The following is a 576,716-nucleotide window of genomic DNA, read 5'->3' as shown; positions in this document are numbered from 1 at the left end:
GGGTGAGATGTATAAATTAAATAGCAGGGGGGACAGAGAGGAGCCCTGGGGAACGCCGCATGTCACTCTACGAGGAGGGGCAGCAAAGTCGGCCAGATGGACAGCCTGCTCCCTGTCCGTTAGGAAGGACCGGAGCCAGGCGTGAGCCGTGCCCCCAATGCCCGCCGCCTCGACACGGGTCAGCAGGATGTCATGGTCCACCGTGTCGAACGCGACGGACAGATCTAAGAGGACCAGGGCCTGGGGGAGGCAGATGTCAATGCCCTCCCTCAGTTTGTCCATCACCGAAACTACCACCTTCTCGGTTGAGTGCAGCGGGCGAAAACCTGCCTGACAAGAGGAGAGGCGGCCAGTGGACTCCACAAAGGAGCTCAGGGTCGCGGTAACATGGGCCTCTGAGACCTTTGCCAAGTAAGGGAGAAGGGAAATGGGACGATAGTTAGCGGGCAGAGAAGGATCGGCGCCTGCCTTTTTCAGAATTGGAATGATAACAGCTGATTTATGGGCGTTTGGGACAGTGCCAGTTGTAAGGGAGTGGTTAATTAATGTAAGTGGAGGGGAATAACAGCTGGAGAAGATCTCTTTCAGGGCAAAAGCCGGGCCGATGTCCTGGGGTGAGCCCGATTTTACCCGGGCCAGTAAGGGGAGAAGGGTTTCACGTGTCAAAAGGGGAAGCTGAGTGAGGAGTAGAGCAGCGGGAGGCGGGGGAGCAGTGGACGGTGCCGGGAGTGAGGGAGGGATGTTGGCTTTAATGAGAGCTACCTTCTCGATAAAGAAGGAGTTGAGGGAATTGCAGAGTGATTGAGACGGGGGAATTTTAGGAATCACCCTGTCGGAGGCAGCGAGCTCGTGTACCGTGGCGAAAATTTCCTTAGATTGATTTTCCGCTGCCAGAATTCTGCCAGAAAAGTACTCAGTTTTAGCTTTTAGTATGTCCCTTTTATAATCATTGAGTACCAGGCAGTACTTTGCTCTAAGAAGGGGGCAGTAGGTACGTCGCCAAGCTCGTTCTGCTCTGCGCGCCGCCAACTTCTTGTCCCTGAGGAGGGGAGTGAACCACCTGTTGGCCGCGTGAGCGCGTTTAATGGCCACTCTCTTAAGGGGAACAAGGCTGTTACATGTCTTTAACAGCCAGTTGTTGATGGCTGTGAGCTGAGTGGGGAGAGATAGATCATTAAGCTCAGGGCTGGATGCCGCAAGGGAGGAGCAGACATCAGGAAAATCAGCCTTGTCCCACTTTCTGACCCAGATGTTTTTGGGCAAAGGAGGTTTAGGCGGCTGTCCGAGGTTTAATGCAAAGGAGATAAGGGAGTGGTCTGACCAGGGGCAGGGCGAGATGATATGAGAGTTGGTGGGGATATTGAGGGTCCATATTTGGTCAAGCTGATGACCTTGGATGTGGGTTGGTGTGGCGAGCTGGGGGAGGAAGTTAAGACTAACAAGCAGGGCTGTAAACTCCTTAGATCTGGCGTCCTCCGCCGGGTCATTAGGCCAATAGTTTAGATCTCCAAGAACCAGGACCGCTGAATTGTTCACTGCTAAAGTGGGCAACAGGTCCTCAATGGAAGTGAGAAATTGGGGAGTGGACTGAGGGGGACGATAGATGAGCACACAGGTCAGGGGAACCCCAAATGAGGTGGAACGGACTACTAGACAGTCTACAGCGGGGATAGGGGAGGAAGGTAGTGTCTGGAAGTGAAAATCAGTGCGGGTTATCAGGGCGACACCTCCTCCTGTCTTTCCCCCAGAGCGATCCATTCTAATGGCCGAGTAGGACGGGGGCAGCATGGCTAGAAGGCTCGGGAGGGAATCATCCCTGAACCAGGTTTCCGTGAGAAACAGTAGGTCGGGATGACGAGAGTCGAGCAGGTGGAATAGCTCAAGCTGGTGCCCGACCGCAGACCTGGTGTTGAGAAGGATCGCGGTGGTGGTATGCTGGGGGCTACCTGGGGTGCACGGAGGGGTGTCATCGAGAGTGGGTGCCTGATGAGCAAGGGGTAGTGGAGCAAGAGAACGCTGGTGTATTAACAGGTCAGGACGTGGATATGCAGAAGGAGAGCTGCATAGCCCAAGAGAGGCGATGCGCTCTAGCACTAAAGAGGATGGAGGACACAAGTGCCAGAGGGAGAGCAAGGCCGCCGGGGGGTAACTGATGAGTGGTGGAGCAAAGTGGCGGGCCCCTAGCCCCGGCCAGCCGCGGACGGGCGCAGACGGGCTTAACTCAGGCGCAACTCCGGCGCGCCTTCGTCGCGCCCGCTGCGCTCGTCCGCTGCGCTGACACATACTGCCCGTATAAGTAGGGAGTAGCGTGGGGGGAGTGGCTACCAGGTCAACTCGGCTTTCAACCCAAGCCAAGATGGCGCCCGCGATCGAGGGAACCCCTCGCCCAGCCCACAGCAAGCTCCAGAGCCCCTGAAAATGTAAGTACGGGTTAGATACAACCTGTTAACTTTGAGCACAGGGGTTAGATGTATAAAATACAAGTTACAATAAAAAAACAATGCAGCAACTCGAATCAGTAGCGCATGAAGTTAAAAGCGGAAACTGTGTCCACAGCTCCTCGGCAGTGCCAGGTAAGACCCACTGCCACTGGGTCAGTTGCTATCACCTTGCCGGGGGCCGGGACTTCAGCTAAGTAGGGAGCAGCGTGGGGGGAGTGGCTACCAGGTCAACTCGGCTTTCAACCCAAGCCAAGATGGCGCCCGCGATCGAGGGAACCCCTCGCCCAGCCCACAGCAAGCTCCAGAGCCCCTGAAAATGTAAGTACGGGTTAGATACAACCTGTTAACTTTGGACCCTGGACTTGGAAGGCGAGGACAGCAGAGTCAAGGATAGCTTGAAGGAGAAAACACCTGATGCCCTGCAAAAATAGACTAGGGACCAGAGTAACCAAAACCAAAAGTTACAACACAGCACAAAGGCACAGTGAAAAGAAGCAAAGCGTCAGAGCTGCCAAATATATTTGCACAGAAAGGCAGACGAGAGCGCCATAATGCCCTGTGTGGGCATTGTTTTCCCTAGTTTACCATTTCATAGTGCCCTAAGGAAGTATAGGAATGTATGACGTTACAACGCATACATTTACAATGCATGCCTTTACAACAGTTTTTACATCGCAACATCCTTTACAACGCATCATTTTACATTGCATGCAATTACAACGTATTTTTTAAACTACACTTACAACGCATTTCATTACATCGCATTATACCATTACGATGCATACTATTACATTGCATTTAAGGTAAGTGTTGGATAGTGTAGGGGTAAAAGGAAAATGCTACTTACCAGTATGCATCTGTTCTTGGCATGTAGAGCTGTAGATCACATACTTTTGCATAGATCGCCATCTGGTGTTGGGCTCGGATGTTTGCACTTTGTTATTGTAGAAGTATTTATAGTCACAAGTTAGGTGACTCCTCCTCTGGTTAGCAGTGAGCATGGACATCGACTTCACCCTTAGATGGTTTTGCCATGGAGGGTGATGATGGAGTTAGTTAGAAAAATAGGAAGATATCCATGTGTAATGTATCTCAGTAAGATAGTGCTGCAACACATATAGGTGTCCGGGGAAGCGGGTGGGCGTATGCAGATCTACAGCTCTACATGCCAAGAACAGATGCATACTTTAAGTAGCAGTTTCCGTTCGAGGCTTTTGAGCTGTAGATCGCATACTTTTGCATAGACTGTACAGCAGTTCCCCTGTTAGCGGTGGCTACCTGTATGCATTGCAGTAGTTTGAAAAAGTCTTTTTAGTACAGCCTGGCCCACACTCACTTGTTGCTTTGCATGCACATCTACACAGTAGTGTTTAGTGAAAGTGTGCGGTGTAGACCATGTTGCAGCTTTGCAAATGTCATCAATGGGAATATTTCAAAGATGTTGTGTGTTCCACCATTGCAGTAAGCAATATGTGCGGCTGTCTACCAACACCAAATCTGTAAGTTGACCCTGAGCTTGCTTCAACTGTTGTGCTAGGCACTCTTGTAATGGGCGCTTCTGGAGTCTTGCGTAAGGAACAATTAAGATGCAGTTCGCACTATTGCCCTGGCGGCTTCAACCACCATTGAATTCCCTTCACCCTGAACGCCAACATGCTAATAACTCAGTGTATGAATTACATGAGCCAGAGGCAGGCCTTTTTTCAACTTTTCCACTTGTTGCCAAACCATTTTGTGCTTGATTGCACAACCCTTTGAATCTTAAAACCGATTTTGGCCCCAATAGTGAAGGTATTCATTGTACGACTGGACACAGTAAAATGAATCACTTGTGGGACACCCCCGCGCCGCACGGCCACCAGCTGCTGCGTGTGCCCCATTGCCTTGCCTAACTGCCTCGCCGCCGGCCTCGCTGCCGTCTTGGTTTCTCCCCATTTGTTTTCTCCATTTGTTTTTCCCTCCATTTGTGCTTGTTTTACTGTAATTATTGTGCCGTGTTAACGCTTTTCTGCCTGTTTTCTCCGTTTGTTTTGCCCTCCATTTGTGCTTGTTCTATTGTAATTATTGTGCCGTGTTAACAGTTTCCTTCCTGTTTGCCCGCCTACCTCGCCGCCCTCCGCTCTCCCTCCCCGCTTCCCGCCACCGCCATTTACCCCGCCCCTTTTCTCTTCTATACCCTCCCCGCTCCCGCCTCCCAGCTGCTCCGCCCACCCGCGCACTTGGCCTTATATGGCGACCGTGCGAGGCAGGTGAGTGTGACCCACTTGTGGGACACCCCCACGCCGCACGGCCACCAGCTGCTGCGTGTGCCCCATTGCCTTGCCTAACTGCCTCGCCGCCGGCCTCGCTGCCGTCTTGGTTTCTCCCCATTTGTTTTCTCCATTTGTTTTTCCCTCCATTTGTGCTTGTTTTACTGTAATTATTGTGCCGTGTTAACGCTTTTCTGCCTGTTTTCTCTGTTTGTTTTGCCCTCCATTTGTGCTTGTTCTATTGTAATTATTGTGCCGTGTTAACAGTTTCCTTCCTGTTTGCCCGCCTACCTCGCCGCCCTCCGCTCTCCCTCCCCGCTTCCCGCCACCGCCATTTACCCCGCCCCTTTTCTCTTCTGTACCCTCCCCGCTCCCGCCTCCCAGCTGCTCCGCCCACCCGCGCACTTCGCCTTATATGGCGACCGTGCGAACGCGCAGCGGCCACGCGCAGCGGGCGCGCCGATTGTGCGCCGAAGGCGCGCCAAAGGTAAGCCCGTCTGCGCCCGTCCGCGACCGTATCGCGACCAGCGCCAGGACCCCTGGCCCACGAAGACCCCGACCGACCCGCCTGACGTACTCCGCCGCCACCCTCATCGCACTCAACACCGGCCAACTCCCAGGATGCCACCAAGCCACACCACGACGCACCCACGGACCCTTCAGCTGCCACGCCTGCAAGTTCACCTGCATCCGGACCTGCCTCGCACCAGCACCCGCCAAGTCGAACACCAGCAGCACCCACCTCAAGTGCATCCTGCTCAACACCCGCTCCGTCCACAGACACGCCATCGAACTCTGGAACCTCCTAGACGCCACAGCCCCATACGTTGCCTTCCTCACAGAGACCTGGATGAACGCCTCTTCAGCTCCCGACATCGCCATCGCTATCCCAGAGGGCTACAAGATCGTCCGGAGGGACCGCACCGCCAACCAGATGGGAGGAGGCATCGCCATCATCCACAGGAACACCATCCGTCTCACGACCAGCACCGACAACACCCTGACCACCGCTGAACACCTGCATTTCCAGATCCACACCGACCCGAACACCACCCTCAGAGGCACCCTGATCTACCGACCTCCGGGACCACGCACCCAATTCAGCGAGGACATCGCCGACTTCGTCAGCCCGCATGCCCTCCCCTCCGCTGACTACATCCTCCTGGGGGACCTCAACTTCCACCTGGAGAACAACAACGACCGCAACACCAGCACCCTGCTAGACAACCTCGCCAATCTTGGACTCAAGCAGCTGGTGTCCACCCCCACCCACCTCCCCGGACACACACTCGACGCAGTCTTCTCTTCCTGCACAGACATCGACTTCAGCCACGCCACAGAGCTTCAATGGACGGACCACAGCTGCGTCCACTTCACCTTCAAGAGAACGACGACCCACCACCACCAGCAACAGGCCGCCCGCAGAAGCTGGAACAAGATCACAGCAGACCAGCTCGCCACCTCCCTGAGCCAGCACCCTCCTGCCAGCTCAGCAAACCCCAGCCAGGCCGCCGACAACCTCACGAAGTGGATCAGCATCTGCGCGGACGAACTCGCCCCGCTGAGGACCCCGCCCAGCAGACCCGGCCGCAAGAAAGCCCCGTGGTTCACCGACGAACTCAAGAGCTCCAAGAAGAACTGCCGAGCCCTCGAGAAAGTCTGGAGAAGGGAACCTACACCGGACAACAGGACTACCTTCAAGCTGGCCACCCGGAAGCACCACCAGCTGATCCGCGCCGCCAAGAAAACTGCATTCAAGGACCGGCTAGACAACAACGCACACAACTGCAAGGAACTCTTCAACATCGTGAAAGAGCTATCCAACCCCAGCGCAGGAAACAACGACATCACCCCATCGCAAGACCTCTGCAACTCCCTCGCTTCATACTTCCACAAGAAGATCGCGGACATACACAACAGCTTCAACAACCAACCAACGCACACCAAGACCGAACAACCACCCCCCACCACCACCCTCCACGCCTGGACCCCGATCAGCACCGAAGACACCATCCGCACGATGAACTCCATCCACTCCGGATCACCGACCGACCCCTGCCCTCACCACGTCTTCAACAAGGCCGACGCTGTCATCGCACCCCACCTGCGAGACATCATCAACACATCCTTCGACACCGCCACCTTCCCTGAGAGCTGGAAGCACGCCGAACTCAGCGCTCTACTCAAGAAACCCACAGCGGACCCTACCGAACTCAAGAATTACCACCCCATCTCGCTCCTCCCGTTTCCAGCCAAAGTCATCGAGAAGACCGTCAACAAGCAGATGGCCGCCTTCCTCGAGATGAATGGATCCCTCGACCCCTCACAGTCCGGCTTACGAGCCAATCACAGCACCGAGACCGCCCTCATCGCCGCCACCGATGACATCCGAGCCCTGATGGACAACGGAGAAACAGCGGCCCTCATCCTCCTAGACCTCTCCGCGGCATTCGACACTGTCTGCCACCGCACCCTAGTACAGCGCCTCAGCAACGTCGGAATCCTGGACAAGGCACTGGAATGGATCATCTCCTTCCTCGACGGAAGAACACAGAGAGTCCGCCTACCACCGTACAAGTCAGAGGCCACCGAAGTCATCTGCGGCGTCCCTCAAGGATCCTCACTGAGCCCCACCCTCTTCAACGTCTACATGAGCCCCCTCGCGGCCATCGCACGCCAACACAACCTCAACATAATCTCCTATGCCGACGACACCCAGCTGATCCTCTCCCTGACCAACGACCCCGCCGCCGCCAGAGCTAACCTGCACGAAGGGATGAAAGAGGTAGCCGAGTGGATGACGACCAGCCGCCTGAAACTGAACTCGGACAAGACGGAGGTCCTCATCCTGGGCTCTTCACCCTCCGCCTGGGACGACTCCTGGTGGCCTCCCGCCCTGGGCACCGCACCCAAACCGACAGACCATGCACGCAACCTGGGCTTCATCATGGACTCCTCCCTCTCCAGGACCAGGCAAGTCAACAACGTCTCCTCGGCGTGCTTCAACATCCTACGCATGCTACGGAAGATCTTCTGGTGGATCCCCACCGAGACCAGGAAGACCGTCACCCAGGCCCTCGTCACTAGCCGACTGGACTACGGCAACGCCCTCTACGCCGGTACCACCGCCAAGCTCCAGAAGAGACTCCAGCAGATCCAGAACGCCTCAGCCAGACTCATCCTCGACATCCCACGAACCAGCCACATCTCCGGACATCTGAGAGACCTTCACTGGCTCCCCGTCAACAAAAGAATCACCTTCCGCCTCCTCACCCACGCACACAAAGCCCTACACGACCAAGGCCCGAGCTACCTCAACAGCCGAATCAACTTCTACGCTCCCAAACGCCACCTCCGATCAGCCAACCACGCCCTCGCCGCCGTCCCCCGCATTCGAAGAGCGACTACAGGAGGAAAGTCCTTCTCCTACCTGGCCGCCAAGACCTGGAACTCCCTCCCGACCGACCTGCGCCTGACCCAAGACCACCTCTACTTCAGGAAGAAGCTGAAGACCTGGCTGTTCGAGCAGTAGCGGCACCCCCCCACCCCCAGCGCCTTGAGACCCTACGGGTATGTAGTGCGCTCTATAAATGTCATTGATTGATTGATTGAAACTATAAGTGTGGGGAATTCGCAATCCGTAGTTTGCAGTGCCAGTATCTGGGCTTTTAATTCTGCCAGCTATACTGGGCTGTCCCCTAGGGATGTGTGTATGTGTTATTCCAGGAAGAAACTTTCCATCTTGAATGTGTCCTTTTATAATTGTGAATGCCGCGGAATAATGCTGTTTTGATCCAACAGCATGTTGAGCACATCCAACGGTATAAATGATACATTTATATCGATCTAGAAGCATTATTTAAATCAGCAGAGGTTATTCCTTTTCCTGCTGCAGGAATGCTTGTGTTTGTAATGCAGCGTCAAATCTGTAATCTACATCCGTTGCAGTGAGAAAGTTAGCCCACTGAATTCATCTTGAATGTAGAGCCTTAGCATTCAGAATGCTCACGTAAGTAACTGCCTCAGGGGGGGTACTGGGGTGATAACAATTATGTGTTTTCCCTGAGCCCGAACTCTCACTCTCGCATTACAGTAGTCTGTACAGCTCAGTGTTTGTGTATAGATGTGAATTGTATGCTATAGGTACCGTATCACCTTTATTGAAAGTGATATAGGTATACCCGGTAGGTCTAACAACTACACGGATCACCAGTGTAGTTGTATTGACACATGTGGAAATGTCTGGAAACAAGCTTATGAGCTTGTACGGATCGTAAAATATCAGTATGTTCCTGTGTCCAGTGTTGCACTGAAAAGTCGGGTCTAATTAAGTCGTAGAATGGTTTTTCCCTTTCTTTGGAATCCAAAATGTAAGTTCTGCCAACATTTAAAAATCCTAAAACGGATTATAGTCTCTTCAGACTTGTTGGAGGTTAGAGCATTGAACATTTTTCAAAGAAATGTGTTGCCAGGCTTTTGCCTTCACTTTATAACTTGTATCCTAAAAACAAAACCCAGAGGTGGGCTATTTTAGATTTTTTTTTATTTAATTTGTAACCCAGGAAAGCAAACTCCACTATTAAGTTGTTGACTCTAACCAAATGTTACATTAATTCATCCTCCGTCAGATAAATAGCATCTACATAGGATCCCTACTCCTCACCAATACTTTGAAGCTACTCTGTTACTGTAGCTGAAAACAGCACAGGGCTATTCCTATACCTTTGTGGTAAATGTCAAAATTGACTCTGAGACCCTAAAGCTGAAAATGCAGTCAAATATCTACTATCAAGGGCTACATTTTGGCAGAAACAAACATTTGAGATGTCTAGTGTTGTTTAGTATTTTTCCGCACAATCTTATTCATCAGTGTGGCACTGTGTGCATTTAACAAAGGATTATTCATAGAAGAGGTGCAAGTCTCTATTACACCCTGCTACTCAAGTTGATTTAAGATTTCTCTGACTTGTTTCTTTGCTTCATGTTTGATTGGGTACTGCCTCTGCAGTTGAGGGATAGTTTTAAATGGGATCTCGTGATGAGGAGACTCATCATCCCACCCAACATGATCTCGCTATAGAGCAGGCGCTAAAGCTAATGCCCACTCCTGCAAGTATACATTTTTAACTGTTTCTACTATGAGGTTGGAGAAAGCAGGTAAAATGACTTCTTCCGCCATTGGGCAACTTTTTAAGAAGTCAGGTGGCTAAACGTTTTCAGCCAAAAGAACGTAGTAACCATGTGTCAGATCCTCCCAAAAGAGACCCTTCACTTCTCTTTGTATGTCCCCGTCTATCTGAAGCGTTATTCCATGAAAATGATGTGGGACACTCACTCTCTTATCAGGTGTTTCCACCGTGATATATTCACTTAGCGCTACTACTTCCAGAAACTCTACATATTCTAGGGAGCTATTGTGAATTCTGCTGTGCTGTCCAGCATCGTCACTGCCCATTCCCTGTTCAGATGGGAAAGGAAACAAGGGAACTCTACTCACTTGGAGCCTGGGTGTAATTTATTAAAGGAAACAATGGCTCCTGTGGATAGATAAGAACTTATTGTAATATATATCTTGCACAATGGCAATGTGGGTGATTTAGGAGAGATGTCAATCAAGGAGGCTGCGCATACACAGTGAGAGTTCACAAAATTTATATAAATATGTATCAACAATTTATACAGATTATCAGCAATATTATGTACAAACATATAATCACAAAAGTGATAGCGTGTCCCAAGTGAATAATACCAAAAAGAACCTAAACTACAAATGTGTGACATAATATTGTATAGAAAACAAGGTTTCAAGTTTGCATTCAATTTGTAAGAGATGACCAAGTATTGTATAGGCAATTGAAAATACAACAGTGGAAAAGTGTAAGCAACTGCTGTACACGGACTGTCTCTTTTTTCAATGTCGACGACGTTTCGACCTGAATAGGATATCAGGGCTCTTCAGGACTTGTCAATGAGGGGCACCTTTCAAGGGCTTGTTCTACTTATGGAGTGAACAAGGGTGGCAGGGTGAGGTGATGGTGAAACTAAAAACTTACAGGGACCCCTAGTAAGGGTGAAGTAAGCAGGCAAGCGAGGGTTGAATGTCGGTCCTTAGATCCGTGTTGTAAACAGTGTGGAGGTGTAGGAGGAGAGGCAGCGGGACAGGATACACACGAGGGCGCTCCTGGTATGGGAATGGTTGATGATATCGAAAACGGAGTTCTATTCAGTCAGATACGAAGCTCAGATGGTGCTGGTGCTCAGTTATGGCACGGAGATCGCGGTCGGTCCCAGCGGTGTGTCCTCTCCTCTCTGTGCGATGACCACAGAGAGGAGAATTCTTCCCATTATGGCACTCAGCGTTTGAGGGCTGATACCCGTAGTATTTAATTGAGGTTGTGCAGCCTGAGAAGCCCTCACAGGTTGAACTAAAAGTGTTCGCATTATGTATTGTGTAAGATTTCTGTAAATTGTCACTAAATCTTCATATGGTGTGCACATTTCTGCTGCTTCTAACTTGTGAATGTCTGTGAAGGGTGTATATGAAGCTAAGACCGGCCAAGTCACTCCTTCACCGAGTGGACTGAGTCTCCCATTTTCTACGGTTTGGGGGAGGGAGCCTTTAAACCAATTTATGTGCTCTTGGTAAGTTAAAAGGACTTCTATGTCCACGTATGGAATGTATTCATCTGGTATCTCATCTTCACTTCACTGTGAAACAAGTGTTTGAGTGCGTCTGCAGCTGGGAATCTGACCCAAGAATAGAATACCTCAGTCCTAAATGCTATGTGTGCCTCGACCACGAAGGTAACATCTACACCCATTGCCGGGAGGCTATGTTGTAATAATTTCACAGCAACTGCCTGTCTGCAATTTTCTGAAATATTTAGAGTAACTACTTGTACTTCAACACCGTCTCCATGTTCGGTCATTGTAAAAAGAAAAATATATTTTTTATGAAAATAAAATTCTTGAGATTTGGTTTGTACAGTATGGGAATATTCTTTAATCCTTCAAGCATGATAAAACCTACAGCTAATACATAGGACGTACCTACTCGGCCGAGGCATAGTCCCTTTTCCCACTACGGACGTCTCCGCTTTAATGTGATTAGGGGTCTACTCAGATTCAACCATTAAATAAGTGCCTAACTAACGTTGGCGAAGCCATGTCGTGTAGTTTAAACTAATCCGTAGGATCTGCACATTGTTTGTATACTCACAAAAGTCTTACAGCGCCGGGACACTCCTCGGAGTAGCCGTGCGCTATAGAAGCACCCCCTTAACATTAACATTAACATTTGGACAACATAAACTAAGAGATTGGTGCCTAGACTCATTCTGGACACCCCCATGGGATATGTTGGCCTACAGACTGTTATGTTTCGTATAGGTACCTTGATATAGGTCCAGGTACCATCATGGAAACAAGCCTTTTAAGGAGTGAATACCTTTTATGGACTGAACCTTTTACCTAGTTCTAGGCCTGGGGCAGAAGGAGGGGTTTTCCCTGAACAATAGTGTTCTGTGACCTTATCTTTATGCAGTATGAATTAATATTCATAAAGCTACTTGGAAACCAGGCTGGGGCAACACAACATTCCTCCCCATATCTACGTACACAGTTCATTCCATACGTCATCCTCGCATCCAACAATGGCTAATACAAGCAATAAGGGGCAAAGAAGCCTTAGCTACATTTAGAATAAATATAGCTCCTCTTGCTAATATTAGGCAGAGGGAACCGAGACTTCCAGGCCGACACACTGACCAGAGACACTGAGGCTCCTGCATGCAGACGCTCCAGATGACGGTGGTCTAAATATCCCTTGCAGGGTGTCCAACTCAAGACCAGAAAGGGCTCCTACATTTCTCACTGCAGTTAATGGGGTTCGACTGAATCCTAGAGGGATTCTTGGCTCTAGACACCTACTCACATGCTAGGTACACTTAGGTACATTTAGATAGGCATCGTAGGATTACGCGCACTTTTATCATGCATTTTATATCCATGTATTTATTCATGCTTATTGCAAAATGGTAGAACTGTACTGTCCATTCATATTCATTGCACTGCTAAGAATATATCTCTGCTACTGTCTAATGATTGTTACAGCTGATATATTTTTACACGAGAAGAACTGTGCAAAAATAAATCTTATTTTAAGACACCCAACTGTTTCTTCTGTGTACCTCTCTGACACATAATCAGTAAGCTCAAGTGACCGAGCGAAAAGTACTATATTGTTTCCACAAATCTGAGGGATCAGGGTTGTCATGATCTAAGGTTACCGGAAACTATTCTCTTCCCGCCGAGAGGAGATTCTAGTGGCACTGTGAGCTAGATATTTGCAAACAGGCTAATATTCTCTGTGAGGGTGCTCAGAATCAGTCTGCCACCAAACCCACAGTTTATGTTACCCAAACGTGCAGGTCCTGCATCGGTACCATAGGAACTACACGACAAGACAAGCAAGCTCACAGTGCCAGTGTAGGTCCACCTAACCTACCAGGGAGCGAACAGTTTCTGGCAACCACTGAACATGACAACCCTGAACACTAGGGGATCGCGGAAACAGTACAGAACCTTTTACTCAGTCACTCGTGCTTAATTGTTCCCAGAAATATACAGCGAATACACAGTCACAGGCGAGCCAGTGTCTCTGGCCTTTTGCAGTCACTCCACTGGCTGCCTATCCGGAAGCGGATAGTGTTTAAGGCCTTGACCTTGGCTCACAAGGCTCTGTATGCCTCGGGAGCAAAATATCTCCAAAGGAGGCTTGCTTTTTACCATCCGGCCCGATCTCTGAGATCTGAATCATTGTTCCTTGCTGTGGTTCCTCGAGTAAAAAAGGCCCGCATTGGAGGCCGCTCTTTCAGGTTGCGAGCACCGCAGCTTTGGAATTCTCTGCCCTTGGCATTACGCAGTACATCTAATTTACTGACTTTTAGGAAAGGCCTCAAAACATGGCTCTTTGCCCGTTAGTGTGCTCTTTTTCTACTGCTGGATCTGTTTTTATTCTTAATGCTTTGTTTTTTGTTCACTGTGTTGTGTTTGTCTATTTCTGGTTGCCAATAAAAGCGCCGGGACACTCTATCGGAGTAGCCGTACACTACAGAAGACCAAATTAACATAACATAACATAACATAACATAACATAACATAACATAACAGTGAGACGTTTTCAATATATTTATTGAACCAACATTATTCTTGTATAAAACACGTGTGCTGCAACGATTAGGAAACAAAAGCAAGTAAAGGAGATCACAAGCACCAAAAGCAGGAACAGTAGATATATTTCTACCAGGGTGCTGAAGCAATGCATATAAGCAGGCATTTATGCAACTTTGTAATCTAACGTACTCCTATGAAGTGGACCCTACTCTATGTGTACCTAGAGTGTATGTAGGTGTAGAGCCAAGAACCCCCTTAGGGACAATCCAACCCCATTACCTGATGGGAGAGTGTGAAGGACCCGTCTTGGACTTGAGTTGGACACCCCTCACGGAATGTCAGACTGGTGCATGGTGATATCTCAGCATGCACGGGCCTTCGGCGTCAGCAGAAGTGTCTCCTCTACCATTCTATCGGGATGCCTATTATTTATAATAAAAAGCAGCCTTCGCCACGTGCGTGCTAGATTGTGATGTAGATAGCACTGTTGCCATGGATGAAAATATGACGACTTTTGTACCTAGTGCGTAAAGAGGCCTAGTACACGATGTTTAAGGCATCGTGATAATGTTGTGCAAAGCTTGATGTGTAAACAAAGTAGTTTCAGAGAAACGAATACAACATTGTTGTGCATGAAAAATGTGTGCGAAAGTTTACTGCTGAAATGTTATTTTCTAGGACAATGTAAGGAATAAGCTGCCTCGCTACATGGACCTAACTTGAGAATATAACACAGCGGTGAAGACTTCAGCAGCAATCAACAGCCCAGCAGGGCTGCAAATCCGAATAGCACAGTCAGTGGCGTATCTGGGAGCAGGGCCCCGGGTAGCACTCTTTTTGGGGCAGCAGAGGTGAGCAAGTCCTGTCTGTCGAACACCAGCCCCAGAGAACAAGATGTCCATTAGCCGTCACCACCCGTTCTTACCTCTAGCGGGCGGCGAACTTAGGTGTGCCGCAGGTGGTAGTAGGTCTAGCTACACCACTGAGCACAGCAGACTCCAGCAGCACTGCAGAATCTAGCAGTTTTGCAAACCCCAGCAGACATATAGACATTAGCAGTGCTACAGGATCCAGCAGTGCTGCTAAACCCACTATCGCTGCAGACATCAGAGGTGCTACAGACTCCAGCATCAATTCAGGTCCCAGCATCAGTGCAGTCCCCAGCAGTGCTACAGACCCTATCATCAGTGCAGGCTGCAGCAGTGCTGCCAATCCCAGCCGCAAGTGCAGACCCCAGCAGTGCATGGACTGCAGCATATCCCAGAAGTTCCACAGACCCCAGCAGTGGTACAGATCACAGCAGGTTGCAGACCCCAGCAGCAGGACTGATTGTCCGTTCTCTCCCGAAGAATGTTCTACTGTGCTCTATTGCAAAATCAAGGAAAATAACAGAAAAGGAAAAAAGAGTCCACCTGACTAACAGCAGAGAGCCTCTGGCATGCAGCACTTTATAATATAAGAATGATATCAAGACACAGAGAGACTTTTAGATGCAGCTCACTGCAAATATTCCGAAACATTAGGAAATGAAAGAGAATAAAGAAGCAGGAGATCAAAAGGAAGAGCAGCCTTTAGTTACCTGCAAATCTGCGGGCCCATCTCCACTCTACAAAAAAATACAGGTAGGTGTAAACACAAACAGAAAATACACACATTTAGATCAACAATCAAGGTTTACAATTAAAAAGGTATACTGTACGCGCAGATGTTACGAAATTTAATTCACTGAAAAAGGCAATTACCCCAAACCCATACTTCAACCCCAACTCTAACTGCTCATTATCCCTTATACAAATCCTAACCCTAATCAATCCATAACATACCCTGACTCTGTTCCTATCCCTCACCCTACACCCATTCTTTCCCACCACTCTAACCTCATCTCATATAATAACCATCAACTTAAGCCAATCATTTACCCACCCATAACCCAAGTCCTTAACCCTAACCGCTACTCTTACCTAACCGTTACCTTACCAACTGCTGACCTAGCCCTTAACCGTATCCACAATACATTGAAAAATCACTGCTATTTCATTTTTAGGCCTAGCTTACTAATCAGCGCAAACTATTTGGTTGCAAAAATATATTGTGATCTTATCAAGAACATAAAAGGGCATTGGTTGCCTTTATTGTCATTCATTTCTTTGCTTCTTATTCAATCGCTTTCCTTGTACCAGCTTGTCCATTTTATGTATGTCCCTCCTCTGGAGCTTAGCCTCTTTAAAATCTCTCTGATTAGCAGACTTCTCTCCTGCCACTGCTCACTTTTAGGGATATTGTTTTTACTTGTTATTAAGTACTTCATGTGTGTGCATGTGTTTTTCAGCTCTTTTCTTCACTCCCCATATGTTCTGGCAAATGCCCTCATGAGCTTCATGTTTGTCGTGTACTTCTCCTTTACCCCCTCTGCGCTCTGTAATCTTTTCGACTTTGTGTGCTCATATATTCATGGAGATGTGCTTTTCTATGTAGGCAGGTCTACGATAGATCACTGAATGGGTAGGAGGCTGCGATGTGAGTAGCTCACAAAGCACATCCAGTGTGAAATGCTTTTTGTCATAACTACATTTGCATGTGAACAAGTTCTCCTACTTTCAGCTTACTCCCCCCTTCCCGTGGACTTCAAGCCGCTCATTCCCTCCTGCCTGACTCGTTTTTTGCTTACTTCTTCTTGCAGCCCCTGCAACCTCTCACATTCCCATCCATCACTCCAGGTCCACTCTGACAATTTAACCTTACTGATTTTCTATTGACCCTGTAGAGCATCGCCAAACTGTATTTGTGAGAAGTTGGACTGGTATATGCTGTCCACTAATTAAAGTGGGCTAGTCCAAACAACCCTTATGGTGATTAGGTTAAAGATAACCTTTATAGAAAGCTATCCTAGTGGAAGCTATGGAGAGCAGCCGTCAGGCTAAGTCTTGAAGGAATGTTAAGCAGCTGATTTTACCAGAATTCAACCTTATAGTATTGGTTAAATGAAAGGGAAACCACACAGTAGTTATACAAATATGTATTTATTATATATAACAGTCTTTAGTATCCTCTACACGAGGATGGAACACAAATCAAATAATACAGCTGCAGTGAATCAATCGTAAGTAGCACAATACAGTGGGCTCCAGGGGGGGACCAAACCATATACTAATTAAGTGGTATAAGAACCACGACTGGAGACTAGACCTAGTGTAGAAGTTGCAGAATTGCTGGGACCGCAAGGAACCACCCAAGGTGAGTAGATAGGGACCCCACAGAGGACGGGTGCAGTGTGGGAAAACGACCGCGAGCTACATATAATTCAATGGGGAAGTCGATTTTGGAAAATTAGAGTTTACGGACCCTTCCCAGTAGATTACAAGGTCATCACTTGGAACTTAAGAGGTTGGAGAGCCAACCCACCCATGGATACCTTAGTACCAGACTTACGTATCGCAGAGGAGCCGGGTGCATAGGCCCGAAGTGGCGTCTGAAACCCTTGTCGTTCTCAATGGGCGCTGACAAAGAAATGCTGCTGCTGGAAGGATGAAAAGTGTCCGGTGGAATCCAAAGGTGGAATCTAGGTGAGAATAACCTGAAAGCAGAGGGGAAAGTGTCTGAGTCACTTTGGAGTGACCAGGGGCTTGGTAGACAAATGCCCACCGATGTCGGGCGCCTCAGATGTGTTGGCGGTGGTCTTGACTCTTCAGTTGCCCGGACCTCGAGATGTCTTGGACGACCAGGAACCGGATTCGAGCTGTCTCATGAAGGATGTAGAGTGCTGAGGGGTCCTCTGTGACAACTTCAGCGAAACAGTACCGGACACCACCCTCCCGCCCGCCGCCGCGATAAGCCTACCATCATGTCCTGGGATCCTGCTGCCATCGAACTTGTCACCGCGACCATGAAGAAAACACACTCAAGAGCACCAACATGCACATTTTCAACAGGGCTGCCGCCACCATCGCACCCGAACTAGGACGTACCATCAACGCCTCCCTCAGAGGCAGCATTTGCCCAGACGACTGGAAACGGGGGGGGTGAAACCCCTCTTCAAGAAACCAACAGTCGACCCTACGGACCTGAAAAACTACCGGCCCATCTCTCTCCTCCCCTTTGCGGCCAAAGTCATGGAGAGACTCGTAAAAGCCTAGCTGACTGCCTTCATTGAAGAGAACTCCATCCTAAACACCTCCCAGTCTGGATTCTTCAACAACCACAGAACCGAGACTGCCCTCCACGCCGCCACTGACGACATCCGCATTTTACTAGACCAGGTACACACGGCAGCCCTCATGCTTCTAGACCTCTCCGCAGCCTTGGACACCATTTCACATTGCATGCTCGCTGCCAGACTTCAGGACGCTGGGGTATAAGGAGCCGCCCTCGACTGGATCCCATCCTTCCTCTCCGGCAGAACCCAGAGGATTCAACTCCCTCCCTTCCTCTCCGAACCCACGGAAATCAACTGCGGAGAACTCCAGGTATCTTCTTTTAGCCCCACACTCTTCAACATCTACATGCCCCCCCTCGCCGCCATCGTCAGACAGCATGGGCTCAGTATTGTATCCTACGCCGACGACACCCAGCTCATCCTCTCACTCGTGAAGAATCCCGAAGACACCAGACTCTGCTTCCAGGAAGGAATGAAAAACGTGGCAGCCTGGATGAAAGACAGCTACTTGAAGCTCAACTCAGAGAAGACCGAGATCCTCATCCTCAGACCCTGCACCTCCGCCTGGTCCACCAATCCATACAGACCACGCACGGAACCTCAGCATCACCCTTGACTCCTCCCTCTCCATGAACCCCCAGATTAACGCTGTCACCTCAACTAGTTTCAACTGCCTTCGCATCCTCTGTAAGACCTTTAAATGGACCCCCCCACCCGAGTGCAGAAGGACCGTCACCCACGCCCTTATAACCAGCAGACTGTACTACGGCAACACCCTCTACGCCAGAATCAACATAACCCTCCTACACAATCTCCAAACCATCCAGAACGCCGTAGCCAGACTCATCCTCGGGACACCGCGGCACGAACATATGCCCCAACACCTACGAGGCCTCCACTGGCTTCCAGTCGAGAAGAGGGTCACCTTCAAACTCCTCACCTACGCCTACAAATCCCTCAACAACATCGGACCCAAATACCTCAATGAGAGAGTATCCTTCCACGTACGCAAGAGGAACCTCCGCTCTGCCGACCTCGCCCTGGCAGAGCCCCCCGCATCCACAGACACAGAACCGGGGGAGAGCTTTCTCCTACATCGCAGCCAGGACCTGGAACAAGCTTCCTGTGAACATCAGACACTCCCCGACCCTGCACACGTTCAGGAAGGACCTCAAGACCTGGCTCATCGACTGCCCCAGAGCCGCTACCCCCTCACCAGCGCTTTGAGTCCATCACGGGTGAGTAGTGAGCGATATAACCCCCTAATTGATTGATTGATTGATTGAGGGGTCGGTGTCCGGCAGGAGCACCAACAAGCCTTGGCAGCGGCAACCAATGAAGAAAGTGAGGATCGGTGTTGGTTCGGTCCAGCAAGGATCAGGATGCTCACCACAGCAAGGGGAGTCAAGGCAGGCCTTGAGCAACCAGGGGAGCCCAAGAAAAGCAAAGCTGACCCTCAAGTGGACCCACAGGCCAGAGGCACAAGAATCGCGAGGGAACCTAAGGTGGTTTCTCAGGAGAGCAGCTAGCAGGGCACAGAGTGCGAGGATGCCGGAGTCCTTCTCAGGAAAGGTGCACTGGGGTCAGGGCTACAGATAGCCCAATGCACAGAATTGTTACACACAATCAGGCTGTGCTGCTGCAAATATACACGGTGCACAGAGGTACAGGTATACTAGCCTTAAACTTGGTGAGAGGGTAGATCGACCTCGGAGACCTTCAGGCAACCACCTCCGGTGCTGCTGGGATCGTCGGAGTACGTAGGAGCACGGAATAAGCTGACCAGTCAAATGCTTTGAGGTTCCTCCTCATTCCAAGGGAGATGCTTTGGATGCATTGAGTGTCCACAGGGTCCTGCACGGAGCCTGTATGGCTCTCGGACACTGGAGCAGCTTCAGACGGCCAGGGAGACGAAGTCGAGCCCAGGGGAGGTTCAGCGAGGTCCAGCGGTGTCCAGACGTAGTCCAAGCATAGTGGATTCTTCTTTTAGAATCTTGTCCACGTGAAATCTAATGTCCTGTAGCCAGGTATCCTATTTCATACCCACGGGTGAGGGTTGGACAGATTTAAGGGACACTCCTATGGGAGAGTCAGGACAGAGGGAAGGCTACTCCCATGTCCTTTGTCCATTTTCGCACCAGAGCAAATGCAAATGGCCCCCAGGACTGGTTTTGAACTGGACTATGCACAAGGACAACAAATGTGGCCTACATGCAGACTTTCTGGCATTGAGGCAGTGCACCCTCCCAGCCCCAATACACTAAATCCTGTCTAGGAGGTGGTAACATCTCCCTGTGACAGGATGCCTATTGTGCTGCCTTCCCCTGTTCGAGCTTGGCTCAGCAACAGAAGGACAGACTCGCGTCTGTGGCTGGCAGTATCCTTTTTGTGCTGTAAGGCTCGAGATAGTTGGTACCGGTAGACTTAGGTACCCCCAGAACCTCGGTTCTGAGGGGAGGAATCATACCTCAGACACCAGTTGCTGGTGTGGAGGTATGATTCCAAGGTGTTTGACACCAAACACGACATACTTCGTTGCAGTCGTTTTCGAGATAGTATTTACCGCGAGTTATAATGCACCTCTACCTATATGTCTGGTAGTATCACACACAGCCCGGGAGAATGGTCTCCGAAGACTGCAGAGGGGCCTTGCTCATGCAGGAGCACCCTCTCACGTAAAACCCATCACTCTGCCTTCAGGATTGATCAGGCCTGCTATAGGGGTGACTTATAAGGTTTTAAGTGTAGTGATATATATAGATATAGTGAACCTATATCTAAAGTAAGTGGTGCAAGCACCAGCTTACACAGGCTGCAGTAGCAGACCTGAGGTTCCATTTTGCTTGGCCTCTTATGGGTGGCATAATACAGGTTTCAGCCCATGGGCGGCCTCTGGGGTATCTATGCCCTTGGTATCTGGTGTACCATATACTTGGGACTTATGAGGGTACCGCAGTATCCAATCTGGAGATCTATCTAGTACATGTATTGCAATTTAAGGGAGAAAGCAGATAGGCTGGGGTCCTGAATAGCAGGCTCCCAGCAAGACTAGTGAAAACAGTGGGTGCAAAAAGCAAAAAGTGAGGTGAGGGTAACCATAAGAAGCAGATCCTACTTTCCTACAGTATTGACAAAGCCATTTGGAACCAAAAGTGAGATCTACTATCTTTGACAATGCTTGTTGTATTATTAGTATGCAAACAGTTTTAATTATATAAACACATTTGTTTCATTTTTTTAAATTAAAATTCAAACATTTATTTGAATACATTATTGGTATGTTACATTTATGGCAGAACCTCTTCTTGCCATGACTTTTCACAATTTCTCTGCAAATCAGGTACTGTATAGAATAGCATTCGAACGAGCTCCCAAAATGTGTCTGGAAGATGGAGCAAGCACATCCCTTCCCTTCAAGATACAGACCTCCCTGCCCTGCATCATTCTCCACTCAGTCCAAGCAAACTTTCAAAAGGTTGCTAGAATTTAGTGCAAGAGCTGAGGAAACAGACTCTACAGGCCAAATAACCTCCCACTGAATAATGTCTATGCCCCAAGTCTTAAGATCGGCAGAGCAAATAAAAGTTCTTACTTTAATTCCCTCTGCTCACCCTGCCACACATGTGGTTTCCTTCTGCCATGTTCGAAATGTGTATCCTAACAAACAAATCAGGAGAAGAGACGTACATCTATGATGTTAGTCTTTGGAAAAATTGTCTCTTATACAACGTATGGTCAACGTAGCCTAACTGCCACATCTAGGGCACCAATTACTTTTGTTGGACATGGCCCTCTCCTCAGGATCACCCCCAAATATTTTGCCTTCATCCCTACTGTTTTCTCAATTAGTGTTTTTGCCATTAAGACTTTACCACTGCTAACCATGGCTAAAGTGCTTGTGTTCTCTTCCTAAAACATGGTAAAATTGGATTACATTGGATCGGCACACTTAATTTACTCATATGTCCCTAGTATATGGTACTACAGGTACCCAAACCATGTAAATTAAATGCTACTAGTTGCCCTGCAGCACACAATATACCACCCACTAACGTAGTCTTGGCCTGCCACTGGAGCCTGTAGTGCAGTTTTAAACCTGGCAAAATAAACCTCACGCCAGGCTAAACTTCTTTTTTGTTGCATTTAATAGTTGCTAAATTTTGATTGAGAGCAGGTAGAAATATCATGTTTGGACTCAAATGAATTGTAATGTAAAATCCTCTTTATGGGGAAGGTGGATTTTAGATTACAATTTTGAAAATGGCACTTTTAGAATATTGGCCTTTTCCTGCTCAAACGTTTCTGATGCCTTCTAGGAGTTTCCAGCTGTCTGGGCCTGTTATTTGGTTTCCTCATTAAGAAGGTGTATTGTGCCCAGGCATTGAAAAGGGGACTATGTGTTGGCAGGACAGGCCGTCTAGCCAGACTAGTTGGGGGCGGTACCGTTCCCTGCGCCTGCAACTTGAAGCCTGTCTTGTTCCCCAGAGGACTGCCCTGCTGCTTGAGGCTTACCTTTGTTCCCTAGTAAACTGTCCTTCTGCTTGAGGCCTGCCCTGCTCTCTTAAAAGGAACACTGGACCTGCTCCCTTCATCGTCACCTACATAAGTGACTCAATGGGTCAGTTGGCTGACCTCCTGAGCTACAGAGACGCAAAAAGCTTCAGAGGCCTCCCTGCAACTGCTCTGTTGGAACTGGACCTGCCTAAGGCCAGCTAGCCTGTGCTAGAGTAAGTCTCTGGTCACCAAGAGGGGCCTCCACGGGTCCTAGACACTGGCATCATTTGCACTACTCTACAAGAAAAGGAGAAATTCTGAAGTTCTGGACTCTTCGCGCTGACAAGATACCTTTTTCAGAGGGACTAAACTGGTCCCTGAATCCTGTACGTGCTCCATCTCCATCGTGATTGCCCTAAACTTGTGGCTTCCCCCTGTCTAGCACTACCAGAAGACTGCGACTGGTGCTTTGTACTTTTAGTTGCTACCGTACCTAAATCCTTGAAATTGCTTGTCTCTGATGCTACCAATTGGATTTTTGACATTTTGGTCTCATTTGATCTATTAAAACGTACTCTATATTTCTAAATTGGTTTGGGATTTTTCTTGTGTTGTCTTTTCACTTGATTACGGTTTGTGTGCTGCATAAATACTTAACACATGCCTCTAAGTTAAGTCGGACTGCTTTTGGGCCAAGCTACTAGAAGTACTATGCACGTGTTTATTTAGTGACTTCTGTGATTTATTCTGACAAGGATTGTTGTTGTTGCCCGAGTAGGGTTATCGCCCCCTCAACCAATAACCCAATTTCTTAGAACTTTTAAAATCAGTTTTTACCCTGAGAAGTAAATGCAACTATGTGCTAATTCTTATATTGTGAGGTTTATATAATGCTATGACTTACTTTTCAGATACTGTACAGCTGACACTGTGCAACGGAGCCTGAAGTCCAGTATGAAGGGTGGATCCCATGTCTGATGTTCTTGGATTAGAACCCTTGGTCTATGATGTGTTCAGTTAGAAAACAAGTCTGCATAGTTCTGCCTTCCAGAGTTTCCTCAATTGTAAATGACTGGGTTCAAATCTCAAGAATGGGGAGGTTCTACAATCTGAAGCCTTGTGCGCCATGTTTCATCTCTTGCTGATTGTTGACGGATAAAGTGGGCTGATGATGAGTGGGAGCTTCTGGCTGGGGGTGAGCATGTGGCCAATTTCTGTTGGTATTCTGGACCTCCGCATGAGCACACCTTAAGGATGGTGCCTCATTGCAAAAGTCGTAACCTTGCTGCTTAGCTCAAGAGTACTCAAAAGTGTCCACTATAGAGACAGAAAAACAGACAAGAGCTAAATTATTTATTTATGTTGTTCTCAGAGAGGAGGCATATTCCTTAGGTATTGTTAAGTACATAAACTCTGAAGTAAAGAAAAATGGATTTCCCAAGTGGAGTCCCAGGATGGCAGGAGTAGCCACACAGTGCCTTTGCCCACCACACCACTGTGTGCAGTGAAACGTTATTTCATTATCTGTCTGGTCTGGTCTGGATGGTATTTAACAATTTACTCCAATGTCAAGAGATTCCAGGCAGACCAGATACTGTCAAACCTCCACTAGCACAATCCACCACCACCACTTAACGTAATGTCATGAAGCCATATATGGGACATAAACATGTAGAGGAAGATTATTACTATTTCTTCAAATGGTCACTTCTAACTGTACCCACTCTAGGCATGGCTGAAGAGAGAAAACAGGAAGGCGAACCAACCAACCCTCAGTACTGGCAGATAAGAAGTAGTTCCAGATAGACACCAGTAGACATACAATAGATTGGTAGAAACCCAAACAGCAGTAGCAACAAACAAGGCTGAAACTTAACCTGAGTGGCACATCCCAAAACAAACAGTTGATGTTAGAAAATGAATCAAAAGTTAGCCAAACAAAAGGAAAGCATAATGATCCATGCCTCAAACCTTCTGAATCTAAATGAGGAAATGGCAAAGTAAGTCATCAAAACACAATACCACCTACAGGTACAGTTTAACACTAGGAGGGTGCCTTGTCACGCTAACTGATGACTGCAGCCATTAGTAACACAAGAATGGTTCAACTATCCTAGGACAAAAGGAAAAAGAAGCATCAGCCAAACAAATGTCCAAACATAAAGTATGACTATAGATAAGAAAGCAAGGGTCACAAAAGGAAACCTGTGCATCCACCATGAAAACTATGCAAGGAGAAATACCCTCATCCTTCCAGCAGAGGCTGAAGGTTCAAGTTGGATAACATATTGGCAGAGCTTGTAAAACCATCACAAACCAACAACTAGTAGCAGAACCAAAACAACCACTCCCTACAAGTGCACCCAAAAGTTGGGATTTAGTGGCCTGCATGAACCCTTAATAAAAGACAGACCATAGTCAAAACAACTGCACACCTCACTTAACCAGTCACCCATCACCACCTCATCAGGACCACCAAAAGAGCCTTGTTCAAAGATTGCCTCGACAACAACTCCCACAACAACAAAGAGCTCTTCAACATCGTGAAAGAACTCTCCAATCCTAACTCTGGCACCAACGTCATCCCGCCATCACAAGCCCTGTGAGACACCCTCGCCGCCTTCTTCCACCGCAAGATCACTCACATCCACAACAGCTTTAACCCCCGGTTGAACCCTACGGACCCTGCCACGACGAATACCCCAAACCCCACCAACCACGACCCCCTGACCACATGGACCAACGTGTGCAACAAAGACATAATCAAGACCATGAGCACCATCCACTCAGGCTCCCCGTCTGATCCTCTTCCCCACCACATCGTCAACAAAGCCGACAGACTCATCGCACCCCACCTGCGGAACATCATCAACCTCTCCTTCAAAACCTCTACCTTCCCTGAAAGCTGGAAACACGCCGAGATCAACGCCCTACTAAAGAAACCCAAGGCAGACCCAAGTGACCTGAAGAACTTCCGGCCCATCTCCCTGCTTCCGTTCCCAGCGAAAGTCATCGAAAAGATCGTCAACACCCAGCTCACCCGCTACCTGTAAGACAACAGCATCCTGGACAACTCCCAGTCAGGTTTCCACAACCACCACACCACCGAGACCGCCCTCATCGCCGCCACAGACAACATCAGACTCCTACTCGACAACGGCCAGGCAGCAGCCCTCATCCTCCTGGACCTCTCCGCCGCCTTCGATACCGTTTGCCAACACACACTACCCACACGCCTCTACGACGCAGGGATCCAAGACAAGGCCCTGGATTGGACCACCTCCTTCGTCTCCGACAGAACCCAGAGAGTCCGCCTCCCCCCATTCCAATACGGAACCACCAAAACCATCTGCGGCGTCCCGCAGGGATCCTCCCTCAGTCCGACACTGTTCAACGTCTACATGACTCCCCTCGCTCGCATCGCCAGACTACATGACCTCAACATAATCTCCTACGCCGACGACACCCAGCTGATCCTCTCCCTCACCAAGGACCCCCTCACTGCCAAATCCAACCTGCACCAGGGTATGAAGGACGTCGCCGACTGGATGGAGACAAGCCTGCTCAAGCTGAACACGGACAACACAGAGATCCTTATCCTTGGGCCTAACCCCTCAGCGTGGGATGATTCCTGGTGACCATCTTCACAGGGATCCTAACAAAGTCAGTACTTAGACATGTAATAAACACAACGCCCATGCACACTCAGAAAATAACATGAATAGAGTAATCTTGGTAGACAGTGTTTGTAGAGACAAAAGCTGGTAAACAACACAAGTAAATGGTATGTAACACATAGGATCCAGCAAACAAAAAAGAAACGTGGTAATCTGATTCAATTATTAAGAAGCACGGCGTGTATATTGTCCGTGACTTCTGTGATTCTGTAGGTTAAAGCGAATGATAGGACGGGTCCGTCCTAGAGGGAATCTTGCTGTGCGCCGGATAAGCCCACAAGGTTGTGGTTGTGCTTCTTAATAATTGAATCCGATTACCACGTTTCTTTTTTGTCCTTTTGGAGGACTCGAGTTATATACCTACTCGATTTCCGCTTGAGAGTCTCCACACACAGACGTTACGTCCGTTTCTACTGGTCCTGGGCCCTGTCGGGTCGGAAGTATCACTGATAGAGCGACCTCTCAATTTGTACCTGTTTCGGTACAGCCCTGAAGAGTCCTAGGCAGAATGGTATGTAACACATAGGATCCAGCAAACAAAAAAGAAACGTGGTAATCTGATTCAATTATTAAGAAGCACGGCGTGTATATTGTCCGTGACTTCTGTGATTCTGTAGGTTAAAGCGAATGATAGGACGGGTCCGTCCTAGAGGGAATCTTGCTGTGCGCCGGATAAGCCCACAAGGTTGTGGTTGTGCTTCTTAATAATTGAATCCGATTACCACGTTTCTTTTTTGTCCTTTTGGAGGACTCGAGTTATATACCTACTCGATTTCGGCTTGCGAGTCTCCACACACAGACGTTACGTCCGTTTCTACTGGTCCTGGGCCCTGTCGGGTCGGAAGTATCACTGATAGAGCGACCTCTCAATTTGTACCTGTTTCGGTACAGCCCTGAAGAGTCCTAGGCAGACTGTGCCATACACGATGAAACACGGGCTGGTCTTTCCAAATCAGAACAATAAAAGACACAACACCAATGCTGGATCCTACGTGTTACATACCATTTACTTGTGTTGTTTACCAGCTTTTGTCTCTACAAACACTGTCTACCAAGATTACTCTATTCATGTTATTTTCTGAGTGTGCATGGGCATTGTGTTTGTTACATTTCTAAGTACTGACTTTGTTAGTACTTTTTTGGGGGGTTATAGGGCTTTTCCCCTCGCCCTTCCTGCACCTCGCCACAATAGACACCTTTTACGTTGATTACTAGCGTTACTTTTAAGCTGTGCACCACCTCCTAAAAACCCTCGCTCTGTTTCACTGGGATCCCCCCCCGGCACCAACCAACCACATACGCAACCTAGGAGTCATCTTCTCTAACCTCAGTATGACCAACCAAGTCAACCCAGTCTCCTCCTCCTGCTTCCACACCCTCCGTATGCTCCGCAAGATCTACAGATGGATCCCGGTGGACACACAAAAAAACGTCACCCACGCCCTCGTCAGCAGCCGACTCGACTACGGAAACGCCCTCTACCCCGGAGCCCCGTCCAAACTCATCAACAGACTCCAAAGAATCCAGAACGCCTCCGCACGCCTGATCCTAGACGTCCCACGCCTGGACCACATCACCCCGCACCTGAGAGACCTGCCCTGGCTCCCCGTTGACAAAAGAATCACATTCAAACTCATGATCCATGCACACAAAGCACTCCACAAGACCGGCCCATCTCAACAACAGACTCTCCTTCTACGCACCCAACAGGAATCTCCGCTCAGCCGACCTGTCCCTGGCCGCCGTCCCGCGCATCCACAGAACCACTTTCGGGGGCAGATCCTTCTCCCACCGTGCCGCCAGGACCTGGAACGCCCTCCCTCTCCACCTACGACAGACCGCAGACCTCCCGGCCTTCAGAAGACTGCTCAAGACCTGGCTCTTCGACCACTAGCTGCTGCTCCACCCCCCTGCCCCCCAGCGCCTTGAAACGCTTGCGGGTAAGTAGTGCGCTTTACAAATTCCATGATTGATTGATGATTGATTGAACTACAGAAAACATTAGATACCAGGCGTAACAGAACCTTCTGGTAAGAGAACAACCTTAAAAATAGCCAAGCCAAGCATGATCGACCTATTGCAGGAACTCCTATCTGAAGTAGTAAATGTCTCCAAAGAAAGTGAAGAACAAGGTCACTGAGCACAGTGTTGTGAACACCAGAAAGAATGTTCTTCATCCCCATGCCACACACGAGTGCTGATGCAAGGGGGCCAGAGAAAATTAATGCTTGCAGAAGAGACTCTGAAGCCATTTCAGACATCCCCCTCCTCCCCCCAACATATGAAACTCCTCATCTGCACTAGGGGATATATGACAACAGAAGTACATCTCTTATACGACCTAGGCCTAGCTTTAAACAACCTGGGGCATGTCTATCATCCATGACCTGAGCATAGGAACAGTCAGTGATATAGACCAGCAAGGAATATGCCCATGTCTATCCCCCTGCAGTACATGCTCAACTACTGCACTGAACAGCTGGGAGCCTTTGAAGGGTACATTCAGTAAACTAGCCCTCACAGCAACAATGGCATCAAACCTAGTACAGTGGTGAAGAGATACAGAGCAGCCCATGGGACTGGGCAAAGAGTCTGCATGACAATGCCAGATCTACGGAGTTGTTTGGCAGCTCAAAAACCATCATGAATCACTTTTGCAAAGTCACAGCTCTCATAATCAGGAAGAATCAAGTCCATAATTTGTGCCAGATCAGCGTAGGAGTAGCAGAGAAAGCAAGCATACAGCCTTACAAGAATGGAGGCCATCCCTTATGACAAGAAAAGTTTAATCCCCAAAATATCAAGCAACGTCTGGGAGATATCCAACACAGTGGTGAATAAAAAAGAATAAGCGGTGGCAATTGTTGCCAAAGAAGATGTTGGACCTAAGGTCACAGAGAAGCATGGTCATTAGGAGCCAGGTGATGACAGCATGCAACTTGACCACTGACCGCCTTGACGGGAACTGCTCTATTCCACACAAACTGCATAGATTTAATTGGATCCTCATTGAAATGCAGCAAAAGCTCTGGTTCAGAAGTACCAGACTTGAGAATCTAGAAATTAACTTTAAACTCCCTCAAGGGTTTTGAAAAATGCAAAACCTCCTTAGCTTTACACATCATCAAATTTTTTTTAACGTATTTTAAGGGTATAATCTGGGACCCATTCAAAATCAAAAGAAGTCTCAAGCCCAATGTCCTGACAGTATTTAGGCATGAAAGAAACCACCTTAAGACGATAGGAAAAAGGAGGTGCAGAACAGTCCCTACCTCCTCACACAGTTTCCCCGAAGCCATAATGGAGGAAGCAGAGGTCCTAGAAGAGTGAGTCCAGCACTAGGGACCTTGGTGTTGAGAAGGAAAAGCACCTTAAGACAGATCACGAGGTGCAGCCCAAAAACTTTGGTCAAACTTGAATGCGTCCGGCAGTACTAGGCACGGCACATGATCAGGGTCAGGCACATTTGGCAGGCTGCTGCCTAACAAGACAGGAGGCAAGCGCAAAGGCGATGGCGAAGTCAGGGTCATCCTGAACAAACGGTCTGTCCTATTCAAGTTCAAGTTCAAAATTTGCATAGCGCACTACTCACCCAGAGGGTCTTAAGGCACTTGTGGGAGGGGGGGTACTTTACTTATCGAATATCCAAGTTTTAAGTTGCTTTCTGAAGGAGAGGTGGTTCTGTGTAAGGCGGAGGTGGGTGGGGAGAGAATTCCAGGTGTTGGCCGCTAAGTAGGAGAAGGATCTTCCCCCCATGATGGATCTATGGATGCGCGGAATTGCGGCGAGGGCTTTATTGGACGATCGTAGTTGGCGGTGGGGGTTTAAAAAGACAGGCGCGTGTTGAGGCATTCGGGTCCTAGCTCGTAGAGGGCTTTGTGTGCGTGGGTGAGGAGTCGGAACGTTATCCTCTTGTTGACGGGGAGCCATTGGAGGTCTTTCAGGTGACCGGAAATGTGAGCTTGGCGGGGGATGTCTAGTATGAGTCTGGCTGAGGCGTTTTGGATGCGTTGGAGTTTTTTCTGTAGTTTGGCTGTGGTTCCGGCGTAAAGGGTGTTTCCATAATCCAGTCGGTTTGTGACCAGTGCGTGGGTGACCGTTTTTCTTGTTTCGGTGGGGATCCAACTGAATATTTTTTTGAGCATGCGTAGGATGTTGAAGCATGATGATGAGACGGTGTTGACTTGTCTGGTCATCGAGAGGGAGGAGTCCAGGATGAAGCCCAGGTTACGTGCGTGGTCCGTTGGTATGGGTTGAGAAAGATGCCCCTCTTAATATGTTTGGCATGAAGGGGCCAACAGAGTGTGACCATAACAAGGATTCACCACTGCCTTAGGTACTGTACTAAGACCGGCATCTGGACTGTTTCGCCTCAAACTCACACAGGGTGACGATGGTAGGATGAAGACAATCCTGACGAGTGATTTTGGGCAACCAGAAGCCAATCTTCAAACTAGACAGCACATTAGATTCATTCTGAAAGGAAAAGGAACTGATATCACAGTGCCAGAGTCACCATGAGAGGCTCCATGATGTCACATCCGGGAGGTGCCAGAGCTGACTTGGAGCCATGCAACCAGTTGTTAAACAGCAAAGCTACTGCAAACTTTTCAAATTTCGGTTGGCACCTGGGGTAGTTCATAAGGGAGGAATATGCAGGTAGAAGTATCAATTAGAGCTGTGCATGTCAATCGCAATTGGTGTTTTACAAAAAATGGATATATCATTTACCTCAGACAGGCTTGCCATATGAAGCAGCATGGGCATGCCGGAAGATGGTCCCTGGCAGTCTGGCATACGGAGCATCTTACTGTAAGCAACATCTGGGCATACTTGAGCAGTACTGTGTGCCAGCTGAACGTCACATACCACAATTTATTTTGATGATGTTAAATTTTGTGGTAAATACATTTTAACAGGTTATAAACTAGCAGAGGAACAAAGATGTCCACTAGTATTTATGATGGCTTATATATGGAGCTAGAAGATTGTCACTGTAATACCATCATTACTATTAACACTACTACTACTACTCATAATAATAGCAATACTAAACAAACATTGGCAATGCCAATAGGTCTGGCTTTAAAGGAATGCTGTAAGATAATGTGATGCATTACAAGTAGATAGCATGAGAATGGATCTTTATTTGTGTTGGAGCAATTGTAGAATGATTGTGGTGACGATTAAAATGTCAAGTGACAGATGCACTGTCAAGCTAGACCTAAAAACCTGGGTTAATCACTGCCCCCTCGCCCCCCATCAGAGCTGCTGCCAAAGAAAAACACAATAGATTATCTAGTTATCTAATATACCTTTAATAGCATTACAATGGCGTGTGCGTGCCCTTGAAAGTTCAAGCTCAGGGAGCTGGCTAAATAAACAAAGTGATCAGAGCTATTTGGAAGGCAAGTATTTTCTTTGCGGAAACATACAACATCTGCCCAACCAACACATGTACTCTTGACTCCCAACATGTGATTCACTGATAAATGTCTAGCGACAGCTTCATAGTCAAGCCAGACCATAAAAAGTGTGCATTATTTTTATTATTTTAGCTATTGCTCATCACCATTATCAATATTAGGCGGAGAGTACAAGGAATTGGTGAGAGTGGTTTAACTACATTTTGAGGCAAACATCTAATATTGTTACCACAGTACTGATCTTAAGGTACTCATGGGGAGGTCTTCAGTTTCATTAAATGAGTGAAGAGTGGCAGTAAACCCCTTTGTTGCTCTGCCTTTAAAGGTGGCAATGATTCAGAGGAAGAAACAGAGGCAATGTCTAGTGTTTACGAAAGTTAAAACTAAGATAATTTGACTCCGACTGATCACAGGCTTCAACTGTGCAAATTTCAAAGGCATCCACCACAACAGCAAGAGAGTCTGAGAAGACTATTCTTTGTCCCACCTTCACCTTGAGACTATTTCATTCACCAGTGCTTAATGAATCATCGTCTTAGTAGTCTGCAAGAGGACTATGTACAGTCTGAACAACCATTAGTGTTTTCTTCCACTTATTTTTTGAACTTATGTCTCATGATGGAATTGCGAGAAAAGAAAATCGAGATGAGGCTTGTGTGACAGCTGGAAGCCAAGAAAGGGTTTTGTTTTTAGTTCTTCCTAAATCATCATTGGTAGGTAAAGGCCAGCATGTTCCTCTGCTTGTGCAAGCAGAGCAAATGCATGCCATGAATTGGAGCGATGACTTAAGTAAAACAAGGATTGGCATAGCCAATAGGTCTGGTCAGTTGGGACCGTATACGTTTTTACCCATGCAGCTGATGTTGTTGCACCAAGGATATTGTGCTGGATAACTAAACACTTCTAAGGTCCCAAAGGCGAGACCTATTGGCTATGCCAATGCTTGTAGTCTTATTTAATTCCATTATAAAACAGGACTACAAGTCCCAGGTTTCAAAGGGGAAACACAGGACTGGACTACAACAACACACATGGACCTGGGAAACTTGGCAGCTATAAAATTCGCTAAAAAAACGTTGACAAAGTCAAAAGTTCTTGCTCAGGTGAGACCTAATTTCGTTTAGGGTCTCATTGCCTGTGCCTTCTTTGTTGGTGAGCTCTATCAATCGAGTCGTTCTGTTCTCGCAGGGTGGTGCAAAATTGCAGTCATAGTTCAACATTTGCGAAATCTCGTGGGTTTTGGGTTTGATCAACCTAAAATGAAACGCTTATAATTATACCTCGCTGGCAAATATTAATATTATTTAAATCGAAATAACTTCTATAGAGCTCAGGACGAAAGAGTACAATGTTAATTTCAATTCCTCCTGCAGCATTTACAAATGTGGATGAAAACTGTGTCCTAAACCCCAAAAGAGTTTGAAACCAACCGAGGGTGAAAAGCTGTGCTACCATACACTGACCTATATAAAGATTTCCCAAGCGAATAAAACACTGTATCCAGTGAGTAACTCGGCATTAGACGTTTTAACAAAAAAAACAATACAACGGATTCTCATAAAATTCGTATTCCGCAAATCCCATTTCTTCTTCAGTGTCACTCACGCCTTAGTCGTGCAGCCGTAGAACCGTTCACACATTCATAAACAGTCTTGTGCACGCCTCTTTTTTCACCCTTCACAAGTGATGACGTGGATGGATGCTTAGGTTAGTGCAAGTGAGAGTTCCTTATCTTTTTAGAGTTTGTGGAGTAACCATTGTCATCATATTAGTCTGCTTTTCATTAATTAAAATGGCATGCCCCGCAAGTGGAAACAAACGTGGCCGCGTCACTCAGTATTCAGAGCAAATGTCCGACTAAGCATTCTTTCAGTCCTTACTAGAGTCCAACGGTGAAACACCATTCATTACCTGAGCAGAGAAAAATGTGCATGAGAACCGTGTTTGCCGTGACTGTGCGCACAGAAGCGGCCCTTTCTGTCACCAGGCCCCTTCACTGCGAGGCGCAAAATTAAACTCTTGGGTCACTGTTTTACCTACAGTAGTTTCTTTAAAACAAGCGCATGTGAAAAAATAAGAGGGTGCATCAGCACTATATAAACATCAAACTCCAGTGCACAGACGCTACATTTAATTACAGCCATGTCCTGCAAACAGGGGGACATGCTGATTAAAGCCACATGGCCCCTGCGCGCTGCTGCTGGCTCCCGAGAGCAAAACGCTCTGGGAGTGAGCATTTCCATAAAAGCGGAGACATCCACATGCCTTTGGCCAATTGCCTGCTAAAGCCAGACACAAAGGCCAATGGCGTGTGAGCACCACATGCATAAGCGTCTCAATAAGCTGAAGTGATTCCAAGAGGTCAATTTCCTATGCACCGCATGCACGCTGCCATAGGCTCGACCTAATCATCAGTAGGCCTTCTCACCAGCTTCCTGCTGCCGTGGAGGTCTCCTGTCACGGCCGCCTGGTCGGCTGGTGACACTCCCTGTCCATCTCGCTCTGCTGCTGCAAGGTAGCTGCATTAGCCCGTTTTGCATTGCCTGAAATAACATTTATGGCAGTATTCGCACCGTCTCTTGTGTAATAATTAGCTTGTTTTTCCTGGGTAACCCATTTACTTTTATGTCAAATTAAGGCCTTGCCACCCTTTGATGCTTACTCTGCAAATCCTGCCTCCTGCCACTCAGAGCACTTCCCCTCCCCAGGACCTACTTAATGGAGGTCACATTGCAGCCAAGCTGCTGGCGTGCCAAAGTCAAGCACATCTGTGCCTGGACAACGCCCAGCACCAGGAACCCTGACCCTTCCGCGATCCATCGCTACACTTCCACCGAGGTCCCTGCCCTAGCGCCCCAGAAGCCATAACAACAAGTGCTGCAACTCCTCTCCATTATCCACAGAAGGACCTTGCACCTGCCACAGCTTGCCCTGCATCACAGAAACCCTCCCCACTCACACCCAGCTGACCTCCGACCACCAGAACAGCTTCAGTGCATGCTGCTCAATGCCCGATCCCTCTGCAAAAGCGTCACAGATTTCTGAGGCACCACCTTCACACCGGACCTGATATTCATCACCGAGACCTGGCTCAACCCTGACATTGCAACAATGCCCCATTGCTACAAGATGATAGACAAAGACCACACCAACAAGCATGGAGACGGCATCACCATCATTCACAAGAATACCTTCCAATGCACCACCAACGAAGACGACACCACAACTATCAAGGAACACCTCAACTTTCAAATCCGAACTGACGCAAAGAAAACCCGCGCCTACAGACCCCCTGCTCCCCACCCTGCCTTTTGAAAAGCCATCTCAGAATTACTCTCCCCCTAGCAATCAACTCCAAGCACTACATCTTCCTCTGTGACATCAACTTCCACCTCGATGACCTAATCAACAGCAACTCCACCAACTTTCTCTAAAGCATGAGCAGCCTCAGGCAGCTGGTCACCAGTCCCACACACAGCGTGGGACACGCACTGGACCCCATCTTCAAAGCCAGCGATATAATCAAGTTTGGTCATGTCATCAAACTAACCTGGACTGACCACAGCATCGTCCACTTCACTGTCGCAGGCTCAGTGGAACCCACCACCAAGCCCCCCAGCTTCTCGCAGTGCAAATTGACCAAACTCACTGAGATCCAATGGCTACTAGCCGGCGATTACACGCTTTAAGTTGCAGCACATTGCCCAGAAGGCAGGTAAACGTGTTACAAAGTACAGGCTCCCCAACCATAGCCGTTAATGCTTCAGTTACTTTCCCCTAAAACTCCATTACCCTGCCACAGCTCCAAGCCAAATGCTGAAAATCAGCGGCCTCTGCCCCGCATAGTCTACAGTTATCAGAATCTCGAAGCCCATACTTAAAAAGTTGTGCTGGCGTATAATATACTTGACGGACATATTTATAGTAAGTCAGGCGCAAATTCCCATTAGCACTAAATTGACCCGTCAATTTACAACAAGCGCCTCATTCATCCTCTGTCAGCTCCTGCGGCAGGATAGCATTTCATTTTTCCGGGGGACCCACACTCTCTTCCACTTCATCCGCTTGCGATGCATTATATAAACGGGTGATCATTTTTGCCCTATTTTGCGCAACATAAATATGTTGTAGTGCCGTAAGAGTAGGGGGTTCGGCAGGATAGCCAGGATATAAGGCTTTAATTGCAGCCCTCAATCTACTGTATATAAAGGTAGCCATAACCGTGCCTCCCCCGTCTCCCAGAAAGGCCTGCAGTCCAATAAACTCCCCACCTGAAAAAATATCCCCCATAGTGCACATTTCCACAGACTGCAAGATTTTCAACGCTCCTGTCTCACACGTCACTGAAATCTGTCCATGATGAAGCAGCGGCATGGCCGGCGCATACAGAGGCAACCTCCCAGCCCGTCTCCCAAGTCCCCTCCACGCATGTCGCGTGCAGTGTATTGTATCTATCTCATCTTTCTCAAAAACCGTTGCATCATTTACCACCATAGCTTTCAATGGCACCGAATGCCTCGCCCCGCCTATACCGCTACGTGCAGCGTGAAGGGTGGAGCATTCTGTCAATATGATGCATAGTGTGCTTGCGCGCACAGATAAAATAACTTCATATCTGGCACACGGAACCCACCCTTTTCATATGGCAGTGTCAGAACCTCCCACCTAACACGCGGCTTTTTTCCTCCCCATACCAATGTGATTAAAATCCCACGCAGAACATTAAAAAAAAACTGTCTGTAGATGACGGGTATGTTGACAAATAAATACAGAAATTTCGGGAGGACCACCATTTTAATCAACGCTACTCTGTTCGCAAATGTCAATGGGAGTTGTATCCACCTAGCAACCCTGTCTTCAAGTTTCATTATAGCAGTCCCATAATTTTCGCGCACAACAGTCTGCGGATCCTTGTTGACCCAGATACCTAGGTATTTGACAGGCTCATCACTCCATATCACAGGATACACCAGCTGCACTCTTTTCGTACATTCCGTTAAAGCAAAAACCACTGACTTGTCCTAATTTATTCCCAACCCCGTGTACCATTCAAATCTGATATACTCACGTATCAGTTGCTCTAAATGCACCTCAGGCTCACGGACATAGAGGACCATATCATCAGCATACATTGACACCGCCAATGGCCTTTGCTGAAACCGTAGCGCCGCCTGTGCATGCCGCTGCCGTAGGATACAGGCCAGAGGCTCCAACACAAGGGCAAAAAGGAGCGGCGATAGGGGACATCCCTGCCTAGTTTTGCGGCCTATCGTGAATGCATCGGAAGTTCTACCATTGACTCGAACACGAGCCACCGGTGCCGTGTACAATAATCTAATCCAATTTGTAAATATAAAGGGTACCCCCATCCCATGTAGCACTGCTAGCATGTACCGCCAAGATATGGAGTTGAACGCTTTTGAGGCGTTCAGCAGGACTGCCGCTGCAGGGAGCTCAGGCTTCAAAAGGTGCATTACTGCAAATAGCGTTCGTAAGTTGTGCGCATTGGAGCAGGTCGGGACAAAACCCGATTGGTCTGGTTAGACAATCACAGGCAGTAACAATTGCAATCTAGTGGCAAGCACCTTAGCGAGAATTTTAACATCTGTATTCATCAACGACAATGGCCGATATGAGTCGCACCTATCAGGGTCCTTCCCCGGTTTAGGAAGTCTCACAATCAACGCTTCACGGAGCATGGCCGGTAGCCTCTGCTGGTCATACGCTTCCTCAAACATAGCCTGAAGATGAGGTGCCAGAAGATCCAGATATTCTTTATAAAACTCTGCAGGGAGTCCGTCTGTGCCTGGTGCTTTGCCATTAGGCAATGCATTGACAGCATCGCGTATCTCATCCAACGTCAACTGATGCATTAAAAATTCCTTCTGCCCTTTGGCCAACCACACCAAGGCTATGTCATCCAGATATTCTGCTATTTCTGACTCCTCAGTAGTTTGCCTGCACCTATACATACCCTCATAGTACTTAACAAAAGAGGCTAGAATGCCCTCACTATCACAATGCCTGACCCCATCCACACAAATGGAGTCCACTGTAGTGTTTTTCACCCAGCGTTCAGTTATCTTTGCCTGGTCACCCTCCCTCCCCATAATATCTAGCCGACCATTTCCGTGTCACGTGTTTCGCCTCCATGTCCGCTAACTCATTAAACTCAGTGACCTTTGATCTGATGCATCCCAATCATGCCAAGGAACCCCAATACCAAAAAGTACAAAAACAAAGCCCCCCCCCTCCCCACCCATCGCGAGAAGCTAACCCTCTCACTGCCTACCCTCATATAAAAAAAGAACACTTGGGTTATTCCCTGCCGGGGGACACCAGCCGCCCACAGACCCCATGGTGGTACCTAGGGGAGTCGGGGCAAGCCAACATTCCCTCCCCATCATATCCCACGGTCATCATACCAGCAATAATAACCTGGACATTGTCAGAATCTAACACACAGTCGAGCACATATAAGCCGCCCTCCACAAATAAACAGCAGAATGTAGTTCTCAATGGCCCTTCCCCTGAATGATAAAAGCAGAGAGATGTGGATATGTTGTAATATAAAACAGTGCAAAAACGCAGAGCTAAACATCTCACTTCCCCCCCACCATATCCAATGCAAAGCTGAGCCCCTTGCTTGTATATATAACAGTACAACCAACAACCCCATGAGGTGGAGAACAACAGCCAAACTGTAGAGATACAAGTCCATCCCAAAATGTCCAGTGGCCTTCACCCCCCTTCACTCATATATCCTTACTGACTCTATTTCAGTTCACATGCCATAGCATGACCATTGTCCCATCACTGAATCATATAACCTGTGAAAGAAGATCACATGAATGATAATAAACAAACGTGCAATGTTCCACACCTGCATTGTGCAGGAGCATCATACAACCTGGACGAGTCCGCTGATCCTCATTGTCCGCATCATCACCAGCGTGCCGGGCTACAGCTCGCTTTTCCAACTGCTTGATGTACTGCATAGTGTCTTTTGGAGTCAGGCAGATCCAAGGCTTGTTCCCATGCATTATCTTAAGCTGAGCAGGATATAACGTGGCATACTGTATTTCCATATCTTGTAACTTCTTCTTGATTTGTTGAAATTCTCGCCGGGCCTGCTGTACCGCTACTGTAAAGTTGGGAAACCATGCCACTTCCAGACCCTGATAACTAGTGGTGCCCAGTTCCCTGGCACGCCGAACAGCCACATCCCTGCCGCGATAATTTAAAAGTCTCGCAATAATCGGACGCGGTAGAGCCCTAGGCACCGGACGCGGTGCAAGCGATCGATGCGCCCTGTCGACCACCAGAACATTAGAGAAATGCTTAGCCCCCAGCATAGTCTTCAGCATGTCCTCCACATAGAGCTCCAGCTTGCCCGTATTGGTGGATTCAGGCACCCCGTGATGCGCAAGTTGTTTTGGCGCGATCTCGCCTCTAAATCCTCGTTCTTGGCCCTTATGACCTCCAGGATCTTGTCCATCTCAGAGCAGGACTTCATGACACGGTCCGCCCTGTCCTCAGCCGTGGAAATACGCTTTTCTGTCTCAGTCAGGCGGACCCCGTGTTTGTCTAACTTAGCGGACATGGTGTCCATACGCAAGTTTAAATTATCTATCTTTTCCTCTATAGTTTGAAGACTCTGTTGCATTGACAGCAGTACCTTTTCCAGCTTGGAGCTATTTCCAGACTTCATATCCGTCTCCGTGTCGGAAGTCGTCTGTTTTTGTGTTTTTTTCAAACGCTTAGATTCAAAGGAGAGCGTAGATTGCAGGTGCTTGTCCGTTTTCCCCATTTTGTCACCAGAACAGTCAATCCGCAGGTCGTGGACTACACCCACCTATCAATCCGCAGGTGTGGGCAGGGTCGCCACACTCCGACTGGGCCGCACGCCCCCAAGGCTAACTGCAGACGATGCAGGCAAACCCACTCTACCAGGCAGTCCATAACTCCAGTTGCGGAGATTATATCAAATACAGTCCCACTTAAGTTCTTTTGCAATGCCTGTGGTGTAACACTCCCCAGGTTCACACTTGAAGTACACTGAACACCAACAAGGCCCAGGTGCAGAGGGAGAGTGAGCAGATCACCCCGCAGCGCCTTAGGTGTGCAGTTGATGAGCCCCCCCCCCCGCCAGCCGCATCTTCCAGCAGCAAAGTTGCTTCCCAAGCAAGCCAATCACAGCGTTAGTAGGTCCTGCAAGCCACCACAGCGGCGTCCAGATGAGAATCTGAAGACACAACACCAGCCCCACAATCCTTCCAACTCAGCAGATGCCGCCAGTAGCAGTAGCGTGGGGAGATTATTCCCAGTCACAGCAGGGGCGTGTTTCCAGTAATAAGATCCCCAGGGCGAATATATCACAATGGCCCCCGAGTTCACAAGTGCCGCCACGCAAACTGTGCTCCGAATGTCGAACCTCTCAATAGTTGTCAAGCCGCCAAGCCGAGCGCTTACCGCATGTAGCACCGCCTCCAGGGTCCACCGTGTCAGCAGGATGGCCGGCCGCTCCTCCGTATCAGGGTTCGCCCCAGTGGTAACAAGGCCGCACCGCCACTGTGCACCGGGCCTCTGCACAGCCCCCCGCCGACCTGAACAAGCCGCCCCACCTGCAGCCGCTCTCTTCCGGGCAGCGCCGCCTCCCACAGGCGCGATCGCAGCTGGTCCTTTGATTGCACTCTGGCACCGCGGCTCGCTGCTTCAACAGCAGGGTCGCATCACAACAGGCCAGCCGAAGTCAGCGCGCTTTTCTCGCTGGCAGTCCACAGGGCTCTCACCTCCCAACGGCAGCTACGTGCAGTGTTGGAGCAGCGGCACCCGCTCTCCACTGTCTCCCACGGGCTTCCCTCTGCAATTCAGGCTCTGTCTTTCTCGATTCACCTCAGTGTCCGCCACAGCCCACAGATGCCGCCATTTTACACGCTGACCCTCAGAGGCTGCAGATCGGCTTTCTGCAGGGGCTGCAGCTTCATAAGTCGCCTCATCCGACACAGCAAGCAACTTAGATTCAGATACGCTAACTCTCCACCGTAGATGACCAGAGGAGGTAAAGGATAATGCACGGATGATAGCCCCGACCAGCAGAGCTGCACTAATGTGCGGCCATCTTGCTTCGGGCTCACTAGCGCCCCCCAAGAAAGAACATAATTAGGATGCTCTCTGTACAGTCCCCACCACGAGTAACGCTACTGCAAGAGGGACACAGCGGCCGAAACACCAGCATGTGCTGAGGCCAAGCCCTCATGCACTGCTATGAACAAAGGAAGTTTCCGTCCTTTTTGGGAATCAGCCGATCCCCAACGAACGGTATTGTTGCAAAGGGAACTTGTTCTGGAGGCATACGACAAGAATATTTAGACAGGAAACTGCCATCCCATCTTTAGTAGCAGCTATTGTGTACACTGCCAGACTCGGGGTCTTTTTCACGCAGGGACACTCTGTGGAGTAACCGCGTGCTTTATACGTAGCTAGTTACATTACATCACATTCCATAATGCCTCAAGAAGTTCATTATCAATTTTGCACATGGACCTTGTAACTGCTGCTACTGAGCAAGTAGCTACTGCAGATTTGGCTGCTTCATCAGCCAAACAAATTGCTAACAGCATGTGCCCCCACATGCTGATGGCCATGAGTAGGAATAACACGTGTGAGCGGCAAGCTTTCTTTAAGGGCTGCTACTCGAATCCAAAGCGTATAATGCTTAATTGCGCTACCTTTTGAATCTCGATATTCGCTTTGAGACCAAAAGAAAAAAATGTATAATAGGATTGTACACAATAGAAAGAGTCAAATAAAACTAGAGTAGGAACCATAGGATCAGCAAATTCAAGTGCTAAAACTAATGCCTGTAACTCAGCCAACTGTGCTGTACAGCTCGCCAGAGACTGTGTGTGAACCTAGGACGACCGGAATTCACTGTCAACCATAGCACCTGCCACAATGGCACATGCGGCCGAGTAGGCATGCTTAGAACCGACAGCCGGTTGCGTCAAACCATCTGTGTAGATTATACACTTATATTGTTCAAGTGGAAGAAGAAACTGCGATGCAGGATTAACTTGTTCATACTGTAAAAATTCCTGCGTCTGCAAAGAAGGGTCAAAGATTAAGGTGACATCAGAGGATGTCAAAGAACTTTCCCACTGAATCCAACGTGGGTGTATAGCTTTAGAATTCGGTATACTCGCTTTGGTTACCGCCTCCATTGCTGGAATCGGTGATACCATCAGAATGCGTTTGCCCTGTGCTGGAGAGCATTCCTTCAGGATCTCCATCTGCACAGCCGTAAGAATTTTCTCAATGGGTGCAAACCGCAATTCAGCAGATGTGTACAAATGCGATTTGCACGCGTTGGGCACAGTGTCCCTCTCAGGTAAGTGAAACCCAGTGTTCCAGGCACAATAAGTATAACCAAGTTAGTTGTGTTTTTGCGAGTTAACAGAAAGTTGGTCGCTAGCAGATCAGACTACAACGACCGAAAATTTGATGTATGTTCTGGAAGCTAGCTGTAGACAAATAAGTGGGTTGTATCAAGGCATAAACCGGCTTGATACGTTGAGCATAATCAGGAATGTATGTTCTTCTAAAATTAAAAAAACTCAACAAAGATTGTAATTTATTCAGAGTCGAAGGAGGTTGCAATTGTGCACATTTCTCCAGAAAGTGGGGGGACAACCCCCTACCTTCATTATTGAAATCATAACCCAAAAAGAGAACAGCCAAAAAGCTGATGTGTGACTTTGTAAAATTAAATTTGTAACCTATGTCATAAAATTACACAATAATGCAATCAACATGCACCAGATGCGGAATTAATTCATCATCCATCAAATAAATGTCATCGATGTATGAGAAAGCATCAGGATGAATGCCGTGCAAAAGACACATAACAGGCGAGGCGAACGCACCAGGGCTATTCTTATAGCCCATTGGCAACCTTGTGAATTTTTTCTGATTGCCAAAGGCGGTGAATGCGGTCCAACTTTGGCTCTCTGGAGCCAAATTGGGACTGTAAAAACCATTAGAAATATTCAAAGTAGTTTTTACTTTTTACGGACTACATTGTTTATCAACACAGAGCTGTGAGTGTTTTGTGCTGCAAATATACAAACTCGACTGTTCAAATTTCTGTAATCCAAAACTATCGGATATGAACCATCTGGGTTCGATATCGAAAATAGAGGATTATTCATTGACAATACACACTGTTCAATTACACCTTGATATTTCAACTGCGTTAAAGTATCACTAACGGCGGCTTTCGCCTCACATTTGATTGGGTATTGAGCCTGTGGCATGGACTGCAACGGAATTTCATGAGCAGGTGAAAATGTATTCCAGCCTGGCAGATGGCTGGCTCAAGGGCCAAAGCCCATTCCTCCGTATAAGCATGTTTAGTCTCTTCCGGGATGTAACTCGAAAAACTTTGTAGTTTAACATCCTCCCCTCTCTAAGAAGCCAAAACAAACGGAGGAGGCCAGTCCTCCTTTGCCAACAAAATGTCATAAGAGGAGGTGAGGTTAACCCAAAAGATACCCTTAATTTTACGTTCTATATCCCCTTCAATTTGTAGGAATCTTTCATAAAGTCTATCAAGGGGTGCAACTCTTGTGTCAGCTATCACCACTATAATAAATGTGCTAGCTGCTTTCACCTCCAGACAAGAACGCAGTGCCTCCCGCACTATGGTAACTTCTGCCATGCTGTCGTGGAGTGTCACAGCCCATCTTCAAACCAGGTGACGGGTTCCCACAGACTTAGGCATATTTTGCTGTTACAGCTGCAACATTTTTTGTTCTGAAATTGGCCATGATATTGTGGTTGTACCTCCGATTTGGCTTTTACTTCAAACTGGCGTGGCTGATCACGTTGCTGTTGCATGGTTTCACTGGGTATTCTATCCTGACGTTCCCCTCCAACGAACTTTTGATCCGACGATTCCTGCAAGGAACGAGGAGAACGGGAGTCAGGAACTTGAAACCTTTCAGGAGACTTAATTTTTGATTGATCATGTAAATCATATGTAGGTTCAGAAGTCAGAGGTGTCGGTGAACCAGCACGCGACCCCTGCTTCGGCTACTATTGTTGTTTATTTTTGTTCCAATTCTTTTTAGGAATGAATGGGCACCCCTTCTTCTCAGGGGGAGCTTTAGTTTGTGTTTGCGGTTTCGTCAAAGGTCAGACCCCCAAATTATTACGTCCCAATGACTTATAGACTTTAGCTATAATCTTTGACAACTCACTCTGTTAATCTACACCCGCCACTAATTCAAGGCGGTTACTTATTTGTAAACTCTCAGCGTCTCCCTAAACATTAGCAAGAATCGGGTCAGAGACGATAAGGAAAACCCGATCAATCTCATCCCCATCTCTAGGGCTACCTCAGCCTTGTGCTCATTCTGTACCTTCCTAATAACGAATGGCAGGACTGCCATAGAGGGTGTGCCAAGGCAAAGGGAATACAACGCCGCAAACATTGTACCCCAAGTGGTGCAATCCGCGACACTGGGAACTAGACCTTTCAGCAAACTCATTGCTGGGATCCTGTGTTTTTCAATAGGGTAAGTATTTGAAAAAACAGCTTCAAGTTGCTCAAATTTCTCAGCCACCCAAAACAGCAAGTCGTCCCTACTCTGAGGATGTTTGCCCATCACTGAATTAATCATGAGGGGACCAAGCAGCCAGGTGCCGGTTGCTGTTGAGGGGTTCCAGCCGGGGCCACTTGGACAGTGCGTGACACATATTGTATCACTCTCCGATGTATATGAGTTACTGAAGTATATGATTCACGTAGCTCTGCATGTGTAACACCACGAAAATTTGGGTGTGGTGTAAATCCTGCCAAAATGGGTCATGTGGCTCCGTCGACCGATAAGGGACCTAAACGGACCGATGTAGCAGGGTGAGGTAGGGCACCATTAAACCAGATGGTGTGCTGCCAAGCCAACAACGGAACTTTAATGGACCAATATGGTTGATATTCACGGGGAGTCTGGGCGTGAGTATATACAATAAAGAAACCATCATTTCCATCAATCGCAGGAAACGTCACCCAAGAATAAAAAACTTTGAAACGATACACTGTGTTTACTTCACAACAAAGATTATGGAAGCGCCTGCACACGGGAATCCATTTTGATGCAAGTGAGAAGTTAGAGCAGCACGATTGTGATCTGCAACTGCTAGAGTCATTATTCAAATAGTAAAGGAGAAATGGGAGCGCAATATCTGGAATATGCAAAAGAATAACAAAAACCTTTTAAAATTCAAGCTTGAAAAACCTATAATCTCAAATACAGGAGGTTATCCTAACGCACACAGGACGTTTCCGGTAACCGGCGAAAAGGTATCGTGGCAAGCACAAGAGCTACTCAGATGCTCTTACAGATAAGTACCAGATCAAACGTTGGTGGCGCCATGTTGCAGGGATGCTGCACATCCGCAGAACTATGCACAAGATTATAGGATCTTGATGCATAGAGGCTGTGGCCTTCCTACCACCTTAGTACCCACAAGCCCCGGACTGATTAGCTAAAGTGTCTCACTCGCTCTCTTACACACAACAGGAGTAACAAATGATTGGACACCCCAGAACACAACACTCCCTGATCTCTCAGGAATCGTGGAAACAAGATTCACCTTTTCGCTCACTTACTCATCCACAATAAGATCAAAACAGAAACACAAAGATAGTTTAAAATATTTATTGTAACTAACGTGCTCTTAAATGCAGTATATGTACCACAACAAGCATAAATATAATGCAAGTGTTCACAGCGGGCCTGTCAGGAAAACGACTGGTAGGAATAGTGGTGGAGGGCCATCAAATGAGAGAAGTGTGGCTCACTGGTTAGAGGAGGCAGACCTGGAAGCAGAGGTCAGCCCGGGACCAGGGTTCAATTCCCGGCTCGGCGGGGTCTTGAGTCCTAAAATGTCCATGGACTTGACAATTCTCGCTCCGGTGCCTACTCAATTCACGGGTTCACACTCTGCGACTCTGGGCAATAGCTTGCTTAATATCCACAATGGCCCCTCGCGGCGGGATGCCTGGCTTTCACCTTGCGGATACCCTGCCGGGGTATCTCACAGGGGAATACCAGGACGGGTTCCCTAAGCAAGCGCCTTGATGCCTTCGGGTGATACGTGCACTATATAAATCGCAATACGCAATACAAATAGGACACCGTTCGGTCTGACCAAAGGTATGCCTCCAGGAAACTAGGGGCCTGATTTATATCTTGGCGGAATGGATACTCCGTTGCATATCCATACCACCAAGACGGTGGTCCACCCACACGATTTAAATGTGGGTGGACCTGTGTTTTATTCACGGCGAAGACTACTCCGTCTCCACTGCGATTAAACCCTTCCGACAGAGTAAGGGCGTCAGAGGTTGACATCTAATTCCACTCACCTAATTTAGAAGTGGGGAATTAAAGGACATTTTTAACTGCTCGTCACTGCCAGGAAAACCCTGGTTGTATGGGCCAGTGAAAACTTAAAAATGCTCCCCTCGCCATAGTAGAGGACTCCCATGGCGAGGGGAGCACTGTCTTTTTATATTTGATAAAGAAGATACCACTTCTTTTTAAAAATAAAAAATAAAACCGTTTGCTGCAGCGCTCAGTCATGCTTGAAAGATCCGTGTCTCAAACTGAGAAAATCATTTAAAAAACCGCTGTGACAGCGATTTCTGGCAATGCTGTAGGAAAAGCCATTGGGGGTCATTTAATAATTTAAATGGCGGAGGTGCAGTCAAGGCGACCGATTTATTACTCCATCGCCATGCCAACCAAACCTCTATCTGACAAATTATAAATTGCCTCCTGGGTCTCTCTAAATGAGGTGGGAACCAGCGGAAAGGCGGTTGGGACATCAGCCAATTTTCAGCATATGGCTCATGCATGCCCTCCTCTACATAAGTCCATAAAAAAATTTGATAGATCCAGTGCAATGCTATTTATGAAAATTGATGTCATATCTCACTTTTCTAGGCTGAATTATGCAGCTGTTGTATGACTAACATTAACTTTGATTATGGATTCAGGTTGACTAAATAGGTTTGGAGTAAGATGCAGAGGGAATAGTCAGTCACTGAGCTTTCCGTGTTTAACATGTCACCAATCAAATGACAAGTCTACTCAGACTCTTTTACTTATGGTGTTTGTTGGATTTGTCCCTTTTTGCAGGGTCACCCTCAAACCTTTTGTCTTTACCATCCACTCTTTGTTGGCCTTAGGACGCTGTGCATGTTAGCACTGGTTAGCATTGGTAAAGTGCTTATGTGCTCTTCCTAAAACATGGTAGAACTGGTTTATACCCAATTGGCACATTTAATTTACTTGTAAATCCCTAGTAAAGTGGCACTACCTATGCCCAGGGCCTGTAAATTAAATGCTACTAGTGAGCCTGCAGCACAGATTGTGCCACCACCCACTTAGGTAGCCCTTTAAACCCATCTCACGTCTGCCATTGCAGCCTGTGTGTGCATTTTTAAACTGCTATTTCGATCTGACAAAATAAAAGTGTCCCCCAGACACAAACCTTTCTATTTCATACATATACGTCACCCCTAGGGTAGGCCCTCGACAGCCAAGATAGCAGGGTGCAGTGTATTTAAAAAGTTGGACATGTAGTTTTAAGTTTTACATGTCCTTGTACTGAAACTCTTAAATTCGTTTTTCGCTACAGCAAGGCCTTCCTCTCCCATAGGAAAATATTGTTGTCTCCTTATCACATTTATTAAGCTGTAATTTCCAAAGGTGGTAACCAGTTCATGGTTGGTATCTTTGGAATTGTAATGAAAAATCCTCTCTCAAGGTGAAGTCAGATTTTTGTAAAAATTTTTGGAAGACCTTTATTTATAGCAGATTGTACACAAAGCCCAACAAAACGCCCGGAGGCTCACAAATACAGTACATAGCAATATGGCAGTGCACAAAGGATTAATTACAGAGGTACTGAGGTCTAATTTCAAATTATAATTCGTAAGGATAAACGGTGTCAGGATGTCTTAGGTCAGCACGTTGGTTCCGGCGTTTAAGGATCAGGAGAGACAAGTACACAATTCACCAATATTACCAGAACCACGACTATCCCCATTGAGGAAATACTTCTAAGTAGTCAATAGTACACACCGTTCAGTCTACAATAAACGGGAAGTCGATTTACTCTAAAGCCCAGAAGAAAAAGGAAAAAAGAATAGAAGGCCCATAGAACAAAAAGGAAAAAAAAACAAAAGCCCCCTCCCACCCCCCACCCTGCACCCCTGCAGCTGGCTACGGCCTACCCCCCCCTAGCAGTGTGCCTGTCGCCCCATAAAAGGAGTCCCGAAATGCAGAAAGTAAGAAAAAGGTCCTAATCTATAACTACAATGAAAGTAGTGGGAAACGGGGAGGAGCCCACCACCAGTCCCCCGGCATCACCCTCCCGTGGCTCAGACATTATCACAAGGTGTAAAGTCCGGTGACAAGAGACATTACTAGCAAACAATTTACAAAGCACAAAATCGGTATATCGCGTACTCAGAGAAATCAGCCCGCCGCACATCTATCTCGGTCAGCAACGAAGATACCGCCAGTCTGTGGTAAAAGGCGTTCATCCCTGTCCCGTTTTAACTTTCCCGCCACTGCTTACCAAAGTGACCCAGGAGAGCGTGAACAACAGTCTAACAGTGTCAATGCGATCCAACCACTCAATCAGATCAGTTACCCGTGGATCCAGTGATCCCAGGCTGGGCCAAAAGTACACCATCCACAGAATATAGAGCGGGGACGAGCCAGTGAGGAAAGTCTCAGTGTCTAACCACTTCTGGAGCAGCCCCCGGATAACGGGGAGCATGGCTTGGGGAGAAAACTCCCGTCGCGATTTCAATCCGAGGTTTTCACTTCGTCCCGGGCAAACATCATCTACAGCGAGATTCGTCTTGGGGCTTAGAGTCTCGAAGCCGTCACTGTCGCATAGGGCAGCCATCTTGTCGCAGACGGACGTGGAGCGAAGAATGTCGCTATGGATCTGCGAGTCAGCCATTTTCGAGTGTCCCAGTGCACAGACAATAGCATCCACCCTGCTGGCCAGGGTCCGAACAGAGTGCACCATATCGTGTCGTAGGGAGACAACAGCCGCCAGGAGATCGCCATAACCCCGGTCACTTTCACTCTCCCCTCCAGTGTCCCCCTGCTCCACACGTCCGCGACTACATTGTAGCCCAGACTCCCCAAGGCTGCGCTCCATTGTGCCCTCTGTGATCATTGGTAGGGATACTCCGAGTCGGGCCAGGCTGTGCACAGTGGGGCATCAGATGTCTGTAGGTTGAAGGAGCGGCAGGCAGAACCGATGCATTGCCATAAGCATTGTCCCGTAAAGAAGCCGCCCCGATCGATATTTTGGAGGCGGAAAATTCAGGAACCTCCCGCCGACAGCGGGACAATGCGTGAACAGTTTCTTGGCAGCCAAAAGTTAGGGCTCCTGCAGGCGTGCGATTCCCCAGTCAATTCACCAGGTACGCTTGGTTCCGTACCTGCAGTCCAGCAAGGCACACGCCTCAAAATTCGTCCGTGTCTCGGTAGAAGTGATCCGACCGGCTCCCCACAGTCGCTGATGCCCGGTGTTGTTCGCTTGGTGACCGGCCTCGACATCCACTCGATGTACCGGTCTCAGGGCTGCTGCGGGCCGCAAACTGCAGTCGGACGTTTCACTCGCTTGCGAGGAAGCGCAAGCCTCAGGATTTCACCGTGGGCCGTCGGAACACATCAGCTTCCCCGATGTGTCGCCTTGGTGCAGGATCACCGGCAGGATAATAGCAAAGGAGGAGATGGTCCTCGGAGCCGAGGGACTAGGCGTCCGTCCCGGGCGCCATCTTGGCTCCTGGTGAAGTCAGATTTTAAATTACCATTTGGGAAATGCCACTTTTAGAAAGTTGGCATTTTTCTGCCTTTAGCCATTTAGTGCCTGTAGCGTGTTTCTGTGTCACATGACTGGGTGAAGCTGGCAGTTGGGCTCTGTGTACCTACAGGACAGCCGTACACAATAGAGAGCTAAAGAGTGCACGGATGAGCTATCACTGGCAGGATGGGAGGGGGTAACTGGGCACAGCCCTACTTACATTTGACAAAGCTTGCTGCCACAGGAGCCAGGACAGGGAGGCCATGATGACTGTGAACTTCAAAGGGAAACGTCTAGAAGCTTTGCCCACTTCAAAGTCAGAATATTGGATCTCGGAAACCAACTCTTCAGTGCACTTCTGCACCTGTGGATACTCTGCCAGGAATAAGAACTGCTCTGCTGTGGCACATATCTGCCATTCTGCTTGACTGCAGTCCTGCTACTTTGGTGGGCTGACCTGATGCCCTCTTGCATAAGTGAGAAGGACTGGACCAGCATTTGATGAACTCAGGACCCCTAAGTGACTCTAAGGGCTAGTTGGCTGGCCTGAAAATAGCCTCAGGAACAGAAGGCTCCAACAACCTTGAATCCACCACCTGAACTCTGCCATCTGTGAGTCCTACCATGCCCAAAGGTTCCACCTCAGTACTGGGCCCTTGGAAGTGGGCCCGAAGGTGCTCTGCCAGCCCATCTGTAGAACCAGCAGAACCAACTCATCTCCTCTGCTCCGCAACCCTAAGTAGAACCTAAGCATTGCCTCTGCTGCGAGGGTTGTCCCAATGCAAGGAGACCACATTGACCTCGCAGCCACATCGGAACCGCTGATGTGCAAAGCTTCACTGACGCAGACCCTTGCATTGCAAATCTCTCACTGACAGCAGCCTCAAAGACGATGCAGGTTCTCGTATCGCAGCTTCGAGGGTCTTCAGAACCGAAGCATCACCTCGACTGCTCAACTCATCCTCAATGCCAGACTTCGCATCACAAGCCCTTGTCAACAGGATTCTTGACGACTATGCAGGAACTCTCATCCCCACTTCGCAGCACTTTGGAAACAACACATCATCTCAGCTGCACTACACATCTCTGGCGCAAGACATTGAAATGCTCCGGAACCCAGATTTAAGATGCCCCTGTTCAGTGGGCACAACTAGGTTCCTGTAGCTGACCCACACTCCATCACGGCTGGCCTCAACTTTTGACCTTGTCCAGGTCTGGAGCGACCAGATATCCACAGTTGCAGCAAACTGCTTTTTGGCACTGGTTTCACTGAAATCCTAAAACTTGCACATCTCCAATTCTACTGATTTTTGTTGTTTTGGTCTTGTTTTATTTATTATTTTGTTTTCTAAACATGTATGGGATCTTTTTGTGGTGTCTTTTCACTGTGTCATGGTTTGAGGTGTTGCATAAATTCCATACATATTGCCTCTGAGTTAAGCCTGAATGCTCCGTGCCAAGCTACCCGGAGGCGAGCACAGGTTAATTTAGGGTTTGCTTGTTACTTCACCCCGACAAGGATTGTGGTTCCTTCATGAGTAGGGTTCACTCCCCTTAACCAGTAACCCAGTTTCTTACAGTGCTATATTGATAAGTTAGAGAACTTACAAGTTGCAAGACTGTGATACAAAGAGGACTTTGATTAATGGTTAATTCTATCATCGACTTTGATCCAGTGAAACTCTTTTATAACTGGGGATTTGAGCATCTTAGAAACAACACTCATACATACAAAAATGTAAACTGAATACTTTTCTGGTCTGATCAATATAGGATTATATAGTTTACTGGACTACAAGTGTAGTTTCTCACCCAATGATTGGATTATCTTTATTGGCAGGTCCACTTCCTCCTTCTCGTCTGTCTTCTCTTCTTTCCCTTCAAAGATATCATACGCCATATGCTGTGCCTTCATATTTTCATACCTAGAAAAGTGATAAGAGGGGATGCTATCAAATTTTCTTTTACTCAGAAGGTAAAGGTAGTTGTGGAGTCCTAGACTTTATCACATAAATGAGAGGAAGTAAAATACTGGTGCTGGGAACATCCACTCTGAAAGCAATGAGGAATGGAATACCAAGGTACAAATAAAATATTAAGTCTACATACTGAGATACCTGATGAATAAGAGACTTCCCAAGGTAAAGGATAAGAACAAAACTGCTATTATGAGATAAAGACTATAAGACCTCTGAGTGTAAAGGATCAGACAAGGAGAGCACCTATATTTAGGATAATAAACAGAGGAATTTCCAAAAGCAAGTGTTTGACTGCAAATCTATACAATCAAATAAAGGATATGCACCTCAACAATAAGAATGGGAGAAAGAACATATACATTGTGGAACATCAAACTCTAAATACAAGTTTACAACTCAAAATACATGAATGGTTTAAATAGTGGTCGGGTACTAAGGAGCAATATTGAGAACAGTCTGCAGACAATGCACTCAGACCTGGGAAAGATATTTCAGAGAATTAATGTAGGATGAGTATGCGGTGAGGGCTGCAATTGGATGTGGAATCGAAAATGGAAGCAGTTGAAATAACCCACAACAGCAAGGAAGAGGTACTTCAACAGATAGAGGTTAAGCTTGAGCTGGCACTGATGACTGCTGAGAAACTGGTGAACCGCACAAAAAAGGAAAACCTACAAGTGCAATGGGTGGGCCAATGCCGATTGCAACATGACCAAAGGCCAAGGGATATAGTTGTGAAGTTCCATTATTTACAGTGAAAGAAGAGGTCTTCTTGGATTCTAAGAAAAGAAATTGCAGTCCAGTGGAGTCATGTCTGATTTTTCAAGATATGTATCAGGTCGCATTGTAGAAGCACAGAGATCTTTGCCCCGTCACTGATAAATTGAAAAAAGACAACATCAGGTAGAGATGGACATATCAATTTGTTTTGGCTTTTGAATTCAATTGCAAAGTGCTGCAGGTTTCGGAGAGGACAGAAGCGGCAAACATCTTGGGGTTGAAAATGGAAGTGAGTGAAGATGCCCCCTCAAAATCAGTGCAGACTATCAGTGCTTGGGAAAAGCGAAAAGGAGTCAAGCGGATATCGCTTGCTGAAGCCACAGAGTGGAAAAGATCATGGTGAGAAGAAACAGAAGAAAAACAGTTAGGAGTTTGGTGAAACTTGTTGAGGATGATGAGGCACAATGAACAGAGGGTAACAGGTTCGGAGAGGGAAATTTAAGACTGATATATATTACCAGAGTGTAGAAGATCTAGGTACTGCTGCTCAACCAAGGGAAGGTATCTGACAACAAAGAAATGACCAAATAGGTGGGCAAGGGGGGAAGACAATGGGAGACATTTGGAGATTACACGGAGATTTAGATAAAAGCAGATTTAGCTAAATTAAATGACATAAAAGAGAGCAACAGGAGTTGAGGTGTGAAGGGGGGGGGCTGAGGGGTGGTTGCGAGTCACCCCAGGAATCAACATCAGGACCTGAGGCTTGATACACCCCTTGCTATACTAAAAGGAGGTAAGGATACGTGCAAAAGAGACAAAGAGAAATACTGTGACTCAATTGTCATAGTAAAGATAAGTTAAGAGGAGACACAGTTAGGGGCACAAACAATACTAGTGAGGGTAGTATCGCTTAATGTCAATGACCTAGTGAAAAGAACAGTATGGTTTGGAATTATGTATAAAAGTCCCTCAGCTAGACATTAGATATCGAAACACACTTAAGGAAAAAAAGGATCAACACGGGATAAAACACAGCACACACCATAATACAAACTATTCTGGAGTGAGGTCCCTACACAATAGTGTAAGCTATATTCACAGAACAAGACATCCAAATCATATAAGAAGATGGACAAAGAGGGCAAACACTTAATCCTAAGGAGTACGATATATGGCAGGACCCATACAGTTGCTACAATTCACACTTAACTTGATGCAGGACATATTTTCGAGAGAATTTCTAGACATAACCAAATTTGCAGGAGACAACACTACTGTAGCTGGGGATTTGTATGATGTCTGGGACCCCCAGAGGGCCAGCTGCATGTGAGTGCGGTCTCTAAAACATGTAAAAGGGAGCTAGGGGAACTATGGATGAGGGTAATTTGGATTAAATGTGGATGAAGAGGACTATACATAGTACTCGCATGCGCACCACACATTTGTACTCTGATTAAGTACTAATTATCCCCGGTAACCACCGCGGCTGATATGGGGATGATATCAGTTTCAGATCATGCTCCTAATTCACATAGGTATACATGTGGACATACAAATCAAATACAAGAGATCCACTTTTTAAGGCACGACTGGGGCAACAGGAGGAAGGATGAATGGGACTCGTTAAAAGCTGTTATATAGCATAAATGCACTGCCTTTTCATCTCATCTACGAAAACCTCACACTAAAAGCCCAAAAACTGGGGAAAGAACAGCAGGGGGCAGAAACTCAATATAGGGCACACCCTTCAATACATTTATGCCAGAAAGCTTTGGAATTTATAGGTCAATTAAGGGTTGAGTACACTAAGAAGGAGGAACCCATTCTTCTGCAGATTAAACAAGAAGCCTATGTCACAAGGGTTAAAACAGAGATTTCAAAGGCAAAAAGGGAGGAATTATATTAGAGAAATTACAGAGGCGGCAAAGTTGCCAGTTCTGAATAATAAATTAAAAAACTGAAAGAATTCCTTATATTCTACCCCTCCTTAAACACCCATTTGCTCTAGAATGTGAGCAATGCTGTCATAGACAATAAGATAGAGAAAAAGCTCGAGCCAATGACCTTTAGTTTGGGGAACTGCTTACTTGAAAGGATAATTTTTTATTTAGGCTTAAATACTGTAGTGGAAGCACTTTTTATTAAATTGAATACGAACTGTCATGCAAAATTGTAGTGGTGATTTTAAATGAGCAATTTAAAACATTTGGAATTTAAATGAAATTTTAATTACAAAGTAGTGATTTTGGGAAGTAATCTTGACCTGCCTCTATTTTGGTTTAAACCGCTTGACAGCGGTTCAAACCAAAATAGAGTCATCAAAGTGAGCGATCTACATGTTTTTGCAGGATTAATGAAGGAGGGCTACAAAAACGGAATGGTGCCACGACCGTGCAGGTAACAATAAAATAGAGACAAAGCTCAAGCCAGTGAACTTTTGCTTGAGGAACTGCTAACTTAAAAAGAGACTTCACTGATTTTAGCTACCAATGAATTAAGGATGCAAGTTGACAGTGGTTGGTACTAATCCTGCTTGCATGTCTGAGAGGCACACCGCTTAAATGGATTGAATCCTATCTCTCAGGAAGACTGTAAGCAATAACTCTTTCCATATTCATATCTGAATACAAAGAAATCGAACATGGGATGCCCCAAGGCTCTGTCCGGAGCCCGATTTTGTTCAATGTGTATCTAAGACCACTGTTAACCATAATTAAATCTTTTGGGATATTGTTTGTAAATTATGCAGACGATACACAATTAATAATATTGATAGAGCGGGAATTCGATAAAAGAAAAAGAACACCACTTGTATTGAGTACTTCTGTAATACGTACTAATTTTAAGTAGAAAATAGAATTAAAATGCAGCTACACACCACACATGGGGAATTTGCTTAACGATATGCATGGATTAATCCTCACAATGCGTAAATAATCAAGTCTGTAATAATATTGCATGTATATGTAGTAAAAAGGCATGGCATGTGTTGCCTTTTCATAATTATTAATGCCGCTTTTTGTTTATGCTATGCTAAAATAACTGTTAACCTGGACTAGAGTTAAGGTGGGTGGTTAACAGTGAAGATTTCAGTGCCACATTATTAATAAATGTGTGCTTTCTATTCTTTTAGTAAATGGACGAGTCTCCATTTTGAGTTGTTAGCCAAACTGTTATGGGTGAAACTTGCAGCGCGCATGAACCACGTGACTGTGTGGCTGAATAAGCTGAAAGAGCATGACCCCGTGAAGGACCCGTTGAAGGACATGACGCTTAACGTGCAGCCAACTCCAGTGAACTCCTTGTGAAAATCCACAGTAGATGAATGTATTAAAATGTGTCCTTAGGTCGATACCTTCACCTCATGAGAGAATAGGGATGTATACTGAATATGTGGGAACGAAAAGTCTGACAATGGGGTCAGTCAAAGAATTATGACTTAATGATAGGGTGATCATCCTGTGGTAAATATTTGATTTACCGTCCTAATTTCTATGCAGGTAAGTACTTAAACAAAAATAACTCAATCGGAAAGAAAGACGCAGAGTCCGTGGTGTTAGAGTTCTTAGGGGTTTTATTCCTTAAAAAGGAATGGTTCTGGTACCGGATATCGGGTTCCTGACACCACTGGGGTGCAGGAAGGGATAGAGCATACTTTATTGACAAGACATAACTTTTATACTTAAACCATATAATGAATACCAATACAGTAGGCGTAACAGCTGAGAGAAACAAGATAAAAACACACACGTGTTAGCAATACGTAATCAAAAGGCGTGAACTAGGCGTGAACATAGAGGTGTGTGCAAGAAACGTCACATGTAAGTGTCACAAGTAGGTGGGTACATAGCAGAACTTTGCAATGTCAACAGAAATCTGAGGTCTGGATGCGCGCGCAGCTGCATGACGTGTGATTGACGTGAAGCTGGAGGGTGCAGGGGACTTGACATTTACACTAGCGGAAAGAGACAGAAGTCTGGCATGTCAGATCAACTCGTACCTATATCATATCTAATATCTGATGTTTGGGAACCATATTATCTAGAGGGAAAGGTCTCTTGGGCAGAGGCTATTCTATACTGACTGTGAGTGCGTGTATAAGCGTCTACGAGTCTGCATGAGATGCGAGGGGGCATGGGCCTACCATGGTAACAGAAGCTATGAATTACTTGCACGGAGACAGTGAGGCCGGGCCCTTTGCTCTGCAGCTGGAAGGATGTTTACTTGAACTAGTAGGCAGGAATGTATGTTTGAGGAGCGGAGCAGATAATTCGAAGGTTGAATACAGTCTTGGCAGGCAGCAGGCTGAGCTAAGCGCCGTTAGCCGCGCAGGGAGTAAGGCAGAGGTCACGGGTACAGAGGCAGCCCAGGCTGAGGCGTTCAGAGTCAGAAGGCAGGAAAAGGCTCGATGGCAGAATTCAGAGGCCTACTTCGCCAGAGCTGAAAAACGTGTAAAGTACACCACAAAAAGACGTTGGCATGGCATACTTAGGAACGGAATATTCAACCCGTTCAGGGTGGATCTGAAAGAGGACATGTTAACGTTGGACGCAAATGTATTTGCGTCTTCATAGCTGGCACAGGAGGGACGTTACATGCACTTTAAGCTTGTACATGGAGACGGTGGGGTACACGTTAGGGAACATTTCTTGACCATAAAATTTATATTTCCTCATTCCCTCCTTGTTCCCTACGGACCCTTCATGATATATCGATCCTCATGAATCGATCAGTCTGTTCTTGTAACATCATTTGCTCTTCTTTCTTCTTTTCGCGTTTTGAGTGAAAACTGGAATGTGGAATACAAGATGTGGCGCACAGACCACAAATCGCTGGCCCACACTGTAGGCAGAGGCAGCAACTGAATACTATGAGAAGGGCAATGCCTAGGAAGGATAGGATCTTCCATCCCCAAGCGGTCAACGTTGTCCAGAACCAACCGGACCAAGTCCAGGTGCCTGGATTCTGATGTATCAAACTTGCAATTTTATGAAGACGTGTAATAGCTTTATATACCGTTGGCGCGTTTTCTGGAATGAAAACACAGCAACTTGACCCGATGACCTTACAAGCTCCGCCCCTATCTGCTAGGATGACGTCAATAACAAGACGATTTTGGAGAACAACAACCCGCATGGCAGATTGCTCCTCTGTTAAGTTGCCTAGAGCGGAGGTAGTTTCATTCACTACTGCTTCGAGTGTTCTAGTTAATCTTCGTATCAGTTTACTATTAAAGACAGTACCTAAGTAGGGGAAAAAACCTTTATTGAAGTCTGTGTATTGCTCCCATGCTGTTTCAGTATAGTCGACAATCGGGAGATCTCTTCGGAGTCTATTCTTTACTAGATTTGTATTTCTGTGATAATCAGGAGGGGCTAGAAAAACAGGTGGCAGAAGGAATGCAATGTAACAGGTACCATCCCAATCTGGAGGTAAGCGTATGTATGCGGTATGGCCACAAACAAAGTAGGATTGACGAGTAGCTCTAAAGGACGACTTGCCTTGATCACTGAATTCGACCACAGTAGTACATTTACTATGACCTAAGTGTACTGAACCCTTCTTTCTGACACATAAGTCACCTGTGACTGGTAATACTGACATGGCAGGGAGAACTGGTGCAGCTTCAGATTCGACAGTAAGAATCATAAGGTTAATTGTATAATTACCTAATCCATATACTTCATTTTCTAGATCAGTTCCTATCCTAGTGGGAAGTCCCTTCTTGTCAGGATAACAGGCGTTAAGCAGAACTAAGTTCAGGTTTCCCCAAACCCAATTTCCTTCGAAAACAGCAATATCTGGATCTAAGGAATTAATTATTCTAAACCATGCTCCACATGAGCCATTGTGTGTGAACGGGTACGGAAAGAGGGGCAGAACTCCCTTGTATTTCTGATAGGGAGGGAGTCGGCCACATATCCAACAGTTTGTAGCATTATTAGTCTGATGGGAGTGATGTAACATACTAATGAATGTGTTGTTGCGCAGCGCAAGTCTGTAAGATAATTCATGAGGGGGTAATTCGCTAAAAGAATGTTCAGCAGTGACATTGTAAGCAGATTGTTCACGCTTGAAGATAGGGTAATATATAGGCAGCAATATACTGGTAACAATAATCAAAAGACTTAGAAAAAACATAACCAATAATGTCACTATACAGTGACTACGGAGTGATTTACAATATGCATGTTTCTTGAATTTTCTCTCTCTCTCTCTATCTCGGTCTAGGGGATACATGTCAGAAACTATTTAACCGATTCACCTAGGGGAGGACTTAAACAATTAAACTGTCTGACTTGCTAGACCGTAGTTTCTTTTTATACTCCTCTTGGGGAGTTTTCTCTCTCTTGGGAACTTTAAAGTCACTAGTATCGAGGCAGTCCTTTGAGGGGGTGGACGAGTCAGTCTCTGGCAACAGTTCATTACATTTTTTAATATGACTCGTGTGGATCCACCCCTTTCGGCCCTCCACTTTAATTGCCGTCCTCGTGGTCAGAAGGACGATCTTCGGCTCCTTCCAGCGGGGCTCCAGCGGGCTTTTTCTGTCGAAGTTGCGAATCAACACAGTGTCACCGGGACGGACGTCGTGTGGCTTTACATCAGTGTTGTCGGGAAAGGCTGCGGCAACCTGTGAACGACATGATTGGAGTGCAGACATCAAGGAGGCAAGGTAATCTGTCAGCATATTACAATCAACATCGGTTATTTTCTTAGGCATGGGCGTCCCCCACATATTTGGTGGTCAGCCAAAGACCACCTCATACGGGGATAGTCCTGATCTCGAATGGGGGACCATTCTCATATAGAACAGTGCAACTGGCAGGGCGACTATCCAGTCGACTCCTTTCTCTTTACATATTTTGGCAAGGCGTGTTTTCAGTGTCTGGTTATGTCTCTCTACAAGGCCAGCTGCCTCGGGATGTCGGACACAATGGAATTTCCACTGATATCCTAGCAGAAGGGAAACCTGTTTCATGAGCTCGGATGAGAATGGCTGTCCGTTATCTGAGTACACGATACGAGGCAAGCCGTACCGTGGGAAGAATTCTCGAACCAGCTGCCTGGCAGTGGTCGGGGCAGTGTAATCTGGGACTGGATATGCTTCGGTCCAACGGGAAAGTGCACAAACAACTACGAGGACATACTTGAATCCTCGACAACGGTCCATCTGGATATAATCCATCTGGAGGACTTCAAAAGGGTGATCGGGAGGATGAAATCCACCTTGCTCTACAGGGACGCTTTTACCTGGATTGAACTGACAACAGATCATGCAAGTACGCACTTTCTGTTTTGCTGCTGCTCGTAAATGTTTGTTGTACCAGAGATTCTGTAAACTGTCTAACATAGCTTTTTCTCCTAGGTGTGCTGGACTATGTGCTGTATTTATTATGACTTGAACCATAGAGTCGGGGAGAAACCATGTAGATTTTCCCTTCGTCATCCATCCTTGATCTGTCTGGATCCCTCCTAGTTCAGTCCATTTCTTGATTTCATCTGGAGTCGCATGTGTCTGAATATCGATTACATCTAGTGTGGGATCCCTAACTGTCATACAATGTGTCGGCACTATTGTCTTTGTCACATCAGTTGTCTGGGTGTGAGTCAATGCTGTATGTTTTGCTGTTTGGTCTGCCAGGTCGTTACCCTGGGAAATGGAATCTGTAACTTTAGTATGTGCTTTACACTTCATGATGGATATGCCTGAAGGCAGATGTATTGCTTCTAATAGTGCTTGAATGAGGGGACCGTGTTGGATCTTGGCACCGTGAGAGGTCAGGAAACCTCTTTCTTGCCATAACACTCCGAAGTCGTGTACGACTCCGAAAGCATAACGTGAATCTGTGTATATGTTAACATTTCTGTTTTTGGCTAGTATACAGGCTCGGGTCAGAGCGATGAGCTCTGCTGCTTGAGCGGACAGTGTATCAATACGATATGTTTCTTTAACTTCAGTTTCAGTGGTCACTGCATACGCGGCCACTAATTCTCCTGTGTTTGTTCTCATACATGAACCATCCACGTAAAGTGTCAGGTCTGGATTTGTCAGAGGAACATCTGTTAAGTCTCGTCGGGGCTTTGTTACTGCATTAATGATCTCTATACAATCATGCGGGGCTGAATCTGTCATAATCGAAGGTAACAATGTTGCAGGATTCAGAATGTTACAGCGTCTGATTTCTATGTGTGGCTGGAATAGCGTCAATTCATAACCTGTCAGTCGTGCTATAGTCAAGTGTTGAGTCTGGGTTCGGTTTAGAAGAACCTCTACAGAATGTGGAACTTGTACTGTTAATGGATGCCCTAAGACAATTGAGTCGCTCTGTCTGATTGCTAGGGCTGTCGCTGCGACTGACTTTAAGCACGCAGGGAGTGCCTGGGCTACTGAATCCAATGTACTTGAAAAATAAGCACAAGGCTTATGTGAACCTGCTTGATCTTGAGTGAGGACAGACAACGCTGTACCATCACGTTCTGTAACAAAAAGTGTAAAAGGTTTGCTGTAACATGGTGTCGCTAAAACTGGTGCTTGACATAAAGCTTTCTTTAATTCCTCAAAGGCCTGTGTATGTTCCTGAGTCCAAGGAAGGGCAGTCGAAGTCGCTGCCTCCTGTGTTGTCAACTGAATGAGTGGTTTAGCTAGAAATGCATATTGAGGAATCCATTGTCTGCAGTACGAGGTGAGGCCTATAAAGGCTCGCACTTCCTTTTGTGTCTGGGGTTGTGGCATATTTACAATTAACTGGATGCGGTCAGGAGTGAGCTGTCTCCCCACTTTGGACAGCAAGTGACCCAAGTACACAACTTGCTGAACACAGAATTGTAGCTTCGAAGGAGACACCTTGTGTCCCTTGTCGGCCAGAAAATGTAAGACTGTCAGTGATGCTTGTTCACATTCGGGTTCACTTCGTGCGGTGATCAGCAGATCATCGACGTATTGTAGTAAGGCGGTATTAACTGGCATTTGGATACAATCACGTTGTCTTTTCAGTGCTTGGCTATAGATGCTGGGGCTTTCTGTGAATCCTTGAGGTGCGCGTGAAAATTTGAAACTTTGTCCATTTAAACTGAATCCGAAGAGGTATTGGCTCTCTGGATCAATGGGCACACTGAAGAAGGCGTTCTTGAGGTCAATTACAGTAAAGAACGTTGCTTCTGAATCAATAGCAGTCAATAGGGATGAGATGTCGGGAACCACAGGGTACTGTGGAACAATGCATTTATTCAATTCTCGTAAATCAATCACCAGCCGATATACTGGCGGTGCATTGGGATCAGTACGTTTAAGAATCGGAATGATAGGGGAATTACAGATATTGGAGTCGGTTTCTACGACCACTCCCATGGCAATGAGCTCTTCAATGATTTCCAGTAAAGCCACTACAGCATCGGGTGGTAACTTGTATTGTCTGATTCGCGGTAAAACAACTCCTGGTTTGAGTGTAACACGGTATGGTGTGATGTGCATGCAACCTACATCAGTTGGGCCTTGTGCCCACAGGTGTTTCGGTACATTTTTCAATCTGACATCAAACTCTCGTAATACATAGTGACCCTTAAAGTCACGCAGGAAAAGTCTAACTCCTTCCGGAGAACAACATATCACAGCTCCTAGAGCCTTCAATGTTTTGATACCTAACAGGTTTTCTGGACATGATTTCGTGAGTAACAAGTCTGTAACACGTGATAATGGACCCACAGCCAGGGGGACTGGTTTCGATACCTCATTTACAATAGGCTGTCCTGAAAAACCAAGGGAAACATTCTGTGAGCCTGAGAGGGGTGCCCCTGGGACTTCATTATGGCTGATTGTTGTGCGGCTTGCCCCTGTGTCAATTAAAAACTTTCTGTCTTTTCCCAATACTTGACTGTGTACATAAGGACCCTCTTGATCTACAGGAATCTCAATAAGAGGCAAGCCAACCTCCCTCTCTAGGCTGTTTCATGTGTATCGCTGATAATCGGGATAATCAGATTGGGCATACTGGTTCATCTGTCGTGAAACTTGCTGTGTCGCGGCAATGGGCTGTGGCTGTGGCTGTGATGCAGCGGTGGTCTGTGCTGTATGTGGTGAAGCATGCATAGGTTGTGAATTCTGCGAAGTCTGTTGCTGAGCCTGATCTTGTCTAGGCGGATGCGGTCTTTCTTTAGTTTTACCTGTTGCTATATTGTGTTTCAGGACTGGACATTCATGTACGTAGTGACCTGGCTGCTTGCAATAATTGCATGTCCCTTTAACGGGAGCTGCTGCATTACCTGTCTGGGTCGTACCCTTTCTCTGGCCATCGGCTGGAACCGACTGGGCCACTAACATTTTCATTTTTGTGTCTTTCATACGTCTCTGTTCGTGATCCTGTTCTTCTCTAATTCTGTTCTGGTGGTATTGTAACATTTGTAACATCTGGGATGGCGTATTTGCTTGCCATGTACTTTCAACTTTATATACACGGTTCTTAACTGATGTCAGGGAATTCTCGACTAACTTTGTTACAAAAAGATGCGGATACGACTCGCTACCTGGTTTTAGGCCACTATTAATAATGAAACATTTCTCGAATCTTGAATAGAAGTCACTGGTATCTTCATTGTGTTTCTGTTTACAGGCTGAGATTGCGTCCCAGTCTTCCTTTTTAGTTGTCAATAATCTTGGCAAGACCTGTACTATTAAACCTGGTAATGCTTTAGCTTTGTCCCCAAGGCCTAGCCCTGGGGTACGACCTTTTTCCTCGTCTTCTATTTCAGTCCATATAATCTTTTTATCTCCCACCTCCCATTCTTTTTCCTTGAGTTTCTCGTAGATGCCGGTGGGCAGCAGTACCTTTAACAATTTCATAATGTCTGTATACGTGTAATCTCCCATGAGTAACATTGTTGCATCCTTGCTTTTCCACTGCTTGTTGATCTGTTCTGCCCTACCCCAGTGTGCTGGAACCTGGAATGTATGATGCGTGCCTGCATCTTACATCCTTGGTTCCAGATTCTTTCCCAACTGTATTATCTCCCTGTACCTCTTACTTATTGGATGTGCTGTGCTTCCCTTCATCATATCTTAAATAAAATACTATTTTTGTAAAAGAAGCTTCCTACTTTTTTTACACTGGCGACGTGGGACCCTCATCTTCTTTCTGCCACATCTCTCCGAAGCACAGGAGCAGAAATCAGAAGAATCCGCATTATCAGCCTCAAAAGTCCTTCTGGAGTGAAACGGAGTACTTTCTTTTTACTTTCCTCCAAGTCCGGTGAAAATACGCTAAGTATTCAGCGTTTTAACTGTTTTTATGCTTTTCTTCGTTTTTCCTTCGTGGAAACAGCAGCTGTTTACGTCAAACAGATACCGAGGCTTTAACCAATCAGCGTCTTTCAACGTTTCTTGCTCCTCATTGGCTGCTGCGAACCAACCTCTGTGACTCTTCACGCGTCATCGCGTATGACTGCGCAGTGAATCCTAAGCCTTTGCGCTTCACGCAACGTTGCTATAGCAACCTAATCACCGAGTGAGTGCCACACGAAGGATCATTTCCTTTTCACCGGGCAAGCGCATTTCCATACTTCGCGCTAACTAAAAGGACAAAGGTACTGTTTTACACGCTTTCCCTCAGTGCGTGTATTATTTTCTTTTCTTCATTTATTATTTTGCGCATATTCTTTATTTTGTAGCGCTATTTCAGTGACTTGTTCATGGCTCCAGAATGCTCATATATAACATTTTAACTGTTTTTGTGGAGTTGCCTATGGAAAGCTTCGGTACTAGTTCATTTTTCCTTCATTAGACTGCCATCTGCTGGATATTTTTGGCATTTTTTTTGTTTAGTGACATTCTTAACAGTCATTTTGACATTTATTTTTATCCTACTGCCAACATGCAATTTGATCCACCATCAAAATTTTTACAGTCTAAGGGTGATCCACCCATTCCATGGACAAGATAGAAAGAGGAGTTTTTCACATACCTCAAGGCCATGGATGGAGAACGTATGTCTGCGGAGAGGAAGAAGAACATATTTCTACACTGTCTAGGCTCAGAAGGGCAATTAGTTTTTAGAACTTTACCACCTGTAAGATCTGGAGGTGACAGTAGTGTATATGATGAAGCTGTTGCTAGAATTGAAGGGAGGTTCAAACCTGTTACTAGTGTCGCTCTTAATAGGTTTAAATTTTATACAAGAGTTCAGGATGAAAATGAGTGCTTTGATGATTTCCTTACAGCTTTACGTGCATTGTCGTTACATTGTAATTTTGGTCTTATGACGGATGAAATGATCAGGGATCAGATCATTGTGCATGTAAAAAGTAAGAAGGTTCAAGAGCAGTTGTGGATTTTAGGTGATCCCAGTTTGGAAATAGCGATCAGTACTGCTAAAGCTCTTGAACAGTCCGATAAATGGATAAAAACATTAGATAAAGCGTCTACTGCTTCCTCCTCCTCAACTAGTTCCACTTCTTCTAGCGAAGTTAGTGTTGTAAAACCCCAAGAACAAAGAAATGTTGTATCTTCCAACAGGAGTGATGGAAAAGCTAAACAATTCTATTGTTTTAGATGTGGAAACCCTGATCACATTGCTTCCTTTCCTCAATGTCCAGCTATCTCTAGGCAATGTAATAAGTGTGGACGCTCTGGTCATTTTTCTAATATGTGCAAAACTTCCACGAGGTCCTTTCAGGACACTAGAAGACCTTTTATCCCTTCTTCTAAACGCTCTTCTGGTAAAATATCATATGTCAATGATGATGCATGCAATGATCCAGATATTAAGGAATCTGGTATTGTAATTACTATACAGGAGTCATTTGATTTGTCTCTGGCTGATACCCTTTCCTCTCCTAAAAGTCCTGTTACCATTTTAGGCAAAGTGCTAGAGCTTATGGTAGACTCCTGTTCTCCTTGGACTATAATCACGCATGACTATTGTATTAAGTCCTTTGGTGATTTAATTGATATTAATTCCTTATCTAAACCTGACATACGTGGCTATAACTTTGATGGCTCCAAGATCAATATTATTGGCTTTAAGGAAGTTGTGCTTACTATCAAAAATAATTCTGCAAATGTGAAACTTTACATTGCATGGAAGGGTGTGAATGTCTTGGGGTGGAGGGACCAAGCGAGACTTGGTGTTTCTTTAAATCCTAGACTTAAAGATCCTGTCTTAGTTTTAGCTATATCCGACGGAGATTCCACTGAATCATCTGAGTTCACTGAGATTTCTCGTGCTTTTCCTAAAGTGTTTTCTGACAAATTAGGCAAATTGAATGGGTTTAGTCATAAGATTAAAGTTAAACCTAACTCTGTTCCTGTTAAACAGAAGTTAAGGGGAGTGCCTATTAGTATTAGGGACGAACTCAGGGATATGCTTGACACCATGGTGAAAGATGGTATAATTGAGGAAGTGGAATCGTCCGAATGGGTTTCCCCCATTGTTTTAGCCATTAAACCCGATAAAAGTATTAGGCTATGCATTGATTTAAGGGCACTTAACAAGAGTTTAGTCACTGACTGTCATCCACTCCCTAATATTAACGAAATGCTTTGCATGTTGGATGGGGCTAGTGTGTTTTCTACATTAGACCTGAGATCTGCGTATCACCAGATCGAACTCACTGAAGACTCCAAACAATTTACTGCTTTCATTACCCCTCATGGGTTATTTCAGTTTAAGAGAATGCCATTTGGTCTAGCTTCGGCTGCTTCAGTGTTTCAGAGAGCCATGTACCATATTTTCAAAGACCTGTCATTCGTCAAATGTTTCCAGGACGATATTCTGGTTTTTTCAAAAAACAATAGTGAACATCATACTCACCTTAAAGATGTCTGTTCTAAGTTAGAGCATTTTGGCTTGACCATTAAAGCCAGCAAATGTAAATTTTTCTGTAAATCAGTAGAATATTTGGGACACACTCTCTCTGGAGATGGAGTGGTACCAAAGAAGAACCTTGTTGACGCAATTATGAATGCACCGGCCCCTGATAGTAAAGAGAAGTTACTCTCTTTTGCGGGGTTGTGCGAATATTATAGTAAATTCATTCAAAATTTTGCCAACAAGATGGAACCTTTAAGGGAGCTGACTAGAAGCTCAGCCAAATTTGTCTGGTCTGACAGGCAAGACATTGCTTTCAAGCAAATTAAGAGTGAGATTGTTAATGCCCCCACTCTCAAATCTTTCTGTATAAGTAAGAAATGTGTCATTACTGTTGATGCCAGTTTGTATGGCATTGGTGCCGTGTTGAGTCAAACTGCTGGTAAGGATGAGTGGTGCGTAGCCTTCGCTTCCAGAACTTTATCTCCCACTGAAAGGAGATACTCTGTTATTGAAAAGGAGCTACTTGCATGCATTTGGGCTGTAGAACACTTCAGAAACTATGTCTGGGGGAACAGGTTTGTTTTGAGAACGGACCACAAACCATTGGTAGGTATCCTCTCCCCTGGTGGTGGTTGGAATTCGACTGCCAGGATTGCTCGCTTGTCCTCACGCCTCCAGGAATATGATTTTGAAATCATGTATGTTCCTGGAAAAAGTAACGTAACCGCAGATTTTTTATCCAGACTACCGTGTAGTGTTGATAAGGTTTCCACCATTGACCAGGATGTTGATGTTATTGCTTCCATTGAGGATTGTATTTCGAGTGAGTTTTTGACATTGTCTGAGGAGGAGTGGTTTAGTGAAATGGCAAAGGATTCCATTTGTCAACAAATTTTTGGTTTTGTGAAGGATGGTTGGCCTAATAATAGATCCATTCCTTCTGAATTAGCTTCCTTTTCCCAAGTTTCTTCAGAGATTGAAGAATTTGGGGGGTTTCTGTTTAAGTCTGGCAAATTAATTCCCCCTGCTTCTTTACAAGAGAAGATTTTGTTGTTAGCTCACCAAGGCCACATTGGCATGTCGTCCATGAAGCGCCTGGTTAGGGAAAACTTTTGGTGGCCTGGCATTGACAAAATGATTGATAGGATGGTAAGGGAATGTCCTCTGTGCATTACCAGTGACAAAATGCTCCATTTGTCTTCTGCCCCCCTCAAACCCGTGGCTTGGCCCAAATTTCCATGGCAAAAAGTGGCTTTTGACATCTCAGGCCCTTTTAAACAGTTACCTTCTAATACCCGTTTTGCACTTGTGTTGGTTGATTACCACTCTAAATGGCCTGAAGTTAAGTTTGTAAATAGTATTTCCTCTCAGGTCATTTTGCTTTTCTTAAAAGAGATCTTTGCCAGAGAAGGCTTTCCAGAAACCTTTGTCACAGATAACGGTACACAGCTTGTTTCCTCCGAAGTTAAACAGTTCCTTGACTGCTGTGGTATTAAACATCATACTGTGTCTTTGTACGAGCCGAGAGAAAATGGTCTGGTGGAACGTTTTAATCGTGTCCTCAAAGATTGTATCTCTGGGATTGGGTCTTCCAATGATTCCTGGTTGGAGATGGTCAGGAAAAGACTTTGGGTCTACCGTATCACGCCTCATTCGGTTACAGGTGTGAGCCCTTTCAAACTCCTGAAGGGTAGAGAACCTTCTTCTGCCATTTGCCCCTGGTGGGTTAAAAAACTTAATAGGAATGATTCTAAAGTTGATGTCGAAAGTGTTGCCAAGCGTGTTGAAGACAAACAGCAGAGTATGAAACTTGCTTATGATTCCAGAATGAATGTTAAGCTTCACGATTTTGTTGTGGGTGAGTGGGTGAGGATAAAGAAACCTGGATTCTTAATTAAAGGTTTCTCCAAATTTTTTCCTCCTATTAAGGTGGTCAAGGTGTTTAAAAACTGTGTTGCCACACAAGATGGGAGGGTTTGGAATGTTCGTAGGGTTGCTAGATGCCCTGCTACTTCTGATTCTTTTCCATCACCATCACCATCACCATCACGTGCTCAGACCAACACGTCTTCTCCTGCACTTGTCAATGCTCCTCCTCATGTGCAAGTTAATGTACCTCCTCTGACTCCTGTTCTTAAAGATTTGTCTGTTGCTTCTAGGGTTAAATCTGATGTTAGACCCAAGATAACTCCCAGTAGGTATCTGTGTTGATCTTTTTCTTTTATTGGGGTAAGATGTGTTGCATCCTTGCTTTTCCACTGCTTGTTGATCTGTTCTGCCCTACCCCAGTGTGCTGGAACCTGGAATGTATGATGCGTGCCTGCATCTTACATCCTTGGTTCCAGATTCTTTCCCAACTGTATTATCTCCCTGTACCTCTTACTTATTGGATGTGCTGTGCTTCCCTTCATCATATCTTAAATAAAATACTATTTTTGTAAAAGAAGCTTCCTACTTTTTTTACAAACATGTCTTTAAGTTCTCGGTGAAAACCTGCAGGGTCTTTATCATGACAGGGTACTAGTTTCTTCATTTCTAACAATTCTAACTTTGTTAAAGGTGTGTACACAAACACACGTTCCAAGGTGTTATTAGTACCCATAACTGGGTGTACTTCTCGTAAGGGATTCTGCCTGTCAAAATGCTCAAAGTGACACATTTTTCTTTCTGGTGGCTGGGCTGAAACATATTGTGGGCCTAAGAAAGCGTTATATTTACGTCGTTGTTCTAGAATTATTTGAATTAATCTGGTACTTAGGCCTCTCCATCTATTCATAAGTAGTGCTTCTAATGTATCCGGTAAGGGACCTGGATCAGAATGTTGTTGTCTGTATAACGTGATGAGATGCTGAATCATGTATATACCAGCTAATTTCTGCTCGTCTGGGGAAAGGTTCAGAAATGTCTGTGCTACTGTATCATCATTGTATGTGTTAGAATTGTCAGCCCATAGCACTGCTGACCGGGCTAGTTCTTGTTCATCCATAGAATTGAGTACATGGTACCCCATTTGTTCTTGAAGCATTTTATCGGTAACTTGAAACAGATGTTCAGGAGAACTTGGTTTTGATATGCCAGAGAGAAAAACTCTCTTGCTTTCCGGACGAATGCCTTTCCTAAGGTAATTTCCCTTACCTACATACGCTATCATTTCTTTAGTCGTTTCTGGTTCTTCAGGTTCGTCCTCCTAGGAGGAGTTGTCATTTTCTTTTTCTTGTTCTTTTCTGTGTATTTCTATTACTTCCTTTCTGATTTTCTTGTACATGCTTGATATACAATTCAGTTTATCATGCTTTCCGTCGGCTATATTTTGACCCCACTTGTTTAGTGCTTCCATTTCTTCCTGGTCTACCCCAGGCCTGTCTCGGTCTCTTATTAAGCAATTTATGAAAAAACGTAATACATATGCTTGAGTGTCAACTTTCTGGTGTGCCAGAGCCTCCTTAATACTTTCGGGATTTTCCCCAGTCTGGACAAAATGATATATTCTATCTAGATGATCAGCCATCCCTGGGAATAACACTAGGTAATCTGTAGCTTGTCGCAAGCGTAGTGATGCTATCAACATTCTATCGTCTTTACCGGGTACTGGATCGTATCTGCAAATTGGAAGGGGTTCTTTGAGTATGTCGAGACGGGGTGATTGGGGTGTATGTTGCTTCAGCAGGTCCCTAAGGTTGAATCGGTGTGTTGCTGGCGGGGTCTGGAGACCTCCTGTCGCACCTCCTGAGGCAGAGGCTTGAGCATTATTTCTCTGTGGAGTCTGTATGTGTACCTGAACTTGTCTCTTACTGGGATCAGGCGCAGTCGGATTCGGTATATTAATCTTAGGTGCGGGAAGTGGTGGAGGTGGAGGAACAAGTGGAGCAGGCTGTCGATCGGGGGAACCTTGTTGCGGCAATGGCGGAATATGGTCTTGAGGCGGGTTGCCACCTCCGTCACCGTCAGTGGGCGGGACGCGGGCACGTGGATTGGTGTAAGCGGGTGCTACATCGTCTAGATAGGAAGCAAGGAATATATCTTTGGTGGTCCTGTGATTTACTTTAGTCGGAACCAATGGTGGCGGTAGATCTTTCGGTATTTCTGAAGTGGCTTCAGGCAAACCCTCGGCCACTAAGTACATACCATTTACAAGATTGTTTCGCATGCGGTCTACTTGTTCTGCTTTTACTCGGATCCCTTCATTAACTAATTCGTTTTCTCTGACTCTATCCGACTCTTCTCTATGTCTGTCTTCTCTACGGAGTGCTCTTTCGGCACGTTTGTGTGATTCCTTACGCCAAAATTCTATGGCGTCTTTCTGAGATTGTCTGGCTTTCTTTTTCCATAGCGCTTCTTCTACCTTCACGATGCACTCGGCATCCCATGTTCCTGTAACGGGCCATCTGTGTCTCTCGTCTAGGTGCTTAGTATAATCGGCCCATAAATCTAGATACAATATGGCATCTAAGCCATGCTTATGGTACATAAAATTTCCAGGAGTGTCCCTAGGGGGGATAGGAATTTCTTCCTCTAGCATCCCTTTCCTAGTTCCTATCTGTCTTAGTTTATTGAAGAACGGCATCTTGTTGCTTAGTACTGGATACTCGATACTTGTTACTTACTCTGAACACAGCTAGTTACACAAAAACACAGTAATGTACATCAAACAGTCACTCATACCACGACATTAATCACATGAAAAACATTTTGAACATATAGGACTACCTTGATACTAGATGTACTGCTAAACAGCACAGATACACTGTTGGGAACAGTGCAAGAACTTGAATGCTCGATATACTGCTAAACAGTACAGATACACTGTTTAAAACAGTGCTGACCGCGTGTGTGTACCCAAACCCGTCTTTACCGGATACATAATAATGCACCCGTCTAGATACGTCCCAGCAATGGTACTCACCGGGAAGCACGGAAACAGAAGGCCTCGGAAAACTCGACTGGACTGGACCGGACTGGACTCGACTCGACTCGACTCGACACGTGGATACTTCGGAAACTGGTGGGCCTCTTGACACCTCGGACCTTGCTTCTTTCGGCTAGGCTCTGGTCGGGATCCTCCGCACTCCTCACCGCCTCGTCTGGGTGCTGATCGCAGTCTCCGTCACCTCCGTGGGCCAGAGGGAGATACAGGAAATCCTGCGGTTACGCGTAATTGTCCGTCTTGACTTATGGCAGGGGGCAAAGGTTGCAACGCACCAACCGGCGCGTAAGGTGGGGGAGGGGTCCCTATTCGGGCGCCAAAATAATGTGGTAAATATTTGATTTACCGTCCTAATTTCTATGCAGGTAAGTACTTAAACAAAAATAACTCAATCGGAAAGAAAGACGCAGAGTCCGTGGTGTTAGAGTTCTTAGGGGTTTTATTCCTTAAAAAGGAATGGTTCTGGTACCGGATATCGGGTTCCTGACACCACTGGGGTGCAGGAAGGGATAGAGCATACTTTATTGACAAGACATAACTTTTATACTTAAACCATATAATGAATACCAATACAGTAGGCGTAACAGCTGAGAGAAACAAGATAAAAACACACACGTGTTAGCAATACGTAATCAAAAGGCGTGAACTAGGCGTGAACATAGAGGTGTGTGCAAGAAACGTCACATGTAAGTGTCACAAGTAGCTGGGTACATAGCAGAACTTTGCAATGTCAACAGAAATCTGAGGTCTGGATGCGCGCGCAGCTGCATGACGTGTGATTGACGTGAAGCTGGAGGGTGCAGGGGACTTGACATTTACACTAGCGGAAAGAGACAGAAGTCTGGCATGTCAGATCAACTCGTACCTATATCATATCTAATATCTGATGTTTGGGAACCATATTATCTAGAGGGAAAGGTCTCTTGGGCAGAGGCTATTCTATACTGACTGTGAGTGCGTGTATAAGCGTCTACGAGTCTGCATGAGATGCGAGGGGGCATGGGCCTACCATGGTAACAGAAGCTATGAATTACTTGCACGGAGACAGTGAGGCCGGGCCCTTTGCTCTGCAGCTGGAAGGATGTTTACTTGAACTAGTAGGCAGGAATGTATGTTTGAGGAGCGGAGCAGATAATTCGAAGGTTGAATACAGTCTTGGCAGGCAGCAGGCTGAGCTAAGCGCTGTTAGCCGCGCAGGGAGTAAGGCAGAGGTCACGGGTACAGAGGCAGCCCAGGCTGAGGCGTTCAGAGTCAGAAGGCAGGAAAAGGCTCGATGGCAGAATTCAGAGGCCTACTTCGCCAGAGCTGAAAAACGTGTAAAGTACACCACAAAAAGACGTTGGCATGGCATACTTAGGAACGGAATATTCAACCCGTTCAGGGTGGATCTGAAAGAGGACATGTTAACGTTGGACGCAAATGTATTTGCGTCTTCATAGCTGGCACAGGAGGGAAGTTACATGCACTTTAAGCTTGTACATGGAGACGGTGGGGTACACGTTAGGGAACATTTCTTGACCATAAAATTTATATTTCCTCATTCCGCCTCGCTTTTTGGCCAATCCTGTAGCTTGAAAGGGTGATTTTAGCAACTTTAGTGGGATGGAATCTGTATGGTAGGGTATAAAGAATAGGTGATTTAGGGGGCGGGGTTAGAAGCGCGGGTGGCAGATGCGGCTGCAGCATTAGGCGCGAGGAGAGAAAGGGTGCGATGCTGATTGTCGGGTTGCAGAGAGGCCTAGCTTTTCCAGTCCTATCCTTATCCTGATCTTAGAGTCTTTGATCCCTGACTCTTTGTCTGGGGGTCCCCTGCTGCTACCTAGACCTGGGTGGTGGTTTTCCTCGCTCTTAGTCTTTGGGCTGGTATTTTCAATATTTCGTAGTTATAATCCATGTTTTTTTGTCTCTTTATCTATCTTTCCCAAATCGAGATTTCATTATGCTCGTCTGATGTCTCCTCATCTATCCCCTCATGCAACTTATGTTATCTTGAGATTGATTATTTGTTAACGGTTTAGAGTGTATTTTCTCTCATGAGGTAATTTTAAAGACTAGTTTTGAGTTAGATAAATTTAACAAATTGCAAACAATGTCTTTGATTATTTGTATCCGTTTATTATTTGAGTAACTGTTGCCTTCAATTTTTCAAATAATTGAAATTTGAACAAGAAGGTTTATTGTGTAGAATATGAACAGTCCAAAATTTCAACTATTGAATATGAAGTGGTAAGAAATTTGTGACCTTGACAACAGCGCCACGGGGACTAGGGTGTATGTGTATGGGCCAAAGTAAATGAAATAATGGAGTGTTCTTCCCTGTCCAAATTATTGGGTCCATGCTGGATCACTTTCTTGGTAGCAGGTTTAATTATTTATTAATTAGGTAATGGTTATTGAATATTCACTATATGTATTAACGTAAAGAGTTAGTGTTTTCGTTTATATGTTGTCCAGAAGTACAGGTACAAGAGGTGCTTGAGGAATCCCGGGAAGGAATTGGAAGAGTGTGATAAAGAAATCACACTGAAAAAAATACTTTGTCTGTTGTGATAATACTGAAAAGCTAGGTAGGGCTGTCGTTATTATGTTTCGGGAAATTTCTATGTGAAAGATGAAAGTTTGTAATATTGAAGGGTTACCGTTTTTGAAACTTTGGCAAGGCAAGCCGGGAACAGTAACAGCAGAATCCTCTTTGTACGTCAAAAGTCCCTCTTGTGATACCTCCGTGCGATCTTGAGAGGAGTAGATAGGTTATTCCGGAGCTTGACAAAGAAGTAAGATAACGCTGGTCGTTATTATTGCATGCAGTGTAAGAAAATTTCTTTGAAAAGTAAAGATTATCTCTTTATTTAGTGGAATAGAAGAAGTATCATTGTCATTTTATGTTGTTGCTAACAGAAATTACTGATAAAGAAAATTTTAGAAAAATATTGCTGTGAACCTTTGTAAAGGGAGGGTCAGTAGCAGGAGTGATACCGACGTCATGAGGTGCCGCCCTGGTATTGGAGAAAGCAGCGGGTGTGTATCAGATTGTAAAGGGAGGGTCAGTAGCAGGAGTAACACTGACTTTACAAAGCGCTGCGCTGGCATTTGTCAGACAGCGGGGGAGTGGAGTGTTGATTGGGCGATTAGTGTGAGACGCGCTGACTTTGGATGAGACTGGAAATACTTAGTTTATTGAGATTGGTTAGTTGGTTTGAGACGCGCTGGGATAGGATAAAAGTTGAAGACTGGGAAAATGAAAATACGGACAGGATTTGGTATTTTGATTTAGTAATAAGTCACTAATAGAATAGTCTGAAGATGGGTTTGTGGCAGAAACTAAAGAATCTTTTTAATAAGGACAGGCTGATTGTGACAAGGGAGGGAATTCCTATTCCGCCCCTGAAAACGCCCGCATCTTATATGATGATGAAGCGATGATATCATGCGTGTGTATGGTTAGAAAACTGGATGAAATATAAAAAGGATGATGGAGCGTTAGCCTTTCCTGAGTTTGGTACGTTTAACATAAGGATCCTACAAAATTTGAGAGACAAAATGAATCCCTTGGAGCCAAATCCTAGACGCATACAGTATGAAGGATTGGAAGAGTGGGAAGCAGAAGCATTTGAGAGAGAGAGAGAAGGATAGAGGAGGTAGAAGGAATAAGAGATTTTTCACAGGTTACCCACTGAGAGGAGAGAGGCTCAGATGGAGAAAAGCTGCAGTTATCGCAGGTTTATACCCAGTCCTGACAGTAGAGAGTCAAATAGGAGTTAAATGTAAGGAAAAACAGTAAAATCTAGAGGCGTCTAGAGAAGGTTTAGATGAAAGCGATGATGAGTTATTAGAAGACTGATGATAAAAAGACCTCCTTATGAAGAAAGTTCAGGGGGCTGCCTCAAAGTGCTCCGCAAACAGTAAATGTAACCCCATTAACTCCGCAAGTCACTGATTTAGCTAAACAAATAAGAGAGAATTAAGTTAGTCTGTTAAATAAGGCTGGAATAGAACAAGTACTGAAATTAAATCAATTACATTTTAATACAGAAGCCCTGACAGTACCCATGACTATTGGTCCTGGGATCCCACTAACTGGGGAGAACTGAAGGGAGGGAGTGGCTAGCCAGCCATCATGGCGGATGCGAGTCCCTAACTCTCGGACTGAAATCCCCCTTGAATCCAGCAAATTTATCCTGAAAGTGAGCCATCCACATTGGAAACAAGTGAGACCAGACAGCTAAGGAATCGCTAAAATCAAAGAGCCCCGAACCGTGCCGCTTCGCCCCCCGGGACTGTGGCTGCTGCGGTGAGGAAAGCTGGGGCCTACAAGCTGTGAGGCCGCGCACGGGCAATCAACGGCGGGAGCAACAGCACAAACAAGATGGCGCTTTGCAGCGCCACATGTGGGAACTGACCACCAGACCCCTGGCGAGTTGGACCCCTGACGTGGTCTTGCTGCTGTGGAACGTGGGTGACCGGTGTGCAGCAAACCGGGTCCCTGCGATGTGAGCCTGGGCCGCTGCGGAGACACTGAGTAGACTGGCGGTCGTGCGGCCGGAAATGGTGCCGCCCTGCCCCCGACCCCCACGCACCGTGGCATGCCCAACCTTGACGCCCCGATGACTAAACACACCAGAAATGGCATGAGCTAACATAATTACATGGAACATATGCGGCATGCACACACCCACGCAGCGCTACTCCATATTCGCTTACCTCCAAAGACACTCGGTTGGAAATGCCCTATTGCAGGAAACACACATGACACAGCCGGAACTGGACAGATTGCGCAGGCGCTGGAGGGGACAGATATATGGCACAGTATACTCAGCACATGCGAGGGGCCCACTAATCTGGGTGAGAGCGGGCATCCCGTTTGTCTGTGCAGGTGCAGTGATAGATCCCGAAGGCAGATATTGCTGGGCTCAATATATGCCCCGAATGTAGACTAGCTTTCGTTGCTAACACAGTTGTCATCAATACTGACCCCTTACGCTGGGCTCCCCTGGTTATTGGGTGGGGATTTTACCTCAGTGCTCGATGTACACATAAACAGGTCCTTTCCCCCTCTCTGGAAGACGCCAGCTGTGTCAAATGCGCAGGCGTTTACGGACTGGCTCTCACACTGGGCATTGCTAGATATGTGGCGTGTCCTTCACCCTAATGAACGCATTTATTCCTACTACTCTGCCTTACATGACCTACATGTATGCCTGGATAGGGTGGTGGGCTCCCAATCCCACTAGTTGAGAAATGAAGGGACAGCAAGTAATGCACTGGTGGAATGGGACGCCCACAATATAGCGGTTATAGGTCATTGCCTAGGGGCCACATGGAAAATACGTAAACAGCTAGCATTATCGCTCACTCTCCTAGAATCCCAGTTACTCCAATATGAACGTGAGGGAGAGGGCGGAGGCAGACATTCGGTCCACCTGCAAAGCCTTCGGGCACAACATGCGGAACTCATGGAGCGATTGCGTTGCCACAACTACATGGCTCACACAGCTCGCACACATGCCACAGCGGACAGGGCGGGACACCTGCTTGCCTGGCTGTTGAAGCAAGAGAGTAATCAGACCCCAATCGGAGTCATACACCGGAGGGGACCCTGGTGTATACACTGCGTGAGATCCACATGGTGATGAGAGATCATTACACACAACTATACCAATCCAGGGGATGCTGCTCAGGTCCTGATCTGGAGAGATTTTTAGAACCTGTCCAGCTGCCCACAGCCTCAGAAACACACCAGGAGGCACTTAATAGTCCCCTCACCTTAGAGGAACTTGGGGAGGCGACTGGGTCCATAGCATCTAGGAAAACGGCGGCCGGACGGCCTAACCGCCGAATATTACAAGGCCTACCGGGAGATTTTGGTGCAACGTCTACACACCCTTTACACCACAGCTCTGGAGGAAGGCACACTGCCCCCATCAATGTGTGAGGCCTACCTGGTGTCCTTGCTCAAACCAGACAGGGACCCCTCAACCCTGGGATCTTATAGACTCCTGGCGCTACTAAACGCGGATTACAAGATATTCGCTAAAGTGCTAGCGGAGCGATTGGCGCTGGTGGTCACCGAATTGGTTCACGGCGAACAAAATGTATTTGTGCCCAAGCGTAGCACATCACTGAACCAGCAAAGGTTTTTCAGGGTGGCTTCGGACGGTGTGCGGACATGGCCCAGAGCGGGATGCCTTGTATTAGACCTGGAGAAGGCCTTTGATTTCTTAGAATGGAGTTATCTAGCGGCAGTGCTGTCATGATATGAGCTGGGCCTGGGATTTCTTCAGAAGCTTGACCTATTATACAAAAATCCCACAGTTCGGGTATGGTTGGAGCCATACATTTCTGACGCCATACCAATACGCAGAGGTACCAGGCTGGGATGCCCGCTGTTACCCCTCCTGTTCGCGTTGGCGATTGAGCCCCTTGCGACGGCATTGTAAGCAACGCTGGGAGATGAATACCCCTGGGGCGTCCTAGCAACACTCGTTTTGGGTGGAAAACGCCGTTACCTGTGCATTGCTGGCCTTAGGATCCCTCTGGTGCCCTTGGTGTTTCCCCCCCGCCGCCGCAGAACTACAGGCTTGCGGGCGCCGTGGGGTGGGGAAACTACATCCCCCAGAGTCCTCTGCTGTGATTCCCGCACCCGGAGGCGCTAGAAAAAGGAGGACAGCCCCGGTGGAGTGGGCGTCCTAGCAACACTCGTTTTGGGTGGAAAACGCCGTTACCTGTGCATTGCTGGCCTTAGGATCCCTCTGGTGCCCTTGGTGTTTCCCCCCCGCCACTGCAGAACTACAGGTTTGCGGCTGCCGTGGGGTGGGGGAACTACATCCCCCAGAGTCCTCTGCTGTGATTCCCGCGCCCGGAGGCGCTAGAAAAAGGAGGACAGCCCCCGCGTCGCGGGCTAAGCCCGGGCAAAGGGCGGGCCGTCTGTGGCCGTCAGGGGCTGTAGGAGGCTGGGCTGGGCCTGCCCTCTTACATCACGGCCAGGACCTTATCCTGACTTTCTGACTTTGTCACAGTAAGCTGTTCCCTGTCTGACCCCATTTACCGTTATTGTCATATGTCTATCACAGTTCCGGGACTTATTATTTAGTAGACCATTTTGATCAATTTTTAAATTGTTATCGATCTTAGGTTTCAGTATGTCTACGTGTACACCAAATGCCCTACCCTCTACTGTAGAGGTTTCAATACTAGGACCCTAGATAAATATTTTGCCAGGGCCACTCGAGAAATAGATAGAGATATCGCACTGGCTGAGAGACGTGCTGAGCGTCGGTTTTCCATCGAACTTCTCAAACACAAGTCCTTATCCCTGGCCCAGAAGGACGTAGTCACTGCACAACAAAATAACAACACGTTAGTAAACGTAGACTCAGAGCTATTTAGCACTGAAAGTATCCCCTTAATTTTTCAAGATAGATCTCCAACACTACCTATCACTGAGACAACCAACGATACTAATACCAATGAGCCACCTCCTGTATCTAACTCCCTAATAGAGTTAAATTCCCCAATAGACTTAGACGTAGCTTCACAGTCAAATTTAAATGCCTCACTTTCTTTATCTAACTCTCTAGTAGAGTTGGAAGTAGCTTCGGAGACCCACTCTCCAATAGCAGTTAGTGTACCAAAAGAAAAGACACAAACCAAAAGGCATCAGGGAGCTCAACGATCACCACCAAAGAAAGAAGGAAGAAGGGAGGGGACAGAAAGGGGGGTAAATGCTCAAAAATACCCTCATCACCAGCGGATTTAACGAAAAGGGTAAAAAAGGATTTAGCGAAGTATGCCCCAACAGGGTTTACAGCAACGAAAAGTTTGCTCCCAGAAGGCTTGTCCCTAAAAGGGATAATGGAGGCTATGGAAGGCCTAAAATCCCTTTTGTTACCGCTTATAGAGAGAGTCAAAAGGCTGGGTGATCAATTGAATTGTATACTGGCAGCTTCCACTCCCCACAAAGTCCCAAAACAAACTAAACCTCAGGTAAATGGCCCATTAATTAAACATCCATCACAGAGAACAAACAGGCCCCAAGTGGACTACCCCATACCTAAACCAGTGACTCCCCAGACCATTCCTCCCAGACCGGTGGCGCCTCAAGATCTACTTAGAGAGAAAGCTAAATTAGGTCCCTCAAAACTCCCTACTAATAAAAGTTTAGCTTCAACCAAGCCATCCACAAAGTATACAGCAAAACCCAGCAGCAGGAATGACGTAGATTTACCTCCAGAAGCATCTAACTACGTCATTATTCTGACTGGAGTTCCAGTTGTGGCAGAAGGAACCACAGAAACCGACACTAGTCTTAAAAACAAAGTCATTTTTTGGCTACGTAATAACAGACCTCTCCCACCACACTTAAATGGAGATATAATATCTGTTAGACGATGTAACTGGGTGGGTTTTCGACCAAAAGATATCGAGGGGGACGTTGTGATAGTTAACTTTAGGGACCATAGAGTTATAACGTACATTAGTGATTGGTTTCCAGGGAGAGGTGACGGTAGTGTCTCATCCCGTAACCTGAGCTATTTTTATCCTGAAGCTCTGATGACGCCTCTCAAGTATCCATCAACCCTGAGTCGTTACAATCCCCCGCAAATTCCCTATCGTAACTCTCATTCCACAGTATTAAGAAATCGAACAAACAGTTTCCCCCCCTTTTTCCCACCCCAACGTCCCAATAGGTTCTTCCTTCCTTCTGGTAACAGATATTACCCCATAAACCCAAAAGGGCATTGGAATATCCCATTATATAATCCATTTGATCCCCTCTCTGGTTTAGATGAAAATGAATGACTCACTTTATCTGATTTCCAATTAGGATGTACTCATGAGTGTTCGAGCAAATGTAAAACACCTAATGAACCTACTATTTTTACTCCTACTCCCACCAGTAGGTCATTTGAGCCCCTGCAAGTAACATCGGGGAATTACTCCCTATAACAATCAGATTTGAATGCGAGCTTAGGGGTCGGCCCTGAGCTTTTGAATTCTACCAAAATGGGTAATACTGTGTTAAATTCATCTCACTATCACGTGAAAAATGATTGCTCCGCAGGGTGTAACTTATCATACAACAGTTCTGCTAGCTCGATTACAATTGGTGAGCTTATCCCTGGAAAATCTCCTACCCCGTTTCCTCAGCAAATAGAAACTAATTTAGTGGGGGATGTTGGGAACAATGATACTGTCTTATCTCCCAAACCATGTTCTACTACTTATGGTAAAAAAGGGGGTTGTTTCCATGCATCCTACACACATTCCTGTTTCTTCCCCCAACTTAGTTCTTAACTGGAACGTGGCAGGCCTTGTAATTAAAACTGGCTTCCAACCATGGTTGGAACTAGTGAATAGTTACACCATCCTATGCTTCCAGGAAACATGGGCATTAAATCCCGTCCACCTTCTTGGGTTTCAGACCTTCCATTCACCAGCTCTAGCAAGTAATCAGGGAAGAAACAGGGGCGGTTTATGTGTTTATGTTAGTATCTCTAGTGGACTTACAGTGTTGAAACACATTCCTACTGAATTTCATCAGGTTGTCGTGTTTGGATGGGGTAACTCACTTAATCTGATCTTAATACATTTCTATAATAATGTGGCCTCAGAAAATTTGTCACGAATTATAAATGAATTGAGTCACACAATTGTCACTCTAAAAGAATCTGAAGGCGGGGAGTGCGTCCTCGCTTGGCTGGGTGATTTCAATTGCAATATTTGCCAGTATGGCCCGAAGGGAATCTGTGGCCTTGGGTCTCCTTTGGATGATGCTCCGAATCATTTTACCCACTCCAAAACAGGGGACATCTTAAACAATTTTATCTTTTATTTTAACTTGTCTTATATGAACGACTTATGCTCACCTTCCATACCTTTTCAGCCAGCGTTTCATGGAAGAGGTTCTAATACTGTGATAGATTTCACGCTTTTTTCCAAAACACACGCTCATTTACTCTCATCATGGAAAATGTTAGATGATATTTATGGCGATCACTATGCTATAGCATTTACTATTAATAAGTCCTCACATAAGCAGGCATCTAGGGATAATTCTACTATCTATCAACAAACTATTTCCGTCGGGCGTACCAATGGTTACACCCTTAAATGGGATAAGGTTGATCCCGCGGGGCTCCTTGATAAATTATTCATTGCAAGAAAGGAAGAGATTGACATTTGTGTATCTCCATCACAACACCCTTTAAAAATGTTGGATTCTTTCTCAAAGATACAAGAGGAGTTAAAACACCTACTCTCCCGCCAGTTCAGGGCAGGACCTTATAAACCCAAAGGGTGGTTTGATAAGAACTGTACATTTGCACTAAAATCCGTAAAAAAGGCCTTACATGCCACGCCTAGATCCCCATGCGAGATCCGCCAGGCCAGACACCAGTATCGCTCTGCAATTAAGACTAGGGAGAAAACCCTGAAACATGAGGCTTGGCAAGCTTTAATATCTTCCTCTGAAAACAGGGATCCAACTGCCTTCTGGAAGGCTGTAAATGCCCCCTTTCTTCGGAACAAAAATCCTGAGATGATAGATCTAGCAATAAATGGGGATACCTGGGTGGCCCACTTTCAAAATCTGTACGGTAACTCATTCCCCACTCATTTACCTCTCCCGGCTTCTATCTCATCTGCGATAATACTAGATCCTGCCTGGGAATCCTCCCGTTGGATATTGTTTTTACTTGCGAGGAGGTCACTCTGGCCATAAGAGAGAGCCCCTCAGCCAAGGCACCGGGCCCGGATACGATACCAATCGATGTTTTTAAAGCTGAAATCGATCTCTGGGCCCCTTTATTAACCATTGTGATGAACTGTGCTAACACCTATGGACTTATTGCAACGTGGTCAGAAGCGATAGTTGTTCCTATATTTAAAAAAGGGGACAGGCATGATCCATCTTGCTATCGTCCAATTTCTCTCCTTGACGCCTTAATGAAGGTAGCTGGCCGTATCATCTTAAAGCGTATGCAACAATGGACTGAGGATGCCAACATTCTATTGATTTTTCAGTATGGCTTTCGCCCTGGCATGGGAATGGTTGAGCAGAGTCTAAATTTATATTTTTTAATTTCTAAGTATACTGAAGCCAAGAAAGGGAACCTTTTTATTACTTTTATTGATTTGAGTTCAGCCTTCGATCGTGTTGACCACAATCAGCTATGGTCCACACTTGAGGACCTGGGTCTGGACCCTTCAATCCTTAATTTCATCAAGGAATTATACAGGGATGCTGGGGCAAGGGTGCGCTTTGGACAACGAGGGGAGTGCTCGTCAAGATTTTCCATCAAGAGGGGGGTGAGACAAGGGTGCATCTTAGCGCCCTTACTCTTCTCCCTCTATATTAACACTATTGGCGACCACCTTAAGAGTTTTCAAAATGACTACCCCTCAGCCCAGGGCCATCCCGTCCCCATCCTTCTGTATGCCGACGATGCTGCCATTATGTCCCAAACCAGGCTGGGCCTACAAAGGGCTGTCTCAAAGTTCACACTTTTTATGAAGGAAAAGGGACTTAAGGTTAATATATCAAAAACCTTTTCCATGTGTTGTCGACAAGGAACAAAGAAAACACTTTGCCCCATTTTCATTGAGGGTAAAAAGATAGAGACTACAGATCAATTTCCCTATCTTGGGATTTCTTTTTACAGGAAGTGTTCTTGGCACACAGCAATTAAAGCCAGAAAATTAGCGTTTTCTAGGGCGATCGGAGCTTTGCAGAATTCTGCAGTTAAAATTGGGGGTAGACAGGTTAAGGAGTTGATTGTAATATACAAGGCTAAAAGTGTATCTACCGCCACCTATGGTTCTGGTATTTTGGGGATTGATACTTCAATCTCAATTCAACAATCCGAAAACTGCTTTCTCAGATACCTCCTGGGGGTTCCTAAATCTACAGCCAGTTATTTTGTACACATAGAATTGGGTCTCCCCTATATCTCCGATATAATAATGACTGAGCCCATTTTGTTATGGCATAAGCTGTGGCTAACCCCAGAGACAGTCTTTAATCGCAACATAATATCTGATTGCCTACACCTTGATGGTGTAAAGCAAATTAAATGGCTGCCTTACGTGGAAAAAATGTTGACCGATATTGGCCACCCTGAGTTTTTTAAGAACCCATCCAGTATGGAAATAATGCTGAGGAAAGCGCTACGTAAATTGGTTATGGACCACCTAGCAAACAAAAGATGGTCCACGGAAAAACTTAAGAAATCTGTGTTAGCTTACCAACAAATTACAACGGAACAAGGCCTGCAACTGTACCTTGCAAGTGACATTAATTGCTGCACTAGAATGCTTCTTGCAAAGTTTAGATTGGGATCTTTTTATCGTTTAATTACTTTCCCAACCTGTGATGACTGGTCGAGAGAAATGCTGCCATGCCCCTGTGATGATCTCGCCCCCCAATCTAATTTGCACTGTATTTTATTTTGTAAATTTTATCAGGTTCCAAGAAAGATCCTACTTAAACCAATTCTTAAGGAGTGGGGCCTCCGGTCTTGTAGAAATGCTTTCCTTAAGACTACAACGGCTGGAAAATATGGAAGTGGTCCACACCCTAGCTACATTTTTGAAACTTTTGGTAAAGTTTAGGAACTCAATGTTATATAGTAAATGTACTTATGTATTTTAAAAACTTTTTAATTGCATAATATTTTAAAAACTGCCTCACTCTTAACTTTGGATTTTATAAAAATGCACTTGTCACTTTCTGATAATACCCCTGTTGTTCTTAAAATGTTTGATGCTCCCAAAAAGGCACCTTGTGACTTATATCTGTTTTTAACAATGTATGCTTTTTTAACAATGTATGCTTTTATGATATTACTGTGTATATCGAAATAAAGCTTTTTGAATTGTAATTTGAATTTGAATACGAATTTGAATACCCCTGGGTGATGCAGTGCACCAGGTGTCGTTGTATGCAGACATACTTCTGGTCTACGTGAGAGACATAGAAAATATACCAGTCCAGCTGACACACACACACTGCGTGACTTCGCTGCCATCTCGGGACTCAGAGTAACGCTACCAGGTCCTGTATTTATGCATTCGGGGAGGGAAGCCAAGACCCGGGTTTGTACTCAACATGTTACAAGGGTGCAATGGAGGGAAGACACCTTCCGATACCTGGGAATCCAGATATACCATCAACCGACAGACCTATTTGACGGCAACCTGGGAAAGGCCTTAACAGCCATAAAGTCACAGGTACACTTTTGGAACATGCTCAAGCTAACGGTCACTGGCAGGGTAGCACTATCCAAGATGGTGATCCTTCCCCATCTCCTGTATTACTTTGCTAATCTACCTATATATGTTCTGGCGTCCTTCTTTGCTACACTCACTAAACTAAACTACTCAGGGACTTCCTTTGGGGGAACGCTCGACACAGGATGGCACTAACAAAGTTGTACCAGCCTACCGACCAGGGGGGTCTTGCTGCGCCTTGTTTTGAACACTACTATTTAGCTGGCTTGCAGATAGGGGTCGTGAAGACACTGCAACCACACTAACTCCTCGCTCTCTGGAGCAAAAAAACAATCTCTTTCATCCGGCCATCAAGGTCGCAACGCCGGCACCACTCCTCCTGGTGGTGGCGTACAAATGCTACCACTGTAGTCTTTATCTCACCAGAGGGCTAGTCCCCTATGCACCGGCCATACCATTGGAGAGTTCCCCTAGTGGGCCCGGGATACTCTCATCTCTTGCACTCACGGAATGGTGTGAAGCCGACATACACACCCTGGGAGATCTGTATCAGGATGGCACACTTATACCATATGAATCCTGGTTGAGGAAGTGGGACTGCTACTGGGGCAATTCCTGAGGCATCGCTCGCTGGTTGCGACACTAACAGCTAGATGGAGGGGGACACGACCACGGAGCCAAGCCAACACCTCACTATACAGTACCTCCACGTTATGGGTCGTGGCAGACACTTGGTTTGCTGGTTCGCAGCGTCACTCCGAACACATGCAGCGATAAGTCTGGATCCACTCCGGCGTAAATGGGAAGCAGATCTAGGGCGACAGCTGGAGGACATGGAATGGGAAAAGATAATAAAGAGCCCAATACGTATACCCAGAAACATGAGGTTCAGACAAATACAACTGTTCATAGTCCACAGAGCATATCTTACACCCAAGACGATCAATAGGTACTTCCACCGCATGGATGCAGTATGTCCTCGTTGTGCCCAACCAGGGGCTTGACTGATACACATGCTGTGGAGCGGTCACAGACTACATACATATTGGTGCGCAATCAGTGGGTTATTACACGCATGCACATGCCGCGACATGCCCTTTGAATGGCCTGTTTACTTATTACACCATTTCTGTAGAACCCCGGCCACAAAAGTCACATCTCGGTTCCTTGACTTGGGATTGGTGGTCGCCAAGCGGCTTCTAACTAAGCGGTGGAAGGCACAGGATCCGCCACATATACAAGCATGGAGGTACTCGCTTTTAGCATGGGCCAAAGCAGAGGGAATCGCAATCCTGCATGAAGAAACCTTGGGGCTGCGGAAGGAGCCCATAGCGGCCCAGTGGGAGGGACTGCTCGGGCCTTACAGCAAATGGAGGAGGACAGCCCTGAGAGACAGCCCGAGAGGGAGGGATGTGAGCCTCCAGTGAGTGACGGGTACCCCGCCAGTAGACAACCGTAATATCATGTGCACACACACATATACTACTTGACATCTAGTGTGGACATAGCCGCAGCCAATGAGTGGGGACAACTGTCAAGCTGATGCCACAAAGTGGGACAATGAGGGTGAGGGGGGGGGATCGTGAGGGATAATCACGCAAACATCAGTCAATGCTGCTGTTATTGGTTTTGGTTTTGTTTGTTCTTGCCTAGAACGTCTGTTCAATTGCCCACGCTGAATGGTCTGAAAGGACTCTGTACAAAGTAAAAATGGAACCATGCAATAATCGTATTGTTACCTTTACCCTTGGTGAAATGGCTTGATTGTTGGGGTTAAACTCATTCCTGAACCAACTATGTCATCAGTATGCATGTTATGTTTAATATCCACTCAACAGGAATGTCTCTCTAATATTGGTAGATGATTCAATGTATAGATGGCTCTCCACACTGTAAGTTGCCTTGCATGGAGATATAAAATCAAAGTCAATAAAAACAGATTTAAACAAAAAATTGGGGAGAACTGAAATTTACATAAAATACCTACCTTAGCAGTCCCAAGAAGTAGTGTTAGGAGTAACATAGTGAATAATGATAGCTAAAGTTGACAAACTAATATTTTGTTGGATCTACCTGTCGGAGATCTAATGACTGAAATCCCAAGGAGAAGTACTCAATTAGAACTGAGGAAATTAGGTCAAATATTAACTCCAATAGCTGGAAGTTCGACGGGTCCCTCCCGAGAAGAGCTCAGCAATTGGGTAAAGGAGTTAACTAAAACTGATGTACAGCCTAAATGTGTGAATGTGAGACAGTTAAAAGTAAATTTGGAAGAAATGATTATTGGAACAATAAGTCCAATTAGATTGGGGACTTATAATGATGAAGAGTTGTTGTTTTTGTGCAATAGTATTATTTAGAGAGCAAAGAACCTCCATGAGAAACTGTCAGAAGTGGCGAGTGAATTTCCTGTCGAGATTGAAAAATCAAAAGTGTTACAGAAAACGTACCGCATAGCTTTTGCTGACAAAGATTTAGAGAGTATAAATATATCAGGGAGGAGACAGCAGATAAAAGAATTTATGAATACCTTGAAGAAATGAGGAACAATAGAAAAATGGAGAAGTAAATGCGTGAAAAAAAAGGAAGACACTAGTGGAAAGGGAACATCCATGTTTCCACTAAGAGAAACTGAACAGGCAGCAAGAGTTTGTCCCTTGAGAGAAGTTCCAGGTGGAAGATACGTCCCTGTACCTTGGATTAGACAAGATATATTGTCATTTACCAATGATTTTCCCAGATTACGAGAGAAACAGGTTGAGTGGTATAAGCAAGTGGACAGATTTGTGAAGGTTATTATGAGAGGCTGTTACAGGTGTTTAAACAGTATAGTGGGTTTGAGAATACTGGAGATAAGGATAGGGGACATTTTGTCTACAGATTTGTAAATGTATTAAGACCTGAAATCGTTGCCATGATACAACAGCATATGCTGAAAAGCAAATTCATCAACAAGATTCTAAGATATGCCAAATATTGCAGCAACGACATTGAATCTTGTCTTAAAAAGTTAAAGGAGAAAACGATGTGGGCAAGTGAAATTGGGAGAACAACAACAAGAAACTAATAATGTTACACAAAATCAGGGTCAGGATGGACAGGCAAACAGTGACATTCGTGGGAAGTTTAAAATGAGTAAGGAAGAGGCTAAGAAGAAATATCCTTGTCATGCTTGCAGGAAGTTGGGACACTGGAAGAACGAGTGTAGATCTGTACAAAAGGGTAATGCAGTAAATCAAAATTTGAATCCACAGGTGCAGAATGATGTGACTAGGGAGCAGCAGGAATAGGTAGTTACACCCCAGTTACAGGTGCCACAACCGCCTATACCTCCCAATGTGAATACTCACATGCAGATGTACAGTGCAAGTTCAGGATTTCAAGGAGAAGTGCAGTTTAGTAGGAATCCATTAGTTACACAGAATCTGGGGCCAGATGTAGGTAGCCTAATACCGGTCGGTAACGGCCGAAAATCGGTAATTTCGGCCGTTACCGACCGGTATTTGCACATTGAGATGTAGGTCGGCCAAAATATACAGAATCGGTAAAAATTATGATTCGGTAGATTACCGGCTCAGAAAAATTACCGAACCGGTAAAATTACCGATTCGGAAATTTTACCGAATCGGAAAATATACCGAGTCGGTAAATGTTCCAAATCGGTAAAATTTCCTATTCGGAAACTATAACGAGTCGGTAAATGTACCGAATCGGTAAAATTACTGAATCGGAAATTAAGAAATGGAAAAAACAACACCATCGAGATATAGGTCACCCATAAATTACCGAATTTACTGAAAATTCGGTAGTTAGGAATCGGTATTTAACATGGATTGAAAGCAGGTGGTAACCAGGTGCAGCCTATAAAAAAGGGCCCCAAAATGCAACACTGGAACCACAATGGCGGCTTTCTATGTCATAGCAAGATGTCTACGGCTACAGGCAGCAGGTGAGAGGGAATGGAGAAGGGAGGAGCAGGTGTACAGGCAGAGGATACCACTCTTCCAATTGACAGAGCCAGAGATACTGCAAAGATACAGACTGCACCCTCAGACCATCAGGGAACTGCACCCACTCCTGGACCACCCAAAACCAAGGGCCCACGCCATTCCACCCCATGTTCAGGTGCTCTGTAGCATACACCTGCTTGCATCTGGGAGCTACCAGAGTGTTGTTGCTGCGGTAGGTGGGGTGTCCCAGAGCTGCTGTCACGTTTTTTCCGAAAGTTCCTGGATGCCATGATGCAAAGAATGGAGCATTACATCCACTTCCCAGACACTGATGCGGACTTGCTCAGGACCAAGACTGACTTTTACCTCATGGCAAATTTCCCACACGTGATTGGCTGCATTGATGGGACCCACATACCCATTTGCCCCCCAGCTGCCACTGAACACATATACAGGAACAGGAAGTCATCACACACAATTAATGTACAAGCAATCTGTGATGCCAAGTACATTATCAGAGATATAGTGGCCAGGTACCCAAGAAGCACCCACGACTCCTAATTATTCCAAAACAGTGGGATCTATACCTGCCTGACAGCGGGTGAATTCGGGGAAGGATACCTGCTAGGTAAATTACTGGGTGACACTCCCTTGATAGATGATGCAGACGTATGTCAATGTGTGCCTGTGAATAATGTATTTTTTTCTTTCACATTAGGGGATAGTGCATATGCCCTCCGTTCCTTCGTCCTGACACCCTACCTCAACCCCACAACCCCCAGCCAGAGACGATACAATGTGGCACATGATTCCACCCGGAACATCGTGGAGCGCACCTTTGGGCTCCTGAAGAGCCGGCTCCGCTGCCTCCACAAAAGTGGGGGGGCACGGCAGTACTCACCAGTAACATGCTGTAAGAGCATTGCAACCTGTGCAATGTTGCACAACCTCGCAACTAAGAAGGGCACAGAGGTGGAAGTGGAGGACTATGAAGACCATGGCGATGAGCAGGCACTAGTCACAAAACAATGTACAAAGTTCCCCAGGTGGGGTGGAGGAAAGCCAGAGTATGTCAAGTGGAGCGTGAAAAGAGAGGGAGAGAAAAGCCAAAGAAGGGGAATACCCTTGTTGGAACTAAAACCCTCACACACCTAGCAAGCTAGATGTCATGCTTCATCATATGGGTTCTGCTCCTCGTCAGACTGGGGCTGCAATGTCTGACGGGCACCCGTAAAGGGGCTCTTTATCGGAGATCTTTTGTTCCAGCCATATGGTGCATGCGGGTGTGCGGGAAGGAAAAGGGTGTAGTCGTGAGAAAAGTGGTGAAAATTAAAAAAGGTGGGTCAGTCCACAATGAAATTTATTAGCGTGGCTGGCACCCTTGGTTAAAATGGTGGGAGGGGAGATCTATGCTTCGGGTAGTATTAAGCAATATACCTACAAACCCCTGATCAGGTCAACATGTTTCTTGCCCGGATGGCAATTCGTCAGGACCTTAGTGAGACGTACTACACAGTGAAAAATTGGGTGTTCATACAACCTTATGCCTTGAGGTCGTACAAAGTCACACTTACAACAAGGAAACCCTACCTTCTAAGGAACCAGGGTGCATATTTATATCAAAAAACAATGGTTCCAGTGGAACAGATGAGAGTATACATAATAAATACTGAACAATGTCAAATAATAATGTGAAGGTTACTTAGGATGTAAGAAGGAGAAACAAACTCATGACACCTAATGGATTACCATCAGTTGTTATTTTTGCAAAAAATACACAATAAAATACACTGTAATATACATGTCACAATGTGAAAATTTTAGAAAAAAAGGAAGGGGATGGAAAAGAGGGGTCCCAAGTGTAAAGTGTGAACCAAAGGAGTGGTTGAAGCACATAGAGAGGACAACGAGTGACAATATGTGCACGGTTTCAACAGGGGTATATTTACAAGGAATTGGGAAAATGACCAAATACACAATATTCAATAATTTAAACAATGACTATTGAATTCATAGACATTGACTGAGAGGTTCATTCCCAAAGGGCGTCGACGGCGTTTCGACCCTTTACAGGATAGAGGGTCTCATCAGGACAGGGACAGTGTGGGACATCTTTAATGAAATAATCACGGGCTTGTGGTGAAAAGGTGCCAACCATGCGTGAAGGGAAAAATAAATGTACTTACAGTGAACCCTGCTGGGTACACTGTAAATAGTTGGATAGAGCACAATAGAGTTAATCTTGTATGAAGCCAACACGCAATGCGTCCCTTTTTGAATCGTAATACTCAAGTGCTGCAATGAGCACGAGTCCGGTGCTGACCAGGATACCTGTTAACCACCGCAATTCCGTTGCCGTCCGAATGAATTCGGTCAGCAGCCCTCCGTTGAAGCCCCGCCCCCACGCGGACTCGGCGAGACAGGAGCTACTTATACTCCACATGGGGAGTCAGTGATGACAGTCGCCTAATCGAGGCGGCCATCTTGGGGGTGGAAAGTCAGAAGATTCACAACACAGGGGTGAATATGGATGTGGTGCCAGCTGGGTAAGAATTAATGTGACCGTGCCGACCATGGTACTGAGTCATTAAGGCCACATGTGTCAAGTTGGAGGCGATGTACCCATCTCTGTTTGATTCTGAACAATGCCCGCTGTGAGATGAGAGGATGGGACTCTAAGACTAACCAGCGTATGTTGTCTGCCTGATGGCCCTGCTGAGTGTAATGTTCATACAGCCTGGTATGTGTCTTGAGACACCTGATGTTACTTTTGTGCTCCATGATGCGTAGTTTCACTTGTCTCATGATCATCCCAAGATAGTGTTTGTTACAGGGGCAAGTAATGAGATATATGCACCTGGTACTGTTGCAATTGGTATGTTTGCGTAACTGCCATTTGAAAGTCTCTGTGAGCATAATCTCCTTGATAGGTCGAGTCTGGGGACAAACAGCGCAGCCCCCGCAAGAGAAGTGCCCTGTCACTGGAGGGAGGCCCCACAAAGTACTTTGACTGTTGGCATTTTGTTTCTCTGGCCGTGTGTGAATAAGGGAATCCTTAAGGTTGGCCGTTCGTTTGAACTCAAACCGAGGTGGTGGGATATTCAGACCACTAGAGTTTATGATGTGCCAGTGTTTGTTTATGGTTTTCTTGATATAGCCAGAGTTTTTCGTGAAGCAGGTGACACAAGTGATCAAATCATCGGACTCTTTGGGATTAGTCTCCAGTAGTGCCTCCCTGGGGTTGTTAAGAGCTCGTTTGCGAGAATTGTATACAAGATGAGCCGGGTAACCTCTATCCTGTAGTTTATATTTTAGGATATTTGCTTCATGGTTGAAATCAGTTCTCTCTGTGCAATTTCTGCGTACCCGGAGGAACTGTCCGAATGGCAGGTTGTCCCTCAGGGCTCTCGGATGGTGGCTCTCATAGAGAAGAAGACTGTTCCTATCGGTACTTTTACGGTAGTGAGTGGTCTTCAACCCGTCCGGGTTGAGACTGATACTTAGGTCAAGGAAGGGGATGGTGGAAACTGATATGGTGCCCGTGAACTTAAGGAAGGGATTCTGCAGGTTGATCCAAGTGCAGAAGGACTCACAAGTAGTGCGGTCTCCTCTCCATAGTACGAGAATATCGTCTATGTACCTTCGCCACAAAGTCAGGTTGTCTCTGAAGGGGTTATTAGGGGAGCTGATTACATTCCCTTCGAAGGTAGACATGTAGATACAGGCTAAGCTGGGAGCAAACGTGGAACCCATCGAAGTGCCTCTGACTTGGTGGTAAAGCTGGGTACCGTACTGAAAGAAGTTTTCGGTTAAGGCTATAGTTGCGCATGCCAGTATGAAAGAAATAGGTGTGGGTGAGCACCATTCTTCCTGCAGTAGAGTAGTCTTGACAGCTTCCAGAGTAGCTTGTTGGGGGATGTTGGTGTACAGTGCTTCGACGTCTAATGTGAGAAGGAGATCAACACCCTCCCTCCCCTCGATGTTGTCTATTAGATGGAGCACATCCCTGGTATCTTGGAGAAAAGAAGGTATCTTCCTCACCACCGGTTGTAAAAAGGATTCACAGAATTTTGACAGTGGCTCAAGTAGAGAGCCAATCCCTGAGACAATTGGCCTTCCAGGGACTGGACTTTGCCCTTTATGGATCTTTGGAAGGGTGTAGAAATAGGGAATCACCAGATCGGTGGTTATCAAGAAATCTGCTTCATTTTTGGTGATCCATCCGTTAGTTTCACCTTCCATGATAAGGCTAGTGATGGATGTGACAAGCCTTTTGGTGGGATCTGTGTTAAGAGGTCTGTAGTGGGTGGTGTTCGCCAGCTGGCGTTTGCATTCTGTGTCGTAATCACTACTGTTTTGAATCACAGTGGCCCCACCCTTGTCAGCCTGTTTGATGATGATGGAAGTGTTGTTAGATAGATCCTGAATCGCTTGTCTTTCAGCTTTGCTCAAATTGTTGAAGTTGTTGGTGACAGGTATGGTTTCGAGACCTTTGAGGACAGCCTTTTCAAAGGCTAGGACCTCAGGGGGGACCATGTTGCCAGTGGGAGTGAAAGTGGATGGTTTGCGTAGACCTGTATCAGTACTTTCAACGGTGGGTTTGTCGTGAAAGAATGCTCGTAAGCGTATCTTCCTGAATAGTTGTTTCAATTCACACATCTCCGTGAAGCTGTCGGGGATTGGTGTTGGTACAAATCCTAAGCCCTTCTCCAGGACCTTGGTTTCGATTGGGGTGAGTGACCTTTCGGGAAGATTAACGATCAGACTCTCCTTCCCCTGGTCGCGCTCCTCGTCTCCATTGAGGGGGTTGTGGTTTGCTGGTCTTGCCACAGCACACCTTTCTGCGCTCCTCTTTTGTTGCGCCCTCTTCCTCTGCCCCAACCTCTGTATAAAAAAGGAGGGTTCATGGGATAAAATTGCGGTGGGGCCTGTGGGTAGAAGGGGTATTGCCATGGTGGCAACATCTGTGGTCCATTGTTGTAGCCCTGATTCCAATTACCCCGTCGTTGATTACGATTGTTCTTGGTGGGGAAACTCCCACTCAAGTCACTACTAGAAGAGCCCCTGCGACTCCCGGTATCTGAGTTCTCATCAGAAGAGTAGGTAGATCTTTTGTTGGAATATCCGTCTTTAAGGTACGGATAAACCTTTTCTTTATCGAATCTATCCACCTCTTTTTGAAGTTTGGTCATTTTTTGCTTGAGCAGGAACTCTTGACCGTCCGCAATTTCTTGATTTATCTCCGCTAGTTTAGTTGTAAAGGGGGTTTTGGTGAGAGTCCCCCTGATAGCTACCTCCATAGCTGTAATTTTAACCAGTAAGGCATCTGCTAGTCTCTTGGCTGTTTTAACTATTAGGAAGCGGAGGTCCTTAGTACATTTCCATGAAACATGGCACCAATCTACTTTAAATTGCCCATCCTCTAGGAAGAGTCTGGGCATGATGTTGACTATGAGTCCCTGTGGAGCGATGTTTGCTCTCAAGTATTCGGTCATCATGGACCCGTGGACGGTAATCCTGAGCCATTCTTTTTTCAAGGCGGTTAGGTTTGCCCAATCGTCATTGTTAGTTGTGCTCGAGGCGGAAGCTCCACCCGACCCAAAGAGTGGGGGAGCCAGTCTCAGGGCCTCAGCGATAGCGTCTTCATCAAAGCTCAAACCCGGAACGTCCTCCATGGTTGGTAGGAACGATCGGGAAAGTTGTATGAGCTATAGATGTGGAAAAGGTGGGGGGTCCACCGATGCTCGGTAGTAGCACCAGGGGATCCGATGGTCCTAACAGTAATGGATATACTGTAGGTAGCCTAGAGAGGGTTCCACGGGAAGGATCCCGCGCAAAGTATTATGACAACAGAAGGAACCGTAAAAGGACAATTTTTAACGGGGTCCAGTGTACGTGTCCGAGAGTCACAAAACAATGTACAAAGTTCCCCAGGTGGGGTGGAGGAAAGCCAGAGTATGTCAAGTGGAGCATGAAAAGAGAGGGAGAGAAAAGCCAAAGAAGGTGAATACCCTTGTTGGAACTAAAACCCTCACACAATTAGCAAGCTGGATGTCATGCTTCATCATATGGGTTCTGCTCCTCGTCAGACTGGCGCTGCAATGTCTGACAGGCACCCGTAAAGGGGCTCTTTATCGGAGATCTTTTGTTCCAGCCATATGGTGTATGCGGGTGTGCGGGAAGGAAAAGGGTGTAGTCGTGAAAAAAGTGGTGAAAATTAAAAAAGGTGGGTCAGTTCACAATGAAATTTAATAGCGTGGCTGGCGCCCTTGGTTAAAATGGTGGGAGGGGAGATATATGCTTCGGGTAGTGTTAGACCTGTCAGCCCTAGGGTGGTCTTTCCCTGTGATTTTTTGCCCTTGCCTCATTTTTCCCACCTACTTTTTGTTGGCTTTAGGACTCTGGGCACCCTCCCATTGCTAATCAATGCCAGGGTGCAGGTGCTCTCTTCCCCCAACATGGCTGCCACTGACCCCTGCTACTGCAGCGTGGTCTGTATAGGCGCACTCTAGTAGCCAGGAGTTGGCTGGAACCCTTAAACAATGTTGCCATACCAGCCTGCCAGCCTGCCCATAGCTAGAATGAGGGAAGCTCCTGGAACCTTCCAGAATAGGGGAGGCACCAACTGCCACTGCCAACTGCCAACTGACACTATATAAGGAAAGGGAGGGAAACTTTCTAGTCAGTTGGGGCATCACTGACCTGGGGAACCCACGCAGGAGTTTTAGGCGGGAGGGCCTAGTGAGGAATCTATGCTACTGGGAGTGACAGGATTTAGGTGCTGCCTCTTAAGCTGGGTGAGGTGTCCTAAGCTATCTGATCTGGCCCAGTGGTAGGGAACCCCCAGGGTCCATCTGCAGTGACTGAGGAAAAACTCATCAAGCCTTCAACTCAGAACCCCCCCCTCTCAGCAACTTCAAGTAACCAGCAACTAAGGGCGCAGAACCATCCAAGCGCCAAGAAGTCTACTTTCCTGTGACCAGAGATCGCTGGGGGATCGACCAGGTACTGGACTTGTGCGGCCCTGCGCAACCCCTGCCTGCATTGGGGTCTAACCGCCCCACCTGTCTCCCCCCTAACTGACTCTCTGCCCTCCATTCCCCCCTGCATTGCTCGCTGTCTCACTTGAAAAGCGCTATAAATGGTCCCCTCCTCAAGCGCTATGGCCAGAGACTGCCTGTTCATCGGAAACTATTGAAATGGCCTTCCTTGCCCTGCCGCGCCTAGCGCTGTGAAGCATCTCCCAAGCGCTGTACCTTGCGCTCCTCTGAGGCGCCTGAGGGAATCCTGTGATGAGCGCGGCATTGGCGCCGCCCCTTCGATGCCCGGGGCGCTTCCGGCCGCCAGCGCTCCTGCCTGCCCTTGCGCCGGGTCTCCCGGCCCCAGCGGAGCCCACTCCGTCACTTGCTTCCCCCCCCCGGCGGCCCCAGTGTGCCAGGAGAGGGCCGCCGCATCGTGTGGACCGGCCGCATAGGCCTGAAGGCAAGCTGTTCCATCTCACGTGACGGGGAGCGCGACCGCGTCACCGGCCACGCTCCCGCCAGAGCCGCGCAGCTATTGGAGGCTGCAAACGAGCCCCTCATCAGCGCCGGCACCCGGAGAAGAGCTGGATTCGCCGCGGAGGGGTGGTGGAGAAGCCCCGGTGCCCCCTCCACTCTGCCCCGCATTGTGTCACCTTGCCCCGGGCCGGTGCTGTGCGACAGTCCCTGCACTGCGCCGGGCAGCGTGCGAGCCCGGTTGGAAGAAAGCTCCTCCCTCCACCTCAAGCCACCGCAAGGGCCCCGTAGGGCCGAAGAAGTGAGGTAACCCCCTGGGGAGGAGGGCGATAGGCCGGGAGAGGCCCGAGGTCGCCCCTCCCCCGGGGTTAACTGAGACTGGGCCCTGTTGGCCCCTTCTAATGTGCCTTAAGAGTTTGGAGGTTGGAGGATTAAACACTGTCCTTAGTGCACCATATTTACAAGCCTGAAATGTTCATAATGCACCATATTTACAAGCCTGAAATGTTCATAGTGCACCATATTTACAAGCCTGAAATGTTCATAGTGCACCATATTTACAAGCCTGAAATGTTCATAGTGCACCATATTTACACGCCTGAAATGAGAGGGAGCTTCACTTCACTGTACTGAATTTTCTTGCAGAGGTGGGCTTCCATAGTATTCTGATGATCTGATCTAGGTCGCAAGCCGACCGGTATTCACAAGAAGAAAGGCTTGTCACAAATGACTAAAGGTTGTATTCTTTGGAGTTCCTTGTTAGACTGATAAGTACTTGCCGATATGTTTTATTACCTTTAAGGAAAAACGTCCATGAGAGGTTTGATGTGTTACTTAAACGCATTACTATAGTTGCTTCTTGTAGGATCCTCCAGGTTAATACAAATACCCCTTTGCCTGTCAGAAAGTCTGATGCGACAGGTGGGGTTAGTTAGTGTTTCACTGCTAGATGAGCGGGTTATTGTTTTAATGAAATGTTCACCCATTCCTAGGAAATGCAACCTGAACGTGATTCATGAAATGTCTTAATGAAATGCTTACCTGAAATGCCAATGAATTAATAATGCATCGCTCTATTTGAAAGCCTATATAAAAGATCTTGATTTTTCAAATACAACTACTGGTGTGGTCTCCATTATTGCACCACTGTGTGTTTCATTGGATGAGTGTGTTAGGTAGCTGCTTTACACGCAAGCCCTTGGCTGCCATCCTGCTCGAGCCATGCTACCCCCTTGAGAGCTGGTGCCCCCAGTTCTTACAGGTAGTATTAAGCAATATACCTACAACCCCCTGATCAGGTCAACATGTTTCTTGCCCGGATGGCATTTCGTCAGGACCTTAGTGAGACGTACTACACAGTGAAAAATTGGGTGTTCATACAACCTTATGCCTTGAGGTCGTACAAAGGCAGGCAAAGAAGTCCTGCTGAGTTCGGGTGACCTAAAGGAAGTACATAACAAAAAGAATTGTGGTGGTTCTGTTTATTTTATGTTGCAAGGTCACACAAACAAAACACTCAAAGACATACTCGTGGGTGAAAAGGAACAGTGACTGCTAAGATAATGGCAGGTGCCTTCTCAAAAGAGAAAACAGTGGTTTACCATGCAAGGTTTAAAATAGTTAAAAAGACGCTAAACAAGAGACACGTGAGGGGAATCACATAATAGCCGATCTTACCCTAAGGGAGATCCTAAGGTGCCCTGCAGTCTGCTCCAGTGGGACCTGCACGTAAAGGTCAGGAACCTGGGAGAAGAGGGAGAGTGCGTCGGTGTAGAGCAATGGATAATGCTCAACAGTATTATAGTGGTAGCCCGTCGTGGGTCAAGACTCACAGAGTGGAAATTGCCGACGGGGTGAGATTAAATCAGAAAGACCATTTGTGCGCCAATGTAGCCACAAGGAAACAAGTGAACCTGAGGCAGTACGTAGGCCTAGTTGAGGAGCAAACACCGGATCGGCACAGGCTGTCCCCGCGCACCCAAGCGGGGATCGCTGGGGAGCAGGTACCAGCCATGGCCAAAACTGCGTCCAGGGCACAACAGAAGCACACGTAAGAAAGGCGCCAACAGAGGCAGCACTCGTGTCCAAAGGACGGCGTCGAGCAACTGGAAGTGTGGGATCACCCCCTGTCCCATCGGCAAGACTGCACCCGGCATGTACTGAAGCCGGCTGGGTTCACGAGGCGGGAGAACGTTATAGGAAATCAAAGCAAACTTACCCGGATAGCGTGCGGTCAGCGCCGCTAACACCTACCCCCACCATCTGGTCAGGACAGAGCAGCTGGTAACGAAACCAACGTCCATGTGGAGTATAAGTAGCTCCTGTCTCGCCGAGTCCGCGTGGGGGCGGGGCTTCAACGGAGGGCTGCGCATGCGTCAGAGTAGAAGGCTTCAGAACACTACAACGACGCCGTCAGTGATGACAGTCGCCTAATCGAGGTGGCCATTTTGGGGGTGGAAAGTCAGAAGATTCACAACACAGGGGTGAATATGGATGTGGTGCCAGCTGGGTAAGAATTAATGTGACAGTGTTGACCATGGTACTGAGTCATTAAGGCCACATGTGTCAAGTTGGAGGCGATGTACCCATCTCTGTTCGATTCTGAACAATGCCCGCTGTGAGATGAGAGGATGGGACTCTAAGACTAACCAGCGTATGCTGTCTGCCTGATGGCCCTGCTGAGTGTAATGTTCATACAGCCTGGTATGTGTCTTGAGACACCTGATGTTACTTTTGTGCTCCATGATGCGTAGTTTCACTTGTCTCATGGTCATCCCAAGACAGTGTTTGTTACAGGGGCAAGTAATGAGATATATGCACCTGGTACTGTTGCAATTGGTATGTTTGCGTAACTGCCATTTGAAAGTCTCAGTGAGCATAATCTCCTTGATAGGTCGAGTCTGGGGACAAACAGCGCAGCCCCCGCAAGGGAAGTGCCCTGTCACTGGAGGGAGGCCCAACAAAGTACTTTGACTGTTGGCATTTTGTTTCTTTGGCCGTGTGTGAATAAGGGAATCCTTAAGGTTGGCCGTTCATTTGAACGCAAACCGAGGTGGTGGGATATTCAGACCACTAAAGTTTATGATGTGCCAGTGTTTGTTTATGGTTTTCTTGATATAGCCAGAGTTTTTCATGAAGCAGGTGACACAAGTGATCAAATCATCAGACTCTTTGGGATTAGTCTCCAGTAGTGCCTCCCTGGGGTTGTTAAGAGCTCGTTTGCGAGAATTGCATACAAGACGAGCCGGGTAACCTCTATCCTGTAGTTTATGTTGTAGGATATTTGCTTCATGGTTGAAATCAGTACTCTCTGTGCAATTTCTGCGTACCCGGAGGAACTGTCCGAATGGCAGGTTGTCCCTCAGGGCTCTCGGATGGTGGCTCTCATAGAGGAGAAGACTGTTCCTATCGGTACTTTTACGGTAGAGAGTGGTCTTCAACCCGTCCGGGTTGAGACTGATACTTAGGTCAAGGAAGGGGATGGTGGAATCTGATATGGTGCCCATGAACTTAAGGAAGGGATTCTGCAGGTTGATCCATGTGCAGAAGGACTCACAGGTAGTGCGGTCTCCTCTCCATAGTACGAGAATATCGTCTATGTACCTTCGCCACAAAGTCAGGTTGTCTCTGAAGGGGTTATTAGGGGAGCTGATTACATTCTCTTCGAAGGTAGACATGTAGATACAGGCTAAGCTGGGAGCAAACGTGGAACCCATCGAAGTGCCTCTGACTCTGAGCAGGCACTACCAGCAGCCAACACAGTAGGAGTACCAACACCCACAGACGGAAGACAGAGACGGGCAGAGATCACACACAACTACTTTTGAGTAAGTATAGAGACAAAGCACGTGTTGTACTGCAATGCACGTAGTTTATTTGGCACTACGTTTTAATGTCAGAAGACACAATTGTAACATACTAGTGTGCCTAGCACTACTGGACGGGGGTTACCTCACGCTCACATGTCCAACTGAATTTGGCAGACTCACTGCTTGCGCCCATGAACAGCACCGCGTGATGCATGAGGTTGGCTTAGTTCCAAGTCTGCTGTGCCAGCGCCGGCACTCTGGCGTCTTCTGCTCCTCCGTATTTCAGGGACAGGGGTGCTGCTCCTGCTACTAGTGGTATCTGTGTCCCCTACATCTTCTGCTCCTGTGGTGGCGGACTGGTTTGTCAGCAGCACTTCCATTGCTGTAGTGACTCTCCCCATCCCCCTCGTGAGATCAATACAGCAGTGCACCAGCCCCTCCTGCATCGCAACTGAACGGCGACACAGCAGTGAAGTTGTAGTTGCAAGACAGTGCATGCCCCTTGTTTGCTGTTGCATGCGATGGCTCTCCCTGCGCCTTTGTGCACGGTCCTCATGTAGTTCCTCACAGAGTGACATCACACACTGTGACATGTCCCTGTCGGCCATGTCCGTCATGCTGTCTGCCATTGATGTAATTCCCTTGTTCATGTTATTAAAATTTGTGTTCAAATGGCGCATTTGTCTGTGCACTGCACTAATAGCTTTTGCCTGCAGGCACTGCACCTTGACCATTGTGGTCTCAAGGCCACGGAAGACACCCTCATCACGGCCACTCACGCTTGCCTCCCGGACCCTACGACGTCTTGTTCCTCCGGATCGGCTAACAGGAGTGGATGTAAGGCCTGGTGCATTTCCTGCTATTGACTCCTCACACTCCCTTTCCTCATCGGAGGATGTTTGTAGGATCCTTAGCGGGGGAACGTCATGCCTCCTGGGCCTGCAGATGTCTGACAACTCTGTGTCTGCTGGTGTGTCAAGTTGTTGTGACTCATGTTGTGGTGAGTCAAGGAGCACAGGAGATGCTTCAAGTTGCATGGTGTCTGCCTCTGGTGTGGCAGCTGCTTGTGTGCAGGGTGCTGTAGGTGTTGCAGTGCTGGGCCCTGCGTCCCTGCCTTCATGCTCACTCCTATCCCTTTGGGGATGTGTCTTCTCCTTCTCCTGCATTGACTTGCGTGATGTCTCTCCTGTGGACAGATATGGACAGTGTCTTAGTGGTGCTTTCACCGTGTAATTCACTAATAAATCACATTATAATATCACTATTTCCTGCTCCTCCCATGTCTCTGATTGTATTGTGTGGCATGCCTGACATTATTTCATGTTGACAGCTCTGATGGGTATTCTTATGACTACCACTCCCATAATGCATTGCAGGTGAATACTGAAGTCTGTACTGGATTTCCTCAAAACATAGCCACATTGGGGGAGGGACACAGGCAGGGGGTGAGGGATGATGGACATGTCCCTTACCTTTCTTAGATGCAGCTCGGGCTGAGCTGTCTGCAACACCAATCCCCACAACGCACTCTGGCTCCAGTGTGGACTCCACAAGCTCTTCCAGGTCCGTGAGAGCAGGTGCCCTGTTCTTCCCTCCACCTGTAGCATTGGCCTCCTTACTTCTTGCAGCCAATTTCTTCTTGGTTATGATCCTTAGATCATACCATCTCTTCTTGAGATCGTCCACTTCCCTGGTTGTCACTCCTATTGTGTTTAATTTGGTCTGGATCCCCAGCCAGGTGTTCCTCTTGACAGCCTCTGGTACCTGCAGGGACTGCTTTCCAAAGATTTTTGGGTAGTGCTTGACAACCTCCTCCACCAGCACCTGAAGTTCACCAGTGCTGAACTTCATCTTCCTCTTCCTCTCTGCACCTTCCCTCTGAGAGTCTTGGGGATCCATTTGTTTGTCCTGAAGAGCTCAGCTTCACAACAGCCTGTCTCTGTGTAACTGCTCTCCAGTGTGATCAGGTACTCTGCACCTGCATGGGTGTGGCCACTTCCTGGTTGTGGGGTGGGGTGAATGCACAGGATTGGTGGATTGCTCTGTTGGTTGGCTGAGGGGCGGGGTGGAGGCACGTGATTGGTTGATACTTCAACTGCCTGATATTTTGTATTCCCGACTCCGTATTTACCGATTCGGAAAATACCGAATCGGTAAATACCGAATCAGTAAATTCAATTCATTCCTATGGGCATCCGGGCCCATAGGATTGCATGTGAATTTCCGATTCGGTATTTGCCGTATCGGCAAATACCGATTTGCCGATACGGTGTTGATTGCAAAACCCCTGCAGAAGTTGACACAAAAGAATGTGAAAGATCCAATTGCATTGGATGAAGAGAGTATGGAGTCTTTCAATTGATTGCGAAACAGTCTTTGTTAAGCGCCTGCTTTGGGAATGCCAGATTATTCTAAAGAGTTTGCATTGTACTGTTGTGAAAGAGAAGGATGTGCGCTTGCGGTCCAAACTCAGAAATATGGAATGGCAAGACCTCCAGTAGCTTTCTTTCCCCCTACTTTGGACTTTGTGGCTGACGCATTACCGGGTTGTTTAAAAGCAGTAGCAGCCACTTGTGTGAGCTTGGAACAGAGTGAATCAATTGTGATGGGTTACCCAGTGAAGGTCTATGTGCTTCACCCTGTTGAGATACTTCTAACTGGTACTCGGACTCAACATATGACAAAAAGTCTGCTGACTAAATACGAGAGAGTGATCCTAGGAGCTGAAAATGTGACAGTGGTAAGATGCACTACTGTGAACCCTGCCACATTATTACTAAATTGAAGATGGGAAGAGGTGAGAGAAGAGGCAGAACATGATTGTTTGTAATTGAAGGAGCTTTGTAGTAAGCCCCGTTCAGACATTGCCAATGAACCATTGGAAGAATCTGATTATGAATTGTTTGTAAATGGATGATCATGTATGAGGAATGCAAAGGGTGAATTGAGTGCTGGTTATACTGTTTGTACCTTGACTGGAGCCGTGGAAGCCTCATGTCTATAAGGCATACATTTTTGCCCAAGTTGCAGAGCTGGTCCCTCTCACCAGAGCTTGTAAATTGGCAAAAAGTCTAAAAGTAACGACAGTCAGTACGGCTTTGGAGTTGTACACAACTTTGGTCAGTTATGGATGCAAAGAGGATTTATGACCTCCTCCGGCTCACCAATTTGGAATGGGAAAACTGTACAGGAATTATTGTAAGCTTTGCAGTTGACAAAAAAAATTGCAGTTGTAAAATGTGGTGCACATCAGTCTGGATATGATAATGTAACTAGGGGTAACAGATGTACAAGTTACTTACCTTCGGTAATTATATATCTGTAAGAAACAGTAGTTAGTATTAGATTCCTTACCTTAGAATATCCCCAGGCGTCAGACTGGATCCGGAAACTTTTGCGTAGCAGTACCCTTGCGCGTCGGAAGGCGTCATCTGCGGCTTCGCGTCCGTCGTCGTTGGCGCCGGGATGAAGTTGCCGGAGTACTTAGAGGCAGCCCTCGTGCGCTGACGTCAGTTCTTATACACAGCTTTTCCGCGCCAGAAACGCAGAGCCATGATACAAACCAACACTGGTGCCATGAAACTAGGGCCCTGGAAAGGGGATGACCTTAACCCTAGATATTGGTTCACAGAACGGGGAGGATGGGTGGGGCGGTAAGGAATCTAATACTAACTACTGTTTCTAACAGGTATATTGTTACCGAAGGTAAGTAACTTGTGTATCTGAAAGAAACAGGTTAGTATTAGATTCCTTACCTTAGAATATCCCCAGACGTCAGACTGGATCCGGAAACTTTTGCATAGCAGTACCCTTGCGCGCCGGAAGGCGTCGTCTGCGGCTCCGCGTCCGTCGTCGTTGGTGCAGGGATGAAGTCGCCGGAGTACTTAGACGCAGCCCTCGCTCACTGACGTCAGTTCTTATACACAGCTTTTCCATGCCCGAAACGCAGAGCCATGATAAAAATCAACACTGGTGCCATGAAACTAGGGCCCTGAAAGTGGATGACCTTAACCCTAGATATCGGTTCACAGAACGGGGAGGATGGGTGGGGCGGTAAGGAATCTAATACTAACTACTGTTTCTTACATATATATTGTTACCGAAGGTAAGTAACTTGTGCATCTAAAAGAAACAGGTTAGTATTAGATTCCTTACCTTAGAATAGATACCCCAGCAATACCAACCCCGGTGGTGAGTCTGCGAACCAATAATCACACCAGAAAATCCTGGAGGACAGACCGGCCAAAGAAGCCATCCCTCCGGACTTGGCTGTCCACGCAGTAGTGTCTTGCGAACATGTGCAGCAAGGCCCACGTACCTGCCTGACAGATGTCCTGCAAGGGGACTCCCCGGCCCAGGGCAGTAGAAGCCGCCATGGCCGGAGTGGAATGGGCCCTCAGCCCAACAGGAGGCTCCTACTAAGCCAAAGAGTAGCATGCCTTGATGCACAACACGACCCACCGAGAGATGGTCCGTTTGCGCACCGCCCATCCCTTCTTAGCGCCCACGTACCCAACAAAGAGTTGGTCATCCACCCGGAACTGGCGTGTGCGATCCAGATAGTATGAGAGCGCACGTTTTGGGTCCAGACGGTGGAGCCGCTCTTCCTCTTTAGAGGGATGCGGAGGCAGAAAGAATGTGGGCAAGGTGATGGACTGCCCGATGTGGAAGGCTGTGACTACCTTGGGCAGGAAAGAGGGTCTTGTCCACAACACAACTTTGTCCGGATGGACAGAAAGGAAGGGAGGTTTAGAGGAAAGAGCCTCGAGCTCACTCACTCTCCTGGCAGAGGTGATAGCAACTAGGAAAGCAGTCTTGAGCGTAAGAAGACGGAGAGGACAATTATGGAGCGCCCCAAAAGGTGCGCACATCAGGTAAGTTAGAACCAGGTTCAAGTCCCACTGGGGCATCACGAAAGGAACAGGGGGGAACATATGAGTGATGCCCTTCAAGAACCTATTTACAATCGGGGACTTGAACAAAGAAGGCTGATCAGGTAGCCTTAAGAAGGCGGAAAGGGCAGAAAGGTAGCCCTTGATAGTGCCCAGAGCAGAGCCCTGCTGGGCAAGAGAAAGAAGGAAGAGGAGAACCTCGGAAAGAGGGACAGAGAGTGGATCCACAGCCTTTGCTGTGCACCATGCTACAAATCTGTTTCACCTGCAGGCGTATACCGACTTTGTTTAGGGACGCCTGGCTGCCAGAATCACATTACAAACTTCAGGAGGCAAGTCAAATGGCCTCAACTGCCGCCGCTCAATCTCCAAGCATGGAGGTGGAGACTGGACAGGTTCGGGTGGAGGACCGACACCTGCTGCTGCGACAGAAGGTCCTCCTGAAGAGGCAGACGAATCGGAGGATCGACAGACATGCTGAGTAGCTTGGTATACCAGTATGTTCTTGCCCAGTCCAGAGCCACAAGGATAACTTGGGCCCGGGTACCAGAAAGTAGTGGGAGTAACAACCACACCCTACTTCTGTCCCAGGAACGCGCTTGATGGCCCCCTTGGCCAAGAGGGCCGTTACTTCCTCTTTTAGAAGTTTTAAGTGATCCCCCGACATGCGGTGGTACTGCGGTGGCATGGCTGGAGGGGTTGCCTCGAAGGGGAGGGAGTAGCCCCTTCGGACGATTTGCAGCACCCTCCTGTCCGATGTGACAGTGCGCCAGTGGAGGTGGTGATGGAGAAACCCTGCCCCCCACTGGCATCACATGGGCCTGAAAGCACGGACTAGGAGGGTTTTGAGGCGGATGCTGCAGGGGCAGGTGTGGACTGGCCTCGCCGTTGTCCCTGACCGACACCACAGCGGTTTCCACGTCCGCCACCACGCTGGATGGTAGTCTGCGGCCTGTGGCTGGCCGGACGTGTGGGGGCGCCCCTTCCTTGGCCACGAAAGGAGAGAAAGGCAGCCGTTTGCTGGCGCGGGCCGAGAGGCCCAAGGACTTGGCCCTAGCCCTGGAGTCCTTAAAGCGCTCAAGCGCATGGCCTGCCTTGTCGCCAAAGAGGCGACGGCCATCAAACGGCATGTCCATAAGTGTATTTTGGACATCAGCCGAAAAGTTGGCGGACCTCAACCAGGCGTGGTGACGAATCGCCACCGTCGTTGCCATCGCTCTGCCCAGTGAGTCCGTGGTATCCAACCCACACCGGATGGAATACCGTGCCGCATCTCGACCCTCCGGAAGGGCTTGGGCGAGTTTAGTCCGGACCCCCTCCGGACATTGTGGCAGCACGTCCGCGACCGTGTCCCACAGAGAGTGGGTGTAACGGCCCAAGAGGCACGCGGTGTTGACTGACCGCAACCCCAAACTCAGGGAGGAGAATACCTTCTTTCCGTATTGCTCATACCTCTTGGATTCCCAATCGGGGGAGCCATCGGGAATGCGGTCTGGGAGTTAGAGGCCTGGATGACCAGGCTCTCGGGGGTGGGGTAGGGTGGGTGGACAGGAAGCAAGGGTCACCTGGAGCCGGGCAGTGGCGCGTGGCCACGTTCCTATCTACAGGCGGACCCGTAGCGGGCTTGGACCAAGTGCCCAGAAGAACGTCTGACAAGGCCTCATTAAATGGCAGCAGAGGCTCAGTCGAGCTTGCCTACAGTTTAAGGACCTCAGTGAGGAGGTTAGTCCTCACGGCCGCGACAGGGAGCTCAAGGCCCAAGGCATTGGCAGCCCGCGTCAGCACCACGCTATAGGCAGCTCCCTCCTCTGTAGCCACGGTAGGAGGGGAGACAAAACCAGTGTCGGGCCAAGTGTCCAGAACACTGGCATCCCCTAGCTCACCTGTCCAGTCCTAAGAAGACTGGCACTCACGTGCCAGAGGGTCCTCGGACCCCTCCCAATCCTCCTCGCCACCCATCTCTTGATACTCATGTGGAGAAGTGTGGCTCAATGGTTAGAGCAGCTGACCCTGATGCAGAGGTCTAGCCCGGGACCAGGGTTCAATTCCCCGCCTCGGCAGGTCTTAGGCTTAAAAATTCCACGGACCTGATCATTCTCGCCTCTGTGCCTATTCTAATCATAGAGTCCCACTCTGCAACTCTGAGCAATAGCTTGCTTAATCTCCACAACGGCCCCCACAACGCTAAGGATGCCTGGCCTTCACCCTGGGGGTGCCCAGGAGTGGACGCCTCACAGGCAAAGCCAGGACGGGTTCCAGAGCGGTATTCGTACAAGCGCCTTGAGACCCTTGCGGGTGAGTAGTGCGCTATACAAGTATCAATTTACATACTCAGGGTCAAAGGATGGGGCCGAATCATAGAAATAGAAATCTCCAAGCGGCGTCGGATACGAATTGAGGGTAGGACCAGGGACGACGTCATCCTGTGACGGTGCCGGAGGCGACACCCTTGGGGACGGCGCCGGCGAGGTCGTGAGGTCGACCGGCGACGACCCGGATCCGGAGCCGGATCCGGCGGGGCCCTGCGGCGTCGGGACCGAAGTCGCCGACGGCGCCGGGGCTGAAGCACCCAGCCCGCGTGGGGACCCAGTCATGGCCGCTTGGCCCGAAGGCGCCGCGGAACCCGACGGAGGAGTGAGTGACCTCATGGCCGTGAGGAACATCTCGATCTCCTCCGGCGTCACGCTCTGTCCAGGGCCCGGCGGGTATGGAGCAGGCCCCGACGCCTGCGGCGCCGACGGAGCTGCGGGGGCGTTGTCGCCCGAACCCCCGGCCGCGTCGTGCGAGCGTCGGGGGAGTCGGAAGAGCGATGACGCCTCTTAGACTTCTTGTGCCTCTTACCTGAGGAATTCGAGCCCGAAGACTGGTGACGACTCCCGGAGCTATGATGACTCCGACCCCGCAACCGGTCCCTCAACCTCCTCGCGGACCGGGACCTCGAGCTGCGCTGGGCCGACTGCCAGAGCTCGAGTCGCTTGCGGGACCAATCCCGTCTAGCTTTGGACGTCAGGGCCCGGCAGTCGGAGCAGGACTTGTCGTCGTGGTCGGGGCCCAGACAGTGAAGGCACCGGCGATGGGGGTCGGTAACCGACATCAGTCGGTTGCAGTCAACGCAGGTTTTGAACCCGGGCATTCCTACCAGCACCGTCGGAGTCGAGAGACTTTGAAAAATTATCAAAAAGGATAAAAAAAGTTAGTCCAAAATTGACTAAGGGTACCACTTTTTCCGAATCTGCGCTTGCTGGCGCGGAAAAAAGAAGAACTGACGTCAGCGCTCGAGGGCGGCGTCTAAATACTCCGGCGACGTCATCCCGGTGCCAACGACGCCGGACGCGGAGCTGCAGACGACGTCTACCCATGCGCAAGGGTACTGCTATGCAAAAGTTTCCGGATCCAGTCTGACGCCTGGGGATATTCTAAGGTAAGGAATCTAGGGCCAGATGTAGGAGCCCTAATACCGGTCGGTAACGGCCGAATTTGGCCGTTACCGACCGGTATTAGGGTTTTCAGATGTAGGGGGCCTATATTTTACTGATTCTGTAAATTTACCGAATCGGTAAATTTACAGAATCGGTAAAATACCGAATCGGTATATTTACCGATTCGGTAAATCCACATGTAGGTGGCACTCCTAAGAGTGCCACAGGCCCTTAAGAATCGGTATTTTACCACCCACTCCTATTGGGTGGTAAAATACCGAATTCAGGTGTGCATGTACATATGTGCATGCACTTCTGTGCAATGTGACACACAGACATGCCCTTAGGGCATGTCTATGTGCCACATGGCACACAAGTTCGGAATTGGGGTGCTAGAGGGTGTCAAAGTGACACCCCCTGCACCCTTGCAGGATTCGGTATTTACCGATTCGGTAAATACCGAATCGGTATTGCCCATCGATTCCTATGGGCTTCAAGGCCCATAGGAATCAATGGGCAATACCGATTCGGTATTTACCGAATCTGTAAATACCGAATCCTACCGATTCGGTAATTCTTAAATTCGAATTACCTACATCTCCCCCCTTCCTATTTACCGACTCTTACTTACCTGTTTCTTTCAGATACGCAGATCATTTGGCACATTACTGTACTCAAAATACCCTGGCATTAAATAGATCAATTGAAAGAGGAAATACTGAATGCCACCTTATGTACACCACCACATTTTAGACTTGGGACGAGGTGAGACAAATGCAGGAAGAAGTTAGTGACAAAGAGAAGGATGAATGGAAGAGAGCAGGTTGCAGGAAAAATGATGAAGAAATCTGGGTATATTATGACGAAAGACCAGTATTGCCAGATTTATTGCTTTCTCATATGGCCCGGATGTACCATGGACATGCGCACATTGGGCGAGATGCCATGGTAAGAATGTTCAAGCGGTCCTGGTACAATCCCAAGTTTAGACAGAGCGCTCAAAGTCTGTGCCAAAGGTGTGTTATCTGTCAGAAAGAAAATCCAGGAAGGCAGACAGTTGTAAGTTAGGGTGTGATTGGGAGAACAGGAGGACCTTTCACCCGACTACAAATCGATTTTCTTGAACTGCCACCATGTAATGGACTAAAGTATGTCTTGGTCATAATTTGAAAATTGAACTGAAATTGCATTGTGCCTACAGATCAGAGGCATCTGGTATTGTGGAACAAATTAATGGCACAATAAAGTCCAGATTAGGGAAGGTGTGTGCATCCACAACACTAAAATGGCCTGATGCTTTGCCCCTAGTATTGATGAGTCTCAAAAGTGTACCTGACATAAAGACGGGATTAAGACCCCAAAAGGTGCTGATGGGAAGAGCAATGAGACAAGCATACATACCTGCAAATAAATTGATTAACCCATCTGATGAGGTTGTGCTGGACTATTGGAGTGGATAGGCTGACCTGGTACGTTCTGTGTCTCGCCAGGTTGGAGGAGATGCCACACCGACTCAGCGGGATCAAGCACACGACCTGAATCCTGGAGAGTGGGTCCTAGTGAAGAAGCATGTGAGGAAGATGTGTCTAGAACCCCGTTGGAGAGGCCCTTACCAGATCATATTGGTGACGACCACAGCAGTGAAGTGTTTTAGTTTGCCAAATTGGATCCATGCAAGCCATACCCGTCTAGTCCCAAGTCCTTTCGAAAGACCTGAAGAGCAGCAACTGAGAAACGGAAATCTACAACCAGTAGCTGAAGTGTGTGAAGCTGAAGAGTCTGGAGTGACAGATTTTGATGAATATTTTGATAATGAATAGCCAGGCAAAAGTCGAGTAGAATGGGCACCTGATACTGGGACAGAAAAGACTGCTGTTGATTCAGAAGAAAGTGAAGCTGCTATGGAACCAGGAGAAGGTGAAACAGCTGTTGAGACAGAAGAAGAAACAGCTGAGGTTCCAAAGACCATCCCAGAAGAGAAATTAGCTCTCAAAAGAATTAGAAGAAGGAGAAATAGCAGTAAGACAGAACCAAGCACTAAACCTACATAGACTGAAAACCAAGAAAGCCAAGAAAATTAGATAGAAATAAGACAAAATAAGAGAAATGGTGAACAGAACACAGACAGCAATAAGATAGTGCAGGCAAAGAGACTTATAAAGGGAGATTGTTGACCAAGTGGGGCAAGAAGATTAAAATACAGAATAGTAAGAAGAAGATTAAGAAGAAGACCAGAACGAAGCAACAAAATTTCAAGTCAGGCAGAACAGGCAGATTTAGTGGAAAACAAAAGAAGAAGATCAAAAAGAACAAGAATTCCCTGTAGGAAGTACAAAGCCCCTGAATGGACCTACGTGATCCTCGAAGAATTTGAAAGTTTAGGTCTAAGTGAGGAACACAAGAGTAGTGATACTGAAAAGGAAGATGAGAATAAATTAAGTCCACTTTAGTAAGACCTGTTACAAATTGAGGTGGAGGAAATGTTGTCAGGTCAAGTCATCTGTGGACTCACAAATAGCCAAGGAAGGTGAAGACAAACGTCATCAGGTGTATGATTACTCCGATAGATAGATAGATAGATAGATAGATAGATAGATAGATAGATAGATAGATAGATAGATAGATAGATAGATAGATAGATAGATAGATAGAGAGATAGAGAGATAGATATAAAAGTTTTATTGGATTTCTCTTGGGCCCTAACACAGAATATTTTATAGAGAGATAGATATAAAAGTTTTATTGGATTTCTCTTAGGCCTTAACACAGAATATTTTTTAGAAAGTTTCCAATTTTTATAGAATACTAAAATGGCAGGAAGAAAAGTGACTGGTCAACCAAAATCTAAACTAAAATGTAGATGTATTACATTTTGATTATGTAATGTCTTTCTACTAACATCCTTGTGGATCTTACTAATTGTTGTCATACCAATTTTAATGTGAATAACAATGGAAATAACACTAATGAGGTCTCTAATGAAAGATGTTTCCAAACAGATAACGAAAACTAATGAAAAGCAATCAGATAGAAGTATTTTCCATCATAATTAATCAACTAATAACTTTTCTTTGAATGTGTTTACTAAACTGTTGTATGAGTATATTTAAACCATGAATGTGAGCGATTGGTATGTTTGCATGAAATTACCATCATCGGTCTCTGAGGGTATAACCTACCATCATCTGTCTTTAACATATGCTGTTTCATGTAGTGTACTTCGTAGTCTATTTTACATGAAAGGTAAGTTGGAGTATCAATATACAGATGTAGACTTAGTATTTTCTAAAGTCCCAATTATACGAGAACTGAACAAAGTAGAAAGTGGGAAACATGCACGTTATATATGGGTGAATTTTTCTATATTACCAAGCCATTAGTATGCGTACAATAATATTTTAACTATGCTGCAATGTATCTGGACTGGTCACAGAAAGGAAAGTTATGTTTGTTGAGAGCAAAGACTAACTATAACAATTATTTTAGTGAATGTGAGCATACTTTCAAAATTCTTGGAGATTGTGGATTAAAGGGTAGAACTGACCTGTTTTTCCTGGGACATATTATGTGTGTGGAAGGAAAGCCTATTACAGGTTACCTGCTCGCTGGTATGGGAGTTGTTACTTTAGGATTGTTTTTTTTCAAAGGTCTATCATATAGACCAAAGAGATCATAGTGTCAATGAAATAAAGCAAGGATTATCACGTAAAAGGAGAGCAGGTTTTTCTGAAATAATAGGTGACTTATTTTCTGCACTAATACCCTCATTTGGTATAGTCCTAAATTCACATAAAATTCGAAAACTTTCTACAGTAGTTGATCGGTTATCAACAGATTCTTCTGGTGGATTTTTAATGATTGATACCGAAATGGTGACAGTAAGATCAATGGTTTTACAAAATAGACTTGCCCTTGACATTATTTTGGCAAAGGAGGGTGGAGTCTGTAGAACGTTTAAAATACAAAACTGTTGTACCTATATCCCTGATGAAAGTAAAGAGATAGAAGGATATATTAGGAACATAACTAAGTTGCATAAAGATGTAACCCAACCAGAGGTTGACGGTGTTTGGGAGAAAGTTAGTAAGAGTATTACAGCTGTGAGAAACTGGTTTTCAATGTTTTGGAAAAGTCTTTTCTGAAAGATAGTAATGCCAGAACTTTCAATAGCAGTAATAGTTTTAATAATAATGATAGCGTATAAATGTTGTAAGAGCATAAAAGGAAGAAAAATGTTATCAAATTAAAAAGAATAAAAAGAAAGAAAGAAAAAGAGTTGAAATAGAACTAAAAGAGATAAATGAAGAGTATTATGATATAATGAAAAGACTAAATGAGAGTGCCATGAAAGAAGAGAAAGATACTAAACTCTAGATAAAATGAAAGGTGGCACTCTGTATGGGGAGTATTTATGATGGCTTCAAAAGCCATCAGATGGGGGAATTGATGGAGCGAGGATTAAAAAAAAAGAAAGAAACCCACTTGTATCGAGTAATCGAGTACCCATGAAATACGTACTAATTTTAAGTAGAAATTAGAATTAACATGCAGCTACACACCACACATGGGGAATTTGCTTAGCAATAGGCATGGAATTAATCCTAACAATACGTAAATAACTAAGTCTGTAATAGTACTGTGTGTAGAACGTGTTATGAATGTATTGCATGGTATATTGCATGTATATGTATTAAAAAGACATGACATGTGTTGCTTTGTCATAATTATTAATGCCGCTTTTTGTTTATGCTATGCTAGGATAACTGTTAACCTGGACTAGAGTTAAGGTGGGTGGTTAACAGTGAAGATTTCATTGCTATATTATTATAAATGTTTGCTTTCTGTTCTTTTAGTAAATGGACGAGTCTCCATTTTGGGTTAAGTTAGCCGAACTGTGATGGGTGAAACTTGAAGCGCGCATCAACCACGTGACTGTGTGGCTGAAAACGCTGAACAAGCTGAAAGAGCATGACACGGTGAAGGACATGACGCTTGACGAGCAGCCAACTCCAGTAAACTCCGTGTGAAAATTCACAAAATGATGAATGTATTAAAATTTGTCCTTAAGTCAATACTTTCACCTGGAATAGGGATGTATACTGGATATGTAGGAAACGGCAAAGTCTGACAATGGGGTCAGTCAAAGAAGTATGACTTAATGATAGGGTGATCATCCGCCTCAGTTTTTGACCAATTCTGTAGCTAGAAAGGTTTTTTTAGCAACTTTAGTGGGATGGAATCTGTATGGTAAGGGTATAAAGAATAGGTGATTCTTCCTCCAGTCCAATGGTACATCTATGGACTTTTCAGGAGCCCCCAGCTATGCGAATATCTTCATGATGAAGTTCGAACAGGAATTCATCCTGAATCAACCCCATTGGACCTCTGATCTCATTGTCTTCAAACGATACATTGACGACATACTTATCATTTAGCAAGGCTCATGCAACGATTTGCATAATAACATTCTACAACTAGGTATGATCAATCCACGCATTCAATTTACTCATCAAATTGAAACACTACAGATTCTGTTTTTGGATGTTTTGATCACTATTCTCTAATGGCAAAATAATGACTTCCATTTTTACCAAGGGTACTGACCGCAATAATGCTTTAGCGTACAACAGCTTTCACCTCTGGTCACTAAAGCGCCACCTGCCATATTCGCAGTTTCTGCGAATTAAGCGCATTAACTCAGATGAAACCACTGGCATGCAAACAATAGAGGTTTGTAAAGACAAATACAGACAAAGAGGATACCCAGACACAGTTCTGGAGCAGGCAGCCTCTAGGGTAGCAGCCCTGAGGTGAGAAGATCTTTTACAGAAAAGTAACAAACCTTCAACTACACCTAGAGGAGTGTTTGTATCAACACTCTCAACACAGTCCAAAAGAGTGAAATCCATAATATTGAAGAGATGGTCACTACTTCAGTCAGAACCTGATTTTAAAGGGATGTTTACAGCACCCCCTTTGTTTGCTTACAAGAGATCGAAAAATCTCAAATAAATTCTGAACAAAAATCCCACTGTAATAACAACAACACACAAAGGATTTCTTAAATGCTTAAACTGCTCGAATTGCAACAATGCCATCACAGGCAAAGTTTTACATCACCCCAGATCAGGGAAGCCTATACTTTTGAAGTATAATGCAACCTGTAACAGCAACCACGTAATTTACTATATAAAATGTCCTTGTGACCTATATTACATAGGTAAAACTTGGCGTGCCATACGAACACGCATAACTGAGCACAAGAGCCGAATAAGAACCAATAACAGCAGTTACCCAATAGCACAACACTGGAATAATTGTAAACACAATATAACACAGTTACGATTCAGTGTTCTTGAGCTGTTGGAACCCAGCCAAGAGCGCGACAATGCCAAGTTGTTATCACAACGTGACACACACTGGATTTGGCATATGCAAACCTTAACCCCAACTGGGCTCAATGATAAATTTGAGCTAGCTTGTTTCTTGTGAACCTGTAAATGCTCCATATATTTTCTCCTCATGTGCATATACATTAAACTAATATGCCTTCAGTAACATGATGCTTATATGTTTACCACTGGAATAATTGTCATGTATATGTTCACATTGTGATTTTATATCGCTGTTCCTTTTCTACACTTTTGATCTTGTTATGACTCACGACTGTAAATATTTACATTATCATTGCATCAATATATATGGACCCAAACCTGCAGTGTCATTACAATTGTTGGAATATGTTTGTTTCATCAGCCCACCTTGGTGAATCACCTCGTTACCTCTTTTTCGTAATTTCTCATCTTTCTGCACACCAGTTCGTACTAGTTTAAGATGGCCGCCACGTAGCGCCTTTTAAGTCCCTTTTCTATCACTATGTCCACATTCACTACTAACAAGACACGCCAAACTCTCAGAACTGTCATTCATATCAGCAGGACCGTATCGGTTGCCGCACCAACAAAAGGCTGTAGCTGGTGAGTGCCGTGATACTCATTTTCGCTCTACGTGTGACATAAATAACTGAAGGGCCGTCGTACTAATGGTAGCATTTCTCACTATAGGGGTCGCGGTAACAAGCCTCTCGCTCCCGCGGTTCCCGTTTTTGCTCTAATTGGGTAAGTTCCCGTACCGAGCATATTTTGCACCTTTGGTTTAACATCTAAGTACCGCGTATTGAACCCACGTTTCTCATAATTCTAACAGAGCCACTGACATACAGTACCTGATTGAATATAATCGGCCAAGATATCCGTCCGGTATCTCCCAAAAGAGAGATCACTCGGTAAGCACAGCTTTCGTTTTTTTCAATGTTCTGATCTTCTTTTCTTTTCATTCCACTTCACATCTTTGGTGAACATTTCAGTGTAGGCACCTTTAGGCTCCACCCGTTCATTTTCAAAAACACCACGTTGCTTGGTAATTGGGCATCTTTACTTTTCATTTAGGTCATGAACATTGTGCTTGTTTATTTTCCCTGACCGTGATATTATGAACCTGTAGCGTTACGCTGCTCCCTCTTTTAAATAATCCTATCTAAATCCGTTTTGTAAATTCCCCTGATGAAGGGCGCACTGGAAGCCCGAAATGCATTGGGATATGTAGATGTGAAAAATCAATGCCATACGCTTTGGATTTTGTGAAAACTCAACAATCTCCATGAACAAGAAATAAATATGAATTCAAGAATACATTGTAGAGATTCACATTATTATGTTATTTGTTTCAAGATATAATGTTCAGTTTGTAAATGTTTCTAATAACATGTGATATTAAGCCGTAGCTTTGCTAACATTTGACAGATCATATTTTGAATACACTCAACGAGTGAAGAGGCTGTGCACGGTTTCTTCCTGGATTTTAATCCAGGATTGTTTTACTTTTGTCTTTATCTATCCCCTCATGCAACTTATTTTATCTTGAGATTGATAATTTGTTGACGGTTTAGAGCGTATTTTCTCACATACGGTAATTTTAAAGACTAATGCATTTTGAGTTAGATAAATTTAACAAATTGTAAACAATGAGTCTGTGTTTATTTTTGTCTGTTTATTATTTGAGTAACAGTTGCTTTCAATTTTTCAACTAATTGGCCCATCGACCAAGAAGATGGAAATTTGAACGAGAAGGTTTATTGTGTAGAATATGAACTGTCCAAAATTTCAACTATTGAATATGAAGTGGTAAGACATTTGTAAACTTGACACCAGCGCCACAGGGACTTTGGTGTATGTGCATGGACCAAAGTAAATGAAATATTTGAGTGTTCGTCCCTGGCCAAATTATTGGGCCCACGCTGGATCAATATCATTGGACAAATCAGACCCAAACCAACCAAACAATCTACACTCCTGTTTGAAAGAGATGGACCAGTGACTGGATGATAACATGTTAAAATTCAACGGAGATAAAACAGAATTTCTGGGTTGCTCCCCAGTGAAACTACAACATCAACTCCCAGCAAAATGTTGGCCATGGCCGACAAATTAGGATCTGAACATAGCACATTCAGTATGAATTTTGGTAGTCAAAAATTGTCCCCTTGCTCCCCTAGCTTTATATGGTGATTCAGGTGTTGGTTGCCAAGCTTGCACTAAACAAAGGAAGACAGAACTCTGCAACTGAGACACTGCAGAAACTTCACTGGTTGCCAGTAAAAGAAAGGTGCATTTTTAAGGCTTTATGCATACTGCATAGGGCAGTAAATTGCACGGGACCCAAAGCTCTACAGCAGAAAGTTGAACTCTATAGGCCTGCACAAACCTTAAGTTCATCCCATGCTGGTCAAGCATCTTTTCCTTCTTTTAAAAAAACACTACTTGGAGGCAGAACCTTCTAGGTCAAAGGTGCTCAACTATGGAATGACCTCCCACTCTTCCTAAGACCCAACAGTGACCTGTTCAGTTTTAGGAATAATATAAAATCATTGGGCCAGATGTACGAACATGACAATTTGCTACTCGCAAATTGCCCTCGATTGCGAGTCGCAATTTGCAAGTTCCAAATTGCCATGTACAACAGTGTCTGAGACACTGTTTGCGATTCCCAATGGGGTCGCAAATTGGGAGCTTCATCAATATTCATGAAGCACTCGCAATTTGCGACCTCATTGGGAATGACTGGCCCTCCCAGGGATGGTGGCCTGCTAGGCTCAGCAGACCTCCATGTCTGGGACTGCTTTTAAATAAAGCAGTTTTTTTTAATGCAGCCCTCTTTTCTAAAAGGAAAACTGGATGCATTTAAAAAAAATAATGAAACGTTTTCATTTAATTGGGGGGACCACTGCCTGCCCCTAAAAAATATTGTCCCCTGCATTTGCAAAGGGGAAGGCGTCACCTGGGGTCCAATTTGCGAGTGCATTACAGCCCTCTTGAAGAGGGCGCTAAATTGTGAGTGTTTTGCGACCGTAATTGTGGTTGCAAATCATTCCTACCTAGGGTATAGACTCTCGCTATTAGGAAGGGATGCCCTTGGCACGCCCCTTCCTAATAGTGACTCGCAATTCCTATGTAGAGAATCGCAAAAAAATTGTGACTCGCTAAATAGGAATTATACATGGGCAAACCAGTTTGCGCATGAAATTTAGGGTCGTACATCTGGCTCTTTCCCTGGAAATAGAGGGTTATATTAGAGTGACACAGTGCTAAATTTTAATAGTACCAGTGCCAAGATGCCCGCTGGGTGATAGTTGCGCTCAACAAATGATTAATAATTAGAGAAGCTGTTTGCCCTGAATTATAGGATATCAAGAGGAAAAGCTGGGGGCCTCAATTGTGGATGATGACGCAAGATGGGTAATAAATGTGTTGAAGAATAATATTGTCAGAGGACAGGATGAATTTGGGGTTCCTTTCTATAAAATATATGCTAATAGACTACTCCCCAGACTTGCTGCTCTGTTTAGCAGCCGTGCAGGAAAGGCGATAGCCCCTTTAATGGAGAGGGTAACAAATAAGGTCTTGCATAAGCCGTGCAGTGATTAAAAAAAAAACTATGCTCCTCTTAGGATTATTGCTCGCCTTAATATAGATGCTAAGCTGTATACAAAGGCACTGGCAATGATGTTGGAGTAAACCCTCAATAAATTGATACACCTCGATCAAAGCAGATTTTTGGATGGGAGACATACTCACAACAGCATATGTAGGATTGTCCATCTGGGCAAAAAAAAACAAGAAGAAAGTGCTGGCAATACTACTTGCCTTGGAAGTGGAAAACGTCTTTAACCGTGTGGACTGGACCTTTCTGCAAGGAGTGATGTTTTGGATGGTCCTTGGATCTAACTATTTAAAGATGGTGGCAAAAACTACAAACAACCCTTAGTGTGGTCTGTCACACCCTATATATTTGTGGAGTGTTTCCTCAGGGCTACCCCCTGTCTCCATTACTCTGCACAATGAACTAAGACAAGACATTTGCTCGTTATAGAAGGGTTCACATTTGGAAAACATAACATTAGTATTATGGTATATGCGGACTATATTTTTCTTACTCTGGTCTCCTCAGAGAAATCCTTACCAGTGGTCATAGCAAACAATGAAACAGTACAAGGATAGAAGATAGACCCGGAGAAGTCAGGACTATTAAATTTGCCCCTGGGGTATGAAACAACACATAACTTAAAAAGACAATTCTGAGTAAATGGGCAGAACGGCAAATTAAATATTTAGTTGTCGTAATTACCCCACTATGACACCTATTAAAAACTAACTACCTACATCTGTCTACTTCAATTAAGCAGAACATGACTAGGTGGGCACAACTATATATTTCTGGCTGGCACAAATAGATGTCATAAAAATAAATTTTCTGCTGAGATTCCTATACCTTTTGGAGGCTTTGCCCATCCCAGTCGAAGGTGTGTTCCTAGAACAAATATAGAAACAACTTACAATGTTCATATGGAACAAAACCAGGGCTAGGATTCTTACCATATTATTGCAACATGCCAGGCCCAAAAGAGGTATGACACATACTCACACATGTACTATAAGGCCACAAAAATGCAAGCGTTAACAGAATGGTTGAAGGGGGGGAATCAGACAGACTTTGGGTACACTTAGATCATGCTGGTAGGCAGCTGGCTGTGGAAATCACATAGACCACCTAAGGTATTCTTAAATACTCCAGTGGCCACAACACTGAACGTATGGTATTAGGGGGCAACACATAAGGGGCTGGCAACATTCCCCTCTCTCTCATAAGTTTAACCTTTTTTTAAATATCTGTGATAAAACAAGTACCTCTTATGGAAAAAGATTTAGAAAAACGATGCTGTTAGCACCTAGTTTGAAGATGGTGATCTATCAAAAAACTCACCCAAAAGACACAAACACACAAGTAAGACTGTAGTGTGAAATAAGTATTTGTAATGGTTCCTCGATTTTTTGTATCTTGTGAGCTATTAATGGAAAATAAACATACCTTCTCAGTGTGCTCTTCACATCCTGGGGAGAGAAGCACAAGCAGATCAACATAGAACTAGCGGAGTTTATGTTCACAACAAAATGTATATTTTAAAAACACCACTCACAAGTTTACACATATAAAACAAATAGATTCACTAATGCACATTTTTATCATCAAACTTCATAGGTAAAGCGCTAGGCACAGATTTTCTTGATTAAAATATGAATGTGTTCAATGTAATAAGAGTCTAGAACCAAACCAACGTACACTAACAAAATCGATAGTCTTTGTTCAAATTAGGATTTGTTCTGAAAAGGAAATCATTGTATAGAAGTGGAATATCTTCTGCATGTTGTGAAATGGGCTACTCCCCAGGGCCCTAGGACTCAGTATGGAGCTGGGCACCTCTTTTCTGGGCTCTGGAGCAGTAGCTCACCTCCTCGCTGATATAGGTTAGGGTCCCATGAGGGAAAATACATTCATAGTGGGAGCAGTAGGGTATACAAATGTTTACATTAGCCATTATGAAACACAGGTCTGTTGTGGTACTCTTAATGTATATAAACCAATGTCACTTCTGTAATCTGGGTCAAAGAACACAAGGCCAGGCCACAAAACAGACAACAAATTTAAATGTAATATAGCAATAAGATTCTCAGGAATAAGACTAATAGTTTGGCATTCTTAAACACAGACATCTGGTAGGGGAAGAACACAATGTCTGGGAGGAGGGAATCTTGTGTTTGTATCACAGATCCTGGCCTCTTGAAAAAAAAAAATACATCTTCAGTTAATGTAGTAAATATGTCCACATGCACTGGCTTGAATGAATGAACTCCTTTACTTGTGAATCTGTGCCAGGAAAGGGTTCAATATTAAGGCCACTGGACACAAGCGGCCAGACAGTATTGACTGCCTACTCTCTCTGTTCTAGGTGTCTGGCTGTTCTCTGTAATATTCAAGCTATACATGCTTGTCCCACACCCCCTCTGCATGAAGTATGCACCAACAAAAACTGCTGCTTGTTTGTGCCCTTCGGTCTGATAGATGTTGATGTTGAAGGCCTCATAGCTCTCAGTCACCACTGAGCCGGACTCACAAGAGTTGCATTAGGTGGTCCTCAGCTCAAGGACATAGAAATGTATTCTTGTCTTTCTTCTTTCTTGCATGGCTCTGTGTGGGCCAACCTCTTTTGAATCAGGCACTCTCAATCCTGGGAGTACCTCGGCCCACCTTAGAAGGACCTGTTTTTGCCAGAAGTGATGCACCTGGAATCCTAGAATTCATAGAGTCACTCGGTCAGGCTAAAGCTGCCTATAGATGCTTATCCAATCACATTCCATGGTTAATACACTTGGAGTGCATTATATCTGTTTTTTTCATTTTTTGAAATTACAGTTTCATAAAGTCTCAATTATTATTTTCTGTGAAAAAATAAACATCGCCCCTGTATTAAACTACACACTTGGCGACCTTCTAACCTCAGGGGTTACAGCTAAATGTCAAATCATCATGACAAAATCCATGTTAAAGGTTGCATGTATAGGATCGAGAAGTCCAAACAAACATCTGACCACAAGGTAAATTAATCTAATTCCTGGAAGTCGCTGATAAGACCACCCTTGGATCTGTGAAGGGCTAGAGGAATCTTTGTACCAAAAACCTGACAAGATCCATGTTCAAACTTTGAACCCTGGAACTCTGTAATCAGTGATTGCTTCGCTAATCAATAAACATTTTTTTTGGTATTTGTTTTCCGGTTGGAATAGCCTAAAAATCACGGACTCCTTGCAGTAGTTTTCAACTAAGTTCTCAATGCTTTGGGGCATTGTATCAATCACTGCAGTTGCTGCTTTTGGTGCTCTCTGTCTCAGGCTGATGCCCTGGGGAAGTAACGTTCCAAAGTAAAATCCGGCTTTTCGTAGGAAAGTACCACTGCAAGTACAAGGCTCACACTCTATCCTCAAGATCTCCGAATAGCTCATAGAGGCCACATCACCAAGTGTCACCACTAATAGTTTTGTAGATCCCTTAAATCAGGGGTTCTTAATCTGTGGTCCTTGGACCATGGGAGTCCACAATGCATCTTCAGGGGGTCCATGGCTGTTAAAAAAAAATAATAATAGTGGCAGAATTATAAGCTATACATACTCTGCAAAGGTGAAGGAGATTGATATTGTAGGCTAAAAATTAAGCTTGTATCCTTTTACTGATTTGTGGGAGCCAATCAAGTAACGCAAAACAGAATCTAGAATGAACAATTGATTTTAAGCAACAATTGCGTTCTGACAAAAGGAGAGCAAGCATTCGGAGCAAACACGGTTAAGCGATATTCTACAGCTTATCATATAAATTCATCTTTTAAAAATAAAAGTACATTCTGAAACGCTTCAAACTTCTCATAAAACTAACATTTTGACTTTTGAATGATTCTTTGTCAAATAAATACATTATTTTGTAATTAGTTAGATGTATACTTGTTCCTGTATTTTGTGCATTGTTTTGGAGGTTCAATCCGTAGAAATATCTTATCGAGGGATCTCCAACTTCCAGTAGCGATTGTGTGGAGGTCCACAAAAGTTGAAAGGTTATGAACCAGTTCACTAGGTGATAGTGCAAGCTACGGATGATCAAAGCTTAAGATCCAAATAACGCAGAGACCAACTTCCAATTCAGCCAAGTCGGATCATTGACACTTACAAAAGCATTTTCCCATTGCCGCGCTGGAAGAGTGAAGTTTGGCCCTCAAGAGATTGAACCTATGCTGGGGTAGAACGCCCCATTCCAAGCAACAAGAGACAAATGGAATTTTGCCACCTGAGTTTATTGCTGGTTACTTGAAAGGGGCTCAGTGTCTCCCCATTCGTCCCGAGCCCGTTGGCACACGTCCATCATTGGATGTCAGTGGATCTCATTCAGGCATGGGTTAGGAATTTAAAAGGAAGATGGTACATCTTAAACCAGCCAAGCTAGAAGCTGGGTATCAGCCTTGTCTTAAAAAAGGGTCTCATATAGACATCAAGCATCCACTAACCCTACATTTGTGAGATGAAACATCCCCTAACTCTACATTTGTGAGATGAAACATCCCCTAACTCTACATTTGTGAGATTAAACATCCACAAACCCTACCTACATTTGTGAGATCAAACAGATAGAACCCTACATTTGTGAGATCAAACATTATCTAACTCTACATTTGTGGGATCAAACATCCACTAACCCTACATTTATAAGCTCACTCTATGTTTGCAAGGCACATCAAATTCGTGAATTTCCAAACCTGCAATCGTTGCTAGGCTGTACTGACTTTATTGGAGCAATACCAATGATAAAGATTTGTTAAAAATATTGTGAAAAGAAAAAGAGAGCCTGGGAATGGAACACAGTAATACTGAACTTAAGCAACCTGGTAAAGATGATACAATATTTCTCACTGATATGTCCACCGACACTTGGCAGAGACAGACAGGGTAGGCAGTGCTGCCTAGCTTAGCTTCTCTTCAGACCATGTGAAGAAGTGTAGTGGCCAAAATGGCACTGGAGGCAGGTGGTCTGCTTGAGTGTACTGCATTTTTTTCATTGGCCATGTAACTCCACATCCTACCACTGTTGTTTTCCCTGTCTTTGTGATCAGGCTGTTAAGTGGCCTTCTCCACTAGCTGCACTGATCTTTTCATGCTCGACTTGTGAAGGTTTAATACACCAAACCGTCAACTGGTACACGCATTGTGAAGCAGAAAGGCTGGTGGTAGGGCACAGAGAGTTGAAATGACTTGGAGAGAGGCTTCATGGAGTCTCTGGTCGCAACACATGAAACACACAAACACAGTCAAGGAAACTACATGTCAATGTCACATGAAGCTACAGGGCTCTCACGTGATATGCAAGCAGTGGCAGACATTTTGAAGGCACAAAGTAAATGTTCCTCCTGGTCCAGAGGGTCCTTGATAGATACTCCAGATGCAAAGTTGCTGCAGCGTGTTATTAACAATGGAAGTCTATGAAAGACTTAGAGAAACCATTTATCTTTAAACTCATACTTTCTAACACTATTTCGGAAGTCATCCTTTAAGGATTATGAACTCACATATTGTGCATCTTTCGAGATAGGGAGCAAAAAGGATTCTCAGCTCTTCACAGTCTTTTGAAGCTCCTTTGGTATTAAGTTACAGATAAAGGGTGAAAAAGTGAATGTTTGTTGTCAGGATAACTTGATAATACTAATGTACATTTATTATGCTGCAATGTATGAGCCTGCTAAGAATGCATCATAAATTACAGAGCATGTTCACATAACACAGATCATAGCTGTCTGCAGTGAAATGCAGTTTCCTTAACCCTTAGAGAGTTGGAGATACAACAGAATGTTTAACTGAACACCTTGTACTATTTCAGAAATCAGTTGCTGAGCATTCTCTATAAAATCCCTGAAGCTGTACCATTCACCTTTTTCTGGCTATACTTTTAACCAACACATTACTTTGTGCATAGTTAGAAGTGCGGTCAGAGAGGTTTAGAAGAATTTATCATTCTCAATGGATCAAATTTATACGGTTGATACTTTCTGACACTGATGACTGTTTGGTGATCTTTTTGTTCTCTAGATTTTGTTGGGATCTGGTCCTTTAGAATTGGGAACTCTGGTGCAAGAACGTTCCCTGTGTGGAACAAGGAGTGTGGAGTGTTCTGGCATCGGCAGCTGCTGTCGGGGAGTTTCTGTGGCTGGAGCTAATAAAGTATCCTCCAACCAACTACCAGTGTGGAGACTTACTTCATTTCACTGGCGACGATGATTCCAGTTTCCAGTTCACCCCATCGATGGATTTAGGTATGACGAACTGCTCCGCTTTCTGATCACTAGTTTTGCTTCGTGTGCCTGCGCTGACTTCTACGGTTCCTGCAAGTCCATTACTCGTGGTTGTGGCGGACTCCGACCCTTGCTGATGCCTGTGTGTTGGCGTGTTCTTCATTTTGAGGTATTTTTCGGCTATTTTGCTGTTCGGCGCGCGATTGAGCTCACTCTCGCATCGTCACGCCTACGCATTGCCTTACTCTTCTTTGTGACGCGCACGCAACGTACAGAAGTTGCGTGCGGCCATTTTGTTCACCGTCTCCACGGCAACCTCGCTGACACGCACAGCCTTTCATCAGTTGTGCTCAGCTATGAATGCGCTTCATGTTGTATGCGCCCAGCTGTGAATGTGCTTTGTGTTACTCAATAAGTCTCAGTTTCACTGTTTTCACCGCTGATGCACACAGTTTCCACTTTCGTGTTCTGCAGTGCCAGTTGCAGTAGTTCACTTTTGGCACCTCCTCCCTTTCTGCAATCTGCTGGCACACTTCCTGTTAAGTGGGATGACTGGAAAGATACTTTTGCGGCGTATCTTGAGGCAATTGACGGAGAGACTTTTACTTCTAAGAAAAAGAAGGCTTTATTAATTTATAACCTTAGTGCTGAAGGCAGAAGTGTTTTAAAAACTCTACCCATGGAAACTGTGAGCACCTTAGTGAGTGGTGGAGATAATTGTGACTCCTGGTTGGTGGATGATTATGCTACGGTCATCAAAACTTTAGACAAACGTTTTAGTCCCAAAAGGAACGTTGTTCTTGAACGTCACAAATTTCTCCAGCGTGCTCAAACTCCTGGCGAATCGATTGATGATTTTGTAGCTGCGCTCAGGATTCTTGCTGTCAATTGTAATTATAGAGAGTTCAGGGATGAAATCATTCGGGATCAGTTAATTGAAAAGACCTCCAACAAGAAAATCCAAGAGTAATTACTATCTTCTGATGATCCCGATTTAGAAACTGCTCTCACTCTTGCTAGATCCATTGAAAATTCTCAGTTTTGTGTGAAAGAGATGAGCAATCTTACCTCTTCTACTGAAGTCAAGCTATTGAAATCCACTTCCAAACCTACTAACTAAGACGCCTTCTGTTAATGTTGAGAAGTCTTTTCTTTCTGGTGTTCCACGTTCCTCCTTTGTGACTTCTAGCAAAACCAAGACTGAACAAAAGGATGTAATGTGTTTCCGTTGTGGTAGTACTACTCATCTTGGCAATGCTAAATTTTGTTATGCTTTAAATCAGACTTGTTACAATTGTGGAAAGAAGGGCCACTACTCTAGGATGTGCAAAGTCGCTTCCACCAAGAGTAACCAGGATCAAACTGTGAAAACCATCACTGATGACTCTGACGAAGAGAACTATGAATTACTTATGCTGTCCTCCTCTGCATCTCACGGGGATGGTGTGGTGGAGTTATCTGCCTTAGGTGGTGTTCACCAAAGGAAATCTCCTTCTTGCCATATCTCTGTGAATGATACCTTTCTAAGTTCTTAAGCTGATTCTGGTTCTCCTTTTACTTTGGTTAATGCAGTGGATTGTGACAAAATAGGAAATGTGCAACTGGGCAATCTAGTATTAACATTTTTGCTTATGGTGGGAAAAGGGTTGAGGTTTTGGGAAAATGTGTTGCTAATCGCAGATTTCATTCTGATCTTGCCACTGGTACTGTATTCATGGTCAAAGATGGAGCTAATCTTTTAGGTTGGGATGAGCAAGGTGCCCGGAACATTGTGCTGGATCCTAATCATCCTGACATGGTAATTTCCCGTAGCGAGTTTTATAAATCTGTTCCCGGGTTAATCTTCTGCTCATGTGGTGACCCAATTGTTTGGTGTCAAGTGGGAACATATGTTTCCTGAAGTTTTTGATGGTAAGTTAGGGAAACTCAAAGGTTTCCAACACCAGATTATTCTCAAGGATGTTGCTAAGGCTGTTGCACACAAAGTTCGCAAGGTGGCTTTGAGTCTTCGTCCTGAACTTAAAAAAGAATTGGAACGTTTATGTACGGCTGGAGTTATTGAACCCATTGAGGGTTCTGAATGGCTCGCACCAATTGTTTTGGCACGCAAATCAGATAATTGTCTTAGGATGTGTGTTGATTTGAGAGACCTAAACGCTAACATCTGGGTCGATCGTCAACCTCTTCCTAATCATTAACAAATTGTTGACCACTCCAGGCAATGCTAAATTTTTTACTTCCCTAGACATTTCTTCTGCATACCATCAGATTGAACTTAGTAAAGAGTCTAGACACTGGACTTCTTTCGTAACCCCGAAGGTGCTTACCGTTACATCCGGATGCCCTTCGGCCTTGCCTCAGCTTCGGCTGTTTTTCAAAGGTTAATGAAAAACTTGTTCAAGGATATTCCTGGAGTTGTTTTCTTACAGGATGATATCCTTATTCATGGGAAGAATGAACTTGAACATGATGAGAGTCAAACATGTTTTAAGTATCATTAAAGCAAGCGGGTTAACGTTGAGGGCTGATAAATGTACGTTTTTACAAGATGGGGTTGATTACTTGGGCCACCACATTTCTCACAATGGTATCGAGCCTAAATTTAAGATTATGGATGCTATCCAGAATGCACCCACGCACACGAACAGGGACCAGCTTCGTTCATATTTGGGACTGGTAGAATATTATGCTAAATTTGTCAGTAATTTTTCCACCAAGACTGCTTCCATGCGCAATTTTCTTAAAAAGAATGTCAAATTTGTATGGGATGAGGATTGTCAAAATAACTTTGTATCAATTAAGAATGAGATTGTACAAGCTGGTCCGCTTAAACTGTTCAATATCAATGACTTATGCATTATTTCAACTGATGCTAGCAATGTTGGTCTAGGTGCTGTTCTTCTTCAAAAGAGAAGTGATGGTCGAGAGGAAACAATTGCCTTCCAAACTTAATAAGGAGTGGATGTGTAGAAGAATGGTCGTACTGGTAAATTGTCTGGTGTGACTGATGTCAGTGCTGCTGTACAGTCAAAGTATGATACTAGGCCTGCTGCACGTCATTCCTTGGATGTTAAGGTGGGTGATTGGGTGAGATTAAAAAAACGGGTTTTCTCCGTAAAGGTGAATCTCGATTTTCGTCTCCTAAAAGGGTGTCTGTGGTAAAGGTTCGGGTGGTGGTGTTGATGGATGGAAGGGTGTGGAATAAATCTTTCATTTCCATTGTTCCTAAACCTATGGTTGATGAAGTCAACAGAAGACTTGGCACGCGTTCTCCTGCTGTTGGTGTGTCCTCTGATGTTCATGGGAGGGATGGTGTTGTTCATTCAGATCATGTTCCTCCTAGGAGAGTGTCTTCCAGGACGAAATGTTTACCTGTCATGTTTCATGATTATGATATGCAGTAGTTTGTGGGGTAATGATGTTTCTTTGCTTCTTCCCGTTTTTTTTTATTGTATCCTTGTTTCTTTTTTTTCATCTTTCTATTCCTTCCTTTTTTGTTTCTTTTATTTTCTCTTCTCTCCCTTTTTTCTTTGTTTCATGAAGAAGGGGAGGTGTGTTGGGATCTGGTCCTTTAGAATTGGGAACTCTGGTGCAAGAACGTTCCCTGTGTGAAACAAGGAGTGTGGAGTGTTCTGGCATCGGCAGTTGCTGCCGGGGAGTTTCTGTGGCTGGAGCTAATAAAGTATCCTCCAACTAACTACCAGTGTGGAGACTTACTTCATTTCAGATTTATAAACTTGTCTTACCTTCAGTAACTCCACCTCTTGCTGTTGACACTTTGATTCGATCTCTGTGATCAGACTCTTGAGGACAGATTGCTGTTCTTCCAATTTTGTCACTTTCTCTTTGATGCTCTGCAGACTCTTCTTCTCTTCCACCTCCAGGCTGCTGAGGTGACGAGATTTTTCCTTCTCCAAAAACTCCTGGATCTTCTCAAACTCATTTATGATTTGCTCTCTTTTGCTCTTGAACTTGGCCTACAACATAAAAATAAATCACTTAATACATATTTCTGAGGCGGTAGAAATGTGAATAACTTTATCAATTGGCTCTAGGGCTGCCCCATTATGATGCAGGTTTTCTTATCATTCACCAAGTAACTGAGTGCCATCATATCTGACATACCAGAGAAAGCGGCATCCACTAGAAGAGCAGATGACAGGAGAGGTAGCTCTTCCCCACGTATGGACATTTCTGTTTCTATTATTTGATCCCTGGGTGGAAGAGTGGAGGTGTTTGGTTGTCTAGGAAAATAATGGAATGACTGTACTGCAAGCTGTGATAGAAATATTTACTGGAAAATCGTAATTGTGTCACAGCACAGGTACTGGTGATGGAAGATACACTCAGCTTTAAAGGTAAGTCTCTTCTCCACAAGAAGACAGTGTGGAGAAAGGTGCGCTAGATGTAATTCATGGATGCATTTTTGGGTCGGAAAATTGCAATGGGAGAGAAAGAGGAGCTCACCATCAATGAGATGCGTTTTGGAAGCACAGAAGAGAACATTTTTAGAGCCTGCATTTAGAAAAGGAAATGTCTTGGTCAACAGAAATGCCATGATTTGGAGGTGAACGAGAGTTGGGGATTGGTCAGGAGACAACAACATGGCCAACGAAAGTCTGGCGAAACCTTTGCTATCACAAAATGCCTTCGTGTTTTATGTTAAAGACAAGACAGTACTGGTTCAACTAGCAAGAGTATCATTATTAGTACAGGAAGGAGTCATGTTACAGTGAAGCACATTTAGGGTATCATCAGCATAAATGAAGTACATGTTCCTTACTCTTCCCACGGCTTTACAATACATGCTTGAAAGATAAAAAACTCAGTTGCTTCAATCTGTTTCCAAAAAAACTCACAACTGTAAGTATGCGCAGGAACAGCCAATCAATTGGCACTAACCCACGCCTGGAAAAACATCACTGGTATCACACTACAGAAAAAGTTTCGAATCACATGGGCTACAATATGAAGGCCCTACATTTCCATATAAATGAAAATGTGAGATCATAAACAAAATTGATATATATATATATATATATATATATATATATATATATATATACACACATACATGTATAGATGTGCATGCATACATATAACTTAACTGTGAGGAGCTTTGTTTACTCTTGTTCTTGTTGAGTAACAACCCAGGGAGTGCCTTGCCTACTCATACCCTCTACACTTCACTGCTGCATTCCAACTTCACCAGAGGTCACAAAGGGTTTGTTGCATTTTATCAATCAATCAGTATTTTATATACCACTGCAAATCACCTGGTATGGTATCCAGGCACTTGTGGGTCAATCGAACAGCCATGTCTTGAGGGCTGTTTGGAATTCAAGAAGTAAAGTGATGGGCCGGGTGTGCATGGTGAGGCTGTTCCAGGTCTTTGCTGCAATGTTGGAGAAGGAGCATCCTCCACTTCTGCTTCGGTGGCTGCGAGGCGTGTGGGTGAGTGATAGGGAAGTGGAGCATAATCTTCTTGATGGCCGGTGGAAGTTGAGGTTGAGGTTTATGAAGGTTTATGTAGACGGGTCCTTGGTTGTGTAGAGCTTTGTGTGCGTGGGTCAGCAGCTTGAATTCGCATATCCTTCAATACTGGGACCCAGTGTAGTTGCTGGAGGTGAGGTGTGATGTGGGTTTGTCGGGGGAACTACTTCTTGCCACAGTCCTGTTTTTGCACAGCTGGAAAATAAAGTCTGCAATCATACAAAGGTATGACTGTCTAGCTTTCACAAAGCCAGGATTCGCTACAACATGTCTGGGACAGCTGAAATCTTCCACTACTCATGCTCATGATCGTGAGACATGAAAGTACTTTGAGCTGGCCGAATATAATGAGGAAAAGCCTAAATCGATCAACCATAACATTTGCCCTAATAACAAGACATGCAAGATTATCTAAACAGTATGAAAGCAGCAGCATTCATTTGGAAGTCTTGCCAAGCTCTGTGCTTCAGCAAACATTTCAAGAAAAACATTGAGATCAGATTGTGCGTGGACTACACCACTCTGACAACAGAATGAGATCAGACAGTTCTTAAGACCAATGCCATTGATAACCTAGCAGGAACCTGCTGGTTTTATTTGTTGGACCCAAGGAGCAGATACCCCTTTAGAAATGGGAATCAGGGTACAAGATTCAGCTAGCAAGTTCAGATACACAGTGTATCAGACCCACAGACTATGTTTTAAAAACTGATGGAGAAGACAAAGGATGACATAAACCTACAGAAGTATGTATGTGCCTTGAAAAAACACAAGCAATGGTGAAGGCCCTCAGAAATCATTCCCGGTGGAACACTCTGGGCCTGATTACAATTTTGGCAGATTGGATACTCTATCACAAATGTGATGTAATAGGGCTGATGGGATATCAATCATGTTTGTGATGGAGTAATCCTATCCGCCAAGTTCATAATCAGGCTGTCTGAAGGGATTAGATCTTTCTATAATTAAACAATACCATTTCAATCTGAAAAGCTTTACAAATCAATTATAATTATAGAGAGATCAACAAGAGAGGACTAGTTGATACCTGCAGTGGGCAAAAACACTCTGTTAGACTAGCATCTTTGGTGCAGTTTTCCCTGACTTTTTTACTTGTGACCTCCTGTTTTGCTGGCTTTAGGATTCTGACCACTTTATCACTCTACCTTGCTTATGTGCATGTGCTCTGTACTATAAACATGGTAACATTGGCTTATCCACAATTGGCATTTTTAATTTACTTATAAGTCTCTGGTAAAGTGTACTACATGTGCCCAGGACCTGTACATTAAATGCTACTAGAGGGCCTGCACCACTGATTGTGCCACCCACTTCAGTAGCCCTCATTTGTACTTTTTAATCTATGTTTTACAAAAAGTATTGGCAAAGCGAACACTTAGCATTGCCGACAGATATAGCTATGTGTAACCAGGTGCTAAACAAACATCTGCAAAGCCAATGCATCTCGCCTTCACAATTCAAATGCTAATTTGATCTACAGATATATAGCCAAGGCCTATCACTAAAATGTATATTGTGCCATAGAAAATATTATATCACAGATGGGGGGGGCGCTAGAGGGCGCGCTTGCGGAATGGCGGCCTAGCACTGCAGCTCCCGCTCCTTGGTCACTAATCCTGCATTGATCCTGCGCCACGGGGTGCCGTGTTGCCACCAAAAGACCGGATCCTGCATCTAGAGACTGATCCCCACACTCGTACAAAGTTTGAGGCGGCTGTGATCCTCAGGGCCGGAGATACGGGCTCTTGAAATCTACCCGACGCCAGCCCTGGAGCTAACTGAGGAGGGCGCCCGGCCGCTGCAGCTACGCGACCCCGGGGCTTGCCACGAGGTGCCCAGGCCGCACTGCGGCCTTGCCTGCTTTGCCTGCTTTACCTCTCCGGACCGGAGTGCGGAGGAGGCGGGAAGGGTGAGCGGGCACGGCGGCCCAGCGTTAGTTCACCACCCGGGCGAAGCCTTGCCGGTGCAGAGTGAGAGCTGCTCCTGCCGGGACATCTGCTGCCGTGCCTGTTCCTAGTGGCGCCGCGGGCCCGGACCTGCGCGGCACTGCCCGCCGGCTTCATCGTCCGGGAGACGGAGCGACCACATCTTGGCGGGCTCCCCTTGTCGCTTCCCGCACTACCTGCCTGCACGGCGCTACGAGGCTTTCAAGCGCTGGAGGCGCCGAAAGGCTACAACCGGGATACCGGACTGCCATACATCAAAAATACTACCCGGTGAGTCGCATCGCGCCTGGTGGTGTCTGGTGGGGCGCGCTCCCCTGGATCTGGCCCTGCGGCGCAACGGGGGGCCCGGTGCCTCGAAGTTCCCGCTGCTTGACAGGTGCCTGAGACCACTGCTGGAGGCCGAGGACAAGGCAGGCAGCTGCTGCCTCTGTACATTCATTGGACACATGGCGCTGCTGGTGGCACATGCTGCGTGACACTACAGAGCTTCGAACCTGTGGTCCTCCTGGCGTGCAGCTGGCTGTTTATCGCCCACTTGGCTCTTTCTACCTTCCCTATCCTAGCTGGACCCTCGCCTACCTCGAGGCACCGCCATGGGGCGACCTGACACTCGCCAGCCAAAACTGAGCTTCGATAACTCCCGCAAGGGCAATACATCGACGCAGACGCGCCCGGGGCCCAGTGAGTCGCCCCCGCAGCCTGCCCCACCTGTTGCCCCTGCTGCGGACATTACCAACCTGCTACAGGAAATGCGGCAAGGATTTGCTACCGTGGTGGAGAAGGTGGATGGCGTCACGGCCCGACTGGATGCCTTGGTCCACAAAGTGGACCGCCATGAGGAACGCCTCACGACTGCGGAACAAAGAATTTCCGACAACACTGACGCCGCCGCGTCCCACACGACTCAGTTGGCACGAATGGATAACCTCCTCCGCATAATTGCGGCAAAGAACGAGGACTTGGAAGCACGAAGCCGCCGGAACAACATTCGCATTACTAACTTGCCGGAATCCACTGCCACAGGCAGAATGGAGCTCTATGTGGAGAAATTGCTTAAGGGCTCAATCGGGGAGGAAGCTTTCTCATCCCAGTTCATAGTGGAGAGGGCCCATCGTTCGCTGGCACCTATGCCCCAACCTGGCCTACCACCGAGGCCCATAATTGCTCGACTACTGAATTATCGAGATCGCGACACGGCCCTCCGAGCAGCCCGGACACAAAGATCGCTGAGGTTTGAAGGCATCACATTTTCCATCTACCCTGACTTCACACCGATGGTTCAGGATGAACGGCGCAAATTCCTTCCAGTGAAGAAGAAACTACGGGAGGCCCAAATAGACTATGCACTCTTATACCCGGCGAAGCTGAGAATTACTCATCAGGGCAAGCAACGCTTCTTCACCAACCCGCAGAAGGCCGAGGATTACCTTAAATCGATCCGGAGAGCACGCAGAGATGACCAGGCACCTGAGGACGAACTAGAGAATGATGAACTACCTCCAGAACGCCAAGGAGACTAATGGCCTTCATGAACTTTGATCTATGATAACATTGTACCTATCTGCTGGTTGGCGCTGAAACACCATTTGGGCGATGGAGAGGTACACGAGTGAGGACATTTACTGGACATCGCACCCCAGTGGTAACGTATACCAAGGACCGCTCTCTCGGCCCTAGCCTCCACCGAGGGCGGTACAGATTGGAGCTATGGGCCGGATAGTGGCAGCGCGCACCTTCAGATGTTCCCCTATCGGGTATTCCCCATTGACTTATTGCTTGTTTGGCTGATTGCCACCCAGGAGTTGGGGGGGAGGGGAGTGAGGGGGGGTTGTTTTTGGGGATCCTATGGCTGCTGGCATGATTGGGATGCTGGGGTGGGTGGGGGGGGATTGGACTTCGTAAGGTTACCATTACTTGAACTGTGCATATATATACTGGCTTGGTGTTGGACTTGGCCCTCCGGGCGCAGGTGTGGCTTCATGGTTTGGCCTAATTGGGCCCCTTCTTCTTTACTGTCACTATTCCCATGGCTGCTGTAAACTCGACTGCGCGATTGACATGTCTTTCTTGGAATGTTCGGGGGTTGAACGATGCTCGGAAATGCAGGAATGTTATTGCCTATTTAAATAGACATCATATACAGGTAGCTATGCTGCAAGAGACACACATGCCCATACGCAAGAGTACCCCGTTTGGACTGAAATGGGCAGGGGCCCGCGCATTCTCTTCCTATTCGTCCTATGCAAGAGGTGTGGCAATACTTGTGGCCCGTGGCGTGCCTTTCCACCACATTGGGGAGGAGGCGGACAGGGAGGGGAGGTATGTTTTGCTATGGGGGAGGGTGGGACATGACATCTATTTATTTGTCTCAATGTATGCACCGAATGTAGACTCACCTGCCTTTTTTTCTACACTGTGGGGTAGAATTGTCTCGATTGGGGCACGACATGTCATCTGGGGTGGAGATTTTAATCTAGCGCTGTCGCCCTCCCTGGATAGGGCAGATGGGGTTAGCTCCTACAAGCCCCGAGCTAGGGAGGATTTGGAGGGGGTGGTAGAGGAGGGTGGGCTGTTTGATGCCTGGCGACAGCTACATCCCCACGGACGGGAGGGCACACACTTTACATCTCACACCGGGACTTGGGCACGCTTGGATTACTTTTTGGTAACCCGGAGCATCACTAAGGAACTGTTAGGAGTCGACCATTTGCCCAGAACCTACTCAGATCATAGCCCTGTTAGACTGCAGTTCCGGACTCCTGGGTGGGACAATCCAAGGCCGCAGTGGAGGCTAAGCCCAGATACACTTCTTGATGAGCTTTTCCGTACAGAGCTAGTCGAGGAGATTAGGGATTTCTTCCCTAGGAACAAGGGCTCAGTGGAATCAGTGGAACACATATGGGAGGCTTTCAAGGTCACCGTAAGGGGTTTCTGCATATCTAAAAGCCATGGGGTTCTGCGGGATATTCTACGTACCATCACCACATTAGAGGGAGAACTGCGAGCACTAGAGCTTCAAATGGCGACAGGGGACGATCCACACCTACAGATAGCCTTTAGGGACACACTATCCAAGTTTGAGGAGGAGGCTGCTAGGGAGGCGAAATACCGGGGCAAACATTGGGTGGCCCGGAAGTACTGTGAAGGGGATAGGCCTGGTAAAGTACTAGCCTCACTCACGCGCCCACCGCGAGCACACAACATCATATTGGAGCTCGCTGATGAAACTGGCACTGTCACTAGAGAATCGGATGAGATACTTGCTGCATTCACGACGCACTATTCAACGCTATACACTTCCAAGGCGGAGGCGGATGCTCCATACGCTGACTATATGAACGACGTGGCGCTATGCTGGCTCAGCGATGGCGATAGAGAGTTCCTAGCGGCACCTTTCGAGCTCGAGGAGGTGCGCGAAGCCATTATGTCCCTCCAAAACGGGAAGGCCCCGGGACTCGATGGCATCCCAGCCGAATTCTACAAAGCTTATATTGATATTATGGCACCCGTGCTGAGCGAAGTCTTCACCGAATCGTTAGCTGATGGGGTGTTGCCCCGCTCTATGCGCGAGGTGGTTATCACCTCTCTCCTGAAGCCTGGTAAGGACCCCGCCTCTTGTGACTCTTACCGTCCACTCTCCCTTCTAAACTGTGATGTGAAGATCCTCGCCAAAGTTCTCGCCACGAGACTCTCCCTGCTCATGACTAGAATTGTCCTGCCCGACCAATCTGGCTTCGTGGCGGGTAGATCCACTTCCCATAATCTCCGCACCCTTTTCTCCCTGCTTCGTTCGGTCCATCCTGATATGCCAGTGGCGGCTGTTTTCTTAGATGCTACCAAAGCATTCGACTCTGTCGAATGGCCCTACCTCTTCTCGGTCCTGGCCCGCATGGGTTTCCCTAAACTGTTCTTGGCCTGGGTGCGCCTCCTCTACACAGACCCCACGGCGAGGGTGCTGATCAATGGGAAGTTGTCGTCGCCTATCAGCCTCACGAGAGGTACCCGCCAGGGATGCCCGCTCTCGCCCCTATTATTTGCTATTGCGGTCGAACCACTGGCATGCCGCATGCGCCAATTGCACCGAGAGGGAGCGATACAATGCTTGCAGCGGCAAATCGATGTGTCCCTCTATGCGGATGACATCACACTATATGTCAAGTTCCCGGATATGCATCTTAACCCCCTGCTTCGTGAGTTCGTCCTTTTCGGAGGTCTGTCAGGTGTTCACATCAACTGGGCAAAATGACAATTTTTTCCCCTAACGGATGCGGTCCGTGACTTCCCACTGGATTACCCGTTAGTGTGGTGCCGAGATGATCTTCGCTACTTGGGGATCCGTGTGGCACGAGATAAAGGTGAGACACTCCGCTCCAACTATGGAGTAGCCATAACCAAATTGACTGCCTCCGTCGACAGGTGGATCACGTTGCCACTCTCCATGGCTGGCAGGGCCTCCCTCATAAAAATGGTTATATTGCCCCGTTTCCTGTATTTCTTCCTCAATATCCCCTACTATCCTGGCGCTTTTTTCTTCAAGACACTCCGTGCTGAACTGCGCAGACTTTTTTGGGGTGGCAAATCTCCCCGACTACAATGGTCCACATTGATCCTTCCCTATGACCAGGGCGGTTTCGACATCCCCGATTTTGAAGCATACTACCTGTGCGCACAAGCGCATTTTGCCTACCACTGGATGGCTCCTACCCCCTTCATGCCGCACATAGCAGTGGAAGACTGGATAGCACACCCAATTCCATTGCACGGCCTGATACACTGTCCCGAGACTTCCATCTCTACATCCAACACCTCGGTGTCATGCACGCTAGATGCGTGGCGGCGCATCGCTCGGCGGCTGCTCTGCACGCTGCCCTACTCCCCTAAACTACCTCTTGCCTATCACCCAAAGCTTGCCTTGTTATCGGAACTGGGGTTCCGGCAGCTCTGTGATAAACTTCATGTCACCTGCTGGGGAGATTTGTTTCACAACGGACTTTTCAAATCGGCGGATCTTTTCTTCAAAATGCAGGCACACACGCCCCTTGAACTTTTTTACTATATTCGTCTACGAGCTGGGATGCGGGACATCCTTCCCGATTACCCTGCTGAACCTGCGACCCTGCCACCGCTGCATCACCTTTTGGAGTCACAAGATGGGGCCCATTTGGTCTCTGGGCTCTACCGCCAATATCGCGGAGCTGCTCCTTTGCCAGTCTCAGCCGCCCGATTGCGCTGGTCAGCGGAACTTGATACTGAGGTCTCAGACGACCAATGGAAGTACTGCTGTACATTGACCTCCCGCATTTCTGCCAGCTGCAGGTTGAAGATTATACACTATAAATACCTGCAGAGGGTTTACTAGACACCGGTCCGGAAATATAAATTCGGACTGGCCAATAGCGACCGCTGTGAACGATGTCGAGCTGAGCATGCTGACTTTCTCCACTTGGCATGGTCCTGCCCCCAGATTGCTGATTACTGGCGACAGGTCATTGAGGCTGTTGCACAGATGGTGGATGAGGAGATTCCTGAGGACCCTCTGGTAGCCATCCTTGGGTATACAAAGCACTTATCTAAGGGATGCAGAAAATTCGCCGACATAGCATTCCTCCTGGCCAAGCGACGTGTCGCTTGCCGTTGGAGCAGAGGCAGAGCGCCCAAGTTCAAAGATTGGCTAACTGATCTAACATATTGCCAGGATCAACATACCACTTTTTCTGAATTATTGCCTCTCACGAGTAGACCTAGGGACATTTGGGACCCACTGGTACACTAACTGCTTAAACGCTCAGACGATGATGCGCGATCGGACGATGAGCCCACCATTCCTCAATCACAATAATACTTTCCACTACATTCTGACACTTGGCTGTGTAGGCCGCGTGCGGATTTCCTCCACTTAAAGATCCTCTGTGCCCCTGCTGTCTCCTCGTAAGGCATGCGGCCCCAGTCTCCATGGTGCTACCCCCACGCCCCTTCTTATGCCCACATTCCCTCCCAACTATGTAGACGAGGGCCCCCCTTCCCCCCCCCCACACCCCCCTCCGGGAAACATTTTCCTGCATGTCCCCCCTGGATTTGCGCTATCACCCCCACGAACTGCCGCTCATCTAGAAAGTTGGGCCTGGGACATTCATCACCCCACACAAAGGCACCTGGCAGAGCCGCCGCAATACACCACCACCGTACATTAATGTCGCACAGTAATGCACCACCGCCTTAAAGTAACCTTTATTGGGATGTTTGTTTTTTCTATTTCTTTTCTCTCTCTTGGATCTTGTTTCTCCAAGTTAAAAAAAAAAGAAAAAAAGAGTGGGGATCTCCCCTCACTCACAAAAAACCTGTTCGACTGTGGCACATCCTTCCTTGACCTGCCCCACCGGACAATGCTGAGACGCTATTTATTGCTGTAATGCGCCGCCGGGCCCCCGGGATGCCGGCTACAAGGCTGTGTAAAGTTACTTCTCTATTTGCTGCCGGCCTCCGGGTTGTGGGCACCTCAGGCTGTGTATCCTACTGTGCTTGTATCAATAAAGCAGATTTGAACACCAAAAGAAAAAAAAAAAAAATTTTATATCACAGATATGTAGAAGCGGATTGCACAGGACTCTGTTCCATAATGACTGGATGTTATTTTTAAAAAACAATGCTCTGGTTTGGGGACAGAGCTTCTAGGCTTCCTACTACATTATTACACTCTCCTTCTTGCCAAAACGGTCTGGAAGATGGTTAATTGGTTCTAGATTATAACTTTGACTATGAAGTTTTTACTGGGAGCTGGCCAACTTGGTAGGATACGGACGCATTATTAAATGACAGAAAGTTCTCAAATGTATAACGTAACAGTTCTCATTCCAAAATCATTGCTGAAATTCGTCTTGATAGCCCTGAAGAAGTCACCTGCAAGAAACATGTGGGCGATATATTGATAATGCCCACCATTTTCACAGATTTTCCAGTTTTGATGTGATCCATAAACAGAGTCGTTTTGTGAAGTTGTAAAACATACTATTATTTGTGCGTTTCTTTGTTTGTGTATAACTGCACCAGTAAATTGTCACAGTAATTGTATGTTTGATCTGCGCCCATTCCACGTAAGTTGAATATTATGCTATCTACTTGTGATGGGAAATTATGAGTATTATTGGGTATTTCAATGAAAATCAATATAAACAGTTTTTTGAGTTATATGTACATTACTTCATATTTTTGTTACTTACGTGCTACAGACAATTTATGACTTACATTGTTGGGGTAACCTTTGGCAATTGCCTTAGTTCCATCTTGTGGTAGCAGGGGTATGATCTGTTGCAGCACTATTCTTAATTCAAAGTAGTTCTCAGAAAAACAGGGTTGACATATTGGGGATTGTGTGGGTTTCTATCTCCACTGCTTTCCTTGTAGTGGTCTATTGATATCATATATTGGGAGGGGAAACAGTGTCTTAATGGTGAGGTTAATTTGATGTATGCATGTTGCTTACTATTAAGATGCAGAGTATACCTGCCTATACATCTGAATCATAGTGTGAAGTAATTGCTAAAGATATCTGATATGACTATTTAGTAAAAGGATAGCAAATAATGTATTGAGTGATAATTAATATGTGTAGTGCAAAATACTAGCATTGATCACCCGTTACACAACTCTTTGCAGGAAATATATAAAAAGTGAAAAAATGTATTACATTTTATCTAGGTTTGAATTTTGAATTCTTGCATTTTACAGACCGTTGAAATAGCTAAGAAAGAAGTACATGTAAAGAGGCAGGGAGAGAGCTCGTTTGAGATGCAGAGATAGCGACATATGACAGAAACAGAGTTAGCTAGATAGATAAATGAAGTGAGGCAGAGAGACTGAGAACGATAAAGACGGAGAAAGATAGAGAAACACAGAGAGATTATACTTTTTTTGCACAAACATGCGCAGACAATGAGTTCTCTTTCACTAACAACAGCAATCTATGTTGTCTTGTCTTGCATGTGCAGTCTTTGGCATAGGCAACTGTGGTGCCCCGCTCAGCATACATGCACTCAAAATTAGATCAAGTCTGTCTTCCTGCAGTGGATTAGTGCAAGGAGCCCCTTTCAATGCGAGCCCCTCCCACCTAAGATGCTGCACCCCCCAAAGCTCGCCTGTGGCAACATTCATTTTTATTTACACTTGGACCCTCTGGAAATCATATAGGTAGTCAATGTCAGCATCCACAAGGGCACTGCTGAAGATACCCAGTTTTACCTACAGGTCTTCATGAACCACTAAACTGATGCATTACCATCAATGTCCACATGACCTCTCTTCAAGTTAGAATTTCTTCTCATGGCCAGCTCATGGCCAGCGCTTACAGAATGAATGAATGAGGTTTTGTAGAGCATGAACTGCTGCCCTGAAACCAAGGAGTCCTGGTGGTGCAGACACAGGATAGAATGGGCAGTAGGAGATTTTCAGTCGCGTGGTAAAGGTAAGTTTAATTAGGGCAGGATGTATGTAGGAGAGGAGGCAATTCCAAAGTTTAACAGCAAAGTAGGCATACGAGTGATCACAAGCCAGAAGAGGGCAAAGTCAATGACCCCCGACTTGAAAAGGCGTCCAAAGAGGATGGGATTGGAGACAATATCAAAGGTGGCAGACAGGTCAACTAAGATGATTGAGAATGGATGAAAAGATGCCAATAGAGCAGAGCCTGTACTGTAAAGTAGCCTGTGCCCAGCTTGCAGTTGTTGAGCAGGAAGTTGGATTCCAGAATATGGAGAGTTCTGTAGTGACACAACTTTTCAGGATCTTATGTGCTAATAAAGTAAAGAAATAGGCTTGAAATTTTTGCTGCACTCTTAGCTTGTTTCCATTGTGTAGGGGAGCAAGGTAGAACTGAGAGAAGAGTTCAGGAGTTGTTAAAGGTAGGGAGAGACCAAATTGCTGGCTAGTTTGAGAAAGTGTGGTGGGAAAGGGTCATCTGGGGACCCAGAGTAGCAGGAGGCAATCAACACAGATGTTGCCACAACAGAAATGGTGGAGACGTGACAGAGAGATAGATCTGGCTTAAGACTGGATGATGAGAGAAAAGACAGTTTGTCAAGAGAAGGCTGTGGGGTGATGTTGGAGTAGATGTGATCTTATTGTAAATTTTTAGCCTCAAGGTTATAGTCATTTCTCCTGAAGCATTCTAGCTTTTTGTATTTCTGTTTTTAACTCTCCCAAGGTTTCAGATTACTAGTGGGCGAAGAAGAACTGTGGGGCGAGTTGCTGTTTTTTAAACGGGCTATAGACTCTAGAGCAGAGGATAGCCAATTGTTGAAAATTATCACATTGTCAGATATAATAATACCTGTGGAGGAAGGGGAGTTATTAGTGAGAACGTTTGTAAAGTTGACTGAGCTAACCTTTGACAAGGGTCTGGATAGCTAAGAACTGTTTTGACACATAACTATTAGGTGTTATTTCTATAATAACCAACTGTTAACATAGTATTCACACACTTGTTTGGATATGAACTACGTGTTGTGTTTATTTTGACTATATGTTAACCATGAGAATTGCCCTGTTGGAACAACCTTTTATTTTTCAGATTGATGACCCTTAGCAATATAAGGAGAGTCTACACGGGAATTCCTTGAGTTTGTATGTTTATATTGTCTATCGCCACAAAGTGGGCAGGCCTTAGGGTGCGTATACCACCGTGGGGTAGCCTATGGTCCTGATGAATGCTGAGCGCAATTAGCTCATTATAGCAGAAACATGTCTACCACGATGACTATATAGGACACTCTGGTTCAAATTCACTCAACCACTAGTTGTCCGTTTGCACTTTGTTTTTATTGAAGGTCAGCTATCCCTTTATTAAAATAAGTATAGGGAACAGCTGCTTCTTCTTTTAACTCACTGATTCACACATGGGCACTAATTCACAAGCCCTAAAAAATGAACCCAATGATGAAGCTAGTCACCAACTTTGTTGGTGCATGAGGGTTGTTTTTTGATTCACAGTTCGTCTCACTAACTCCTTCCGCCTTTTTCTTTTTTTGACGTGGGTTATAAGATAATTAACTCTTACCCGGATTTTATTTTAGCTTCTTGGGTAAGCAGACAGTTGCAGGTACGGGAATGGTTTGCAGAAATGAAACTGGGCAACTAAGCACCTCAACACCATGAAAGCTAAGATCCTGGGCTTCCACATCAACAACAATCTCAGCTTCAGGGCTCACATCGGGCCGGAGGCAAAGGCTGCCTAGCACCAATTGTCCCTGCTTCACAATGAAAGCCCTTCATCCTGGGATCAGACTTTGAAACTACCGTACAGGTACCAGTCTTGTCACAGCGAAGGATACAAAAACCCACTGTTAACATCCTGAAATCCACCTAATATGCTTAAACAACATCCTACCTGCACAAATGAGCTTACCAAAGGGCTTTGAAACATTACAAAATATGCTATCTCCAAAGAACTGCTTTGTTTCCCTGTGTCACATTCACGCTTGCACAGTCTACAAGAAGGTCAATTTAGCACAACAGGCACCAGGCAAAGACACATGCAGGACTGGAAACCAAGAAAAGCAATAAAGAGAAAAATGCCACAACAGGAATTTGTTAATAATGGAAAATACGATATCAATGCATGCCACAATATATGTATGTATAATAACAAGCTTGTGTCACTGTTGTTGAATTCACCTAATATGACCTCCCCCTCAACCCGAGTCAGAAATATGTAGTCCGGCAGGCCCTGCAACCTAGGCCTGAAGCAACTGATGGACAAATCAAAGGTGGGGTAACATGTAACCCTTAGACAAATGGGCGAACAGGGAAACCCAGATCGATCCCACTGATAGGCAACAACACCACAATGGTCTTAGGAGATTGCCCCAATAAAACACATTTGGATGTAGGGGCGAGCATTCCCAAAGCACCATAAAGTCAGATGCCACATTAAGCTAGGAACACTCAGCCAATCAGAACACAGCATGCACACTACATGCAGTGATCACGTGCTCCCGATACCCGGCATCTCGACACGTATCCACTGGCCCCACATTGTATCCACGAAAGGTCAAGAAGCACCTGCACTTCTTATCCAGGGACCAGATTTATGGTCTCGTGACTAGGCCCAGATTTCTGTCTCCAAAGAATGTACAAATTACTTTATGACACTGTAATGTATAAAAAAACAGCCGAAACCATTGTACTTTGAGACAGTCTTCAGACCCCGACTGTTGCCTGCTCTCCTGGCCACTGCGTTTAATTAAAGCAACTGTTCCTGTTTTGTCAAAAGCCTCTGTAGTCTTTTGTTTTTTCAAGGTAAATTCACATTCACTCAACAAATTCACTCTATTTTCAGATCAGCCTAGCTTCAAATTTTAGGAAAGAGTTAAGGATCTCTGTAGGCAACACCAAATCACAGTGTAACCACACCGGCTGAGGTCCCATTCAGCGATATCTCTTTACATCACACATCCATCATTACTGTATCCCTTATTCCCTTCTCTCTGGCTGCCAGTACCATGCACCCAAGCCTCCCTTTGATATGTAACATTGCCCTTCTCTCACTTCATATTATTGTACAGCCCCTAATTCCCTTCTCTTACCCACACTGATTTTTATTTTTATTGTAACACTGCGAAGTGTCCAGTGACCAGTTTTAACATCAGAATATTGACTCCCCTTTGCCATGAAGAAAATCAGGAACTGTTGCAGTCTGTTGATGTCTCAGTAGTAGCCACACTTGAACAAATAGACTGAGACACCTGAACTCCTAAACTCTCATAGAGTGAAGCAAGAACAGCTTTAACTTCTGGAAACAGAACTCAATTGCCAACAAAAATTTCAAGATTTGAAGCCACAACTTTCAGTTCACATACCGGACATCTGCCACCTCAAGGGCTGAACAACTAACAAAAGAAACCTTTTCAAGATGTTATTTTGAAATAATATTAAAATAAAAAAAATCTTCATATTTCTGATTTCATGCAGGCCCATTTAAAGCTAAAATTACTTCACTGTGAATACTACAGCCTGTCAGGAATCCTTTACAGGAATACAGAAGCACAAATATAATTAGCTTGGGAAACAACTGGAACAACACCGGCAAAGACACACTTTAACCACAGATAGCGCTGTCTAGTTTCCAGATGGGAGGGGAGAGGAGAGAACGCATTGGAACAAAAAGCTCCGGACGCAGACAAGCAAGTTGGGTTGGGCCCGGGTTGTGGGGGGTGGGGGCTGGTTTATTAAAGGGTTGGGGTCAGATTTAGGATTCGGGGTGGGGGGAGGTGGGGCAGTCTTATTATGAGGGGGAAGGCTTATAGGGCTTTGGTCGGGGGAGGGGTTTGGGGTAGTTTTAAGGGCTGGGGAGGGGTTGGGGAGTTTTTAGTGGTGAGGTCTAGGATGTAGGGCTTTTTAGGGATTTTTTTAACCCCTCCCATGCTCATGACGAGTTTAGCTCGTCATGAGCCACGGTGCTCCGGTGCTCATAACGAGCTCAGCTCGTCATGACCCGTGGAACGCTCAGGTGCGGGGAGAATTCCCCCGCTGTGCTGAACGTTCCACGGAGCCAATGCACCTGTGACGAGCTGAGGTCGTCATGAGCACAGGAGCACTGTAGCTCATGACGAGCTCAGCTGTCATGAGCATGCGGGGCGCTGTGCGCACCACCTACCCCCAGCACAGCGGGGGAATAACCCCCGCAGCGAAGGGGTTAAAGGGGGAAAGGTGTTAGGCCTCAGGGCGGGGAACAGGGTAGGGGGAGTTTTAAGGGCAGCGCGGGGTAAGTTCTAGGGCTTAGGGCAAGGGGGCGGGGTGGTTTTTATATGGGGCAGGGTTTAAGGCCTCAATGGGGTAGGAAGGGAAAGGGTAGTTCTAAGGGCAGGACAAGGTAGGTTTTAGGCCTCAGGGTGGGGGGACATGGTAGGGTGGATAGAATTTTAGGACTTAGGGCAGGGAGGGAGGGTCAGGGTAGTGGCGATCTTGACCACGTATATCCGCTTACCAATCAAGCCTTTAAAACGAAATTGCATGGTAAAGGCATGCGTGGTAAAGTAATGCGTGGTTTAGACGCATACGTGGTTCGGGCTACATTCGGGCTGCATTGTAGAGGCATGCATGCCTCTGTCTTACAACCAATCAGCTTACACTGAGCCTATGTTATTATTCACGACCCAGTCCTGTAGAAGGCCTCGCCTAGACAAATTCAGTTAGGCCGAACCATTTGTCACCTACTCTGTATAAAAGCTATCGACAAGGCAGACGGAGCAGGAATGTGTCTACTACTCAGTTGATGGAATAAATAAGGTAGCTTTCATGTGCATCTGATTAGTGTTTATTATATATTTCAATTCTGTTTAATACAGTTCAATACAATTCTACACTTGTTCCAACCACATGGTTGCAAATACCTATATGAATTATGAAGGCTGAGGGCTTCAACCATATTCACCCAGAGTATTAGACACTGTTGATTCGTCTGGCAAAGAATGAATAAATGTTTTAAAACAGAATAGTGAAAAAAATGAACTTCTTGCAAATAACCTTCCACTATGCAAGATAACAAATATAAGCGGATGCCTGATGGATCTGGAATATCTAATAATAATGGTGCACAAGATAGTTTGAAATCTTCTTTACTGAAAGATCAAGTGACGTGAAAATATGCCCCAATTTCCCACCTTTTTAATAAGATGATAAAAGCAATATTTGCATTTGAGTTTTACGATTAGCCTCCTCTCTTCACTAGCACCTGTAATGTTCGAGAAGCCGCCTGCGTACAGGCGAGTTGTCACGTACGCACTAGTGCGTTAACGCGGCCGTGATACGTCACGGTCGCGCATGCTTTAAATAAAGAGAGGCGGGGCCACGGAGTTAGTCCGGACCACGCGGAGACCAACAGCGTGTCCTGAGTCCTTGATTGCACGCACCGCCACCTGCGCAGCGCTGCTAGCTTAGGACTCGACAATGGCGACGAGGGTCTGACGATCCCACGTGGTGCCGCACGCCACACTTCGTCCTTGACCGACAGCCCGGCTTCCTGCACCCCACCGGAGTGTGATTCCTCGCCTTGCCTACGCCCACCATGACGTCCATTTCGCCCATCGAGCCCTTCTCGGTTGATGGCGCACCGGCGGCCCTTGCCCCGCGGTGGAAGGACTGGGTCGAGAGGCTGCACTTCTACTTCGAGGGCGCCGGCACAGCCAGGGAGAGGCGCAGGGCGCTACTTTTGCACCTTGGTGGGAAGGATATCCATCGTATCTACAAGACTCTGACGGAAGCCACCCCTCACACTTACGTCACCCTCCTCACCGCGCTCAATGCCCACTTTGAGCCGATGCAAAGCAAAGACTATGAGCGGTACATCTTTCGGCAAGCACGCCAGGGAGCGGAGGAATCACTCAACGCCTTCCATGGCCGCCTCAAAGAACTGGCGAGCACGTGCGGATTCAGAGATGAGCAAGAGGAGATCAGGGGACAGATCATTCAGGGATGCTACTTGTCAGAATTAAGGGTAAAGATCCTCCAGGAGGATGGCAAGCCACTGGTGGACATCCTCAAGCTGGGGCGCTCAAAGGAACTCTCACAAGCGAGAGCGTCCCACATGGAGGCTGCTCTGCACAGGCCCGCGAAAACGGAACAGGTGCACATGGCTGAACACGTCAACGCAGTGCGGCCCAAACAACACCCCACAGGGAAAAGTAGGCCTCAAGACCGCCCGAAAGACTGTGGATACTGTGGTGGCGTACCTCATAGGGCACAAGACTGCCCGGCCCGCGGGAGAAAATGCGGATCATGCGGACGCATGAACCATTTTGCGTCGGTGTGCAGGTCGTCCAAACTCCAATCGGAGACGGCCCACACGGTGCAAGAAAGGCCGGAAGATGAGGACATGGACGAAGACAACTCGAGCTACCCGGTTCACTATGTGCTCGCGATCAGCCATCCACACAAAAAGAACCGACGGCTACCGAAGTGCAGAATAAACATTCTGAACCAAGAAGTGCGGGCGACCATCGATACTGGTGCGTCAATCGAACTCATGGCTGCCAATGTCTACGTACAATTGAGGGACAAACCTTGCCTGCAACCCGCGAGAATCCGGGTTTTCGCTTATGGCCAAAAAGATCCCATCCCACTGGTAGGATGTTTCCAATCAGACATTCACCACAAGGACAGAAAGGCGTCGTCCACGATCTATGTCACCAAGGAAGGTAGCGGAATGCTGCTAAGTGGCCAAACAGCGGAAGAGCTCCACCTCATATCTTTCGCTATGGCGGTTCTAGAGGAAGAACTCGAAAACATCATCGAGGAGTTTGACGACGTCTTCAAAGGCATCTGGTGTCTCAAGGGGAAAGAGGTGTCCCTACATATCGACAAGTCCGTACAGCCAGTAGCACTACGCCACTGCAGAATTGCTTTTCACCTCCGGAAAAAGGTTGAACAGGAGCTAGAGAGCCTCGAAAAGCAAGGAATCATCGAGAAGGTCAGCGGCCCCACCCCCTGGGTGTCGCCGATCATAGTGGCGTAAAACCCAAGCAACCAGGCCAAGTACGCATCTGCGTAGACATGCGTCTGCCCAACGCTGCGGTTAAACGAGAAAGACATCTAACGCCCACAATAGATGATATATTAGGAGAACTGAACGGAGCGAAATGGTTTTCTAAGGTCGATTTGAGATCGGGCTATCACCAACTGCCCCTACACCCCGACTCCAGCTACATCACAACGTTCTCCACTCATGTTGGGCTGAGACGATACCGACGACTTAACTTTGGGATTTCGAGTGCGGCAGAAGTGTTTCAAAACACCATCCGAGAAGTGCTGAGCGGAATAACCGGGGTTCTTAACGTCAGCGACGACCTCCTGATCTACGCTGACACTATCGAGGAACACCACTGAAGACTCAGGAGTGTGTTACAGAGAATCCGAGACTCAGGCTCACCCTCCATCGTGAAAAATGCCAGTTTCTGAGAAACACAATCAGCTTCTTTGGCTACACCTTCTCCGATAGAGGCGTGGCCCCAGACCCCGAGAAAGTGAAGGATGTGCAGGCCGCACCGGCCCCCACCAACGTGTCAGAGGTACGAAGCTTCCTGGGGATGGTAAATTTCTGTGGGAGGTTCATCCCCGATCTCTCCAACATCACCAGCCGCTAAGGGAACTCACGAAGACCACCACTCCTTGGCACTGGGGAGAGGAACAAGAGCTGGAGTTCCAGAACACCAAAGTCGCCCTGTCAACAGACACCACCCTGTCCTACTTCGACCCAACGAAGTCAACGAACATTGCCGTAGACGCCAGCCCTCACGGGCTCGGGGCTGTACTGACCCAGAGTCGGAATGGGGAAGACTGGGTGCCGATAGCCTACGCGAGCCGCTCCCTCACAGAGACTGAACAGAGATACTCGCAAATCGAAAGAGAGGCCATCGCGATTCATTTGGCGTGCCGACACTTTCATGTGTATGTATACGGTCATCCTTTTACCGTATTCACGGACCATAAACCCCTGCTTCCCCTGTTCAGAGGCTCAGTATCCAAACCTCCCCCGCGGATCGAAAAATGGATCTTGCAGCTCCAGGAGTATGACTACCGGCTCGAATTCAAGCCCGGAGTGAACAACCTGGCGGACTACTTGTCCCGGCATCCCAGGGCAGCCACCACCCAAGAAAGAGAAGACGCCGAAGACACGGAAGAGTACGTCAGGAACATTCTGGAACGGTCCAGGCCATTGCCCATTAGCCTTGATCAAATCGTGGCCGCGACCCGCAGCGACGAACCCCTCCAACTGGTCATCGAAGCGACCAGGAGCAATGACTGGAAATCCCTTGCCACCTCTCTGAGTCGACGAACCCCGGAGGCAGGGGAAATCCTTGAGGCTATCCTTCGAGTGAAGGATGAACTGTCTGTAGATTCCCAGGGATGTCTCCTCAGGGGACCCAGGATCGTCATGCCAGCAAGCCTATCCCAACAGGCGGTAGAACTCGCCCATCGGGGCCACCAGGGCATCGTGAAGACGAAGAGCAGGCTCCGAGCGAAGGTATGGTTCCCCGGAATGGACGAGAAAGTTGAGCAGTGGGTGAGAGCGTGCCACTGGTGCCAGGCAGCAGGCCCAGCGGATACCCCGGCACCAGTCATCACCGAAGATGAACCGACAGAGCCCTGGGAGCGAGTAAGTGTGGACTTTGGCCACCTTCCCAACGGTCGCCACATGCTAGTTGTCATTGACGACCTCACGAGATACCCTGAGGTTGAAATTGTATCTTCTCTGACCGCCAAGGAAGTGATCACCAAGCTAGAGAAAATAATCGCTACCCACGGAATCTTCGAACAACTGAAAACGGACAACGGGCCCCCATTCCAGAGCCAGGAATTTGCGGACTACCTCCACGAGTGGGGAATCCACCACCGGAAAGTCACCCCCAGATGGCCACAGGCCAACGGTGAAGTGGAACGATTTATGAGGACCCTAAATAAAGTAATAAGGATTGCCCAAGCAGAGGAAACATCAGTCGAGAGGGCCCTGTATACTTTTCTACGAGAATATAGACTCACACCTCACCGCACCACCACCGCGGCCCCAGGACCCTCCACCATGGGCCGGATAGTCCGGGATACCATTCCTCACCACCGCACATGGACTCCAACGAGAGCAGACCCACGTCTGGCCCAGGCCAATCGGAGGCGCTCCAACGAACAGGCCAGTGTCAGACGACGGGGTAGAGAATCCCCGATCGAGGAACGAGATAGAGTCTACATGCGGGACCGGTTCCCAGGAAGCAAGTTCCGGCTCCCCTTTGAGCCTCGACCGTGGACCGTCACTCGTCGGTCAGGCACAATGATAACTGCCCAGAGAGATGGCGAAAGTGTCACCACGAACGTTTCATTCTTCAAGCGAGCAGCCGCCCCCGCCGGAGAGCGCCAGGGACAGGATTCCCCGAGGCCTAATCCTTCCACACCCAGCCCCCCAGCATCATCGGCGGGGCCAAGAGACTTGATGGAACAAGCCGAGACAGGTCCCCCGAGTCCAGAGGTCGAGAGGATCGCCAGCCATCAGACTCCCGGAGAGGCTTCGCCGTCAGCCCCGGCCCCTTCGAGTGTACCCCGAAGGGTCCTGTTCAGGGGAGAAGCCGCGGGCTATGGACTGAGAAGAAACCCCGCGCCCTCCTCGCAACTGGCCGACTTCGCTGTGGGCTGAGATGGCGGTATCTGCAACGTAAACTGGTAACAGGCCTGCCGGCCATTTTGACTTTTGTTTAACCATGCCCCCGGCTATTGAGAACTGTATTTTGAACTGCCAAGAGTTTTGCACTAGACTGTTTTCCATAGTGTCGTTTTGAGTTTTTGAATTTCAATAAAGGTTGAAAGGGATGTAATGTTCGAGAAGCCGCCTGCGTACAGGCGAGTTATCACGTACGCACTAGTGCGTTAACGCGGCCGTGATACGTCACGGTCGCGCATGCTTTAAATAAAGAGAGGCGGGGCCACGGAGTTAGTCCGGACCACGCGGAGACCAACAGCGTGTCCTGAGTCCTTGATTGCGCGCACCGCCACCTGCGCAGCGCTGCTAGCTTAGGACTCGACAGCACCCATGGGTGGATTTACAACCCAGGAGCGAGGAACCATCTCCTAAAGTTCCAGCTGTGCTGGCCATCAATGCCAAGCTTTAAATGCCCTTGTGGTTAAGAATAGTAATGAAGGGAGATTGCAGAGGGAGTCTGAGCAATTCAGGCCGTATCAGTGACCACCTTCAAATTACACGTGCAGAAAAATATATCAAATACTGGAGGTTGAGGGGGAACTGGAGACTACACCTCTTGGACTCCTGAACATGTAGTAATGCATATTAATATCCTTGCTACTATCACCCTTCGACTGTGCGTCCTCTTCCCCAAAAAGGTAGCTACACATGAATCATCGATATGGTTAAAGCTAGATTGCATTTAAATAATATCCAAACAATAGCTCAGGTAACCTCTGGATCCTTAGATTGACATTATACTTTTATGGTCAAGCAAATCGCAGATGATAGTTTCACAGTCAGGACAACTCTGAGCCAGGTACGTCCAACACCAAACACAAATGCTGTGGTCATCTGGAAACTGTTGATTTCTGTTCCCTTACCTCGATCTGTTTCGCTTCCGTCTCCTCCTTGTGATGCAGTTCAAGGATATTGCTCAGCTTCCTCTTTAAAGGGTTTAGAAAACTCCAAAACTTCCCCTGAAACAAGAAATTCAGTATTTTCAAAGCCATGTAGAGACATTGTTGTACAATAACACAGCACAATATACAACTGTCCTGCTGAGGCTGAGATACCTACTCTATATCTGTATTTTATCAACATTGTTCTGCTCTGTAAACGTTACTTATCCATTTGGACAGGAAATTTGATGACTAGCATGTTGTCTACTAACAGATCATGGTGATGAGTGATTTACCTAAGGTAGTATGATGCTTGGGTTAGCGACACAGTTTATGGTGCATGTTTTCTAGCATGGGGATTGCGAGGATGGGCGTGTACTCACACATAAAATACATGCTCATGGGCACCGTAGCTGGCACCACATTTATTACGATAAGCATATTGCGATATTCTGGGGATGGCTCCTTATCAATCAACGGAATTATGATGGCCTTGTTCTCCAGCACATGATTTTCGATGATGAGCTTCTAATGATGCTTGTTTGCACTGGGATTAAGTGATGCATACAGGACCAGTTGACTTTAGCCTGTCCACTCCACCTACACACAGGTACAGTGGACGTGGCAGCCTTTTACGTACACAGAGGAACAAGACAACATAAGGAAAAGTGACTCAACAGACAGGATAGGATGGAGTAACATAGGTTGGCAGAGTAACTTCAAGTTAAGGGCTATACCAGGCAAGAATGGCAAGCAGGCCACGTACAACACATAATCTACAGACTATCTCTGGAGTCTTCCTTAACCAGGGTCTTTTGCTTCCCTATGTGTGGGACATGTTAAGAAGGTGCACCTGCAGGGTGAGTGAGAGGCCTCTTTGCTCATTAGAGAGACTAGGTGCTTGATTCTTTGTTATCCTCATCGGTGTGTGGTGATCCAAAATAGTGGAAGGGTTTCGGGTAGGCTGCCGAAGTCTCTGCTGACCTGGGCACCTGGTTTCCTTCATTACTTTCCCTCCCGCTTCCACTAACAGTTGTTTCTTTGATGGGGGCGTCAGGTCATCCGTCATTCCTTTGTAGTTGCAAGAGCTGCCACAGTAACCCCACTTCTCCCACTTTCTACCTTCATCTGCAGCTCTATGAGATGTAGTCTACTGTCTGGAACCCAATAAGCATTGCACCTCGCACAGGAGAGGCACTAGTTGTCGATGGCCACTGACTCAGTTGATCATTCTGTGTCCAATCATTTTGTGGTTGGAGGAGCATCTCAGACTTCGAAAGTTACATGAGAGTTGATTAGTTCTCAATATAGGTTCTAGCTATTTCGAGCATTACTGTGTTCCAGGATTTTTGACCAACCATGGATGGAGTTTGCTGTGGAGGGGAGATGTGGCATACAAAGGAGAGCTTAAATTATATACAAAATGATGCATGAAATGTTTGAATTAATTTCAGCCGGTGGTATATTCTTGGGGCCACTTTATAGTCCCATCGTTATTTTGAACAACATGCCACCTCAGTTCAGGGCCCAGCCATATGCAAATCACTCTTGACCCTGATCCAATGGGAACAGTTCAGACTGAACAGCCAGACCAGGTCCTTCCTGAACTGAAACACAAGCAACACAGGACTGGCTTTCCCCCAGTTATTGTTTCAGCCAGGTATTGCTTGGTTTCAGTGTTCACAGGACCCACGTCTGGGCATACCCGTCCCACTTAGGGCAAGACACTAAGGTATAGAAAAAAAGCGATGGGCGGAATGCTTGAATCAATCTCGGCCACTGGTAATTACTCCGGCTGCATTATTCAAGCATCCCATACATCACTTTTTAGGTGAAAGCCTAGACTGCGCATGCGCTGCTCTGCGAGCCATGCTGTATTGGAGTGTGTGTTTGAAACACCGCCCACATTTTTCACTGGCTTATGTCATTATCCTCCGTAAAGGCTGGCTTCTGATTCGTCATTAGGCTTGTTATTTCCTCCTTAGTACCGCCTTGTCTTCATTTGTACCTCCCATGAGGACTGGCCCTTTTACTTCAGTTGTTACACGGTACGTCTTCTTTAGTCTGTAAGCACTATTTTCTTTAATGAGTTTCTCTTACTGCAGGAGGGTCTCTCATGCGCAGGTGTGACCAACGGTATGATTAACTCGTAACAAACGGGGGCTTTTCAGGGGCCATAAGAGACAGAAGGGGTAACTCAGCGATGCCTTTAGGGAGGTCAAAGATGCGTGATGTAAATTCAGCTAGATCTGGCGTCTCTATTTTCTGAACGAACATCTATGTTAAACATGAATATGCTTTACGTTTGCTCCTCCACTCACTTGCTAAAAACCATGACTTTAACAAAGGGCTCTTACCCTCTTCTCTCAATTTTATCCTCTGTGAGATGGATCCAAAAAAGCATGATAGTCTTTGCCTACAAATGTCTCTATGGACACACTCTTTCACAACCGCAAGTGCGAACCCGACCAGAAGGTATTGGAGTGCTTTACTGAGCAGTTCTCCAGCTCCAAAGTGGCAGCTCGCTGCGCTTTGCCCCTTGGTTCAGATTACCTGTAAAGAGTGTGCTTTCATCTCCAGCTTAACGCTGCTCTCGCTCATTTGCTTTTCTCCCCCTGCCCGTCACATTGCTGTCTATCATTTGCTTCCCTATGCCCTTGATGCCCCTTCCCCAACCGTTCCATCATTTTTGCTTCCCATACCCACAGTTTTGCTTCCCCACACACTTCCTTTCTGTGTTCCTTCTGCTACCGTCTGTTTGCACCCCCCCCCACACACACACACGTTTAAACAAGCATTTGGAAAGCAACAGGCCTCGCATTTGTGAGAGTTTATGCTATTGGCATTGTAAATGTTTTATTAACCCCTTCCATGCGGCCGCGATTCCCCTGGTGTGCTGTAAACAGCACGAACAGGGGCGGGCCGTGACGAACCCCAGCCGTCATCAGCACACGAGCACCGTAGTGCATGACGGCTGGGGTTCGTCATCAGCATGGAAGGGGTTAATGTTTTAAAAACCAAAATATAAATAAAAGGCATTGTCACTTACAATGCCAATAGCTCAAACTCGTGAAAATGCGAGACCTATTGCATTGCAGATGCTTGTTGTATAGAAGTTATTGACTATAGCTGCCTTTCGTGAGCCTGCTACATCCCTGACCTCCTCCTTCCTGCAAGGATAGATGAGTCTGTCCCTTCCAGTCACTCTCAAAGGCCTTAGGAATTACCATGGCTTCTACACCTGGCCAGGGAGATGGGGAGGTAGGTGGTGGAACAGCTCTGAATCCAGAACAATTCACTGAATCAAAATCTACCAAGCAATGTAGAGAGATGTTAATTTGAACCACAGGCTCTGTGTCTCCAAATCTACCTTTGTTACAGCAAGGTTCTGAGCCTCTAGTCCTTTGGGCACCCTGTAAAAATGCAACCACTACTGATGGTTTTGTGTATATCTTTAGAGCATTCTGCGCCGTAGCACAGGGAATCTGGTGCATCAGAACCATCTACAGTGCATAGAATGGTTCCCGGGGCTGAAAATCTGTGTGATACGGTCATAAGGGGTCAGGGTGGAGATGCTCTGATACCATGGTTGAGAAATGGAGGTGTTAGTGACAGAAGTTATATTTCTAAAATAGATTTTTTAGTCGCGTACGATATTTGCAGCGGCCCCCTAGTGTACCATCGCAGGGACGTCGCGACTATCAACGCCGTCCCAGATATTGGTGAAAATATAAAAAAACAAATATATGAATGAATGATTAGTATGCATTGTTATAGAGATACTCATAAATGTTTGTTCTAGAACATGGGTACTCACTAACATTTTTCCGGGGGCCGCAAAGTTTGGTCTTTGGTGTGACCGAGGGCTGCACTGATGCCAGCGGGAGGTGGGGTGTAAAGTGGGTGTAGGGGAAGCGAAGCATGTATATCTAGTGGCTAGACTCAATTGCGCTATGTGAAACCAGAAAATCTGGGACGAATCCCAGCTTCTCCACTTGACCAAATTGTCTGACTCTGGGCAATTGTTTTATTTCAATTTCCCTCCTTTTTCTTCATTATTACATACAAGAGGATTTCTAAATACATGACTTCAGGATACGTGCAGTACAAAATCATCCCCTGTGCTTGGATATAATCACTAATGGCATTGTTGTCAGGTGGGGGGGGGGGGTGGAGTTGTGTTTGTTAAGCGCTACTACTCACCCGTGAGGGTCTCAAGGCGCTGGGGGAGGAGGGTTTCGCAGGTTCCAGTCCATCAAGGAGGGGGTCCGTAGAAGAGCCAGGTTTTGAGGTTTCTTGTGAAGATGGGAAGCGATGTTGTCTGTCTGAGGTGGAGAAGGAGGGCGTTCCAGGCTCTGACGGCGAGGAAAGTGTAGGAGCGGCCGCCTGATATGGTCTTTATGGTGCAGGGGACCATGGCATAAGAGAGCTGGGCTGATCATAGGGTCCTTGGCTGTTTAGGTATGCTGGTCCGGTGTTGTGGAGGGCCTTGTGAGCGTGGGTGAGAATCTTGAAGCCGACTCTAGATTCGAGGGGGAGCCAGTGGCGTGTGCGCAGATGCCGGGAGATGATGCAGTGTCTTGGCAGGTTGAGGACGAGTCTTGCGGCGGCGTTCTGGATGTTCTGTAGCTTGTGTGTGAGGTTTTTGTTTATTCCGGCGTAGAGTGCGTTTCAGTAGTCGAGTCTGCTGGTGACCAGGGCGTGAGTGATGGTTTTTCTGTGTTCGAGGGGGATCCATTTGAAGGTCTTGCGTAGGAGGCGGAGGGTGTGGAAGCAGGAGGATGAGACGGCGTTGATCTGGCGGTCCATTTTGAGTTCGGAGTCCAGGATGACTCCCAGGTTGCGTGTGTGGTCCGTGGGGGTGGGCGGACGTCCGAGGGCGGGGGGCCACCAGGTGTCGTTCCAGGCGTCGGGGGGGTGGCCCATGATGAGTACTTCTGTTTTGTTGGTGTTTTTTATTCAATTGGTGACGGCGTTCATGCCTTCTCGAAAATTGTCTGGTAGTGTTGGGTTCGTTGGATAGGGAGAGGATTATTTGGGTGTCGTCTGTGTATGACACAATGGTGAGTCCATAGGTTCTGACGATGGGGCGAGCGGAGCCATGTGGACGTTGAAGAGCATAGGGCTGAGGGATGACCCCGGAGGGTCTCCACAGGTGGTTGGTGTAGGGTCCGAGGGGAAAGGGGGGGTGGGGGGAGGGAGTCTGACCCGCTGCGTTCTGTCGGAGAGGAAGGAGCGGATCCAGTCAAGGGCCTTGTCTTGAATCCCTGCCTCGTGGAGTCTGTGTATTAGGGTGCAGTGAGAGACTGAGTTGAACGCCTCTGAGAGGTCGAGGAGGATGAGTGCTGCTGTTTCTCCTTTGTCCAGTAGGGTGCGGATGTCGTCTGTTGTGCTGTGTTTTTTTCTTATTCAGAAAAGGGGTGGTGATGGACAGAGTATCTGAATCAAGCAGAACACTCGTACCCAGTCAACAGATCAGGGTCTGATCCATCACTGTTCTTTAGCTCACTGCACCATCCCAGCTCAGAACCTGGCTACATGCAAATTAGTCTGTCCCTGGCCCAGTGCATCATGGGAACAGGGCAGACCAAACTACCAAGCCAATTCTTTTACTGGGAAGGAAACAAGCTTCCGGGGACCGGTTTCAAGCAAGCCGGGCCAAAGACGGCTGTAATGCCAGAAACCGGTCTGCATGAGCTGGTCTGCCAAGTCAGTGTGTGGCCACTCTATTTCTGGGTGTTTGTGGGCCTGTTTTAGGGTCTGGTGGGTTGGTTTTTACTTTTGATTTCCCAGATATTACCACAAACATTGCCTGCAACAAGCACAAATGTAAGTAGCTTCCAATACCTTGTAAAACAGCTATACAGGCTTTCAAGTTGAAAACAACCCCAATTTGCAAATCTGGGACACTTTCTGATTAGCTAACGAGAGCCACTTTAATTTTGATGGACGAGCCTTTTTTCTGTCCCAGTCCAACTCTGTGGGCATAATATAAGAATTACCCAAAAGCTGAGCCAACCCACCATTTGAAGATTACTGGTATAGGGCAATATTAGGATGGTACTATATTAAGCAGAGTTTGTCTGTGCATTTCATTTTTATGCACTTTGTTAACATCCATAATACAATATATATATATATATATATATATATATTGTCGCTCCAGGTTGTCCACCTCTTGAGTAGCACGCGAGCAGCAGCTTTATTTATGTGTAGGTGAGGACGGGGATCCCATCGGCGGTGAGTTATATCAAATTGGAGAAGTGTAACGGGTGCGCACACCGCTTCCGTTAAAGCCCCTGAAGAGAAGCAGATGGAGCTTCGAAACGCGTCGGGCAGATCCATTACGGAGCGGCGTCTACAAGCGGATCCCCGCCCTCACCTACACATAAATAAAGCTGCTGCTCGTGTGCTACTCAAGAGGTGGACAACCTGGAGCGACAATTTACACGCGGCAGTCCAGCCGCGGAGTATGCACCACCCCGTTAACGTGGGGGTCACGGCAGTGAAGTAGCAGCCGTACATGGGATTGAGGACGGGCCCACTTGTGGAGTCCATACAGGACTTGATTGTGTGCTTTCCGCACTACACTTCCCAGAAGTCTCATTGGAGCCTCCCATCGGCGGTGAGTTATATCAAATTGGAGAAGTGTAACGGGTGCGCACACCGCTTCCGTTAAAGCCCCTGAAGAGAAGCAGATGGAGCTTCGAAATATATATATATATATATATATATATATATATATATATATATATATATATAATATATATATATATATATATATATATATATATATATATCCATACTAATATTATAAAGAGAGAGCCCAAACCTTTGAGGCGGGTAATCTCAGTAACCACAGCACGAATCACAACACCCAATACAGCGTTGGAAAGGGCAGTTGCAGCAGAAGGACATAGGCTATGCAGACGGCCACCATATACATTTAAAGGTAAAAAAACTGTGCCAGCAAAGTAGTCCCTTGTGGGCGTCTCTGTGTTCTGCTGGGGGCGTGACTCAAACTGCTGTGGGCGTGTGGTACTTTCTGCCCTTCATGCCATGTGAGTCGTACATACAAGCGCCAATTACGCAATTGCGCCGCATCAAGGGGAACGCTGTGGGCGTGACAAACGCTGTGGCCGTGTTTCCGCCCTTCATGCAATGTGAAGCGCCAATTACGCAATTGCGACGCATCAAGGGGCACGCTGGGGGCGTGACAAACGCTGGGGGCGTGTACTACGTTCCGCACTTCATGCCATCTGGGTCGTACATTAATCAGATCGTCTGCTGTGGCCGTGTGCTGGGGGTGTGACAAAGGCGTTCATCAGGAAGCGTTGTAAGTAACCATTCGCTCGATTCCCTTGGGGGACTGCCCATTGTCTCACACATACTGGGGGTGCCGAATGCAGTGTGTGCCTTGGCGCGTCTGAAAGGGACGAACGCAGTGTGTGCCTTGGCCTGGGTGAGTATGAAAAGCACTCAGGGCCGAAGAGCGTCGGTGTGGGTCATAAAAAAATAAGAACAGCGGGAAACGAATATGTGATGATATTCCGTAAACCAACATCCCGCATACCATCACTCTGCAATTTTTATAACACAGGACTATTACTCCGCAAAGCCATCATTTCTAAAACTTTTACAATGCATATGACTTTATCACGCATGCCATTATAACGCAAATGCATGTGTGGTAAAGTCATATACATTGTAAAAGTACAATATTAAAACATTAAATATATGTTTGTATATTTGTGTGTGTATATCCATACTAATCCATACTAATATAATAAAGAGAGAGCCCAAACCTTTGAGGCGGGTAATCTCAGGAAGCACAGCACCAATCACAACTACCAATACAGCGTTGGAAAGGGCAGTTGCAGCAGAAGGACATAGGCTATGCAGACGCCCACCATATACATTTAAAAGGTAAAAGAACCGTGCCAGCAAAGTAGTCCCTTGTGGGCGTGTCTGTGTTGTGCTGTGGGCGTGTGCTGGGGGCGTGACAAACGCTGGGGGCATGTGGTACGTTCCGCCCTTCATGCCATGTCTCATATTGTGTGCTAATCCCACCCTGCTCCCTTTAAATACCCCTGCATCCCATAATCATAACCCACCCTTACTCCTTAAAATACCCCAACACCCTTAAACACTAACCCATCTTAACCCTATAAATATACCCTGTACCCCAAAACCCAAACCTATACATAAAAATACCCCTGTAACCCAAAACCCAAACCTAGCCCTGAATCGTAAAAAAACCACTGTACCTCAAAACCCAAACCTACCCCTGAACCCTAAAAATACCCCAGTACCCCAAACCTAGCCCTGAACCGTAAAAATACCACTGTACCTCAAAACCCAAACCTACCCCTGAATCCTAAAATACCCCTTTACCCCAAAACCCAAACCTAGCCCTGAACCCTTAAAATACCCCTGTACCCCAAAACCCAAAGCTACCCCTGAATCCTAAAATACCCCTGTACCCCAAAACCCAAACCTTGCCCTGAACCCTAAAAATACCCCTGTACCCCAAAACCCAAACCTAGCCCTGAACCCTTACAATACCCCTGTACCCCAAAACCCAAACCTACCCCTGTACCCCTAAAAATACCCCTATACCCCAAAACTCAAACCTAGCCCTGAACCCTAAAAATACCCCTGTACCCCAAAACCCATACATATCCCTAAACCCTAAAACTACCCCTGTACCCCATAACCCAAAACTATATCTGAACCCTTAAAATACCCAAACACCCCAAAACATATACCCCTATACCCATACTTACCTTATCCAAACATAAAAAAGCATGCTTTTACCATTCATGCATTTACAACGAATTTTGTTGTAAATGTATGCATGGTAAAAGCATATAAAATGTAATGCCATTTGTTATAATGGCATTGCGGAGTTATGGTACTTTCGTAATGAAAGTATGCGGAGTGATGGTATGCGGAAAGAAAGTTGCGGAATAATGGATGTTTACCCTCCCCCAGTAAGGACATTGGTGGCACGGCGGCCCACATCTCCAGCAACATACTCATATTTTTTCACCACCCATTTGAAAAATGCACAGGTCTCTCATTGATGGCCAGCACCAACATACACTTTTAGACACACCTCCCGCCACAAGTTCTAGAATTGCGAACTTTAGAGCTGGGGAGCTACGTTCGAATCTGTGATTCCAGGCAAATCGATTTGTCTCTCCGTGCCTACCACAAATGAATGTGTTCTTGTGTAATGTAAATTGTGCTCATGCCATGTTGTCGAGTTAGCGCTATATAATATTGCAAGGAAAAATAAAGTAGGGAAACTCGAGTTCACACACTACTGAATGCGCACTCTTAAGTGCATCAGCAGTGCACTGTGAATCGGAGCGTTTCACAGGCCTGTCACAGATAAGAAATGCTATCAAAACTAAATCCTACAAAACAATATACTATTGGCCGGCAGCAATTCATACCTGGACAACGTCGGGACGGGCTGCTAGTATATATATATATATATATATATATATGCATAGCACTTGCTGTGACGCGCTCACCTCTGGCTGGACATCGTGAGGAGGACTTTTGCCAACAGCTCGCCGCACCCGCTCCGCGGGTGCCGCTTCGCCGGCAAGTGAGGAGTAGTGGGAGACTAACACCACCAGAGGGCTGCAGGGCTGCGAGCGTATCAGGGACTCCAAATCCCAGGAGTCCCTGAGAGACCGCTGACCACTTCCGGTCCGCTCTCCCTGCCGGCCCGCCCACCGCCCATCTGAGGGTTTGTTAAAGCCCCACCAGCGGAACTGACAATTGGGAGACCTACTGCATAGCGCTTGCTGGGACGCGCTCACCTCTGGCTGGACATCGTGAGGAGGACTTTTGCCAACAGCTCGCCGCACCCGCTCCGCGGGTGCCGCTTCGCCGGCAAGTGAGGAGGAGTGGGAGACTAACACCACCAGAGGGCTGCAGGGCTGCGAGCGTATCAGGGACTCCAAATCCCAGGAGTCCCTGAGAGACCGCTGACCACTTCCGGTCCGCTCTCCCTGCCGGCCCGCCCACCGCCCATCTGAGGGTTTGTTAAAGCCCCACCAGCGGAACTGACAATTGGGAGACTTACTGCATAGCGCTTGCTGGGACGCGCTCACCTCTGGCTGGACATCGTGAGGAGGACTTTTGCCAACAGCTCGCCGCACCCGCTCCGCGGGTGCCGCTTCGCCGGCAAGTGAGGAGGAGTGGGAGACTAACACCACCAGAGGGCTGCAGGGCTGCGAGCGTATCAGGGACTCCAAATCCCAGGAGTCCCTGAGAGACCGCTGACCACTTCCGGTCCGCTCTCCCTGCCGGCCCGCCTACCGCCCACAGACTCTACTATATCTGGGGCCACTCCTCCCGCAGCGCGGGACGCAGCCCGGAGCGAAGACCGGGCTAAGAGCGGGCCGTTTGAGGCCGTTCGAGGACGGCAGCGGACGGCCCCGGCCCACCCCCCTTGCTACTCCTACCCCGCCTGTTGATCTACCATTGTGTTAAGCTAGGCCAGCTTAATAGAGGCAACTTATCTAGCAGGGTGTGTGAGGGCCCTAACACTATTGTAAGCATTATGAGCACTAGGATGACTCGTAGCAAGGCCGCCAAAGGTGGTTCACAAGTCAGTGGTCCTATGGATGACTTCATCACTCGCACTAATATAGCTATTGATGAAGAAATATCCAAACTCCAAACCCGGGTATCCCTAGAACTGGCAGCCGCACGTAGGTTGTCTGAGGTAATGGCCCACTCGAAAAAATCATCCCTAGGCCATATAGCCTCTGCTGTCACCCCTGCCCGCCCTGTTCGCCCAGATAGTATCATTATTCAGGCCGATTTACATCATCCCCCGACCACTCCTTCTCTCACTCCCCCCTCAGAGCAAATACGCACTTTAGAAGAGCTACGTTTCCCTGTACTTCCCCATACTCAGCCCCCCACCCCTAACTCTCCTGCCCAAGTAATTCCAACTACTTCCTGTGCTATTGGCGCGCATTCCAAAAGAAAACGCCAATCACGCTCAGCCTACTCCCGCAAAAAGGCTAAAGTGGCAGTTTCCTATCATCTTACAATGACTAATATCCAGGCATGTACTGTCTTACCTGAGGGTCCCTTAAGATCACAGCCAGTATGCCAAAAAATGGGAGATGGCCTAGCTACCATCATTCCAGAGGTTGAGGGGTCGCAGGCGCAGGACCAGGGACAAAATGAGAAGGAATTCATAGATCAAGTCTGGGAATCACTAAAAAAACTTCTCTCACCTCTCGATTTAAGATTGTCTAGGATAGAAAACAATCTACTCGAGATGGAGAAGAGCATTATTGCTCTGGCCACGCTTGGCCTGAGAAATCTTGAAAACCAGGGCGTGTCCATATCCGATTCACAATTGCCAGCTCCTGTTGTACAAGCTGAGCAGCACCCCGCTCCAGTACCTGCTGCTGCAAGGCCTGTTCCCAAGCCAAGGACGGTGGCTGTGGATCAAATTTCCACGACCGCTAAACCCCAGGCTTCCAAACCACAGGCCCCTGCACGGAATCCTAAGCCGCAAAAAACAAATCCAAATCTGGTACCACCTACTAGACCCCACCCTATTGAAACCCAGGGCCCTCGCCCAAAAGAAAATTTTAGAGGAGGCTATATAGATCTCCCTCCAGAGGCCAACGAATATGTAGTTGTGTTGACAGGTGTCCCTGTCCTCGGCACTGACCAATACGAAAACCATTGGTCTTTGAAAAACAAAACAATGCACTGGCTCAATGTTAATAGACCAGCTTCTAATGGCAAGAGAAGCCGGGTAATGATGGTCCGTAGGATACCCTGGGTGGGCCCAACAAAGAAATCCAAGCAAGGGGACTGCGTAGTTGTAACGTTTGATGACCCACATACGGCACGCCATATTTGTTCTTGGCCAACTAGCGAAGAATCCCTTGTCATCCCGAGGCCGTTATCCTACTTTTACCCTCCACGCCAAGTATATACCCAAGCGGATAACCGGTCCTTGGTGCAGCACCCTCCATGGAACATCCATCCTACGAGGCCAATGGACACCCTTTTACATTGGAATGGCCTTTCAACCTACAACAGATTTGGAGGCCTGGAGGAGGTCGATTGACTTTTTGCGTCCCCCGCTTCCCCACAACTAGAAAAAGCTTTGTCTCCCATGGACACAGAATTATCTGGAAATCAAATTTACAGCCCACAAAATAACGATGGCGGGCTCCTGATTCATACGCCACGTGTCTTGGATCTGACTAAAACGGCTACTTCAGACTGCATAAGGATGGAATTACGGCCAGACACTCACTGCCTGACCCCACCTCCTCTTGCCCAATTCAATCTAATGGAGATCAAACTGCCAGGCAGTGCTGCCCCCACTGAACTACATAGGACTAAGATCCCCCCAATACCAACTATCCCGGATGAAGAAAATTCTTCCTTACTCACTCACGTTCCTAAAATCTCTCCACCCGGTGAATCTTCACTGAAGATCTTAAACTGGAATGTGGCTGGCCTCGAACGTAACCTTGACAACCCCGAATGGAACACCTTCCTGGCACCCTACGACATTTGTTTGCTACAGGAAACATGGTGCCAGGAACCCAGACATAGAGTGGGTTTCTCGACCTTCTATGTCCCGGCTGTTCATCAACAAGGTTCCAAAGGACGCCCGTCCGGCGGTCTCCTTATTTGGATTAATATAGCTCTAGACCTCAGCGTTCTCCAAAGAACTACTGAATCTCCTGACCTCCAATGGTTAACACTCCATCATAAAGGGGGAAGGAAGCTAGAACTGTTTAATATCTATTTAAGGGACAGCAGGAACGGAGGATCTTTAACCTTATTAGGTTTAAACAACAACCTGGCTGCCTGCAACGCTGATTCTCTCGTCCTGCTGGCAGGCGATTTTAACTGCTGTTTTGAGCCTCTAGCTACAGAAGATATTCTGGACACTAATGAGGAGGATAATAGGAGGGGAATCCCCATCTTGAACCTTGACCCGATCCCGAAATGGTCACAAAGGGTGATCGATATAAACGCTCTCTGTATGGAGCATAATTTGAGAGCAACGAATGGGCGTTCTAGGTCAGATCCCATGGGTGCCCACACGTATAATAGGACGGGCCACTCTTCCAGAATTGACTTTGTCATGCTCAACTATACCCTCTGGTCATACCACCAAGACATGGAGGTTATAGAAACCTGTGATAGTGACCACAACCCTCTTGCTGTAACCATTTCTGTTCCCTGGCACCAGGGCTCTCAAGAAACCACCAACCAGATATGGAAATCCTCACGTGAGATCCTCCCCTCGAATTGTGGGAGACGTCTCAAATGGGCAAGAGTCGCAGCAGATGAGGCACGGATGACACAAGCTGAAACCATCCTACTACAGGCTGAATCCAAGTTTGGTACTACAAATGGTGATAGTAAGAAGTTTTTATCACTATTTTTAGAGACAGTAACAGCACTAAGTGGGTTATTCACCATTTCAAAACCCAGCGCTAGAAGCGCTGCAAAAGGCGTCCCGAGAACAAATGGAAAGTGGTTTACAGCGAATTGTCGAAATGCTAAGAGTGAACTCGTGGCCGCAGTAAAAGGGAAAGACCAAACTGCCATCAGGTCTGCAAGGAAATTCTACAGGAAATCTGTGTCTGAGGCCAAGCGGTCATATGACTTCAATTTTTGGCGTGATCTAACGGAGGCAAGTACAAAGAAAGATGGCAAGGGGTTTTGGGACTTGCTAAGGTCAAGAGACAAGCCCGTAGATCATCAATTGACTTGTAACATCCCTGGCGCTGTCTGGTTTGCCCATTTTTCGAACTTGTATACAGCGCAAACAGGACCCCCCCAACCAGACCCGCTACTATGGTTCAGTTCCACAGTTCTCCCACCAAACGAAGTTGCATTCACCACCGTAGAAGTAGATAAGGCAATTAGTTGTATTGTTCCCAACAAAGCGGCAGGCCCGGACGGGATTCCGGGCGATTTGATAAAAAATAATCCCCCATTTTGGAGCAGACTAATTGCAGAACTACTCAATGAGGTTACGTTGGGGGGTTCTTTCCCTGATTCCTGGAGGGGCGCTGAAGTCGTCCCTATTTTCAAGAAAGGTAACAGGGAAGACCCAGCCAATTATCGCCCCATCAGTTTGTTGGACACTACGCAAAAGGTGGCGGGGAAAGTGGTATTGGGCAGGATTCTGGAGTGGGTGGACGACAACCAGATATTATCCGATTTCCAAGCGGGGTTTAGATCAGGGACAGGTACCGTCGAGCAGACTTTCCGCCTTCTAATGCTCTATTGGAAGGTAGTGGTGCTAGGAGGAGGCAGTTTATATTTAGTCTTTATAGACTTAAAAACGGCCTTCGACCTGGTCCCACGAGCATTATTGTGGAAAGTCCTTGACGGTCTAGGTCTACCTCCCTACCTTCTGGCCTTATTGATAAAATTCCATGCAAACAACTTTGCTCAAATCAGATGGGGTGCCCAGGGAGAAAAAACACCGTGTATCCCAGTAGACAGGGGCGTCCGCCAGGGGTGTGTGCTTGCCCCCACTCTGTTCTCGTTGTACGTAAATGGAGTGGTGGAGCATCTTTTACAACATCCTGCTGATGCACCATCCCTGGCTGGAAGGAAAATCCCGACACTCCTGTTTGCCGATGACACCCTCCTGATTTCGAAGACACCCATAGGCATACAGGCGCTACTTACCAGCTTTAAGGCCTTCTGTGATACCAAGGGCTTAGCAATAAATATTGGCAAGACCAAATTTCTTGTTCTAAACCCCCCCGAAGAAATCTGTAAAACCCCCCACTCTAGACTCTGTTCCATTAGAACGGGTCAAAGAATTTGACTATCTAGGCATACGCCTCTGTGATAGTATGAATTGGAAGGCCCACCACCAGAAAGTATTTCTAACCCACAAGAGGGTTGTTGGCGCTTTACTTAATGAACAACGTGCCTCTTCCACAAAACCGATCGGGGCACTTCTTGACATTTATAGGGCCAGGGTTGTGAGTGCAGCGTTGTACGGTGCAGAACTTTGGGGAACCCAGAGAGTGGACACTTTGGCCCACCTAGAAAATAAATTCCATAAAGACTTGATGAGGCTACCCCAGAGCACTCCCACAATCCCACTCTTGCTCGACGCAGGTACTCGCCCTATCTGCGACCAAGCTAAACTCCGCCCCTTATTACTGTGGTCCAGAATTTGGAACGTCCCTGAACTCCACAGTTATGCGGATGCCCTAAAAGACGTCTTGTCCCTTCCTGGTTGGCAAAAGATTGCCTGGCTTAGAGAGGTTAAGAAGGCACTCATCTTGCTTGGTCTAGGATCTGCGTGGGAAAATAAAACTGCACCTCCCAAACAGGAATTGAAGAAGGCATATTGGTCCTGGGTCGATAGCGAGAGACTGGGTAAATCAAACCATCCAAAAACTGTCGCCAACTTCCTGATGGTTAAATGTAACCCCTCCAGAGAAGCTTATATGGACCTGATACACAGTTCTTATGATAGGGCTTTATATTTTAAATTCAGGGTTGGGGTTTTACCTTTATGCCAGTTTACTTCTACCTGGAAACCACCCTTGCAAACTGTTCCCGACTGCCCATTTTGTGAGCTGAAAACAGAATCCGTTGCACATTTTCTATTTGAGTGTCGAGCCTATCTAGCCCCCAGACGGAGGTGGTTGAAGCCTCTTTTCAGGAGCCTAGGAACTCGTTCACACCTGGAAGCTTTGAGAATACTGCTCTCAGACACAAGACCCTTTTTTGCCATTTGTATGGCAAAATTCCTAGGATGGGCATGGCGTATAAGAACCACTAAAAAATTGATGATCCAATAATGTCTCCCCCTTTTTTAACCCCTTCGGGGCTGATGACGAGCTGGGCTCGTCATGGTGTAGCCTCCTCAAACACTGATGACGAGCCCAGCTCGTCATGAACCCCACCCTCGGGGGAAGCGCCAGCGCTCTCCCCGAGTCTGTCCGATTTCGTTCGTTTCTGCGGGGATGGCAGGGGAAGACCTTCCCCTGCCTCCCCCCGCCCTCCCCGCCCGCGTCATCAATGACGTCAGCGCGCGAGGCGCGCTGACGTCACCGGAGGTTGCCTTTTGTTTACCGACGCGCAGGGAAGCCATTTGCTTCCTGCGCGTCGTTGGTAAACAGGTTAGTTTTGCGGCGGGGGCGGGTGGGATTGTCCTGAAACTTGCATCGAGGGAAAGGAAAGGCTTTTCCTTTCCCTCGATGCCACTTTTGATTATTCCTGCTGCACGATCGTGCGATCGTGCAGCTGGAATGCTAGGTATTTATTTTTTTTTGATGTTTTGTGCAATTTTGTTGTTTGGGGAGCGGCCCCTTGGGGAAGGGTCGCTCCCCTTTTTGGGGGAACATAAAATATGAACTGTTTTCGAGCATCTGATGTTTTGTGTTGGCCGTTTTTGGTCAAAAAAATGCTGATGGGGGACATTTAAAAAATACAATTACAGTGCTAATTTTAAAGTTGAGCAGAGGAGTGAAGCATGGTTGCATCCTGGCCACTTTCTTGGTTTTTTTTACAATTACTCCCTTGGTAAAGCTTTGAGGGCATATAGTAAAGTATATATATGTATAAAGTATACTTTTGTGTTTATCAGAAGTGGCTAAATAACACACCTGTCCTGCCTAGGCAAAGCTCACTAGTGTTTTTGGGCTGATGAATGTTTATTTGTATTTGTGCTGCAATTTTAACACATGCTTTGTCTTCAGTGTCCATGTGTGTGTTACTATGCCATCGCTGCGATGTGCGAAGGGGTCCCTTGAGTGAGCTGTCCATCATAGTGATGAATGTGTTTCTGAATTTGTGCTGCAAGTAGAGCGCCATCTTTGTCTCCAGTGTCCATGTGTGCGTTACTATGCAATCACACAGATGTGCGCAGGGGTCCCTTGAGTGAGCTGTCCATCATAGTGGGAAGCTCACAAATGTTTTTGGGCTGATGATTGTTTTCCTGAATTTGTGCTGCAACTCGAGCGCCATCTTTGCATAGTAACGCACACATGGACACTGGAGACAAAGATGGCGCTCGAGTTGCAGCACAAATTCAGGAAAACAATCATCAGCCCAAAAACATTTGTGAGCTTCCCACTATGATGGACAGCTCACTCAAGGGACCCCTGCGCACATCTGTGTGATTGCATAGTAACGCACACATGGACACTGGAGACAATCACACAGATGTGCGCAGGGGTCCCTTGAGGGAGCTGTCCATCATAGTGGGAAGCTCACAAATGTTTTTGGGCTGATGATTGTTTTCCTGAATTTGTGCTGCAACTCGAGCGCCATCTTTGCATAGTAACGCACACATGGACACTGGAGACAAAGATGGCGCTCGAGTTGCAGCACAAATTCAGGAAAACAATCATCAGCCCAAAAACATTTGTGAGCTTCCCACTATGATGGACAGCTCACTCAAGGGACCCCTGCGCACATCTGTGTGATTGCATAGTAACGCACACATGGACACTGGAGACAAAGATGGCGCTCGAGTTGCAGCACAAATTCAGGAAAACAATCATCAGCCCAAAAACATTTGTGAGCTTCCCACTATGATGGACAGCTCCCTCAAGGGACCCCTGCGCACATCTGTGTGATTGTCTCCAGTGTCCATGTGTGCGTTACTATGCAATCACACAGATGTGCGCAGGGGTCCCTTGAGTGAGCTGTCCATCATAGTGGGAAGCTCACAAATGTTTTTGGGCTGATGATTGTTTTCCTGAATTTGTGCTGCAACTCGAGCGCCATCTTTGTCTGCAGTGTCCAAGTGTGCTTTACTATGCAATCACACATATGTGCGCAGGGGTCCCTTGTGTGAGCTGTCCATCATAGTGGGAAGGTCACAAATGTTTTTGGGCTGATGAATGTTTTCCTGAATTTGTGCTGCAACTCGAGCGCTTGCTTTGTCTCCAGTGACCGTGTGAGTTACTATGCCATCGCACCGATGTGTGCACAGGTTCCTTGAGTAAGCTGTCCATCATAGTGGGTAAATTTAGGGAAGATGGTGCACTCCGCTAGTTGGTGGGCGGGGCCAAACGGGGGTCTTCTGTGCGTGTTCACATGCCTCTTATGTGTATGAATGGTCACAGACAGATGAGAGCACCAGATGGGGTGAAAGGAGCTCCTGGTGATAGGAGTTGTTTTTGGATGTAGCTTGTGAAAGTGAAGGATGCAAGTGCCTCTGTCCAGCATCACTGTTATCCACAGTAATTCTGTTGCCCCCCTCCCCATGATAATCCCTGATGACGTCAGCGCGCACAGCATGTGCAACATCTTCAGGGATTCCCAGGTGGTCAGGAAGCCATTTGCTTCCTGCGCCTGGAGGTGTTAATTTATTTTTGAGAGTCTTGGGGGTGTGGGGCCGCAAAGAGGCATCAGGGGAGAGGCAAGTGATTTTCCTCTCTCCTGATGTCTCTTTCCAGCCTCACGGTTGCGCACAGCATTGCGTTTGTGCGGTGGAAATGCCCCCACTAGCACCAGGGATTTCATTTTAGATTGTAGGAAGTGACCCCTTTTGCAAGGGTCGCTTCCTGGTGGGTTGGATTTTTAACTTAGATTTTCTGCCCCCCCCTTTTTGATGGCCCATCTGTGTGGATGTGATTTTGTGGGTAAATTTGTGTGTTGTTTGTTTATTTGTTATGTAGTTTGTGAAATGTAGTATTAATTTTTTTATTTCCTCTTTGTTTTTGATCCAGGCTTTTGCTGTTGCTATTGGTGTAGGTTGTGGTTCAGTTACTGCTGGTTTTGCAGCTTGTGTAGTTGCATGTGCTTGGTAAGTAAAAAAATGTTGTACTACTTTCCCTAGATGAATGTGTTTTTTTGAAAAGTCTAGTTATTGCTGTTTGTGTGGCTTTGTGGTTCTTGATTGTTAACTTTTTTTTGTATTGCTGCTTGATGTGTACTTTGTCTAATCTATACTTTTTTTTCTTTCTAGTGGGATTTCCTTTCTTTTTGCTGTGTTTCAGCAGAGTAGGTGCTGGTGAGTGTTCTTATATTTTGTTAGATTTGAATTGTTTTTAAAGTGTGTTGTTCTTTGCGTGAAGACTCTACCTTGTTTACTTCGTACTTTGCACAGTGTAGCTTGTTGTTCACTTGTGTGTGTAGTCTTCTTGCATAGCAAGGATAATGGCTGCTCGCAGAATGACTGCTCGGCACGTTGTTAGTTTGCTTTTTGAGACTTCCTCTGAGCATGGTCCAGACACTGACTCCGATTCGGAGCATGAGGAATTTGCAGAAGATTCAGGCAGTGAGTTTTCTCTTCGCATGGTATCTTCTTCATCGGATGATGATTCTTCTAGTGCTGATGAAGTGCCTGTGGTAGAGAGGGACATTGATGTGCCGGTAGAGAGGCAAGAGCCATCTGAGCGGCTGCCTAGGTCCTTAAGGTTTCGCTTACTTTCTCGTCAGGAAGAGGCAAGTGTGGTAAAGGCTGCGCCCAAAAAGCTTCACATTGCTGTTGTTCGCCAAGGGTTATCTGGTGCTGCTAGTCTTCCTGTTGTAGAGCAGCATGAGGCATCTGGTGCTGCTAGTCTTCCTGTTGTAGAGCAGCATGAGGCATCTGGTGCTGCTAGTCTTTCTGTTGTTGTTGAGCAGCAAGTGGCATCTGGGGAGGCGAGTTCCTCTGTTGATGTTGAGATGCAAGAGGCAGCTGGGGATGCTAGTGTTCCCGTTGATGTAGTGCAGCAAGAGGCAGCTGGGCTGCAGGCTAGGGTGGCTTCTTCTTCCAATATTAGTGATGACGTCTGGGTTGCCCCTGGCATGGTGCAGCCTGAATTGCCAGACTTCACTGGTGTTCCAGGGTGTAGAGTGAATACTGACAATTTTCTGCCAATTCAATTTTTTCAATTGTTTTTTGACGATGAGTTTTTGCAAGAGATTGTGGAGCAAACTAATTTGTATGCAGAGCAGTATTTGAGGGACCACAGTGCCAGCCTTAAGCCCCATTCTAGAGCTACCTATTGGTCTCCCACATGTGTTGAAGAGATGAAGAAGTTTTTGGGATTAATTTTTTTGACGGGCTTGCTAAGGAAGCCATCAATGTCTTCTTATTGGTCCACTAGTCCCTTGATGGCAACATCTATATTTCCAGCAGTTATGACTCGTGATCGGTATATGCTTCTTCTTCGCATGATGCATTTCGTTGATAATGATTTAGCGTTGCCACGTGATCACCCTGATTGTGACCGTCTTTTTAAGATTCGGCCTGTCCTTGATCACTTTGTTGATCGTTTTTCTGAGATCTTTGCTCCTGGAAAACAAATAGCTGTGGATGAGTCTTTGGTATTGTTCAAGGGCCGCTTGGTTTTTAGGCAATACATTCCTAGTAAGAGGGCACGCTATGGAATCAAACTGTATATGCTGTGTGACAGTGAGACTGGATACGTTTATAATTTCAGGGTGTACACCGGTAAGGATTCCAGCATTAACACTTCTGCTTGTCCGTCCACTTTTGGAGTGACTGAGAAAATTGTGTGGGAACTAGGCAGACGATTATTTAACAAAGGCCACCATTTATATGTAGATAACTTCTACACTAGTGTGCGTTTGTTCAAGGAATTGGCAAAAGTGGGCACTGTTGCTTGTGGCACGATGCGCAGTAACCGGAAAGGTTTCCCTATTGAACTTGTTTGCAAAAGGCTTGTGCGGGGACAGTCTACTGCATTGCGATGTGGTAAGCTTCTAGCTGTGAAGTTTTGTGACAGGAGAGATGTGTACATGCTGACTACAATCCATGATGAAAGCACTGAAGCTCTGCCTGTTTGGGGTGAGCGTGCTGAAGTGCGTAAACCTGTGTGCATTTTACAGTACAATAAGTACATGGGTGGTGTTGACAGAGTAGATCAGAGGTTGGAACCTTATGCTGCTCTACGAAAGTCTTACATTTGGTACAAGAAGTTGGCTATTCATCTTTTCCACTTGGCATCCTTTAATGCTTTCGTTGTGTTCCAGAAATCTTGTCCTGAGGTAAAGATGCCTTTTGTTAAGTTTCAGGAGACTATAATAGGCAGCCTTGTACTAGTGGAACAGGCAAGTGTCCCAAGATTTGGAGTGGTGGAGGAAGTTGCCAGACTGAAAGATCGCCACTTTCCAGAATACATTCCTCCCACAACTGCAAAAGACAATCCCACTAAAAGATGTAGAGTCTGTTGGCGAAGAGAAGTGCGGAGGGAGTCTCGTTTGTACTGCCCTGACTGTCCTTCAAAACCTGGATTGTGTGTGCCAGCTTGTTTTAAATCGTACCACACACAAAAGAAGTTTTGGGAGTTTCATTGAGCTTGTAAGTGTACTGTCTGGTCTGTATTCTGTAATATTTTTAGTCTGCTTTAAGGTGTGCATTGGTGCACAGCATTTAGTTTTTGACTTTGTGTTAGCAGATTTGTAGGTTTCATCATTTGATTTGTGGTATTTCTTTAAAAAAATCTAATTTCGATGGTGGTGTGTGCTGCATTATGCTTGGATTGTCTGTGTGCGTGGACTGGCGTTTGGCTGGTGGTGTGCGTAGTCTGGTGCTTGGCTGGCATAGTGCATGGATTTGAGTTGTGCTGGGGGGGTGAGTGGATTTTTGCTTGGCTGGCGGAGTGCATGGTTAGGTGCTTGGCTGGTGGTGTGAGTGGATGGCGCTTGGCTGGTGGTGTGCGTGAACTGGTGCTTGTCTGGCATAGTGCATGGATTGGAGTTGTGCTTGGGGGGTGCGTGGATTTTTGCTTGGCTGGCGGAGTGCATGGTTAGGTGCTTGGCTGGTGGTGTGAGTGGATGGCGCTTGGCTGGTGGTGTGCGTGGTCTGGTGCTTGGCTGGCATAGTGCATGGGTTGGAGTTGTGCTTGGGGGGTGCGTGGATTTTTGCTTGGCTGGCGGAGTGCATGGTTAGGTGCTTGGCTGGTGGTGTGAGTGGATGGCGCTTGGCTGGTGGTGTGCGTGAACTGGTGCTTGTCTGGCATAGTGCATGGATTGGAGTTGTGCTTGGGGGGTGCGTGGATTTTTGCTTGGCTGGCGGAGTGCATGGTTAGGTGCTTGGCTGTCGGTGTGAGTGCATGGAGCTTTGCTGGTTGTGTGCAAGGATTGGTGCTCGGCTGGCGGTGTGAATGGATGGTGCTTTGGTGTTTGTGTGCAAGGTTAGGTGCTTGGCTGGCGGTGAGTGTGGACAAGTGCTTGGTTGGTGGTGTTGGTGGACTTGCGCTTGGCTGGCGGTGTGTGAGTATTTACTTTCTGATGGTCACTACACACAGTGCTAGCTGAGTGCCACTCCACCCAGTCCATCAATTTGTGTATTTGCTGTGTCTGGAATGTGGGCGTGTGAATGTGATGGGCCCTTGAATGGCGCTGTCTGCTGGTGTGAGTGTTTTGATGTGAAGGGCCTGCGGCTGGCGGTGTGAATGTTTTGTATGTGTCACATGTATGAAAGGTGTGTGAATGGCCTGTAAAGAGGTTGGTGCCTTGTCGTGGCTTTACAGCTCACGAGCTGTGAGTCAATGGTTCAGTTTCTCGTTCTCTCAATTATTAGCAGTGCATTTCATTATTTGTGAATTTGCTTGCTAATTGAATTGTATATGCTGAACCATTACTCACCCTCGTGCTAAATCCAACCAGTGTGTGTGTTTGAGGATTTGTTTGCTGTTTTTTTTTAATTTTTATATTTTTCAGTACGGGTGCTCTTTTTTTTTTTTTGTAAATGTTGTGATGTGTTCCTTTTGTGCATGGTGGTGTGATTGTTTTTCTTTGTTTTAGGTATGAAAGGAGTGTGAATGGCCTGTAAAGCGGTTGGTGCCTTGACGCTGGCTTTACAGCTCACGAGCTGCAAGTAATTGGTTCAGTTTCTTTGTCCATGTAATTGACAGTGCATTTCTTTTTTGGGAAATCTCTTGTTAATGTTTTTATATACTGAACCATCACTTGCCCTCGTGCCAAATCCAACCAGTATGTGTGTATGTGTTTGGAATTGATGGGCTACTAGGGAAACCTACCAAAACCATACATTTTTGAATTGTAGACACCTAGGTGCTTTCAAGGAGCTATGGCTTGTGTGGATCCTCCAACGTTCCTTTACCCAGAATTCCCTGCAAACCTCAATATTACTTAAAAAAAACAATGTTTTCAGCAATGTTTGTGTTGGAAAGCGTGCCATCACTGGGCTCACCCAAATTTCCTCCCTCCCAGCGTTCCCCTATGTCTCCCGGGAAAAATGGTACCTCACTTGCGTGGGTAGGCATAGTGGCTGCGACAGGAAATGGTTCAAATCGTACGGTGGTGAATTTACAATAACCAATAGCAACATTACCTTTTTTGGGGGGGGGGGGGGGACTGAGTTTTTGGACCGGGGCTCGGCGGGCATCTTTGGAAAGTACCAAACCCAAACAGTTCTGAAAACTAGACACCCGGGGGAGTCCAGGGAGGTATGGCATGCGTGAGTCCCCCAATGTTTTCCTACCCAGAAATCCCTGCAAACCATAAATTTTGGTTAAAAAAACAGTTTTCCAAACATTTTTGCGTGGGATCTCCGTGTCGGCACAAATGTCCAACCACCCAGCGTTCCCCTTGTTCTCCCGAGTTAAATGATACCTCACTTGTGTGGGTGGGCCCAAGGCCTGTGTCTAAGGCAGTGGGGCTTAATTTGTAAAACATAAATACTACTTTTTCAAAAGTCATTTTCGGACTGTTCTGCTTTGGGGCACCCACACAAGTGAGGTATCCTTTTACTCGGGAGAACAAGGTGAACGCTGGGTGGTAGGACATTTTTGCCGACACGGAGATCCCACGCAAAAAAGTTTGGAAAAGTGATATTTTTACCTAATTTTAAGGTTTGCAAGGAGTTCTGGGTAGGAAAACATTGGGGGACCTACGCATGCCATACCTCCCTGGACTCCCCCGGGTGTCTAGTTTTCAGAACTGTTTGGGTTTTGTACTTTCCAAAGAATACCACCGAGCCCCGGGCCAAAAACTCAGGTGCCCCCCCCCCAAAATCAAGGTTGTTTTGCAATTGGCTATTGTAAATGCACCACCGTACGATTTGAACAGTTTCCTGTTGCAGCCACTATGCCTACCCACGCAAGTGAGGTACCATTTTTATCGGGAGACCTTGGGGAACGCTGGGTGGGCGGAAATTTGTGTGAGCCCAGTGACGCCACGCTTTCCCACACAAAAAAAGTGTGAAAAAACGGATTTTTTCAACATAAATTGAGGTTTGCAAGGGATTCTGGGTAAAGGAACGTTGGAGGATCCACGCAAGCCATACCTCCTTGGAAGCCCCCGGGTGTCTACTTCTCAGAAATGTGTGGGTTTGGTAGGTTTCCCTAGATGGGCGTCTAGCACGGGGCCAAAAACCCAGGTAACCCCTCTTGCAAAAGCTGGCGGTAATACCGCCAGCTTTTGCAAGAGGGGTTACCTGGGTTTTTGGCCCCGTGCTAGACGCCCATCTAGGGAAACCTACCAAACCCACACATTTCTGAGAAGTAGACACCCGGGGGCTTCCAAGGAGGTATGGCTTGCGTGGATCCTCCAACGTTCCTTTACCCAGAATCCCTTGCAAACCTCAATTTATGTTGAAAAAATCCGTTTTTTCACACTTTTTTTGTGTGGGAAAGCGTGGCGTCACTGGGCTCACACAAATTTCCGCCCACCCAGCGTTCCCCAAGGTCTCCCGATAAAAATGGTACCTCACTTGCGTGGGTAGGCATAGTGGCTGCAACAGGAAACTGTTCAAATCGTACGGTGGTGCATTTACAATAGCCAATTGCAAAACAACCTTGATTTTGGGGGGGGGGCACCTGAGTTTTTGGCCCGGGGCTCGGTGGTATTCTTTGGAAAGTACAAAACCCAAACAGTTCTGAAAACTAGACACCCGGGGGAGTCCAGGGAGGTATGGCATGCGTAGGTCCCCCAATGTTTTCCTACCCAGAACTCCTTGCAAACCTTAAAATTAGGTAAAAATATCACTTTTCCAAACTTTTTTGCGTGGGATCTCCGTGTCGGCAAAAATGTCCTACCACCCAGCGTTCACCTTGTTCTCCCGAGTAAAAGGATACCTCACTTGTGTGGGTGGGCCCAAGGCCTGTGTCTAAGGCAGTGGGGCTTAATTTGTAAAACATAAATACTACTTTTTCAAAAGTCATTTTCAGACTGTTCTGCTTTGGGGCACCCACACAAGTGAGGTATCCTTTTACTCGGGAGAACAAGGTGAACGCTGGGTGGTAGGACATTTTTGCCGACACGGAGATCCCACGCAAAAAAGTTTGGAAAAGTGATATTTTTACCTAATTTTAAGGTTTGCAAGGAGTTCTGGGTAGGAAAACATTGGAGGACCTACGCATGCCATACCTCCCTGGACTCCCCCGGGTGTCTAGTTTTCAGAACTGTTTGGGTTTTGTACTTTCCAAAGAATACCACCGAGCCCCGGGCCAAAAACTCAGGTGCCCCCCCCCCCAAAATCAAGGTTGTTTTGCAATTGGCTATTGTAAATGCACCACCGTACGATTTGAACAGTTTCCTGTTGCAGCCACTATGCCTACCCACGCAAGTGAGGTACCATTTTTATCGGGAGACCTTGGGGAACGCTGGGTGGGCGGAAATTTGTGTGAGCCCGGTGACGCCACGCTTTCCCACACAAAAAAAGTGTGAAAAAACGGATTTTTTCAACATAAATTGAGGTTTGCAAGGGATTCTGGGTAAAGGAACGTTGGAGGATCCACGCAAGCCATACCTCCTTGGAAGCCCCCGGGTGTCTACTTCTCAGAAATGTGTGGGTTTGGTAGGTTTCCCTAGATGGGCGTCTAGCACGGGGCCAAAAACCCAGGTAACCCCTCTTGCAAAAGCTGGCGGTATTGAATGTCAATACCGCCAGCTTTTGCAAGAGGGGTTACCTGGGTTTTTGGCCCCGTGCTAGACGCCCATCTAGGGAAACCTACCAAACCCACACATTTCTGAGAAGTAGACACCCGGGGGCTTCCAAGGAGGTATGGCTTGCGTGGATCCTCCAACGTTCCTTTACCCAGAATCCCTTGCAAACCTCAATTTATGTTGAAAAAATCCGTTTTTTCACACTTTTTTTGTGTGGGAAAGCGTGGCGTCACTGGGCTCACACAAATTTCCGCCCACCCAGCGTTCCCCAAGGTCTCCCGATAAAAATGGTACCTCACTTGCGTGGGTAGGCATAGTGGCTGCAACAGGAAACTGTTCAAATCGTACGGTGGTGCATTTACAATAGCCAATTGCAAAACAACCTTGATTTTGGGGGGGGGGCACCTGAGTTTTTGGCCCGGGGCTCGGTGGTATTCTTTGGAAAGTACAAAACCCAAACAGTTCTGAAAACTAGACACCCGGGGGAGTCCAGGGAGGTATGGCATGCGTAGGTCCCCCAATGTTTTCCTACCCAGAACTCCTTGCAAACCTTAAAATTAGGTAAAAATATCACTTTTCCAAACTTTTTTGCGTGGGATCTCCGTGTCGGCAAAAATGTCCTACCACCCAGCGTTCACCTTGTTCTCCCGAGTAAAAGGATACCTCACTTGTGTGGGTGCCCCAAAGCAGAACAGTCCGAAAATGACTTTTGAAAAAGTAGTATTTATGTTTTACAAATTAAGCCCCACTGCCTTAGACACAGGCCTTGGGCCCACCCACACAAGTGAGGTATCATTTAACTCGGGAGAACAAGGGGAACGCTGGGTGGTTGGACATTTGTGCCGACACGGAGATCCCACGCAAAAATGTTTGGAAAACTGTTTTTTTAACCAAAATTTATGGTTTGCAGGGATTTCTGGGTAGGAAAACATTGGGGGACTCACGCATGCCATACCTCCCTGGACTCCCCCGGGTGTCTAGTTTTCAGAACTGTTTGGGTTTGGTACTTTCCAAAGATGCCCGCCGAGCCCCGGTCCAAAAACTCAGTCCCCCCCCCCCCCCCCAAAAAAGGTAATGTTGCTATTGGTTATTGTAAATTCACCACCGTACGATTTGAACCGTTTCCTGTCGCAGCCACTATGCCTACCCACGCAAGTGAGGTACCATTTTTCCCGGGAGACATGGGGGAACGCTGGGTGGGTGGAAATTTGTTGATCCACGCAGATTCCAGAACTTTCCACCACTGAAATGTCAGGAAAATGTGTTTTTTTTGTCAAAATCTTATCTTTGCAAGGGATTCTGGGTAACAAAACCTGGGGGTAGGCAGAGGAGTCACCCCATCCTGAATTCCCCTGGGTGTCTATTTTTCAAAAATGTATAGGTTTGCTAGGTTTCCCTAGGTGCTGGCAGAGCCAGGGCGCAAAAACTAAAGGTAGTCTTTTTGTCCAAGAAGCTCAAAATTTCACTGGAAAATTGAGGTGCGACCATGTTGCGTTTTGCGCTGTTTCCTGTCGCAGCCACTATGCCTACCCAGGCAAGTGAGGTACCATTTTTCCCGGGAGACATGGGGGAACGCTGGGTGGATGGAAATTTGTTGATCCACGCAGATTCCAGAACTTTCCACCACTGAAATGTCAGGAAAATGTGTTTTTTTTGTCACAATCTTAGCTTTGCAAGGGATTCTGGGTAACAAAACCTGGGGGTAGGCAGAGGAGTCACCCCATCCTGAATTCCCCTGGGTGTCTACTTTTCAAAAATGTATAGGTTTGCTAGGTTTCCCTAGGTGCTGGCAGAGCCAGGGCGCAAAAACTAAAGGTAGTCTTTTTGTCCAAGAAGCTCAAAATTTCACTGGAAAATTGAGGTGCGACCATGTTGCGTTTTGCGCTGTTTCCTGTCGCAGCCACTATGCCTACCCAGGCAAGTGAGGTACCATTTTTCCCGGGAGACATGGGGGAACGCTGGGTGGGTGGAAATTTGTTGATCCACGCAGATTCCAGAACTTTCCACCACTGAAATGTCAGGAAAATGTGTTTTTTTTGTCAAAATCTTAGCTTTGCAAGGGATTCTGGGTAACAAAACCTGGGGGTAGGCAGAGGAGTCACCCCATCCTGAATTCCCCTGGGTGTCTATTTTTCAAAAATGTATAGGTTTGCTAGGTTTCCCTAGGTGCTGGCAGAGCCAGGGCGCAAAAACTAAAGGTAGTCTTTTTGTCCAAGAAGCTCAAAATTTCACTGGAAAATTGAGGTGCGACCATGTTGCGTTTTGCGCTGTTTCCTGTCGCAGCCACTATGCCTACCCAGGCAAGTGAGGTACCATTTTTCCCGGGAGACATGGGGGAACGCTGGGTGGGTGGGAATTTGTTGATCCACGCAGATTCCAGAACTTTCCACCACTGAAATGTCAGGAAAATGTGTTTTTTTTGTCAAAATCTTAGCTTTGCAAGGGATTCTGGGTAACAAAACCTGGGGGTAGGCAGAGGAGTCACCCCATCCTGAATTCCCCAGGGTGTCTACTTTTCAAAAATGTATAGGTTTGCTAGGTTTCCCTAGGTGCTGGCAGAGCCAGGGCGCAAAAACTAAAGGTAGTCTTTTTGTCCAAGAAGCTCAAAATTTCACTGGAAAATTGAGGTGCGACCATGTTGCGTTTTGCGCTGTTTCCTGTCGCAGCCACTATGCCTACCCAGGCAAGTGAGGTACCATTTTTCCCGGGAGACATGGGGGAACGCTGGGTGGGTGGAAATTTGTTGATCCACGCAGATTCCAGAACTTTCCACCACTGAAATGTCAGGAAAATGTGTTTTTTTTGTCAAAATCTTATCTTTGCAAGGGATTCTGGGTAACAAAACCTGGGGGTAGGCAGAGGAGTCACCCCATCCTGAATTCCCCAGGGTGTCTACTTTTCAAAAATGTATAGGTTTGCTAGGTTTCCCTAGGTGCTGGCAGAGCCAGGGCGCAAAAACTAAAGGTAGTCTTTTTGTCCAAGAAGCTCAAAATTTCACAGGAAAATTAAGGTGCGACCATGTTGCGTTTTGCGCTGTTTCCTGTCGCAGCCACTATGCCTACCCAGGCAAGTGAGGTACCATTTTTCCCGGGAGACATGGGGGAACGCTGGGTGGGTGGAAATTTGTTGATCCACGCAGATTCCAGAACTTTCCACCACTGAAATGTCAGGAAAATGTGTTTTTTTTGTCAAAATCTTATCTTTGCAAGGGATTCTGGGTAACAAAACCTGGGGGTAGGCAGAGGAGTCACCCCATCCTGAATTCCCCAGGGTGTCTACTTTTCAAAAATGTATAGGTTTGCTAGGTTTCCCTAGGTGCTGGCAGAGCCAGGGCGCAAAAACTAAAGGTAGTCTTTTTGTCCAAGAAGCTCAAAATTTCACAGGAAAATTAAGGTGCGACCATGTTGCGTTTTGCGCTGTTTCCTGTCGCAGCCACTATGCCTACCCAGGCAAGTGAGGTACCATTTTTCCCGGGAGACATGGGGGAACGCTGGGTGGGTGGAAATTTGTTGATCCACGCAGATTCCAGAACTTTCCACCACTGAAATGTCAGGAAAATGTGTTTTTTTGTCAAAATCTTATCTTTGCAAGGGATTCTGGGTAACAAAACCTGGGGGTAGGCAGAGGAGTCACCCCGTCCTGAATTCCCCAGGGTGTCTACTTTTCAAAAATGTATAGGTTTGCTAGGTTTCCCTAGGTGCTGGCAGAGCCAGGGCGCAAAAACTAAAGGTAGTCTTTTTGTCCAAGAAGCTCAAAATTTCACAGGAAAATTAAGGTGCGACCATGTTGCGTTTTGCGCTGTTTCCTGTCACAGCCACTATGCCTACCCAGGCAAGTGAGGTACCATTTTTCCCGGGAGACATGGGGGAACGCTGGGTGGGTGGAAATTTGTTGATCCACGCAGATTCCAGAACTTTCCACCACTGAAATGTCAGGAAAATGTGTTTTTTTTGTCAAAATCTTATCTTTGCAAGGGATTCTGGGTAACAAAACCTGGGGGTAGGCAGAGGAGTCACCCCATCCTGAATTCCCCAGGGTGTCTACTTTTCAAAAATGTATAGGTTTGCTACGTTTCCCTAGGTGCTGGCAGAGCCAGGGCGCAAAAACTAAAGGTAGTCTTTTTGTCCAAAGAGCTCAAAATTTCACAGGAAAATTAAGGTGCGACCATGTTGCGTTTTGCGCTGTTTCCTGTCGCAGCCACTATGCCTACCCAGGCAAGTGAGGTACCATTTTTCCTGGGAGACATGGGGGAACGCTGGGTGGGTGGAAATTTGTTGATCCACGCAGATTCCAGAACTTTCCACCACAGAAATATCAGGAAAATGTGTTTTTTTTGTCAAAATCCTAGCTTTGCAAGGGATTCTGGGTAACAAAACCTGAGGGTAGGCAGAGGAGTCACCCCATCCTGAATTCCCCAGGGTGTCTACTTTTCAAAAATGTATAGGTTTGCTAGGTTTCCCTAGGTGCAGGCAGAGCCAGGGCGCAAAAACTAAAGGTAGTCTCTTTGTCCAAAGAGCTCAAAATTTCACAGGAAAATTGAGGTGCGACCATGTTGCGTTTTGCGCTGTTTCCTGTCGCAGCCACTATGCCTACCCAGGCAAGTGAGGTACCATTTTTCCCGGGAGACATGGGGGAACGCTGGGTGGGTGGAAATTTGTTGATCCACGCAGATTCCAGAACTTTCCACCACTGAAATGTCAGGAAAATTTGTTTTTTTTGTCAAAATCTTATCTTTGCAAGGGATTCTGGGTAACAAAACCTGGGGGTAGGCAGAGGAGTCACCCCACCCTGAGTTCCCCTGGGTATCTACTTTTCAAAAATGTATAGGTTTGCTACGTTTCCCTAGGTGCTGGCAGAGCCAGGGCGCAAAAACTAAAGGTAGTCTTTTTGTCCAAAGAGCTCAAAATTTCACAGGAAAATTAAGGTGCGACCATGTTGCGTTTTGCGCTGTTTCCTGTCGCAGCCACTATGCCTACCCATGCAAGTGAGGTACCATTTTTCCCGGGAGACATGGGGGAACGCTGGGTGGGTGGGAATTTGTTGATCCACGCAGATTCCAGAACTTTCCACCACAGAAATATCAGGAAAATGTGTTTTTTTTGTCAAAATCCTAGCTTTGCAAGGGATTCTGGGTAACAAAACCTGAGGGTAGGCAGAGGAGTCACCCCATCCTGAATTCCCCAGGGTGTCTACTTTTCAAAAATGTATAGGTTTGCTAGGTTTCCCTAGGTGCAGGCAGAGCCAGGGCGCAAAAACTAAAGGTAGTCTCTTTGTCCAAAGAGCTCAAAATTTCACAGGAAAATTGAGGTGCGACCATGTTGCGTTTTGCGCTGTTTCCTGTCGCAGCCACTATGCCTACCCAGGCAAGTGAGGTACCATTTTTCCCGGGAGACATGGGGGAACGCTGGGTGGGTGGAAATTTGTTGATCCACGCAGATTCCAGAACTTTCCACCACTGAAATGTCAGGAAAATGTGTTTTTTTTGTCAAAATCTTATCTTTGCAAGGGATTCTGGGTAACAAAACCTGGGGGTAGGCAGAGGAGTCACCGCACCCTGAGTTCCCCTGGGTATCTACTTTTCAAAAATGTATAGGTTTGCTAGGTTTCCCTAGGTGCAGGCAGAGCCAGGGCGCAAAAACTAAAGGTAGTCTCTTTGTCCAAAGAGCTCAAAATTTCACAGGAAAATTGAGGTGCGACCATGTTGCGTTTTGCGCTGTTTCCTGTCGCAGCCACTATGCCTACCCAGGCAAGTGAGGTACCATTTTTCCCGGGAGACATGGGGGAACGCTGGGTGGGTGGAAATTTGTTGATCCACGCAGATTCCAGAACTTTCCACCACTGAAATGTCAGGAAAATGTGTTTTTTTTGTCAAAATCTTATCTTTGCAAGGGATTCTGGGTAACAAAACCTGGGGGTAGGCAGAGGAGTCACCCCACCCTGAGTTCCCCTGGGTGTCTACTTTTCAAAAATGTATAGGTTTGCAAGGTTTCCCTAGATGCCGGCAGAGCTAGGGTGCCAAAACTACAGGTAGGCACTTTGCCAAAAAAGGGTCAATTTGTAACTGCAAAATTTAGGTGTGAGCACGTTGCATTTTTCGCCGTTTCCTGTCGCAGGCACAAGGCCAACCCACACAAGTGAGGTACCGTTTTTATCGGGAGAATTGGGGTAATTCAAATTTGTAAATTAACTGTTATTACCCATTGAGCTTTCATGCATTTCTCCCTTTCAATGAAACACATTGTGTTTAAAAAAAATTTTTTTGGAAAAATGACCAATAATTCTCATGCTAGTATGAGTATTCCCAATTTTGAAAATTAGCAATTATATACTGTTTCTGAACTCTATAATTTGTACCCAATTCAGAAATACCTAGGTGACTTTCATACAGATTTTTCCATGTATACATTTTCCAAAACAAAGTGCTCTATACCCGGTAAATGAAAAAATACCATTGCAAGTTGCTCCTCAGTTTTTGGATCTGGGTTTGTCGGGTTCTTGGTGACACTACAAGTCCTATATATCCCCACAACCAGGAAGGTCTAACGGACATAACGGTATATTGCTTTCCAAGAGTTCTCAAAATTAGAAAAAGTTATAGGTGAAAACGTTGAGACAAAAGGCTGTTTTTTTAAACAAATTTTCATTTTTTTCGATATTTAACTGTTAGTTTCTATAAAGAAACCTTCATGGATTTAGACAAATGACCCCTTTCAGAATTCAGAATTTTGTGTACTTTTCGAAAATGTACAGCATTCCAGGATCCATTATTGCTTTCAAACTCTTTTCTACCATTAACTGGAAGGAGGTAGAAAGCTCTAAAAATAGCAAAAATAGGCTATGTCACAGAAAAATGCCAATACTGTGTGAAAAATGTCGGTTCTCTGACAAAAGACTGTTATTCCCTAAAAGCTATGAAAATGGAGATTTCAGCCCCACAAACCCTTTTTTGATAACGTTTTTAGGGAAAAACCCAGAGGCTTTCATTTGCAGCCCGTTTTTCCAATTTTTCTGAAAAAAACAAAAAAATCACTATATTTTGGTTACTTTCTGGGACCCCTCCAAGAGAATCCAGAAACCCTGGGCACCTTTGGATTCCACATGATGTTGGAAGAAAAGGACGCAAATTTGGCGTGGATACCTTATGTGGTCAAAAAGTTACAGGGGCCTAAGCGCGCACTACCCCAAATTGCCAAAAAAGGGCTCAGCACAGGAGGGGAAAAGGCCTAGCAGCGAAGGGGTTAACATGTTTTTCTAGTCCAACGGACAGATCCCTTTTATTGTACAATGAATTGTAAGCTGTTTGTTCGATTATTGTTTTATATTGTGATGTTTTGCTTTTATGATATGTTTTTATATATCGAAATAAAGCTTACTTACTACCTTCATATATATATATATATATATATTTTTTTTCTTAAATTAGCCTAGCACGTCTGAATCGAATCATAACAGACTCTGTACTTGGTAGCAGTGTGAGCCCTCTCGCTCCCCTGCCATCCCCGATTCAGATGACCTGCACACATACCTTGTACTCCTGGGCAGCCTCTCCAATTGGAAGCATCTTGTGAGCCGTGTGGTCACGTGACATGCTGCAGACCAGACAGATGGGCTCCTGGTCATCTTCACAGAACAGTTTCAGTTTCTCTTCGTGTTCTTGGCACAGATTCGCCTCCTGGGGGTTTGCAGTCGGTATCTGAAATTGTTTAAGGGTTTCCACCATGTTCGCCAGGTGCCTGTTGGGCCGGAGGGTTTTGTTCTGAGCGAGATCTCTGCACTGAGGGCAGGGGAAGTCTGTCTGCAGCCCCTCCCAGTACTGAGTGATACAGGACAGACAGAAGGTATGTCCACACTCCACGGACACGGGGTCTGTAAAATATTCCAGACATATGGAGCACGTGGCCTCCTCCTTCAGGCTCCGGAGCTGGCTGGACGCAGCCATGTTCAACCTGAGCTGCACACGGTTAAGTTAATTTCGTCTCTCACTCTCAGAACAGTTTGTGAAGTGGAAGGGTCTGTTCCTCCTTCCTTACAGTCCAGACCCTCCCACTTCCACTGGCTGCTGCACCTGCACAGCGCCTGCGTGGGAGTGTCATTTGTTGATAAGGGAGTGTTTACAGTGAACTTTGAATGTTTCAGGCCTGACGCAGCAGAGCACAGAGGGGCGGATTTACAAGGCCCTAAGTTGCCCCCACTTTTGCGTGACTTTCCCCATGTTAAAAGTGACGCGAAAGTGGCGAATGGGGCTTGTAAATCTACCTCTCTGTCTGCAGCATGCGCTGGGATCGTGCGCAGCTGAACTGAATTGTCCGCCGGTAAAGCAGGGCTGTCAGCAGCAGAGCTGACAATATCCAGAGTTCACCTGGGACGATTGGCAGCTATACTGGGGGGCCGTAAGAATGTTTGAGGCTGTACTGTATGGGCCTACACCTGGGAGGGAGTGTTAGGGTATGTACTGTACTGCTGGTGCCTACATCAACAAGTGGGAGTGGCTGCAGCAGGGCAAGTTGAGTCTGCGTACAGGCCGGGAATGCCTGCTTAATCCATGTCCTCTGTGACACCCTTTTCCCGTGTTAGCTCTTCACTGAACCGCGCTTTGCGGGCTGGGCTCAGGGCTGGGATGGTCAAACCAAAACTATAAGCCCATGAAGGGAAAGTCGTGCTGTTAGCTAAAAACACAAGTCTGGACCGGTTGAAAGAGTCGCTTGCTTTAGTCTTGAGTGTCTGGATCTGTGGCGTCAGACTGCAGCAGGATGAGCTGAGAGAGTCTTTAAACGGGATGCCAGGGTTTGGCTCGTACAATGAGACCAGGTCGTGCCAACAGCTTAACTGGCAGTGCTTGCACCTTGATTAATGGAAGTGACTGCGTTCTTAAATGGGAAACCAATGAAAAAGAAGCATTGGCAAAATCATTAGATGTGGCTTTCACTGCAGCTTCCACCCACCAAGACATTCATCCGTCCATCCATGTACTTAATCACTAATGATCCATGCACTCAGTCACTCATACGTGTGCATCTATTCACCCACCGGACTCATTCTCACATTCACTCACTCATCCACCCACAATACTAAATACACAAACTCACAATTCATTCAAGAGAACTTTAATGCTGTGCTGCTCCTTTGTGAGGAGTGTGAGAGTGTCTCGTGGTTATTTGTGAGGGGCGTGAGAGGGCTCCCAGGAGTGTGAGGGCTAGTCTGTGAGGGGTTTGAGAGTGCTGCCGGTAGTGTGTGACTGCCAGTCTATGGGGATTGTGACAGTTCTTCCATTATTGTGCTATAGCAAGTCTGAGAGTGGGAGAACACTACTCTGAGAAGCGACAGAGTGCGGTCTGTAATCTAGACTTGTCAAGGACAGCGTTGCTGTCAGGAACTAGCGTGTGGTGATGTAAGTTGTCATGTAGAAATATGCAGACAACGCCAGTAGAATAGGAGAGGGTTTATTGTAAATTGAGTGGATAGATAAACGACCCCACCAGGAGAAGATGTAGTTAGATGCTCAGCCCCGGTCTGTCTGACTCACCCGCCCTCCAGGGAACCCTCATATCCACATCATTGGGTATCTTGACTAGCAGGCTACCACCTGCGGCTACTCCTTGCACCCTAACCTCCTGTGCTTCTCAGCATGTGCCTACTCCACTCTCTGCGATGGTGACCAACCAACACCCACCCACCAGGAGAAGGTCAGATAGCGGGAAGTCCTAGAAGGCCTGACAGCAGTTCCTACACAACATCGCAGGAGCGGCAGCTTTCACAACACTCCCAAATCTTGGCAGCCATTTTGTGGATCACCAGTATAAATGCCACACCCTACCAGCCACAGCACGAACCAATGAATACCCAGAGACCGCAAGTGAGGTGCAACACGACCGTGCCCCCCCAACACAACCATCAGGAGATGATTGTTTCCGTGCTGTCGCAAAATGCAAAATGATTCCCCCAGCCCCCAGCAGAATGCAGGGTCCCCTGAGACTCCCATGTCTCTAAGATATTCTTAGGCCTTGGGATGATCTATTGCTTCCTGAAGAGTGGGGGCTTCCTGCACAACAGAGTCTGCAGGGCCTGTGTTTTAGCCTCTGTTTCCATGTGATGGTGATGCAAAATAGTGTATATCCTTGGTGAGTCGTGAGGGTCTGGGGACAAAAGACATCACCCTAGTGAGAGTTCATCAGCTTAGTAGGATGCTGTTATCTGAGACACTCTGAACAAGTGTACAAGCACAGTGGAGGGGGTATTACCTGTACACGGCATCATTGGGCATCATTGCCTCTTATTCCCGAGTCTAGTGTGCTACCTATATGCAACTTTATTAAATAAATCTGAGAACACGGCTTTTCTTGAGATATTCATTATCCCGGATCTGGAGATTATGAGAGTTTTATCACAAGCTAGAAGGGGGTGCATTTGGAACGTGTACTTCAAAGACAAGCTTTGTCGTCGACACTAACCAGAACGAGTACCATTTCCCTCTCAGTCCTTAGTGGGCATAACCAGGTTTCAGATCCAAGCACGAGTGGAGTAAGGTTCAGTTTCAGTTCCGTTCCAACAGCTTTATTCAACAGATTAAGTCATAAAAGCATTTACAAAAATACAGATAAAAATTAGTTAAATAAAACATCTGCAATAGTATATCATATAAACTGGATGGAAGGGCATGCAAACGTAACATTTAAAATAGAATATGTACACTTGTCTTAAGAATTAATAAAATCTCATTACAAAAAACCATATTATAAAACATTTAGGGTATTTACAATTTGCTTCGCATTTTTGAGCAAATTTAATACTTGATTCGATCTAACTTCTACTATGTTAACTCAATTGGATATAGTTAATCAATTTCTCACTTATTTATAATGGCCTATACATAGGTAATCAATCTAATATATACTACGGAGAATCTATTGGCAGAAGTTAATCACTCCATCATTTATCCTCGCCTAGGCGTAAAGTTAGACCTTAACGTCCATGACCACCCTAAGTATTTTGCCATGGCTATGACAATCGTTGCTGATGTGTCAGTCCGCAGGATTCTTTCAGCTTCGCTAGCCCTTCTTGTATGTTTATGTTTATGTTAAAGTTCTTATACCGCGCACGTTCACCGAAGCGGTTTCTTGGCGCTCATAACAAACACAGCGGACAAGGGTCAATGGTTACTCGAAGGCAGCTTTAAAAAGGAACGTTTTTAATGTCTTACGGAAGAGCTCATAGGAGGGGCAGTGACGAAAGGAGGAGGGGAGGGAATTCCAAAAGGAAGGGCCTAAAAAGGAGAAGCGTAGACCACCATGTTTCTTGCGGTGAATGTAGGGGATGCAGAAGAGATTGTCGGCGGAGGAGCGTAAGTTAGGAGTTGGTAAATACCGCTTTAACTTGGAGGAAATAAAAGCGGGCGCCAGATTGTAAAGAGCTTTAAAAATAGTGCATCCCAGTTTAAAGGTGCACCGTTTGGCCACTGGAAGCCAGTGGAGGCTCCTCAGCAGTGGGGAGACGTGCTGGTGTTTGGGCTGGTGGAACACCAAGCGGGCGGCCTGATTCTGTATCAGTTGGAGCCTCTGGAGCTGGTAAGCAGGAATCCCTACATATAAGATGTTTGCAAAGTCAACCCTGGAGATGACTAGAGCCAAGATGACTAAAATTAGTGCCTCTCTGGTGAGGAATCGACAGATCTGCGGATCCTGCGCAGATGGAAAAAGCAGGATGATGTTACTGCCGAGATCTGCGATTTCATAGATAGATCACCAGAGATGACTACTCCAAGGCTTTTCACAGAGCTGACAGGGCAGGGGGGGGGGCGCCAAGAGAGGAGGGCCAGTAGTTGTCATTCCACGGATTGGCCGGTCCACCCACCAGGACAAGTTCCGTCTTGGATGGATTTAACTTGAGCTGGCTGTGGGCCATCCAATCAGAGATATATAGCATGGTGGTTTGAAAATTGGTGCGAGAAGAGGGAGAGGTATCCAGAGGAAAGATCAGCTGCAGATCATCTGCATAATTATAGATAGTAGCAGGGGAGTGACGGAGAGAAACCATAAGGGGTTGCATATATAAATTAAAAAGGAGGGGAGATAGAGCCGAACCCTGGGGGACACCGCAGGAGATGGAGGAAAGGGGAGCAGAAAAGGTGGAAAGGTGAACTGCTTGAGAGCGGCCGTCAAGGAAAGATCGGACCCAGTCAAGGGCAACGCCCTGAATGCCGGCATTAGTGACACGTCGATCAATATAGAGTGATCGACCGTGTCAAAAGCCGCCGACAGGTCTAACAGGACGAGGGCCTGAGGGATGTTATTGTCCGCTCCTGTTCTTAGAGTGTCCATGACGGCCGCAATGACCGCCTCGATGGAATGGAGGGGGCGGAAGCCAGCCTGTTGGGGGTCCAAAAAGGATGAACTCTCGACAAAGGTACTCAGACACCGAGTCACATAAGTCTCTAAGATCTTTCCCAGGTAGGGAAGAAGAGAAATAGGTCTATAGTTACTCAGGACTAAGGGGTCAGCGTTGGCTTTTTTTAGAATTGGTAACACTACAGCCTGCTTGAAGGAATCTGGGACTACTCCAGTGGCTAAAGAGGTGTTTAGAAGAGCCAAAGCAGGGTCAGGGCAGGTCAGAAAAATTTCTTTAAGGATCTGAGGGGGGCAGCAGTCGTTGGGAGACCCGGAACTGACTTTGTGCAGGAGGCTGTGGAACTCGGTAATGGAAATAGGAGGGAATGCGTCGAATTGCTGGGAGTTTTTGGGGGGTGGTAGAAATGAATGACGAGGAGGGTGAAGGAATATTGTTTTTGATAGTGGAGATTTTATCCTGGAAGAAGGCATTAAGCTCGTCACACAGAGCCTGAGTAGGCAAGGGGGGAAGAGTGACACGATCGGGAAGGGAGAGCTCATTGACAATCGAGAAGATGTCTTTTGCTTTGGAGGCCGACTCCAAGATTTTGCGAGAAAAGTAGGATGTTTTTGCCTCTAGGATAGAGGATTTATATTTTTTCAAGAGGGTCGTGAATTCAATTTTGAGCAGGGAATCATAGTTGTGGCGCCATCGGCGTTCGGCTTGGCGGAGGGCCAGTTTATCCAGTTTTAACTGGTCAGTGAACCATCGCTGGGCGTCATGGGGGCGCATAGCTTTTATAGTTTTTAGAGGTGCTACTGAATTGGAGGCCGCCGTCAGCCATTGTTCAAGGATAGAGGCTTGGTGGGAGGCTGAGCCGGAAGGCGGAGGAGCTGAGGCTGCCAAAAGAGAGTGTAATTCAATTAAATTGGCTTTCTTCCAATTACGGGCTGAGATGTTGGTAGGGAGAGGGGGGCGGTGGGGGATAGAAAGGTCTACTGAAAAGGAAATAAAATAGTGGTCTGACCATGAGCAGGGGGTTACCAGTGGGGGCAGGATGTCTAAATTTGCCGTCTAGACCTGATCTAATATGTGGCCCTTACAATGAGTAGACGTGGAAATCAATTGTCGACAATTCATGCTAATTAGGATTTCTGAGAACTGCTCAGACAGTCGACTTTCCCGAGGGTCAGAAGGCCAGTAATTAAAGTCACCTATGATGATGACTTTAGCATGATTAATAAGAATTTGAGAGACAAGGTCCCCAACTTGTTGTGGGAAAGAGGGCATGTAAGTAGGGGGTCTATACATAAGAACGCAGGTAAGGGAGGACCTGGTCGAGCGAAGTTTAATGACAAGGGTTTGAGTATTGGGGATGGGAGTGCAATCTAAGGTGGAAAAGATATGCTCTTTGCGAATGATGGCTGCAACTCCACCACCAGCTTGTCCCCCTGGGCGGTTAGCTTGCATAATATAGTAACCATTGGGAATGGCGGCCAGAATATCGGGTACAGAATAATCTGTAAGCCAGGTCTCGGAGAGGAGAAGAATATCCACGGCGCTATCTCCAAGCAGGCGATGGATTTCCAGCTGGTGTTTCACCATAGAGCGGGTGTTTAGGTATAGAATGGTTAGGGGACGCGTCTCTGGCTCTAGGGAGGTGGAGAGCGGGGGTGCGGAAGTAGGAGTGGGGCAAGGCGGAATGGGGATCCCTGAGATTGGAATAGTCAAGATACCGCACTCCTGGGCCATCCTTATGGCACAAGGCGGTAAAGGAACTGCCTGTCGTAAAGCGAGTAAATCGGCAGACGAATAAGTGAGAGTTTGGGCAGGGTATGTGGCCGCTGGTCGCGCCCGGCCGCGGACGGGCGCAGACGGGCTGGACTTAGGCGCGACTTCGGCGCGACTTCGGCGCGAAGTCGGCGCTCCCGCTGTGCTTCCGCCATATCGTCATTTTATGGAAATCTGAAGTGAACCACTAGGCCGCTAACCTGCGCTGGGTAAGGCAGGGCGGAAGTGGTGGAGAGAAGGCGGAGAATGGCGCTCTGCAGTTCGACCCTCCGCACAAACAGCACTCAGCCGGGGCGGAACGGGGCCTGGAGCGGTAATTATGCAGGTGAGAAGCTCTCACGATAAAGTGCCAGCATTAGCAGTTAAAATCACACACAATCAATATTATGCAGAACCATTTTAAAAATCAGCTATTAGTCAGCTATCAGCGTTTTTATAAAGAGATAAAATAAAGCAACACATCTGCAGCCTCAATCGCCGCGTCTGTCAACTGATTGGCAGCATTTGCGCGCAAGATATACTTCCCTCAACAGTAACCACTAGACCGCTAACCTGCGCTGGGTGAGGCAGGGCGGAAGTGGTGGAGAGAAGGCGGAGAATGGCGCTCTGCAGTTCGACCCTCCGCACAAACGGCACTCAGCTGGGGCGGAACGGGGCCTGGAGCGGTAATTATGCAGGTGAGAAGCTCTCACGATAAAGTGCCAGCATTAGCAGTTAAAATCACACACAATCAATATTATGCGGAACCGTTTTAAAAATCAGCTATTAGTCAGCTATCAGCGTTTTTATAAAGAGATAAAATAAAGCAACACATCTGCAGCCTCAATCGCCGCGTCTGTCTTGTACCCAAAAGCTTACAAATTGGCAGCAGCCAAACACGACGTGGGACAACATATCCAGTACAAACAAAGAGGAATTGAGCCAAAGAATTGCTAGACTTACATACCGGGCCCACATCAATATTAGTTTTGTTCTATCTAGCAGTGAATGCTCTTAATGGCAGTGTGCTTACCTAAACTGGAAATACATTATCCGGTCAAGCGTTTTTGTGATTTTGTCCCAGTATAGCTCCAGCTTCGGGATAACTTTATGTTCCAGAAAAAGGCAAGTTAGGGAAGCTGGCTCACTAGTTCTAGATGTATTATTCTAGACCCATTCCCAATAGTTATTCTTCAGAATCTTCTTTGTGGGGAAATTAGAGTTTATTGGATCGATCCATAGTGAAATCATACCCATGCTAGATAAAATGTCTCTAACCGCCCATAACCATTTTATGCGGTGCGAAATATCAGCCCTTATTATATGTCGAAATACTGTCGCATATCCTGAAAGTTCAGGCGTAGTCCAAAGTCTCTGCTAGTACAGGAGGGGTCGGAGTTTAGCTATAGCTGCACTGGGTTTTCTCCCAAGATCGTATAATAACGGACACATTGGGGTACTTTGTGGTAGCCTAGTGATTTTCCTCAGGAACCTGTTTTTTGAAGGTTAGGCTCTCACACCCCCAAAGTTCAGAACCGTAGAGGGCTGAGCTGATAACTTTCATATTATAGATTTCAAGAGCCGGGTTGATAGGCTTAGTGTGTGAGGTGTGATGTTCCATATGTAGCGCCTATGTTTAAGGGATGCCAAGTCAATCTGATGATCCCATTTCAGGTTATCCTGAATGTTAACCCCTAAATAGGAGAACTCTTTGACATATTCCAGCGGCCTATCATTCATTTGGATTCCCCCTTGTAGGCCCTATGCCTGTTAAAGGTCATTTGTTTTGTCTTCAATATATTAACCTCCAAGCCCAGCTGTAAGCAAAACTCCTCAAAAGTTTTGAGGGCGTTCAGTTTCCATCGATCGGGGAGATTAACCCACAGGTAAATGAGGAGTTATGGAAGAGGTAAGTAAACTCAAGCTTACCCTACAATTGTCATTTACAGGCTCACAACACCCAATCCATTGAGACAGCTTAGTAGAAATTAGGTGCCAGACATCCAGAGGTCAGAGTAGGTCAGGGTACTAGCAGGTTCTGGGAATGCAGTGGTTGTCCTAACCTCTCCTCTGTTGTCACCCACACTAGGTTGCTTGGATCCTTGAAACACCTTCAACCTCCCTTTCCAGCAGAGATCTGATGTGGCCAAAAATAAGCTTAGAGGATTCTTAAACCTGCCAAGCCAGCACTTTCTTTATCTCATTACCCTTGGAGGGTCCCTCTGGTTGTCTTTCCTTCCTTCAGGTGACCAGGCGAGCCTTTTGGGGTGAGATACAGAAGTCATCTGCTCCACAGTGTTCCCACCGTGGGTGGGAAGAGTCTGAAAGTGCGCTCAGTCATGTCAGAGGTATGTGAGAGCTGTCAGTAGTGTGTGACTACTAGTCTGTGAGAGGTCTAAGGATACTTCAGATGATCTGTGACAGAGTGTTGTTGCTATCTAGCATGCTTTGTATTTCCATCAGTATTTTTCCTTTGTGTATGTGCTGCAGCAATGTCTGAGGACAAGCTCAGTATTTATTTATCAATGGAGGTATTGTACTCTTATATGAATGTATATGGTATCTCATAGCTATGTGTGTATGCATATGATATTTCTACAGCACAGACAGCCTAAGGGCAACAGAGCGCTGTACATGGTCAGAGACAAGCCTAAAGTCAACGAGTAAGAGGAGATGGAGCTGGGTTGAGGATGGTTAATGGTTTGCAACGTAGTGTTCTCTAGAGGTGAATCTTCCACTTTTCCTAAATTGGACACATATTGGTGCTGTTCTGATGGATACAGGGATATTTCCATAGAAAAGTCCCATTGCCTTTTAAACATTTTTTTTCATTTCTTAGTCTGAAGTTGGATGATGTCCTCGTTGCAGGAGTGTTGAGCCTTTCCTACAAGATAAGCAGGGATTCTTGTCATGGCAGCTTTATAAATGATGCAGTTGGTTTTGAAAATGGTGCAGGCCTGCAGGAGGAGCCAGTACAGTTCCACCAGGATGGGGTTGATGGAATCATATTTCTTCAGGTCCTTGATGAGACATGCTATAGCATATAGGATGCCTCTTAAGGCATCTGGGTTGTCATGGAGTAGGACAATACCACCATCCAGATGTGAGAGTATGAGGGCTTGAATAGCAGAGATCTCTTCTGGAAAAACTAGTTTGACTTTCATTTTTTTAAGCTCTCTTTTATTAAGTTTATACATTTTTATCTGCATTTGCATACATACATGCTGTCTCACAGGTGCTATGATGTCTACAGGTGAACAAACATCCATGTAATAGTATTATGGGCATTATCAACTCAGTTTCCGTGACTGGTATCTAGGCTGCCTGCCATAACAGCTGTTACAGATTTAAGAACATTTGTATTGTTTAACTGTTAGTCGCTATTTCACATTTTGTAATGAACATAACTAAGAGCTTTTAGGCATCAATCTAATAGAGACAATTGCACCGCACGTCCTGGCTGCTGATAACTTCCTCCTATTAGGGGATTTTAACTACCACGCAGAACTCCTATCTTATCCACACACAAATGATCTTACCACCAGCCTAAACACATTAGGGCTAAACTAAATGGTGATAGGTCCACCCACATCGCTGGTCACATCTTAGACCTACTATTCACAAACTCCCCTCAAGTAAAGATCGACCAACTACTTCCAGTCCTATGGTCTGACCACTATGTAATAAGGTTTCATGTACATGGAATACCAACTTAACTACATCCTACGAAAGAATCTAAAATAAGTAGGCACTGGAATAAGATACATTTAGAGTCCTTTTTCTGCACACTTTGTCCCCCTTTCCCCTTTGGAGCTGGCCCACCCCAACGAGGCAGCCAAATGTCTTGAACTAGCCATCAGCAACACCCTAGACACAATCACTCCTAGGAAAAAAAACAAATGTACAAACAAACTCTTCCACTGGTTTACCACAGACCTAAAAACTGACACACTCACCGTTAGGATTGCAGAACGTAAATGGAGGCATACAAAAAATGAAACAGACAGACAGCAATACAAAACAACACATCAGCATTATATGGATCATATAGCCACAGCTAAAAAAGTTTATTTAGGAAATAGAATAAATCAGACCTTCAACTCTCACAAAGAGCTGTACAAGATCGTGAAGGAATTCACCAACCCCCCCTCCTGCCAACTAAAGCATGAAGCTTCCTAGGAGTGGGTCGACTCCCTCTCATTCGTTTTTGTAAATAAGATAAATGACATTCACAAACTCTTCCCCAAACCAACCGATACACCACCAAAACAGAGACACGCAGAGAACCCTCCCTCACACGCAAACTCTCAGAGAATTTCACGCAGTCACAGAGGAAGAAATATCTTCCACTCTAAGCAGGATTAAATCCGGCTCACCGACCGACCCTGCCTCTTCCCAGATTCTATCTAAAATTGGACCTGCCTTTCTCTCCAATCTGACCAGAATTTTCAATCTTTCGCTATTTCAATCCACCATACCTTCACTCTGGAAAGAGGCCATAGTCAGACCCATCCTAAAAAAGCTGACAGCCTTCCACAGCACCGAAATTGCCTTATTAGAGATGGTCGATAACATCAGGCTCTCTCTTGACGCCAAACAATCTGCCATCCTGATCTTACTTGACCTATCGGCTGCTTTAGACACCATCTCACATGGCATCCTTCTGGAGTGCCTATGGGAGTTTGGTGTTGAGGGCTTCGCACTGAACTGGCTCAAGAGATACCTGACAGATTGGTCATCATAGGCCCAAATAGGAGATTTTTTCCTCCAAGAGCTGGTTAATCGACAAGGGCGTCCCTCAGGGATCCATCCTAAGTCCAACACTCTTTAACTTGTATGTGTCTCCCTTAGCCAAGATAATCAAAGTCTATAGCTTTGAAACAGTGTCATACACTGATGGCACTCAATTACTAATCACCCTTGGACCCGATCCCACCGACACTAAACACAGATTCAAAAGTTGCATGCCGGCCATAAATGACTGGATGATAAATAACCACCTTTTACTTAATGCTAGTCTCTCTTGTCCCCCACCCAAGACGGCCGCCCGCAATCTTGGAGTGATAATAGACAACAAACTTTCCATGTCGGACCACATTAATAATGCAGTCCGCACCAGCTATGGTCTAATGTGCAATCTTAGAAAAACCTTCAAATGATTTCCCCTTTCCTCTCGCATACCCCTCGTACAGGGACTAATCATTAGCCGCTTGTACTACGGAAATGCATTACTAGCATCCATAAATAAAGAGCACCTAACAAAGCTTCTGGTCCTGCAGAACAATGCAGCCTGGCTGGTCCTAAACCTCCCACCGCTCACCCTCGGCTCCCAGTCTGAAGACCCTCCAATGGCTCCCCATCAGAAAACGGATCAACTTCAAACTCTGCTGTCTGGTACACAAAACCCTTAACAGTAAAAGCCTGCAATATCTAGCTAAGAAACTGATACAACACCAACCAGTTAGAACCCTTCGCTCCACCAATAAACAACTCCCAACTGTACCTAAGGTCCACACAGTAAGGAAGAAACGGTGGTAGATCCTTTTCCAGAATTGCTCCTGAAATATGGAACACATTGCCTATACATCTCCGATTGAAAACCGACCACAAGAAATTCCGCAGATCCCTCAAAATATGGTTATTTTAGCTTTGTCACCCCAGCTCTTCTGTTTTTTTTTAGTATCAGCTAGCGCTATGAGACCTGTGGATGATATACGAGCTCGACAAATACCAAATACATAGATACATACATATAAATACAGTCAACGAAACTTGTGACAAAATTCATTTAGATTTAACAAGCATATCAACAGGCAAAAATAAAAAACATAAAAAACACTGACCCCCTCCCGCAGCCCCCCTCCACTCCTCTTCCTCATTCATATGTTGGTGCCAGCTAATGCATTCCCCATTTCCTCCCAGATGAACTGTTTGGCTTTCATTAAGAGAGATAAATGATACTTTGATGTGTTTGGTAATGTGTTCCTTGAGAGTGAGGTTGGTGTCCAAGGTAAATCCAAATGGCTTGGCTTTCGGTGAAAGTTAGGGTTCGAAGCTGCCAAGGTTCTTGTCACTGAGCCAAGTTTGTACTGTACTTTGTTTATTGTTCTTGGAAAATAACATGAATACTGTCTATGTTTGGTTGAGCTTAAGATAAACAGTAGACAGCCATGTCTTGATGATGTGCAAGTACTGTTTGAGGCAAGGGAGTATCCAGAAAATTAAAATACATAACAAGTGAGCCCAACCCTTCCTAGAAGAGCTCAGGTGTCTCTTCCATCCAAGAATGTGTCCATTCATCATTTTATCCTTCTATCCACTCACTGTAAGGTAAGGCAAAAAATCTTTATTGCATGATTAATTAAAATCTTTGCAAAATAGTACATTTAAATTAGGTCACATATACCAATACATTTCTTAAAAGAACTTCAATATACAATACAGTAAGAACAGTTAGTTATAAATCACAAGTTTTATCGAAAAATTGACTGGGGTAAAAGCAGATACAAAAAATCCTAATTTAACTATTATACTTATTGTCTATGTCCGTAGTGCAGTGCCCTGCATTGTACTCCATTGGTATCTGATTCTGATTTCCAGCTAGAATCTCAGTTTGACATAGCTTTTGCAATATTCACAAATTTCACCAATGTGCATGCTAATATGATGTCTCTTCCATCAAAGTAGGCTTTTAATGCTAGCCTGCGGGTTCGGATCCCTCTCATGTTCCAGGCTGGTTTTAATAGCAGTTTGAGCTCTTTGTCTAAGCCTCTGCAGCTGCACAACAAATGGAGGATATCATCTTTGGATTCGCCGCAGATTTAACAGTTTGTAGTTGTGTCTGACCTTTGCCAAGGGGGAAGGTGCTGGTTAACCGGTAAAACACCCATCCTCAGTTTCAGATATAATTACTTTGCAATCTTTGAGAATCCTGTTCCCAAGTAGGTTTGCAGCGCGGCTCTTGTGTAACTCTGAATGACAAACCACCCGTGTGCTCTTTTGGATAGGGTAGATTTGTCTTCTTCCAAAGACAATAACTTCACTGTTTTGTTTACTAATTGTTTAAAGGTTTTCTGTGGGCCATTGATCTCCCAGAGCTCTTGTAGGGCTAGATAGTTTATTGCAGATTGTAGCTAGACCACAGCTGGGTTGTCTTTGTTTTTGTTCATCTTTCCATAAGTATGAGTTCATAGAACCGTTCTCTGCTCCCGTTATTTTGTACCAGCATTTTGCGTAAGCCCCCTTCCGTGCTACTTGCTGTTTTTGGAGGCCAAATTCTAGTCTTAGCTGGCCATGAACAATGTATTGAGGGAGGTTAAAAATGAATCGAATTGATTTTGACACTGCTTTATCCAGAACTGTTTCGTCTCTTCCTCTCATGCATTCACTTCCGTAGGTGATGGTAGGAAGCAATTCTGGTCGAAAGACTTCTAGCAGAGGCAATAGATCAGGGCCTGTTATTTTTTGCCTAATTTTTTTTAGGGCTGCAGCCATTGCAGTTCCTCTTGCTCTAATAGTTGCTAAAAGAACCCTTTCTGTCAAAAGTGATACCCAGATATTTGTACTCATCGACCACCTCCAACAATTTGCCCTGAAGTTTCCAACGAGGTTGCCCTAGTTTCCTTCGATTTAAGATCATCACTTTTGACTTCTTCAAGCTCATCGTTAGCCCGTTTCTGTCTGAAAAGCTGTGTGTAGTATTTATAAGGTGCTGAAGGCCAAGTGGAGTTCGACTGATCAGTATTAAATCGTCTGCATACAATAAGTTTGATATTGTTAAGCCTCCTAAATTTGGGACATGGTGGATGTAGTTGTCGAGCTCTGCTGAAATATCAGACAAGAAGAGGTTGAACAGGGTCGGGGCAAGGACACATCCCTGCTTCAGCCCCTTGGTGGTCGTTATTTTCCTCGACAGGATGTTACCGGTTCCTAGTTTTATTTGGATCCATGTGTCGGAATGAAGTGCAATTAGTTGGTTCAAAAGTTGCGGGTCGATTTCCCAGCCTGATAGCTTGGCCCAGAGTTTTCCCCTGTTGATGCTATCGAAAGCAGACGTATATTCAATAAAACAGACAAATAGTGACTTCTTGATTTTTAACGAGGCTTCAATTAATAAGGAGAGAGCAAGAATGTTAGTCATTGTCCCTGTGCTTCTTTGAAAGCCTGTTTGGTTAATAGAAATGAATCCTCTCGTTGATACCCATTCGTTGAGTTCTTCCAGTAATAGACCGGCAAAGTATTTTGCATCTATGTCAATTAGGGCTATTAACCTGTAATTCTTTGCTTGATTTTTAATGCCTTTTTTGAACATAGGGGAAATAATAGATCCTTTCCAGGAGTTTGGGATTCTCCCCCATCCAGGATGTTTTTAAAGAGGGGACGAAGGTGTTCGACTCACTGATATCCACCATTTGTCCTTTACATTCTGTCATCCATTAATTCTCTAACCCATTATACAATATTTCCCCATTCTATCCTTACAATGGCCATTCTATCCATCAGTTCACACATCCACCATCGATGCATGCATGTATTCACAGATCCATGTATCCATCCATCCATCCATCCATCCATCAATAAAACCTTTCAACCATCAATTGATCCTTTTATCCTTTCATCTATTAACTCAGATTTCCATTTGCTCTGCCATCCTTTCACCCATCCATTCACCCATCCTTTCATCCACCCCCCTCCAGCCATCAATCTATGCCCTCTTCCATCCATCCTCCCTATCACCCTTCCTGCCTTTCTTTCACTTTTTCTTCCTTGCAGCCATCCATCCTTTTCCCGTTTCTGAAAACCTATAGTTCTTTCTTCTTTATAGCATTAACTAAGAACTTTTGCCTGCCAAGTTGCAGACAGAAGAGTCCCAGGTTCAACAGTATCAGAAAGCAGGAGTTATCTTCATCTGCTGAAAAGATCCTGGAAGATATGCCTTGTAGAAACACAGATGACAAAGTGTTACAGTGGCCTACATACCCTTAGCCGGTACCAGGATGCTTGTTTCTGGTTCAGGGAAGACCTGGCTTGGCAGTTCGGGCTGGACTGTTCCCATGAGGCACAGGGTCAAGATTGATTTGCATATAGCTGGGACTGAACTGAGGTGGCGAAGTGAGGTAGAGAATGATGATGGATTCAACCCAGATCTGTGACTGGGGGTGAGTGTCTGAAAAGTTTCAGCGCTCCGTCCATCATCTCCTTGTGTTCGCTTTGTTCACCGTAAGTTGGCAGGGTATGCCCAGATGTGGGTCCCTTGCTCACTTTGCCACTGGATTCAAGCTAGCCTGGCTGATGAAGGGTGTTACCCAGAAACCGGTCCCAGGATGATTGTTTCCGGTTCAGGGAAGTCCTGGCTTGGCAGATCAGGCTGGACTATTCCCATGAGGCACATGGTCAAGACTGATTTGCATATAGCTGGGTCAAAACTGAGGTGGCGAAGTGAGCTAAAGAATGATGATGGATTCAACCCAGATCTGTGACTGAGGGGGAGTGTCTAAAAAGTTTCAGCGCTCCTTCCATCATCTCCTTGTGTTTGCTTTGTTCGCCCTATGTTGGCAGGGTAGGCCCAGTTGTGCGTCCCTTGCTCACTTTGCCACTGGATTCAAGCTAGCCTGGCTGATGAAGGGTGCTACCCAGAAACCGGTCCCAGGATGTTTGTTTCTGGTTCAGGGAAGACCTGGCTTGGCAGTTCAGGCTGGACTGTTCCTGTGAAGCAAGGGGTCAAGACTGATTTGCTTATAGCTGGGTCTGAACTGAGGTGGCGAAGTGAGCTAAAGAATGATGATGGATCTGTAACTGGTGGTGAGTATCTGAAAAGTTTCAGCGCTCCGTCCATCATCTTCTTGTGGGGGAACTCTGCTTGTGTTGAGACAATTTATTGCGATCCTACCTGCTGCCGGTCATTTCCGCGGATCCCGCTGGCTGCCCTGCCGCGATAGCCCGCCTCCCCCTGCCTCACACTAATCCCATCACAGTGCGGCCGCTGAGTGGAGGGGGAGTCCGCGGCACGAGGAGACTACAGATCCCATCAGCCTTTGCGGCCGGAAGCCGCACCTGGGACCATCGCGCCAAGCGGCGCTTAAATCACGGCCTCATCTCCGGTGGAGCGGGGAACTCTGCTTGTGTTGAGACAATTTATTGCGATCCTACCTGCTGCCGGTCATTTCCGCGGATCCCGATGCCTGCCCTGCCGCGATAGCCCGCCTCCCGCTGCCTCACACTAATCACATCAGAGTGCGGCCGCCGAGTGGAGGGGGGGCCCGCGGCACGAGGAGACTACAGATCCCATCAGTCTTTGGGGCCGGAAGCCGCACCTGGGACCATCGCGCTAAGCGGCGCTTAAATCACGGCCTCATCTCCCGTGTCACAGGATCGCGCGTGGGACTTGCCGGGCTGGGCTGGACCACCCCCCCTTTGGTTTGTCTTTCACTCAGGCCCATGAAGTAAGACTAAGTAATATCAGTAAGGCTTTTCGCTCCTCATTCCCTTGCCCATCGTGTTGAAATCATTGTACACATCATGACTAATATCCTGAACTTAGGCCGAAGATCGTTAACAGGAGGCTCTATCCAAGGGACCTTGGATGCGTTTATTACAAGGGCTACCTCAGTATTAGAAAAAGAAATAGTGTTAACTGAGCGGCGTATATCCTTAGAATGGCAGAGAAAACGTTCTTCTTTAGGAACTATTCGATCAGCAAAGACCCCCACGTATGCCAGTACGTGCTCCGAACCAACTAGCGTTATAGGTATCCCCCCATAGCTACAAGATCTTTCAGTATCCTTACCGATCCAACGGTATCCCTCTAGCACTGACATTAGTCTGGGTTCGATATCTTCTTCTTCGCCGGAAGATTCACTACTAATAATCTCTAGTAACCAAGTTCTAGAAAAACCTACCAGCATTAAAAAATTAGGCCCGGCCATCCCCATGAAAAGAAAGAGGGGTGGGGCAAAGCAAAAAGGAAGTCGAGCTAAAGCTTGCCAGGCTGACAGGACTCCTAATAAATCTAAAGGCTCAGAAATAACTGAAGCTACTCAGGGCCATTTAACAACACGCCTCGAGCAAGTGCTAATGAATAACTTTGAGCAATTAATTAAATTGCTGCTCTTGCCTCTAATCGAGAGGGTTAAACGCATGACTGAGCAATTAGGGTCCATCTCAGACATGGGGATTGCCAACTCAAATCTACTTAAAGAGATGGCAAATAAAAGACACACCCCGATCGTATTATAGTCGAGGATAGCGTCCAAGGCCCCCAATAATGTAACCAATAGTAAGCTGCAGCCTAAAGCCCATGATAATACCACTATGGGTATACACACTACGAACACAGCTCCTGAGCTCACTAATCTTAGGGAAGCATTAGACAAAAGGCGAGTAAACATGAAAGGTCAGGAGACACTAGGTAATTCACAGAGGACCACCCATAAAGACAAACAGATCATAGGGCCTGCCCAGCATTTAGATCTCCCACCGGAGGCTGAACCTTTTGTCATTGTTTTAACAGGGGTACCAGAGTTGACAGCAGGAACATTCGAAAGTTATCAGACCCTTAAGAATAAGGTCATGTACTGGCTAAGAGTTAACAGGCCATTACCTCCCATCTTAGACGGCAAAATTTTACACGTTAGAAGGTTAGATTCGGTGGGAAGAAGACCGAAGGATGTACCTGGGGACACAATCATTATAAACTTTAGGGACCGCAGGGCGACAAATTATATCCGAGACTGGTTCCCGGGTGGCCACGAGGGAGGGATATCCACCAGAGATCTAAGTTATTTTTACCCAAAAGCTCTGGTGGGTAACCCCTGGAGACCGGGAAATCAAAGTACCTGTATTGATGTGCCTCCCATGTTTAACATTGCCACCTCAAATCGCTTCTCTTCACTTATGGGGATGGAGGGGGTCGACTAAAGCCATATGGTAGTAATAAGATTGTGAGGGATTGTGAACTTCTTCCAATATCAGGTTATAAGAAATCAAGTAAGAAAAATAACCAAATTGACATAAATAGTACCATGGGAGGGGCAGATACCACTGACAGTAGTACACATAAAAGTCAACTAGTTATTTCCTGGAATATTGCGGGTCTAAGGAATAAAATGGCTGATCCTGAATTGCAAGAGACAATATTTAAATATAACATTCTGTGTTTCCAAGAAACATGTCTGGCCCATGAGTTATATCTGAGGGGCTACAGAACCTTGGTAAAAATGGTAGAAATAAAGGTGGGCTATGCACTTACATCTCAAACACATCTGACATAACAGTTCTCAAATTTATCTCAGCAGAGTATTACCAAGTTTTATTAGTGAGCTGGCCGGGACTAAAAAAGCTAGCCATTATAAACTTTTATAATAATGCCCACGCTCCCTTGTGGGATGGCATTATTTTTAACCTGCGCAGGCACATAAAAACACTAGAACAATCAGGCGGTGGAGATCTGACTCTCCTATGGGTGGGCGATGTTAATTGTTTCATTTGTACTGGTAATAATACTGGTATATGTCCTCTGAAGGAAAACAGGGAAGAAGCGCTGACCCACTTTACTCATTCAGGTATAGGGGACTTGATAAACACCATGATTTATGAATTTGATATGGGCTTTATTCCTGAAAATTGTACTCCATGGAAGAGGGGTGAACTCTACAATCGATTTTACTCTTCTGTCCCATAGGCATAGGCTATTAGTCCAGTCTTGGGAGACATTAGATCTTGCTTTTAGTGATCATTATCCAATAGTGGTCTCTTTGATATCACAGGCACAGGTACAACCCAATGAGATGATTTACAGCATGCCTATAAGCTGAGGTAGTACAAATGGTTACTCCATTAAATGGGAGAGAGTAGACCCAAAAATCTTCTTGAACAAACTGGTGACTAAAGTTCTTGATCATTTACTAATTTGTTTGTCTGCAACTAAAAGCCATCAACAAGTACTTGATTCCTTTATGGATATCACGGGTGAGATAAAGAAACTGTTGACTACCGCCCATAAAAATCACTCCGGTAAAGGGAAAGGTTGGTTCAACAAAGACTGCTGAAAGGCACACAAAAAATTAATATCCGCCCTACATGAATCTCCAAGATCATTGGAACTGGTTAGACAGACACGAAAATCTTATCGAGATGCTGTAGCCAAGAGGAAGTTAAAACTAAAACATGAAATTTGGCAGAGCCTGCATGAAGCCTGTTTAAAAAATGATAATACTGCGTTCTGGAGGGCAGTAAACGCTCCCTTCCTTTCAGAAAGAGACATAGATATTATTGATGTAGTAGTCCCAGAAGATGTTTGGGTAAAATATTTCTCTAACTTGTACAAAAACCCTAATACAAGGGTGAACAATAATTCCATTGATATTCAGGAGAGCTCAGAGTCATTCCCTTTGGGGATTGTCTTCGACCACAAGGAGGTAACGAGGGCCATTAAAGAAAGCGCCCCAGGGAAGGCACTGGGACTGGACGGTGTCCCGATTGACATATATAAATCCGAACTAGCGTTGTGGTCACCTCTTTTAACAAATGTTTTAAATAGTGTTAATGCCTCAGGCTTTATCACAACTTGGCCAGAGGCTATAGTGGTGCCGATTTTTAAAAGGGGGGACAGAAACGACCCTGCCTGCTATCGACCAATATCCCTTCTGGATGCCTTAATGAAGGTAGCAGGCAGGATCATTCTTAAGAGGCTTCAGGAATGGGCGGATGAAAATCAGATTATCTCCACCCTACAATATGGTTTACGCTCAGGTAATGAGACGATAGAACAGGGCCTCAACTTAGCACTGCTGACCGCAAAATACACCCAAGCAAAAACTGAAACCCTTTTTATAATGTTCGTGGATCTAAGCTCAGCGTTCGACTGTGTAGACCACTCCATGCTATGTGAGACACTAGCTGACATAGGCATGGAGCAGCAGATTATAATATTCATTAAAGAACTATACAGGGACGCAGGAGCGAGGGTAAGGTACGGGAGGGAGGGGGCATGTTCTGGTAAATTTGTCATCAAAAGATGAGTAAGGCAAGGGTGCATCCTGGCACCCTTTCTTTTTATCCTATATATTAACAGTGTGGGACGGCACCTTAAGTCCTTCCAGTGCGATTATCCGGCGGTGGGGGGAAGTCCTATCCCCATCATCCTGTACGCGGATGACGCTGCAATTATATCACGTACTGTCATTGGTCTGCAAAGGGCGGTGGTCAAATTCTCAGACTACATGAGCGCGCGGGGGCTAGAGATTGATTTCTCAAAAACATACTCCATGAGATGCGGCACCTCTTTAAAAACTAACAAGGCAATCTTCTTAAATAAGAAGAAAATTGAAAATACTACCAGCTTTACTTATTTAGGAGTAAACTTTGATAGCAGGGGAAACTGGTCTAATGCAGTACAGGCCAGAAACCTGGCAATCAGAAGAGCAAAGGGAGGTTTGATAAACTTCTCGAGGAAGTTAGGTGGCCGCCCAGTAAAAGAACTGCAAATATACAAAGCCAAATGTATCCCTACTGGAATCTATGGTGCGGGCATCTGGGGTTTTGTTAAAACCGCCCAGATACAACGTACGGAAAATGATTTTATTTGTTACCTATTGGCGACACCGAAATCCATGTCTATGTTTTTTAGCCATAGAGAACTGGGGATCGCATATGTAGAGGACACGATTAAATCTTCCCCACTTCTCTTGTGGCATAAGATCTGGGTTACCCCAGAGACATCGCTTAACAGAGATGTTATTTCGGATTGCTTACAGTTAGATGGAGTGAGAAACATTAAATGGCTGCAATACATAAAAACCATGGCAATAGACATTGGTCATATACAATATTTTGAGAACCCAACGTGCTTAGAATCTGTCCCAAGGCATGTGCTTAAAAAGTTGATTATGGATTTTTTAGATAATAAAAGATGGCTCACTGTAAAAGATAAAATTACTGCCAAGGTGGGCCAGGCTTTTACCTTTCATACAGGCATACAGCCATATTTACTGCTGGACCCTAGTCCTCTTTCGAGAATGTTACTCACTAGGTTTCGGGCGGACACTTTCTACCGCATGGTAACATTCCCCAACCGAAATGATTGGTCAAAACATCTGGTGAAATGCCCTTGTAACAGCCTATCAGATCAATCGAACATTCATTCGATTCTTTTCTGTAAATTTTTTTAAGCTCCTAGGAAATAGCTTTTGAAACCAATGTTTATTAAATGGAGAATCAGAGGATGTAGGGCAGCGTATTGTAAACTAAAGCGGCTGGAAACAGTTCTGGAGGTCAAAGCAGTGGCTTCTTACTTGAGAATTTTAATTGTTCTGAGGAAGACCATGTAACGTATGGGAACCGCATGTAGTCCCTGTAAATTGATGCCTGTAAATTGATCTTTTTAACTTTATCCCTTTTCATACTAGAACGTTTACGGATTTTATGAAATGTAATGGATTTTTTCTGTTTAAACTATGTGTCAACGGAATCATTTTATTTGTGCACCACCTGATCTGCTAATTTTTAAGTATGGTTTGTTACTAATACCATTATGCCTTTATTAATATTTCCTTTATGCTTGTATCACATTTTATGAACCTTGGTGCTTAAATGATTTTATCAAATGTAACATATATCTGTGCTTTTAAGATTTTGTATAAAAATCGAATAAAGCTAAATAAACTGAAACTGAAACTGAAACGCCTTGTGTTTGCTTACTTCCCTTAATGGTCATCTGCCAACAGCACACCAATAATATGATACAACCCTACTGCTATTTATTCTTGATACATCAGGAAGTAAATCCAGTGTAGCATCTGATACAATTCCAAATGGGTTTTCTACGCCAGGGCAGGAACTTGTCTCCAGATTCTTTTGTTTCGTGCACCATTAGTAGCCAAAGGTTGTGTGGTAAAGTAGGTTTTATTACAGATCTCTGGAGCTGCACCTCTCAACAAAAATCCTCATAACTGACTAAACCGATCATAGAATCTTATGATCTAAAAAAGAATGTAAACAGCCAAACACTCCTTGGTGTCATACAGTGTCCCCAGAGAGGAATAATAAAGCTAGACAAACATCCCACAAGAATGCACACATTTATGTGCTCAGAATTTACCAGGAGCGATGCACTTTTCAGTTTCTCACCACCGCCACTACTGACCACATATGCAGGGATATGAGTTACAATAGCCATATAGTTATTATACATCTTTTAAAAACAATATGACGGTTTTAGACTATTTAGACATGTCTGCACACATATTGCTCTGCAGGTCCTGAATAGGAAGTAAAACATCGACAATATCGCTCTTGGGCTATATCACAATTATCTGTACACTTTGTGCTTTAAAGCAGCTGCTGCTTGGTCTCTTTTGAAAGATGGGAAATTACAGGTTTTCAGAAGATGCGGATTCCATTCTTCACTATAATTGTTTCTTTTGTTTGTTCTGCATGTATTTATTTGCATATAATAATGTAGTATCCTCAAAGCATTAGGAATAGCCACAAATCGTTAAACTCTGCAGACATGTACGGGTTTTATATTCGAACCATTGTCACAATAAAAGTTGAGCTTTAGAGTACTCACCTTAACTGCAACTGCCTTGCATTAATGGCTGACTCACTCTCACTGACTATCACTCTCTCACTGACATTCACTCGCTCACACTCTCACAGACTCTCACTCTCTCACACTCTCACTGACACTCTCACTCACACTCTCACTCACACTGACTCTCTCACACACTGACTCTCTCACACACTGACTCTCTCATACTGACTCTCGCACTCACACTGACTCTCGCACTCACTGACTCTCACTGACAGACTCTTACTCTCACTGACAGACTCTCACTCTCTCACTGACTGACTCTCCCACTCTCTCACTCACCCACTCCTTCACACTCACTGACAGACTCTCACGGACTGACTCTCCCACTCTCTCACTAACTGATTCTCCTACTGACTCTCTCACTCTCACTGACAGGCTCTCCCACTCTCACTCTCTCACTGACTGACTCTCCCACTCCCTCCCTCCCTCACTCACTCACTCACTCTCGCTCACTGACAGACTCACTGACAGACTCTCACTGACAGACTGACTCACTCACTCTCACTGACAGACTCTCACTGACTCACTCTCACTGACAGACTCTCACTGACTCACTCTCCCACTCTCTCACTAATTGACTCTCCCACTCCCTCTCACTGACTGATTCACTCACTCTCACTGACTGACAGACTCTCTCTCACTGACTGACAGAATCTCTCTCACTGACTCACTCACTCTCACTGACTCCCTCAGTGACTGACTCACTCTCACCGACTGACAGAATCACTCTCACTGACTCACTCACTCTCACTGACTGACAGACTCACTCTCACTGACTGACAGACTCACTCTCACTGACTGACAGGCTCACTCATACTGACTGACTCACTCTAACTGACTCACTCTCACTGACTCTCCCACTCTCTCTCACTGACTGACTGACCCACTCTCTCTCACTGACTGTCTCATTCACTCACTCTCACTGACAGACTCTTACTGACAGACTATCACTGACTGACTCTCCCACTCTCACTCACTGACTGACTGACTCACTCACTCTCACTGACTGACTCACTCAGTCTCACTGACTGACTGACTCAGTCTCACTGACTCACTCTCACTGGCTCACTCTCACTGACTCACTCTCACTGAATCACTCTCACTGACTCACTCTCACTGACTCACTCTCACTGACAGACTCTCTCACTGACTCTACCACTCTCTCACTAACTGACTCTGCTACTGACTCTCTCACTCACACTGACTCTCTCACTCTCACTAACAGACTCTCCCACTCTCACTCTCTCACTGACTGACTCTCCCACTCCCTCACTCTCTCTCACTGACAGACTCTTACTGACAGACTATCACTGACTGACTCTCCCACTCACTCTCACTCACTGACTGACTCACTCACTCACTCTCACTGACTGACTCACTCAGTCTCACTGACTGACTGACTCATTCTCACTGACTCACTGTCACTGGCTCACTCTCACTGACTCACTCTCACTGAATCACTCTCACTGACTCACTCTCACTGACTCTCCCACTCTCTCACTGACTGACTGATTCACCCACTCTCACTGACTGACTCATTCTCACTGACAGACTCTCACTGACTGACTCACTCTCACTGACAGACTCTCTCACTAACTGACTCTCCCACTCTCTCACTGACTGACTCACTCTCACTGACTGACTGACTCTCACTGACTGACTCATTCTCACTGACAGACTCTCACTGACTGACTCACTCTCACTGACAGACTCTCTCACTAACTGACTCTCCCACTCTCTCACTGACTGACTCACTCTCACTGACAGACTCTCACTGACTGACTGACTCTCACTGACAGACTCTCACTGACTGACTGACTCACTCACTCTCACTGACAGACTCCCACGGACTGACTATCTCTCACTGACTCACTCACTGACTCACAGACTCTCACTGACTGAAAGACTCACTCTCACTGACAGGCTCACTCTCACTGACTAACTCACTCCCACTGACTGACTCACTCTCACTCACTCACTCTCACTGACAGACTCTCACTGACAGACTCTCACTGACTCACTCTCACTGACTGACTCTCCCACTCTCTCACTAATTGACTCTCCCACTTCCTCTCACTGACTGACTGACTTACTCACTCTCACTGACTGACAGACTCTCTCTCACTGACTGACAGAATCTCTCTCACTGACTCACTCACTCTCACTGACTCCCTCAGTGACTGACTCACTCTCACCGACTGACAGACTCACTCTCACTGACTGACTGACTCACTCACTCACTCTCACTGACTGACTGACTGACTCACTCTCACTGACTGACAGACTCACTCTCACTGACTGACAGACTCACTCTCACTCTCACTGACTGACAGGCTCACTCATACTGACTGACTGACTCTAACTGACTCACTCTCACTGACTCTCCCACTCTCTCTCACTGACTGACTGACCCGCTCTCTCTCACTGACTGTCTCATTCACTCACTCTCACTGACAGACTCTTACTGACAGACTATCACTGACTGACTCTCCCACTCTCACTCACTGACTGACTGACTCACACACTCTCACTGACTGACTCACTCAGTCTCACTGACTGACTGACTCAGTCTCACTGACTCACTCTCACTGGCTCACTCTCACTGACTCACTCTCACTGAATCACTCTCACTGACTCACTCTCACTGACAGACTCTCTCACTGACTCTCCCACTCTCTACCTAACTGACTCTCCCACTGTCACTCTCTCACTGACTGACTCTCCAACTCCCTCACTCTCTCACTCCCTCACTTACTCACTCTCTCTCACTGACAGACTCACTGACAGACTGACTCACTCACTATCACTGACAGACTCTCATTGACTTACTCTCACTGACTGACTCTCCCACTCTCTCACTAATTGACTCTCCCACTCCCTCTCACTGACTGACTGTCTCACTCCCTCTCACTGACTGACAGACTCTCTCTCACTGACTGACAGAATCTCTCACTGAACCACTCAGTGACTGAGAGACTCTCACTGACTGACAGACTCACTCTCACTGACTGACTCACTCACTCACTCTCACTGTCTGACAGACTCACTCTCACTGACTGACAGACTCACTCTGACTCTCACTGACTGACAGACTCATTCTCACTGACTCACTCTCACTTACATCGCCGGACGTCGCCTTCCTTACACGTCATCAGCACCCGACATCGCCATAGCCATCCCGGACGGGTACAAGATCATCCGAAAGGACCGCACCAACCAAATAGGAGGAGGCATCGCCATCGTCCATAAGAACACCATCCGCATCACGACCAGCTCCGACGACCACCTCTCTACCGCCGAACACCTTCACTTCCAGATTCACATCGACCCCAAAACCACACTCAGAGGCACCCTCATCTACAGACCACCAAGACCCGCACACAATTCAGCGAAGACATCACTGACTTCATCAGCCCACACGCCCTCCCCTCCGAGGATTACATTCTACTGGGAGACCTCAACTACCACCTGGAAAAGAAAAACGACTGCAACACCACCACCCTTCTGGACAACCTGGACAACCTCGGACTCGAACAACTTGTCAATACCCCCACCCACTATGCCGGACACACGCGCGACCCAATCTTCACCTCCAGCAAGCACATCTCCTTCAATCACACCACAACTCTCCATTGGACAGACCACAGCTGCGTTCACTTCAACTACAAAAAGACCACGACCCACATCCCCCCACAACCTATTCCCCGGAGAAACTGGAACAAAATTACTACCGACCAGCTCTTCACATCGCTTCACCAAACCCTCCTGCCAAAACATCGGACCCAAACCAAGCAGCCACCAACCTCACACAATGGATCCCCCACAGCGCCGGCGAACTAGCACCCTTGAAAAAACCATCAAATCAAGCAAGGTAACAAAAAAGCCCCCTGGTTCAACGATGACCTAAAAAAATCCAAGAAGTTATGTTGCACCCTCGAGAAAGCCTGGAGAAAAAAACCCAACCACTGACAACCTGACCACCTTCAAGAACGCCACCCGCAAACACCACCAACTGATCCGATCCACCAAGAAATCAGCATTCAAGGATCGACTTGACAACAACGCCCACAACAGCAAAGAACTATTCAACATCGTCAAAGAATTTACCAACCCCACCGCCGGCACCAACGACATCACTCCCTCCCAAGACCTCTGCGACTCCCTAGCCTCTTTCTTCTACAACAAAATCGCCGACATACATAACAGCTTTGAAACCCACTCCGGAGACCAGTCCACTCCACCCACCTCCGAACTTAAACGCCCCCTCCAACGACCTTTGCGCCTGGAACCCAATCACCACTGAAGACACCATCCGCCTGATGAACTCCATCCACTCAGGATCACCAACCGACCCATGTCCCCACCACATTTTCAACAAAGCAGACTCCATCATCCCACCCCATCTCCGAGACGTCATTAACTGCTCCCTCAACTCCGCCACCTTCCCGGAAATCTGGAAGCACGCCGAACTCAGCGCCCTTCTGAAAAAACCCACAGCAGATCCCACTGAACTTAAGAACTACCGCCCCATATCGCTCCTCCCATTCCCCGCCAAAGTTATTGAGAAAGCCGTCAACAGTCAGCTCGCCGCCCTCCTCGAATCCAACAATTCCCTCGACCCCTCACAGTCCGGTTTTCGAGCCAAACACAGCACTGAAACCGCCCTCATCGCAGCAACAGACGACATTCGTACTCTACTGGACAACGGAGAAACAGCTGCCCTCATCCTACTTGACCTCTCTGCAGCCTTCTACACAGTCTGTCAGAGCACCCTCATACAACGCCTCAGCAACATCGGAATACAAGGAAAAGCATTGGACTGGATCATCTCGTTCTTCGCTGGTAGAACCCAGCAGTCCGCCTCCCCCCTTTTAGATCAGAGGCCACCGAATTCATTTGCGGCGTACCACAAGGATCATCACTCAGTCCCACCCTCTTCAACATATACATGAGCCCCCTCGCATCCATCGCACGCCAACACAACCTCAACATCATCTCCTACGCAGACGACACCCAGCTGATCCTCTCCCTTACCAAAGACCCAAACACCGCCAAAACAAACTTACACGAAGGAATGAAAGAAGTAGCCGAGTGGAAGTAGAACAGCCGTTTAAAACTGAACTCGGACAAAACGGAAGTCCTCATCTTAGGATCATCCCCCTCCACCTGGGACGACTCATGGTGGCCACCGGCCCTGAGAACCGCACCCATACCTACGGACCACGCACGTAACCTGGGCTTCATCCTGGACTCCTCCCTCTCGATGACCAGACAAGTCAACGCCGTCTCATCCTCATGCTTCAACATCCTACGCATGCTCAAAAAAATCTTCCGCTGGATCCCCACCGAAACGAGAAAGACGGTCACCCATGCACTGGTCACAAGCCGACTAGATTACGGAAACACCCTTTATGCCGGAACCACAGCCAAACTACAGAAAAAACTCCAACGCATCCAAAACGCCTCAGCTAGACTCATACTGAACATCCCCCGTCAAGCTCACATTTCCGATCACCTGAAAGACCTCCACTGGCTCCCCGTCAACAAAAGAATAACGTTCCGTCTCCTCACCCACGCACACAAAGCCCTCTACGACCTAGGACCCGAATGCCTCAACACGCGACTGTCCCTCTACACCCCCACCCGCCAACTACGATCGTCCAATCAAGCTCTCGCCGCAATTCCGCGCATCCATAGATCCACCATGGGGGGAAGATCCTTCTCCTACTTAGCAGCCAAGACCTGGAATTCTCTCCCCACCCACTTCCGCCTTGTACAAAACCACCTCTCCTTCAGAAAGCAGCTAAAAACTTGGATATTCGATAAGTAGAGTACCCCCCCTCCCCCAAGCGCCTTGAGACCCTATGGGTGAGTAGTGCGCTATACAAATTTCTGAACTTGAACTTGAACTCTCCCACTGACTCTCTCACTCACACTGACTCTCTCACTCTCACTGACAGACTCTCCCACTCTCACTCTCTCACTGACTGACTCTCCCACTCCCTCACTCCCTCACTCACTCACACACTCTCCCACTCTCCCTCACTGACTGTCTGACCCACTCTCTCCCACTGACTGACTCACTCACTCACTCTCACTGACAGACTCTTACTGACAGACTATCACTGACTGACTCTCCCACTCACTCTCACTCACTGACTGACTCACTCACTCACTCTCACTGACTGACTCACTTAGTCTCACTCACTGACTGACTCAGTCTCACTGACTCACTCTCACTGGCTCACTCTCACTGACTCACTGTCACTGAATCACTCTCACAGACTCACTCTCACTGACTCTCCCACTCTCTCACTGACTGACTGATTCACTCACTCTCACTGACTGACTCACTCTCACTGACACTCTCACTGACTGACTCACTCTCACTGACAGAATCTCACTGATAGGCTCTCACTGACTGACTGACTCACTCACTCTCACTGACAGACTCTCACGGACTGACTCTCCCACTCTCTCACTAACTGACTATCTCTCACTGACTCACTCATTGACTCACAGACTCTCACTGACTGAAAGACTCACTCTCACTGACAGGCTCACTCTCACTGACTGACTCACTCTCACTGACTGACTCACTCTCACTCACAGACTCTCACTGACTCACTCTCACTGACTCACTCTCACTGACAGATTCTCACTGACAGTCTCACTCTCTCATTGACTCTCCCACTCTCTCAATGACTGACTGACTCACTCACTCTCACTGACAGACTCTCCCACTCTCTCTCACTGACTGACTCACTCTCTCTCACTGACTGACAGACTCTCTCTCACAGACTGACAAACTCTCTCTCTCACTCACTCGCTCTAGTCGCGCTATACTCCCGCCCCCTTTTCTCCCTATATCATGTGCAATCCGACCAGACGGCGCAGCGGGCTGGCGCAGCGGGCGCGCCGGATGCGCGCCGAAGCCGCGCCTAAGCCAAGCCCGTCTGCGCCCGTCCGCGGCCGGATCGCGCTGGGCGCTGGGCACGCTGTCGGTCCTAAACCCATTATCAGGTATGACAACAATCATTTACTGTCCTTACGCCCTCCACCCCCCCCTCATGGTCACGCTTGCCCCCATATTGACCCTTCCTCCAGCCCTCTGTTATGTTCTCACTGTAAATGGACCCCCCTTATACCCACAAATGACGTCGACGATATGCACGCCCCTCCAAAGACTCGCCCCACCCTCTTTAAGGGAGGTCTGGTTAATGCCAGGTCTTTAGCCTGCCATTGCCAAGATGTACACGACTTAATATTAAACCAAGAGCTGGATGCCTTGTACATCACGGAAAGTTGGCTTAACGATTCTTCCAACCCTGACCTTGCTATTGCCCTCCCCCCAGGTTACACCATTCTTAGGAGGGACAGACCCTCAGGTCGAGGTGGCGGGATAGCATTAATAATCAAGGATACATTTCCTTGCCACACATTCGACCTATACCATCTTAAAGACGCTGAAAGTCTGGGTTTCTCAATTAAAATTACTCCATCGTTCTCTCTTTCGGCTGGACTTCTCTATCGCCCTCCGGGCAACCCCTCCTCTTTCCTCAACTCTCTGGATGAGGCCCTCGGCGCACTTATGTTACAATACCCTAATTTTATGCTCCTTGGCGATATGAATTTACACATGGAATCATCCACTGACCCCCACGTCATTTCCTTCCTACAGTCCCTGAACATCTTCGGACTTCCTCAACTTATTAATACGGCCACCCATAGTGCTGGTCATACCATTGACGGCATTTGTTCTAATATTCCTACCCTTTCCACCTCCCCTCCACTGCCCTTAATCTGGACCGATCATCTTTTCATCCCCTTTGATATCACGACACCCACTGCTCCCCCTTCCAACCCCAGACACACCCAAGCCGTCTATACAGTTAACTGGAAGAAGGTGGCCGAACGTATACAGCTTGAGCCAAAACCGCTGCCCCTACCCCCCGCGCTAACTGGAGATGTCGAAGCTGACTCATGCAACTTCCACACTTGGATGCACCAAATAGTTGCGGTTAACTCTGAATCCAAAAACAACCAAGGAAAAGGACCCAAGAAGAAAAAACTCAATGCCCCATGGTACACCAAGACCCTGGCAGATAGCCACCTCCAATGCCGTAGACTAGAAAGACTCTGGAGACAAACATACGACACGGCCTCCAAAACTCGCTATGTTCAACAGAGAAAAGTATATCTCTCTGACATCAAAGCAGCTAAAAAGGACTATTTCACCAATCTCATAATGGAAGCGCGCCAAAACCAAAAAACCATCTTCACCATAGTCAAATCCTTCACCCACCCGAAAGCTCTCACCGTTGACATACCTTCGTCAGAGAGTCTCTGCAACCAAATTGCAGACTACTTTGTTGATAAAATCATCAACATTCAGAAAGACTTTCCTCTACCTCCGACAACCATCACACAAGTTACAGTCAATCACCTTCCCCTTTCCAGTTTTAAACCGGTATCCTTGCAACAGACAAGCAAGGCAATCCACGCCTGTAAATCAGGAGCACCTACGGACTTCTGTCCCCCCATCATCCTTCACCATCTGATTGATATAGTCAATCCCCATATTAATGGAATCATTAATGAATCCCTTGCATCCGGAATTGTACCTGCCGAATGGAAGAAGGCCACTGTCAAACCTCTGTTGAAAAAACAGAATAAACCACCCACAGACCTGACTAATATGCGGCCTATCTCCTTACTTCCCTTCCTGGGCAAAGTCACAGAGCATCTAGTGCACGAGGAGCTCAAAACCTTCACAGAAGCCCATAACATCCTGCACCCACAGCAATCGGGCTTCCGCTCCGGTCACTCGACCGAAACAGCGTTGATCGAGCTTGCTGACTCCATTAAATTCCTACAGGATGAGGGCAAGCAGGCTGTCCTCATCCTGTTGGATCTCACAGCGGCATTTGACACCATCTCACATGTTATTTTAATCAACCGAATGCGAGAGATTGGCGTGACAGACTCAGCCCTGGCCTGGATTTCATCATTCCTATCAAACAGGTCCCAAACTGTAGCACTAGGACCATATCTTTCCAGCGAAAAGCCAATTACATCTGGTGTGCCCCAGGGGTCCATATTGAGCCCCCTATTTTTTAACATTTACATGGCACCCCTCTTAGCTGTGATAGAGTCACACGGTATCCTGGTCACGTCCTACGCTGACGACACGCAATTGGTCGTCACCATCGACAAACAGCGTACGGACGCAGAGCTCCGCTTTAAAAATTGCCTTTCCGATGTCTTTGAATGGCTAAACACTAATCATCTTAGATGCAATAGCGCAAAGACAGAGATCATCCCAATAGGCAAGAATACTTCCTTTTCCCCTAAAGACTGGTGGCCCTCAGGTTCCGAGGCTCCTCCTAGTGCAGTTACATCAGCCAGAAATCTGGGCGTACAATTTGACTCTTCCCTTACTTTTGACGACCACGTCAAGATCACGGCCGGTCGATGCTTTGGACTAATAAAATCTCTGAGGAAATTCTTTGATTTCCTCCCAATTGCAGCCAGAAAGTCAGTCGCGGTAGCCCTCTTACTTTCCCGACTTGACTACTGCAACGGCCTTATGGCCGGGGTGAAAAAATCTACCCTCAGGAAATTGCAGAGTCTACAACATGCTGCTGCTCGACTGGTTTTACAACTCCCCAGAAGGTCATCTGCATCTGCTGCCCTGAATTCACTTCATTGGATGCCACTACACAAAATAATTTTTTTCAAACTGCTTCTCACAGTCCATAAAACCATGCAAAATACAGGACCCCGTTACTTTGTAAACCGCTTCAAGCGCTACAATCCCTCGCGCTGCCTGAGATCTTCTGGGACTAACCTTGTTCAAATCCCCAGATTTAAATATAAGACCAGAGGAGGAAAATCTTTTAATGTTCTGGCGGCTAAGGCCTGGAACACTTTACCCATTGACCTCAGAGCCATTAACAATGAGCACAACTTCAGGAAACTTCTTAAGACATGGGTCTACAAACTATCTGACTCCTTTGTCCTGGCTGCCATCTAGCTTTATTTTTTATTCACCACTTCTTCTCAGTTATTCCTCTGTAACTCGCCCAGCGCCATGATGCTCCCCTGGGAGCGAACGCTCGCGCTTTACAAATACCCACAAAATATCAAAATATCAAAAATATCACCGATTGACTCTCTCCCACTGAATCTCTCACTGACTCTCTCTCACCGAATGACTCTCTCTCACTGGCTGACTCACTCACTCTCACTGACTGACAGACTCACTCTCACTGACTGATTGACTCTCTCTCACTGATTGACTCTCTCCCACTAACTCTCTCTCACTGACTTTCTCTCACCGACTGACTCTCTCTCACTGACTGACTCTCCCTGACTGACTGACTCTAGCTAAAAGACTGACTGACTCTCGCTAAAAGACTGACTCACTCTCACTAACTGACTATCCCACTGACTCACTCTCTTTCACTCACTGACTCACTCTCTCACTCTCCTTCACTCTCACTGACTGACTCTCTCACTCTCACTGACTGACTCTCTCACTGACTCACTCTCTTTCACTCACTGACTAACTCTCACTCTCACTGACTCTCACTCTCTCACTGACTGACTGACTCTCTCACTCTCACTGACTGACTATCCCACTGACTCACTCTCTTTCACTCACTGACTCACTCTCACTCACACTTACTCTCACTGACTGACTCTCTCACTCACTGACTGACTCTCACTCTCACTGACTGACTCTCTTGCTGACTGACTGACTCTCTCACTCTCACTGACTAATTGACTCTCTCACTCTCACTGACTGACTGACCCTCACTTTTAACTCTATTTTCCGCTTTTCAGAGGCGAGTGGCTGGCTGGGGGCTGTCTGTTACCTCGGGCTCCCAGTGATTGCGGGCGCCATCTTGGATTGGGCTTCAATCGGCATGAAGCTTCCCTGAGGCTCCACCCTCGTCCTGCCCCTATTTAAACGGCCACTATGTGTCAGTGCAGCGGACGAGCGCAGCGGGCGCGACGGAGGCGCGCCGGAGTTGCGCCTGAGTTAAGCCCGTCTGCGCCCGTCCGCGGCAGGCCGGGGCACGGGGCATGTCACTCTGCTCCTCGCCACATCTACTCCCGCTCTGCTATTATTTCTCTTCACGAACCCCTCCTCCCCCCTCCCGAGGTCTTAGTCAAGCATGCCGTATGCAGCTTGCCCGCTCCCAGGAATTCCTTTCCTGAGATCATTTTTTCTCCCCCCACTCACAGCTCCCCGGTCCTGGTAAGCAAATCTCGTCCTCCTATTTCACGACCTGCCCCCAATTCCCCCTTATCTGTGATGTACCTGAACACTCGGTCTCTGGTCAGCCATAAAACTGACATTTTCTATCTCTTAGGTTCGGAACAGCCTGACATCCTGTTCCTGTCCGAGACCTGGCTAACAGATGATTCTTCCCCTGATATCCTGGCGGCCATCCCCCCAGGATACTACATACTGCAAGCCAATCGCCCCTCTGGCAGAGCGGGCGGCGGGGTTGCAGCCATCATTAGTCACTCAATCAGGTTTTCCCCTGTGTCTGTCCCCAGCATCCCTATGACCGATTGTCTTGCTCTCAGGCTGGAGCAACCTGGGTCCTCTCTTGTATGTGTCCTAGTTTACCGTCCCCCCCAACCCATGCCAAATTTTTCAGCTCAGTTTGGGGAGCTCATCTCCCAGTTAACTATTAACAACACCAATGTTTTAGTCCTCGGTGACTTTAATTATTGGCCATCGGACCCTCACGAAACCCCTGATTCCGTCGCCTTCACTGACCTTATGTTGGGTCTCAATTGCACCCAACATATACACACACCCACGCACATTAAAGGCCATATTTTGGACCAGGTATGGACTTCCTCCTTAGATATCTCCACTCCCCTTGTCCTCCCCTGCCCCTGGTCAGATCATCTACTCATCACCTTTTCCCTTGCTAAGCCTCCCCCGACCAATGTCACCCGAGACTCTAATTTTCTGGCACGTAATTGGAACAAGGCCGACCTCAATAAATTCACCTCCCTCCTGTGTTCATCAGCCCCCTCTATCACGGGACCCATCACTTCCATTGACTCCCAGTCTGACCACCTTACCCAATGGCTTGTCTCTGCCGCTGACTCAGTGGCACCCCTAAAACCTGTTAAGACGTGGCGCAGTCACGACGCCCACAGGTGGTTCACCGATGAACTTAAGGCACTGAAACTCAGTCTTCGTCAGGCCGAAAGACGCTGGCGTCGAGGATGTACCCCCGAGACAAAGGCTGTCTTCTCTTCTCAGCTGAGGGAATACAAATCTGCAATAGCCCGAGCTAAATCTAGCTACTTCTCCAACAAGATTTTGAATTCCACCAATAGGTCCAAGGATATTTTCTCTATTGTCGAGGAACTATCCAACCCGGCTAGAGTCACCATTGCCCCGCTTCCCTCCCAGCCTCTGTGTGATTCCCTGAATCAGTTCTTTGTGGACAAAATTGTTAAAATTAAAACCAGCATCTCTGCTCACGTCTCACCTGCCTCTTCCCCCGCCAGCACTCCCTCTCACCCCATCACCCACACCCTATCCCAGCTTCCCCTCATCTTAAAAGAGAACTTCCTCCCCCTCCTGCTCAAAGTCTCTTCTGGCTCCCCCAGCGATTGTTGCCCCCCCGCTGCCCTGCGAGAAGCTTTTACTTCCTGTCCGGACCCCCCTCTAGCTCTTTTAAACAACTCTTTAACTATGGGGGTGGTTCCGGCCTCCTTCAAACAGGCAGAGGTGGTCGCCATTTTGAAAAAACCTATGGCTGATCCGTCCACCATGAGCAACTATCGCCCTATTTCCCTCCTCCCTTTCCTCAGCAAAGTCCTGGAGTCCCACGTTACTCAAACCCTCACTTCTTTTATAGAGGACTCTGGTGTTTTGGACCCCCAGCAGGCTGGGTTTAGACCTGCGCATTCCACAGAAGCAGTCATCCTCTCTGTGATGGACGAACTTCTCAGGGGCGCCGACTCTAACACCTATCAGGCCCTGGTTCTCTTGGACCTGTCGGCCGCTTTTGACACGGTCGACCATGACATTTTGGTCGACCGTGTCAGAGAGGCTGGCATCCAGGGCACAGCTCTGGACTGGGTGCGCTCTTTCCTGACCCATCGCCATCAAGCTGTCAGGCTGTCCCAGTTCTCTGCCTCCCAAGTCGAGTTGTCTTGTGGTGTCCCGCAAGGCTCCTCTTTATCCCCTCTCCTTTTTAATTTATACCTGGTCTCCGCGTTTAATTACGCGGATGACATCCAACTGGTTTTCACCATTGACTCCAGCGATCAATCTATCTTCACTTTTCAAAACACCCTCTGCTCTATCAGTGATTGGATGGGCACAAACCACCTGAAACTCAACCCCGACAAGACTGAGCTGGTTCTTGTCGGGGGGCCCTCCAATCCCTGGAACTCTTCTTTCTGGCCTGCCAATCCCTGTCCCGTCAACTCTGCAAAAAGTCTGGGAGTTGTCATAAGTAACGACCTATCAATGACACCCCAGATCAGCGCTGTAGTTTCCTCCAGCCATTTCCAGCTCAGGAAAATACGTAAAATCTCCCGCCTACTTACCATCGATGCCCTTACTTTGGCCCTGCTTGCGCTAGTCATGTCTAGGCTTGACTACGCAAACGCGCTATATGTAGGCATTCCTGCATACCAACTCAGGAGACTCCAGCTGATCCAAAATCAAGCTGCTCGCTTGATCTACCATCAACCTAGAGATCAGCATGTCCAACCTCTCCTAAAAAGTCTCCACTGGTTCCCGGTCTCTGCCCGCTGTAAATTTAAGCTCGGTTGCATCATTTTCAAATCTCTCACTGGTCTTGGCCCCTCCTTCATTTCTTCCTTGCTTCATCCTTATGTCCCTTCCCGTACCCTTCGGTCTTCCCAATTGGCTTTACTTTCTGTCCCCAGATTCAAGCGGAAGAAACACGGTGGTCTTAGGTTTTCTTTCTTAGCCCCGTCTTTTTGGAATTCCTTACCTCTTTCTCTTAGGTTGCTCTCCCCCTACTCCACGTTCAGATCCTTCCTCAAAACGCATCTGTTTACGGTAGCCTACCACTAGTCTCATCCTCTGTTATGTTATTTTCTGCCTCTCCTCCCGACTCCCTCTGTACAGCGCCAAGAAACCTAATGGTGTTAGCGCGCTTAACAAATTGATTTAACATAACATAACATAACACTCTCACTGACTGACTCTCTCACTCACTCACTCTCACTAACTGACTAACTGACTGACTGACTGACTGACCTTCACCCTCCTGTTATTTATGTCCCTCCATAATAAAAAAAACACAACAAGCAACCATTGGGACAAGTTGCCAGAATTGAAAGGACAAAAAAAACTCAAGACATTACTTTTAATACTTTTTTAATATGGTTGTTCAGTTGTACATAATGCTTTTTTTGGTCGTATCTCAGGTAACACAAATGCTTCTGACACTTCTTTATTATAACTTTTCAGCATGCTGCAGACTTCTGTACAGCACAGCTTAAAGATATAGGTAAAGTCAATAAGTCTGGCTAAACACTTATAAGTTCCCAAAGGCGATACTTATTGGCTATGCCAATGCTTGTTTACACAGATCAGCAGGAAGCCTCTATTTGGCATCAAGCCTAGAAGTGATGGCTCAGGAAAATGGAAGGAGTAGACAGCCTGCTTCGCAGACCTGTATGTATCATTGGTGCTGCAACTTCAGAACTTAGGCTCTTTTTCTTATGCTTCCTTTCTTGCATCAGCGTCCAGTGCATACTTGCTGTTCCAGTGTTGCTTTGGGCCTCAAAGAAATGGCCCAAAGGAGGCGAAAATGGAAACCAAGGCAACACCTTGGTCTGGGCATCAGAGAGATAGCAGAGACAGCCTGCTTTGCAAGGCAGAAGCTATCATTATCGAAGCAGGTGCATTGACAGTGGGGCCCATGGGTCTGTGGAGACCACATTCATGAATGTCCTACTTTTAAAAGGGAGAATGTTGGCTCATTTTCCTAGCCTGCACTAGGAAAGAGGGCTGCCTTGCCTCAAGAGGAGGGGCAGCGTGCTGGGATAATTTTTTTAGAAAGGGACAGATGTTTCAAGATTGAAGTGATGGTCCGGCATGGTGTGGAAGGCGAAAAAAAAGAGGAGATAGCCTACTTCTCAAGGTCACAGCTCCCATTAGTGCAGTAGCTGCACATGCATTAAGGCCCAGGAGTGCACCCCAATTATGGGCAGTAGTGTTTTTGGTCAGTTTGGTTTTTGTTTGATGCATTTGCTCTTTTAAAAGTCCACTTTTTGCCTGATTACGGGTTTCGGTAGTGCAGGAGCAGGCCGGTTGCCAATGCCACGCTCCAGCACTGCCAAATCTCACTGCCACCCGCCCACCAGATTATAACATAAAAGTGGTTTGGCAGGCGTCCAGTGTGGCGGCCCCACGGCTGTGCCTCTTTCAAAGAAGGAGGTGCTTCGAAAAAAGCAACGCAATTGGAATTCCACATAAAGTTCCTGCACGGCATGGACTGTAACGTTCATGCCATGCAGGAACTGGGAAACATGCACACATGTTGTGCCCCTCTGCATGGACCCTTTTGCACAGGGGCAACAGAGGGCCCTCTAGAGCCCCCTTTGTTTCCTCTCCACCACCGTTTTCATGGAGGAGGAATCGCCACGAAACCTGTGGCTGAGAAGAAACTCGTAATATCCTTGGCTGGACCACGGCTGCCCCGCCAAGCGTAATGCGGCCTCAAGATCACTGTGCCGCCACCAGGGAACGGCGGTTCTTGGGCAGCATTGGTGATCCCATGGCGGTCCGACCGCCCAAGTTGTAATTGAGTGGACGGACCACCGCTAGGGCGGTGGCTGGACTGCCACCGCCGCGCCCCGCAAGTCTGGCGGTCCTTGGCTCGCCAGGTGTGTAATTTGGTGCTTAGTGTGGATTGTGAGCTACAGAAAAGCTTCCCTGAACGGATCTCAGAATTTGTGCGACCAGCCATGCCCCTTACACTCTCAGAGTCCTTGCCTTAAAGTGTTGGAAGGGTGATCCGATTTTAAAAACATTTTGCTTAGTGGAGCTTAGTGTAAAAAAGTTTAAAGATCTCTAGCTTGAAGGCAGACACAGTCAGCTGTGGCTGCAGACACTATTCAATACAATAGCGTACTTTATTGATACGACAAGTCAGACACGTGTAGTCTTGTTTGTCTCCATTATAAAACCAGGACCACATGTCCTTGAAGGCAAAGTAAAACAAACCTGGACAGGAGCAAGCTGTCACCTATGGACCTCGGAAACATGGCAACAAAGCCATCAGAATGCCTGCTCTCTTTATGACTTCAAATGAGCAAGGACAATTAACCCTCTGTCCCCTTGTGGGCAGTCTTGAGAAATTCTGTAGCAATCTATGAATTTTACAGAATGTTGACGTCATGACACGTCAAACCCCGCATGAAGAGAGATGAAACTAAACCATTATTATTCCAAAGTGTAATTGTAAGCAACTTCGTGACTGGGGATTGTACTAAACTATGAACTAGTGACTAACGGCAGTCCAGCTGGTAGGCGGGGCTTTAGTTGCTAGAATTGCGAAATACACTTGTCAAGTGAATTTCTTTCACTTTCTAGGCATGACTCAAAAACTGTGTTTGTGCATCTGCCCGGCGTCAGAGGAAGACACTCCCCCTTCAAGTACATAGGCAGAAAGTCCCAGCTCAGGGCTGGGTTTCCCAGCGCAGATTGATGTGAGAGCCACAGCCGGGCAAAGGTAAGGAAGGCGCAGTGCCCATTAGGAAAGCAGAGGCCGACGCTCCCAAACACGACTTCACCCCATCTTTAACTCGGCATCAACATGGCTGCAGCAAACCGACTCCGAAGCCTGAAGGAAGAAGCCATTTGCTCCTTCTGCCTGGAATATTTCACAGACCCTGTGTCTTTGGAGTGTGGACACGACTTCTGTCTGTCCTGTATCACTCAGTACTGGGAGGGGCTGCACTGCTGCAGACAGACTTCCCCTGTCCTCAGTGCAGGGAAGTCCTTCAGATCAAAACCCACCGGCCCAACAGGCACCTGGCGAACATAGCGGAAATTCTGAAACAGATTTACACACTGAGCGCGACCCCCCAGGAGGGGAATCTGTGCGGAGAACACGAAGAGAAACTGAAACTCTTCTGTGAAGACGACCAGGAGCCCATCTGTGTGGTCTGCAGCATGTCACGTGATCACAAGCAGCACAGTGTGCTCCCCATTCGAGAAGCTGCCCAGGAGCACAAGGTATGTGTGCTTAGTGCTATAGAGTTGGGTGAAGGCGAGGCTCATTCTGCTTGTTTTTCCATTTCCCGTAAGTGCCTCATGATAACAGGTATCGCGTGTGCTAAACTGTGAAGAGGAAAAAAATAATTGTTTATGCAAACCTTTCGTCGCTGAAACTTGGACTTGTTCAGATAATAATAACTAGATTGATAATAACTAGACTGATGTGAGTCCGCAGTGCATGTCTACTGCCCTGTTACATTTGGATCCAGTGGCGGCTGGTGACATTTGAAAGTGGCAGGGCGTAAAAGTTGCGTATGAGTCTTACATCGCGAGCGTGCGAAGTGCGCAAGGGTGACCAACAGAAAGGGTGTTTGGAAGGCTGCTGAGAACCCCTTACCTTCAACCCACCCATTTATATATTGCCATATAAGTGTTGGTGGAGATTCTGCCACAGAGCACAGGGTGCCCAGCTACCCAGAAAGGGGTGTTGAGGGGTAAGGAAACTCTCCTCACCTGGTCCCTGGTCACCTCTGCCCGCTGTTTGATCCTCAATGATTGGTGCCGGATGCGGCAAGAGAGGTGCAGCTCTCAGACACCCTCGGTCTTACCTCTCTGGCCCGTCTTCGCCTCTGCCCTCCTCGTGGTTGTAGCAGAGCACTCACTCTCCTGGGCGCACCTCCCCGCCGGCCCCACACTCCCTGTTCGCCTATTACCTGAGGGCCTTATTACAAACAACAATTATACATTTCTAAACGGGTTCTGTGTGTCGTACTAATCCTGTAGATGGCACCGATTTATTCGCCGCTCAAGTTGCACAGCACGATAGGGAGTTAGGGCCACGGTTTCACAAGATGAACCCTACCCTGAAAGATTCTGCCCCATCCTAAACACACGGCATTTCTTAGGCTTAGCCCTCACCGCGCGATCTAAGCAAAACACATGTTTGGCAAATGGCAAAGAAATATAAAAAACTTACCTTGGCTTCCCGACTCGAGTCCCGTCCCGAGACTGCAGTGCAGACTCCCGCCTTCCTGGATTTAGAATGCCCGTGCCGCCGCTGCGTCTGACGTGGTCGTGTGGGCTCTCGTCGTCACTGGAGGCTGCAGGCAGCCTCCCTCCCCTCCATGTCAGCCGGCGCTGATTGGTTCGGCCGGCTGCCCTAACCTCTTCATTTTCCCTAGTCTGCATCCTGCAGAACGAAGAGTGGGAGGTGGCTTGGGGGGAGCGGCTTGCCCACTGTTGCTAATACTGTCTGTTTGGACAGCCTCTCAGGCTGTCCAAACAGTCAGTATTAACAACATTGGTCAAGCCACTCCCCCAAGCCACTCACCCCTGCCCTGAGGCTCGAGTAACAACAGGAAGTTCTGTTCTGCTGACTGCTTTCTCGCCGTGCGAGAAGGGCAGGCAGAAACAAATGGTAGTTATAAATAAATAACTACCATTTGTTTCTGCCTTCTTCTCGCACGGCGAGAAAGCAGGGGGGCCGTCTCCCAAACGCCCCCATGGTAGAACCGCCGCTGTTTGGATCTAAGAGAAAAAACCCTATCCAGCAGCCTGTGACAGCTGTCAGTTCTGCGTTGACGCCCAGCTTCCCTGTACTGAATGCTGCCTCACGAAGATAAAATACAAATTAATTACACTTTGAAAGTGGGAGTTTAGTGCCAGTGAATATTTTCAAACATAAATCTCAATGCTATCGAAAGCATACGATACAAATGCCACATCTGGCAAGTTACTTACTAAATTCTAGATATAGGGCTGTAGGAAGCTGGCTCTCTATATACTATACCAAAAAGAGGTATAATGTGCAGAGAGTCCAGTGGATCCCAATTTGTTTACAGATGCTAAAGTAGATAATACTAATGCTCTCTCGTGGTATAGTGGGCGAGCAGTTAGGCTTACCAGAGGGCAGTGTTAAGCATCTGTTGTACACACAATGGTAATAAATGAAGCACACACTCAATGAATAAATCCAAGGCCAATTTATAAAAATATTACTTGGATATATTTATTTTGTAAAACCACAGAAGTTCTTCTTAGACAAATATGTTTCACAATAGAAATACTTTTCATTCAATATCAAAAATAGACAGTTCAATTTTCAGACTTTGCTATGTTAACCTATGGGAGGAAGAAAACATTCTGCATACAAATAATTAATATCTACTTAAAACATCAGTGTTCTGGAGTTAAGGTCAGTATTGGGCAAGGTTCAGTTCAGCACAGGGGCGACTGGATGCAGGGTGCCAACAAAGCATTGGGTGGCCAATGTAAAGCAATTTAGAAAGGCAAAAACCGAAAAGGGCTGCAGGCTCCGGCTAGGAGGCTGGCCAAAAGAAACCAGCAGCTGGAGAGGTAAGGTGGGATGCTCAAGGATGTAGGGACACCTTTGATCTCCCCGCAGGTGCAGGGGTGTCTTTTGATGTTGGAAACAGCTTACCGGAGCAGGTGGCAGGGGCTGTAGGTGACATTGAGGAGTCCAGGAGGGGTCAACCTTTGCTAGACTCGGGCTCTGGAGCGGTGGGGAACCTTACTGGAACTGGTGGGCGACTTGGATTCGGGCCGGATGCATTGGGTTCAGAGGTGGAACCGGTAGCAGGGTTTTGCAGATCTTCAGGTCACAGATGCCTTGCTTGAGGTTTGTTGCTAGTGAACAGGTCCTCTGTTCTCAGGTGATCTTGATCTTTATCGAAGGCAGGCAGTCCTCACAAGGATTTGGAGGTCACTGGGCTTCAGGACGAATCGTCTTTTGTAACAGGATCATCGAGGGCTGCAGACAGGCCGGTAGGGCTGGGGCCAAGTAAGTAGTTCTTTGCAGCCTTCTCTGCTGGTGCAACTCTCTGATGTTCATCTCTTCTTAGATCATCAGGAACTGAAGTTCAGGGTCTGGGGATGCCACCTAAATCTAGGTAGTGACAGGTTGTAGCCAATGGCCCCCTTCACTGGGGTGTCTGCACCCTCTATTATGCTCACCTACTATGGGAGGGGGGCATTGTCCTAGCCCTGATTGGATAAATCCCACTATCTTCAAGATGTTGGGTACTGAAAAGTGTACTTCACCTCGCCTCCAGCACCTGTGGCGAAGAGTTGGCAAAGGGGGACACACCTCCTACTCTAGCTGAGCTTTCCCACCTGTTCTCCCACCAAAAGGAGCTGAGGACAGGAAGGGGGCCTGTTTCTATTAACAGGAGAGGCTGGGGTTGCTTTACAAAGGCAGCAAGGTCTTTGAAGCTCCCCATCACTTATGGCTGTTCCTGGCCAGGAGGAGGTGTGAACACCTCCACCAAGGAAAGGCATTGATCTCGACTTCTGAGCGCTAGGGCGCTCTCCCCATGAGGCTGGCTTAGGCCAGTTGGTGGCCATACTAGGAGTTGGTAAGGTTCAGGGGACCCCTCTAAGTGGTCCTCTGTGTGAAAATTTTAATAAATCTGACACTGGAATCAGTGCAGGTTTATTATGATGAGATGCTTGGTTCTAAACATCCCATACTTCAGTGAAACCATCATGTAGCTGGGGAACTCGTGATGATGAGTGTGCAGCCCACGCAATTACTATGGCTTCCCTGGTATCTTACAATATCCAAGAATCAACATGGATAGTGCAGGGGCATATCTGCTCATGCAGATATGCCCTCATCGGAGATAAATAGCACCCTGCCTTAAGGCTAAGACCTGCTAGAGGGGTGTTTAACCTACATCTCATGCAGGGTTTGTGGGCATGTCGACTCTTCAGTTTTGTCTGCACTGAGACAAGCAGGCTGCAGTGGCAGTGTGCATGTGCTTGGTGAGGGGTTCCCTTGGGCGGCACAATTCGTGCTGCAGCCCTTAGGGACCCTCTTTAACCACACATCCTTGGTACCAGGGTTACATTTTTGAAGGGCCCTTTATATGTGAGCTAAAGGGGTGCCAATCGTGGAAACAATGGGTACAGTTTTTAGGGAAAGAACACTGGCACAGGGAACCTGGTTAGCAGGGATCCAATACACTTCAGTCAAAGTTGCATAAAAAATTAGGCAAAAAGTGGGGAGGCACTGCAACAAAAACCCAGTTTCCTACATGGACGTATAATCAAATACAGCATAGAGTTACTGTGTGTATTTGTGTAGGCACATAGAATCCAAACAGCATAAACCCCTGGAGGCAAGCATGGTTGTGCATTTTGAAAGTTATATGGTTCCCTGTTTACAAACCATTAACATTTGCAGTTGCAAGCAGTACTCCATCTTAAACAAGGTAAAGGCTGAGCGCCTGAAGTTACTTGCAGAGGTATGTTTAAAAGCAGTGTTTAGCTTCAAAACAAAGCCTGTTACAACAAATATCTCAGAAAAGCTTCTGTTGACTTCAGTTTATCCAACAATGTATGTGCCCATGTTAAATAGTTGTAAAACGGCATTGTAGATAATTTAAATGTACCACAGATGTTTATAAGATGTGAATGTTCATCTCCTGAGCTCCACTGAAGATTTCGAGGCATTGCAGATTGTTGAATGATGTAGAATATAGAAGTGATCCACTTAGAGGTGGTTTAATTCACACTGGGATTTTAAGCATGGCTCTAAGGTTGGATACCACTGTGCTCCCATTAAGAATGTGTGTAGTGTATTTTACCGAACTATAGAGGATTTATATAGGGCCTGGCCCAAGGTATCTTAACAAATGCATACCTGTCAGCCTCTGCATTTAAAATTGTGAGTCATGTGACGTTTTTGAGAGGATGATCCGTTAAGCTCAATAGAGTACTAACTCTCTTTTGGGTGTAAAAAAAGGTGTAGTCACTTTATGGAAGCATTTTGTTTATTAGGAGGGCGAATACAAGTAAACATATGTTGTCACCCACCCAATGTGTGCAAGTTAATAGCTATGCTTTCTGCATGTCGCCAAAGGTTATGTCCATTATGACTTGATTGGTGGTAGAGAACTGGGTGAAGCTTGTTGAATTAATCCCAGTCAAGAACACCTATAGCACACTGTTACAATCACTGGTTGATGTCATCAGTTATGTCACCAGTGATGTAATTAACAATAGCATTTGAAATGTCATCAGTGGTGTTATCAATTATGTGATTTAACATGTCATTTGGTGGAGTGCACATGCGGGAGCGGTGTCAACGACTTGGAGCTGGGGGCGAGTTGTGAGGCGGTGTCTGCTGGTGAGCACTCGTGTGGGTGGCTGGCCGTGTCTGTGGTCTGCGCTCTGGGTAATCGGTGTCCAGATTGCGGGGGGGGAGGGGAGGGGGGGGGGGGTGGCACGATGCGTGGTGGTTCCGTCTACTGAGCTGTCGCCCCCGTGGTGCTCGCCCAGCACTGCTTTCTCTACGTGAGCCCTCTGACTGCGCCCTCCCCCTGCAGGGACCCCAGGATGCCATCCCAGAGCTGTGCAATCGGGAACTGCCTCAGACCTGCTATTTCCTCCCGGTGAAGTGCCGTACCCTTTGCTCTGGCCCAGTTAGTGAAGGATGCGAACCAGTGTGCTGGGGTAGGTGGTTCCCGCCGCTTCCAGTGCCTAGTGAGCAGCCGCTTGGCCGTGATGAGGCCCAGATCCCAGAACCGGGCCTGCGTTTTGTTTAGTTTAGTCCTCTTATACAACCCGAGAATGCATGCCTCCCACGTGTCGGGCAATCCTGGGCCCGTGCTGTGGGTCAGGAGTGATGTTACTTCCCCCCAGTACGTAGCCAGAGATGGGCAGTGCCAGAGCATATGTAGGATGTCCGCGCCCAGCAGGTCACATCTGGGACAAGCGGCAGTGTTGATTGCGAAATACTTATTTATTCTATCCGGTGTTAAGTATGCCTGGTGTAATATGTACAGCTGGATGATACGGAAGCAGGAGTTGCGGGGGACGTTCACAGGGCTGGCTAGGACCAGGTTCCACTCCTTATCTGTCCAGTCCCTCCCTCGGTGTGTTGCCCATTTGTCCCTGATCTGCTGCGTGGGTTTTTGTGTGTGGATGAGAAGCGCCTGCGCTAACCAGTGTGTAATGTGTGAGCCTCTGCCCATTACATGCAGGTATTGGATCAGATGATGCATCAGTGGCTCTTCCTGGATGTCCCCCCAGGAGTCAGTATATGCCCGTAGTACCGACGCGTGGAGCAGGAATTGCCCAGCCGGCAGGCCCGTGCCCTCCGACAATTCCGCAAATGGAAGCAGGGCCCCGTCAGCATACAGGTCGCCCATGGTCTCTACTCCGGCTGCATTCCAGTGTTCCAGGTTGCGTGGCGTTACCATCCCACTCCTCCTGGGGGTGCCCATCAGGGGGAGGGCAGGAGCATACGGTCTAACGTTTTGCGTCAGTTTCAGGCTACTGACAAAGCATTTGCGGGCCACAGCCATATGTAGGGGTAGAGGGCGGGGTCCCTTGGTCAACGGGTGAAACAGGGCGCACACCTGGGGGTGGGTCCATTGGTAGTCCGCGGTGGCCGTGTTGTCGAGATGTGTGTCGCTGAGCCAGTACGTCACCCATTGTAGCTGTGCAGCTAGGTAGTATAGCTCCATGTTGGGGACTGCCAGTCCTCCCTCTGCAGTCGGGGAGTACAGCTTAGCCAGTGCCACGCGTGGGCGTCCCGCGTTCCAGATCAAGCCGCGAAGCATTGATTCCAGGTCGCGGAATATTCGCGAGGGGACATACGTTGGGATATTCGCGAAGTGGTAGAGCAGCCTGGGGAGTGCTATCATCTTGGATAGTGCTATCCGGCTGGGCACGTTCAATGGCAAAGTTTTCCAGAAGGACACCTGGGCTCGCAATGAGGAGATAGCACGCACCAGGTTACCCTCCAGTATGTTCTGCGGGTCTCTGTAGATGTGTAGCCCGAGGTATTTGAACGTGGTTGGGTACCAAGCGAGCCGAGCCCCTCCAAGGCGCACATCGCATTCCTCCTGGTCTTGGCTGTACGAGTATATTCCGGACTTGGCCCAGTTGACCCTAAGGCCCGAGACCTCCGCGAAGGTCTGGAAAATGTCCGACAGCTCGGCAGGTACCGCGGTAAGGTCCCGCACATAAAGCAGCAGGTCGTCCGCATAGAGCGAGACCGTATGTGTTCCATCAGCCAGCGGGATCCCCCATTCCGCTCCTCTGTCCCGTAGTAGAGCCGCCAGGGGTTCAATGGCTAGTGAGAAAAGGAGGGGCGACAGGGGGCAGCCCTGTCTGGTGCCCCTGCGTACCCTGACCCTCTCTGACAGCAGCCCGCCCGTCCGCACCCGGACACTGGGTCTCTGGTAGAGCAGCCCGACCATGTCCGCAAAGGCATCACCTACTCCGAATCTGTCCAATACCGCCCCCAGGTACGGCCACTCCACAGAGTCGAAAGCCTTCTCCAGGTCCAAGACCAGACACCCCGATCTAGGCCAAAGCGTCGCGGCTGCTTCCTGAACCCGGAAGAGGCGGCGCAGGTTGCGGGAGGTGCTCCTCGCCGGCATGAAGCCATTCTGATCCGCATGCACCAGGGTTGGGACCTCTAGGGCCAAGTGGCGGGCCAGGAGGGAGGTGAAGATTTTATAGTCGGTGTTCAGCATGGCTAACGGTCTATAGGACCCCATGTGTGTACCGTCCCTGCCTGGCTTCAGTAGTGAGACCAGGTTTGCCTCATTGAGCTAGTCTGGGAGCGCTGAGTCCTCAATTGCATTGTTGTACAATTTGAGCATCTCTGGGATCAGCGTGTCCGAACATGCCTTAAAGAATTCAGCGGGTAGGCCATCTGGGCCAGGGGACTTGCCGTTGGACAGTGCGAAAATGGCTTCGCGCATTTCTTCCGGGGAGAATGGTGCCCCTAGAGCGTCCTGTTGTGCGTCTGTGAGGGAGGACAGTGGGATGTCTACAAGGTAATCCGCAATGTAGGCCGCGGAGACCCTCAGTTGTGATTTGTATAGGGCCTGGTAGTGCCCCACAAACGCTTGATGTATCTTGCTTTGGGTGTACACTATCTCTCCCTCAGCTGTACGGATAGCGGATACTGGCTCCGTGCGGTTCTCCTGTCTGACCAGCCAGGCCAGTAGCCTTCCGGGTTTGTCACTGTATTGGTGCACCCGCGCCGAATGGGCCGCGAAGTTAACGTGCCGTAGCCTTTCCAGCAATGCTTCATGTTCCGCTCGGGCCTCCCTCAGCCGGTCTCCTGTGCCACCCACGCCTCCTGTTCCCAGCAGAGTAAGTCTGCTTCCACCCTGCGCAGTTCTACCTCCAACTTCCTCTGTATGCTTCCCTGAGCGCTCAGGCAGTGTCCCCGTATCACCACCTTGAAGGCGTCCCACTCTACTCTCGGGGAGGACGATGTGTCTGAGTTGTCAGTGAAGTATTGTGCTACGCAGGCCTGCAGGGAGTCCCTAAAGGGGGCGTCTAATAGCAGAGCAGGTTGTAGCCGCCATGTGGGGATGGGTGGGTGCGGGCGTTCCGAAGCCGTGTGTAGGGTGTGGGGGTTGTGGTCCGAATGTGTCCGGCCTAGGTATTGGGAGTCAGTAATGTGCGGCAACATTTCCGTTGACACCATGTACCTGTCAAGGCGGACGTGCAACGTGTGCACCCCTGAGAAATAAGAGTATACCCTAGCGTCGGGATTGTGCGCGCGCCATGCATCTTTCAGGTCCCACTGTGTCGCCCACTGTGTGAGTGCCCTCGTGGCCCCCAGGGATGTTGCCTCTGGCCTGGGCGGGACCGAGCGGTCCATCACAGGGTCCAGTACCGTGTTGTAGTCACCCCCCAGTATCCATGGGACGCCGTGCCAGGGCGCCAGTTTCTCCGATATACGCGCCAGGAAGGTGCCCTGGTCCGTGTTCGGTGCGTAAATGGATGCCAGAACTACTGGTTGCCCGTCCATACGGCCCTTTACCAGGACATACCTCCCCTCCGTGTCTGTGTGAACTTCCGACATTGTGAAGGGAGTGCCCGGCTTCACCCACAATAGCGCCCCGCGGGCAAACGAGGAGTATTCAGTGGCATACAATTGTCCCCTCCATCTTCGCCTCAGCGCAGTCACCTCCGCCCCACACAGATGTGTTTCCTGCAGGAGTGCAACCTGCACATTTTGCCTTTTCAGGTAGGAGTATATTTGATACCTACGCGCAGGTGTGTGCATGCCTCTAATGTTCCAGGTACACAGCTTTATCGCAGTCATTTTGGCAGTATACACTCCTCCCCAACATTTCTACTAACAGCAGCTCCACCAAGTGCTCTCACAGCGGTTCTCCCAGCTCTCTCGTATCCACCTCCCATAGTACACTCAGCAATGTTTGGGAAGACATTAGGGCGGGGAAAAACAATGAATAACAGTAACCAACAGCGGGGACGCCTTTTCCACCTCGCTATCGTTGTGCTGGATGCTGAAGTTGCAGAGGGATTTCAGAGCCTTTTAACCAACACCTCGCGGAACCCGCTTCGCGGGTCCCGCAGCGCCACCGGGATCTACTTGGACAGAGGGGCTGCGAGTGGACAGAGATCAACAGGCAAGGCTGCGAGCGTAAGGGGCCGGACTTCGTGTACCACAAGTCCCGGCTACCCTCGCCTCCTGCCATCGGGCCGCTCTCCTTGCCTGACACGCCCCCCTCAACACTCATTAATTTAAAAAGGTTGCAGCACCTGGAGGCAGCGGGATGCCTTTTCCACCTCGCTATCGTTGTGCTGGACGCTGAAGTTGCAGAGGGATTTCAGAGCCTTTTAACCAACACCTCGCGGAACCCGCTTCGCGGGTCCCGCAGCGCCACCGGGATCTACTTGGACAGAGGGGCTGCGAGTGGACAGAGATCAACAATCAAGGCTGCGAGTGTAAGGGGCCGGACTTCGTGTACCAGAAGTCCCGGCTACCCTCGCCTCCTGCCATCGGGCCGCTCTCCTTGCCTGACACGCCCCCCTCAACACTCATTAATTTAAAAAGGTTGCAGCACCTGGAGGCAGCGGGACGCCTTTTCCACCTCGCTATCGTTGTGCTGGACGCTGAAGTTGCAGAGGGATTTCAGAGCCTTTTAACCAACACCTCGCGGAACCCGCTTCGCTGGTCCCGCAGCGCCACCGGGATCTACTTGGACAGAGGGGCTGCGAGTGGACAGAGATCAACAGGCAAGGCTGCGAGCGTAAGGGGACGGACTTCGTGTACCAGAAGTCCCGGCTACCCTCGCCTCCTGCCATCGGGCCGCTCTCCTTGCCTGACACGCCCCCCTCACTTTACACTAATCAACGTATATAGGGGAGGTCTCTGCACCGCGGCGCGGGAGCGTCCCGGGAGAAGCCCGGGACAAGGGCGGGACCGTCTGTGGCCGTCATGGACCGCAGGAGGCCGGGCTGGGCCACCTTTCTAACGTTTTCTTCCCATTTGTTAAGTCTTTTACTTGGTACTAATCATTTGTTATTTCCTTTGTTTGAGACTAAAGTCACGGTTGAGTCCTCATATCTGGAAGAACAGATTTTGTCACTTTGTTGATTGAGCATTGAGGTTGGTGTTAATCTCGTTTGTTGTATTTTTAAAAAATGACTTTAAGGTCAGGCAAAGAAAGGCAAGTTCAGGTCTCCACCTCCAATGGTACTTTTACTGGAACAATTGACCAATTTTTTAAACGTTCAACCGCTATATTGGAGAAGGAGATCGCTTTAGTTGAAAAACGCCTTTCGCTTGACATTATTACTGGCAAGCGTTCTTCCCTTGGCAAAATTAATGAGGCTGTCTCCCCTGTCCCACTTTCCCTGTTGACCATAGATAGCCAAGATGTTAACGCAGAGTCAGTATTGGCAACTGCTCCTGAGATTCACATTATGGAGTCAGTGGGGACAAACCAAGAAAGAGCATTTAATACTGCGCATGAAAATTTGCCAAATGGAGGGACCATTTACTTAGATCAGTCTAGTGAGATTTCCGGTCTCTCTGACTCACCAAATCTTAATAATAGCACTGGACAAATGGATTCCCCTTCCCATTCACAACACACACCCACTCATAATCCTGGGAAACGCAAAAGGATAGACTCACCGGACCCAGAGGAACAAACTGAGGGTCTGGGAAACCTTATTTCATCCCCCTCACAGCCACCTAACACTAATGCGGTTGTCCAGTCAGAGGAACATAACACCATAATTAGCATTACAGAAGGGATATTCTTGGCTAAGATAGAGTTGCTATTCAAATCTTTACTTTTACCGCTATTTGAAAGGACAAGATTATTAAATACTAAAATGGACACCTTAGATACGCTGGTGAAAGATAATATAGCGACTTCCAATAGAATCCTTGCCAGCTTAGCATCTACAGGTTTGACCCCTCCTGTCCCGATCATTCAGAAGCCTACTACCATGAATAACAAAGTAGGGGGTAACAGTTCTAAAGCGGGACCCCCTATATCAAAGGTCCCGCAGCAAAAACCTGTTCCTGTTCCCAAGAAAGCAACTATCACGGAGAGCTCATCAAGGCCTAAGCCTGCAAAAAATCCCCAGGTTCAGAAAAACCCCAATCCCACCAGGGGTCATGACCTAAGCTATCAGCCCAACACCAAACCTATCCCAAAGAAACAATGTGTGAACCTCCCTCCAGAGTCAGTGCCTTATACTATCATCTTAACTGGCGTGGCTCCCCTTGGAGATGGTAAGAGGGAAACACACAAGGATCTTTATAATAAGGTTACATTCTGGCTTAATAGAAATCGCCCGCTCCCTCCTAACCTAAACCCTGAAATCCTTAACGTAAGGAGGGTGGACTGGATAGGCTTTGGTAAGAAAGATCTTGAGGGGGATTGCGTGGTAATTAGCTTTAGAGAGCCATGGGTGGCTGAATTTATCAGTAGGGAACCAAGATTCGGAAGAGTCGGGGACGTGCAAACGTTATCGTTGCATTATTTTTATCCCGCTTTATATGTAAATAGACCCCAAACTCCGGTTCATCACTCTAGAAAGGACAGGCCAAGAGGGAGATTTCATTTTGATACTCCGCTTTACCCAATGTTTTATCCCCACCTTGCGAACCGGTTTGCCCCCCTATCCGGTCTGGAAGGTGTTGATTGACTTGACAAAGAACCCTTAGCCGCTGGGCAGCCCGGAGCTGTAGTGAACTGCTCCCCAAACAACTTGAGAGCCCCCAGGGAAGAGACTGTTTCAGGGTCAAGTGAAATAACACAGAGGGTGGTGAAAAGAGAAACATTCTTAAACTGTACTCCTAGACCTTTGACCTCTGAGGAGACTGTGAACTTAGTTCCTAACTTGCAAGAGAAACCAACTCACACCCTCACAGTCTTGTCATGGAATATAGCGGGATTAAAGGGGAAAATGTCAGAGGATGATTGGGGTTCCTTTATGGATTTACATGATGTAATTATCTTACAGGAAAGTTGGTCAACTGACGCTATCTATTGGGTTGGCTACCTTAATTATTATAAACCAGCCAGTAAAGGTCCTAAAGGACGTCCTTCGGGAGGTCTGGTTATTTGGATAAGACAATCCTTAGCCTTTATTATTACAGACCTTCCCACTTCAAGCAATGACATTCTTGCCTTGAAATTATCCGGTAAAAATAACCAGGACTTTTTCCTGATCAATATATATGCAAGAGGGCAACCAGGTGGGAAGCCCGCGAGAGCGGCAGTTGAATTAGATTCCCTATTGAATAATATTAGCAGAGACAAATGTGTTATGGTGGCAGGAGATTTCAACTGTTCTTTTGAACCGTTTCCCAATCTTGACAATGGGGGATATGGGGAAATTGATCAGATTTGGAACATTCCCCATTTATCTATCCCTCCAATTAAAAAAGTCACTGAGGCTGTTATGCAGTGGTTAGGTCTTTGTCTTGAATGGGATTTGCGTGCAGCGATGGTAGGACTAAATCAGATTCGATGGGAAAGGTCACATTTGACAATTCCCAGCACTCGAGTCGCATTGACTATTTTCTGCTAAGGTTAGAGTTTTGGAAAATATTGGAAGACATGGAAGTAGTCACAAGACCAGAGAGTGATCACAATCCTCTGGTAATAAAATTATTAATGCATGAGGGTTTTCTTATGGATTCTGCAACCAATATCGTTACAGCAGATGCTGGTCTTACGAATGATTGCAGAAGGGTACAATGGGCTAGGTTCTTAGACAACCCCACTACTATCAATAAGGTTGCTACTGAGGTCCTAGCTGCTATAAACTTGATGGTACCCATACTTGACGCAGGAACCTCACTTGATCAAATTGGGATGATCCATGAGTCTCTTTTTAGTAAAATCAAATCTTTTTTTATCGAACCCGTAAAAGGAAAAAATAACGGTCCAGCACAAACCAGGACTAAATGGTATGACAAATCTTGTCGTATTGCCCATAGCTCCCTGTTAACTGCTATCAAATCCAAATCAGCTGCGGACATAAGGTTAGCAAGGGCTAATTACAGGAAAGCACTTAAAGAGGCAAAAACCAATTGGGATGAACAGCGTTGGTTAGACTTATATCAGGCAAGTACCTCATCCAACCAACAAAAATTCTAGGAGGTTGTGAAATGGGGAGGGGCTGGGGATCTGCATATTCCGTTAAACCATGTCCCTGCAGAGCAATGGGTCAAGCATTATGAGGCGCAGTTCAGTAACACGGAACGGATCTCCCTTACTATTAGGGAAGATGCCAGTGTACAGTCTGAGGTGCCCTCACTTGATCACATTGTTTTTACCGAAACAGAAGCTATTTCTGCTCTTAAACAAGTGCAGAATGGCAAAGCCCCCGGCATGGATTGCATCCCTGCGGACCTCTTTAAGTATGACCAAACACATTGGGTCCCGTACATAACAATTTTAGCTAATGCGATAGCCAGAGGGACTAGGATCCCTAACTCGTGGAAAGGGGCCGAGATCTTGCCTGTGCATAAAAAAGGGGATAGAACTGATGCGGGGAACTACCGACCCATCAGTCTTATTGATGCCCTTCAAAAGGTAATAGCCAGAATGCTGTTAGGGAAAATCCACTCATGGATGACAGAAGTTGATATTCTGTCTCCATTGCAGGCGGGTTTTAGGGCTTACATTAGCACAGTTGATCAGATATTAAGATTTGTTATGATCTATTGGAAAACTGTGTTCCTGAGAGGTGGGACGATATTCGCTGCATTTGTAGATCTCAAATCAGCGTTTGATCTGGTCCCCAGAGGGAAGATGTGGGCAGCTTTGAGAAGGATGGGTGTTCCAACTGCACTCCTAGAACTCACCATCAGGATGCATGAGGGAAATTTGCTAGAGTCAGATGGGGTCGTCAGGGCCAGGTTACTGAATCCTTCCCTGTGACCCGTGGAGTGAGGCAGGGCTGTGTCCTGGCCCCCACCCTATTCATACTCTTCATCAATCAGGTGGTTAAGTTACTCTCAGATACCCCTACTGATGCTCCATCACTGGGTGGGACTAAATTTCCCCTTTTAATTTTCGCAGATGATACTCTCATACTGGCTAAAACTCAGAAGGGCTTACAGGTAGCTATAAACAAATTCATGGACTTCTGTAATGAGAACGATCTAGAAATTAACATTAATAAAACCAAGTTCATGGTCCTGACAAAAAATAAACTACTGAGGAGCCATGTCTCAATGAATGGGTCTAGTCTGGAGCAGGTTGAAGTAATGACATACCTTGGTGTCACAATGGATTATAGATTGCGATGGAAAGAGCAAATAGCGGCGCTCAGTCTGAAATTTGCTCGCTTGTCCGGTTGCTTAGTGAAGGAGCAGCGGTGTTCCTTGACCAAAAGAGTACTGCTCGCTCTCAAAATTTATAGTGCTAAAATTAGCTCAGCCATATTATACGGGCCGATATTTGGGGTTGTGTGGACTTGGCTGTCCTAGATAGGATACAGAATAAATTCTTTCGTAATTTAGTCAGTCTCCCTTCCTCAACACCAGTCCTACCACTCTTGATGGACATGGGCACTTATTCCATTAAACACCAAGCCCTTTATAGGATGGTGGCGTTATGGAGACGCATATGGTCTACCCCGGAACTTGCCATGTTTGCTCAAGAACTACAGGATGTGAGAACAGGGGGCAGGTGATATACCATGGCTAAAGCTAATCAGGAATACTCTTATTGAAATGGGTCTTCCCTTGCTTTGGGCTCTCATACCTTTCCCTCAAAGAAAGATTTTAAACTTCTCTTTTGGTCCATGGTAAAAGAAGAACACGTTGCTCTTTCGGAGAAATCGAACTTGACAGGCCAGTTCTTGCTCCATAAAGCAGTTCCCCACACAGAGACCTATTGGGATGTTATCCTTAAAACATTAGATAGGAAACTATACCATCAGTTTCGTGTAGGTACACTGCCACTAAGCGTTTTTTCGAGTGGCTGGCAGAAGTCAGAGTCATCCCTCTGTCCTTGTTGTACCGTCTGTAAAGAAACATTAGGTCACTTTTTATTTGTATGCACTGCTTATCGTGAACCACGCTACAAGTGGCTAAAACCTATATGTACTAGATTAAACACCAGAGTGAGTAGTGAAGCATTGTTTATTCTGAGAACTAACACTTCTGAATGGCTATCCATCGGTTTGGCCAAATTCCTTGGGTGGGCTTGGTTAATAAGGACTAAGTCAGTTCGTAGCACCTCGACCTGAATGTTCCAAATAGTATGTTAGCCTACTACATTTTGATTTTACCAGTATTGATGATCTGCTTTTTATATATACACATACTAAAATGTTCTAAAAATTCCCCTTTGACGTCTTTATATGTATGTTTAATTAAGATTTTTAACTATTCTCGTTATTTTTTTTTTGTCTAGTTTGTTTAGAAATATTTATGACTTTGCCACACTAACTTGTATTTTATGTAATTTTGTATTTATGTGTGTCTTTTATGAAGAAAATTCGAAATAAAGACGTTAAAAACTGAAACTGAGTAACCAACAGCGGGCAAATCCCACTAAAATACCAAAAGGGCAGTGGCAAAACGGGCCACCGTCCATGCTCTCAAGTGAGAGGTATATTTACAACAAGGGGTGGTGAGGGACAGAGTCTTTGAATTAAGCAGAAAGCTCTCACCCAGTCAAGAGATCAGGGCTAGATCCAACACCGTTTTTTAGCTCACTGCACCATCCCAGTTTCAGAACCTGGCTGTATGCAAATTAGTCTGTTCCTGTCCCAGTGCATGATGGGAACAGGGCAAACCAAACTACAAAAGCCAATTCTTACACTGGGAAGGAAACAAGCTCCCGGGGACCGGTTTCTGGCATTACAGCCGTCTTCGGCCCGGTTTGCTTGAATCCTGATGGTGCAATGAGCAAGGGTCTCACATCTGAGAATACCCTTCCACGCTTAGGGTGGACAAAATATTTACAACAAGGGGTGGTGAGGGACAGAGTCTCTGAATTTAGCAGAAAGCTCTCACCCAGTCAAGAGATCAGGGCTAGATCCAACACCGTTTTTTAGCTCATTGCACCATCCCAGTTTCAGAACCTGGCTGTATGCAAATTAGTCTGTTCCTGTCCCAGTGCATGATGGGAACAGGGCAAACCAAACTACAAAAGCCAATTCTTACACTGGGAAGGAAACAAGCTCCCGGGGACCGGTTTCTGGCATTACAGCCGTCTTCGGCCCGGTTTGCTTGAATCCTGATGGTGCAATGAGCAAGGGTCTCACATCTGAGAATACCCTTCCACGCTTAGGGTGGACAAATAATATTTACAACAAGGGGTGGTGAGGGACAGAGTCTCTGAATTAAGCAGAAAGCTCTCACCCAGTCAAGAGATCAGGGCTAGATCCAACACCGTTTTTTAGCTCACTGCACCATCCCAGTTTCAGAACCTGGCTGTATGCAAATTAGTCTGTTCCTGTCCCAGTGCATGATGGGAACAGGGCAAACCAAACTACAAAAGCCAATTCTTACACTGGGAAGGAAACAAGCTCCCGGGGACCGGTTTCTGGCATTACAGCCGTCTTCGGCCCGGTTTGCTTGAATCCTGATGGTGCAATGAGCAAGGGTCTCACATCTGAGAATACCCTTCCACGCTTAGGGTGGACAAAGAGAGAGGAACAACCTTACTTGTCTAAGGGGCAATGTGCGCTAAGCACAATCTCGGCAAGGAGGATATGTAGTCAGTTAGGGAAATCAAGTCTCTTCCCCGAGCCATATAAGACAGGGTACTGGTGGCCACCGTCTGTGTTCCGGTGCTCGGGGTTACTCTGCTCGTGTGAGGCCCCGCTTGCATGAGTTTCTGCAGGCGCGGGGCAGAGTGCCATGTGATGTGGGCTGTGGGCCCCTATTGGGAGGAGCCCCCTCCCGCCCGGGCCCGCACATGGAGACGACCAAGTTCGGGTGCATGTTGAAAGACAACCCCGCCATTACCCACCCCGTCTACCACCAGTGCCGCGGGGGCATTACTCACTGTTCCAGGTGTCCACTGTTCAATCGGCAGGCAGGGGGGGGGAGGAGACACCCCCAGCAGTGGCGGGCGCCAGTTGCGCTCCATCATCCTGTCGACCTCCGCCGGCCCCCCCTCGCCGCGACAAGACCATTGCAAACTTCACCTGCGGAATCAGTGAATCAGGTCAGAGGTTTGTGGCGTGACGACAGGCAGGTCCACCGAGATCTGTGAGTTCGGGATCCCGTATATGGTCTCATCGTCGTCGCTTGGTACTGGCTGCTGACCGTCTTCTAGGGCCGTCTCTTGGAAGGGCGAGTTGCTCAGTTGAGAAACCCTCCGGAGTGCATCGCGCTGTTCTTGGAGCATCTGGTCTAGCGGGGGAGAGTGGCGTGCCCCTTCCTCCGCATGTTGGGACTGCTGAGTTCTGTGTCTGCGGCGGCGCCGCGGCCCGCGCGGCCTGGACCTCGTCTCGCCTCCACGAGAGCGTTTGGGCGCCGTGTCCGTGCCCCCGTCCAGCCACTCACTGGCCTCCTCAGGGGTGCCGAAGAAATAGGTGTTATCCCCCGCCACCACTCTCAGTTTGGCAGGGAAAAGTAGGGAGTACTTGAGGCCCGCGGTGCGCAGTCTCCGCTTCACTTCCATGAAGTCGTGCCTCTGGCGTTGTACCTGGATGGTATAATCAGGAAAGAACATGATCGACGCGTTATCTGTACGTATCTCGCCCAGTCGTGCTTCCCGCAGCACCGTGTCCCTGTCTCTATAGTTCAGTATTCTGAAGAGCAGTGGTCTCGGGTTGGCGCCGGTGGTATGGGGCCTCGTCGTCACTCGGTGAGCGCGCTCCACAACGAAATGGGGTGATAGCGAGCCTTCGGGTAACAGGGTCCGAAGCCATTCTTCCACATGTTGCGCTGGGTGGTTCCCCTCCCATTTTTCAGGAACCCCCACGAGTCTGATGTTGTTGCGTCTCGCCCTCCCTTCCGCGTCCTCGGCCCTGTCCTCCAGGAACTCCACTCTGTTCAGGAGATCCTGCACCTGCCTGTCCGTCTGGGTGACCTTGGGCTCAGTCTCCTTCACTGCGCCTTCCAGGGTCTTGGTCCGGTCAGATAATTTCCTGTGGTTGTCGCGCAGGAGGGTCAGGTCCACAGCGACTCCATCTATTTTGGACTCCAGAGAGGTTCTGGCCTGCTGGAGTGACTGTTCCATGCGCTCCACAGCGGCCAGCACGCTGTCCAGCCTCGAGGCCAATTGTTCGGCGGCCATTTTGTGCAGCAGTTTGTCTGTCTTCCCCTTTGGCGGGCCCCACCAGTCCCGGTGCGGGTCCGCACTCCCCCGGACATGTGCAGGTGGTGTCCGTCCGGCAGGGTCGTCGCCTGTGCTGCTTCGGTGATGGTGCCCCCGGATTCGCTTCACTCCTGGGTGGGGGGCTCAGTGGTCGGCAGCCGTCCCCTCAATCGAGGCCGTCGTTGTTGCATCCGGGGGGGGGGGGTCTGTCAGGCGGTTCCTCACCCTACCGCCCCATGACTGCGCCTCGCCGGTCCGGGTGTAGTAGAGGCCGAGGAGGCGTGTGTGGTGCGTGTGCCCGTGGGGTCCGGGCATCACTGTCTGGGCCGGATTCTCCCACCACGTGTGCCCCACTGTCCCTCAGGCAGCTTCCGCCTCCGTGGGAGGGGGCCCGCCGGTGGGCCCGGCGTTGGATGCCTCTCCGTGTGTCCTCGGTTCAGGGGGGGGTGGCCGTTCCGTCTCCGGCAGCGGCGTGACTCCCAGGCCGGGGTTTCAGGCCCTCAGCGTCGGGCTTGGGGGCTGCCGCTTCCCGCTGGCCCCTCTGTGTCCGTTTGGGTATGGTAGGCTCCCCGGGTGGGGCCGGCTGCTGTGTGGCTTCCCAGGGGAGGGATGCTGGTCATCGGGCTCCCGCTGCTCCCCGCGCCTCCCCTGGGTCGATCCCTGCCTCCCGGCTGCTTCGGGTGCGCCAAGGGGGGGGACCCTGTTGTGCCTCACCTCCGTCCAGGGCAGCGGGCGTGTGGAGGCCGCGATGTAGGCGGGGGGCGCCCGTTCCCCCTGTCGTCCGGGCCCGTCTCTGGTGTCCTGCAGCTATGCGGGGCGGCCTCCGGACCTCTGGTGGGTTCACCTGGTGGGGCAGTTGGCAGCCCGTGGGTCCCAGGCAACTCCGTGTGGTTGGTCCGTCGGGGCCTGTCCACTAGGTCCAAGCCTCGGTCTCTCCCGGCTGCTCCGCCGGCCAGGGGGCGCCCAGTCCCGCAGGAGGGTTGCAGGAGAGGTCGGGGTCGGCCCCGTCGGCGCCCGAAAATGAAAGTCCGCCAGAAGTGCCGCAGTGAGCTCCGGGGAGGTCCGCTCAAAGTTCCAGGCGGCCACGTTGGAAATTAGCGGATAATTGGCTCAGGGAAGGGGAGCTGATTACGGAGCTCTACCCAAGAGCGTCCGTCGCCATTGCGTGCTTAGCCACGCCCCCTGGAGACCGAGTCCTATATGGACAGCTGCAACCTTTTCTTCAGTGTTGTGGCCAGGCAATCTGATCATTCATTACTGTACTTGTGGTGGTATTGAAATGACCAACAGAAAAAAAAACTCCCTTGGCCAGTCAGATTGGCCTATTTCTAAAACATTTTTGGTACCAATGGAGCCGAGCAGGACTCTCACCGGACCAGATATAACTGACTTTTTCCAAAGGATAACCCATTGATGCTGAACCCAAGCTCCTCTTTCCATGCTAATTTGTCAAAAAAGGCTGAACAGATTTCCTCAAATCCACAAAAAGCAAGCTTTCTGAAGAAAAGATCTAACTTTTTGTCACATTCAGCTGTACTCTGCGGGGTGCTAAGATGAAGGGCATGGCTTCTAGCAAGGCATAGCTTTCTCTTTACCAATGGAAAAAGTGTGATCATCCAAATCATTGAAGTTTTCCAATTTTATTGCAGAGCGGTGTGTGCAGTGGTGGTAGATCAGCTGTTGCAGGGGAGGAGGCGAGGTGGGCAGGTCCGAGGTCGGCTGTGAGGTTCCGTGACGATTTGAACCCGTGTTTTCAATATTGTCGGAAGTACATAATATTGGTATCAGCAAACCGCAAATGATCCATTTAGCATATCCTGGTGTTTTCGCTACGATACGAGCAAGAGCACTCCTGTTATGAACACATTTCTGATCTACCCACGGCATCCATCTTAGATCATGGCCGCCATTTTGTGTTTCTTGCCCTCACATATGCAATAACCTCTGATCACTACATTTCGATTAAGGACACGTAGCCTTAGCCGGAGATTCACCTCTTTCATGACACGTGCACCTTAAACCAGATCACGCTGTAGCTACATGATTCAACAAAGGCTGCCTCCTCTGCCCGAGGCCAGCCCACCTGAACTGGTTCTCGTGTCCATTGTCCCGATCATGATTAGGCGGCCGAAGCCGGTAGCCTTGCCCATTTACAACCCACAAACATCTCTTATCCCGCTTTCCTATCTTCTGCACCTGGCTCTGCTCCTTTCCTTCTGGGCCTTTATTAGGGGGAGGTAACGAAATTTACGATGAGGCGGTCCGGCTCTTGAATGCAATATTGACAAGGGATTGTGATGAACTAGTGGGAACCCCTCTTCGTGATGTTTGGCATCAGATATTATCGACAGTTCCTGTGTAACGCCAAATATTTATTGTTTAAGACACAAAGGTTTAGGAATGTACTAACATGTGAAATATTTGCCTGGAGCACAATTTTTAGTATATAAGGAGCAACCCTCTATGTACAAATCGAACAGGCTCCTAGACACTGCCCATGCGTAGTTTCTGTGACTTCTGTGTCCCTGCAGTAATAAACCTTTGGTCTTTGACGCCACCATCGAGAAGCCCGTGTTTCTGTTCATTTGCGCACCAAGGCAGGTGGAACTCCGGGGTCTTTGGGTGTTGTTCCCTGACACCTCTGGACGGAACCAAAAAGTCCAGAACTCCAATTGGCGCCCAACGTGGGGCGACGTCATTCGGTACCGGTCCAAAAGCCTGAAGAGTTCGAGAAGCTTCGTGTGAAGATTCCTGAGGGAGGCGCCCCACTTCATCGATCCCGGCATATCGCAAAAGTGGCCCGAAGTTCTCTTCCACGAGGGTTCCCGTTCGGGACGGCTGCAGTGGGCCGTTGCCTTGACCGTCGCCCTGTCTTGGACCCGAGGTGCAGCCCTTAGTACAGCGAAACGTGACGGGTTTCTCCTTGGTGACGTCTTCAGTGCCTCAGTTAAGTATTTAGTGGTTGCTTGTTGGTCACTTTGTGAGGGTTGTTATAATCCTTGATTGGTTCTTAGTTTGGTTTGGTTTCGTTGGATTATCACTAGTTGTTCTGGTTACGATAATCTATTTTGGTTCAGTTTGGGTATCGATACATTAGTTCGTTTTGGTAGGCCTAAGTTCTTGGTTCAGGTGCACATATTTGTTTCGTGTTTTGTTTGTTTTGTGTTCCGGACTGAAAATGGTAAATCGGAGAAATTGTATGTTGTCTTGTTTCGGTTGCAACAGTGACTCACGATTGGAGGACTCATGTCTGGTTCCTCCGATTGGGACTCCCCTATATGACTTATATTGTAAACATGGTGTGGGTCCTATATCCTATAATGAGGTGTGGGTCCGCTACACCAAGAAAGACGGTGTCCTTAGTTGGCCACTGCATGGCAGTTTTGAGCCCGAGATTCTTGATAATTTAGAAGCGAAATTGTTTAGGAAGAAAGCCCGGCCGGCAATGTTTGATTCTTTCCGTTACTGGCGAAAAGAATCCAAACAGAGAGAAATGAAGAAATTTAAGAAAAAACAGAAAGAGAAAGAAGAGTTGACTCTAGAGCAAGCAACTAAACAGCTGCAAGATAATGAGTGTGAGAAGGCTATAGAGGTGGCCATTAGAGAGCATAATTTAGCGATCGACAAGTGCTACCCTGCCTTGCCATCGAAAACAGCTAGGATACTAGAGGACCCCGAAAATGATCCTCTGCTGTCTTATTTGTTACGGTCACCTCCACCGTATGCACAAGGTGCTACGGCTCCACTTGTACCGAATGTTCAATTGCCGGTTGCTGGACAACCTGGTATTCCTGCTCCTCAGAATCAAGTTCCTGTACCTCCTGTGGTTAATGTGAATGTTCCTACGGCTCCTCCTCTTCCTGGACTGCCGACTTCTATACCTGTATCTGTCTCGCTTACACCTACTACTTCACAAACTATTCTTCTCGATACTCCGACTGCCTCGCTATCTGTTCCTACTTCCACTGTGTTCTCTACGTCTGCGAGTGTGTTGACTCCACTTTCTGTACGTCGAAGAATCACTGATTCTGTGTCTAATATATTGTCTCCTTTCTATAAAAGTTTAATTAAGACTCCTGCTTCTGACTCTGTTCAGAGACGTAGTCAGCATCCAAGTATTGAGGAACGGGGAATTTTAGATTCCACGGCTCTCAGATGGATTTCGAAGAGTAGAAGATATAGTACGAGAGATGTACTAGAAACATTTATACAGTGGAAGGAACCAACGCAACGGTACGTCTTTGATGAGATGTGCTCGTTGTTACGTGAGGAGATAGAGGAAGATGATATTGAATCAAATTTAGAAGACTTAATTAAGGTTCAGAAAGAGTTTGCTGCTGGTATGATAGTGGGTGAAAATATAGAAGAAGCGATGGAACTGATTTTAAGTTTTAGGAATGATCCATCTCTTCGTTCACCGAGAGATTTAGAGAAAGGTAAGACGAAACTAAGTCGCCAATATCCAATGAGGGAGGTTCCTCCAATTTGGCGCGAAGCAGTGGCAGCTGATAATAATGCTGGTATTGCAGCTGTTCCAGCAGGGTTCCAAAGAGTGTGGATACACATTCCGTGGAAACGAGCTGAAGTGCTAGCAGTGAAACAGGCCTTACCAGATCCGCGTAAGAATCCTGCTGGATATTACAAGGAACTAACACAGACGGTTGAAGCTTGTGTAATGAACTTAGCAGACATTGATATGTTATTTGGAAATGTAGTTCCTCAACCAGTCTGGGCTAAAATTCGTAGGGAGGATCATCAAGTAGCCTTAGGTGGTGATTGGGCAGCCATCACTGCAGCGGATGGTCAGCAAACGGGTGGCGCAAAACCTGAGCCCCTAATTGCTAATCTTCCAGGTAGGATAATCGACTTAATGAAGACTCTGATGCCCGCATTGCGTGTTAATTGGGACAAGTTATCCGCATGCAAGCAAAAAAAAGACGAAAGTGTCTCCGACTTTTTCACGAGGTTCGAAGAGACTTTTGTAGATCATAGTGGTCAGGATATGAGCACAGAAGGAGGACAGAGACTGTTTGTCGATAAATTTGTGCATAATTTGTTACCTGAATTATGCAATAAATTAAAGGATTCAGAAAGTGCGTGGGCTGTTTCTACAACTGCGCAAATACTTGCGACTGCACAGTACTACGAAAATAGGGATAAAGAAGAAAAGGAGAAATCAGAAAAGAAAACGAAAGATTTAAAGACTAAGGTTCTTTTGCAGCAGGCGTATCCGCCTCGCACGAATCAGTCTAATATGCAACAGGGTTCCTATCAGAGGACGGATTATAGTTCAACCAGGCCCCAGTATCAGTGGAACCAGTGTGCGTATTGTAAGAAAGAGGGTCACTACAAGAATGAATGTCCGATCTTAGCGCAAAATAATGCGGCAGCAGCTCAGAGAGGTCGTGGTGGTTTTGTGCAGAATTCTAGAGGTCGAGGGCGAGGTGCTATGCCTCCGCAGGCGAATGATCGTCCTTCCAATCACTTTGATCAACGAAATGGACAGTCAGCTCAGCAAAATAGATCTCAACAATATCTTGTTGAAGACTATTGTGAAGCGGATGAGGGATTTCAGCAAAATGGGTACTAGGATAGCCATGGACAGAGAGAGGGAGTAGTATCAGTTCCAGTGGATCAGAGTGGGCCTTATGTCGCAGTAGCAACATCAGGTGTAGTCGAACCGTTTCTGTTGGATACTGGTGCCGCAAAAAGTTCTATCATTCATGCGAAACTCCCTGGCGCACCTTTGTCTGGCTCAACAAATGTTTCTGTAGGTTTTTCAGGCGCCCCTGTTTACAACCCCATATCTGGTCCTTTGTCTATTTCTGTTGGACCGTGTCAATTGAAAGCACCCTTGATTTTGACGACAGGTTGTAATGAAAATCTGCTTGGTTTAGACTTGTTAAAACGACTGTATGCGACATTGTACTGTTCTCCAGAAGGGGTACAGCTTACATTGGGTAAAAGAATCACCTCTCCGATGTACTTGTCAATGGATGCACTCCCACCAGAGCTGCGTTCACTCCCTGATTCTCTTTGGGCGACTGGTCCTAATGATGTAGGCCTTTTAGAAATACCACCATATGTAGTCACTTTGAAAACAAATGTAAAATTTCCAAGAATTCCTCAATACAAAATATCCAGTGAAGGTGAACGTGCACTTTTATTGATTGTGCAAGACTTGATTAAGAAAGGTGTGGTTGAAGAAACTAGAGGAAATGTTTGTAATAGTCCTGTATTACCGATTTTGAAAAGAACTGATCCCACAAAACCTCCAGTGTACAGGTTTGTCATAGACCTTAGAGAAGTTAATAAGATTGTGGTTCCGCAGTTTCCTGTGGTTCCCGACATTACTGCCTTGTTAACATTGATTCCTGCAACAGCCACTTGGTTCTCAGTCATCGACTTGAAGAATGCCTTTTTCAGCATTCCGATAGCCGAAGAAAGTAGAGATATTTTCGGCTTCTGTCTAGGAGGTCGAAGTTTCAGATTTAAACGCGCTCCACAGGGCTACTGTGAAAGTCCGTCTATTTATAGTCAAGCATTAAAAAGTCAGTTAGATTCCTTTGTCCTTCCTCTAGGTTCTGCCCTAGTACAGTACGTAGATGATCTTCTGGTGGCTGGCGATGACAAGGAAACTTGCAAAGCAGCTACAGTTTCGTTACTACATCACTTGTCCAATTTGAATCACAAGGTATCACCTTCCAAGATGCAATACTGCTGCCAAGAAGTGACCTACCTAGGTCATCTCTTGTCAAAGGAGGGAAGGAAGTTGACCCCAGAGAGAATAAAAGCAATTACGCAAATGAGTGTTCCACGCACACAGAGAGAGGTACGTGCCTTTTTAGGTATTGCCTCTTACTGTAGGCAGTGGATTCCGAATTTTTCTCTTTTAGCGAAACCATTGGTAGCTTTGACTGGGAAAAATGTTCCGAGTCCAGTGCCATGGTCTGATGAATGTCAAGAGAGTTTTTCTGAATTACGAAAAGCTTTGTGTTCGGCTCCTGTATTGGGTACACCTGATTACAGTAAACCATTCACGCTCTACGTTCACGAGAGAGAAGGTTGCGCGTTGAGTGTTCTGGCACAGAAATTTGGTGATAAACAACGCCCTTGTGCGTATTTTTCATCAACATTGGATCCGGTAGCTAGAGCGTTACCTAGTTGTTTGAGGGCTACAGCGGCAGCTGCGGCTTCCATTCGACAATCTGCTGGTTTGGTGATGAACAACATGCTAGTGGTCATGGTTCCTCATGCAGTGGACACACTCATGAATCGAACGAAGACACAACACCTTACTAGTGCGAGACTATCTGGTTACGAGCTGACATTACTAGCGAGTCATATTCAGATCAAAAGATGTAATGTATTGAATCCAGCAACGCTGTTGCCGGCTAATCAAGAGTCGAGTGATTCCGAGCCGCCACATGATTGTTGTTTCAAAACGGAGGAAGAGACAAAAGGACGTATTGATTTGAGGGATACTCCATTATCAGATCCAGATGGTACGCTGTATGTGGACGGATGATGTTTTAAATTGGAAAATGGTGATGTGACTGCTGCTTACGCAGTAACGACTTTGAAGACGATTGTGGAGACTGCAAGAGTGAGTCAGAATTCTGCCCAGGCTGCAGAAATCATAGCCTTAACCAGAGCGTGTGTTTTAGCTAAGGGAAAGAGAGTGAATGTCTTTACAGATAGTCAGTACGCATTTGGCGTGGCCCATAGTTTTGGCCGTTTGTGGAGAGAAAGAGGTTTCATTACGTCCCATGGGACTAAGATTCAACATGGTCAGCTAGTTAACGACTTGTTGGAATCTCTAACCTTGCCGACTGAAGTTGCGATTGTGAAGTGCAGTGCTCATAAAGCAATCACGGACGATGTTGGTCGTGGGAATGCTTTTGCTGATGAAATTGCTAAACAGACAGCTAGAGACATGATGAGTAGAATGTATGTTGCAACGTCTGCAAGATGGATTGCTGAATCTGGAATGTGTGAGGATACTATGGAAAGTGTGAAAGAGATTCAGAAGGAAGCAACTGAGGAAGAGAAACGAGTATGGAGAGAGAGTACGGGCAAGTTGGATTCGAATGGTTGTTGGATTGATTTGACAGAACAGCAGCGTTGGATGTTGCCTGATGCGTATGTGCTTGCAGTGGTGACAATGGCGCATGGAGTAGCACATATAAGTTCTAAAGGAATTTGTAAGATGTTGGCCCCAGTCTGGAAAAATGAGGGAATCAGTAAGTGTGCAGAGAGAGTGGTGAAAAATTGTATGGTATGCCTGATGCATAATCCTGGCAAGGGAACTCCAACTCCTGCTGGTCATTTCGCTCCTCCTTCCTGCCCTTTTGAAGTGATTCAGTTAGACTTCATTCACATGGACCGCTGTAATAATTTAAAATATGTCCTAGTGGTGGTTTGTGCTTTTTCCAGGTGGATAGAAGCATACCCACTGAAGGACAATACTGCCTTATCAACTGCCAAAATTCTTCTCAAGGAATATTTCCCTAGATTTGGAATGCCACGGATTGTATGGTCAGATAACGGAAGTGAGTTTATAGGGAAAGTTATGCAGAGTGTATGTGCAGGCCTAGGTTTGAAACAGAAATTCCACAGTGCGAACCATCCCCAGTCAGCTGGTTTAGTGGAGGGTTACAATGGTACCCTCAAGCTGAAAATAGCTAAAATACAAGCATCCACAGGTTTAGCCTGGCCAGACGCACTTCCTTTGGCCTTGTTATCAACGAGAGCAACTGTACATTCTAGAGTAGGGCTTAGCCCATATGAAATAGTCTTTGGCCGCCCGGCAAATATCTGGGGTGTGCCAAGGCCTAAGGAATTTAGTTCTCTAGAATATCCTATGTTGATAGACTACCTTTACGACTTGACTGCTAAATTGAGTCTTATTCATCAACAGGTTTTCGATGCTTTGCCAAAACCTCCGGAGAGTCCAGGGCATCAGCTGAAACCGGGAGAATTTGTCGTCATCAGGAACTTCGCGAGGACAAAGAATCTTCAGCCCCGCTACGTCGGTCCTTTCCAGGTCCTACTTTCAACGAGGACAGCAGTTCGTGTGGCTGGACGCAAGCACTGGGTGCACGCGTCCCATGTTAAACGTGTCCCTTTGCCGCTTCCTTACGACGACTGGGTGAAGAAGGGAATTGGTTCCTCCGAATTTGAAAGAACTCCGAAGTTTATCCCTTTCAGCGATGCCGAAATAATCACTGACACTCCAAGCTCTGACTCTCCTTCCGAAAAGACTCCTCTTAACACTGAACATTTGTCTCCTGCATCAGAAGAAACTCTGCCATCTGCGAACTTGAACACTGCAACAACTACCAGTGAAACGCTATTTGCCGATCAGACAGTACCTGCGAAGCAGAGATATAACTTGAGAAAACGTAATATGGACAAATAAAGCAGGCAACTGCATACTGTGATGTTTTTGAAATTTTGAACTTTTGCATTTAGCCAGGAAGTTTGCTATTGTTTTATTATTTTTAAATTGCCTTGCCGTCTGGGTAGCCGTAGGGTCGTGGCTGTGTGCCTAGTTGAATCTGCAGGGGTCTGACACAAGGTCGATCTTTCTGTTGGTTCTGGGAACTCCCAGGGCTGATAGAGGCATTTTCATCTACGTACACATCATCAGTGGTCGCGAGCGGATTGTAGAAGATGGAGCTTCCTGCGCTGCAACGAGAAAATGTGATTTACGTTCGCAGAAACAGACTTTACAGAATTCTTCATAGCAAATGCTTTTTGATGCAATGTGCCATTACCTTCTTGATCATTTTAGCAACATTGGTGGGTGGAACTGTTTTCAGTATAAATTTGATTTTTGTGCCAGTTACTACAGTGCCTCCCCTTGATCCCGCTATTTCTACTGTTTCTTCTATACACTCTTTTCATTCGTTTCCGGAACATGAGCAAGCCCGACGCTCAGAGTTCATTAACAACACTTTTGTACAGCTCTTGCACCAACACCAACTAGTAGTTAACACTACAGACTGCTGGGTGTGTGGCTTGATACCCCACACTATGGATAAAGGTATTCCCTATCTGGTTTTGCCTTTCAGCTACAATGGATCATTTCAGGCCCTTCAAACCATCTTTGCTTATGCCCTTGAGACCTATCCTCCACGTCCACCACGTTCCACTAAATACAACTCTGCCAACAAAGCTTTAGTCCAGGGAATTATTGATATGATCAAGGACGTCAATAATACTCCATCATACCCTAGAGACGAACTGCGAGTGTATTTAAGTTGGAATACTTCAGAGTATCGCCTTAGTTTAGGAGAAAGCAAGCGTAAAAGCTCAACTCCAATCTGGGTCGTACCACACCGAGGTCAGGTCTGTTTGCAAGGTAACGGGAGAAATCCAAGAGCTCAGCTGGGGAGGAGTGAGTGCGTTGAGACTTATGTGTTTCCGGCTAACTCTTCCCCTGCCTTCCTTACTGCTAGGGGTACCTACTTCATTTGTCGAGACCGGGCATATACATGGTTACCTGCCGACTTTTCAGGTTCATGCTATATTGCTCGATTGTTGCCTCCAACATACACTGCTTCATCTGATTACCACAGAACCAGAGTAGCGAGAGGTGTCTTCAGCAAGGAAGATACTGCTGGTCAGGAAGCTGGAGACTTCTTCAAAGGCTTCCTTCCGTTCTGGGGGCCTATGGCCAATAGTAGAAACATACGTCAGCTAACACGGGTAGTTGAATCTACTATTACCGAAACTGCCGGTGCCCTTAGTAATTTGACAGCTGAGCTTCAGGCGGATAGACTCATGACGTTGCAGAATCGTATGGTTCTAGACGTTATACTTGCAGACCGAGGTGGGGTATGTAGAATGATCCAATCGAGCTGCTGTGTCTTTATTCCTAATAATGCTCCAACAGTCTATGAGGCGATCTCTAAGCTACACAAGATTTCCGACTCTATACATGTAGACGAGGGAAACTGGTCTTTCATGGAGTGGTTTTGGACTCTGATCTCAGCGTGGGGATGGAAGGTTCTAATGGTCATCGGTGTCATCTTAGTATTCCTATTCTCATGCTGCCTGATTATCCAGTGTGGTCCCGCTTTGTGTAGTCTTTGTGCTGCAACCTGTTTTAGGAAACCACCTGCAATTGGAGAAAAGGCACGAGAAAGGATGATGATACAACAACATGTCACTGACCTGATGAGTATAGAACTAGACTCTGATATAGACTGAGTAATTGCCTATGTAAGGGCAAAAGGAGGGTCTGAGGTTCCGTGACGATTTGAACCCGTGTTTTCAATATTGTCGGAAGTACATAATATTGGTATCAGCAAACCGCAAATGATCCATTTAGCATATCCTGGTGTTTTCGCTACGATACGAGCAAGAGCACTCCTGTTATGAACACATTTCTGATCTACCCACGGCATCCATCTTAGATCATGGCCGCCATTTTGTGTTTCTTGCCCTCACATATGCAATAACCTCTGATCACTACATTTCGATTAAGGACACGTAGCCTTAGCCGGAGATTCACCTCTTTCATGGCACGTGCACCTTAAACCAGATCACGCTGTAGCTACATGATTCAACAAAGGCTGCCTCCTCTGCCCGAGGCCAGCCCACCTGAACTGGTTCTCGTGTCCATTGTCCCGATCATGATTAGGCGGCCGAAGCCGGTAGCCTTGCCCATTTACAACCCACAAACATCTCTTATCCCGCTTTCCTATCTTCTGCACCTGGCTCTGCTCCTTTCCTTCTGGGCCTTTATTAGGGGGAGGTAACGAAATTTACGATGAGGCGGTCCGGCTCTTGAATGCAATATTGACAAGGGATTGTGATGAACTAGTGGGAACCCCTCTTCGTGATGTTTGGCATCAGATATTATCGACAGTTCCTGTGTAACGCCAAATATTTATTGTTTAAGACACAAAGGTTTAGGAATGTACTAACATGTGAAATATTTGCCTGGAGCACAATTTTTAGTATATAAGGAGCAACCCTCTATGTACAAATCGAACAGGCTCCTAGACACTGCCCATGCGTAGTTTCTGTGACTTCTGTGTCCCTGCAGTAATAAACCTTTGGTCTTTGACGCCACCATCGAGAAGCCCGTGTTTCTGTTCATTTGCGCACCAAGGCAGGTGGAACTCCGGGGTCTTTGGGTGTTGTTCCCTGACACCTCTGGACGGAACCAAAAAGTCCAGAACTCCAGCTGGGTGTCTGATCACCCTGGCCACTGCGGCTCTAGAGGAGAGGCTGAGCCCGGGCAGCCCGTGACGAAGGTTCAGTCCCCTTGACCCAGAAGCGGAGTGAGAGGAGTGTAGCTTTTGGTGTTGAGAGGGTTGAGAGGGAGGGCACCACACAGGGAGATGAGCATGGTGCGCTCAGCGCTATGCCGTGCTTACATTACGATGGTGCTGGAATGGAATTTATAAAGTGTCCCTTCCTCCGTAAAGCACCCCTTCCTCCATAAAGCACCCCTTTCTCTAAAGTCTATTGCTGCACTTTCCTATAGGTGACGTAAAGAGGACGTGGCACTAGCAATCACCAAACTCTGCTTTTTTACCTGGTAGTGCGGGACGTTCTGCCAAAAAAGCCCAATTTGGTCAATATGGTGGAAAGTTAACAGGTAATGATTACCTGTAAACTTTCCGTCATATTTACTTGCCAAATGTTACTTTTCCACACTTCTCGAAAATAATCACACACAGATCTGAAGAAAGGCGCTACTTATGTGCCTCTTTTAGGTTGCCTCTTTTAGGTTGTTGTGAGAAATGAGGGGGTGCGGCGTCTATCCGGGCTCAGGGGAAACCTTGGAAAGTGAATTCTCCAGAAGGGGGTGGGGTGTAGACTGTTTTCAGTGCTAGCTCGCACACCCGCGAAGAAACATACTCGATTTGAGTGGTAAGTTCTGTCACTGGGTGCACGAGAAGAGGAAAACTCCACAAAATTAGGGGGGTGGGTGGGAAACGGCAGCTGCCAGAGAGCCTGGCACGGTGCTCTGCGAGAAGTCACAAGTATCCTGCCAGCATCAAAAGCGAAAGCGCGCATGGCCGCCTAAAAGAATATAGTGCACTCCGAAAAGTGGACGATGTATAATTGCACTTAGAGCGCGGACAAACACAGTAGTTAGGCGCTGCTGCTTCCGGTCTAAATGGAAGTAAGTATCACATCAACAGCCAATTAAAAAACAGCTAACAAGAGCAATGACTAAGTTAAACTAATGGGAAGCATCAACAGAAATGACAGCCAATAGGCGGAGCTTCACCCCAACATACTGATTACTTGATGCCTCGTAGAGGCAGCGCATGCGCTGCCTATGCGAACCTACAAAGCACGCTTTCTGGGTAACGTTCTTACCTTTTGCCAAATTTTGTGTAATTCGGTTCAGCGTTTCTTTCTGTATATCTTCCCAAAATTCTACGGGAATCAACATGACAAAACAATGTTTTGGGGCTCCACTTTTTCTTGGTTGCCTGCTTGACTGATCACCCCACAGCTTTCCAGGCAGGAGCTGAGATGTGTGAACTTTTTCTTTGCAAACTTTTGTTAAGATTGGGCAAAGGCCGCCAATGGTATTAGTGAAACAAAAACGCTGTTCGTATGGAAGCTCTGATTTATCTATAATTAAACACCATGACTCATACCCTCTTAACACCATGTTGAGCTCTTGTAGAGATCCTTTTTTGTTTCATTAGACAATGGGTGTGCTGAGCATGGCAGGAGATGTGAGTTATCATGTGCCTCATGCCTTACATATCATAACTGGTGACTTCCACTGGTTTTCTGTTTTGATGTTCACCAAGCCGTAATTAACTTTTTACTATGTTTTTTAGTGAATTTAATTTGTTTATGATGTACTGCATTCATTTTCCATGTACTAATTCTCCCCTCTGCATTTGGCTATGTCCTTTGCCGTACCCACTTTGGATGTGAACAGATATTGCACTGGTCTTAATTTGCGAGCTGCAAAATGTCATGCAGATTCATCAAACACCGTAAAGGTATTAGTGAATTAAACTTTTATTGTTCCCGATTTATCTTTGTCTCCTAGATGGATCTGCTCAAAATTTGATTTGACAAAACAAGCAGAGAGTTGCGATAATCTATGTAGGTTCATCCAACGGTGCCAAATCTAATAGCAAATGAACACTTTCTAGAACCCTCCAATTGAATTCGGCCGATACAGACCTGAAGGAAATTGAGCACACCAAGAGTAGGCTAAACATTGGAAGTCTCCCGCCAAATTTCGTGTAGATCCATCAAAGGTTGCATAAGTTATTAGTAAATCAAAAACTCACCCATTTTATTTTTCCTCCCATTCGATCGCCACAGAACTTGATATATGTGCTCTGGGTACAGCTCGCTAACTGTGTGCCACATTTGATCCAGATTCATCCAACTGTACCAAAAGTTATAAGAGAATGTAATTTGTATTAGCCCTGCCCCCTCTTTTAACTTGGTTCTGCTCCCACCTCCCAGGCACAAACATAGGAATAGAAAACTAGTTCATTCAGAATTCTGCCAAGTTATGTTTCTTTTAAAGTGTCAAACGTATGAGCAAATACATATTTGTTTGCCCTCCCATTTTAACTATCTCACCTTGGTGGCTCTGCAGATCATTGAACATACAAAGAGAAATTGCAATATACTAAGCCCCTATTACGATGTCAGTCAGAGTTGCCTCCGACCGACACCATCTTGGTGTGGTAACCGACCGACCATAGGTGGGCGGTTCCGAACACTGTAATTCGATACGACTGCACACGTGCAGTCACAAACTCCATTTTCTCTATGGCAGCCTGTGCAGCGAGCGGAAACCGCCTGCAGCACAAGCTCCAATAGAGTGAATGGGAGTTTGCGTAAATCCCTGCAGCAGACCTCAGAGTGCCTACTACCTGGTCCTTGGATTAACAGGGATTTTCAGGGGGCCCCATAGGTGCCTCCCCGGCCCCCAAACAGAGGCCGCAGGGAGAAGGGAGCCTTATTAGGGGTCCTCAACGTTGCTTTCTGACAGGGTTTCCATGTCAGAAAGCCTGACATGGAAAGCCTGTCCAAAACAGTCATCATTAGCCTTAGCAAGGGATTATGTTGGGTTTCCGACTGGCCAACGGGCTCCATGGGCCTGTCGGAAGCCAGCCCGTACAACGGTCCTGTTTGAATTCTGACTGCGGTAATCATAACATAGCGGTCGGAATTGAAACCAAAACATCCTAATGAGGGCCTAAGTGTCTTCCAAATTCTATGCATACACCCCTAACAGTGCCAAAAGTATAAACAAATCAACAACTGGCTTGTATATTGACAAGATATATAAAAGTGTTTATCTTTTCAAGTCTCCCCAACACCTTTTTGAAATGGTAAAATCTCAAAACCTAGTGAACAGATGTCCCCAAACCAACAAAAGCAGGCTTTCATTCAAGTTACCTTGAAAATGACCCTTCTCTTAACTTTTTTAACCCTGAATGGAAAGTCACAAAATCTTGAATGTTGAACCTTAGTTAAGTATGCGGTGTGCCAAATATGGTGCAGATACTGTTATATAACAAGGTCACATCTAAAAAAATCAGGTTTCCATCTGACATTTAAGATTCTGCTAGAGAAACCAGAAGTAGTGTAATGGTAAATTTATTGTGTAAATGTAATGACAATAAATATGAGTAAAAATAAAACAAGTGCAGAATAAAAATTAATTGTCTAATGCAGCCTAAAGAACCTAAGATAAATACGATTAAAATGGTTTGCAGATATCATAGGTAAATATACTTATAACAAACATGTGAAGTCTGTTACAACAATGCTACAGCCTTCCAGTTAACGGCAAATGCATTCTTACATCTGTGGTAGGCTATGTCCAGGATTTTAATCAGTTTCCGTATCGGGCCATTGGACTGTAGCATTAAGCACACCCTTGTTGCTTCTCTTATTGTTCGTAGCACAGACTCTCCAAAAGTTGAGAATAAACAGTTTTTTCAAATGTCATTCAAACTGAGACAGAGACATAAAATATGCTCTAAAGTTTCGGCAGAATTATTACGCAACCTGCTGGAAGTACCAGGCTGACTGATATTTGAGAAGCCCTCGACCATGTATGTTTTATTAAGGCCTCCAAGTTGAAATCGATGTAGTACTGCCTGGGCGAGAAGTAGGATTCCAATAGATACTCTGCATGTTGGTATCTTCATACCCTGAGCAAGTCAGTCAGTCAGAGTGACTCCTGCAGCAGGGCCGGCTCTAGGCATGTGCAAGCTGTGCACCTGCACAGGGCCACCAAACCTCAGGGGCCACCACGCCAATATATATCCTTAATATATTAATCCTCTGAGGATGGAAACAAATTTGCGTGGTGGCCCCTGTCAGGGATTTGGCGGCCTCCGGCTCTGTTCCACTTCTAAACTCCCTGACCCCCTCCCCTCTTTACTGGCCTGCGCGCTCCGCCCCGCCCGGACCCTCTCTTCCAGGCCCCCTACCTACGCTCCCTGCCCAGGGCCACCATGAGCCTAGAGCCGGCCCTGCCTGCAGTTATTTTCTGATGGTATTTTTAGGGTTTGATTTCAACATGCTCAACAGCTCCTCAATAGGTGGCAGGTTATGTTCACTAAATAGAGCAGTAATGGCTTTCCCCGAGAGGAAGGTGAGGTGGCAGACCGAGGATTACGCGTCAGCTCTTGACCGATGAGAATCAACAGGGAGCCATTGCTGAAATGAGCTCTTGCACAAAAGTGATACATTTTTGGCAAAAAGCGGCATGCTTGATGGAAAGGAGATTTAATTCAAGATGGATCACAGCATGAGGAGTCGAAGAGCAAAGATTAAATAAAGATTAGGCATTTTGTATAAAGATGGTTTCTAAATTCTGGATTTGCCTTAAGCACTAATGCAGCACAGGACAAGACCGGAATAACTTTGGCATTTTAATCTTTGACAGTTGAACTAAGCGCCCTGCACCTGTATAATTAGGCTATCTTTTTTAGGGATTTGGTTACTAAAGAAGCTTTAGATTTTCATTTCTACTCATAGGTATCTGCTATTTCAACCAGTTGTTGGTTCAGTTTCCAATAAAACTTCCTTATCTGCTTCTCCAAAGAAAGATTTTTTTGTCTTGGTAATATTGACATATAGACAATTTGACTGAATTTGTGAAATTCAGATAGCTGTTTCTGGAGGCCTGTTGGGGTTAGGGAACACAAGGCAAGGTCATCAGCATATCTTAACTTGTCAAACTGTCTCCCAGTCTTGGAGGAAGAAAGCTGTGTTTATGAATATAAAATCCTATATCAGATGTATAGAGAAGAAAGTTGGTGAACCTTGCTTGAGACCATTGTTGGTTTTTACCCTGGAAGATATGGATGATTTTCCTGAGAGTTTGACCTGCATCCGGTGTTAAAGAGAAGCAATATGATCAGATGCTGTAGGGCGCTGTCAATAACTAGAGCTGACAATTTAGACCAAGATTGATTTCTGTTTACTTTGTTGAATGCAGCAGAGTAATCTATGAAGCAAACGTTTTGAGATTTACCTTGATTTGATTAGATGGTTTGCTGATCAAGAGGTTTAACGCTGTAATATTATCAGTGGTTGCACATCCGGGTCTTAAGCCTGTTGTCAAGGTAGATAGCTCCTTGGGAGCAGTACCCTCACTATGCCCACTGATCCAGCAGAAGCGGTGCACATTTGTATACTCCTTCACAATTCTCTCCTAAATCATGTATGAAACTTTTATTACATCTACGAGTTTGGGCCCATATAAACTCAATAACCATCTACATATTTTAGGTCCTCTAATAGATCTTTGGTAGAGCTAATAGGGACTTCATAATAAGAGACTGATGCTATTTCCCTCATGAAGACCTATAATGGAGGAAAAGCCTGTCCATCAACAGAAATCACAATATACATATGTCTAGTTATTCGTAAATAATGGCAAACTCTGATTCCTTATCAAGTTACTTTTATCTAATATTTCTAAATATGCATGGACAATACAGAAGTACAAAGGAAATATTAATTCTTCATTATTCTGTGAATACAGGTAAATTAACAATAAGAAACACAGTTCATGATAACACATTAAAATTCAATAACCTCAATAGAAAATGTTTGGGACACTATGAAGGCATGTATCAGGGGTGAAACTATGCGATTCTCATTCCGACGTAACAATTTAGATAAACAAAAAATGAGGTCCCTGGAACAAAGTCTGAGGATCGCGGAAGAAGACCTGATCAAGGCAGTACAGGATGGCAAGAAGACAGACAGGGAAGTGAATAAGGTGGCAATAGCTAAAAACTGTATATCGGAAATTCTAATTGAGAACGCAGTTGTGAGAGCAACTACCCGCAGGGAGACTATTTATGAATTGGGGGAGAAAATGGGTCATCATCTAGCGGTCAGAACTCGGGAAGAGATATCCGGTACCCTAATTAAAGCAATTAATGATCCTACGCTTGGTTTGAAGACAGATCCTGCAGATATTAGAAAAGCTTTTCAAATATTCTATCAGAAATTATATCATGAGGATGAGTATGCATGCGAGGATCCCATGAGCTATATTGAACCATCTATTACAGAGGGCTTGGGATTAGAAGATCAAGAAATCTTAGATAGTGCATTATGCTGGGAGGAAATCCTACTATCTATGAACTCCCTAACAACTGGAAAAGCTGCAGGCTTAGATGGGATTCCGACTGAGTTCTATATAAAATTTATACCACAACTCAAGTCTATCATGACTGAATTATTTCAAAACATCTTTGAAGGCGGGAATCCCCCGAAATCCTGGTCACATGCAAAAATAATAGTTTTCCCCAAAAAAAACAAAGATCCCCAGGAAATGGGGTCGTATCGACCAATTACATTGATTAATGGGGATTCCAAAATATATTCCAAATTATTAGCGTCACGGCTAGCACCTCGGATTCATAATATAGTCTCTGAAAGACAACATGGGTTTATACCAGGGAGATCTACAACTGACCATGTGCAAAGAGTTATATCCCTCTTTGACTACACGGGAACGACAGGAGACCCTATGGCGCTCATATTGCTCGACTCAGAGAAGGCGTTTGATAGGGTCTCCTGGAAGTTCCTGTGGGCCGCCATGCGAAACTGTGGCATAGGTAAGAAATATATTACAGCGATCCAACAGCTATATGTTGATCCCAGTGCTAGGGTATTGATTAACGGGGAGTTAACCGACAATTTTAAAATTAACAGGGGGACACGATAGGGGTGCCCTTGTTCGCCCCTCCTTTTTGCCATCTACATAGATGGGTTCATACACAGGCTCGAAAAAAACGTGTTAATTGCCCCTATAAGTGTGCGTGGTTTAGAAACAAAATGCTTAGCGTATGCTGACGATATTGCTATTGTCACAGGGGATCCTACAACTGCTATGAATCTCATTGAAAATGAAGCACAGAACTTCGGTAGAGCTTCGGGGTACAAGCTAAATTCCAGCAAGACACTGCTCGTGCTTAATTCTAAGATTGTGATGAGAGACCCGAGAATAACTGATAAAGCAACATACTTGGGTGTTAGCATTAGTGCCAATGTTGAGAATATTGTAAATAACAATCTGGAGCCACTTATGCTACACACTAAGAGAGAATTGTCACGGTTAGATAACCTACATCTGTCTATCGGAGGTAGAACAAATTTAGTGAAGATGGTTTTTTTTCCTAAGTTTTTATATTTTTTTAGGGCAATTTGCTTGGAATTCCCACCACATGTATTTAAGAAAATAGATTCAATGTTCTCACAATTTTTATGGGGTTATAGTAAACCTCGGAGAGCACTAAAATGGATCACACTACCTAGAGAGCGTGGGGGGTGGGCGTTACCTAATTTCATGCTTTATTATTGGGCTACAGTTATGAATTACAGCACAAGATTGTTAAAATCTAACCCAGATGATCTGAGTATTCCTACACCACAAGAACTTATCCTAGGGAATGGGAGTACTGGCTGTCTCTGGCGGCACGTTAATGATGATCACCTTAAAAGGGTGAAATTCAAAACCATCAACAATGTGGTCAAAGTCTGGAGACAGGTCAAGAAATTACTTGGTCTTGGGCGATTTTCACATTACACACCGGTTCTTCAGAATTCAGATCTTCCAGAAATATTTCATGACTCTTATATACAGAGCTGGTGTACACTAGGGATAGAGCAACTCGGATGTTTCTACTCTACTCAGGGATTGAAATCATTTGATGAATTAAAAAAAGACTACAACATCCCCAACAGGGATTTCTTTAAATATCTTCAAGTGAGAGACTTCCTGCTAAAAAAAGGGGGTGGTCGTATTAAATTTCAAATATGCCAAATCATAGAAAATATGCGCAACAACACGCCCCCAAGAATTGGCGAGATTTATGAAAACTTCAATACCTTGCTCCCAGATGATATGGACAAACATGGGGCGGAATGGCAAATTAAACTACAAGTTCCACCTAGCATTCCACTTATGGCATATGACCTGTCACTTACTTACTTAATGTCCTTAAAATTACAGGCACAATTCTATAAAACATACTTTTCGCTGTATTATACACCGTATAAAATTGCTAAATGGGGGACAGGTAAGGGCACTACTTGCCTGCGATGTGCATTTCCTGCTGCAGACATTGTGCATATGTTCGCCACATGTAATACTCTATCAAACGTTATAAATGAAATATCTGGGTTTCTTGCTGATATCACCGGCGCTGGGATTAACATAACAACTGAAGAGATTATACTGGGCATCACTAATAAAGATCGGCCTAGACAAGTTCAAGGGGTGATCTTCGTGGCAATGGCAATCTTTCGACTATGTGTCGCATCAGCCTGGCTCGATCCCATTCCACCATCCTTTTCCCAATGGAAGGCAAGATTACTTGCGACATGTAGCCTCGAGGTAGCCATTTATAAACAAAAGGGGCGTAATATTCGGCAGAGAGGCATGAAAATCTGGGCACCTTTGCTAGATTGGATACAGGCGCAATGAATATAGGATTCAAAAATGCCTTGGATAAATGCTAAAAAATTTCATCCACCAAATAATGCAACTGAACCTCATTGAGAATACCAATACCTGTCTCATTAAATCATCGCAAAATGAAATGTATGATCAATAGTGTATTGGGTTTTGATGTTAATATGTTTTTTTTTCTGTTCTCTGTTACCCCCTCTTTAGGAATTTGTATTTGTGTAATGTAAATCTCTTTGTAAATAATATTAGAAATACCTGTCCTCATGGGGGGTGGGGGGGGGGGGGGTGGGAACCAAGGGCTTTAAATAACATGTTGTAAAAATCTGAATAAAAAAGGTTTAAAAAAAAAAAAAAAAAATTCAATAACAAGTGATGAAAGGAGAGAGGTGAGAGACAAAATAATAAATCATTGCTATATTAGTATGCAAATCAGAATTTCATACCAACCTAGATCAAAGAATTCTAATGCACAGCATGCAAAAGTCAGAAATAACTAACCCTTTGTCCGAAAAGGTATAGCATGAGCAACAACACCAGCTGATGAAGTGCAAGATAATCTGGATAGTCTCGCTCAGGAATTGCAAGGATATTATCCAACCAGAGTAGCATAGAGAGTACAGCAGCATGGACTCTCTTCTCATAGAAAAAGCTACTGCCAAGTTCGTTTCTCATGGTAATAATTCTACCCCCCTGAAGTTGCAATTTCACAGTTCCACACAATTTTATTGGTCAAACCTATGAGGTGATTAACGTTACAGTCAGCTCATCCGGATTTCTCTATTAAAGTTTGCTGTTAGAAATTAATGTTATCATCGCTCTTCGGAAGCAGGAGAAGAAATTATGATAACTCCATGTCCTCGCGCTCGCTTCCACATCAGCTTTGAACATAGTAGACACAACTTCATAGGAAGAAATATTCTAACTGTAGGAATGAAATCCTAGTGATATGCTAAGCACAGCTAAACAAATAAATCAACATTTCTAGAAATGGGGGTGTGCTCTGGCCACGAGGGAGCGTGGTCTGGCCACAAATGCAGATGGCCGCCTGAAGGGGAAGCTCCACTCTGGGACGGGCTTCGCCTGGAGGCAGCAACCTAATGAGGTGACCAGAAGCGGCTAAAATACTCCTCCGAGTCCTCAGGGTGACCTGGCAGTGGTGGACCTTAGGATCAACTGGATAATCTGTGCACCAGGGTCGATCTTCACTCTCGATGGGGCATGGATGCAGGGCCTGGAGGATTGACTGTGGCCTCGGCACTAGCGTAAGAGCCTGGCCACAGGGAAGACCCTGCGTGGGGCTTGGACCTCTGACAGCCTTGGTTTCAGCGTGGGAGCCCGGTCAATGACCCCCCACTATCATCCTGGAGCTAGTGGGCGAATAGGCCCTGCCGCTGTGGTTGGTGGAGATCTTGGAGGCTTGGCAAGGAGGTAATTTGCCACATACCTCCCCAGACGTGAACACACCTGCACAGCGGCCGGCCTCGTGGGTGCCTAGGCCCAAGGATGAGAACCCAGCCGTAGTCCCACGCGTGCTGACTCTGCACCAGTTGGGGAAACAGCCCCTGACGCAAAACAGCAGAATTGGGACCCCAGAGGGTGGGAGGCCTGCCACACGCCCCAACCATCCGCATAATACCATCCGCACTGTGCCCAACCCGGTCTGCCCTCAAGACGCCTTCCAAACAGGCAGGTAGGCCCCTGCCCTGGATCCCCGTGAAAGGAGAAAACTCTCTGTGGCATCGGAGTGGAGACGGGCCCCTGGCTAACAGGATGACACTGTCCCTCCATCTACTTTCTCCATGTATCCTAAAGGCAGAAGGCACCTGAGGCTACTGGCTAACCCGCACAGCTGAGCACTGTGAGGGGATGTATGACATTACAACGCATACTTTTACTCCGCATACCATTACAACGCGGTATTTACAACGCATACCGTTACAACGCATAGCGCTTTGGGGTGCTGGATAGTGGTAAGTATAATTTACTATTCTAACTCCAGTCCCCGTGAACCCTAGGGAAGGTGTTGGATAGTAAATTAAACTTACCTCTTATCCTAGAGCGCCCCCCAGCGCTATGCGTTGTAATGGTATGCGTTGTAATGCCTGCGTTGTAGTGGTAGTGCGTTGTAAAAAATGCGTTGTAACAGGTGCATACCCTGTGAGGCCTTAGAGGAGACGAAGGCACAACCAAGACCACAAGGTAACGCTCCCCACCACTGGAAGTCACTACGTGCACTGCAGAGACAGGTGAGGGGAGGGCTGCGGGCTAACTCACATCCCACCTCAGAGGGCCCAACAGGTCTCGCAGGGAACTCCCACACCATCACTTTGCCCCCGGACCACTTGAAGAAGAGAGCCGGCGCTCTGATCGCCTCCTTTGTGCCCGTCTTGACTCCTGGACCAGCAGGTCTACTACGAGGGCAGCGACGGGGCCACTCTGTTCCATTCCACCGTACGGGCCACTCTATTCCATTCCACCGTACTGGTATACCACCAGTAGGCATAGCCTTACGAACGGAGGCGAAAGTCCACTAACAAGCCTGGGGGCAAAGCCAGCAAGCCCTCACGGCAACTCCTCTTCACAGAAGTACTCCAAAACTCACACACCATGGCCACGAAGGGCACCGCCCCGAGTAACCCCCCTCCGCATCCACCCGCCCTCTCGCAGGGGGACCTCATGGACCGCATCCTGCAGGAAATCTTGGCCATAGGGCGGTGGCTGGAGGGAATGGATACCACTATATCGAACATGGTGGAGACAAAGTCGATTAGGGTGGAAATAGCAGAATTCCACTCACATGCGGATGGTCTGGACCGGAGGTTGTCAGCTCCAGAGGGACATCTGGACACAATACAGGACACGGACCAAGAACTTCTCTTCCTCTGCAACAAACTGATCGATCTGGAGGACCGCAGCAGGAGGGACAATGTCCGCTTTTTCAACTTCCCAGAATAAAGTGAGGAATCTGACACAAGGGCATTTTTGGGAGACACCCTTCCGGCACTCTTGAGCATCACCTTTAACCCCCAGTTAGAATTTCAGCTATCCCACCACCTTGGCCCTCCACGGAAAGACTCAGAGGCACACCCTTGGCCCATCTTTGCCTGCCTCCTCCGCCACAAGCACGTAAGGCAAATTTTGGCCGCGGCACGTTCCCAAGGACTGTTTGCCTACGAGGGGTACGACATATGCATAGCCATGGATTTCTCCAGAGATACCAATGACCGCCGGAAGGCATTTCTCTCCCTTGGACCTCGGCTGTGCCAAATTGAACATCAAGTATGGCTTTTCGAACCCGCCTGCTTTCGTATCGCTAAAGATGGAGATTCAAAGAACCTTTACAACCCGGAGGACCTACGTCTGTGTCTGTACAGTCTTGGCTCACAAGACATGGAGGTCCAACATGAAGACCCGAACCAGGCTCATAATACCTCTGCCTCCCCAGCACTGGATGGAAGATGGTGGATCCTCACCAGCAACTCCCGGAATTGAGGTCGGGACCATGAGAGACTAATTTGCACCCAGGAAGACAAGGCCTCCTTCCTACAATCTGTTGCCGCTTTCACACATGAACAGCAGAGAGACAAATCCGCTCCCCCTGAAGCCCTCTGGGGGGCGGAATAACTGGTAACTGGGCACGGCCACTGGAAAAGGACCCAACTGTGGTAGTCAACGCTGGAAGCGATGAGGGCTCACGGAGTGGGCACCATCCTTGGAAGAGGGACGGTGAGGAAATATAAATTTTATGGTCAAGATGTGTTCCCTAGCGCGTACCCCACCGTCTCCATGTACGAGTTAAAGTGCATGTAACTTCCCTCCTGTACCAGCTATGAAGACGCAAATACATTTGCGTCCAACGTTAACATGTCCTCTTTCAGATCCACCTTGAATGGATTGAATGGTCCGTTCCTAAATATGCTATGCCAACGTCTTTTTGTAGTATACTTCAACGTTTTTCAGCTCTAGCTGAATAGGCCCCTGAATTCCTGTCACTGAGCCTCTTTTCTGGCTTCTGACTCCAAGGGCCTCTGCCCAGGCTGCCCCTGTACTCGTGAACTCTGACTTACTTCTAGCGCGGCCCCTCGCGCTCAGCTCAGCCTGCTGCCTGCCAAGATTGACTATAACCTTCGAGTTATCTGTTCCGCTCCTCGAAAATACATTCCTGCCTGCTAGTTTCAGTAAACATCCCTCCTCAGCTGCAGAGCCAAAGAGCCGACCTGTCTCTGTGCAAGTAATTCAAGTAATTCATAGCCCCTGTTGCCATGCCCCCACGCTTCTCATACAGACACTCAGGCGCTTATACACGCACTCACAGCAAGTATAGAATAGCTTCTGCCCTAGAGACCTTTCCGTCCAGATAGCTTAGTTCCTAAACATCAGATACCAGATATGATAGAAGCACAAGTTGATCTGACATGCCAGACTTCTGTCTCTTTCCGTCAGTGTAAATGTCAAGTCCCCTGCACCCTCTAGTCTCACGTGCATCACACGTCATGCAGCTGCGCGCGCATCCAAGTTTCCGATTTCTGCTGACATTGCAACATTTCTGTTAGTGCCACCCACATGTGTCACTTACTTGTGACGTTTCTAGAACACACCTCCAGTTACGACTAGTCCACGCCTCTTGATTACGCACTAGTAACACGTGGATACTGTTATCTTGTCTTCTCTCAGCTGTTACGCCTTCTATACTGTTTCCAATGGTGTAAAATAAGTATATAAGCTATGTACTGTTAATAAAATGTAGCGCTCTATCCCTTCTGACACCCCTGTGGTGGTCAGAACATGATATCCTGGCCATGACCATTCCTTTTTAAGGAATAAAACCCCTTAGAACTCTAACACCACGGACTCTGTCTTTTTCTTCCGATCTGAGTTATTATTGATTAAGTACTTACCTGCATAGAAATTAAGAGAGTAAATTAATTATTTACGTCATTTGGCGCCCGAATAGGGACCCCTCCCCCACCTCACGCGCCGGTTGGCGCATTGCAAGCTCTGTCCCCTGCCATCAGTTAGATGGAACCTACGCGTACCGGCAGGATTTCCTGCATCTCCCTCTGACCCACGGAGGTGACGAAGACTGCGATCAGTGCCCAGACGAGGCGGTGAGGAGTGCGGAGGATCCCGACCAGAGCCTAGCCGAAAGAAACAAGGTCCGAGGTGTCAAGAGGCCCACCAGGTTTCCGAAGGTTTCCGAAGTTTTCCGAAGTTTCCCGAAGTTTTCCGAAGTTCCGAGTCGAGTCCAGTCGAGTTTTCCGAGGCCTTCTGTTTCCGTGCTTCCCGGTGAGTACCATTGCTGGGACGTATCTAGACGGGTTTGGGTACACAAGTCCGGTCTGCACTGTTTTTAGGCAGTGTATCTGTACTGTTTAGCAGTATATCTAGTATTCCGAATTTCTGAATTTCTGCACTGTTACAGCAGTGTATCTGTACTGTTTAGCAGTACATCCGGTATAGGGGGTAGTAATCTATGTCTCAAATGTCTTTTCATGTGCTTAACGTTGTGGTATGAATGTGACCGTTTTATGTGCATTATTGTGTTTTCTTGTATAACCAGTTATATTCAGAATTAAGTATCAAGGATCACGCATTCGGTATCGAGTAGGCAAAATGCCGTTTTTCAACAAGTTAAAGCAGATAGGAACTAGGAAAGGGATACTAGAGGAAGAAATTCCTATCCCCCCTAGGGACACTCCAGGTAACTTTATGTATAACAAGCATGGCATAGATGCCATATTGTATCTAGAATTATGGGCCGATTATACGAAACATCTAGACGAGAGACACAGATGGCCAGTTAATGGAACATGGGATGCCGAGTGCATCATAAAAGTAGAAGAGGCATTATGGAAAAAGAAAGCCAGACAATCTCAGAAAGACGCCATAGAATTTTGGCGTAAGGAATCACATAAACGTACTGAAAGAGCACTCCGTAGAGAAGACAGACTTAAAGAATCAGATAAAGCTCAAGAAAACGAATTAGTTACTGAAGGAATCCGAGTAAAAACAGAACAAATAGATCGCATCCGAAATAGCCAAGTAAACGGCATGTATCTTATGGCCGAGGGTACACCTGACGCCATTTCAGAAATACCGAAAAATCTGCCGCCACCACTGGTTCCAACTAAAGTAACACATAGGACCACTAAAGATATATTCCTGAATTCCTATCTAGAAGATGTAGCTCCCGCTTACACCAATCTGCCTGTCCGCGCCCTGCCTACTGACAGGGACGGGGGTGGCACTCCGCCCCCAAATCATGCTCCGCCAGTACCACGACAGACCTCCCCCGTTCCGCCAGCCCCGCCACTTCCTGCACTCAAAACAGATCTACCGAAACCACGTTTACCTGATCTAACAAAAAGACAAATTCAAGTACAAATACAGACTCCACACAGAGATGATGCCCAAGCTTCCGCTTCAGGAGGTGCGACCGCGGGTCCTCGGACCCCGCCCTTAACGCACAGGTTATCCCTAGGGGACTTGCGGAGTCCCACCATGTACAAATCACCCCGTCTTGATATACTCAAAGGACAACTTACTGTTTGCAGATATGATCCAGTACCCGGAAAAGAGGATAGAATGATGATGGCATCATTGCGGTTACGTGCCGCTACTGATTTTCTGTTAATGTTTCCAGGTATGAAAGAGCACCTAGACAGAATCTACCGGTTTATACAGACTGGAAAAGATCCCGAAAGCATTAAGGATGCCTTGGAGCATCAGAAAGTTGACACTCAAGCATATATATTACGTTTTTTCATAAACTGTCTAATAAGAGAACGAGACAGGCCTGAGACAGATCAGGATGAAATAGAGGCACTCCACAAGTGGGGTCAAAATATATCGGAAGGAAAACATGATAGACAGAATTGCATAGCTAGCATGTACAAGAAAATAAGAAAGACATTAATAGAGATACACCAAAAAGAGAAAGACAAAGCTTCCTCCGAGGAGGAAGAAGAATCTGAAGAACCAGAAAAAGCTGCAGATACTATAGCATATGTAGGTAAGGGAAATTACCTTAGGAAAGGCATCCGTCCAGAGAGCAAGAGAGTTTTCTTCTCTGCCTTAACAAATCCGAATTCTGCTGAGCATCAGTTCCAGGAAACTGATAAAAGGCTTCGAGATCGAGTTGGGTACCACGTACTCAATTCTATGGATGAACAAGAACTAGCCCGATCAGCTGTATCATGGGCCGAAAATGCAGACATATATAATGATGACACAGTAGCGCAGACATTTCTGAACCTCTCCCCCGACGAACAGAAATTAGCAGGTGTATACATGATTCAGCACCTTCTCATCAAATACAGAAAACATTATTCTGATCCAGGTCCCTTACACGAAACACTAGAAGCACTACTCATGGATAGATGGAGAGGCTTAAGTACCAAGTTAATACAAATAATTCTAGAACAACGCCGTAGATATGACACGTTCATCAGCTCCGAATATGTTCCCGCCCCGCCCCCAGAAAGGAAAATGTATCACATGCAACGCCTGAGTGGCGTTGAAAGTCAGAACCCCTTACGAGAAGTACACCCAGTTATGGGTACAGATAATACCTTGAAACGTGTATATGTACACACGCCATTGACCAAGCTAGAACTGTTAGAAATGAAGAAACTAGTCCTGTGTCATGATAAAGACCCTGCAGGTTTTCATAGAGAGCTTAAAGACATGTTACTAATGGGGGATTACACGTATGATGACATCATGAAAATGTTGAAAGTATTATTGCCCACGGGTATCTTCGAGAAATTGAAGGAAAAGGAATGGGAGGTGGGGGACACAAAGATTGCATGGGCAGAAATAGAGGACGAAGAAAGAAAACGGGTCCCGGGGGTAGGCCTTGGGGACAAAACTAAAGCATTACCAGGTTTGATAGTACAGGTTCTGCCCAGATTATTGACAACTAGAAAGGAAGATTGGGACGCCATCTCGTCCTGTAAACAGAAACATGATGAAGATACTAGTGACTTCTATTCAAGATTCGAGAAATGTTTCATTATTAATAGTGGCCTCAAACCAAGTAGCGAGTCGTACCCGCATCTTTTTGTATCAAAGTTAGTCGAGAATTCCCTACCGTGTATATAAGGTCGAGAGTACATGGCAAGCAAATACGCCATCACAGATGTTACAGATGTTACAATACCACCAGAACAGAATTAGAGAAGAACAAGATCAGGAACAGAAACGTATGAAAGACACAAAGATGAAAATGTTAGTAGCACAGACAGTCCCAGCCGACGGTCACAGAAAGGGTACGACCCAGACAAGTCACCCTACAGCTCCCGTTAAAGGGACATGTAATTACTGCAAGCAGCCAGGTCACTACGTACATGAATGCCCGGTTCTAAAACATAATATAGCGACAGGTAAAACTAAAGAAAGACCGCATCCGCCTAGACAAGACCATAACCAGCATCAGTCTTCACAGAATACACAGAATACACAGCCTATGCATGCTTCTTCAGTTCCAGCACAGACAGTAGCGGTACCACAGCCACAGCCCATTGCCGCGTCTCAGCAAGTTTCACAGCAGATGTACCAGTATGCCCAGTCCGCTTATCCCGAATATTCACGATACACATGAAACAGCCTAGAGAGGGAAGGTGACTTGCCTCTTATTGAGATTCCTGTAGATCAAGAAGGTCCTTATGTACATAGTCAAGTATTAGGAAAAGACAGAAAATTCTTAATTGACACAGGGGCAAGTCGCACCACAATCAGCCATGACGAAGTTCCAGGGGCACCCCTCTCAGGCTCACAGAATGTTTCCCTTGGTTTTTCAGGACAGCCTATTGTAAATGAGGTATCGCAACCAGTTCCCCTGGCTGTGGGTCCGTTATCACGTGTCACAGACTTATTACTTACGAAATCATGTCCAGAAAATCTGTTAGGAATTAAAACATTGAAGGCTCTAGGAGCTATAATATGCTGTTCCCCGGAGGGAGTCAGACTCTTTCTACGGGATTTCAAGGGTCATTATGTTTTGCGAGAATTCGATGTCAGATTGAAAAATGTACCAGATTACTTGTGGGCAAAAGGCCCAACTGATGTAGGCTGTATGCACATTACACCATACCGCGTTACACTCAAGGCAGGTGTTGTATTACCCCGAATCAGACAATACAAGTTACCACCCGATGCTGTAGTGGCTTTACTGAAAATCATTGAAGGGCTCATTGCCCAAGGAGTGGTCGTAGAGACCGACTCCAATGTCTGTAATTCACCCATCATTCCAATTCTTAAACGTACTGATCCCAATGCACCGCCAGTATATCGGCTGGTGATTGATTTAAGAGAACTGAATAAATGCATTATTCCACAGTATCCTGTGGTCCCCGATATCTCCTCCTTATTGACTGCTATTGATTCAGAAGCAACGTTCTTTACCGTAATTGATCTCAAGAACGCCTTCTTCAGCGTGCCTATTGATCCAGAGAGCCAATATCTCTTCGGATTCAGTTTAAATGGACGCAGCTTCAAATTTTCACGCGCACCTCAAGGATTCACAGAAAGCCCCAGCATCTATAGTCAAGCACTGAAAAGACAACTAGATTGTATTCAAATGCCAGTTAACACCGCTTTACTGCAATACGTCGATGATCTACTGATCACCGCACGAAGTGAGCCCGAATGCGAACAAGCATCACTGACAGTTTTACATTTCCTGGCAGACAAGGGACACAAGGTGTCCCCTTCAAAGTTACAATTCTGTGTTCAGCAAGTTGTGTACTTGGGTCACTTGCTGTCCAAAGTGGGGAGACAGCTCACTCCCGATCGCATTCAGTTAATTGTAAATATGCCGCAACCCCAGACACAAAAGGAAGTGCGGGCCTTCATAGGCCTCACCTCGTACTGCAGACAATGAATTCCCCAGTATGCATTTCTAGCCAAACCACTCATTCAGTTAACAACGCAGGAGGCAGCAACTTCGACTGCCCTCCCTTGGACTCAAGAACATACACAGGCTTTTTAAGAATTAAAGAAAGCTTTATGCCAAGCACCAGTTTTAGCGACACCATGTTACAGCAAACCGTTTACACTTTTTGTTACAGAACGTGATGGTACAGCGTTGTCTGTCCTCACCCAAGATCAAGCAGGTTCACATAAGCCTTGCGCTTATTTCTCAAGTACATTGGATTCAGTAGCTCAGGCACTCCCTGCATGCTTAAAGTCAGTAGCAGCAACAGCGTTAGCAATAAGACAAAGTGATTCAATTGTTTTAGGTCATCAGTTAACAGTACAAGTTCCACACTCTGTAGAGGTTCTGTTAAACAGAACCCAGACTCAACACTTGACTATAGCACGACTGACAGGTTATGAATTAACGTTATTCCAGCCACACATAGAAATCAGACGCTGCAGTATCCTGAACCCCGCAACACTGTTACCTACAATTATGACAGATCCAGCCCCGCATGATTGTATAGAAATCATTAATGCAATAACAAAGCCACGACGACACTTAACAGATGTCCCACTGACAAATCCAGACCTAACACTTTATGTGGACGGTTCATGCATGAGAACAAATACAGGAGAATTAGTGGCTGCGTATGCCGTGACCACTGAAACTGAAGTTAAAGAAACACATCGTATTGACACACTGTCTGCTCAAGCAGCAGAGCTCATCGCTCTGACCCGAGCTTGTATTCTAGCCAAGAACAGAAATGTTAACATATACACAGATTCACGTTATGCATTCGGAGTTGTACACGACTTCGGAGTCCTCTGGCAAGAACGAGGTTTCCTGACCTCTCATGGGGCCAAGATACAACATGGTCCCCTCATTCAAGCACTGTTAGAAGCAATACATTTGCCCTCGGGCATATCAGTCATGAAGTGTAAAGCACATACTAAAGTTACAGATTCTGTTTCCCAGGGTAACGACCTGGCAGACCAGACAGCAAAACATACAGCACTGACTCACACCCAGATTACGGATGTGACAAAGACAATAGTACCGACAAAGTGTATGGCAGTTAGAGATCCCACCCTAGACGTAATCGATATCCAGACACACGCTACTCCAGATGAAATAAAGAAATGGACTGAACTAGGAGGGATTCAGACAGATCAAGGTTGGATGACGAAGGGAAAATGTACATGGTTTCTCCCCGACTCAATGGTTCAAAGCATGATAAATACAGCACATAGTCCTGCACATCTAGGAGAGAAAGCCATGATAGATTGTTTGCAGAATCTCTGGTACAATAAACACTTACGAGCAGCAGCAAAACAGAAAGTGCGTACTTGCATGATCTGTTGTCAGTTCAATCCAGGTAAAAGCGTCCCTGTAGAGCAAGGTGGATTTCATCCTCCCGATCACCCTTTTGAAGTCCTCCAGATGGATTATATCCAGATGGACAGTTGTCGAGGTTTCAAATATGTCCTCGTAGTTGTTTGTGCACTTTCCCGTTGGACAGAAGCTTACCCAGTATCAGATTACACCGCCCCAACCACTGCCAAGCAGCTGGTTCGTGAATTCTTCCCACGGTACGGTTTGCCCCGTGTCGTGTATTCAGATAACGGACAGCCATTCTCATCCGAGTTGATGAAACAGGTTTCCCTTTTGCTAGGATATCAGTGGAAGTTCCACTGTGTCCGACACCCCGAAGCCGCAGGCCTTGTAGAAAGGCATAACCAGACATTAAAGACCCGACTTGCTAAGATATGTCAGGAGAAAGGGGTCGACTGGATAGTCGCCCTGCCAGTGGCACTATTCTACATGAGGATGGTCGCCCACTCGAGATCAGGGCTATCCCCGTACGAAGTGGTTTTTGGCAGACCACCGAATATGTGGGGGACGCCCATTCCGAAGAAAATCACTGATGTTGATTGTAATATGTTGACAGATTACCTTGCCTCCTTGATGTCTGCACTCCAATCATGTCGTTCACAGGTTGCCGCAGCCTTCCCTGACAACACTGATGTAAAGCCACATGAGGTCCGTCCGGGGGACATAGTTCTCGTCCGGAATTTCGACCGGAAAAGTCCGTTGGAGCCCCGCTGGAAAGCCCCGAAGATCGTCCTCCTTACTACCAGGACCGCCGTCAAGTTGGAAGGAAGAAAGGGGTGGGTCCACACGAGTCATATTAAGCTTTGCAATGAACTAAAACATGAACTAAAACAAGACTCTGACTCGTCCACCCCCACCAAAGACTGTATCAAAACCAGTGACTTTGAAGTATCCGAACGAGAGAAAACTCCCCAAGAGGAATACCGTATGAAACTCCGATCTAGCAAGTCAGACAGTTTAATTGTTTAAGTCCTCCCCTAGGTGAATCGGTTAAATAGTTTCTGACATGTATCCCCTAGATCGAGATAGAGAGAGAGAGAGACAAGTCAAAAGAAATACATACTGCAAATCACTGCGTAGTCACTGTATAGTGACATTGTTAATAATGTTTTTTCTAAGTGTTCTAATTATTATTGCCAGTATACTGCTTCCTATATACTGTCCTATCTTCAAGCATGAACAATCTGTCTACAATGTCTCTGCTGAACATTCTTTTAGTGAGTTACCACAACATGAACTCTCCTACAGACTGGCGCTGCGCAATAACACATTCATTAGTATGCTGCACCACTCCCATCAGACTAATAACGCTACAAACTGCTGGATATGTGGCCGACTCCCTCCCTACCAGAATTACAAGGGAGCTCTGCCCCTCTTTCCGTACCCGTTCACTCACAACGGCTCCTGTGGTGCATGGTTTAAAATAATTAATTCCTTAGATCCTGATATTGCTGTTTTCGATGGGAGCTGGGTTTGGGGAAACCTGAACTTAGTTCTGCTCAACGTCTGTTACCCTGATAAAGAGGGACTCCCCACTCGAATAGGAACTGATCTAGAAAATGAAGTATATGGATTAGGTAATTACACAATTAGCCTCATGATCCTTACTGTAGAATCCGAAGCCGCACCAGCTCTGCCTCATATGTCAGTATTACCAGTCACCGGTGAACTATGTGTTAGCAAGAAAGGTTCAGTACACTTAGGTCATAGTAAATGCACTACTGTGGTCGAATTCAGTGATCATGGTAAATCGTCCTTTAAAGCTACTCGTCATTCCTATTTTGTTTGTGGTCATACCGCATACATACGTTTGCCTCCAGATTGGGATGGTACCTGTTATATTGCATTCCTTCTGCCACCTGTTTTTCTAGCTCCCCCTGATTACCATAGAAATACCAATCTAGTAAAGAATAGACCCAGAAGAGATATCCCACTTGTCGACTACACAGAAACGGCATGGGAACAGTACACTGATTTCAATAAAGGATTCTTTTTCTTTTTAGGACCTGTCCAAAACAGTAAACTAATACGTAGATTAACTAGAACACTTGAAGCTGTAGTACATGAAACTGCCTCCGCCTTAGGTAACTTAACAGAGGAGCAATCTGCTATGCGGGTTGTTGTCCTTCAAAATCGTCTTGTTATTGACGTCATCTTGGCAGATAGAGGTGGAGCCTGTAAGGTCATCGGGTCAAGTTGCTGTGTTTTCATTCCACAAAATGCGCCATCTGTCTATCAAGCTATTACCCGTCTGCATAAAATTGCAAATCAGATACATCAGAATCCAGGCACCTGGACTTGGTCCGGTTGGTTCTGGACAACGTTAACTGCCTGGGGATGGAAGATCCTATCCTTCCTAGGTTTCGGCCTTGTCATAGTATTCAGCTGCTGCCTGTGCCTACAGTGTGGGCCGGCGATATGTGGACTGTGTGCCACATCATGTATTGAACATTCCAGTTTCCTCTCAAACCGTCAAAGAAAGAAAGATGAACAAATAATGTTGCAAGAACAAACTGATCAATTTATGATGATTAATATATCATGAAGGGTCCGTAGGGAACAAGGAGGGAATGAGGAAATATAAATGTTATGGTCAAGATGTGTTCCCTAGCGCGTACCCCACCGTCTCCATGTACGAGTTAAAGTGCATGTAACTTCCCTCCTGTACCAGCTATGAAGACGCAAATACATTTGCGTCCAACGTTAACATGTCCTCTTTCAGATCCACCTTGAATGGATTGAATGGTCCGTTCCTAAATATGCTATGCCAACGTCTTTTTGTAGTATACTTCAACGTTTTTCAGCTCTAGCTGAATAGGCCCCTGAATTCCTGTCACTGAGCCTCTTTTCTGGCTTCTGACTCCAAGGGCCTCTGCCCAGGCTGCCCCTGTACTCGTGAACTCTGACTTACTTCTAGCGCGGCCCCTCGCGCTCAGCTCAGCCTGCTGCCTGCCAAGATTGACTATAACCTTCGAGTTATCTGTTCCGCTCCTCGAAAATACATTCCTGCCTGCTAGTTTCAGTAAACATCCCTCCTCAGCTGCAGAGCCAAAGAGCCGACCTGTCTCTGTGCAAGTAATTCAAGTAATTCATAGCCCCTGTTGCCATGCCCCCACGCTTCTCATACAGACACTCAGGCGCTTATACACGCACTCACAGCAAGTATAGAATAGCTTCTGCCCTAGAGACCTTTCCGTCCAGATAGCTTAGTTCCTAAACATCAGATACCAGATATGATAGAAGCACAAGTTGATCTGACATGCCAGACTTCTGTCTCTTTCCGTCAGTGTAAATGTCAAGTCCCCTGCACCCTCTAGTCTCACGTGCATCACACGTCATGCAGCTGCGCGCGCATCCAAGTTTCCGATTTCTGCTGACATTGCAACATTTCTGTTAGTGCCACCCACATGTGTCACTTACTTGTGACGTTTCTAGAACACACCTCCAGATACGACTAGTCCACGCCTCTTGATTACGCACTAGTAACACGTGGATACTGTTATCTTGTCTTCTCTCAGCTGTTACGCCTTCTATACTGTTTCCAATGGTGTAAAATAAGTATATAAGCTATGTACTGTTAATAAAATGTAGTGCTCTATCCCTTCTGACACCCCTGTGGTGGTCAGAACATGATATCCTGGCCATGACCATTCCTTTTTAAGGAATAAAACCCCTTAGAACTCTAACACCACGGACTCTGTCTTTTTCTTCCGATCTGAGTTATTATTGATTAAGTACTTACCTGCATAGAAATTAAGAGAGTAAATTAATTATTTACGTCAACGGCTACCAGGCATCGGACAGCTGGGTATTGCACATGCTATACTGTTTATTGTGCAGATGTATTTGTTTTTATGTTTTATATATGCCACCTACCGATGTTAGCTGTTATCCTTAGTAGGCCGCAGACTTTGTTGTTCGTAGTTATGGTTGACATTCATTCTTGAACCTAAAATTCTGTATGTTATCAGTTCCTTGTCCCTTATTGCCTGACACCAGGCAAAGCGACACACCATTGCATGCACCCTACATGCTCACATTGATCGCTAAGGGACAGAAGTGGTCCGTATTTTGTCACTCCTTTTGTCGCTTCTTTAACCACTCCTCTTACTACTCGCCGCCCGACCCTGCCACTCGACCTCCTTTGTACACCCCCCTTACCTCTACCCTCATAATTGTTAACATCACTATTACTGTTAGCATTAACACTTTTCTGAGTGGCAGCGGCTGCTCCGCAAGGTCACCTCGGACTGTCACTCCTGCGACTAAACCCAGGCACAGCCCTGCCACCTCATCGGACCCCACCTTCGATGCGGCACCCCTGCGCGCTTAGACCCGCGGTAGAAAGCTTAGAACCCACAGCGCTGCACTGCACAGCAGCTTGCGGCCATACTACACCTGTCATCTCCCCTACCTCCTTCCTCCCCACCCCTTCTGGTCAGGCTACACCGAACGTCCATTACTTAGGTTCGCCCAACCCTCATCCTCCCAAACCCCCCCATGCCCCTTCCCTTTGATCCGCGCCCTTTCGACTGGTTCAACGGGTTCACCAATAGAGCAGCACTCCCCCTGCCCCAAATTCAACTAGTGCCTACCTTTGCCAAGTGCCAGGGGGCCCGTGACATCCGCCACCTTCCCCGCAACCCTCTGCATTTCCGCATTACTCCTGTTCTAATTTCTCTCTCTGGTGTTCTCTGACTATCCCTAGTGCCCCTCCACCCCTCTCCCTTCACACGGCCCCTTAGACTCATATTCCCCCCCAAGTCCTCCTCCCTTGCCCCCCCAGTGCTATCCCATGCTCTGACAATCCCACACAAGCGACTCTCACTGCACCACAGCACTACCCTGTCACCCTCCATCCACCTCTGATTCGCACCATGGGTGACACACTCACCTTATTGGTCTTCACCGGGATCATATATGGCCTCACCCATTACATCAAGAGGAAAAAAATACTATACTATCTCCAATCCAAATGGGTCGATATAGCGCTGCTGTAGGAAACCCACCTCGATGCCCTAGAATCTGACAAACTCCATCAGGACTGGGTGGGCAAGGAGATACACAGTAGCGTACACTGTGGAGACACCCCAGACTTAGGACCACGCGCAGGTGCGGCGTGGCAATCCTCTTACGTGAATCTCTCCCGGTCACTGTGCTAAAGTCATGGTCTGATACTGAAGGCCGATACACATTTGCTAAACTGTGAATAGGGGACCAGCATATCTGAGTGGGCTCGGTTTATGCCCCAACAGGTGCGAAAGAGTCGTCTTCCTTCAGTTAAACCACCTCCTGGCGGAAATAGGCACCTCACAGTATCTCATAGGCGGGGACTGGAACATACCCGGTCCTGGACAGAACAGGACCCCTCGACGGGTGTAATGCTGCAGACCGGGCCCTGATGGGCGATGTGCTGGAGGTTAACGGGCTGGTGGATCACTGGAGGCTTAGTCACTCAGCGGATATGGAATTCACCTTCGCCTCCCCGACCAACGGCACACTTTCCTGTCTGGATTATTTCCTGATCTCTCACACAGGGGTGTAACTCATCATCCAGGAGTCCCAAATACTGGAGGCGGCACTCTCTGACCACTCCCCTGTCCTCATACTCTTGGAAGTGGGGCTGGGCCGCAAATCCTGGCGAATGAGCATTCAGCGACACTGGACCCCTAAAGGCAAAGCACAATTACAAGCACACCTCAAAGTATAGGGATGCAGCACAGGCCAACCGAAAAGCTGCCGCAAAACAAAAGGAACTGGACAAGATATCCAGACCTATACTCACCTCTACTCGGCAGCCCCCACTCTACAACATCGCAAAGTATTAGAACAATCCCGGAAGGCGCTTAACAGCCTCTTCACCTCCAAAGCAGAATACACTTAACAGAGAATGAAGGTGAGGCACTATGAGCATGGGGAAAAGGCAGGGAGGATCCTCACGGCCCAACTCAGCTAGCGAGAGGCTGCCATGGCCACACCGGCTATACTTTCGGCAGGAGGGGAAAGACTCACACGCCCCCAGGACAATGTGAATGAGTTTGCCCATTTCTACGAGTCTCTACATACCCCGGGAGAGGTGGCTTCAGAGGACAAGATGGCTGCCTTCCTCAAAAGAGCCAGTATTCCCGCCTCTCAGATAAAGGCACTGAACTACTAAAGGGGGAAATCAGCAAAGAGGAGATGGCATTAGCAATTTCCAAGTTACCTTATTACAAGGCCCCTGGAGAAGATCGCTTCCCAGCCGAGTTTTACCAATGGACGGGAGGAGAGGTGGTCGATACTCTCCAAGCTGCATATCATGAGGCAGAGCAATCCTCCTCTTTAGGCTCCCTCTCTAACAAAGCAAAGCCTAAGCTGGGGAAGGACCTTATGCTGTGCAGAAGTTACTGCCCCATATCTTTGCAGTATTGTGACAAGAAAATACTGGGCAGCATCTTAGCCTCCCGCCTCCATAGGGTACTTCCTTCGCTGGTGCACCGTACGTAAGTGGGGTTCGTCCCAGGCCGTTCCTCCAGAAACCGCTTACGATCCCTGGCTCACACATTATGGATGGCTAAAGACCTCGAGACGGATGTGCTGGCACTCTCGCTCGACGCGGAAAAGGCGTTCAACTGTATTGAATGGAATTACCTCTTCAAGGTCATGGAGCACTTTAGCCTGTGGGACTCATTATTTTCCAAGGTAAGGCTGCTCTATAGCAGCCCCACTGCGCAGGTCAATTGCGGAGGTTTCATATCGGACCCATTTCCAATTCAACAAGGACGCATCAGGGATGTCCCCTATCCCTGCTTTTCTTTCTCTTGGCCATGGAACCCCTGGCAGCCACCATACGTAACTCGGAAAGTGTCGCGTGCACCTCCCTCCCCATTAGGGAATCCAAACTCTACCTCTATGCAGATGACATACTGCTCACTTTATCGGACCTACAGCACTCCTTACCATCTCTGCCCCAAATTATTGATACTTTCTCCTCCTTCTCAGGCTACAAAATAAATTGGGACAAGAGTGAGGCACTCCCCATCTATGGAGGTACTACGAAGGCTGCAATATGTGGATTACCCTTTCACTGGCAACCCTCGCGCCTCAAATATCTGGACCACCTGGTGACCAAAGGCATGACTGGCATGGTCCTGGACAACCTGAACCCGCTGATTTTTTTTGATTTTTTTTAAATATATCTTTTATTGATTTCACAGGAGGAAAGAAAATATGGTTTGTACATCATACATGATCTCACATCTCGAGGATGTGTGCAATGGTCGCAGGGCGGATCACATAATACAGTGTTACATCACATTTTGTATTATAGCAGGATTATGTCACATTCATTCCAGCCGTAAAGTCTTTGAAAATGGGGTGGGGTTATCAAACTTGGAGGTGTGAAACATGTGTCGTGGTGGGAACGTGTCGATGCAGTGGGGGCTCGGAGGTGTCATCGTATTTTGCCTATGGTTGCTCGTCTGGTCCTGGGAGGGTGGTGTATCGCCAGTGGGAGGTGAATGGTGTGGACGAGGTAGGGAGGGTGCCGCCTTATTGATCAGGTGGAGGTGTCACCAGTAGGTCCAATAATGGCACAATCTGGTGGTTCGTGTTCATCCCTATTGGGGACGTCGGGGCTGTGGCCCACAGCGTCTATTTCGTTCATCGCAACGTGGTCTCTTCTGGGGGAGGTGTCATTCGAGGGAACTCCCGGCGTCTGGCATTCTCTATGGAAGGAGCTTAGCGTTTCGTCCCATAGAGTCGCAATTGGGAACCGTCTCAGTCCTGCTGTTTCCTCATTGTGAAGGGTAATGCTTTCTGCTCTTGCCCAGTTGTCCGGGGAGGCGCGCCAGTGTTCTGGTAGGGGCGGTTCTGCGGGTTTCCAGTAATTGGTGATGAGTCTCTTGGCCGTAAGAAGGCCAAGGTCCCAAAAACGGGAAGGGACTTTATTGTGTTTGGTCCTCTTGTAGAGGCCCAACAGGCATGCCTCCCACGTGTGCGGTATTGGCATGCCCTATGTAATATGTAAAACTGAATCAGTTTAAAGTGTGCGTTGCGGGGGATGTTTTTGGGGCTTGCTAGTACCATCGCCCAATCCTTGTCCGTCCAGTCTTTCCCCCGTCAACCGCCCATTTGTCACGCAATGGTTGTAAGGTATGTTGTGTGTGTGATAACAGCGCTTGAGTCAACCAGTGTACCACGTGTGAGCCATTTCCCATTACGTGCAGGCATTGTATTAGCTGGTGTGTGGGAGGTTCCTCAGTAATGTTTCCCCATCGTTGTGTGTATGCCATGATTATGGAAGCATGTTGTAAGAACTGTCCCGCCGGCATTCCCGTGTCGCAAGCGAGCGTCGCGAAAGGTATCAGGGCGCCATCGGCGTATAGGTCCGCCATGGTGTCCACTCCCGAGCGTGTCCAGTGTTCCATTGCCGCTTCGATGACCACGGTTGTGGTCTTGGGGGTGCCTAGGAGTGGGAGTGCTGGGGCATATGGCCTAATGGTTTTTGTGAGTCGTAGGCTCCTGGTATAGCATTTTGTGGCCACTGCTACATGTAGTTGTGTCTGTTTCCTCGTTTTTGTCAGTGGGTGGAATAGTGAGTGTATCTGCAGGGGGGACAGCGTGTCCGCAGCCGTGGCTGTATCCTCCAGGTTCCTGCCAGAGAGCCAGGCTGCTACCCATTGTAGTTGTGCCGCTAGGTAATAAAGCTCTAGGTTTGGTACTGCAAGGCCACCATCACCGACGGGTGTATATAGTTTTCTCAGTGCCACTCTGGGCCTTCCAGTGTTCCAGATCAGATCTCTGATCATGGTTTCCAGTTCCTTGAAAGTGCGGACCGGGATGTATACTGGAATGTTGGCATAGTAATATAGGAGTCTGGGTAGAACAATCATTTTCGTTAACGTCACTCTGCTTGGCACATTGAGTGGGAGAGTCTTCCAAAAGGCGACCTGGGACCTTATGGGCGTGATGGCGCGCGTCAGGTTGCCATCCAGGATATCCGGGGGTTTCCTATATATATAAATTCCTAGATATTTGAACGTGGTGCGGTGCCACGGTAGCCTCTCGCCATTGATTCTGATTTTGGGTTCTGGGGCGTCAGGAGCAAATGAATACGCTCCCGATTTGGCCCAGTTTACCTTTAGGCCCGACATGGTCTCAAAGGATCGGAAGATGTCCGATAACTCCGGCTGTAAACGGGTAAGGTCTCTAATGTACAGGAGCAGATCATCTGCGTATAGCGAGACAACGTGTGTGCCGTCTGCTAGTGGGATGCCCCAGTGTGCGCCTCTGCTACGCAATATCTTGGCGAGGGGTTCTATCGCTAACGAGAAGAGCAGTGGGGACAACGGGCAGCCCTGCCTAGTGCCCCGTCGGACTTTAATGGCATCGGACAACAGCTTGCCCGTGCGGACTCGTACCTCGGGGCTTCTGTACAGCAATCCGACCAACTCAATGTAGTCGTCTCCCAAGTCGAACTTACGCAACACTGCCAGCAAATAGGGCCATTCGACCGAATCGAACGCTTTTTCGAGGTCTAAAATCAAGCAGCCCGATCTTGGCCACTTTTGCACTGCATATTCCTGCACCCGGAACAGTCTCCTTATATTCTGGGAGGTGCACCTAGTGGGCACAAAGCCGTTCTGGTCACTGTGTACCAGGGTGGGTACCAAGGTTGCCAGCCGTCGGGCTAGGGTCGACGCCAGGATCTTGTAGTCCGTGTTCAAGAGTGCCAGAGGCCTATATGAACCGAGGAGTGTGTCATCCCTACCTGGCTTAAGAAGAGACACTAATGTCGCCTCGTTCATCGACTGGGGCAAGGACGAGTCTTCTAGCGCCACTGAGTATACCCGGAGGAACTCCGGGATCAGGATATCGGAACAGGCTTTATAGTATTCGGCCGGTAGCCCATCTGGGCCAGGGGCCTTGCCATTTGAAAGGGCGAAGATGGCGTCATGCAGCACATCTGCCGCTATTGGTGATCCAAGGTCGTCCCGTTGGTCATCAGTCAGGGTAGGCAGTTTGACCTCATCTAGGTAAGCGGCAATGTCTGGTTGTGGATTCTGCAGCCTCGACCTATACAGTGCACAGTAGTGTGTCACAAAGGCTTTGTGAATTTTCACCTGAGTATATACCACTGGGCCGTCAGCTGGGTGTATCGCCGTCACAGGTGACGTTCGATCCTCGCGCTGTATCGGCCAGGCTAACAATTTGCCGGGTTTATCCTCAGTGCGATGTGTGCAGGCCGAATGGGCTATATAATTAACGTGTTTTAATCTATCAACCAGTTTGTCGTGCTTCGCCCGCGCCTCCTGCAGTCTGGTGTTTGCGCCCTCAGTCGCTTCCTGTTCCGCCTGCATCAGGTCTGACTCCAGGCACCTCAGATCTGTCTCTATCTGTCGTCGGGAATGAACCTGTGTGCCCAGACATTGCCCCCTGAGGACTACTTTGAATGCGTCCCATTCAAGCTGAGGTGTCGAGGCCGTGCCAGTGTTGTCTTCAAAATATTGCGCTGTTTGTGTGCATATGGAGTTCCTAAATGGGCCGTCCAATAGCAAATCAGGCTGTAGCCTCCAGGTAGGCACCGGGGGTCACGGTTGCTCCCATGCCAGATCTATGAGGTGTGGGTTGTGGTCTGAATGTTTGCGGCCCATGTAGCAGGTGTTCGTGACATATGGTAGGATCTCGCTGGTGACCATGTACCTGTCGAGGCGCACGTGCAGGGCATGTGCCCCTGAATAGTATGAGTAGACTCTGGTGTGGGGGTTGCGGCTGCGCCACGCATCTTGTAAGTCCCATTGCGCGGACCAGGCCTGAAGGGTGTACGCGGCGTTCTGTGCCTGTGAGCTAGGTGGCGGGGGGTGGGACCGGTCTAAGGTCAGATCTAATGTGCAGTTGTAGTCTCCACCCAGCACCCACGGGATTCCATGCCAGGGCGCCAATGTTTGATAATTGTGCGAGGAAATCCACTAGTCCCGTGTTGGGCGCATACACCGAGGCCAGCACCAATGGGTTCCCGTCTAATCTACCTTTAACCACAACGTATCTCCCTCCGGGGTCTACATAAGTGTCTAGTGCTGTCCATGGGGTGCCCGGCCTTACCCACACCAATGTCCCCCTAGCGTAAGACTGAACCCGCTGATTGCCCAGATGCAACGCGACTTTGAGAATTGGCAAGTGCTAGGACTTTCCATGTGGGGCAGACTGCAAGCAGTGAGAATGTTCACATTTCCCTGCTTCCTATATACTTTTGGTATGCTCCCCATACAGGTACCTCTTACCATACTGCGCCTCATAGACTCTAAGATCAATACCTTTGCATGGGGCTCTTCGAAACCACGTCTGGCCATGACAAAACTCAAGGCCAGACGCACTAGCGGGGGGCTGGGCCTCCCTTCTATAGAGCACTGTGCTCTTGCACTCCAACTCTCCCAACTGGCATACATGCTGCCGGGCATTCCTGACCCGCTGCACTGGGTGCGGGCCAAGAGCCATTTGCTAACTGCCGAGACGGGACTCTCTGCCCTGTATGGGACTATGACAGGCCGGCAACATCCCGCTCATCTGGTAATACCTGCCATGCACAGGACCTGGCAAAGAGTGCACCGTTTGCTGGGCTCAAACCCAAGACTCCATGAGAAAGCGCCCATCTGGGGGAACGTGGGCATCTGTATTGCCAGACAGAGCTAGTCCTGGCCCCAGTGGAAAGAAGTGGGTATTCCTACCATTGACCAGCTTCTCCATGCTGGTGGAATTAAAACATGTGCGCAACTAAAAGAGGAGTTTGGCCTTCCTGCATCGCAATTTTGGAAATATATCCAACTGCGACACTACCTAAGCAAATCCCTGGGGCCGCACCCTTGGTCCTTGTCGACCTCACCTGTGTTAATGTACCTCCACACCTGGGGGAAATGCAAAGGGGTTGTGCCCGGCCTCTATGGAGTCCTCTCCTCTCATCTTTTCTCGCAACCGTTATCGCAAGCCCTTAATGCCAGATGGCAAGCGCGAGTGTCAGTCTCATTTGAGGAAGACCAGTGGGCCGACACCCTTGAGGCCTTGGACTGAGGCACTAGGGAGGTGCGGCTGAAATTTGGCCTCTTTAAAAGTCTGCATGACTGGTACTGGATGCCAATGAAACTGCTTGAGGTGCACAGACTTGCGCTGTGATATAATGTATGTTATCTGCGAATGACAATCGGTGCAGCCCTTTTGGTTGTATGTGGGACAGACACTAATTACCTCTATGTTCCTCCATCTGCCCCCTGCTCCTGCCACCATTATCCTCCATGACCTGCGACACTCGCCAGAACTTTTGCGGGCACAACGCCGGCTCTTCCACATTGCTGTGGCAGTCGCAAAAATATGCATCCTACGACAATGGCAGTCGCTGACACCGCCCTCACAGGAGGCCTGGCTGGTAGCCAAGATGAACACCGCATCCCATTAACGCATTATTTACAACCTGCAGGATCAGTCTGACCTGTATTTGGAGGGGGGAACCGGTGATGACCACGCGCCGAGAGGTCCAAACCCCATTCCCCCTGCAGCCGATATATGATGCATGGCACGTCGCACTACCCACTGTCCCTAACCACCACGGATGCCCCCCTCCCACGGATGTACGACATTACAACGCATGCTTTTACATCGCATGCTTTTAAAACGTGGGTTTCTCAACGCATACCATTACAACGCATAATGCTTTGGGGCGCTGGATAGTGAATAGTTTAATTTACTATTCCAACTCCAGTCCCCGTGGATAGTAGGGAAGGTGTTGGACAGTAAATTAAACCTATTCCCTATCCTAGAGCGCCCCCCAGCGCAATGCGTTGTAATGGTTTGCGTTGTAAACGTTGCGTCATAAAGGCACTGCGTGGTAAAAGTTGCATTGTAAGTGATGTTTCCCCCCTCCCACAACCCACCTCCCCCATTGTGGCATCCCTTGGTGCTACGAACCCATAGGGTCCCCTCCACCACCTCCCCTATCCCCTTCCCCCATACTCACCATGTTCCCATATTCATCCTACACATGACACATGCATCTACAATCTGCCTGCCTATATCTACCTCTTAACCCCCCTTCATCCTCTTCCTTCGCCCTCTCCCTCGTTCTCTTTCTGTTGCCAGCTCTCTTTCCTCTCTTCTTTACTATATGTCCCACACAACACCCAAAACTAAGCTGTGATCAGCGCTAGCCCATCCTACTCCCCCATCTCCCTTCCCTCCCCTCCCTTCCCCCCTCCCCAAACACCCCCCCATGCCCCACCCACCGCCCCCTGGCACCAATACGCGGGACCCGGCTGGGACAGGGGAAGAAGACTGTACCCATCCTGGCCCCAAGGATGGCCGGCCGCTAGACAGAAGCCTTCCCTAACACCGCTCTTGGACAAGCCCCTCCTCAATGCCCGTGACCCAAAAACTCCGTACCAAGACATCTTACTGTATGGGAAACTCTAGGACCTGGCCACAGGTACCCACCTAGCCTGCCCACGTCGTACCCGTGGACACCGAACGCAAGGGAGCCAGTCTACAGCACCCCCTTCCTCCTTCCCCAAGGATCCCCCCACTTCCCCTATTGACCAGTATCCTATGTGGATTTCTGTATGCCACAGTGCTGCCATTTTACTATGATGTAGATAGACAGACCGCCTATACTCACATGAATCTGTATTCATGTACATATTTTTGCATTGTATTGCATTGTTCTGGTTTCTCAAAAGAGTAACTCTCCTGTTGAGGAAGACCTCCCGTATTGCTGTACACTGTATGACTATGCCTCTGTGTTGTAAAAATAAACAATCACCCCACAAAAAAAACATTTCTAGAAATAATTAAGGGCAAAGTACATTCTTTTGTGGCCTATGTTAAGGAAAGGAGAACTACTCCAGCAGAGTTTGAGGCCTTTATAGAGAAACCAGGAAAACCATTACTTTTTCTGAAGAATAAAACACACTTCAGTTAAAGGGAAACAAAGAAAATACATTAAAAATCAATTATTCAAAGTACATTATTAATCATAATTGTTTTAAAGAAAGGATAAACATTTCAAGAACTTTCTCTGTAAGCGTTTATATTATTACTACTTCATATTTCTATGTGTAGGGTTTTAAAAATTCAAATTTCATGAGTCTCTCTCTCTCGTAATATTTTTAGTACATGTAAAAATATACTTCATACATTTGCCATGCTATCAGCTTGTTAAACGTTGTAGTTTCTATTTTACTAAACGTGTTGTGACTTTTGTGCACACTTTCACGTAAATTTTACCTTGGTTAATAATTTTCTCACCATTAGTCATTTGTTTTGTTAATAACACAGTTACGAGCAGATTTGATCAAACAAGATTACCACCTTCCGGCAGCACCGACTCTGTATCGTAAAGTAGCAGAGGTTCGGAGTGGCCAGACGAGGGGATGGGTTTTAGGGAGGGTACTGCGGGGAGGGAGATCTGGAATGATATGAATGTCTGAGTTAACGACGTCTTGTTTTTCTTGGCCAAAGTTATATTACTACTGTGAAGGAAAACTGGAGTAAGTGCTAAAGTCTGCGGTTACACTTGAGGCCGGAGATCACATGCGTGAGTTGAGCCAAAGTCCATAATCAAGGTTCTATACCAGTCTTTATAATGTAAATCAGGGTTGCAGGTCTCTGTGATCTTATAATAACAACACTGGCCTTGCGATATAAGCAACAGTAATCTCTCTGCGATGTTACCTACAACTGTGGTAAAATCGATTACCAATACATAATTTATAATCAATAATCAATAAGAATAACTCAGAAAAATAAGAGGCGAAATCCGGGATATTGAGGTTAACTCAAAAGGGTTTTATTCCTGTAAAAGGAATTGGGTTATTGGCTCGAGCCAAGGTGGCATACCATTCCGTCACCACATAGGTTCGGGAAGGGGCAGACAGACAACATATTGTTTACAGAAGTACATTTATATAGTCAATGCATTACAATGTATGAGCATGTTGTAGGCGTAACAGCTGGAAAAGGAGAGATAAAACATGGAAACGTCATGAATAAGGCGTTACAATAGGCGTTACTATAGGCGTGTACTAGAAACGTCACTTATCATGAGGTCACAAGTAGGTGGATCCATAAGAGAATCCTGCAATGTCAGCAGAAATATATGGCAGAGATGCGCGCGCAGCAGCTTGACGTGAGTCTGACGTATAACTGGAGGGCGAAGGGGACTTGACATTTAGCACTACAGGGGTAGACATAAATCGTGTAAGTGTAGACATAGTCTAGGATGTCAGATCAACCTAATCCCAAATCATATCTGATATCATATGTTTAAGGAACTGTAATATCTGGAAGGGAAAAGGTCTCTCGGGCGAAGACTACACTATACTGGTGAGGAGTGCGTATACATGTGTTTACGTGTCGGCCTGCTAGGTGAGGGGGCATGGGCCTACCATGGCAACGGAGTCTATGAATTACTTGCACGGAGACAGAAGGACCGGGCCCTCTGCTCCTGCAGCTGGGAGGATGTTTACGTGAGCTGCGAGACAGGAATGTATTTTCGAGGAGTGGAGCAGATAATTCGAAGGTTGAGTGCAGTCTTGGCAGACAGAGGCTAGGCTATGCGCCGGAGCCGCGCAAGGAATAAGGTGGGGGTCACTGGTACAGAGGTAGCCTGGGCTGAGGCCCTCGGAGTCAGGAAGCAGGAAAGAACTCGGAAAAGGCTCAATGGCATAATCTGGGCCTACTTCGCCAGAGCTGAAAAACGTGCAGAGTGCACCACAAAAAGACGGTGGCACGGCATATATAGGAACTGAATATTCAATCCGTTCATGGCGGATCTGAAAGAGGACATGTTAAAGATGGACGCAAATGTATTTGCGTCTTCGTAACTGACACAGGAGGGAAATTATATGCACTGTAAGCTAGTACATGGAGACGGTGGGGTACTCGCTGGGGAACACTACTCGATCAAAAATTATATTTCCTCATTCCCTCCTTGTTCCCCACGGACCCTTCATGATACATCAATTCTCATTAATTGATCAACTTGTTCACTTAACATCATTTGCTCTTCTTTTATGCGCTTTGAATGGGAACTTGGATGCGGGACACATGAAGTGGCACACAGGCCGCAAATCGCCGGACCACATTGGAGACACAGGCAACAACTGAATACTACGAGAAAACCAATACCTAGGAGGGATAGGATCTTCCACCCCCAGGCTGACAACGTTGTCCAGAACCAACCGGACCAAGTCCAGGTGCCTGGAGTCTGATGAATTAAACTTGCAATTTTATGTAGACGTGTAATAGCTTTATACACGGTTGGCGCGTTATTAGGAATGAAAATACAGCAGCTTGACCCGATGACCTTACAAGCTCCACCCCTATCTGCCAAGATGACGTCAATAACAAGACGGTTTTGAAGAACAACAACCCGCATAGCGGACTGCTCCTCCGTTAAGTTACCTAGAGCTGAAGTGGTCTCGAGTACCACTGCTTCGAGGGTTCTGGTTAATCTACGAATTAGTTTACTATTTGAAACAGTACCTAGGTAGGGGAAGAAACCTTTATTGAAATCTGTATATTGTTCCCATGTAGTTTCAGTATAATCGACAAGCGGGAGATCTCTCTGGTATCTATGCTTAACCAGATTGGTGTTTCTATGGTAGTCAGGAGGGGCTAGGAAAACAGGTGGCAGAAGGAATGCAATGTAACAGGTACCATCCCAATCTAGGGGTAAACGGACATATGCAGTATGACCACAAACAAAATAGGAGTGACGTAAAGCCCTAAATGTGGATCTACCATGATCAGTGAAATCGACTACAGTGGTACATTTACTATGACCTAAGTGTACGGAACCATTCTTGCGAACACAGAGTTCACCAGTAACGGGCAATACTTCCATAGCAGGTAGAACAGGAGCAGCTTCGGATTCAACAGATAAAATCATAAATGTAACTGTGTAATTACCTAATCCATATACTTCATTTTCTAGATCAGTTCCAGTATCTACGGGGAGTCCCTCCTTGTCAGGGTAGCATACCTTAAGCAGGACTAAGTTCAGGTTTCCCCAAACCCAGTTACCTTCGTAAATAGCAGCAGTAGAAACTAGGGAATTGAGCATTTTAAACCATGCACCACACGTGCCATTGTGAGTGAACGGGTATGGGAAAAGGGGCAAAACACCCTTGTTTTCTTGGTAAGGAGGGAGACGACCACATATCCAACAATTAGTAGCATTGGTGGTTTGATGGGAGTGATGTAACATACTAATAAAAGTGTTATTGCGCAGCGCAAGTCTGTAGGATAATTCGTGAGGCGGTAATTCACTAAAAGAATGTTCAGCAGTAGCATTATAAGCAGATTGTGCACGCCTGAATATAGGATAGTATATGTGCAGCAGAACACTAGCAGTAATAACCAGCAAACTTAAAAAAAACATAACAAGTAGTGTCACTATACAGCGACTACGAAGTGATTTGCAATATGCATTTTTCTTATGTTGTCTTTGTCTATCTCTCTCTCTATCTCGATCTAGGGGATACATGTCAGAAACTAATTTAACCGATTCACCTAGGGGAGGACTTAAACAATTAAACTGTCTGACTTGCTAGATCGTAATTTCAGTCTGTAATTTTCTGAAGCAGTTTTCTCAGCCAAAGGGAGTTTCGTGTCAGTTTGTGGAGGAGGGCAGGGCTTAGAGTCCAAGTCCGAAGGAAGTCCGAAATATTTCTTAATATGGCTGGAATGCAGCCATCCCTTCCTGCCCTCTATTTTCACAGCTGTCCTCGTCGTGAGCAGAACCAACTTCGGGGATTGCCAGCGGGGCTCCAGTGGGCTCTTCCGATCAAAATTCCTGACGAAAACGTAATCACCAGGAACCACCTCATGGGGCTTCGTCTCGGTGTTGTCGGGAAAGGCTGCAGCTACCTGTGAACGACAAGATTGTAGTGCAGACATCAAGGAGGCAAGGTAATCTGTCAGCATAAGACAGTCAACATCAGTTATTTTACGTGGAATAGGCGTCCCCCACATATTCGGTGGCCTACCAAAGACCACTTCGTACGGGGATAGCCCAGAACGGGAATGGACCACCATCCTCATATAGAAGAGGGCGACCGGCAAGGCAACTATCCAGTCTATACCTTTGTCTCTACAAATCTTGGAAAGTCGGATTTTCAGTGTCTGGTTGTGGCGCTCCACGAGACCTGCTGCCTCGGGATGCCGGACACAATGGAACTTCCACTGGTAACCTAATAGAAGTGTAATGTTTTCCACAAGTGCGGATGAGAACGGTTGACCATTATCTGAGTACACGATACGGGGCAAACCATACCGTGGGAAGTATTCACGAACCAGTTGCTTGGCAGTGGTCGGAGCAGTATAATCGGGAACTGGGTATGCCTCTATCCATCGGGAAAGAGCACACACTACTACGAGGACATACTTAAATCCTCGACAACGTTCCATCTGGATATAATCCATCTGGAGGACTTCAAAAGGGTGATCGGGAGGCTGAAATCCACCTTGCTCTACGGGGATGCTTTTACCTGGATTGAACTGACCACAAATCATGCAAGTACGCACTTTCTGTTTGGCTGCTGCCCGTAAGTTTTTATTGGACCATATGTGTTGAATACTGTCTAACATTGCCTTCTCACCTAGGTGTGCTGGACTATGTATTGTGTTTATAATGACTTGTACCATAGAATCGGGGAGAAACCATGTAGATTTTCCCTTCGTCATCCATCCCTGATCTGTTTGGACCCCTCCTAGTTTAGTCCATTCCTTAATTTCATCTGGTGTTGCATGTGACTGTATGTCGATCACATCATGTGCGGGATCCCTAACTGTCATACAATGTGATGGTACCACTATCTGTGTCTGGTCAGGTACATGAATTCGGTTCTGAGCAGTTTGTTTTGCCGTTCGGTCTGCCAGGTCGTTACCCTGGGAAACGGTGTCAGTAACCTTGGTATGTGCCTTACATTTCATGATAGAGATTGCAGTGGGTAGATGTATCGCGTCTAATAAAGCTTGAATGAGGAGACCGTGTTGGATGTTGGCACCGTGAGAAGTTAAATAACCTCTCTCTCGCCAAAGGACTCCAAAGTCGTGTACGACTCCAAATGCATAACGTGAATCAGTATATATATTGACTCTCTTATTTCTGGCTTGAATACATGCTTGTGTCAGAGCAATGAGCTCTGCTGCTTGAGCTGACAAAGTGTCAATACAACTGGTTTCAATGACTTCCGTGTCTGTCGTGACAGCGTAAGCTGCCACTAATTCACCTGTCTTTGTTCTCATACATGAACCATCCACATACAGTGTCAGGTCTGGATCCGGTAACGGAACATCTGTCAAGTCTTGTCTAGGCTTTGTTGTGATAGTGATAACTTCAATGCAATCATGTGCCAATGGATCTACTCCACTTACGGGCAATAACGTGGCAGGATTCAATGTGCTGCAGCGTCTGATTTCAATATGTGGTTGAAACAATGTCAGTTCGTAACCTGTCAATCTTGCTATAGTCAGGTGCTGGGTCTGAGTACGATTCAAAAGAACTTCTACAGAATGGGGAACCTGTACTGTCAGTGGATGTCCTAACACAATAGAATCACTCTGTCTGATTGCTAAAGCTGTTGCTGCAACTGATTTCAAACATGCCGGAAGGGCTTGGGCTACTGGATCTAATGTGCTAGAAAAATAAGCACACGGCTTGTGTGAACCTGCTTGTTCCTGAGTGAGGACTGACAAGGCGGTGCCTTCACGTTCTGTGACAAAAAGTGTAAAAGGCTTACTATAACATGGTGTTGCTAAAACAGGTGCTTGACATAAGGCTTTCTTCAAGTCTTCAAAAGCTTGTGTATGTTCCTGAGTCCAAGGGAGGACGGACGAAGTCGCTGCCTCCTGTGTCGTTAACTGAATGAGTGGCTTTGCTAGAAATGCATATTGGGGAATCCATTGTCTACAGTATGAAGTGAGGCCTATAAAAGCCCGCACTTCCTTTTGTGTTCTGGGTGGTGACATGTTTACGATTAACTGAATGCGATCGGGTGTGAGCTGTCTCCCCACTTTGGACAGCAAGTGACCCAGGTACACAACTTGCTGAACACAGAATTGTAGCTTCGAAGGAGTCACCTTGTGTCCTTTGTCGGCCAGGAAGTTCAGAACAGTCAGAGAAGCATTTTCACATTCGGGTTCGCTTCGAGCGGTGATCAGCAGATCATCAACATACTGAAGCAGAGCAGTGTGTACCGGCATGTGGATGCTATCGAGTTGTTTTTTCAGTGCTTGACTATAGATGCTGGGGCTTTCTGTGAACCCTTGAGGTGCACGGGCAAATTTGAAAGATCGTCCATTTAAACTGAATCCGAACAAATATTGGCTTTCCGGATCAATGGGAACACTGAAGAAGGCGTTCTTGAGGTCAATTACAGTGAAGAACGTCGCTTCTGGGTCTATAGCAGTTAGTAATGAAGAGATATCTGGGACCACAGGGTATTGTGGTACAATGCATTTATTCAATTCGCGTAGATCAATAACTAATCGATAAACAGGTGGAGCTTTTGGGTCAGTACGTTTAAGAACAGGAATGATAGGAGAATTACACACGTTGGAGTCAGTTTCCACAACCACTCCTTGTGCAATCAGCTCGTCAATGATTCTCAGTAAAGCCACTACAGCATCTGGGGGTAACTTGTATTGTCGAATTCGTGGTAATACCACTCCTGCTTTGAGTGTGACTCGATACGGGGTAATGTGCATACAACCTACATCAGTGGGGCCCTGCGCCCACAAATGCGCAGGGACGTTTTGTAACCGGGGATCCATATCTCTCAATACATAATGGCCTTTGAAATCTCGCAAGAATAATCGTACTCCTTCGGGAGAACAACAAATAATCGCTCCTAGAGCTTTCAGTGTTTTTATGCCTAACAGGTTTTCTGGACATGATTTCGTAAGCAATAAATCTGTAGTCCGTGTCAGAGGACCTACTGCAAGAGGGAGGGGTTGTGATACTTCGTTAATAATGGGTTTTCCTGAAAATCCAAGGGACACGTTCTGGGAGCCTGAGAGGGGTGCCCCTGGTACTTCGTTATGGCTTATCGTGGTTCTGCTTGCCCCTGTATCAATGAGGAACTTTCTGTCTTTCCCTAATACCTGACTATGTACGTAGGGGCCATTCTGATCTACAGGAACTTCAATAAGAGGCAAGCGGAATTCCCTCTCTAGGCTGTTTCATGTGTATCGCTGGTAATCAGGGTAATCGTTCTGTGCATACTGATACATTTGCTGTGTTGTGTTTTGTGTTGCGGTAATGGGCTGTTGCTGGGGTATCGCTACGGTCTGTGTGGAGGCTGGCATGGGTGCAATATGTTGTATATTCTGCGGTACCTGTTGTGAAGTCTGGTCTTGTCTAGGAGGACGCGGTCTCTCTTTAGTCTTACCCGTGGCGATATTATGTTTCAAAACTGCACAATCGTTTATATAATGACCTGGCTGTTTGCAATAATTACATACACCCTTTACAGGTACTGTTGGATTCCCGGGATGGGTCGCACCCTTTTTCTGACCGTCGGCAGGAACCGACTGAGCAACTAACATTTTCATTTTTGTGTCTTTCATACGTCTTTGTTCATGTTCTTGTTCTTCTCTAAGTCTATTCTGGTGGTACTGTAACATTTGTAACATTTGTGCAGGAGTGTTAGCTTGCCAAGTGCTTTCTACTTTCAATACTCTATTCTTAACTTGGGGTAGGGAATTCTCGACTAGTTTTGTTACAAAAAGATGTGGATATGACTCGCTACTTGCTTTCAAACCGCTATTAATACCAAAACATTTCTCAAATCGTGTATAAAAATCACTAGTATCTTCATCGGGTTTCTGTTTACATGCTGAAATTGCACCCCAATCCTCCTTTTTCGTACTCAATAAACGTGGTAACACTTGTACTAATAAACCTGGTAACGCTTTAACTTTATCTCCAAGCCCTAGGCCTGGAACTCGAGTATCCTCTTCATTTTGTAATCCACCCCAATCAATCTTTGCATTTCCCACCTCCCACTCTTTTTCCTTAAGTTTCTCGTATATGCCTGGAGGTAGTAGTACTTTCAGTATTTTCATAAGGTCAGGATAAGTGTAATCGCCCATTAATAACATGTCTTTTATTTCACGGTGAAAACCTGCAGGGTCTTTATCATGACTAGGTACTAGTTTCTTCATCTCTAACAATTCGATTTTAGTTATAGGTGTGTACACAAACACGCGTCTAAGCGTGTTGTCTGCGTTCTGTACGGGGTGCACTTCTCGCAACGGATTCTGTCTGTCCATGTAATACATGGTCCTTCGTTCCATAACGGGTGCTGAGTTGATCTGTGGGCATAAGAACGCACTATACTTGTGACGGTGTTCTAGAATTACTTTAATCAGGTCAGTACTTAGACCTTTCCAATTGTTCGTGACCAGTTCAATTAGTATATCAGGCAGAGGGCCTGGATCAGAATGTTGGCTTTTATATAATAAGAGCAGATGTTGTATCATATACATACCAGCTAAACGCTGTTCACTTGGTGTCAAGTTCAAGAACGTATGTGCTAGCGCATCATCACCATATTTCTCAGAGCTGTCAGCCCATTGTACGGCTGACCTGGCTAATTCTTGTTCATCCATGGAATCGAGTACATGGTACCCCATGCGCTCTTGAAGTACTCTGTCAGTAGCTTGGAATAAGTGTTCGGGTGTTCTAGGATTACACATGGCTTCCTGATATATTCTTTTACTTTCCGGGCGCACTGGGCGCATTGAATTATTAAATGGCCTTCCTTTACCTACGTAAGCCACCATTTCTCTAGCTGGCAACTGGGTTTGTTCTGATGTCTCGGCTTCCTCCTCCGCCTCCTCCTCTGAGGATTCCTGTTTGTCTGAATCTATTTCCGGTACAGGCTGCCTTTTCTCATGCATCTTAATTATTGACCTTCTGATTCTTCGGTACATATTATCTATACAGGCCTCTTTGTCATGCTGTCCATCCGCTATATGCTGACCCCATTTATGGAGTGCTTTTACATCCTCCGGGTTCATACCCGGCCTATCCACTTCTCTAATAAAGCAGTTTATAAGAAACCGCAATAACTTGCCTTTAGTATCCACTTTCTGATAGGCCATGGCCTCTTTAATACTTTCAGGTCCTACTCCTGTCTGAACAAACGTGTATATTCGATCTAAGTGATCTGTCATTCCAGGTAACGTCATCAGGAAGTTCGTGACTCGCCGTAAACGTACTGATGCGAGTAACATTCTCTCGTCACTCTTTTTACCAGGTACTGGATCATATCTACAGTCTACAAGGCGATCTCCATAAATTGTAATGTCTGTTCTAGGTGTGCGCTGTTGCGCTATTTCTCTAAAGCTCAGACGTTGGACTTGTGGCGGAGTCTGGAAACCTGTCCCTCCGGACGCGCCTCCTGAGGCACCGGCTCCGAAAGGGTTAGTCGGGTTCGTATCAAGGGAAGTAGGAGGAGGTGGAATCCGGGGAGGAGTAGCCTGTCGGGGAGGAAGAGCATAATTGTCCTGACCGTCCTGACCGTCAGGCGCAGGCACTGGTGGCGGTGGCAATGCGGTATTAACATATGTGGGAGCCACATCGTCTAAATAGGAAGAAAGGAAAATGTCCTTTGCTGTCCTCTGGTGTGTTTTAGTCGGGAGCAATGGGGGTGGTAGATCCTTCGGTACTTCTGGAGAGGCCTTGGGCAGGCCCTTTGACAAGATAGGGTACATGCCATTCATAAGTGCATTTCGCTGTCTGTCTATTTGTTCTAATTTTACTCTGATACCTTCCTCAACTAATACGTTTTCTTGGGCCTTATCAGGCTCCTCCTTATTCTTTCCTTCTAGTCTGTGAGCTTTTTCTGTGCGCCTATGCGACTCTTTACGCCATAACTCGATGGCATCTTTCTGTGACTGTCTGGCTTTCTTTTTCCATAATGCTTCTTCTACTCTCATGATGCAATCTGCATCCCATGTCCCTGCAGCGGGCCATCTCTGATTCTCCGACAAGTTTTTAGTGTAGTCTACCCACAAGTCGAGAAATAAAACAGCATCTAGGCCGTGTTTATGGTACATAAAGTACCCTGGAGTGTCCCTAGGTGGAATGGGAACAGCTTCTTCTAGAACCCCTTTACGGGTTTTTATTTGTCTTAGTTTGGAAAACAGCGGCATTCTGAAACCTGGCTACTTGGTTCTTACTTCAGATATGAACATGAATACATAAGACACGTTTAAGCACAGTAATGAAGGTCGAACATTCACTCATACCACGACATTTGAATAACACAACAAAACATTTCAAAGACAAACCACATTAATTACAATGACAAACCTACCAACCTAGTGCAACAGGATGTACCGCTAAACGGCACAGATACACCTCTTTTTCAGGTGCAAACTAGATATACTGCTATACAGTACAGATACACTGCTGAACAGTGCAGAACAGGCTCGTGTACCCGAACCCGTCTTGACCGGCACAAACTAATGCGCACGTCAGGATGCGTCCCTAGCAACGGTACTCACCAGGAAGCACGGAAACAGAAGGCCTCGGAAACCCTGGACTGGACTGGGCTCGGACTGGATTCGGACTCGACGCAGATACTTCGGAATCTGGTGGGCCTCGGTATACCACGGATCTTGCTCTCTCAGCTAGGCTCAGGTCGGGATCCTCCGCACTCCTCACCGCCTCGTCTGGGTGTCGATCGCAGCCTCAGTCACCTCCGTTGGCCTGAGGGAGATACAGGAAATCCTGCGGGTACGCGTAATTGTCCGTCCGGCTGTGGCAGGGGGCTAGGCCTGCAACGCACCTCCGGCGCGTGGGGTGGGGGAGGGTCCCTGTTCGGGCGCCAAAAACTGTGGTAAAATCGATTACCAATACATAATTTATAATCAATAATCAATAAGAATAACTCAGAAAAATAAGAGGCAAAATCCGGGATATTGAGGTTAACTCAAAAGGGTTTTATTCCTGTAAAAGGAATTGGGTTATTGGCTCGAGCCAAGGTGGCATACCATTCCGTCACCACATAGGTTCGGGAAGTGGAGAAGTGTGGCTCAGGGGTTAGAGGCGGCAGACCCGGAAGCTGAGATTGGCCCTGGACCAGGGTTCAATTCCCCGCCTCGGCGGGTCTTGGGCTCAAAAATTCCACGGACTCGATAATTCTCGCTCCGGTGCCTTCTCGACTCATGGGTTCACACTCTGCGAGTCTGGGCAATAGCTTGCTTAATCTCCACAACGGCCCCTCGCGGCGGGATGCCTGGCTTTCACCTTGTGGATACCCTGCCGGGGTTATCTCACAGGGGAATACCAGGACGGGTTCCCTAAGCAAGCGCCGGGAAACCCTTTGTGGGTAGCTGTGCGCTATATAAGCTCAAATACATTTACATTTACAAGGGGCAGACAGACAACATATTGTTTACAGAAGTACATTTATATAGTCAATGCATTACAATGTATGAGCATGTTGTAGGCGTAACAGCTGGAAAAGGAGAGATAAAACATGGAAACGTCATGAATAAGGCGTTACAATAGGCGTTACTATAGGCGTGTACTAGAAACGTCACTTATCATGAGGTCACAAGTAGGTGGATCCATAAGAGAATCCTGCAATGTCAGCAGAAATATATGGCAGAGATGCGCGCGCAGCAGCTTGACGTGAGTCTGACGTATAACTGGAGGGCGAAGGGGACTTGACATTTAGCACTACAGGGGTAGACATAAATCGTGTAAGTGTAGACATAGTCTAGGATGTCAGATCAACCTAATCCCAAATCATATCTGATATCATATGTTTAAGGAACTGTAATATCTGGAAGGGAAAAGGTCTCTCGGGCGAAGACTACACTATACTGGTGAGGAGTGCGTATACATGTGTTTACGTGTCGGCCTGCTAGGTGAGGGGGCATGGGCCTACCATGGCAACGGAGTCTATGAATTACTTGCACGGAGACAGAAGGACCGGGCCCTCTGCTCCTGCAGCTGGGAGGATGTTTACGTGAGCTGCGAGACAGGAATGTATTTTCGAGGAGTGGAGCAGATAATTCGAAGGTTGAGTGCAGTCTTGGCAGACAGAGGCTAGGCTATGCGCCGGAGCCGCGCAAGGAATAAGGTGGGGGTCACTGGTACAGAGGTAGCCTGGGCTGAGGCCCTCGGAGTCAGGAAGCAGGAAAGAACTCGGAAAAGGCTCAATGGCATAATCTGGGCCTACTTCGCCAGAGCTGAAAAACGTGCAGAGTGCACCACAAAAAGACGGTGGCACGGCATATATAGGAACTGAATATTCAATCCGTTCATGGCGGATCTGAAAGAGGACATGTTAAAGATGGACGCAAATGTATTTGCGTCTTCGTAACTGACACAGGAGGGAAATTATATGCACTGTAAGCTAGTACATGGAGACGGTGGGGTACTCGCTGGGGAACACTACTCGATCAAAAATTATATTTCCTCAACAACAACGTCTCTTCATTAGGATACAAATTCAGCCCTACTTTGGTTCTGTGGTCTGAAGCACCTACTCGCTTCTGCTTGGGCTGATCTTACGGTAAAACGACTCCCTTCATAGAGCTCCGGAATCGTTGCATGGACTGGATACTCTGAACCCCTTCAATAGCAATCATTTGACTCAGGGCAGGATCACTATTTTAAAGGAGACACTATCCAAGATGGCAACTAGGATTCAAGAACATCTCGCAGGATCTCGGGGCATGCTTGATATAGATAGGGCGATTCCCATGCTAGTACAAACCTATAGAACAAACACCAGAAATTAACTCACAGCAGATACAACTATTCTGATCAGTCCACTAGATGGAATGTAATAATCAATGCTTTGGTTTGTACATGATGTTAATGGCACACCATGTGATAGTCTGTAATATGTATTGCGGCATACAGCGCTATTCTGCATCCATTAGTAGCATTTCAGGAGCAGTGTCTCTATTATTTCATCAGTGTCTCTATCAGGAGCTGTGGATCACATCAGTGAGCCATCATGAGCCCTTATGGGAGCAACTGTGTCTAGGAACAACATGGTCCCTAACGGGAGCAGCAAAGGTGTCTTTGCCACTGCTTTGCTATGTAGGTCAGGGGAACCATGACACCTGTTTGTAAAACTGGTAGAAGGTTATTTGCAATTGACCAGTCTGTAAGAAGAGCGAATAAGTGTTTGGCAAATAATTTACTCTGTGCCTCCAAAAGAACTATCAAGCGACAATTGTCTGGATCGCATCTGGGGCCCTATTTGTGTAAGGTTTGAATAATGACCCCCCCCCCCCCCCCCCCTCTTCTAAGAAAAAAGGACCTGACCTGTAGAAAGAACATGGTTGTAGCAGGGCCTTAGTATCTGGCTTCACAATAGTGATTGTCTTCTAAAATGGCAATAGGGATCCCGTTAGGAGCAGGAGTATGAGAATTTCAGTTTTTTGTTATATGTGATACTATTTTCTTCTCTGTAATTTCCAGACCGTTGGAGACTTAAACATAGGAGAATACGGCAATGAAATTTGAATGGATAAATGGGTCCTTAAATGTTTTTCCCAAATGTTGAAGGAGATTTATTAATAGCTTATATTTCTATGACACCTGATCCTCTTCTGATTAAATTCCAATAATGTCCTGAGTTCTTTTCTTTGTGTTTTGCAGCCCATCGTTTCTCAAATTCATTTGTTCTGATCCGCTTGATGGAATTTCTATATGATAATTTGAAACGCCTGATGGATACAGATCTCTCTGGTCACTGTGGTGTAGAGAGTAAATGTCTCCAAGACCTTCTATAGTGCGGCTTCAACTAAAAACGTTCTACAATTGGCTTGTGAGGGCTGGGATTCCTAAATGCTGTAGGGCTTTGTCTGCTTAGAGGTCGATAGCTGGTCTAGAACAACCTCTACAATTATTTTCAATGAAATTGTCCATGAGTCATCTTTGAGATGGAGTGTATAAAATTTTCCTAGCTCGTTAATCAGCCTTTGATTCATTTCCAGTTGATTTAGCTTCTGAAATAACTTGCTACTCGATATTATTTTCTTATTGTTTACTGCAGTTAGTTCGACCCCGGGAAAAAGAAGAGCAATGGTGGAGCAGGGGAACAATTTCAAGATGACTAGCTAAGATTTGGGGTCACTTTCCCCTCTAGGCATGTGCTTGTAGTTATCAAAACTAGAAAAATTGGAAAAGTGGAGTAGAGTAAAATAGAGAGTTGATGATGCTTTGCCATAGAAACAGTTTTTATTGGCTGGTTAGTCGTGTGGGACGCATTCAATACGACACAGGAGTCCTAACTGGGATGCAACATTATTCAGGAGTTTGGATTTCATAGTTTGCTTCTGGCTGCTTCTATTATAAACAAGTGGCTTAATTGTCAGAGCTCTGTCAGGCTCCTCTTTGTGTCTTCATCGATATCCAGCGCAGTGAATAGATCAAGGGGATCTGAATTAAAATTCCCAGTTATAATGCATAGCCAGTTATTGTGGTGCTCTATAATAATCTTGAGCAAAGCAAAGCCTGAGTGGGGGCAGAAGCTGCTTGGTCACTCAAAGATGGAGGAAATAATGTTGATGGTGAAGAGCTGTTCTCTTTAGGGACTGCTCACTATAACTGCAAAGATTAATTTGGAGGTGGTTTCAACCATATTCCCAGGTAAATCATAATAATTATTTACTAGTGTAATCAAGCCGCCAGACGGGGACCCAAGCCATACCTTGGACGCCTTCTTCTCAAAGGTTGTAAAGTAAGGCAGGTTGAAACTTTCAGTTTGCCAGGTTCCCTGCAGATATACTATATATTGACGCCTTCGGGCAAAGTTGCGCACTACAAATCTCCATTCAAATCAAATCAAATCATATGGCTGCTGTTTAAAATTAAATTAGAGTATTATTGGAGCTATTGAGCTGGCGAGTGATGCCAGCAATATTCCTTAAGCAGGTCACTGTTTGTTTGCTGCCCGGACTCGCAGACCTGCCTGCTAGCATCAGGTAGGCAGATTATTATTGTCTGTGTTATTTGGGCAGGTCAAGCATCTAAGAGGAGACAAACGAAATGATGTTTTGGATTGAATGAATATAGGTTGACACTTTTCTTTTATAGATTCGTAGACAGAAATGCCTCTTATGCTAGTGTTTCTTTCCAGGCCCAGAATCTGGAAGCTATCTAGTCTGAGGACCAAGTTGCCCGGGTTCATTCACAACCAAGATTCTTGTCTGGAAGAAAACGCACCTACAGGAGATCTCTACAGGTGGAAATCTGCTAGTTCTCCTTTTCTAAAAGGAACAGAGGAACCCAAATGTTTGGCAGAGAGGAAGAGCCATCATAAATTGGGAGAATTCAGAGAAATTCCATCTATAATTGATTGCACTATTTCAAACGATTGTCCCAGTGAATGGCTATATCCCAATATTCGTTTCCATCTACACTAGAGCTTGCCTTTAATTTTGGCCATAACATTTTGTTTCCATTCCAAATGTTCTTTGCCTATTGCTCAGGATAAATTGCAAAGAAGGATGTGCTACCTGCACATCCTCGTTGAATACCCTACTGCATAGAACATTTCTTTGTTGGACATGACGTTCATGCTTTGCCAGAGGTGTTGGATACATCACTGAAATGGTAAAGGATAACCAGTGCGTCTTCATACTGCCCTTACACACCTCCAGCTAACCTTGTTGAAGGCCTTTTCTATGTCAACTAATATAGCTGCACATCATACTTTCGAAGTTTCGCTATATTGCTTTCATTAAGTTCACCACTCATATTATGCCCCCTCTCACTTTATTAATTATTAAAAAGTGCTGTGTTTTTCTTTTCCTATGATTTTGGGCAGTATGTTTTTGAAGTGGTTCGCTAATATGGAGGCATACATTCTTGAGGACTTATTAAATAATTATATTGGTCCATAGTAGTCATAATGTTTTCACTTTAACCAGCTTTGGAAAAGCAACAGATACAGGATAGTCGTAAAAATGATAGTTCTTGCCATTCAGATGGAGTACCAAAGTGTACAAGCATTTGGGAGATGCTTTTATTACACCTTTATAAATCTCATTGAGAAACTCATCCGGGTCAAGGGCATTGTTAATTTAAGTCTTTCATAGTAACTTGTACTTCTACTATTAACGTTCTGTGTAATGCAGTCATCTGGTGGAGATCAAATCAATCTGTGTATTATTGTACCTTGTTCTCCGTTGCTGATAGCGAACTAATATTGTGCTCCTGATGGTACGAACAAAATAATTGGGGTATTGCTTCACCTTCAGTGTCTATGCTGTGGCTGACTGGGTGTTACATTTTAGTTACTTCTTCTTCTACACTCTGGATCGTCATTATTCTTACTATTTTATTACCCAACTCAATGCTCTTTTTCAGCCCCTTTCCTGAATTTTTCTTGACTGATAAGTATTTGGTTTACTGTAGTCTCTTTATCTCTTTTTTTTTAAAGGATAATGGACTATAGCAACAAAGAATTGGGTGAGAAATATTTTTTTAATCCTTTTCATGTTGGTTGCTATTTTTGTATCTCTAGCTGATTGTGTGCCCCACCCAAGGTTAATAAATATCCCCTAAAGGTAAGCCTTTAGTCAATCGAAAATATCTGACATACTAGCCACAATTGTATTGATCTGCATACATTTGCTTATCCTAACCTCGAGTCTGTTACCTACCCTGTGGTCAATTGCTGCTGATGTTAGGCACTTATTGCATTGCTCCGGAAGTATTAGTCCAAGTGTCATCTGAAAACGTAATCTAGGCGCCTATTTTCACGCATATCATTGCTTTTCTTCCTTGCTTCAGACTATGTTGTTGCGCCAAATTGAAGTCATCAATAAAAGGGCCTCTAAATGAGCTAAATCTTCCCTAAAGCCCTTAGATACTCTTTCTTCGCATTTGTTGACGGCTTAAAGATTTGCTATAGTCCATTGTTCCTGTAATGAGGTAGTTCATAGTCTACCACAATACCTGCTTAGTTCTTTAGTAGTAGCCATCATGCTTTGTGAGGTTATGTTACCGCTGCCCCCACAGATGAGTGGTTGCCATAAACATTGCTTGTCAGCATCATTAGGCTATGGGTATCATTATTTCTTTGTGGGTTTGCTTCTTCTCTTTTGAAAACTACAAACTATCTTACATTTCTCTGCATTTATTGCCTATAATTTTGCGGGTTGCATGAGGAAAGCCTGGAGCTAAGGCTTTTGGAATTTGTGTAGGAACACTTTAAATCCCGGACTCTTCTGATTAGTAGTTTGTGAAATATTAGGTCTTAACTGTAAACCCTGATCCTTTGAACAGTGACTGTATTTTTGCTGGTTGATTATGGAGAGAGGAAACCAGAATTCATGGAAAGGGGCGACCACTCGGTCCCCCCGAACGTATGGTAGGGTGCCCGGATCCCCCCGGAAACCATTTTGGGCGGGGGGCGTGTCTCGGCTGGTATGCCCGAAGCGGCGTAGCCGGGGCGCGCCTTTTCCCGCCCAAGAAGGGTTGTCCTAGACACCTACACCGTTGGCCACGCCCCGTAGGCGTACCAGAGGAGGGTACACGCCCTCCCGAAGAGGAATAAAAGGAGCAACAATCCAAAGAAGCATCCTCTTGTTCCTGTGCTTGGAAGCTGCACCCTCTCGTTGCACGTGAGCCCTCGACGGAACAAAGAGCAATTTTGAGAACTTGTAATTTTTGTGTTTCTCTTCCAGGAGCCTTCTCTCGACTTCGGACCTCCGGATCCAGGACCTCGTTGAGCAGCTAAGCAGCAAGGGTCGAGTATCCGGCAACGATGCCTGGCAAGAAGGCCGGAAAGAAGGCAGGGACGGAGCAGATGCTCCGCATGCTGATGAAAGATATGGCGAGGAGGGGCGTGGCTTGAGCGCCGAAGGGAATGGCGGCGTGAGCCCGGAGCTCCGCGCCTCTTCCCCCGCAAGAATCCTGATACAGGGCCCGTGGAGCCCGTGTGTACCCCGGCGCCAGATGGTGGCCCGGTGGTGACCACCTGGGCGTGATTTGGGCAGCCGGCGACTCCGCGACCCTAGGAACGACCGCCGATCGCGGCGGCCTCTGAAGCGGCTGAGGGACGAGCACCGGCCAAGATGGCGGCCGCAGCGAAACCCTGGAGAGCGGCGGCTCGCTGAGGCGCGCACTGCCGGCGTGCAAGGTGGGGCGCGAGAGCTGAGGGTGCCGCGCCCCGCACGGAAAAGATTGTTTCCCCGGCAATCGGCCGCGGCGAGCAGCGCCACCGGTGGGAAGCGAGGTGGGCGCGGCCTCCTGGTGGCCCCGTACGGCAGAGATCTGGCGGCCAGACCCGGACTTAGGCATCGGCCGGCCCGATGAGCGAGTGAGGACCTCCTGGGGAGCAGGGGAACTGAGGGGGAAGGTGAGCGCTGCAGCGCATTCTGGGCCCCCCCCCCTCCCCCACGGCAGTGACACACGCGTCTCGTGGAGGCGCTGGGTGATCTCACGGAGGCTGCAACGGGCGGTAAAAGGGCCCCTGGCATACGGCCTGTTACACCGCCTCGGTAACGTAGTGCACGCTACCCCACAGCACCTGGGGGCTGGACACAGCGACGAACGCACGAACTGAGACGCCCATCCCGGGGCGCAGTGGCCGTCCAACGTAGCCCCGAGGAGCAAAGGGGCGACACACGACGCCGGAGCCAGTGGGCAGTCGGGGGGACCGAGAGCAGCGGGCCGGCCACGATGGGGAAGCCGAGGACGAAGGCGGAGGAGGCGGCAACATCTAAGGCAGGAGAAGGGGGCCCTGCGGAACAGACGGACCTACAGCGGCTGCAGGACCGAATATTGGACGCCATAACGGCCACCAGGGATGCGCTCCACAACGACATAGCGCAGGTAGCGTCGGGGCTGGGCCTACTCCGGGCTGACCATGATAAACTGAAAGACAGAGTTAAGGAGGCGGAGGTGGCGATCGGGGACATGGCGCCAGCTCATAAGGCAATGGAGAGTAAGCTGACGGAGGCCCTAGACCGCATTAGCACCCTGGAGAGACGGGCGGAGGACGCCGAAAATAGAAACCGACGCAGCAACATTCGGGTCGTAGGTGTGCCGGAAACGGAGGGGACGGGAGACATGATTGCCTACATGGAGGAATGGCTGAAGACGGTGGTGGCGCCAGAAGGACTATCGCCATTCTTCACTCTGGAGAGGGCCCATAGAGTCCCCTCAGGACCACCCAAACCTGGACTCCCACCCAGACCGATCATTGCCAAGCTGCTACATCACAAAGACAGGGATCTGCTCTTGCGTAGGGCCCGTGAGGACGGCCCCTTCCAGATTGCAAACAGTAGAGTCACCCTCTTTCCGGATTTCACCTTTGAGACGCAGAAACAGCGTGCCTCCTTCCTCACGATCAAGAGGGAACTGCGGACTGAGGGCATCCCCTACTCCTTGCTCTTCCCAACCAGACTACGAGTGGTAGTGGACGACAGGGCGCTTTTCTTCACGACATCGGCGGACGCTTGGGACTGGTGGGAGACGTACAAGGCCGGGACTGATGGAGCCAGAATAAGAGAAGAGCGGGAGAAAGAGCGGGAGCGCTCGCCCAAGCGGCAGCGGAAATCGAAAAGACTCTGGAAAAGAGGGCAGGGGCAGCTGGGCCCAACGGCCTCACAAACGGAGGCGGAGAGGAAGGCGGCGCTGATGGAGGTGGGGAAGCTCGGCCGAGCAGAGGGCTCCGAGTCCAGAGGGGCCTCAGACTCAGACGCTCATGTTTCGGCCTCTGGCTCGGAATCGGACTTGTCGGGACTGCATCGCATGGAGGGACCGCTGGTGACACCACAAACGGCTGATGAGGTCCACAATATATGAACTACTGTCGATGCTGATCGGGTAAAGTTGGGGATGTATGGGAGAGGGGGTAGCTGCCCTCGCACACAATGGGGGCCGGGGTGCACGACGGGACTCGGGGCAGTTGATCCATGAGGAACTGGGGGGGGGGACGGAGTTGGGCGACGCGGCCTCCCTTTGGACAAGGCCGCACTCCGTAGGCCCTTAAGGCACCCACAGCTGCGGCTGTGTAGTTGAGACCTGGGCCACCAGGGGCGGGAGTTTGGATGGGGACTGGTATTTCGATATTGGGGCCTGTTCTGGGGGAGGGGGGGGACTCCACAATTGGGGATTGTTGGTTTGTTTGTTTGACACTGTTGACCCTGGGTACACCATTGACAGGGCTGTTGGGGAGTTTTGTTTTGCACACAGGGGGCACCATCCCCGCCGGCGGGCTAGACCTGGGAGGAGGGTTTCGACCGGATCACTGGGATAATGGCTAATGCAAATGTTTTGACTTGTATGACCTGGAATGTCCGGGGCCTTCACACTATGCAACGCAGACACAAAGTGCATGCCTTCTTAGTACGGAGGGGAGTACACATCGCGCTGCTGCAGGAGACGCACCTCACACAACGGGAGGGGGAGGCCTTACAAAGGAGATGGCGGGGCCAGGTTTACCACACCAACTATTCGGCTTATGCGCGAGGGGTGCTCATATGGATTAGGGCAGGCACACCTTTCCAACTCTCACGGCATTGGATTGACCAGGAAGGGAGGTATGTGGTGGTGGAGGGGAAACTCGAAGGTAGAGATGTAGTGTTAGCTAGCATCTATGCCCCGAACACGGACCAATTGGCTTTCTTAGCTGCACTGTCGGGAACGCTGGCCCACCCCCTTGCGGGCCCGGTCCTGCTGGGGGGTGACTTTAACTCCATTGCCGACCCCCTGCTGGACAGGTCTCACCCCCCCCTTCGTGACTCCCCGGTACACAGACTCTCTAAGGGAAGGAGGGACTGGCAGGAGAACTGGGGACTCGTAGATGTCTGGAGAGGGCAGCACCCGACTGATCGGGATTACTCGTTTTTCTCAGGGCTCCATGACCTACACGTACGACTAGACGCTATACTTTGCTCCCGGGAGGTGCTGCCGTGCGTCACCGGCTCGGAATACTTAACGAGGACAATCTCAGACCATAACCCGCTCTTGGTCCGACTGGCGTGGGTTATGGGGAAGCCCAGGGTTCCGCTCTGGAAACTGAGGCCTGAGACACTGGAGGACCCCCTCTTCGGGGAGGCCCTTGCGGAGGGCGTGACCTCGTATTTTGCGGAGAACGCAGGGACGGCAACCTCAAGGGCGATGGAGTGGGATGCCTTTAAGGTAGTGGTAAGGGGCATCTGCATCCGAGACTATGTGGGCGTACGGAAGGTACTGCTGAGGGATTTGGCGAAGGCAGACGAGAACCTGAGGGAGACGGAGAGGAAGAGGCCGGGGAGGCCGGAACTCCAGGACTCCCTATGCTCGGCCAAGGAGGCGGTAGCCGTTGAGGTGGAAAGGCTTCGAGCTTTCGACCACAAGCGGTACGTGCTACGCTCCCATGTAGAAGGCGATAAGGTTGGCACCCTCCTGGCATGGCTGTCGAACCCCTCCAGAAGATGCGCTCCCATACTCCAGCTGCGGGATGCGACGGGAGCGGTACAGCAGACCCAACTGGGCATAGTCAACGTGTTCCAGCAATACTATGAGGGCCTGTATAAGAGTGACCCGGGCGGCAGGGCGGGACTGGTGGGTCCCTTCCTGGCTGACTTGCCCCTAGGTCAGCTAGAGGCGGAGCAGGCGAAGGACTTGGGGACGGACATTGACGCGGGTGAGATACGACTAGCGGTGAGGCGGATGGCGAGGAACAAATCGCCGGGGATAGACGGGCTCCCCATAGAGTTTTACGCCCAACACCTGGACATACTGGCCCCCCGTCTTCAGACTGTTTACAAGGAGGCAAAGGCAACGGGTCGACTACCGCAATCGATGAGGGAGGCGCTGGTGGTCCCACTGCTGAAGCCCGGCAGGGAGAGCACTGACCCCACGTCATATAGGCCCCTATCTATGCTCACCGTAGATTATAAAATCCTGAGCTCCATTTTGGCGGCGAGACTCCTACCGCACATGACGGGGCTGGTGCATGACGACCAAAACGGTTTTATACCGACCCGCAACACCACGGCTAATATCAGGCGGCTCATCCGCATCATGGACGGGCTCACCGAGAGGACTGGGACGGAGCTGGTCCTGTCGGTTGATATTGAAAAGGCCTTCGACAGCCTCGAGTGGGACTACCTCTACGCTGTCATGGAGCGCTTCGGCCTGGGAGCTGGCTATATCCAATGGACTAAGGTCCTTTACGCGGAAGCGATTGCGAGAGTGAGGGTAGGCCCGGCGGTATCCCTGCGATATCCGGTGGAGCGGGGCACCCGACAGGGCTGCCCCCTATCACCGCTCCTTTTTGCGCTGGCCATTGAACCGCTGGCGGCCGCGGCCCGGACGGGACGGCACATCCACGGAGTGCAGACCCGTGACGGACATCATTTCATTTCGCTGTATGCTGACGACTTATTGCTTTTCCTCCGCGACGGAGGGGAGGACCTGAGGAAGGCGGAAGCTCTACTTGAGAGATTCGGAGAGATGTCGGGCCTGCGGGTCAATTGGCCCAAGACAAGCTTGTTCCCGCTGCTGGAGGGCACTGCCCAACCGCAGCACCAGTCGGAGGCGACTTGGAACCCTACCTGCATGAAATACCTGGGGGTTCATATCTACCACAAGCCGGAAGACTTACTCGAGGGCAACCTGGGACGGTGCGTGCGCGGACTGAAGGGCTGTATGTCCTTCTGGTCCACATTACCGCTATCAGTAGCGGGCCGGATTTCCCTGCTAAAGATGGTGGCCCTGCCGAGATTACTGTACTATTTCCGGACGCTCCCAATTTGGATACCTGGTTCCTTTTTTAGGCTCCTCAAATCTCAGATCACGTCGTTCATCTGGGGAGCGGGACGTTGCAGAGTAGCGCTGGCCACGCTCTCTCGCCCGAAGGATGAGGGGGGGCTGGCGGTGCCGGACTTCGAGCTCTATTACCTAGCGGCCCAATTGCAGATATTCACGCAGGAGGTCGCGAGGGTTTTCCGGGGCCCAGAGGAGGAAAACTTGAGGGGAACGCCCAGGCACGTCCTAGCGTACATAACCCTCCAGCAGCGGCTGGACAGTCGGGACTTATCGCTGGAACAGCGCACATACCGGCAATGCTGGAATCGGACCCAGAGGAGAGCAGGCTCCCGGCGCCCCTATGCGCCAGAGATACCACTGGCCATGCTGACGGCACTGCCACATGGCGGCGATTGGTCGTGCCTGCAGGAGTGGGAAGAAGCGGGAATTCAGGTGGTTGGGGACCTCTTTGAGAGTGGAACACTGCTCCCGTTCCGGGAGCTAGCAGACCGCTTCGATATTTCGAGAGGGGGTTTCCTGCTGCACGCAGCGGTGACCCGGGCGATGCATGCCCACTGGGGCACGGGACTTGGAGAGCCCGAGACGGCAGCGGCTTGCCAATACGCCATGATGGCAGCGGGCACGATTAAGGCAGTTACATGCCTGTATAACCGAATGGTTAGGGAGAATATCCCTCCTCTCGCATCCCTGAAAGCCAAATGGGAGGCGGATCTGCACAAGGACATTCCGGACACGACCTGGGCGCAACTTGTCCGCAGGGCCCGTAACAGCACAAGGAACGCCAGGTTCCAGCTGATACACTACTATGTGTTGCACAGGGCGTATATGACACCAGGTAGAATACGGCGGTATTTTGGAGACGACACGGCAGCCTGCCCCCGGTGCCCGGAAGAAGGAGCTGAGTTAGTACACATGCTATGGGCGTGCCCGCTCCTGCGGGGCTTTTGGCAAGAAGTGGGGGAAGTACTGAATGAGGTGACGGAACGATCGCTAGAGTATGGACCAGCCGAATGCCTGTTGCACTGGTTCCCCCACACTCCTAAAAATAAGCTCACGAGTAAGTTCATCGACATGGGGTTGATGATAGCGAAGAGAGAGATTACCAGGAATTGGAAGGCGCGGCTGGGGCCTACTCCACGGAGGTGGCGGCAGGAGTTTCTGAAATGGGCCTCGGCTGACAGCACGCATAGATACCAGGTAGCGCGCAGGACCCCTAGCCAGACAGCAGCTGACACCGCGACAGCATGGGAAGTAATGGTGCAGGCGCTCAGGGACAGCGAGGCTGACGCACAGGAGGAAACTCCCGGAGGGGAGGGCATAGAGGGAGAGAGTTGAGGCCCCAGGAACAGCAGGAACACGGGGAACATGGAGCTAGCTTCCCAGAGATAGTTTTAATGAAGCCTTAGGCGGGGGATGGTGTGCGGGTTGGGGTAGGAGGGGGGGGGGGTGTTTTAGGGGCTTGCGCGGGGAGGGGGGAGTTGGGGCTCAGCGCGTAGTTTGGTAGGGTACTAAAAGTAGGCATACACTTAATCCGGACATTCACCACTCCTCTCTACGGAACGTCAGGCATGGCAGTGCAGATACTTTACCGCCGCCCGACCCCCGGGTTGTGGGCCGGAAGGCTGTGTAATGATTAACGAAATGTAATGTCTATCTGCTGACACTTAGGTTGCTGCTGCTATCCGTTTATTGGCCTGTACAGGTGTGTCTACAATAAAAATTATTTAAAAAAAAAAAAAAAAAAAATGAAAGATATGGCGAGCATGAAAAAGCAGATGGCGGCAATGAATAATACGGGCAGACCGAAGAAGGTCATCGGACCAGCATTGCCGGGAGTAGTCCCCGCAGGGAGAGGTAAAAGGGCCAGGAATAGGGCGGCAGGGGGGGAGTCCCCAGTTCCCGAGTCACCCCCGGTAAGCCCGGTTAGTCCAGTCGAGGCCCCGGTACCGATCCCGGATGCAGGCCAACCGATTCCGGTTGTAGTTACGCCCACCAGCGAGGAGGAAATGCCCCCGGAGTTGGCTGCCCAGTTGGCCGCATGGCTTGGAAAGAATACCGAGGGTGCAGCGGCACCCGGAGACACGGCCAAAGAGGCTAGGTTGCTAATGAAGCAGTTGTGGCAATCGCGAGATGCTGCGAAGGCGAATCTCCCTCTTGTCCCCTCACAGATTCCCTCGGAAGAACCAGCGGCTGGCGGTGGAAAATCAGCGGGACCAGCTATGGAGTCTGGTAAGCAGCCATTACCAATGGCAAATGGGGGGTCTTTGCCCTCAAGAAGGGAGAAAGTAGTTCAGCATATTCCACTGGCCACGAAAGAGATGATTTGGGCTGATAAATATGTAAATATGTTTTCGCTCCTGACTGACCATCACGAGATTGAGTATGTTAAGGCTCAGAAGGAATTGTTGCATCCGAGTGTGTGGCGCGCAAAAATGGCGGGCTTCAGGGTGGATGAGACGATCTCGAATTGGGCCAAGGCCTTTGGGATGTTTACTGCTATTATGGGTGAACGTAAGCCAGAGATTATGACTGAATTGGCCTGTTATCAGACACGCATAATGGATTTCTATGAAACATATGAGGGCGATCAATGGAGGGGTTATGATAGTAAGTTTCGTAAGGCCAAGGAGCACGATTCGTCTCTGACGTGGGACTGTCTCGACTCCGTCTCTTGGCAGAAGCAGCTCCTGCCGGGCACGACAAAGTCGTCCTCGCTTGGCGAGTATGGGTCGGCGCCTTCCCGCCATCAATCGGCGGCGCCCTTTCGAACAAGCCCCGCAGGTGATCACCAACCCAGGAGTGGTGGGAATGGGGGTAGAAAAGGGGTTTGCTGGAATTTTAACAGAGGCAAGTGCACGAGGCCACAAGGGACATGTAAGTTCAGGCATGAGTGTGCAGGTTGCGGACATTCTTCACACCCTGAGAGTTCGTGCAGAGCCAAGAATGGGGATACCGGGGGTAGAGGAGGAGCCAAACAGGTCTAATATCGGCCAAGGGGTACCACTACCTACCCCCGTAGATATCATGGCAATGATCCCCTGGCTAAACGAATACCCTGATCATGTCTCCGCTGGGGTGTTACGGGACGGCTTCTCGTATGGTTTCCACATCCCGGCGGGGGATTTTCGGGGGGACTCACTGTGTAGAAATCAACTGTCTGTTCAGCAGCACCCGGTGGTGGTAGAAAGCAAGATTGCGAAGGAAGTTGCCCGGGGCCGGGTCGCCGGCCCATATAGGCACCCGCCAGTTCCTAATTTCATTTGTTCACCGTTGGGAGTAGTCCCCAAGAAGGACCCAGGTGAGTTTAGGTTAATTCATAACTTGTCGGCTCCTAGGGGTCTTTCGGTAAATGATGCGATTGATCCAGGAGTCTGTTCGGTGCGGTACGCATCCTTTGATGAGGCCGTCGCCATGTTGAATCGCCTGGGGCCCGGAGCGCTGATGGCCAAATCGGATATTGAGTCAGCATTCCGGTTGCTCCCGGTACACCCTCAGGATCAGCGTCTGTTAGGTTTTGTGTTTCAAGGACGCTATTACATGGATAGATGTATGCCAATGGGATTGGTGTCAGTACAACGCGATGTTTTACAACGCGTTCCGTTACAACGCGATTTTTACATCGCAAATACCATTACAATGCATGCCATTACAACGCATGGCATTACATAGCAGATGGTATTACAACGCATACCATTACATCGTAAGTATTGGTAAGTATATCTTTTTTTTAAAAAATGTAATAAAGTTAATTAAATTAATTTAAAATAATAAAAATAATATAACATTTTTAAAACAGTAATTAATTTAATTATAGTAATTTAAAATAATATAATTAATGATATATAAAAAATTTATAAATAGAAAATAATATAATGTAATTAATTACAATAAATATAATTATAATTTAATTAAGTTATAAATAATACATAATATAATTATAATTAATAAAATTAAAAGAATTTAATTAATTAAACATTTTTAAATAATATAATTTAATTATAATCGTTTATTAATACAATTAAATTAATAATATATTAATTTAATATATTTAAAATAATATAATTAATGATATATAAAAAATGTATAAATAGAAAATAATATAATGCAATTAATTACAATAAATATAATTATAATTTGATTAAGTTATAAATAATACATAATATAATTATATTTAATAAAATTAAAAGAATTTAATTAATTAAACTTTTTTAAATAATATAATTTAATTGTAATCGTAAATTAATACAATTAAATTAATATTTGTAAATATTGTTATTAATTTAATTAAATTAAATTAAATTAAATTAATTAATTTAATTTATATAAAGTCGTAATACCCCTGTACCCCAAAACCCAAACCCTACCCTAAAACCTAAAAACACCCCTGTACCCCAAAACCCAAACCCTGCCCTAAAACCTAAAAACACCCCTGTACCCCAAAACCCAAACCCTGCCCTAAAACCTAAAAACACCCCTGTACCCCAAAACCCAAACACTGCCCTAAAACCTAAAAACACCCCTGTACCCCAAAACCCAAACCCTGCCCTAAAACCTAAAAACACCCCTGTACCCCAAAACCCAAACTCCATCTCTTGTGCTTATTTTGAGAAATTCAGCTGTTTTCTGCAATGGGCGTTCACCAGAGCTACGGGCTATACACAGGTGATGCACTACCTAGATGATTTTTTGTTCTTGGGGCCAGCCGGTGACACGGAATGTGCACAGGCTTTACTGGAATTTTGCAATCTCATGAAACGGTTCGGCGTGCCATTGGCACCGGGGAAAACGGTGGGGCCATCTACTTCACTCGAGTTTCTTGGAATTGAGCTCGATTCAGTGGAGGGATGCTTCCGTTTGCCCAGGGACAAAGTAATGAAATTTAGGGCCTCGCTAGAATTGTGCATTAGCAAAGAGAAGGTAACTCTCCATCAGTTGCAGCAAGCGGTGGGCCAGCTTAACTTTGCCCTCAGAGTGATACCAATGGCCCGCCCCTTTTCCCGCTCCATTGCACAAGCCATGGTCGGTCTCAAAGAAGGACACCACTGCACGAGACTGTCTGCAGAGGTTCGCCAGGATATGCGCATATGGTTGGCATTTCTGGCGGATTTCAACGGTCGAGTGGTATGGAGCAAACCACCAGCATCCTCGGACGAGCTGGGTTTGTGGACCGACTCGGCAGGGAGCGTAGGATTTGGCGCCATCTTTGGTAATCAATGGTCGGCGCAAACATGGCCGACATGGTGGCACACCAGTGGGCTAACAGGTAACATTGGGTTTCTTGAGTTGTTCCCCATTTTGGTGGCCCTGAAGGCATGGCCGGACGATTTCCGTGATCGCTCAGTGGTATTTTGGTCCGATAACATGACCGTGGTTGAATGCATAAATAACCAGGCAGCACGCTGCAAGTGGATTTTGAGATTATTAAAGGAAATTGTACTACTGTGCGTGAGACTGAACGTTCAGTTTAGGGCAAGGCATGTGCCGGGTGTACTGAACCAGGCGGCTAATGCACTCTCTCGTTCCCACATGCAGGCCTTCAGGGGTTATCTACCTTCAGCGGATCTAGTGGCGGCACCATTTCCCGAAGCTCTCTGGTCACTTGGTGCCCCGGATTACAGGACCTCGTGGGAGCCAGCTTAGCCCCCAGGACATGGAAGGCGTACGAAGGAGCGTTTCGTTCCTATTGTGCATTTTTGGGTCCAGCAGGAGGGGATAAGTGGGGATAGGAGGAGCATGTACTGAAGTTTTTGGTAGCACTCCACAAGGCAGGCCGATCAGCAGCAACGGCCAATAGGCACCGGGCCGCCATTGCATTCATGGCGCAGGCTTATGGCATCAAGGACCCTACATCGTCCTTTTTGGTAAAGAAGGCACCACGAGGGTGGCAACGCCTCGAGGGTCATAGAGTAGACGAGAGGCGCCCGATTGGGTTAGAAAGATTGTCCCTGTTGATATCGGTGCTCCCCGCGACATGTTCCTCCCAGTCCGAAGCAGTGCTATTCCGGGCCGCTTTCGCATTAGCATTCCATGGGGCTATGTGGGTGAGCGAGCTGGTGGCAAGAAATAAGAAGGATGTAGGGGGAGGCCTGTGTCGGGAACACGTTCAGATCAAGGGTGATTCAATGGTAATCACAATAGCCAGGTCTAAAACCGATCAGGGTGCGATGGGGGACAGTATTGTTGTCCAGCGCATGCGAGGGTCCCCCATGTGCCCGGTGCAGTGCGTTGAGGAATATCTGGCGCAAAGGGCGGAAGCATGGGGGGGAAGCTTGCTGAGACACACCGACGCCACCCCACTGACAAGGTTTCAGTTTCAGCGGGTGTTAACTTTGGCAATCGCGGCAGCCGGCTTGGACCCGAGCGATTTTGGGACCCATTCCTTCAGGATAGGGGCTGCTACAGAAGCTACAGCCAGGGGTCAGAGTGTGGAAATGGTGAAACAATTGGGACGATGGTCCTCGAACTGTTATAAAAGGTATGTGCGGTTGCACATGTTGTGAAGCTAATGTCATGCACTCACGCTTCTTGTCTTTTGTTTGATTTACAGTTTCGCGAGCTTGCGAGGCGGGGCGGACTGTGCAGTTGACCCGACACCTGGGGACCAGCGGTCAAAGACCACCGGCTGAGGAAAGAGTGGTGTGGGTCGTGGGCCACTCATACGTGAGGCGTGCCGCGGACGTATTCAAAGCAGGTGACATGATTCACACAGCTGGGGAATACGGGTACAGGGTGACCTTCCACGGAAGGGGCGGGCTCTGTATTGACCGGTTTCAATGTTTTGTCGAGGAACTGTTAGGGCGGACAAGGTCACCGCCGTCTATAATCATAGTGCATCTGGGAGGCAATGATTTGGTGGCGCTCGGTCGGCGAGTACTCCTCGAGCGGGTTCTATCCACTATTAGCTGGTTGGCAAAGAGGATTCCGGGGTGCACGATAGCATGGTCACACATGATTCCAAGGAAGGTGTGGCGGGGGGCCCTCTCTGTGTCAGCTTTGAATCATTCAGTAAAGAAAGTCAATAACAAGCTGGGTAGATTGTTTCGTTCAGGACAGTTGCACTGTATTCCGCATGGATGTATTCGGAGGGATAACATGTATCTCGAAGATGGGGTTCATTTGTCCCGGGAGGGGAATGTCTTACTCATAGGAGACTTCATAGCATGGTTAAGGGGTTTGTATAATCATGACCTTTAGTAGGAGTGTGGGGGGTCCGGATAGCCGGTCAACTATCCGGCCTGTGGCGGTAAGGTCATGATCGGTGAGCAGTAATTTCAAGATCCCTAGAGGAGGGGCGCCACCCATTATGGATGGGAGCGCCCGGGGGGAGGCGGCCATTGGCCCCTCACACGGGGAGGCGGCACCCACTAAGTATGGGGTCGCCGAAGGGAAGGCGGTCATAGGCCCCTCCCAGGGGAGGAGGCGGCTTGATGCCCCTCCTAGGAATTTCCCGGGGCCAGGATATCCGCGACGGCGGATGTGATGAACAGTGTGGGGTGGGAGGAGGGTCCACGCTACCTTCTAGACACCTCACACGAGTCCTCGGACGACCATTAAGATGGCGTCGAGTTAAATAAGGGGCCCCCGCTAAGACAAGGGAAATTGGAAGTTGGCACAGAGGTACAGTCCTCTGTGCGCCCGCCCCTCACACCGTGAGGGGGGAGTTCTGGTAGTAGGGATCTGACACCGGTTACGACCTTGCCGTTGGCCCGTAATGTTAGGATGTACAATTTTTATTTAGAAAGTATGCATTTGCAGGATGTTTAGACTCGGCTAGGAGAACCTTTGTATTAGAGATCTGTTAAGGTTAGCCAATAAACGTGACTGCATCGTAATGTATAAATGAAAAATTGTACATGATATGAAACTGTTATTTTAATGTTTTAATTTTGTTTCATATTTTAATAAATACGGCCGGGAGGGTAACTCCCTCCCGCCTTCCAAAAGTTCAGAACTGCGTCCGTCTTCCCATCCTTGGGGATTGTGTTGGGAGGGGGTGATAGGCATCCCGGCCATATGGAAAGGGGCGACCACTCGGTCCCCCCGAACGTATGGTAGGGTGCCCGGATCCCCCCGGGAAACCATTTTGGGCGGGGGCGTGTCTCGGCTGGTATGCCCGAAGCGGCGTAGCCGGGGCGCGCCTTTTCCCGCCCAAGAAGGGTTGTCCTAGACACCTACACCGTTGGCCACGCCCCGTAGGCGTACCAGAGGAGGGTACACGCCCTCCCGAAGAGGAATAAAAGGAGCAACAATCCAAAGAAGCATCATCTTGTTCCTGTGCTTGGAAGCTGCACCCTCTCGTTGCACGTGAGCCCTCGACGGAACAAAGAGCAATTTTGATCCACCCACCAGCCCCTTATGGCAACGTTAGTAGTGCAATGAAGTTGATGTGCTTTGATAGTATCTTTTTTCTCCAGGGTTTTTGTGTGTAATAAAGATGTCAATGTTTGAACTGCAATAAAATGATTTGCTTCATAAATTTTTTCTTTCAGTTGAGCGGAGTATCACAGTCTAATTAAAATGTGTTGCATGTGTAGATAAGTGGAGGAATATTACAATGTTCAGTTTAACCGCTTTATCGCTCTCTTCATTAGGTTCAAAAACGTCGTATTTATTTTGGTCGGGCGGTAAGGTCATGATCGGTGAGCAGTAATTTCAAAATCCCTAGAGGAGGGGTGCCACCCATTATGGATGGGAGCGCCCGGGGGGAGGCGGCCATTGGCCCCTCACAATGGGAGGCGGCACCCACTAAGTATGGGGTCGCCGAAGGGAAGGCGGTCATAGGCCTTTCCCAGGGGAGGAGGCGGCTTGATGCCCCTCCTAGGAATTTCCCGGGGCCAGGATATCCGCGACGGCGGATGTGATGAACAGTGTGGGGTGGGAGGGGGGTCCACGCTACCTTCTAGACACCTCACACGAGTCCTCGGACGACCATTAAAATGGCGTCGAGTTAAATAAGGGGCCCCCGCTAAGACAAGGGAAATTGGAAGTTGGCACAGAGGTACAGTCCTCTGTGCGCCCGCCCCTCACACCGTGAGGGGGGAGTTCTGGTAGTAGGGATCTGACACCGGTTACGACCTTGCCGTTGGCCCGTAATGTTAGGATGTACAATTTTTATTTAGAAAGTATGCATTTGCAGGATGTTTAGACTCGGCTAGGAGAACCTTTGTATTAGAGATCTGTTAAGGTTAGCCAATAAACGTGACTGCATCGTAATGTATAAATGAAAAATTGTACATGATATGAAACTGTTATTTTAATGTTTTAATTTTGTTTCATATTTTAATAAATACGGCCGGGAGGGTAACTCCCTCCCGCCTTCCAAAAGTTCAGAACTGCGTCCGTCTTCCCATCCTTGGGGATTGTGTTGGGAGGGGGTGATAGGCATCCCTGCCATATTGTGCTCAGACTCTCTTGGTCCCTTTCTTTCAGACAATCACACTTGAGCGCACCGCACAGCGGATCCTAGCGCTGTCAGCGGAGCCCAGGCACCAAAACCAATCTAGATCGCCATTGTGGGCGAGGCAAGAGGCCACGCCCACTCCGAGGCCACGCCCCCGCCCCACCGGTATAAAAACACTGACTGATATTGTATTCGCTGGAACCTGTTACCTCCTGAGGCGGAAGCCGGGAGCACCTTGATCCTCATTTTTAAAATACTTTCACTTGTGTCACGTATAATTTCTGTGTATTTTAGACTTCACGCTGCTTCCTGGCAGCTCAAAGACTCACTGTGTGCACTTGAGCGCACCGCACAGCGGATCCTAGCGCTGTCAGCGGAGCCCAGGCACCAAAACTAATCTAGATCGCCATTGTCGGCGAGGCAAGAGGCCACGCCCACTCCGAGGCCACACCCCCGCCCCCTTTCTGGCTTGAAATTATGTGCATCCACCGTACGCGCAGCGGACGGGCGCAGCGGGTGCGCCGTTTGCGCGCCGAAGGCGCGCCTAAGGCAAGCCCGTCTTCGCCCGTCCTCGCCAAGTCCTCGCCTCTTGCCAGACCCCCTGCACAAAAGTCAGAGGTAGCATACGTATATAACAGGAACCTACTTTGGTCACTCAACCCAGGCCCAAGATGTGACAATTTAGAGGGATGCATTGGACGAACCGCTCTTCAATGCAAGAGCTGCAATCTGGTTATACCTGAGTCACGTTTACTGAGCCACAAAGCTACCAGAAGGAACCAAGCTTCACTTACCATCTCTCAGCTCAATGTCAGATCCCTGGTCAAACACCATGCGGAGGTAAGAACGCTTTTAATAGACGAGAACCCAGACATTATGTTTCTGTGTGAAACCTGGCTTAGAGATGATCTAACCAGCATCCCCAATCTAGCGCTACCGGATGGGTTCTCCATGACCTTCATTATTAGGGACTCGAGAGGAGGTGGCATTGCCGCCATCTATAGAACTTCCTTTACCTGCTCTTTCCAAAAGGAAAACATTACTGCCAGTGAATGCGCACGCTTCAAAATATCCACGAGCCCTCGCTGCTCTCTTTCGGGCCTTTTTATCTACAGACCCCCGGGGCCCTCCTCGAAATTCATAGAGGAGTTCCTTGAGACAGCTCATGCACTGATCACTAGCTCTGCTAACTTTACTATCCTAGGGGACCTTAATCTCCACCTAGACGACACCTCGGACGCTAATATCAGCAATTTTTTAGCGGACTTATCAGCCCTGCAGCTGACCCCTCTCGTACAAACCCCCACGCATGTCGCTGGTCACATACTTGACCCGGTGTTCACCAATATCCCAGAAGCCAGAGCTGACGACCCCAAACCCATGGCCTGGACCGACCACTCTCTGGTCACTTTTTCAATCCCGATCGCCTCCCCTCCCGTTAAAATGGCTCCCACCTCATGCCTGAAACGGCCCTGGCACAAACTCCAAAAAATAGACCTCGCTGCTAGCCTAGGGGAACCTAACTTGGAGGGTACAAACGACATTGAAACGTCGTATGCGACCTTCCAGGACTGGATCACCAAGGGACTGGATGCTATTATACCGGCCAAGTGGACTAAAGGACGTAACACCCCCTCCAACCCTTGGTACGATGAGGAAAGAATGTAAGAAAGCGGAACGACACTGGAGAAAAGACTACAAGCACGAGGACAAAAACGCATACCTGGTCGTGCTCAAAGCATACCACAAAGCCATACGCACAGCCGGTGCAGCCTTCTACGCTAACGAGATCAAAGCAAGCCCCAACCCCACGAAAACTATCTTCAAAATCGTCCAAAAACTTCAAAACGGCGACAAGCCTGCCTCTCACATTACTTCCACTCAGCAGTGTGAAGATCTAGCCACCTTCTTCACTGAAAAGGTGAGGAAGATCTACAATTCCTTCACCCACAACCCTCCAGAGGACATCAATTCCCCCAACGCCACTTTCGAGGGCTCCAGGCTCACCTGCCTGCCAGCTATCTCTCGCGAGGAACTAACCAAACTCTGCAGGAAGGTGAAATCCGGTGCCCCGGCAGATCCTATGAGACCAGTCCATTTTCTCGGAGCCTTGGACTTCTTCCTTCCATCTTTGACCTCACTCCTCAATCTCTCATTCGCCACGGCCACAGTACCCATCTGCTGGAAACAGGCCTGGGTCCCTCCTATTATAAAGAAACCCACCCTAGACCCCTCCAAACCGGAGAACTACCGGCCCGTCTCATTGCTCCCATGGGTGGCGAAACTAGCGGAGGCCCACGCGAACAAAGTACTCAATGACCACATGGCGGAAAATAACATCCTGGACCCTTCCCAACATGGGTTCAGGCCGGGCCATAGTACGGAATCCGCTCTCCTTACCTCCACGGAACATTTGCGGAAAATCATGGACACCGGTAAAAGTGCCGCGCTGATACTGCTCGATCTCAGCGCGGCCTTTGATACGGTCTCCCATGACATCCTTCTAAAACGCCTGGAAAACATCGGGATCGTAGACTCGGCACTGGAATGGTTCCGGTCGTTTCTCACGAATAGGTCCTTCCGGGTGTCAGCCCCTCCTTTCATCTCCCAACCTCAAGACATAGGACAAGGAGTCCTACAGGGCTCTGCCCTCAGTCCATCCCTTTTTAATCTTTATATGCAACCTCTGGCGGAAGTTGCCAAAAAGTGGGATCTCACAATGGTGTCGTACGCCGACGACACACAGTTGGTCATCAGCCTTAACGAGGCGCCCTCCCCCGATGCCACTAGATTCAGGGATGGACTGACCGCCGTCGCCAATTGGATGACGGCAAATTGCCTTCAACTTAATGGAGGTAAAACCGAGGTGCTGCTCTTGGGCAAGAACCCCAACAGCTGGAGTGACCTCTGGTGGCCCTGCTCACTGGGTCCAGCCCCTCCCCCAAAAACTCTGGCAAAAAACCTAGGAGTTTGGCTGGACTCTGCACTGAATTTCCAGTCCCACACCAAAAAAGTTGCAGCGACTTGTATCGGATTACTGAGAAGCCTCAATCCCATTCTAGGCTTCTTCGACCCCAAAACGCGGCAACTCATTGTACAATCGACCATCCTTGCCCGGCTGGACTACGCGAGTGTCCTGCTGCTAGGAGCTAACAAAGCTGAAATCAAGAGATTCCAACGGATACAGAATTCTGCTGCCAGGGCAATAGTAGGCCTGCCTAGAAGGTGCTCCGCGAGAGCTACCATTCACAGACTGCACTGGCTGCCCGTGGAAGCCCGCATCCAATTCAAGGCCCTCATCTTTGCCTTTAAAATTCTGAAAACCGAGGGACCCGAGCTCCTGCGCCCGCTGTTAACGCCCTACAACCCCCAACGCAACCTCCGCTCTAGAGGGCAACATCTAGTCTTGGTCCCCCACACAAAGTTCTGTCGCATCGGAGGACGTTCATTCAGACGGCTAGGGGCTAAGTTATGGAACTCCCTTCCCCTCCACATCCGTTGCATCGACAACCTATCAGCTTTCCGTAAAGCTATTAAAACTCATCTCTTCCCCCCCCTGTAGGTCTCCTTCTTTTCCTTTTTCAGCTGGTTATGATATGGTTCTAGCGCCGGGACGCCCCGTTGCTGGGGCAGCTGTTGCGCTTTACAAAATACATAACATAACATAACATAACATAACATAACACGTATGGAGTGGGAGTACAGGTAATACAGATACACCCTCCCTAACTCAGCTCAAGTAAATATACAAACAGTATCTGTTCCCTGATCCTGGTTTGAAACACAACATAATTTCTTTGATCTACAGTGTTCTTTGGTCTCAGGTATTTTTTCTAAAAAAGGACAAGCATCCTCACCCACCAAGGTGCATTATATACACGACCGTTGTGTATCCTGGATTTTTAGCTGCAACTGGGAAGCACCTTTAAGATCAATTAGTCTCTCAGAACACCATTTTTAATGTATTGGGTACCCCATTTACCTATAGAACTGCCATACAAATTATTTTCACAAAAATCTAACCCTCAAAAGAGCTCCAGGGGAGCTCATTACAGCTGCCAAGTATTGTCTCTGAGATGAGGCGTGGCCCATGGTGAAGCATGCCGCTCCAGGGACGAGGGCCTGGATGACACCATTAAAAAATGATTTCGTTGACTTGTTCACTGGTATATTATTCAGGGTCACCCGGGCAAGACTCTCTGCAGAACTGAGCTGGCTCTCTCAGGGGTCCGCCTGAAGGCTGGGGCCCTGGGCTGGAGGCCACTTTGCCCATGCCTTAAAACGTCTCTGAGTGAAACACCAGCACTTGATAGGTAAGGTAATAGAAACAACCAGAAGTATGGACAGTCTTTAGTTTCTCCTTACATGTGAGACAAACACCAATGATTACAAGATCAGAGTGTAATAGAGACAAATCAGATACCCTTCATGATGTTTCTGTGTTGTGTCTCTTAATAGGCAAGTTTAATTGAGCTTGTTGGCTCCTACTAGTAGACAGGGGCATTGAAAAACCTTTTGTAAACAAAATAAAGTGTTAGGTGGATCATAGTTCCGAAAAGCTCAGGAAAGGGCCTTAGATAGATTAGATGTCCTTGTTATACTGATAGTGCCTTTTGATTAGATAGGATCTGAGTATTAGTAATATTGATAGACTTAATTTGCCCAGTAAACATGGCAATCAAGATGCTGTCCCGGGGAATAAGGCTAGCATAGTTAAAACTTGGTAACGTGCCATCAAAAGTAATACAAGATGGCACGCCATGAGAATTTTTGCCTTATAACCTGCCATCAGATGTACTACAAAGATGACAAGTCATGAAAGTTACTCTCAGATAGCATCCAAGTAGCTGGGTATTCTGTAACAGACGACAACCGTACTAATGAAAGAGAATTATGGAGTAGGTATCTCACTAAAGATGATTTCATTTGGTCTTGTGTTATTCTAAGAAAATATTTGAAGGGTTATACTTTGTTTTTTATCTAGGAGAAGTTTCAGAGTTATCTAGAGTCTTTGAAGGAGAAGTTGGAAGATGTTCATAAACTACAGCACAAAGAAGAGCTGAAAGAAGCAAAGTTTGAGGTAAGACTTCATTATTTAAGATATATGAAGAAAGGACTGCAAACATACTTTTTCTTTGCACATTGTACAGTCACCAGTTTGACTACAGTATGGACAAAAGCTTTAAATGACCACTTCCACTCCACATACTTGTCTCTTTTTGAAATCCGCAAGAACCGGAAAACTTAGCTCTTCGAATAAGTCTCCTTTAGCCCATGGTTAGCCTCAATCACCTGTGATGCACCAGTATACCCTCATGGGTGATAGGTAAGGTAAGGTAAAGTTTATTGTTCAGTTAATTAAAACCTTAACAATTTTGCTGTTTGTGACATCCGAAATTAAAAACTGAAATTTAAAATCATTCATCAATTCAGTGTATCAACAATAAGACATAATACACATTTAAAATCTACTGATAGTGATAAGAACTCTCTAAAAACCAATGAATAGGTGCTAGAACATATGCACTGCTATTTTGTACAAGACGGGCAGACATAAACCAGAAATTAACAGGTGTCAAAGTTAGTAGCTTCATTTACGGCAAAGAGTTTGTTTGTAATTAAGGTTTGCCCTTTGTATGGAATATGGTTTGAGGGCTCTTAATGGGAGGACTAGCTCGGATAAAGGGGGTGCACACACTTACAACAGACCTAACCACACATCAAGAATTGATTATATCTTACTTGATGTGTGCTTATGGAATTCAGTTAAGGATATGGAAATAGTCCCCTCAGTTGAAAGCGACCACAATCTGCTGTCCTTTACCCTAACCGCCTGGTGGTCTGTCAGCGGTGAGGGTCCCATATCTAGACCCATAATCGACCTAGGTGACTCGGAGGTTACTCCTTGCGGCAGGCGCCTGAAGTGGTCAAAACTTCTTTTGTCTTCCGAAAAACTTGAGGCTGTGTCCCAATTGTTGGTCTTAGCCAAACATAACTTAGGCATAGTTGAAGGGGGCCGGGGGGAGGTATGCGAAGTATTTTGCGACCTAACCGGGGCCTTGACAAACCTGTTCACTGTGCGCCAAAGAAACTCGGGGCCAAAAGAAAGGGCCATTAAAAGTGACGGGTGGTACACCAGTAACTGCAGGGAGGCGAAAAAAAATCTTGTCGAGGCAGTAAAAGCAAAATCCCCAGTTGGAACAAGGGAGGCGAGGAAGGCCTACTCCAAGGCTATTCAGACAGCAAAGAAGGAATGGGAGTAGACATTTTGGGCTGATTTGTTGGCTGCTACTAAAGGTAAAGATGCCAGGGAGTTCTGGAGATTGATTGGCTCCCGTAGAAGACCCGATGATACCCTGAGGACTTGTACTATTCCACCCCAGAGCTGGTCTCATCATTTTGGGGGTCTATACTCAGCAATTGAAGGTCCCCTAAACGACCCAGCTGCTTTCCCCTTTTCTATGGAACCAAATGCCCTTACCCTATTTACACCACGGGAGGTTGAGAATGCCATCAAGTCTGTGGTCCCATTGAAAGCTGCAGGCCCGGATGGGCTCCCACGGGACTTACTACGGGCCTATCCATCTGACTGGGGTCTTATGATCTCGGCCCTCTTGAATGCCATCTTAGAGGGTGGCCCGATCCCAGAGTCATGGAGGGGGGCAGTGTTGGTTCCCATTTATAAAAAGGGAAGTAGAGTCATACCAGGAAACTATAGGCCAATAAGCCTGATTGACTCTTCACAAAAAGTAGCAGGAAAAGTGATCCTGGGGAGAATCTTACATTGGGTGGATGAGAACCAAGTCCTATCGGACTTTCAAGCAGGCTTTCGCTCAGGCACAGGGACAATTGAGCAAGTCTTTCGGCTCACACTCTTGCATTGGAAGATCGTGGAACTGGGCAAGGGCAGTCTTTATTTGGCCTTTATTGATCTGAAGACTGCCTTCGACCTAGTTCCCAGGGAGGAACTTTGGAGGGTTCTACATGGTCTGGGCTTGCCCCCGTACATCCTCTATCTCCTCACCAAACTCCATACCAACAATTTTTCCCAGGTCCGCTGGGGGAGAAATGGGGAGACAACAGACAGAATTCCGGTTTGTAGGGGTGTCAGACAGGGTTGCGTGTTAGCTCCCACACTTTTTTCTCTATATGTAAATGGTGTGGTGGAGCACCTGCTTCAGGTACCTGCGGACGCACCCTGTCTGGGGGGCGAACGGATTCCAACATTGTTGTTCGCGGACGACACCCTCCTCATTTCTAAAACCCCACAGGGGCTCCAGAAACTGCTGACCCGTTTTCAGGATTTTTGTGTTGCCAGAGGGTTGGTGATAAACGTAGAAAAAACGAAATATTTGATACTACGCCCACCTAAGAAATTGGGTTGCCCTCCAATTTTGAATTCGGTCCCTCTGGAGAAAGTATCCGAATTCGATTACTTGGGCTTACGTTTGAACGACAAGATGAACTGGTCTTCCCACATTCACAAGATGGTCCTTTGTCATAAAAGGGTGGGGGGTGCCCTACTAAAGGAATATCACACATCTTCCAGATCCTCAGTGGCACCCGCAGTTGAGATCTACAGGGCAAAGGGGGTCACCTCTGCCCTGTATGGTGCGGAGCTATGGGGGTATTGTAATGTGGACTTAATATCCAAGGCGGAAAATAAATTCCTAAAGGACCTCTTAGCCCTCCCCATGAGCACTCCCACAGTTCCGGTGCTTTTGGACTTGGGCTGTAAAAGCATCAAAGATCAGGCCCGTCTCCGCCCGTTGCTCTTATGGTCCCGCATATGGAGGGTTTCGGAACTAAAATCTTACGCCAAAGGCCTATCAGAAGTAATGGACATGGGGGGCTGGAACAAGATCAAGTGGCTGAGGGACACAAAAAATCTTTTGGGGGAATTGGGCCTGGGTCATTGCTGGTCTACAAAATCTGCTCCCCCAAAGGAGGTCCTCAAAAAACTTTATTGGGACTGGGTTTTTTGTCAGCAGAGCACGAACCCCAACCACTGTAATTCTACAACGGCGTTCCTCAGAATAAAGGATGTGGCACTATACGAACCCTATATGGACTTTATCACTATGCCACTGGATAGGACACTTTATTTTAAATTCAGAGTTGGCACTCTTCCAATAGGAGCAACTGTATCAAAGTGGAGGTCCCACGCTCATCTATCCCCCTTCTGTGCATGTTGCCCAGCCAGGCCTGAGACAGTGGCCCATCTGCTGTTCGAGTGTCCGGACTATATATACCCAAGGAGATTCTGGTTGAAACCCCTTTTTTTACGCCTTGGAACACGTTCACATTCGGTGGCCTTTCGGATTTTACAGACTGACACTTCCCCCCTTATATTTTGTGGGGTCTCCAAATTTTTAAAATGTTGTTGGTTGATTCGTTCCAAAAGACTGTCCATATCTGTTTAATTCTCTTTTAGCTAATTTAACTTAGGGGGTCCCCTAAAGTTTTATCTTTTTTTTAAATGTATGACATATTTTTACTTTTGAAACGTTGATTTTATACATGAATGTGATGCTTGTAAGATATCTTGTATATCGAATAAAGCTTTCAACCAATTAAGGTTTGAAGTCTTTACGTCCGAGCTGGTCATGACCACTTGCTGGCTGCTTTAAATGCCGATCTCAAGCCTTCTAAGAGTGGACACTCTCAATTCAGCATTGCCTTAACTGCCTGGTCGTGTATGAGGAGGACCTTAACCAGTTTGCAATTTATCTGGGGGTCCATTGAATCTAGCCCTTTGATTATAGCTGTCCGGCAAGTACATGTTCCTCTGTCTAGAAAAGCTTTTTTAGGTTTTGCCTCGCCAAAGATGCGCTCTGCGCATCTTTTCGGCGCAGGCGAAAACCTGATGAGAACTGTAGTGTGGCTTGGTTCGGCCCTCGTCATTGATTGGCTGGCTCCGTAAACGGAGCCTTGCCATTGGACGAGGGGCCTGTCCGTCAATGCCGGACCAGACACGGGGGCGTTCCCGACATTCTTTGGCTTTTGCCGACGTCACGGGACGCCGGGAACGCCCCCGTGTCTGGTCCGGCATTGCCGGCACTACTGCGTCTCTTCTCCCCCGTTTCCCGCCCCGTGACTGGCCGGCCGGCCAATCCTAGCGCGGCCGGCCGGAAGTGCCCGCCCCCCGCAGAAGAAGGAAGACGGCAAGCAGTATGGCGGAGGTTATGTGATCTGTAAACTCGGCAGTGTTCTCGGATAAATACGAACTAGAGGAGAGGTTCGAGAGCCTCCGTGAATTCTTCAGAGACAAGTGCAGACATTTGTTGGTTCGGCAGAGTGAGCTAGAAAGATCTGTAGACATGCTGGTGAGAGAGGTACTGAGGCTTGGCGAGGTCTGAGGAGAGAGGTGCAGAGGTATCTAAACGGCAGAATCGAGTTATTAAGCGTTACGCACAACAGGTGTTATGATCAATAAAGTGCCATTCATCACCGACAACCCGTGCATCTCGTGCACCTGCCAGGTAAGAGCCTCTCGGCCTGTCTCCGAAGGGGGGGAGGGGGGGGGGAGTCTGTCTTTTCTGTTCATGCGTTTATACTACAGCCAAACCTCAGCAAGGTGTGAGGTCAGGACGCCAGTCACACACAGCCCAGTGGCGGGTTCACGCTGAGGAAGCGCGTGACGGTAGCTGGGAAGGCGCGAGGCAGGTGCACCTGCACCGAATACTGCTCGTGCCGTGGAGCGCGCCTTTTAGTGTTTGAGCATGCGCAGCGGCAGGGTGTCTGCAGGTGCAGCGAAGGGCACCCGAAGCTATGTACGCGGCAGAGATTCACTGCACGACGTTAGGTAGAGAACGCACATTTGTGGCGTGTTTGTGTAACTGTGAGTGCTGGTGTGCACAGGGGTATTTGTGTCTTTGTGTGTTTGCCGGCGTGTATGTGCCTGAGTATTGGCTGTGTCCACATGTTGGTTTTTAGTGTGTGAGTTCGCGTGTTCCGGTCTCTGTGTGCCATGCCCCTGAGTTTACGTGTATTTTTAAGTCGGTGTATGCACCTGTTTGCGTGACTGTGTGCAGAGGGGTATCTGTATCAGTCGGAGAGTGTGTGACTCTGTATTCAACTGAGTGCGAGTGAGGGCTTTTTGTGTGTGGGATTGGGTATTGCGGTGTCTGTATGCCACTTACCTTATTTTCGGTGCATTTTATGTCGGTGTGTTTGTGTGTGACAGCGTGAGTCTGTGTATTCTTCGAGGGCGAGTCGGTGTGGTTCGTCCGGGTGTCCCGTGCGCGTGTATATGTTTGGGGCAGCGTCTGTTTGTGAGTGTGTCTGGATTGCTCTTTGTGTGCAGGTGTCGGTGCACCTGTCCTGTGTGCACTTCTGTCTGCATGCCTCTTTGTATATGTGGTGTATTTTTTGTGCCGTTCCCTCGCCTCTCTCCCTCCCCCACACTTCCAGTTATCAAACACTCGAAGTTTTACAGCTGAAAGCGAAAACTGTGCACCCATTGTTTCGTTTCAAATGTGATGCCCTTGACCGTCCAACTAGCTACAGCAACAATGTGACGCCACAGTGTGACAGCTCCCTGCTTGTAGTGATGTTGTAGTACAATAACCCAGACACACGCCTTTAAACTGCAGCACAACCCTCTTTAATTACCATCTGCTCTAGCAATCTTTCCTTTTGCAACAGGAAGTACACAACTTAATGTAAGCCCGAAACTGCTGTCATTCTTTCCTAAATCTGCTGTAATTTTTTTTCTGAGTAACATGCAATGCTGCTTTCATGGAAGAAACGCTGTTCGCTTCGGAGCGAACAGATCTGGGTGCAGCGTTTGTTTAATATTACCCCAGTCACCCAGCCATGATAGTAAGGACTGCATATTCGTCCTAATTGTAGACTTTGTTGTGCCCATGGAAGGCATGCGTATTTATTCTGGGATTTAACATTGCATTGTAAAGTTTCTTATTTGATCAGTTCTGGTGTATATTCTGGGTTAAAACTTTGGCTGGGTCATTTTGGTGTGCTCAAAATTTGATTGCTTCCCAGGAGTGATTCTCGGATTTTAGATTTGGTGCGTGGATGCTTAGAGTGGGTAGAACAAGGTGTGTGGCTGGTCTCGGTGAGGGCTGCTACGCCTACGTCTTAGGTGTGGAGAGTTGGTGTGCGAATGCGCAGCGTGGAGGCCCACTCTGCAGGGGAGCTCAGGGTGACTGGTTTTACAGGGATGAACTGGGGCAGGGGTGAGACCCTCCAGGTCTTTGTTTGAGATGCTCATTCTATTTCTCTTTCATCCAGTCCAGTCTTGTTCTTTGCATTCTCGGGCTTATAATGAGAAAATCAGTTACAAGACCCAGAATACAAATAAAATAACTTAGTTAAAATGAACCACTTACACGAGGCAGAAGGGACCTTGAGCGATCTGGTTTTGCAGATTGCTGCTCAGTTTGGTGCAAGGTAGGTAAGGGGAGCAGAATCTTGGCAGTTCGACAGGAGTGTCAGGGAGGACACTGGAAGGAGGAAGGTCTTTGGATGACTCGGCAGAAAACTTTAGCATGACCATGTGAAACCATTCCATAGGAATGTCATTCATTTAATTGAGTTTTGTGCAAAGTGCACTTGTTACACAGTGCATCAGTGTATATCGAACCATCCTTTGTAATGGTTTCTACAAGGCATGACACGCTTGTTAATTCTGCTGTGGTCTCCTCTCAGGCTGCCTCTATCCTGTGCCCACCATGTGCTGACTGACTTGTTTCCATCCCCCTCCCCTGCACACGTATTGCTTTGTAGATTGCCCGCGAGGCAGAAGCTGCCATCTTTCACCGTCAGCTGTTTGAGGAACTCCGGCGGGTATCACCCCTAACTTGTGACCCAACTGAAGCAACTGCTGTTGGAGCTGTGGAGGCCTCCTTCAAATGCTCCAGTGGAGCCATTATCGTCCTCACCAAGTCTGGAAGGTAGGAGATCGAAGGTCATATTGTGGTCAAGCTGTTGGAGGTCACAAATCGGGTGTGGGATGGAAAGCAAATGTTAAGTCAGCTGCCTTTTGATCCGGGGGGACTGGAAAGCTTTTCTTAATATATTGAAATGTTTTTTTCTTCCTGTGAGGGATATGGTCTAAGACACAAGTGCGTGCTCTTGCTTGGACTCCTTGCCTTTCCAACATTGCTGGGTCTGACGTTGATATTTTAAGTGGGTATTCTTAGCCTAGTGTAGCTGGCTACTTTCCCCACTTCTTCAAGCTCCTGACATAGTCTCTAGTTTCTGCGCTGAGCTTTCATACTGATACTTATACTTATGCGGTTTCTGGCATGCCTCTTCCTTTTTCAATTGCAGAATGTTTTTAGTGCTAAATCTGTATTTGAAGTCATTACACTTGAGGTGGTGGGATAGATTAATGGTCCTTATATTTACCGAATCATTGGTGTAACCACCCTCCACCAAAATGTCATCTCCCCTTCCTATGAAATCTTAATTCTCTTCAATCAAAACCTTATTATTCCAAGGTAACTTAATTACCGTTTCTGATTAACAGAAAAATGTTGCAGGCCTGTAAGTGCTGTTCTGCAGCACTGGTATCCTTCATAGATTCTCATGCGTCTCACCTCCTTCGCCTTTGTGCCCCTGTTGCCTGCTTGTGCCTCTGTGTGCCCCTGTTGCCTGCTTGTGCCTCTGTGTGCCCCTGTTGCCTGCTTGTGCCTCCGTGTCCCCCTGTTGCCTGCTTGTGCTGTGTGGGTGTGTGTGGAGGGCTCTGTGTGGCTGTGTGTGTAGGAAGCTTTGTGTGGCTGTGTGTGTGGGGGGCTCTGTGTAGCTGTGTGTGTGGGGGGCTCTGTGTGTGTGGGGGGCTCTAAGTGGCTGTGTGTGGGGGGCTCTGTGTGGGGGTGTGTGTGGGGGGCCTCTGTGTGTGTTTGTGTGTCATTTGCGATAGATAAAGCTAGTGGCATTGTAAATGACAATGCCATTTATTTATGTTAAAAAAACATAAATAAAAATAATGTCAAGAGCAATGCCAATAGCTCTAACTTTAACAAAGGCAAAACCATTGCATTGTAAATGCTTGTTTAATAAGGTGACTCGCGCTGAATGTAGTTTCTTGCAGATGCATATCAGGTGGATAAGATCTTCTTTAGGGCACCAACACAGGCAACATATTTTTGATTCAATGTTTTTCTACCTAGGGGCGTCTGCCAGTGAGGGATATTTTCCAAAGCGCAAGGCCATTAGCTGTTTTTTAAAGTGGACTGAAAGCTAAGCTAAGCTAAGTAAGCTGCCGGCTTTGTAGTTAAGTACTGTCCACGAGTGGGATCTCTGGCTAAAAATGCATTTGTCTAGTACAAGAGAATGAAATGTTGCAGCTTTGTTAATTGTTGACCTAAATGTTGAAAAGAACAAGTTCTTTTTCCAGAGCACTAAAGTGCAAATTGATGTGCAAATAGCGCATATATGATGACTTAGGCCCTTTCTCTAGCTCTTGCCACAGAGCCGCGTTTAGTCTTGAGTCCGACTAATTGTGTTTATGCGGTACCAAACTTTAATTGCTGAATATAATCTGCCCGCTGTCTCTTTCAGTAAGCCAAATCCCAGACGCAGTTGTGCTGGAGACGTCATTGGAAGCTGAAAGACTGTTTTAAAGATGCTAGTCGTTAGATTGTTAAGAAGAGTTGCATCTTTTCCTTGCAGGGCTACGCTGGTGTATGTTAAAGTTGGAAGTGTTTTCGCCGATATGGTTTAAATAGGGGGGCCTCCTCCTTGCCACTGTCTTGTAGCCAAAAGATAGTGCACTAGCCCGTTGAGCAATGTCATTTTTCTGCTCTCTATAATTTAGTTTACTGTCGCTATAGAATCCCAGGTATTTGTAGCTCAACACATTCTCCAAGGTGTTATTCAAATTTAGATAGCATAACATAACGCATATGAGGATTTTACTCACTCTGAATTGCAACTTTCATGTGTACTTCCCTAGGATATAAAACCATAAAATCACAAAAGGTACTGAGTGCCATCATTTTTTGTTTGGATGGTTTGTGACGGTGCCCAACTCAACAAATATCCTGTTATCACATGTTAGAGAATTTGTACAGTGACTTCATGTGTGATGTCCCACTGAACCCCATTCCTAGACAACTGACGCTTGTCTAGGATGTGTGTCTTATTGAGTGTGGGTTCATCATAAAACAAAGATGGAATACATGCAGTGTTCTTCTTACTCAGTGGGTTAGTAATCAAGATATCTTTCCACACTGCCTCATGTTCTTTCAGTGAAGAATTCTTTTCAGTCTACAAACTCAACCAAATAAGAAGGTGAGAGAGAAATACTCCTTTGGGTGAAGGCCTAGCCCACTATATAGTATATGAGTGTTAATAACAATTTACATTTTGGATGCTTCAGTGCATCTACAGTGACAGCCAGTACATAATTTATGGTGTCCATGTCAAGCCAATAGTTTTTCTTGACCTGGCATATTTAAGACAGTGATGTGGAGCTGGGAATCCTTTGCTATCTCCACCGTCTATGGATTGGTCTAGGGATTGGTATTCATCCTCGGTGCCTTGCATCCTGCTGACTTCCTCCAAGAGCCTGGCATACCCATTTAGAGCTGGTGAAGCGCAAGAGAGGGTGTCTGTGTTGGTGCTCATGAGTGTATCTGAGTGTTTCCAAAGACTACATTTATACGCCCGAGTGGTTAGCCGGACTCACCTTTGTATAGGCTGAGGTCAGATGGTTGTTATCGCAGTCATTGTGGTGCTGCTGTGCACTGATTGCAATAATTGTTCTTTTTCACTGTCTTTGTACCATGCATTGTATTTTTAAGAGTTGTTATGTGCTTTGTGTATAGGTACACCTTTGACAATGGCACAGTTTTGGTATGTGATAACTTTGCATGCGGAAAAACTGCTGATTATCACCAGACCCATGTGCTAACAGTTTCACAGCATGGCAAGGAACAATGGCAATTGTGGAATATATTCAGTAGATAATGTTTTTTTTTATCTATTACAATATTGTCTGTGTCTGTCATTTGAGAATACTTGGGTAGTTTGAGTATGCGCCAAGTCAACAGGGATTTTGTAAAAAATGCTTTGCTGTGTTAAATATTAGCTCTAACAAAGGTGGGGGGGCTTGGTTTGGACGCCGATGGCGGAGGCGGCGTGAGCGGCGAGCTCCATCCCTGATCCCGCCGTTAATCCTGAAAGACTACCTGGGCAATGGTGGTAAAGGACGCAACGGCGTCAGACGGTGGCCGGAGGCTTTTGTGCCCACCAGGAAGTGATTTTGCGCCCCCGGGAGCCCCTGGCTGGGTGTTAAAATCAGTGGCTGCTTCGAGAGGAGAGGCTGCAAGATGGCGGCCGGACCCGAACAAGGGAGCGAGTCCCGGACCCCTCGGGATTAAGGTGTAGGGGCGCGCCCCTGTGCACGGACAGCTGCGGAAGTGCGGTTGGCCTATTGCAGCCCAGCACGGACATCGGAGGCGATTGCGAGCACAGGTGGACTAGGAAACGGCCTGAAGGGGTGCTGCCGAGAGAACGAAGCAGCCAAAATGGCGCCCGCTGCGGTGACAGCATTGCTGTAGGAGCCCAACTCTGCAGGGACAGTGCAGTACGGAGCGGACCGGGTGAGGGGCACGAAGTGAGCGGAGGGGCTGCCACGTGAGAGCAGAGGACCAGGACAGGTACAAAGACGCGAGGGCCTCGGCACTGCAGTGCGGACACTGGTGGCGCGGTGTATCTGCATGGGCTCAGCAACGGAGGTGTGGAGATCGTGGGGAATAAAGATGGCGGAGCTGAAATAGGAGTGCCCAAGAACGGAACAACTGGAGCTGTGGTCGTTGAGGCTCCCTTACTGGGGCCGCCGGTGAGTGCGGTGCTGCGGGCCTGTTCTTGGCGCTGCAGAGGTGGGGGCAGGCTCGCGGCGCTGAGCAGCCGGGGGCTATGGAGAGCTAGCGGTGCAGAGGGCAACATGCGCAATGGTGAAGCCTGAATGCGGCAGCGGCTGGCACTGAGGAGCAGACTCCATATAAGTGGACAAATAGGAGCACTGGAGTGTGGAGGGGGACGGCCTATGACCGACGGGGGTCCAACGAGACCACGGACCGAAGGTGGGGATGCAGCTCTGATTGAGGAGTGCCAGAGTGTGCCTTCTTGGGAGAGCCGGAAGAGCTGGACAGGGAAGGGAGTGGTGGCTGCGACGGGCGGTGGCTGAGAGAGTGGTACCGGACCCGGGACGAACCATAAGCATACTCGGAGCTACGTGGCTGGAAGCCCTGAAGTGTACTGAGGAGAGGTGGTGGACAACGCTGCTTTTGGGGAAAGTCGGAGGAGGGGCAGCTATAGCGAGTTACTTTGAACATTGTGGATCCCCAGTAGGCTGTGCTGCTCTAGGTCCGGCTCTTCATTCAGAGAGTACCCAGCAAGGGCCGATCACGCAGATCAAGATCGGGGAGTCGAAGACAGGGGCTGCGCACAGTTTAAGACATGAAGCCCAAAGGCAGAAAGGAGGAGGATGTGGACCCCGCGGGGGCCCACGGTGACGGAGACGTCGGTGAGACGTCGTCATCGGAACAGAGGTTAAACAAATGGTTTGATCAGATCCTAGACGCAACAAAGGACTCCCTCCATCGGGACATAACTCAGGTTGCGACGGGGCTGGGGCTGTTAAGGGCAGATCATTCGAAATTAGCGGATAGGGTCAAAGACTCCGAACTGCTTCTACAAGACCTCAAACCAGCAGCTGTCACAGTAGAACGTAAACTGGAAGATGCACTGAGGCGACTAGAGACCCTGGAAAAGAAGGCCGAAGACGCGGAAAGTCGGAATCGGCGCAACAACGTCCGGGTGGTGGGTCTGCCAGAACGGATTGAGGGGACGGACATGTTAGCATATATGGTGACCTGGTTTAAGACTACAGTGGCCCCAACGGGTCTGTCACCTTTCTTTACACTCGAGAGAGCACATAGGGTCCCAGCCAAGCCGCCTGCGCCGGGCCGCCCTCCCCGCCCGGTGGTGGCTAGAGTACTCCATTATAAAGATAGGGACCTATTAATCCAAAATGCACGCTCGGCAGGGCTTTTCCAAGTAGACAACAGTGCTGTGACGATCTTCCCGGACTACTCCCAGGAGATACAAAGGCGTAGGGCCTCATACTTGGCTGTTAAGAAAGAGCTTAGGGCAGAAGGCATACAGTACTCATTGCTGTTTCCAGCTAAATTGAGGGTGATACTAGACGGAACGACACAGTTTTTCAAGACGCCGGAGGAAGCTTGGTCATGGCTCATGGCTTGAAAGGTACAGGGCTGGTACGGATCGTAGGACTATGGGAGAAGGCGGTATGCCCAAGCCGCCTCGGATGCGCCAGTCACAGCGTATTCGCAAGAAAAATAAACTACAAAAGGAGTTGCAGCGGGCGCAGATGGCGGCTGACAAGCAGGGAGCTCTGGAGGCCACAACCGCGATAACTGGTTTGCAGCAGGAGGACTCGGCCAAAGGGACAGACTCCGAAGGAGAGACGCTCTGGTTCAGAACTGTCAGACGACGAAAGCACCAAAGGGCCGGAGGTGACGCCCAGGTCGGCTGATGATCTGTAGGTTGCTTTTCACTGATTAAGGCCACGGCTGCCGAACTGAAACTAATGACATTGGGAGGCCTGGTAACAATTCTCAACTTTATCACTGTGCCTTATCATTGCGGGGTGTTGGGGGCGGGGGGCTGGCGCGGGAGCTGCCACCTATCGGGGCCGGACCACAACCCCTCTGCCCTTAAGGCAACCTGTAGTGGCTACTGCAGGATAGTACTGTGTTTTTTGGTATGGTAGTTTGGACGGGGACTGATAATGTGTTATTGGGATCTGTTCTGTGGGGGGGGGGGGGGGGTCATGGTAGTTTTTCAGGGTTTTTTATGTTTGGGGTTTGGCAGCGCTGGTGTGGGCACACGAACCATAAGGGAGGAGGTGGCCTGGGTAGGATGCAATGGGACCGTTACCTGAGTTGAAATGTATCACATGGAATGTGCGCGGATTACATACTATGTCGAGGCGTCACAAGGTACATGCATATTTATTGAGAAGGGGAGTACAAATAGCGTTGCTACAAGAGACGCATCTCACCAAACAGGAATGTGTTGCACTACAGAAGAGATGGAGGGGCCAGATGTTTGGCACCACTTACTCCGCGTTTGCCAGAGGGGTGCTAGTGTGGGTGCGAGTGGGGATTCCGTTCCAGGCCACAAATACTATGGTAGATCCTGGGGGTACATATGTGGCGGTAGCGGGGAGGCTGTACGATAGAGAGGTGGTACTTTGTAGCATCTACGCACCGAATGTGGAACAGCCCCGATTCTTTGACACCATATCTGGGAAATTAGCACATCTTCTGGTGGCGAGGTGATATTGGGTGGAGACTTTAACTCAATCACAGATGTGGCATTAGATAGATCACACCCCCCGTTGGGGGACTCCCAGGTTCGAAAGATAGCACAGAAGAGAGCGGAGTGGCAGAATGGATGGGGATTGACTGACATATGGAGAGTGCAACACCCTGAAGATAGGGATTACTCCTTCTTTTCTGCTCTTCATGAGCTACATGTCAGGATTGACGCCATACTGTGCACCCAATTGCTGGCGCCCCTGGCGACGCACTCAGAGTACTTGGCAAGGACAATATCTGATCATAACCCACAGTTGGTGTCCGTTAAATGGCAGCAGGTGAGGGCGGAAATTCTCACATGGCGACTAAACCCAGACACACTAGAAGATCAGGCCTTCAGAGAGGATATCCAAGGGGGTATTGAACAATATTTCACTATAAATAAGAATTCGACGTCTGCTAGAGGAACGGAGTGGAATGCTTTTAAAGTGGTGGTAAGAGGGTTATGCATCAGTGAATATAGGGGGGAAAGAACAGTGGTACTAACTGATCTCAGGAAAGCAGAGGAGGAGTTGAGGGAAGTTGAGAAGCTGAGACCGGAACAGAGGGAGTTGCAGGATCGGCTTCTGGCAGCTAGGGAGCATATGGCCATTGAGACAGAAAGGTTGCGTAGTTATGACTATAAGCAATATAGAGCAAAGGTGCATGCGGAGGGAGATATGGTAGGCACGCTCCTGGCGAGAATGATGAACCCAAGAGCAGGGGGATCCATAGTCCTGAGTATCCGATCGGAGTCTGGGGATGTGATCTATTCTCAGACTGAAATAGTCTCGCGCTTCTCAAGGTACTATACCACCTTATATCAGAGTCACTTGGAAGCGGAAACGCCTGATATTGAGGATTTTCTGGCGGGGATCACCCTCCCGCAGCTGGAGGAGGAGGAAGTCAAAGAACTAGGCCAGGCTATCACTATAGCTGAGATTAGGGGAGCGATCAAACACATGGCTAGAAACAAGACCTCGGGGGTAGATGGTCTCCCAATAGAATTCTATGTGACATACATCGACTCCCTGGCTCCCCAGCTGCAGGAGGTTTATAATGAGGCGATGGAATTGGGTAAACTACCTGAATCCATGAGGGTGGCGCTGGTCGTCCCCTTGTTGAAACCTGGGAGAGAGGGCAAGGACGTGACTTCCTATAGGCCGCTGTCTATGCTGACGGTGGACTACAAAATATTAAGTTGCATTCTAGCTACAAGGTTGCTGCCCCACATGACTGCCCTGGTTCATGCAGATCAGGCGGGGTTTATACCAACTAGGAACATCTCACATAATGTCCGGCGCTTGACAGGAGTATTAAGTGCTGACCTCGAGGAGGAGGCGACGCCAGCTGTACTATCAGTAGATATAGAAAAGGCGTTTGACAGCCTCGAATGGGAATATCTGGACAGGGTTTTGGAGAAATTCGGATTAGGCGAGGGATTCAGACGTTGGACCAAGCTATTGTACTCCTCCGCGGCTGCTAGGGTACGTCTGGGCTCGACCATATCGCCGGAATATCCGGTGCAAAGAGGTACGAGACAGTGCTGTTCGCTATCGCCACTGTTGTTCGCACTAGTGATAGAACCGTTGGCGGTCTGCGCCAGATCGGGGACAGCTTATAGCGGCTTGGTTTGCGGAGGACTTCAGCATTACATATCGTTATATACGGATGATTTGCTGCTGTTCCTAGCGGACACGACGGTTGCCCTGGAGGGGGCGGTGAGCATGCTGATGAACTTTGGGAGGCTATCGGGACTGCAGTGAATTGGAATAAGACATGTGTATTCCCATTGAGGGCAGATACGCCCCAGCCGCAACTGGCTGTTGGTTTGGTGTGGGAGCGCTCGTGCTTCACCTACCTGGGGGTTCAGATATTTCATAAACCAGAAGATATGCTGGAAGGAAATATAGGGCGCTGCATAAGGGCACTGAGGGGCAATATGGCATTCTCTGCAACGTTACCCCTCTCGGTGTTAGGGAGAGTTGCTCTGCTCAAGATGGTGGTTTTGCCGCGCCTACTTTATTACTTTCGTACACTCCCGATATGGGTACCACCTCGGTATTTTTGAGAACTGCGGACACATACCATTGATTTCTTATGGGGGACAGGACGGAGACGGATAGCACTGGACACGCTGTTACGGCCGAAAAAGGAGGGGGGACTAGCAGTGCCTAATTTCGAACTTTATTTTCTGGCGGCCCAGCTGCAGATCCTAACACAGAATGTAGCACGGGAATTTAGGGGCCCATAGGAAGCTCGCAGATCGGGGATACAGAGGCATGTCCTCTCTTACATAGTTATGCAACAGCACCTAGTGGTCCAGGATTTAACCTTGGAAGAGAAGACCCTGAGGATGTGCTGGAATAAGAGTCAAAACAGGGCGAATGTAGCACACCCGTATGCACCCGAAATCCCGCTGGGCATGCTAACTGCATTGCCACACGGAGGGGACTGGTCCCAACTGCTGGAATGGGAAGAGTTGGGGTTGCAAATGGTGGGCGACCTATATGCCGACGGTGAGTTGCTGTCATTTCAGGCGCTACAGGAGCAGTTTGGCCTTCCTGATGGAGGCTTCCTATTGCACATGGCTGTCACCAATGCGATGCGGAAACATTGGAGGAAGGGGCAATCAGAACCGCAGACCACAATGGCTTGCCAATATGTGGTAATGGAGGAGGGAACGGTCAAAGTGGTCACATGCCTGCATACGCGGATGCTGAATGAAGGTCTGGAACCTCTGACGGCTCTCAAACAGCAGTGGGAAGCGAGCATAGGGAAGCCCATACCGGACGCAACTTGGGGTTGCATCATGACAAGGACCTGGAAAGGATGCAGGAATGCACAATTTCAGCAGGTACACTTTTTTATGATTCATAGGGATTACCTAACCCCGGGAAAGATTGGGAAGTAGTTCCACGTGCAAGATGCAGCTTGTCCCAGATGCCTAGCGCCTGATGCAGAGTTGGAGCACATGATGTGGGAGTGTCCGAAACTAGGGTCATACTGGACTGAGGTGGGGACGCTTCTTAATGAAGTCACGGAGAGGCAAGTGGAATATAATATGGCGACTTGTTTGTTGCTGTGGATCCCTCACACCAGGAAGACCAAGTTAACTAGTAAATTCATTGATCTAGGCCTCATTTTGGCCCAGAAGGAAATCACCTGGCACTGGAAGTCGAGGGAGGGTCCCTCCAGCAAGAGGTGGGCGAACGAACTCCATAAATGGGCCCATAGTGAGAGGATGGTCAGATTGCGCCAGGCAGCTCGTACAGCTAACGAGAAGAGTTTGGAAGCAGCGCGTGCAAGGACAGACCTAGTGAGGGTGTTAAATGACAACCTATCCCCAGTAGAAGAATAAACCGAGAAAGGAAAGAGAATTGTTCCATGTGAGATGCAGGAGAATAGTTGAATCCAACAGGTCTCCTCCTTTTGAGATATTAGAAGAAAGAGCCGAAGCCCACACTATCTGCAGTTCGGGAGGGGGGGGGGGGGAGGGGGTGGTTCAGTTGGTTGGTTGGAAACAGTTATGGTTAAAGCGGAATAGATGGACCTATTAGTACCCAATGGGTGGTGTAATCCATGGTTTGTCAATTAGGAGGACTTAGGCTGATGACTCAATGTGGGGCGTGGCTGGGGACAGGGCGCTACTGGAAGATTACAGAAGATAAATAGGAAAGTGACACTAGGCCGAGGCTCCACAATGAATGTACCTAGGAGGAACATACCACTAAGAGCATGGGTTTGGATACATGGGTGAATGAGAGGGCAGGGACTAATAAAAGCAGATACTAGACGTATTAGAAAGCAGAGAAGGGGGTTTTCCGCACAACTACTGATCAGGACAATGATTACTAATGCCGCCCGACCTCCGGGTTGTGGGCTAAATGGCTGTGCTATTCTTATGTTGTATTGAAAATGAAACATGTCAATGTATGCACTAGCGGGTACCCCAGACTGGAAAGATGTACAATGTCAAGCTATGCAACAAAAATAAAGTTAAAATTTTTTTTTTTTAGCTCTAACAAAGGTTCAAGCTATGGTTTAATAGGGAAACCCCTGACGACATACTATACAGCATGATCAGGGTGAGCTTTAAGTCAGTGCGAACGGTCCAACTGCACTTGGTGCAGACCTAGAGGGAGTGGAGGGGTGGGTGGGAATTGGGGGTAGGGTGCTGTATTTAAAAATAACTTTTGTTAAAGCAGTTTTCAGTCAACAATAAAAATGTCATGGTAACTCTGGTGATTAATGTTCCTGCTGGAAAGAGATCGAGTTTTTTTCAAGTGGCAGTTTTGACTCATCTTAAAGTATCAATCAATCATGGTTCTTATAGAGCGCAAAATTCACCCATAAGGTCTTAAGGCGCTGGGGCGTGGGGTTCTGCAGTTCAGTCGAAGAGCCAGGTCTTGCTGTAATTCCTGAATTGAGGCAGTGACTGTGATTGCCTGAGGTGCAAACGCAGAGGTAGGGAGGAGCAAAGTAGTATGGAGGGTTAATGTGCCGGTTGCATAGAACATGTACCATGCAGACCACAGAACTGAGTGTGACTGAACTATGAATAGCGCTATGAAAAAGTTAAATGCATGTCAGAGAGGTCCTATGGAGAGATGAGGAACACTGCTGGAGGGTGGTAGTGAGGGAATTTGTGGAGTAGGAGGTCAAGGCGTCACCATTGCCAAAGACGGCCCTGCCCTTGCTCATAATGTAAGTATGTATATCTTTTTTATGTATGTGGTGTTTGTGTAGCGCATATCTAGCAAAAAGGCAGATAAGTGCGAAACAGGGTTTAGAACATTCATGCAGTCAAGGAGTGACTGGTGGGATAGCAGAGCCCTGATAGTAGAACCAAGGTACCAAAACCCTCTTACCACATCATGATGTAGTGTTATTTAAAGAGGTACGTCTTCAGCTCTTTCCCAAATTGAAGAAGGGTGGGCGGTTTTGATGTTTCAAAGAATGTTTTTGCAGATTCTGGATGCATAGATGGATACCGCCAGTTTCCAGTTTTTTTACTTACTTGCATATTTTCGTCTCCTGTCTGAAGGTGTTCTGAAAACCACCAGATAGTGAGCTTGTCTGCAAGGCAGGGTGCTATTTGTGATAGTTTGAAAGGTGCTAGGTTTAAGTAATTCTCACTTATGAGACATGGGGCATTGTCGCCAGACAATTTCCCCCGTGAAAACATAATCATACAGGGCCAGATTTACGACCCTATTTTGCAGGCGCAAACTGGTTTGTGACACGTTTGTGCATGCAAAATCTAATAGGACCATGTACAATCCCTATTTAGCGAGTTGCAATTTTTTTGTGACTCGTTAAATAGTAATTGTGAGTCGCTACTAGGAGGGGGCGTTCCAAGGGCGTCCCTTCCTAATAGCGAGTCAGAGGCCTATATAAGAATGTTTTGTGACCACAATTGCCCTTGCAAAACACTCGCAATTTACTGCCCTCTTCAAGAGGGTGGTTAAGCACTCACAAATGGGACTGCAGGGGAAAATATTTTTTAGGGGCAGGCATTAGTCCCAGGGACCACTTTACTACTGGCCCTTAAAAAATGAAACAAAAACGTTAGATTTTTCTTTTTTTAAATGCATCCCGTTTTCCCATATAAAATAAAAAAATTAAAGCTTAATTTAAAGCAGTCCCAGGCATGGAGGTCTGCTGAGCCCAGCAGGCCACCATACCTGGAAGGGCCAGCCATTCCTAATGAGTCGCAAATTGTGAGTGCCTCATTAATGTGCATGAGGCATGCAATTTGTGACCCCATGAGAAATCACTAATAGTGTCGCAGACACTGTTGTACGTGTGATTTAGCGACTCGCAAATTGCGAGTCGCAATAGAGAGCAATTTGCGAGTTGCTAAATGACATGGTCGTACATCTGGCCCATTGTGCTATGCACTTCAATGTTATTGTTTTTATATAGATGTGTATATCACTGTGTGTGCCAATATATTTTATATTCAAAAGTGGAAGTTGTTTGTAAATGATCTGAAGTGTTCTTTGGACTGGCTTATGCTTGCTAAGTTTCATGGTTATAGAAGGCCTAGAAGCCAGTTCATTTAGAGTAATACGTTTGCACATTTTTGCAAGAGGAAACCTTATTTTCAGTGTTGGCAACTGGAAATAAGATATTAGGATAATAATTAACTCAATATTGTATTTCTGAATGATATCTCCTCTCCAAGGACTTCTCCTGCTTCCTCCAGGAGATGTTTCTGCCACTTGCTCATTAGAAAAGTTTTTGCTGAAAGGAACACATTTCTATCACTTGATTAGGTTCCATAGACTTGTATTGGGAGAAAACATATATTAGCGTCCCTAAATGTTATGAAAATTACTATATGGCTGAGATACCCGCCACCCCCTCTCAACACAATCCCCAAGGATGGAATACCGGAAACGGTTCTGAACTTTTGGAAGGCGGGAGGGAGTGACCCTCCCGGCCGTATTTATTAAAATATGAAACAAAATCAAAACATTAAAATAACAGTTTCATATTATGTACAATTTCATTTCCACATTACGATGTTTGGCTAACCTTAACAGATCTCTAATACAAAGGTTCTCTTAGCCGAACTAACATCCTACAAAACATTTGACTTGAAATTGTACATCCTAACGTTAAGGGCCAACGGCAAGGTCGTAACCGGTGTCAGATCCCTAAACCAGAAATACCACCCTCACTTGTGAGGGGACCAACCGCACAGAGGCGTACCTCATGTGCACATACCAATTTCCCTTGACTTGACGGGGGCCCCAATTAACTCGACGCCATTTAACGGTCGTCCGAGGACTCGTGTGAGGTGTCTAGAAGGTAGCGTAAACCCCCTCCCGAACCCCACACAACTTACCACATCTGCCGTCGCAGATGTCCTGGCCCCGGGAAATTCCCCAGGAGGGCCCGTAGCCCCTCCTATCCAGGAAGGGGCCTTGACCACCTTTCCTTTCCTTCCGGCGGCCTATCCTTAGACGGGACCGCCTCCCCGTTGAGGGGCCAATGGCCACCTCCCCCGAGCGCTCCCATCCGTAATGGGTGACGCCCCCCCATAGGGATCTTCCAATTACTGCTCACCGATCATGACCTTACCGCCACAGGCCGGATAGTTGACCGGCTATCCGGACCCCCCACAACACTCCTGCCTAAAGGTCATGTTATAAACTCTTTAACCAAGCTATGAGGTCTCCTATGAGTAACTCATTCCCCACCCGGGACAAATGAACACCATCCCCTAAATACATACTGTCCCCTTTAATACAACCATGCGAAACAGAATGCAGTGTACTTGAACGAAACAATCTACTCACTTTGTTATTAATTTTCCTTACTGAATGATTCAGAGCAGAAACCGAAATAGCCCCCCGCCACACTTTTCGTGGGATCATATGGGACCATGCAATTGTGCACCCTGGAACTCTTCTTGCCAACCAACTTACTGTGGAAAGCATTGCCTCAAGAAGAAGTCGTCTACCAGTGGCCACCAAATCGTTGCCCCCAAGATGGACTATGATTATAGACGGCGGTGACCTTGTCCGCCCTAACAAACCCTCAAAAAATGATTGAAATTGGTCAATACAGAGCCCGCCCTTTCCGTAGAAGGACACACTGTACCCGTATTCCCCAGCCACGTGAATCATGTCACCTGCTTTGAATACGTCCGCGGCACGCCTCACGTATGAGTGGCCCACGACCCACACCTCCTTTTTCACAGCCGGTGATGTCTGACCGCTGGTCCCCAGGTGTCGGGTCGACTGCACAGTCCGCCCCGCCTCGTAGGCTTGCGCAACTGAAAACCAAACAAAACAAGAAGCGTGAGTACAGCATTACAGCTTCACAACATGTGCAACCGCACATACCTCTTATAACAGTTCGAGGACCAACGCCCCACACGTTTTACTTGTTCTACACTCAGACCCCTGGCTGTAGCCTCTGTAGCAGCCCCTATCCGAAAGGAATGGGTCCCAAACTCGCCGGGGTTCAAGCCCGCGGCCGAAATCGACATCGCAAGCACCCGCTGGAACTGAAACCTCGTCAGTGGGGTGGCGTCAGCGTGTCTCAACAAGGCCCCCCCCCCATGATGCCACCCTTTGCGCCAAATATTCCTCTACGCAAACCACAGGGCACATGGAAGACCCGGGAATCCTTTGTATGAGTATGCAGTCCCCAATCGCACCCTGATCGGTTTTGGACCTGACAAACGAGACAGTCATCGTCTCCCCCTTGACCTGAATGTGCTCTCGGCACAGTCCCCCCATCGCATCCTGCTTGTTCTTCGCCACTAGTTCGCTTACCCGCATAGCCCCATGAAATGCTAGCGCAAAAGCGGCTCGGAATAACACTGTTTCATACCGGGATGAACACGTTGCAGGGAGTACGGATAATAACAGGGCCAACCTATCCAGACCTATCGGGTGCCTCTCATCTACTCTGCGACCCTCAAGGCGTTGCCACCCACGTAGCGCTTTTTGCACAACAAAAGACGCTGTCGGGTCCTGGATCCCATGAGCCCTTGCCATAAAGGAAATGGCGGCCCGATGCCTCTGGGCCGTAGCCACTGATTTGCCTGCCTGATGTAAAGACAGCAGAAATTTCGCTACAAACTCTTCCTGGCCCCAAAGCTCCCCCCTAGCAGTCCCCAAAAAGGCCCAATAGGAACGGAACGCCCCTTCATATGCCTTCCTCGTCCTGGGTGCTAAACTCTCTCCCACGAGGTTTTGTAGTTCGGGGCACCGAGAGACCAGAGAGCTTCGGGAAAGGGTGCCGCCACCGGGTCCGCTGTGGGCAGAAAACCCCAAAAGGCCTGCATACGAAAACGAGAAAGCGCATCAGCCACTTGGTTCATTACCCCCGGCACATGTCTTGCCTTAAATAGCACATTCAATTGCATACACAATAACACAATTTCTTTGAGCAGTCTCAGAATCCATTTGCATCGTGCTGCCTGACTATTGATACACTCAACCACGGTCATGTTATCAGACCAGAACACCACAGAGTGATCTCTGAACCCCTCAGGCCAAGTTTTCAAGGCCACCAAAATAGGGAAAAGTTCAAGAAAAGCAATGTTACTTGTCAGCCCACACTCGTGCCACCATGACGGCCGTTTTTGGGCTGACCATTGTGTGCCGAATATGGCACCAAAACCAATACTCCCTGCCGAATCTGTCCACAGCCCCAGCTCCTCGGAGGACACCGCCGGTTTGTTCCAGACAATTCGACCATTGAAATCCGCCAGAAATGCCAACCAAATGCGCATGTCCTGGCGAACCTCTGCCGAGAGCCTCGTGCGATGATGACCCTCCTTCAGGCCGACCATGGCTTGAGCGATCGAGCGGGAAAAGGGGCGGGCCATCGGCATTACTCTCAGGGCAAAATTCAACTGGCCCACCAATTGTTGCAATTGATGTAGTTTCACTTAAGACTCACTAATACACGTGTCAAGGGATGCCCTGAATTTTAACACTTTTTCTCTTGGTAATCGAAAACAACCTTCCTCCGAATCGAGCTCGATCCCCAGAAACTCGAGGCAAGTCGAGGGACCCACAGTCTTACCTGGCGCCAACGGCACACCAAACTGATTCATCAAGGCACAAAATTCATTCAAAGCCTGTCCACATTCTGGATCCCCGGCTGCCCCCAGAAACAGAAAGTTATCAAGATAATGCATAACATGTTGAAAACCCGTTTTCTTCGTGAAGACCCATTGCAAAAAACAACTGAACTTTTCAAAATAGGCACAAGATATAGAGCATCCCATTGGCATACATCTATCCATGTAATAGCGACCCTGAAACATGAAACCTAGCAGACGCTGATCGTCTGGGTGTACCGGGAGCAACCGGAACGCTGACTCAATATCTGATTTCGCCATCAGCGCTCCGGGCCCCAGGCGATTCAACATGGCGACGGCCTCATCGAAAGATGCGTACCGCACCGAACACACTTCCGGGTCTATCGCATCATTCACGGAAAGACCACGTGGGGCTGACAAGTTATGTATCAGCCGAAACTCACCCGGGTCCTTCTTGGGGACCACCCCTAAAGGGGAACAAACAAAGTTAGCAACCGGTGGCACATCAAATGGACCGGCGACTCGACCTCGAATAACCTCCTTCCCAATCTTTACCTGTACCACGGTCGTATGCTGCAAGACGGACAGTTGGTTCTTACATTCTGCTACACCCTGAAAATCCCCCACTGGGATGCGGAAACCATATGAAAACCCGTTTCGCAACACCCCAGCGGAAGCATGATCCGGGTATTCATTGAGCCAAGGAATCATTGCCATGGTATCAATCGGAGTAGGTAAAGGCGCCCCTCGGACCATATCAGACCTGTTTGGCGCTTCCCCTAACACCGTTATCACCCGTTTTGGCTCTACACATGGACTCAGGATGGGATGGCTGCCCACACCCCCCACATTCATGTCTAAACTTGCATGACCCCTGGGGCCTCGTACATTTTCCCCTGTTGAAATTCCAACAAATCCCCCTTTTACCTGCGTTGCCACCCGGCTTTGAATGATAGTCGTTACCTGCACCCGTCCGAAAGGGTGTCCCAGCGTACTGGCGGGAGGATTCACCCCCGCTACTTCCTACCAATGGTACTTTCAACATTCCTGTACTCTCCATTTTTGACCATGAAACGGAGTCGTAACAATCCCAAGTCAGGATTGGGTCGTGTTCTTTCGCTTTTCTAAAAATATTATCATAGCAGAACCACTGATTGCCCCCATACGCTACGGAATACTCCATGATACGTGACTGATAAATAGGCAGCTCGGTCAGCAACTCGGGCCTACGCTCGCCCATGATGGAGGTAAAAATTCCCCATGCTCTACCCCAAGTACCAATGTTTTCGTCAACCTTAAAGGCGGCCATTTTTGCGCGCCAAACACTCGGGTGCATGAGCTCCTTTTGGCTCTTAACATGCTCCATCTCATAATGGTCGGTAAGTAAAGAAAAAATGTTTACATACTTATTCGCCCAAATCTTCTCCTTAATTTCCAGTGGAACATGCTGAGCCACCTTCTCCCTTCGTGAAGGTGCAGACCCCTCCCCCGCGATCGGCAATGGCCGCTTACCTGAACCAGAAGCTGCGTTTGCCGCTGAACCTGGGCCTGTTGCATTTTCCACCGCCGGAGCCAGCGGGGTAACTGACGATGGTGCCTTCGCAGCCTCCCTAGTTTCCCGCAGTTGCCTCATTAACACCCGGGCGTCGTCAGCCGTGGCGCCCTCGCTATCTTTTCCCAACCACGCTGCCAATTGTGCTGCTAACTCGGAAGGCATATCTTCCCCGGACACGGGAGTGACCACCACGGGAATCGGATTCCCCTCCTTCGGCACCGGAGTTGGCTCTTCAAGTGGGATATCGGGAACCGGGGTTTCCCCCCCAGGTGCCCCCCTTCTGGACCTCTTGCCTCTCCCTCCGGGGACTACTCCCGGCAAAGGTCGTTTCGGTCCTCCTTCCCCGTCCTTAGCCGCCATCTGCTTCTTCAAGTCGGCTACCTCTTTCATGAGAATGCGGAGCATCTGATCGGTACTGACCCGCTTTCCGACTTTCCTGGGCATTCTCAGACGGAGTATCTGTAAGACAAAAAGAAAGATTACCACGCTCAAAATTGGCTCTTCGTTCCGTCTCGAGCTCACGTGCAGCGGGGAGGTGCAGCTTCAGAGCACAGGAACAAGAGGAAGCTTTCTTGGCTTGTTGCTCCTTTTATCCGTCTTCAGGGCGGGCGTAAACCCGCCCCGCCTGCCTCCGTGGGCATGGCCGGTCGCGTCCGTGTCTAGGGCAACCCACTCCAGGGCGGGAAAAGGCGCGCCCCGGCTACGCCGCTTCGGGCATACCAGCCGAGACTCGCCTCCCGCCCAAGATGGCTTCCCGGGGGGATCGTGGTACTCCACCATACGTTCGGGGGGACCGAATGGTCGCCCCTTTCCATTAGCCTTTGCTCTGCTGCTTTCTATTTAGCATTAAACATATATTAGACTGAAGGGTGTTGCGACACTTGTTTTATTTTTAATACCCTTAAAGCAGTTCATATATAACGTGAGCCATTCTTCCCACAAAGCATAGCAGCTCAACAGCTGTACTAGTACAACAGCCGCACCGTCTTTTATAATAATTCAAGATAAACCTACCAAAGCAGGGGTCATTCTTCGGACATGAAATAATTAACAACCCTTAAGAGCTGGGCGTGTCATTCTTCTGTGTGGGGAACATTTTTGGAATTTTTCTCCCTAGGGATTGCCATAGTTTGCATGGAAGTCCCAGTTAGAAAGAAAACTGTGGAAAAAAAGCCATGAGGATAGTTTCAGAGGCTCCACCGGAACCTAGGTGGCCCCTCTGACACTATGTCCACCACTATCCGGTGCTCCAAAAGGAATTTTCTGCTATTGAACCTAGCACTCAATCACTTGTCTTGTAAAGCGCAACTACTCTCCCGTAAGAGTCTGAAGGCACTGGGGCGGGGGCGGGGGAGGGAGGAGGTAGATGCTGGTCTGACAGGGCGCTGTGGTTCAGTCTTGAGGTCCTTCCTGAAGTGAGTCAGTGATGGTGATTACCTAAGGTGGAGAAGTAGTGTGTTCCAGGTCTTCACTGTGAGATAGGAGAAGGATCTTCCTCCGGCCGTGGTCTTGGGATACTGGGGACGGTGGCCAAGGCCAGTTGGGCAAAGGGAAGGTCCTGTGGGTGAGTGGAATGCGAGGCGTTGGTTGAGGTATGCAGGTCCAGCGTAGTGTAGGGCTTTGTCGGTGTATGTGGGGAGCTTGAAGGTGATTCTTTTGTTGACTGGGAGATAGTAGAGGTCTCCCAGGTGGACGGTGATGTGGCTGCGGAGGGGATGTTTATGATGAGTCTGGCGGAGGCGTTCTGAATGTTCTGCAGTTTCTTGAGGAGTTTCTGGGTAATTCCGTCTTAGAGTACGTTGCCGTTGTCGATTCTGCTACCGATGAGTGTATGGGTTACCATCTTTCTGGACTCTGTGGGGATCCACTTGAAAATCTTTCAGAGCAGGCAAAGCATGTGGAAGCAGGAGGATGAGACGGCGTGGATCTGGCAGCTCATGGTGAGAGAGGAGTCCAGGATGATGCTTAGGCTCCATGCGTGGTCTGAGGGTGTGAGGGTGTTCCAAGAGTCATCCCAGGTGGAGGGGGTGGAGCCCATGATGAGGACTTGGGTGTTCTCTGAATTTAGCTTGAGGCAGCTGTTCTTCATCCTGATGGCGACAGCCTTCCTCCCGTTGTGAAAGTTGTTCTCAGCACTAACTCAACCATTAGGAAACCTGAATTCTCTCCAAATGAGTCAAGGAGGAAAGAGAAGGGTGGACGAGACATTTGACTATTTTTGGTGGCGGTCCTGGTAGCCTTCCCCTCAAAATTTGGTTCATGGGCTTACTTAAGCAAAAGATCAAAAAGGACTGTTGGTCAAAGCGTTCCTGGAGTGATTTGCAAGATGATGATTGGAGTTGTTTTTGCATTTTCTAGGTTTGCATGAATGGTATTGTACTAATCCAAAACCTGTAATTTGCCTAGAATACAATGACAAATGTGTATATTATTTTCTGCCTTGATATTTATAGTATTTATCATCAATGCAAAAAGATTTTCTGGATTCGCTATTCTTGTTGATTGAAACCACTGCGCCCTCACCGGCCTGGTCGCCCCACGATCCTCGCTCCTGCTCCTGTGCCCTCCTGCTGCCTGTGCCACCCGATCTCCATCGACGCCTGCTCCCGGCGCCCCGGCCGCCGCAGGGCCGCCAGAGAAGCCCGCACCCGGGTTTCCCGCCGCCGCTGCCTGCCTGCAGACCCGCCCCCCCCGCCAGCCGATTGGATAAGACGCTCCCGCCTCCCAGCTGACCCTCCCTCACGGCTCCCCTCTTATGACGCCCCCCAGAGCAACCGCGCAGCGGACGCGCGCAGCGGGAGCACCGATTGAACGCTGAAGGTGCGCCAAAGGTAAACCCGTCTGCGCCTGGACCGTGCCCAGTGCCAGGACCCCTGGGCCCCGCAGACACCAGCCCACCCGCCGGACCTACGACGCCGCCACCCTCAACGCACGCAACACCGGCGGATTCCGGGGATGCTACCGAGCCACCCCGAGACGAACCCACGGACCCTTCAGCTGCCACGCCTGCAAGTTCACCTGCATCCGGACCTGCCCCGCACCAGCACCCGCCAAGCCGAACACCAGCAGCAACCACCTGAAGTGCATCCTCCTCAACACCCGCTCCGTCCACAGACACGCCATCGAACTCTGGAACCTCCTCAACACCACAGCTCCTGACGTCGCCTTCCTCACGGAAACCTGGATGAACGACTCCTCAGCGCCCGACATCGCCATCGCCATCCCAGAGGGCTACAAGATCACCCGAAGAGACCGCGACAACCAGACTGGAGGAAGCATCGCCATCATCTACAGGGACACCATCCGCATCAAGACCAACACCGACGACACCCTGACAACCGCCGAACACCTGCACTTCCAGATCCACACAGACCCCAAAACCACCCTCAGAGGCACCCTGATCTACCGACCCCCGGGACCACGCACACAATTCAGCGAGGACATCGCCGACTTCATCAGCCCGCATGCCCTCCCCTCCGCTGACTACATCCTCCTGGGGGACATCAACTTCCACCTGGAGAACAACAACGACCGCAACACCATCACCCTGCTCGACAACCTCGCCAACCTTGGTCTCAAGCAGCTGGTGTCCACCCCCACCCACCTCGCCGGACACACACTCAACGCCGTCTTCTCATCCAGCAAAGACATCGCCTTCAGCCACGCCACCGGACTCCACTGGACGGACCACAGCTGCGTCCACTTCACCTTCAATAGAACGACGATCCACCACCACCAGCAACAGGTTGCTCGAAGAAGCTGGAACAAGATCACAGCCGACCAACTCGCCGCTTCCCTGAGCCAGCACCCTCCCGCCAGCTCAGCGAACCCCAGCCAGGCCGCCGACAACCTCACGAAGTGGATCAGCAACTGCGCGGACGAACTCGCCCCACGGAGGACCCCGCCCAGCAGACCCGGCAGCAAGAAGGCCCCATGGTTCACCGACGAACTCAAGAGCTCCAAGAAGAACTGCCGAGCCCTCGAGAAAGCCTGGAGAAGGGAGCCAACACCGGACAACATGACCACCCTCAAGCTTGCCACCCGGAAACACCACCAACTGATCCGCGCCACCAAGAAAACTGCATTCAAGGACCGGCTGGACAACAACCCACACAACTGCAAGGAACTCTTCAACATCGTGAAAGAGCTCTCCAACCCCAACGCCGGAAACAACGACATCACCCCATCGCAAGACCTCTGCAACTCCCTCGCCTCCTACTTCCACAACAATATCGCGGACATACACAACAGCTTCAGCACTCAACCGACGCACGCCACGACCGAACCACCGCCCCCCACCACCACCCTCCGCGCCTGGACTCCGATCAGCACCGAAGACACCGTCCGCATGATGAACTCCATCCACTCCGGATCTCCAACCGACCCCTGCCCTCACCACGTCTTCAACAAGGCCGACTCTGTCATCGCACCCCACCTGCGGGACATCATCAACACCTCCTTCGACACCGCCACCTTCCCGGAGAGCTGGAAGCACGCCGAACTCAGCGCCCTACTCAAGAAACCTACAGCGGACCCCACCGAACTCAAGAATTACCGCCCCATCTCGCTCCTCCCGTTTCCAGCCAAAGTCATCGAGAAGACCGTCAACAAACAGCTGGCCGCCTTCCTCGAGACGAATGGATCCCTCGACCGTTCACAGTCTGGCTTCCGAGCCAACCACAGCACCGAGACCGCCCTCATCGCTGCCACCGATGACATCCGAGCCCTGATGGACAACGGAGAAACAGCGGCCCTCATCCTCCTAGACCTCTCCGCGGCATTCGACACTGTCTGCCACCGCACCCTAGTGCAGCGCCTCAGCAACGTCGGAATCCAGGAGAAGGCACTGGAATGGATCATCTCCTTCCTCGACGGAAGAACACAGAGAGTCCGTCTACCACCGTACAAGTCAGAGGCCACCGAAGTCATCTGCGGCGTCCCTCAAGGATCCTCGCTGAGCCCCACCCTCTTCAACGTCTACATGAGCCCCCTCGCGGCCATCGCACGCCAACACAACCTCAACATCATCTCCTACGCTGACGACACCCAGCTGATCCTCTCCCTGACCAACGACCCCGCCGCCGCCAGAGCCGACCTTCACGAAGGGATGAAAAAGGTAGCCGAGTGGATGACGACCAGCCGCCTGAAACTGAACTCAGACAAGACGGAAGTCCTCATCCTGGGCTCCTCGCCCTCCGCCTGGGACGACTCCTGGTGGCCCCCCGCCCTGGGCACCGCACCCAAACCGACAGACCACGCACGCAACCTGGGCTTCATCCTGGACTCCTCCCTCTCCATGACCAGACAAGTCAACGCCGTCTCCTCGTCGTGCTTCAACATCCTGCGCATGCTAAGGAAGATCTTCCGGTGGATCCCCACCGAGACCAGGAAGACGGTCACCCAGGCCCTCGTCACCAGCCGACTGGACTACGGCAACACCCTCTACGCCGGAACCACCGCCAAGCTCCAGAAGAGACTCCAGCGGATCCAGAACACCTCAGCCAGACTCATCCTCGACATCCCACGACACAGCCACATCTCCGGACATCTGAGAAACCTGCATTGGCTCCCCGTCAACAAAAGAATCACCTTCCGTCTCCTCACCCACGCACACAAAGCCCTACACGATCAAGGCCCGAGCTACCTCAACAACCGCATCAACTTCTACGCTCCCAAACGCCATCTCCGATCAGCCAGTCACGCCCTCGCTGCCGTCCCCCGCATCCGAAGAACGACAACAGGAGGAAGGTCCTTCTCCTACCTGGCCGCCAAGACCTGGAACTCCCCCCCCCGCCCCCCCCAAGCGCCTTGAGACCCTCCGGGTAAGTAGTGCGCTCTACAAATGTCTTGATTGATTGATTGAAACCAAAAACTTGATAATATAGTACAACGCCATAAAAGTTCCCACCCCAGACTGAGTTACTAGAGGTGCAGAAATACCACACTCAAGATTCCAACCTGGTAAACTCTCTGGGTGGCAAAGGGCTGAAAATGGTTAATTAGCACTGGAATTTGGTGCCATAACAACCGATTCCTGGAGTAGTTTCTCAATTCTTAAGAGACCATTAGGGTATATTGGGCAATTAAAAAATTACGCGATTCCTGGTCTAGAAATACTGCATTGTTATTCAACACCAGCCTGAAATAGTAACATTGTATTACACTTCAGGGGTTGTATTATGCATTGTAACTGTTTGCACCCGGCGCACCTTTTGAAAGGTGCTCTGGGCTCAAACAATCACAATGCGCCTTATTCCGTTGCATGCGCTACCCCCAGGGCAGCCGCACACTCACGCATTCATGTGAAAACATGGAGCAGCCGCTCTGTGTTTTCACAGTGCAGGCGGCACCTGCCTGCACTTTCAAAGGGGATTAGAGATCCCCTTGCAGGCGGGTGCAGTCAGTGAATGCACCTGCCTGCAAGGGGATGTTTGGGGGGACCCATAGGACCCCCTTTAACTCCTGCAGAGGGCTGCTCTCTGGAGGAGCACTGCCAGTGCGCCTCCTGAGGGCTGCTTTGACTCTCTGCCTGCGTCTGTAATATGGCGCGAGCGCAAAGTCCAAGGAATCCCCTCATTTGCACAGGCCTTGCCCTATGCAAATGAGGCAACACTCTCTGTTCTAGCTCTGGAGCTTTCAGTGTACCAGCGCTATCGGTATTATAGAAGGGGACTCACAAGCATCTGCGCCCCCTTCTATCATACCAATGTGCTAATTGGGTGCAAACGCCCGTTGTGCCCCGTGGCACTTATTGTACTACAGCCCCAGATGTTGTACTTCGGAAATCTACCTCTAATTGAATGCCTCAAAGCTGAGCCTTCTGGAACAAGCTACCGCTTGTGAACCCATGGGCTAGATTGGGGTGGTGCCACCAACATTGTTAGCACACAGTGACGAGGATGGTAGGGAGATATTGTGCAATTAGTATAATCACAATTTCTTATTTGTAAAGATGTTACTTAAGATTTTCTTCTCGTCTATCACTCTGTGCACCTAATTTTCATATGCAGCATAACATTCTATTATTTACTCATCAATGTATTTGCTGTAAGAATGTGGTGAAACTGTTTGCTTGAGTGTTATAATCATCAAGTGGGGGGGGAGGGGGCGATTTATATTCTCACCCAATCAGGAGATTACGCTCCTTACAATAGCCAATGTTTGTGTTCTAAAGGTGGCAGACAGAATAATGTTCACACTGGCAATTAGTTCACCACAAACTCAGTGCTTAATTTGAAAAAAAAAAACAGAAGTACCAGGCCCTCGTCAGGAGACCACTGCAGCTTGCACCTCCCATTACCCCTGGCAGCGCTGCTAAATACAGCACGAACACGGCTACTAAATGTAAAATGTAAATTGATACTTGTATAGCGCCACTACTCACCCGCAAGGGTCTCAAGGCACTTGTACGAATACCGCTGTGGAACCCATCCTGGCTTTCCCTGTGAGGCGTCCACTCCTGGGCACCCCAAGGTGGAGGCCAGGCATCCTTAGCGTTGTGGGGGCCGTTGTGGAGATTAAGCAAGCTATTGCCCAGAGTTGCCGAGTGGGACTCCATGATTGGAATAGGCACCGAGGCGAGAATTATCAGGTCTGATGAATTTTTGAGCCCAAGACCCGCCGAGGCGGGGAATTGAACCCTGGTCCCGGGCTAGACCTCTGCATCAACCCTTGAGCCACACTTCTCCACTAACAATCCCAATCATAAAAGTGAAACAGTTCAGTCTAATTAAACGCCCCTAATAGCTATTATTAGAATGGCCTGGTCAGCAAGAACTAGTTATTTTTTAATGTGTAGTGAATTAGTAAACTATTGTGGCTGTGTGAATCTTTGAATTAGGCAAGCAGCGCCATCATGTGGTGAACTGTTGTAAGTGCCGGTGTTGACAATTAAGTGTCGTTGCCAAGCAATGGAAACCACCGGCTCAAATTAAGCACCGAACCCCCATATTAACACTTCAGTCTGCTGTAAACATGTTGAAACAAGACCTTGGACCTACAGGCAAGCAGCTCAGGAACAGCCCCTCCTCCAGTCATGGTCCTTTCAGAAATATGCACCAGCCTCTGGCACAGACCTATGACATCCTTCCACCGCCAGGAGGTCTGCTAGGGAGGCACAGCCAATCAAACTAAAGAAGGGCACGGACGGCTCCGACCAGCTGGCTTGGAGCTCAGGTCAGGATTGTCTCCATGGCGTCCGTGAACCCTGCCGTGGAGGGCCCCTGAGTGCGAATACACGACCCTTCATAAGATGCTGCCTTTGCTTTCCCTCTTCTGTGGAATTAAAATGTGCATGTCTGTGCCTCGATCTATATGCACTGCCTAATTTATGAAAAACATACTATCACCTTACGCCATAACAATATATTACATATATTTGCCACTAAATCCTGAAGGAACTTGATGCCTAATGATGGTTCTCCTCACACACTCTCCAGCCTTGTAGTACCCACGTCTTTTTCTTCTCCAGTAATTTCTAGTATCATTGTGTTCTCCCATGTTAGTTAAGAACAGAATCAAGGTGATCTGAGCAGTCGCAGACCATTGTAAAGGAGATGTCATGCCTGGGCCAGGGACAATAGGACCCTGGGGCAAAGGGCAGAGGCCAGAGGACACCGGACACCGCTTCCGGTGAGGGGAGGGCACAGGAAGAGACTGGGGACACTACTGGGCTGGACCTCGAGGTAAGAGGTCAGGAGACATGTGAGCTGAGCGTCAATGCAATAAAACAAGGCTTGTCACTTACCATCGCGTCCTGTCTTTCATGGGGGCAACAGAACACGACAACTGGCGACGAAGAGGCGGGATCGTGTGCCCAGGATTGAAGAAAAGAAAAGGAAGCTGCCGCGTGTGTCGCGTCGAGGGACGAGCAGCGACACCATCGAGACCAGGAGCCCACCCTGTCTCGTATATGTGAGGAAAAACGGCGCGGGAGCCCACCCCGACCGTCACTGACAAAGGAAGAAACGTTCTGCAGAACTCGGGTAAGAGAGTGAAGAAGCCGAGTGAACGCGTGATCTGAGAACACTGAGGTGCGTGATATCGCGAGAAGTGCGGCGGCCATTTTTAGGTCAGGTGGCAAGGGCCAATCAGAGCGAAGAGAAAGCGGGTGGCCATTTTGATGTCAGGCAATGTTCCAATTGGTCGCAAAGTCTTGCGAGACTGCAGGAGGCCATTTTGAGATCAGGCAAATGGACCAATAGGAGGAGAGAACAGCGCGGTGGCCATTTTAAAGTCAGGCACCAATCGAAAAACAGCGAGGAGTGCCAGAAAAAGCACAGAAGTGCAGAAACAAGCACAAGCAAAGGCAAAGAAAGAAGAGAAACAGTGGAAGAGTGCCAGAAAGAGCACAGAAGTGGAAGAATAAAGCACAAGCAAAAGAAAAGGGACAAGAAATAATAAAAAGTGCCAGAAAGAGCACAAAAGTGAAAGTATAAAGCACAAGCAAAGACAAAGTGACAAGAAATAACAAGAGTGCCAGAAAGAGCACACAAGCAATAGAATAAAGCACAAGCAAAGAAATAACAAAGGAGTACCAAAGACACAATAAAGCACAAGCAAAGGCAAAAGGATGGCACCCAAAAGTAGAAAGGCTAAGTGCACAATACAGAAGACCGCTACCATTCAATCTATCTGAACCACAAGTAGGCATACGATGGTAGAAATGGGTCAGACGGTTTAAGAGGTATATGGAAGCCACTGACGTAACTGAAGTGAAAAACTGGGTTTATTCCTAAACTTAGTAGGTGATGACATTGAAGATCTATTGGTGACACTACCAGCAGAGAAGACTGCTACCTATGACAAACTAATAAAATACCTAACTAACAAATTTGACCCGCAGAGGAATGTCGACTTTGAGCGATACACCTTCATGATTGCTTTCCAACAACAGGATGAAACGCTAGATGATTTTGCAACGCGACTGCTAAAGTTAGTAACTCACTGCGCATTTTATAAATTCGATAATGAACAAGCAATCAGACTGCGTATCATTGTGGATTGCCGTGACACGAAGTTCCGTGCGAGAGTTCTAAAGGAACCAACGTCCTTAGACAACATCTTATCACTAGCAAGAGTAGAGGCAAGGGCGACAGCACATGCAAAGGAGATGGAGCGAGGAAAAGACAAACGAGTAGAACAAGCACATCGCATGACAAATAACAACCGCACGAACGGCTGGAAGAAAGACAGAAATGATCAGGTACAAAAGAAACAGCAAGAAGTAACATGCTACAGATGCAGACTTGAATTTCCACACAGAGGCACATGCCCAGCTTTTGGCCAGACATGCAGGAAATGCAATGGAGAAATCATTTCGCCAGTGTATGTCAGGGACTGCACTTCAGGAGCGACAGAGGAAGAGTGGGAAGACAACGAATGCCGCCAAGCAAGCATGTCAGGCATGCCGAAACAGGAACAAGGAGCTCCTCACTAGAATCAGGTGAAGAAGAGCAAGAAGAAAGGGCAGAACGACTGTATCTCATGTCAGATGCCACTGTCGAATACTCAGATGAGGGTGACAAAGAAGAAAAGATCTGTCTTGTGGACAAAAACAGAATGAAAAAGACAGAGAGTCTGTGAACATAAGTGTAGGACCCCACAAAACAAAATTTGTCCTGGACAGCGGCGCAACATGCAACATCATGTGTGCTTCGGAATACGAAAAAATGAAAGTAAAGCCAACACTGAGACCGTCCCGAGTTGAAGTATTCACCTGGGGGTCCCGGACACCCGTAAAAAACTTGAGAAAATCTATGGAGGAACTAATATACAAAGATAAAAAAAAAAGGAGGACATTCATGTGCTGAAGGGAGACATTCCAGCACCCTGTTTACTGAGCAACATCACAGCGCAGATGATGGGTCTACTCGCGATGACATACAACATGTCAGAGAAAAGAAGCATCTTGAAGGAATACCCCAAGCTACTGCAAAGACTAGGGAAGTTACAAGGACGGCAAATAACGCTACACCTTAATGAAACAGTGAGGCCAATAGCGCAACATCATCGGAGAGTGCCAATCCACCTGCAGCCGCAAGTAGAGGAGGAGCTTGAGGCACTACTGAAGCAAGACATGATGGAGCCAGCAGAAGGACCAACGCCTTGGGTGTCACCGATCGTGGCAGTACCAAAGAAAGAGACGTCACAAATAAGAATCTGTGTCGACATGAGAATGCCAAACAAAGCAATTGAACGCGAAAGACACCCCGAACCGCATCTGGATGATATGATCAGCTGTTTAACAGGCACAAGGCGTTTCTCTAAACTAGACCTATGTAAGGGATATGACCAGTTAGAGCTCGATCCTCAGTCTCGCTACATCACAACGTTTTCCACACACCTAGGTCTCTTCAGGTATAAATGCTTGAGTTTTGGAATATCGTCCGCCGCAGAGATATTTCAAGAAACCATACGACAAGTAATAAGGCCAGTGAAAAACAGTTTAAATTATAGCGCTGACATTCTGGTGTTTGGTAAATCGAACGAGGAACACGACAAGGCACTGCGAGATGTATGCTCTCACCTAGAACCGGCGGGTTTGACACTAAATGAAGCAAAATGTGAACTGGAGCGGGATGAACTAGTGTTTTTGGCCACATCTTCTCAAAGAAAGGCATGCGGCCAGATTGCAGCAAAGTGAAAACATTAGAAAAGGCCAACAACCAAGTGTCGCGGCAGAAGTGAGGTCATTCCTCGGCCTTGCCAGTTATTGTGCAAGATACATTCAAGAATTTGCCACTGTGAGCGCATCATTGAGAGAATTGACAAAGCAAGGCCAGAGTTCCTCATCGACTGAAGAATGCAGCAAAGCATTTAAAGAGATCAGACACGCTGTGACAGCAGTAGATCACGTAGCGTATTTTGATCCGAGGCTGTGCACTGAACTAACAGTAGATGCCAGCCCAGTGGGACTAGGGGCGATATTGGCACAACATCAACCAGGAAAAGACTCCCCAAGAAGCATAGTAGCTTATGGGAGCAAAAGCTTGTCGGACATTGAAAAAGGATACTCCCAGCCGGAAAAAGAGAGTTTGGCGGTAGTGTGGGCATGTGAACACTACCACATGTTCATCTACGGAAAACCTTTCACAATAATAACGGACCACCAAGCATTGATCACAAGATATGGAAACCCAAATGCAAAAATACCACCCCGGATAGAGAGGTGGGGAATACGGCTAATGGACTATAATTTCAAAATAATACATAAGCCAGGGAAGGAACACAATCCGGCTGACTACGTATCAAGGCACCCCCTACCACAAGCATCACAAGCGACCACCATGTCAGAGGAATATCTAAATTTCGCACTCAAACACAACACAACGGATAACAATGGAGGAGCTAGAACGGGAGACAAAACAAGACCTCACCATGCAAGCAATAATGAAAGTGACCAAACAACAAAGGTGGAGGCACGTGAACAGCAACAGAGGCTGGGAAGACGGAGTAATAAAAGACGAACTGCTGGCATTCAAAAAGATCAATGAAGAACTTTCAGAAAGCGAGAATGGAGTAGTAATGAGAGGCACCAGAATAGTGATGCCCCGAACATTGAGGAGAAGGACAGTAGAACTAGCGCACGAGTCACATCGAGGGATAGTAGTGACCAAGAAAATGCTACGAGAAAAAGTGTGGTTCCCGGGGCTAGACAGCATGGTTGAAGAAACTGTGATGCGCTGTCACATCTGCCAAATAACAGGGCCCCCACCAAAGCCGGAGCCACTGCAAATGTCCAGACTTCCAAAAGCAGTGTGGACAGAGCTGGCAGCTGACTTCTATGGGCCCCTAGAGACAGGAAACTATCTGTTGGTAATAATAGATGAATTCTCTAGATCCCCAATAGTAAGACAAGTAGCGTCAACCTCAGCTGCTGCAGCGCTGTCAGTCCTGGATGATATATTTGCAGCCTGGGGTTCACCACAGACACTGAAGACAGACAATGGCCTACCATTTTCTGGTGAGGAATTCAAAAGATTCATGGGATATCTCGGGATCCACCATAGAAGAATAACTCCTCTGTGGCCACAAGCAAATGGAATGGCCGAACGGTTCATGGAAACAATCAAAAGGGCAGTACAGAGAGCAAAGCTGTCGCAGATCTCAATTGGACAAGCACTATGTCAGGTACTGAGAGACTACTGAAACACTCCTCACAGTTCCACAGGAAGATGCCCCGCTGAACTGGTGCTGGGGCGATCGAGCAGAACGAGACTGCCACAAGTGAAAGAGGAGGAAAGAGTGGAACAAAAAGACATAGCGGCAAGAGATGAAGAAGTGAAAACAAAAATGAAGGCGTACGCTGATCAGCGGAGGCACGCTACAAACACAAAGATAAAAGAAGGGGACACTGTTGTAGTAGGACAAAGGCAACTACGAAAATCAGACAGCACATTCTCAAGAGACCCGTTGACAGTGACAGAAGTGAAAGGGCCAATGATAACAGTGTCAGCAGGACAATACCACATCACCAGAAATAGTTCGCACTTCAAGGAACTAAAAAGAAAGGAAGAAGAATTGCCAACCCATGGGCAAAGGGAGGACACATAAGAAGAGAATGCACCAGTAGACCATGGAGGACAACGACCAGGAAGAGAATGCAAAAAGACAAAAAGACTGATTGGGGAGATGTAAAGAGATGGAGGCCTGCGGAGACTTCTCTCTCTCTCTCTCTCTCTCTCTCTCTCTCACACTCTTTTTCTTTTCCCCTCTATGATCACAGGCGGTATCATGCGAAATGTTTTGTTTGCAACAAAGGGGGAGATGTCATGCCTGGGCCAGGGACACTAGGACCCTGGGGCAACAAAGGGCAGAGGCCAGAGGAAAACGGACACCGCTTCCGGTGAGGGGAGGGCACAGGAAGGGACAGGGGACACTACAGGGCTGGACCTCGAGGCAAGAGGTCAGGAGACATGTGAGCTGAGCGCCAATGCAATAAAACAAGGCTTGTCACTTACCATCGCGTCCTGTCTTTCCTGGGGAGAACAGAACACGACAGGAGCAGTTCTCCAAGTCCCAACCTGCCAAACTTGATGTTTCCACAATCCTTTAAAAATGGTGGACTCTCTGGTCGGCTACAGAACAGGAAACATCCTCCGCCCTTCCTCAAATTCATGAAGAAGCCTTTTAAAAGCATGACTAGAGCTGAAGGAAAAATCCTGCCGACTCAGAACACTTCATGTGAATGAGGAATGCGCCCAAACCTTCTTAAATGTCCCATTCTAGACTATCACATGGGCCACCTGTCTGCTTTTCCAGAGCGTCAGTATCCACATTTAGCTCATTTAGTAGACACCAGCAAAAGGGAACTTGTGATCTCCCGTATTTTGCAATTGTTAGAATTATGAATATATGAAAATGCCTAATTGCAGATTTAACCTTTATAGTGAGCAAAATGAAGATCTGTAGATAACGTAGAAATTGGCATCATAAACCCTGATAATCTTTGGTGGAATATTCAATGAATGCCTTCCTTGCCTGGTCATAGCTAATGTTTACATAATCACCAAGTATTCCCTAAAATAAGAGTTTCCTAAATGGAACACACTCATATCTGATAATAATTCATAAATCTCCTGTCTGTCTCGAGTCATTGCCTTTGTTTTGTCACTGTTTTTAATAGAACTAGATATCAATGAATGTGACCTTGGCAGACTAATGGTCTTAGATGCTCCTTGTGGAGTGTCTGAAACTCCTCTCTCCACATAGAATATTTCCAACCCTACTTTGATTTCAAATGAACACTCTGGTGGTTGATGTATGGTGAGAACAACAGCATGCGAATTCTCTCCCACATCTGTCTACTTACACTGTGTATTTCTGTCAATGTTACAATTGGTGAATATATATCATATGGACTAGTAGTACACTATCAAAGAATAATAAAATACTGCTATACTACAAATGCAATGCAAATAATTTAAATAGTATATAGCATTTATATGTAAAATATGTAACACCTTAGGGAACAACAAGCCAAATTAGCAAATGTTTGTGTTGATTGGGGCTCTATGTCAGAAATAAGGCGAGGCATATGACAAGGCGTGATATCAGTTTTCCTTTTATGGAAGAGCTGATGCATGTTGTTCTGTCCACTGGCTTCCTTGAAGTTGTTTACCACTATATTGAGGTAAGTAGTTAAGTCCTGCCGAAATTTGAATGCACAATATTGAATAGCACTGTATCATGAAACTAAATATATATAAAAACAAGAGATTTACTTTTCTTGAAGCAGCATTTGCGAACCTTGAAGGTATATTTTATCAATTTACATAAATGTACAATTCGGAAACGTAAATCCATATTTGCCAACCTCCAAAATATATTCCTAGTTGATATTCTGTAATTGATATTTTAGCAGGAGGATATTGAAAACCTAATCCTGAGGTAGATTAAAATAGTAGCAAAGTGGCACCTTTTAAAATCTGTTAAAATGAAAGCTGGATAATATGGGGATAAACCCCTGAATCCCTTGTGCCCAACAAAGTATCTGTTTGCCAAACTCATTAAACAATATTCCACTCCAGTGCACAATTGGGGTCACAGACACTTATCGCTTCTGTGCCCCATACTGCCCCTGTCCGCCTCACAGAATGATTTTGTCTTTTCATTAATATGAGTACTTTTTAAAAGTTATTTTGCCCATTCTTGAAGACTTTAAAGAACATTATTTTTAATGTGTTTTCTTTAATGCATGTATCATCTATTGCTTGTCTAATATTACTTCAAATGTATTACCTTTCACAATTTTCCTTTAAAACGCGTCACATATCCCTGATTGAGAGATGACCATCTGTGATTGATCTAGATGTCATTGTGAGATGCAGCGCTGTGGTTCAGAACTTCAGTTGAGAGATCTTGATCTGTGAATGTTGGATATCTGTGGAAGATACCCACAGAGGGGATGGGCTGAATGCTCACAACACGTTTCTGCCTCTGGCAGTCATTTGATCCCGCATTGCAGTACAGTGTTTTTCACCCGTTGTACTACTCCAGCAGACAGATATCATCTGTATGCAAGCCAGCCTTAGTCTTGCTCCAAGAGTGCAGCATTCCCTGCCAAGCAATATATATGAGAGATTCCACATTCTATTTGGTTCACTCTGCTCTCCTTCATTCTTCACTAACCATGGCATGTTGCAAGTGACTGTTCAATCCCTATTCTCAGGGCTTTGTTGAGGGTTCGCATGAGTTGCTTTACAACCCCATTTGCCAGGGACCAGTGGAGCATGATCTTGCAATGGCAAATGTTAAGTTGAAAAAGATATGCCTTCAATCAATCAGTGTTTTAATAAAGTGTGACTGCTCACCCGTGAGGGGCTCAAGGTGCTGGGGTGGGGGGAAGGTGGGTCTGCGGTTCAGTCAAAGTGCGAGGTCTTGAGGTCCTTCCTGAATTGCAGCAGTGATGGTGGTTGCCTGAGATACAGTGGTAGGGAGTTCCAGGTCTTAGCAGCGAGGTAGGAGAAGGATCTTCCTCCAGCCGTGTGCTTGCAGATCCCTGGGAAGGTGGCCAAGGCCATTTGGGCGGAGCAGAGATGTCTGGTGGGAGTGTCGATGGAGAGGCGGCGGTTGAGGTATGCAGGTCTGGCTTTGTGGAGGGCTTTGTACACGTGTGTGAGGATCTTGAATGTAATTCCTTTGTTGATAGGTAGCCAGTGAAGGTCTCTCAGGTAGCTGGTGATGTGACTGCGGTGTGGGATGTTCAGGATGAATCTGCCAGAGGCTTTCTGGATGTTCTTCAGTTTCTTCTGCAGTTTCTAGGTGGTGTCGGTGTAGAGTGTGTTACCGTAGTTAAGTTTGCTGCTGACGAGCACATGGGTGACCGTTTTCTTTGACTCAGTGGGGATCCACTTAAAGATCTTACGAAGCAGGGGGAGCATGTGGAAGAAACAGCACAAGCTTGCGGTTCATTATGAACGAGGAGTCCAGGATGATACCGAGGTTTTGTGTGTGGTCCATGGGTATGGGGGGAGTTCCGAGCATTGCGGGCTACCAGGAGTTGTCCAAGGTGGAGGGGGTGGAGCCCAAGATGAGGCCTTCTCTTGTCTGATTTAAGTTTAACCCCTTACCTGCTGATGAGGAGCCCAGCTCGTCATGAGGCACAGTGTTATGCTATGTTATGTTAAGTTAGTCTTTTATAGCGCTCGGCTACTCCAAAAGAGTGTCCCGGCGCTTTTATTGACAGCCAGAGAGAAACAAACACAACACAATGAAATAAAAACAGAGCAGTAAGGAAAAAAAACAGACTCAGCAATCGAAAAAAAGAAAAAAAGAGCGCATTACAGGGCAAAGAGCCATGTTTTGAGGCCCTTCCTAAAGGTCAGTAAATTAGATGTGCTGCGTAATGCCAAGGGCAAAGTATTCCAAAGCTGTGGTGCCCGCAACCTAAAAGAGCGACCTCCAATGCAGGTCTTTTTTACTCGAGGAACCCCAGCAAGGAACAGTGATTCAGATCTCAGAGATCGGGCCGGATGGTAAAAGGCAAGCCTCCTTTGGAGATATTTAACTCCCGAGGCATAGAGAGCCTTGTGAGCCATGGTCAAGGCCTTAAACACTATCCACTTCCGGATAGGCAGCCAGTGGAGAGACTGCAAAAGGCCAGAGGCTCTGGCTCACCTGTGAAGGCCAAAAATGGCCCGCACGGCCGTATTCTAAACCACCTGCAGATGTTGCAGGAGATACTCCGGCAGGCCAAGATATAATACGTTGGAATAGTCCAATCTTGAACCAATTAAGGCCTGCACAGTAGTCTTCCTATGATCTTCTGAGAGCAGAGGGAGAAACCTCCGGAGCTTCCTGAGGAGGCCGAAACAAGTTCCCGTAAGAGCAAGGATCTGAGATCTTAGCGTCAGCCCATTATCAATCTTGATTCCCAAATTCTTAGCTAGCTGGAGGAAACATATTAGCAGGCCACCATTCTTGCCAGTCTGGGTCAGATGGGCAGCCGAAGAAGAGTACCTCAGATTTATCTGAGTTGCACTTGAGGCTGTTAAGCTGGAACCATTTAAAAACAGCCCCAAGGCACTCACGGATACTCTCTCCATCAAAATCTTCTCCTTTCCCGCACGTAAAGAGGAGCTGGGTGTCGTCGGCATAAGATACGATCTGGGCCCCGAAAGACTCCACCAATGCCGCCAGAGGGGTCATAAAGATGTTAACCGCATCGCTGCTGCGGCGATTTTTGCGCTGCGCGGCTTTTTTCATTCTCCCGCTTTACATGACGAGCTGAGCTCGTCATCAGCACACGCCACCCGTGGCTGATGACGAGCTGAGCTCGTCATCAGCATCGAAGGGGTTAAAGAGAGTCGGGCTCAACACGGAGCCCTGTGGGACTCCGACTCCCAAAGGCGGCATCACGGCAGAGCTAGGTGAGGCCCAGACCATTTGTCGACGGCCAGCCAAAAACGATCTAAACCAGCTGACCACCGTCCTCCTCAGACCGATCTCATGAAGTCTGGCGAGGAGCTGAGCTCATGACAAGCTGGGCTCGTCATAACGGCCGCGCCACGCCCTCGCACCTGTGCGGACGTTCTACGGGAGTGGGCGGAGTCATGACAAGCCCAGCTCGTCATGAGCACAGCTGCACTGTGCCTCACGACGAGCTGGGCTCGTCATGAGCAATGCGGCGCCGCACGCAGCCCCCCGCACGAGAAGGGAATTACCCGTGGTTAAGGGGTTAAGGCAGCTGTTCTTCATCCAGGTGGCTACTGCCTTCATCCCATCGTGGAAGTTGCTCTTGGCAGTTGTGGTTTCGTCTGTGAGGGAGAGAACCAGCTGGGTGTCATCAGCCTAGGAGTCAATGTTGAGTCTGTGACTTCTGACGATGGCTGCAAGTGGGGCCATGTAGATGTTGAAGAGGTTGTGGCTCAGGGAGCATCCCTGAGGCACTCCGCAGCTGATCTCTGTGGATTCTGATTTGAAGTCTGACTCTATGTGTTCGGCCAGTGAGGAAGGAGCGCATCCATTCTAGGCTTTGTCGCGGATACCAGCGTTGTGGAGTCTTGCGCAGAGGGTGTGGTGGAAGACGGTGTCGAAGGTGACTGAGAAGCCCTGGAGGATGAGAGCAGCAGTTTCGCCTCGGGCGAGGAGGGCATGGATTTCATGTGTAGCGGCAAGGAGAGTGGTCTTGGTGCTATGGTTGTTATGTTATGTTATGGGACTTGTAGAGCACATGGCTGTCCCGGCAAAGGGACGTCCCAGCATCAATTGTCAGAGGGATGGGCATGGAAGAGGCTACCGCCCACTGAAACAGCCAGGTCTTTACTTCCTTTCTAAAGGACGAGAGATTAGAAATGTTCCTTATAGAGAGTGGCAGGGAGTTCCTTAAACGCGCGTCCTCCGGCTCTGGCTCTGCAGAACTGCGGCAAAGCTATTCTTCGGCAGAGCAAACAGTGTTTGCGCTGCCGCATTCATGGTGCACTGGAGCCTATTTATCATATATTTATTAGAACTGAGTAGTAGACTATTGCAGGCTAAGACCTTGATACCGATCTCCTGCAACCAGCTGAGGTAGATGTTATGTGAGACCGTATCACAGGAGGCACTAGGATCTAACAGAATAAGTGCCAACATGCTACCTTCATCCATAGAGACTCTCAGTTGCTCCGTTACTGCTAGTAGGGCTGACTCTGTGCTGTGTCTTGGTCAGAAGCCATTATGCGATGGATCCAGTTTGGAATAAGACTCCATATACTGCGTTAGAATGTTACTCACATAGGATTCCATTATTTTAGACAGAAACAAATGCAGCGAAATCGGACAATAGTTCTCTAGCCTCGATGCATCTAATGATGGCTTTTTGACCAACACATCACATTGGTAATTAGAGGTGATAGTGCTTACATCTGTCATCTGTGATTTCACCATATCCTTTAATAAGGTAATGTGGTTTTAGAGGTGTTAATGGTTGCTTCTGAAGCCTGATTGGGAGTGGTGCAGGATGTGGGTCATCTCTATGAACTCAGAGAGTTGGGCGCTGATGGCTTTCTTGATGACTTTGGCTGGGAAGGGGAGCAGAGAGATGGGTCTGTTGTTCTTGAGGTCTGTCAGGTCGACAGAGGATTTATGTAAATGTAAATGTGGGTGTACTTGTAAAGCGCACTGCGACTCCATGGAGTATGCTGGCGCTGAAGACCGCTGGGGAACCCGTCCTGGTTTTCCCTGTGAGATTGTCCCTTTCTGGGTATCTCCAAGGTGAAACCAGGCATCCCCGGCGTCTGTGGGGGGCCGTTGTAGAGATGAGGCAAGCTTAATGCCCAGAGTTGCCAAGTGTGTTCCCTGGTTAGAGTAGGCACCGAGGCGAGAATTATCGAGTCCGTTTTGACCCTGGTCCACGACCCTGCCACGTCGGGAATTGAACCCTGGTCCCAGGCCGTTCTCTGCTTACGGGTCTGCCACCTCTAACCAGTGAGCCACACCACTCCACTCCATTTATTCAGTAGGGGGTTGATCTCTGCATGCTTCCAGTCTTCTGGGAAGGTGGCAGTTTTGGTCTATTAATCATGTCTCTGATGCTCATATTATGAACTTGTTGTTTTCTTTTTTTTGCAGGACATCTTCAAGAGACAGAGAGAGGAAATCAAGAAAGAATTTGAGAAACTGGAGCAGATATTGAAGAAGGAAAAATCTTGTCACCTCAGACAACTGGAAGATAAAGAGAAGAGGAGTCTGCTGCCCATCAGAGATAAAATTACCAAATTAGAAGAGCAGCGATCTGCCCTCCGGAGCTTGATCGAGGAGCTCGAACGGAAGTGTGTGCAGCAGGAGATGGAGATGTTGAAGGTAAGAAAAGGGTTATGAAACTTTAGAATAGAAGAGGAATATACCTTCCTCAAGAATTTAATCACAAATAAGAATTGTCAGCACCAGATGGTAGCTATTGAAAGTTAGAAGGTTTTAGAAATCTAGAGAATTGCAAGAGGAACTCCATCACAGAGGCAGATGGACTGTCCGCTTTAAGATCTGGAGTTACGGAAGGTGCTGGGGGTTGTAAATCTTGAGGAACATCTCTATCTAAGGTATCTTATCTCAGTAAACTAGGAAATATTAGCCGTGTGGAACAACTTAAGTTGAGAAATGTTTAGAAATGTATACAATTAGAGCACCATTTCTCTCTCAGGATTATTATCCAAGACACATGTGACCTGTGAAGATGATGATGGACAGATGGGTTATAGAATCCGATTGGTGTTATTAATCTCATAAGCGTTGCAACTGTGGAGAAGTGTGGCTCCAGTGGAGAAGTGTGGCTCAATAGTTAGAGCGGCAGACCCTGATGCAGAGGTCTAGCCCGGGACCAGGGTTCAATTCCTGCCTCGAAGGGTCTTGGGATCAATTTCCTCGGACCTGATAATTCTCGCCTCAGTGCCTATTCTAATCATGGGTCCCACTCTGCAACGTTAGGCAATAGCTTGCTTAATCTCCACAACGGCCCCAACAGCGCTAGGATGACTGGCTGCACCTTGGGGGTGTCCAGGAGTGGGTGCCTCACAGGAAAAAGCCAGGAAGGGTTCCACAGCGTACAAGCGCCGGAGAGACCCATGTGGGTACTACAACATTTACAACTGGCTTTATGCACTTGAAATTAACTTTAGTAGAAGTGACAATGTCTCACTTTTTTCCAATATTTAGCTCTGCTTGTTAAACAATTGTGTAGGTAGCCGCAGAATAGTAAACCTGTATGCCTAGCATAAAAAATAACCCCTAGCAATTGTGGAACAGATTATTGGTAAAAAAAGAAAATTCCTTTTTGCAACTGAAGACCGGCATTCATGTCTTGAAGTGATGAATTCTCCAGTATCCTAGATACCTTTTGAACGTATAAATAAAAGCATAGTCACAGATTATTGTTCATGTGTGAATGTGTCAGTAAGCAGTGGCGTCACTAGGAGGGTGCGGGGGTGCGGACCGCACCGGGTGACACCCTCACATGGGGTGACACCATCTGGTTACGCTGTGTATGTAACACAGCTCTGCAGCCTCGCCTCTGCTCTGTGTCTATTTAAACCTATCCTCAGTGGCGCGTGCACAAATTCAAAGCACATTTCATGTGTTTATTTCAGTGACTTTGAAAAAAGCCGAGTACTGTGAGGGAGAAAGCAGGGGGGGGGTGGGGGGGGGGGAGGGGGCTGCAGAAGGCGACGAAGAAAGGGTTAAAAGAGCAGCAGGAGGGGGTGCAGGCGGAGGGGGAGGGATGGTGCAGGCAGAGAGTGAGATTGTGCAGGCGGAGGGGAGATGGTGCAGGCAGAGGGAGAGATGGTACAGGCAGAGGGGAGATGGCGCAGGCAGAGGGTAAGATGGTGCAGGCAGAGAGAGAGATGGTGCAGGCAGGGGGTGAGATGGTGCAGCAGAGGGGAGATGGTGCAGACAGAGGGAGAGATGGTGCAGGCAGAGGGGAGATGGTGCAGGCGGAGGGGGAGATGGTGCAGGCAGAGAGGGAGATGGTACAGGCAGAGAGGGAGATGGTGCAGGCAGAGAAGGAGATGGTGCAGGGAGAGGGTGAGATGGTGCAGGCAGAGAGGGAGATGGTGCAGACAGACGGTGAGATGGTGCAGGCTGAGGGGGAGATGGTGCAGGCAGAGGGGAGATGGTGCAGGCAGAGGAAAGATGGTGCAGGCAGAGAGAGGGAGATGGTGCAGGCAAAGAGGGAGATGGTGCAGGCAGAGAAGGAGATGGTGCAGGCAGAGGGTGAGATGGTGCAGGCAGAGAGGGAGATGGTGCAGGCAGAGGGTGAGATGGTGCAGGCTGAGGGGGAGATGGTGCAGGCAGAGGGGAGATGGTGCAGGCAGAGGAAAGATGGTGCAAGCAGAGAGAGAGAGATGGTGCAGGCAGAAGAGAGATGGTCTGAACAAAGGGAGAGATGGTGCAGGCAGAGGAGAGATGGTGCAGACGGAGGGGAGATGGTGCAGGCAGAGGGAGAGATGGTGCAGGCGGAGGGGAGATGGTGCAGGCAGAGGGAGAGATGGTGCAGGCAGAGGGAGTGAGGGTGCAGGCAGAGGGGAGATAGTGTGGACAAAGGGAGAGATGGTGCAGGCAGAGGTGAGATGGGGCAGGCAGAGGGTGAGATGGTGCAGGTAGAGGGTGAGATGGTGCAGGCAGAGGGGAGATAGTGTGGACAAAGGGAGAGATGGTGCAGGCAGAGGGGAGATGGTGCAGGCAGAGGGTGAGATGGTGAAGGCAGAGGGAGAGATGGTGCAGGCAGGGAGTGAGATGGTTCGGTTGGAGGGGAGAGGGTGAAGACAGAAGGAGAGATGTTGTAGGCGGAGGGGAGATGGTGCAGGCTGAGGGAGATGGTGCAGGCAGAGGGAGAGATGGTGCAGGCAAAGGGAGAGATGGTGCGGGCAGAGGGGAGATGGTGCAGGCAGAGGGAGAGATGGTGCAGGCAGAGGGGACATGGTGCAGGCAGAGGGTGAGTTGGTCCATCCGGTAAGTTGTGAGGGGGTGACACCATGAGTTACCAGCACCGGGTGACACCAACCCTAGTGACGCCACTGGCATTACAGTTTTTAATCTAGGGGATAAATGACTTAACTGCTGTGTCCGTACAACGTTATATGGGAGCCAGGGGTCACAAGCAAAGTAGCAGGGGTCGCAACAGGTGGCATAGAAGTCGCCGTTGCGCTGCGACCTCCAATTGACGTCCAGGTCACCTCTTCCTTCCTCCAGAAGTGGCAATCGGTTACAGCGCCAAAATGTATTGCATCACGCCCGCAGGTAGATTTTAAGACTCACTTCATATGTGCACAAAAGAATGTGACTGTGACCCTTGGACACTGGTACACTGTGGTTGGTGATGAGATGGAGACTATAGTCTACTCTTCCCCTTCATGCCTAACACCAGCAAAGATCATAGAAAGCAAATTGAAAAGTTACCAGAACTCAATATTTACAAAGCAATGCAGTCATCCTGACACTGGTCTATCTGCGAAAGGAGGGGAAGAAAAGGAAGTGAAATAGGTTGAGTAAAAGAGAAATAATCTGGTCTTTTCAAAGAGAACTAATTATCAGTTTGGTTATTAGTGTGTTTTTAGATGGCTGGCTAGACTTACAGCATTGAGTGTACAGGTCAATTAATAAAGTAAATCAGTTACATACGCTCTATCTGTGAAAGTTAGTGATAAAGTGATAACAGTATAGCAATTTGGGTTATTCACAATGTGGGTTATGTTTATATTTCCTGTTCCGTGTACTACAGAAGAACATTTGATGATTTTTTACTATCAGCATGAATACTAATAGCTGTATTTGTATCTGGTTTTATTTCTCTCCTCAGGAAGTGAAGAGCATGTCAAGCAGGTATGATTCTCCTCTGCTGTTAGCTCACTCTAAAAAGTCACAAGTAGCTATTACAGGTATTTAATTAAATGCTCTGGATCAGCTAACGATCATCTAATCAGGTGGTAACAGCATGGTGATGATTATGAAAGCCTTTTGTCATAAGATGTATTTCTGTTTTTCCAAGTATTTATTCTTTGTATTTACTTGTTATAAATAGTTGTGATAAACCAATAACCCCCCCCCATTTTTCTTTTTCTTTTTTCATTTCCTCTGATACAAAATTTGTGTGTGACAATAAGAATGTTGACCCTCCCTCGTCGATAGAAAATGAGTGAAGAGGTAAATATATCAGTAATGAATGTGCTTGGAGACCTCGTATGGAGTGCAGAACCACTGTACTAATGATATGGATACAGCTTGACACAGTGGAACTACCTAGAACTATCTAGAAGAGTAGGATAGTTCAGGACTCATTAGGAGCCTTTTGCTGTATTTACCTATAACGTGTGCAGTGTGACCCTGTAAATATGTGTTTGTTGGCAGGGCCGAATTGGGAAGAGAAACCAGCCCTGACAAGTTGCTCAGTAAGACTTAGGCAATAAATTGGGATCCGTGAAATACTGGTCCTGACGAAAGCTTCAGTATCTTCTAGGAAGACTGAAACATGTAAACTGCAAAGAAGGAATCTTGGGTAATTAGACCCCACATAGAGTTCACATTTGTTTTTAACACTGCCAAGAAATGTTCTGATACTAAAGTTTGTTACAGGTATACCTCAGGCAGCCTTTAACCATGTATTGCCAGGATCCCTTGCAATATCTGTAAGTGCGCCCTGAAAGAAACCAGGTTGAAGCCTTCGGTGGAAGTATTAGACTCCATCGTGAAAACTCTATGATGAAGAATGCCTTCAGGATTTACTGAAGGGTGAGAGTTTTATAGTAAAAATCACTGACATGCCGGTACTGCCCAGATGGAGTGGACGTAGAAGGAATTCCTTACCATTTCCTACATGTTTCAAGATATCTATTTTCTCTCTTTCACCTGACATAGTACTCACTTCCTACTGTACCGTTACCTTCCAACTAGATGGAAAATGACATACTCATCCACTGACCACAAAGCTCCATAAAACGGAATCTGGAATGCTTAAAACTACATAATTAACACTAAAGACAACTCTAACATTGTCATCACAGTGCCACGATTTGTTGTATATCCTGGCTAAAAAGTATAAGGGTGCCTAGAATTGGTTGGAAACAGATACGTTTTAGGTGTGGAGAAATTAGAGTGCTAATTAAGCATTAATAAAAGGCAATATTACTGATAAATGTAGTGTTACTTAAGTGCATAAACATTACTACAAAAAGTGAATATTTAATCTTTGATTCTAAAATGGAATGATGGATACAGATAATAAGAATCAGAGGCATTAAAACATTTTGGAGCAACGTTTTAGCAGACCCATTAAATAATGTATATCATGTTCCTAACTTTGTTGTGAATCCGAAAAAGGTATGATGATGATTATTTAACTAGCTTATTTCGTGATAATGCAAAATGTACTATTGATGAAATTATCTTTGAACTGTGTCAGAATTTTGATGGATACATAATGAAAAGCCAATATTAGATTGATGAAACTAGAAAAAGATTTGGATCCCAAGAAGTAGGTCAGAATAGTTTTTCCCTAATTTCCACTTTCCATAAGAATAATTTACATTTTATACTTTCCAAACATTAACTTCTTGTACTGTTACCTAATTGTTAACACATCTATCTTTTTTCTTTATTGTCTCCTTCTCCTTTCTCTTAATTTTGTCTTTTTAACTTTCACTTTATCCTTTTGTTTTCCATTCTCTGGTTCTTTTCCACATGTCCCTCCTTGTCTCTTTTCACTGCTGTCCCTTTTTTTCAGTCTTTCTTATGAGAGAATCTGCCAAAACGTTTTGTCAAATTCTTTCTATCAAGCTTTTCTATGCTACTTTCTGTTCTCCTGCTCCTGTGTGGTGGATTGTGTGCACAATCTGTGTGGAATGTTTTAGTATGTGTCTAGACTTAGGAGTTTATTCTGAAATGAGATAATTCCAGTACATATGCCATGCTAAACAGCACCAACACACACGTCTGTAACATGGCGCAAAGGTTATAAGGGGTGCTAGGCAGCCTTACAGGTTGCCTGTGCAAGGAATGGCTATAGCAGCAGGCCTTTTTTTAGATATTTTTAAATACTGAGAAATTGCAACATAACTTGGAGTTAAAAAAGTATTCTCTAATAACGGGGAGCAGTACAATTGGCCTCTGTTCTATGTTTAAGAGTACATTGAAGGGCATATTGACTAATAGGAGTCAGGAACTGGATTAGCATATTGGTGATTTTTGAAGTCTCATTCTAAAGATGTACAGTATTAAACAATGCATTGAATTAGGATTATTTATATCATTCCTCAATCAATCAGGGTAAACATAATCTCTTGTTATCCATGTTTTTTTATAGAACTTTATTGAAAACATTATAATAACACAATACACAAAAGAAGTAGACTATACAAAGATCATAAATGTAATAAGCAAAGAATACAATATTTTCGTGAGAAACCAAAAAACAATACGTAAATAATGATCATGAGAAAATCATAACAACCACTAAAATGACAGATTATAAAGGAGAGGGGGTGAAAAAGGCGGGTTCCATTGCATGGATGATTAATATACATGGCAGAGACAGGTTACAATACAAATGTTGACTGGGCTAAAACGTTGCTGCGTGTGCGGGGGGTCAGTACAAGACGTGGCGGAGAGCAGTGACTGCCAGCCTATAACTCATTCAACATTCGGGGGACCTGTTTGAGTAGAAACAGCCTACGAAGCGATGAGCGTTCGCCGCACCAGAGGTCCGGGGCCTGAAGGTTGGGGGTTGAAGTGTAGCATATATCTCGGATTGTAAACTGCAGTAAGCTAGGCTCTGAAGCTAAGCAGATTTGGTAGGACGAGACCTTGCCCCAAACAAGTCAGCAATCTCACATTTGGCCAAGAGTAACGCTATCGCTGCAAAGCGCCTATAGCAAAGTTTGATGCAGTTAACCAGTCCCAACAGACCTAGTTTCGGAAAGGGTAAAATTGTAGTATCTACTATTTGTGCAAGTGTTGAAAAAACTTCCTGCCAATATGCCAAAATGTAGGGACAAGCCCAAGCCATATGCACGAAATTGGTGTCTAATGCATTGCATTTGGGGCAGTTCGTGGGTTTGGAAGGGTGAAACTTGGCCAATTGTCGAGGGGGTTGTGTAGACTCGATGGACACATTTGAAATGAAGCAATTTATGTCTGTGGTTGGGGGATACTTTGTCGGTCAGTGGTTGTCCTAAGTCGTCTTCCCACCGCTGCCGGGTCCCTTTGTCCCGCCCCATTCTAAGCGCCAAACATGTTTTATATAGTTTTTGTAAAGATGAGAAGTCCACACGTTGAGTAGTATTTAGTGACCATCCTCGTCGCCATGAATGTAAAGATGAGAAGTCCACACGTTGAGTAGTATTTAGTGATGCTTTATTCCAAGATGTACAGAGAGACCCCACCAGGAGCATCCAGCATGGTGCTCAGCCCAGCCAACTGTAATCTGTCAGGCAGATCACCAACATTCTGATAGATGCATCACATCAACATTCCAATAGAGGTAGAGAGGGATAGCATAGAGAATACCAAGATACTCCAGTTTTGTGACCAGGTGCGATCCGGTATCGTCAGCGATGAGTAGGGTAAGCGGGGTGAATTCCGTTTACGGGGAGGGAAAGGTGGAAAAATTTGCTCCCAGTGTCCCCTAAATTCAAGCAACATTAAGAGAGTCCACGCCAGTCAGCCCTGGAAGCTGCGTCAAATCAGACAATTTACGTGCCTGCCGGTCTGGGAATAGGGAGCCAAAGGTATCTAAGCCCAATTTGGAAAGAGTGGCTAGGACCCCCTTTTCAGTGGTAGGGGGTAGAAATGAATTGTGGGTGAGTGGGAAGGCGGGTGAGTAAAGAGGGCCGGACCCGAGTAATAGGGTGAGGTTACTCCAAGCCCAGCACGAAGAAGACAAGGGCTGATTATCCTGCGAGTCAAGGGGAATTCCCCTAGGGAGGAGCAACGCAAGAGGAGTCGGGTCAGCCAGTTCCTTGTCCAGTTTGGTGTATGGTATGCGATCCTCTGGGTGGAACAAATGGTACGCAAATTGGGCCTGCATTACCAGGAAGTATAGTTGAGGGTCCGGAACTTCAAACCCTCCCCGTGGATACGGAAGTGTGAGAGTGTAAAAAAAAACATTAGTGAGAGGGATGGGTATGGTGCGAAAAAAGTAAAGAAAACGAGTTAACACCATAATTTTTATAAGTGCGATGCGACCAGCCATTGAGAGAGGTAGTTGTATCCATCTTTCCACCTGCGAGGTGAGTTGGTCTACAGCAGGACCGTAGTTTAGCTGTATAACCTGGCCTTTATCCCTTTGAAGATGCACCCCAAAGTATTTAGTGGTCTCCCTAGCTACTGGTAAAGGGTATTCAGTCGCCTCTGCTACAGCCGCGTCCGTGATGGGAAACAGCACCAATTTCCCCCAGTTAATCATAAGACCGGACATGGAGCCAAACTGTTTGATATCGTCTATTAACAGTTGCAGATTATTTTGGGGATGACGGACGAAGAGCAGAACGTCGTCTGCATACAAGGACATTAGTACTGGACCATTAGGGAATTGCAGGCCGCGAAACAAGTGTTTTTCCTGAAGGTGTCGGACCAAAGGGTCCATTGCTATAATAAATAAAAGTGAGGACAAAAGGCACACTTGACGTGTTCCACGTGTAATTGACATGGGGGGGGACAAGGAGACAATAACCCGGAGGCGGGCCGTGGGAGAGGAGTATAACAGGCTGATGAGGGCTGTAAAATTAAAAGGAAGGCCAAGATTGCGTATTGTCGCCATAAGGAAAAGCCACTCGAGGGAGTCGAAGGCCTTCTCCGCGTCTTAATAAAGCGACTGCCGCGGGGGAGTGGGCTCAATGTGGTTAATAACCGAGATTACCGTTCGAAGATTGAGGGCTTTGGAGCGATGAGGTATAAAACCAGACTGTACTGGGGAAAATATTTGATCCAATAATAAGGAGAGACGCATGGATAGTGTCTTGGCAAGGACTTTATTATCGAAATTAATGAGGGAAATGGGACGATAGGAAGAACAATGCATGGGGTCCTTCCCCGGTTTAAGTAGCAAGGAGATAGCTGCCTCTCACATGGAGTGGGGGAGAACACCTGACTCCAGTGCCTCAGCGTACACCTCTAGGAGTTGGGGTGCCAGACTGTCTCTATAGGTTTTGTAAAACACTCCTGTAAGCCCGTCGATGCCCGGTGCTTTTGAACCTGCGAGTGCCTCTATGGCAAGCGAGATCTCCTCAACCGTAAAGGGGTTTGCCAAAAAGTCGGCTTGACCTTTGGTGAGCCAGACCATAGCCACTTCCTGCAGATATGGCAAGTGCTGTGTGAAATCTTTGGGAAGCACAGTTGAATAAAGGGAGCAGTAGTAGGCCACCAATTCCGCGGCGTCGGAAGTGGCAGATGTACCGTCATCGCGTTCAATGGACGTTATATGCCCAGACCATTTCGGGGTGGCTCACAAGGCAAGCCAACGTGTTGCCAGGGCGTTCGCCCTCGCCATATCACCGAGCCTGTTGGTATTTCCCAGGCAGGGATGCCTCCTTGTCTTCATGTTCGTTGAAGTCTAGGAGGAGTGCGCTGCGCTTAGTCTGTATTTGCGGGCCTGGGGACGATTCATCCAGAGACGCCAATTCCTCTTCCAGTTTAGCCAGCCTACTGTGGATCTCTCACAACACGCCAGCCAGTTTGGAAATGACAACTCCCCGAATAAATGCCTTGAAGGCTTCCCACAGAGTGGAGTAATGAGCCACCGAGCCGGTGTTGAGGTTGAAGTACTCCGTAATAGCCCCCGGACTTCCGAGCGGAAGATCTCGTCCAGCAGAGCTGATGCGGGGACGGACCATCTACACTCCCACCCAGCCGAATGCGGGATGCTCAAATGCAAAATTACGGGTGAATGGTGTGACAATGTACAGGGCTGTATGTGCACTCCCTCAAACCAGCGACACCCAGAAGCGGTCGCAAAAACATAATCTATGCGAGTTTGTGTAGAGTGGGGTGCTGGGTAGAACGTGTAGCCGGGAGCTAGTGGATGATGCCTACGCCAGATATCGCGCAGGTCCAGGGAGTGGGTCAGTTCGCTGAACACCACGCCAGAACGGACCTTAGGTGTCGCCTGTCGATTAGAAGAGTCAAGGGCGTGATTAAGCCAAAGATTAAGGTAACCACCTAAAAAGAGAATATCATAATCATAATGGTTCAGCAGGGTATGTAAGTTGTCAAAGAAACCCGGGTCGTCTGTGTTTGGTGCAAAGACATTTTGCAGGAGGACCGTTTTTCCCAGGAGTGTACCCTTGATCAGTAAATAGCACCCTTGTGGAACTTCCGCTTTGTCCCGTAGTGTAAAAGGGAAGGAGCTGTGAATTAAAGTACAAATCCCCTGGGAATATGTACTATAACTGGCAAAGAACCTGTTGGATCCCCAGGAAGAAGCAAAGGGGGGTGGAACCCTGAGGAGGGAGGTGGGTCTCTTGTAGAAAGGCTAACTTTAACCTCATGCCATTTTAAATATGCCAGGACTAATGTACACTTCCTCTGGTTATTAAACCCTCGGACATTCCACGTAAGCAAATTAACTTTCACCGCAGGGGCTACCTCCATATCCAATGTAAACACAACTTATTTGCACAAAGCCAGCATACCTTTCTCCATGCGGAGGCAATCAAAATGAGGAACTCGCACATAAATACACAAAAGAAATGAGATACACAAAGACAATCAATAAAAAACAACACATATCCCAACATATACCACCACTCCCAGACGCCCCCCCTCCACCCACACCTGAGCCAGAGGGCCCCAAGAATTGAATCCCTCCCGAAAAACCAGAAAATACAAAAATAACAACAAATCCGACAAGAGGTAAATTCGGAGTCATCCTAAGGGGGCAGGCAAACGACTCGGACAGCTGATGCCCATAACATTGAAAAAGTAATAATGAGAAAGACCGCAAAATGTCCCTTACAATGGAGCCTTGAATAGTGAGATAAACAGTGAGTCCACCATTGAACAGTAACAGCTTCAGTACTTTAAAGGAGAGAAGCTAACCAGACCGAAGGAGGGTACTGAAATGGAACAGAGTAAAGCAGCCATATTTAAAACCATATAATCAACATGAAAGAGCAGAATGAGAACGTCCGGCACAAGAACGAGAAAGAACACTACAGGAGTGGCCAGAACCGCCATAAAACAGAGCTCAGTCTGCAGTGAAGAGTTCATACCGGGGGGCCAGCTGATGTTCTGGGGAGGAGTGCCTAGAGGAGTGTGCAGGACTTCGACAGGCCTCCCCCACGTGCTGTTTGCAGAAGGCCAGGACATCTGGGGCATTATCAAAGAAACAAGGCTTACCATCCACCATCACCCTAAGCCTCGCCGGATAGAGCATTTGTAGAATGATAGGTTTCTTCAATTTTTTAAAGGGGTAAACATTTAATGCATCAAAAATGATAGGCATTATTGATGAATCTGACAGATAATGATTTTAGAAAAGTGTGAATAGTAGTTATCAATACAGTTGTGTAATAAATTGTAAATTTGTAAAATGTGAATTGATATTCAATACACTGGGTCTAGGTCACAAAAATATGTATTTTGACTCCCTTAGCATTACCTCACATATTCATAAATGTAATTCACATAGGTAGCTGTCTCGCTACACTGGTACCATCTCACATAGGTAGCTGTCTCGCTACACTGGTACCATCTCTGATAAACACAATGCTACACCACATGTGTATACACATGTAGGTCTATGTTTTAGGTGTAAAGTGGGAGGGACAAGAGGGAGTGGCTGGAAAATGAGGAATGTCTGTTGTAAAATGGAAGGCACAAAAGGAAAGTCAGTTTCAACTCATTACATGTACGCCCACATGTTCTCCAATAGTACTACATTAAAGTAACAACACACAGGTGTGGTCACACACCTCACCTTGCCATTAACATGTACTGCAAGGGAATTACATGGAAACCAGTGGAGGCAGTGACTAAAACTACAGGCCCAAAGCCCAACTCCGACAAAAATAAATCTATATTTGTAAAATAAGTAAATGATCATGTAACTTTAAAGTTTGCGGACAAATCCCACTGTAAAAATGTGAAAACAAAATATAATTACCCAAACAAAAGTCACATGACTTTAGACATTGCACACCCATGTATATCACAATGCACAAATGTAAAAAGATAAACATAAAGTACATTAAAAAAATAAAGTGAATGTTAAAAATGCACAAATAAATGTATACATTGCAGTCACTTGTGTGTAGGTATGCATGTGGTATTTCTATAACAGAAACCTAGCCAAAAGGCTGCATCACACTGTACATTGTCAAAGTCAAGCGTAAAGTCAATGAGTGAAAGGAGAAGTAGTTGGTTTGTGAACTGTTAATGCATTGTGATGTGGTGTTCTTTAAAGAGGTGTGTCTTTAACTCTTTCCTAAATTGGAGCAGTTCTAATGGATTTGGGGATTTTGTTCCAGATCCTGGATATAGAGATGGGAAGGCCTACTGTCTTGTTTTTTCTTTTTTATCATTCTTAGTCTGCAGTCTGATAGTGTCCTGGCGGCTGTGAGTATGCAAAGAACCACCAGAGATGGTGAGCGTGTATGCAAGAGAAGAACAGGAGCAGGTCATGATAGCTTTGTAAATGACACAGAATTCTGTGGCTAGGCACGTTCTCGATTTACATAGAAGGGAACACTTTGCTCCCCTTTTTCAGAATTTGTACTGACTTCCTGTCCTTTTTAAGACCGCTTTCCTTGTGCACAGAGCTCTTTACCACTCAGGACCAGAATATCTGTCTTCAAGGCTTTTTGTCTACAGCCCGTTGAGAAAGATGCTGTCCTCCAACATTCTCTTGGCCACGGTCCAGAGAGTCCGTCTTGTAAGAGTAGGTGGACGGTCTTTCTCTCTTTTGGGGCTAATGGGCTGGAACAACCTGCCTTCAGAAATTAGTCATATAGAGGATGAAAGACTGTTCAAGAAAATGCTTAAAACCTGGCTCTTTGTCCAGTAGATAGCTCTCTTTTGCCCTTACTGTTCCATTAGTGCCAGGACACTCTTTTGAGTAGCTTCACACTTTATAAATTCCACATAACATATACCTGGTTTTGAAGTTGGTGCAGAGAAGTAAGATGAGCCAATGGAGTCCCATTAGGATGTGAGTTATTTGACCATATTTCTTCAGGACCTGGGTGAGGAGTCCTGCTGCATGTAGGATGCCCTTAAGGGGATGGCAATGTGGAGTCTGGAAAGCCATGGAGTAGGCCAGACGCGAGAGTATGAGAGCTTGAACAGCAGTTCTGAAGACACTATCCGGAAGAAATGGATTTGTCTTCTTTAGAAGAGAGAGCTGGTACAGCCCCATCTTTGTTTTTTTGGGATTGTGTTCCTTGAGGGCGTAACACATAACATATAGCTGGTTTTGAAGTTGGTGCAGAGAAGTAAGATGAGCCAATGGAGTCCCATTAGGATGTGAGTTATTTGACCATATTTCTTCAGGACCTGGGTGAGGTGTTCTGCTGCATGTAGGATGCCATTAAGGGGATGGCAATGTGGAGTTTGGAAAGCCATGGAGTAGGCCAGACGCGAGAGTATGAGAGCTTGAACAGCAGTTCTGAAGACACTATCTGGAAGAAATGGATTTGTCTTCTTTAGAAAAGAAAGCTGGTACAGCGCCATCTTTGTTTTTTGGGATTGTGTTCCTTGAGGGTGAGGTTGATGTACAGGTTGAATCCACCTGCCTTTGCATTCAGTGAAAGGGTGTGGTTCAGATTCATATAGGTACATATAATTGAGCCAGAGTTATACTTTTTCTTGTTTGTTGTTCTTGGCAAATAATATGGATTATGTCTGGGTTGGCTTGAGTTTCAGGTAGGCACTGAACATCCACGTTGGGATGATGTGCAGGCAGTGTTTGAGGCATTGAATGTCTGAAGCAGAGGAGACTTTTGGTAGAGTTCTGTATTTTCTGTATATATGTGATTCATGATACTATTTATTATCTGTCAGAAGAACACAAGCGGCTCCATGTAGTTGTTGAAGATGACAGGGGACAGTATTTAACCCAGGGGGACTTTGCAGGTCATGGTGATCAGTTTGGAGCAGGAGGTGCACTTATGAACAAACTGGTATTGGATGGAGAGGTAGGAGGAGAACCAATGAAGAATATTACAGATGAATCCCATTTGATACTCCAGGATTCACCTAAGGGTGAGATGGTTGATTATCCAGGCCAGTTGAGAGGTCAGGCAATATCAGGCAGGAGATGTCATGTTCGTCCGTTGTCAGGATGGTATTGTCTGCGATGAGAGAGCATCCAGCTTAGAAGGAGGTTGGGGGTACGAGTATATCTTTGTAAGAAATAGCGTTGATGGAGTTTAGTATGTCAGCAAGAGGTAGGGTTTTGAAAAATTACCATGGCTGGATTCTGCGATAGGTGGTGGGCATTAGAGCTTGATGTTGATGTGTGGCTGGAGCATCTGTATTTTTTCACTGAAGAAGAGGTTAATGGCAATGCATTTTTCTGTGGAGTGGGGAGCAGGTGTTTCTGGCAGGAGCTGATGCAGTGCTTGGTTGTCTTGAAAAGATTCTGTTTCAGTTCGTGGATTAATTGTTGGTGTTGGTATAATAGTTTCCTTTAGCGGATGTTATGAGCTGTCTGCATGTTGCACAGTGCAATTTCAGTATCTTGGGGTCATCAGGAGTTCTGTTTTTCCCATTTTCTTTCCAATTGCTTTAGTTTTTAATTTGGATGCAAATATTCACACTTATACATATGTTTGTATTCTCGATCTGCATTTGCTAAATTCCATAAAGGCATAATGCATGCCCTGGTATAGGAATAAGTGTGCTGAAAGTTACATCTGTGTATTTACCTTTGTGAATTGGGTTTATTGTTTTTTTCTGTAAAGCCAATATAAAGAATAAAAAAATAAGATGACATTAAGATAACATTACAACTTAACCTGTTTCCAAGGTATGAAAATGTGATATTTGCATTCCCGGATTTTGAACCTGATAAGAAAGAAAAGGAGGAAGATTACCCACCGATAAAGATAATGGAATCATTGGGTGAGAAAACGCAAAGCTCTTTCTTACTTGCATGGTTATAAAGTATGTTCAGTAAGTCGTGAATGGCTGTGTACAATGGGCAGGTAGACCGCCCAAGAGTAGAACTGAGCCACATAGTTATATATCCAGTGTCTCTGATTATTTGGAGCAATGGTCCTCAATCAAATTGTGACTCTTAAAGATGTTGTCTGGAAGGGTCCTTGTGATGTGGTCAACAAGTTTTAGCTTTTTTGTTCAAGGCCTCTTCAGGACTGAGCAAAGGTATGTACATTCACTTAAAGAGAACAAATTAAAAGCAGATAGTCAAAGGGTCACAACAGTCCATTGTCAGACCAAAAGCAATACATGATGTATTAATACAAATTCTGTGTACATGCACAGCATCAAAACATGAATATGGCGAGGGTTGTGGAAAGTGGCTAGCATGGAAACTTAAAACTGATTTAGTCAGAAACAAAGTGAGAAGTATAACTCAGGATGATCAAACAGGGCAAAGCTCTGATGAAAACATCATCAGGCAAGAATTCTGGAAATTCTTCAAAGAGCTTTATACGGAAGACACAAACCCGCAAGACAAGCTGATTAAAACCTACTTGGAAGATGTTCCGCTCCTAAAACTTACAGATGAAGAAAGGGAAGACCTGAACAAAGAAATTTCAGAAGGCGAAGTGGATGACGCCATCAAGAGTTTAAAAAAAGGAAAAGCAGCGGGGCCTGATGCTTTACCGAATGAATTCTACCTGACATTAAGAGATACTCTACTTCCACACATAACTGAACTAGCCAACATAATTCTTAAACAGCATGAAGCTATACCAGATTCTTGGAACGATGCCATAATCACAATCATCCTAAAACCAGGAAAAGACCCTGCCAGATGCGAATCATATCGTCCGATTTCACTGCTGAATGCAGATTATAAAATTTCACAAAAATCATGGCAGCACGGTTAGGGAAAGTACTACCGAATCTGCTGCACCAGGATCAAAAAGGTTTCACCAATGGGAGGCAATTACATGAGGTTACACAAGAACTTTTAACTGCAATAGACATCGCTACATATGAGAAAACTCCTCTTACCATACTTACTGTTGACGCCGCAAAGGCCTTCGACAGGGTCAATTGGGCCTTCCTAGAGAAAGTAATGGCCAAAAACAACATTGGACAAACCTTTATCCACATGGTAAATCAAATATACAAAGCCCCAAGATCCAAGGTCCTAATAAATGGAAATCTTACGAAAAACATAAAAATAAGTAGAGGAACGAGGCAGGGTTGCCCCCTTTCACCCTTGCTCTTTAATATATACATCGAACCGCTAGCGAACAAGTTAAGAAACAGTAAAGAAATCTCTCCTTTTAAACATCATACATGGGAAAAGAAAATCGCACTATATGCGGATGACTTAATGATCTTTACAGACGATTACCCGAGAGCCAAGGATATAATCGAAGAAACTATAGAAGCATTTGGGAATGTCTCAGGGTACCTGGTAAACAAAACGAAAACAGAGATCATGACATGAAATACTCGCTTTAAAAGCCACAATATAAAGAAAGAAATTAGATACCTAGGAATCCTAGTGAATCATGATATAGGAAAGATTCCGCAACGCAACTTGACCAAGGTAGCCGGAGACGTAAGGAAACTGCTCAAGGCCTGGGCCTCCTTACCATTAAGTCTGATTGGGAGATCAAACATAGTCAAGATGACTATCATACCTAAGTTCACTTTCCTATTTAACGCAATACCTTTAGAGTTTGGGAAAACGGTATTAACTCGAGCACAGAGAGACATCACAAGTTTCATATGGGCTGCGAAGAGCACTAGGATTGCTTGGAAAAAAATAAGGAGGGGGAAGAAAGATGGAGGCCTGGCTAGCCCGGACTTGGTAGAATACCATAGAGCCTTTCAATTTAAGAACATCAGAGTGCTGCTAAAGAGTCATGACAACTACCCGAGGTACCTACAACTGATCACAAAATCAGACGACCATGTCTTGTATAAATTCGGCCATCCCAAGTACTTAAAAAAAATAAAACTAAAGACCTTAAGAGACGCAGTAAAGATGTGGGCACAAATCAGAGGAATCCTGAAAATTCCGTACTATAGCAAACTGGCTCCCATCTGGAACTCGCCAGGAACCCCTGAATGCTTCAAAGACACCCTAGCACTCCCACTAAAAAGAGCTAACGTAAAGTATTGGGGGCAAATACTAAACGGATCCATTTTGAAAACATGGTCAGAACTTCAAGAGTTGACAAATAACACACTATCTAAATTTAAATATTATCAAATACTAAGCTGGTCAAAGACACTACCCACTAACAACTGTGAAAACGAAAGCCTGGAAAAAGAAATGGTCAAAACAACACCACCACTAAAAGAAGTGGCTAAATGGTATTGGGCTCTGATTAAGGCCAACGACATAAACCTCAACATAGAGGTACAAATCTGGGGGAAAGACCTACTAATACCAGATTTAGATCTAATCTGGGAAAAATCCGTAGGAAAATGTTGGTCCACTTTGAAATCCGCGGCTTTGAAAAAGAACCATTTATATACCATTCATCGGGCTTACTGGACACCAAGAAAGCTTTCCAAGTTTAAGAACGCAGGAATAAAGAAATGCCCAAAATGTGGAGAAGAAAAAGCAGATGACATCCACATGTTTAAAAACTGCCCCCAATTGAGCGACTTCTGGGACGAAGTTGGTAAGACCATGAGCACTATCCTGACCAAGCAACTAACTGTAAGTACCACCCTTACTCTTTTTGGGATCGAAGATACAGCAAATAAAGGGGGGCTCACAAAAGGGCAAGAAAATCTGCTTTATGTTTTGATAGTACTTGCAAGGAGGGAAATCTGCATTAAATGGATAGAGTCCTCCAGCCCAACCCATGCAGATTGGTTGAATTCGGCCATAAAAACTAACAAACTGGATAGAAAGGGTAAAATAAGTAAGAGATTTAATTTCTGGGAAAGCTTCGAAAATTACTTAAACCCCAAGTAAGATACAACATAAGTCCAATGATTAACGCGATTCATCCTCTGGTGGACAAGTATGGTACTTGTTGAGTGGTCAATGTGACTAGCTCCCCTCGCTCCAAAGTCAGAGGTTTTGGTATGCAATGGAAACAGGAATCTCCTCCAAAGGTCATCAGGAGAATGACAAAAACTCCCCAGACAAGAGAGATCGAGGGGCAGCACGGAAAGAAATTAGAGGCAGATAACTGACACTCCACATCATACAGTTATCGCAAAATGAGGACAAAAAAAAAAGTACATGCACAGCAGGCAATGTTCAATGACTTGCTAAGCAAAATAGAGAAATAGACACCTTAAAAACCTTGATGTAGGGCATAATCCTCATGTATATACTGCTCATGCGGGGTTAATTTATCTATACAAGCGGTGTGATTCCATTTCGATATGTCACTGAAAATTCAGCGTGAGGAAAAAACAGCATATCAAGAGGACCAGCACATCAAGTTAGAATCTGGCAATGTGGACCCATAGAGTCTAATTAGTGTCAATCAATGTGTTAAGGGTAAAGCTTACCCGTTACTTACCTACTTCCTTCCACACGAACCGGCCTGTAAGTCAGAGACTCTTACTGGAGCTAAGAGGTCTAGCCACCGTGGAAAATGTTTGCACTGAAACTGAACATGACCGGGGTGTCAAACATAGCACAACAAATCACTCAAGTACTATAATTACAATTGGTGGAAAGACTCAAGTACTGGAAGGACTTTCAACCAGTTTCTAATCTTCTTGATAGTGGGAAAAGGATCCCGTGGTCATGTTGGCTGCGCCTCCTGTGTCGCGTAGCTCATGCACCTTTTGTTTGGCTCGGCATATACTGCGGTGAGGAAATAGGATGGTCGGGGCTGGGCACGGCACAATCACATGGTGATGTGCTGGAACATCACCTGTCATTTGTCGAGGGAAGTAGAAGTCTCCGGACCTATAGAGGGCTGTGGGGAAGTGGTGGCTCTGCCCAGATTAAATGAATATCATGGGCTCCTGAGTGCCTGGCAATGGATAAAAGAATTACTCTGGCCCCATGAATCATGGCCTGTTGCGTTATTTGACGCAGAGGCTAAAAGTGTGATATGGAGGTAAAAGAACAGGCGCCATCTTGGAGAGGGGCCATGCAATAGATGTCATATATGTATGAATTGAAGGAGGGTGGCTGTATTTAATTAATGGCACAGAGACAATAAAAAGGAGCAACATCATAAATCAAAGTATGAACCCTCTCTTCTGTGTCTTGGCACATGGGAAACTGATGTGGTGTTCAATAAAATGATGAGCGAGCCTGTTTTATCCACTGCATCAAGATATGGAATAAGACAATGTATAGACATATCAAATTGTACATTAAATACTGCAAAAAAGGACATGAGAGATACATTAAAATGGTTTGTTACAATTCAGAAATGATGTCCTGAAAAATGCCACACATAACAATGTTAGATTCTAATTAGTGCCTAAGAATTCATCATGTTCACTTAGACCCTGTATGTGTGTCTGGAATTTTTCAGTATATTTAGCTTCAGTTTTTTACAAAAGAGATTCCATAGAGTCTCCTATTGTGTCTGTGTTTACAATGAATAGAACTGACCTCTTAATCTCAAATTCTTTAAAGCGTTGCTCCGGCTGTTATACAACATATCCGTAATCTATGTTGCATCCGTATCCATGGTCTATGTTGTAGAATTCTATTCTTGACAGGATGGATGTTTTTTTTAGGTCGAGCAGACCTACTCTCAATGCGTGAGCATTGAGAGTGTCTGCTTCAGACCTTTTGTGGCCCGTATTTAGGAATGAGGACAGCTACCAGACGCGCGCTTTGACGAGGTCAGATTTCACCTCGGGAGCGAGCGTCTGGTAGCTGCGCATGCGCGAATCAAATCCCTTGCTCACACACACACACACAGGCAGGCAGCCCCCACCCCACCCATACACACACAAACACGCAGACAGGCACAACACACGCAGGCACATACAAGCGCGCGCACCCCCCTCCCCACCCCCCCCCCCGCTCACCGGGCACAAGCAGGGCTTCCATCACGGGGGGCGGGCACCGTCAAAGTGCCCCGACGCCCCCCCTCACCGGCTCCTCTCGTCCTGTCCCTCCGTGTCAGACCAGACTCCGCAGCCCGCTCCGTTGTTTCTCCGCCCCTTCAGTGCGTGTCACGCCTCTCCTTTCTCCCGGCCGGAAATCCCTTTTGCGTGTCAGGCCTCGTTTCCGAAACTGAACTGTCCCGCAACAGTGTTTATAATATCGGCAGTCGTTCTGCGCACTTGTTTTCTCTTTTGCTCTGTTTATCGTCTCCATCGCTATCCCTCACTATTTCCATTCCTTACGCCACAGCAATGCCGATACCTTGTTGTGTTTTAAGCACTCGGAGATTAACTGACTTGCCCAGAGCCACTTTATTGAACGTAGAATGATGCAACATCAGGGCATGACGGACGGAGATGCAAACGTGATTACTCTCTTCAGGTGATTAATCATTCCTAGTGCACAAAACACATGTTCGTCTCCTCTGGGCGCTTCCCTTCACCCCAATCCTTGCCCAAGGCAGCGTTTCTCGCCGGAAGTACGGAGGCACCCGGTTTCTGACTGGAAATGTTCCATCACTCGAGCACGCGCCAGGGAACGGTGAATGAGCGTTTCGCGCGCGTGGGGAGTGGGCGAATGATGGGTTGATCTGTGTTGTCTTCGCTCCCGGTGAAGCACCTCGCGGGGCCAATGGCACTTGATTGCACCTTACCGGTGCTGGATTGAGAACAGAAGGCCTTAAAAACGGGTCATGGAATCACAGGTGATGCGCTGTAAGTTTCCATCGCGGGCTTTGCCACAGAATTGAAAAGTATTCCACTGGGGGTTAGCTGTTTCGAGAGTAATTAATACCTAGGTAGTACATTTATATGGTACAGTAGTAAGGGACATAGTCTATGTCACATAGACACAAACAGGTGACGTCGTTTCGTGTGTTTTTACTGTTATAACTAGAAAAGCGACTTGTGTTTATTTTCTATAAATACATGATTAAAGTTTTTGTTTTCTTTATACACACGTTTTGTCGTTTTTATTTAGGCCTCCTTAGTGTGATGAAAGCAACTGTGTCTTCGTGCAATTGGGCGTGGTAGCATTGATAGAAAAATAAACTTGATTGGGGACGGAACGAGGGGAGCAAGTAAACATTGCATCACTAAACTGCAAATGTGCTCCTTTGACGTGTTTTGCTGATTGAGAACAAGGTCTTGGGTTACATTGTTAAAGCAGCAACACTGGTTGGGCAACGAGTGTTCTGCATATCCACGAAAAGAGTGTTCTCCTTGCCTTTGTGTGTTTAGCGCAGACCATGGTAAACTGAGGGGTACTGTGCACTGTTGTGAATTAAAGAGGGCCATAGTGCTGTACGCTTATCAACTCTACTTTTGTGCAGTGGTAAAAGGAGACTAAAAACATAACGGTGCTGGGGAAAGTGGGCTCTGCTCGATGGCATCTTAAAACCTTTTTTTTTTTATCTTAGACACATGTGGCAGTATCAGTTTTGTAGCTAGTAGCAAATGGGAAAGCAGCTTTCCCATTTAAAATGTTGCAGAACATGCAGTTCTGAAAACTACTTTCAGAAGGAGAATCCCAAGTGAAACAATACAAAAGCGTATTTTGACTCGGGATTATTCAGAAGCCACTTTATGCACTTTATTGCATTTCCAATGGGGGCAGAAAGCACCAGGCGCGTGCTAATCTTTATGGTAAAGAGACAGGTTTATTTATTTATTTATTTATTTTGCTTTGTATAGCTTTTTTACACCAAATAAGCAGTCTGGAAACGGCGAAGGGTAAAATCTGGGCACATTCTATCATTTGCATGCAAAAGAAATACATATTTTACATTTCACCAGGGCTGACTTTTGAAATTTGTGTAGCGACTGCATTTTGCCTTAAAGATACTTCAGTTAGCACGAGATGGATCACTTCACCTACAGGGCGGTCTATCTGGAGAGTTTCTTTAAACACATGTCTTTAGTGTAGCGTCAACCGTGCTACGTTGTAAGCCCCCGTGAAAGGTAGGAAAATAATAATGAAGGGACAGGCATTACAAATAGGATCACTGCAAGGGTGCAAGGGTAATTTAATGATGTCTATTAGAGATTAAGTATTCACAAATGCATCAAAGGCTGTAAAACTGTTCTTGTTTGTCATTTGTAGATGCTTTATTAATACACTTGAGGGGTTGGCTCCTCCTTTGCCGCTTTTTATTAATTAAAATCTGACTGGAGTTGGTTTTAATAGACACTGCAAGGGGCAAAGAATCAATACTAGATTTAATATTGCATACTCCCTTCTCACTACTTATTAATTATTAAGAAGCACCCTGGTCAGTGTGCCCCTGCAGGGTCTGATATTGTCTCCAAAGGGCAATGAAAACGAATAATGCGCTACCATATTTAGCACCTTTGTGCCCCCTTGGGCCTCTCACCGTGCTACCTATAGTCAACGTCAGTCAAGGACGGCGAACATTTTAAAATTAGGCTTACATGTGTGTTCTCAAAATACCACTCAGTGCCACATAATTACACGCCACATAATTACACTGCACTCAATGCAACATTCCCTCCAAATATCACTCAGTGCCACATAATTATATGCTACATATTTACACTACACTCAATGCAACATACACTACAAATACCACTCCGTGCCACATAATTACATGCCACATAATTACACTGCACTCAATGCAACATACACTACAAATACCACTCAGTGCCACATAATTACACACAACATAATTACACTGCGCTCAATGCAACATACACTCCAAATACCACTCAGTGCCACATAATTACACGCCACATAATTACACTGCACTCAAAGCAATATACACTCCAAATACCACTCAGTGCCACATAATTATACGCCACATAATACCACTGCACTCAATGCAACATACACTCCAAATACCACTCAGTGCCACATAATTACACGCCACATAATTACACGGCGCTCAACGCAACAAAAACTCCAAATACCACTCAGTGCCACACAATTACACGCCACAAATTACACTGTACTCAATGCAACATACACTGCAAATACCACTCAGTGCTACATAATTACACACAACATAATTACACTGCGCTCAATGCAACATACACTCCAAATACCTCTCACTGCCACATAATTACACGCCACATAATTACACTGCACTCAATGCAATATACACTCCAAATACCACTCAGTGCCACATAATTACACTCCACATAATACCACTGCACTCAATGCAACATACACTCCAAATACCACTCAGTGCCATATAATTACACTCCACATAATACCACTGCACTCAATGCAACATACACTCCAAATACCACTCAGTGCCACATAATTACACTCCACATAATACCACTGCACTCAATGCAACATACACTCCAAATACCACTCAGTGCCACATAATTACACGTCACATAATTACACAGCGCTCAACGCAACAAACACTCCAAATACCACTCAGTGCCACATAATTACACGCCACACAATTAATCTCTACTGAATACAACATGCACTCCACACAATACCACTCAGTGCCACGTAATTATATGCTACATAATTACACTGTGCTCAACGCAACATTCACTCCAAATACCACTCAGTGCCAAATATTTACACGCCACATAATTACACTCTATCGCATCACCACAGCATCACCACAGCATCACTCAGCATCACTCCGCATCACTCAGCACCACCACAGCATCACTATGCGCTACCACAGCATCACTGAACGCTGTCTGTGCAACCATTCAACAACAATGGGGTCACATATGTTCTCTCAATGTTTCAAGCTTTATTAGAAATGTCACAAAAAGATGTTAATATTTCTCTTCTGTTCTTGGATTTTCGTCACAATAAAATACACTGAACATAATCTTCACAAAAGTTATTTACAAAAGTTTAAGCTATTGCCATTATAAATTACAACTTTTATTCAAGTATTAATTATTAAAAAAAATTAAAAACAATTGGTATTTGTAATATCAATACTTCTAAGTCACATAAATACAACACATATTGCATTACAAATACTATAGGTGTCACATTTGCAAAAGTTAAAAGTATTGGCATTGTAAATGACAAAGCTATTAATTTCGCTATTTTCAAAATATCACATAAATAAAAAAATTGTCATTTACAATACCAATAGCTCAAACTTTCCTAATGCGAGACCTATTGCATTGCAAATGCTTGTCCTACATATGGTTTGCAACAAGGACACCAGATAGAATAAACAACGTTTTTGGTATTATAGTTTGAAAGTTCCAGTTGTATGTATTTTTTGCCATTGATCATTACCTCTTTGGAATTGTTTGTATAGTTACAGGCTATACATTGTCCACACTTGTGGTTTCCTGTAATCAGAGAGAGATTGCGAAGTGTTTGCAGATCCTTTGGTTCTGGTTTCCTGGTAGCTTAACCTATTGCTTTTGTACATTTTTGACATATCAAATGGTGCCAAAATTTAGCAATCATTTTTAATGATATTCTTTATTTTATTGGCAATATTGGAGAATATAGAATACAAAAGTCAGAGGAATGCTGACTTTCTTTAGATCCAGTTTTTTAGGATACCCCTGGCTGGTAAGTTTTCTGCAGAGAAGTTTACCATCCACAACGTTTTCTTTGCGGATGCAGTTCCTACGAATGTGTAGGAATTGTCCGTAGGAGAGGTTGTCTTTGAGTGACTTGGGATGATTGCTTTTGTAATATAGGAGACTATTACCGTCAGTGGGTTTGGTGTATAGATCAATGTATATTTGACTGCACTTTATTGTAATTCACAGTTCTAGAACATTGAGGGGCACTTTTGTGACGTTGCGGTGGTGCAAAAAATGCGCTATGCTGCGGGGTATTTACAACGTGACGCATCTGGGAGATGTGTCACGTTGTAAAGCCTGTGCCAGAAGTAGGTGTTCCTTCGCAGGGGGGGGGGGGGCATTCCGTCGCAGGAACGTCTCCTAAAAGTGGCTGAGTGAAATCTACAAGATTTCACTCAGTCACTTTTAAGCCCATGCTGGTTCAAAACCCTGCACCAGGTGTAAGGATTGACGCAGCATTGTAAAGATAGGGCACCCCGGAGCCTTGCTGGAGCTGATTGGTGCTTGCTACTCAACTCCAGCAATGCGCCGCCTTTACGGTACAGATGCATCCTGCATCTGTCAGTTTTTTGCCCCATGGTGCGCTGCATTGTAAATGCGGCGCATCCATGGTGGCGGAGCCCTGACGCACAATAACTGGCGCATCCCTGCTGATATGCAGGGATGTGCTAGTTATTGGAATTATGCCCCTGAATCTTTCCTTACTCTTGAAATGAAGATCTGGTGACCTGTCATTCAGCCATCTTTGGAAATTGGGTATTTCAGACTCTGGACCTTGCCAGATCAAGAAAATATAATCTATATACCTATGCCATTATTTTATGTTACCAATGTAAATATATATTGTCACTGCCATAGATTAATTTGTCCTCGAAGTATGCCATGAAAATATTAGCTATCTCTTTGGCAAATGCACAGCCTATGGCTACTCCTTTCACTTATAAGAAGAGGTTGTTCTTAAAAGCAAAAACATTTTTCATGAGGCAACAAATGGCAAGTGAGATCATGAGAACATTAGTGGGGACTGGTATAGGCTGAGGTATTTTAGCCAAGGCATTTTTCATTACTGCCAGGGCTGCATCTTGGTATAGAGGGACGTCAATGTCCTTTGTTACTAACATCTCATTGTCTGTGGGAAAAATTATGCCCTCATATTTAGTGATGAGGTTAATGGAATCTCTGATGTATGATCTCTTGTGCTAAGGGTTTGAGAAAATAATCCATGTATTGAGCAATGGGCTCAAGTAATGTTCCACACCCCGAAATTATCGTGCAACCAGGAGGGCTCTGTAAGCTTTTGTGAATCTTCGTCAGTACATGCATTACTGGACCTCGGGGGTCATTTTTTATTGAGAAAGTCAAAATCTATGTTACTGATCCAATTGTTCACTTGGGTCTCCTCTGCAGTAGACAGTATCTTGTGTTCTAATTCTGTGGTTAGTTTTTGTGAGAGTGGGCGGTAGTGTTCCATATTTTTGAGTTGTCTTATTAGTTCTCTATCGTATTCCTCACTATCCAGCACTACAATTTCACCACCTTTGTCGGTTATTAACTGTAATCTGGGGATTGCCTAACAAGGATTCTGATGCCTCAATTCATGGTATGAGAGATTCATGGGCACAAAGATGTATTTTTTATGCAATTGGTCTATCTCCCAAAGAATGGCTTCTTCAAAAACCGTCAACTAGGGAGGCATTATGTACATTTTCATTTCCAAAGTACTGCCCACACGTCCCACCATAGGAAAATCCAGTGAATCAGTTTCTTTCCTTGAGTTTACTTTTAGTTCTCATTCAATCTGCAGCAATGATCTATTTTGAGAGTCCTTCAGGAAGACAGGATTCACTTTCTTAGCCTAGAAAGGATCATCCTCCTAATAAAATACCCCATCAAAGAGTTCTCTAGTGCACTGAAAGCTACTTGTACCAGTAGAGAAACTCAAGCTTTTTTCAACACCTAGGGTTGCCGTTTTACAGTAACCAATGGTGGCCATTCCCATCTTCTTAGAATTTTACGCAGACATTATGTCATCATTCTTGCAAGACTAGCCAATTTGGAATTCAAAGCACACTTTCTGGTCTACCTTCAGAAAAGTCACTCTAAACTGTGTCATCAGCGGTGCAGTATGTGCTCAGGTTACACAGCTAAGAACCAAACCAATTAGACCAGTGTATTCACTGATGGCTCCTTCATGTCCGTGAATGTTGGATTGATATTTACTTTACCTCACGTTCTAGAAAATATGGTGATACAGATAGGTATGGATACAAACACCAAGATGCCATACTTACTTCTGTAACTATATTGGTTGTCCACCACACATCTCAAGCATGGTTTCCTAAGCATCTTATTGTAGTACATAGTCCCCATTTTGTAGACTGTTGGAGATCTAGCAGGAATGGCACTGTATATTATTATACAGCATCACCACCATTCTCTTTTTGCTAAGCTAGTTTATAACAGTTCAAGTAATTTGGTTTTAGGACAAAGCTCTTTCCATGCCATTCAGGCGTTTTATTCCAAGGTGCTGCACACGCATCTATCATTGTATATGGTGGTTCTGACTTCCACCAACATGGCCACCTTTTTCTTGGTTAATACACAGAAACCTGACCTCTTTTCAGACTCTTCATTTGCTTCAACGTTTGTTCCAAACATTACCCCCAAATATGTGTACATCAGTAGACCTATACCTTTCCTTGGTGATTTCCTGGCCCCTTTCAAACTAATGCAAGGAATTCTTATCCACCAATGATTTATTGTGAACCAACCTGTGCACAACGTCTACTGTGCATGTCCACTGGAAAGACGGGGCCTCTAAGTAAAGTAGAACTTAATGGGGACACTCATGGTAGGCTTCAGTAACATCACATGCAGTTACCTGGTGTTAGAGCTCCTGAGTGCAAGTGTAGGTCAGTGAAACATATGTACATAGGAGACTTTAGCGTCCATCACTGCCATCTCTTCTGGTACTGCGCATTGCTTGTTGGGTACACCAACGCACAGTTAAATGCAGCGTCACACAATCAAGAGGCTAAGAGTCTAGTTAGGAGTGGATCTGTATAATCCCCGTTTTTGGCCTCCCTCCTGGAAATCAATGTAAATGGGGGTATGTAGTTACCCTCACCCTTTCCTTTCTGAACATGCACAGCTCATACCTGAGCAGGACTCATGAATGTGGAGCGCAGAAGCTTCTCAGGACAGAAAGTCAAGCCCACCAAATTATTCCCGACTCCCATTCTGATTAGATTTCAGGTGTGTCTTGGGTCCTTGAGCTGGTAAGTCTAAAGAGTTGAGAAACCCGCCAGGGGCCTCACCGACACTACCCGTGGCCTATATCACTGTGACCGGTCAGTACCGGGACCTCTGCAGGCTTGCTAGAATGTCTCCCCTGTAGCGTTCTAGTGTTTTCCCCGGCCGGGCGCAGACCCGGAATTATACCCACACAATGTATCACTCTCTGGCCAGGCGTGGCCAGAGAGCTTAAATAAAGGGGCCGGGGTCGCATGTGACTTCCGGTCCAGACCAGCCATCCATCAATCAATCATGAGTTTGTTAAAGCGCAACTACTCACCCGTAAGGGTCTCAAGGCGCATGGGGGGGGGAGGAGGTGCAGGTTCCATTCCATCAAGGAGGGGGTCTGTCGAAGAGCCAGGTTTTGAGGTTTCTTGCGAAGATGGGGAGCGATGTTGTCTGTCTGAGGTGGAGTGGAAGGGCGTTCCATGCTTTGGCCGCGAGGAAGGAGAAGGAGCGGCCTCCCAATCTGGTCTTTCTGGTGCGGGGGACCTCGGCGTAGGAGAGCTGGGCTGATCGTAGGGTCCTTTGGGGTGCATTGAATTTGAGCCGGCTGTTCAGGTATGCTGGTCCAGGTGCTGTGGAGGGCCTTGTGTGCGTGGGTGAGCATCTTAAAGGTGATTCTCGCCTCAACTGGGAGCCAGTGGAGTGTGCGCAGGTGCCGGGAGATGTGGCAGTGTTTTGGCAGGTTGAGCACCAGTCTTGCGGCGGCGTTCTGGATGTTCTGTAGCTTGCGGATGAGGTTTTTGTTTATTCTGGCGTAGAGTGCGTAGCCGTAGTCGAGTCTGCTGGTGACCAGGGCGTGAGGGACTGTCTTTCGGTGTTCGAGGGGGATCCATTTGAAGGTCTTACGAAGGAGGCGGAGGGTGTGGAAGCAGGAAGATGAGACAGAGTTGATCTGGCGGTCCATTTTGAGCTCGGAGTCCAGGATGATTCCCAGGTTGCGTGCGAGGTCTGTGGGGGTTGGCGGGTTTCCGAGGGCGGTGGGCCACCAGGTGTCGCTCCAGGTGTTGGGGTTTGGGCCCATGATGAGTACTTCTGTTTTGTTGGTGTTTAGTTGTAGGCAGCTGTTTTTCATCCATTTGGCGACGGCTTCCATGCCTTCTCGAAAGTTGCGTCTGGCGGTGTTGGGCTCGTTGGATAGGGAGAGGAGGAGCTGGGTGTCGTCTGCGTATGACACAATGTTGAGTCCGTAGGTTCTGACGATGGGGGCAAGCGGAGCCATGTAGACGTTGAAGAGCGTCGGGCGGAGGGAGGAGCCCTGGGGGACTCCGCAGGTGGTAGGTGTGGGGTCTGAGAGGAACGGGGGGAGTCTGACCCGTTGCGTCCTGCCGGAGAGGAAGGAGCAGATCCAGCCGAGGGCCTTGTCCTGGATTCCTGCGTCATAGAGTCTGCGTATTAGGGTGCGGTGGGAGACTGTGTCGAACGCCGCTGATAGGTCTAGGAGGATGAGGGCTACTGTTTCACCTTTGTCCAGTAGGGTGCGGATGTCGTCTGTTGCGGCGAGGAGGGCGGTTTCCGTACTGTGCTTTTTTCTGAAGCCGGATTGGGAGGAGTCGAGGATGTTGTGTTCTTCAATGAATGTGGCGAGTTGGCTGTTGATGGCTTTCTCAATGACTTTCACTGGGAAAGGGAGCAGGGAGATGGGTCTGTAGTTTTTGAGGTCGGTGGGGTCTGCTGAGAGTTTCTTCAGGAGGGGGTTGACCTCGGCGTATTTCCAGTCATCGGGGAACGAGGCGGTCGCCAGGGAGCGGTTAATGGTGTGGCAGAGCATGGGTGCGATGGTGTCAGCGGCTCTGTTGAAGATGTGGTGGGGGCAGGGGTCCGTGGGGGCCCCTGAGTGGATTGACTTCATTGTCTTCAGTGTGTCTTTGGTGGTGAGGGCTGTCCAGTCATCAATCGCTGGTTTCCGGGTGTCGGGGTGGTTGGTGAGGGTTCAGTGTGTTGGTTGTCTTCGTCGAAGTTGTCGTAGATGCTCTTCATTTTGTGGTGGAAAAAGGTGCTGAGTTTGTCGCAGAGGTCTTGTGAGGGAGGGATGTCGGTAGACTCGCTGGTGGGTTGGGCGAACTCCTTGATGATGCTTAGGAGTTCCTTGCTGTTGTGTGCGTGGGTGGAGATTCTGTCTGTCCGTGTGTCTGTGTATTTCTTATGCATGCTGTGGTGAACTGCGTTTCGAGACTGCCTAAGTAATTGGTGTCACTGTGAGCCCCCCCTAAACGTCACATCCCCCATTTGGGTTCAGAGACTCAACTGAAACTCATAATGAAATCTTTGACTTTTTGGTGATCTAGAGTATAAACTAGTGCAAACAATTATGGTAAATAACTAACACAGTAATGCAGGCAGTTTCAGAGTCACGGGGTTGTGTTTTCTAGGAGGGACTGGTATATCTATGAAGTAAATCAGGATTGTGGATTATTCATGTAAACTCTGGGTGTGGATGGGGTCCCTAAATTGATCCCCTCTAAATCCACAGTCAGCTGGCAGTATGACTCAGCAAGCAGAAGGCTTGGCGATGAGGTCTGTAAATCGAATATCACTAAATCAAAAAACACTGGATTGGTCAATTGTAACACTTGTTATTTTCAATGCTTAGAAGTGGTAGAATCGTGGAATGAAGCGCTATATCAAAAACATTTCTCACAATGAGTCGTTATTATTCATATTATTATAAATGGTCTGACAACGGTAAATTAAGTTTAAATCCTTGGGTTCAGGTAAAAGAGTACAGAATGAATTTCGAAAGATCCTTCTGAAGTCGGCAGCTCTGTTTCACTGGTGGAATCCAGTCAGCTGCCTGCAAGAGAGGAACATGCCGCCTTTTTAGTAACTCATACTGAAACTGAAAGTACCAAAATGGAATTCTAGAACTTCCCCTGGAAAGTTACAGGCAGAAAATGCCTTGGCAGTTTCCTTTTACAAAAGGACGGGACTTTCCAACACCCATGCAATCAAAGCATTTAGAGCCATAATGCAGGACTCTCACATTCCCCAGAAACTTCAGTAGGCTTTCGTGCACTCCAGATTGTGTTTTTTGGGTTCAAAGAGCCCGTCCATTAAAAGGTGAGATTCGCGAGATATGATTGTTACCGAGGAAAGAGAGATTGTACTGCCTTGAATTTAGTTATATGGAGTGGTTATGGGTTAAACCCATATCAGTTGACTGGGGGTGAGCGTTTGATTTGCTCAAACGCTCTGTCCATCATCCCCTTTTGTATCGCTTTGTTCGCCCTAAGTTGGCAGGGTATGCTCAGACATGAGTCTCTTGCTCACTTTGCCACTGGATTCAAGATAGCCTGGCTGATGAGGGTTATGAATCCGAAACCGGTTCCAGGATGCTTGTTTCCGGTCCAGGGAAGACATGGCTTGGCAGCTCGGGCTGGACTGTTCCCATGAGGCACAGGGTCAGACTGATTTCCATACGGCCATGTCTGAACTGGGGTGGCGGAGTGAGCTAAAGAATGGTGATGGATTAAACCCATATCAGTTGACTGGGGGTGAGTGTTTGATTTGCTCAAACGCTCTGTCCATCATCCCCTTTTGTATCGCTTTGGGGAAGGCCACAGAGCCTGGTCTTCATCCAGGCCCAAAACCCAGATCTGTATAGCCTTTGGCTAGTCCATGCCCTAACAGCCGCATGCCAACACACAGCTATCACAGCCTTGGGCTGTGCACAATGGAGGGGTGCCTAATGGTCAACATGACCAACAAGGCCACCTTCAGCGCTGGTATTTACAACAAGGGGTGGTGAGGGACAGAGTCTCTGAATTAAGCAGAAAGCTCTCACCCAGTCAAGAGATCAGGGCTAAATCCAACACCGTTTTTTAGCTCACTGCACCATCCCAGTTTCAGAACCTGGCTGTATGCAAATTAGTCTGTTCCTGTCCCAGTGCATGATGGGAACAGGGCAAACCAAACTACAAAAGCCAATTCTTACACTGGGAAGGAAACAAGCTCCCGGGGACCGGTTTCTGGCATTACAGCCGTCTTCGGCCCGGTTTGCTTGAATCCTGATGGTGCAATGAGCAAGGGTCTCACATCTGAGAATACCCTTCCACGCTTAGGGTGGACAAAAATATTTACAACAAGGGGTGGTGAGGGACAGAGTCTCTGAATTAAGCAGAAAGCTCTCACCCAGTCAAGAGATCAGGGCTAGATCCAACACCGTTTTTTAGCTCACTGCACCATCCCAGTTTCAGAACCTGGCTGTATGCAAATTAGTCTGTTCCTGTCCCAGTGCATGATAGGAACAGGGCAAACCAAACTACAAAAGCCAATTCTTACACTGGGAAGGAAACAAGCTCCCGGGGACCGGTTTCTGGCATTACAGCCGTCTTCGGCCCGGTTTGCTTGAATCCTGATGGTGCAATGAGCAAGGGTCTCACATCTGAGAATACCCTTCCACGCTTAGGGTGGACAAAAATATTTACAACAAGGGGTGGTGAGGGACAGAGTCTCTGAATTAAGCAGAAAGCTCTCACCCAGTCAAGAAATCAGGGCTAGATCCAACACCGTTTTTTAGCTCACTGCACCATCCCAGTTTCAGAACCTGGCTGTATGCAAATTAGTCTGTTCCTGTCCCAGTGCATGATGGGAACAGGGCAAACCAAACTACAAAAGCCAATTCTTACACTGGGAAGGAAACAAGCTCCCGGGGACCGGTTTCTGGCATTACAGCCGTCTTCGGCCCGGTTTGCTTGAATCCTGATGGTGCAATGAGCAAGGGTCTCACATCTGAGAATACCCTTCCACGCTTAGGGTGGACAAAAATATTTACAACAAGGGGTGGTGAGGGACAGAGTCTCTGAATTAAGCAGAAAGCTCTCACCCAGTCAAGAGATCAGGGCTAGATCCAACACCGTTTTTTAGCTCACTGCACCATCCCAGTTTCAGAACCTGGCTGTATGCAAATTAGTCTGTTCCTGTCCCAGTGCATGATGGGAACAGGGCAAACCAAACTACAAAAGCCAATTCTTACACTGGGAAGGAAACAAGCTCCCGGGGACCGGTTTCTGGCATTACAGCCGCCTTCGGCCCGGTTTGCTTGAATCCTGATGGTGCAATGAGCAAGGGTCTCACATCTGAGAATACCCTTCCACGCTTAGGGTGGACAAAAATATTTACAACAAGGGGTGGTGAGGGACAGAGTCTCTGAATTAAGCAGAAAGCTCTCACCCAGTCAAGAGATCAGGGCTAGATCCAACACCGTTTTTTAGCTCACTGCACCATCCCAGTTTCAGAACCTGGCTGTATGCAAATTAGTCTGTTCCTGTCCCAGTGCATGATGGGAACAGGGCAAACCGAACTACAAAAGCCAATTCTTACACTGGGAAGGAAACAAGCTCCCGGGGACCGGTTTCTGGCATTACAGCCGTCTTCGGCCCGGTTTGCTTGAATCCTGATGGTGCAATGAGCAAGGGTCTCACATCTGAGAATACCCTTCCACGCTTAGGGTGGACAAAAATATTTACAACAAGGGGTGGTGGGGGACAGAGTCTCTGAATTAAGCAGAAAGCTCTCACCCAGTCAAGAGATCAGGGCTAGATCCAACACCGTTTTTTAGCTCACTGCACCATCCCAGTTTCAGAACCTGGCTGTATGCAAATTAGTCTGTTCCTGTCCCAGTGCATGATGGGAACAGGGCAAACCAAACTACAAAAGCCAATTCTTACACTGGGAAGGAAACAAGCTCCCGGGGACCGGTTTCTGGCATTACAGCCGTCTTCGGCCCGGTTTGCTTGAATCCTGATGGTGCAATGAGCAAGGGTCTCACATCTGAGAATACCCTTCCACGCTTAGGGTGGACAAAAATATTTACAACAAGGGGTGGTGAGGGACAGAGTCTCTGAATTAAGCAGAAAGCTCTCACCCAGTCAAGAGATCAGGGCTAGATCCAACACCGTTTTTTAGCTCACTGCACCATCCCAGTTTCAGAACCTGGCTGTATGCAAATTAGTCTGTTCCTGTCCCAGTGCATGATGGGAACAGGGCAAACCAAACTACAAAAGCCAATTCTTACACTGGGAAGGAAACAAGCTCCCGCGGACCGGTTTCTGGCATTACAGCCGTCTTCGGCCCGGTTTGCTTGAATCCTGATGGTGCAATGAGCAAGGGTCTCACATCTGAGAATACCCTTCCACGCTTAGGGTGGACAAAAATATTTACAACAAGGGGTGGTGAGGGACAGAGTCTCTGAATTAAGCAGAAAGCTCTCACCCAGTCAAGAGATCAGGGCTAGATCCAACACCGTTTTTTAGCTCACTGCACCATCCCAGTTTCAGAACCTGGCTGTATGCAAATTAGTCTGTTCCTGTCCCAGTGCATGATGGGAACAGGGCAAACCAAACTACAAAAGCCAATTCTTACACTGGGAAGGAAACAAGCTCCCGGGGACCGGTTTCTGGCATTACAGCCGTCTTCGGCCCGGTTTGCTTGAATCCTGATGGTGCAATGAGCAAGGGTCTCACATCTGAGAATACCCTTCCACGCTTAGGGTGGACAAAAATATTTACAACAAGGGGTGGTGAGGGACAGAGTCTCTGAATTAAGCAGAAAGCTCTCACCCAGTCAAGAGATCAGGGCTAGATCCAACACCGTTTTTTAGCTCACTGCACCATCCCAGTTTCAGAACCTGGCTGTATGCAAATTAGTCTGTTCCTGTCCCAGTGCATGATGGGAACAGGGCAAACCAAACTACAAAAGCCAATTCTTACACTGGGAAGGAAACAAGCTCCCAGGGACCGGTTTCTGGCATTACAGCCGTCTTCGGCCCGGTTTGCTTGAATCCTGATGGTGCAATGAGCAAGGGTCTCACATCTGAGAATACCCTTCCACGCTTAGGGTGGACAAAAATATTTACAACAAGGGGTGGTGAGGGACAGAGTCTCTGAATTAAGCAGAAAGCTCTCACCCAGTCAAGAGATCAGGGCTAGATCCAACACAGTTTTTTAGCTCACTGCACCATCCCAGTTTCAGAACCTGGCTGTATGCAAATTAGTCTGTTCCTGTCCCAGTGCATGATGGGAACAGGGCAAACCAAACTACAAAAGCCAATTCTTACACTGGGAAGGAAACAAGCTCCCGGGGACCGGTTTCTGGCATTACAGCCGTCTTCGGCCCGGTTTGCTTGAATCCTGATGGTGCAATGAGCAAGGGTCTCACATCTGAGAATACCCTTCCATGCTTAGGGTGGACAAAAATATTTACAACAAGGGGTGGTGAGGGACAGAGTCTCTGAATTAAGCAGAAAGCTCTCACCCAGTCAAGAGATCAGGGCTAGATCCAACACCGTTTTTTAGCTCACTGCACCATCCCAGTTTCAGAACCTGGCTGTATGCAAATTAGTCTGTTCCTGTCCCAGTGCATGATGGGAACAGGGCAAACCAAACTACAAAAGCCAATTCTTACACTGGGAAGGAAACAAGCTCCCGGGGACCGGTTTCTGGCGGTGATGGATCAAGCCCTGATCTTTGGACTGGGTAAGAGTGGTCTGTTTAACTCAGACACTCTGTTCATCACCACCCCCTTTTCTAAATCGTTTTTGGCCACTATAGGTGTGGCAGGGTATACTCAGACATGAGTCCCTTTCTCACTGCTCCATCAGGATTCAAGCAAGCCGGGCCGAAGAAGGCTGAAATGCCAGAAACCGGTCCCCGGTAGCTTGTCTCCTTTCTGGTGAAGAATTGGCTTGGTAGTTTAGTCTGCCCTGTTCCCATGATGCACTGGGCCAGGGACAGACTGATTTGCATATAGCCAGGTTCTGAGCTGGGATGGGGCAGTGAGATAAATAACGGTGATGGATCAAGCCCTGATCTTTGGACTGGGTAAGAGTGGTCTGTTTAACTCAGACACTCTGTTCATCACCACCCCCCTTTTCTAAATCACCTTCAGCGCTGGTGGCACTCCAGGTGCTACAATCAGTTTTGGCACCACCCCATGACCTCCTCCGCGGACTCCCTGACTACCAATGGGCAAAAGTGCCACTTATCTCTCCATAGCCCGGTTCTCACATACATTTTATTTGTTTTAAAGCACTGGTAAGGGCTGGCTTTACTAATAAGGAATATATATCTACCCAAACAAACCCTTTTTAGCAACAGTAGGAATAGATAATGAAAGACTTTGGGGTGAAAAAAACATAACGTCTTAACTATTTTTTGCAGTTTGCATGCCGCTCTTTGATGACAGGTTGTAACAGTCACTGTTCCATATTAGGTAGGTATCTTATGTAATGCGTTAACACAAGGATCTGTGTGACAAAAGCAGTAATCCACTTAGCTATCCATACAAAATACAGATTTGTGATCAGCACAGTATGTGTTCTTTGTAGCACACCTATTAACCTTCTGCGCTACTTTACGCCACTGGACAAAACTCATATCTCCCTTTCTAGCAGGAACTTTAATCACTACAGTTATCATGACATTTTTATTGCTGCCTGAATGCTGGACGCAGAAGGTGTTTTGAAATCATAATTTATTGCTAAGCACAACCAGCCCCCGGAGGTCAGCGCCTCTTCACAGGTCAGCGCCACGTGCGGCCGCACCAGTCGCACAGATCTAAAGCCGGCCCTGATGACCAACCCATGCTGGGCACAGTGGTTATCTGCATCTGAAGTTAGCCGCTGGGCTCTTCTGTGTGCCCATCCCCCCGCCCTGTGCTTGTAGGGATTTATCACCAAATTCCCTACACACCCAATATGCTGCATGTCAAATTCCAACAGGACTTCAGCTGTGCACTGCAGGGTTGGCGTGTACAGCAGTTCCTCGGTGCTCACTACAGATGGTAATACAATGCGATCTTAGTGATTTATTCTTTTGTCTTGTTTTTTTTATTGCAACATTTTTATAGGTTTTGCAAACAAAAAAAACCCCTTTCAAATATTCTTTTTAAACATTGAGGATCTACCTCTGAATTTACGGATTCAGAGACCTTTACTGATAACTGAGATCAATGAATCATGGGTCAAACCTGCAATGGATGAAGGGACAAAAATGCTCCGTCATCAAATGGGATTTAATTATTTTTCTAATGTATTATCCTGTAAAGATTTGAATATGCGAATCCTTGCAGGATCAGTGAATTAATGGTCTTTAATCCGTTGAATCTCACCTAACACCTTTTTGTAACACAATTATCTCAAAAACTACTGAATGGATTTACAAAACACAAGCACAGAGGCCTTTCTCTGTAATTCAGTTAATAAGAATTTGAGAGTCTGGTAAATCAGCAGAAACTTGTGAAAGTAAGTATCAAAATTAAGAGCGACCGGGGGACTGTTTGTAAGAATGTATCCTCAGGAAAACTGAATTACACAGCTATCTACCTCTACCCTTCTGTGAACTGCAACAGGAATCTCACCTTCTGACTTTGTGGCTGTTGACTGAAAGCTCACAGTCCATCTCCTGTCCTTCATTGGTCACACATTCTCCTTCCAAACAATAACAAACCAGGATTCCACTATTAAATCTATCTTGACACTTGACTTACTGGTGGAACCGCAGCATCCCATAACTAAATAGGAATACACTTACCTGAAAACCACATGCAGGTTATAGCTAGATGGATCACAATAGGAAAAAACAGAATCATCAATCATAATGAATTTCACAGATTAGAAAAGTAATATAGTAAAGTTGAATATTATCATTGAGGCCCTTTGTCGTATATGACAATTCAGTGTATTATGTCATGCTGACAGATCTGAGATCAGTGAATCCAGCCCAGGAAAAGGTGGGTGCATGTCTGGAAAATATCAAACGAAAAGTAATGGGCCCCTCATATCTCCTTGTGTGATAAAGTAATGAAGCCCCACCAGCTTCACCCCTGAATCCTCATTGGCGCAAATCCGTCTTTTTTCTTTTGGTAGTGTGAGTAGCTAATAGAGGATGTAAAAAGCACATACCTCTCTCCTGAGATTTTTGAGGGATGAAACAATTATCTGACAGACAACAGAGCCACATTCCGTACCCACTCACTGAGTGTTGGTGTCAGGCCATCAATTCTTTGCAGCAGTAACAGTGCCTCTGACAGAGAGCTCCTGTTGGAACTGGCCCTTTCTGGTTGGCATTGCCCTGCCCTAGCCAGGCAGAGCCCACCACTCCCGTAAGGGGCGGGTGACTGCACACACTGTATAAACTGCGCTCATCCTTGGGTAGCTTGGCACTGAGCACTCAGGCTTCTCACAGGCAACGTGTAAAGCATTGGCACAGCACTCACTCACAATAAAAACACTGAGCGTCACAAAAGAGACTTCACACGTGATGTATGTAAATAATGTTTGTATTCAACACACACAATAATAAACACAACATGACCATCATGTACTTAGGAGCATAAATCAAACTTGTATTTATAACAATCAGTCCTAGGTCCAACCGTGTTAAAATGACATCAATAATATGCACACTTGGGAAAGGTCCGATTTTACAAACCCCCCCAGCACCTTAATGCGGTCCAACACGTTGTTCAAGCCAGGCCTCCCCTCCCCCCAAATTTGTATACTTCAATACCACACAGTTATAGGGTATACCCCAGGTCACAACGATTCAGAAATATGTACATACCAAGAATTATAACACTTTTTAGCAGCACCGTGGCAGAGGTCCCATGGGTAAAACCAATAATGTCAAATGCCATGCTCTTCTTGCAAGAAATTAACGTGTAAGGCAACACTGCCAGCCAGTGTCGTCAACCACAGGCTGTTCGCAGACTGTCACTCCCACACACACACACTCACTCCGTACCGATAAGCAGTGCAACGGAACACGCTTACACACAAAAATGCACTCACCACCCTAATGCAGTGCAACTATTGCCCAGCAGGTCAATTGACAACACACTGCAAACCTTGTGGCCTAAGCCTCCCTCCACCCTCCAACTCACCCCAACTGTCCTACACCCACAGATTGGAGATAACCCAACCCCCCCCCCCCCTAACACTAGGCCGCACGCGTCAGAAGTCACCCTTAGCCAGGTTCCCAGGAAAGCAGGTGGGGGTAGGTAGCAGGAATACTTAGGAGGCAGCCGTCAAATGGGAATTTGGCCGCCACACCTGAAGTTCACCCAGAGGATGTGGAGCAGATTGGGCTGAGGAAAATAGTCGGTCACTCAAAAAGGGTTCCACAAGTGGTGTTCCGGCACCAGACCAGTTCGGTGAGGCACAGGGGGTTCTTACCCACTTCCGACCATTCTGGGATCGTACCCCCAGCCCAGTCAATCACTCTCAACACCCAGGCCTGAGCCTTGCAATACTACTTGGCAGCACAATGTCATCCAGCGACGGGTGCCGAGAGGGCTGTTGGTCTGCCATGCTGAAGGCCAAAATGGGAACAATCCGTGAATGGAGAATGAAGCAGGAGATCCTTTCAGAAGGAGGCGGGCCCCCGTCGATGAAAGTTGTACTCAGGCAATCCGGGTACAACATTTGGTGATTGATGGTACAGGTCGCACCAGACCATTCCCGTCACACAACAAAGACTTGCAAATGCTGCACCTTCCTGGAAAGGAGGCACTACGTTCGGTGCACGTTGATATGGGTTGCACCAGATAATTCTGGTCACACAGAAAGAAGAGCTGAAAATTCTGTGCATCCCTGGAAATCAGGCACAGCATCTGGTGCCAGTTGATATTGGTTGCACCAAACAACTTCGGTCACACACAGGCACAACTTTAGCAATGCCTCACGAGGTAGAATGAGGCTTTACTATGGCTATGCCCCCGCCAGAAAGTGCGCGTAACGAGCATACAGCCAGCTTTTTGCACGAGAGAGATGTGGCACATCGATGAAGAGGGCCAAGCAGTGAACCCGCTCACCACCAACAAGATGCATTTGTGTGCCTTAAATGCGGGCAATACTTCTGAGACTCCGCACTGGCAATCCGGTCTCCAGCACAATTCTTGGGCAACGTTCATGCCACGCTACCTGTTGGGATCCAGCAGACAATGTGGGCACTTAAGAGGGCACTGCTCTCCCGGTGTCACAAGTAGAAGGTGAGGGTCCCTTGTAGGAGATCCTTGATGTCTCTGAGACCTACAAAAGAACAGGGGCAAACCTCTGAAGTGGAGAGCACACTTCAGAGTGCCACCCAGCAGCAAGTAGTCAGCCCAGGTCAACCACTATTCAGGAAGGACACACAGTCCCTTTCAAAGGCAGTAATCTTCCTTATGCACAACAGATTCATCTGGCAGTTTGGCCCACGCAGTTCCAAGTTCCCCAGACCCACGTCCACACAAGTGTATCCCTGCTCTGCTGAAGTATGGCCCCAGTAGTTATACTGTAGTGTGTCTTTGAAGTTGGAGGTGGTTGAAAGGGTCTCCCTTTGAACCACCACAGATGTCTCCTCTAAAAATGTCAGTCCCGTTTGCCATGAGGCCCTGAAATTCAGATCTTAATCTTTAGTGGGGGCCATGATCTGGCTCCTAAGGCCAGGTATCAAAACCACTTCCTCCAATCTATCCAGCCAGGCCAGCAAATGGCAGAGGTCTGTTGTTCCAGATGCATTCCCAGTGTTTTATAGCTGTCATTGGAGAATGCCCAGATGTGCTCCTCGAACCGACAGTGTGGACTAGAGCCAAGTACAAAAGCCCACAAAGAGTCGTGACAAAACCATCTTTATCACAGGAAAGGGTTTGTCATTGTGAATCCAATGATAGGAGATATTATGAGACTGCTCAACTGCAATCCACTGTTGCAACCTGAAGTAATGTCATCCCCTTCCCCGTGTTAGCCTATGGAAAGAGCAAACCTCATAGGTAGTAAAAGCACACATGGGTACTCTTCATTACCTGGCAGGGAATACATGTGTGTTCCTGCTTGGCCTTTCACCTGCCACTAGCTTTACTCTCCGGGTGCTCTAGTGGTAGTGAAGGGTCCTCTCAGGATGGCTAGGGATTTAGAAAGGCAAGCCTGTGTAGAAGCCCAATTGCGCATGCACAGATCTGCAATGGAAGGTTGGACACATGTTTAGAAACACCACAGGTGCAATTACACCCACACAGACCTGCAATGGCAGGTTGGACTCATGTTTAGAAACACAATCTGTGCAAGTATGCACACAAGCCTGCCATGGCAGGCTGTACTCAGGTTTGGAAACACCATAGGTGCAAATGTGCACACCAGTCTGCAAAGGCAGGCTGGACACATGTTCAAGCACATCATTGGTGCAAGTGCGCAGACCGGCTGGCAATGGCAGGCAAGTGATAGTTTTCAGACATCATAGTTGCAAAGGCACACACCAGCCTGCAATGGCACGCTGGACACAAGTTTACAATCACCATAGGTGCGAGTGCGCACATCCAGGCCTGCAATGGCACACCTGACCTATGTTTAGAAACACTACATCAAAAAAGGGGGGGAGAAAGAGGGTAGGGCCAGGTTCACCCTCCTATCATTAACACTAATCAAAAAACTTTTGTGAGACAAAAGTCAGAAACCTGGCCGGTGGATAGTATTCACACCGCTCGTTGGGGTTGGAATGTCTGTGTGATGATTAATAGAAAGAAAAATGAAATTTCTTTCTTGAGTCCCCTCACTCACCAGGGTTTCCCCACGGTGACATGCTTCATCATTGGGGCCATCCCAGTCCTCTACGGACTGAGGCGTGCTGCGACTTGTGAACTACGTAGGAGCACTTTTTTTGTGATGGACTATGTGTGGTGCAAGTGGTGTTTGTGAATATGGAGTGGTATGATCTATGTGGTTTAAAAATACCTGCCTAGTGAGCTATAGATGATGTATTCTTTCTCCTGGTGGTATATTAAAAATGGGGTAGAGAACTAGGGATCCTTACTGTCGATGAGTTAGGTATGCCTATTCACTTGTGCCAACATGTTTCGAGGTTCCCCTATCTCTTCTTCAGGACTACACAGGGACCAGCCCTGTGTACGCCATTCCTAAACAGTGCTATATTAAGGAAAAATGTGAATGAAATTAATGAAATAAATGCTGCAATAATAAGGCAAGCATTAGTACATACGTCCTAATGGTCACGTTGTACCTGTAAAGAAAAACAAAATCTTGGGGTAAAAACAGGGGGGTGGGAGGGGTTTATGGCCCCACAGCATAGTAGCGTTTTTTTCATACATTGGATTATAATCCATGCTAGGCTGTGCCTCTGTCCATGCTTGTAAAGTGAAAAAGCCGAATGGCGTGAAGTTAAAAACAGGTTATTCCTGTAAAAAGTGGTAAAACACACAAATCACATAAGTAATGATAGAAAAACAGACAATAACATACATGGATATGGGGCCTAACTCTGCCCCATGGCCTGTGGGGAAATGCTCGTATCCTGCCCAAATCTGAGGATAATAAGGAAAGGGGTTGCCAGATTAGTGATCGGCAAATATGGCCAGTTGACATGCCGAAATCGAATCAACTGCATGACTCCTATCTCAGTGGAGTTACGAGATCAAAGTGAGGCCTTCGGTCCGTTACAGCCCTGTTAAACAGATCCCCGGCACTTACTTGGTTTTCAGGAATACGTGGCTCATTCACCTGCAAGGCTTCCTCCGGACCGCATCTTAACGCGTGTGTGTCCGGAGGCTGTATTTATGCCGAGTGCTTACGCGTTGTCATTGCGCTGAAGCTGGTGCGCTCGGTGAAGATTTTAGTGGCGGCCATGTTGGGAGGACTATTGTATATCACGAGAATGGTTCCATAATGCTTATGCAAGATCGGTTTATTGAAAGGAATAATTCTAAATGATCTCTGTTCTGGTGCCCAAATAAAGAACCAATTTAGATTTTTTTTTCAAAAACGGAAAATGCCAGATTTCATTATGAACGGTGCTAGCAGGGGTGCTAAAAGGCCACATGATGGTATTGTAATGGCCCAGACATTCTATTTTCGATATTCCTGCCCAGAAATTGTACAGTGCACATGACTGGTTATTCAACCTCTAGAGAAGCTGACCCTATTTAATGTGAGGGTAAACCAGAATGGTACCACAGACAAGTGCTTGCTATATGGCCGGGATGCCCGCCACCCCCTCCCAACACCACTTCCCAATGGGAGAAGACAGACACAGGTTTGAACTTTTGGAAGGCGGGGGGGGAGTTACCCCCCCGGCCGTATTTATTAAAATATGAAACAAAATTTAAAACATTAAATAAAAGTTTCATGAATTATGTACAATTTTACTTTTATTACATTTTGATGAAGACATGTTCTTTGGCTAACCTTAACAGATCTCTAATACAAAGGTTTCCTAGCCGAGTCTATCATCCTGAAAATGCATACATTCTAAATTAAAATTGTACATCCTAGCATTAAGGGCCAACTGCAAGGTCTTAACTGGGGTCAGATCCCTACTACCAAAATCCCGCCCTCACGGTGTGAGTGGCGCATGCGCAGAGGACTTTACCCCCATTGCCAACTGTAACTTCCCTTGTCGTGGGGGCCCCCTTTCACTCGACGCCATCTTAAAGGTCGTCCGAGTTCCCGTGTGAGGTATCTGTAGGAAGGACAGCGTGGACTCACCCCCCCCCCCCCATCCCCACACTCTCTTCCGCCGTCGCGGATATCCGGCCCCCGGGAAATTCGTAGGAGGGGCATCTAGCCGCCTCCCCCCTGGGAGGGGCCTATGGCCATCTCCCCCTAGGCGACCCATCCTTAGTGGGTGCCGCCTCCCCGTGGAAGGGGCCAATGGCCGCCTCCCCCCGGGCGCTCCCATCCATTCTGGGTGGCACCCCCCTCTAGGGACCTTGAAATTACTGCTCACCGATCATGACCTTACCGCCACAGGCCGGATAGTTGACCGACTATCCGGCCCCCCCACTCCTCCTAAAGGTCATGCTTCCTCACACCCCTTAGCCATGCTATGAAGTCTCCTATGAGTAAATCCTTCCCCTCCCTGGACAAGTGAACCCCATCATTCAGATACATGTGATCACCCCGAATACACCCGTGAGGAATGCTATGCAACTGCGCGGAGCGAAACAATTTCCCAATTTTATTGTTGACCCTTTTCACTGAGTGGTTCAACGCTGACACTGAAAGACCCCCCCGCCAAATCTTCCTGGGGATCATGTGGGACCAGGCAATCGTGCACCCCGGGAGTTTCCTAGCCAACCAGCTAACTGCCGACAGGATGTGTTCTAATAACACTCGTCTTCCCAGCTTCACTAAGTCATTGCCCCCCAGGTGTACTATGACTATAGATGGCGGTGACCTTTGCCGCCCTAAAAGACCCTCAAAAAACAATTGAAATTGGTCAAAACAGAGCCCGCCCTTCCCATGGAAGGTCACTCTGTACCCATATTCCCCAGATGCACGAGTCGCGTCACCTGCCTTGAATACGTCCCCGGCGCGCCTCACATATGAGTGGCCCACGACCCATACCACTCTCTCGCCAGTCGCTGATCCTCGACCGCTGGTCTCCTGATGTTGGGTCGACTTCCAATTCCGCTCCGCGTGACAGGCTCGCGAAACTGTAATTCAAACAAAAGACAAGAAACGTGAGTGCATGTCAATTGACCTTTACAACATGTGCAATCGCACATACCTTTTGAAGCAATTCGAGGACCAACGGCCCAGCTGTTTTACTTCCTCCCCACTCTGACCCCGGGCCGTAGCCTCAGTAGCAGCCCCTATCCTAAATGAGTGGGTCCCAAAATCGCACGGGTCCATGCCCGCGGCAGCGATTGACAGTGCTAGCACCCTCTGAAACTGAAATCTCGTCAGTGGGGTACCATCATTGTGCCTGAGCAGGCTCCCCCCCCATCTAGCCGTCCTCAGTGCCAAGTATTCCTCTAAACACTTTATCGGACAAGTGGGAGACCCTCGTGCGCGCTGCATGACAACACTATCTCCCATAGCTCCCTGGTCTGTCTTGGACCTGGCTATCGAGATTACCATCGAATCACCCCTTATTTGTAAGTGATCCTTGCACAAGCCTCCCTCCATATCCTTCTTGTTCCTTGCTACGAGCTCGCTTACCCGCATAGCCCCATGGAATGCCAAGGCGAAAGCTGCCCGGAACAGAACTGCTTCGAAAGGGGAGGAGCACGTCTCATCCAGCTTTGCTAAAAGCAGAGACAATCTGTCTAAGCCAATCGGGCGCCTCGTATCCTGTTTGCGACCCTCGAGGCGTTGCCAGCCGCGGAGTGCCTTCCTAACCAAAAAGGAACCCGTCGGGTCACTTATGCCGTGCAGCTGTGCCATGAACGAAATGGCCGCCCTATGTCTATTGGCTGTTGCCGCTGATCGGCCTTCTCTGTGCAGCGCTACCAGGAACCCCAGGAAGGATTCCTCCTGCCCCCAGCTCTGTCTCCCTGTCGGACCCAAAAATGTGCAGTAGGAACGAAACGCTCCTTCGTAAGCCTTCCTTGTCCTGGGAGCTAAGCTGGCTGCCACGAGGTCTTGTAATCCGGGGCACCGATTAGCCATAGCACTTTGGGGAATGGTGCCGCCACTAGGTCCGCTGTGGGTAGATGGCCCCTGAAAGCCTGCATTTGTGAACGAGAGAGTGCATCAGCTGCAAAATTCAGTACGCCTGGCACATGTTTTGCCCTGAACTGTACATTCAATTTCATGCAACGTAAAACAATTTCTTTCAACAATCTCAAGATCCACTTGCAGCGGGCTGCCTGCTGATTAATGCACTCAACCACAGTCATATTATCCCACCAAAACACCACCGAGCGGTCCCTGAAGTCGCCTGGCCATGCCATCAGAGCAACCCAAATGGGAAATAGCTCTAAGAACCCAATGTTACCTGTCAGACCGCTGGAGTGCCACCACGTCGGCCATACTGGGGCCGACGTGGTGCTGGTGGTTTGTTCCACACAACTCGACCGTTGAAGTCTGCCAGAAATGCCAACCAAATGCGCATGTCCTGGCGAACCTCTGCCGACAGTCTCGTACGGTGGTGTCCCTCCCTGAGGCCAACCATAGCTTGTGCAACGGAGCGTGAGAAGGGGCGGGCCATTGGGATCACCCGTAAGGCAAAGTTAAGCTGGCCCACTGTTTGTTGTAACTGGTGCTGGGTCACTTTCTCCTTACCCAGGCATTGCGTCAAGGAAGCCCTAAACTTGGCCACCTTTTCCATCGGTAAACGGAAACATCCTTCCACAGAATCGAGCTCAATTCCCAGAAACTCCAGTGAAGTAGATGGTCCAACCGTCTTACCTGGTGCCAATGGGACTCCGAACTCCCGCATGAGGATGCAGAAGTCCTGCAGCGCCTGCGCACATTTCGCATTGCCGGCCGCTCCCAAGAACAGGAAGTCATCTAGATAGTGCATAACGTGCCTATGCCCTGTGGCCTCGGTGAATGCCCACTCTAAAAAACAGCTGAACATTTCAAAATATGCACAAGAAATGGAGCAACCCATAGGCATGCATTTATCCATGTAATAACTCCCTTGAAACGCAAAACCTAGCAAGCGCTGGTCTCGCGGGTGTCCGGGAGCAACCTGAATGCCGATTCGATGTCTGATTTCGCCATCAGCGCTCCGGGGCCCTAGGTGATTTAATATGGCAACGGCATCGTCAAACGATGCGTACCGCACCGAACAAATATCCGGGTCAATGGCTTCGTTCACCGAGGAACCTCTTGGGGCAGACAAGTTGTGAATCAGTCTAAACTCCCCAGGGTCTTGCTTTGGAACCACCCCTAGCGGGGAACACACGAAATCCGCCACCGGCGGGCAATGAAAAGGCCCCGCCACCCGCCCCAAGCCGACTTCTTTGGAAATTTTCTTTGCTACTACGCTTGGGTTCTGTTGGACAGATAACTGATTTTTACAAAAGGAGTCCCCCCGAAAATCCCCCGCCGGGATGTTGAAGCCATATAGGAATCCATTCCTCAACACCCCGGCGGATACATGATCAGGGTATTTGTTCAACCAAGGAGTCAGAGCCATGATATCGACAGGTGTAGGCAATCGGTTCCCAAGTATCACCTCATTCTTGCTTAGACCCTCCTTTTCCTCCCGTTCCGCTGTTCTTAGATCTACAGCTACTCTCCGGGTGAGAGGAGTTCCCACAGCCCGCACACGCATGCCTGAACCTACATGTTCCCTGGGGCCTGCTACAGTTGCCTCTATTGAAGCCCCAACAAACCCCCCGCTTGCCGCCATTTCCGCCGGTCTTGGGCTGAAATTCCCCACCGGCGCCTGCTCGAAAGGGCACCGCAGGCTTCTGGCGAAGTGACCCCGAAGCGCTCCCGCCCGGCGAGGACGTACCCGCCGCACCAGGCAAGAGCTGCTTGTGCCATGACACCGAGTCGAGGCAGTCCCAGGTCAAAGATGTATCAAACTCTTTTGCTTTTCGGAATTTCATGTCATATCCTTTCCACTCGTCCCCCTCATACATAGTATAAAAATCCATAATCCTATTCTGGTAACAGGACAACTCGGTCAGCACTTCCGGCTTTCGTTCGCCCATGACTGCCGTAAATATCGAAAAGGCCTTCACCCAATTTGCTACGGTCTAATCGACCCTAAATTCCGCCATCTTGGCCCGCCATACACTGGGGTGCCATAAATCTTTCTGGGATTTTGCATATTCCATCTCGCGATGGTCAGTCAACAATGAAAACATATTCACATATTTTTCCCCCCATATCAATTCCTTTGTGGCCGCAGGGATGTGCTGGGCCACCCTTTTGCGCCTTGAAGGTAACGACCCTTCCCCTGCCATTGGCAATGTGTGCTTACCGGGTTCTACCGTCGTGTCCGCCGCTTTTTCCCGGCTAACCGTAGGTACTCCTGGCGCCACCTGTGGGGGAACAAGAGGAACATTCGCCGTCCCGGCTTCTCTCGACTGCCGTAACTGCTCGATTATTAGTCTAGCCTCCTCAGCCGGGTCCCCCGCGGCCACTGCCCCCCCCCCCGCTTTCTTCTTGAGCCAGGGTAACACTGCCGCTAACTGGATGGCCAGTTCCGGGGGCATCTCCTCATCATTAACAGGGGTAATTACAACCGGGATTGGTAAACCTATATCTGGGTTTGGTACCGGGGTGTCTGCTGGTGTGATGGGGGCGACTGGGGGCACCTCAGGAACCGGATCCTCCCCGGAGACCGCCCTCTTCTTAATACGCTTCCCCCTACCCTCAGGGACGATTCCCGGCAAGGCCGGGCCTATTGCCTTCTTAGGATGGCCTGAGATGTTCTGAGCTGCTAACTGTTTTTTAACTTCGGCCAAACCTCGACCGATCGAGTCAACTTTACTGAATTTTCGGTCCATGATCGCCATCCGATTCGGCAAGGTGCGCAGTACCTTCTCCAACTCGGAGCTCTTTCCTGCTTTTTTGCCGGCCATAGCTTCGTTTACTCCGCTCTAGTCGATCAACGAGGTCCCAGGTCCTTCGTACTCCAAATAACTGAAAGAGAAACAACAAGATTACAAGTTCTCAAAATTGCCGCTTGTTCCGTCGAGGGCTCACGAGCAACGAGTTGGTGCAGCCTTCAGAGCACAGGAACAAGAGGACGCTTCTTCGGATTCCCGCTCTTTTATCCGTTTGCGGGAGGGCGGGGACCCTCCTCCGGTACGCCTACTGGGTGTGGTCTTCCGTGCGGGTGTCTAGGGCAACCCCTCCTGGGCGGGAAAGGGCGCGCCCCGGCTACGCCACTTTGGGCATACCAGCCGAGCCACGCCCCCCCGCCCAAAATGGTTTCCCGGGGGGGATCGGGGCACCCAACCATAAGTTCGGGGGGACCGAGTGGTCGCCCCTTTCCATTAGCGATTTTTTTGATTATGCTTTCATAATGCTGTACCATATACTTTTCAACATACTGTACTTTTTCTCTCTCAAAAAGTGAGCATCAAAAATGTTCAGGTTGTCTTATGAGAGTTGACCCCAAGGTATCTCATCGTTCAAGCCCTGGGTGTCAGAATGGAGTTTTAACACCCACCGTTGTTCCTTGTCAAACAATTTATTCTCTAGGTTGGTTTGGGTTTTTACAGTTTCTAGAACCACCCACCGTAGGTCATTTGGAGTGTGTGCTTTCTCAAGAAAATGCGTGGTCATTTTCGTATTCGAACGTTTACACCTGAAACTACTCTGGTGTTCGACCATGCGTGTGCTGACCTTTCTAGTTGTCATACCCACATAGTTTAATTCACATGTACAGGTGATCATATAGACCACGGCAGCGTTGTTACAACTTGAAAAAGACCTAAGTTCCCATGTAAGGCCATTGTTAAAGTGGATTTTTTTGGTGGGTGAGGTCAAGTGGCAAACACTGCAGTTTGTGCACGGATAGTGTCCAGCAGGAAGGTTGTGGAGAAGGCGATCTGCGCCCACTGAGCCATGTGGTTCCTTTGGTCTTGTGTGAACCACAAAATTATGAAGATTCTTTCCTTTTCGATGGCTAAACATGGGTTTGTCTAGATTTAAACCTCCACTGTTTAATGTTCTCCAGTGTTTTTGATTATCTTAGTCACCAGATCTGAGGCTATATTGTAGGTGGTTATACAAGTTCAAGTTTAAATACTTTATTCGACAACATTGTCATAAAAGCATATTTCCCTAAACTAAACACAATAAATACTACGCTAGAATTTTAAGAACAAGATAAAATACATATTAAATACCGTTCATATTATACAGTGTTGGCGAATATTTCGATTTATAAAATTCATACATTGTAAAATCCAAGTCACAGCACTGGGCCTTGCGAAATTGAATTACATTTCCCATAATTAATTACAGTTTTAAAGTGCGCGTGCGTATTATCCAGGCCCACCCCATGTATTTGGCTACAGCGATTGCGAGATTGGGGGCACAGTTTGATCTTAATATCCTTAGTGCCTCTAGATATTTCCTTGTCCCCAGGTTCCTGCAAACCGGTTTTAGCCATCTGCTTCTTGGGGCAGCATATAATGGGCAAACAAACAAAAAATGTGGGATGTCCTCTACATGTGCTTTACAGTAGGAGCAAGTATTTACGTTGCCAGGGGACCATTTGACAGTGAAGGCATTAAGGGGTAGAGAGCCAATTCTAAACTGAAAATACAGCTTTCTATCTAGGGGTTTAAAAATCAAATCCCAGTACTGTTCACATTTAGGTGTAATTTTAAAATCCAAGAACTGGGATGTCAACATGGATGGTTGGTTGGAAATCAGTACAGTATTAAGTATCATGTCCCAATACATTTTTTTCAATGATGCCTTAGATGGAAAGGCATGTGGTTCTACTGCTGTCCACAAATGGTCTAGGTGCAATTTTTGGAGCAAGTTCCTAACTTCTTTAAACCATGATATTTTACGAAAACGATCAGAGCTAACAACATCCATAAGGGCAGCTGCGTAATGACTCAGTTCAGGAGTGGTTTTTATACGCCTCCAATATAGGAGGGGACGCAGTCTGGCCATGTCCTCTATCTTTTTCCTCCCGAGATCATATTGAAGCGGGATCAAAGGGGTGCTCTGGGGTACACCAGTCATTTGTCGAAGAAATTTATTTTCTGCAACGGCTAGAGTGCTCAAATTTGTGAAGCCCCATAGCTCTGATCCGTAGAGGCAGGCTCCCAACACTTTTATACTGTAAATCTCCATTATTGGCTGAATAGGTTTTGTAAATGAAGATTTATGTTTTTGTGCTATTGTCCCTGCCAATTGATTGAACTTTAGCACCACAGAGTCCATATGGGATTTCCAGTTCATGTTGGCCTGTAAGGAAATACCTAGATAGGTAAAAGCATTCACTTCCTCCAATATAGATCCATTAAAATGCATTTTCCCCTTGAATTTCTTGACAGGATTCAGGTTCATAAACTTAGTCTTTGTTGTATTTAGTTCCAAGCCCCGAATCCGACAGAAGTCACCAAAAGCGTTAATTGTCTTTTGTAAACCGCTAGGGGTCCGCAAGACCAGCAAGGTGTCATCAGCAAACATTAATACTGGAACCCGCTCCCCATCTAATATTGGGGCATCTGTCGTAAATTGTTTTAAAAAATCAACTATACCATTGATGTAGAGGGAGAATAAGGTGGGGGCCAGGACACAGCACTGCCTTACCCCTCTATCCACAGGGAAGGATTCGGTGACATCTCCCTGGGCACCCCACCTGATCCGGGCAAAGTTGTTTTCATGCAACCTCACGAGCAGAGTCAACAATTCGGGGCTTATTCCGAGATCCCGCAAGACAATCCAAAGTTTTTGTCGGGGTACTAAATCAAACGCTGACTTCAAGTCAACGAAAACAGCATATAATGGGCCATTTGTCAGAGTTACATTTTTCCAGAACATAGTTAAAAAGTGGAATACCTGGTCAACAGAGCTGGTTAGGGGGCGGAAACCAGCTCGGTACAGGGAGAGGATATCCTTATCTATCCAGGCTTGTATTTTGTTTTGTATCATCCTGCCCATCAGTTTTTGTGCTGAGTCGATAAGGCTGATGGGCCTGTAGTTACTTGGTAAAGCCTTATCCCCTTTTTTGAAAACTGGTATTATCTCCGCACCCTTCCATGTTGCTGGTATCATTGCTCCTTGTGCGATGGCGTTACCAAGCCATACAAAATATTTACACCAGTTGGCCCTGTCAGATAAAAACACATCCGCTGTTATTCTATCGATTCCTGGCGCCCTTCCTCTGGTTACTCCATCCATTGCCTCATATGCGTCTTTCAATGAGAATATTCCTTGAGTATAGAATACCCTTTCTGGAGGGATTTCGGTTGGAGGAGGCAAATTGTCTGCATATTGTGGTTTAAAAAAGTCCACCCAAGCCTCCTTTGCTACATGATTTTTCGGGCAGTCTGCTATTCCCCCGCTGCCCCACTTTAAAATGGCCCAAAACTCTTTCTGTTGCTTGGCTGCACATGCTTTCTTCAAATCTAACCATATGTTCTCATCCCACAGTCTTTTTGCCCTACTTTGTGCTTTCCTATAATCATCCCTGGCCTTTAATACTCCTATTTTAGTCCTCAGCGCTATACTGAGTTTCTGACGCGCTCTCTGCAGGAGTGGTCGTACCACGCTCTTTTTATTGGTGGCCTAGTACCCTTCCTCTGCTGGGTTTTTTTGAAAAATAACTTCTGTAAGTTAGCAAAAAATTTTGGCTGTGACTCTTCAATCAGTTGATTAAAATTTGGTTCACTAGTAAGAATTTGTAGTCTGGTAACCTCTTCAGTGACTATTTCCCCTAGGGCCTGCATATCCCCGGGTTTATCTATCAGAGTTGCCCATTTAATGTGGCGGAGATTATTGGATGAAACAACATCTAGTGTCGTAACACCCTTTTTCTGGTTAGTTGAGTTTTCACCTTGTTCCAGATTAATGAGCAGACACAACGGATTGTGGTCGCTCTCCAATCTCGGTGTCACTTGCATATCTACCACTTTATACCAGTCTCTAACATCTATGAGAATATAATCTATCCTGCTACTTGACCTCAAATTGTCAAAGGTGTATTTGCCCTGTGGGTCAGAAAGGGTACGGCCATTTACTGCCCTCAGTCCCCTGGACAGGCATAAGCTCTTAACCTGTATTGCTACTTCTGTCCACTTTTTTACCAGCGGCAGATCCAATTGGGGAATACCCCATTTGGTATCTTCCTCTTGGGCCAGTTCATTATCCTCACATCCTAGCGGTTCAAATGTCGTGTTCAGGTCTCCCCCCACTAGGATAGTGTACTGTGTGGGTAGAATCTCTAAATCATTGTCTAATGCACCTATCACATCAGAGGCTATGCCCCCTTGGGTTCCCCTGGCATAGATATTATATAAGACCAGGTTATGACCATCAGCCCAGGTGAGCACTAATGGGAGTAGGTCACAATTGTTGATGGGTCTCTGTTTGATGGTGCATTGTAAAGATTGTCGTACCCAGATAGTTAGACCCCCTGAGGGCCGCCCTTTGGTATTCTTTTTCGCAGGTACATAGACATTTAAGAAGCCCTGCCGAAAAACTGGTGCCACTGCCCAAGTTTCCTGCAGCATGATAACATCATGGCTGTCGATAAACTCACACCATTCGGGGGTCTCTAATTTATGGTGGATTCCGGCTAAATTCCAAGAAATAAGTTTAATGCTGCCTTTTATCTGAGTAGTCCTCTCTTGTGAAGGAGTACCCTGGATAAGGGAAGACAAGAGAGATGGACTACTTTCCTCATTGCTTACAATGGTATAAGTATTTAGTGGGGTGTGCTCTACTATACTAACAGTGTGTTCCCTGGGGTTGGGTGTCCTACCCTCACTACAATTTATTTCTAGGTTCTTTTTAATACCATCATTTCTGTTGTAAAATTCTGCAGCCTTAACCTTTCCTAAGCTCATCCATTCTTTCAGTCAATCACATTCACTTAGACCAGAAAGGGCCGAGAACCTGTTTTCCATCGGTATTCCCCAGTTATTTCTATTATCAAGGGTTTTGGCTTTACTTAGTACAGGGTTCCATTTAGTTTTCAACATTGTTGGATTTAGGATATTACCTTTTTTTGTATAAAAGAAATCCAACGTTAATGGCACAATTTCAGTTGATCTACGCTGGGGGGAGTATATATTAGCTAGTATATTTGGCAGAACTTCTGGATCGGAAAGATGTAGCACCACACAATCCCCCTTGAATTTTTTGGTACCACCCCCGATCCATTCAACTCTTCTAGCTTTAACTACTTCTTGCGCCAACTGATCCCTGCCTCCCGGGGTAAAAGCCATATTCCTTGATAACCAATTAAGTGATTTATTTATCAAAGAGGGAATGTTCTCTACTTGCCCTGGCTCCAGCTGGGGGACGTTTGCTAGGACCAATATTAATGGAGAAGCCTCAACAATTAGTTCTACGGGCCCCTTCTCTAGATTGGCATCTTCTTTACTACCTCTATGGCTCGGCCCTGCAGTGTCCCCTTTATTAATATCTGAATCTAAGTCTCTCAAGCCCCCCTCCCTAGATCTGTACTCTCCAAGGTGGTCAAAGGAGTATCTGCTAATAGATCTAACCTGGGGGCAGTTTGGGTAAATTTTGATTCGACTCTAAGTGTTTTTGGCAATGGGATTTTCATATTTTCTTCTAATGTTTTTTGCAGAACCCCTATTCACCTCTTCTGTAAGCTGATCTATTTTACTTAGGAGCGGTTTGGTTATAGTTTATTCTTATTATCTACAGCATTTAGTAGCTTCTTGAATTGCTCTTCGTCCAAGTGTGCCTTCCCTCCTATAGTACCCCTTGTATCATCTCCACTATTTTCCTGGGGGGACACATCGGGGCGCTTTTTGCTTGATCGGAGGCCACCCCGTTTGGATATATTCTTCTCCCCCCCTTTGTTACTCTCGGTGCAGGGACCGGTGCAGGGGCCTCCTCTTCTATAGAGATTATTTCTTTGTCCTGTGTGCTCTCAGGAGCTGGTTCGGCAATGGCTACTAGGAGCTGGGTCAATGAATTGTTATCCGGGGTCTGAAGCACCTCATTGCTAATATCAAGAGCAGAAGTAGGTAGAGACGTGTTATCAATAAGCAATTCTGGTGAATAACTGAACCCCAAAGATGATCTCCTATCATGATTAATTTGGCTACTTTCTGAACCATATAATTGTCTATGGTATTAATGGGGACTGTCGATTTTGTTTTTGACATTTTGTAAGGCAACTTTTCCAAGTAACGTCTAAGCAGATCCGTGAGGTGTCAGTCAATAAAGATATCAAAGACTCTTACAGTTATATTTGGGGAAATATAACTTACTTGGGAGATTTGTACAGCGGTCAAGGCCCTGTCCCTGACTCTTCCTGCCGATGAGGGCCGTAGAGGGCCCGCCCTTTGCCCGGGCTTAGCCCCGGGCGTCCCGCGAAGCGGGGTGTTGCGCTGCTTATGTGCGCCTCCTGGCGCCCTCGCGGTGTCAGAGAGCGCTGCCGCGTAGGCTGCCGGGAATTGTAGTCCCGGAGCGGCGGCGCGTGTAGCCAGCAGTGGTTTGACTCCTGGCGGTGGCGGCGTGCTACCGGGTGCCTGGCTGCCTCAGTTTGACTCCTGGCGGTGGCGGCGTCTCCCAGGTAAGTTCAGGCTTACTCCTTGCTCGTCTCCCCCTGGCGGGGTTGTACGTCCACCATTTGGAAAAAGACAAAATATTACACAATGACAACAATCCCCACCTGAGTCATGTCAAACTATGGAAACGCGACATAGACGATGTGCTTGTGATTTGGGAAGGAGATGAGAATGAAGCAGGTGTTTTCTTACAATGGCTTAACTTACAAGACCCTTTTCTCAAGTTCACCTCTTCCATGAGTAGATCCAACCTCGTATTTCTGGATCTAAACATACAGGCCCAGGATGGTAAATTAACAACTACCACACACTTTAAGCCAACAGCCGGAAACTGCCTCCTCAGATTTGATAGTTTTCACCCCAGACAACTCAGGGAAAATCTCCCTTTCGGGCAATTCCTACGCCTCAGGAGAAATTGCTCTGATAAAAGAGATTACAAGGCCCAAGCTAAAGACCTGCGCGAAAAACTCATACTAAGACACTACCCCAAGCACATGGTGACACAGGCAAATAAAAGGCCCTCAAACAACAACAGACGCTATTTTAGAACCCAAAGCTACTCAGGAAAACGTAAGGAAGCGGCAAATCTGTATAACCACCTACAATATAGCGTCAGATCTGGTGACTAAGATAATCAAAAAACCTGGAGAACATTAAACAGTGGAGGTTTAAATTTAGCCACCAAAAAGGAAAGAATCTACGTAATTTTGTGGTCCACACAAGACCAAAGGAACCACATGGCTCAGTTGGCGCAGACCGCCTCCTCCACCCCCTCCCTGCAGGACACTATCCGTGCACAAACTGCAGTGTTTGCCACTTGACCTCACCCACCAAAAAAATCCAATTTAACAAAGGCCTTACCTGGGAACTAAGGTATTTTTCAAATTGTAACACTGCTGGCGTGGTCTATATGATCACCTGTACATGTGGATTAAACTATGTGGGCATGACAACAAGAAAGATCAGCACACGCATGGTCGAACACCGGAGTAGTTTCAGGTGTAAACGTTTGAATACGAAAATGACCACGCATTTTCTAGAGAAAGCACATACTCCCAATGACCTACAGTGGGTGGTTCTGGAAAATGTAAAAACCCAAACCAACCTAGAGAATAAATTGTTTGACAAGGAACAATGGTGGGTGTTTAAACTCCATTCTGACTGACACCCAGTGCTTGAACGATGAGATACCTTGGGGTCAACTCTGATAAGACAACCTGAACATTTTTGATGCTCACTTTTTGAGAGAGAAAAAGTACAGTATGTTGAAAAGTATATGGTACAGCATTATGAAAGCATAATCAAAAAAATCGCTAATAGCAAGCACTTGTCTGTGGTACCATTCTGGTTTACCCTCACATTAAATAGGGTCAGCTTCAATAGAGGTTGAATAACCAGTCATGTGCACTGTACCATTTCTGGGCAGGAATATCGAAAATAGAATATTTGGGCCATTACAATACCATCATGTGGCCTTTTAACACCCCTGCTAGCACAGTTCATGATGAAATCTGGCATTTTCCGTTTAAAAAAAAAAATTTCTAAATTGGTTCTTTATTTGGGCACTAGAACAAAGATCATTTAGAATTATTCCTTTCAATAAGCCAATCTCGCATAAGCATTATGGAACAATTCTCGTGATATACAATAGTCCTCCCAACATGGCCGCCACTAAAATCTTCACCGAGCGCACCAGCTTCAGCGCAATGACAACGCGGAAGCACTCGGCATAAATACAGCCTCCGGACACACGCGCGTTAAGATGCGGTCCGGAGGAAGCCTTGTAGGTGAATGAGCCACATATTCCTGAATACCAAGTAAGTGCCGGGGATCCGTTTAACAGGGCCGTAATGGACCGAAGGCCTGTTATGGCTGTCTTTTTGCCAGCTCTCTGGAGAAGGAGAATGATGGAGAGTGACTCCAGCCTATCACCCCCATAGCATAGGGATTAGGCCGATAGACAGGGACCCTGTCTTACAGATATAAGGGCATTTTCGTGCCATTTCCCTTAGAGTAAGGCTTATGAATTTAAGTGAAGGGTTAGATATATAAGTATTAGTCATGATTTATTCATTTGCTAACATGCCGATCTGTTTCTCATGGAGCTATGCATATTATGGGCTCCGTAGGCCTTAAGCGAGACAGACTCCATTTTGCTTTCTGCCTGGTAGCTCGAGAAGGCTTTCTAGGTTAAGAGTGATGTTTTAGTTTCAAGCTGTTGTTCGCTTGGAGAGAACCGGTTCAGGCTGACCCTTATCGAAGGAATGTATTTTTCTCCACTCCGAAGACACAACTTCAGGCCGGCCGGCTGGGAAAGTGTCCTTGGTACGGGGAGGTACAAGAATTTGGTGGGCGGCAGGTTACTGGCCGTGAATTTCCATGAAGGAACGGGCTTTGATATTAGCGAAGGTGTTAGTCTTTCAGTGAGTTAGTCCGTAGGCGGCATCTAGCCGTTAGCATCTCTGCCATTATTCATTTTCATGGTGGACAAGTCGCCATCTTTGAAGTCGGAGAAAGATTTAAGACCGAAACTCTCTGAAGATAGACTGAACGAGAAGTGGCGCGGAGCGCACTAATACAGAGAGAGAGAGAGAGAGACGGTAGCTAATTAACAGCAAGGTTCCGAGGTCCTGAGGGAGAGCAGACGAGTTTGAGCCTAGCAGTGCAGACGTGTACTTGTGACGGCTGAGGGTGACTGCAAGGCGAGCCAGGACCCAGAGACGAGACAGGAGCCTAGATGACTGCCGAGTCCCGATTTCCCATTAACCAGGTGAAGTCCGACCGATTCTTATAGTATGTGCACCCTAACCTTTATCTTTTATTTCCTTTGCAAATGTAATGCTGCATAGTAATGTGACTTATGTTTATTGTTAATAAATACCCTAATTCATATAGAATTATCGTGTACCTGGTGCTTGTGTTTGATCTTGGTAAATGGCACTTCTAGTTGGGCACTGTTTAGGCGAACGGATGAGAAATCCCGATCAGACGAATAGTAACCAAATAAAGAGGGAGTGAGTGGACCTTTGATGTCATAAGCACGGAGTACACTATACAATCTGAATCCATATCCAAAGTTATTATTTTAGTTTTATCCTAAGTAGATTGCTGAGATATCATCCCAATAATGTTTCATAGGAATGTGGTCGTCGTTGATATGCGACGTTAATGAGAGCGACGGGAGGGACACCGTCGTGTAAATCCACCAGATTGTGGCTTAAAATAAATGAGAGCGACGGGAGGGACACCGTCGTGTAGGTTTCGCAGGATCGCGAACGATTTGGAAAAGGGAGCATTGGGTTCTGCAGGCCCGTGTGTAGACACGCCGGATTGCGTGTCAGATCTGCCCTGGGGTAGAATGGTCTGGGTTAGAGTGACCGCGAGGCCAACCGATGTGAATAAGATATTGTAGAAAATCCATATATGTATATTGTCATTCCCCATTCTTAGGTGCAATCTGTATATATTTGTATAGCTATTCATTGTGAATACGATCTAAGAAGGGAAGGTGAGTACGTTTTGGCTGGGTCACAGGGGCCCCTGGGGGCTGATCCCATCTAAACAGAAAATCCAGCCATTACATCTGGCGTCACGAACTGTTTACGAAGCCTGTGTGCATTGTGTTGTTTTAATCTAGTTGGTTTGCGCTCGGCTTGTACGTATAAAATTTTGTTTATAATTTTGTATATAATTTTTTGCGTATTATTATGTTTCCGAAAAAATCATCGTCGGTTTTTAAATTACCGATTCAGATTCCCGGCTGGGAGTCTACGCCTTACGAGGCCTTAGCCCGTGAGTGGGCTGATTCTACTGGTTTGAGTGAAAATTGGTCTTCATGCTTGGAGCAGGCGGAGCCTGCCGATGTGATTTCATGCTTACAGAAAGCGCCAATAGTGAAGGGTGATGAGCTTCCTATTTTAGGATGCAGAGGGTGGATTATTCTTAATGCATACAGAATATTGCATGAGAAGTTTGTGCAACTACAGAAACAATTTAAAGATACGGAAGGACAGTGTGTTGAGTTGCAAAATGCGCATACTCTTTTGCGTTGTCAAAATAAACTGCTTGCCGACAAACTTGAAACATATCAGACCATTGCCGAAAGAGCTGCGGTCCGTATTGCACGATATAAGTATAAACATCGTCGTGGACGTGTGTCTTCACGCAAAGTGCGTATGATTGTAGCAAAAGCTGGAATGGATTGGAACCCCGATGAGTGGGACGGTAATATCTGGGATTCTCATACTTCTGACTCCTCGGCAGAGGAGGGTGACAAGCGCGAGGCTTCTCGCTCCGGACGTGATTGTAAATCTGCTTCTTGCATTGATTTGACTTCCGACTGTGACCGTGCTCGTTCTTCCCGTGCGGATGACGTAGCTTGCCCTGATTGTTCTGTTAAATCTAAGATGCGGGCTTCTTCGGAAGCTCTTCCCGCAGTTTCTGCTCACCCGATCTTTCAACGGAAATTACAACAAGCCCCTGGTAATCCGGGTGGTATCCCTCTTGACTGTATTGAAGATTTTACTCAGCAGGAGATTAGTGACATCCTGCAACGATTTAAACAACGGCCTGGTGAGGCCTTGCTTACCTGGATGGTGCGTCTTTATGAGCTTGGCGCTTCCGGTATTATGCTCGATGCTGTTGATTGCTTACGATTTTGCTCTTTGAGTTCTGATTCTACTATTCAGGACCATTTTCGGAATTTTAATGGTAATGTCTAAACTTCTTTGCTCCAGCTTGCGTCTGATGGCTGTAATCATAAATATCCAACAGAGTCTGATTGGCCCTCTGATGAAAAGCCGTGGTACGCTCTGCGCGATGCGTCGCAACGTTTAAAGGAAGAAGTTATGAAAACGTGTATCTTCCTTAGTACTGCTGACAGGTTATTGGATGGTTTGTTAACATCTTCCGTGCGTAACCGCATTATACGTACTTCTCCTGTTGCTTACAAGCAGGTCATGATGACATTATTGATTAACCAAACTGGCAACCCTTTGTCTGCTGTGCTTGAGTCTGTTCGTCAGCTTGGTGAGCTGGGTGAATGGTTTAAACCTGAAAGACAATCCCGACCTGAGGGTCGTACTGGTGGGGACTATAAGTTCTCTAGACGTGACATGTTTCTTGCTCTCATTGCTGATGGTGTCAAAAGGGAAGAGATCGATGGTGAACCTAATAATATCCTATGGGATATGTTTCGTAAGAGTGGTTTGGATCGAAAGGAAGGTGCCCGTCGTGTGCGAAAGAATGATTATGATCGTGGTTCGGATGACAGTGGTGATGAGAGACGACGTGTGAATTTTGATCGCCGTGATGATCGGCGCTATGAACGCAGTGGTTCTCCCCGTCGTAATGATGGGAGGGGGAGAGAGGATGATCGTGAGAGGGGAAGAGATGATCGTGGTTCTAGCAGCCGTAGAGATGCAAGGAGTTTTTCCCCTGATATGAGAATGAGGGAGGATCGTAACAGATTATCTGACCGTAATTCACAACTTTTTGAACCTGACACTAATCCGTTTCGTACTGGAGACGGATATGAACAAGAAATTCTAATACCCAAGAAAACTGAGAGCATTTACCCTGATCTGTCTTGGTTGACGGAACGCAGGAAAAATGACTAGGAAATAGGTCAAGCTCCGGTACGCAGGTGGGCCCACAGAGATTACAGACCCTATGTAGATATTGAGATTTTTTGGAAACATCGTAATATCCAAAGGGCCCGAGCGTTAGTTGATACTGGGGCGGAGGCCACTTTAATTCATGGTAAGTCAAGAAAATTTCATGGACAGTCTTTCACAATTACCGGTTTGGGTGGTAAGGAAACACCCGCAGTTCAAACTGCACTTGAAATTAAAATTGGTAGGATTCCTCGTAGAGAATACTCTGCGTTGGTTGTGCCACTTTTGGAATACATTATTGGAATTGACATCTTGAAAGGTATGACTTTGCATTTGGATGATGGTTACTATCAGTTTGGTACTAGACAGTACATTTCGACCAGACCCGTACGGGTTGGCCGTTTACGCATGCCACCTATTAAGATCCCTTTAGCAACGAAAGTGATTTCTCAGAAACAATATCGCATCCCAGGTGGTCATGAGGAAATTACAGCTACGATTCAGGATTTGGTTGACGCAGGAGTCATTACTCCGGTCACATCTGCTTGGAATAATCCTGTTTGGCCCGTGCGCAAAAGTGACAACTCTTGGCGCATGACTGTTGATTATCGAGAATTGAACAAACATACACCTAAATTGACTGTGGCAGTGCCTGACATTGTTACACTGATTGAGAGAATTCAAAAGCATCCAGGTACATGGTATGCTTCTATCGATATTGCTAATGCATTCTTTTCGATTCCAATTGCCCCCGAATGCCAGGAACAATTCAGTTTTAGATGGAATGGACGTCAAATGACGTTCCGGAGTCTTCCTCAAGGCTATGTACATAGCCCTACGATCTGTCACCGGCTGGTGGCGGAACATTTATCTGAAGTGCCTACGATTCCACAAGTTCAGATTTGTCATTATATTGACGACATTTTGATTCAAGGTGAAACGCAAGACCAGGTACAGTCTCATTTAGATCAGATTATTGACTGTTTGCGAGCAAAAGGTTGGGAAATCAATCCTGACAAATTACAAACTCCATCCCAAGCTGTAAAATTTTTAGGAATTAATTGGCATGAGGGTCACAGAGAGGTGATCCCACAAGTTAAACGTAAAATACTTGATTTTGCTGTTCCCAGAAATAGGAAAGAGGCGCAATCCTTCATTGGGTTGTTTGGATTTTGGCGTCAACATATTCCCCATTTGAGTCAAATCTTGGCTCCACTGTATCGAGTCACTCGTAAAAAGAATGCGTTTGAGTGGGGTGAACCTCAACAGACTGCTTTTGATTTGGCTAAAGAAGCTATTCAGTATGCTTTGGATTTGTGGCCCGTGAGTGAGGGTGATGTGGATTTGAATGTGTCCGTGGAAGGTCTGTATGCCAATTGGAGTTTGTGGCAAAAGCAAGGCAGACAAAAAGTGCCATTAGGTTTTTGGACTAAAAAGTTGCCAGAGGCTGGTGAGCGTTACTCACCTTTTGAAAAACAGTTGCTTGCTTGTTATTGGGCTCTGGTGGATACCGAGCAATTGACTTTAGGCCATGCTGTGATTTTGAGGCCTGAAATTCCCATTATGCAGTGGGTTTTGAGTTCACCGAAGTCCCATCGAATTGGACATGCTCAGGAGGCTAGTGTGATTAAATGGAAATGGTACATTCAGGACAGGGCACGTGTGGGTCCGAAAGGTGTGGCGGTTTTACATGAGCGAGTGGCGCAGGCGCCCTCCAATGAGGCTGAAAGTGAGCGTTCGGTTCCCGTAGTGCAGGAGTCTCCCGTGAAGTGGGGTAAATCATTTGATGATCTGTCCGCGGAGGATAGAAAACATGTGTGGTTTACGGATGGTTCTGCGAAGTTCATTGGTGACAAGAGACATTGGAAAGCTGTCTCCTATAATCCGATTACACAGAAATTATTGAGCACAACTGGAGACGGTAAGAGTAGCCAATATGCTGAACTCTATGCAGTTTACCAAGTTTTGAAACAGGAGTTACCAGGTACATGTCATATTTTCACTGATTCTTGGTCCACTGCAAATGGACTTGCGGTGTGGTTGCCTACATGGCACTCGCACAATTGGGAATTGCACTCCAAAGAATTGTGGGGTAAAGAATTGTGGCAAGAAATTTGGGAACTGCTTCCGCAGAGTACTGTAACAATCTTTCACGTGGATGCTCATACTCCAATTGATTCCCTTGACAAATTTTTCCATAACATTGCAGATGAACAGTCTAAAATTTCTGAGGCAGTGGTTGACATGCAAGATTCTGATTTGGCGGGATTGGCGAAATGGGCCCATCAGAAAGCAGGACATTTTGGAGAGAAAGCCACTAACAGGTGGGCTGTTGATAGAGGAATTCATATTCCCTTTTCTTTAATTAAAGATGCCATTTTACATTGTCCCATTTGCCAGCATTCTAGAAAGAAAGAGGTGCCTCAAATTGTTCGAGGTCACTTACATCGAGGTAAATTGCCCGCCCAAATTTGGCAGATTGATTATATTGGTCCGCTCCCCATGAGCAGAAATTGTCAATACATTTGTACAGTAGTTGATACTTATAGTGGCCTTTTGGTCGCTTTCCCTTGCAAGAACGCTACCCAAGTGAATACGATTAAAACCCTGGAGCTGATTATTCTGTACTATGGTGTCCCATTCCAAATTCAATCAGACAATGCATCCCACTTTCGTGGAAGATTGGTGCAGGAATTCTGTATGGAGAACAATATTGATTGGGTGTTTCACATTCCATATTATACACAAGCTTCAGGACTGATTGAGAGAATGAATGGCTTGTTGAAAGAACAGTTGCGCAAGTTGACTGATGACCGTTACAGCCAGTGGAGAGATGTCCTACTTCAAGCTTTATTGATTTTAAATAACCGTCCTTTGTTACATGCTGAATCTCCTTTGATGCGTTTGTTTCCTCCACATGTTGATGCAAAACCTAATTCTGTTGGAACTACTGTCACATATTGGGAAATTACCCCCGGTGCTTTGGCTCCGTGTAGAGCAACCCCAGGTTCCGCAGGCCTCGACCTGCATGCTTTAAATGATGCACACTTCCCAGGAAAAGATCGAATCATTGTTGAAACTGGCATTGCTGTCTCTATACCTGCCGGTAGTTTTGGATTAATTGCCCCTAGATCTGGCCTGGCCCTGAAAGGTGTTCAAGTACTCGGAGGAGTGATCGACAGTGATTATCAGGGAGAGATTAAGGTTCTCTTGCTTAATAGCAGTGAGACGGATTTGTTTATCAAAAAGTCTGACCGTGTTGCTCAGTTATTGATTATGCCTGTCTTCAGTGGTGAGATCAAAAAAGGCTCTGCCCCAACGTTGCTAACTGTGCGAGGACAAAAAGGCTTCGGTTCATCTGATCTTCCTGGAGCTAAAATATGGGTGCAATCGCCTAAAAATCCTCCTGAACAGGCTGATATTATTGCGACCGGTCATGACAACACCGTTTTGGTGATGAAGCCAGGGAAAGATGGCTGGGAAGCTGTCCCAGCTGATAAATGTTACTTACGAGAATGATTAAGGCCTGTGTTTGTATTCTTTCAGATCATTCTCTGGACTGCTGCTGCAGGATGTGTCGGCGTTGGACTCCTTTTGGCCTGCTACGCCGGGAGAGGAGAGGATCTACCGACGCCGAGTGATGGGATAACAAGAGCTGCGCGATCTGCGTGGCGGACATCATCTAACTTCTGGATCACACTCGCTAAACGAGTGACGAACTCTCCGCATTTTTGCCTTACCCCCATGAAATCTGTCACTGATATTTTATCGACCTGTTTGGTTGCTGTCCCTGCATCTACTGAAACTCTGCACCATATATTTAATGTGTCCAATGCCCGACCTAATGTTATTTTGGGCGACTTCTTGGCCCATGAATTTTGTCCTTCATGTACTCTTCTTCCAGACCAGGATGTCCTTATTAATTCCAGAATTACTACTTTTAATATTACCCCTGGTGACCTTTGTTTTATCATGACGTGCAGTCCTAAAGCCATCTCTGAATGTTTGCGGTTGAAACTTCAAGCCGCTACTACTTTTTCATTTCATCAACGTTTGCTATGCTCAAAAAGACTTCCTGACTCATGCCTTTCAGTGAAGAACAATATGACTTGTAAAAGTTTGGTTGTGGCCACTAGCCATTATCGTTCAATGTTGTTACCAGCTGGATGGCTCTTTTCTTGCGGGAATTCATCTTGGCCCTATATTCCTGCGAATATTTCTGGTGGCCCATGTGCCATCACTAGATTAAGTTTGCTAATGTTTTCTTCACATCCTCCTTCCTATTCCCGTATTGTTCGAGACTCAATGTCATTGCATGAAGATTGTGATTCCTCTGTTCATCTTTATTCCAGATCAGAATATCTTAGTTTAGCTTTTTCTATTATTGGTGTTCCTGCATTGGCCGTTTATAATGCCAAAACAATCGGCAAGATGGCTTGCTGGATGGTCAAATCGATCAACCAAACTTCTACTGTTTTGTCAGATTTATTATTGGACTCCCAAGGTGAACGTAGAGCCATTTTGCAGAATCGTGCTGCTATTGATTATTTGTTGTTAAAACACGGGCATGAATGCTCTGAATTTGAAGGTCTCTGCTGTTTTAATTTGTCTGACCATTCTAAAGATATCCAGTCCCATATTAATAAACTCCACGACTTGACTGCAGAAATCAGAGAACACATAGATCAGGGTTTCTTTGACTGGCTTTTTAATTGGCTCCCTGACATGCATTTTTTACGACAAATTTTGGGAGGGGTTATTATTATTGTCTGCATCCTTATAGCGATTTGTTGCTTTATTCAGTGTATCCCTTCCCTGCTACAATTTTTTAGACTTACGAAGAGTCGTAGATCAGTTAGTTTTGTTTCATATTATTCGTCTACTGACGTTAGCTCCATTTAGTCACTGGTTAATAGACTGGAGTCAAGGGGTGTAATGTTATGGCTGTCTTTTTGCCAGCTCTCTGGAGAAGGAGAATGATGGAGAGTGACTCCAGCCTATCACCCCCATAGCATAGGGATTAGGCCGATAGACAGGGACCCTGTCTTACAGATATAAGGGCATTTTCGTGCCATTTCCCTTAGAGTAAGGCTTATGAATTTAAGTGAGGGGTTAGATATATAAGTATTAGTCATGATTTATTCATTTGCTAACATGCCGATCTGTTTCTCATGGAGCTATGCATATTATGGGCTCCGTAGGCCTTAAGCGAGACAGACTCCATTTTGCTTTCTGCCTGGTAGCTCGAGAAGGCTTTCTAGGTTAAGAGTGATGTTTTAGTTTCAAGCTGTTGTTCGCTTGGAGAGAACCGGTTCAGGCTGACCCTTATCGAAGGAATGTATTTTTCTCCACTCCGAAGACACAACTTCAGGCCGGCCGGCTGGGAAAGTGTCCTTGGTACGGGGAGGTACAAGAATTTGGTGGGCGGCAGGTTACTGGCCGTGAATTTCCATGAAGGAACGGGCTTTGATATTAGCGAAGGTGTTAGTCTTTCAGTGAGTTAGTCCGTAGGCGGCATCTAGCCGTTAGCATCTCTGCCATTATTCATTTTCATGGTGGACAAGTCGCCATCTTTGAAGTCGGAGAAAGATTTAAGACCGAAACTCTCTGAAGATAGACTGAACGAGAAGTGGCGCGGAGCGCACTAATACAGAGAGAGAGAGAGAGAGACGGTAGCTAATTAACAGCAAGGTTCCGAGGTCCTGAGGGAGAGCAGACGAGTTTGAGCCTAGCAGTGCAGACGTGTACTTGTGACGGCTGAGGGTGACTGCAAGGCGAGCCAGGACCCAGAGACGAGACAGGAGCCTAGATGACTGCCGAGTCCCGATTTCCCATTAACCAGGTGAAGTCCGACCGATTCTTATAGTATGTGCACCCTAACCTTTATCTTTTATTTCCTTTGCAAATGTAATGCTGCATAGTAATGTGACTTATGTTTATTGTTAATAAATACCCTAATTCATATAGAATTATCGTGTACCTGGTGCTTGTGTTTGATCTTGGTAAATGGCACTTCTAGTTGGGCACTGTTTAGGCGAACGGATGAGAAATCCCGATCAGACGAATAGTAACCAAATAAAGAGGGAGTGAGTGGACCTTTGATGTCATAAGCACGGAGTACACTATACAATCTGAATCCATATCCAAAGTTATTATTTTAGTTTTATCCTAAGTAGATTGCTGAGATATCATCCCAATAATGTTTCATAGGAATGTGGTCGTCGTTGATATGCGACGTTAATGAGAGCGACGGGAGGGACACCGTCGTGTAAATCCACCAGATTGTGGCTTAAAATAAATGAGAGCGACGGGAGGGACACCGTCGTGTAGGTTTCGCAGGATCGCGAACGATTTGGAAAAGGGAGCATTGGGTTCTGCAGGCCCGTGTGTAGACACGCCGGATTGCGTGTCAGATCTGCCCTGGGGTAGAATGGTCTGGGTTAGAGTGACCGCGAGGCCAACCGATGTGAATAAGATATTGTAGAAAATCCATATATGTATATTGTCATTCCCCATTCTTAGGTGCAATCTGTATATATTTGTATAGCTATTCATTGTGAATACGATCTAAGAAGGGAAGGTGAGTACGTTTTGGCTGGGTCACAGGGGCCCCTGGGGGCTGATCCCATCTAAACAGAAAATCCAGCCATTACAAGGCCCCACTTTGATCTCGTAACTCCACCGAGATACGAGTCACGCAGTTGATTCGATTTCAGCATGTCAACCGGCCATATTTGCCAATCACTAATCCGGCAACCCCTTTCCTTATTATCCTCAGATTCCTCCGCAGACCATGGGACAGAGTTAGGTTCCATATCCATGTATGGTATTGTCTGTTTTTCTATCGTTACTGATGTGATTTGTGTTTTACCACTATTTACAGGAATAACCTGTTTTTAACTTCACGCCATTCGGCTTTTTCACTTCACAAGCATGGACAGAGGCGCAGCCTAGCATGGATTATAATCTAATGTATGAAAAAAACGCTACTATGCTGTGGGGCCATAAACCCCCCCTGTTTTTACCCAAAAATGTTGTTTTTCTTTACAGGTACAACGTGACCATTAGGACGTATGTACTAATGCTTGCCTTATTATTGCAGCATTTATTTCATTAATTTCATTCACATTTTTCCTTAATATAGCACTGTTTAGGAGTGGCGTACACAGGGCTGGTCCCTGTGTAGTCCTGAAGAAGAGATAGGGGAATCTCGAAACATGTTGGCACAAGTGAATAGGCATACCTAACTCATTGACAGTAAGGATCCCTAGTTCTCTACCCCATTTTTAATATACCACCAGGAGCAAGAATACATCATCTATAGCTCACTAGGCAGGTATTTTTAAACCACATAGATCATACCACTCCATATTCACAAACACCACTTGCACCACACATAGTCCATCACAAAAAAAATGCTCCTACGTAGTTCGCAAGTCGCAGCACGCCTCAGTCCGTAGAGGACTGGGATGGCCCCAATGATGAAGCATGTTACCCTGGGGAAACCCTGGTGAGTGAGGGGACTCAAAGAAATATAATTTTTCTTTCTATTAATCATCACACAGATATTCCAACCCCAACGAGCATTGTGAATACTATCCACCGGCCAGGTTTTTGATCTATGTTTAGAAACCTCAGGTATGCACCACTTCCTAACATGTGTAGGAAAGGTGCACACACTTTCACTCCGCATTTATAGTGGAAAAATTCCCCAGGCCCTAAGGCCACAACAGCCAGGAGGTGTCCCATGGGGAGAGCCGACCCCGTAGGTAGGACAAACCAAATATGGGGGTTTGTTCCTACGCAGACAGTGAACACGCAGATGTACCAACCCAGCCACTCACCTTCCCAGAGCTCCACCCCTCAGGACTTACCCCAAGGCCACTCTGGGGATGATGAAAGGCCCCCTCAGGGTTGGCTAATGAGTGAAGAAGACCAACCTGAGCATGATGCTTGTTTGACAGGCTATTCCAATTGGTGGCACATTCAGTACTGCATCCTACATACTAGCCAGTACAAGACCTTTCCTGGGTATGTGGTGTACCTTTTCACAGGGCACTCAAAGGTAACACACCTAAACCGCACGCACCCTATCCTGGCATGTGTAGGAAGGGTGCATGCACTTTCCCGCTGCAGTATATTAGGAATTTGTCCAGAGTCCTAAGGTCAGGAAAAGAGAGTTTGGCAAAAACACGGAGGCCAAAAAGCAAACCATTTAACGGAAATCAGCCTTAGAAAGGCCATGTCCAACAGATCCCTTCTCAACCCTTCTCCCTGTCTTGATCTGCATATCGAAAAATGAGCTGGTACAAATGCTTCCTTCATCAGGTGAAACTGGCATAGGGGAAGGTATATTCGTTCAGGATGTCTACATTTTCTGATCATGATGTGACCATGTAAATCTGGAATTTGAGGAGCCTCCCCAGAATTCCTCAAAGGGCACAGCTGACCATAAGTCCTGGGTCACTTGACCACACTTTGTTCCATGATCTTCCCTAATTTCAAGGCAGAGCTGCAAACAAGTGTCTCAGAAGTAACATTCAGCTGGTGAAAATCTTCCCGTTCAAGCTTGGTAATATGCTTAGGTCCAAAACTCAATAGGAAGAGCTGTTGGGTTCCCCCTTTTCAAAGAGGGACTACAGACTTGGGAAAGCAATGCTGGACATCATCTTATAGGAAGTCTCCCTGACGCTGAGGTCCAGGAGCAACGCTGACATAAATGGGACTTGTGAACACTGTTTCAAGTTGTATTTGCTCCAGGATGAGAAGTCTCACTGTAAGCAAGTGTCATCATCAGAACTCAGGGAAGAGTTGCTTTCTGTCACAGTGCACCTGCTTTGTCTCTGACACCATCTGTGCTGCAGAAAAGCCTGTGTACACCTTCCATCTACCTCCAGTGGCTTCAGGAAATACCTTAGTTCACTACCCCCGGCCAGGGGATTCCGAATGGTAGCTAGATTATGGTTCAGAGGTATTCTGAATTCAATCCCCTGATCAATATCCCAGAAGGTACATTCTCTCCACTTTCCATGACAAATGTCATTGCACTAAAACCTCTGGTAACCATTGGTACTGTAATTTCATTTATCACCACAGGCCATAGTTCCTGAGATATTAGCATCTGAGCCATCTTGCACCAAGAATATGCATATTTCGGTGCACTGGCATGAAAACCAATAAACAGTACCAACAGTCTGGGAAAGCTAGTCGTCTACAGATGCCTGTAGCAAAGCACGGGACGTTGCCCTTGTACCTGAAGTAGTGTGGCTCACTGGTTAGAGGCGGCAGACCCAAGAGCAGAGGACGGCCCGGGACCAGGGTTCGATTCCCGGCGCGGCAGGTTTCTGGACCAGGGTCAGTGGACTCGATAATTCTCTCGCCTCGGTGCCCACTCTGATCAGCGATCACACTCGGCAACTCTGGGCATTAGCTTGCCTCATCTTCACTAACGGCCCCACCAGACTGCCGGGGATGCCTGGTCTCACCCTGGAGATACCCATTAAGGGACCATCTCTCAGGGAAGCCAGGAAGGGTTTCGCAGCGGTCGAAGCGCCTTGGGACCCTACGGGTAAGTAGTGCGCTATATAAATGCCTATACATTACATACATTACATTACCTCTACCAATAACTTGTTAGCTGACCTAGCCAGAGTGGCAATCTCTTTGATTTTGGATGGCCTCAATGGCTGTCATTTGGGGTCCAGAAATGTTTTTTGTCAGGTAGCTCGAAACATTATGAAGGTATCAGCACTTGAAACTTAAATTGCTCCGAAACAAACACATTGATAAATTCTAACTTTAATATAAATCAAGCAGAAATTGATAGTTTTCAAAGGCTGGGCTGGAGTAAATTTACTGCTGTTTTTTCACCTTTGGGGATGTGGTAACATTAGAAATGTAGTTTGTCAATTGCAATGAGCTTACTCTTTAAGGAGTGGCTATTTGTACTAAACTGCCCCTTTCAAATCCCTACTTTCTTTTTTATGAACACCTCACATTGTGCAGTAAGTATTCGACATTTTCCAGCTGCTTCCTGCTGTCCCTCCCACATTTAGTCTTAAAGTGTGGACTTACATGTGCAGAGATCTCCTCCATTTTGGTGAAGATCTCGGAACAGAAAGGAAAGCGCAGGTAGAGGCCTCTACCTTTAGGCTAGTGAATAACTAAACTACTTGAGTAGTTATGCTACCTCATTTTTTTTTTTTAAATATATTTTTATTGCAGGAAACACGTATGAGTACAACATTGGCACCTGAAATGTAATCCGGGTTCGTGTTGGTTACAGTAACATTACGCCTATACACGGCCATTCAGCCCACAACCCGGGGGTCGGGCGGCGTGTGCCATTCTGCTGTTGTTTATTTGTCTCTGTCCTCACCGGTTTTCATAGGTGATAGAATAAATCACTTCTGCTTTTCCAAACACCCCAACCCAACATATCCCCCCTCCCTCCTATCGCCTTACCCCCCAGAGGAAGAAAAGTGTCCTTCATCATGGTACAGGATTCTAACGTTTAACGGAAGTGATCGTCGCTCCTCCCCCCCTATCCCCCACCCTCCTCCCCCCTCGTCATCGGTAGTCTATCTCGAGGTTGCATGTCGTGTGCTGTTAGCTGTGATTGTCTATGTCGGGGGCTCTCCAGCAATAGCATCTTGTTGGGAATCAGGCTGCCCCCCATCAGTGCTGTCTGAATCGGTGAGTGTGTCAATGCACTATCGTTTCCCAAGCCTGCGCCGCCTCTAAGGCCCGCTCATCTCGTCGCCGTCCCGCCTGCTGGAATCTCAATGTGCTTTCGCTTCCCGCCCACTTGAGAAGTTCATTGCGCCATTTAGCGCCCGTTGGACCAACTCGCGCCTTCCAGTTTCTGGTAATTTCTCGTTTGGCCAAAAGTAAACCCAAATCGATGAACTTGCTAGTAAGTTTGTTTTTAGGGGTGTGTGGGAACCAGTGTAGTAACCCTGCCGCCGCATCTATCTGCAATGATCTGTCGGTCACTTCTGTCAGTGTATCTCCTACAATTGACCAAAATGGGGTCAGCCTTGGACAGGACCACAGCATGTGGAAAAGGTCCGCCGTGGCTGTCCTGCATCTAGTACAATCTGCCGTCTCCAGGCCGAAATATTTCTGCAGCTTCTCCGGGGTCAGATAGGCTCTATGCAATACATAGAAGTGGACCAGTTGAAACCGGGCGCTTCGCGTTCCCTTCCATGCCCGTTGCAATAGCTGGGGCCACGTGGTCTCTGGAATTTCCTTCCCCAAATCCGCTTCCCATCGGGTCTTAAGAGCCGTTAGGGGGGTTAGTCCCTCATCGATCATTCTAGAGTACAAGCACGACACTGCCTTGATTGTCCCTGCAGACATCATAGTATACTGGCAGGTCACCGATGTCTGTGGTTCCTCATGCCCAGTCCTCCAGTGTGCTTGGAGTGCTCTCGTGATCGCCGCGTGGAGCAAAAAGTCACCACTAGGGACGTCGTAGCAATCTCGAAGCTCCTGGAAGGGCAGTAGTGTTCCCTCTTCGTAGAGGTCGCCTATGGTCTGCACACCCATTTCCTCCCAGACCCCCAGCCGGGACCAATCTCCGCCGTGGGGCAACGCAGTGAGCATTCCCAGAGGAATCTCCGGGGCATAAGGTCTCGGTCTGCCCAATTTGCGGTACACTCGGTTCCAGCACGAACGTATGGTACTTTCCTCCTGAGTGAGGCCTCTCAGCTCGAGCTTTTGTTGCATCGCAATGAACGATAAGACATGTCTGGGTATGCCATTGCCTCGGGATTCCTCCAGACCTCGGAACTCCTGCGCCACCTCCTGGGTGTAGAACTGTAGTTGGGCCGCCAAGTAGGACTTCTCGAAGTCAGGCGCTGCTAATCCCCCCTCCGCTCTCGGCCTCATCAAGGTCCTAAGCGCCACTCTGCGGCGGCCTGAGCCCCACAAAAACGACACTATCATAGAATCCAGGCTTTGGAAGATGGATCGGGGGATCCATATCGGGAGTGTTCGGAAGTAGTACAGTAGTCGGGGCAGTGCCACCATTTTTAACAATGCTATCCGCCCCGCCACCGATAAGGGGAGGGTGGACCAAAAGGACATGCTACCCCTGAGCGCCCGGATGGCCCTGGAGATGTTACCCTCTAGTATATCAGCAGGGCGGTGGTAGACATACACCCCCAGGTATTTAAAACAGGCCGGCTCCCATCTAATCTCCCTATGAGTATCAGGCTGGGGGCAACCCCTGCGGAGCGGAAATAGGCAGGTTTTAGCCCAATTCACCCGGAGTCCCGATACCTCACCAAAAGTCGTGAGTACCGTATCTGCTCCGGTCAAGGCCGTTCCAGCGTCTTCGAGGAAAAGCAGTAGGTCGTCAGCATACAGGGAGATGTGTTGGTAACCCGTTGGAGATTGTAGCCCTCTGTAGTGGGCCCCCGTACGAATCGAGATAGCCAGCGGCTCCACCGCTAGGGCGAGGAGCAGCGGGGACAGTGAGCAGCCTTGTCTCGTGCCTCGCTCCACTGGGTATTGCTGGGATATCAACGGACCCGATTTCACCCGAGCCACCGCCGAGGCGTACAACACCGTGGTCCATCTCAGGAACCCCTCTCCCAAACCAAATTTCTCAAGGACCCTGTGAAGATACCTCCATTCCAGGCTGTCAAAGGCTTTCTCCAGGTCTATCGAGAGAATCATAGGATCGGGAGCATCTGCGTGATCGCCCTCCAGGAGTCGAAATAAGCGTCGGATGTTCATCGTGGTGTTGCGTTTCGGGATAAAGCCCGCCTGATCGATATGCACCAGCGAGCTCATGTGGTCAAGCAATCGTGTGGCCAATATGCTGCTCAGAATCTTATAATCGACTGTGAGCATTGAGAGCGGTCTATAGGACGCTGGTTCCACTCCCTCCCGATCTGGCTTAAGTAAAGGAACCACCAGGGCCTCGCGCATCGAGCCCGGTAGCCGACCCAAGGTCTTCGCCTCTTTGTAAACCCTCACGAGTCTGGGGGCCAGGATATCTATGTATGTGGAATAAAACTCTACAGGTAGTCCGTCAAGGCCCGGTGTTTTATTACGTGCCACGTTTTTTATCGCGCTCCTGATCTCCCCCAGCTCTACATCTCGACCTAGGTCTTTCGCCTGTTCTTCCTCTAACGTGGGGATCGGCAGATCCTCCAAGAAGGTGTCTGTCGTGGAAGTGTCTGGCGGCAACCGACTGCGGTATAGCCTCTCGTAGTACCTCCAGAAGCAATTAAGGATTCCGGGTTGGGTGTAGACCTCCTCATTGCCTGTTGTCCTCATTGCCACCATTGGCGAGGTCCGTCTCGTAGGGTTAGCAAGCCAGGCCAACAGGGCACTCGACTTGTCACCCTCCGCCAGCGATCTGGTCATGTAAGCTTTGTGGTCATAACTGCGCAGGCGCTCAACCTCCACAGCTACCGCCTCCTTTGCCGCCAAAGTTTGTTGTTGAAGTTCTGGATGGCCAGGGCGTGAAAGTTCCAGTGCACGGAGGGCACGATCAGCTTTGGCCAGGTCCTCCAGTAGGACCCGGCGCACTCCAACTTTCTGCGTGATACAATAGCCTCTAATCACCACCTTAAAGGCGTCCCATTCCGCGGCCCTCTCTGCAGTCGTACCTTCGTTAACCTCAAAGTACCCCGCAATCTTGTCCTCTAGGGTCCCTCGGAACACCGGGTCCTCTAGCAGCTCGGGCCGCAGCTTCCAGGTAGGTACTTGCGGTGTACATTGGAGCCACCTGAGATCAATCAGTAAAGGGTTATGGTCGGAGAGAGTCCTCGACAGATATTCAGACCGCACAGCCGAAGCAACCACCTCTCCCGATCCTAATAGGCCGTCTAGTCGCACATGTAGTTCGTGCATGCCCGAAAAGTGGGAGTAATCTCGAGTGTGTGGGTGGTGCGCCCGCCAGATGTCCGTCAGTCCCCAACTAGTCTGCCAGTGTAATCTACCCTTGGCCACCCTATGTGTCGGGGAGTCTGGGAGGGGAGGATGAGACCTATCAAGGCCAATGTCCAGCACTGAGTTAAAGTCGCCCCCTAGTAGGATGGGACCTGAGAGGTATCGGGCCAAGGATCCCGACAGCCCATTTAGAAAGGCGATTTGGTCCACGTTGGGCGCGTAAAGACAGCAAATGTTTAGATCCCTTCCCCCTAGTTTCCCTGCTAATGCGACATATCTTCCTTCCGGGTCTATAGTGTGGCTAACTACCTGCATGGGTACCCCCGCCCTTATCCATATTAGTGCGCCTCTTGCGTAAGCTGAGTAGGTGGTGCAGTATACCTGTCCCCGCCATCTACGCTGCAGCGCTATACCCTCAGTTTTGGTGAGATGCGTCTCCTGCAGCAGCGCGATCTGCACTCCTCTGCGCACTAAGTAAGCATGGACCTTATGACGTCTGGACATAGTGTGCAGTCCCCTGACATTCCAAGTAACACATTTCAGATTCGATAGGTCAGCCATTGTCCCATTCCACATCCTCCTGTCCCTCTGAGCCCCTTACAGCTATGTTGAAGTACCCACTGAAATCGGTACCGATGACGAGTTCCCCCTTTAACAACTGTAAAACAACTTGCAAACATAAGCCCTTGTCCAACCCCCCCAGAATAGGTTCCAAACAGTACCATCCAGTCCCCATCCAAACTGCGTTCTCTATATCCTCCCCTCCTATGAACCTAACGGTAGCCACCGTAGGCATGCCTTAAGGGCAACGTGGGGGCCCGAGCGACGACGCGGGGTCCCACTGCTAGCCGCAACACGGCCGAGCCCGATGGTATCAAGATCCATCTAGAGAGCGCCTGCGACCCCTTCTAGTATCAGTGCACAAACAATTCCCCTTAAGGAGCCCAGTCCTCCCCGCATTGCCTCCCTCAACCCGTAACCCCGCAATCAGCACTGTCTCACCCGATAGCTTCATTGTTCGTCAAGCAAATCTTCGGCTGTCCCAGGGGTGACCTTCGGGAGCTTCACACTGTCCAGTTCAGAGCCCTCAGTGTCCGATTGTCCTCCACTCTCTCCAGGTTCCGATTGAGCATTTCCCTTGCCGGTCTGGGGACCAGACATGGATGAGACCATGACCAGCGCGTCTCTTCGTTCCGCCGCAGTCTCCGTCGTGGAGGGGCGGGCAGTCCTGCCCCTGCGATGTCTGAACCTCTTGGGTTTCCGCTGCAGAATGTCCTCCCTCGTGGATTGAGAGGAGGTTCCAAATCCATCTGCGCCCGCCCTGTACAGTTCAAGCCAGCTGCACACATCGTCTGGGGTATCAAAGAATTTGGTGGAGTCGTCCACGATGATGCGGAGGCGCGCCGGGAACAGCAGGGAATACTGGATGCCTTCGGCTCGTAGTTCCCTCTTGACGGCCAGGAAGGAGGAACGACGTCTCTGTGTCTCATAGGTATAGTCCGGGAAAATATTCACTCGGCTGTTGTCCACCTGGTAAGGACCGTTCTGTCTGGCCGTTTGCAACAGGAGGTCTCTGTCGCGAAAATGGAGCAGCCGCGCAACCACCGGAAGGGGCGGTCGGCCCAGTATCGGCGGCTTGGCCGGCACTCTGTGCGCACGTTCCAATGTATAGAAGGGGGACAACCCCTCTGGCGCCACCGTCGTCCGCAGCCAATTTTCAAGGAACGACACCATGTCCCCACCTTCACTTTTTTCCGGAAGGCCAACGATTCGGATGTTATTTCTCCTGTTGCGCCCTTCCGCATCCTCCGCCCGCTTCTCCAGTGCGTCTATGCGGGTTAGAGCGTCTTTCATTGTGGCTTCCAAAGTTTTTTGCGCTGGTTCCAGTTGTCGCACCGATCCCTCCACCTCTTTCACTCTGTCGGATAACTTGCCATGATCCGATCGGAGCAGTCCCAGGCCCGTCGCGACCTGAGCAATATCTTCTCGAAGGGCTGATCTAGTTTCCGTGATCGCCAGCAGGATTTTATCCAATTGTTCCACGTGCAGTTGCTCTTCATTGTCCGGCGGCTCCGCGTCAGACGCGGGTTGGGTGCCTCCCTTAGTGCCTCTCGGTTTCCCCATGGTGGGCAGGGCCTCCAGTTAGGCCTCAGCAGCGGTGGGGTCAAGCAAGTCGAGGGCCGGTACCGCAGCGGTGCGGCCCCCAGAACCGCCGTCGCTTCACCGTGGCTCCCAGGGGCCCCCAGAGGCCAGCCGCGGTCAGGACGGGCGTCCGTCGGTAGGCCAATCCAGGAGCAGTGCCGGTCGACAGGAGCCCCGCACGTCCGGGCGTGGCGGTAGAACCGGGGCCGTCCAGCCTCCACAGCCCCCCTGGGTCGTTCACTTGTCCCCCGGCTCCTCCCGGAGGTTCCGCAGCTGCAAAATGACAGGGTCGCCCCACAGAGTTTAGAAGCCACCCCTCCCTCTACGGGGCCGGTGATAACGCCGGAATGGCGGGTCGCCACACCGAGTTCCCCCCTCAGCAGCGCCCGAGCTGGCACTCCCTACTCCACTCAGCTCTTCCACCCCAGTGGGCGCACCCCGGTCAGGGCTCCACGCAGCAGTCGCTGTCTCTCCCAAGGGGCGCCGCACAGCCTCGCCTCGTGGTGTCAAAGGCTGCAGTCTCTTCGCGTTGGGGGAACGCGTGGGTGGTCTGCAATGTCTCTCCGCGCTGCCAGGGTGCAGTCCATGCACCCCCAAGCTGTCAGGACCAGTGTTGCGGGCCGTCGTCGCAGCCAGGAATCCTCACCCCTCCCCCACTCCGCTCCAAGAGCGCGGGTGGCGTTGGTCACCTTCAGGGGTCACCAGGGGTCCGGTCGCAGGGTGCCGCTCCAATAGGGGGAGAACGCTTGGTCCGTCGGGGCGGTCAGGGCGTTCGGTTCCCCCGGTTCCCCATCCGTCCTCAGCTCCGAGGAGGCGAGAGAGGAGCAGGCGCCATCTTGGGCTCCGTATCGCCGAGCTTTTCGTCCGTCTGCACTCGGCTCTGAGGCCGCCACGGACCTCCTTTCACAGGCGTGTGGTGTCCGGGTCTCCAGGGGACTATTCCCGGGGTGCAGGTGTCGCAGGGGCCCCCCGGTAACAGGATAAGTGAGAGCTCGGCCGCGGAGCCGAGACGCTAGGCGACCTCCGTCATCGGCGCTCAAGCCACGCCTAGTTATGCTACCTCATGCAGTACAAATTGCAGTTTGTGACTCGTTCCCTAGTTCTCTTTGTTGAAAATCAAACCCTGTGTTGTATGTGTTCTTATGTGTATTAAAGTACTTTCCTTCATAAAGTAAAGCAGTGAGTGAACAAGTCGTTGTTAAGCGGCATTGAAGGGTCATACTGTATTCGGAGTCTCTAGTCCACATCGCCTCCTTGAGTAAGCATGAACTGCTCTATCTCACTACCCTGAGAGAGTTAAGTGCTAAATGTAAGGGCTTGGTTGTCAATCTTGAAGGACACCATTACAAACAACTTGCATTGTCACTATTAGAGCCAGGGCCGGACTGAGAACCGAAACCGGCCCTGGCAAAGTGCTCGGGGGTTTGGGGTGTCGCCGAGCTTTTTTGCCAGGGTCGATTTTCGACCGATTTTATTTCAGGGCCGATTTTGCAGCTATGCTGGAAAAACGGCCCTGTAACAAAATGGCCCCCAGGGGCCCGAAAAACGGCCGCCACCCGTGCGGCGCACCGGGGGATTGCCCGGTGCCCGCTACGGCCAGTCCGGGCCTGATTAGAGCCCACTAACCCATGGCAGCCCTTAGACCTCAGGAACCAAGGGGCATATTTACAAGGGAATGGCAGAGCACAAAATGCTAACGCCATGATCCGCCATTCTGAAAACAAAGGGATGAGCCATATTTACAAAGATATGACATATCCCTACGTTTTCCCTAGCGTGGGCGCTAAATTAAGCTGCATAGTGCCAGCGCTTGCACCCTTGCACCATCGAGGAAAAGTGCCTGCGTTGAGGGAACGATTGTTAATGTGCAGGAAGGTGTCCCTTCCTGCTCATAAACAAATGCTCACAAATGGCGATTTGAAACTTTTATATAAGCTGCATTGTGCAGCACACATAGAAGTTGCAAATCATCTTTTTTTTAATAGTTGTTTATGTGCAGGATGGGACACATTACTGCACATAAACACTCGTTCATGGTGTGTTGCTGTTTTTATGTGTGCTGCACAATGCAGCACACATAGAAACAGCAAAAACGAGGAAAACTAACGCATTTCTCCTAGTTTCACCATGTTAAGATCAGGTTTTCCCTGGTCTTAATTTTGGCTCTGCCTTCTATTTATGCCAGCCTTGTAAATAGGGGGCAGCATCAAAATCAATGGGTGTTGGGCAGCACCCATTGACCACCCCTTTCACGCTAAGTGAGGGTGCCACTCACTTTCCTTTGCTGAACTCTGCTGCTTGTTGTGCCCAGGACGGAGTGAAGGTCCGCACAACACAGACATCTGCTCTTCAGACTGTCGCCTCCCCTTGACGAGGACTCGCTGGTGTGAGCGAGCCCTGCAATCGGCAGGGCTAGCCTAGCGCTCCCAGCTAGAGACCCCAGGGTAGAGGCTTGGGCAAATACCAACAGCAAGCCGGGGGACTGCGAGGACCAGCAATCTCCACATTGCTCAGCTGGTTCCTCTTCCCCCGGCGGCCACGCCCACGGACACGCCCACCGCCGACCGACTACAAAACCGTTCGTGACACCCGCTTCGCGGGTGCCACTCACTTTCCTTTGCTGAACTCTGCTGCTTGTTGTGCCCAGGACGGAGTGAAGGTCCGCGCAACACAGACATCTGCTCTTCAGGCTGTCGCCTCCCCTTGACGAGGACTCGCTGGTGTGAGCGAGCCCTGCAATCGGCAGGGCTAGCCTAGCGCTCCCAGCTAGAGACCCCAGGGTAGAGGCTTGGGCAAATACCAACAGCAAGCCGGGGGACTGCGAGGACCAGCAATCTCCACATTGCTCAGCTGGTTCCTCTTCCCCCGGCGGCCACGCCCACGGACACGCCCACCGCCGACCGACTACAAAACCGTTCGTGACACCCGCTTCGCGGGTGCCACTCACTTTCCTTTGCTGAACTCTGCTGCTTGTTGTGCCCAGGACGGAGTGAAGGTCCGCGCAACACAGACATCTGCTCTTCAGGCTGTCGCCTCCCCTTGACGAGGACTCGCTGGTGTGAGCGAGCCCTGCAATCGGCAGGGCTAGCCTAGCGCTCCCAGCTAGAGACCCCAGGGTAGAGGCTTGGGCAAATACCAACAGCAAGTCGGGGGACTGCGAGGACCAGCAATATCCACGTTGCTCAGCTAGTTCCTCTTCCCCCGGCGGCCACGCCCACGGACACGCCCACCGCCGACAAGTACATAATTACCATCATTTCACCCGGGACGCGGGACGCGCGCGAGGCGGAGCACAGGGCGAAGACCGGGAAAAGAGCGGGCCGTTTGAGGCCGTTCGAGAACGTGAGAGTCCGGTCCGGGCCCCTCCTCTAAGCATTACATCTCCGGACTCCTTGTACAGGCACTTACCACCTCTCTGAAGCCAGCGACGACTTATTACTACCAACTCAAGACATAGCATATTCCATCTACTGAAAATGAATACAAGGGGAAGTAAGCTAAAAAAACTCAAAAAAACTGGGGTAGGAGAAAAATTGCTAGGACCAATGGATGACTTAATTTCTAAAGCAAACACATTCATTGATCAAAGTATCAGTCTGATTGAGGGTAGAGTATCAACTGAACTCGCAATTGCAAGGCGATCCTCAATGGGACTATTAGCAACCGCAAGAACCCCAGAAATACAGTCAGCCCCAACCCAACTTACAGTGGGCACAAATAGACTTAGTCTCCCAAATAATGTAGACCTCTCTGCTTCTCAACTCTCTGTTACATTTTCAGAAAACGAGTTAGAAAAAACACCTGAAATCTTCCCTGATCACACCCCGGAAGAAGTAAGGCAAGCTAGAGGGAGGAGGGAGGGGGCCATAAGGAAAAAGAAGGATAGGGAAAAGGTAGATAACACGGCAAACAACAAAGTGGTCGATCATATAGATCTGATCGACTCCACAAACCCGGCAGGTTTATGTCATCAAATTGCTGAACCAGCCAATAATTTGATAATGATCCATCATCCACCACAGAATATCCAAGATGCCACCACCATAGATTCCCTCCCCCCCAACAACAACGGGTAAGGACAGAGAAGCATCAAAACTAATAAAGGAGATAGCTTCCCTTCTAGATTCCTTTATTCGCCCAATAGAAACCAGACTGCTTAGCATTGAGTCTCAATTGACAAAACTTGTTAGCTGTTCTAAGGCAATACCTATACAGGGACCGCCAAAAACGGGCATAAACACCTCGGCTACATTGCTTCCACAAAAGAAAGTTACAACTCTAGCCCGCCCGTCGCCCAAACAGCAACCCACAGCAAAGGCCCCTACAGCATCAAAGGCTACCGCTGCACAGAAACCCACGCCTAAGGCCCTTACAATTCCCCCGCAGAGCAATATCGCACCAAATACTCCAATAGCAAACACGCCAACCACAATCACCCCGGCCCCTAAAACTCCTGCCATCAAAAAAATAAATCTCCCAAATAACAAAGGAGATATGAGAGGGACCACTGATAATAGCATCCCACTAAACATGCCACCTGAGGCATGTCCATATGTTGTAGTAATGACGGGGGTTCCAGAACTAACGGGAGAGGGGACGGAACCCAACTGGTCGTTGAAAAACAAAGTACAGTATTGGTTGAACACAAATCGACCTGTTCTGCCAACCTGGAAAAGCAGGATAACAGTAGTTTGTAGGACCCCCTGGGTGGGACATAGGAAAAAAACTATTCAGGGAGACTGTATAGTGATCACCTTCGAGGACCCTAGTATAGTAGAGTATATCTGTTCCTGGGACTATAATAACACAACTGGAGGGATCGCCACAAGATCTCTTTCCTTCTTTTACCCAAAAAGATACTATAATAACTATTCAAAAGAATCTGATAATATCTGGCGAAAACCAGTCCCACAACCATGGGAACTAGACTTCGCTGGGCCTAAAATATCTCAGCGACATAGTGATCCTGACAATTCTTGGTGGTCAGTAAACCAGAATTATCAACAGCAAGAGGGCCCGTGGCAGACTGTGGGACCACAGAACAGAGGCAGAAACTGGGAACAGTGGGACAGACCGCCCTACCGATCATACAGACCTATTTATAGAGATACCCCACATTGGCAAAATTGGCCAGGCATACCGACCATGAATCGGTTTAGCAGCCTGGAAATGGTCGACTGACCACGAGTTGAAACTCCGAAGCCCTTACAGGCCAGCCCGGTCTTATTCGAAGCTCCTCCAGATCCACCAGAATCTAATACGGCAGAGCCTGAGAAGGAAAACTCACAGCTCTCGGTGTTTTTCTGGAACATCGCAGGCCTCCGACCAAAAATAGAGGATGGTTCTGCTGCTCGATTCTTGGAGGAGGGAAAAATTATATGCCTACAGGAGACATGGGCCACGATGCCCCTACATCTTGTGGGATATAAGACATATTCCTCCCCCGCCCTTTCAAGCAGTTCAGGCAGACCCAAAGGAGGACTGGTAACTTATATAGCCAACACAATAACTGATTTGAAGGTATTAGAGACAGATCTCTCCCCAAACTTTCAATTGTTTACACTGATAATAGGGAAAAAACATATCATACTAATTAATTTGTACAATAACTTAGAGGATGACATTTTCTTAAACATCCTCTCTATAATTCAGGAAAAAATCACCCAACAAAGACACCTCTATGAGAGAAAGGGTAATGTCTATATAATATGGGGTGGGGACTTCAATTTACATCCCTGCCCTTTGACGAATAATCAGACCTGTGGAGTGGTGGACGAATACGAGAACCCCCTCGTGCACTTCCACCATTCACGAACGGGGTTGGCTATGAACAAGATCCTCTCAGATCTAGAGCCACTAATAATAAACCCAATTTTACCATCAGAGAATCAACTAGAACCTACCTATCGAGGAAGGGGGCACGAGACCACAGTCGACTATATAATCATCACAGAAGGTCTAAAGGATCTAAGTAGGAATTTAAAAATTTTGGAAAACATCCTAAGCGACCACTCCGCTCTAAGGCTGAATCTACAGTTGAACCAACCAAGATCTTTTATGGCAACAATAGCAAATACCTTGTCACAAAATAGGCTTGAACTGGGCAAAAAAAACGGATACACTATAAAATGGGAAAAAGTGGATCCTAACAAGCTCACTAACACGCTGATAAAGACTGCCTATAACAGTATAATGATATTCCTGGATCCTCAAGCAGATGCCAAGCTAATCCTGGAAAATTTTAAGTTGATACTAGAACAAGTAAAAACACTGCTGACCAGAATACCCAAACAAAATAAACCAAGTACCACAGGTTGGTTTAATCACGATTGTACTAAGGCGCAGACCAACTTAAGAAAGGCACTTGGAAAATCAAACAGAGACCATCTAGAGATCCAACATCTCCGGCGAGAGTATAATAACGCCAGAAAGATAAGGAAAAAAGAGTTGAAACTGTCTTTGTGGAACGCTCTGCATAAAAGCGCACTCATGAAAGATAGTCAGTCTTTCTGGCGAATAGTTAAGTCTCCCTTGCTATCGGACTCTAACATTCCCCAGATCGACGTTGCTATCGATGAGGAAACCTGGGTGAATCATTTCTCGAAAATCTTTCAACTAACATCGTTAACAGAAGAACGCCATCTTAATCTTCCCCCGGTAGTATTCCCAATATCGATAGACTTTGATTTACAAGACGTCGAACTGGCACTATTGATGAGTAAGAGCGGCAAAGAACACGGCCCAGATGGGGTCCCAGTGGACTTATTTAAACACCTTCCTGACCTTTGGATACCAATACTCACAAGAGTCTGCTCAGCAGCAGCGAAACTCGGACTGTTGGAGTCATGGTCATGTTCCATCATGGTCCCTATCTTTAAAAAGGGGGACCGCCAGGATACGAAATGTTACCGACCCATTTCGCTGCTTGACTCCCTGGGCAAAGTAGTCGGCAGAGTTGTATTGGAAAAACTTCAGCAATGGGCAAAAGATAAAAACATCCTTTCGGATCTCCAGTTCGGATTTAGGAAGGCTTCGGAACAGTGGAACAGACCCTTAATTTAAGTATGATAGTTTCAAAATACATTCATGCAAAGCCAGGGACAATTTACATGGTCTACGTGGATTTGTCCTCCGCGTTTGACTGTGTGTCGCATGCGAAGCTCTGGTCCCTGCTGGGTACACTAGGGGTTGATCCTCCCCTCCTGGATTTTCTAAGGGAGCTATATGGTGAAGCTTCTGCAAGAGTGAGATATGGAACAAAAGGAGAACTAACCGCACCGTTTAGGGTAGAGCGAGGAGTAAGGCAAGGATGCGTCCTAGCCCCCTTCCTCTTCTCCCTGTATACCAACGGTCTGGAGGAGACCATGTTGAGGGGGGGGCAGGACCTGCCCAGACTGAAACACCGCCTGATACCCGCACTGCTCTATGCGGATGACGCAGTTATTTTAGCACGCACTCCTATCGAGCTTCAGAAATCTTTATCCAAGTATGCTGATTTTATGGGTGCCCTGGATTTACATATCAATGTAAAAAAAACATTCGTCATGGTAGCGGGTGGACATTGAAAAGCCACAAAGACCATCTATTTAAAAGATCAAAAAATCAAAAAGACCTCACAGTACCCTTGCTTGGGCATCATGATCGATGACAGCTTAAATTGGAAGGCTGCCGTTGAGGCCAGGAGACATCTTTTCAAACGAGCTATTCTAGCACTGATGAACTTCTCAAAAAGACTTGGAAAAAGACCATCAGTAGAACTGTTACAGATTTATGCTGCAAAATGCCAAGCCATCGCCCTTTACGGGGCAGGGATTTGGGGACACACAGCTACTGGTTCTTTGCAAAAAGAAGAAAACATTTTCATGAGATTCCTTTTGTCCACGCCAAAAGGCTCTTCCATCTACGCCTCGCATATGGAATTGGGAATCCCATATATTGAAGACTTAATTAAGATCCAGCCACTATTACTCTGGAGGCGCGTTTGGTTGTCGGACAAAAACCTGCTGACCAAAAACATCTTACAGGACTCCATGGAATTGGATCATGTACATAAAATAGCATGGCTCTCCTATATCCATATTTCTTTTCCGATCTGGGATTACAAAATTATTACTTCACCCCAGAAAAACTAAATGAAATATCTAAGAAAGAACTGAAACAAACTGCGCTGAGCCATCTAGAGTCTTTGAGACTGACCTTGCTGTCGACCAAAAAATCTGTGACCCATGCGAATATGATACAGCACTCCCCGAAAATTCAGCTTTATCTGACTCTAGTTCAAGTTCAAGTTCAAAAGACCTTTATTCGAATTTGATAAAATTCATAAAAGTACCGAACACATCAAAGCACATATATACACATAATACAAAACAGTTAAATAAATTACATTCCATAAAGACAAAGCAATTCATACAATGGTTAGGCAATAAATTTCATTATCTTATAAAATTTTAGCAGTAGTATCTTTTGTGACTGAATCTGATTTCAAGGACTTTCCATAGTCTTACGTGCACGTATGGCTAGTCTTAGGAAAGTGCTGGTGCGAAATGTCAGTTCATCAGTGTCCAGAGTGAGCAGCAACATATAGGATTCCTGAAGTGTAAGAGGTCTGAATTTTCTAAAATATGGGGTCAAAAGCCATTTGGTATATCTCACATAAAATTTACAGAAAAATAAAAAGTGCAAATCATCTTGAGTGCTTGTACCGTCACAAGGGCAGGGAGTAAGGTCAATATGGTGTTGATACCCCAGAGGAAAAGAGAGCAAAAATTTCACAGTTCCTGCCCTTAGACGAAACAGTAAAGAACGCTCCCAATTTGACATAGGGAGTGAAAGGTAGGAAGGCATGATTTGCATACAGAGACCATTGCCAATGTATTTTTTGACCCCTGATTTCTGTAATTCAATTCCAAGCCGTTCATTGCGGTAAAGTGCATAGAGTGCCTTTTGGACCTCATATTTGTCCTTTGATTCAATAGCCGTTGGCTCAGTAAACAAAATACCTCTACCAATTTCATTAAATATTTTAAAGACTTCTTTAAACCAGGGGATCTGCATGCCATTTTCACAATTAAGGCAGTCCCTAATGATGTTTTGCGTAAGGACAGCAGCCTCGTTCCTCCAGATTCTAATCCAGAAGAGTGCTGGTCTTACTTTAATAAAGTCATTTATGTAGGGGAGATTAAGTTCGTTATGACAGATGAAATTGGAAGAGGAAATTGGTGCCCCCAGCAATTTCCTGCAAAAACGATTTTCCTCTCTTTGAATGCCAATGCTGCTGGCCGATCCCCAAACTTCGGCTCCATACGTGGCAACAGGGGAACACTGTAGTTTAAAAATTTTAACGATGGCTTTAGTGGCGCCGATTTTCTTAGGGCGGGGGAGACTCAGAACAGAATTGTTGGCTTTCGAGAACTTGCTCGTGGCGTGGGCCACATGCCCACTCCAAGAGCCGTTCGCAGCGAAAACCAACCCCAGATAAGGGAACTTATGGACAGATTCGAGTTTATCTGTTCCAATTTGAATAGTGCCGAGTTTCCTTTTGCCCGGCCCACAGGGCATAATAAAAGACTTTTTAAAATTAACTTTCAAATCCAGTCCCTCCATAAAATTTACAAAACTATGTACAAGCAGACGTAGGGCGTTAGGTGTACGTGCCATAAGGACAGCGTCGTCTGCATATAAAAGTACGGGTAAGGGATTTCCTAAAATAATTGGGACATCAGGGGTAGCTTTCTTTAAACAGTTGGACAGACCATTAATATAAATGATAAACAGCAGGGGTGCTAAAACGCACCCCTGTCTCACCCCCCTCTCTATCTTAATGGCTCCCGATACCTCTCCGCCCATCCCAATACGTACCCGAGCTTTCGAGTCAGTATGGAGGTAGGCTAAGAATCTAACAAGAGTGGCATCGAGACCGTTTGACAGGAGAGTTAACCATAGCTTGGATCTGTTTACAAGATCGAATGTGGATGAAAGATCCATAAAAGCTAGGTAGACGGGGGATGAGCGAGAAATGCAGTATTTGTCTATTATCAATTTTAAATTTAGGCATTGCTCGACAGTTCCTACCCCACTCCTAAACCCCATCTGGCAGGGATCCAAAAAGTCAGAATCGGACGCCCATTCCAGTACCCTATTATAAATTATTCGTCCTAATATTTTTAAAGTATTATCCAGGAGGGAAATGGGACGATAATTTACTGGGTCTGATCTGTCTCCCTTTTTGTAAATGGGGACAATGATACTAGTAGCCCAGGTAGCAGGCATGGCTACATGTGGGAGACTGTTGAAAATGTTTAAAAGTATTGGTGTCCAGAGATCAGCGTTAAATTTGATGATATCAATAGGGAGGCCGTCCGGCCCGGGCGCCTTGTTACCTTGGCTCTCTTTGATAGCTTTCCTGACTTCTGAGTCCGAGATTTCTAAGCCTTCTGTTTGGTTCAAGTTAGGGAGAGGTTGCTCATCAGAGGGGGCGGCATAAATATTAGAAAAATGGGTCTCCCAGGCTGTACTAGTTATGTTACAGCTAATTTTTGTGAGCTCTTTGCCCATTTCCCTCGTTCTCTTGACTGCCGACCAAAATGGGGCGCTGCCACCCAGATTGGCGCTGATAACCAGCTTATCCCAGTGATCGGAGAGCAAATTTGCCTTCCTTTTCGATGTTTTATCTTTGTAGTTTTTCCTGGCAGCACGAACTACATCCTTACACCTGGGTTTGGCAAAGAGGGCCTTTCTTAACTCTCTATTGGCCACGGAGCAAGATGTATCAAACCACCGTGGCTCTTTGTGGTCAGTAGGGAGTGGGACTGACAGGAGAGTTTTTATGTTGGAGCATAAAGCTTCAAAATCTGTAATCAATTCTTTTTTATTTGTACTTGGGGAGGAGAGGCATTTCAATAAATCCGGATGTGCCTCCTGAATCGTGTCTATAATGGCCCCACAATCAATTCCTCTCCATTTAAGGCGAAGGCCGTCAATTGAGGGTGTGATATCCCTTGCCCCATTTAAATTCATAAAAATCGGACTGGGTGCGAGGTTAAAAATAGCAAACAATGGATTATGATCACTGAAGGACGTTTGCACCACAGAAGATTTGATTAAACAGTCCGTTAACACAGGTGATGTAAAAATGTAATCGATAATTGAACCGTTATCCCTGCCCTTAAACGTAGGGGCATAGGTAAAATTCATATCATACCCTACACTCATTGCATCAACAAGATTAAAATCAGAAAGTATGCTGATCAGTTCCAAACCCCTGCGGTCATTACAGTGATCGAAATTAGTAGGTCCATAGTTATCTAGAAGTTTCACATTAAAATCTCCCCCGATCAGAATACTAGTCTTAGTGTCTACTGACAAAGAACAATCAATCATGTTTAAAACCTTAGATAAAGCAGCAAAATTTTTGTTCGGTACACCATAAAAATCATTATTGTAAAAATTGATTAAATAAATTGTGGTCTTTGGTTTCAATTTATATTCCAGAATTTGAATATTGGGATTGGCAAGGTTATCTGGCTTCAAATCATTAATTGTACCGCCTGCCAAAATTCTAATCCCCATGAAGAGTCCACCCACCGCTCGGCCAAAACTAGGTTTAACTGATGTCAGGCTGAAACAGTGGTAGCCTTCAATATACAGGTTATCAACAGCCCAAGTTTCTTGAAACATAAGTATGTCTACGTCATTAATTAGTTCGATCCAAGCAGGGTCAGAGAGCTTAGATTCTAAACCTGCGACATTCCAGCTTAGAATTGATAGGCCATGTTTGAACCCCTGGTTAATAGGTGTACTCCTAGTATTCGCATTATCATAGTTAGTTGATTCGTTTGAAATGGCTGGAATACTATCCGACAATATAATTTCTGTAACTGCTGTTTTAACATGGAGCGATGCAGCTGAAATTGTAATTGGGGCACCCTCTTGGTTACAGGCTTTTGCATTATTGCATAATTCTTTGTTGAGGGGTGTACTCAGTCAATCCTGTTCGTCTAATGATGATAGATAGTCGAACCGATTGAAAGTTGGGATATTGTACAATGGCCTAGCTTCTGTCATCTGTGCAAACTGGAATGGGTTGGGGATTGGGTAAGACCTATCCCTATAATTACTCTGGTGCATAGTTGGGGCTTGAAAGTGCTGCGGATGGTTGGGGGTAGGGATTGGCATTGGGGGTTGTGGATGCCAATTGTGGTTGTTGGAAAAGGCGGCATTTAGGTTCTGGTTTTGGACAAAAAGGGGTGATTTGACCCTTGCTCCAAAATTCATATCCTGGTACGAATTAGTGGGGAAATTGTTGGGAAAGTTAGCCGTGGCTTGTTCTGGGGGTATCAGGTGTCGGTAGAAATATCCTAAGGGAAGGAGCGTGGTGTTAAATTCCCATGGCGATGGTAGAGGGGCGTTGGCTAGTGTTTTCTCTGCCCAGTGTGGTTTTCTGAAACTAATAGTGACACAGTCGCCCTCAAATTTTTTCCTAAGTGGTCCAATCCAGCCCACTCGCTGTGTGTTAATAATCTCCCTTGCACCATCAATGGGATAATTGCAGTTAGTAATTAGCCAGTGCAGGGTTTTGTTTTTGAGTGATGCGGGATTTTCATCCTGATCCTTTCTTAATTTGGTGACATTTACTAACACTAGTACATATGCACCGCATTCCGGAGGAAGGTTAATGCGGGCAGGAACTTGTCTGGGTGTCTTTGGGATGGGTTGGGTCAAGATAGGGTTGCTTGTTGAAGTTGAAGGGTGACCTGTAGTGCTCACATTTGGGAGTATAGTATTAGTGAGGGTATTGGTACCAGGATCCTTCCTTTTATCTGTAGATTTGCTATTAGTGTGCGGTGTTACTGCTTTTTGTTTGGTAGTTAGGCCATTGGCCAGCGCAACAGGTGCGGCTTTATCTACGTTGTTTGGGATGGCTGAGGGTGCTTGTAAAGTGGTTGTTTTGGGGCCTGCTATTTTGGTGGGGTTGGTATTATTTGTACTAGTTGCAGGGCCTCCCTTTAGGAAATTCTTAAGAGGGCTGCTCAATTCATCTAGCTGTTTTTCTAATCGAGCAAGCCTATTTTCAATTGGGGATAGATAAATACTTAATAGTTCCCCCAGTCTTTCCAACAGGGGGTCATATGCCTTGTCTATGTTTTCGTTAGTGTTCGTTGTTCTGCCCTGCTGAACAGTTTCGCTATCATCCCTCTGTGATATTACCGTAACCCTGGTCGTGTTATGATTATTGTTGGGGACAGAGTTGATATTTTTCCCAGATTTCCTTTGTGCCCGGCCATATTTCCTGATCGTAGTGACCCGGGGCTTGGGTGCGTGTAGCTTCAGTTTTTGAACTGCCCCCTCTCGCCTACCTCTAGCTTGCCTGGTGTTATCAGCAGATTTTACTTTGGGAGAGGGGTTAATTAGTAGGTCGGGGGTTTTTTCCAGGTCTGTGCTAGTGTCGGTGTCTGTGTCTAACAGGGGAATAGAGGCTGAAAGGTTAACCTCGCTGGGGATGGTATGAATGTCAGCACAAACGTCAAGTAGGGGTTTGTTAGGCATAGCTTGTGCAGGTGTAATGGCGGTAGCAATGTGGCCAAGTGAGGAACGTTTGGCGTGCGCCAGGTCTTGTGATACCCTGCGTTCAAGTAAGTTAATGCCCTGATTGATGGCATCATTGGCCTTAGATATAAAAAGGTCAATGGGGCCAGTCACAGCGGCAGCAGTTCTGCTGCGGGTGCCTCTTGGGGACATGCTGACAGGGGATTGAAGTCCCAGCCCTCGCGGCGACTGTGGTACTGGCGCTAATCTGCTGGACCCGCTGCTTTGTTTGCCGTTTCCCTCACGGCGTGGATACTGGCGCTGGTGTGCGGGACCCGACGTTGCTCTCAGCCGTTCCCCTCACGGCAGGTAAGGTAAGGCTCCCAATGCTCCCAGGGAGCGCTCGCCGCTCCTCTCCCTTTACGCGCCTCCGGGCGCTCAGCTGTCGTCACTTTCGCGCCACAGCCGCCGGGGCACCTGGGGATTGAAGTCCCAGCCCTCGCGGCGACTGTGGTACTGGCGCTAATCTGCTGGACCCGCTGCTTTGTTTGCCGTTTCCCTCATGGCGTGGATACTGGCGCTGGTGTGCGGGACCCGACGTTGCTCTCAGCCGTTCCCCTCACGGCAGGTAAGGTAAGGCTCCCAATGCTCCTCTGACTCTAGAATTTACAACATACGAGAAGATGCTCCTAACAAGGTTCAGACTGAATCTTTTTTATAGACTAGTGACTTTTCCTGAAAAAAACAATTGGAAATCAAACTTGGCCCCTTGTCCATGTGACGATTTATCCCAACAGTCAACCATTCATACAATCTTGTTTTGCTAATTTTTTCATACTCATAGAAAAATCTGGATAATCCCTTTACTAAAAATTTGGGGTTACAGATGCTGGATTCTGAACGTACCTGTTACCACGTACTCCACTTTCTAAAGTGTATTCTGAGACATAGGAATAACCTTTGAAATAGAAGAAGAAACTCAGAGGGTTACTATTGTCCTATCATTTACTTAATTTGCATGGAACCTGGTCATATGTTTTTTTAAAAAATTTGTCTAATAACTGTTTTTATACAAATACTCATGATTTTTGTATGTTGTGATAACTTTTATGGTTTTGCATTGCTAAAAACCGAATAAAGATTATTATATATAAGTATAGTGTGAAAGGGGGCCTTATTTACAAAGAGACGTAAAGTGGCTTAATGTCGCCTTGTAAATAAGGCAAAGCCCCTATTGCCACAGGATCGTCATTAAAAGTGTTGTTCCTGTGGCGATAGGCGCTTGTAAATATGCCCCTAAGTTTACAGCTAAAGGTCTACAGCTAATGGTTGGTTTACAATAGAGTGTTAAGATGTCCTACCTGCCCAATTTCTTCTGCAGGATGCTTAACACCGAGTGCCTGATTCACAAAGGGAAGACCCTGCAGTCGTCAAAAAGGGATTCACAAAGGGAAAAAAAGGGGAAAAAGGGATTCACAAAGGGAAGGCCCCGCAGTCATGAAAAAGGGATTCACAAAGGGATTCACAAAAAGGATTCACAAAGGGAAGCCCCGCAGTCGTGAAAAAGTCACGGCGCTCGGGGCGAAATCTCCGCAATTAATTCTCATTGTGGAGAATCTGCCCGATTTCAGAGACTCATCTATGACTGCGGGGCCTCCGTCATGAGTACAGAGGCCCTTTGTGAATCAGTCCCTGATTATTTTTCTCTAGTTATGATGAGCTATAAAAATAGGTACATCGTTTAAAACCGGATAAAATATTGCCATTGATATATTGCGATTTTTCATTCATGTATTGTCAGTACACTTTTGTAACATTTTCTGAGTGTCTTTCCTGTTTTTTCTTCCAGAGTGGAGATGGATCCACAGCTTTGCAGGTATTATCTGTTCATTTTTATAATATTTTCTGAGTATTTTTTTCCTGTGTTTTTCTTCTAGTATAGAGAGAGATGAGGGCCACTGCTTTGCAGGTAACTAAACACTGTCTTTTTATAATCCCTAACTTATTTACTCTCTTTCCTATCTTCAAGTTATTCAAATATTTGCAGTGAGCTTCACCAAAGATTGTATTTGCAGTTAGAGACTGCACCTTTTTTGACAGGCTACAGTTTTTAAGCATACAATTATTCCATGGCTTTTTGGACCTGTAGATTACTTTTCAATCCATTGATAGACCCTTTTGTATGAAGCTTTATCTTCTAGTGAAAAAGAAGAACATATGGTCTAAGGAAAGGGTGCTTTCCTTTTTTTTAAACCTACCAAGAGCCTCAAGTAATGTTAAAATGGATAATCTTCAAATGTACCTTTAGGGTGTTTTATGTCATAGCAAGCGATGCCCTCGCTTTGAAAATCCCTTTTCATGGGAAATTGGAAGAAAACCTTGTATAACTTCCTGAGCACAAAATTTATGACTGCAAGACCAACATATGCAATATAAGGAGATTCACGGTTGATGGCAAAGATCTGGAGATAGTATCCATTGTGATCACTTGGGGTGTCAGCCCTATTGGCAGAGGCCTATGGAATGGCTTCACACACTTGCTGTGTTCCACTCACCCTGCAATTCATTTACAAAATGCTATATTTTCATTTAGTGTGCAGGAGACTCTAAGTGTGAAGGTTGCATTTGGGTTGTGTGGGGCCGGTCATGAAATTCTAGAGCTTAGAAGCTATCAACTGGTAATGCATTATTTGTGAATTATCCATATGTGGCACTGTCGCAGGTTAATCCCTTGCATGCTGATGACGGCCCCCATCCATCATGCACTACGGCGCTCGTGTGCTGATGATGGCTGGGGGCCGTCATAAACCCGCCCACTCGCGATTTTGCCGCACAGCCGCAGAATCGCGGCAGCATGCAAGGGGTTAATACATGTCAAATTATGAATCATATTTGACATATAAAAGACATAAAGTGAGTGAATAAATTAATTATGAAATACTCAGATGATGCTATATTATGTTTTTAAAAGCAGTCCTCTTTATACGAATGTGTTTAAATGCTGGATAACTCCCTTTTCTATTGTGAAGGGGTTAACTATAGCCAGCCTTGAAATGCTCAATACCCAAACACGCTAAACGAATTGTTTGTGGCATAATCGATATAGAGACCCTCGACAGAAGACGATCAAATGGGATTTTTGGGAAAAATATAACTACCATTGAACAAGCAAGGCACCCAAATTTCTAAGTTATAAAATACTTATGAATCTTCTGACAGTTGATCAGTTTTGTATTGAGAGGTTTGTGTACTTTGTATTGTAATATCTAGTCTCACTTTACACGTTTTACCAACTGACACTCGTTATTGTGTGTAGGACCATAGGAGTGATGCTCACATTACACATTTCACTGACTCACATTCGATATTGTATGTAGAACCATAGGGGTGATGAACACATAACATGTTTTACTGACAGACACTCGTTATTGTGTGTAGGACTTTAGGAGTGATGCTCACATTACACGTTTCACTGACTGACACTCTTTATTGTGCGTAGGACCATAGGAGTCATGATTACATTACATGTTTCACTGACTGACACTGGTTATTGTGTGTAGAACCATAGGAGTGATGGTCACATTACACGCTTTACAGGCTTACACTCGTTATTGTGTGTAGCACTGTAGGAGTGATGCTCACATTACACGTTTCACTGACTGACACTGGTTATTGTTTGTAGAACCATATGAGTGATGCCACTAGGAAGGCAGAAGTCAGTAGGCAAGGAACTGAAACATCATTCATGAAATATCCAACAGAGGTTCACATGAGTATGTTTCAGATTGAGAGTGATGTCTTGTATGTTCAATCATGCTTTCAGAGGGTCCCTGTTGGTTAACTACTGAGATCTATTTCCCCTGTAGACAGTCCAGCTCGTCTGCATCATTGAGCCCTTACAATGAAGAAAACGATCTAAGACTCGCTGACTTAATAAGTTCAGAACACAGTGAGTTAAAGTCGTAAACAGGTATTTTACATTGAGCACCGGCTACTTGCAAATAAATCATCTACTTCCACAAAAAAGTATATAATTAAATGCTAGTAAAATGGGCCTATTGTCTTTCAAATATTGTATTACTTAAATAAGTCATTGAAACGTACTTGTTTTAGGAAGATTTTTACTTAGTATTTAGGTCTGGTGTTATCCAAGACCTTTTGATTTTCCTAAAATTATACACATGCATAAAAGGGCTTTAAGCCACCTCTCTTAATCCATTGGTCTGTTCTTGTGTCATTCACATTTTTCTTCCTCTTACAAAAAAATATGCAGCATGGGTCAGCCTACTCTAGGCATTGACTAACTTCACATTGAGTGACTGCATTTAGCCCTGTCACAAGGAGCACATCCACAAACAAGATAGTTCTCTTCACTGTCAGAGCCAGTGTTTTAGTTTTTACTTTATTATTACTTCAGTGTTGCTTTCAATTTTAGAGCTTGATGTGAAAGTAGGACACTTCTACCAGATGAGAGCACAGGAAACATTCCAGCATTATAAGTTTCTGTCCCCTACCAGTGTTGTTGTAAATTCTTTTTGAAGTGACATTTGTTTGTCTGACTGCTGATTTATCTCACCAGCAACTCATATGAACTCTGAATAAATGCTTATGAGGGTGCTCTAGTTTTGCAATTCCGTCTGTCTGACAACCCTCCTTTCTGTTCTTATTATTTACTTCATTCCTTTTTCTCTTTCTTTCTCTTTCCTTGCTTCTTTCATTGCTTCTCTTTCCTTCTTCCACTTTGTTCTTTCTTTCCTTTGTCTGTATTTTCCTTTTTTATTTCTTTCTATCATGCTTTCTTGCCTTTTTCTTTCGTTCTTCTTTCTTTCGTTCTTCCTTTCTTTCTTTCTTTCTTTCTTTCTACCCTTCTTTTCGTCTTTCTTTCCCAAAGGCAAGATACTGGCAGTCAATGCAAGACCGATTGTCTTTTTTAGGTCTCGCCTATGCAGCACGCATGCTCAGCTTTGGGGGCGAAAACGTGCATGCGTTGCATTGCTTGTAATGGCAACGCGTGCACGTCTGACGATTTCCTTGCGGAAGCGCGCTGCGCCATATGGTGGCGCCAAATGGTCGCAATCATCGCACTCTCCCGCAAGGGAATCGCGCAGGCCTCCTCCTCCTGCTGCCACGCAAGGCACGCGCTTGTGCTGCTTTAGAATAATGCATTCAAACTAATTTGGATTGTATAAGAACTATGTGGCAGGACGTCCACTAGATGGTGCTATTTAACTAGAAGTCTACTTGGACACAGAGCTTCACTGGAATAGTACGCAGAATGCGCTTTCCTTACATTTGTAGGTAACATTGAGAGATTATTCAAGTCCTTATGATGTTTGGTTTCATAACACCACAACATAAAAGGAAGATAATGGGGGTGGAAGTACTGTTTGCCAGAGGGGGACAATAGTACAAGCATCTTTCATTGTGGCAGAGAAACCAGAGTTCTATAAAATAGATGTTCACCAATGAGGGAGGGGTGGTTTTCGTAAAACGTTCCTGGCGCTTGGTAAATCAGCATAAACTCTGTAACAATGACTCGCGCGCCGAGAGAACGTGCACAAATGTTGATGTGAGAGACTGAAGACATTGAGAGTTAAAATTTGCAAGGGACAATTACTTTTATTTTCTTTGCTACGTAAATGATCAAATTTAATGGTTGAGTGGTAGACACAAATCTGACATTCAAAATCGCTGATAGAGTAGAAAGCCCCCCAGCAACCCGTCCAGCCCTGTCAGCCTCCGTATATCTTTCTGTCACGTCCTATATCTCCATAGCTTGACCTTATCCCAGTTAATTGTGAGGGCGTCTTACTTGAAAGGGATAGCGGCTCCTGGGCATAATTCCATCCAGTCTCTGGATCCGATTTCCAAGGGATATTAAGGTACTACAGGCAAATCAGGGGGCTGATTACCTGGCCTACTGCTATGCAATCACACCTTTCAGTATTCATTACCAGCACCCTGCAGAAGAGGTTGTCAAGAAGCGGCCCGGCCGCTCCTGTGGCGTGCTGCTGGGTGGTTTCTATCACGAGGCGAGGCAGTGATTTAGGGGGACACCAGGCCTCACCTTGGCGCCTTACCAAGTAGAGAATGAATGCGAGTTCCATGCCCGCTTGGGGCACCCGACCGCCACCCTGAGGTGCGCTGATCATCTTTGCTTACGATTATAAACTAAACCACAAGGGGGCATAATTTCAGAAACTGACTAACAATGTGAACAAACATTGGCACACCAGACCCTTTTCTCGAGGTCAGGTTGAATGGCACTTTTAGACATGGCTGGATTTCTAAACACAAGCACTTTGCATGCTGGGACTTGCACCCATAGTTATGATGAGAAAAGAAAAAGTACTATTATCAGAAGTCAAAGTGCTGCAGGATAAAAAAAAATAGGAATAGTTAGAATGCCACACAAGACGTTTACCAGATGCATTGAGTGGATAGAGCCATCAGAAGTTATACTGTGGTAGGGATCTCAATTTAGGATATGTTTCCACTAACCTTCACTACCAAATTTCCTACTACTCTCTAGACCACTCGGCCCAGGCCCCCTGTCCCTAGCTTTGCCCAATTTTTGTCCTCATGGAAGCGTAGAGGACTAAGCAGATTTGGGTAGAAATATGCAATGTGGTCATATTTTTGCTTTTCCTTTTCCGAATCCTACCCTTTCTTTCTTCCATTTTGCACCAAGCACGAATAGCTGAGCAGTAGGTGAAAATGTGACAAAATATACACTTTTTCATTAAAAGTTAGTGTAATATAATGGTCAAACCTTAGTTGACTCACTAATGTTCACCATCTCTGGTTGCTCTGTTACCACCCACGGTCAGGACACCAGTAGACTGGTAGAAGGCCTTCTCTTTCTATACACCTATGATCTGAATCAAAATCTTCGTGTCCATAAGGCCTCCTGCCAATGCTGCTCCAATTTAGGAAAGAGTTGAAGCTGCAGCTCTTTAAAAAAATGCATTAACTTTCATCAACCTCTCCTATTGCTTGTCGACTTTATGCATGTTTCTGGCCTTGTACAGCACTCCACTGCAAGGCACAAGTCCTAATAAACGAAGTGGGGGGACTAATCAAGTTAGGCAGAAGGCAAGTGACATCACATTGCATGACCGCACATGGCATCACAGGACACAGGAAGTGGAATTACAACCCACATGTGCAAAGAGGAAATGAATAGAAAGATATTTCACCTTGTTATGCCAGCCTCGGGTAGGTGCACCATTTTGGCATAAACCCATGTTTGCAAGTCTTTGTAAATATGGGTTTGTATCAAATTACATAGTTGGACACACAGGAATGCCCATGCATCACCCATGTAACGCCTACCTCAAGCATGGTAATGCAAGGCAGCGCTATGTACTGCATTACATTTTTTTTTCACAAAGCCACACAAATCGGGGTTTGCATGGCTTTGTAAATACCAATATAGATTCTGTGCAGGGCTCCACCAAAGAAATGACACCATCCACATGCAAAGTCTTAGTGAATCTGGGCCTCGGATATGCATTTAGTTAAAGAAAAACTGCAACAAAGAAATTGGCAACAAGGAGATACTTGACAGCAAAGGATAAAAGTCAAAATATGTTATGGGGCTAAGGCACCTCCTGCAGAGATATGTATGCCCCATAAATCTCAAGCAGTAGCAATAATGGTAAGATAACTCCCGTGGTTAATGTATTTACTGGAGAGATCAGTATTTTGTCTAGTCACAGAGGGTTGTTGTCTCATGCAAAGCACATTGTGCAATAAGAAGCGATTAGATTTTTTTTATACAGCTAGGTAAGTGGGTAACTGCTTTTAACACATAGATCTTTTTGTTACTTACAGTTCCATAATTGCAATCTTCCTAATATAGCACAGCCAGCTGTAAGGATGATATGTGATTCCTACACATTGTAACCTTCATTGTTTAATGTAACAATTCTCTGTACATTGATTTACACACTTGTACAGTTTATTGTTAAAGTATAATGTGTGCATGATGTTAAGCGCTCTGACACCCTACATTGGGATGAGTAGCACTATAAAAGAATTACAAAAAGATTTGTGATGTTTAAATTGTTGTTCGTGTACTGTAAATACTCATACAGGCCATCACATCTGGCATTCTTACAGTGCATGCATATCTCTTATATATAGGATTGAAAAAAGTCTAAAACCTGCCTCTAAATTGTAGTATCTCTTAAGCGCTTGTTAAGAGATAACAAGCTATGGCTTTTATTTCCCTCTGTTACATTGGAAACTCAGTGTTAGACTTCAGCTAGATCCTAGACAGGATTTAACTGGAACAGAATTATGTCTGATGGCCCTTTAAACAAAGTAGAAGGCCTTCTCTTTCTATACACCCATAATCAGAATCAACATCTTTATGTCCATAAGGCCTAGATAATAAAAAGCCCCATCACGCCTGCAAGTTGCTGTCAGAACAGAAAGGAGTTAACTGCAGGCGTTGCTGAATGTGACCAGAAGCATATTTCACTTGGCACAAACTTCTTTTGAGGGGGACGGCGTCCACCCAGTGAAAATAGTAGGTGGATGCTGCCTCCCCGTGTTTACCCCAAACAAGTGTCCTGTTTCTCTCCCTTTTGAATAGGTTCATGTGATGCAAATAAAATATAAATATATGTACATGTGCATACATACGTTGGACTGAAGGGATAATTTGAAGTGTCACAGAAAGGTAAATTTATATAATTGAATTTGAGTGTAAAATGCAGGTTGGGTTCTCAAAATTGCATCACATAAAATATAATATGTTGATCTGACCATCAATATGAGACCTCCTAGAAAATAGACAGTACTTTTTAATGAAGTCAATAGCAGTGTTTTATATTGTGATACTTCAAGCAATCCCGCAAGTAAAATGCATTTTACAAGGTTGGATAAGCATTTTACAACTGTTGTCAACAATAAAATTACAACTTTCTTCTGTGACCTTCCAAAGTTTAGACCAGTAATTTAATGACGGAAAAGAGGCCTCTCAAAAATACTAAAGGCTGACAGTAACACTGGGGTGATGGTGAAATGGGGAGGGATGTCGTAATGGAAGCATTTTGTTAGTGATGATTCTTGATTGACTTTCATCCTTTTGCACTCATTTGGAAGTGACCCTCCTTTGGATGCTCCAAACAATTTTAATATTACATGTTCATTTAAAAAATGAGAAATTTTCTCCATTGATCCTCTAGAATATCTGAATCATTCACTTTTGAAAGATAAGGAACTGTTAGGCATTTGCGAAGAGACACGGGGCTTCAAATGTAGATTGAACGTCGTTCCCTGGCCTGGTGCGGTCCAAGTGGTCGCTTATTGTCTGATTTGGAATCAGCACTGAAGGAAAGTTGTAGTTTTCTAGCTAATGCACAATGGTCAGTTTTAGAGAGTTAAGGAATTCATTTAAACCTGTGTATGCAGAAAGGTCTCTCAAAACTATTTCAAGGACTTTTCTGTTCAGGACAGATATGACATTCATCTTGCTCTTGGGCAGAAAAGATGTTAGTAGGAATGGTGTCAGAGTGTCAAAAAGGATGGTAGACCGAAAATCTGCCTTTGCTTGTAAGATGTCCCATTACTGCCCTTATCTCAAAGGGGCCCCAAGTATTGAAAATATTTTTTCAAATACATTAAAGCCAATGGCCTTGGCCTTGGTTACTGAGTTATTATATTTGGTAAACATCAAATGTGTTTCTTTGTTGGACTCGGGTATAATTTCTGTTTTGAACTGCATCCAGTAGCATGGCCAAATTATATTTGTCAATGAACATATGACATTTGGCGATGACCTTTGTGTTTCATGAAAGAACAGAAATAAGCCACCCATATAGGAAACTGAACAAGTGAACTATAGGATTTTATTTTGTATGCAAGTATTGTAAGTATTGGGATGGTCTGACAACATTTGCCAGGAATGATTTGGGTTCCCAGTCCGGCCCTGCCTCAATTTGACAACCTGAGTGTGGATCCCGTGCTCGCTGTGCCATAGGAATCTAAGTTTACCGCACTGATAAGGCCTATTTAGGCCTCATGTGGTGTGGGGTTGTTTGTGTTCTTTCATGTAGGGGATGTGGTGTGTCAGACTTTGATCACTGTAACACAGGAAACATATGCTATTTATTACCATTGTTGAGTATCCGGAGGAGTCATGGCTCAAGAGAGGCAATGCCTCGAGTGACTGGTGATGCCCCTTTCCCCCCCTCAGCAATGGTAATAATTAATATACTATACTCGGGCCAACAGAATTATGTGATTGTGCCGCCACTGCGTTTTCCGCTTCGTTGTAGATTTGCCGCATTTGTTACATAATCCATTATCTACTGCATAAACTGCAGATTTAAAAGAAAAAAATGTTTCTACCTCAATTGGTTCAAAAGTTACTCAAAACACAGCTACAGGTGTTGGCACCCAGTGGAAGGTCCTTTGCATAGGTTACCTAATCACATTTCTACTGCTTGTTGCTATATTTGGGTGGCACGCTTGTTCTGCTGAGGTGCAACCAGTGGCCCAACAATGTTAATAAGTGTAAAAAAACAAAACATAAATAAAAGGCATTGTTATTTACAATGCCAGTAGCTCAAACTTGCGCAAATGCTTGTTTTTACTAAGCCTTTATTCCCCTTGCTATTACACTGCAGAAACACACAGCATCTTGGGGGCAATTCAAGTACCTCGCCAGGCTTGTGGGGCATCAAATAACTGCGTCTCAGTAAAGGCTCAAAGATCCTGGTCGTTTTAAAAGGGTTCTGTGGATCAGATAGCGCCGCCCTCTTCAGCCGCAAACAAGCATCTGCTTCCGCGACAGCACAAAAACGATAGCTAGGCGCTAGTGCAGCCGAAGTTCAGTGCCTAGCTGTGTCTCATGCAGGGAGCAGCCGAGAATCAGGGTCGCGACAAGACCACCAACCTCGCCACAGGCACTTGAAGTGACAGGGCAAAGCCCAAAATCTAAGAAAGGTGGAAATTCTGATCTAGATAATATTAAAAACACACTATTTACTCTACGTCTGTTATTACAATACACTGTACAGCGCCCCGCAGCCTTGATAGGTGAGTTTAATGAAATTAAAATATAAATACCATGGCCCTGCTTGGTGGCAGTTAACGCTGGAAGTGACGCGCCAGTAGCATTCCCAATAAGCAAATCCTGTCTGGTCGGCTCTTGTTGCCTTAGTAGTGATCTTCAAAGTGTTACCACCCTCCTCCCTCCAACCCCCGTTTACCCCACCTGAATGCTCCCCTTTACCAGGGAGCAGTCTAATGCAGTTCAACGACTCTTGGGTAGTAGGCGCTATATCAATGCAATTGAAATACCATACAACGCCGCACCCCGTTTCCCGTGTTGCACCGCCAGGCAGAGCGATGCGAGATGTGATGCTTGGTCAGCACCATGCCCCCTCGGACTGGTAGGCTGCATTATTGAACAGCGCATGTGACACTGTGGTGGCATCCACGACACACCTGCCAGTAACGGAAGGGGATTTTAAACGCAGGTGATGTGCCCCTCATGGCTCAAAAGAAACAGGTGATAAGAGGGGCAGAGGTCCCTGAAGTGACGTGGTGTGTAATACATGCGAAGCCAGAGAAAGTTATTTACGTGTGCTTAAAGCCAGAGTGGGGAACTGTAAGCAGAGCTGGCAAGACAGCTCAACCCAGCCTCTGCCTTTGTCTCCTCACACCAAGTCTCTCTGTCATCCATCCCTTCTCTCTCTCTCTCCATTCTCTCTCTCTCCTTCTCTCTTCTCTCTCTCTAACCCATTCTCGTTCTCTATCTCTGTAATGGCTGGATTTTCCGCTTAGATGGGATCAGCCCCCAGGGGCCCCTATGACCCAGCCAAAACGTACTCACCTTCCCTCCTTAGAACGTATTCACAATGGATATACAGATATATATACAGGTCGCACCTAAGGATGGGGAATAGCAATACACATGCATAGATTTTCTACAATATCTTATTCACATCAGTTGGTCTCGCGGCCACCCCGACCCAGACCGGTCTACCCTAGGGCAGATCTGACACACAATCCGGTGCGTCTACACATGGGCCTGCAGAACCCAATGCTCCCTTTTCCAAACGATCCACAATCCGGTAGATCTCCACGCCAGTATCCCCCCTGGCGCTCTCACTTATGCAAGCCACAATCTTGTGGGTATACGCGCTGGTAATCCTACCCAGCGTTCTCACTAACGCCGCATATCAACGACGACCACATTCCTATGAACAGTCATCAGGGCAATGTCTCAGTTATCTACTCGGGATAAAACTATAATAATGACTTTTAATACGGTTCCCAAATTATATGATGTACCTCCTATTCTTGGCATCAAAGGTCCACTCACTCCCTCTTTGTTCGATCACCATTTACCTGATCGGGATTTCACATCCGTTCACATAAACAACTCTCAACTAGGAGATGCATTTACCAAGATTGAACAGGAACACGAGGCACACTGTAGTTCTATAAGAACTAGGATATTTATTGACAATAAACATAAATCATATTACTATGCAACATAATTTCTGCAAAGAAAAGGTAAAGATTAGGACGCGTGTTAATTGGGAAAAGGGCGGAGATCACCTGGTTAATATGAAGTCTGGGCTCGGCAGTCATCTAGGTTCCCTTCTCGTCTCTGTGTCCTGGCTCGCCTTGCAGTCACACCCCAGCCGTCACAAGTACACGTCTGCACCGCTAGGCTCAACCTCGTCTGCTTCCCTCCAGGGCACCGGAACCTTGCTGGTTATTAGCTACCGTCTCTCTCTCTCTCTGTATCAGTGCGCTCCGCGCTAATTCTCCTTCAGTCTTTCTCAGAGAGTTTCGGTCTTAAATCTTTCTCGGACTTCAAAGATGGCGACTGTCCGCCATGAGATAATTAATGGCAGAGATGCTAACGGCTAGATGCCGCCTACGGACTAACTGACAAACTGACTAACACCTTCGCTAATATCAAAGCCCGTTCCTTCATGGAAAGCTACGGCCAGTAACCTGCCGCCCACCAAATTCTTGTACCTCCCCGTACCAAGGACACGTTCCCAGCCGGCCGGCCTGAAGTTGTGTCTTCGGTGTGGAGAAAAATACATTCCTTCGATAAGGGCCAGCCTGAGCCGGTTCTCTCCAAGCGAACAACAGCTTGAAACTAAAACACTACACTTGACCTAGAAAGCCTTCTCGAGCTACCGGGCACAAAGCAAAATGGAGTCTGTCTCGTTTAAGGCCTACGGGGCCCACAATATGCGTAACTCCATGGAAAATATCCTAACATGTTAGCAAATGGGCAAATCATGACTAATACTTATATATCTATCCCCTAACTTAAATTCATAAGCCCTACATTAAGGAAAGTGACACGAAAATGCTCTAATATATGTAAGACAGGGGCCCTGTCTATAGTCCTAATCCCTATGCTATGGGGGTGATAGGCTGGAGTCACTCTCCATCATTCTTCCCCTTAAAAGAGCCAGAAAAGGGCAGCCAATACATTACACCCCTTGACTCCAGTCTATTAACCACAAACTAAATAGAACTAACATCAGTAGAAGAATAATAGGAAACAAAATTAACTGATCTATGTCTCTTACTAAGTCTAAAAAATTGGAGCAGGGAAGGGATGCACTGAATAAAGCAACAAATAGCTATCAAGACACAAATAGCAACAATAACTCCCCCTAAAATCTGTCGTAAAGAATGCAAGTCAGGCAGCCAATTAAAGAGCCAGTCAAAGAAACCCTGATCTATGTGTTGTCTAATTTCTGCAGTCAAGTCGTGGAGTTTGTCAATATGGGATTGGATAGATTTAGAATGGTCAGACAAATTAAAACAGCATAGGCCCTCAAAATCAGAACATTCATGTCCATGTTTTAACAAAAGATAATCAATAGCAGCGCGATTCTGTAAAATAGCTCTACGTTCGCCTTGGGCGTCTAATAAAAGGTCAGATAAAACAGTAGAAGTTTGGTTGATGGACTTAACCATCCAGCAGGCCATCTTGCCGATCGTTTTAGCATTATAAACGGCCAATGCAGGCACTCCAATGATAGAAAAAGCTAAACCAAGGTATTCTGATTTAGCATAGAGGTGGACAGAGGAATCGCAATCCTCATGCAATGACATTGAATCACGTACAATACGGGAATGTGAATTAGGATGTGAGGAAAACATTAATAGGCTCAATCTAGTGATGGCACAAGGGCCACCAGAAATATTCGCAGGAATATAGGGCCAAGATGAATTCCCGCAGGAGAACAGCCATCCAGCTGGCAATAACATTGAACGATAATAACTAGGGGCAACTAATAAACGTTGACATGTCATATTATTTTTTACAGAAAGACATGAATTTGGAAGTCTCTTTAAACACAGCAATCGTTGATGAGCTGAAAAAGAAGTAGCAGCCTGTATCTTTAGTTTTAAGCATTCGGTGATAGCCTTAGGGTCACATGTCATTATAAAACATAGGTCTCCAGGGGTAATATTAAAAGTAGTAATTCGGGAATGAATAGGGATATCAAGGTCTGGAAGAGCAGTACATGAGGGACAGAACTCGTGGGCCGCAAAGTCGCCCAGAATAACATTTGGTCGGGCATTCGAGATATTAAAAATATGTCGCAAAGTCTCGGTAGATGCAGGGACGGCAACCAAACTGGTCGCTAAAATGTCAGTGACAGATTTCATTGGGGTAAGACAGAAATGCGGAGAGTTCGTCACCCGCTTTGCGAGTGTAATCCAGAAGTTGGACGAGGAGGTCCACGCGGACCGCGGAGCTCGGATTATCCCATCAACCGGCGTCGGTGGATCCTCTCCTCTCCCGGCGTAGCAGGCCAAAAGGAGTCCAGCGCCGACACATCCTGCAGCAGCAGTCCAGAGAATGATCTGAAAGAATACAAACACAGGCCTTAATCATTCTCGTAAGTAACATTTATCAGCTGGGACAGCTTCCCAGCCATCTTTCCCTGGCTTCATCACCAAAACGGTGTTGTCATGACCGGTCGCAATAATATCAGCCTGTTCAGGAGGATTTTTAGGCGATTGCACCCATATCTTAGCTCCAGGAAGATCAGATGATCCGAAGCCTTTTTGTCCTCGCACAGTTAGCAACGTTGGGGCAGAGCCTTTTTTGATCTCACCACTGAAGACAGGCATAACCAGTAACTGAGCAACACGGTCAGACTTTTTAATGAACAAATCAGTCTCACTGCTATTAAGCAGGAGAACCTTAATCTCTCCCTGATAATCACTGTCAATTACTCCTCCGAGCACTTGTACGCCTTTCAGGGCCAGGCCAGATCTAGGGGCAATTAATCCAAAACTACCGGCAGGTATACAGACACCAATGCCAGTTTCAACAATGATTCGATCTTTTCCGGGTAATTTTGCATCATTTAAAGCATGCAGGTCGAGGCCTGCGGAACCTGGGGTCGCTCTACAAGGAGCCAAAGCACCGGGGGTAATTTCCCAATACATGATAGTATTTGATAAAGAATTAGGCTTCACATCAACATTTGGAGGAAATAAACGCATCAAAGGGGATTCAGCATGTAACAAAGGGCGATTATTCAAAATCAATAGAGCTTGAAACAACACATCCCTCCATTGGCTGTACCGGTCATCAGTCAATTTGCGCAACTGTTCTTTCAGCAAACCATTCATTCTCTCAATCAGTCCTGAAGCTTGTGGGTAATATGGAATGTGAAACACCCAATCAATATTATTTTCCGCACAGAATTCCTGCACCAATCTTCCACGAAAGTGGGATGCGTTATCTGATTGAATTTGGAATGGGACACCATAGTACAGAATAAGTAGCTCCAGGGTTTTAATGGTATTCACTTGGGTAGCGTTCTTGCAAGGGAAAGCGACCAAAAGGCCACTATAAGTGTCAACAACTGTACAAATATATTGACAATTTCTGCTCATAGGGAGAGGACCGATATAGTCAATCTGCCAAATCTGAGCGGGCAATTTACCTCGATGCAAGTGGCCTCGAACAATTTGAGGCACCTCCTTTTTCCTAGAATGCTGACAAATGGGACAATGTAGAATGACATCTTTTATTAAAGAAAAAGGAATATGAATTCCTCTATCGGCAGCCCACCTGCTAGTGGCTTTCTCTCCAAAATGTCCTGCTTTCTGGTGGGCCCACTTCGCCAATCCCGCCAAATCAGAATCTTGCATGTCCACCACTGCCTCAGCAATTTTAGATTTTTCATCTGCAATGTTATGGAAAAATTTATCAAGGGAGTCAATTGGAGTGTGAGCATCCACGTGAAAGATTGTTACAGTACTCTGCGGGAGCAGCTCCCAAATTTCTTGCCACAATTCCTTTCCCCACAATTCTTTTGAATGCAATTCCCAATTATGAGAATGCCATGTTGGTAACCATACCGCCAGTCCATTCGCAGTGGACCAGGAATCAGTGAAAATATGACATGTGCCAGGCAATTCCTGTTTCAAAACTTGGTAAACTGCATAGAGTTCAGCATACTGACTACTCTTACCATCTCCAGTTGTACTCAATAATTTCTGCGTGATCGGGTTATACGAAACAGCTTTCCAATGTCTTTTGTCACCAATGAACTTCGCTGAACCATCCGTAAACCACACATGTTTTCTATCCTCCACGGACAGATCATCAAATGATTTACCCCACTTAACGGGAGACTCCTGCACCACGGGAACCGAACACTCACTTTCAGTCTCATTGGAGGGCGCCTGCGCCACTCGCTCATGTAAAACCGCCACACCTTTCGGACCCACACGTGCCCTGTCCTGAATGTACCATTTCCATTTAATCACACTAGCCTCCTGAGCATGTCCAATTCGATGGGACTTCGGTGAACTCAAAACCCACTGCATTATGGGAATTTCGGGCCTCAAAATCACAGCATGGCCTAGGGTCAGTTGCTCGGTATCCACCAGAGCCCAATAACAAGCAAGTAACTGTTTCTCAAAGGGTGAGTAACGCTCACCAGCCTCAGGTAACTTTTTGGTCCAAAAACCTAATGGCACTTTTTGTCTGCCCTGCTTTTGCCACAGGCTCCAATTGGCATACAGGCCTTCCACGGACACATTCAAATCCACATCACCTTCACTCACAGGCCATAAATCCAAGGCATACTGAATAGCTTCTTTAGCCAAATTAAAAGCCGTCTGTTGAGACTCACCCCATTCAAACGAATTCTTTTTACGAGTCACTCGATACAATGGAGCCAGAATCTGACTTAGATGGGGAATATGCTGACGCCAAAATCCAAACAAACCAGTGAAGCATTGAGCCTCTTTCCTGTTCCTGGGAACTGCAAAATCAAGTATTTTTCGCTTTACCTGTGGGATCACTTCTCTGTGACCTTCATGCCAATTAATTCCTAAAAATTTCACATTCTGGGATGGAGTTTGTAATTTGTCAGGATTAATTTCCCAACCTTTCGCTCGCAAACAGTCAAGGATCTGATCTAAATGGGACTGTACCTGATCTTGCGTTTCACCTTGAATCAAAATGTCGTCAATATAATGACAGACCTGAACTCGTGGATTCGTGGGCACTTCAGACAAATGCTCTGCCACCAGCCGGTGACAGATCGTAGGACTGTGTACATAGCCTTGAGGAAGACTCCGGAACGTCATTTGACGTCCATTCCATGTAAAACTGAACTGTTCCTGACATTCGGGGGCAATCGGGATTGAAAAGAAAGCATTAGCAATATCAATAGAAGCATACCACGTACCTGGATGCTTTTGAATTCTCTGAATTAACGTGACAATGTCAGGCACTGCAACAGTCAATTTAGGTGTGTTTTTATTCAATTCTCGATAATCAACAGTCATGCGCCAAGAATTGTCACTTTTGCGCACGGGCCAAACGGGATTATTCCAAGCAGATGTGACCGGAGTTATAACTCCCGCGTCAACCAAATCCTGAATTGTAGCAGTAATCTCTTCATGACCACCTGGGATACGATATTGCTTTTGAGAAATCACCTTCGTGGCCAAAGGGATTTTAATAGGTGGCATTCGTAAACGGCCAACCCGTACGGGTCTGGTCGAAATGTACTGTCTAGTTCCAAATTGATAACAACCATCATCCAAATGCAAAGTCATTCCTTTCAAAATGTCAATTCCAATTATATATTCCAAAAGTGGTACAACCAACACAGAGTATTCTCTACGAGGAATCCTACCAATTTTAATATCGAGTGCAGTTTGAACTGCGGGTGTTTCTTTACCACCCAAACCAGTAATTGTGAAAGACTGTCCATGAAATTTCTTTGATTTACCATGAATTAAAGTGGCCTCCGCCCCAGTATCAACTAATGCTCGGGCCCTTTGGATATTACGATGTTTCCAAAAAATCTCAATATCTACATAGGGTCTGTTGTCTCTGTGAGCCCACTTGTGTACCGGAGCTTGACCTATTTCCTAGTCATTTTTCCTGCGTTCCGTCAACCAAGACAAATCAGGGTAAATGCTCTCAGTTTTCTTTGGTATCAAAATATCTTGTTCATATCCGTCTCCAATACGAAACGGATTATTGTCATGTTCAAAAAGTTGTGAATTACGGTCAGAAAGTCTGTTACGATCCTCTCTTTTTCTCATGTCAGGGGAATAACTCCTTTCATCTCTTCGTCGGTTGGAAACACGATCATCTCTCCCCCTCTCACGATCATCCTCTCTCCCCCTTCCGTCATTACGATGAGGGGATCCATCACGTTCATAACGCCGATCATCACGGCGATCAGAATTCACACGTCGCCTCTCATCACCACTGTCATCCGAACCACGGTCATACTCATTCTTTCGCACACGACGGGCACCCTCCTTTCGATCCAAACCACGCTTACGAAACATGTCCCATAAGCGATTATTAGGCTCACCGTCAATGTCCTCCCTTTTGACACCATCAGCAATGAGAGCAAGAAACATGTCACGTCTAGAGAACTTATAGTCCCCACCAGTACGACCCTCAGGTCGAGATTGTCTTTCAGGTTTAAACCACTCACCCAGCTCACCAAGCTGACGAACAGACTCAAGCACAGCAGACAAAACATTGCCAGTTTGGTTAATCAATAATGTCATCATGACCTGCTTGTAAGCAACAGGAGAAGAACGAATAATGCGATTGCGCACAGAAGATGTTAAAAGACCATCCAATAACCTATCAGCAGTACTAAGAAAGATAGCAGTTTTCATGACTTCCTCCTTCAAACGTTGCGACGCATCGCGCAAAGTGTACCATGGTTTCTCATCAGTGGGCCAATCAGATTCAGTTGGATATTTATGATTACAGCCGTCAGACGCAAGCTGGAGCAAAGTAATTTGACCAGCACCATTATAGTTTCGAAAATGATCCTGAATCGTAGAATCAGAACTCAAAGAGCAAAATCGTAAGCAATCAACAGCATCGAGCATAATACCGGCAGCGCCAAGTTCATAAAGACGCACCATCCAGGTAAGCAAGGCCTCACCAGGCCGTTGTCGAAATCGTTGTAAAATGTCACTAACCTCCTGCTGAGTAAAATCTTCAATACAGTCTAAAGCAATACCAGCCGGGTTACCAGGGGCTTGTTGTAGTTTACGTCGAAAAACAGGGTGAGCAGAAACTTCAGGAAGAGCTTCCGAGGAAGCCCGCATCTTAGATTTAGTAGAACAATCAGGGCAAGCTACGTCATCCGAACGGGAAGAACGAGCACGGTCGCTGTGAGGACCTATATCCGTACATGAAGCTGATTTACAATCACGTCCGGAGCGAGAAGACTCGCGCTTGTCACCCTCCTCCGCCGAGGAGTCAGAAGTATGTGAATCCCAAATATTACCGTCCCACTCATCGGGGTTCCAATCCATTCCGGCTTTTGCTACAACCATACGCACTTTGCGTGTAGATACACGACCACGACGATGTTTATACTTATATCGTGCAATACGGACCGCAGCTCTTTCGGCAATGGTCTGATATGTTTCAAGTTTGTCGGCAAGCAATTTATTTTGACAACGCAAAAGAGTATGCGCATTTTGCAACTCAACACACTGTCCTTCCATGTCCTTAAACTGCTTTTGTAGCTGAACAAACCTCTCATGCAGTATTCTGTATGCATTAAGAACAATCCAACCTCTGCGTCCTAAAATAGGAAGCTCATCACCCTTCACTACTGGCGCTTTCTGTAAGCACGATACCACATCGGCAGGCTCCGCCTGCTCCAAGCATGAAGACCAATTTTCACTCAAACCAGTAGAATCAGCCCACTCACGGGCCAAGGCCTCGTAAGGGGTACATTCCCAGCCGGGAATCTGAATCGGTAACTTGAAAACCGACGGTGATTTTTTCGCAAACATAATGACACAAAAAAGTTATATACACAATTATAAACAAAATTTTATACGTACGAGCCGAGCGCAAACCAACAAGATTAAAACAACACAACGCACACAGGCTTCGTAAACAGTTCGTGACGCCAGATGTAATGGCTGGATTTTCCGCTTAGATGGGATCAGCCCCCAGGGGCCCCTATGACCCAGCCAAAACGTACTCACCTTCCCTCCTTAGAACGTATTCACAATGGATATACAGATATATATACAGGTCGCACCTAAGGATGGGGAATAGCAATACACATGCATAGATTTTCTACAATATCTTATTCACATCAGTTGGTCTCGCGGCCACCCCGACCCAGACCGGTCTACCCTAGGGCAGATCTGACACACAATCCGGTGCGTCTACACATGGGCCTGCAGAACCCAATGCTCCCTTTTCCAAACGATCCACAATCCGGTAGATCTCCACGCCAGTATCCCCCCTGGCGCTCTCACTTATGCAAGCCACAATCTTGTGGGTATACGCGCTGGTAATCCTACCCAGCGTTCTCACTAACGCCGCATATCAACGACGACCACATTCCTATGAACAGTCATCAGGGCAATGTCTCAGTTATCTACTCGGGATAAAACTATAATAATGACTTTTAATACGGTTCCCAAATTATATGATGTACCTCCTATTCTTGGCATCAAAGGTCCACTCACTCCCTCTTTGTTCGATCACCATTTACCTGATCGGGATTTCACATCCGTTCACATAAACAACTCTCAACTAGGAGATGCATTTACCAAGATTGAACAGGAACACGAGGCACACGAAGAACTAGGATATTTATTGACAATAAACATAAATCATATTACTATGCAACATAATTTCTGCAAAGAAAAGGTAAAGATTAGGACGCGTGTTAATTGGGAAAAGGGCGGAGATCACCTGGTTAATATGAAGTCTGGGCTCGGCAGTCATCTAGGTTCCCTTCTCGTCTCTGTGTCCTGGCTCGCCTTGCAGTCACACCCCAGCCGTCACAAGTACACGTCTACACCGCTAGGCTCAACCTCGTCTGCTTCCCTCCAGGGCACCGGAACCTTGCTGGTTATTAGCTACCGTCTCTCTCTCTCTCTGTATCAGTGCGCTCCGCGCTAATTCTCCTTCAGTCTTTCTCAGAGAGTTTCGGTCTTAAATCTTTCTCGGACTTCAAAGATGGCGACTGTCCGCCATGAGATAATTAATGGCAGAGATGCTAATGGCTAGATGCCGCCTACGGACTAACTGACAAACTGACTAACACCTTCGCTAATATCAAAGCCCGTTCCTTCATGGAAAGCTACGGCCAGTAACCTGCCGCCCACCAAATTCTTGTACCTCCCCGTACCAAGGACACGTTCCCAGCCGGCCGGCCTGAAGTTGTGTCTTCGGTGTGGAGAAAAATACATTCCTTCGATAAGGGCCAGCCTGAGCCGGTTCTCTCCAAGCGAACAACAGCTTGAAACTAAAACACTACACTTGACCTAGAAAGCCTTCTCGAGCTACCGGGCACAAAGCAAAATGGAGTCTGTCTCGTTTAAGGCCTACGGGGCCCACAATATGCGTAACTCCATGGAAAATATCCTAACATGTTAGCAAATGGGCAAATCATGACTAATACTTATATATCTATCCCCTAACTTAAATTCATAAGCCCTACATTAAGGAAAGTGACACGAAAATGCTCTAATATATGTAAGACAGGGGCCCTGTCTATAGTCCTAATCCCTAAGCTATGGGGGTGATAGGCTGGAGTCACTCTCCATCATTCTTCCCCTTAAAAGAGCCAGAAAAGGGCAGCCAATACAATCTCCAGATCTCTTCTCCCGCTCTGATTAACGATTGAAGAAAAATAAGCGTGTTCACATAATTAGTGCACAGCTCCACTTGAAAAAAAAAGCAGCTAGTCAAAGCAGCGGGTGAATGCTTTATACATGTGACGCATTACCATTCTGGTGTTGTGTAGAATAATGAACCCTTATTGGAATATATCTTAAGGTGTTTTCAAAAGTCACCTCTGGGTTCTGCTCCTAGATTAGGTGTCACCCAGTGTTTGACGCTAACAAACAGCACCGAAAGGATGCGTAAACAAACATGGAATGGAAGTTTAGGGATACCTTTGCTATGTTTTCAATTTGCAGTTTTTTGTTATATAGCGCGAACTCGACCCGAAGTTATTGGAGTGCTTTACACGAGCACCAGTTACATTACACAAGGACACATCCATTTATCAATTTTTGATAGGCAGGGGGAGATTAAGTGAATTGCCCAGAATCACAGGATGTTGCACCCACACCGAGACTCGAAACTTATGCGGAATCGCCACATCCTCTCTCCCATTCCCCTTGTCTTTATATATACATATATATATATATATATCAAAGAAGAGATGCTGTCGTCGGGCCCTCAACCCTGCAGGGTGGTCTTGGCTAATGCGGAAGACAGCGCTTTCCGCAGTAACAAACCAAAACAAAGAGTGCACCAAGACCCAGTTCCTGGAAAAAGGTGCTTTTATTGCAATTGGCTCAGGCGGTCACATGATAGAGGCACCTGACACGTTTCAGCTTTATGCTTTTCTCAAAAGTGTGTCCTCTTAAAGTGCAATGTAAATGTAAATGTATGTGTCTTGTAAAGCGCACTGCTGCCCTGAGTCGTCGTGGCGCTGTAGACCGCTGGGGAACCCGTCCTGGCTATCCCTGTGAGATGGTCCCTACTGGGTATCTCCAAGGTGAAACCAGGCATCCCCGGCAAATGTAGGGGGCCGTTGTAGAGATGAGGCAAGCTAATGCCCAGAGTTGCCGAGTGTGATCCCTGGTTAGAGTACGATTCAGAAAAGGGGGTGGTGATAAACAGAGTGTCTGAATTAAGCAGACCACTCTTACCCAGTCCAAAGATCAGGGCTTGATCCATCACCGTTATTTATCTCACTGCACCATCCCAGCTCAGAGCCTGGCTATATGCAAATCAGTCTGTCCCTGGCCCAGTGCATCATGGGAACAGGGCAGACTAAACTACCAAGCCAATTCTTCACCAGAAAGGAGACAAGCTACCGGGGACCGGTTTCTGGCATTTCAGCCGTCTTCGGCCCGGCTTGCTTGAATCCTGATGGTGCAGTGAGAAAGGGACTCATGTCTGAGTATACCCTGCCACACCTATAGTGGCCAAAAACGATTCAGAAAAGGGGGTGGTGATGAACAGAGTGTCTGAATTAAGCAGACCACTCTTACCCAGTCCAAAGATCAGGGCTTGATCCATCACCGTTATTTATCTCACTGCACCATCCCAGCTCAGAACCTGGCTATATGCAAATCAGTCTGTACCCTGGCCCAGTGCATCATGGGAACAGGGCAGACTAAACTACCAAGCCAATTCTTCACCAGAAAGGAGACAAGCTACCGGGGACGGGTTTCTGGCATTTCAGCCGTCTTTGGCCCGGCTTGCTTGAATCCTGATGGTGCAGTGAGAAAGGGACTCATGTCTGAGTATACCCTGCCACACCTATAGTGGCCAAAAACGATTCAGAAAAGGGGGTGGTGATGAACAGAGTGTCTGAATTAAGCAGACCACTCTTACCCAGTCCAAAGATCAGGGCTTGATCCATCACCGTTATTTATCTCACTGCACCATCCCAGCTCAGAACCTGGCTATATGCAAATCAGTCTGTACCCTGGCCCAGTGCATCATGGGAACAGGGCAGACTAAACTACCAAGCCAATTCTTCACCAGAAAGGAGACAAGCTACCGGGGACGGGTTTCTGGCATTTCAGCCGTCTTCGGCCCGGCTTGCTTGAATCCTGATGGTGCAGTGAGAAAGGGACTCATGTCTGAGTATACCCTGCCACACCTATAGTGGCCAAAAACGATTCAGAAAAGGGGGTGGTGATGAACAGAGTATCTGAATTAAGGAGACCACTCTTACCCAGTCCAAAGATCAGGGCTTGATCCATCACCGTTATTTATCTCACTGCACCATCCCAGCTCAGAACCTGGCTATATGCAAATCAGTCTGTCCCTGGCCCGGTGCATCATGGGAACAGGGCAGACTAAACTACCAAGCCAATTCTTCACCAGAAAGGAGACAAGCTACCGGGGACGGGTTTCTGGCATTTCAGCCGTCTTCGGCCCGGCTTGCTTGAATCCTGATGGTGCAGTGAGAAAGGGACTCATGTCTGAGTATACCCTGCCACACCTATAGTGGCCAAAAACGATTCAGAAAAGGGGATGGTGATGAACAGAGTCTCTGAATTAAGCAGACCACTCTTACCCAGTCCAAAGATCAGGGTTTGATCCATCACTGTTATTTATCTCACTGCACCATCCCAGCTCAGAACCTGGCTATATGCAAATCAGTCTGTCCCTGGCCCAGTGCATCATGGGTGTTAGGAAATAGGTCTAGTCTGTCTTCTATGGCCATACTCCACCATCACATGATCGGCTCTGAGGGGATAAAAGAACCGTCCCTTCTTTGATTCAGTGCTTGGTATCTTTTAGCTTTGGGTTCCAGGTGCTGGGTCGTGGTATCTAAGCTGTTAGAGAGATTTTTGGTTCACGGGCCCGTGTTCCTTTGCCATTGGATCCCCTCTGAGTCATTGGTTCTATTTTACCTTGCCCTTTCCCTTCCCTGGTTGTTCCGTTTTTTCCCTTTCATTGGGTTCATCTTAGGAGAATTCTGCATCCCGCCCCGCCCCCCTCACCTTCCCTCTCTTCCTTCGTTATCCTGAATATTTAGTGCTGTTGTGTATTTGTTGCTACTCGAGGGTAACTGGGGCTCCAGTCCCCTCGAATTACGGCTCCTCGGAAGGACAGTCAGTTATTGTTCTGAGAGACTCCAGCTGGCGTGTTAGCTGCGTGGATTCCGAGCAGCGCCCGCTACTTCCGCGTTTGTTGTAGGCTATCCGCCTCATTGTGTGCCGCTTGGGCGCTTTCAGTCGCGCTGAGAACACGGAAGAGCTGCTGATCCCGGAAGAGGGATTCGTTTGTTTGTTGTGCCCCCCTCCCCGTTTAAAGACTGTAATCACTTGCAAGGACATTAGTTTGGGTTTTTTTTATGCCGAGTTCAATGGCTTTTTCCCCTTAAAGTCCCGTTTTTGGCAGAACGCGTCCTCAAGTGCAGTCCCCATACCTCCTACCTCTACCTGGAACTGGAAGCTCTTACGTTAGTGGAGATTTTATCCTACCTGCTGCCAAAGACCCCCCGAGGCTAATCCTGTACAATTCACAAGTAAGGAGGTGTCTTTTCATTGCATGGTGGAGTGTGGTTATGGGATTGGGAGAATAAGGGGTACACATCGGAGTAGGACACAGAAGTAATTGTGTGCATATTGTTCCATAGGTACAGAGGCGTGGAGGTGGTGGTCGAGTCTCATTGTCCAGTCCAGCTCAGGGGTGAAGCCTTTTTTGACGTCCCTTTCGTTTGACTTCCTGTCCCCTGCCCTGGGCTCGGGTGTCCTCTCATGGTTATCTACCTCGAAACCGGTCCGGTCCTCGGATGCTTGATTCCGTTCTGGGAAGGACATGGCTTTTGTAGTTCGGACTGGATTGTTCCCATGGGGCACAGGGTCAGAGCTGATTTGCATATCGCCATTGTCTAACCCAGGGTGGTGTGGAGTGCAAAAAAACGATGGATTTGGGCCCAGATCTTTGGACTGGGTTGAATGTGTGACATTGATCCACATTCGGTCCATCACCTGTTTTGTTTGCAAATTCGCCATAAGTGCGCTGGGGATGCTCAGACGTGGGTCCCAGGCACTCCACACCACTGGAGTCAAGCTAGCCGGGCTGATGAGAGGTGTTACCTCGAAACCGGTCCAGTCCTCGGATGCTTGCTTCCGTTCTGGGAAGGACATGGCTTTTGTAGTTCGGACTGGACTGTTCCCATGGGGCACAGGGTCAGAGCTGATTTGCATATCGCCATTGTCTAACCCAGGGTGGTGTGGAGTGCAAATAAACGATGGATTTGGGCCCAGATCTTTGGACTGGGTTGAATGTGTGACATTGATCCACATTCGGTCCATCACCTGTTTTGTTTGCAAATTCGCCATAAGTGCGCTGGGGATGCTCAGACGTGGGTCCCAGACACTCCACACCACTGGAGTCAAGCTAGCCGGGCTGATGAGAGGTGTTACCTCGAAACCGGTCCGGTCCTCGGATGCTTGATTCCGTTCTGGGAAGGACATGGCTTTTGTAGTTCGGACTGGACTGTTCCCATGGGGCACAGGGTCAGAGCTGATTTGCATATCGCCATTGTCTAACCCAGGGTGGTGTGGAGTGCAAAAAAACGATGGATTTGGGCCCAGATCTTTGGACTGGGTTGAATGTGTGACATTGATCCACATTCGGTCCATCACCTGTTTTGTTTGCAAATTCGCCATAAGTGCGCTGGGGATGCTCAGACGTGGGTCCCAGGCACTCCACACCACTGGAGTCAAGCTAGCCGGGCTGATGAGAGGTGTTACCTCGAAACCGGTCCGGTCCTCGGATGCTTGATTCCGTTCTGGGAAGGACATGGCTTTTGTAGTTCGGACTGGACTGTTCCCATGGGGCACAGGGTCAGAGCTGATTTGCATATCGCCATTGTCTAACCCAGGGTGGTGTGGAGTGCAAAAAAACGATGGATTTGGGCCCAGATCTTTGGACTGGGTTGAATGTGTGACATTGATCCACATTCGGTCCATCACCTGTTTTGTTTGCATACCTCATGGGAGGCATTTGAGTCGGGGTAGTGGATTTGGTCATACATCGTTCCTGCAGTGTTTGGGCCAGTGGAATCCAACAGAATACCAAGCCCACGATAAAATACACTGCCCGGACGAGGTATGGACGAGGACTTGGGTGGTCCCTTGGGGGGAGCCGAACGGGCACCTACAATGCATGACATAGTGGGGGCGGTAGCTGCCCTACAGGCTCAGGTACAGGACTTACAACAGGAGAACGCAGGACTTAAACAGGAGCTGGGGGCCGTGAAGGCCAGAGAACAGTTGAGAGATAGGGGACATGGTCCTATCATCCAACCAGCTACATTTCAGTACGGAGGCGGGACGGGTCAGAGAGCGGAGGGGGGAGCCCCTGTAGCAGTTACTGTTACGACGCCTGTTCCTGTTCCCTTGGCCCCCCCTGAGAGGTTCATGGGAGACAGCAATAAGTATGGGACCTTTATGACACAATGCCAACTGCATTTTATGTGCAGGCCGACCGCTTTTCCGGATGATACGGCTAAAGTAGCTTTTACAATATCGTATTTGGCTGGCACTGCGGCTCAGTGGGCTATACCTCTCGTGGAAAGTGATGCTCCGGTATTGCATGATTACTTGGCGTTTAAAGAATCAATGAGAGGCCTGTTTGCTAAACATGCTTTTTATGCAGGCAAGCGATGCGGAGCTCCTCAAGTTAAGACAGGGCAAACAGGATTTGCTAACCTATGTTTCAACATTCAATAGGCTGGTGTCAGAGACACATTGGCCCACAGACAAAAGAACCTCCTTGTTTTATCAGGGTTTGTGTGACGGACTGAAAGATGTGGTATCTCAGGTGGTTGATCCTCCAGACGACTGTGCTGCCTTTATAGATCTGGTGGTGAAATTAAACCATAGGTTGACTGAGAGGCGTGGTGACCGCAGTCGGGTTCAGGGACCTTGGAGGAGTTATACGAAACCGGAAATAAAACCCTTTGGGGAACATAAGCCTGCTCCTGAGCCTATGGAGATAGGGAGGGTGAGAGGCCCGTTAACCATGGAAGAGAAAAGAAGGAGGAGGGAACTGAACTTATGTTTGTATTGTGGACAAGGGGGCCACTTTGCCCGAGAGTGTCCTGTTAAACCCTCCGGACAGGCATTCAGTAAAAAGGTAGCATGTGTACAGGTGGACCGTAGTCAAGCCATGAAAAGAGGAGCAGGGGGGACCTATGAGGTTCTGGGTGTGATAGATCAGGTGCCAAGACATTTCATTATAGAAATCCTATGTCAATACAAAAGACAACCAGAGCCTGTGAGAGCCATCGACGGGACTGAACTAACCTCGGGTTCCATTACACGCCAGACACAACCAGTGACGTTGTTGTGTGAGAACGGTCACTCGGAGTCAGTGGTCTTTGATCTTATTGACGCCCCCTCTTTTGGTTTGGTGTTAGGAGTCCCCTGGCTCCAGGAACATAACCCTAAGATCGATTGGGTGCAACGTTTGGTGACTCTAGATTCCAAGCATTGCCTCACACATTGTTACAGGGAGGCTAGCGAACGGATTCCTCCTTTGTCTTGTGCTGGGGTGGAGGTGATGTCGGTTCCCTCTCAGTATTCTGCCTTTTGGGGTGTTTTTGATAAGGTCAAGGCGCAGGGTCTCCCTCCTCACCGGTCTTTTGACTGTAAAATCGATTTGATACCTGGCGTCCCTTTGCCTTCTTGTCGCATATATGCGCTCTCTGAACCTGAGGAGTTACATCTTAAGGAGTACTTAGAGGAGATGTTGGGGATGGGATTTATTTGTCCCTCTTGTTCGCCTGTGTCATCAGCGATCTTTTTCATTCCGAAGAAGGGAGGGACATTGAGGGCCTGTGTGGACTACAGGGCTCTAAATAAGGCTACCGTGAAGAATAGGTACCCTCTTCCACTGATCCCCGTGTTGTTGGACCAGCTCCGCAAAGCAACCATATTTACCAAACTGGATTTGCGGGGTGCTTACCATGTTATTCGAGTCCGACCCGGGGATGAATGGAAGACGGCGTTCAAGACCAAATTTGGCCTATTTGAGTATTGCGTGATGCCGTTTGGCTTGTGCAATGCGCCAGCGGCCTTCCAATACTTCATTAACGAGGTTCTCCGGGAATATCTGGACAGAAGTGTTATCGTCTATTTAGACGACATATTGATTTTCTCAGGGACGGGGGCTGAGCACCAAGAACATGTATCAAAGGTGTTACAGAAGTTACAGGACCATCATCTGTACGCCAAACTGGAGAAATGCCAGTTCGGCACTCAGAAGGTAGAATTCCTGGGATTTATCATCACAGCAGAGGGCATTCGAATGGACCCTAGAAAGATAGAGGCTATTATTACCTGGCCCATACCATCTACTGTCAAGCAGATCCAGGCCCTTCTGGGGTTCGCCAATTTCTATTGGCGCTTCATCCCCCATTTCTCTGATATCGTATCCCCTATGACCCGATTGTTGAGGAAGGGGGTTCCCTTTGTTTGGTCCACTGAAGTCCAGGATGCTTTTCATCATTTGCTACGATCCTTTACATCAGCCCCTGTTTTGGTGCATCCCGATATTGCCTTACCGTTTTTTGTGGAAACGGATGCCTCATTGTGTGCAGTGGGAGGGGTGTTGTCCCAAAGGGACGCTGAAACGGGTCAGATGCACTCCATTGCCTTTTTTTCTAAGACCCTGTTGCCTGCGGAGCGTAATTACACGGTGGCTGACAGGGAACTGCTGGCGGTGAAATTGTCTTTTGAGGAGTGGCGTCACTATCTCTGGGGCGCTCGACACACAGTCACGATCTATACAGATCACAAGAATCTTGAATTCTTTCAGTCTGCTCGGGCATTAACACCTCGCCAGATGCGGTGGGTCTTGTTTTTTAACGAGTATGACTTTGTCATTACCTATCGCCCCGCCGCACAGCAGATAAAATCTGATGCCCTTTCTAGGATACATGTGGAAGGGAAGGAGGAGGGACGAGTGAAAGAAGACAGACCTATGATCAGTGTAGAGAAGATTGTAGGGGTGACACACACTGAGGATTTTCCCTCACTAGTCAAAGGGCAATTACGAAAATTGGATTTGGCCCCTTGGATGGCTTTACCCCAGGTTTTGATGCAGGATGGGCTGTTGTATCATGGGAACCGTTTGTTTGTTCCCCCTGCCTTGAGAAAGATGGTCTTGGAGTGGTGTCATTCCTCCTCGCTGGTAGCACATCCGGGGATGCAAAAGACGAGGGAGATGTGTTTGCGATGGTTTTGGTGGGACTCGCTGATTAAGGATATACAGTGTTACGTGGCCGCTTGTCCCATTTGTGCCACTAGCAAACCTACCCATAGCATGCCGTCGGGTCTGTTACAGCCCTTAGAGGTCCCTCCTGCTCCTTGGCACACCATTAGTATGGATTTTGTGACGGATCTACCTCCTGTGTCAGGACATACCGCCATAATGGTGGTAGTAGATCTGTTCACGAAGATGGCACACTTCATCCCGTTACTTAAGGTTCCTACTGCCAGGGAAATGGCTTTGGTATTTATGCCATCCATAGTTAGGATCCATGGGTTGCCATCTGCGATTGTTTCTGACAGGGGAGCACAATTTGTGTCTCATTTTTGGACGGAACTGTGTTCTGTGCTGAAAATAGATGTACGATTGTCATCAGCGTACCACCCGCAATCAGATGGTCAGACTGAACGGACGAACCAGACTATGGAGCAATATTTGAGGTGTCTTGTGTCGTCATTGTCTTGTGATTGGATGGTGGCTCTTCCTATTGCGGAGTTTGCCTACAATAATAGTCTGCATTCCGCAGTGGGTATGACTCCTTTCTTTTGTTCATTGGGTTACCATCCTAGGGCCTTAGCCATCCAGCCTAATGGGCATGTGCCAGCCATAGACGATATTTGTAGGTCCTTGGGTGGAATATGGGACAGAGCTCGTGAACAGTTACAGGCAACCAAAGTCACCATGAAGGCTCAGGCAGATAAACATAGAGTCCCCGCTCCATCTTATAAGGTGGGTGATCAGGTGTGGCTAGCTTCGCGCAACCTTAGGTTGCAGGGGTCTCGTGAATTGCAGCCTAGGTTTGTGGGACCATTTGCTATAACATAGGTGATTAATCCTGTGGCCATGAAGCTTGTTTTGCCTGATGATTACAAGGTCCATCCGGTGTTTCATACGTCACTGTTGAAGCCCTATATACCAACAACACAGGTTCTGCCACCACCCCCTCCCTTGTTAATCGATGGGGAAGAGGAGTTCGAGGTTCAGGCTATAATGGATTCCAAGCGGAGGAGAGGTCGCCTCTTCTACCTTGTGGATTGGAAGGGTTATACACCTGAAGATCTGACATGGGAGCCAGCGGGTAGTGTGCATGCGCCACGGCTGGTTCGTTTGTTCCATAGACAACACCCCTCTAAACCCCGTCCGGTGGGGAGGACCATTGGGGGGAGATACTGTTAGGAAATAGGTCTAGTCTGTCTTCTATGGCCATACTTTACCATCACATGATCGGCTCTGAGGGGATAAAAGAACCGCCCCTTCTTTGATTCAGTGCTTGGTATCTTTTAGCTTTGGGTTCCAGGTGCTGGGTCGTGGTATCTAAGCTGTTAGAGAGATTTTTGGTTCACGGGCTCGTGTTCCTTTGCCATTGGATCCCCTCTGAGTCATTGGTTCTATTTTTGCCTTGCCCTTTCCCTTCCCTGGTTGTTCCGTTTTTTCCCTTTCATTGGGTTCATCTTAGGAGAATTCTGCATCCCGCCCCGCCCCCCTCACCTTCCCTCTCTTCCTTCGTTATCCTGAATATTTAGTGCTGTTGTGTTTTTGCTGCTACTCGAGGGTAACTGGGGCTCCAGTCCCCTCAAATTACGGCTCCTCGGAAGGACAGTCAGTTATTGTTCTGAGAGACTCCAGCTGGCGTGTTAGCTGCGTGGATTCCGAGCAGCGCCCTCTACTTCCGCGTTTGTTGTAGGCTATCCGCCTCATTGTGTGCCGCTTGGGCGCTTTCAGTCGCGCTGAGAACACGGAGGAGCTGCTGATCCCGGAAGAGGGATTAGTTTGTTTGTTGTGCCCCCCCTCCCCGTTTAAAGACTGTAATCACTTGCAAGGACATTAGTTTGGGGGTTTTTTATGCCGAGTTCAATGGCTTTTTCCCCTTAAAGTCCCATTTTTGGCAGAAAGCGTCCTCGAGTGCAGTCCCCTTACCTCCTACCTCTACCTGGAACTGGAAGCTCTTACGTTAGTGGAGATTTTATCCTACCTGCTGCCAAAGACCTCCCGAGGCTAATCCTGTACAATTTACAAGTAAGGAGGTGTCTTTTCATTGCATGGTGGAGTGTGGTTATGGGATTGGGAGAATAAGGGGTACACATCGGAGTAGGACACAGAAGTAATTGTGTGTATATTGTTCCATAGGTACAGAGGCGTGGAGGTGGTGGTCAAGTCTCATTGTCCAGTCCAGCTCAGGGGTGAAGCCTTTTTTGACGTCCCTTTCCTTTGACTTCCTGTCCCCTGCCCTGGGCTCGGGTGTCCTCTCATGGTTATCTACCTCATTGGAGGCATTCGAGTCGGGGTAGTGGATTTGGTCATACATCGTTCCTGCAGTGTTTGGGCCAGTGGAATCCAACAATGGGAACAGGGCAGACTAAACTTCCAAGCCAATTCTTCACCAGAAAGGAGACAAGCTACCGGGGACCGGTTTCTGGCATTTCAGCCGTCTTCGGCCCATCTTGCTTGAATCCTGATGGTGCAGTGAGAAAGGGACTCATGTCTGAGTATACCCTGCCACACCTATAGTGGACAAAAACGATTCAGAAAAGGAGGTGGTGATGAACAGAGTGTCTGAATTAAGCAGACCACTCTTACCCAGTCCAAAGATCAGGGCTTGGTCCATCACCGTTATTTATCTCACTGCACCATCCCAGCTCAGAACCTGGCTATATGCAAATCAGTCTGTCCCTGGCCCAGTGCATCATGGGAACAGGGCAGACTAAACTACCAAGCCAATTCTTCACCAGAAAGGAGACAAGCTACCGGGGACCGGTTTCTGGCATTTCAGCCGTCTTCGGCCCGGCTTGCTTGAATCCTGATGGTGCAGTGAGAAAGGGACTCATGTCTGAGTATACCCTGCCACACCTATAGTGGCCAAAAACGATTCAGAAAAGGGGGTGGTGATGAACAGAGTGTCTGAATTAAGCAGACCACTCTTACCCAGTCCAAAGATCAGGGCTTGATCCATCACTGTTATTTATCTCACTGCACCATCCCAGCTCAGAACCCGGCTATATGCAAATCAGTCTGTCCCTGGCCCAGAGCATCATGGGAACAGGGCAGACTAAACTACCAAGCCAATTCTTCACCAGAAAGGAGACAAGCTACCGGGGGCCGGTTTCTGGCATTTCAGCCGTCTTCGGCCCGGCTTGCTTGAATCCTGATGGTGCAGTGAGAAAGGGACTCATGTCTGAGTATACCCTGCCGCACCTATAGTGGCCAAAAACGATTCAGAAAAGGGGGTGGTGATGAACAGAGTGTCTGAATTAAGCAGGCCACTCTTACCCAGTCCAAAGATCAGGGCTTGATCCATCACCGTTATTTATCTCACTGCACCATCCCAGCTCAGAACCTGGCTATATGCAAATCAGTCTGTCCCTGGCCCAGTGCATCATGGGAACAGGGCAGACTAAACTACCAAGCCAATTCTACACCAGAAAGAAGACAAGCTACCGGGGACCAGTTTCTGGCATTTCAGCCGTCTTCGGCCCGGCTTGCTTGAATCCTGATGGTGCAGTGAGAAAGGGACTCATGTCTGAGTATACCCTGCCACACCTATAGTGGCCAAAAACGGTTCAGAAAAGGGGGTGGTGATGAACAGAGTGTCTGAATTAAGCAGACCACTCTTACCCAGTCCAAAGATCAGGGCTTGATCCATCACCGTTATTTATCTCACTGCACCATCCCAGCTCAGAACCTGGCTATATGCAAATCAGTCTGTCCCTGAACCCAGTGCATCATGGGAACAGGGCAGACTAAACTACCAAGCCAATACTTCACCAGAAAGGAGACAAGCTACCGGGGACCGGTTTCTGGCATTTCAGCCGTCTTCGGCCCGGCTTGCTTGAATCCTGATGGTGCAGTGAGAAAGGGACTCATGTCTGAGTATACCCTGCCACACCTATAGTGGCCAAAAACGATTCAGAAAAGGGGGTGGTGATGAACAGAGTGTCTGAATTAAGCAGACCACTCTTACCCAGTCCAAAGATCAGGGCTTGATCCATCACCGTTATTTATCTCACTGCACCATCCCAGCTCAGAACCTGGCTATATGCAAATCAGTCTGTCCCTGGCCCAGTGCATCATGGGAACAGGGCAGACTAAACTACCAAGCCAATTCTTCACCAGAAAGGAGACAAGCTACCGGGGATCGGTTTCTGGCATTTCAGCCGTCTTCGGCCCGGCTTGCTTGAATCCTGATGGTGCAGTGAGAAAGGGACTCATGTCTGAGTATACCCTGCAACACCTATAGTGGCCAAAAACGATTCAGAAAAGGGGGTGGTGATGAACAGAGTGTCTGAATTAAGCAGACCACTCTTACCCAGTCCAAAGATCAGGGCTTGATCCATCACCGTTATTTATCTCACTGCACCATCCCAGCTCAGAACCTGGCTATATGCAAATCAGTCTGTCCCTGGCCCAGTGCATCATGGGAACAGGGCAGACTAAACTACCAAGCCAATTCTTCACCAGAAAGGAGACAAGCTACCGGGGACCGGTTTCTGGCATTTCAGCCGTCTTCGGCCCCGGTAGCTTGTTTCCTTCCCAGTATAAGAATTGGCTTGGTAGTTTGGTCTGCCCTGTTCCCATGATGCACTGGGCCAGGGTCAGACTAATTTGCATATAGCCAAGTTCTGAGCTGGGATGGTGCAGTGAGCTAAAAAACAGTGATGGATCAAGCCCTGATCTTTGGACTGGGTAAGAGTGGTCTGCTTAATTCAGACACTCTGTTCATCACCACCCCCTTTTCTGAATCATTTTTGTCCACCATAAGCGTGGAAGGGTATACACAGATGTGAGTCCCTAGCTCATTGCACCATCAGGATTCAAGCAAGCCGGGCCGAAGACGGCTGAAATGCCAGAAACCGGTCCCCGGTAGCTTGTTTCCTACCCAGTATAAGAATTGGCTTGGTAGTTTGGTCTGCCCTGTTCCCATGATGCACTGGGCCAGGGTCAGACTAATTTGCATATAGCCAAGTTCTGAGCTGGGATGGTGCAGTGAGCTAAAAAACGGTGATGGATCAAGCCCTGATCTTTGGACTGGGTAAGAGTGGTCTGCTTAATTCAGACACTCTGTTCATCACCACCCCCTTTTCTGAATCATTTTTGTCCACCATAAGCGTGGAAGGGTATACTCAGATGTGAGTCCCTAGCTCATTGCACCATCAGGATTCAAGCAAGCTGGGCTGAAGACGGCTGAAATGCCAGAAACCGGTCCCCAGTAGCTTGATTCCTTCCCAGTATAAGAATTGGCTTGGTAGTTTGGTCTGCCCTGTTCCCATGATGCACTGGGCCAGGGTCAGACTAATTTGCATATAGCCAAGTTCTGAGCTGGGATGGTGCAGTGAGCTAAAAAACGGTGATGGATCAAGCCCTGATCTTTGGACTGGGTAAGAGTGGTCTGCTTAATTCAAACACACTGTTCATCACCACCCCCTTTTCTGGACCCTGGTTAGAGTAGGCACAGAGGCGAGAATTATCCGCTGACCCTGGTCCACGACCCTGCCGCGTCGGGAATTGAATCCTGGTCCCAGGCCATTCTCTGCTTCCGGGTCTGCCGCCTCTAACCAGTGAGCCACACCACTCCACTCCATGTCCTAGTAGTTCCTAATCACACACCCGTTAATTGGTCACACTCAAAGTCCCATAATGCACCTTGTGAGACAGCGTATTTCATGTGTTCTCCTTGTGATGTTCCTAACTGCTCTCTGACCATCATGATGATATCGGGTAAGTATGGCCATGCAGGGAAAAGGGCTAGTGTGCTTCCAGGTTGTTGCCCACAATGTCAATCAAGCGCTGAGTCCAGGACCTTCTGAACAGAGGCATCAGCCTCGCTCCGCTCCCTTTCTCACAACCCATCACACAATCGCCAGCAATCCTCAGGCTTGTGATGCGGCGAGCGGGTCATGCCCCCCTATTTAAATACCAAAGAAGAGATGGTGTCGTCGGGGGCCCCCAAAACTGCACGGCGGTCTTGGCTAATGCGGAAGACAGCGCTTTCCGCAGTAACAATCCAAAAAAAAGAGTGCGCCAAGACCCGGTTCCTGGAAAAAGGTGCTTTTATTGCAATTGGCTCAGGCGGTCACATGATAGAGGCACCTGACACGTTTCAGCTTTATGCTTTTCTCAAAGGTGTGTCCTCTGAAAGTGCAATGTCCCAGTAGTTCCTAATCACACACCCGTTAATTGGCCACACTAAAAGTCCCATAATGCACCTTGTGAGACAGTGTATTTCATGTGTTCCCCTTGTGATGTTCCTAACTGCTCTCTCACCATCATGATGATATCGGGTAAGTATGGCCATGCGGGGAAAAAGGCTGGTGCACTTCCACGTTGTTGCCCAAAATGTCAATCAAACGCTGAGTCCAGGTCTTGCTGAACAAAGGCATCAGACTCCCTCCGCTCCCTTTCTCACAACCCATCACACAATCACCGGCAATCCTCAGGCTTGTGATGCGGCGAGCGGGTCATGCCCCCTTATTTAAATACCAAAGAAGAGATGGTGTCGTCGGGGGCCCCCAAAACTGCAGGGTGGTCTTGGCTAATGCGGAAGACAGCGCTTTCCGCAGTAACAATCCAAAAAAGAGAGTGCGCCAAGACCCGGTTCCTGGAAAAAGGTGCTTTTATTGCAATTGGCTCAGGCGGTCACATGATAGAGGCACCTGACGCGTTTCAGCTTCATGCTTTTCTCAAAGGTGTGTCCTCTTAAAGTGCAATGTCCCAGTAGTTCCTAATCACACACCCGTCAATTGGCCGCATTCAAATTCTCATAATGCACCTTGTGAGACAGCGTATTTCATGTGTTATCCTTGTGATGTTCCTAACTGCTCTCTCACCATCACAATGATATCGGGTAAATATGGCCATGCGGGGAAAAGGGCTGGTGCACTTCCACGTTATTGGCCACAATATCAATCAAGCACTGAGTCCAGGACCTGCTGAACAGAGGCATCAGCTTTGCTCTGCTCCCTTTCTCGCAACCCATCACACAATCGCCGGCAATCCTCAGGCTTGTGATGCGGCGAGTGGGTCATGCCCCCCTATTTAAATACCAAAGAAGAGATGCTGTCGTCGGGGGCCCCCAACCCTGCAGGGCGGTCTTGGCTAATGCGGAAGACAGCGCTTTCCGCAGTAACAATACAAAACAAAGAGTGCGCCAAGATCAGGTTCCTGGAAAAAGGTGCTTTTATTGCAATTGGCTCAGGCGGTCACATGATAGCGGCACCTGACGCGTTTCAGCTTTATGCTTTTCACAAAGGTGAGTCCTCTTAAAGTGCAATGTCCCAGTAGTTCCTAATCACACACCTGTCAATTGGCCACACTCAAAGTCCCATAATGCACCTTGTGACATACATTGACACTTAGAAAAACAGGGGCACGAAGGCAAGCTACATAGTAGGACAATGAGCGTCATCTTCACAAATACACTGTGCGTGGAGCACGTCGGTGATGATATGAGCACTTCAAGCATTATCAGTTATAGTGTGCATACATCGTGCGAATCGCCCCAGCGAGATAACCCTTTACCCTCCCCAGCATCTAGCACCACAGAGAGACATCAGGCAGATAGTTGGCCATCACGGCGTAGTCTTTTATTACACCTTAAAGTATTATTCTTTAATTTGTTCAATGTCATCACACTGGATCATTTTATTCAGGCATAGGTAAACCAGCCACAGGTATTGTAGCCCCGAAGAGGTAGGCTCCATCTAGCAATTGATAGTCTTTTCATTCCAGACATGGCCTTAGTTATCAGGATATCAAGACACGCTCTCCGGTCATGAATCAATCCCTCTGTACTTGCTGTGCCAGCAGGCCCCAACTTGCACTGTTGTATCAGCAGTAACTTTCCAGTCCTCCAACCCGTAGACACTTACCAGCAGGGCACCGCTTAACGCCTTGCCCGCCCCAGGTTCTGGAACACCGGTTACCCCCCAACGTCTTTAATACACACCCCGGCATCTCAGGTAGGACAGGAGAGTCCAGGACCACCAGCAGGTCTGTCCCCCCTCCCGCCAGCCCGGAGCCCCCATTGAATGCTCCCCCTGTTCCAGGGTCAGGCAGTCCATTCAAAAAAGGAGTCCACTCCATTTTCTTGCCCGGGACACCACCACAGGGCGAGGAGATACTGGCGCACTCCCCCTCCCCTCCTACCGCTAGACCACCTGACCCTACTTCAATGGGCCCTGGAATGGTTTTTTGATAAATATAACTCGAGCCCATTGTTGGGCAGATGCCCCCATCCGGCCACTATAGCTCCATATTAGTTATCCGGATCAGCTTATGCCTGACAGTGCGAATGAGGATCCAACCCCTGTGATCCTGCCCCCTCTGGGTAGCACCTGAGTATTGTGGGCATACATCACGCTCAATATGAGGTCCACAGCCATTTGATTATAGCCCCGCCCATAGAGGTCAACATTACAAGAAATGATAGGGACCCAGCGAGGAGTGCCATGCAATATGCTAAGCAGGTAAGGCCACTAACAGCAAACTGTGTGCCACCTCCGTCATTTGCGGATGGGGCCTGGCTATAACAGGGTGAACAGGCTATGGTCTCAGGTACAGCCTCTATGCAGTTCATAATGGTTGCTAGTGCCCCACATCTACCTCAGCATAACCAACCTCGATTCGTGTCCTCCGGGTCTCTGAAACCACAGTCATCCCGTAACCTTAATGTATCCAAGTGCCTGGAGGCCTAATAAAACCCCTTCCTGCTAAACGTAAATTCCGGTTGCCTCCCATCTACCTCATAAAGCACAGAGAAGAAAGACGTTCAGTGCCTGTCCTGCTTGCCGTGCAGATCATTGTGTTATTCCATTTACTTGTTGCTGCCTGGACCATATGCCCCTCCATAGCCTGTGACCCACTGACCCAGACCCTATCACTTAAAAGGAGGCAACCCACCGCCATGTAATGGTGGTATTTCATTTTGTGGTGCCATGTATATCTCTTGCCAAATATGCCTTCCCATGCACCTGCTAATTTCAGCGGAGCACCGTGCAGTTGTTACGGTGTTTGCCCATTTAGAGAGCACTAAAGGATGAGTGGCAGGACCAGTTTACTTGGGATATAACCGAAAAGCAACCATCCCGCTGGTGAAGACTGGGTATAACGCCACAGGTCAAGATGCTGCCCGAAATTTGTGAGCACAGCCTGCACAGCCCCTCTCAGGGATGTAGATCCTCCACCCTGTGCTGTCATCCACTGTAAGTCTTTATCTTCCATTGTAAACGGAAACACCACTTATTATGCCGGATACGCTGCCATATTAGCCCATCAGAAAATAGAGTTTAGAACACCCCTTTTCTTTAGGAGAAGATTTTTTGCCCCCCCCCCCCCCTCGCACCCCGAAATGAGCCTTTCATGCTACACTGATGAAATTAAGAACCTAGGGCCCGATGTAGGTGGCCATTTACCGTCCGGTAACGGCCGAATTCGGCCATTACCGACCGGTAAATTGTTTTTCAGATGTAGGGGGCCTATATTTTACCGATCCTGTAAATTTACCGAATCGGTAAATTTACAGAATCGGTAAAATACAGAAACAGTATATTTACCGAATCGGTAAATCCACATGTAGGTGGAACTCCTAAGAGTGTCACAGGCCCTTTAGAATGGGTATTTTACCACCCAATCCTATTGGGTGGTAAAATTCCGAATTCACGTGTGCATGCACATCTGTGCATGCACACCTGTGCAATGTGGCACACAGACATGCCCTTAGGGCATGTCTGTGTGTCACATGGCACACAAGTCCGGAATTGGGGTGCTAGAGGGTGTCAAAGTGACACCCCCTGCACCCTTGCTGAAATCGGTATTTACCGAATCGGTATTCGGTAATGTCCATTGATTCCTATGGGCTTCAATGCCCATAGGAATCAATGGGCATTACCGATTCGGTATTTACAGAATCGGTAAATACCGAATCTTAACGATTCGGTATTTACCGATTCTGTTTTATCTACATCCCCCCTCTATTTTACCACTTCTTAAATACTGATTCGGTATCATTCGGTATTTAAGAAGTGGGAAAATTTAATTACCTACATCGGGCCCTTTATCCCCCCGATTTGCAGATACCTAATGCTGCAGCAAAGGTTCGCAGCTGCGATTGTTTCTTTTTTTTTTTTGCTCATAACACAGGAGAGAACCGAGTCTTCACTCCCCTTCCTAAACCTTCGAAATCTGACTACGCTATGAGGCCCCCTCGCTAACCCTCAAAGCAGCGGCCAGACCACTAACCCTCGTTCGCACACGTAGAAACCGGAACGCCGAATCTCGGGAAATTTGCCGCTCGTCTGCCGCTTCGGGAGCTGTTGGCAGGGACAAAGAGGGTTTCCTGACCTCTCCTGCTGCTTTTATAGTTGCATGACGTCAACAGGGCCCTGGCCCCCAAACTTCCATCCACCTACAGAAAAGAGAAAACAGACTGACTCTCGCCCGAGATGCCACTAAAGGCGTCACGCCCCAAGGTGCAGGTGGCGCCGGTCAATACCAGGAGTGAGCGCTTGCGCGAGTATCCTGTTCCGACAGACATCAACATTTCGGCAGCCGTGGACAGTATTTCAAGGATTGTGACACAGCGTGGAGTTTTGTGAGGGTTTAACACAACATGCAGTTAATACCACGAGTGAGTACTCGCACGAGTGTCCTATTCCGGACAGACATCAACTTCTCGGAAGCCACAAGGATTGTGACACAGCATCACATACATCGACTCCAGCATGCAGCTCCGCGATGAACCGGTAGAGAAACGTCAACAAAACTAGTGTACACAAAGACACTGCCTCCCATCCCAGCTGCAGCTGCGGAATGGAATAAAATGTGCTTACCCATTTATTAAAAGACAGTGTGTACCACTGCAAGGAAAAGATCCAGTCCGGGTGGGCGGGGCCAAAACTGGACTGGGCGGTAACCAGGAAGGACTAAAAAGCCTCACTTACAATGTGAAGCCAGCGTTTAGAATGGAGTATGACGCAAGATAATAGAAAGAAGGGGCGGAGACTATACTCCACATCTATTTATTTTATTTTTATTTGTGGTTTTTGTAGAGCGCGACACTCATCCCGGGGGATATCACGGCGCTTATACCAAGTAGAGACTACTGATGACTAATACTGAAGAGAGTTTAGAGATTGGGGAAGAAGTGGGTTTTCAGCTTTTTTCGGAACAAGAGATAATTTGTGGTGTGTCTTAAGTCGACGGGAAGCTCATTCCACCTCTTAGCTGCCAAATAAGAAAAGGAACGGCCACCTGTTCTAACTTTATAAATCCGTTTAGTCCTAACCAATGCTGGATGAAGTGATCGTAGGTTCCTAGTAGGGACATAAAATTCGATCTTCCCTTGAAGAATAGTGGGACCAGTCTTATGCAGAGCCCTATGGGCATGGCTAAGCAATTTAAAGGAAGCCCTCTGGCGCATCGGGAGCCAATGAAGTTTTTCAAACAATCCGATGCCGAGTCTAACTTGCCTTTGCTGCAAATAAGTTTGGCTGCCGAATTCTGCGGTACCTGTAGGCGAGAGAACAGATGTTCATTCATTCCTACAAACAGCGCATTGCCATAGTCTAAACGACTGACCAATAGGGCTTGTGTGACGGAACGTCTACAGTCCAGGGGTATCCAGGGAAATAACCTAGCAAGATGTTTTAGGATGGCAAAGCCCTTGCCACAGAGGGATCGCACATGATCCTTCATGGACAAAGCGTCATCCATAATGATCCCCAAATTCCTGGCATGTTGTTTTGGAGTGGGGGCCAAACCCAATGAGGGTGGCCACCACGATGCATCCCACACACGTTTGGCACCACCAAACAGAAGAATCTCGGGTTTTCCTGCATTCAACTTTAGACAGTGTGAATGCATCCACTGGGCCATTTCTGAGAGGCAGTTGTGTAATTTGGTTTTAGTGATATCAGGCTTCTCATCCAAGGCCACCTTCAGCTGCGTGTCATCCGCGTAAGAGCAGATGCCAATGCCCCACTTCCTTCCAATGTCGGCGAGAGAAGACATATAGACATTGAAAAGAGTGGGGCTCAGCGAGGCACCCTGGGGAACCCCGCAGCCGATGGAGTTGGGCCTGGAATGGAACTGACCCATATGTACTGCCTGAGTGCGGCTGCTCAGGAAAGAGTGCAGCCAGCTCAATGTGGTGGATTGAACTCCTTTGCTCCGAAGTATATTCAGCAGGCAATTGTGGGATACCGTGTCAAACGCCGCTGACAGGTCAAGCAGTATCAGTGCCACTGCCCCACCTTGATCGGTGGAGGATCTGATACTGCCAGTAACGTTGCCTCGGTGCTGTTGTTAGCTCTGAAGCCCGTCTGGGAGGGATCCAGGAGGAGGTTGGTTTCCAGGTACCTTGTCAATTGTACATTGACCAATTTCTCCAAGACTTTGGAGAGATAGGGAAGCTGGGAGATGGGTCTATAGTTCTCTGGGTTGAGAATGTCATTTCCAGCTTTCTTCAACAGGGGGATCACCAAAGCATGCTTCCAAGCATCAGGGAAAGTGGCGGTTCTCAGTGATTTATTAAAAAGTTGTGTGATCAGGGGGCAGAGCGTGGACGCAATCTTTGAGAACACAAAATGGGGGTAAGGTCCGAGGGGGAACCAAATTTGACTGTGTTCATAGTTGCTAAGACCTCGTCCACTGAGAGTGGTTCAAAGCTAGTTAAAAGGGGTGTAGTTCCCGAGTCTGGCGGGACTGTTGATGCTTCTGTTGTGGTCACAGTGTTGGGGGGTTTATCTGTGCTACTGGGGGGTTAAGGTAGAATAGATTTCCTTAATTTTCTCAGCAAAGAAGGTGCTGATACGGTCACAGACCTCAGCCGAGGGGGTGACTGTTTGAGAGATGCTAGATGGTTTGCTAAGCTCCTTCACTATTTTGAACAGTTCCTTAGCTGAGTTACGGTTTTCTTGGATGCGCTGGGTAAAATAATCTTTCTTTGCATTTTTTATAGCGGCGGTATACTGTTTCCGATTAAGGACATAATTTAGTCTGGCTACACTGTCCTTGGACTGTCTCCAAAGATGTTCGAATTTTTGACATTCCCTTTAGACTTTTTAAATGGGGGTATACCATTTTTCCGTTATAGCTTTTTTCCTAGATTCCCGCATCGGGGCTAATTTGTCTAATATTTGCAGTATTCCAGCGACAAGTAAGGTGACATCTGTACAGACAGAGGAATCATCCAGGAATTTGAGATTGGCCTCTTGAAAATAATTATCAAAATCTTAATTATTAACTGACCTCCAGGCTCGTTTGGAGATCTGGGGAACTGCTTTGGATTTCAGAGGCTTGCAGGGAAGGTCGAGTGAGAAAGATATAAGGGAATGGTCCGACCAGGGTAGGGGCTGGACCTCACGTATGTTGGTGGATTCAATGTTGGTAAAAAGTAAGTCCAGTGTATGGCCAGCTATGTGATTGGGGCCCACTACCCACTGCTTAAGTTTAAGGATCTCCATGTCATATTCCAGTTGGGAAGAATCAAGAGCATCCATTTTCTCATAGTGAATATTAAAATCACCAATAATTAGGTAATTTTTGTGTTTTAAACAGAGTGGCAGATATTGATTGAGTAATTTGGCGCCAAGATTGGCTTGTTGTCCAGGGGGGTTGTATATTACTGCTCCAGCTAAGATGGTAAAACCCTCATGAAGTAATCTGAAAGGTAAGGTCTGATGTTCGTTGTGGGCAGTTATTGGTTCCACAAGGCATGCTAAATGTTCCCTGAATATCACAGCGACCCCCCCTCCTCTTTTACCAGATCTATCTTGCGTAATAATGTTATACTTAAAGGGGAGGGCGTTTGCTAGATCCGGGGCATTAGTATCAGATAACCAAGTTTCAGTAATGAAAACCAGGTCCGGGGTTTTGGACGTAAGTAAGTCCCAAATATCCAGAGCATATCGAGGTAGGGATCTGGCTTTGAAGTATAAACAGTTAAGGTTCATGTAATTGTTAACATGGATTGTGTGATGGCCTGATGGAGAGTGACCCATGCTAGACCAACGACAAGCGACGCAGGAAATAGGTCCATAGGATGATCCTGGGCCCGTTTGAATACATAGCCTTTCATTGTTGCCCTTTTTATCAGCATAGGCTAGCAACTCGCTACGGGAGTAGCGGATGGGCGTGGGCAGGTTTTGAATAAAACCAGCAGGGGGTATGGCCCCTGGTCCCGGTTGGTCGCGGACGGGCGCAGACCGGCTTACCCGATCACAAGAAGACTCGCAGAGAGAACAGCGCGCATGTGCTACAACGCAGGTCTGTGAGACATAAAAATGACAAAAGAATTATGTTATGCTATCACAAACTGTGCTGCATTGCGCCTCATAATTTGCCTTTTCTTGCCACATAATTTACTGAACTCTGTCGCAAAATTTGCCATCCCTGCCACATAATGTCAGTGGTCCTGATATGCTCTGATCATATGCAAATATGATTCATACCCTGGCAATTTTTCATGCACACTTGGATAAATGAACTGTATTTAACAAAAAACAGGTTGCAGGGAGTTAAGCTACTGTAAGAAGGTAAAATGACTTTGAGAAGAGTTCATGACTATTAGCAGAGATGTTTCCATGTGTAAAATAACTTACGTGCTGTCTCCAAGGAAGTAAAAAAGTAATTTTCTCATGTGCTGTATTGTGGTAATAAAAAGAAATTTTACTGCTACAGTGCAAAGATCAAATTCGAGCAAACTTGACGTTAGAAAACACTGACCTGTTTACTTGCTACACAGATTGCTTTACACCTGGACCTACTCTCCTAACAGTCAGGAGGCCTCTTCACTGTGACCTTACCTTACTGCGCAAATGTAACCCCTGCAATCCTAGCTTTGGCTAAACACATTTGTTAAAACAAATTTACATGAAATAATGCCATTGCATAAAAGATACATGCAGATGTGCAAAGTATAATTTGCTATTTATTGCCATTGCTGAAGGACGGGAGCGGTGTCATTGCCCATTCAAAGGCTCGCCTCTCAGCTGTCATCCCCCCAACCCCCCGCACTCAGCTATGGTGCAAAGTAGCATATTACACTCTGCACATCACCATTTATACTATGCAAATGTCTAATACTCCGGTAAAGTGGGATGACACGGATATGCCTTCCTCACCATAGAGTAACAGAAATTAAAAAGAAATAGAGAGATGGGGTACAAGTGTGGCAAAGCTTGCCTCGTTATAAAAAAGCAACAATAAAAAAGGAGATGAAGCAACACTGCTATTTACTGCAGAATTAGATAAAAACAACATTGCATTAAAACTATATTTTAATGTTATATTATTTAAAAAAAAACAAAGGATCCTGAAATTAGATACCACAGAATGAACTTAAGACTCAATCCTAAACTTACTACTATTTTGGTATTCACAGAATGAACTTACTACTTTTGGTATTCACAGTAGTTAGGATTTTGTCTTAAGTTTGTTAAAAGACAAACTTAAGACAGACTTAAGACAGACTTAAGACAAACTTAAGACAGACTTAAGACAGACTTAAGACAGACTTAAGACAAAATCCTAACTTCTATGAATACCAAAAGTAGTAAGTACATTCTGTGAATGCCAAAAGTAGTAAGTGCATTCTGTGAATGCCAAAATAGTAGTAAGTTTAGGATTGAAAATTACAAATTCCATACTACGCCTCTCAGGCCCCAATATGGGACTCTCCAGGGACCCCAGAATGCCTTAGAGACCAATTGTCAACCCCTCTTAAATTAGCAGGGTTAATGCAGTGGAAAGATCTACAAAACGATCAGCAGCTATTGGGGTGGGACTCCTTCTCTAGATTGACGGGAGGAACCCTTACAAGATTTAAATATTACCAGCTGTCAAGCTGGTGGTCTACGGAAATATGGGATTGTGCATCTAACCCGAAATTTGATTCTGTAAATAGAAAGGGGCGTTGGGATAAAGAACTTGCTTTTTGGTACGAGACTTTGATGGAAAAAGAGGGAGTTACGGATCTGGAACTTCAAAATCTCTGGGGAAATGGTCTGGGGCTGGATAGCAACAAATTAGTAGACCTGTGGGGGGACTCTTTTAGTCTGGTGAACGGAATAGTAAAATCCGCTCCACTTAAACGAAACCATCTGTTTACACTGTATAGGGTGTATTTCTCCCCAAAAAGACTGACAAGGATCACAAACTTACAATATAGCTGCCCAAGGTGTAATTTGTTAGAGGCAGATGACATGCATATGTTCGTAGAATGTCCTAGCCTTAACTTGTTTTGGAAACAAATTGAGGGTTTTTTGATGGATGTACTAGGAACACAGATTGTGGTCTCACCGGCAATGATTCTGTTTGGTCTGGGGACGGGTTACCAGCTTGCAAATCAGCAGACTAAATTTATTTTCTACGTGATGTTATTGGCTAGGCGAGAAATATGTAAAGCATGGAAATCTGAAGATGCTCCCACTTTCTCTGGTTGCTTAAGGTATATCATTTATATTAGTGAGTCTGATATAGCATGCGATGTTTCCTCTGAGTCTAAGATCTGGGAGCCCCTGGTGGCATGGCGGAACAGATGAGAGTATTCCGATGATTTCACCTGGGTACTGTTGGTGCTTAGTCCTCAACCAACCCGAGGGTCGCCAAGCTACAGAGGCTGAGGTGGATAAAGCAAACAGTAAATACTAGAAGGGAGTACCTTTTTCCGGCTCTCTCTGGCGTCAAATTTTGTGGTCGTAACATCGTAATGCCAGGGGGAGGGGAGAGGATCTCCGCCTAGAGCACCCAAATTGGTATATGAGGAATAAAAAAAAAAAAAAAAAAAAAAAAAAAGACAAACTTAAGACAGACTTAAGACAGACTTAAGACAGACTTAAGACAAAATCCTAACTTAAGTCTGTCTTAAGTCTGTCTTAAAATTGTCTTAAGACAAACTTAAGACAAAATCCTAACTTCTGTGAATACCAAAAGTAGTAAGTACATTCTGTGAATGCCAAAAGTAGTAAGTGCATTCTGTGAATGCCAAAATAGTAGTAAGTTTAGGATTGAGTCTTAAATTCATTCTGTGAATCGGGCCCTCCATTATTAATCCCCGAAATTAATAGCAGAGTAGTTAAGGATCAAAAATGACAACATCAAACTGGTCCAAATAGGTTTGGGGTTGCTTGTGTCCCCATCTGTAGGTTCCTGAGCTCGAAGTTGGCGGCTACACTGTTCCTATTGGAGCAGGAACAAGGTTGATTTACATATATCCGGGGTCTGTGTAGAGTGGCCCATCATGCTTTTAAATGCGCCCCTAGCTAATTACCAGTGGCTCAGAATAATTCAATCATTCCACCCATCACCTTTTTGTTTTCCTTTTCCCTTGCCTCAAAACAACATTGTAATTGTAATTGCTTTTTTATAGCCTTTACTACCACTGATGAAACGTTGAAGAACCTTTTGGCGAGTAGCATGCAACTCCAGAACGCAAACAGAGAAAAGTGATCGATTAGTAGAGGGAAATATAAATTGTTATTGGGAGTGGTAGACAAGAGTCTGTTAGCTGGATGAATAGGATAAAGGATGGATAGAGGTAGGAAGAGTTTGGAAAGAGTTGTGTGGGAATTCATAGTAGTAAAAGAGGTTCGGGATGAGTCAGAGTGTGGACGCAGGTGATGTTTTGGAGAAGAATAGGATGAGTCATAGAGTTGTGATTTGATGACATTTGTGGAGATTAATTGCATTTTATTTTTCTCTGCAGTGGGAGTAAAATATAATAATATGTAGATGCAGGATTACACATAGGAGGGATACATGCATAGAGATTTTCTCATGATACGTACATGGGAAAAAACAGGAGCTATAAAATTGTACTAGATAAAGTCCTACATTTACATGCAGGAATAAATATTTACAAACATAAGCTTTCCGTTTTTTCTGCAAATTAAGGTATTTTTAATGTATTTATTATTATGTTTTTTATGTTAATTTTTAAATGTTTTATTTGTACTGCACTATTTCAATAGTGAATCACTAGATACAATTCCTAAAATCATATTTACACATTGTGACAGATATTTGTTTTTATAGGTAAATGAACCCATAAGCATCCACTCAGCATCTTATATAGTATTAATATATTGATCTACTTACATTTAGATATAATGTCAACGTTATGCATATCTGTATGTATGTATGTATATAATATGTTTTATTCATTTATTGTAAATATATTTATTGATATTAATTCCTCTAACAAGTATAAAAATATAAAGAGAGAAATACATGCCTATATTATTTTTGTTTCCCCCCAGTAATTATTTATTGTATTATTTATTTGTTTTTGATTTATGTATTAATATTTTTTATTTTTAAGTAATAAGTATATTGAATGATTAACATTCACACATACTTTCTTTTTAATCATATTTATATGTTGTGATATGCGTGATCATAATAAGAGTATTCCATAACAATATGTTTTTTATTAAATGACATGCATACATTTTAAGCACAGATATAAGAAGTCTTTATATGTTAATCCTGTATAATATATACATTTGTACATTTGTTGTTAGGCATAAATATAAGAAATTATATATATTTTGATTCATAAGTAATATATCCATTTGTACAAAGAGATGCACATATCTGAACATACATACAATCAAAGTATAAATATATTTCTTTTGTATAATATTGCTGTACATTTGGATTTTGAATATGGTTGTTATGTAGGGAAGAGTCAGCTCTTGAGTAATCTTCTGAAGATAAAATGGTTATCTGTGAATATCATGTTTGGGGGTAATGAATTCCATAGTTTGTCTTCTTGGAATGAGAAAGACTTCCCACCTATGGTTTTCTATTGTATGCTGGGATTTTGAGGCGAGCACCAATCTGGAGCCAAAGTTTCTTTGCTGTATGTATGTTGTGATTTTCATTCTGATGAAAAGTTGCCCTTTTCCATGTATTGCTTTGTGGGTGAGACTGATCAGCTTGAAGTTGGATATTCTGGCAACCGGTAATCAAGGTAGGGCCCCTAAGGCAGGGTACATATTGGTTTGAGCCTTTATATGGAGGAATAGCCTGTCAGCAGAGTTTTGATTATAGGTGGTACCGGGTTGTCTGCCAAGACGGAGAGTGGTTCATACTTTTTTTTACAATCTCCACAGAGGAGTATTTCAGTTTTGGATGCATTCAATTTGAGATGACTCCATGTCATCCACTAATTAACAGCTTGGAGGCAACTGAAGATTTAGGAGTTTTCATTGTGATTGTGGCTTTTCAGTGCAAGAAGTCTTTGTGTGTCATCTGTGTAGTTATGGTGCCAGGGCTCGAGTTTAACAAACCAGAGCTTATTTATTCAGCAGGTGTGTGCCTTCTTTTCATTATTTCGAGAAGGTATGCATTTGTCATTCTTCGTACATTTCAAAGCAAATTTACATATTTAGACAATCTACAGAGGGTGAAACATCCCTTTTACTGGGGATACAATATAAGCAATATTTCATACATTTCAAATCAATGTGTTCAGACAAAAATAGATAAAGAAAAATTCATAAACAGTTACACTTTCACTTTTTCATAAAACAGACATTGAATCATATGCACCAAAATTCATTTGGGTATGTTAGTTGTATGATTGCATTGCCCTATGCTGTTGTGCGCCTCTTTTAAACAGCCAAATAGCCGACGCGTTTCCAAACCCTTCTTTTAATCTATTGGGTTCTTCCTCAGGGCCGGGCTGTGTACCTGTGGTGCAAAATTGGGGACATTTAGTATCTCCTTTTCCCTGAACTCTTTGCTTAGCTTCATGTACAGGCAAAGCCTGTGGAATTTTACCTTGTGTCACGGATTTGCTGACTGCTGTTTTCAAAAACGGGGCATCAGGTAAACTTGAATTTTCACCATTACCTAAACATAGTTAAGGATAGGCGAATATAATGAATATGTTGAGCTCTCACACTTATTTGCACATATGGTATCTAAGTAAGGGCTGCGCTGACACTTACTTGTTTTTTTGTTGGACTGGTTGTTCTCTGTCTCAGAGTGATCTTTTGTTGAAGTCTATTGCGCGTTCCGCGGTGATTTAGTTCTGTGTAGTTAAAGGTTTGAAATCAATCCGGGAATAGAACATTAGCTCGATTTCTGTTTGTGTTTGTGATTTTTGCTTACTTGTATGGAGCGCGGCAGGCGACCCAGGCTCTTCTACGTTTTTATATAGTGGGCGGTTGTGCTTCAGTTCCTAGTTCTGTGGAAGGAATCAAGCCAGTGTTTGCCGTTTACTTAGCGGTAATGTCTCTATTAGGTGTACATTCTAGTTTAGTTTACGCGGAGCGTTCTTACCTTCGTCTATGGGTCTCTTGCTGCGCTCGGGATTCTGTGAGGCCGCGCGACTCTCACTCAGAGTGCTGCTGTTCTAGTTTGATTTCAACACCGGGTGGAACACGGTTTACTGTTTAAATATGCAGCTAGGCATTGTGGGATTTGTAGTTTTGTGAACTATTCACACGTCTTAGCATTGTTATGTGTTGAATTTGAAACTTGGGGAATAAAAAGGGTACAGCGCATTGACTCACAGCTCCTTAATAGATATATCTTCAACAATGGTGGGGTTCACAGGGGACTTAATAGTTAGTTCTTTGTAATTCCGACATTTCATTCAGGCCATCCATCACAAAATTACATTTTAGGATTAGGTAAGCCTCTTTTTTTAGTAACATGGCATCGATGTTTCCTCCTCTGGGAGGAACCTTCATGGCTTGTAGTATTGTCCATTTAAAGTCGTTTTCATTGTGTTTCTGTTCCACAAAGAGCTGTACCATGGGGCGGACAGCACTTTGTTCTTAATTCTAGATCTATGTTGGGCTATTCGTTGGTTGGCTTTTTGAGTGGTTTTTCCTATGTACAACTTAGGACAAGGGCACATGACTGCATATATTACATTTGATGTTTTACAGTTCGAGAATCCTTTATGTATCCATTTCGTTGTCTTGAATAGTAATTCTTCACCTTCTATTGTATTGGGGCAGGAAGCACACAAACCACATTTGTGGTGGCCTGTTACGGGTGGTAGTTTCCACAACGTGCGTAAGTCAGCTTTGGCTTTGCCTACTCCCAAATCGGCTCTTACAATGCGCTGTGCTATGCTTCTATTTTTCTTTAGGGCAAACAAGGGCTGCTCCATCGGGACTTCTGAGTTTTTGATCAAATGCCAATTCTTTAAGATGATGGATTTCAACTTGTTGGTGTATGGCCCAAAAGTGGTAACACATACCGGCCTTTCCAAGGGTTTGGTATCTTTATTGGTTCTCAATAGTTCTTCTCGTGGAGTGTGCCATGCCCTAGTGGTTGAGTGTTTCAATAATTTGGGGGGATAACCCCTCCGTTGTAATTGATCACTCAGTATTTGAGAATGGATCAAGAAGTCTTCTTTCCTGGAGCAATTCCGTCGGATTCTCAACATTTGTCCGTACGGCAAATTAGATTTTAAACTTTTTGGATGGTAACTCGCATAATGCAAAATTGTGTTCTTATCTGTGTCTTTACGATGTAAAGTGGTTGTCAGTTCATTTTCATGAGGAAAAACCACTACATCTAGAAAAGTAAGCGATGTTCTGCTGGATGTCATTGTAAATTTCATATCTGGGTGTCTGGTATTAAGCCACTGATGGAACTGGGCGAGCGTTTCTTCAGACCCTTTCCATTGGCACCAGATGTCATCAATGAAACGATACCATTTGGTTATGTTTTGTTGGAATGGATTATTTCGGTAGATGAAGCGCTCCTCATACAGGGCCATGAAGAGCACCGCCATTTCTGGGGCATAAGGACACCCCATGGCGGTGCCCTTCACCTGCACGTAGAACGCGTCCATAAACCGGAAGTAGTTCTTTTTGAGTGCTATTCTCGCTAAGTCAATAATAAAGTCTGTGGGGACTCTATGTGGTCTGGGTCGTGTGTCTAGGAAGTACTCCATTGCTTCTAATCCCTCTTGTTGGGGGATTTGAGTGTATAGGGAGGTGACGTCAAAGGATACCATCACCTCTTGGTTTCCATCAAATGGGGTCCCTTCAATTTTGTTGATGAAGTCCCTGGTGTCTTTAAGGTATGATCTTACTTCAGACAAGAAAGGTTTTAGGAACACATCCACGTATTTTGCTAGTGGTCCGCGTAAACTAAACTAGAATGTACACCTAATAGAGACATTACCGCTAAGTAAACGGCAAACACTGGCTTGATTCCTTCCACAGAACTAGGAACTGAAGCACAACCGCCCACTATGTCGTAATTGGCCCGTTCGGATTAGCGATTAGCTGAACCTACACGTTGTCCTCTTTAACTTGGCTATATACGATAAACGCCATTTTGAATGTTGCAGCGGCCATCTTAGACCATGAGCGGCCTCGTGGCCGACGTGCCCTTTAGTCCTTTGTCCGTTCCACTGACCACTCTCATCTGCCCAGCAACAGGCTATTTTTAGTACTGGTCAAGCCACACATGCGCAGTTCTCACTGACCCGTAAACCTTCAGGAATGTGCCGCTAACTGACCAGTGGGTTTGAAACTCTCCAATGAGCTGGCAGTATTCCAAAACATGACCATATATGTCTCGAAAATGTGTCTTAGCTTGTGCCGCCTATCTTTTATTGCCCCAAAATTGTATATAAACGGGGTCACACCGGTGTTCGGTGTGATACCTCTTGCATTACCGAAGGGTGCTGTTTGAGTGTACCACCACCCCATGGGGTCGTAATAAACTTGTTCTTTGCCTTTTACAGTTTCCGTGCCAACAGTTCTTGTGTGTAAGTGGGTAATCTCTGGAGCGTGTAGGCCTTGGGAACCCCGAGATACTTCAATTGGCGACCACGAAGGGACTCATCGGCGACTCGGATGCCCGAAGGAGAGGTCGTGACGAAGGCTTGGAAATCCGCCATGGGCGCGCGCTGCCACGAGTGACCCGAGTCTTGGCTGCCACGGTGTTTTTTCCTTTCCTTCCGATCTGACCTTCCAGGTGGCGCCGGTCTCCGACTGAGTTTTCGAAGTGTCCGCATCGCTGAGAAAGTGCCGTTTGGCTGATTTGGCTTACAAGACCTTGGCAGTTGGAACCTGGACATTTGAGTATTTGGTAAGCTTTGTGTTCGGTAAGGTAGTCTTCGGACGCTTACTGAAGTTCTGCGATTTGTGTTCGGTAAGGTAGTCTTCGGACGCTTACTGAAATTTTGTGATTTGTGATCGGTGAGGTAGTCTTCGGACGCTTGCCGAGTTCTGGGAACTTTGATTTGAGTTAGCTAACATTGTGAATTTGTGATCTTTGAACTTATATGTGTAGTGCACTTCACATAGGCAGGCATGTAGAGATGTTTCTCTAACTTTGTTTTTTTTCCCTTTGAGCGGCACAATCGTGAGAAGAACTGTAAGTGCCATTTTGTTTGGTGTCACGCTTTCGTGATACTTTTTGAACATGCCTGTTTTCAGCACACTCCGGGGAATGTGTTGTTTTGGAGAAGGTACCTCAATTAGGTTAGCGGAATCACAGCCGGCTCCCCCAGAGGGAACACCAAATAGGGACATGTATATCAAATTCGGCCTTCCACCTATTATGTACAGTAAATTATGGCATAAATACACCAAGGCCGATCCCGAATTGCAATGGCCTCTACACGGGTCATACGATTTGAGTAAAATACAATTTGTCGAGCAATGTATGTTTCAACGCAGGTCTAGACAAAACATGTTTGATTGTGTGCGAATGTGGGAGAAAGCGGCGCGTGAGCGAATGAAGCGTGAGGTTGCCTTGGCGGACAAAGAGCAGCGCAAGGCTGCTCGGGATAAGGCTTTACAGCTTGAGGAAAAGGAGGCTCAGGAGAAGAAAGAAAGGGAGGAAAGGGAACGTAATTTGCAAACGACTGGTCAGTTTCCTATTCGCCGACCGCTTTATCCTGTCCTTAATAATGAAATTGATGATTTTTCTTTGTTAGATCGGTCGCCACCTCCGTACGTTACGCCGACGGCTCCAGCTGTGGATTCCGATGATGACGGACAGGATAAGTCGGGCAAGAAGGGTGTATCTGCTCTCAGGTTTACAGCGGAGAGGTCCTCTCATCTACGTAGTTGGGCTCGTAAAGTGAATAAGCGTACTGTTACTCAGGATCAATTGATATCAGAAAAAACAGGGTGGACGGATCTTGAATTGATGTATTTTCTGTCTTCTTTGGCTGATGAGGTTGTGAGCGCATATCGTGATCTTTCTGATACGTTAGAGCCCAAAGTGTTGTCAGTGTACCGTGAAAATTTGACTAAAGGTGATTTTGATCTTTCAGATGTTGATGACCTGTTTGCGCAATTGATCAAGCTGCGGGATGAGACAACTCGATTGCGGGAGGAGCGGAAAAGGAAACAAAAGGAGTCTGAATTGGAGCATGATGGGCAGGCCAGAGCGTGTTCTCTCCGTGGTTCAGATAAGAGTTCTGCGTTGCATGTTATGCCTATGCGTGAAGCTGCGCCTTTGTATGTTCCACCAAAAGGGGAAGGTACGGATGATGATAAATTGTCGAAGGATGCGAAAGGGTATTTTGTGTATAATTGGGTATATACGCCGTGGAATAGAGCAGATGTCATGGCATTGAAAAATTCTTTACCTGATCTTCGGAAGAATCCAGCGGCATTTTATGAAGGAGTGGAGGGGGCTATATCGTCTTGTGTGATGACTCTTGTAGATATAGATTTGTTTTTTGGGCTAATTTTACCACCCGATATGTGGAGGCAAATTCGTAAAACTAATGACGAAACGATTTTGGGGGGGACATGGAAAGAAATAAACGCTGCAGATTTAGATAGGGAACCAGCATGTAAGCCTTGTCAGCTAATCCTAGATCTCCCGGCAGCTATCTTGCATAAATTAAAAACGCTTGTTCCCTCCAAAAAGATTGATTGGACTATGTTAACGTCGTGCAAGCAGAAACCCGATGAAACGGTCTCAGATTTCTTTACGCGCTTCGAGGAGGCGTTTCATGATTACAGTGGTCAATCTTTAACTGACGATACGGGTCGGCATTTGTTTGTAGATAAGTATGTAGCTAATCTCCTACCAGAGATTGCTAAGCGATTGAAGTCGAGTGAGAGTTCCTGGGCCACGGCGACCCCTGCGTCCTTGTTAACTACGGCTCAGTATTATGAGCGGCAGGAAGTGGAGGCTAAAGAAAGTGTAGAGAAAAAGACGAAGGAATTGAAAACGAAGGTGATGTTGGCGCAGGTTCGGGGAACACAGGGTAGAGGGAATGATAGAGGTAGACGAGGTGGCGGAACGCATCGTATGGTCGTACGGATATTGCGGAGGATCAGTGTGCCTATTGTAAGGAGTTTGGGCATTGGGCCGACGATTGTCCGGTATTTCGTGAAGAGCGTAGTCAGCGTGGTCGAGGCAGTGGAAGGTCAAGAGGAGGTTATACTGGAATGAGAGGCGGAGGAGGTGATCGTAGACAGGTTGAGGAGAGGGGCCGTGGCCAGGACGAACGGAATACGTTTGATAGACGGAATCAATATCAGATTTTGGAAGGAGAGAATGTGGAGCATCAGGATTATGTGCATGCATTGGATTGCGTAGGATGGGGTAAGGAATCAGTTGAAGTGCCAGTAGATCAGCAAGGTCCATATGTAACAGCGGGTATTTTGGGTTCTACTGATCAATTTCTAGTCGACACAGGAGCTACTCGTAGCGCTCTGTCGAAAAACTTGGTTCCGAGGGCTCCCCTGTCTGGCGAAATGATTACGTGTGTAGGGTTTGATGGCACACCCTCCCCCAGCCCATTGTCCAAGCCCCTTGCACTATGCATTGACAAATACTTTAGTTTTGGCCAATTTTTGTTATCACCCCATACCCCAGACAATATCCTGGGCATTGATTTGCTTAAATATTTTCGAGCAACAATACGCTGCGCTCCAGAGGGAGTGCGGGTTATTCTGAACGACAACTACCCTGACCCTGATGATTGCCCTGACCCTGACAGATTTTATGCCATTCTAGACATCCCTGCTTTGGCCTCTTTGCCGCACACGTTGTGGGCGACCTCAGATACGGATGTGGGAGAGATGCGCATTCCACCAATACACATTACTGTAAAGGAGGGGGCCCCTCTACCACGAGTGCCACAGTATAAGATCTCGAAGGAAGGTGAAATTGCATTGACACATATTGTTCAGGATTTGATTTCTGCAGGGGTGGTGGAGGAGGTCCCTTATAATGTCTGTAACAGCCCTATTCTACCGATTCTTAAGAGAGACTCAGATGGCAAGATTTATCGGTTTATTATTGATTTGCGTGAAATAAATAAAATTGTCATTCCCCAATACCCAGTGGTGTCCGATATCACGACTTTGCTTACCTTGGTTCCACCGACGGCCACCACTTTTAGCGTTATTGACTTAAAGAATGCGTTCTTTTCCATCCCTGTTCACCCAGATAGTAGATATCTGTTTGGTTTTACGCTCAATAATAAATCGTATAGATTTTGTCGTGTTCCCCAAGGATATACTGAAAGCCCTAGCATCTACAGCCAGGCTTTGAAACGACAACTAGATTCCTTTAAATTGCAGTCTGGCGTTGCGCTCATCCAGTACGTGGATGACCTTTTGCTTGCCGCCGACTCCTATGCACAATGTGAACAGAGTACACTTGCGTTACTTTCCTTTTTGGCACAACACAATCACAAGGTTTCCAAGAAAAAGCTTCAATACTGTAGACCCCAGGTGACCTACCTCGGTCATCTGTTGTCTAAGGAGGGGCGGGCATTAACATCTGATCGAATTCAAGCAATTTTAGATACACCAGTCCCCCGCACGCAGAGAGATGTGCGTGCCTTTATAGGGTTGACATCCTTTTGTAGACAATGGATCATGGGCTTTTCACATATCATAAAACCTTTGCTAGCATTATTGTCCAAAACTACACCGATGCCTCTTGAGTGGACGGAAGAATGTCAGAAAGCTTTTGAACAGTTGAGACAGGCCCTTTGTTCTGCACCCGTGTTAGGAACACCAGACTACACGAAACTTTTCACATTATACGTGCACGAGAATGATGGGTGTGTGTTGTCAGTGTTAGTGCAGTTACACGGGGATAAGCAGAGACCATGTGCATACTTCTCTGCCATTTTGGATCCTGTAGCACGAGGACTGCCTGGGTGTTTTCGAGCAGTAGCGGCAACAGCAGTAGCCATACGACAGAGTGAGGGCATAGTGTTATCACACAAATTGTTGGTGTTAGTTCCTCATGCAGTAGATGCCCTGTTAAACCAAACAAAGACCCAATACCTCACGAGTGCACGACTTACAGGATACGAGCTGACACTCTTAGCGCCACACATAACATTGAAAAGATGCGCTACTTTGAACCCCGCGACTTTATTGCCCTATCCGGCCGAGGAGGGTCAGGAAGAAAAACATCACGACTGTGTTTTCCTGACTGAGGAACAGACAAAGGGTCGTGTTGACTTACAGGATGTGCCACTTCCTGATGTGGAGGGGGAATTGTGGGTTGATGGATCGTGTTTGAGGCTGGCAGATGGTACGACTTCCGCAGCATACGCGATCACGACTCTTAAGACGGTGGTCGAAACAGCTAGAATACCACAAAAATCGGCTCAGGCAGCAGAGCTAATAGCTTTAACAAGAGCCTGCGAATTGAGTGCTGGCCTATGTGTGAACATATACACGGACAGCCGGTATGCCTTTGGAGTGGCCCATGACTTCGGGCTTCTCTGGAGGGAACGCGGGTTTTTGACATCACACGGGGAGCACATTATGCACGGAGAGTTAGTGCGTGATCTCCTGAATGCGTTGCTTTGCCCTAAGAAAGTAGCAATAGTAAAGTGCAGTGCCCATAAAAAGATTACGGATAAAGTGGGTCAAGGAAATGCCTTTGCAGACAGCATAGCAAGGCAGACGGCTATGTCCCGAACTAGCTCCCCTATGTACGTGGTACAATCACAAGCTGAGAGATGGAGTGATGCTAGAGCAGATATACGGGATATTCAAAAATCAGCTACAGAATCCGAACTTGCGGCTTGGGCAGCAGATGGGGTACTAGATGACGAAGGTTGTTGGAGAAGCAAAGACATGGAGAAGTGGAAATTGCCTGCGGCTTACTTACAGGCGATGGTCCAGATGACTCATGGACTGGCCCATGTTGGAGCTCTTGCAATCACTCGTCTTTTAACACGAGTTTGGGAACATCCTGAGATTGCAAATACTGCAAAGAGAGTAGTGCAGACCTGCCTGGTGTGTTTGCAACACAATCCTGGGAAGGGGACCCATACTCCGAAAGGAGGGTTCGTTCCACCTTCTGCACCGTTTGAAGTGCTTCAAATGGATTACATCCAACTCGAGCGCTGCAATAACCTGAAGTACCTCCTAGTGGTGGGGTGCGCTTTTAGCAAATGGGTTGAGGCCTACCCCACGAAAGACAATACGGCTTTGACAACAGCTAAGGTGTTGCTTAAGGAATTCTTTCCTCGCTTTGGAGTTTGCAAGTTTTTGTGGAGCGATAATGGGCCCCATTTTGTTGGTAAGATTGTGGAATATGTACTGAAGGGATTAGGGATTCAGCAAAAGTTCCACGCTGTATTCCACCCTCAGTCAGCAGGTTTGGTCGAGCGGTACAATGCCACGTTGAAGCTTAAGCTGGCCAAAATTGTGGCGTCTACATCATTGAAGTGGCCAGATGCGTTTCCGCTAGCACTACTATCTCTTAGATCAGTACCCCACTCACGAACTGGCCTTACGCCCTATGAGGTGGTGTTTGGCCGCCCTATGAATATCTGGGGGGTGCCCAAGCCGCGATTAATACATGATGTGCCTTGTGTTATGATGAATGATTATTTGGCACGATTAACAAATGATTTGCTCTCTATTCATCAACAGGTTCGAGAAGCGCTCCCTGATAACTCCACTGGAGAAGGCCACGATCTTCGTCCTGGGGACCATGTGATGGTCCGTTCGTTTGAAAGAGCAAGCAGTTTGGAGCCCAGGTGGAAAGGCCCCGAGCAGGTCCTCCTGGCAACCCGCACCGCAGTACGAGTGACGAACAGGAAGCGGTGGGTGCATTCGACACATTGTCGCCGTGTCTCTCCGGATCTGGTGACTCCTGCTGTGTTGACTGATTATAAGGAGATCTTGGAGAAAGAAAAGAGCCCAGCTGTGACGTCGGCCGAAGTGGAGGGAGCCTTCCCGGACCAATCTGCTACCGGAAGAGAGCGCTACGATCTACGTCCACGATAAGAAGATTATAAGAAGATTTTTGTTCCTTTTTTTATGACTGGTTGGTTACCGCTCCAGGTTTGTGAAACGGAAACCGGGAATTCCAAGGGGGGGGGATCAGTTCTGCCAGAGTAGCGACACCCGTCTTGGCCCGGAGAAGAAAACAACGGCTACCTCGGAGTTCAGCACCGTATTTTTCTTTTTTTTTAGGTATACACGTACGTGTATCTGGGACAACTTGTGAACACTTTGTGCCACTTGAGGCTTTGCACAAACTTTCTTGAACTATGGCATCAACGGCATCTTGTGATAAGAAAATATTGGGTGCCTTTTTCTTTGTTCTAACCATTGTGGTGATAGCTGTTATGGCCTGGGTAGTCGAACTTGTGGTGCCTGTACGTGAACATTTGCTGCCGACTACCCCGGCACCGTCTGAACATTTTCATTTTACATTGCCATTCCATGAAGAGCGCCATCGCCAAACGTATTTAAATAACAGCTTCATTAAGATTCTTCACCACACGCATAATATGACCAATACCTCTAACTGCTGGGTGTGTGGAATGTTGCCTGGGCACCAGAAGAGAGGGGGCACCCCACTTATTCCACTCCCGTTTTCGCACAATGGGTCATGCAATGCCTGGTACACCCTCCTCTTTACTTTGAGATGGCCAACAAAAGGGGGGGTGCTTTTCCGTTTGAATAAAATATGTTCCCATGACAAGGATGGGTTTCCCCGGGCTGAGGGTACACGTTTCGAATGGGAAGAATACAGGCCTGATAATGTATCTGCTCCACGTATATATAGCAATCAGCGAAATGTGAATGTATCCAGTGCTCATGTCATAAATGTCATTGCCACAAAAGCCGATTTATGCATTAGGAACAAGGGCACGATCGCAGTGGGGAAAAGCGAATGTAATATTACTCTCACGTTTGATAGCCCGAATGGCATTTCATTTGTTGCATCTCGAAACACCTACTTTATCTGTGGAACGAAGGGGTACCATCAGCTTCCAGTGGGGTGGTTGGGTACGTGCTACGTATCGTTCGTGTTACCTCCGGTATTTATTGCCCCTCCAATGTACCACAACGATTACACCTTGTACCATGATTTCGTTTTGAACAGAGTTAAACGAACTGTTGCCCTAGAGGACATTGATCAAACGGACACTGCATTACAACAGTATGTGGATTTCAATCTGGGACTATTCTCCTTTGTGGGGGCTGCATTGAACAGCCGGAAAATCAGACGACTGACACGCGTTGTCGAGGCTGTTGCGAATGACACTGCTATTGCTCTGGGGAATATTACCGAGGAACTGCAGATTTCCAGAATTGTCACCCTCCAAAACCGGATGGTGTTGGACGTTGTTTTGGCTGATCGTGGGGGGGCATGTAGAATTATCGGAAGCAGCTGTTGTGTTTACGTTCCTGACAATTCTCCATCTGTGTATGATGCTATTTCCAAGCTGCATAAAATAGCTGCCGAAATACACCCGGACAATGGAACTTGGACACTGTCAGGATGGTTCTGGTCCATGATTGCAGCTTGGGGCTGGAAACTGTTGACGATTCTCTGTATACTTGTGGGAGCAATGTTTTTTATATGCTTGTGTATCCAATGTGGCCCTGCCTTATGTTCAATGTGCCTATCAGCTTGCTTACCGTCGAGGCGAGCTCTTGCCCATGACAAAATGATGCTACACAAAGAGGTGACACAAATTATGTTAATAGATATCGAGGACGAACATCCAGACTATGTTCATTATGAGGTAGATTCAGCTAAACGCTAAAAGGGTCGTCTGTCGTAATTGGCCCGTTCGGATTAGCGATTAGCTGAACCTACACGTTGTCCTCTTTAACTTGGCTATATACGATAAACGCCATTTTGAATGTTGCAGCGGCCATCTTAGACCATGAGCGGCCTCGTGGCCGACGTGCCCTTTAGTCCTTTGTCCGTTCCACTGACCACTCTCATCTGCCCAGCAACAGGCTATTTTTAGTACTGGTCAAGCCACACATGCGCAGTTCTCACTGACCCGTAAACCTTCAGGAATGTGCCGCTAACTGACCAGTGGGTTTGAAACTCTCCAATGAGCTGGCAGTATTCCAAAACATGACCATATATGTCTCGAAAATGTGTCTTAGCTTGTGCCGCCTATCTTTTATTGCCCCAAAATTGTATATAAACGGGGTCACACCGGTGTTCGGTGTGATACCTCTTGCATTACCGAAGGGTGCTGTTTGAGTGTACCACCACCCCATGGGGTCGTAATAAACTTGTTCTTTGCCTTTTACAGTTTCCGTGCCAACAGTTCTTGTGTGTAAGTGGGTAATCTCTGGAGCGTGTAGGCCTTGGGAACCCCGAGATACTTCAACTATATAAAAACGTAGAAGAGCCTGGGTCGCCTGCCGCGCTCCATACAAGTAAGCAAAAATCACAAACACAAACAGAAATCGAGCTAATGTTCTATTCCCGGATTGATTTCAAACCTTTAACTACACAGAACGAAATCACCGCGGAACGCGCAATAGACTTCAACAAAAGATCACTCTGAGACAGAGAACAACCAGTCCAACAAAAAAACAAGTAAGTGTCAGCGCAGCCCTTACTTAGATACCATATGTGCAAATAAGTGTGAGAGCTCAACATATTCATTATATTCGCCTATCCTTAACTATGTTTAGGTAATGGTGAAAATTCAAGTTTACCTGATGCCCCGTTTTGGAAAACAGCAGTCAGCAAATCCGTGACGCAAGGTAAAATTCCACAGGCTTCGCCTGTACATGAAGCTAAGCAAAGAGTTCAGGGAAAAGGAGATACTAAATGTCCCCAATTTTGCACCACAGGTACACAGCCCGGCCCTGAGGAAGAACCCAATAGATTAAAAGAAGGGTTTGGAAACGCGTCGGCTATTTGGCTGTTTAAAAGAGGCGCACAACAGCATAGGGCAATGCAATCATAAAACTAACATACCCAAATGAATTTTGGTGCATATGATTCAATGTCTGTTTTATGAAAAAGTGAAAGTGTAACTGTTTATGAATTTTTCTTTATTTATTTTTGTCTGAACACATTGATTTGAAATGTATGAAATATTGCTTATATTGTATCCCCAGTAAAAGGGATGTTTCACCCTCTGTAGATTGTCTAAATATGTAAATTTGCTTTGAAATGTACGAATAATGACAAATGCATACCTTCTCGAAATAATGAAAAGAAGGCACACACCAGCTGAATAAATAAGCTCTGGTTTGTTAAACTCGAGCCCTGGCACCTTCTCTTCTTTACTAACGTATCTTGTCCAGCCAGGACCCGTAGGACAAAACCCCTCCATTTATAGACATCTGTTTAGTTATAGCAGGAGAGCTGCAATTGATTGATCATTGCCGGTATTGATTCATGTAGCTGTTGAACAGCGTGGATGAGGTGAGATGTGAGGGACTCCTGCTTTTATGATGTAGGGATTGGATGAGACAGGAGCAGTATGGATAACATGTGTTCCGTTTTGAAGGTGGGATGTGATCCAGTCGAGAACAGTCCCCTCTATCCTGGCTTTGCAGAGTCTTTGAATTTGACTGTCATGATTAACTGGTCACAGGCAGCTGAAAGTTGCAAGAGAAGTAGTGCAGCGACCCCGTTGAGGTCTACTGTGTTTCCACCCCATTTAGGTCTACTCTGTTTTTAAAGTCATCCCAGATGGTGATGAGGCACATTTTGTGCCTCTTCCTAGACAAATATACTGAATATTGGACGTGCCACTCTAAATACTGAGACTTGGTGCAGACAGACTTGTCCTCAGTGCAAAAACAACAACAATTGATTGACGGAATGTTGCACAATGGCAAAACATTCACCCCCAGTCACAGATCTGGGTTTAATCCATTGTTATTTTGCTCACCACACCACCCCACCCCAGTTCAGACATGGCCATATGCAAATCAGTCTTGACCCTGTGCCTCATTGGAACAAACCAGCCCGAACTGCCAAGCCATGTCTTCCCTGGACCGGAATCAAGCATCCTAGGACCGGTTTCTGGATATCAGCCGTCATCAGTGAGGATAGCTTGATTCCAGTGGCATCGGGGTTGCAAATGCAAAAACAACAATTGATGGACGGAATGTTGCACAATGGCAAAACATTCAGCCCCAGTCACAGATCTGGGTTTAATCCATTGTTATTTGCTCACCACACCACCCCGGCTGTCCTCAGTGCACCACTGATTATCAGGTTCGGCAGCCTGTCAAACACCCAGACTTGGTGCAGACAGACTTGTCTACCTTGGGCATGCCATTGGTACACCCACTGCATGGCTGTGCTGCAAACTCCTCTAAATAGGCTCCCAGATCTCAAAAACTAGATCATGACCAGAAATCATTCTAATGGACCTGAACCCACGATGACGGGTGGGCAGAAGTAAGATTAATAGTTGTACCCCTATACTTGAAAGAAAGAAGCCCCAACCACACAAGAACCTCTCGAGGCAATGGAGAAAAACCAAGAACATTAAAAAGTTACGAGAATCGGTGAGCCAGCCAGCAAAGAGTCAGGAAAGAAAGAATTCCAATCAGCCCCACAAGCAAAACGCAATGGAGTATAATCAGCCCTGTGGCATTTTTTTACGAGGCTGCCTGTTTATAGGCAAATACTGCACTTCAAATTCTGCCACTCAAAAACTAGAGATCAAGCAGTTATCACCGTGAATGTGACCATGCAAGATGTCTGATGGCACAGTAGTAGAAATGGAAAACAGATGCAATTAAAAAAAAGATTCAACTTGTGAAATATGACAAATAAATCTGTACCTTGGTTTTGATCCAGTAACTTTGTGAATTCTATGGTCCTCAGAAAAGTGTCTGAATAAATAATGTGTCATGTCATTATTTCATGACAAATGTATTCAGTTCAGTTCAGTTCAATTCTTTTATTCGATTAACCGTTTTGTCAATCATAAAAAGTACATCGTCGTTAAACAATACATCATAAAAACACAATTGTTATTAATACATTTTAGGAATACAGTTTTTGTTCATTTGCAGCACTAATACTGATAATCAAGCAAAGTTCATTTCCAGAGTTTTACGAATGGCTATACAAGTTTTCAAAAACACAGCTAAATTCTTTGCCACATATTGCGAGTCAAGCTGTTGCAAGGCTAAAAACGCCGGGCGACAGGTCCTCAACCCCATTTGGCGTAACAAAGGTAAAACCCAGCGCCTGCGTGGTACTGCATAGTAGTGACAAAACAGTACTACGTGCATTGTTGTTTGAGGGGAGACCTTGTCGCATGGACATTTATCCAAATCATGTGACCAGATTAACATTTTAGGAAAGGTAACTAAACGAAAAAACAAATTAAACCGAAACCTCGTAATAGGTACTTTTCATAGTTGGATATATGATACGATAAATATGGTTGTGTGCCTGGGGACATCTGAACCATCAGAATATGGGCATTAGATTGTTTAGATACTTCACCGGACATACGGAGTTCCCTTAGATGAGTAAGACAGTGAACTTTCAGGGTTTTTCTACTCATCTCAGTAATGGCTGAAGGCTCGGTGATGTACTGTAAAGTCAAGGTCTTTCAGGAAATTGACCACGAAAGACAGCCATGGGATGTTTTTCCAGGCCGACATCTCGAGACAATCTGAGATCAGGGCACGCGTAAGGTGGCACTGGGGCTTTGTCCATATGCGGTGCCATAGGAGCATTGGTTGACACCTAACATAGTCTGTTAAATAATCTATCCCAAGCTCTATGTGGCATCCAAAAGAGGGGGCGCTCCGCGGGAGAGCCAGGAGATATTTTACGAAGCCATTTTGTATTTTTTGTAGTTCATCTGCTTTTACGTAGCCCCAGACCCCGGCTCCGTATGTGGCGATGCTCAGGCATTTTGCTTGGTGGATTTTAAGCAGTACTGAGGGAGATGGTTTACCCATTTTTCTGGAAAAGGAGACGAGGGCAGAAGTTGCACGTTGGTAGAGCAATCTTCTATTTACCATCGCCCTTTTCCATGATAATTTATCGTCTACGAGGATGCCCAAGTAGGGGTATTCCGTAACGCGTTCCAGTTTTGATTGGTCTATGCAAAGATGTTTCGAGCTTTTTACCTTGGGCCCTGATTGCATGACAAAGGTCTTGGTCTTATTGACCTTTAGTCCGAGTGAGAGCATAAAAGTGCAATATTTATCTAGCTGTTTCTGAAGCTGCACTAGGGTCCTAGCAAATATTACGGAGTCGTCCGCGTAGAGGAGTGCTGGTATCGGGCGCTTAATGATGGTAGGTAGATCCCGGCTCCCCTCCAGCATGGCCGCTTCCAGGCCGTTGGTATATAAATTAAATAAAAAGGGGGCGAGGACGCAGCCTTGTCTTACTCCGCGGTTTATTGGAAAAGATGGGGTCAACTCTCCGCCAGTGCCAAATCTTACGCGAGCCGATGCGCCAGTATAAAGCTCCCGCAAGAATTTGAGAAGAGGTGGGTCAACACCCAACTTGTCCAAAATGGACCAGAGCTTAGCATGGATTACACAATCAAACGCCGCACTGAGGTCGACGTAGACCATGAAAAGGTTTCCCCGTTTAACTCCAGCATATTTCCCTATTAGAAGTGTTAAATTTAGTGCTTGTTCGACAGTGCCCAGTCCCTCCCGGAAACCATACTGTAGGTCCGTTAAGATGTTTTTTTCTGTCGCCCAGTCCTGGAGGCGGTCCAAGATTAAACGGCCCGCGACTTTACCCAGTGAATCCAGGAGGGAAATGGGCCTGTAGCACGTAGGGTTATTTCTCTCACCTTTTTTAAAGATTGGGAGCAATATGGAGGAAGACCAAGAATCCAAAAGTCCATCTTTTAGTACAGCAGCGATTAGCTGGGTGATTATAGGAGACCACAACTCGATGTTAAAAAGAAATATATCTAGTGGTGCTCCATCAGGGCCAGGGGCTTTTCCGGCTTTTGAGGAAGATAGTGCGCTTATAACTTCATCAAGAGAGAAGTTAAGGTCGATAGGATATTCCCCTTTCTCAATGGGCTCGGGTACAAAGTTTTGGTGAGCGACACTTTCTGCGATGGGGTCACTAAAGATTTTTGAATAGTGAGACACCTACTCGTCCGCAGACACAGCTACATCCAAATATTGATGAGAGCTACCCTCGCTCAGGAAGGGAGATTTTACCGTTTGCCAGAATAGAATGCTGTCTTTTTTATTACAACTCTCGTGTAATTGGGCCCATAAGTCGTTCTTATGGTCTCTCCTACAGTTATGCTGAGCCTGCTTATATTCCAGTCTTAGTTTAGCTATTTTTACTTGGTCCCTAATTGGATTATGTAGCTCTTTTTTTAAGGCGTTTAAAGCTTTTCTGCAAGCCGTATTGAACCAGCCTGGCTCCTTGCAACAGCCCTGCTTACGGGTTCGAAAGAGGGCCTTCTGGATGACTTTCAGAATTTCCCCAAAACTGGTGATAATTTGCGCTGGGGAGGATGTCTCATTTAAGCATGTATTAATCCAAGGGAGTGCAGTTGAGATCACAGTGGTTGATGTTTCAGCTGGTTCGATTCTTGACCATTTCACACAGTACCCATTATTTTTGGCCATGGACAGTGATTCTTGGGCCAGAAGGCTTTTCTTAAAAGATTGAGGTGCACTCATAAATAGAGATAGTACTATTGTGTTAGGGAAGTGGTCTCCTGAAATTTCAGATCCTGTGCTAAACTGGGAAACAGTACCCTTTAATGAATAAGAGCATAATATAAAATCTATGGTGCTAAAACAACCCCTTCCGTGAAAAGTGGGATTAAATTCCACGGGGGGGTCAGTAAGTTCATTAGCAAAAGTCAGTTCCAATGACATTAGACTACCATTAAAAGAGTCTCCTACAGAGGAGTGAGTAAAATGTGTCATAGGGCAATCGTTTTCGTCTAGGAGGCCACAGTCAGAATTCATATGTATTCATTGTTTACTTTTGTCTACCTAGTCGTACTCCTAAAGCGTGGAACGACCTCCCTCTCCATATCAGGGCCTCCTCCTCTCTTCTTCTATTCCGCAAGAGGATAAAGACCTGAATTTTTCAATCAACTAACCTACCATAGGCAGGGCTAGGAACACACACCTGCTCAGCGCCAGGATACCCTCACGGGTGATTGTGTGTTTTACAGATACACATGGAATGTTCAGAGTGTTTGTGCTTGAGGAGAAATCAGTTGGAGCGGATGGGCTGAGCAGCAAGGAGGCTGCTCCTGGAGGGGCATATTATGGATCTTACTATCTTCCTGTAACTTACATTTGAACGTGTACCCTGATGAATAAACCAATAACTGGTTTTCTACGCGACTTGTCTTCGAGACATCATGGAATTTAACAACAGCATCTTCTTGTTCACTCTTTGGGCATCAAGCTGTACTTCGAACAAGGTTTATTTTATGGAACGCCGTGAATGTTAGGCAGGTCCTGCACATGATGTTAAACTGCACCAGCTTAATGCAAGCATTTCTAGAAACCTTAATTATGTGGGCACATGATCTATCCCACTTAACTTCTGTTATTGTTGTAGAACAGTCCTTTTTATTAGACCAGGCGATAAAAAGTCTGTCACCTTGCTGACAGGTGAGGCATGTCTACAAGAATTATTTTCTAAAGATTAGACATGAGTCCACGTAGCACGTAGTGGAGAAGTGTGGCTCACTGGTTAGAGCGGCAAACCCTGATGCAGAGCTCTGACCAGGGTTCAATTCCCGTCGCGGCAGGGTCTTGGGCTCAATGTCCGCGGACCCGATAATTCTCGCCACGGTGCCTACTCTAATATTGGGTCCCACTCTGCAACTCTGGGCAATAGCTTGCTTAATCTCCACACCGGCCCTAATCGCTAAGGATGCTTGGCTTCACCTTGGGGTGCCCAGGAGTGGGCGCCTCACAGGAACAGGCCAGGATGGGTGCCTCAGCGGTACAGTGCGGGGACACACTGGCTAGTGTAACCAGGCGCTTTATAAGCTCAGTTACTACTACTACTACTTTCAGTGTTAGCAAGTTCTCCGGCCTTTTAGGAAGATCACCTCTAGTATGCCGCCCAGCTTTACTATCAGAAAGTTGTACATCCGAAAAGTGTTTAATTTGTTAAAAAAAAATAAAAAAGAAGTGCCAGGGACCCAAGTTATTTCATGTGAGGTCACCGCAGCTTACACACTGCTAATGTTGCCAAATGCAGAGCATATTGAAGTTCAAAACATTCTGCCGATTTGCTGTTCTGTAAAATAGACAGCCAGGACCACCATGTGGGCCAGATGTGTCAGTAATCCGTTTTGCGATTTCCTAATTATGAATCCTTGCGATTCGCAATTTAGAAATAGCAGAACAGCATGTAGGAAAGTGTTTTGAACACACTCTGCGATTCCTAATTGGTCGCAAATGACCTACCTCATGAATATTAATGAGGTAGGTCGCAGTTTGCAATCCATTAGGAATCACAAAAATCACAGCGATGGTGGCCTGCTGAGATCAGCAGACCACCATGTCTGTTATTGCTTTTAAATAAACGACAGGCCTCTAACTACTTGTAACTATAAACCACAGATAAGTGTGGAAACAGAAAGCCGTAAACCTGTGGATAACACCCAATAGCCAATAATAGCCAATAATCCACACCCTAGTGACTCACACCATAGAAACCAAATTTCTTACTCTATTTACAAGGTAGCGCACGGCTGCCAGGAGCGTTTTGCGCGCTTGCTGACTAGCGTTTTAAAAATGTTATCTTTTTCCTTTTAGGTCTGCTGGGACCCTTCGTTTTCACCTCCCCTTACCTGCACTTAAATTGTGACCCTCACCGCCGCTTGGCGGGTCCGGTGCCTGGGGTGGGCCGCCATTTTGGATTGGGGTAGAGGCATTTCATCTGCCAGCGCTTCACTGTGCATGCGCCAGCGGGGGAACGCCTACTTAAGGCGAGTCCCCGGTCTCCCTCCACCTGACAAGGTAGCGCACGGCTGCCAGGAGCGTTTTGCGCGCTCGCTGACTAGCGTTTTAAAAATGTTATCTTTTTCCTTTTAGGTCTGCTGGGACCCTTCGTTTTCACCTCCCCTTACCTGCACTTAAATTGTGACCCTCACCGCCGCTTGGCGGGTCCGGTGCCTGGGGTGGGCCGCCATTTTGGATTGGAGTAGAGGCATTTCATCTGCTACCGCTTCACTGCGCATGCGCCAGCGGGGGAACGCCTACTTAACGCTCCTCCCTTAGCGTAGCGGGATCGCGTAGCGGGCGGGCCTTCGCGTGGCCGGAGTCGTGCCAGAGTCCTGCCCGTCTGCTCCCGTCAGCGCTAAGGCCGTGCGAGACGCTGCGGGTAGGTGGGCTGTGGCAGGTGAGACAACTTTCCGTGAGCCGCGATGCTGACATACTCCAAAGAGAGTCTATATTCCATCGGTCAGGTCAGTCAGCGGTGTAGGCTTCCGCCTGTTCATCCGCTCTGTGGCCCGTACCGTTGCCGCTGCAACGGTTGGGCGCTTGACCCCCCGGGGTCCATCCTCCAGAAGGGCTCGTCAGTTGCCCACCGTATTAAGGGCTCTCCGTCCTTTCTGCGGGTTCTAACCCTGAATGTTAGATCGGCATTGAAACACCATCAAGACATCTACGATCTAATTGAGGATGAAGCCCCCGATGTCTTTGCCATTACTGAAACCTGGCTTCAGGACGCGGATGCTGCTATTTCCAATCTAGCATGCCCCCCTGACTATTCTATGTTCACTCTTAATAGATCATCCAGAGGCGGTGGTATAGCTCTCATAGTTAGGTCTTGTTTTACCTGCGTGTGGAGCGGCCTCAACATTGCCGGGTGTGAAAGCGCCTCTTTCAAGATCTCAGTCAGCCCCCAGTTTACGTTCTCTGGGATGGTTGTGTATCGTCCGCCGGGTAGCGATGTGGTGTTCAGAAAATCATTCCCCGACGCTGTTGGCACACTAGTTATAGATTGTGCCAACTATTCCATCCTGGGTGATCTGAACCTACATTTTGATACTCCTTCCAACCTGATGGTACGCAGCATTTCTGCTGACTTAGAGGCCTTTCAGCTCTCCCAGCTGGTTTCTCAGCCTACTCATATAGGGGGACATATCCTGGACCCCTTCTTTACTAATCTGCCGGAGACTGAAATCATATCTATCTCTCCGTTAGCATGGACCGACCATTCCCTGGTGATCATCCAATGTCCTATACCCGTGACCCCTTCCATCCCTTCGGTCAGACGGGTATCTAGGAGGCTCTGGAACAAACTCAGGCTAGAAGACTTTCACCGCCTTCTAGCTGAAGATCCGCTGGGCCCACTGAATGGCGTGGAAGAGGGCTATGACCATTTTTGCTCTTGGATTGCCAGGGCTCTGGACTCTCTGATCCCTATCGTATCGAGTAAAATCAGCACCAGAGAGTCGAGTCCCTGGTATGACAGCGCCTTATTATTATAGGGGTTTGTAAAGCGCCTGGTGACGCCTCCCGGCGTGTCCCCGCGCTGTGGAGAGAGAGTACTTTTAGGAGGAGAGACAGAGAGCCTACATCTAAAGAGTAAATAGATGGGTTTTCAATAACTTTCTGAAAGTTGACTCATTTATTTCTTGCCTGATGTTCGTGGGGAGGGCATTCCACTTCCTAGCAACAAGAGTGCGAAAGGACCTACCTCCCATTCTAGCCTTTTTAGAGAGCGACGTTTTAAGCAGGCCCGTTCCTTTAGATCTGAGAGATCTGTTGGGCTCGTACGGTACTGCTAGATCGGCCAGATATGAAGGGGCTTTTTGGTGGATAATCCTATGGCACCAGAGGAGAGCTTTAAAATGTATCCTCTTGCTAATTGGCAACCAGTGAAGGGTGGCCAGGGAAGGTCTGGAGGGAGCTCTACGAGGAAGTCTTAGTACTAGGCGAGCTGCTGAGTTTTGCAAGACCTGTAGTCTTTTAATGTTTTTTTCTGATGTACCCAGCAGCAACAGATTCCCATAATCTATTCGGGAAGTGATAAGTGCCTGTGTCATGGTACGTCTGGAATTCAGCTGGAGCAAATCCAGGGTACGATTGAGGGTTTTCATGACTCCAAAGCACTTGCCTACTGTTTTTTGACATGGCTGTCGAAGGAGAGCTTGTTGTCTATCAAGACACCCACATTTTTTGCTTCCTGATTGGGAGTAGGTAGGGGACCCAGACAGATAGGCCACCAGTCCTTCGTCCATTTAGTGTCATTTCCACCTATTATTAGAACCTCCGTTTTTGTGCCATTTAATTTGAGACAGTGTTCCGTCATCCATGCAGCAAACTTGCACATGCAGGATTTGAAATTTTCAGCCTCGGAGGAGGGGGCTTGAGACAGGGAGATTAAAAGTTGAGTATCGTCGGCGTAGGAGACAAGCTCTACGCCGAACGATTGTACCACTCCTGCCAGCGGTGCCATGTACAAGTTGAACAGGGTGGGACTCAGGGCAGAGCCCTGAGGTACCCCCTGTTCTAACGTCATACTGTCCGAGAGGAAAGTCCCTCTTTGGACCTGAAAGCTCCTGTTCGTAAGAAAGGCTTTCAGCCATCCCAGTGCCTTTTTGGTGACCCCCGGGGTTTGACAAACTTGCTTTGCAAGTTAAATCTGGTTCTCCAGTAAGACCTGCTCTTTTTAGAGATCATGCCTTTATGGGACGTTCTGTTGTATGTTCCCTAGTCAACCTCTCACTGGAGTCGGGTGTGGTTCCAACTAAGTGGAAGCAGGCGGTGGTGTCCCCAATCATCAAGAAGCCCACCATGGACCCATCGAAGCCCGAAAGCTACCGCCCCATCTCACTGCTACCCTGGCTGGCGAAGTTAACAGAGGCTCATGTCAACTTGGCCCTGTCAGAACATCTCGCCCGGACCAACGCCCTTGATCCCACACAAAATGGCTTCCGTGCTGGGCACAGCACGGAGACTGCCCTCCTCGTGATGGTAGAACATCTCCGTGCGGTGTTGGATGCTGGTCAGACGGCGGCGCTGATACTGCTAGATCTCAGCGCCGCCTTTGACACGGTCTCTCACAGTATCCTTCTGCATCGGCTCGAGGAGATTGGTGTCGGGGGCCAGGCGCTGCAGTGGTTCCGCTCCTTCCTCGGCAATCGTTCCTTCTGTGTTGCCATCCCTCCCTTCAAGTCCAATTTCCAGCCACTGGCCATGGGGGTTCCGCAGGGATCCTCGCTGAGTCCCACATTGTTCAATCTGTACGTGAGACCGCTGGCTGAGGTCGCCAGGCAGTGGGGCCTAACCTTGGTCTCATATGCCGACGACACACAGCTAGCGGTTACTCTCAGCAGGGATGCGGAACAAGATGCCCCCTGGTTTCAGGATGGACTGAAGGCGGTGGCCAGCTGGTTGACGGGGAACTGTCTACAGCTTAATGCCACTAAGACAGAGGTTATGATTGTCGGAAGGGGAGTGGAACTATGGGGTGACCAATGGTGGCCGCCAGAGTGGGACCAACTCCGACTCCGGTGTCGGAGCTGAAAAACCTGGGAGTCTGGCTGGATGCTGGTCTTACCTTCGTAGGACACATCAAAAAAACAGCTGCCTGTTGTTTTGGCCTGCTGAGAGGCTTACGACCTGTCCTCAAATACTTTGACGCCCCAACCAGGCAGCTGGTAATCCAGGCCACTGTCATCTCTCGCCTGGATTACGCTAGCTCTCTCCTGGTCGGGGCCAATCAGGCTGAGCTTACCCGCTTGCAACGGGTACAAAATGCTGCGGCCAGAGCGATTGTCGGCCTGCCCAGATTTTGCTCGGTGTCAAGTGTCCTTCGCTCCATGTACTGGCTTCCAGTGAGGAAGCGTATCCTCTTCAAGGTCCTTTGTTTGACCTTTAAGATTTTGAGAGGCATAGGCCCTGAAATTATGTCCAGCTTTCTTTCTTTCTATGTCCCTACGCGCACCCTCCGTTCCCAAGGCCAGGCCTATGCTGTGGTTCCTAGATACAGGCTTTGCCGTGTGGGGGGACGTTCCTTCAGCGTCAAAGCTGCAACAACTTGGAATGCTCTCCCGGTTGAAATTCGCCTGCTGGAGGGCCTCACGGCTTTCCGGAAAGCCATAAAAACCTTCCTGTTTTAGTTAGCCCCTTCAAATTTTCTGTTTAGTTCCTGTTATGTTATGTTCTACCTTGTCAATGCGCCAGGACGCTCCTTAGCTGGAGTAGCTGTGCGCACAACAAATAACAATAACATAACATAACATAACATTTCACGTTCCTTCTTTTCCTTGCCAGTAAAAAGCTCTGCTCATAGATCAAGAGTAGGGTAAATATTCTCAGTTACATAAACCACCACTTGTATCACAAGTTAAAAAAAGAAAAGAAACGAATTCAGAACACATGCAAGCACTCTTACCTATATAATCCAATTTCACTCTGTAGCTATTGCATCTACCAATTTTTCGTAACTGCGTGGGAAGCAGGTATACCATCAGTCGCTAGTATTGCCAAAAAGGAACGTGAAATAGAGTAAGAAATGTGGTTTCTATGGTGTGAGTCACTAGGGTGTGGATTATTGGCTATTGGGTGTTATCCACTGGTTTACGGCTTTCTGTTTCTACACTTATCGGTGGTTTATAGTTACTAGTAGTTGGAGGCCTGTCATTTCACTTTTGCATGCCTTGTAGGCCAGTCACTGATGTTGGACTGCGGTGTGAGCAGATGATATACGGATATATTTATAGATTCTAGGGGTTTTTCATTGTTGTATGTACTGTTTTTATTCTGCATAGGAATGTCTGGATACTGACCAACGCTGTGTCCGGAGGATGGTTTTATGGATCTGTGTGACCAAAGAAAGACCGAAACGTCGACATATTGACACCTTTTTCGTATTTGTGTACATCGGTCATTTTTTTGACATTTATGTTTTGTACATATATGTTAAGAAATTTCTGTTTCATGAAAAACATGTATGAAATTGTAAATCTGCTTTGCTGACAAAAGGGTGTTACACTACTATAAAGATGTGAAAAAGTAGTAGTGACAGTGTTGCTAAGAACCGGAACTGTTCTTCACAAATACAGCTTCTTTTGAATATATCCCTGTTGTAAGAATTTTGTTCACCGTTTTGGTGACTTGATGAAAAATTTGAATAATCACTGAAACAAATTCCTTGAGGAACATTTGTATAGAGATAATTGATTATACCCAGTCCCTCGAGGTATATTGGGTTGCCATCTTTTTTTTGTAAAGCAGCTCATTTACCTTAAAGGAAAACGAGATGCTTTACAAAAAGAAAAATGAAAAGTTTTCTGTACATTTTATAAAAGCAGGCAGAATGGGAAGGGGTCCCTCCTTCCAATTTGCGAATGGGTTAGCACCTACTTGAAGTAGGTGGAACAATGCGAATGTTTTGCAACCGCATTCACAGCCACAAAACATTCATACATACCATTAGGATTCGCTATTTGGAAGGGACGCCCGAGACACGCCCCTTCCAAATAGTGAATCACAAACACATTTTGCGATTCGGTAACAGGTTACAGAATCGCAAAAAGAAGGGGTTTGCTACATCTGAAGCCTTTTGCAAACACAAAAAAAGCTTGATACATCTGGCTCTTTAACTTCTAGGCGATAACACCGTAAACTTGTTGTAGCGGGATGGTGAGGAAAGGGGCGGGTTTTAGTGACAGCAGGTTTTATTTGACTATAGAGAAAGTCAGTACAAGTTTTCCTCAAAGGGGCCCTCCGGGGTGATCAACTCCTTATCGTTCTCCTCCTTGGTCGAGTGCCGTCTTCTTCCCAGGTGTTGCGTCGGGGGGTTCCTCCGTGAACGCGAGGCTTCCGGCTCGGTGATGATAGCAGGAGATCCGTAAGGAAGGAAAGGAAGAAAGGACAGGTATCAGTCCAAAGTCCTGACGTCGAGAAGTGCAAGGGACAGGGAGTGAGGAAACACCACTCGTGCTACTATACAGGTTACGGTGAGGGGAAAGGGGTGCAAACGGAAAGGGGTTACCGGGGACTTCGGGTCAGGGGACTGGTCTACCCCTTCTCTCCACCCAGCCCACTATACGGCTCCGTACCTCTGTGAGCCACACACCTCCTGGCGTGCGGCGGGGCGGCTCGTGTTGCCGATGGCCTCCTGGCTCCCGCGCCGCCAACGGGTCTCTCCTCCTGTCTGCCGGGGATGTTACAACGGTTCTTCCGGTCTCGTCTGCTTCTCTCTCCGCTCCCTTCGCCTCCTCTCTCGCCTCTACTCCGCTCTCGCCTCCAACGCCTCCGGAGGCGGCCATACTTGACGTCGGTGTTGGCTCCTCCCCTTCGCCTGGCGGGTGCCAGTTAAAGAGACCGCCGTCTTCATCTTCCTCGTCCCTAGAGGGGCATTGCTCCATAGCATACCCCCAATCGTTCGTCTGTGGAGACAAGAGGGGGGGTCACATAATGAATCCCCACATGGGGGTGACGAGAACCGGGGTTGCTGGGGTGACAGCCTCTCCGCGCTACATGTATAAAAAGGTGACCACATTTTTTCACTTTACAGACTAAGCTTAAGTCTGTTAATAAGTCCAACATAGTTCCCCCTTTACTGAATTTGTAAATTATTATTTTGCTGGTGAAAAGAGGAAATGGCACGGAAGGGGCGTGAGCTGGGAGAAATTGCAGGTGCCCTGTATTTTTAAAGTTTATTCAATTGAATCCTCAAAACGTTATAATTACTGACATGCATGTCAAGGCAGAATACATTTGGGAAAGTTCCTGGCCTTTGAGCGTTATTTAAGCAATTTACTTTGAGTATCTGTTTATTCATTGTTTACATTTCGCATTCTGTTATTGCTATTTTATAAAATATTTGACATGCGATGTTACAGCACAGAAATAGCCGTCTAGACTGGGCACCCAGAACTGAGCATCTCTGACCCTGGCGGCTGTGCCCTCGAGCGAGCTTGTCAATGGTCGTGTCCTCCAGAGATGGGGCTTGCATTTTATGTGATGTGCAGAAAAGGGCCAAGGAGCACCTGAGTGTAGGATTCTCTGATTTTTATCAGCAGTCTAGATAATTACGATGCAAAATAGATATTGTGCTGTTACTTGTGACTGGTTCTTTTTTGATTGGCTAAGGTGCTGTAGCTCCTTTCATTGGCTGGTTGTCACTTCTTCAATTATATGATGTGATTGACTGGTTGTCAATCTTTGTTGTGATTGACTGCTGATCTCTGCTTCATGTTGCTTTGCAGCTGAGGTGACCCTGGATCCTGACACTGCTCATCGGAGGCAATTCCTGTCCGATGATGGAAGAAGCGTGAGAGATGGCGAAAGAGAACAGTGTCTGCCTTACACCCCCCAGAGATATGATGTTGCCCTCATTGTCCTGGGGCGAGAGAGGCTGAGCTCAGGGAGGCATTACTGGGAGGTGGAGGTAGGGGACAAGACAAGCTGGATCCTGGGGGTGTGTGACGAGGCTGTGACGAGGTTGGGGGACATCACAGCATCTCCTAAGGATGGATACTGGACAGTGTGGCTCAAACATGATGAATATAGAGCTCTTACCTTCCCTCCCACCGTCCTAACTCCATCTTTGCCCGTCAGGGTTGTGGGGCTCTTCCTGGACTATGAGGCGGGCAGGCTCTCGGTGTACAGTGTGGATGACCGGTCTGTGCTCTTCACCTTCTCCGGGGCCTCCTTCCCCTCCACCCTACGCCCCTTCTTCTGTCCTGAGGTCAATGAAGGCAAGAACAATTCTGGATCGCTGTGTATCCAGCCGGTGACAGGATGGCAGAGAGAGCAGCAGAGGCTTTAGACGACACCAGGTAAGAGAGCTGTGCAGAATGTCAGTGACTGCAACCTAATAAAGTAAGTATTTATCATGTGTTTTGTTGTTATTAACGCCAGGTAAAGGAATTATGTATAATTATATTTTCACGATTTAAAGAAATTTGGTATCTTGGTACCTGTAGTGTCCGGCTGGACACATTCTAGTGTTTTGCCTCATGCTAACCCACACTTTACACCCACCGGTCAACGGTCAGGTGACCCTGTAAATAAAAGGGTCTGGGCGCACGTGCCCTGGGTCAGTTCCAGTACCCCAACTATATGTCTGTGACGTTAATGTGCCTGCATGTGGGTCTAGGGCCCAAGACACCACAAGGGCATGATGGGGTTAGCCCCCGCGTGTGAGCTTGCAGCCGTTATATGGTTCTATGTGGGGGGAAAGGTAGCCTGTGCTTAAGGCACCCCGCACCTGCTGCCAGCGTGATGGCCCACGAGAGCGACATCCGGCTCCCTGCATTTACCCGACTGATAAGGCAGAAGCAAACCAGTTGCTGTGCCCAACTACCCACTGGGCATAATTTGAGCCTCGCGGGTAGGACTGTATGCAGCGGGTGAAGGAGGGACCGGTCACAAGTGCCTAGACAAAGCCTCCCGGCACATTGAGAATATGCCCCATTGGTGAAGATAACACGGATAGACCGCAGAGAGTGCGCCCGCATAGTAAAGCATGGCCTGCAGCACCAGGAAGCCTACCATGGTCATTACCTAAAGAGGCACTAGCCATTGGGGCAACAAAATGCTGGGGCGCCAACAGGCGTGAAGGCCAGCGGAGGACGCACTGCCTGGCCGCACTGGCTCGGGGTGACACCGAACGCCTGCAGTCTATGCGAGAGAGAAGCCAAGGGCTACACCAAGAGTGGAGCTTTGCACAGGCAGCCCCAATAACTACAGCGCCGCTGTAAGCCGGATCCAAATACCATGATGGGAGGTTACCAGAAGCGCTAGACCTCCTGCACCAGCGCCGAGAGCCCTACATCGGCATCTCATGAGGGAAGCGCCGTGGCCACATGAAGAGAAGCATATACAGCGCAGCAATGCTGCCAGACCCCGTGTGGCTCGCAATGATGGCCACAGCGGTGAAGACGTAGCGGAAGCACCGCTGTTAAAGGTTTCCCAACCCTAGCGGAGGTTACCTGGTCCAGAATTTAGAAGTCTCGAGGAGAGCTTGCCGACCAATGTGACAAAGTGCAGCTACATCACAGGAGTCTCCGCCACGCACGTCCTTTTGCTGGCTATGGAGGCCCTGCTGGCGTGAGAAGCATGGTGGTGCCTAGCACCGGCCCCAGCAGCACCTGTGTGGAGAGTGACTCACACAACTGATGCATCCGAGGAGCTGTGAAGGTGTTGGCTGCAGTTCCAATTCTCCTGCACCTTCCTCAGTTGCCCCTAAGAAAGCCACGAGGCCTGTGGTATCAAGAAAGCTGTCCAGGCCTACGAAGGTTATTACACTGCCACGTAAATCCCATTGGGAGCTACTGCACCCGTCTCAAGAGCACAGTGTCCAGAAAGCACCCTGCAGAGCTGACCAGGCTGCTGTGGCCAACTGACACAACTAAAGGAACCGTAAGAATGTAACACAAGCGGTGCAGCACCTGCACAAAAGTCTATAGGTAACAGTGCCCTGCAAGCAAAAGACACGGGAGAGCAGTTCCCCCAGTGTGCCCATGCACACAGAGCCCACGACAGCTGCTGCTGCCTACACAGCATCCATCGGATTCTGCCAATCACTGCTTGTAAAGCCCGGAGGGGTGACTGCATAGAGCACCACTGGTAGCAAGAAGAGAAAAAAAAATGAGCAGAGTGACAGGACAGAGGACTCGTACCACCACAAGATGCGTGCACCCAGAGACACCAACAGCCATCAAGCCGGACCAACGTCCCTGGAGACAGCCCAATGGGAGAACCAAGTGTAAGCCGCAGCCAGCGTGAACCGTATCTCTCTCCAACGCTTCCCAGCATGACCGTCCAGTCCCAAGCATCGGCCGTCCAAGTCCGACGGCATCCCTGCTTCTCACCTCAGATGCCACGGGTTAAGAACAGCCTCAGCAAGATGAAGACATGGGCTGCAAAGTCCCTCCAGTCCTCCTCACTCCCCAAGGTCACCTAAAGCCAGAGATTGATGCCATGTGCATCATCACCAAGGAGCATCCCACCACCAGAGTGGATCCCCGCACGTTCAACGAGGCGAGCCTGGACACATTCTAAAGTTTTGCCTAGTGCAAACCCACAATTTACACCCACCCACCACAGGCGTCACTGGTCAAGTGACCCTGTAATTAAGAGGGGCCTGGGGCCCGTGCCCTGGGCCAGTTCCTGTACTCCAACTATGTGTCTGTGCCTTTAATGTGCCTGCATGTGGGCCTAAGGCCCAAGACACCACAGTACCCACCAAGAATGAGTCTGTCTGTAATATCACTCACAGTCACTAGGAGGTGAGTACAATGTCACTCAGTGGCAGCAAGTAAAGGACTCTGTACAGTGCCACTCACAGCCACCAGCTGAACGAGCTGTCACTCTCACTGTCACTGTCAGTGAGAGCGTAAATAAGTTTGAAGTCGGTGGGTTGAGTGTTGAAGTTGCTGTAGATGTGTGTGATCTTCTGGTGGAAGTAGTCCGCTAGGGTGTCACAGAGGGCTCGGGAGGTGTGAACTGAGTTTTCGATGTCAGGTGGGCCAATAAAAACATAAAGCAATGTACAGCCTGTAACGCCAGATAAAGGAACTGTGTTTGCCATTCAACTACCAGCAGATGTAGGAGCTGAGAATAATGTATTTCTCTGTTACAAGTTGAAAGATATGTCAATACCATCACTCACTTCCCATTACAAAAGATGAGAGAGCTCTGTACAAGATCACTCACTGCCACCAGAACCAGTTGAAGGATTTATGTGTGACATAATCTACAGGTACTTGAAGTGTCTATTCTCAAAGCCACAAGGTCGCTGACCTGTGTATTGACTCTTGTCAGGTCCTGTCACTAATACCAGATGTGAGAGCTGTATAAAGTATCATTCATTTCCACTAACACAAGGTAAATGAGCTGTATGTACTGCCACTCGCTGTCACCAGGTTACAGACCTGACCTTTCCTATCAATCAATCAATCAATCAATCAATCAAAGAGTTCTTTTAAAGAGCAACTTGTCATGCCTAGGGGTCTCCAGGTGCTATGTCCTAACGTTCTTGGTCGAAGATCTATGTCTTGAGCTTCTTTCCGAATTCTTCCAGTGAAGGACAGGTGCATAGGTGAAGGGGGAGGTTATTCCCGGACTTGGCAGGGAGGTAGGAGAAGGAATAACCTCAGTAGCTGTTCTGGTGGATGCGGGGGGGGTGGGCCAGGGCAAGGGAGGTGTAGCGGAGTTCCCTGGTGAGTCGATGGAACGTCAAGGGGTGGTTAATGTAGGCGAGCGCGGAGTCATGGAGGGTCTTGTAGGCGTGAGTCAGGAGCTTCAAGAGGCATCTCTTCTATACAGGAGCCAGTTGGGGGTGGTGCTTGGTCTCCTGGGGAGGTTGAGAACGAGTCTTGCTGTGGTGTTCTGGATGGTCTGGAGGCGGGTGAGTAGTAGTTTGGTGGCTCCGGCGTAGAGTGCGTTGCCGTAGTCAAGGCGGCTGGAAACGAGGGCTTGGGTGACTGATTTCCTGGTGGAGATGGGGATCCAGCAGAAGATCTTGTGGAGTATGTGGAAGGTGTGGAAGCAGTAGGAGGAGACGGTGTTGACTTGGATCTTCATGATTAGTTGGGTGTGTCTAGGATGATTCTGAGGTTGCGTGTGTGGTTGGAGAGAGCAGGAGCAGGGCCGAGTCAACTGGGCCACCAGGAGTCATCCCAGGGGAGAGGTTGTTTCCATGTTGAGTACTTATGTTTTCTCTGAGTTGAGCTTCAGGCAGTTGGCCTTGATCTAGCTGGCGATGTTGGACAAGGTGTCCTGGAAGTTGGCTCTAGTGGTCCATGTCTTCTGTGAGGGAAACGTTGGCACATGAGATGATGTTGAGTCAGTGGGTGCAGGCGATGTGTGCCAGAGGCGTCTTGTAGGTGTTAAAGAGGGTGGGGCTGAGGGAGGAGCCCTTGGGGATGCCGCAGATAATGTTCTTGGGTTAGGAGGAAAAAGTGGTAGGTGGGTCCTCTGTGTTCGGCTGGAGAGGAAGAAGGTGATCCATTTGATAGCATTGCCTTGGATGCCCAGGTGGCAGAGTCTGGTGATGAGGGTATGACGGAAGACGGTTTCGAAGTCCTCAGAGAGGTCGAGGAGGATGAGGGCTGCTATTTCCCCTTGGAGGAGTCTGATGTCATCTGTAGCTGTGACCAGGGTAGTCTCTCTGCTGTGGTTTACCCAGAAGCCTGATTGGGAGGCGTTGAAAAGGTTGTTCTCTTCGAGGTATTCCATGAGCTGGCGGTGGATGGCTTTCTTCAAGATTTTGGCAGGCAAGGGCAGGAGCTAGATGGGTCGATAATTCCTCAGTACGCTGGGGTCGGCGGAGGGTTTTTTCAGGAGAGGCTTGACTGCATGCATCCTTACGGGGAATGGTGACTGTTGTGATAGACATGTTGAGGATCTCTGTGATGTGGTTGCTGATTTAGTTTTTCCCTAAGTTGTATATATTGTGGTGTGGGCAGGGGTTTGTGGGTGCACCGGAGTGGATTGAGTTTACGATGGTATTGGTGTCTTGGGTCAAGAGCTGGTTCCATTCGGATAATCGATGGGTCTCGGTGGCGTCAGTGAGAGCGTAAATAAGTTTGAAGTCGGTGGGTTGAGTGTTGAAGTTGCTGTAGATGTGTGTGATCTTCTGGTGGAAGTAGTCCGCTAGGGTGTCACAGAGGGCTCGGGAGGTGTGAACTGAGTTTTCGATGTCAGGTGGGCCAATAAAAACATAAAGCAATGTACAGCCTGTAACGCCAGATAAAGGAACTGTGTTTGCCATTCAACTACCAGCAGATGTAGGAGCTGAGAATAATGTATTTCTCTGTTACAAGTTGAAAGATATGTCAATACCATCACTCACTTCCCATTACAAAAGATGAGAGAGCTCTGTACAAGATCACTCACTGCCACCAGAACCAGTTGAAGGATTTATGTGTGACATAATCTACTGCCACTAAGCTGTTGTGAGGCTGCTTCGTGGCGCCCTTAGGTGCTCTGTTGTCACTGGGTAGTATCTGAAGTTGACACAGCTGCTTACCGCTGGTGCTCCATGCCCTCCAATACTATTGGACTTGTGCTTGACTCTCAAACGGTGGTGAGAACCAGCAGTCAAGGGTAACCGCTGCCCCTTCATTGCCTCGATGAATCTTCTTCTCTGTTCACACGGGAGGCACCATCCTTACCAGGCTTTAGGGAGAGGAATTCTATCCCTCATGAACGGTGATAGAGACGTGAGTCCTGTGACTGTGACGAGACAGGCTTTCACTGCATCGACCTGAGCTATAAAAAGTTCAGTGTGCCTTGTGTCCACTAACAGCATCTTACTCTTTTCTTGGCATATATCTTACCATCATTTTTCAAACCTTACATGAGCTAAGTTGTGGTAAGTCCAGAGTACCTCTGCGCTGTCTCTGTTTTTTATTGGCTAAAATATCATGTTAATTAGCAGATCTTGTGTTTTGTACCCACCGGAGGCCAACATCAGAGTGGATGCTCTGTTTAACCTTATGGTTCCTAGTTTGTTTCTCAGTATAAAACATAACGTGAGAGAAAACTGCCTGTTTATTTTTAAGTTGAACTAAAACTAGTATAACTGTAATAAAATTAACAACATCCTCTTAGCACATTCTATTAGAAAATAGTAGCAGTGGAATAGAAAAAAACAGCACTGCAACCACCCAAATTGTGGTCAGTAAACAGATTACTTATGTGCAACAACAGACAGCTTTACTGCTACAAGGAAGGGCAATCATGGATATTGCCATTTGCAATGCCAAATATAATAAATGATAAAAGACTGGAGCACAAAACAGTTCAATTTACTAAGTCACAACTTGTTGTAGTCAAAAATTCATTGAGACAATATTTCGTTTAACATAAAAATCTATAATTCTGGCAGTACAAATTGCGATTTAAGGAATATACAAAGTGTTCCACATGAAAATAGTCACGCTTATTGTACAGTCCAAGTACAACTTTAACAACATGTAGTCATATCCAAACACAGCCAACACATGTTTTGTCTTTATCCAAGACTTCCTCAGGGCTATTGACTAGTACACGAACTTCTTGATAAGGTAAGATCCTAGGAATCAGTGTCCCGAAGGAATCCCAAGCAACAGAATTGTCTGTTGCATGAAATTCCTTCGGGATGTTCGAATACTGAGGATCTTACCCTATTAAGGGGTTCATGTACTTTTTCTACTTTCATTTATACTTCTTATTCTGCTCGCCAAGAATGATTGGTACCAGGCACCTCATTGACGCTTATAACAAACTTTTATTTCACATTATTGATGTACCGATTGTGATTCGACTAACAATACAACTATTCAACTACAGCATTCCTACCATACGTCAATAGCCCTGAGGAAGTTTGCTCCACTAAGTGTTGCTTGTGGAAAAGTTTGGCTAAAGGAGATTGTGGCTCACAGATAATCATTTTTTCTTTTGTCGATAAACTATTTACGCCTCTGATTGATGTTTGAGCAGAGTTCATTGATGCATCATAACATTCACATAAACAACGTGAAAGAATGTTGCAGTTTTGCATTTTCTGCGTGTGCTGCTTTATGTGATTTATTTCACAAGGATCAGTGTAGCTCACCCCTTTACAGTGTATTCTGAGCCAGCACTTGCTACGTATGTGATAGGCTAAGTGCTAAGGGCACGGTAAGGGCATTTCTTTAGCTGACCACCATGCCAGCACTAACCTATCCCACCAAAATGTCTTGTATGACCCTTATCAAGCACCCCTTGCTCCTCATCTCACTTTACCGGTTATTTCCAATACAGACCTTTGTGAAATCCAGGTCGGGGACCCAGGTCATTCAGACGGTACAAGTCCCCAATTGTAACTGGTGTCTTATGCCTTTCGTCGTGGTTCTCCCTTACTGTGGACCCCAAACTGGGAAACAAGTACCCATTTTTAGCACTTGACTCCCATGGTTGCAAGGTAAAGCAGTACAAGGGTTTCTCAGAGAAAGTACAAGGCTTTCTCAGGGGAGTGCTGTGGTCTAGAGACTCAAAACCCAGAAAGTAACTAGCAACAGTATCCAGTCAATGCTTTTTCCAATAAAAAGTGCTTTCCTATAATAAGAAATAGTAAATTGTAGTACGCAAAGCTATATACTATGCACAATTAACAAATATTTAAACCATCAACTACCATACCAGCCACCCCTCCCAAGCACCGAATCTGCCCTCCTCTCAGTGACCGATAACATCAGGATGACACTAGATGGAGGAGGCTCTATGATTCTGGTGCTGCTGGATTTATCCGCTGCCTTCGACACAGTGTCACATCAAATATTTCTCGGTCGCTTGAGGGAGGTGGGTATAGGAGGTGTAGCTCTGTCCTGGTTGGAGAGCTTTCTTTCGGGCCGCTCGCAAGGAGTCAGATTGGGCTCCCATCATTCCATCTTAAGGGAGCTCACCAAGGGAGTGCCACAGGGCTCATGCCTAAGCCCCACACTCTTCAATGGGTATGTGGCCCCCTTGGCAGACATTGCTAGAGCATATGGGTTCACCCCGGTGTCGTATGCTGACGACACCCAGCTTTTATTCCCCTTCCAGACTCTCACGCCCGCAATACAGAGATCTTTTGCGGAAGGAATGAGGGTTATATCAGACTGGATGGCTTTAAACTGCCTCCAGTGCAATGTAGGCAAGACGGAGGTCATGTTGTTCGGGGAGGCCACGCTTCTGTGGTCCCCAGAATGGTGGCCCCCGGACTTGGGACCAGTACCAACCCCCAAACAGACCGTAAACAATCTTGGTGTGCGGCTTGATAAGGCACTTCTGCTCAAAGAGCATACAAATCAAGTAGCAGGATTCTGTTTTCATGTCATCGGACTGCTACCACGTGTCTTTCCATTCCTAACTGACAACCATAGGAAAACACTTGTCCAGGCACTGGTAATTAGTAGACTGGACTACTGTAACGGCCAGTTCATCTCGGCCAATGAGGAACAACTACAGAGATTGCAAGTAGTCCAGAATACCGCAGCGAGACTTGTTCTCAATGCCCAGCCAAGGACTGCATCTCGTCCTCTCCTTATCTTATCTTATCAAAGTTTTATAAAGCGCTCGCACACCCAAAGGTTTCATGGCGCTGACCAACAGGGCACTGACTTTACGAAGAGACCTCAAGCACTAGGCCGCAGCCTGGGTGAACAACCATGTCTTTAAAAACTTCCTGAATGGAAGAAGAGCAGTGCAGGATCGAACCTCCAAGGAGAGAGAGTTCCACAACTTAGGAGCAAGGGTGGCAAACCTACGGCCTCCCTTGCGCAACAGCTTATAACGAGGGACAGTCAGGAGAATTTGGGAAGCAGAACGAAGGCTGCGAGAGGGGGTGTACCTAAGAAGAAGTTTTTGAATGAACTGAGGGCCACGAGTGTGAAGGGATTTAAAGATTATGCAGGCCGATTTAAAAGTGACACGATGTTGAATCGGGAGCCAATGAAGTTGCCTCAGAAGCGGTCTGGCTGACTGCCATCGTGGAAGGCGATATATCAGTCTTGCCGCCTGGTTTTGTGCCATCTGCAGACGTCTGCTAAGGGTGACAGGCAGACCAAGGTAGATGGCATTTGCGTAGTCTAAGTGAGACAACACTAACGCTCTTACAACCTGCGTCAAAGCTGATCGAGTGAGCATCCGACTGATCTTCTTTATTTTCCGCAATTGGAAAAAGCAGGTGTACACAACGGAGTTGACCTGAGGTTTTAAAGAAAGCTCGTCGTCAATAACTACCCCCAAGCTTTTGACTGATTTAGACGGCACAGGTGGGGACCCTAATTTAGATGGCCAGTATTGGGGGCCCCAAAAAAGATGACTATTGCCGAACAAGACCAGTTCCGTTTTGCCCGGATTTAGCTTGAGTTGATTCACATCCATCCACTGGCAGATATGGAGCATGGTGTTCTGAAATTGATGGATCGCAGGGGAGTTGTCAATTGTAAAGGTGAGTTGCAGATCATCTGCATAGTTGAAGGTGGTGACTTTGAAAGAGTGAAGGGACTGAAGCAGAGGGAGCATATAGATGTTAAACAATAACAGTGATAGGGATGAACCCTGGGGAACTCCACAAGTGGTATGAAGTTTGTGAGAGGAGAAAGGGGGGAGACCGACCGCCTGAGTGCGGCCGCAGAGAAAAGATCTGAGCCAGTCAAGAGCACGGCCGCAAATGCCCACAGATCTGACACGGTCGAGAAGGATGTTGTGGTCGACCGTGTCAAACGCGGCCGACAGATCAAGCAGGACCAGCGCCTGAGGTATTCCCAAGTCAGCACTGAGGCGTAGGGAGTCCAAGACAGCTACGATAACTGACTCGGTTGAATGGGCTGGTCGAAAACCGGCCTGCGAGGGATGTAACACACCCGACTGTTCGATAAAAAGTGAGAGGTGAGAGGTGACGTGCGCTTCCAGTACTTTGGCCAAATACGGAAGCAAGGAAATGGGTCTGTAGTTCGAAAGGGTAGTGGAATCTGCTCCTGGTTTTTTCAAGAGAGGCAGCAGGACTGCATCCTTAAACGATTCAGGTACAATTCCTTGGAGCAAAGAAGTATTAAGAAGACTCAGCGCCGGAGTAGGAAAGGCGGTAAAGACCGTCTTTAATATATGAGGGGGGCAGCAATCGTGGGGAGAGCCTGATTTTACCCTATTCAATAAGGATGTAAGGGTTGTTATGTTCAGGAGAGGAAAGCAATCCAAAATTGGATGGTTAGATGAATAGGCCAAGACAGACAAATCCGGAACAGTGGCAGGAATGCTGGATTTGATTAAGGCAATTTTATGCAGGAAGTATTGATTCAAGGTGTTACAAAAGTCTTGATTGGCAGCAGGTTTACACTCAGTTCTACTAGGATTCGTGAGTTTTTTAACAATGGAGAAAATCTCCTTAGGGTTGTTGTTAGACTGTTCAATTAGGTTGCAAAAGAACTTAGATTTGGCAGACAGAATCGTTTTCATATAGTCTGCACGAGCAGCCAGGTAACTGGACCTATCAAGAGTATTATAGGTTCTCCTCCATGCACGCTCCTTTTGCCGAACAATAAGCTTTTTTTCTCTCAGATCCGATGAGAGCCATTTATGGGCATTAGAATGACGAATGGTGTTGCATTTTTTCAGCGGAGCGTGGATATCGCTGGCAGCCTTAAGCCAATTAAAGACATCTGACTCGGCAGAATTTAGATCAGAGTTTTGGGCCGGTTGCGAGTCAATTAGACTTTCCAAGAAGGCAGGGGTGGATCTATGACCGAATTTCGACAGACAGAATTTCGACCTACACAAATATCGGCGTAATTATATCGATTGCAAGAATATCGACACCCTATGTACAACATGGTAAGTACCAAAATATCAAAAAAATAATATCGATGTTAAAAATATCGTTGTCAAATATATCGGTTTTTTTTGGGTTTAAAATAACATGAAAAATACTGTAAATAATACTTATAAATTACTTAAACATATTTAAATATATTTAATAATGTTAAAAAATAATATTAATACATATTTAGTAAAAAAAAAAAATATTAACAAATCATATATAATATATACTTACTTAACAATAATTACTATTCCCACAGTGCAACAGTAGAGAAAGTGTTGGATAGCGTAGGGGTAAAAATTACTATTCCCACTCCAGAGGGTGCAACAGTAGGGAAAGTGTTGGATAGCGTAGGGGTAAAAATTACTATTCCCACTCCAGAGGGTGCAACAGTAGGGAAAGTGTTGGATAGCGTAGGGGTTAAAATTACTATTCCCACTCCAGTGGGTGCAACAGTAGGAAAAACTGACCCTGAACTCAAAAAATATCCCTTTACCCAAGAACTGAAAACTGACCCTGAACCCTAAAAATACCCCTTTACCCAAAAACACAAAACTGACCCTGAACCCTAAAAATACCCCTTTACCCAAAAACAGAAAACTGACCCTGAACCCAAAAAATACCCCTTTACCCAAGAACTGAAAACTGACCCTGAACCCTAAAAATACCCCTTTACCCAAAAACTGAAAACTGACCCTGAACCCTAAAAATAACCCTTTACCCAAAAACTGAAAACTGGCACTGAACCCTAAAAATACCCCTTTACCCAAAAACTGAAAACTGACCCTGAACCCTAAAAATACCCCTTTACCCAAAAACTGAAAACTGACCCTGAACCCTGAAAATACCCCTTTACCCAAAAAACTAAAAATTACCCTGAACCCATAAAATACCCCTTTACCCAAAAACCCAAAACTGACCCTGAACCCTAAAAATACTCCTTTACCCAAAATTAATTAATATTACAATTAAATTACTTCCCACCCTATTCCCCTATAAACCCACAACCCGCTCTAGTAGTAAAACATATAATTTACTTAAAAATATACATAAATTATCAATTAATTAATCAATTAATCAATTAAAATAATTCATTGCCAATTAATATTTAATTGCAAAATAAATTAATCATTAAAAAAATAATTATTTAATTACAAATAAATTACTTCCCACCCTATTCCCCTATAAACCGACAACCCGCTCAAGTAGTAAAACATATAATTTACTTAAAAATATACATAAATTATCAATTAATTAATCAATTAAAATAATTCATTGCCAATTAATATTTAATTGCAAAATAAATTAATCATTAAAAAATAATTATTTATTTACAAATAAATTACTTCCCACCCTATTCCCCTATAAACCCACAACCCGCTCTGGTAGTAAAACATATAATTTACTTTTATATATTTTTTATTTATAAAAACATATTAAACACATATTATAACAATTAATTAAAATACTTAACTAAAATTTCTAACACATATTAGTAAATCGAAATTACTTACATCGATATATATGCTATCGATATAAGTAATTTCGATATTACTTACCTTAGGGTCGATATTCTGGCCATCGATATTCTGGACATCGATATGCTGTCCCTTCGATATTAGCAACTCGATATAAGTGTGAGTCGAAATTAAAAATTCGATATTTTGACTGTGTACCGGCAGGGGTATCCCAGGTGCCCCATTTCCTAATAAGTCCCTGTTCAGTGACTGCCTTAGTTATGGGTTCAGAGATAGAGATGTTAAACTGGATCAGAAAATGACCTGACCAGATACACGGAGAAACAATGGGAGGGGAAATGTCGACATGAGTGCTCCAGATTTGGTCCAAAATATGCCCTTTGACATTGGTCGCAGTATTGATATGGGGCAGAAAGTTGAGCCCAGCAAGAAGCTCCATGAGCTCTGAGGCTGCAGGGCCACCATTCGCACAGTTGAGCCAATAATTAAAATCGCCAATGAGCAGTATGTTGGTGTAGTCTGTAACCAAAGAGGAAAGTTGATCGCACAAGGAAAAAGGAAAAGACGGCATGTTTTGGGGGGGTCTGTATAGCAATATGCATACAAGAGGTCCCGAACTTGAGTCTAGCTTGACGACCAAGTTATCAACTTCGGCGAAATCAAGGGGTGTCATCTTAGAAAAGACGAGATCCTTATTAATAATAGCGGCGACTCCACCTCCTGCTTTCCCTGTTGCTCGGTCTGCCTGAAGAATATAATAATTGTCGGGTAAGGCAGCTAAAACCTGAGGGGATGAGCCGGTGTTGAGCCACGTTTCCTGGACAAACTCCATTGGCTGCCGGTTAGGCAACGCGTAAAATATAAAATCTGTTACACAATACATAAATGCCTGTTTGGTACAGGACCCAAGTACCTGAAAGAAAAATTCAATCCCTATAGTCCCGGGCGCACTCTGCGTTCCAGTAGTCAGCAACTGATCCAGGTTCCAAGGATCAGGAAAGCCAGACGGGGAGGCCGAGCTCTCTCCTATAAAGGCCCTATTTTATGGAACTCACTTCCCCACACTCTGAAACAATTCACCAACCTTCTGTCCTTCAGGAAGACCTTAAAAACATTTATTTTCTCGGCCTCATAATATATAATATATATCAACACTCACTCTTTATAGCTTATGGTCACTATTCGGTTTCTCTGGAAAAGCGCAAGCGCGGAGATACCCCTTTGGGGGTCGAATCCTGCGCTATATAAGAAAATAAATAAATAAACAAACTCGGCCACACCCTCTCGAACTACTTCCAAAGCAAATTTGCCACCACCAACAACAACTTCGACCCCTAAGCCACCTCTCTCAGCAACCTTAGCCTACTAGAAGATTCCAGCTGAACAATCACCACCTGGTCCCCTCTCACCACTTAGACTACCAAAGCCATCAGGTCATCCATCCATTCCTAGGTATCCACCAACCCCTGCCCCCACAACGTCTTCAACCTCAGAACCAACTTGAACATCACGGAGCTCACCAGCATCCTCAAAACCTCCACCTCCATAGCGACCTTCTCGGATAGATGGAAACATGCAGAGGTCAGACCCCTCCTGAAGGAACCCTCTGCGATGCCAGCGACCTAAAAAAATAAAGTCTAATCTCTCTGCTCCCCTACCCAGCCAAAGTACTGTAGAAAGTTGTCAATCAACTGCTCACCAAATACCTGGAACACAACTGCCTTCGCGACACCTCACAATCAGGATTCCTTGCCAACCACAGCACCGAAACCTTGCTGTACGCTGCCACAGATGACATCAGAACTGTCCTCAACCATAGAGAAACTGAGGCCCTGATCCTCCTCGACCTCTCTGCTGCACTTGACACCGTCTCCCTCCACACCCTCATTGACAGACTTTACAACATTGGTGTATAGAAAAACGTCTGCCTCCTTCCCTACAGGTCGCACACAGAGCATCCGACTACCCCCGTTCACCTCCACACCCAAGGACATCATGGGCGGCGCACCAGAAGGATCATCCCTCAGTCCCACCCTGTTCAACATCTACATGAACCCCCCTTGCAGACATCATCAGAGCCTACGGACTCAACATAATCTCCTATGCAGATGATACACAGCTAATCCTCTCGCTCACAGAGGGCTCCTCCAACACCAAAACCAACGTCTGCAATGTCATGTTCAACATAGCCAATTGGATGAGAGACAACCACCTCAAACTTAACTCAGACAAAACAGAAGTACTTATCTTTGGAAAGAACACCTCCATTTGTGTCATGCACGCACCTGTTGTCTCGGGAGTGTCCTGGAGATCTGATGCCAAGCTCCCTGCTTCACACCTATCACCCACGGGAGTTAGGAAAGAACGCTAACCCCAGGTAGTGAAAAGGGGGAAACAGGGAAACAGGGGAACAAAACAAGGATAGAGGGGGATAAACACAGCTCTCCTCAGTCTTCACAAAGGAAAGAGTCACTTCCTTGTCTTCTCTTAGTCTGGGGCTGTAGCAAAAGAAACAGAGTTATAATAAACAAAACCTCCCCATACTACTCTCAAAATGTGGATCTTAGGGGACTTAAATACCTGTAGAACACTGAGGAGAAGCAGGAAATGCCAGGAAATAATAATGCTACAGAACGAAGTATCACACCAGGTTGCCAAATACTGTGGACAAAAACACCCATTAAGGATTAGGACCACTTCAGGGGATATTCGATTCTACGTTGTATAAAACTCACCCCAGACGGTTCTTTAACCGGCATTAAAGGAATCCGACTAATGAGCAACTGAGGTGAACCTTGTTAACAGCACAAGGCACCTCACGCTATGGGAATACGAGTGGGAATCAACACTTCTATAAAGGTAAAATGAGGCTTACGAGTAGATAGGAACAAACTGAAAAGTCATAAAGAAGAAACAAAAAGCAGAACACAATAGAAGCCAAGACGCTTCCAAACTCACGCGACCCTCCGGATAATCAGGAAAACGCTAACTCCTCGGACGCCCGTCACCGTGACCCGGAACGAGAACCACAACAAGCTGGCTAAACGCGAAGCGTTTCCTATGCGTCTTGGGCGGGGTTAAATAATACCTTCAAGCCAATGCGCATGCGCTAACCTTGCACATGCGTATATCGTATCTCAGCCTCCTTTTGCCAACCATTGCCAACCCCGAGTGGACGAGTAATGGCCGATAACGTAAACAACAGTCGACGCTAGTATATTGAATTAGGTATGCGCGGAGGCACAAGCTTGACAGAACACCCCTCCCACAACACCCCCCACCGGTTTGGGCTTGTGAGGGTAGCGTCTGTGAAATGCTCTCACCAGCCGGGGAACATGTACATTACTAGCCGGTTCCCATGAGCGCTCCTCAACACCATACCCCTTCCAATGCACGAGATATTGGAGGCGACGGCGTACCCATTGGGAGTTAATAATAGCCCCCACCTCATATTCCTCACTGGCATCAATCAAGGTAGGAAGAGGGACCGGTGGAAGTCGAGTACCTGGTACAACCGGTTTAAGTAGGGATACGTGAAACACTGGATGTATCTTCATAGCAGGTGGTAAACTTAATTTCATAGCCACTGGATTGACAACTTGTAAGATAGAGAAAGGACCAACATATTTGGGCCTGAATTTGCAGGTACCTTTCAGGGCCAAATATTTGGTAGAAAGCCATACTTTGTTGTCCTTTCTATAGACTGGTTCTGGACGTCTATGTGCATCTGCTCTTCTCTTATACTCCATCTTAGCTCTATCAAGATTGTCCTGGATATTGGAATTGACTATCTGAAGGTGGGCTACTAGGTCTTGTACTGCTGGAGTATCGCAGGGTTTCAGAGGAGAGAAGGGCAGAATTCGTGGATGAAATCCATATGATCCATAAAAGGGAGTGTACAAGGTCGAAAACTGATGACTATTGTTGTAGGACATTTCTGCCAACCAAACCAACTCATACCACTCCTTCTGACTTTGTAAGTATTGGCATCTAAGGAACTGCTCAAAACATTGGTTCAACCTCTCGGTTTGTCCATCTGTTTGTGGGTGATGACTAGAGGATAGAAGCACATCAATACCCAAGGTTTTACAGAGCTGTCTCCAAAGGCGTGAGACAAATTGTGTTCCTCTATCAGTAATCAAAACAGAAGGTAGTCCATGTAACCTGACCACGTTCTGTAGAAAGACCTTTGCCAATACAATGGATGTGGGCAGATTCTTCATAGGGATGAAATGAGCTGCCTTGGTGAACATATCTACTACAACAAGAAGAGTGGTATTCCCTCCCTTAGTGCAAGGCAACTTTACTATGAAGTCCATGGAGACAGAATGCCATGGTGCTGGAGGAGTAGGGATAGGATGTAAAAGACCCACTAGTCCCTCATGTGACACCTTTCCCTGGGCACAGACGTGACAGGTTTTCACAAATTGCTGTACATCACTGACCATACGAGGCCACCAACAATATCTCTTCACTAGTTCTAGGGTTCTCTTATATCCAGGATGTCCCGCGACCCCATGGGAATGCCACCATTCCAACACTAGTCTTTGAAGAGGTAACGTAGGAACAAACAACCCACCCTGTATGTAATGTAGACCTGATTTGACAAGAGAAGTCTGTTGTATCAACATGGTTTGTATAGATGGGTCTTGTTGTGCGTATTTAACTCTCTGTAGGAAGTCTTCTTCCATGGTGAGCACCCCTATAATCTTCTGGGGCCCTATGATACAAAGAGGGTCGTCATCAAAGGGGAAAGGCTCAAACCTAAACGTGACAATGCGTCTGCCTTCCCGTTCTGTTTGCCTGCCCTGAAATGAATAACAAAATCGTATTCGCTAAAGAATTGCGTCCATCTCAATTGTCTCATGGATAAAGCCTTAGCAGTCTTGAGATACTGTAAGTTACGGTGATCTGTCAATACAGTTACAGTATGGTGAGTGCCCAATAAATACTGTCGCCATTCTTCCAGAACTTTCTTAATGGCAAGGAGTTCTCTTTCCCCCACTGCATAATTGGCTTCCGCAGGAGTTAATTTATGGGAATAATAAGCCATCGGATGTAGTTCCCCTGTGGTAGCATCAGCCTGAGACAAAATACCCCCCACAGCCACTTGAGAGGCATCTACCTCCACAACAAAAGGACTCCTGGGATCGGGATGTGTTAATATGGGGGCTTGTGTGAATGCTTTCTTCAAGGTGTTGAAAGCGATGTCTGCGTCGTCCGACCAACAAAAGGAGACACCTTTCCTTAACAGATGGATAATAGGGGCAACAACTTCTGAGAAGCGATGAATAAAGCGTCTATAGAAGTTGGAAAACCCTATAAATTGCTGAACTTCTTTTACGCTTTTAGGGGGTGGCCATGGTAACACAGCATTGATCTTTTGTGGGTCCATTCTTAAGCCTTGTGCTGACACTATATACCCCAAAAAGGCGACTTGATGACGATGGAAAAAACATTTATCCAATTTACAGAAAAGATAGTTCTCCTGTGGGGCACTTAACACCTCTTTCACAAGTAGTGTGTGTTCCTTCAAACTTTTAGAATAGATGAGTAGGTCATCTATGTAGGCTATGACGCTCTTGTCCAGATATTCTTTCAGCACTTCATTTATGAAATACTGAAACGCGGAGGGAGCATTACAAAGCCCAAACGGCATTACTAAGTACTCGAATAAGCCGAACCTGGTACAAAACGCAGTTTTCCATTCATCTCCGTCTTTGACGCGTACAAGATGATATGCTCCACGTAGATCTAATTTCGTGAACCATTGAGCGTCTTTAATCTGATCTAACAAAGAGGAGATGAGTGGTAAAGGGTACCTGTTCTTGATCGTAATACTATTCAAAGATCTATAGTCAATGCATCAACGTAGGCCCCTCTCCCGTTTAGGGATAAAAAAAGGGCGGATGAAGCAGGGGATCTAGATGGCCGAATATATCCCAACTCTAACATGGTATCAAGATACTCCCTCAAATAGAGGTTTTCCTTTTCCGTTAGGGGGTATACTCTGCTTGTAGGTATACGAGCACCAGGCTGCAAATCAATACAGCAGTCGTAAACCCTATGAGGGGGCAGAATGGTAGCTTGCTCTTTATCAAAAACTGCACTAAACTCTTGGTATTCAGAAGGTAAGGTAATGTCAGGTTGTTCTATTGTATACGGTTCCCCCACCGTGGGAGAGACTGATGTGATGGTTTGGTGTCTAGGTGAGTCAGGACTGGAAATCACAGTATTGAGCTGCTCAATGGGGTTGTCACGGATGTGTTCATTACACTCCTTTCTAAACGAGATCTGAGTATGCTGCCAATCGATTATGGGATTGTGCAAACGCAACCAGGGAAGTCCCAATACCACAGGGAACTGAGGTGATTCAATTAAATCAAAGGTGAGAGTTTCCCAATGAGTAACAGTAACACATAAGTCTAGAGGTATGGTAGAATGAGTGATTGGCCCGGATTTCAATGGACTGCCATCAATAGTGTATACTTCTTCTATGGTTTTCTTTAGTATTTCAGGAATGCAATGGGTAGTGGCCCATTGTCTGTCCATAAAATTACCTGAAGCCCCTGAATCTATCATGATTGCTTGTAAGATGGAGTTGGTAGTGTGAGAAGTTGGCCTGATATGCAGTGCTCACTATTCTAGTGAACACTATGTATCAGTCCAGACGACCCTTATTGATGATTGGTTGTAAGTCAACCTTATAGACCAGCTATCCTAGTAGCGTGGATACGAGCAGTCTAAGGCTAAAGACTCGAGAGGACGTGTTAAGCCAGCTGTTATACCGTCACATATACCCCTTGAACACCAAGTGAAAGGACACCACACAAGTGTTATGACAATAAACAATGTATTTATTAGAATCACAACAGCCCTGTACTCTTTATGAGGACAGGGTACTAAGCACAAAACAAAACTCTTACAAAAATACTTAAGTTAGCACTGTATATACAAATGCCCGAGGGGCACGGAAAACCATATACTCTGAAAGTGGAATGCGAAATTACTAGCAGGTAAGTACAGTACTAATAGGCTTTGGAATCGCTAGGACTTGACTATAGAATCTTTAGATTACTTCTAGGAGGCCCAGGGGACTCGGGTGCAGAGTGTGCACTCTCACGCGTGATGCGGGACAAAGTCTATGGTAGCTAGTAATTGCAGAGTTAGTGTTCTCGGGCGAACCCGACCTGGTAGGAGGAAAACGAAAGTGGATTCTGACCCTTGGATAGTGAGGCTATGCTGGGACACCGAAATGCCGAAGTTACCTAGCCCAGGGGCTGCAGCTGCATAGGTCTCAAAAGACGTCGGGAATCCTCGTAGACGGACCAGGAGCCTGGAAGAAAGATGCTGGCAGGCGACCAGTGAAGAGAGTTCGAAGTGATCCAAGCCTGGATCTTGAAGATGGACGATACCTGAAAGCAGAGGGGACCAAGTTCGTGACTACTAGCCAGTAGTCAGGTGGCACCAGGAGGGCACCGGATGGTAGTCACCTCGACTAGGTGAGTGGGCGACGCTGGGCTCTGCAGATCTCACGGACCAGGAGGCGTTGTCGGCGACCAGGATGGAGGAGCGAGCTGTCCCACGATGGATGAAGCTGTCGGCGTCGCTGGACCCAGGACTGGGCAACAAAGCCTTGGCTAATTCAAGCCCAAGCGGTGGACCTAAAATGGCGTCTTGAGTGGACCAGGAGGGTCCGGGGTGCTCCTCTCTTGGAAGGGAGCAAGGGCCAGTCTGGAGCAACCAGACCAGCAGCAGTGATGTCGTCGGGCGTCGTTAAGAAGGCCACAAGCCAGCGGGCTAGTAGCCAAACAACGCGGTGAGCATCAAAAAGCAGAAGGGCCCCACGCAGATCGTGGAGATGCTGGGAGGCTGAACTTCGGTGCTGGAGCTGGTCAGGGTCGGGGCTTCTCGGACCCCAAAGCACTCACCAGAGGATCCCTCGGCGGTCGTGCTGGAAAGAAGTCGTGCAGTCTTGAAGATGGCCGGTCCCTCGAGGTCTCGTCGCACTCACGGTTCTCAGCTTTGCTGTAGAGGTGAGTAGAGGTCAGAGGTGCCAGGGAAGCCGGTTCTCGTCGAGCTGGACAGTCGGATTCCGGAGGAAGGACTTGCAGCAGACCGCAGTGTTCTTAAGATGGTGCCTGCGGATGCAGGGTGACTACTCCTTAGTCACAAGGGAGAATCTTGAAGAAGAAATCTTGAAGTCCTTTCGCAGAAAGTCGTGTCTTGATTCCAAAGATGATCTAATTTGGAAGGGGGCCCGCTCCTAACTTTATACTAGGAAAAGGGGCTGACCCGGTGACTAGGTCCTGCCTATGGGTGGGACTAGGAGGGGGGTGGTTACACCCCTCTCCCATGCCGGACTTTCCCCAGGCCAGGGGCTGGTGTGCCCCTGGAACTGGTTCTGGCCGGCCTATGCGTAGTGAGCACCGGGGTGCCACTCAGCAGTCACCTTCCTGTAAAGCCCTGCCTACCCAGGATACACAAAACCCTGTCTGGGATGGTGCTAGCACCGCCCCTGACAGGAAACCCTTTGTCCAAGCTCTCCTCGCTGGAAGGACTCCCAGCAGCAGGAGGTCAGACTCGTGTCTGTGGTGGCAGCATCCATTTTGTGGAGCTGAGGCTTCGCTTAACTTTAACCGGGGTTCACAGTTACATACATGTTGTGTCCCTCTAGAAGGGTGGAATGCTAACCCCGTCGCCAGAATTGGCGAGGGGTTAGTATTCCAATTCGTATGACACCTTACTCAACATGTTTTGATAAAGCAATACCAGAGATAGCATTTAACCGCGAGGATTATAATGCACTTAAGAGTATATGGTATGCGTTATCATGGAACAGCTATTAGGACTTGGTTCCGCAAGCTGCAAACGGGCTCAGCTCCTGCCAGAGCACCATTTCACACGATTCCAAGCACTCTGCCTTCAGGATTGTCAAGGCCTGCCATAGGAGTGACTGATAGGAATCTGTGTGTCCATTTTTAGGGTTAGATATAGGTATACTATATCTAAAGCAAAGGGTGATTACACCACCTTGCCCCAGCTGTCGTGCAGCCAGTTGTGTCAGATTTAGATGGCCATCCAGGGGTGGCATAATACATGCTTCAGCCCCTGGTAGGCCCTGGGTACACCTATGCCCTGAGTTACAGGGTCTGATAAGGTGGCCCAGTCCCAATTGGATAATGCACCTAAGGTACACATGTCAATTTAGTGAGAGAACAGCTAGGCTGTGGGTCTGATTGGCAGGCCCACAGCCAGAGAAAGTCGTAAACCAGTGAAACAAAAGCAAAAAATCTGGGTGATCATAGGATTGCAGACCCTCCTCTCCTACAGGTAGACCAAGATATTTCTGAAGAGACATAAAAATGTCCATCATTTCTTAACAATGAAGAGACTTACAGCCATATTCATCAACATGAATTGCGCTCGCAAATGGCCAGATTCTGAGAATCTGGCCGTTTGCGAGTGCGATTTTTGCATTTGGGATTCATCATCCCAAATGCAAAAATCGCTATTACCGAAATCGCATATTTGCGAGGAATTGGATTTAAGGAATCTCTAATAGAGATTCCTTAAATCCAATTCATCACCCATTTTGAAATTGCGAATTCGCAATATTTGGTCGCAATTTAACACGAAATCTGACTTCGTGGTAAATTGCGAAAAAAGAGTAAAAAGCACTTTAGTGCATTTTTTTCTTTTGCATGTTACACACACACATGTCCTCTGGACATGTGTGTGCGCAACACCTGTTCAAATGTGCATTTGAGGGGTGCTACAGGGTGTCCTTTGGACACCCCTGGCACCCTTCAAATCGCAATCTTATTTGCGATTAGCAAATTGCTAATCGCAAATAAGGAATACTCCCCATTCATTCCTATGGGCCTTTTGGCCCATAGGAATGAATGGGGAGTTTTTCCTTATTTGCGATTAGCAATTTGCTAATCGCAAATAATGAATCAGTAGGAATCGCAATACATTTTGCTAATCCTACATGAATCCTGTTTTGCGAGTCCTTAATAGCGAATCGCTATAATTCGCTATTAGGGCCTCGCAAAACGGGAGATTGATGAATATGGCTGCATATGGCTTGCAGGACCCGATGGTGCGGTCTCCGTTACCTTCGGATCAGCTAGTTTTCAGACTTGCGGAACTGTTTTGGTTTCACAGGGCATTCTCTTAAAAAATGTCCGGCCCTGCCACAATAAAGACACAATTTGTTTTCACGACGTCTTTGTTTTTCAGCTTCACTCAGGGGTCCTTTAAAGCTGCCTATTTGCATGGGTTCAGAATCATCTGCCTTGACTTCAGTTTCAGGTTTTTTATTCTCTCTGGTTCCTATTCTAGGGAACTCATATCGTACCCGATCCTTACGTCTCTCTCCCAATCTATGATCTAATTTTACAACAAGATCTATTAGTTCAGGACAAGTAGCAGGATGGTCAACTACATGTGCCAAGGCGTCTTTCAATTCATCACGCAGCCCTTTATAAAAAAGCGCACTGCGTTTCTCTGGGGGCCAATCTGCCTCTACCACTAGTCTGTTAAAGGTAGAGATATAAGTAATGAGAGCTTTGGACCCTTGCTTAAGGTTCAATAGCTCTGTATACGCAGCATGCGTAAATGTATGTTTGTCAAACATTTTTCGCAGTACACGTATAAAGGCGTTATAATTCAGTAACAGGGGATCGTCTTTATCAATTAAAGGTATGGTCCAATTCGCAGCTGAACCCCCTAAGTACGAAAGAACAAAGGCTACCTTAGCTTGGTCATTTGGAAAACACGAGGCCGTGCACAAAAAATGTAATTGGCATTGCGTAAGAAAAGCAGCACATTTAGATGGGTCACCATAAAAACGTTCAGGGGGAGCTAAGGGAATAGTATGTGGCGTTACTACTTGGACGACCTGTGTGTTAGCACTAGCACTAGCTCCTTCCTCTCTATTAATGCGTAAAGCCTCAACTTTATCTGCTTAGCTTTGGGTTTCTCTTTGGAGATTTCCCACCTTTCTGGCCACATCCTGTAGAGTGAGATCCATGGCACTCGGGAGACAAATTTATATAGGTTTCGCGTTTTGTCATGCACGCACCTGTTGTCTCTGGAGTGTCCTGGAGATCAGATGCCAAGCTCCCTGCTTCACCCCTATCACCCACGGGAGTCAGGAAAGAACGCTAACCCCAGGTAGTGAAAAGGGGGAAACAGGGAAACAGGGGAACAAAACAAGGATAGAGGGGGATAAACACAGCTCTCCTCAGTCTTCACAAAGGAAAGAGTCACTTCCTTGTCTTCTCTTAGTCTGGGGCTGTAGCAAAAGAAACAGAGTTATAATAAACAAAACCTCCCCATACTACTCTCAAAATGTGGATCTTAGGGGACTTAAATACCTGTAGAACACTGAGGAGAAGCAGGAAATGCCAGGAAATAATAATGCTACAGAACGAAGTATCACACCAGGTTGCCAAATACTGTGGACAAAAACACCCATTAAGGATTAGGACCACTTCAGAGGATATTCGATTCTACGTTGTATAACACTCACCCCAGACGGTTCTTTAACCGGCATTAAAGGAATCCGACTAATGAGCAACTGAGGTGAACCTTGTTAACAGCACAAGGCACCTCACGCTATGGGAATACGAGTGGGAATCAACACTACTATAAGCCTATCATAAAGGTAAAATGAGGCTTACGAGTAGATAGGAACAAACTGAAAAGTCATAAAGAAGAAACAAAAAGTGGAACACAATAGAAGCCAAGACGCTTCCAAACTCACGCGACCCTCCGGATAATCAGGAAAACGCTAACTCCTCGGACGCCCGTCACCGTGACCCGGAACGAGAACCACAACAAGCTAGCTAAACGCGAAGCGTTTCCTATGCGTCTTGGGCGGGGTTAAATAATACCTCAAAGCCAATGCGCATGCGCTAACCTTGCACATGGGTATATCGTATCTCAGCCTCCTTTTGCCAACCATTGCCAACCCCGAGTGGACGAGTAATGGCCGATAACGTAAACAACAGTCGGCGCTAGTATATTGAATTAGGTATGCGCGGAGGCACAAGCATGACAATTTGGGACCACACCTGGTGGTCAGCAGAACTTGGACCCATGCCCACACCAACTGATCACAAACACAACCTCTGCATCATCCTCGGCAGCCAACTGACCATGAAACGTCAAGTCAATGCAGTCACCTCCTCCTGATCCTGTTCTGCGGAACGTTCAGATGGATCCCAATCAACACTAGAAAAAACATCACCAGCCGACTCGACTATGGCGATGATCTCTGTGCCGGAATGCCTACCCTGCTCCTCAAAAGACTCCAGGCCATGCAGAACACCACAGACAGACTCAACCTGCACCTCCCCAAATGGACCAACTCCACTCCACACCTCTGAAACCTCCACAAGCTCCCTTTCTAGAAGAGATGCCAGTTCCAGATTATCACACATGCCTACATAGCTCTTCACGACCAAGGACCATCCTACATCAACCACCAACTAAACTTCCCTCAGCCCGCAAGAAACCTGCACCGCAGCTCACTCGCCCTCGCACACACCCGCATCTGAAACAGCCACAGAAGTGGCTGCTCCTTCTCCTACATCGCTGCCAAGACCTGGAACAATCTGCCCCTCCACCTCTGGATAGCACGTCCCAGCGGACTTTAGGAAGAAACTCAAGTCCTGGCATTTCTATGAAGACTTGCACCCTCAGCACCCAGATACCATTAAGGATGACAGTGTTGTGCTTTATAAATTACTGATTAATTTATTTACAAAGTGCCATGTGGAAATACTTATGCGGACTCCTTCTAAAGGGCATCACAACCAGTAAGGAGTACACAACAAAGAAAGTTCACCAAGATCAGGGAACTTCCTAAAGGTACCATGGACCTCCTTGTGATGGAGGCGCCTCGAAAGGCCAATGGATCAGCAGGCCTTGACCCTGTAAAACAAGCTATCCTATGTATCTAAGACAACTTGAGAAGTGCATTATTCACAAGCATTTGCGATGCAATTGCTCTCGCCTTTGGGGCCTTATATGTATTTAGCTATGCAGCACATTAGCCTGGTTGCTGAAAAATCTACTGTTCTTCAACATGGAGGGAAAGTAAGCACCAAACTGCGTGACACACCAGGTATGGGAACACATGGAGAGAAATATTGCCTTTCAGTGGGAAATGGTATAGTCCAAAGCTCTGTTTTTAATATAAAATCAGGGCCTTCAGAGGTCATATCACTGAAAATACAAGATTTTAAAAAAATATTATTGTCTACGGGTGCTCGCGGAAGATAATTTCTATGGACTGGAATCTAGAAATGCTAAAAAGATTCTATTATTTTACTTACCTCTGCTGGTCGTTTTCTATAAAGAAAGTGAAATAGAGGCAGTTGCCATAAAAATTAAAAAAGGAAAGTCCCTAAGCAGAAAGCAATTCTGGTATTTCACTGACCTCTACTGGTTGTTTTCTATCAAGACAGTTTAATAGAGGCAGTGGAACAGAAAACAATCCCAGGAGTGGGAAAAAAAAAACACGCGAGCGGTGCACGCGTAAGTGGCGGCCGCGAGACGCGCACTGTGGTGGGGAGGGAGAGGGGGAGGGGCAAATAAAACAGAGAGGAGTGCGAGGGAGGGGTGGAGGAGCATACTGTAAGGCTTAATTAGCCATGAAAGGAAGGCAGATGGCTACTGCGCGTGTGCACGCTCGTGTGAACGCAAGCTTGAGGCCAGCCAGCACCACTTTGAAAACTCACCTTCTAAAGTCTCTCCGAGCAGCACATGCGCTGGCTCAGCGAGACATAAAAAAGACCCTAAGCTGAACAAGACAAGTCCTAGGGCTGATCTCCAGAGCCCACAAAGTACATACAGATATAAGTATATACTAAAGTATATACAAGAGCTCTTGAATGCTTGACCTAAAAAGTTGGCCTATTGGGGTATCACCACACATTAAATGCAAAACCTAAGCTTTTCACCCATAATGTGTTTTCACCATTATTATAAACTGTTTCAGATGGAGCCATGAATATACACTGATTTTAACATTCATTGGCATCAGCAATGTGCAGTCATTTGGACTTTCATTTTTGCGTTTAACATTTCACCACAGTAAACCAGTGAGCATTTCAACTTTACAGCCCTATTTCTACTAGAATCAGGTTGCCTAGCAACCTTAGAAGACTCAGCAACAAAGGCCCATGCACCCACAAGTCTCACCCCAAAATCCACAGCACCAGCATTGCTTGAAATCAGGTGGAACATCTCCTGGGAGGCATAGAGTGGCAGAATGTGAAAAGTAGAGTGACATCACCTGGGCCTGGCAAACAGCTGATTACCTCTTGGGCCACCATTATATCGAATGTTTTATGAAACCCCCAAGGCTTATGCTGCATTCCTCTGCACTCAGGCTATGGTTTTTGGCCCTTTGATGTCTTTTTTCCTTTCTCATTTCATTATAATTATACTGGGTAGCAGGACCATGCTGTAGCCCAAGCATGCCTCTCAAGCACTTCCTTTCTTTTATGTGGCGAAGCCGGTTTCTGTTCTATGCTCCCATCTCTCTTCTCTGCTATCATGATTCTCTCCTTGCATGTACATCAGGGAGCCCTCCCACCCCACTGACCACCACATGCAGGCCCTGTGGGCAGACAGGAAGGTGCTGGTTGGATACTGGGCTTGCCGGTGCTCAATTTCCAGTTTGTTCACTGGGCTGGATTGGGAACCCAAAGCAGCCATGGCAAATTATGTCAGACCGGCCCCCTCATGGTGAATAGTGAGCGAGCCTGACCACTACAAGGGGGCTTGGGGGCTTCCCCCCCCAAAGGATTTTTGGGGGAAAAAGGCAAAGATTGTGCATTCTACAACATATTTTAATGATATATTCAATTGTATTAGTTGATAAAGCATTGTAAAGGATGACCTTACAGTGCACCAGAATACGTCAGTCTTTATTGGGCCTCTTCAATGATTTCCTCACCATCACAATCCATCAGTGCCTCTCATCTCTTTATAGCCCAATTCTCACATGTTTTTATTTGTTTTATAGCACCTCTCATACCAGTGAAGGGTGTCAGAGCAGTCTACATCTCACACATACAAAGCCAATGAATCATATGTGTGTAAATCAGTGAATAGAAAATGTTACATAAATCAAGATTCACATGTCATCCATAGTAGTAAGTATTGTTTAAGAGTGCTTGGTCTGGAGAAGCACAAACTCAGTATGCAGAACGTAACCCAGTGGTTATGGTTGACTTTACTAATAAGAATTTATTTCTACCCAAACAATCCCTTTTTACCAAAATTAGGAAAATAAAAGACTGGAAAAAACATAACTTTCTAACCTAGATTAAGATAACAATTTATGAATTGCACAGAAGCAAAAGGAACTCTGTGACAAAGGTAGTAACCCACTGAGCTATGTACATAAAATACTGTTCTGTGATCTGCATAGTATACGCTTTTTGCAGCAGGCATATTAACACTCTGAGCTACCTTTGATGAGTCAAAACTGCCACTAGACAAACTCTGATCTCTCTCCAGCAGGTATATTAATCATCAGCATTATCTTGGCAATTTTATTGTTGCCTGAAAACTGTTGATATACGAGAACTCTGTAGTGCTTTTAAAACTGCTGCACTGCTGTAAAAATGACCCCCTGTAACACTAGCGGCCCCACACTCTTCCAGCCTCCCGAGGAAACACCCGAAGCCTGGTAAAGCCATTGTTTGCCAATGACACACACTGAGATCTCAGATTCCCTCCAGGGCACTGGCCGTCCCCGGGGGTGTAATTACTCTCTGTGCAACAGTATACACTCCATTGGCTGTTCCCTCAGGGCATTGGCCCTACTCAGGGGTGATGAAGGTATTCCCAGCTGCCAGAATACCACTGTAGTGCTGGAGCTACCTATAAAACCATCAATAATTAAGCCAAACAGGCCATTTTGAAGAAAGTTGATTGTAGTGCTCCTTCCTGGTGGGAAGCGCCAGGAGTATGATATTAAGGCCTATTTACATTAAATATTTCAGTAGAATTTTCCAACAGGCTGGTTCATGGCTGCAGGACCCTGTTGCCCCGTGGTGCCTATTTTAAACTACTTTTCTCTTTTGGGACAGAGCAACAGGAACTAGGGCTTCTTTCTGTTCCCAGCTTCTCGTAGACTGGCCCGCGGACTCTCAACTTCAGAACACCACAGCCCTTAAAACAGATTACACCACCTGCCGGCACTCCCAGGTCCTCCTGTCTCGTGGTCATGTGCAGGAGTTTGACGCAGCCTTCATAGAGCAGCTCCAAACAGAACTGGTCCATAGAAGTCAAAGGGAATTTACTGCTTCGGGGTCCTCAGTGAGTCCATCTTCTGCTGTTCCACAGAGTAAGTGAGGAAGCCAGTGCCACCAGATAGAGTCCACAGAGTCCCAGAAAGTACAAACCTAGAGTCCTCTCAAGGCAGGGATTCATTCACACGAGGTCCATCCTTCCGCCGTTGTTCCCTCTTCTCTCATAGCCTGGCCCTTATGAAGGGGTTTGAAAGTGGAGGCAATGAGTTCTACAAGGTGGAGATCTCTGCTCAGTTCAAAGATGCTGCATCACCCCTCCAACTTTGACAGACAGTTCAAAACACACCCTGCACAGCATGTTTGTTAAGTTCAAACTGGCAGAACTAAGTTGTGCTCTGCAAGAGCTTTCTTTGTGCTTTAGCTCTGGCTCTACCTGACACTGCAAAACTTGTCCCTTACCTCTGAGATTTTAGTGGGAACCTCTTGTGTGACTGGAGCCCGAGTTCTTCTTGTTCCACCTTTGTCTTTCTGAGAAGGGAGTGCTCAAGCTTATTGGTAGAAAAAAGCACTGTAGACAAGAACAGAGCATTAATGTCTCTCAATCAGTTCTAGTTCAGAGTTACAAATCATCTCATTTAGTTTCATATAGATGTCGAGAAACAGGTATGGTTATAATGTTCATTCTTTATTTCTTGCTTGAAAACAACAAGGATATGGGCACAATCAATGCGTTACGTCTTATAACAATGGGACTTTCTCAGGGCATAAGCCTGTATTTTAAACAGGTATCAAAAGTATTTGAAGTCCTAAAACAGAGTCTCAATGTTTGGTCCAGTCCGACCTTACATCATCGTGTTTGCGGCATACACAACAGGGATGTAAGGTCGGACTGGACCTAACATTGGGACTCTTGTTTTAAGAACTTCCAATACTTTCGATACCTTTTATAAATACGGTGTTAAGGAATTTGTGTTCAACTATGCGGATGCTGGAATTCCAGTAAAACTTTCTCAACTTTCTCAACTGACTACTAATGACTTATTGATTACAATATATGCCCTGAAGAAGTCCTGTTGTAATAGGATGAAACACGTTGGCTGTGTCTACATCCTTGTTATTTTCTAGCAAGTAATTAAAAAATTAACATTGTAACCATACCTATTTATCGACATCTATATGAAACTAAATGAGATGATGGATAACTGAATTATTTGTTATTAAGATAATTTAAATACTCCGTTCTTAATTTATTGCTTTAATGTATGACCACCACCAAGAGTTCTTCTCCGTTATATTCGTTTTATATGTAATTTTAGGGCATTCTCTGGGATGGTTAGTCTTGGGAGAGGAGCACCTTTAGTAGGAAATTGTATGGAGTGCAGCAATCAATACCATAACCATGCTCAGGCTTGTTAGTTTATTTTTATCAACATATACAGTTTTCTCATCTGATCTCTTCCTCTATTCCCAGAGATGGTTAATGCTCTCCAAATGGGCAAGTTTTTCAGCTGACTAGCAGAGTAATTGACCTAGCCCAGAAGGGTAGTTCAAAGCCCCAATCTCATTAAGGGCTGAGCCTGGGAAATACCATAAAATGCAAACAGTACATGAAGGGGCACAAATATGGCTACATGAATATTTTATTTGCCGCAGGACCTTTATAAACTAAGGGAAAGTCACAGGAGTCATTTCTCTATGTTGAGCGAATGAAAATGAGTATTTTACACAGTTGTTGATTGAAAATACAGCATAGCACAACAAACTTAAAAGCTAGTCAAAAAGAAAGGGGACCTTTTTTGGCTACTGAGTTAAGTTATAAGTAACTCTACATGTACCTTGACAATAGATATATATATCTTCAAGGTACGTAGTTGTGGAGTTATTTTGCCCCTCGATATTCAGTCTACAAATTTCCCTTAGGCCGAAATTTAACGTGTACAATAAGGCCTGCACAGTCCATAACCAATTTCTTCAGGATCCCATCTACAAAAGGCTACCTGTGCACAGATACAAGGCTAGGTAAGACATTGGCTCCTGGTCTCGGCTTTCACACGTCACACATGTTCCCACTTAACCTGGGTAGAGCTCTTACGTCAGCTGCACAGCAGAAGGCCTTATCTTAAAAGGTAGATACTGGCAGTTATCATTCAGGAAAATTTTAGCCGACACTTACAGTCGGTCAAATTCAGTTAACAAGATTGACTCATAGCAGAGATTTAAAAAAGCAGGCAGCGGAAAATCGTGAAAGCTTTGGGGCGGTGTAAGTGAGTCAAACCCCACTACCTGATGATACCCCTATTCCTACTCCCTCTGATGTATGTACAACCAGTGCTTAATTCGAAGGGGAAAAAAAATATGTGCCAGGGCTCTTGTCAGAAGGCCACTGCAGCTTGCACCATGCATTGCCCCTGCTATGTTGTCAATGATTTTAACAACACAACTATCAACCATCACACTCCTACAGGTGTGACAATTCGGATTATTTCAGGCTCCCAAAGCTATAAGACTGGCTTGAGCGGCAAGTAATAGTTATTTTTAATGTAATCTGAATTAATAGTAACTGTTGTTGTGGTCATCTCTAAACTACAGCTGACAGCACCACCTTGTGGCAGACTGTCACAAGCGCCGGTGTTGACAATTAAGTGCCAGTGCTGAGCACTGGAAACCACTCGCTCAAATTAAGCAGTGGGTCTACTACAGCATAATAGTGTGTATGACTGAGGTGCCCTCCCATTCCCAAATCCAAGCTCTCATTTGTCTGCATGGCTGCAAAAAAGTAACCATTGCTGTGGAAAAGCCTGTACTGCAGAAAAAAAATACAGATATCAATCTGTCAATAACTTGGCCATCTTGGGGAGAAAAAAAACCTGCCTGTGACTTGTTTTTAGTGTATCTCTCGCCCGTCGTTTTTTTGAAGGGGTTGCTAGAAATTAAATGGAGGAGAAATTGAGAGCGGTGCCTTCTCCTTGCATATGCACTGGTGCCTTTGGAAGTACATCATTAAATCAGCAGTGCTATGACGGTGTACTCCCATCATGTTATAGACATGGAGGATTTGAGCAACGGGGACAAATAGCAGCTTTCACAGGTTTGCAAGTGAAGCATGAACACCAATATCAAATTCAGAATTGGTGAATGCCACATGCATATAGCCCCTTTGGTTATAGACAGTTTGTCATAGTAGAGGCAGCTGGTGCACTCTTCAGCCAGACCTACAAACAAGTCTATGTTGTCTGTTAGATACAAAAGAGTTGGATGTTCAAGGTATCAACTTAGTGGGACCTTAACTTGGGTACAGCTAACTAAAGGTCAATCAATCAATCAATCAATCAGGGGTCTGTATAGCGCGGCTACTCACCTTTGAGGGTCTCAAGGTGCTGAGGGGGGCAAGGATGAGGTTCAGTCGAAGAGCCAGGTCTTGAGATCCTTCCTGAATTGGCTCAGCGACGGGGATTGCCTAAGTTGGAGAGGCAAGGTGTTCCAGGTAGGAGAAGGATACAGCTGACTAAAGCTCCGCCAGTGTTTCTGCGCCAACATTTGTAATTTCTTCTTAAATTGAACTGCAAACATACCAATGCGTTGAGTACTTAAACTTAAATACTCAAACGTAAAATAATAATGGTAAAAGTCGAGAAAAATATTGTGTTCCTTTAAGTGCATTGCTGACTAACATGAATCTTTCTGGTGTTTAACATTTTGCAGGAGAGAAAATGGAGCCCATCAGGACTGGAATGCGTTAGAAGGTTTTATTCATATTACTGGGCACTCAGAAGAGGAGAGATCCGAAGAGAGAACAGCTGCTAAGAGTGCAGACTTTCATTTTGATTAATAACTTACTATATTTTAAGAAACTGATAAAAATAAACGTCTGAGCACCGAGGTCCACTGCAGGAGAGGCTCCTCCCTTCTCCCACTACCTTTAAATATATCTCTTAGGCCCCGGTTTCAAGTTGTGCTGTGTAGGGCTGGGTATGGACCTCGCCGGGCACTACCATGATCCTGGAATGGGGGGTGTTTACTGTGTGTGGTAAAGGCATCAATTTCTGAGTTTCCACATGTTTGGCTTTTTTCTGATCTTTTTCTCTCATAAATGTTAGCAGGTTTGACCTACTAGAATCCATAGGTTGAATGAGGAGCTCCGGAAAATTTGGTTCTATATATCACCCCAGTGAAATTCTGTGCCTGAGTGTTAAAATTCACCCAATAAGATACATAGCACCAATGAGGTTGCCGGTAAAAATGGGGGATAATAAGCAGATTATCACAGTCACGGTCTCAGATGAAGAGCTTGGGTCAGAGTGTTGACTCTGCTACCATTGCAAATGACGCTGCACAGTGCGCCCGACTCACCACTGAATGCAGTACTGAACAGGCAAGAATTGAGCACAGGTGACTGCTACTTGTGTGTCCACTACTGTTGCAGCTTAGAGACATTACAGCTGAGGTACGTGTTTTTCATGTTGGAGCCTCATATCCTTCTGTTGTGGCATGGGTCCCACGTGGGACAGAGAGGCCCTGGAAATTATACAAATTCTCTGAATGCTGACTTGATTGATTGCCAGCAGAAAGGAGGACCCTGGGGGTCCAATGTGGGTGAAAGCTGCTAGGGCATGTGCGTTTTAGTAGACAAGCGAATTTCCTATGGATGCGCTTGATAAATAACATTGATGCTTCAACAGTGGTAGAAGTGGGCGGGGACGGAAGGGTACGGCGTGCCCCTACTTGGTACACAGTCAAAATATCGAGTAGGAAATATCGACCGACCATAATATCGAGTCTGTAATATCGAAGGAGCATAATATCGAAGGCAAGAATATCGTAGGACAGAATATCGACCCAAGGTAAGTAATATCGAAATACTTAATATCGATGTAAGTAATTTCGAAGTTAGTAATATCGATAGCATATATATCGATGTTACTAATTTCGATGACACTAATATCGATATTTGTATTATTTTATAGTTTTTTATTATGTCTGTGTTATATGTTTAATTTAAGTATTTAAAATAATTACTATTATATGTGTATAAATTTTATATAATAATAAATAAATTTATAAGTAAATTTTATGTTTTAGTACCGGAGCGGGTTGTGGGTTTATAGGGGAATAGGGTGGGAAGTAATTTAATTATGGTAAATTGATTATTAATTAGTAGGATTTATTAATAAATTATAATTAATTGGTAATTATTTGAAAATAATAGGAAAATTATTTTAATTAATTTATTAATTGATATATATGTTCTGTAGCGGGTTGTGGGTTTATAGGGGAATAGGGTGGGAAGTAATTTAATTATGGTAAGTTCATTAATAAATAGTAGGATTAATTAATTAATTATAATTAATTGCTAATTAATATTGATTAATTGGAAAAAAAACTTAATTGATTAATTGATATATATGTTCTGTAGCGGGATGTGGGTTTATAGGGGAATAGGGTGGGGAGTAATTTAATAATAATTAATTAATTAATATATGTTTTTAAATATTTATAATTAATTAATTGGCAAATAATTAATATTAAGTAGTTAATTAATATAATTTTGTACATATTTTAAATTAGTAATTAATTGGTAATTAAAAATTATTAATTAGTTAATTACATTAATTAGAGTAATTTATTTATATATATAATTTTTAGTTACTGTTAATTAATTAATTGGGGAAAATTATATTAATTATTAAATTATATTAATTACAGCTAATGTGCTAATATATTTACTTTATTGTTATTGTTAATTAATAATTAATTGCTAATTAAATAATATTAATTAAGTTTGGGTAAAGGAGTATTTTTAGGGTTCAGGGTCAGTTTTGGGTTTTTGGGTAAAGGGGTATTTTTAGTGTTCAGGGTCAGTTTTGGGTTTTTGGGTAAAGGGTTTTTTTTAGGGTTCAGGGTCAGTTTTCAGTTCTTGAGTAAAGGGGTATTTTTAGGGTTCAGGGTCAGTTTTCAGTTTTTGGGTAAAGGGGTATTTTTAGGGTTCAGGGTCAGTTTTCAGTTCTTGGGTAAAGGGGTATTTTTAGGGTTCAGGGTCAGTTTTCAGTTTTTGGGTAAAGGGGTATTTTTAGGGTTTAGGGTCAGTTTTCAGTTTTTGGGTAAAGGGGTATTTTTAGGGTTCAGGGTCAGTTTTCAGTTTTTGGCTAAAGGGGTATTTTTAGGGTTCAGGGTCAGTTTTCAGTTCTTGGGTAAAGGGGTATTTTTTGGGTTCAGGGTCAGTTTTCAGTTTTTGGGTAAAGAGGTATTTTTAGGGTTTAGGATCAGTTTTCAGTTTTTGGGTAAAGGGGTATTTTTAGGGTTCAGGGTCAGTTTTCAGTTCTTGGGTAAAGGGGTGTTTTTTGGGTTCAGGGTCAGTTTTCCCTACTGTTGCACTCTCTGGAGTGGGAATAGTAATTTTATCCCTACGCTATCAAACACTTTCCCTACTGTTGCACTCTCTGGAGTAGGAATAGTAATTTTTACCCTTACGCTATCCAACGTTTTATATAATTAATTGTTAAAATATCAAATGTTTATTTTATTTTTTATATTACTTACTTTTTATTTATGTTATTGTTTTATGTTTGTAAATGTATTAGTAAATTAGAATATATTTCATTAATTTATAAATTAGTAAAATAATTATTAATACTTATTGTTCAGTACATATATATTATATATTTACTGTATATATTTAATTAATGTATTATTAATATATATGTATTATTTATTAATTTTAAACATTATTAGATACTTTTAAATATGTATATTTTATTTATTAGTGTTATATACTTAATTTTACATTTATATAGTAAAAGAAAAAAAATCGATATTTTTAACATCGATATTTTTAACATTATATTATTTTTTCGATATTTTTGTACTTACCATGTTGTAGATAGGATGTCGATATTTTTGCCCTCGATATTGTTGACTCGATATTCTTGTAGGTCGATATTTATGAGGTCGAAATTCTGTCAGTGATCCCCCCTACTTCTAAAAATTATTCCAGTCCGTTCCCCTACTTCCTACTTTCAAAAACGCACCCCGGGACGGCAAGAAAAGTCCTACTTAATAAAAACGATAACTATTTTCTTTCAGCTTTCAGGGGCTGCTCGCTGCAGCAGCCCCTCCCTCAGCTCTCACAGGCTGAGGGCAGGCTGAGGGCAGGCTGAGGGCAGGCCCATAGTCATTCCGATTGATGCTGATTACCCCCTTTTGAATGACAATGCGCCCGCCCTCTGCCTTTAGCATGTCATGTGCCAGTGAGATTGGAGTTAGTGATTACAGAGGAGCTTTCCCCAAACAGAGTACTGTGGGGAATATGCCACCTTGTGTAATTTGTCAATGTTGTACACAGAGTGAACTGGCCAGGAGCAGAGACGGGACAGAAGAGGCGACAGGAAAGGAGAGGTAATAGGGCAGGAGAGGTGACTGGGCAGGAGAAGTGACAGGGCAGGAGAAGTGACAGGGAGGAGAAGTGACGGCAGGAGAAGTGACGGGCAGGAGAAGTAACGGATTGGAGTCGTGGCGGGGCAGGAGAGGTGACGTGTCAGGAGCAGTGATGGGACAGGAGAGGTGACAGGAAAGGAGAGGAGACTGGGCAGGAGAAGTGATGAGGCAGGAGAAGTGAAGGGGCAGGGGCGGTGATTAGGAATGGGCAGGAGCGGGAACCGGCAGGAGCATTGAACAGATAGGGGCAGTGAACGGATAAGAGCAGTGAACGGGGCAGGAGAAGTGATGGGACAAGAGAAGTGATGGGGCTGGAGCGGTGATCGGGCAGGAGTGCTGACCGAAAAGGAGCAGTGAATGGGCAGGAGCAGTGAACGGGCAGGAGTGGTGACGGGGCAGGAAAAGTGACGGGGCACAAGAGGCAACAGGAAAGAAGAGGTGACTGGGCAGGAGAGGTAACTGGGCAGGAGAGGTGACCGGGCAGGAGAAGTGACGGGCAGGAGAAGTGACGGGGCAGGAGAAGTGACGGGGCAGGAGTAGTGACGGGGCAGGAGAAGTGACTGGGCAGGAGAAGTGACTGGCCAGGAGAGGTGACGGGGCAGGAGAGGTGACAGGGCTAGAGAGATGACGGGGCAGGAGTGATGACGGAGCAGGAGAGATGACAGGGCAGGAGAGGTGAAGTGGCAGGAGAGTTGATGGGCCACAGAAGCCGAAATAACCAGAGCCCCCTACCCTAGGCCCATGATCTCTACTCTATCTGCCACTCTATCGGTCTAAAAACACCCGACCTCAAGGCATTTAGATCAGAAGCACCTATGTCAGACAGTGAAGCAACCTTAATAGCCGCTGCATACGACTCTCCCCTCACAGAGTCACCTAAATCCAAAATCCAAGTAATCACAGGTCACCGAAAAGACCTGCCCAACTTCAAACCACAGAGACTCCCAGTCCTCATCGCCATACCCAGGGAGACTAAAGACAGAACTGCCAGCAATCAGGAGAAATTCACCAACTGCCTACTAATCAACTGCAGATCGGCCTCACTACACGAAACAGACTTAGCTGAAGCTATCCTCACTCATGACATTGACTTTGCATTCCTCACGGAGACCTGGGTAAATAAGACACCTCCTCCCTGCCTAGACATGCTGGTACCACCTGGCTTCTCCCTCATTTCCAAAGACAGGAAAGATCAACGAGGAGGTGGGGTCGCTATCATCCACAAGGACAGCTGGAGCATCTCGGAAACAACCTCTTTTGATTACGATTCATTTGAATGTCTATCTGCCGTCATCAAGACCAAAGACAACGATTCTTTACTGTGTCACCTGCTCTATCACCCCCCTGGTAGAAACAACGAGTTTGGGGAACAACTATCTGACCTGATAGCACAAGACGCACTCAGCGATTCCAAAAATTAATTCTTGGCAATTTGAATCTCCGATGGAACGAGACTCACAATCCTCTAATCCAATTGTTATCCAGCCTCCTCGATGATAACAACCTTATACAACACTGTACTGTGGAGACTCACTACAAAGGAGCCACACTGGATGCCATCAGTGCACAAAAGAATTAAATCACGGTCAACCACATACTTCCCGTCGACTGGTCAGACCACCATATGATCTTATTTCATATCAATCACCCCATCATCTCTCTCAAACCCCCTCAGGACCCCCCCCAAATGGTTGAGAAACCTCTCCCAAGTACCCCTAGATATCCTGGAAGGTCAGTTAAGCTCACTTCTTCCGGACAACAAAGTGCACCTCTCCACCAATGATCTCATTGACCACTATAATTCTGAGCTAGTGTCCATTCTTGACAAACTAGCGCCACTAAAGCTCAAAAGAAGCCGAGCCACCCCATCCAGAACATGGTTCAACGCTGACCTCAACGCAGAAAGGAGAAACCTTAGAGCCAAAGAAAGAAAGTGTAGAACAAACCCAACTGCCATTCTTCGCGTCCAACTAAATCAGCCCGCAGGAAGTACAACAACCACATCAAAAACAAAAAATCCAGCTTCTTCCGAGAGGCACTGGACAAAGCCAAAAACAGACCGAAGGAGCTCTACAACATCATCAGACAACAACCCTCCAAGCCTCTGTCCTCATCTCTACAGGCGTCCAAATAACTATGTGATAACTTCGCCAACTTCTTCAACGATAAGATCTCAAAAATCGAACTATCATTAGACATCAACAACTCACACCTCAAGGAGAGCAACTCGGCTGTACCGCAGGCCCTGCCTCCCGGCTCTTCTCTCTCCCCCTGGCTTAGCTTTCACCCCGTCCTGGAAACAGAGATAATCTTGTTGATCTCGACCTCCAAACCATCAGCTCATATC

The 576,716-nt window shown here is 46.8% G+C and overlaps 1 protein-coding gene and 1 pseudogene across 3 annotated transcripts in view; one reads left to right on the top strand and one right to left on the bottom strand.

Annotated features, from left to right (window-relative positions):
- LOC147717623 (E3 ubiquitin-protein ligase TRIM39-like) overlaps nt 1–184,452 on the bottom strand; it is a 210,172-nt gene extending 25,720 nt beyond the window's left edge. Inside the window, exons 1-6 of one of the 2 annotated variants that reach the window (XM_086924419.1) lie at nt 183,923–184,452; nt 150,511–150,606; nt 127,702–127,932; nt 119,161–119,183; nt 51,328–51,440; nt 15,444–15,470 (exon numbers count right to left, since the gene is read on the bottom strand). In XM_086924419.1, the coding sequence (XP_086780545.1) occupies nt 15,444–15,470; nt 51,328–51,440; nt 119,161–119,183; nt 127,702–127,932; nt 150,511–150,606; nt 183,923–184,336 (904 nt within the window). In that variant the 5' untranslated portion in view covers nt 184,337–184,452. The remainder of the gene's footprint in view (nt 1–15,443; nt 15,471–51,327; nt 51,441–119,160; nt 119,184–127,701; nt 127,933–150,510; nt 150,607–183,922) is intronic. The other variant, XM_086924420.1, reaches the window with a different exon arrangement.
- Nucleotides 184,453–223,880: 39,428 nt separating this feature from the next.
- Nucleotides 223,881–570,767, top strand: LOC147717622 (E3 ubiquitin-protein ligase TRIM39-like; annotated as a pseudogene). The gene is made up of 8 exons (XR_015295600.1): nt 223,881–224,345; nt 326,320–326,415; nt 371,374–371,604; nt 375,095–375,117; nt 386,252–386,346; nt 463,282–463,308; nt 538,115–538,687; nt 570,641–570,767. The product of XR_015295600.1 is annotated as an E3 ubiquitin-protein ligase TRIM39-like (transcript).
- The last annotated feature ends 5,949 nt before the right edge of the window (nt 570,768–576,716 follow it).

This window comes from Lissotriton vulgaris, chromosome 5 (genome assembly GCF_964263255.1).
Source record: "Lissotriton vulgaris chromosome 5, aLisVul1.2, whole genome shotgun sequence".
Taxonomy (NCBI): Eukaryota; Metazoa; Chordata; class Amphibia; order Caudata; family Salamandridae; genus Lissotriton; species Lissotriton vulgaris.
The sequence above is the reverse complement of the archived record's forward strand: the minus strand, read 5'-3'. Positions and strand labels throughout refer to the sequence as shown.